At 40.3% G+C, this 576716-nt stretch overlaps 1 protein-coding gene and 3 pseudogenes across 4 annotated transcripts; 3 read left to right on the top strand and 1 right to left on the bottom strand.

Annotated features, from left to right (window-relative positions):
• Positions 1-506: 506 nt before the first annotated feature.
• On the bottom strand, positions 507-1558 carry LOC144254457 (phosphoribosyl pyrophosphate synthase-associated protein 2-like; annotated as a pseudogene).
• Positions 1559-43283: 41725 nt separating this feature from the next.
• LOC144254456 (peptide chain release factor 1-like, mitochondrial pseudogene) lies at positions 43284-44195 on the top strand (annotated as a pseudogene).
• Positions 44196-59367: 15172 nt separating this feature from the next.
• LOC144254453 (zinc finger protein 385B pseudogene) lies at positions 59368-60669 on the top strand (annotated as a pseudogene).
• Positions 60670-110666: 49997 nt separating this feature from the next.
• Positions 110667-487722, top strand: Ebf1 (EBF transcription factor 1). 4 transcript variants are annotated; one of them, XM_026388301.2, is made up of 16 exons: positions 110667-110846; positions 112974-113130; positions 113681-113744; positions 114417-114472; positions 124913-124986; positions 134525-134593; positions 347409-347490; positions 363281-363398; positions 388386-388516; positions 406876-407002; positions 453362-453450; positions 470509-470574; positions 471451-471628; positions 472228-472407; positions 476223-476417; positions 485327-487722. In XM_026388301.2, the coding sequence occupies exons 1-16, from the start codon at positions 110713-110715 to the stop codon at positions 485356-485358; spliced, it is 1752 nt and encodes a 583-aa protein (XP_026244086.1). In that variant the 5' UTR covers positions 110667-110712; the 3' UTR covers positions 485359-487722. The 4 variants fall into 4 exon arrangements, with proteins under 4 accessions (XP_026244086.1, XP_026244085.1, XP_026244084.1 ...); XM_026388300.2 differs by having other exon boundaries at positions 388383-388516; XM_026388299.2 differs by having other exon boundaries at positions 363281-363422.
• The last annotated feature ends 88994 nt before the right edge of the window (positions 487723-576716 follow it).

Raw genomic sequence — 576716 nt, 5'->3', positions numbered from 1 at the left:
TTTTTTAAAACACACACAAACACAAATTTTTATTCCTTACAACCACATATTCCATATTCTTGTCTATAAAAGCATTTCTAAAGACATCATTTACTTGAGTCAACAGTATAATCTTTTTGGCTTTTCAATTGCAGGTATCAGAGTAAATTGTTTGAACATTTTTGGACACTTGGCTCAAGCAACTTTGGAAAAAAGCTGTTTGTAGGCTTAAAAATCTTATTCCAATGTTTTTTTAATAGTTACACTAAAAACAACCACATTTTAACTTATTTAAGAGGAGATTAGTTTTTCTTTTATAAAAATTGCTCCCCAAACTCAAATACCCAACCCGACAAAAAAAGTTTTGTCTGTCTTCCCAGGAATCCATGGGGACCGGTGCGGGGAGCCGGGAGGAACAGCAGCACAGGGTTCCGTTAAGTACATCCAGCCCTAGCCAGAAGGGTCCTCACAGCATTCATGCCTGTTCTTCTAGTTTGGCCCTTGAAAGTTTTAAAAAGGACAGCCTTTTAGTCATCTAAGCCTATGTTTCTGAAAAGGTAGGACATAGACTCTCCATTGTGAATGCGACGGATGGCTTCTGAGAGTATCATGCTGATATCCACAGTTTTGATCTTGGGACACTGAAGCTTCTGAATTTCACGTGGAATTGTATTGGTAACCACCACCTCATCAATGGCAGACTCTTCAATCAGCCAGGGGCGGGGGGGCGGGGGGGGGCGTCCGAAGACAGCAAGCCATGAGTCGCCATCACGAAACGAAGATCTTATATGCACCTCTTTCCTTTAGGGTCTCTGCTGCAGCAAGAAAGCTGTCCACATCATCGATGATGTCATCCACAATGATGGCAATCCTTCCTCCAACGTCACCAACGACTGTGATGGGGGGCTTTTCTTTAGGAATCAGCATGGGGATCTCTAAGCTGGGGTGGATGGCAGCCACACTCCTGACCATGGGTGGGGAGTGCCGTCCATCAACCAAGTCTGACTCAGCATCCTGTGCATCTCCATGAATCACAGCGATTCCCAGGCACAGGCGCTCAGCAAAAGACTCTTGGCCGAGGCTGGAGACTTGGCCACGATGACTACATTCTTGTAATCTGGGATCTCTTCTTGAATATACTGTAATAGGAAGGGAGATTATCCACAGGAATATTAAAGAAACCCTGAATTTCCTTCTGGTGTAAATCCATAGTCATAAGGTGGGTTAGACCAGCTTTGCACATCATGGAGGCCAATAATTTAGAGACAATGGAGCCTCTTTTCCTCATCTTGCACTGTTTGCTGTAAGGAAAGTAGGGGATCATGCCGATGATGCTCTTGGCACAAGAGATCTTACATGCATACACCAAAATCAGGAGCTCCATGATGGTGGTGTTCACATCCTTGGAGAAGTCTGGATGATGAAAACGTCTCTCCCCCTCACAGACTCTTGAATCTGTACTCTGGTTTTCGGCAATCTTCTTTGAACGCTCCATACATGATGAATTAGAATTTGCTGAAAACAGCACCAGACCTCCTTTGGTTATGTTCATCTTGGTTTCTAATTCAGGTGGCGTCACACAAAACGTCAAAACCTTCTTGGTTTTCCGATTCTGAGCCCTCCGCAGTGGAAGGAAGAAATCACCGCTCTCCAGGCGGTGTCCCTAGGAGCAAAATGGCCCCCATGCGAAAGACGATATTTATCCTTTAATGACTGGCCTATTTCACTTAGGATAATATCCTCTAGGTTCATGCATATGCTTACAAATACAGGATTTCCTTCTTCTTTCAAACTGAACAATAGTCCTGTGTGTGTGTGTGTGTGTGTGTGTGTGTGTGTGTGCGCGCGCGCGCACCCGCGCATGCACATCTGTGTTGTAGCTGGTGTTGATATCTTTATTGCAGTTGCTGTTGATATATTGACTATGTACTGGGGATAATGTTGCACTGATGTGGGAGTTCAGATCTCTTTAAGATCCTAGTTTCAATTCCTTTTGATATAAACTCAGCAGTGAAATTACTGGATCATATGGTAGTTCTGTTTGTAATGTCTGAGGGCCTCCATACTCGTTCCCATAGCTTCTCTCCCCTTCTATATCTCATCAACAGTGTAGAAGGATTTCAGTTTCACTACAACTCCACCAACACTTATATTTATTTTTTAGTAATATCTGTCCAACTGATGTGAAGTGATACCTCATTGCAATTTTGATTTGTGTTTTCCTGATTATTGTTACTTACTTATTTTTTCATGTATAAAAAAATTAGTTGGCCATTTGCATGTCTTCTTTATAGAAATATCCTTCGCCCATTTTTATTTTATATCCTTCGTCCATTTTTTAATCAGTTCATTTTTTTTTTATTTACTACTGAGTTGTTAAGTTCCTTATGGTTTTTGAAAATTAAACCCTTATTAGAGATGTGCTTTGTAAATATTCTCTCCCATTCTCTGGGTTGCCTTTTCAATCTGTTGTTTCCTTGGTTGGGCAGACACTTTTTGGTTTGTTTTGGTCCTACTTATCTAATTTTTATTATTGTCAGTATTTGTGGTGTGGCAGCAAAGAGATCATTGCCAAGACTAGTGTTTACAGGTGGAAGCCACTGCAGAGTGAGAACCACCTTGCCCCCAGCGGTGGCGCTGCGCTGTACTTGCCAGAACCCGAGTGCACAGGCTCAGAGCACACTCCGCCAGAGGCCAGTGGAGCCTCCGAACCCAGCGAAGCTTCCAGCACCCGCTCGCAAGCCTAGTATTTGTGACGTCGTAAAGACTCGCGATTTGCTGAGCAGTGACTCCTGGAAGGACCCTGCTTCAGGCGGCTTGGCACTTTACTGGTGTTGGGCAGGACAGGGAGATTCAGGCCGGGGGCCAGATCCTCACTTGTGAAGAGAGTCCAACCAGTGGGTGAAGGATTTGAATTCCAGCCCAGCCTAGTGGATGTCCAGGACACCTGCCAGGAGTCCACCTGGGGCTTCCCTACCCGTGAGCTCTGCCAGTGTATTCTGTTCTGGGAGGACAGGAGATCCAGCTATGACCAGCTGCTGCAGGAGAAAAGCACCCCTGCCTTCTTGTAGCCTCAACCCTGTGAGGCTCCTGGGTGGGGCTGCCCCCTGCACAGCCGATTTCTGGAGCTCCATGATTTACTCCTAGATGTGCTGCTAGTGGATGTGATAATTACTCCATAAACTATACATCAGGAATAAGAAGTGTACAGAAATGCCATATCAAGAACCATTACATGTTTTCTTTAACCAAACGGAAAAGAGGAGTTATCCCTTGTTCTGCAACACTTATTCCTGTTTTGGGCCTAACTGGACCTTTGCTCCCTCAACTGCTGGACTATACAAAGGTTTGAATAAAGCAATGAACTGTATGTTAACGAGAAAAGTATCTGGAATTTCCCACTGATTTTTATAAATAAAAACTGAATGGTACAGTATATGCAGAAGAGGAGAAAATGCAATCCTTCCAATTAGAAAAGAATGAAATCGATAGTTAATTTAAAAATATTTGGAATTCCAAAAAAAGTGAGGAGAGAAAATTGGGAGAAGGAATATTCAAGTAAATATTATAAAAAAAACTACCAAAATAATTACTATCAGAGTAAGATGTAAAAAATGCAAAAGATGGTTGTGCTGACAGAATGTAATCCTGGATAGAAACATGAAGGTATATGAGTGAACAACACTGGCAAGAGGAACTCTATGTATAAGTGAAGATTAACAATGGCAGAGTAATATATGCGGTCTGAGATGCATACATAAATGAAATGAGCGAGACATTAACAAAAAAAAAAGGAAATAAAGTGGAATTTAAAAATCTAGTAATTTTGGAAAACTGGCAAAGTCAGTATGCTATTAGGAAGTAATAGAACAAGGAAATCTCTTGTAATAAACCTATAATTACCAATTTAATATAATAAAATTTCTACAATACATGAATGTACAGTGCAAAAAATATAAATTCATTAGGATTTCAATCTGATGTGCTCACAGATTGCATTATGTGGATGTGTAAATTGAAAAAAATCTCAGAAAAGGAATTCAAATATGCCCCAGTTTTCTAAGATCATCAGTAAATTTCAAGGCTTATACCCAAAATATAAAATGAATATGTTCACCATGGGACATGCAGACAAATGGGTGTAACATATCTAGCTTTATAGCCGAAAGTTGGATACAAATCAAGTAACTTAGCAACTACAAATGTAAGAGTTATGGAATATTCACAGAAGAAATGCTACATAATGATCAGAATATTTACTGAATGTATCTCACACATAGAATGATGAGAAAGAGCTGCCAGAAACAAAAGCATGCTTACTTCAGTGTATGTGAAGTTCCAATCCAGGAAAAAGAAAGCTATATGATGAACTGCAGAGTAACAGTTACCTTGGTTGAGGTTAGAGACACATATTGACTTGTTGATGTATGAAGGAAGTCTGGAGAGTTCTATATTTTGATCTGACAAGTGACTACATGTAAAGTTCGTATTTGTATAATTCATTTTTCTTCTATTTATAAGTATGCTTTAACTATTTTTTAAAGACAGAAGTTATGTCCTTACATGGTACGTGAATATCTACTAAAAATCACATATTTATTTTAAAGAAAGCATAAAATGTGCTCAGAAAAAATACAAAAAAGGTTGAAAAATGGGAGAGGAAATGGAAGGAAACAGATCATTAGAACTTTTTCCCAGAACAGTTAGATGTAGCTATGTATACATACAGAAAGACGATTAAAAAAAAACATTGGCAATGTTTTGAAATATATATTGGAGAAGATGTAACTGATGCTCTAAATAGATGAAGGCTGGAACAGAAAGCTAGGGGCCTATAAGAATAAGAATATGAATTTTAAAAAAACACATAAAAAGAGTCCAAGACTTGATGGAGTTCTGAAGATTTCCACCATCCATGAAAGTGACACCCAGAGAGGATATTGAGAATGCTGAGAAGATAACAATCAAAAGAAATGAAAAGAATTAGCAATTTCATATACTTGACTTGCAAATACTTTCTCCCATTCATTGAATTGTCTTTTTACTTGTTGATAGAGTTTTTGATAACTCTTTGATGCATAAATATTTTTTACTTTAATTTAATGCAATTTTTTCTTTTGTTGACCCTTTAGTGTGATATACAAGAAATAATTGCCAAATCCAATATCATGAAACTTTTTCCTGTGTTTTCTTTTTTAGTTTTTGCTCTAACTCTTAGGACTATGTGATTTTTATTTTTTTTAATTTTTTAATTTTTTTGCATTATTTTGAGTTTTTTATACATGGATCAAGTTAGGTTTTCAACTTCATCCATCTGCTTATGGATATCTGATTCTCCCTGCACTCTTTACTGAAAAGATTGTTCTCTCCCCTGTTGAACTGGGTCTCTTGGTGAGCACCATTTAGCCTTAAATGTGAAGTTTTCTTTGTGAAATACACCACTGGGCTGTGTGTCTGTGTTTATGCCAATACTGTGTATATTGGATGTCTTAATTTTAAAATTGCTCTGTTGATGTGTGATTTGCAAGTGTCTTCTTTGGAAAAATGCCTACTTTTTAGTTGGGTTATTGTTGTTTTCTTTTTTGTTGCCAATTTAGTTGTGTTAGTTCCTTATATATTTTGGATATTAACCCATCATTAGTTATATGGTTTACGAATATTTTCTCCCATTCTATATAATATCTTTATTCTGTTTCTCATTCCTTTTCTTTTTAGTTTGGTGCAGTCCCACTTGTTTATTTTTGCATTTGTTGCCTTAGCTTTTGATGTAACATTAAAAAAAAATAATTGCTAATTCCAACATGAAGATTTCTCCCTATGCTTTCTTCTAGGAGTTTTACATTTTCAGCTCTATTTTAGTTATTTTTTTCATACATTCTTAGGTTATTTTATACTTATTACTCATGCTTAATTCTTATTCTGCTTGCAGGTGATGAGCCACTGTTCAAATGTCTGTGTCCTTTGAAGGGGGAGGGCAGTCAGCACTCCGAAAAGCACTTAACTTTAGGTTATCCTCAGCTCCTGAACTGGAAAGACTAGAAGTGAAGTTCCCTCCCGTGAGGCTGTGCTTCCTTAAGGCAGAAAGTTGCCCTCCAGCAGTGACTGCACTGACTGTTGTAGTATTAAAAATTAAGGCACTAAATAATTCACTCATTCCTTGCATCTATCTTGTTTTGAATTTTTTTTTAACTTACTAGGGAATAAAAAGAAGGGGAAAAAATAAAACATTGGTCGATGAACAAATCAGTTTAAGTGGATTAATTTTACCTCATATTTTCTGAGTTTCTTAAATTTTCCTTATTGAAAATTCATACAAGCATTTTGTAGATTCTTGGAACTTAAATTTGAAATAAGAAGCAATTAGTATGAAAATGTTCAGGTTATTTGTTCAATATCTTATATAAAATAAGAAGAAATTAAACTGCTTTCCTTTGTCTATTTGGTATATTCACCTAAGTTCTCACACCGAAGGAAGCTTTAAGTGTAGTTTAAAAGACTGAAATCCCCAGTCCTTGAAATCTTTTTGAGTTCTCTATTCTTTATCTCTCAAAGGAAGCATGCTTGTTTGTTTTTTCTTTTTCTTTTCTTTCTTTCTTTCTTTTTTTTTTTTTTTTTACAAAGTGAAACAGATAAATTTCATGTGAAAAACACTTCTTAATCTTCCAGGCAAGCTGTGGTTTTTTGGACACCTTCTTTGTAGGACAGAGGTCCCTGTCTTCAAGAATGCAAACTGACATGGGATCTTAGAGGAGGTAGAGAACTTACAAAACACGGAATACTTGGGAAAGCTGTGCAATTATTGCTTCTCTGTGTACAGTTGGGTGGGGGTGAGCTGGGCTCAGCAGAGAGAATAACATTCACAGACAAAAAGCCTTCAAGCTTATGCTTGTTTCTCCCACTTTATCTTTACCTTATAAGGACTTTTTTTCCAGAAAGGCAAAAATAATTTAAATGTTCAGAAAATGATTCATATTATGCAGATCCAGATGATCTGGAGGATCCAGAAAAGGTTTTTGTGTTAACAAACCAATTTCTCCTAGTGTTTTGAGAGATACCTAGTCAGCATCACCTAATAAAAGTTGTGATTTACTGACAAAACAAAAAAATGTCAAAAAAGTTTTCTCCTAACGTAAATAAAAACTACACTGAGATCTCATGTCACTTCAGTCAGAATGGCAATTATCAAGAATATGAGTAACAATAAATGTTGACAAGGATGTGGGAAAAAATGTTCACCCATACATTGTTGGTGTGTCTTCAAATTGGGGCGACCACTCTAGAAAGCAGTATGGAGTTTCTTCAGAAAACTTGGAATGGAACCACCATTTGACACAGTTATCCCACTCCTCCATATATACTCAAAAGACTTAAAATCAGCATACTACATTGATGCAGTCACATCAATGTTTATAGCAGCTCAATTCACAATAGCTAAGCTATGGAACCAAGCTAGATGCCCTTCAACAGATGAATGGACAAAGAAACTGTGGTATATGTACACAATGGAATATTACTCAACCATAAAGAAGAATGAATTTATGGCATTTTCAGGTAAATGGATGGAATTGGAGACTAACATGATAATTAAAATAATCCATTCCCAGAAAACGAAAGGCAGGATGTTCTCTCTGATATGTGCATGCTAACCCACCACAAGGGAGGGTAGAGAGGGGAATAATAGTTCATTGTATTAGACAAAAGGAAATGAAGAGAAGGGATAGGGAAATGGAACAGGATTAATGGACAGTGGGATTAATTGGACATAAGTTTCCTATGTTCATATATGAATACATGACCAGTGTAACTCCACAGCATGTACAATCACAAGAATGGGAAGCTATACTCTGTGTGTGTGTATGTATGTGTGTCTGTGTGTGTGTATATATAAAATCAAAATACATGTATAACTAAAAGGAACAAATAAAAAATTTAAAAAGGAAGATTTCGTCCATTTTCTTCTAGAAATTTTACAGCTTTGAGTCTTGTGTTCAAGTCTTCCATATTTTTTTTTTTTGCTTTTGTGCATGGTGTAAGGTAGGAGACCAATTTCAGCTTTTTACATGTGAATATCTCATTTTCCTGTTGTTGAACAGATTATCCTTTGATAAACCTGTATTCTTAATACCCTTGTCAAAGACCAGTTGACTGTTATTTTTTAGTTCGTTTTTTTTGAACTTAGTCTGCTTGTATTATTTTATTAATGGATTATGTTCTCTTTCTCTAAATATAATTTGCATCATTATCTGGAAACTGTCTGGGGATACTACCAACATAGACCAATAGAAATAATTCCATCATTTGATTTTGTTTTGCATTTGTTGTTCTGTTTCGGCTTATTTGTTTTTTAAAATACATAGGAGTGAATCACAGCCCCTAACTGTGATAAGAACAAATTTGTTTTTCATGGTAGACAATTTTCCCTTTGCTGTGCTCTGCAATAACTATGTCTGAGATACACACGTATGTCCACTACTTGTAAAGCAGGTTTTTATTTCACTGAATGGAATGGCCCCTGTTAGAGAGCTGTGTTCATGATGAATTCCTTGATCTAATAAACTTCTTGGAGTATGCCCCAAAGTGTGTCTGCTCTCTCAAGGTGAAGTTTTAGTCCCATTAAATTCAAGTATTTGGTTCCCTGGAATGATGCTAGCTCTACTTATTTTCATGGAACTCATATTTTCTCAAGGTTTCTGTCCTTTATTATTTCTCTAGTTAACCCAATTCAATCAGGCATCATAAAATAATTCTTTTATGTTTTTGTTGTATTCAACATTGTAACTATTTTAATTTGCAGAATTTCTCAAAACTATATGGTGCAAATTTGTTTCATTACAGTGTCTTTACTTACGCGTCATAGAGGAAGTTGAAGAAAAAGGACTGCATTCATTGTGCGGGAATGAACAGAAGCATTCTTATTAGAAATTTTTCTCCTCTAAAACCCCTTTCCTACTCTTGCTATCTCCCTCTGTATCTATTAGCTTTATCAGCTGCTCTTCCTACATCTCTTCCACTGCCATAATTTTAAATTAAGGATAATGCAACTTATAGATTGTGTGTGGGGTTATACCAACACTGCAAGCCATAATAATGCATTTCTTCTTAGTATTGTCAGAACATATGCCATAGAATAAAAAAAAGAATAAGGTCTAAATACTGTGAAACTTATCAATTTCCCCCAAGTATGTGTGTGTGTGTGTGTGTGTGTGTGTGTGTGTCCTAAAAGAGAGGGTCTTATTATTACCTTGGCATTTGGTGAAATCAGGAAGACTTCCAAAAGCCTAACTGCAAGTACCCCTCCCCATTTTGCTCCCATAGATAAAAGCCTCTAGATAGCCCTCTGTATCAAAGGGAACAGATGCAGTATCTTTTTCTCCTGAGTTATGGAATTCAGTTTTCTGCTACCCACAAAGTTATTCAAACAAGATAATCAGGGAATGTCACTCTACTCTCTTGATACTACAAAGTCTATGTCGCACCTCTTGTGCTTATTCACTCAAATTCCAAGTAATACCCTTCTCTGTCCCTACAAGGTGTTGTACCCTCCTCTCCCAGGACAAGTATGTGTGTTAATAAAATGCTACTAAATGTTAATAAAATCCAGTGTTGGGTATTGGGAGAGTGGTCATAGGGTGGGCATCCTTCCCTTACCATGCTAGGTTGGGCATGAATAGGAAACAAAGTGCCCAAGCATTCTTTGGACACACATCCTTTATTCTCATTTTTAGATCTTCCTCTTAAAAAAAATCTCTCTCATATAGTATAGGACATGATCATTTGTCTTATAAAATTGTTTTAAAAAGTTTTGTGCCCTTAATTCCAGCCCTTTCAAAACATTGATTTGTATCATGATAGGAAGAATATGCCCTTGTATCTCCTTACTGCACTGGGCTTGTAATATCTTTTTTTTTTTTTTTTTTTATAAAGAGAGAGTGAAAGAGGAGAGAGAGAGAGAGAGAGAATTTTTTAATGTTTATTTTTTAGTTCTCGGCGGACACAACATCTTTGTTGGTATGTGGTGCTGAGGATCGAACCCGGGCCGCACGCATGCCAGGCGAGCGCGCTACCGCTTGAGCCACATCCCCAGCCCTTGTAATATCTTTGAAGTGATTTTCGGAGTCTGTTACTTCTTGGTTCTGCACAGTCCTTGATATCTAACATTGTAAGTAATTGTAGAACTTACTTGATTGGGAGGGTAATAAATGCAAATTGTCTCTTTCTTAGCCTGGTCCTCACTTTACCTTCACTTATTTTTTTATAATTTTACTTTGTGTTTATTATTTGTAAGCAACCTTACTATACAGTAGATAAATAAAAATCTTTTATTTATTTCTTCTAATTTCTTATTGGTGCATTATAGTTATATATTTTAGTGAGATTTTTGTTAGATATTCATGCATGCACACAACAGAATTTGATCAACTTTTTCCCCAGTACTTTCTGTTTCACTCCTCCCTCCCTCACCCTAGTCCCCTTCTTCCTCTTTACCAATCTCCCTTCTATTTCCAAGAGATTCTCCCTCCCCACTCTTATTCCCTTTTCCTTCCAAGCTTCCACATATGAGAGAAAATATCTGACCCTTGATTTTCTGAATTTGATCTATTTTGCTTAATATAAAGTTTTTGAGTTTCCAGCCCTTTTCTTCAAACAACATAATTTATTTTTCTTTATGGCCAAATAAAACTTAATTGTGGGGACATGCGACTAAATCGATCAGGGGCACTCCAAGTGAATTTGGGCTAACTAAATAAAAACATGAACACAGAAGCACCTTTTTCTTTGGGTTCAGTGATCGCTCCTCAGCCTTAGCTCTCACAAGGGGGCCAGGCAGGCAAGAAGGAGGAGGAGCACCCTCGAACCTGGGTTTTACTGGGGAGAAGCCATTCAAATGAGACAAGGGATAGGGTTATAACAAATAAGAGGGTGTAATCCAACCCCATCAGGTGACTCCCACTCCTGGAACCTCACCTCTCTTATCTGAGTGGAGGTAGATCCAGTTGCATTGCAATGAGTGCAATACCAGTTCAGTACCTCTTTACTCAGGACTTAAAGGTGTGTTCACATAGCTCCTGTTCAGGATGGGTCCTGACACTTAATTTTACACACACACACACACACACACACACACACACACACATACACACAACACAAACACACAAATATATATATATATATATATATATATATATAGTGTTCAATATATATATTTGTGTGTGTATAATATATATTTCTTTATCCATTCATGCACACCTAGGGCAGCTGCACAATTTGGCTATTATGAGTCGTGCTGCTATAAACATGGGTGTGCATATATTGCATACCATAGAATGATTACTTTAAATACTTTGGGCAAATACCAAAGAGTAGTGTACCTGGGTCTCACGGTTGTTCCATTTCTAGTCTTGAGAAACATGCATACTGATTTTCTTTTTTTTTTCTTTTTTCTTTTTTTTGAGAGAGAGAAAGAGAGAATTTTTTAATATTTATTTTTTAGTTTTTGACAGACACAACATCTTTGTGTGTATGTGGTGCTGAGGATTGAACACGGGTCACACACATGCCAGGTGAGCGTGCTACCGCTTGAGCCACATCCCCAGCCCCATACTGATTTTCATAGTTTGTCATATCACTAGACTAGGTAAGGTCTGAGGAGACCCTCAGAATGGGGGAACCTCCACCCACACATAGTCTATTCTTTTTTAAAAAAAAAATTGTTTTAATTAGGTATACATGACAGTAGAATACACTTATGCACTTGATATATTATACATAGATGGGGTATAATTTCTAATTTTTCTGAGTGTACATGTTGTAGAATCACATTGATCATGCTGAGATATATATATAATGTCTATTTCATTCTACTATCTTTCCTATCCCCATATCCCCACCCCTCCCCTTCTTTCACTTCCCTTTACCTAATCTAATGTAATGGTATTCTTCTCTTGTACCCCCTGCCTTATTGTGAATTATCATCAGCATATTAAAAAAAAACACTTGACCTTTGGTTTTGTGAGATTGGCTTATTTCACTTAGCATGATATTCTCCAACTCCATCCTTTTACTGGCAAATGCCATAATTTCATTCTTATTTAAAGCTGAGTAATAGCCCATTGAATATATGTACCACATTTTCTTTATCCATTCATCTATTGAAGGACACCAAGGTGGGTTTCATAGTTTAGCTATTGTGAATTGAACCACTATAAACATTGATGTGGCTGTGTCTCTGTAGTATGCTGATTTTTAAGTCCTTTGGGTATGAACCAAGGACTGGAATATCTGCATCAAATGGTGGTTCCATTCCAAGTATTCTGAGGAAACTCCAAACTGCTTTCCATGGTGATTGTACCAATTTGCAGTCCCACCAGCAATGTGTGAGTGTACATTTTTCCCCACATCCTCGCCAACATTTATTGTTGCCTTGATTCTTGATAACTACCATTCTGACAGGAGTGAGATGAAATCTAAGTGAAGTTTTTATTTGAATTTCTCCAATTGATAGAGATGTTGAACACTTTTTTATATATTTGTTGATTGGTTGTATTTCCTCTTGTGAAGTGTCTGTTCAGTTCCTTAGCCCATTTATCAATTAGGTTATTTGTTTTTTTGATGTTAAATTTTTTGAGTACTCTATACATCCTAGAGATTATCCTTTATAGGAGGTGAATGTGGTAAAGATTTTCTCCCAATCTCTAGGCTCTCTCTTCACATTATTGATTATTTCCTTTGCTGAGAAGAAGCTTTTTAATTTGAATCCATTCCATTTGTTGATTCTTGATTTTACTTCTTATTCTTTAGGAGTCTTATTAAGGAAGTCAGATTCTAGGCTGACATGGTGAATATTTGGGTCTACTTTTTCTTCTATTAGGCACAGGGTTTCTTTTCTAGTGTCTAGGTCTTTGTCCCACTTTAAATTGATATTTGTGCAGGGAGAGCAATAAGGGTTTAATTTCATTTTGCTTCATAGATTTCTAGTTTTTCCAGTACCATTTGTTGAATAGGTGCCAATGTCTTGGCTGGGCACAGAATCACTAGCCACTCACACCTTGTAGATTCAAACAGCAATTCTTTATTCCCGAACTCACACCGGCCTCTACACAAGTTCTGGGGAAATCCAAGTTCTGCCGCCACAAAATTCACGTCCCAAATACTTTCTCAATTCCACGAGAACTCAACGGGAACTCAGGCAGCAGGAATGCCCTATTCCCAGCAGCAATAACCTTAAACCTAGAACTTCCCTAAAACCAGATTGTCTTAAACCGGGAACGCCTTAAACCCAAGGAGCGGGATACTTCCCCAAATCTGCAGGATACACCTTAAACCTGGATCCACTCTCGTCCTTGAGCAGGGTCACCTTTCTCAAACACACATGCAAGGTCACAGCAAATTTCCAAGGCAAGTCCATTTAACATGGGGTACACTGGCAAGGAAATTTCGATATGTCATTCCTACTTGGCAATGGCCCTCAGCAAATAGGCTATGTTTTTGTCAGTGAATATTTTAGGCACCTTTGTCTAGAATGAGATAACTCTATGTATGTGGGTTTGTCTCTGTGTCCTCTGTTCTGTACCATTGGCCTACAAGTTTATTTTGGTGCCAAAAATGCCATTTTTATTACTATAGCTCTGTAGTATAGTTTAATTCTGGTATTGTGATGACTCCTGCTTCACTTTTCTTGCTAAGGATTGCTTTGGCTATTCTGGGTCTCTTATTTTTCCAAATAAATTTTATTATTGCTTTTTCTATTTCTATGAAGAATGTCATTGGAATGTCATTGGAATAATAGGAATTGCATTAGATCTGTAAAGCCCTTTTGGTAATATGGTCATTTTGACAATATTAATTCTGCCTATCCAGGAACATGGGAGACCTTTTTACCTTCTGAGGTTTTCTTCAATTTCTTTCTTTAGTGTTCTGTAGTGTTTTTTTTTTTTTTTTCTGGTGTTCTGTGGAATTTTTTTTTTCTGGTGGTCTTTCACCTCTTTTGTTACACTTATTTCCAGGTGTTTTTTTTTTTTTCTTTCACGCTTTTGTGAATGGTGAGGTTTTCTTAATTTCTCTTTCAGTGGATTCATCACTGATGTGTATGAATGCATTTAACTTATTTGTATTGATTTTATATCCTGCTACTTTGCTGAATCCATTTATTGATTCTAGATATTTTCTGTTGAAATTGTTTGGATCTTCTAGATATAGAATCATGTCGTCAGCAAATAGTGATAGTGTGTGTTCTTCTTTACCTATTTGTATCCCGTTAATTTCTTTCTTTTGTATAAATGCTCTGGTTGTAGTTTCAAGGATTATGTTGAATAGAAGTGGTGAAAGAGGACGTCCTTGTCTTATTCCAGTTTTTAGAGGGAATGCTTTCAATTTTTCTCCATTTATAATGATGCTGGCCTTGGGTTTAGCATATATAGCTTTTACAATGTTGAAGTAAGTTTCTACTATCCCTAGTGTTTTGGACATAAAGGTGTGGTGGATTTTGTCAAAAGCTTTTTCTGCACCTATCGAAATGATCATATGATTCTTGTTTTTAAGACTATTAATATGATGAATTATGTTCATTGATTCCCATATGTTGAAACAACCCTGCATCCCTGAGATGAACCCCATTTGATAGTGGCGCACTATCATTTTAATATTTTTTGTATGTTATTCGCCAGAATTTTATTGAGAATTTTTGCATCTATGTTCATAAGGAATATTGGTCTAAAGTTTTCTTTCCTTGATTGTCTGCCGCAGTCTGGCTGGGCACAATTCAGGAGCCACTTGTCAAAAGAAACTAACTTTATTTTTAGAACTACAAACGCCAAGCAAAACAGCTCCTCAGGAAAAAACCCTCAGAGCCCAACTGCCACCACCGGTTTCCACAAGCCTCTCACCCACACAAGCCACTCCACCTCCCACAATACTCCTGCTCTTGAGGCCGATTGGCTGGGTTTCGTGGGCAGAGCCAAAGAAGTCCCCCAATGAGCAGCTAAGTGGAGGAGCCAATCAGCTAGATGTTGCTGGGGCCGCTGTGAGCCAATCATCAGCTGGCAGTCTGAAGGGCAGGGAAACAGCCCAATGAACATCACCACAGAGGAGCCAATCAGCTAGATGTTGCTAGGGCCACTGTGAGCCAATCATCAGCTGGCAGCTGGAAGTTTGCTGGCAGCTGGAAGTTTGCTGGGGCCCCTTTGGCTGTGGCTCTCAACAATTGTCTTTGGTTTTGGTATCAGGATGATATTAGCCTCATAGAATGAGATTGGAAGAGTTGCCTCCTTTTCTATTTCTTGGAATACTTTCAGGAGTATTGGTGTTAATCCTTCTTTGAAAGTCTTGTAGAACTTGGCTGAGAATCCATCTGGTCCTGGGATTTCTTGGTTTGTAGGATTTTGATGGCATTTTCTATTTCATTATCTGAAATTTATCTGTTTAAATCATGTATAACCTCCTCATTTAGTTTGGGTAAGTCATATGTCTCTAGAAATTTGTCGACATCTTTGATATATTCTATTTTATTGGAATATAAATTTTCAAAACAGTTTCTAATTATCTTCTATATTTCAGACATGTCTGTGATATTTCCTTCTTTTTATTTTATTTTTTTTTTTAAATAATATTTTGACTTTATTCTGAATATAAAGAGATGTCAAAACAAATGGTTCAGAAAACTTTTTTTTTTTTTTATAGGATAGTTGTTTTCTTTTTTTTTTTTTTTTATTGGTCGTTCATAACATTACATAGTTCTTAATCCTTCTTTTTATTATATTTAAGTAATTTGAGTTTTCTCTCTTTGAGGATGGTCAGGGGTTTATCTATTTTATTTATTTTTTCAAAGAACCAACTTTTTGTTTTGTCAATTTTTTAATTTTTTTATTTTGATTTCAGCTCTTATTTTAATTATTTCCCATCTTCTACTGCTTTTGTTGTTGATTTGGTCTTCTTTTTTCTAGGGCTTTGAGATTTAGTTTTGGGCATTTATTTATTTGTTGACTTTTTATTCTTTTAATGAGTGCACTCAGTGCAGTAAACTTTCCTCTTAGTACTTCCTTCATAGTATCCCAGAGAGTATCAGTATTTTCATTTACTTCTAAGAAATTTTTTATTTCATCTTTAACTCATTCTACTATTAATAATACATTCAATAGTGTATTATTTAGTCTCCATTTGTTATAGGAGCTTCTATTTTTATTTTATCATTGATTTCTAATTTCATTTCATTGGGATCTGATAGAATATTATCTCTGGTTTTTTTTTATTACTAAGAGTTGCTTTGTGGCATAAGATATGATCTATTTAAGAGAAGGAGCCATGTGCTGTGGAGAAGAAAGTATATTTGCTTGTTGATGGATGAAATATTCTATGTATGTCTGTTAAGTCTAAATTATTGATTATATTATTTAGTTTTATAGTTTTTTTTTTTTTGTAAGATCTGCCCAACAGTGAGAGAGATGTGTTAAAGTCACAGAGTATTATTGTGTTGTGGTCTATTTGACTCTTGAAATTGAGAAGGGTTTGTTTGATGCACATAGATGCTCCATTGTTGGGGGAATAAATATTTGTGATTGTATGTCCTGCTTATATATACTTCCCTTAAGAAGCATAAAGTGCCCTTCTTTGTCTCTTCTTTAACTTTGAGAATGTTATAATTCTCAAAATGAGAATGGAAACCCCTACTTGTTTACACAATCCATGAGTGATAAGTTTTTCCCATCTTTTCACCTCCAGCCTGTGGATGTCTTTGCCCATGAGGTGAGTCTCTTGAATACAGCATATTGTTGAGTCATACTTTTTAATCCAATTTGCCAATCTATGTCTTTTGATTGATGAGTTTAGGTAGTTAATATTCAAGGTTATTATTGAGATAAAATTTGTATTCCCTGTCATTTTGATTTATTTCTGTTTTTTTATTTGCTTAGTTTCTCATTTGGTTGAATATTCCTTTAGTGTAGATCCTCCCTTTGTTGGTTTTTTTTTTTCACTTAATCATCATGGAATATTTTGTTGAGAATGTTCTGTAGTGTAGGTTTCCTACTTGTAAATTCTTTTAATTTTTATTTATCATGGAAAGTTTTAATTTCCTCTTCAAATCTGAAACTTAATTTTGCAGGATATAAAATTCTTGGTTGCCCTCCATTTTCTTTCAGAGCCTGAAATATATTATTCCAGGACCTCCTAGCTTTAAAGGTCTGGGTTTAGAAATCAGTTGAGATCCAAATTGGTTTCCCCCTATATGTAATTTGATTTTTTTTCTCTCATGACCTTTAACATTTTTCTTTATTCTCTGTGTTTGTCATTCTCATTATAATGTGACTTGGTGTGGATCTGCTATAATTTTGTACACTTGGGATCCTGTTAGCCTCTTGTATTTGATTTTCCATTCCATTCTTTAGGTTTGGGAAATGTTCTGCTATTATGTCATTGAAAATATTGTGCATTCCATTGGTTTCTATCTCTGCTCTTTCATCTATTCCAATAACCCTTAAAACTGGTGTTTTTATGTTATCCCATAATTCTTGGATGTTCTGTTCATGGTTTCTTACCATCTTCTCTGTATGGTCAACTCTACTTTCAAGATTATATATTTTGTCTTCATTGACTGAGGTCTGGCTTCCAAGTGGTCTAGTATGTTGATGATGTATTCTATTGAATTTATAATTTGGTTTACTCATTCCTTCATTTTGAGGATTTCTACTTGGGTTTTTTTCACAATCTCTAACTCTTTGTTGAAGTAACATTTCACTTTCTGTATTTTTTCTTTGATTTCACTCCTTATACTATCCTTTGCTTCACAGATCAATTGTACTATGTACATTCTGAACTCCTTCTTGGACATTTCTGCTACTAGAAGTGGCTTATGTCATTCAAGCATTTTGGTCTGTTTGGGGTGCTTTATTTCTTTGTGTTTTCATCTTGTTATGTGTTTTTCCATCTAGAAGTATGGATCTAAGGCAGTACAAATTCTACCCTGTAGAAATATTGTATTGTGTCCCTGAAGGTTTCTAATGGCTTGTCTTTAATGGTGAAACCAATATCAACAGCACCCAGTATAAACAATATGTAGCCTTAAACCTAATAGCTCCCACTAATCCAGCTACTCCTTTCTCATATTAAACCAAAATGACGAGTTTAACAACTATCTGTAGTATAAACTGAAAATTTGTTAAAATGGTTTACAATTCCAAATGGTGGATGAGAGAACAGAAGTAGCATAGAATGTGATGTTTGTGAGGGACGAAGAGAAAAACTAGAAGCAAAAATTCATAGAAAGAGTGGAACAACAGCCAATAGAGATTGGCTGTTTGTTGGAGAAAAATTGGGAAAAAAATATGATAAAACAAACAAGTAAGAGGAAGAACACAGAGAGAAAAAATCAAAGACATAAGAATACAACAAAAATGCAAAATACCATTTATATATCATAATTCTCCACACACTGATGCATTAAAAAAAAGCACCCTGTTCCAAATATGGTAGAGATAATAGCGAATCAAAAAATAAAATAAATCTTGATGGAAAGACAAACTGTCTCCATCAGTGTTCAAAATTTTCTCAGCCCTGTCTCTGATGTCTCTCAGGATCACCAGGCCCAGATCAGCCCTTGCAGGCCCAGTCACTGCCTTGCCAATCTGGGTTTCAGATATCTCAGGTTTGGCCACACTGCCATCCCAACATGCAAAGAGACCACCAGGGATACATGCATGCAAAAGAGCAACCCTGAGATGCAGCAGCAAGACAAGGGCCTCTAGCACCCTCAGCAGGAAGACCCCAGGCTCCTCCAAACCCACAGGCACCCCCACACTGGACCTGCAGGATTCAGCTGGAGTCCCCACACAGAGGTTCTTATGGTGGTAAACCTGCTGGTGCCCTGGCCCCAGGCCCTGGCCAGTGTCCCCAAATGAGTACAGCCACATGCAACCAAACCTGGAGTTTTCCTTGCAGCAGACCTCTAGGTGTTGGTAACATTGATAGTGATGACGTTTGATGGCAGCAGGCTGCAGGTCAGCAGCAGAGGTAATGAATCAGTGTCAGCAATGGCTGCAACTGTCCCTGTGGGGGCAGCATCACCAGGTGATCTTCAGGGGACAGCAGGAGTGTTGGCATCTGTTGCATTGGGGGCAGTGGTGTCTGTAGCTGCATGGGCAGCAACATCTAGAAAGAAGACCTTCAGGGCTGGGGATGTGGCTCAAGCGGTAGCGCGCTCGCCTGGCATGCGTGCGGCCAGGGTTCGATCCTCAGCACCACATACCAACAAAGATGTTGTGTCCGCCGAGAATTAAAAAATAAATATTAAAAATTCTCTCTGTCTCTCAAAAAAAAAAAGACCTTCAGGCGACCTCTGAACAGCAGCAGCAAAATCAGAGGGGGCAGCAGTGACCTCAGAGGTAGCATGGCAGGTAGCAGTGGCCACATGACAGTGGCAGCTGTGGCAGTGGTGTCTTCACTTTACTAATCCAGACCATCTATTTTAGAAATCTTTCATCTGGATCAAAAGGAAAAAACACTAAGTACTTCCCATCACTGCTAGAATATAAAAATATGTGAATGTATGTCATCTTGATAATGAATCAAGAGCATTGCTTTCATTATTAGAAACAATAGTTTAATATTCTATATTAATATAAGTTGCACTGTTTTCTTCTCTGTAGTTTAGATAGTCTTCTCTTGTAGGCCCCGGGTTTCATTTTTTAACTATGTTCAAACACCAAGCTGAGGTCATGACTTACAACTGTTTTCATCCTACCACTTTTTCCTGGGTGAGCAGATTATGTGTTAAGTCTCATCTTTTGTTTTATGGTGAGAACCTCACTTCTCTCCTGATCCTGCAGAGCCAGATCTGTGTTATGCATCTATTTATACTTCTAAAATTTGAAACTTATATTTCCTTTCATGGAGTTTATCTCATTTTCTGCATTTTAAAAAATAAATATTCATTCTGTAGGTATTGGCCTAAAACATTGGAATCATCTTTGATTCTTTTTCTTTAATTTTTATATAATCATGTAAGTAGATAACATTGGAAAAGCAAATACAAAGAGTTGAAAACCAGAAGTCTATAAGGAAGAGATGGTTCATTATTGGAGGCAGAAGACCTTTTTAAACACCTCCTTGCAGAGTTCTTTCACACATGGATGACTATTGTGAACAAAGAGAAAGGGGATCATTTCTTATATTACTTTAGTTTCTTTTCTCAAGTAGACTTCCTGGATTTGGTTTTACTATGAAGCAATTTTAATCAAGTATGAAAACTACTTAGTTTTCAAAACTTCCATCTCCCTTGTTGTTTTCTTTTCTTTTTTTATTAGTTGCTCAAGACAATACAATGATCTTGACATATCATACATTTGATTCAAATGGGGTAAGAGTACTCATTTTTCCATGTGTACAGATTGCAGGATCACATTGGTTATACGGCCACGTATATACATACAGCAATACTAGTGTCTGTTGTATTCTGCTGCCCTCCCTATCCCCTCTTTCCTCCCCTCCCCTCCCCTCCTATCACTCTCTCTACCCAATCTACTGTGACTCCTTTCTCTATTTTGTTTCCTTCCCCCTCACACCATCATGTAGTACTTTGTATAACAATGAGGGTCTCCTTCCATCTTCTGTGAAATTCCCCTTTTCCCTCCCATTCCCTCCCACCTCTCATCTCTGTTTAGTGGTAATCTTCTTCTCATGCTCTTTCTCCCTACTCTATTTTGAGTCACCCCCCACCCCCCTTATATCAGAGAAAACATTCAGCATTTGTTTTTTCTCAAAGAAGAGTAACAAGTACTGACTAAAAATCACATTTATTAACAAAACAGAAAAAAATAAAAAGATAATAAGCATGGATTTGTATGCTGGGCACAATTCAGGAGCCACTTATCAAGCAGGAACGAACTTTATTTTTAGAATGCACACGCTGCCATGTGAGCTCTTCAGGAATTCCCTCAGAGCCCAACTGCCACCTCCGGCCTTCAGGTGAGCACCTCAACCGCCCTTGAGGCTGATTGGCTGGGTAGTGTGGGCGGAGCCAAAAGAGTCCCCCAATGAGCAGCTTCGTGGTCTGAAAGGGCGGGGAAATAGCCCAATGAGCGTCACCACAGAGGAGCCAATCAGCTGGAAGTTTGCTGGGGCTGCTTAGGCTGTGGCTGTCAACATCTCCGGCTCTCTGTTTAATTAAACAACAAGCATGTGGCTTAGGGAACGTGCCTGTTTTAGGTTGTCCAATACTACATATGGTCCATACCCATCATTGGATGAGCTGACCTAAAGGCGTCAGCCTCCTGTCTTAGGTTGGTACCATTGCAATTTGATCATACCTGTCATTGACTACTGGTCCAGCATACAGCCACACCTGTGGATAGGCCTTTGTACCAGTGGGGGCATGAGGTTCTTTGCCTCACCTCTGTTGGCCCCCAAATTTTAGCTGAACGACCATCACAAGCAGAAGGGAGGAGGATACACCAAGCCAATTGACGGCTCCTTTTGGAAAAATTGTACCACCGATGACACAATCAGCAAAAATACCCCGGCACTATCACAACTCGATGCACCAACAGATAGTTCACAATGCATAAAAGTGATACAAAGTCGAGGCAAATTCAAGCAAATCAGTGATAGCTATTGCAGAAGCTGTAGTTTGGTTTTATCTTTGTCTTCACTGGCACTGGGATGAAGATAGGTATTCTGGAAATAATGGCTAAAGAAAAAATTATGTAACATTCCAGCAGGCACTAAAAGAAAACAATTTTCTGAACAATTTACATTATCCTGAACAGAATTATTAAATATAATGAAAAGGAAAGGTGAAAGAAAACAAACAGATATGTTAATCTCCTTTTCTGTTCACATATTAAAATAATCCTCAACACCTGTTTACCCAATTTAAATTAAACCATTTAAAACACATGAATAAGAAAAAATTATTTGGATCCATTTTTTCATGAGCGCTCTTCATATATGATATATGGACATACGCACATACAAACATACAACACAAAACACAAGTGTACACACATAATATAATACATACAAGACATAACATAATAGTAAAGCCTTGTAACTTTTTACAGGTGAAATCTCCATTGCAATTATTAAAAACTCCATAGTCAAAAAATAGAACTGATCAGCAAAACATTAACCTAGGTCTGTATGAGCTCAAAAACCAAAATAGAACTTTATGATGTGGGAAAGGGCAATAATAATGAAAAAAGCATCCTGGTTTCATTAGCTTCCAGGTGTGGAAGAACCACTGTCACAAATGTTAGGATAGCCAAACTGGAGTTCTGGATATCAGCTGTTATGGATTTGAGCCAAATCATCTTATTTTTTTTTTTTTTGGTCTGTAGAAATTGCTTTAGTTAGTCTCTCTGGAACCCAAATCGGCTGCTGTTCTCCCTGTGGAAACACACAGACCTCCACTCCAGACAATCACTGGGTCAGAACTTTCCAATTGTCCTGTTAGAATATCCTTCCAAAGTTCCTTGGGCTTATTTACATTTTTTGGACACATATGCCTTTCCACAGCACTAAGTCCTGATGAATCCAAATTTTAAAAGTTTAGAGTAAAAAGGGTCATTTTAAGTTTATCTTTGGGGGATATACACCCCTTCCCAATTCCCTCTTTTTGATTTAATAAGTACATTTTAATAGTTTGATGAGCTCTTTCAACTATGCCTTGTCCCTGTGGGTTGTATGGGATTCCTGTTATATGAGTAATGCCAAATGATGAGCAAAACTGTTTAAAAGATGTAGAAGTATAACCAGGGGCATTATCTGTTTTTAACTGTTTTGGAATGCCCACAGTGGCAAACTTTTGAAAGCAATGACCTATAATATCTTTAATTTTTCTCTGGCATGAAGGGAGCCCATCAAAAATCCAGAAGAAGTATCAACTGTAACATGCAAATATTTTAATTTTCCAAATTCTGGCAAATGTGTGACGTCCATCTGCCAAATATGGTTAGGTATCAGTCCACTAGGATTGACTCCAAGATTAACTTGTGGTAAAAAGATCACACAATTTTGACATTGTTTTATTATTTGTCTAGGTTGTTTCTTAGTTATTTTAAAATGCCTTTGTAAAGTATTAGCATTGACATGGAACTTTTTATGAAAATTTGTAGCTTCTTCTAGTGTAGAGAAAATATGTATGTCATGTGTAGTTTTATCTGCTAAATCATTGCCCAAATTAAGGGCTCCAGGCAATCCTGTATGTGCCCTGATATGTCCTATAAAGAATGGACATATCATATCAAACATATCAATTCTATCCAAATGCATATTTTCCATATATGTTTCAATGATTTTTAATGCCTTTCTTGCTTCAGGCGTTAACATGTGGGGTGAATTTGGATCTTATGGACCTTTTAGGATATCAAATAAAGGTCCCAGCTCTCCTGTTGGTATTCCTAGATAAGGTCTTATCCAATTTGTGTCTCCTAATAACTTTTGAAAGTCGTTAAGTGATTTGAGTTGATCTACTCGTATTTGAATTTTTGGTGGACGGACCATGGTTGAGGATAATAGAACTCCTAAATAATTAATTGGAAAATTTAATTGTACTTTATCTATTGCTATCTCTAGATTATAATTTTTTAGTAAGTTTGTAAGTGTGGCACAAAATTCTAGCAATGTGTTTTTATCTTTGTGTGCTAATAATACATCATCAATATAGTGAAATATTTGTAGTTCAGGATTTTGATTTCTAAGTGGCTGGATTACACTGTTAACATAAATTTGACACATAGTTGGGCTGTTAGCCATCCCTTGAGGGAGTACTTTCCATTCATATCTCTGATCAGGACCTTCATGATTCAGTGTAGGGATAGTAAATGCAAAATGTGGACTATCCTCAGGATGAATTGGAATTGAAAAAAAAATAAAACAATCTTTAATATCTATAACTAAAACATACCAGGTTTTTGGCAAAGCAGACAATTGGGGAATCCCCAATTGAGCAGGTCCCATAATAACCATCTCATTATTAATGGCTCTTAAATCTTGCAATAATCTCCACTTACCAGATTTCTTTTTGATGACAAAAATGGGAGTATAATGGGGAGGTACAGAAGGTTGTATATGTCCCTCCGCTAATTGTTGTTTGACCAGGTCATGGGCTGCTTGTATCTTTTGTTTAGTCAGGGGTAATTGAGGAACCCATACTGGTCGTTCTGATTTCCAAGTAATTTTTATTGTCTCAGTGACCCCTCCTGAAAACCCAATCCATGTCTATCTATTTCTTGATCTATTTGTATTGGTGCCACTATACTTTGTACTTTTTCTTCCAATCCTTTTCCTTTCCTAAAACCTTGTCTAGCCATAATAGTGGGCACATTTAAATTGATGTTATTTGTTAATGTTAGTCCTAATTGATCTAGGACAACTCGTCCCCATAAATTTATAGGAAGATGATCCAATACATATGGCTATATATTTCCCTTACAACCTTCAGGATCCTTCCAATCTAATATCATCACACTTCTATGGGGATTAGTCACCACTCCTAGGCCTCGAAGCATTTGAGTGGCTTGTTGTAATGGCCAATGTTTTGGCCATTCTTGATGAGAGGCGGTGCTATGGTCTGCACATGTATCCAGTAGCCCATTAAATTCATTTCCTTGAATATTTAGTTTTAGCATGGGGTGAGAATCTAAATTTAAAGAAAGCATAGCCCAACCTACACCTGTGGAGCCTAATCCCCTGGAACCTCTTTCTACTGGAAAATTTATCATGTAGGCTGGGTATTATTAGTAACTGTGCTATTCTATCTCCTGGTAAAATTACTGATATATCCTTTGGAGAACTGGCTATAATTTTTTATTTCACCTTCAAAATTAGTATCAATTACCCCAGGACTTATCATAAGTCCTTTTAGAGTAGAATAACTACGTCCCAATAATAAACCTACTGTTCCTTGGAGAAGAGGCCCTTTTATCCCTGTGGGAATGATTTGAACTCTCATCTCTGGAGTTAGTACTGCTCTGGCAGAGGTGCAGATGTTCAATCCTGTGCTTCCTCTGGTGTGTCTAGTGAGGGATCTAATGGATAATGTGTCCTGGGCACTACCCTGATGGTGTTGCTGGGTTCCTCCAGTGCCGTATATTTGTGGTCATGGGCCCATGTTTCCATGGTCTAATGGCCTCCTTGCACCATCTGTTTGCTTGTTCATAGGCTAGCTGTTTAATTAATGGCATTGCTTCTTCTGTATCTCCAAAAACTCTGGTAGCTATTTGAATAAGCCTATCTACAAATTCAGTGTAAGGTTCATTAGCTCCTTTTATTACCTTAGATAATTGACTTTGTAAATCTCTATGTCCTTGTAAAGTCTTCCATCCCCTAACCGCATCTACAGCAATTTGTGAGTATATGGCAGGATCATATGCAATTTGTTGCTGCTGATCCTCATAAGGTCCCTTTCCTAACAACATATCTAGATTTCTCTGAGGATAACCAGCTTCTTCATTTAGCCTAGCTGTCTCCATGAAAATTCCTCATTGGCAATCTTCCATAACAGGTATTGTCCTTCATTTAGCACAGCTTTACACATACTAGTCCAATCTGCTGGCGTCATGTTCAAGTTGGAATGGATTCAACCATGCTTACAATGAAGGGTGCTTGAGGACCATAGGTTGTTATAGCCTCCTTTAGCTGCTTCACTGTTTTGAAATCTAAAGCATGATGAATTCACTGCCCTCCTCCCTGCTCAAATATAGCTCATGCTAATCTTTGAGGTCATGTCTCAGGATCCCATCTATCAACTATGGGGGTTGGGGGCCTCCCAGCATATGGAGGTGGCGCTGTTGGTTGGACACTTACGTCCTCTGGTGATAGAAAGGTGTTAGTAGCAGTCTCCTGTTGTAACTTTTCCCCTGATCGCTTTTTCTGCTCTAAACTTTCTTCCCCTTTCTGACTATCTCGAGAGGCCTCCTTTTTTTACTTGATCTAAAATGTCTTCTCCTTGACTAAGTAAACAAGATTGTACCAACATCCATAACAGTAATGTGTCAACTGGCAGAGTTCTTGGGCTTTCCTTTTCTATCCTTTTTAAATCTTCAACGTATGCCCTAATTGTTCTTGATATTACTGGGGTGCCTCCTTCCTCTAACAATTTACTTAACATTTTTTTTCAGTTTGTTTTTTACTAATTTTCAATTCCATATTTCCTTGACAAAGATACCCCTCATTAAGATAATGCAAAACAAAACCAAGACAAAATGAAACAAAAATGAAACAAAAATTCATTATGACAGCCTTTCTATCCTCCTGAAATGTACATCCGTCCTTTCTCCCTATCTGTTCCTCAGACGCAAATAGGTTTTCCTCAGATGTGAGCAGTATTTTTCCATCTCACCCATCTCCAGGGACAGGCAACTTAAAACAAAAGTGAAACAAAATGAAAGAAGAATCTTAAAATGGCTACCCATCCTCTCGCCCTGCCCTCAGGGGCGAGCAGTTTACCTTATCACTTACCCTCAGTCGTTCCCCATACGGGCCGCCAAATGCCGCAGTCTGGCTGGGCACAATTCAAGAGCCACTTATCAAGCAGGAACGAACTTTATTTTTAGAATGCAAACGCAGCACCACATGAGCTCTTCAGGAATTCCCTCAGAGCCCAACTGCCACCTCTGGCCTTCCAGCAAGCACCTCAACCACCCTTGAGGCTGATTGGCTGGGTCACATGGGCGGAGCCAAAAGAGTCCACCAATGAGCAGCTTTGTGGTCTGAAAGGGCAGGGAAACAGCCCAATGAGTGTCACTGCAGAGGACCCAATCAGCTGGAAGTTTGCTGGGGACATGGTGAGCCAATCAGCTGGAAGTTTGCTGAGGCCACTTTGGCTGTAGCTCTCAACAGATAGCCAGCATATTGTTGTGGAGTGAGGGTCTTTTTCCTGCTGAGGAGGTGTAAGTCATCTGAGAAATTAAAGCCTAGAACAATGAGTGAAGAACAAAAGACAAAGAGTCAGAAAGATATTTTCAAAAGTGGAGCCCCTGATAGGTCCAGTCTATACAGGCGCTGGAGCTAGACAATAGAAAATGGCTCCAGTGATTTAAGGGGTACCTCAAAGGCAGGGATAAGGTTTCAAGGGTGGAGTCTTGCTTCCTAATGTCTTCAGTAGGTTGATTGTCATCTTGGCAGGTCACACCTATCTCAGAAGGGCTCTGTAGCTACAGCAGGTCACCCCATCTCTAGTGCTATGTGGGACCTGGGGCAGAGTTTGAATAGGGACCACAATGAGTCAGGGCAATCAGCCAGAGGAAATGTGCACTGGTCATTCTAGGCACCAGATTCTCCTATTCCATAGACTATGATGTGCAGCAGCCCACAAGCAGCCTGTGGATGGCTTGCAACAGATTTGGTTCACTTTCTTAGACTTACTTTCAAATGATTGGAAAAAATCCTCATGCAATAATTTTTGGTACCTTTTTAATCTTTTTATTGTTTTCCAGAAAATCATCAAGCAACAAGAAAGCACAGACTTGGAAAATAGACTTGGAAAATTTAAAGAAAAAGAATGTTATATTTTTGAAACTTGATTTGAAGTATAAAAGCATTTTACCAACTTATCTTCTCAGAAGCAACACAAAAGTAAAGGCCCAAATTTGCTGAGGGTATATGCTTTCTTTATTGAGACTGTGGCAACTCTTTTAAATAAACCACAGAAATATCTCAAAAGGAAGATTAATGATTTTAACATGAATTGGTTGAAATATATTTACAGAAATATTTCCATATACGAAGGGTGAATTCTGTTCTAATGTTGTAATGCTGAAAGCTCTGTGCAACATATGATTTTATAGAATTTTACTTCCTCCAAGTTTATTAACTTAAATGCAAAAAGTTAATTTATTATGTTTTAGAAGGAGATGTATAAATATGGCTATCTTCAAGTGTGAATTTTTAAGGATAGTTAATTCCTATATGTATTTAGAAATGATAATTAGAGTAAGGTATTTATTATTCAACATTAAGTTTTCTTATTATGTCTTCGTATTGTGTACCTATATAATATGTTGTTTCGAAAAACAAGAAAGAGCTATTTAAAGGAAATTTTCACAAAACATTTACAAGTATTAAGAATAATAAGATAAATACAAGAAATCTGAGTCAACAAAATAGGAATTAGATAATTTTAAAGTTTTTTCTATGAATTAACAGTCAAGTGATTTCAAGACCTCCAGGGTAGGGTAAGAAAAGTGATGATCAGAATGGATAAGTTACTGAGAAAACTGGGCATAGTTCAAGAGGCCCTTTTCATGCTTGTCGTTGGATTAGCTGACTGACAGTGAGTCTAGTCAAAACTTAGGGCTGCTCTGTCCCTCTTTACAACTGGGAAGGGGGCCAGAGACAAGAGAACTGTAAGTGCAATTCCTGCAGTGAGGGAATGCAACTATCTTCAATTAAACTCTCAATATTTCTTTTTTTAAAATAAAAATTCATTTAAATAAAAACTATTAACTTTTTCTGTGAGGGCTAATTATGAAGAATTAAATGGAAAAGAGGATGCACCATTCTTAATTTTTCATTTTATTTGCATTCATTTTTCTCTCAACATATGCTTTCATTCCTCATTGATTTTTTATTATTAGTTGTTAAAAACATTACACCGCTCTTGACATATCATATTTCATACATTTGATCAAGTGGGTTTTGAACTCCCATTTTTACCCCATATACAGTTTGCAGAATCACATCGGTTATACATCCACGTTTTTATATACTGCCATACTAGTGTTTGTTGCATTCTGCTGCCTTTCCTATCCTCTACTATCCCCCCTCCCCACACCTACCCCCATCTTCTCTCTCTACCCCATCTACTGTAATTCATTTCGCTCCCTTGTTTTTTTCCCCTTTTCCCTCATTTCCTCTTATATGTAATTTTGTATAACAATGAGGGTCTCCTTCCATTTCCATGCAATTTCCCTTCTCTCTCCATTTCCCTCCCACCTCTCATCCCTGTTCAATGTTATCTTCTTCTCATGCTCTTCCTCCCTACTCTGTTCTTAGTTGCTCTCCTTATATCAAAGAAGACATTTGGCATTTGTTTTTAGGGATTGGCTAGCTTCACTTAGCATAATCTGCTCTAGTGCAATCCATTTCCCTGCAAATGCCATGATTTTGTTATTTTTGGTAATACTCCGTTGTGTACAAATGCCACATTTTTTATCCATTCATCTATTGAAGGGCATCTAGATTGGTTCCACAGACTAGCTATTGTGAATTGTGCTGCTATAAACATCGATGTAGCAGTATCCCTATAGTATGCTCTTTTAAGGTCTTCAGGGAATAGTCCAAGAAGGGGAATAGCTGGATCAAATGGTGGTTCCATTCTCAGCTTTCCAAGGAATCTCCATACTGCTTTCCAAATTGGCCACACCAATTTGCAGTCCCACCAGCAATGTACAAGTGTACACTTTGTCCCACATCCTCGCCAGCACTTGTTGTTGTTTGACTTCATAATAGCTGCCAATCTTACTGGAGTGAGATGGTATCTTAGGGTGGTTTTGATTTGCATTTCTCTGACTGCTAGAGATGGTGAGCATTTTTTCATGTACTTGTTGTTTGTTTGTATGTCCTCCTCTGAGAAGTGTCTATTCAGGTCCTTGGCCCATTTATTGATTGAGTTATTTGTTTCTTTACTGATTAATTTTTTGAGTTCTTTGTATACTCTGGATATTAGGGCTCTATCTGAAGTGTGAGGAGTAAAAATTTGTTCCCAGGATGTAGGCTCCCTATTTACCTCTCTTATTGTTTCTCTTCCTGAGAAAAAAACTTTTAAGTTTGAGTAAGTCCCACTTGTTGATTCTTGTTTTTAACTCTTGTGCTATGGGCGTCCTATTAAGGAATTTGGAGCCCGACCCCACAGTATGTAGATTGGAGCCAACTTTTTCTTCTATCAGACACTGTTTTGATATCAAGCTCCTCGATCCATTTTGAGTTAACTTTTGTGCATGGCAAGAGAAATGAATTCAGATTCATTTTGTTGCATATGGATTTTCAGTTTTCCCAGCACCATTTGTTGAAGATGCTATCCTTCCTCCATTGCATGCTTTTAGCCCCTTTGTCAAAAATAAGATAGTTGTAATTTTGTGGATTGGTCTCTGTGTCCTCTATTCTGTACCATTGGTCCACCTGCCTGCTTTGGTACCAGTGCCATGCTGTTTTTGTTACTATTACTCTGTAGTATAGTTTGAAGTCTGGTATCGCTATACCGCCTGATTCACTCTTCCTGCTTAGAATTGCTTTGGTATTCTGGGTCTTTTATTTTTCTGTATGAATTTCATGATTGCTTTATCCATTTCTACAAGAAATGCCATTCGGATTTTGATTGGCATTGCATTAAACTCATAGAGAATTTTTGGTAATATCACCATTTTGATGATTTTAGTTCTGCCTATCCATGAACAGGATATTTTTCCATCTTCTAAGATCTTCTATTTCTCACTTTAGGGTTCTGTAGTTTTCATTGTATAAATCTTTCCCTCTTTTGTTAGGTTGAGTCCCAAGTATTTTATTTTATTTTATTTTATTTTATTTTATTTTGAGGATATTGTGAATGGGTGGTGTCCTCATTTCCATTTCAGAAGATTTGTCGCTGATATACAGGAATGCCTTTGATTTATGCATGTTGATTTTATATCCTGCCACTTTGCTGAATTCATTTATTAGCTCTAGTAGTTTCTTTGCAGACCCTTTTGGGTCTTCTAGGTATAGAATCATGTCATCTGCAAATAGTGATAATTTAAGTTCTTCTTTTCCTATTTTTATGCCTTTAATTTCTTTCATCTGTCTAATTGCCCTGGCCAGTATTTCGAGAACTAAGTTGAATAGAAGTGGTGAGAGAGGGCATCCCTGTCTTGTTCCAGATTTTAGAGGGAATGCCTTCAGTTTTTCTCCATTTAGAATGATGCTAGTCTGAGGCTTATTCAACTTTTGTGTGGAGGATCTGTCCAATGGTGAGAGTGGTGTGTTGAAGTCACCCATAATTATTGTGTTGTGGTCTATTTGACTCATGAACTTGAGGAGAGTTTGTTTCATGAACGCTGCAGCACGATTATTTGGTGCATACATATTGATAATTGTTATGTCTTGTTGGTGAATGGTTCCTTTTAACAGTATATAGTGTCCTTCTTTATCCTTTTTGATTAACTTAGGTTTGAAATTGATTTTATTCGATGAGTATGGCCACTCCTGCTTGCTTCCAAGGACCATGTGAATGATATGATTTTTTTTCCCAACTGTTCACCTTTAGCCTGTGTATGTCTTTTCCTATCATATGAGTCTCCTGAAGGCAGCATATTGTTGGATCTGTTTTTTTTTTTTTTTTAATCCAAGTTACTAGCCTATGTCACTTGTTTGGTGAGTTTAAGCCATTAACGTTTAGGGTTACTATTGATATATGGTTTGTACTTCCACTCATGTTTATTTATTTATTTATTTATTTATTTATTTATTTTGATTTGGCTTGTTTTTCCTCTTTGATTATTTTCCCCCCTTTACTGAGTTACATCCCACTGTTGGTTTTGGGTGCTGTTTTTCATTTCCTCTTCTTGTAGTGTTTTGCTCAAAATGCTTTGCAGTGCTGGTTTTCTGGCTTCGAATTCTTTTAACTTTTGTTTATCGTGATATATTTTAATTTCATCATCAAACCTGAAGCTAAATTTTGCTGGATACAATATTCTTGGTTGGAATCCATTATTTTTCAGCGTGTGAATTACATTGTTGCAGGATCTTCTCACTTTCAACGTCTGTGATGATAAATCTGCCATTAACCTAATTGGTTTACCCCTGAATGTAATGTGCTTCCTGTCTCTTGTAGCTTTTAATATTCTCTCCTTGTTCTGTATGTTGGATATCTTCATAATAATGTGTCTTGGAGTTGGTCTATTATGGTTTTGTATGTTTGGGGTCCTGTGTCCTTCCAGGATTTGGCAATCCATTCCATCTTTCATGTCTGGAAAGTTTTCTAAAATTATTTCATTCAACAGTTGTTCATTCCTTCGGTTTGGACCTCTGTACCTTCCTCTATCCCAATGACTCTTAAGTTTGGTTTTTTTATGACATCCCATATCTCTTGGATGTTTTGCTTGTGGTTTCTTACCAGCCTTTCTGCGTTGACTATACTCTTTTCGAGTTGATAAACTTTGTCTTCATTATCTGATGTTCTGGCTTCTATTTGATCTAGTCTACTTGTAATATTCTCATTTGAGTTTTTGATTTGGTTTATGTTTTCCTGCATTTCTAGGATTACTGTTTGATTTTTTTTAAATCTCTATCTCCTGGTAGAGTTGATTTTTTGCTTCTTGAATCTGCTTATGTAATTCATTTTCAAAGTATTCTTTCATTGTTTGGACTTGCTGTCTAATGACTTCTTTAAGATTCCATTCCATTTGAGTCAGGTATGCCTTGAGTTCTTTCTCTGTGCATTTTTCTAATGCCTCTAGATTCTTCTGGAAATTTAAGTTGTCATGCATTGTTTGTAGTCCTTTTTTCCCTTGTTTTTTCATGGTGTTCACATACTTTCCAACCTGTTTAACTGCTGTGTTTCTGTTTTATCCTATAAATTTGTTTTGGTTTTGTATATTTCTGTGGTCTTTCCTTTGTGGTGGGAGACTATGTCTAGAGCTGTTGGGCTTTATTGTAATTTAAAGCTGATTCATTTGTTTCATAAAAGGCTTATGGATTCTGTAGGCATATAGTGATCTGTTGTTTGGTCTTAGGACTTTATGTTTAGGTTGAGTGCTATGATGGTATGAAGGTTAATATGTCTTGGCTACTTAGACAATTGCTCTACTGAAGGGGGATATTAACAGGCAAATGGATCAGGGTATTTGGTAGTGGCTAGGTACTTAGGAGTCCTATAGACAGCCTCGGAACATTCTAAATTTTGCATTTAGAAAATTGCCCATAATGAAAGTCGTAATGCTTGGGGTGAAAGTTAGGGGGAACGGGAAGGAAGAAGTCCTTAAAGAGAAAGAGGGAGAGAAAAATAGGTAGAATAAAGGAGAATGGAAAGAACAATAAAAATTGAAAAGGGGAAAAAATGATTGAAGTCTTAGAGTTCTGTTTTCTTCTCTTCTAGTAGGTGGAGTTTTTCCCTCCGAGCGGAGCTTCTGCCCTCTATGTGCCAGCAGCAATCTCTGTAAGGCGGCTCCTCTTCCTCTACTGGGTGTCTCTCCAATCCTGTTAGTCCAGGGTGGTTTCTCTTCTCCTGCCCCTCCCCCCTTCCTTCTGCCAGCCAGCCAGGCCCTGCTCACGGGAGAGGATCTCCACAGATCTAGTTACACTTGGAACCCCCCTGGGTGCCCTATTTCCCAAAAGACTGAGCACTCTCTCTGTTTGCCATTCACCCAGACCCCAAGGTTGTAGAGCGGGTGATCTGGGAGCCATCAGCTTAATTTGCCTGGACACCTTAGGTGGCCCTGCCCCCCGGGAGCTGGCGGCTAAGGCCTTGGGTGTCGCCACTGGTGGTAGGGGGAGTTGGGGGTCGGGAGTCCCCTCTGCTTCCCTCAGCCCCTACAGTCACGCCCACGGAGCTCTGGGTTGAGATTTTTGAGGTTTCCTTGCCATATGTATCTGGTGGGGGTGGGAGTCACACACCTGCTAAAGCTGATTCCACTGGGAAGAGATCCCGTCCTCTGAACTCTGGTGACATCACCTCTCTGCTATGGAGGGCCCCAGGCTCCTTGCCAGAGTGTCCGATGGGAGGGGTGGGTCTGGGCTGTCTCTGGTCTGTCCCAGTCTCTGTTTCAGTTCTTGGTCTGCTGTTTCATGAAGGCTTGGTTAGCAACCTCTTCAAAGGGTCTCTATGCCACACACGTCTCCGGCAGTGCTGAAACGTCTCCTTCTGCGCCAGTAGCCAGACAGTGGCGATCCGCACCTCTGCCCACAGGGTGGCTGAGATTCACCTGTCCGTGGCTGTCACCTCCAATAAACCCAAACTCCCTGCCTAGGTCTCACTTCAGTGGAATTTTGCTGGGTGTTTCTCAGCAGGCAGAATCGGAACATTCTGATGTGTCTCTCTGTCTGCGTGGCTGAGGAGGTACTGAAAGCGCTGCCTCCCCACCCACCACCATGTCGAGTCCTCCCTCATTGTTTTTTTAATGGAGAATTATAAGTTTCCAAGAAAACAGAAAAGGTTAAAAATTGTGAAGTCATATTCATGTGACTCAGAGACATAATTCAGTGAGATTTAATAATTCAAAATATGATTCTTCAAAGAAAAATTATGTAATAAAATAAATGCGATTAAAATGTGACATAATTAAATCTCTTAGATTGATGATGTATAAAAACTTTAGATGATAGAAGGAATAGGTGTATAAAAACTTTAGATGATAGAAGGAATAGGCCTTTAGACATATTTGGTGAAAATGGAAATTGCTTTAAAATTATGTAGGCAACTTATTTCCAGTTTTAAAATGGGCATACTCTTTGACACACAAATTACCACATAGGAATCTATATAATGAATGTATGTGTGTGTGTGTGTGTGTGTGTGTATATATATATATATATATATATATATATATATAGACAGTAGTATATGTATAATCATGTTCAAAACGACAGAAGAACAGGAACAGAGAACACTTAAATACATATATTGGAAGGATATTTTAATCAGTTAAAATACTCTCAAAGAATAGGAAGTTATGTACAAGTTAAAAAATTAGAGATACATACATATATATGTGTGTTTGTGCGTGCATGCATGCACACACACTTGCATATATTACATAATACCTGAGATTTAATTTTTAAAAATATGAAAAGGAATTATGATACTATGTGTTTAATCACTCAGATGTACGTATTTTATGTATTTCTAAATAATTTATAGAAAGCTAAATCAAGGCAGAGTTATTTAAAGTGTACAACTAAAATAGAAAAGAGAAAGGTTGTATGAAGGAAAGGTGTATGGGGTCACCATTTTACTCTAGTCTCTTAAAATTTTACAACAGCAATGTAGTATGTATTATGTCCATAATAAAATGTTTAAAATACTCAAAATATCACAAAAGCAGTGAAAAATGAATGCAAGTCTCAGAGCTGTTTGTTTGAAGAAATCAAACAAGAACAAGAAATATATATAAATACAAACAAAATTTAAAATTATGCTATTATAACAGAAATGAATATTAAAATATGTATACAAATATCATTTTATAATAGCAAGCATACCGCACACATACTTATACATTTTTTAATATTTATTTAAAATGACCAGAGAATGCTGTTTTTAATCAAAATATTCCTAAAATGTGAAGCACAAAGCATTTTCATCATAAATGTTGAAAAATTGATGATACAAAAATTGTATCTTTTAGGAGTTGAAAGCTCAGAACTGCATAGTCAGTACCTGGTATTAGTTTTGTCTTTGAGGCAGAGTAGACTGCTATAATTTTAATTCATGAAGACTCAAATTATCTGAAAACTGGTGATATTCAAATCTTAGCAATTTCTGATTCATATATTGTTATATGTTCATATATATAAGAAAAAATGGGTCTCAAAAATATATAGAGTGTTTTTTCTACTTTTGTTCCATTTATAATGAATGTAATTGTTTGATCCATACATTTATGTCCGTTCTCATATTGTCAGGTGCTTGGCTGAGGAAGCTCATGTTCTTAAGGAGATTTTGAGTCTGGATAATATCTTTATACAACACAGATAATCAGGTCCCTGACAAATAATCTAGCTAGAACACTGAGGATAGATATATCTGGGTTCAGCTCGGCTGTTGACACAGAACTGGTAACAGGAATAAAATTTCTTAAGTTAATGGTCTGGGTCATTTTGAACAAAGTAAAAGATAGTATAAATAATTTCTAGCAGTTACATGATTTTGTTTGAATTTTTTAGGGATGATACTTTTTTAAAAATAATTCACCATAAAGCATTGCTATATTCAATTTTGAGAACAATTTTCTTTCTTTTTTTTCAGTGAGAGAAGTTCCTAGGTCAATAAATGACTTCCTTATCACTTGCCCAATTGAGAATGTTTAGGGAATCTGCTCTCTCAGTAAGCAAAGGTAGAAGAAGCCTTCTAATGAGAGGCTGAGCAGAATAACTCTAGAGCTACCCAATATTAGTGTAACTATATCTGTTCTAGATCACTCTAGACCAACAGGCTACTCACTGTACAGAACAAGTTGGCAGGGCTACTGATTCAGGGAAAAACTCCCTAATGAAGCATCTGGAGGGCATTCAAGGGCAGTCATTACAGATTTTAGCAAGTTTGACACAGGGAAATATGGAGAGATGGCCAAAATCCCATTAGGGGGTTCTTCTTCCTGCCAAGGAGGGTGTAAGCCACCTGAGAAGTTAAAGTCTAGAATAATTAGTGAAGAACAAAAGACAAAGAGTCAGAAATATATTTTCAAAGGCAAAGCTCCTGATGTTTAGTCCACACAGGAGCTGGAGCTGAACAACAAAAAATGGCTCCAGTGGTTTATTTAAGGGGGTACATCAAAGGCTGGGGTGAGGTCTTGCTTCCTGATGTCTTGCAGTCAGCAGGTTAATTGTCATCTTGGCAGTTTACACCCATCTTCGGTGCTGTGTAGGACATGGCAGAGCAAAATGTGAATTCACAATGTCTCTGGGCAGTCGTACACAGAGGAAGTGTCCACTAGAAGTTCCTAGATACCAGATGTTCCTATTCACTAGGCTGAGATGCCAACAAAGTCCACACATAGTCCATGGACAGATTGCTACAGGGAAATATAATAATTAAGAATTATTCCTACCAATTTGTCACAAAATTAATTCCTTTATACTCCAAAGACCATCAGTATTTCTGTCACCTGGGAGCCTATCAGAACTGCAAAATCTTAGTTCTAGCTCCAGACCTACTAAGTCAGAATTTGAAATATTAAAACTTGAAAAAAAAATGCAGGAGGCATAAGGAAAATTTGAAAATTATAGATGTGTTTATGGTCTTGATGGGGGTGAAGATTTCATGAGTATAACTTATTTCCAAACTCATGGAGATGTATGCATGAAGTGCATACCGCTTCTCATTTGTCAACCTGACCTCAGTAAAGTGGTTTAAAAATATAAATAAACAAATCTATCCCTCCCAGTTAATGTGTATGGACATCAAAGTTTGAGAAAAAAAATTTAAGTACCTCATACACAGTAAATATTTTCTCTATACCACCAAATATGAGTTTTTGAAGCTTTCACTGTTAATTTATTTGTTAAATCTCTAAGACCAGCAGTACAAAAACAGCTTTTGTGCCAGGTATTCCTTCTAAGGCCTGCTTTTCCAGAATTCATAAATGGGACTTTCATTTCATTTAGTATCTTTTTTCCATAGCAGTTGTTGGTGGTATTGGATTGGGTTTAGACACATATGCACTTTGACTTGTGACATTTTATTTATTTTTTTTCTTTCTGATGTGAAAAAACGACGATGTTGTAATTGTTTATTGCTTATGTGGAAAAATACTTTGCAGACAGATGTAAGTGTCCAATATTCTCATCACTACTTGAATGTGTTCCTAGTCCCTTCGTGATCGATGGCCGCTCGGCTACCTTGTCGCAGGGGGTAGAGTCGTGGAATCAACTTACAGACTCTGGGAGCTGGTGAGAGAACTGGCTGGAGACCCACCTCAGGTCATCGTCCAGTAGCTCAGTTTATTTTTGGAATGCACACAAAGGTTATAGGGTTTGAGTGGGGTGTGCCTGTCAATCATACATAAGCAAGACAATATCCATAAGCCAATTATCTTTTGCCTAACTTAACCGCACTGTGAGGAAATTCTAAATATTGCTGTCGTGGCAGAAAGCAATCTGGAAGGGTCTTTAGCCCTTACTGAGTCAGGGGTTTTATGCCCTGAAGCCCCTGACTCTCAATTTCTTGGCCAGGCATTTTGGCAATGTTAACCACAAGTGCTGAGGATGTGGTTTCTCTCCATCCTGCAGGCGCTCCTGTCAGGCCTGAAGAAAGGTGAATATTTCAGGCACTTCTGAGCTGCTAGTAGCTGCTAGCTGAGACTGAAACTTATTCCAACAACTACTGTCAAAGTGATTTTCATGAAAATTTAGTACAGTCTGATTCAGAAAGGGTCAAGAGATTTTAATATATGTTCCTTGATCAGGTCAGATTGTACAAAAGGACATTATTGTGTGGGATCCTCAGAAAAAGTGACCTTTACCTATAAGTGATAACATTAAAGGCAATGCACATGACCCTGATTATATAGTTATTTTATTATGGGTAAATAGACTTGAATGTTGTCATAAGTGTAGAGGTAAGATGAACAACTTCTGCAGTTGTCTGTAATTTTGTAAGAATAAATCCCGATGCTCATACTTTTGGGAGCAGAAATTATTTTTTAGGACATTTTAAGTTTGTGTAACAATGGCAGTTTTTTGTCCCTTTGTTCTCTCACATCTTGTTCCTCTTTTTTAAAAATTTGAGGGTGCTTATTACAGTGCAGGACTTTGTTATGTATTCATTTTTCCTTACATAATTTATTAGCTGAACCATTAGTAAGCTCCCTTTTCCTGGAAAATCATAAACTAAACATAAATTTTATGTATAATATTCATTTCAATTTACCCTGGGATGTTTACAAAATCCATTTGTAAATTTAGAAAAGGATCCAAAGGGTAGGACTTGTTGCTATTGATTGTAGCATAAATTATATCTTTTAAAAAACCTAGATTTTTAATTTGTAATGTTTGCTGACTTATGTGGTATAAATACCTCACTGCTATGATTTGGGTATGGTTTGAGCAGCCTCCAAGTTCCACTGTGATTGGAGTCTTGGTCTCCTAAGTGGTGTTATTTGGAGGTGGTATTGGCCATTAAGAGGTGGGGCCAAAAAAAGAGGTGGGGCCAAAAAGAGGAGGGGCCAAAAGAGGTGGGGCCTAATGGGAGGTCCTTTAGTAATTGGGGGAGTGGCCTCAGGAGTGGTTGTGGAATACCAGTCTCTGTCACCATCCTCTTGGTTCAAGATGAAATCACTGGGCTGGGAATGTGGCTCAGTGATAGAGCACTTGCCTAGAACATGTGAAACACTGGGTTTGATTCTTAGCACCACATTAAAAAAATAAACATATAAAATAAAGGTATTGGTATTATGTTCATCTATGACTAATTAAAAATATTAAAAATAAAATGTAATTACTTTCTTGCTAAATCAAGCACATGCTTCTGCCATTGCTATCCACTATAATGTGACTACATTCTCACCAGAAGTGAACTGATGCAGGCATCTGCCCTTTACCTCCAAAGCTGTAAGCTAAATAAAACTGTCTACTTATAAAGTTAGCTGTCTCAGGTATTGCACTGTAGTAATGAAAAACTAACCAATAAACTCACCATAGCTATTTCAAACTACTAGTGGATTAATTCTCATTTTATAAAAAATTAAGGAACTTTAAAAAATAACTTCATGACATTTGCCAATAAATGGATGGGTCTGGCACTATCAAGCTAATTGAAATAAACCAGTCCCCAAAACCCAAAGGTCAAATGTTTTCTCTGATACATGGAAGTTAATCCAATATGGGGGGTTGAGGGATTAAAAAGAAAGAATAGAAGAAAGATCAGTGAAGTAGACAAAGGGAAGGGAGGAAGGATGATGAATCTGACATAACATTCCTATGTAAATATGGGTATATACCACAGTGAATTGCAACACTGTGCATATTCATAAGAAACCATTAAATCCATAACTATGGGCAAATAGCAGAAAGATCAGTAGGGGGAAGGGAACAGGGGGAGAAGCCAGGAGAAGAGGATATACTGGAGACTAAACTAGAACAAGTTATATTCTATGCTTTTATAATTATGTCAAATGGACTGTACTGTCATTTATAAACTAAAAAGAACCAAGAAAAAATTAACCCTTGCCTCTTACAGGCGGATGGAAACCAGCTCTCACAGATCACTGATTGTAAGAACAGATTCACCCGTATCTGAGGCTAATAGAGGTATTCAAGGTGAAAGTCCAGAGAAATTTGCATATAATGTGGGACAATGAGCATTCCTTACCCTAATTTCTCAGTCCTCTTTTTATTCATTTAAAATAGAGTATGCAAGAAAAGTGAATATGAATAATCTGAAGAGTGCATTTTGGTGCTTGTCACAAAGTATCTAGTTTTAAAATGTCTTGTATCTGGTGCTTAATTGTTTAAATGTTTGGTTTTAAGAAGGATTTTGTAAATTTGCTACATATCACAAAGAGTTTTTTGGGAAAGCTATTTTTGTTTTGCCTAAGAAAATGAACTCAGTTGGAAAGGAAAGCTGAATATTTTATTTTGAGTAACTATTCTTTCCTTTATTTTTTTATTTCCTTTAATTTTACCAAATATGCTGGAATTTCATGTTCTCATAAATATACTGCAATTAATTAAAAATTAATCTTATCATTTTTGAAGCCATTGTGAATAGAATTGTTTTCCTGATTTTACGGGCGGTGGATTCATTATTAGCATTAAAAAGAAATTATTGATTTTGTATGGTGAATTTATATCCTGCTACTTTGCTGAATTCATCTATCATCTTTAGAAGTCTTCTGGTGGAACAATTAAGATCTTTTAAGTTGGATAATATCATCTAAAAATAGGTATAATTTAACTTCTTTTCTTATTTGCATCACTTTTATTTCTTTCTCTTTCTTGTGACAGTGAACATACTTTTCTTGTTTCTGATTTTAGAGGAAATACCTTCATTCTTCCCCATTCAGTATGATATTGGCTTTGGTTTTGTCACAGATAGCCTTAAATATGCTGAGAAGTTCTTTCTATCCCAAGTTTATTCAAGGTTTCTTTCTTTCTTTCTTTCTTTCTTTCTTTCTTTCTTTCTTTCTTTCTTTCTTTCTTTCTTTCTTTCAATCATGAAGGGGTGTTGAATTTAGATGAAGGCCTTTTCTGCATCTGTTTATATGATCATGTGATTTTTGTCCTTGGTTTATTTATGTGATGTGTTACATTAATTGATTTGCATGTTTTGCCACATCCTTGCATCCCTGGAATGAAACCAACTTGATCATGGTGTGTGATCTCTTCAAACATGTAGCTGAATTCTATTTCCTAATATTTTATTGAGGATATTTGCATCTATATTCATCAATGATATAGTTCTTGAGTTTTATTTCCTTGAAGTGTCCTTATCAGGTTTTGATATCAGGGAATTAGTTTAGAAGTGTTTCCTTTCTTTCAATTTCTTGGAATAATTTGAGAGGTACCATCACTAATTATTATCTAAAGTTCCGGTGAAAATCAGCTTTAAATCCATAGGTCTGGGAATTCTTTGTTGTGAGGCTTTTTATTACAGCTTCAATTTCTTTGCTTGATATCGATCTGTTTAGATTTTTAAAATCTCCTCTTGATTCAGTTTTGGTGTGTGATATGAGTCTAGAAATTTGTCCATTTTTTTCCTAGCTTTTCCAGATTATTGGAATACAAATTTTTAAAATATTTTCTAATGATCCTCTGGGTTTCAGTTGTGTCTATTTCCATTCCATTCCAAATTTTTATTAATTTGAGCCTTCTCTTTCTCTCTCTCTTTTGGTTAGGAGTTTATCAATCTTCTTTCATTCTCTTTGGCTAAGAGTTTATCAATCTTATTCATTTAAAAAATTAATTTTTGTACATCCTTTACTGTATCCCACAGATTTTGGTAGGTTGTGTTTCCATCTTCAGTTGATTCTAGGTGTTTTTTAATTTCTCCATTAATTTCTTCAATGACCCACTCATCAAAAGTGAATTTTTCAACCTCCCTTTATCTGTATAGTTTATGTCATTTTTCTTGTTGACTTTTCATTCCTTTATAATCTGAAAAAATGCAAGAGATTATTTCAATTTTTTAATATTTTCAAAAAATTTCAAAGATATTTATAATGGAAAAATCTAGAACTCTGAAGAAATAAACTGGAATAGACACTAGAAGATGGGAAAACTTCCCATTTTCATTGATAATAAGAAGTAATGTTAAAATGGTCCTATTACAAAAACAATATGTAGGTTTAATGCAACACCCATCAAAATACCAATGACATTATTCATAGAATTATATAAAAATGTCCTAAAATTCATTTGGAAGAATAAAACACCCAGAATAGCCAAAGCAATCTTTAGCATACAAAACAATGCTGGAGGCATCACAATACCTAATTTCAAATTATAGATTCATTTCAAATAGATTCACTTCTCAAGATCATTATAGGTTTGGCAACCATATGAAAATACATTTATACAAATTTAAATTTATTATTGAAATGCATTCTTCTGCTTAAGTCGATCTCCCACATGAAAGAATGAATGTTAATTTCTTTAGAGACCATCTGCCCCCACAACATGACCCACATTTAGACTCTTAAGTCTCAAATCCTAAATCCTCACCTTTCTCAACAATCTTCCTTTTGTTTATCACACTAAAAACTTACCATGTTGTCATCATTTTCTTGTAAGTTATGTCAGAGTAAAAAAATATGCATTTGCTTTGATCCCATTATTTTAGAGTACTTTAATTTCACAAATATTATAACTCCTTTTTATCAACAGCAGCAACAACAAAAAGACTCCAACAAACCCTAATAGTGTGCTATGGATTTAATATTTTGTTTTAATGCAAAACAAAATCTTAACTTGAAAGAAGAAATAGCTTTCAAATTTAAAAATTAAATGTTTTTGCTAATTAATGCAGATAAAGCCTTCCATAATCAGGAAGAAAAATATAATATTTAAATTTTCCTAACATTAAAAAGTTGTTTTAAAAAGCCCTTTTGTTCTGGTGTCTAATAAATTTTTATTTTTTTATATTTTAGATAAATTATAATACTAATTGAGAAACCAACTTGGAAGTGGCTTATCATAAAAATTTCCCTGCAATCCTATAAAAATGTTCATTTTTTATATTTACAATTTGCGGAAGATTTGGAAAAATATTATTGTAACTATGGTCAGATATTTACTGATCATTTACTAAATCACAGACACTATACTCAGTGCTATCAGATTTAAAAAAAGATCCTTATGACACTGGCTACAGAGGTCTAAGTCTTTTTTTGTGGTCTTGGGAGATGAGAGGTAACTAAAAACACAAAGTAGCTATTGATACATGGTTAATAAAAATAACAGTAACTGGTGGGGCGCTGCCCGTGTTCTGTGGGCTGGCCGAGCTGTTGGCGCAGCCCGCCGGCCCCTAAGCTGCAGTAGCCCGCCGCTGGAGGAGCTGTTCGCCCGCGGCGGGCCTTTACGGACCTTCCTCGAGCGCCAGGCAGGGTCAGAAGCCCAGTTACTAGTCAAGGGGCCAGAGTTGGTAGCGGTCACCAAACTCCTGAGCGAGAAGGAGCGGGAGCTGCGGGAGACCGAGCACTTGCTGCACGATGAAAATGAAGATTTAAGGAAACTTGCAGAGAATGAAATAATTTTGTGTCAAAAAGAAATAACTCAGTTGAAACATCAGAAGAAACTGATGAAAGTGATTTGATCCTGGAGGTAACTGCAGGAGTTGGGGGTCAGGAGGCCATGTTGTTTACTTCTGAGATGTTTGATATGTATCAGCAATACGCTGCATTTAAAAGATGGAATTTTGAAACCCTGGAATACTTTCCAAGTGAAATAGGTGGCCTTAGACATGCATCTGCCAGCATTGGCAGTTCAGAAGCCTATAAACACATGAAATTTGAAGGGGGAGTGCATAGAGTACAGCGAGTACCAAAGACAGAGAAGCAAGGACGCATCCATACTATCACCATGACAGTGGCAATATTACCCCAGCCCACTGAGGTAAGATTAATCTGGTGATTAATCCTAAAGATTTGAGAATCGATACTAAGCGAGCTAGTGGAGCTGGGGGTCAGCACGTAAATACCACGGACAGTGCTGTCAGGATTGTTCATCTTCCAACAGGTGTTGTTTCTGAATGCCAACAAGAGAGGTCTCAACTGAAAAATAGAGAGATGGCTATGAAAAAGTTGCGTGCAAAGCTGTACAATATGCATCTAGAGGAAGAAACAAGTAAAAGATACAGTGCTAGGAAGATCCAGGTTGGAACTAAAGGAAGATCAGAGAAAATAAGAACATACAATTTTCCACAGAACCAGGTCACAGATCACAGAATAAACAAATCACTGCATGGTCTTGAGACTTTTATGCAAGGAGATTATCTACTGGATGAACTTATACAGTCCCTGAAGGACTATGCTGATTATGAATATTTACTAGAAATTATTTCCAAAAAAGCTTAGGTTGGTTTGTTATTAAAGTATTTCATGCACTCAGGAGAAAAAAAAAATAACAGTAACTGACATGGGCAGAGGGATTGATTTGTAGAGGTTTTATAAAGGAAATGTGACCTGAGAATTAAAAACTAATTGCTTTAACTCCATTCATTCCTTTGTTGTAAGTGGTAATACTAATGGAAGTCAGTATCATAACCATTTTCTTCAGAATTTCTGTGCTGGATAATCTATTTGATTCTTAGTTTATTTACTATTTTATTCTCCTGAGTTCATGGCTTGTTTTGTCTGGCTGTGTCATATTCACTTCACAATAAGTCCTCTGAGGGGAAAAAAAATGATGTTTATGCAAAACGGTTGAGCACAGGTGCTCCTGAGGGCTAGCTTTTCTCCTCTTGTAATGAAAGAACCATTTTATGATTCATCATGTCCCAGGTGATCATTTTCTGCACATACCAAGAATATGGGTGAAAAGAGAAAACAGGGATTAGACATATTTCTTCTAAGTCTTTTCCAGAAATGGGGCTTATCATGTCTACTCCCATTCTACTGGCTAGAACTCAGCCACATGGCAGACTGATCCAACACCGGAGTTTCAAAGTGCCTTGCAATTATGTGTGCCCAGGCAAGAGAGAACGGATATGTGTGTGAGTTTTTAGTAAACAGTGAGAAGTTTCCTCCACAGCCACAGTCAGTATGCTAATTTTCTAAGTCTAAATCCATGAACTTATGATTCCATTCTCTCTAACACCTGCACTCTGGATACTTCTGAGACAAGCTAAATTTCAATTGACAGTTACTTAATAGTTTTTACAACCTCAGCTGAAAGAATGCTGTTTTGGGAGGATTTTGTGTAGCCTTTCCATTCGGTAGGATGCTGCTTCTCAATAAGTGGCAGTTTTGCTTTCCCACAGGGGACTTATGGCAATGAGTTCTGCATTGTCATAACTGGAAGAGTGGGGATACTGCCCTCTAGTGGGAAGAGGTCAGAGCACACAGAGAACAAATGTCAGGGCAAAATGTTATAGTGCAAAAGTTGAGAAATCCTGCTTTAATAACTCTGTAATCTTCACGCAGTGAATCTGTGACATTAGGAATGTGAATACCAGTGCATAATATTAAATGTATTATATTTTATTGCTCAACCAATGTTTTTTTTATTCTGATATGATATCTTCGAACTATCTGAATGAATACTACAGGAAACTGCAATTCATCTCTATATTTCTTATAAAATAGATGTTTTGCCTAATATTAACTCTTTGAGAAATTGTAGAAGTTTATCTTCATTTCTCTTAAAGCCAAGGCAAAGATTTCCTTTTATTTGATAAAAATCCCTATAATTAATCATACTCACCACTTGTTTATTAGCAAGTTTAGAACCAAATATGGATCAACTATTAGAGGAGAAGTTAAAGATATGTGACTATGTATGTGGATGCTCACTACCTGGATTTTATTTTCTCAGCCTTTTCTGAGAGAGAGAGAGAGAGAGAGAGAGAGAGAGAGAGAGAGAGAGAGAGAGCTCATACCTACTACGTGCCTAGATTCACATTACTTTCTAAACATTTCTGACATTTTAAATAAATTTTCTTACTCATTTAAAGTATATTTTTACCAGGATATGCTATTTATATTTACTTTCTCAAAATAATGTGGGGTTTAAAAATACTGAATCATTGTGAATAAATTAAATAGCAGTTATAAATAAGACCATTCTCATAATGTTCATATTTTTCATTAAATATCATCCAAATGTTGGCTGATTTGTCCAATGTTATGTGGTATGCAGCAGATTCTTGATCAGGAGATAGAATAATCAAAACATAACTTGATTTTGAACAAAGTCAAAATGGTAAAATAAGATATAAATGATGTTCTTCTGGTTGTTTTAAGATAGAAATATTAGTCATGTGAAATTTAATGTGTGCAAAAATGACACAACAATTTACCCAAAGAATTAAGGTCATCTAACTATAGTGATATATAACAGCACAATTCACAATAGCCAAACTATGGAATCAGCCTAAGTGTCCATTAATGGATGAATGTATTTTAAAAATTTGGTATATATATACATACATACATTCAGCCATGAAGAAAAACAAAATTATGGCCATTGCAACTATCATGTTAAGCTAAATAAGTAAAACTCAAAAGGCTAAGGGTCTGTATGTTTTCTCTCAGATGTGAAAGCTAGAGAGGAAAAGGGAAAAGTTAGAAAAGGTGGCGTGAATCTCCTAAAATTCAAAGGGAGATCAGCAAAGGAAATGGACCAAGGGGCAGGACATAGGGAGGTAGGCGGGAAGTCCTGGGTAGTAATATTGGCCACATTATAATATTATATTGTGTGTGTGCAAATATGCAAAAACAAACAACTATCATGCACCAATAAAAAAACAACAAACAACTATCATGTACCAATATTTTAAAAAGTGGGAAATAAATGACACCACAAATTATACCACCTGATCCCAAACTAGAGTTTTTCTGAGTGATACATGCATGTCTCACTCAAACCAATATTTAATTATCATCCAATATCTATGCACTAAACTAGGTTAAATGTCTTCGGTAACATAAACTTTCATGTCATCATAATTACCACAAAATTTTTCAGTACTCTCGAATACTTGATTACCAGTCTTTGTTCCAAAATTGCAGTTTTATAAAACCAAAGAATTACTGAATCTATGAATGGTTCCACAAACACAAATATTTTAAACAGTTCATGATTTTTTATATAATTTAAATCCAAGTACTATTTTCACAACATTCTGGATTTCGTTTAAAAGACACAAGCTGCCTTTTGAAGTATTTATGTACATTTTAAAATTCATAAACAGGCAAGCTATTTTCTTTGGCCAGCCTGGCATTTTAATATTTAATATACTTTTTAAATTATTTGATTTATTTTAAAAGTATGGATGTTTTTGGCAGCTACCAGAACTCTTTATTTCCTGACAACATCAATCATCCTAAAATAAAGAGAATTTCCATAATTTGCATTTAACTGAAGCAAAACTCTACCAAGTTTGCTTATTTTATTCCCTTGCTGGCCCCTGTGGGAATCTCTTCCAGGGACTCAGTTTTCAGTTCTATGATTATGAGTTTAAAAATAGCAGATACAAGACAGGAACAGTGATGCTCACCCATAATCCCAGCAACTTGGCAGGAGGCTCACAAGTTCCAGGATAGCCTCAGCAACTTAGCAAGACCCTAATAACTTAGTAAGAACTTGTCTCAAATTTTTTAAAAAATAAAATAAAAAGATCTGGGGATGTAGTTCCGTAGTAGTAAAGTTCCCCTGGGTTCCATTCCTAGTTAAAAAAATAATAATAATAAAAAAGAAAGAAAGAAAGAAAAAATGGCAGATGCATTTTGTGTATTTGATTTTTCTTCACATTTATTAATTTTGAAGATAGCATTGCCATCATAATAAAATGCACAATTGCAAAATCAAAGGTGCTTTAAACACCTGTCATGAACTCCTCAAGCTTTTGTGTGAGCACTGTTGAGCACTGGTCATCAAACCATGGAGAACTTTGCTTGTATTTCAGATTTACCTTTATCCACACTGTAGTTTTTAGCCTGACCATGGTGTGCTTAGTTTACCAAGATGTCTTAGATATATGTCTCTGATTGCAAGTGATAGACTTTTCTCCTTCCCTTGCTTTCTGTCTCAGAAGCATGTTTCAGTTTGTAGATGACTTCTGATGATGAATCTTTTCACCTTTTAGTATTAATTTCAGAAATCACCATGGAAACCTGTTAGGATACCTTGGAAAAGAATGTATAGCTATTGGAGAATATAATTTGGAAGTTTAGATTGATGAGAATCTTTGGGTTAAATAATTTTGTGGATTAAAAATAAGATCATTGAGGCACTTGACTTTATTTACAGCCTATATCCATTTTCAAGGGGAAAAAATGCAACTTTAGAAGAGTGAATAATCTCTGCAAGATAACAATAAGAATTTTTAAATTTTTTTAAATATTTAAAATTGAAACATTTAAAACATTTAAAAAGTTTAACATTTAATTTTTTAAAAATGAATGTCCCGAGTAATGCATTAAAAAATGCCGTAATGACCCATACACTTTGATGTGTCTTAAGAGTTAGGCTCACAGGTGATCAACAATGAGAGAGAGAGAGAGAGAGAGAGAGAGAGAGGGCGGGGGGGGAGGAGAGACCTATCCAGGGATATGATTCATTTTGTTTATATTTATGATATAAACAAAACAATTGCTCAAAATACTAGTATCTCTTAGTCTAAGAATGAAGAAAACTTATCCTAAAATTTTTTATGAACAAAATGTGTGGAAGTGAAAATGAGGACAGTATTCATGTAGGATAATTAAGTAATAATTTTATGGGGAAATTTTCTTCCTCTGAACTTCAGCATGGCCCAGGAGCATACCAGGATAGTGCAATTAGTTTAAATAATGTTTCAAGTGGCTGAAAAAACTTTGTGCTAATCTGAGGCCATTCCTGGAAAGTATAGAGTGCTCCTGAGTTCAATCCCCAGTAATGGGGAAAAAAACTTATTGAAATTTGTTTTTATTTTTCTTAAAGTGTTTTTTGGTTAGTCAGCTATCTCGATTCAGAGATCATAGATCTAATGATCATGAATGCTTTCCACTTCAGCCCAACAAATCTTTCTGAGTTTCTAGACAGAAGGTTCTATGATAGGCGCTGAAAAAAATGAGTATGACATTTTCTTAAATGCTTCTTCCCTCTTAGCAAACAAAATAAGTCTTCTATAATTGGTGACTCAGAGCACACCCTTAAGTCAGACTGGCTGATATCAGATCTGAACTCACTCATTTATCTGTTTAACTTTGGACAAATAAGTTTATATCTCTTTTGTATCATTATTTTCTCATTCAAAAAGTGAAGATAATAATTCTTTTCTCATAAAACTGTTATGAGGATTAAATAACTAATCCCTGCAAAGCCCTTAGTACATGTTCAACTGTTTATTATTACTGTTATTGTTATTGTTGATTTAGTGTGTGACATTCATCATAATAATTGACAATACAATTAATGGGGAATCTTGGGTCTCCTGGGGATGAAGAGCTGACTGTCTCACTAGACAGATCCTATGGAGTTGCCTTGGTATATATGCCATAATTTTAGTTCTGGCTCAAAGCACGTATATATTTGCAAACCTAGAAACAGCATTTTTTCAGAGGTCTGGTCCCATTAACTAAGTTCACTGGTGTCCTTCCACTGTCAGACGTTGAAAATTAGGAATTTTCTAGGGATCTCTGGGTATAAATGAGAGAGCAAAGAGTTTAAAGACTTGAAATCAGGATCACAGGTGAACACAATAGCAATGCGTGTCTCGGGCACTGGCACTGGGGAGGTCTCCAAACATTTCATTCTCTTTTTCCTTTATTTTTTTCACTGCTATGAAAGGCATCATAACACAGCAAATAAGAATGTGATTTCATAAACCAGATGTCTCCATAGAGACATGCTCAATATTCTGCAATAGTACTGGGTAAACAGGGGCAAATGGCAGAACTCTTCTGTGCCTTGGATTCTTCATGTATAAACAAGAATTATAGCACATCTTTTGTCATATGGTCATTGGTAAAAATAAATAATTTATTACATGCAAAAAAAATTCTTAGAAGAGTGACTGGTACATAGAACATATTAATGAAATTACCTATTAGTATTATAACAATTAGCTTACTTATGATGCTGTGGTGTCTCTTGGAATTTGTCTACATCAAGTGATACATGTCCTTTTTTGCCACCCTATTTCTCACAGCAAATAATTATTTAAAGTATTTATTCACTTTTTATCAAAACAGATTGGTTATGTAAAATCTAAGCTGTCAAACGGTAATTTAAAACTAAAGTTATTCTAATAAATAAATTCACCTGACAGAGTTGCTAATGATTTTAAATATTTCAACTACCAAATATAGGTTTAAATTTAAAAATAGCTCTTTTAATTATTTAAATAATAAAATAAATGTATAGAGGAATATGAAACAGAGTGTAGGATCCATAGGATCCACAGGATCCATACCTTGGTCTAGGTTTAGGATCTTGCCCAGGTGGTTAGTCAGGTTTTTTTTTTTCCTTTGCAAGTAAAACTATTACAAATATACAATAAATAATTTTAGCTGAAAACTCTGTTATGGTAGTTCTACATGTGGAAAAATTTGAGCAGTATCAAAATTATAGAAACCTCATTCAGTCTATCAACAGCTTTATAAAAAAATAAATTTTAATTAAGAGCCTTAAATTGAACCAAGTCTTTATATTTTGTATAATTTTTACATTTGTGTATGTTTGTATGTATTTGTGTATGTTTGTATGTGGCCAAACACACACACACACACACAAACACACACACACACACACACACAGTTTTATACATAGTCAAACACAGAAGAGATTTTCCTCCATCTAACACACAAAACTGAAAATATCAGAACTAACTATAATCATTCTGGGTTCTTCACTTAATATGAAAGTTCATAATTTTATATTTTAATATATCATCCATTAGATTGTTTTTTCACGAGCATTCTTTTATTTTTTTTTCTGAAGGCATCAGGCAAGCAACTGTGTTAGAAAATAGTGAAAATGTAGGATGCATTTATAATAATTTCAGATACTCATTTGGCTTTTTCTTATATACTGTTTTATCAGTGTTTTATTTATCTCCAAATTGAAAAAAAAAAAAAAAGCAAGCTAACTGGAAGTCCTTATTGTGTTTTACCCTTTATTTAGTTGCCGTCTATGAACAGTGTTGTTCCTGCATGCAAACTACTAGGTCATAGCCAGAACAAGATTCCCTGGTATATTTTAAACTTTGAAAATCACACAGTAATTTAAGTGATAAATCCAGTGACAAACCCCAAGCCATGTTAAAGGACTGAGAGTTTCTATTTATAACCAAACTGTATGCATTTAAGGTCTAAAGAAAGGACTGCATTCTTTGAGGTTGGAAACAGCAAAAGACACGATCGGCTAAGGGATATTAAAAAGAGCTGAGTGCCTGAAGCAAACAGTGGCAGTGTCTATTGAGTCACAATCTAGAAGGGAGGGGACTTTAGACAATGAACACTGAATATTTTGTCTCCTTGGCAAAGTGATTACTTTCTTAAATTTTTACTTCTGCAAGAGTGCATTTATATGATGTACAAAAACAGGCAATATCCAGCTATGCTCTTAGAAGTCACGATATTGATTATTCTAGGTGAGGGGAGAAAATGACTACTTTCTTTTGGGGGGAGTACCAGGGATTGAACCCAGGTGCAATTAACCACTGAGCCACATCCCCAGCCCTCTTTTATTGTTTATTTAGAGACAGTAAATTTGCTAATTTACTTAGGGCCTCACTAAGTTGCTGATGCTGGCTTTGAACTTGCAATCCTCCTGCCTCAGCCTCCTGAGCTGCTGGGATTGCAGGTGTATGCCACCATGCCCCATAAATGATTACTTTCTTCAATGAGGTACTATTTAAATTTGTAATTATAAAACTCCCACATGTAGAAATACCATTTTCACTTGGCTTGGCACCCAATTATATCTGACTTCTCATAATCTTCTCCCAGTCTGAATGACAATTACCTCTCTTATTGTAAATGCTAAAGCAGTATTTGATTTTCTTCACTATTCTTGAGAACTTAATTAATAGGACTACACCTCTAAGAAAATACTGTTCCTCAGTTTGCAAATAGATATGTGCTTTGAGCCAGAACTAAAATTATGGCATATTTACAAGGCAACACTGTAGTTATCAGTCTTGTGAGACAATCAGATCTTTATCCCCAGGAGACCCAAGATTCGCTATTAATTGTGTTGTCAATAATTTATTTTTGAAGTGATAACTGCATCACAATTATATATGATAAGTGTTATCAAAATATTATCAAATGTATACATATATGAAGTAAATGCATTATAAAAGCTATCAAACATCAGGAAAATAACCTTAGTATCAACAACAATAATAGGCAATTTTATAGTTTTTTATGAGATCCCCCCCAAAATACTGTTAATGTGGGAATATTCAGAGGTGAAATTCTTGGGAATGGTGAAGAAAATCAAATACTGCTTTACCATTTACATTAAGAGAGGTAACTGTCATTCAGACTGGGAGAAGATTATGAGAAATCAGATATAACTGAGTGCCAAGACTAGTGAAAACAGTATTTGCAAATGTGGGAGTTTCATAATTACAAATATAAACAGTACCTCATTTAAGAAAATAATCACTTACTGGGCAAAGTGACACACACCTGTAATCACAATGGTTCAGAAGGCTGAGGCAGGAGGATTGCAAGTTCAAAGTCAGCCTCAGCAACTTAGTGAGATCCTAAGCAACTTAGTGAGACCCTGTCTGTAAATAAAAATAGGGTTTTCTACATTCTTTCCAAGAGTCTTTTAATTTCTGATCCTTTGCTTCTGTACCAGCTGATGAAATCAAATGATCTTTTATGATTTTGCCTTTGTCTGACTCTACTTATTTTTTATATTTTCATCAAAAATAACCTTTATATTCTAGATTTGGAGAATAAAGCCCCCTTGTAATTGATATCCATTACAAGGTAAAATACCACTCCTTCATGGTTTTATGATATTTAACATGCCTGGACTCTGTGAACCTTATTTGACAGATCACAACACAACAAAAGACACCATTCACTTATCTTTCTATTCCTTGTATAAGGACTTTGCAGTGATTTATATCCTTTCAATAAACACAAAGGAAGAGGCATGCAAACACATACTTGACAAGATGTAAGAGTTATGTATACATAGTGCATTTAAAGGTATTGACAAGATCTAAGAGTTATATGTACACAGTGCATTTGAAGGTACAGATGAAGGAGAAGGTAAGAAAGATGCCCAGATCCTAGAAGGCTTCACAGTGAAGAAGAGATTTGGGTTACCTGACAGGATGAAAATAAGATGGTCTGACAGGCAAGATGGGATGACGTTTGCTTTCATCAATCACACCTTGGTCGGTCCCCTATATACTTCATATACTTCATGTGTGACAATGTTGAAAATAATCAAAAGGTATCAATTCCTATTGGTGTCAAACTCTTCTAACAAATTACAGAACTCAGTCCATAAACCAAGTTACCCATCAAGGCCTAGCGTCTCTCTTACGTCATCATAATGTTTGTCCTCAACTTGTGAAGCTCTGTGCCTTCTCTTTGTGGAAATATAATCTTTATGTTCATTGGAAAGTTGTTTTGAGTAAATTTGTGAGTTTTAAGAAGAAAAGTAAATTTAGGATCTTCTGCAGGGATGAAATGAAATATTTCACCACTTTCTATAATGGCTGTTTTTTTTTCTTTCAGAAAATGCATTGTTGTTGTTTTTTTAATTTTATGATTAATCTTCTTTAGAACAAGGACTGTATTATGAAATTCATGTAAAGCATTAAAGAAGTCTTACAGTGAAATTTGTTATAATTACTCTGAAGGAATCGTGAAAATATTTTAGATACTTATGGCTTTTGTTTATGTGATTTAAAAGAAGAGTGCTGCTTTTGTTGCACAATCCACTGTAGGAAGGAGTGCACAGACTCCGAATTTTGTATTACACAGTAATGGGGGCGATGGCCAGCATCTCATTGCGGGGTTCTTCTGCCTGCCCAGGAGAATTTAAGCCACCCTAATACTTAAAGTCTCAAATAATTAGTGAATAACAAAAGACCAATATTCAGAAATATATTTATAAACACAAAGCCCCTGATAGATCTAGTCCACATGGGCACTGGAACTAGACAAAGAAAAGATGCCTCCAATGGTTTATTTAAGGGTGTACATCAAAAGGGGGGCTAAGGTTTCAAGGGCAGAGTCTTGCAGTCAGCAGGTTGATTGACATCTTGGCAGGTCACACCCAACTCAGTGGCTGTGTGGAATCTGGCAGAGCTTTAGGGGGAAGTTCACCTGCATCAAGTGGCCAATTCCTGAGAGGGGTGCCACAGGAAGTTCCCAATGCCAGACTTATCCCCTCAGGAGGCTACTATGCTACTATAGTCCACATACACCCCACTGATGGCTTGTGACAACACAGTATTATTAAATTACCTCATCTGAATATGTATGTCACAGTATTATGTTTTACTCATTGACTGGTAAAAATAATGTCAAGGGTTTAACACAACATTTTATACAGTTTGAAATACATTAGAGTTTTTTTTAATTTTCCATTTTATAGTTTTTTAACAAAAATTCATTAATCATTGGGTTATGAACAATTTTATCAAATTAAATTGTCATTAACCCTCAAGCGTACCCTATGCAAAGACAACACTAAAATATAATCATACTACCTATTTTAATTAGCTCTTTCATCTCTGTAATCAAACTACCAGACAAGAACAACTTAAAGGGGTAAAAGTTTTTTGGGGAGTTTCAGAGATCTCAGTCTAAGATAATCGACTCCATAGCTCTGGGTCCAAGGTGAAGCAACACATCAAAGGGAAGATACCAACCGAGGAAGCTGCTCAGCTCCTGGTGGGTCAGGAAGCAAGAGGGAGAGAGGGAAGGGACCACAGAGAAGATGCACCCTGCCAGGTCATGCCCCCAGAGACACACCTCCTGCAGCTGTACCCCACCTGCCTATAGCTACCATCCAGTCAGTCCTCAGGAGGATGGGCTAACTGGGTTACAGTTCTCATAATCTAATCACTTCACCTCTGAACATTCCCACATTAACAGGTGATTTGTGGGACATTTCATACCAAACCATAAAACTGCTCAGCCTGATGGAGTCTCATGGATCTTTAGAGGAAATCATGCCTAAAATCCTTTGTTGGTGTTTCCGCTGGAAAATAAAAATAAAATCAGAGTTCAAAAACAGAGATGCAAAATAGGAGAAGCACAGTACAATCAAAATTCTTTCCAAAGCATCACCATAATATTAAATTTCACAGGAAAGTAGAATAAATGAGTGAGAATCTATCTTGCCTCTCTCACTAGTCTACCCATTTATTCTCTGTATCAAGTCATTTGGGGGTAAATTGCTCATTTTCCATCTATAATTATTAATTAAAATTACTTAGAATTCCCTTCTACATAAGCATGGAATTAGGTTAATCATAAAACTTGGTTCACTTTCATTGCTGATCTCAACATGGTGTGACTTCATTTTATATATATATATATATATATATATATATATATATATATAATTAAATATTTATATTTGTGTAATAGCCAGATAATAATTTAACCTTTGTCTACACATATGGTTTATCCCATTACCCTGATTTCATTTACTTCATTTTTCTAAAGCTTGTGTCAATCATTCACATGCTTTCTTCTATATATTGTGTACTTCTAAATATTTTCCAAAACATATATTTATAATTTGAGTTATTTTTTCTTTTCCTAAAAGCTTTCATGCTTCAAATAATCAAATGAGTTGAATTTTTGCAGTAAATATTATTTTTCCAAGAAGCATACACATTGCTTCATGATAGCTTATTCATTTTGATCATTTCATAACATTCTCTTGTGCTAAGATACCACAACTTTTTAAAAAATTTCTTCAACATGAATATTTGGATTGTGTTTTAGTCAGCTTTTTTGTCACTGTAACCAAAGACCTGACAAGAATATTGAGAAGGACATTTTATTGGGGAGGTCACACTTTCAGAGGGCCAGCTCCATTGCTCTGGGCCCAAGGTGTGGCAGAATATCATGGCAGAGAAATGTGTTGGAGGAAAGCCACTTAGGAAACAGCCACCAAGAAACAGAGAGAGACTTATCCTCTCTCCATAGATAAAATACCCCAATTACCCATCTTCTCGAGTGACACCCAGACTTACCTACAATTACCAGCAAGTTATGTCCTATCAGGGAATAAATGCTCTGATAAGGTTAAGAATCTCATAACACCATTATTTTACCTCTAACTTTCTTGCATTATCTCTCATGTGAGCTATTAGGGGATCCCTCATATCTACACCATAACAGATGGTGTCTGATATTTTTCTAATGTGAACAATATTCCTTGAACATTTTTGTATATGTCTTCTATTGTACATGAGCAAGAGTTTCTCCTGAATATAAATTTGAGAGTGTACTTATTTCCTTGTAAGATATGTGATGTCTGATACCAGTTGACAATGTTAAACTCATGAAAATATTTGCACTTATTTATACTCTTATGTATCATTCTAATATTTGGTATTGTCAAGCAGTTTTCGTCAATAGAATGAAGGTAAAATGGTATTTGTGTCATATTGATTTACAATTTTTGCTGATTTCTAATAATTTTATTTTTATGCTTTTTTCTCAGTATAATGCATTAGATATACTGGCCACAACTTTTCAGATGAGTCAGTCTTGCATTCTTACTGATTTGACTTTAATTTTTATGTCTTCTGATATTACTTTGTACTAGTTGGGATTCTGAATATCTTCTCCCACTTGTAATTTGTTTTTTATTCTTTTTTAAAAAAATTTCTTTTGTTGAAAAATGTTTTTAATTTTAACATGGTAAATATATTAATATTTTTGGACAATATTAATTGAATCTGGCTAAAAAATGTTGCCTACTCTTCAATAAAGCCCAAAATATATGAAACTAAATTTTCTACAGAAATTTTAAAAATTTTATTTTTGACAATAAAATTCTTAATTGATTTAAATTTAAATTGTGAATGTAGTATCTTCTTTAATGGCTTATTTGCCATATGAATTATCATTTTAAGAGCTCTGATTACTTAACAGTGCTTTATTTTCTCAATGCTTTATTCTGGTGTCATCTGTTTCGTCAATACCTGATTCTGTTTTTGTACATTTTCTTCTGCTCCATTGATGAATTTCTCTCCCCTGTGCTAATTTCAGTTCCTTCTAAAGTGAAATCATTTGTAATGAGACATCTCATCTTAATCTTTTTTTTAGTTAATTAATTAATTTATTTATTCTAATTAGGAATATATGACAGCAGAATGCATTTTGATTCATTATACACAAATGCAGCACAACTTTTCATTTATCTGGTTTTACATGATGTAGCATCGAACCATATATGCAGTCATCTTAGTCTTTCTTTTTTAAAATTATTCTCTTTAATCTTGACTCTTTAATCCTCCACTGAAGTGTTAGGAATGATAACATTCTATGTAAATCTTGAGATTGTTATTGAAATTTTGTTAAGTATGTAAATTAGTTTTGTGGTAGTTGGCATATTTGTGATATATTCTGTGAGTGTAGCATATCACTTCATGTAGGTCTTCTCCAATATGTTGTAATTAAGATTTAGAACTCTGCCTGCAGAATAGTTTATACTTTGATTCATTCCAAGATAGCTAATCTTTTTTTTTCTCTCTGATAGCATTGTAAACAGTGTTAGTTAATTAATTTGCTCTTTTCATTGTTTAGTACTTGTTATAGCTTGGAGTGAGGTGTTCCCCAAAAGCTCATGTATGAGATAGAACAAGAAGGTTCAGAGGAGAAATGATTGGGATGTAACAGTCTTAACCCAATCAGTGATGTAACCCCATGATAAGGATTAACTGTGGCAACTGAATTGATAGGGTGTGATTGAAGGAGGTGGAAATTGAGCTGTGGCTTTGGGTATATATTTGTATCTGCAAAGTAGAAACTCTCTCTGCTTCATGATCACAGTATGAACTGCTTCCCTCTGCCACACTCTCCTGCCTTAATGTTCAGCCTCACCTTGAGCCCGAGGAGTGGAGCCAGCCTTCTATGGACTAAGATCTCTAAAACTGTGAGCCCTCAAATAAACTTCTCCTCCTCTACAGTTGTGCTGGTCGGGTCATATAGTTACTGCAGCGAAAAAAACTGGCTAAAATAGTATTGTTAGGTAGGAGTTCAGGGGCACCAAGATGGCAGAGACAGGGTATAAGGAAGTAGCCAGTGGAGAACAAGACAAGAAGACCAGTCATATTCATGTTTACCATACGTCCCATTACCGTAACAACTCCTGCCACTGAGGATTTATCACCATGGTAACTCCTGTCACCCAGATTGCATTTTTTTTAAAAAGGGAGAGAGAGAGAATTTTTAATATTTATTTTTTAGTTTTTGGTGGACACAAAATCTTTTTATTTATTTATTTTATTATTTTATGTTTTTTAATTTATTTTTGGGGGGACACAACATCTTTATGTGGTGCTGAGGATTGAACCCAGGCGAGTGCACTACCGCTTGAGCCACATCCCCGGCCCAAGATTGCATATTTTTAAGTGACCAATGGGGGTAAAGTGGGAAATATTCTAATTAGGTTTTCTAAGGCAACCAATGGGAGAAAAATTGGAAAATATTCAAATCAGTAGCACAAGTTAACCAATGGAGCAAATGGGGTAAAGTCTTCAATTTGTTCTGTATACCGGAGATAATGCCTACAGCTCAGCATACAAGACCCTAATTTCTAAATGTTAGGACCTGGATCCTCTCATCCCCTCCCTTCCCCTCACCCTCTCCCCACTCTGCTCTACCTAACAGAGTTCTACCTTCACCTTGAATAAATCTGTACTTTGCCTGTTACTTCCGTGTGTCTTGCTCAATTCTTTGTTTAGGACATCAAAGACCTGGACTTCAATTGGACATCCCAATGGTAACAGTCTTGCATAAAACATACTTGATTTTTTTTTTTTAAGTTAAACTTACAACCACTCTGCTAACTTCCCTTAAAAATGAGTTTAGAGGGCCAGACGAGGGAGCCCGGCGGGCGGCTGGTGCGGGCAGGGTGCGCCCGGCGGGCTCGGGGCACACGCGGCTCACCTGGGCGAGGCCGGGCGCGCAGGCGCTCAGCGCCGGGCCGCGGCCGGGCATCTGAGCCCCACGCCCGAAAGAGTTGGACAGTTCCGGGGCCGCGCTGCGCCCAGCTGTCGCCGTCGCCACCGCCGCCGCTGTCGCGGTAGCCACCGTCCGGGGCTGCAGCAGATCGCGGGAGAGCGTCTGCGCGAAGCCTCAGTGCAGCCCTGGCGGGACCGCAGCAACCGCCAGAGCGCGAGCAACAGCTTCCGGGCTGGAGGAGACACTGCCCTACGCGCCTGCGGCCGGCGCCCCGAGATGGTCTACATTTCAAGTTCATCGAAGATTAAATTGATGTTTATGGGCTGATCTGGAAACCTAAAAGCAATTTGTTTTTCTAAATTTATAAGAAAATATGCACAATTTCCCATCAACCGACTTAAAAAAGGGGTTTTAGAACACAACCCAATGTATGAAGTACCATCTTGAAGATGGAATTATGAATATGGCAGCTTTTCTACGGGGCTTTGAAGAAAGGGGGATTAAGACCGACAGGCCTGAGGACCAGTTAAGTAAAGAGAAAAAGAAAATTCTGTTCTCCTTCTGTGAGGTGTGCAACATCCAGCTGAACTCTGCAGCCCAGGCCCAGGTCCATTACAACGGCAAATCCCATTGCAAACAGTGAAGCAGCTGAGCGATGGGCAGCCCCCGCTTCCAGCCCAGAGCTCGGGGACACTGCTGGCCAGCCCCAGCCCCAACACCAGCACAGATGGATCCTGTGCAAAAAGCAGTCATTAACCACACATTTGGAGTATCCATTCCCCCAAAGAAGAAACAAGTTATTTCTTGTAATGTCTGTCAGCTTCGCTTTAACTCAGATAGCCAGGCCGAGGCCCACTACAAAGGAAGTAAACATGCCAAGAAGGTCAAAGCACTAGAGGCAACGAAAAATAAACCCAAAATGGTTTCTTCCAAGGACAGCGCAAAGGCTAATCCCAGCTGCTCCATCACTCCAATCACAGGCAACAGCTCTGACAAATCAGAAGATAAAGGAAAGCTGAAAGCCAATAGTTCCAGTCAGCCATCATGCTCTGAAAGTGGCTCATTTCTCCTCAAATCTGGCACAACTGCCCTGCCACCTGGGACAGCCACTTCGCCCTCCAAAAGCACAAATGGAGCACCAGGGTCTGTTGCTGAATCCGAAGAAGAGAAAGCCAAAAAATTGCTTTATTGTTCACTATGCAAAGTGGCTGTGAACTCCCTGTCACAGCTGGAGGCACACAACACAGGATCTAAACACAAGACCATGGTTGAGGCTCCTAATGGAGCTGGTCCAATTAAGTCCTATCCTAGACCTGGATCAAGATTAAAGATGCAGAATGGCAATAAGGTGTCAGGACTACAGAACAAGACATTTCATTGTGAAATCTGTGATGTTCATGTTAACTCAGAAATTCAACTCAAACAGCACATTTCTAGCCGGAGGCATAAAGACCAAGTTGCAGGGAAGCCACTGAAGCCGAAATACAGCCCTTACAACAAACTCCAGCGGAGCCCAAGCATTTTAGCAGCAAAACTTGCATTCCAGAAAGATATGATGAAACCTTTGGCCCCAGCCTTCCTGTCCTCACCCCTGGCAGCAGCAGCGGCTGTGTCCTCTGCACTGTCACTGCCACCCCGGCCATCTGCCTCGCTCTTCCAGGCTCTAGCCATCCCTCCAGCTCTCCTGAGGCCAGGGCACGGGCCCATACGTGCCACTCCGGCCTCCATCCTGTTTGCCCCATACTGACATCTGCAAGCCCCAAGACCAGCCAGGCCAGTAGGAAAGTCTAGAAGCCAAGCCAAAAGGATTTCAGCAACTTGAGCATTTTTGTGTTACAGTAAGTATCCCACCTACCCACAAAATGCAGCCTACCACCTGAAACCCCAGCTCCAGTGAAAAACAAATCACTAGATTCAAGAGTGCTTTTATGGACCGATCAAATCATTTTGGAATGTGAGCAGCACAGGTTCCCTCTTCCCTCCCCAACTCGACCCCATTTAATTGGTGTATCTGAGAAATCTGGGTTCTTGAAAATATACAGTCAGAAAGTAAAGAAAAAGAAAACCAGTCTCTGTTTTCCCATGGGTATAATCTGGCTTAGAACAATATGGAATATTTTCCTGACAGACTTGAAAACTAGGATCTTCCTCAGATGTCTGTAAATAGCTCTGGAATCCAACTGGGCATATTCTAGTGTGGAAGAAAAATAGAACACAAGTGCTTACTTGTGAATACCATCTTACCAACGGATCACGTTTTCTTTTTGGTGTACTCTCGTCGAAAGGGATTGTGTACTGTTTTAGACCCAAGTACTGTTGTATCCTGTGTAGTACTAGATTGTATCTCTTGTCTGAATTCAACATCTTTAGTTGCTGTGTAAATGTTAGGAAGCAAAATAGCTTTGAATTTCTCGTTAAGAGAACAAAAGATAATGTATTTTCTTTATTTCATATTTTATTTGGAGATATTTAAACAAAATAGAAAGCCATATAACATAGCTATAATTACTACCTGTTTGCTATTTTTGTAGCTTCCTCACTGGTTTGAGTTGCTAAGCAAATATATACAAACACAAAAAGAGCTTCCTAAATTGCACATTTTGGCACCTCCTGTGCATTCTGCAAGAAGACAATGAATCCATGTATTTCTACGTAATTATCTTCATTTTTAACCTGTTTTCATTTGTAATGATGCTACATAATTTTGTGGCTCCCTAATGCAATAATGTACAGAAGATATAAAATTTATAATTGAACAATTTGTCTTTCTGTTCACTGAATATGTTGCAGGTCATGCTCCCATGCCCCCCTTTCGAAGTTGGTATCAACAAGACTAGAATATTTGTGATATCAGGGGCAAGAAGTATCATAAAACAATAAAATAGTGAACTCTTTTAGAGTATCTATATCTGCAATCTGTAAATGGTAAAATGTCTGTGTATTTTTTTAAATGTACCTTTTCAATAAAAGCATCAAAAATAAAAATCGGTTCATATTTCCAGTAAAAAAAAAAAATGAGTTTAGAGATCCTTTCAAATTCATTCCTATTCATATTGTAGATTTCATTCAGATTCCTTGAGGGAGGAGCTTTTTCTGTTTCCCAACATTGAAAAAGTGGTCTTTCCTCTGGCAAAGTGGAAAAAAGTATAAAACTCACTAGATTTGTTTTATGAGAGAACGTCTCTCCTTGAGGGTTACCATGCAGAGGTGCTGGGTTCATTGTCTCTGTTCAGCAAATAATTGAAGAACAGGACACAGAGATAGAGAGCAAGAAGTAAGTTTATTGCAAAAGCAACAGAGATAAAAAGATAAGACTTCTCCAAAGAGAAGGAGCCCCAGAGCCAGGAATCCAGTGGGGGAGTTTTGGCCTTTCTTTTTGTGGGCTCTGTAATTTCTTCCTTACTTATCTCCTCCCCTGTTCTCACACTTCTCACTATTATTGATTGGTGCCTCTTTTGTCCATGGTACTGTTTTAGTTTTTCTATTGGATCCCCTGATTAAAAGCACAAGTATGGAAGTGGAAGGGTCTGATTGGGCCTCCCACTTGTGTCCACCAGCACTTTCATGAAGCAGGAAGTTGATCTCATCAGAAGATCCTCTCCATGCTTCTTTGTTCTGGCCCTGCCCCTGACTTCCGCACTCGCCATCTTGTCCTGGCTGCCTAAGCCCTTCTGTATCTCCCTCATGAGCATGTTTGGTGATGAGAAAGCAACATTCATGCCTCTGCCGCAGTCTGGCTGGGCACAAATCATGAGCCACTCAAGCAGGAACAAACTTTATTTCCGAACTCCTCCAAATGCCACCCACGTGGCCTTCTCCAGGACACACTACACACCAACCAGAACTCCCTCCACCGGAACTTCACCAACCAACACAAAATTCCAAAGTAGCGGGCGCCCGCCCGTGGTGGACTGCAGGGGTCTATCCTAGGTAAAAGGAGAGCAGAATGTCATTCTTTCCTCCCAGCCCGCTAGCTTCAGGAGGAGAGCGAGTGGAGAAGCCACTTTTACAGTGAAGTTTGTGGTTTCACATTTTTCTACAGATTCAAATTGATATTTGGGATCAATCTGGGCAAAATAAACACTATAATCGATCATGTTAAATTTAACAATCTTGACACCAGTTATCAGTTCAGCATTCAGCCATACTTGTGGATAGGCCTTTGCACCAGTGGGGGAGTGAGGTTCTTTGCCTCACCTCTGTTGGCCCCCAAATTTGGCCTTTGCACCAGTGGGGAGGTGAGGTTCTTTGCCTCACCTCTATAGCTGAACCACCATCACAAGCAGAAGGGAGGGGGATACAGAAATGCCACGACACCAAGTCAATTGACGGCTCCTTTTAGAAAAATTGTACCATCGGTGACACCATCAGCAAAGATACCCCAACACTATCACAATTCGCTGCACCAACAAATAGTTCACAATGCATACAAGTGATACATAGTCCAGGAAAGTTCTGCAAGCAGTTCAAAGCAGAGGAATCCATTAATATGTCCATTTCCTCCCAAAGTAAATCGACTCCTTGATTGAGCATCACTTGTTGAGTTACATTATTTATTGATGCATCAGTTTATACAGTTTGTTGTGATAGCTATCGAAGAAGCTGTAGTTTGGTTTTATCTTTGTCTTTCCCGGCACTGGGATGAAGATAGGAATTCTGGCAATGATGGCTAAAAAAAAAATTATGTAACATTCCAGCAGGCACTGAAAAAAAAAAATTCTGAACAATTTACATTATCCTGAACAAAAGCATTAAATATAGTGAAAAGGAAAGGTGAAAGTAAACAAACAGATCTGTTAACCTCTCAAAATCCAGTACCCTGGAGATGAAAAGACCACACTGCATTGGTTTCTTTTGGAGTAATTATATTAAGAATTATAATAGAAAACATAAAATTATATTGTTCATCTGCAGTCTCACTATGTGTAACTTCAAGATTGACTTGAATATCAATTTGACTTTTTAATAACCCACAACAATATTGACTCAAAGCACACTTCTGATTAAAGAAGTTTAATATTTTCTCACTGTTCATGAGAAGCACAACACACATTAATCTTCAATGCATCCATTCTTTTCCCATTTCTTGAAATAATTTCTTGTTGGGGGACTAAAGAAATGTGATGTTTGACATGTTTGATTAAGAGACATATTTTCCTTCAAATAAGATGAATAGAGAAAGTAAAATTTCTTAAGAATATTCTCACTCTATTTATGGGCCCCTATCTCTTCAGTCATTCTTGAAATCCTGGAATGATCAGCAAGACATTTAACAACCTAATAATGACTATTTTATGGGCTTTGGCCAATCAGAACAGATGCCAGCTGTAAATAATTGTATTATTTGCTGGCATATGCAGCCCCAAGGGAACTGAAGAGGCATTACAAACTCTTCCTCAGGTATGGAAGCCATCTGCTTCAGTGCACCCCATCTTTTATGGGGAAAGGACCATCTACAATTTTCTCATGCTAAGATAAGTTCAAACTGACCTCATGCTAGGCATTAATTTTCATTTCTGTTCTCAACCGATATAATCTAACTTTCATCTTCTTTTCCACAAATCTTATTAATGCAGAGGCTTTTTATTACCTGTATGTCAAAAATGTTAGAAGAGAGGAAGTGTGAAGAACTCAAAGGCCTATTTTATGTGCAAAGTGTTAGCTTTAATTCCAAAGAGGCTTAAAGTAGGATAAATACCTTTTGATAATCTAGTGCTAAAATTAAGATGTAAGCTTCATTGCTAATGGGGACTTTTGAGCAGCACAACACTTTTCAAAAAACAGGAAGGGCAAATTGTTGGATTTAAGGAATTTTTTATTTAGAAACAGGCTATCTTTCCATAAAAATAACTAAGATAGTTCAGAATATCTCCACTATTGAATGAAATGTTCTAAGCCTTCCAAGTTTAGAAGACTCATTTTGTGCACTCTTCAAGATTAAACAAACTTTAAACATTGTAAACTCTGAGATTATCAGCCAACTCTTTCTGTAATACATGCATATGATGCAAGATGAAGCAGCAAGTGCCGGTATAGAAGCCACTGCAGGTTATCCAGAAGATCTAGCTGGGATTGCGAAGGAGGTAGCTTCAACAGCAGATTTTCAGTGTAGTTAAAACAGTTGCCTTATTTGGAAAAAGATGGATTTTTCAAAGCTAGACAGAGGTCAATGTCTGGCTTCAAAGCTTCAAAGGACAGGCCTGTCTTGTAGGGGCTAGTGTAGTTAGCTGATGACTGAAAGCCGAAGCCAGGGCTCATCTTCACCCTAAAAATCCTAGGGCTTTTAAGAATCATACTAAATTGACTCTGCTGTGCTCTAAAAATGGAGCAAGAAAGCCTGAGGGACAGTGTATTTTTACAGCACAGCTTTCTGAGTATTTTAAGCCTATGTTGATACCTATCACTTAGATAATATAAGGTCCCTTGCAAAATACTTAAAACATTGACAATGTGTTTGGTCACCCAAGAGCATTGATGAAGATGTATAGTGAGATTCTTTTTTTTTTTTTTTCTTTCATGCTTGCTAACATCCATTCTGCAGCCTGTGGATAAGGAGTAATTTGGACATTCAAGTATTTTTTTTTCTCTTGTGATACTTGGGATTGAGCCCAGGGCCTTGTACATGCTAGGCAAATACTCTACCACTGAGCTTTATCCCCAGCCTGTTTTTAAAATTCTGAGACAAGGTCTTGCTAAGTTTCCCAGGACGGTCTTGAACTTGTGATACACATTGTTTTTTTTAGATGTAATGCTATTGCTTGGCCTCCTAAATAGGTAGGATTTCAGAAGTACACTCAAGTCTTATTATTTAAGAATTATGTTCTGTAAGACTACAGTTGCTATAGATAATGATTCCTCTGATAGATCTGGACAAAGTAAATTTGAAATCTTCTGGAAAGAACTCATAATTCTAGATGCCATTAATAACATCTTTGATTCAAGGGAGAAGGTAAAAGTATTAATGTTAACAGGAATTTGAGAGAAGTTGATTCTAACTCTCACAGATGGTTTTGAGGTATTTAAGACTTTGCTGGAGGAAGAAACTGAAGATGTGGTGGAAATAGCAAGAAAATTAAAAGTGAAGCCTGAAAATGTGACTGAATTGCAATCTCAAGATAAAACTTTAGCAGATGAAGAGGTGCTTTTTGTAGATAAGCAAAGAAACTGGTTTCTTGAGATAGAATCTGCTTTTGGTAAAGATGCCCTCAACATAGTTGAAATGCCAATAAAAGATTGTGACTATTACATGAACTTGGTTGATAAAGCATCAGCAGAGTTTCAGAGGATTAAATTCCAGTTTTGACTCTGGGTAAAAATGCCATCAAACAGCATTTTATAAAAGAGTCAATCTACACAGCAAACTTCATTATTGTCTTATTTAGGAAGTTACCACAGCCATCTCAGCCTTCAGCAAATACCCCCCTAAGCTGTCAGCTGCCATCAACATCAAGGCAACACTCTCCAATAGCAAAAAAAGACTAACTGTTGAAGGCTCAGAATACTGTTACGATTTTTAGCAAGAAAATATTTTAAATTTAAGGCATACACATTGTTTTTTTAGATGTAATGCTATTGCACACCTAATAAGCTATAGTATAGTGTAAATATGATTTTTTATGTGCACTGGAAAATTAAAACATTCATGTGATTTGCTTTATTGTGATATTTCCTTTATTGTGGTGATCTAGACCCAAATCTGCAATGCCTTCAAGGTATGCCCATATATACTTCAGCATATATGTCATTCATATTTTTCATCAGATTTATACTCATTTATTGCATGTTTTGATGCTATTATAAATCAAATTTGAAATATCTAGTTTCTAATTATTCTCAGCTAGTATGCAGAAGTGCAAATTGGATTTTGCATATGGATCTCCTATACTGAAACTTTATAAACTGGATGTACTTTTGTATAGATTACACTGAATTTTCTACATGAATGACCATGTCATCAAATAGAGTTTTAATTTTTCCTTTCCAATATGGACACCTTTTACCTCATGTTTCTTGTCTGATTTCACTGTCTCTAATGTCTGGTGCAATCTTGAACAGAAGTGCTGAGACTGGTCATCCTCGTCTTGTTTCTGATCTTGCAGGGAAACCATTCACTCTTTCCCCATTACTGGTCAGCTTTTTGATGCTGTAATAATACCTGAGACCAGTTAACTTTATAAAGTAAAGAGGACTATTTAGCTCAAAGTTTTGGATTCTGAAAGTCCTAACCACATGGCACAGGTTCTGTTCTCCCTTTTGACCACGTAACCTTGGGATGAATGGCAAGGGCAGGAGAACATGTTGGAGGAAGGGATTATATCTTGAAACAAGATGTCAGAGAGTGATACAAGGGTAGTAATCAGGCTTTGATAACCACTTCCTCTTGTGAGAACTCACTGGAGGAAACCAGTATTCCCTTCCAAGGGCAGCACTCTCTTTGACCTAAGTATCTCCCATGAGGCCCCTCCTCTTAAAGGTCCCACAACCTCCCAATACTGCCATTCTGGGGTTCAAGTCTCCAGTACATGAACCTCCTTTTCTCTATGGAAACTGCTCATCCCCATCAGTCTAAATGAGCACTAAGTGGCTTTAAGAGATCAGAGAAAGAAAATGGAAGGAAGGAAGAGGATCCCTAGTTAGGGAAAACCACACCTTTGAGGTATTAACAGGAATGTAAGTTCTGCTGAAAGACAGAAGTGGAATGAAATATGTTTTATTTATATGTAAATAAAATAATATGTAACAAAATATATTTTCATCTCTTAACCTACTCATATGTCCCATGAGTTCATTAGCTCATGGGAAACAATTGTCACACATGTGATTGGAGGATGAATAATAAACTATAAATTTCCCTTTTTACTTTTAGAAGGTCAAAGTTGAAAGAGCCCTCAACAATCAATTAATATAACCCTTCATTTCACAGACTAAGAGAAGGGGAGGAACTTGCCCAAGGTCCCATAGGAAATCAGTGGCAGATCCAGGTGCAGCAGTGCACACCTGTAATCCCATTGGCTCAGGAGGCTGAGGCAGGAGGATCACAAGTTCAAAGCCAGCCTCAGCAATTTATTGAGGTCTTAAGCAACTTGTTGCTGTCTCAAAATTAAAGAATTAAAAAGCCTGGGGATGTGGCACAGTGGTTAAGTGCCCCTGGGTTCAATCCCCAATTTAAAAAAAAATTAAAAAGAAATAAAGAAATCAGTGAAAAAATTATGGCTAAGTTCTATTGTTATTCTGTCACTCTTTCACTTGGAATATTTAAATAGAAAATTCCCTTCTACAGATATATACTTTTAAAAATTTGATGTTTCTAGGGAAGTTTCTATGGTATAGAGAAAAAAACTCTCTTTTGCATTTAAGCTTGGTCTCTTGTTTCCAGGCTTATCAGAAGTGAATGTTATCTCTGTTTCCATCAAATGAGGTTAATAATATGAATGTCTGAATGTGATATTGGTTCTGAGGTACAAAATATTGCCAAAGAAATCCAAAATCAAAAAAGGGGTAGCCTTAGAGGTATCAATACTAACCTGTGATATCTACATTTCTCTTGGAAAGATAAAGAAGCCACTAATTAATATAGAGATGTTGGGGTTTGATGAATATATATAACATCTGCATGGAAATCAAAATGGGGGTAGGAGGAAGGGGAAGCTATTAGAATAAAAATAAAAAATGATGCATATAGACACCTGTAGAGTTGGCCATGGAATGGTTAATGGGTTGGGTCAACTCATAGAAGGCTTGGTATGTTCCAAAAATACACCCCAAAAAGCCCAGGATGCTGATCATGATGTCCTTTGCAATGGTGGCACAACTTATGTCCTCAGAGTAAAAGGTGATGATCTCCAGGAGGGGTGGGATGATGAGGGCCAGGGCACTGCTGCACACAGAGCCCACTAGGGAGATGACCAGGTCCAAGCGGGGGATGAGGATGGCTGAGACACCTGCAGCAAGAAGAAAAATTTAGAATCATTAAAGGTTCCTGCCAGAAGCTCAAAACCAAACCATTGCTTTGGAGCCCAAGAGCTTCACAGATGAATGAGAAACTGTCTGGAGAGGTGAGCAGGAGCCCACTATGGCTTACACACAGGTCAGGCACCACAACTCCTGACTGCCTCTCCTATCTTCACTGCGGACCCACATGCCCCTTTTCTATTTTATCTATTGGATTTTTCATACATAATCTTTATTGGAGATTTACTCTACCACTTAGCTATGATAACCTCCTTCATTATAGAGTTGGGGAGATCCAAAGCTCTAAAAGGAACAGGGCTTGCTTAAGATCACACAGAGCTAAGATGAGAATCCACAGGATGCCTCACCTAAACCCTTTATAGAGGGGAAAAAACTCAAATCATCAAAATCCAAGATAAAAAACAAATATCACCGTAGATACTATTGAAATCCAGAGGGTTTTCAGGGACTATTTTAAAAATTTATACTGCAACAAACTAGGAAATCTTGGATATGAACAAATTCCTAGAGATATCTGACTTACCCAAGTTGAACCAGGAAGATATAGAAAACTTAAATAGATCAACATCAAGTAATAAACTTGAAGCAGCCATCAAAAGCCTTCAAAAAAAAGAAAAGCCCAGTACTGGATGGATTCTACCAGAGTTTTACCAGAACTTTAAAAAACTAATACCAACCTTCCTCAAGTTATTTCAAGAAACAGAAAAGGAAAGAACACTGCCAAACTCATTCTATGAAGCCAGTATCACCCTGATACCAAAACAATACAAAGACACATCCAGAAATAAAACTTCAGACCAATATCCTTGATGAACATAGAAGCAAAAATTCTCCATAAAATAGTGGCAAGCTGTATACAAAAGCACATTAAAAAGTTAGTGCACCATAATCAAGTGGGTTTCATTCCAGGAATGCAAAGTTCATTCAAATATGCAAATAAATAAATGTAATTCACCACTTAAACAAAATTAAGGACAAGAATCACATGAGTATGTCAATAGATGCAGAAAAGGCATTCGACAAAATATAGCAGGCATTCACGTTTAAAAGGAACTTACCTTGACATTGTAAAGGCTATATAGGATAAACCCAAGGCCAACATTATTCTGAGTGGAGAAAAACGAAAAGAATTTCCTCTAAAATCAGTAATTGACAAGAATGCCCATTTTTACCACCCCTATCCAACGTAATCCTTGAAGCTCCAGCCAGAACAATTAGGTGAGAGGAGAAAATTAAAGGGATATGAATAGGAAAGGAAGAGCTCAAATTACCTCTGCTTGCCAGTGACATGATCCCATATTTAGAGGACCCCCAAAAAAACTCTACCCGAAGACTTAGAGAGCTAGATCATAAATGAATTCAGAAAAGTAGAAGGATACAAAATCAATACCCATATAACAATAATTTTCCTATTGTAGTGGCACCCCCTTTTTCCACAGAACAGTCCTAACTGGGCTTCTCTAGAAATCTTTACCGTGGCTAATTTTGGGACTGTCGGCAAAAGAGTCTCTGCAAAAGAGTTCAATGTAGATAATTCCCATTTTCGTGTTGCCCTGTTTTACTTGGCCATGGCCGGGAAGAAATCAGCACTCCAGGTTCTGGACACCCCGTTACTAGTTTTTCACAAATGTATCCAGTACAGTAGTTTGTAGAAATGTGCAAACAAGGCCTCCGGCCTTGAGCTGGGGCTTCACAAAGGTGTCTACATTTTTAAGGTAAGTTACCTATTGGGCTCCATGGTAACAGCTGGCAGGGGGAGGAAAGAAAGGGGAGAAGAAGGTCCCCCTTTCTCAGGTGCTGTCCTTGAAGGGTTAACTTGCCCAGAACAGTGAAAGAAAAAGCTGCTTTTATGTGAACTTCTAATCCCCTCCTTACATGCTAGGTATAATACCCTGAAACTACCTGAACTTGGGGTTCAGGGGATTGATTGATTACAGCAAAAGCTGTGCCCTCTGAACCTGGCTGCAGCCAAATGAAACTGTTTCCTGCTATCTTCAGTGCCTTTCCTCGTCTATCCCTACAACACTATAATCCAATGATGAATCTGCTGAGGAAGAAAATAGGAAAACTATCCCATTCACAATACCCTGAAACAAAACAAAACAAAAAAACAACAACCAACAACAACAACTTGGGAATCAATCTAACAAAAAAAGGACCTCCACAATGAAATGTTAGAATATTAAAGAACAAAATTGAAGAAGACCTTAGAAGCTGTAAATACCATCCATGTTCTTGGATATACAGAATTAATATTGCCAAAGTGACCATACCACCAAAAGCAAAATACAGATTAAATGCAATTCCCATCAAAATTCCAATGATATTATTTACAGAAATAGAATAAGCAGTCATGAAATTCATTTGGAAAAATAAAAGACCCAGAATAGCCAAAGCAATCCTTAGTGAGAAAAGCAAAGCCGAAAGCATTATAATACTGAACTTCAAATTATACTTCAGAGCTATAGTCCTCTTCAACAAAATGGCGCTGGGAAAACTGTAAATCCATATGTAATAAAAAGAAAATTAACCCCTATCTCTCACCCCGCACAAAACTCAACTCACAATGGACCAAAGACCTAGGAATTAGACCAGAAACCCTGTACCTGCTGGGAGAAAATGCAGGCCCAAATCCAACATGTCGGCTTAGGAACTGACTTCCTTAACAAGATTCCTAAAGGGCCAGAAACAAAATTAAAAGTCAATAAATGGGACGGTATCAAATTAGAAGCCTTCTTCACAGTGAAGGAAATAAGAATGTGAAGAGAGAGCCCACAGAATGGGAGAAAAATCTTTGCTACCTGCCCCTCAGTAGGATATTAATAATCAGGATTCACAAAGAACTCAAAAAATAATAACACCAAAAAACTCCCCAAATAATTCAGTCAATAAATGGGCAAAGGAACTAAATGAACACTAGTCAAAAGAAGACATAAGAATGGTCAATAATTAGAGAAATCTAGCAATTAGAGAAATCAAATTAAAACTATACTGAGATTTCATCTCATTCCAATCAGAATGGCACTTAACAAAAATACAAGCAACAAGTACCAGGATGCAGAACCAATAAAAAAACAACAGTCACTAATATGGCATTATGTAAAAATGTGGATGTGTAACCGATGTGATTCTGCAATCTGTATTTGGGGTAAAAATGGGAGTTCATAACCCACTTGAATCTAATGTATGAAATATGATATGTCAAGAGCTTTGTAATGTTTTGAACAACCAATAAAACAAACAAACAAACAAACAAAAAACACCATATATATATATATGATTGATATCATATATATATATATATGTGTGTGTGTGTGTGTGTGTGTGTGTGTGTGTGTGTTTTATGTGAACTCTGGTGAGAAGATGGAACAGCTAGAGTTTCTGAGTTCCAATAATAATCAAAGTGATCAATTTGAGGTTAAACTTTTGGTGAATCATATAAAAAAGGGAAAAAAGAGCAGGAAATAAATAAAAATGCAGAATAAATCAATGTACAGCCAGGCAAGACACAACCTATCAAGGTTGGAAGTTGGAAGCTGTTGGCTAAAAAATTTCTTGCCCCATTTGCTATGAAGATGCTTTCTGCATATTAGCGGAGGCACAGACCTGTGCAGACCATGAAATCACACTGTTTGCAGGGACAGAATGGGAAGCTTCTGAGACTGAGGAGGTCAGTCTTGGTTTAGAGAATTACAAAATAGATAAAATAAAACTGCTTCCTTCTCAAGGTAAGTATTAAGTCAGTCTAGAAAGCACATGTGAGGGGTAAATATAAACATAAATTTCCATTTTTTTTCTCAAATAGCTTGATCTTTTCCAAAGCTGCTGGTGTTCCCTAAATTGCCCTGAAATTCCTCCCCTCCCTCAAAAAAGGAAATGAAGGTGGGTGGATATTCTAAGGGGGGTACTTACATATACTTTTATTATTATTAACTATACTGTGCAGCACAAGCGGAATTGAACTTGCAAGACGGGGGTCTCCATCTTGGTGCTGGTGCTGCAGGGGATATCTGAAAGGCTAGAAAGTACTCGGACAAGGGAAGGAGGCTGATTGGCAGAGCTAATTTGTACCTTAACAATTAAAACTTTCAATGCATATTTTGAGTTTTCAGCCTCCCCTGTGGTATTTCTATTTATCATTTGCTTTGAGTTTAGGTTTTTATTGTTTCTTCCACATTTCAGTAAAAAAAGTAAATGATAGCTGGAAGAAATGATACCTAAGAGCCAGGTGTGGTAGCACATGCCTGTAATCCCAGTGACTTAGGAGGCTGGGGCAGGAGGATCGTAAGTTCAAAGTCAGCCTCAGCAACTTAGCAAGAAGTAGTCTCAAAATAAAACATAAAAAATTCAGGGATGTGGCTCAGTGGTTAAGTTCTCCCAGTTTCAATCCCCAGTATCAATCAATCAATAATACCTAAGAAATACATCTGCCACCAAAGCATACTTGGTGCAAAGAATAAACTGTTTTTATAATTTTCTGTTTTAAAAAAGGATGGAAAACAGTTTCAACTACTTAGAAATAAGAACTAGAATTTTTAATGTAATATGGGGCAAATATTTCCTAAATCACCAGTGCAAATAAAATGAACAATTTGCTTTGTCACGGGTATGTGCATATATAGATTCTATCTGCTTTGAAGGTTCAGGTGGATGGGATTCAATAAGCCCAAGTGCAGTGTGCTGCATTCAGCACCCAGTATGAGAGAGCAATGAGAAACACATCATTGTAGGATGATGGGCTTCATGGGTACCTACTAAGTGCCCTGCAGCTTGGGCTGAGGGGTCATTGTGTGCCTAGTTGTTCTCACCAAGTCATCTGATTCTTTTAGTATTTAAAGAGAGCAAAGTAGAGTCTCTTTCTCCCTCCATCCCCTTAGGCTTTGATCCCTGAGCTAATCTATGTTTTCCAAACATCTGACATGAACATTCCAGAAGAATCACTACACCCTTTTTTTTCTGAAATCCTCCGTGAACACAATAGCTGACACTTCTTTAATCCCTTTATGCATAATAATTCATAAACTCCTGGTAACCAGCTGTTTAGGTGGACATTGCTATCTCCATTATCCAGATGAGGAAACTGAGGCACAGAGCAGTACAGAGGCTTGTTATTTAAACCTAGGCAGTTGAGCTTCAGAGACTACTTAATCATTTATGTTATGGTGCCTTGTCTCCTGGACATGAGTTTTTCAAATTTTTTATTTTTATACTTAAAGCTGGAGGTGGTAGAGAAGGCACGGTAGGAATTATCTCTGTGCTGGGTACAGTGTGCGTTTCATTAATTCACTGACCGCCACAGGATGACCTCTATCAAACCCCACCCTGTTCTTTGCTATGGACACCTGCTTTGGTTCAAATAGTATCTCACCCCACATCCTCCTCCCCACAACAAGCTTGCCGTCCTATCTCCATGACATCTAATCCACATGAATTTGTAGGTAACTCCTAGCACCAGATGTAGGCTGTCAGTCATCCCTGCATTATAGGGCTCTCATAGTCCATTCAGGAGACTCACAGTTAAATGAGAACAAGAAAGGGTCGTGGATTCCTAAATGGGCACCAATACCTCTGCTTCCCTGTGACTGTGTGCACACTCCGCTATTCATTCATTAAGTCCTAAGTGACTAAGGAGGGATGACTAAGGAGAGATTGTCACTCAGAATCGTTTTCACCAAAAGAGGGGAAAATCTTCAAATCTTTAAAATTTACTGTTGGAAACCGTATTGTGAACGATAGGCAATATTTGAGCCATTAAGGCAGGGAAACCCCCTCTTCTGGGAACTCCTGGGTGAAATTCCCCAGATCATGCTGGCACCCTGACCTAGCTCACAGCTTCAAGTTCAAACACAGCTGCCAGAGATGGGTGTAACCTGCCAAGCACAAAAACCTGTTGATCTCCACGCTCATCCTGTTCCCCTGAAGGAGATCCCTATTGATCCCCTTTGGTCTGTACCCCTCTAAATAAAGCAAGCTCGGGGCTTTTTCTTTGTTAGTGTCAGACCCAATTTGTCTGCTCAGTCCGTCATGTCCCTGCTTTGAAAATATATCATTCTTGCCTTTCTGTCTTCATTTCTTAATGTATTATTTTCATAGCTTTTATTTAGCAGTCAGCCCATCCCTCCTACAGTTACTCACTCCCTTGCCCACACGGGATGTGGTCTTGCCCCCAAAGACAGCTTTATCAACACTGTGAAGGCAGCCTTGCAGACTCAGAGAGAGGCCCTTAGCACAGTAAGTTCTACATTTCGATGCACACTGGAATCCTCTGGGGTCCCACCCTCAGGCATTATGATTTCATCGGGCTGGAGTGAAACCTGGGCATGGAGATTTTGAAAAGTTCCTTAAATGTTTCCTGTGTGCCCCAAATTCTGGGAACCAGCATGTCCAAGAAATCAGCACTCTCTGCTGTTCTGCTCACAATGGTACCCTGCAGATAGGTCCCCTTATGATCAGTGTCCCTGGTTGTAGCACCACTTCCCCCTACAGTGGACCTTTCCATTCTCCACACCTGATCCAATTCAGCATCAGGCAAGTCAATTGACCATCATGGCACTGCCAATCTTCAGGCTCAGAATGGCCAACTGGCACCTGTGATCATAATCTGACTAGCTAACTTGTTTTGCTTAGACAGTATTTCTTAAAATAATTGAGCTAACTTTTAAAAATTGGGAAATTTCACCTAAAAATAATAAATCTGGATTCCTGACTCCTTTGGGAAAATTAGAAGGTTTTGGCCTTTTTGTAATAAATATTCAACAGGAGCTCAGGGACTCAGCCCCTTAAATAAGCATGTACTTCTATCTGATCTCTCAGCTCATCAGGTGCATCAGATCTGGAAACCTAATTATTTACATTGCCTGCGATCCACAGCAGGTCACATACTAAGGAATTATTCCACTTTTCCAGTTGCTTTTGCTTATCTATTGCTGGATATTCACAATAGATATTGGCCAATATTGCTGCCCTGCCAGTTCTTTCTCTTGCACATCAACGTTCCAGGTTTATTATCTCTGCTTTTGTTATTTTCTTTTTCAGATCATTTCCAGCTCTTTCTCTTTTTGTATCTTTCTGATGCATTAGATTTAGCGGATTTTTCAAAACTAAGCAGTCAAAAGCATGGAAGTAGACCAAGTTCTCAAATTCTTCCCACAGGGATCAGTTAAATGATGTAAAGGGGTGGAGAGACCAGCAGGCAGTACTGCTCAGAAGAACCCTCTGTGGTGATGGAGTGTTCCATAGCAGCCCTGTTCAATATGGCAGCCATCATATGGCTATTGAGAACTTAGAATGTGGCTAGTGAGACACTTTTATTGAAATTTAAGTAGCCATATGTGGTTATGGCTACCATAACTGAATGGATCTAGCTGATTACTGCTTAGCAGAAATGAGCTTAGCAGAAATGAATGAGGGTTCAGTGTGATCAGATGTCCTGATATTTTCCCCAGAGTTTTCAGGACTCCATATATTTAGGAAAATGCGTTTTCTTCATTTAAAATGTTGACTCCATTTTAAAAAGTGCTGTAAAAACCAAACAAAATACATTGATGGGAAGCATTATAACATGCGACCATCCACTGATGCTCTCCACCAAGGAGTAATGAACAGTTGAGGACAAAAAGAAAAATACTCTGCAATCTGTTGGCAGAATGCAAAGGGTACAGTTAATGTGTTATTGTCCTGAAGTATGACCTTACTTGAACCTTACTTGAAAGTTTGTCATGGTGGAACTTATATGCATCCTATCTTATCCTACTCTATTATATTCTATCCTACTTATGAAAACATATAGCATATATGAAAACAGGTAGGCTAAGATACAAAGGATGAAGAAAGGTATCTGCATGAATAGGAACAGTAAAGGGAAAGACCAGAGAGAAAAGGAAGCACACAACTGACTGGAACCTAAAAAAGTTTTGTGTGTCTGGTCATCCAATATGGTAGCCACTAGCCATATAGCTATCCAAATTTTAGTTTAAATAAAATTTCACAATTTAAAAATGCAGTTCCTTGATCACATAAGTTACATTTCAGGCACTTGATAGCCACATGTGGTTAATAATGACCATATTGGAATTTCCAGACAGAACATTCCACGGTTGCAGAAAAGTCTGCAAGATAAGACTTTGAGGGTATAGCCGGTGAGGAAAGCAGGCAGAAGAGAGCATCAGGAGACAGGAGACAGGGGATTACTCAGGAACTAGCCATGAGGTCATGAAGTGGCTGGGGAACCATGTTAGAAAGTTTGGTCTTTGGGTTGAAGATTTTTCTCTTAAGAAGCTCATGCTGTGGTTGAGTGGAAAATGCATTGGGAGGAGTAAAAGAGTGGAAGATAGAGACCACTCAAGAGGCTGAGATGAGGATGCTCCAAGGATCAGAGTTTATGCATGACCCACAGTGCTTGCTCCACAGCCTACAGTGCCATCTCCCTTACTGTGCCAGGTAGAGAACAGTCACTCAAAATAGGTCCAAGTCTGCAGGCAAGGGAACCAAATTTCACAAGGGAACCAAAGACCACACAGCCAGCAAGCTCCAGTTCCAGTTCTTAGCCATGACTATTTAATTTCAAAGCCTGAGATAGTTTTTAATTTTTATTTTTCCCTTATATAAGGCCTTGCCCCCTAGAATAGAAAGCAAGGAACATGGAAAATAGAGGACAGAGAGCTCTTGATCTCATGAAGTGGGGTGGTATTAGGCAGGGCAGCCTCCTGGAGGACAGGGAAGAGACTTGGAGTCACAGTCCTGTGGTCTGAGCAGCACTAATGTCATGTCTGGGATGGTGGCATGCTAGCCGCCCCACACCTGTTCCTGGGCTCTGGGCGGTTTCTTTTTCTTTTTAAAGGCACAGGCAGCAATGTGCCTATTGATACACTGGACTCACTGCAAGGGAGAGCAACTTCAGGGATGCCACATAAATCACCTGTCAATTAGCTTTTTACTGGTGACAATTCATTCCTTTTGCATCAGCTTCCCCTACCCCATATCCAATAAATCACTCTCCCAACTGTATCCTCACCAATACTGTATTTGCTTTTCCTTTTAAGATGGGGGGGGGATATATTTTAGAGCAACTGGGGGGAGGGATCCATAGCCAGCTTCCCTTGTCCAGCTGAACCCATCAAGTCCCCAGTTGTCAATTCTGCAAATATTTCAATGAATTGATGCAGGTCCATTAAAAATAGGCTGGAAACAATAATCTAGAGATTATATATATATTATATCAATTAATATAATTATATTATATATTTACATTTTTACAAAATCTGGGACAATAGGAAAAATGGATTTAAGGTGATGGCAGCTGGTTGGTTGGTTGCTTGGGTTCAAGGATAGGACCGAATGTGTGGAGTCTTCCATACCTGAGAATATTAACTGTGTGAGCTTTCATACAAATGTGTGTGCCTTTGAGGAATTCTACAGACATCTGGGGAATTTAAACTAATAATTTATAATAGATTCCTTTGACTAGCAAGATAATTCCCTAATGGAAAGAGCAGCACTTTATCTCAGACTTAATGCAGCAATGTAAAGAAATCAAGTTGCTAAAATTCTGAAATTCTTAAGTCTCTAGGTACAAGTGTATTTTGCTTTTGTTTGTTTCTAGCAAATAAGGCGGTTTAAAATTCCGGAAAATCTTATTTTCTAATTTTTCTTTTTATGTAATTTATGTAATTTCAAACTTACAGAAAAGCTGCTAAACCTGTATGCGCTCTTCGCCATATCCAGCCATTGTTAATGGTGTGCCATGTGTACCTTCTCTTCAGACACACACACACACACACACACACACACACATACACACACACACATACACACACACAGAGAGAGAGAGAGAGAGAGAGAGTTTTGAACCACTTAGAAATAAGCGGCAGAAAACTGGTGCAGCCAATTTGGAAAGCAGTATGGAGATTTCTTGGAAAGCTGGGAATGGAACCACCATTTGACCCAGCTATTCCCCTTCTCGGTCTATTCCCTAAAGACCTAATAAGAGCATGCTACAGGGACACTGCTACATCGATGTTCATAGCAGCTCAATTCACTATAGCAAGACTGTGGAATCAGCCTAGATGCCCTTCAATAGATGAATGGATAAAAAAAATGTTGCATTTATACACTATGGAGTATTACTCTGCATTAAAAAATGACAAAATCATAGAATTTGGAGGGAAATGGATGGCATTAGAGCAGATTATGCTAAGTGAAGCTAGTCAATCTTTAAAAAACAAATACCAAATGACTCCTTTGATATAAGGGGAGTAAACAAGGACAGGGTAGGGATGGAGAGCTTGAGAAGAAGAGTTACATTAAACAGGGATGAGAGGTGGGAGGGAAAGGGAGTGAGAAGGGGAATCGCATGGAAATGGAAGGCGATCCTCAGGGTTATACATAAGGACATATAAGAGGAAAGGAGGGGTAAGACAAGATAATACAAATGGAAGAAATGATTTACAGTAGAAGGGGTAGAGAGAGAAAAGGGGAGGGGAGGGGAGGGGAGGGGAGGGGGGATAGTAGAGAATAGGACAGACAGCAGAATACATCAGACACTAGAAAGGCAATATGTCAATCAATGGAAGGGTAACTGATGTGATACAGCAATCTGTATACGGGGTAAAAGTGGGAATTCATAACCCACTTGAATCAAACCGTGTAATATGATGTATTAAGAACTATGTAATGTTATGAACGACCAATAATAAATAAAAAAAAAAAGAAATAAGCGGCAGACATAATGTCCCTTTACCCTGAACTGGTTCAGTGTTTCCTAATTTAAAGATACTTTCTTTCCCCCACCTCTTTTTTTGTTTCTCTTTTTTTCTTTTGCAGTTCTGGGATTGAACCCAAGGCCAATTTACCACCTAGCAACATCTCCAGCTCTTTTTATTTTTTATTTTGAGACAGGGCCTAAATTGCCTAGGCTGGCCTCTAATTTTTAATCCTCCTGCTTATCCTTCCTGAGTCACTGGGATTACAGGCAAGTGCCATCACACCCAAGTAACATAAAGATACTTCCGTAGCTGTAGCAGTTTGATGCCTCACTTAAGTACAGACTCAATTTCAGAATTATGTATTATAGAGAGCTGTCCTATCTCTTTGATCTCCTTAATCTTGAACAATTCCTCAAGCTTTTTTGACTTTCATGACATATTTTTGAAGGTAAAAAAATACAATAGCAATAGATTATGCAAAGATTTATATACAGTCTTTAGTATGTACATGAATATGTAATCTGTATCTAATGCATCATTATCTATGATAAGATCCATACCTGAGTAGATGTGTGAATTTTGGATTCATAGATTATGTAAGAATCCATGAGTTGTAATTACAAACAAACACTAGGGATCCCTTCTCTTTCATTAAAATGCTAATTAATAAAAATATAGAAGAGAATACAGAATTAGAAAATTACTCTTTTGCAGCTATTATAATAATTGACTCAGGCTAGAATTATCAATGGAGACTGAAACTAGTAGATGAAAGCTTGAAAAGGGAAGAAATTATATAATCTCAAAATATTGCCCTACAAATCCTGTATCACTTAGAAAGAGAACAACAGTCCTGGTATGGTGATGCATGGCTGTAATACCAGCCACTTGGGAAGCTGAGGCAGGAGGATCTTGAGTTCAAAACCAGCCTCAGCAACTTAGCAAGATCCTATCTCTAAACAAAACATAAAAGGACTTCGGACGTTGCTCAGTGGTTAAACACCCTTGGATTCAATCCTTGATACCCCTCACTCCTACCCAAAAAAAGGGGGAGGGGACAATAGTAACAAGGAATAAACCCAGTGGGTACCCTGCTAAACAAGTAATTGAAGTTAACATCACTAATGACTTGACAAACCATCATGTTCCTCTTGATAGGAAGCATTAAGGACACCACTTCACTTACATTCTATTCCTATTAAAACTATATCTAACCACCAGGAAGTAGACAAACCCAAACTGAGGATAGTTCACAAAATAATGTCCCCATTTTCATCCCAAGCCTGATTAAATCAAGGATTGCACAAGCAGTTGCATTCTCAAACCTTACCACTAGATGTCACTGTGGTCCCGCAAGTTGCAAAGTTTTATAAATTCCTTTGTGGCCTGCTTCTCATTTTGACTGGGAGAGTGGGCACCTTGAGTCAATTCCAACAGATAAAGCTTCTGAGAAGCCTAAAACCAAATAATAGCAAAATAAATGGAGGAGAGGGCAGCAGACTTAGTCTTAACCTGTCTCTGACGTTCCAAACTGTGAAACTAGAGGATCCCTGCCCTGTCTCTGGGCTTTGTTTTCCAGTATATAAAATGTGGGGGTTTGAATTATCTGCTCCCATCTCTTCTTGTCCAGGCCATCTGTGACTTTAAGCTGATGTTTTCTTAACTTAAATTATTTCTGTGCTCCTTACAAGATTCTTGCCCAACCACATTGGACCCACTACTCTCTATCTATCTATCTTTGTTTTTAAGTTGACTCAGTTTTCAAAAATGTAAATAAAGAAAAAATGTTGTAGGCCGATCACAAATGGAAACCACTTCACTTGCCATAAATAGAAGGTAACCACAAAAATAAATACAATAAAAACAGTAGAGTGTAATTAAATTTGAACTAGATAGTAGTATCTGCCAAAGGCCTGGGCCTGTGACCTGCTCTTTTTTTCTCATGTTTTTTTTTTTTTTTTTTTTGTTTTTTGTTTTTTGTTTTTTTTAAAGGAGGCTTGGGGAGTGTTAAAAGAAAAGTTGCAGACAGGCCAGCTCTGGGACTTTCCTTTTGAAATAAGTAAAAGAATGGAGACTGAGAACTTTCAGTGAAGTTCAGTATTGTTGAATTCTGTGTCCATGAAACCAATCATGATGCTTTGTATACCAACTAAAACCAGACCCACTTTTATAAGCTATTCCAAGTTACATGATCCCCTTTCTCCCCCCTTCCTTCCTTCCTTCCTTCCTTCCTTCCTTCCTTCCTTCTTTCTCTCCTCTGATTCTGCTGTGCTTCTAATAGACCAGAAAGGGTGTGATTAGAAATCATGCATTATTAATCATATTCTCCAATCAATATTTAAGCTTATGTTTTATTTTTGTATCTATTTCAGTTTTGTGTTGGTTTAGCATTCCTTTACTGTTTATTTAAATTTACATTTATATTTAGTCTTCCTCACTTTAAAAATGCTCATTTCCCTTTTAACAGGGAAGATGATGCATAACTCCTGTGCTGTCAATGTTGAAGCAATTATGTGCCACCAAATGGCTTGTGATTTGGCATCTCTTCCTGATAAACGCTTATGATAGATAGAATGTGGCAGAGGTCAGGAATTCTACTGAATACAACCTGAGGGTATTCTTCAAATCGCTTGTGCTTTATCCAAATCCCTTAGGACACAATCAGAAAGCTGGTCCTCTTCAATTTTGTGCAACGCTTTCTTCTTCATTCTTCACAGAGATTTCAAGTGAAGATGTGCAAGTCTGAACCACCTAATTGCACTCTTTATGCCTTAACATTAGCTTAGCCCTTTTCTGCTTTGTATAATCTGTTATAATTACTAATTTTCTGGCCACAATTAGCATAGGGGATTCTATCGGAGCACAGACAATTTCTTAGCTACCCAAGGTTGCTAAATAATTTAAAAAGGGGAAGACAATGAATTTCCATCAAATATGCTTTGTTTTCTTAATGTCCGTGTTGCCATTAAGAGAAAATGATTGCAAGGTAAAGAAATCAGGAAATTCATAAAGATCAATACACCAATGCTTTCCCGTATTATAAAAGTTATTTTTCCATCATTTCCTTTTCTTGGAAAGGTGGATCTAATTTGCCATTAGAAGTACAAAATCAGAGAGGATAGTTTTACTGTTCAACAAAACAGAATGCATTTGTCTGGCAGGAAACACTGTTAGCTCTGCAAAAACTGTCTAGAGAGATTTTTTTTGTTTTTTTCAGAAGAAATTTTCCTTAAAAGTTTGATGATGAGCTCATGGGCACATTTTCTATATCAAATGCTATAGAACAATCTCAACCTGCACTTCTCCACCACCCCCCCCCCAAATTGAAAAGAGAATCCCAGTTTTAATCATAAGAACTAGGCTGAGATTCCAACCAGAGCAAGCAGGATATAAAATTTCATGAGATATACTACACACACCCGGTGAAAGTAAGATAAGAAGCATGATTATTTTCTGGTGAGAGGCTTACTTGAAATTTTTAAAAAATTTCTTCAGCTTTGGGCTGGGGATGTAGCTCAGTGGTAGAGTGCTTGTCTAGTAGATGTGAAGCCCTGGGTACTGGTACATTAAAAAAAAAAAAAAAAAGCAAACTTCAGATTTCGTTGAGCCCCATTTGCTCCTGATGCTGATCAGTGTTCAGAATTCCATCATTCTGTTCACGTTACAGACTCCTGCTCCCCAGTCATTCTACTCTATTGCTTTATTACGTGTTGACATCAGCCTTAACAGATGATGGCATCATTGGCAGAGGCCCCGTCCAAGGTCTTCTGAATATCACTAAGACTTTGAACCCATTTCTGGAACCATATCTCTGGGGTTGCACATTAGACTTCTATTTCATTGTTTCCCAGCGTCCAGAGCCAACCTGTCTGCTGAAGATATTGAGCCAAGTGTTGTCCGTCCAGCACGTGTGTATCTGTCGATTCCTTGCAAGAGACCTCATTGTATTTGTGCTGATCTTAGAACAACAGCATTGACAGAAGCTTTAAAGACCCCATCATCTCACTAGTGCCTGGTTGCCAGTAAGACTGGGCTCTGGGGTACAAGAGAAACACACCGACTCAGGGCCAGTGAAGACCCGTTGTTGGAAGAGGGATCCTGGTGGAAACCTGCAAGGACCAGGCTAGGAAGGCCAAGGAACTGTGTGGACTCAGGGGATCTCCCTGACAGGTGCCAACGGGTAATGTCACCCATGGTGACTCCAAGGGGATATTTAGGGAGCTTTCAACTCCCCCAGCCCTCTCAAATCCTTTGTATAGAGAGTTGAGATTTCTTACCCTCAGGCAAAACTCAGGTGGTTTAAAGTGGTTCCCCAAATCTGCCCTCAACCAGATTGCCACTTCCATCCCCTTCTACACAGAAATTAAAAGGGCTGACATGGACATGGCCAGTGTGGGAACAGCTTTGCATTGTGTCCCCAGGGACTCCTACTTCCTGTGTCAGTGTCCTGTGGGGGGTGGGGCGTCCTTGGCCAGTCTCGGGTCAGGATATCAGCACCTTCAGCCAGAGTCATTGTTAAATCAAGACTGTCACAGGAGGGGAGAGCAGCTATAGTTTGGGTCTGAATTGTCCCCCAGAGGCCCCAGTATCTAAGGCTTAGTCCCCAGCTTAGCACTACTGGAAGGTGATTGGATCTTGAAGAGGTAAGGCCTAGCAGGAAATCTTTCAGTCACTAGGGACATGCCTTCAAAGGGGATTTGCTGGACCTTGGTCTCTTCCTCTTTCTCTTGCTTGCTCTCCGCACCCTGCCATGACAGGTGCCTCCCCACAGCCCCAAAAGCAACGGACCCAACCAACCATGGGCTGAAATTTCCCAAACGGTGAGCCAAAATAAAACTTCTCTCCTTATATAGGTTGATTATCTCAGGTATTTGGACAGTAGAGGCAAGATGACTAACCCAACAGGTAATTTCCCACAAAGAAAATTCGGGGAATGCCCCCCAAAACTGTGTTCACCGACCTTACCAAGTGAGGAATAACCACTTCCAGAAGCAGGGCCTGTGTTGACTCCTCTGCTGTGGCCTCTAGTCAAGGGCTGGGGGCCTCACTTCCTGTCTTTCCTGGGGGGGAGGGGAAATTCAGCTCCCCTGGCTTTAGGGTCTGCTGATCCCAGCTCTACATTCTCCAGTTCATCCAAAGCAATTTCTGCAGGTGTTTGAAGTCAGCTTGCAGATCTCTGGCAAGTCATTGTGTCCTCCAGGCTTTCTCGGGCTCTGAACTTGCTATTTTCTCTCCCTGGAACACACTTACCCAAATCTATACAAGACTGACTCCTCGTGCTTCACTTCTCAGCCAGATATCCTCAGAGACATTGACTCCGACAAATCTATTCCAGCACCCTGACCCTCAATGCCATTCACTACCACCAGCCTGTTTTTCATATTCTCTATTACAATCTAAAATTACTCCCCCCCATTTTTTTGGGGAGGGGTATACTTTTATCTCTGTCTCTACCAACTAGAGTAGAGACCTTCTCTGTCTTTTCATAATTTTATGTAATCACTGTCTAGAATTGCGCCTTATATACTAGAGATGCTCAATAAATATTTATTGAAAACTAACAAATAGTGGGCTTTATAGAACTTTTATTTCAATATAGAATACGTATACAGAAACATGCATAAATCTATATGCACTGTTTAACAATGGTTCTCAAGTGAACGTTTGTTAATTCCCTCCCAAGGCATGATACAGAGCTGGAGCCCAGGAACTGCCCTTGCACTGCATGCATCCATTTCCGATCACAACCCCTTCTTCTCCGAGAGATAGCTATTATCTTCATTTATGTGATCATCATTGATTTGCTTTTCTTCACAGTATTACAATCTATACACTTATTCCCAAATCATACAGTTTGGTTTTCCCGGTACTTAGAACTAGATAAGAATGGAATTATACCTTTCTGCACCTTAATTATTTCACTCGGGATTATGATTTTAGACTTTTGACTTTAAGCATCATGGAGTAAAGACACTGATAAATTATATCCCCCCAAAGCAACTATTAAGCTCGACAGAGCTTCAAATATAACTATTTCAATGTTCTGGAAATTGATCCAAAGCATGCTACAAAGCATGCAATCTCTTAAACTCTGGGTAGAACAGCATCAATCTGTAACTTTGTTGCCTGGACTGTTTCCATTCCTCCCTGACCTCCAGTTCTGAGGAGTTCAACTACGTAGGCAAGGTCATGAAAACCAACGCTTGCTGCTGTCACCAGAATGGACTCCTTGATTTGGAACTTTGTTGCTCAAAGTGCAAATCTTGGTGACATGTGAACCAGAAGAGCCAGCAGCTCCACAAGGTGAGATTATGGTCCTGTTTGATACAAGGACTGGGCTGACTGGATGCCAGGGAAGTCCAGAGGTGAGAGCCATGGGTTTGATTACTTCCCCAATACCTTGGATTGACTGGAAGCTGTGCTCCTGTACAGCAGAGACCAGATGGATCCCAGGCCACTCACACCCGCCTACCCCATGGATCCTGCACCTGTGCACAGTAGAAACATCAGAGAGCCCAGCAGAAAATAAAATCTGGGGCCAATTTGAAAACATCTTGTACTTTGAATAGGTTCCATATCCACACATAGATTCATCAGCAAAGAGTAAAGGCTCAAGGGCTTGAGGCATTTGAAAATTATGTTTGGCCAATCTATTTGAATTCTAAGCTATGCAGACAGAGTGGGGAATCCCTAAGAAGCCAGACTTAAACATAAAAGCAATGACTGGGTGCAGTAGCACAAACCTTTAATTCCAGCTGCTCAGGAGGCTGAGGCAGGAGGATCACAAATTCCAGGCCAGCCTCAGCAACTTAGCATAACCCCATCTCAAAATAAAAACTAAAAAAGAGATGGGGATGTAGCTCAGTATTAAAGTGTCTTTGGGTTCAATCCCCAGTACCAATAACTAAATAAATAATAAACAATGAAAAAAAAAACAGAAAAAACAGCAATAGCTACAAACTGTGAGAAAAATAGATTTCATTGATTTAGTCCAGCTAAAATACTAAATAAAACAAATAAAAGACCATACCCATGGGAAAAAATCACAATCCACAGTGGCTGCCATTTTATTTAGTTTTGTGGTATTTAACACAGTTTCAAGGCTTGTAAGTAACCAAAAACATAACCATATTCAGGGGAATAAAGCAGTCAATAGACGATCCTATAGTATGCCCAGGTTAGGAGACAAAAAATTTCAAAGCAGATATTATTAAATATGTTCAAAGACTGAAAAAAAAACTTAAAATAATTAAGACAAAATATGATAACAATGACAATGTACAGAATCTCAAAAAAGAGATTATTAAAATAATTAGAAATTCTAAAGTTGAAAAGTACAATAATTGAAATGAATAGTTCACAAGAATTCAGTGGTTTTTAAATGGCAGGAAAAGAACTAGTAAACTAGAAAATAAACCAGTAAAAATTATGCAATCTGCAAATGAGAAGAAAAATATTAAATAGAAATGTACAGTCCCTAGAGACCTATGGGGTCACATCAAATGTACCAACTTTTGTGTAACATCAGCATCAGTCTCTTTAGATATAATAGAATCAACCTGTTGAAAATTAAATACAGACAGAAAAATCTTAAAGATGTCAAAAAAAAAAAACAGAGAAAAGCAGAAATACTGTTAATATCTGACTTCTCATTAGGAAGACTGAAGGCCAGATTCAAAAAGCTGAAACTTATAATTCTATATTAAACAATAATATTGTTTTTTTCTATTGTTGTTGTTGTTGTTTGGTACAGGGGGTTGAACTCAGGGGCACTCAATCACTGAGCCACATTCCCAGCCATATTCTGTATTTTATTTAGAGACAGGGTCTCACTGAGTTGCTTAGTGCCTCGCCATTGCTGAGGCTGCCTTTGAACTCGTGATCCTCCTGTCTCAGCCTCCCCAGCCGCTGGGATTACAGGTGTGTGCCACTGCACCTGGCAAGAATATTCTGTAAAAGTGAACACAAAATAAAAATGTTCCACAAATAACCAAGTTTGAAAGTATTAATTACTAGCAAACCTGCCTACAAGAACACAAAGGAAGTTGTCACGCTGAAAGAAAGTGGCTCTAGTCAGTAAATCCAATCCAAATGAATAAATGAAGTGTGCCAGAAATGATAAAGATGTGAAAAAATATAAAAATATCCTGAAGTTCATTTTCTAATTTTCCTCTTAATTTCTTTAAAAGGTATACTTTTGTATAAGCCACATGTACAGCACTATTTTTAAGAGTTTAAAATATATGTAGACATAAAATATATGATAATAAAAATACTACAGAAGCAAGATAAAGGAGATATATTCAAGCAATGTTTCCATAGTTCATTGGAATTAAGTTAGTATTACCCTTAAGTACACTGTGATAGAATGAAATACATATTGCAATTCCTAAGACAATCATTAAGAAAACACCTTATTACAAAATGTAATAAATGAGAAACAAAGAATTAAAGTGACACACTAAAAGAATTAATTTAACACAAAAGGAGGCTATAAAGGGTAACAAGAAAATATATGGGTGAATAGCAAGCACATAGCAAAGTAGCAGATGTAATTCCAACAGTATCAATTATTACATTAAACACAATTGGGCTAAACACCTGACTTGAAAAGCAGAGATTGTCAGGCTGAATGAAAAAGCAAAAGCCAATGGCATACTATCTAAGATGGGGAATCTATGTTACACTCAAAGGCACAAATAGGTTAAAATAAATGGATGGAAAAAGACACACCCTGCAAACAGTAACCATAAGAGGGTTGAAATACTCATTTAATATCAGACAAAATAATCTTTAAAATAAAAAATGTTAGCAGAAGCAAAAGGGACATGTCATAGTGATAAGGTCAACACATCATGGAAATATAACAATTTTACATCTCTATATGCATCAAATAACTCAGCCTTAAAATATATAAAGCAAATTCTGATAACATTAAAGGAAAATTAGAAAACAACAATATTTGGAGATTTCAATATTCCAAACTCAATAATTGATACAACTATACATAAAATCAAGAATATAGGAGAGCTAAACCATACTATCAATTTGATTTAAATACCATATATAGGAGCTGAAAAAAAATCAGTGAACACAGAATACAAATTTTTTTCCCACATTTTTTATTGGTGCATTACAGTTGCACATAATGGGGTACTTGTTGTTTTGTATTTGTGCATGCACACAATAAGAATATGTATTTTTTTCAAGTTCACATGGGACATTCTCCAAGAGAGGTCACATAGAGAGTGAATCAAAAAACAAATCCCAATACATTTTAAAAGACTGAAGTCAGACAAAGTTTGTTTTCTTACCACAACAAAATTAAGGATCCACAAGGAAATTTTCACAAACCTCAAATATTTGGAAATGAAACAACATACTTCTAAACAATCCATGAGTTAATTTAAAAAAAAAAAGAAATCACAAGGGGAATTAAAATATATTTGGAACTGAATGGGAATGAAAGCACAGCATATCAAAATTCACAGGTTGCATTAAATAGGCATATAGAAGTATGTATTTTTTTTGCTTTGAAAAACTATATTAGAAAAGAAAAAAGGTCTGCAATCAATAAGTTATCCTTAAGAAATTATAAACAAGCAGCTCGTGATGGCCCATGCCTGTAATCCCAGCTACTCGGGAGGCTGAGCAGGGTTGTGAGTTTGAAGTCAGCCTGAGAAATGGAGGGAGACCCTGTCTCAAACCGACAACAAAAAAAGCAATGTGCTTTCTAGAAATGTAACTCAGTGGTAGAGTGCCCCTGGACTTAATCCCTAGTCAGAGGAGAGGAGAAACTGTAATTGGAAGAAGGAGGGAAATAATCAATGTTAGAGTAGAAATCAATGGAATTGAGCTTCCTTCTCTCATAGAGAAAAATCAATGAAACCAAAAGTTGTTCTTTGAAAATATCAACAAAACTGACAGGTAAATTAGCAAATCTGACAAAATAAGAGAAGACATGAACTATCAAAAATTAGGAATGAAACAGTGGGTATCACTACCAACCAAGAAACAAAAAGGGATTCGTGAGAAGGTTATGAACAACTATACCCACCAATTAGACAACCTCAATGAAATGTGCAGATTCCTAGAAAGAGGCAAATCTCCAAAATGACTACAGAAGACACAGGCAAAGTGGATAGGTCTGTAGGAAGTAAGGAAAGTGGATACCGTTCATAGTAGCATTATTTGCAATAGCCATAGGCAGAATCCACCACTCTGAACTTATTCTGTGAAGCTGCTGTTACCCTGCTTCAAGGCCAGATAAAGACCTCCCTGGACAAGAAAGCTACAGACCAGTTCCTTCATGAACATAGATGCAAAATTCTTTTTTTTTTTAAATTTTTTTAGTTGTAGATGGACACAATACCTTTATTTTATTTATTTAGTTTTATGTGGTGCTGAGGATCGAACCCAGTGCCTCACACATGCTAGGTAAGCACTCCACCACTGAGCCTCGGCCCCAGCCCAGATATAGGAATTCTTAATGGAATATTACAAAGTTGAATTTAACAATATATTAATGGGAAATCCGATGCCTATGACCAAGTGGGATTTGTCCATGTATTGTTAGTTGATTTAGTGTGCATTTCTATAGAGTACATACCTAGGAGTGGAATTTCTGGATTAAAGGGTAAAATGTTTTGTAGATAATGTCAGAGTACTTTCCAAAGAGTTTGTACTTATTAACAGTGTAGGATGGTTCCTATTTGGATTGGCAATACTTGGTCTTACCAGGCCTTTAAACTTTTGCCTGCTGGGTGAGTAAATGTATCTTATTCTGGTCTTTTGTCTTTGCCTAAATGCTAGGGATACCGGGCACCTTCTTATGCATGTTTGGCTATTCGCAGAGATTCTATATGTGTGTATGAAAAACCTGTTAGAGTCTATAAATAGTGATAATAGATAGCATTTATTATGTGATTGTCATGTACAGGCACTGTTCCAAGTGCTTGATATATGCTCATCTTATCATCACAATAATTCTTCAAGGTAGATACCATTATTATTTACATCAGCTCCTTTTTTCCCACATGTATCATGATGATAATATAATTTTTCTCTTTCAATTTACTTTGAAATCTATTACTTTAGTAATTTACATTGCTTGATTTTCATTATGTTACCTCAACCTTCAAATCAAAGGATAATCTCAACTTGTTGATGACACATTGTCTTTTTTGTATATTGTGAATTCAATTTCTTCATATTCTGTTTAGAATTGTTAAAATCTGTGTTTGTGAGTGAGACTAACTTGTAATATTTCTTCCTTATACTGTTCTCATTAGATTTTGGTGTCAATATTATCTTTAATCTTTAACACTTATGATTATTCAATTGATTTTATTTACTTGTTTGTAAATAAAATGCTGATTTTAGTTGTTAGCTTATGTTATAAGTTGAACTGTGTCTCCCCAAAAGGTATATGAAAGTCCTAACCTGTGAATGTAACTGGATTTAGAAATAGGGTCTTGCAGATGCATTAAATCAAGGTGAGGTCATTAAGGTGGGACCCAATTCAATGTGACAGGTATTCTTATTTTTCATTCTGTTTTTTTTTAATTTTGTATTTGTTTTAATTGTTTATATGTGACCATGGAATGCATTTATGCACTTTGATATACCATACATATATGGGATATAGTTTCTCATTTTTCTGAGTATACATGTTGCAGAATCATATTGGTCATGTAGTCACATATATAATACAGTAATAATGTCTGTTTCATTCTACTATCTTTCCTATCCCCTCCCATCACTTCCCTCTACCTAATCTAAGGTAATGCTATTCTTCCCTAGTGCCCCCCACCTTATTATGAATTAGCATCCACATATTAGAGAAAACAGTTGGCCTTTGGTTATGGTATTGGCTTGTTTTGCGTAGCATCATATCCTCCAACTCAAACCATTTACTGGCAAATGACATAATTTCACCCGTCTTTAAAGCCGAGTAATATTCCATTGAGTATATATACCACATTTTCTTTATCCATTCATCTATTGAGGGACACCTAGGTTGGTTCCATAGTCTAGCTATTGTGAATTGAGCTGCTATTAACATTGATGTGGCTGCGTCACTACAGTATGCTGATTCTAAGTCATTTGGGTATAAAACAAGGAGTAGGATAGCTGGGTCAAATGGTGGTTCCATTCCCAGTTTTCTGAGGAATCTCCATACTGCTTTCCATAGTGGTTGCACAAATTTGCAGTCCCACCTACCATCTATGAGTGTACCTGTTCCACCACATCCTCACCAACATTTATTGTTGACTGTATTCTTAAATGATTGCCATTCTGACAGGACTGAGAAAATCTTAGAGTAGTTTTGATTTGCATTTCTCTAGTTGCTAGAGATGTTGAACATTTTTTCATATGTTTGTTGATCAATTGTATTTCTTCTTCTGTGAAGTGTCTGTTCAGTTTCTTAGCCCATTTATTGATTGGGTTATTTGTTTTTGGTTTTGTTTTTTGGTGTTTAGTTTTTGAGTTCATTGTATATCCTAGAGATTAATGCTTTATTGGAGGTACATGTGGTAAAGATTTTCTCCTAATCTGTAGTCTCTCTCCTCATGTTATTAATTGTTTCCTTTGCTGAGAAGAAGCTTTTCAATTTGAATCCATCCCATTTATTGATTCTTGAATTTACTTTTTGTGCTTTAAAAGTCCTGTTAAGGAAGTCAGAGTCTAGGCTGACGTGGTGCATATTTGGGTCTATTTTTTCTTCTATTAGGTGCAGGGTCTCTGTTCTAGTGCCTAAGTCTTTGATTCACTTCGAGTTGATTTTTGTGCAGGGTGAGAGATAGAGATTTAATTTCATTTTGCTACATATGGATTTCCAGTTTTCCAGCGCCATTTGTTGAATAGGCTATCTTTTCTCCAGTGAATGGTTTTGGCATCTTTGTCTAGTATGATATAACCGTATTTATGTGGGTTTGTCTCTGTGTTCTCTATTCTGTACCATTGGTCTACAAGTCTATTTTGGTGCCAATATCATGCCGTTTTTGTTACTATAGCTCTGTAGTATAGTTTAAGGTTTCGTACTGTGATGCCTCCTCCTCACATGCTTTCATTATCTGGTACTTTAATCAATCCTCTTCTTCCCCTCTAGAAATTCTCATTACCATTTTGTATATTGATGCTTATTTTATTTACCACCACTCCCCATTTCCTTCCTTCCACAAACTTCCTACATCTCAGATCTGTCTGTTACCATTGTCTTCCTGCTTGAAGCATAGCAATAGATTTCCTGCAGGGAGAATCTGCTGGTGACATATTCTCTTAGGTTTAGCTTGTCTTTCCCTGGGTGCAGGAATCTGTGGTGGCAATTATTTTCTTTTGGTACATCAAAGGTACCATTCCACCATCTTCATCTTCTATGATCCATTATCACTGTTGAGAAAACATGTAGCTGTTGGCTAGATGTCAGTCTAACTTTCATTCTTTAATGAGTATCTTGTCCCTTTTTCCCCCTTTGGCTGCTTATTTTTCTCTTTTTTTTTTTTTTTTTTTGCAATTTTAGTCTCATGCATCCACTTGCAGATTTATATTTATTTATTTGTGGTTCTGGGGATCAAACTCAGAGCCTTGTGTGTGTAAAGCAAGTGCTCTACCACTGAGCTATATACCCAAGCCTGAGGATTTTTTTTTTGTCTGTTTTCGTGATTAAGGCCCCTGGATTGCTTTGATCTGTAGATTAATGTGTCTCTACAGTTTTAAAAAATTATCAGCTATATTTTCTTCCAATGTTCCCTCTACCTCATCCCTTTTTCCCTCTCCTCCTGAGGAATCAATTAAATGTATGTGAGATTTCTCATTATAACCTTCTTATGTCTTGCTCTCCTTTTTTTCTTTCTCATGTTCATCCTGGATAACTTCTTCTAATTTACTTTTTCACTCATTAACTTTCCTGTATGTTTTTTTCTCCAATCTGATGTTGAACACATTTGCTGAGTGTTTTTAGCATTATTTTAGTCTTTATTTATAAAAGTTCTATTTGTTTCTTTTTCAAATCTGCCATAACAAATTCTATAGTTTTTCTCTTTCTTGCAGATAGTACGAAGTTTGCCATTTATTTCTTTAAATGTGGTGACTGTTGGTATTGTGGTCTGTAAGATGCTTTTGCCATCTGAGATGTTTCTGTGTTCTGCTAATTCTGCTGATTCTCATTATGTCGTGCTCCTTGTGTTGCTGCTAATCTTGGACAGCTTGCTTTCTTTGCTCTGGTAAAATGACTTATAAGGATTACTATAGTCTGGCATAGATATGCTTCTATCAGGTACCTGGGTGCACTACCAGTTGAGTACTGTCTTCAATCATTTTTGCAAGCTGAGATTCCTTGCTGACTCACTCCACAGAGCCAACCTGTGAAGGGCAAGGAGCCTCTGAAGGGGGTGTTTTAGACCTATTTTGTCCTGATGTTGAAAATGTAGATTTACGAGAAAGTATAATTTGAAATCTTAAGTTATACGAGAAAGTCTCTTAAAAATTTTTCACTTTCAACAGTTTAGAACTCTGACCTTGGCTATCTCTGGGAAGGTAACCTCAGAGCAGAAGCCCAAGTGAACTAGGAGCAAAGATGCTTTCTGACCTAAGTACTGAAGTGTCAAATATTATAGCCATGTCTCTGATTATAAGTCTTTCCCCAAAAATGGGCCTGGGAACTTCTCACTGCTGTTTTAGCTATTCAGTACTTTAAGGAGCATTGGAAATTATTTTAGCCTCTGTGTGTGTGTGTGTGTGTGTGTGTGTGTGTGTGTGTGTGTTGGGAGGCAAAGTGGGGGTTGATCTGAATGCCATAGATGCCAGGACTGGAACTTAGGAGCTCAGTGGTTGGTTTCAGTCTCCCACATCCTTGAATGCATCCAAGTTGGCATTGTGTCCCCAGAAGGCAGAGGGATTTGGATGCTTGTGAAGTACTGTGCATGTGACCATGAACTAGCACAAAGTAAAATGAAGAGAAAAATTAATTTTGCTTAAATTTCTTACCTAATTTTGGTTAAGAATATGGTCCAAATCTTTATTAAACAACAAGTGCCTACATATCTCAAAGCTGTATGACTTCTACAAATCTTTATATAGGAAGCTGAGCCTGGGATTGGGGGCACAGCTCACTGGTAGAACATATGTGTGGGAGGCCATCTTCGAACCTGATTTGAGTTACCTCCCTGGCTGGGTGAGAGGCGCTTAGGCACAGCTGTGTCAGAGCTTTCCCCACCCTTCTCCAGGTCCGAGGGCTTGTCCATGCAAACCCACTCATTGCCCCTGACCTTGGGATGCTGCCCCCCTTAATCTTCACTGGATGGGATTTTCCCCAGAATTTTTTGTTCCCCAATAAAACTCCACTCCCTGGCGTGTTCTCCCATTCTCACTAGCCTCTTCAGTAAACCTTGTTACCATAATAGGTGGCTGGAGGCTGGAGCTAGGAGGAGCCATCCTGGAGCTGGTTTAAAGGTAATTAGAGTCTTGTCTCTTTAATTCAAAACTCCCTATAGGTTTCTCACTACTGGAACCTTCTTTCATGAAGTCGGCACAGGTCTCGGGCTAAACATATGCTTAGCCATAAAGTAGCTTCTAGCACCCAGCACCAAAAAAGAAAGAAAGAAAAGAAGCTGAGTTCATGCAGTTTCTCAAATATTAACGTTTATGGAATGATAGATGAATTTAAACAAGGGATCAGTCTTGTGACTGATCTTGATTCTTCAGAAAGAAACAACAGTTGCTCAGGCTTATTAGGAATGGAGGCTAAATATATTTTTAAATTTTATTTTTTATTCAAAAATATCAGTGTTTTTCATACATGTCCTTTTGCAAAATTAATGAAGCAGAATATTTCCATGAAATTATTTATGAATAATTATGCTGTTAAAACAAAGAGTACCATGAAGATCAAAACTTTTTAAACCCAAATTACAAAATATTTCTATCTGAATATATAAGATACTCCATAATTAACCCATTATAAAGTTTAATATCAGTGTGAATGATTTGAAGTGTCAACTCCCTACTGATGTGGGCTTCACATTTCAAAATCTAGCCTTTATTTTGTATGACAGGTAATAGGTGTTTTTTGAAGGCTCCAGTACATCATATAAGAAAACATTTTTTACTACTTACATAGCCTATGTGTACATATCATTCAATTTTATCTTATTAACTCCTTATCTGTAATTTCACTTTTCATGGTGTCAGTTACCTGTGGTCAACCAATCTGAAATATTATATGAAAAATTCCAGAAATAAACAACTAACAATTATGAAGTCATATACTTCTGGGTAGCATGATGAACTATCACAAAATCCTGTCATTTCCTGCCCTGGACGTGAATAATCCCTTTGTCCAGGGTATCCATGTCATATATGTTATCCATCCATTAGTCACTCAGTAGCCACCTTGGTAATCCAATTGATGGTTGTAGTATCACAGTACCTGGGTTCAAGTAACCCTTATTTTACTTCATAGTGTCCCCAAAGTGCAAAAGTAGTGATGCTGGCAATTTCATTACTGTATAATGTTATAATTGTTCTAATTTAATATGAATTATTATTGTTTATTGTGCCAAATTAATAAATTTGATTTTAATATACATAGTAAATATGGAGTTCAGTACTATCTGTGGTTTCAGGCATTCAGGGGGCATCTTGGGACATACCTTCCACAGACAAAGGGTCCTACTCTAGAAATACTGAGTTGACTGTCCTACTCTAGAAATACTGAGTTGACTGTCCTTCGTTCTCTAGATAGCTCAAGTGAGGCAGGAACAATGGCCGTAAACTACAGATCATGAGAATGTTATCTCTTCTGCCTGTGGTTTCACAGCCATGATTAGATCGAGTGGAGTAGAATGAGTGTCATGTAGACCTTTCGAGGCCCAGGACAGTGGTGCTCAGCAGCAATAACTTCTTTCTTGAGGTTGTTTCAGAAGACAGACACACTGTCCCCGCTGCCCCTGCAGCCTTGAGATGACCCACCCGTATTTCCAGAAGCTGGAGATCCTGGGTGACCCTTCAGCAGCCGCAACTGGTCCTTTTGGATGGCTCCTACAAATGGCTTTTGGGTACATATTCAGAACTGTGTTCAAGTAACCCTTGTATCTCAAAGGGGACACCAGGTCTGTGTCCAAAGACTGCATGGTGAGTGAAATCAGAAGTGTGACCTCAGAGGCGCTCCTGGGATCGGATGCTTGACTTCACCACCTCCTGCCTGTGATCTCAGGCCAAGATCTCACCTCTGTGCCTTGCTCTCCTCATCCTTAAAGGGGAATAATGATTGCATCCTCTTCACAGACTTGCTGAGAGGAGGAAATGAAGTCATCAATGGAAAGGATTTAAAATAGTTGCTGGCGTGTGAGAAGTACTCAGCAAATATTGGGGATCATTATTCAGATTTGAGAAAATGTTTTGCACAGTCTTGGTTAACTCACCTGGGGACAGTGATATTCTTGAGAGAGAATTTAGAATGTAGTTCAGAAATAATTAAATGCCTTCCTTGATTGAAATAGAAAGGCAATTAAGACAATGAAGCATTTTTTCTCTGTGGTATCTAGGACATATTTTTCTCATTTTCACTCTGTAATGGGAAAGTGTGAAACTTACTCAGAGTGGTGGCAAGTTACTCATTCTGAGGTCAATTGTTCCCCCAACAAACACATTTCAAATACGGAAGGTGAATAAGGTCTTGGAGGCCTCAGAATCCAACGCTGGGTAGCATGATGGGAGGAATCAGGAAACCTGGATTCTAGTAGATGACTTTTGAAAACTCTTTAACTCCTTTGGGTCTCAGGCTCCTGAACTATAAATTAGGGGTGAAAATACAAACCCACAATGGTGGTGATGTCAAGCTGGTAGGAGACAGTACATGTTACCGTGGCACAGTCAGAGAAAAGACCCCAGAGCTGGCTTTACAATGGGCTCCGGGAGTCACTGTCACAGGGGGTAACCTGTCACAGCACCTCGACTAGCCAGCCAAGCTCTAGTCACCTCACTCAATAAAACAGTGTTTCAAATGTGTGTCTGGGAATGAACAGGGGCATGAAGGGAAGGGGACAGTGACGACCTAAACTGCTGTACATGTTGCAGACATTAATCCTCCCCAGGGTTATTTATCTGATGGCATTTTTATTCATTTCACCAACATGAATTAGAAAGGCTCAATAAACAAATTATTCACGATCCCTGTCTTTAAAGGTAGGGAAGAAGGGGAAAGCCTCACACTTACAGAAAGTCATATAGGTGCTTGGGTGTTATATCAGAAACACGATACGCATAGACCAAGAAACCTGGAATATTTACTATCCGGACCTTTATAAAGGACAGTGTGTAAAATTGTGCCCTGGAGCTCTGGAATCCTGTGCCAGATCCTGATTAAGTCCACAGAGTGAGAAAGAACAGATCGAAGGCCTTGTGGGAGGACTTATAGACTACATCTGGAAATGTCTTTTCATCAAGGGAAGTTGGGAAGTTAATGGGCTATGGCCAGGGAGGAAAATGCATAACAAAAATGGTCCTGTACTAGACTCTTCATTTCACTCTTTGTGCTTTAACGTAAGAATGGTATGCTTTGCAGATGAATGCTGGAGATTCAGAGAGGTTAAGCAACTCCCCTCAAAGTCACCCACAATCAAAATAATAGGGAGATCATGCTCAGGATACCTGTGCTATTCTTCCTGAAAAAAATATTTTAATTTTGATGAAATATGCAAAACATTTGTCCTTTTAACCAGTTTGCAAGCACACACTTCATGGGCATCTGAAATGCGTTTCGAGAGTGGACTGTTCCTAAGTTTGAATAAAAATTTCAAAGCTTAGGGTTTTTATTTCAATGATATACTTACAAAGCTAAGCACAGGTATCCTTAAATCTGAAAACCGACACAAAATTTCTGAGCTCAAGTTTTAGAATGTGTTTACTGGCATCAACAGTGAGAAAGGTCAGGCTGGGTAAGAAAGGAACAGAAGTAGCTTTGGTACTAAAATGATTCCTTTAAACTTTTCTTACACAATATGAATTAAGGAATGTTTTGTGGTAGTTGGAAAAAAAAAGTGAGCCATTGCTGAGGGCAGATTAAAGAAGCATGCTCTGCTCCAAAGAACCTGCTTGACACTTGGATAGCAATGTAGTTTCCACGAAGCCATGTGGATTCCAGTATATTTTGTTACTGTTTATTTATAATCCTTTGGTTATGTGGTATTTTTTCTTTTCATTTAGTTTGGAACCTGGTTTTGCAGTTGCTCAATAAGTACATGTGTGAAGAATTCGTTCCTACTTTTATGCTTGTGCATATTTAAGTAATATTGTCAAATTAATTTAAATAAAACCATGAGGGTTTAGGAGGATATTTTCTCTTTCAAAGGTATGTATCTATATGATCAGTTTAAGATCTACCCTACAGAGGTAATATTCTTTTATAAAAGAATTAAATTTGAATCAAGAAATCATACCAGTCAAGACAGGCTAATTTAAGCTTCAATAACAAGCAAGCCCAAATTCTCAGTGGTTGAGACCATTTGCTTTACATTAAATTCATTGCATCTTGGTATAGTACCAATCACCACATTGGGAAACAAACTGAGGCATTCACCTTCAGAAAAACCTCTAGTCCAAGTGGAAGGAGTGTTCAGGTGGTTCTCTCTTTCAAGTACATGCTCTGGATAGAGGAACAGAGATCAGCAGAGCAAACTTTGAGGTAGAAGTATACCATCTTCTCAGATGCTCAGGAGACACAAAACAGGTGTTTGTTTATGGCAATAATGCCTGCCATAGAAAGCATCTCACATCTTTCCATACAGGAGTGCCCATGGCATTGTTTGACACTTCTATTCCCAACCAAAATGGCAGATGGATTTCTTCATAGGCAGTCATTGTTGTGGGGTTGTAGCCAAACTGGGCTGCTTACCAGCCGTGTGATACTGGCACAGCTCAATCTCATTTCCTCTCTCGTGAAAGAGAGATGACAGTTGTATGGTTTGTTGAGAGGAGTTCAAGCAATAAGTCAGGTGAAACCCCTCTGTTAATTTTACACTATTATCCAAATTAAAGTAGTAGTAGTATTCTTGGTGACCAGTCATACCACACCAAGGATCAAAAAAAAAAAAAAAAAAAACAAGATAGCAATGATTTCACCCCATGGTGTTTGTCCCACCATCAATATTTTCTCACAAAATTTCCTGAAAATTCGTAAGAAAATTTCCTTAGGTGTGAGATAATGAAACATGAAAGAACCGTTCATCAATATAGAAGCAAATCTCTCCTCTTGGCTTGAAAATGACAAAGCATTTTATATGGCCCCAAAACTATATGGCCTAATATTCTTGCAGAGTTCCACATTTAAAAAAAAAATTGAGGTTGAAGAAAATCAAACATGAAAGAAGAGTTCATCAATAATCAAAATCACCCAATGTCTTGCCTAAGAGGCAGTTTGAGCTAGAATCAGTCTGAAAAAAAAAAAAGTAAATAAATAAAAAAGTATTTCACAAAATAGTGCTGTGGGTAGAAACACAGGAAGATCATACCAAAGCCACAACTTCTGAAACTGGTGTCATCCCAGTACCTCAGAATTCCAGCTGAGAAGAACTGGACGGTATCCCGAATTACTAACTCTAATTACTTTTATTTCCCCCAAGCGTTAGTCAGTTCAGGCTGCTCTTACAACACATCACAGACCAGGTGGCGTCAACAACAGACATTTATTTCTCACAGTTCGGAAGCTGGGAAGTCTGAGATCATGGCGCCAACATAATCAGGTTCTGGTGAGGGCCCCCTTCCTGGTTTGCAGATGGCTTTCTTCTTGCTGTGTCCTCAAGTGGCAGAGACAGAGCTTGAAAGAGGGAGAAACCTTCTAGTCCTTTCCTCTTCTTTTAAGGACACTAATCCCATCAGAGGGATCCATTCTCATGACTTAAGTCACTTAAAACCTAATTATTTCTTAATTACCTTTGGGAGATATCCTTGGGTTAGGGTTTCAACATACAAATTTGGGGAGGGGGAGGCAAGTTTGAGGAGGGGATGGCACGTTTATGCCTCCATGACACTAAATGAGGAAATAAAGCTTGTCCTAGATAATGTTTCTTAAAGACATATTGATTGCCAGGTTTCCCCCCCCCCCTTCCACCAGCTTGAAATTATAGAAATGAACATGATGGAGAGAAATCCTTCTTCATTCCCTCAATCAATTTCTAACAGAGTGTTTTCCTACAAGTCCCTGTGAAATATACTGGTGTATCTATTAGTGGGCATACAGCTCACCAAAAAGACTTGTGGAGGTCTAGCAAGAGTTTTGAGATTCGTTGTAATCATTTTTTGAAATTCAGTTCTCCTCATTTCACCTTTTTCTAAATGATGCTTTGAACCCCAGACATGTGTGGATTGACTAAGAAAATAGATTTAGATTTCTAGTTGAACAATTTCATTATCTGATTATTCTAGTTAACTAGATGCGGAGATCTACATTTCACTCCAGGGGAATTTTGTGATTGTCCACAAAAAGAAAAGTAAAGATAAGTGACCTCTCTAAATGTATTAGTCAGGAGAGGCTAGGTGATTCCTTTAAACGTCTCTAACAAACACACTAATAAAGCTTGGCTTCCTAAGCATGCTAAATGCCCACGTGGGTAGGAGAGGTCTCCACTCTAAACCATCTTTTCAAGGAGTGGCAGGTTTATGGAAACTCCATTTGGGGGTCACTAGCTCCTACAGCCTAGGAAAGGGGATTTGGTGAATTGCACATTAGCTCTTTATCACTCTATCACTTTATTAATGTAATTTCTTATTACATTAATAATTTATTAATGTAATGTAATTTCTCATTTGCCAAAGCAAATCTCAGGGTCATAGCTAAATTCGGAGAGGACAGAACACTTAAATCTTACTATGCACCTGGAAGAAGAAAACCCAGAATATTGGTGAATGGGTCTAGTGACTACTGGGGGCGGGGGGAGAAGAAAAAAAGAAAACAGAACAAGTCTTCAAATTATCAAAAAACCAGTGTCTCACATTATTGATGTGAATAAAATCCCCAATCAAGGACAATAAAATGTTGTCAGCTATATGGTAAAAGGTCTGAACTTATATTTGTTGCAGGTAGATTCCCAAAAGCATTTCATGTCCATACAGAGCACTGCCTAAAATGGGAAGCAGGGACAAATGAACAGAACTAAATTGGGGCTGGGATGAAGTTACTAGAAATGGATGATGGGCCAGCTAAATGGGGAGGCACATTTATACCTTTTGTGGGTTTTATTGGCCTCATTTCTCTGAGGAGAAATCATGTGTTTATGACATGACTATACTAGTCAATAGTCATTTTGAAAGAAGGAAAGTAGTAATTTGAAAGTAGGAAAGTTATAGCCCGATTAGGCTGAAAAGTTCATTTTCACTTAAATTGCTAACAGGAGAAATTAATGGGTCATTCTAGAAAGAGACCCTAAACTTTTAAAACTTATCCTTTTGGGGGAAATGTCTAAAGGCCTGGGATATGTTTAAACAAACCTCATTTTTTTCTTTTATTTGGGTACAATCATTTGCTTAGACACATATTTTTAAACTTTAATGTATTGGTAATAACAAAGTTTTTTGAGTGGGGAAAAACTCAAACTAGCTCAGAATCTCCCCTAACTTAAAAAAAAATGTTTTGTACTTTCCAGAATAACAATCACATTTATAGTTTTCCTTTTAATCTTTCTTGGCCAAAGTCTACAAAGCAGGAGGAAAGGGTGAGAAGCAAAATCTGCTGATTTACTGTTTAATTGTATTTTTCTCCCTGCACCTGAAATTTTTACAACAAAGCAGGGTTAACATTAACACTCCAACCACCATAGAGTGAACATATTTTATCACATAATTTCCAAGATGAAAATAAAGATATTCAAATGTACAGTGAATTCTCTGTGATGAGGATTAATTTTTTTTGTTTTAGTTTTTAAGCTATCAACAATTATATTTGGCATTATAATTATTGAGTACTGATATCAAGCACTTCAATTTTTCCCCCCTCACTTAACCTCACAGTAAACCTATTTTTTCCAGATGAAGAAATTGAGGACAAAGCCAAGTAACTAATTAAGATTGGAATATTTGGGGGAATTAAAAATTGTGGTGACATTTCAGTCAAAGTGTCTGATAATTGCAATGTTTTCCCAGCCCAACTCTAGAAGATCAAATTGAAAAAGGCAATAGTACATTTGTTCATAAACATATGAGTGAGTGACCACTCTATGCCTTGTTCTGACATAAAGTCAGTGACTAAAGAGCTGAAAAGTCTATAAGACACAGAGGTTGAGAAAAGTGGGTTCTGATATCAGGCAGCTAGGCTTAGGGTAAGTTCTGCAATGGGAACTTGGATGGGTGCTTATTTTCTCTAGCTTCAGTTTCTTCATCTGTAAAATGGGAAATAATATTGAAGTAGGGTGTTGGATGCAGTACATTGTATAAGATGCTCCATAATATGCACTAAATAAATACTAGATTTTATTGATGTTGGATAAGTCACAATAATAACTGTAGAGAAAATAATATTTTCTTTATTAAATAATATTGTCCGATGTGATATATTAGGGACTAGGGACAGACATGAGCCTTAGAAGGGTTTGAAAGATGCCCTTTGAGTTCCATCTCCCCTTTGCCAGGTGGAGAAAGGGGCATTTTGGCGGTGTTCAAAGGGGCAGCCACAAGTCGTGTTTGAAGGCTTAGTCAAAGAGAAATAGTGAAAGCGAATAGGAAATCAGCGGTAGGAAGGTCCCAACCTTCGTGGTGGTGACGCGGGGGACGCTAGGAGACGCTAGGTGGCGCTATGGCTCCATCATAAGAGAAAATTCTGGCATTCGCAGATCTCTCACGCGCTCAGAGTTGCGCACCGAGGTGGGGCAGAGACTTCTTGGTAGATTTGGCACCGTCTTCACCGCGGGCACCAAATAATAACAGTGTTAAACAGAATAAATACACAAGCGAATAATCCGAAAGCGGTTTCTTTTAGGACACACCGCATCAATAACCAGAAACTGTCCTCAAGAAATGATCAAGAGCTCGGAACTGTCCAGCAGGGACTATTGCGATCTAGGTCCTCCTAATTGCTGGCCGACAGGAGGACCGTCCTTGCCCACCAAGAGCTGAGCTGGGCGCTAACCTGCAGACTCTGAGAGCGTTCCGCGCTCCACAGGAGGTTCCCCCCGCACCTGTAAAGCCAAGGGACCAGCGTGCCCTTGGCCCCTCAGTCAGCAATCAGCCTGCTAAACTTTCTTCTGGCTGGGCTTAAGTTTTTAGGAGTTCTTTGCTAGGTTTCACAAGCACAAATATGCACACGAATCACGTACGAACTCAGGTTCTACACATGTGTATGATGCTGTTGCACAACAGACAGTACTTCTGCCCATTCACACTGCACTTACACAAGTTAGACTCACGCACACGCACACACTATCCACATGCATGTGTGCTCTTGCTTGTGTGTACCTCTGCCTCCTCCAGCACAAGCGCTCGAAAACAGCTAAGTGCACGCTGTCACTTCCCAGCACACACGCACGGACTGTACAGTTCCACAAAATATGCAGCCACCCTTCGTTGAGAACGTATTTGCACACTCGAATCATAAGGGTCTCAAAAAAAGATAGCAAAGGCGGTACAGCGCTCAGTGTTGGGAAATATCTAGGGAGTTGTGCCTCGAAGGAAATGCGAGCGCAAATTTTTTTTTTTCACCCGGTCACCTCTAGCGCTCCGGCTAAATTCGCCCCCCCCCCACCCCTTTCTCCTAAGTAATTAAACAGGTCTATTCCTCTGTTGCTCTCCAAAACTCCGCAGGCCCAAGTTTCTTTTACTAGAGTTTTGCGCTACGTAGGGGATGCTAATTTCCAAACTGCTGGAAAGCTCTCTTCTCCCACCTCCGAAGTGCCTTCTATTGAGGAAGCGGGATTTCAAGGTCCCAGACTAGGGACAAGGGCTGAAGGGTGAGTTTCGCGATGCTCTCTGATAGCTTTGGACCTATGAGATAATTTCCGGCTGTGTCCCCAACTGTATTCTCCGGACTCAAAATAACTTGAACTATTCGTATGGTCACGACAAGGGAGAATCATCTTCTACCCCAATTAAAGCACATTCGCAGGTGTCTAAATTTCCGTCCTCTGATAGACGAACCCCCCCCCCCAAAGTCCTGTGTTTAGCTCGTTTCTTTCGGGAAAGCTTGTATGAATTCTAAGACCTCAGCTAGGACTGGGACAAACGACTGACTGGAGGCCAAGTAAATGTAACAGTCAAGGGCTGGCGCTGGATGCCCCAGGTGCTCCCTGTCCCGGTAGGGCCGGGAGAGAAGCCCCAGTCGTAGCTGACCGCGTGAATGCGCATTCAGTCGGAACACTCTTTAGGACTTTTCTTGGGAACTCCCCAGCACCCTCTTTCTCTCCTCTGCTCTAAGTCCGATCCCCCACCGTGGGAGGGGACTTGTGCGCTCTCTTCCCGTGGACCTGAATACGGAACCCAGACCCTGGGGAAGGAAAGCCAAGCAATCCGTGAGCATTCTGGGGTAGGAGACTCACTTTGCCAATGGTTTGGCTCCAGGTTAAGGCGCAGGTCCTGGAGAATTGTGGTTTGGCAACTGTACTAGCTGTGTAGTATTGGACACTTTTTTTTTAACGCTTTCCTCATAGATTCTCAGTTTCCCCACCTGTAAAATGGGAGTGACCTTAATCTGTCTTCTTGATCTGTGATGGAAATTCAGTGAATTTATGCTGGTAAAGGCTTCGACAAATTATCTATTATTATCTGGGACGCCCCCCCCCCCCGCCCCGGGGAAACCCGAGAGAGATTTGTCAGAACCCCTTGCCCCAGGCTCCTGGTCCTAGCAAACTAAGCTTTCCCACGTGTCTCTACCTCCAGTCTGTGGGCACCTTTGTCCTTCTCTAGGCCTCAGTCCCCCTGCCTGTACTGCGGGGGGAGGTGCGCTCCTGGGATTGGTAGTGTCCGACTGCGTGAGCTAAGGGGCTCCGCAGATCGCGGGATCAGAGTCCGGATTTCCGGTGGAACTGTGGCCTGCAGCTCCCACGCGTTCCCCAAGAGCTGAGGGTGAGGTCACCGAGGGAAAGGGTTAGGGTTTTGCTGGCTAGTGGTCCGGGTGATGGACCGTTCTTGTCCGCGTCTGGAGTGCGGAACCCAGGCGCTCACAGAGCTGCGCAGGGGCAGGTCTGGCTTTCCCAGACGCTGGGTTGCCGCCGACTCATCCCTTTCCCTGCGGGCAGCTGATGGGCCTCGGTCCATCCCCGCCCCCGCCTCAGACTTCAGGTTTCGTGGCGACTCTTCTGGATCTTGCCGCACCTGGAGGGATTTTGCGGTTTGAGCTTTGTCACCCTGTTTTCCTCTTCCCCGCACTGCAGGAGGCGTCTGCCTTCCCACCTCACTCAGGGCAGCCTCTAGCAAGTGGCGAAGGTGAGGGGCCATTCCCCCCAACACACAGGTTCCCCTTACTAGGGGAACGAAAATTCAAGAAATTTTCTAAGTGACAAGTCCCAAGTCTGGCCTCCTGGGGGCGGACGAGCCGAGACGATTCCCTCTTTTCCAGGGAAGTTCCTGCTGGTCCTAGTTAGGTTGTATTTATTCTCTCTCTCTCTCTCTCTCTCTCTCTCTCTCTCTCTCTCTCTCTCTCTCTCGAAGATGGGGGGGTAGGTGGGATGAGGGACAGGTTTCTACCTGAGTCCTCAGAAATCTTTGCGGCGACTCAAGCTCTTCAGGAAAAGGAATCGATTCCCCTGTGCCTCAAGAAGGTTGGTACAACCAAGGAGTAGAAGTTAGGGGCGAGGGATGGGAAAGGAGGGGTTTCTCACTGGCATGAACTTCCTCAGGACGGGAGACCTTGAGAGCTGTGCAGCCCCGCCTGCGAGATGGAACATTCGGGCAAGTGTGGTTGTTGCCCCTGTGCGTTGAAGAAACTTCGAGAAGCTCAGGGAGAGACTTCATTCCCTGGAAATGCCAATCCTCTCCAATGGCTCCTTGGAGTTTATACAGATGAAACCTGGTGTGCTGTTATTTTTTTCATGCATAGGTTCGGTTCCTCTCCCTTCTTCCCTCCCTCCCTTCTTTCTCTGAGATGATATATCAGAAACCAAGAGTATCCAAATATCTTTAAATATGAATCCAGAGGCACCATCTCAGAGGCTCTGATTGATTGGTCAAATCTGAACAAGGCCTGGAAATCTGCATTTTCAAGAAGCCTCCCCACCCTCCAATCCCCTATATGACTAGGGTATTGAGTCCAGTTTATAAACTACTAAAGTCAACTCACAGGTACACCGTAGATCTTAGGCAATGCACTGCGGTCCTGCATGCATGCATATCTCCACAGGAGATGTGACTATAAAGTAAAAAGGAGGGAAGCAGTCTGGATTCACACTTCACAGTCACCCCTACACAAAGGCTTTGTCTCTAGAGGTGGTGCCAACCTCACATGAGGGGGAGATTTAGAAGTATTTAAGAAATTCCTTTTCAAAGTTTAGAATTCACTAAAGAAAGCTATTACTCTGCTGGCCTGGGTGTCATTCCCAGTTTTCTGTCACTCTCTATGTCTCTTTCCCACTTCCTCTTTTTAGCCTCCTTCCTACTTAAACATTTATTACAGTCTGGGAAAGCCAGGTTGAAAGCACAAGGACACCCAGAAGAAGAAAAGCTATGAATACTCTGCTTGATTAAAATATAGTCAGCACCCCAGGTGAGGTAACAGCCAAAGTGCATTAGTCTTATCAAAAAGATTTCTGTCCCCCCTCCCCCTGTTATTTTTCTGTCTTCTCTAGCCAGGCAGATGTGAAAAAATGCCTCCCTCTAATTTAGTTCCTGGGGATTTGGCTCTGGGGGCAGGAATAGGGCTGCTGAAGGCTCCTTTCTCTGTGCAAATTTCTCACTTGAGATAGGCAGTTTCAGACACCTCAATGAACACATCCTTTGCAGATGCTTCTAGATTCTGCTTGACTCCCCAGAAATCCCTCTGTTGTATGTGTATGTCTTGCTCATTCTGGACCTCAGAACAGCAGTGTCTCTCCTTCCCTGGCACCTTTCCCAGTGATCAGTTCCTTTACTGCGTGTTCTCTATCTCTGCACCATGTACCCCATCACACTCAACTTGGAGTCCTGCAGACTGTTTACTGGATAGTAAATTGTAGGTTCATGGAGTTAAATAGAGGGAGGCATAGGTCTTGTGCCAGAACTATCTGGGACTCACTGATAAGAGGGGTGATCTTTGCTTCCTGACCCCTCTACCTTGAAGGTCCCCTCTGAACTGGGGGAAGGGGTTGGCTCTGGGAATCTTTGGGGCCTGAGGCATCAGGTTAAGCTTGAAGCTTTGGAAAGTTTTTTTTTTTTCAAGAGAAAAACATACAAAATTTTAAATTTATTTTTAAACGCAGGCCAGTTTCAATTATACATTTAATTTCCCCTCACAAGTCTGCCACCCTTCCAGTTTCTACCATTATACCTCTCTTGAGCACCTACTGTATGCCAGGAAGTCTGGTAGATGCTATGGGGATCCCCCTGGATGAGAATAATCTCTTCAGGCAGTGTCTTGGAGGAGATGACATTAATTATGGTACCAGGAAGAAAGTCCTCAACACACAGAGGTGCAGAACAAGTGCTATGAGAGCTGGGCAGGAGATAGTGTTCGAAGGAGATAGTTGCCATGCATTTGCAGGCCTGGAACACACGCTTTCACCCAGTTTAGGGATCAAGAAGTGGTTCCACGTTCCTGTTGTGCCAAAAGCACAAAGCTTAACTCTAAACTATCTCCCTCCATTCAACATAAGCATGTGTACCTTTCCATCACTGACCCTTTCTAAATCAAAGGGCCAAAGGCGGCCAGTAGAAAGGGGACCTGGATTTCTGGCAGAGAATTTCCCCCTAAGGGGTCTTTAGCAAATTTGGCTAAATTCCTCTGAGAGCAATGAAACAGAAGTTCACCATGTGCTTATTAGAGGTTACAACCTGCTAAAAAATGATGGGGCACACTACCCACATCTAGCCATCACTTTTGCCAGCCACAAGCATATATGCTAAAGGTAGAAGACCAAGTTCTTCTCTTTTCTTCCCTCTCTTTCTTCTCCTTCTTTTATTCTTCCCCTCCCTCTCTTTTATTATCCCCCGCCCCCCCTCCCGCCATGGCTTCCCCCTCCTTCTTTCCATTCCCTCCCCCAGCTCTCCCTTTCTCTGCCCACACCGCTGGAACAGAATTTAGAGAGGTTTGTTTACTCCTCCTCCCTGCCCAGCGCACTTTTAACAGGAAGAGATTCTGCAACAACCAACAAATTAGAGATAGATGTGGTTGTCGTTTCTCCTGAAGAAGAAGGAAAAAAACTACTTTGGAGCGGGGGTGAGGAGTTGGAGACTGAATTGGAGAAAAATTTTAAAACGCACCCTGACCCAGTCGCAGTAAGACCCATTATCCCACTGTTCACCTATCTTCACAGTAACCCAAGAGAACTGAGCGTGTAAAAACAGTGCTTAACACCGCTGGCCTCGGGTTAGTGAGGAGCGAGAAGCGTTTCAGAGGCCAGGTTGGATTCAGAGTCTGGGTCCTCCACTGCCAGGGGATCCACAAAGCCTTACTTGAGCGGTCCTGAATTCACCCGCCCCTCCCAGCGTGGAGACAGTGTCTCTCCGCAAGCTCCCAGCACCGACCTCGCGACCCATATTCCATCCCACCACCCCGCCTCAAAGCGAAGAGGTGGGCACCTGGGACACGCGTCCTGCTTTTTCTGTCTGGGCTCTCCTGTCTCCTCCACTTTTGCCCCCGACGTCCCAGGACTGCGGAGCAGGACGTGGCATCAGCCCTGGGAGAACGAAGCCTGTATGCCTCGAGCGCGCCCAGGGCGCAGCAAGGATGCTAAGGGACAGCAATAGCCTGGATGCAGATCTCCAGCTCAAATCCCTGGAAAGGATACCCCCCTCTCCTTCCTTCTGTCCCCTTTTCCGCTTCAGTCGACCCGACTCCTCCCCAGCCCAGACGCCTTGCTCAGCGCTCCCTCGCTCGCCACTTTGCAAGGAACTTTGCCCGGCTTCTCCGAGCCACCAGGAGAAGGATGTTAATGAGGGAGCGTGGCCTGGCTCCGTGAGCAAGCCAGATCCACAGCGGCGATTGGCTGCGGCGAGGCGGAAGAATGACGTTATGCAAAGAAGGGGCGGGGCTTTGAGGCTTGAGCCCCGCCTCCTCCCTTTGGGGTTAGTGTGCCTGTGTTTAGCTCTGGGGAGAGTCAAACTGGATTCCATAGGGAAAGCCTGCAAATCACTTCTATTTTAGCAAGGAGAAAACAGAATCTCCATCCAGCAGGGTCCACCCCTCTCTCTTTCTCCCTGTCCTCTCTTTCTATCTCTCTCTTTCCCTCCCCCCCTTCCTCTTTCCCTTTTTCCCCCCTTCCCCCCACCCTCTCTGGTGTAGCTGTCTACGGCAACCAGCGTCCTCCTCATCTACACGCACTGAAAGGAAAGAAACATCTTTGGTTGGGAGAGAAGGAGGAAAAAAAAAAAAGAAAGGAAAAAACTTGCCTGGTTGTGGAAAATGACACTTGAAGTAGCAAAGCCGGCAGCGCGAGTTGAGTCTATTGTTTCTTAAATTGCTATCACGTTTTTTTTTTTTTCTTCCTGCTTGTTCAAGTGAAAGGTACCTCTACAAAAGGAAACTCCAGCCCCTCCTGTTCTCCACCGGCCTGTGATCACTACCAAAAAAAAAAAAAAAAAAAAAGAGAGAGAGAGAGAGAGAGAAAAAAAAAAGGCAAAAAAAAAAGCGAAAAAAAAAAAAAAAGCACCCAAACCAAAAATCAACCAACCAAACAACCCCCAACAGCCAAGCATACATCTCTAATTTTTTTATTTTGGTCTTTTCGTTGGATTTTCCCTTTCTTCTTCTTCTTTTTTATCCTCTCCTTTTTTTTTTCCGGGTTATCGCTCTGTTTTGAACGAAGGTTTACATTTTTAAAAAATTTGCTTTCCAGCCCGCCTTGATCTTCTAGCGCGAGTTCATCGACTCAAAAAAAAAAAAAAAAAAAAAGAAAGAAAAGAAAATCTCTGGTTGGCGTTTTCTTTTTTTTTTTTTTTTTTCTATTTTTTTTTTTTTCTATTTTCGAGGGGGAGGAGATTTTCCACAAGAAAAGGTTGTTTTCATGTTTGGGATTCAGGAAAGCATCCAACGGAGTGGAAGCAGCATGAAGGAAGAGCCGCTGGGTAGCGGCATGAACGCGGTGCGGACGTGGATGCAGGGCGCCGGGGTGCTGGACGCCAACACAGCGGCGCAGAGGTGGGTATCGCGCGGGGACCGCGGCCGAGGAAGCTAGCCGCTAGCGGGAGAGCTGGGAGGCGGCTGCCGCCGCGGCTGCCCCGGGGCCGGGCCGCACAGCTGCGTCCGCTGCTGCGCTCTGCTTGCAGCCTGAGCTCTGCGCTCCCCGGCTGCGCTGCAATCGTCGCCTGCGGCCGGAGAACCAGGAGCTGCCTGCGAGGAGCCCACGCTTTGCCGGCACTTTCCGCTGCCTCCTCTGTGACTGTTTTCATTTTGTTTTAACCCAGAAGAGGCGTCTCGCCAGCATGCTGTTGGATATCTGTGTTTTGTGATCATTCTTTCTTTTCTGTCAGGCTATCTCTATTTTTCTTTTTTCTCCCCTCCTCTTCTTTCTTCCTTCCCTTCCCTTTTCTTCCGTCTTTTCTTTCTTTCTTCCTTACTTTATTTTCTTTTTCCTTTCCTTCCCTCCTGCTCTTCCTTTCTTTCCCCTTCTTCCATTTCTTTCCTTTTCTCTTCATTCCTTCTCATCTCTCTTTCCCCCTTATTTTAAATTCCCTCCTTTCATTTCATTTTCCTCTTTACCTTCATCTTCCCTTCCTTCTGTCCTTACTCTTCTTTCTCTTCTCTTCCCTACTCTCCTCTCTTTCTCCTTCCCATTACCTCTCTGTCTCTTCTGTTTTTCTCTCCCCATTTCTCCCTCGAGTCTTCTCTTATTTCTCCTATCTGGTTCTCCCTCCCTCCCTCTCTCTCGCCTTCAGTTTTTCTCAGTCCATCGGTAGAATAGCAACTCCCAACTTTAATTCTGACATCTCCTAAGTCTTCCCCACCCCCTGTCACCATGGCCTCTTCCAGCCCCTCTCCCACTCAAAACTCCCCAGATGCTAGACAGTGTGGCCCGAAGGCACTGCCCTTGGAGGTTGACTTGAAGAACTTCCCTGGGCACACCCAATGCCCTTTTCCAGGGGTTCCTGATCCCAAGCGTGAAACAGTGCCCTTTTAATTCCTGGCCACCAGTTGGGCTTAGGGGAGTGGGAATCCTGGTGGCCCCAGGCCCTATCAGACTCAGAGTGCGGAAGGGAAAGAAGGAAGATGACTAATTACATCATCCCCAGCTTCCCGGGGCTGGAGACCAGAGTCCCCGGCACTGTTACCTTCCCTGCCGAGCATAAGGTTGGGGGTAGTTGGTAGTGAGAGTGAATTGGGTAACTGGGCTGGAAACGAAAGTTATGTGTGCGTGTGTGTGTGTGTGTGTGTGTGTGTGTGTGTGTACGCGCGCGCGCGCGCGCGCGTGCGCGCGCGTCCGGTGTGCCGTGTGTTTGTGCATGTATGTGCCTCTGTGCGCTTGTGTTTGGCAGGTTGGGCTGTCAGTGGCAGTCGGCACCCCTGGAGCCCCAGCCTTCAGTCTCCCAATGGGGGAGCTCAGCCAACAACCCTGGCCCTTATGATTTCTGGAATGATTGTGAGGATTTCTGCAGAGCAGAGAAACTTTCCCAGGACAGGTCTTTACAAAACATCTTAGTTCTTTCTCCCACAGAGACCACCCCGCCCCCGCCCCCGCCAACTCTGAGTCCTATCCTGGACTCTTCTGCACATGTTTTGGGGTGGAAATTTGGCTTCCCCAGGCTAGGCGTCGGTAACTGGCCAGGGCGCGGGAGGTTTCCTGGAGGGTGGCTGTTGCAGCGAGAAGCGGAGCGTGTCTTCATTCATTCCCACCTGTCCACGTACCTGAATCAAGAGATTCTAAAGAGTTAGAATCCATTCCCATGCCCCCTCCCGCTAAATTGTAAACTTTGGGTTCTTTTCTTCAAACCTCATTCGCTGCCACTTTTCTTTCCCCCCAACTCAGCGCAGTTCAAGTCGGAGAAAATGCTTATAGCGTTTGTCTCGCGCGCAAAACCCAAACAAAACTTTCACACCTCTTTGGCGAGTTTTGAGGATGCTCTCTGCCCTCCGCAGGGAGGACAAGCACAAGCAAAGACATGCCTACTGGGTTGTTGGCTACTCCTGGGGGGCCTGAGGGGTCCTGGAGGGAGTCCACTGGGGAAAGAGGAGGTGGGTGTTTGAGGGTTCTCGGGTGTGTAGTGGTAACAAGGGGGGCGCGAGTCGACGTCTTGCTTTGCCGTCTAACTCTGCGTTCTTTGGCCGCAGCGGGGTGGGTCTGGCCCGGGCTCACTTTGAGAAGCAGCCGCCTTCCAATCTGCGCAAATCCAACTTCTTCCACTTCGTCCTGGCTCTCTACGACAGACAGGGCCAGCCCGTGGAGATCGAGAGGACAGCCTTTGTGGGGTTCGTGGAGAAGGAAAAAGTAAGTGGGCGCAGCGCCTCCTCCCCTTGTTCGCGGCTCGGGGAGCAGGCCCTGGTGCCTTGGGAGGCGCGCTCCTCCATGAGTGCAAAGCATTCACAACACACTCCTGTGAGGGGTTCCCAAGCCATTTCCCGTCCCGGACGAATCTGGGCTCCCAGTTCACGGGGTCCTCCTCCATAAAAGTTCGCGTGGAGCCCCTAGAGCTGGAGAAAGGCGAGCCCGGCTTCACAATCCACTGTCATGGGTGCCGGGATGAACTCGTCCTCGACTACCAGACCACACAGCGCCTGCCTCTGATGGTCCAGGCCCGCGCCCCCAGGCCCTGGGAAGAGGATCACCCCTTCGCGCCCCACGGAATTTTCTGGAAGGGGAGAGAGAGCAGTTTGGGATGGGAACGAAGGAGGGATCACAGTTTGCAGCATTTTCTGTTGCTCCGGGGCTCACCGGCCCGGGGACCCGGCTTGGGGAAAGTTGCCTCGAAGTTGGTCCACTCGCTCACGCCGACCTCTCTCCTGCGTCTCTTGTGTCTTTGCGTCCTGCTGCAAACTAGGAAGCCAACAGCGAAAAGACCAATAACGGGATTCACTACCGGCTCCAGCTCCTCTACAGCAATGGTGAGGCTCTCATCCTGCCTGTGCCTGCACCCTGGGGTTCCATGTCTGGTCAGGGCACTCAGGGATCTCCGGGTGGAGTAAAGCCTCCCCAGGGAAGCTCAGTCCGCCATCCTGCAGGTGAACCTACCTCTCCTAAGTTTCCTCTTAGGAAGTTTCACCAGAACAGGCCTGGAGTGGCCTCAGGGCCGCTTTGTCCCTCCATTATGTACTTGAGGCCAGGTGTCATGCCCCAGTCTTCTCTGGGCCACTTGCCTTCTTTCTCCCCTTTCTGAGGCCTGTTCCTTAAGTGTGGCCCAGACCTCAGGCCGGAGGTTAGCAGTGGTGGTGGCCTTAATGGCTCTAGGCGATCGCAGAAGGGCTCTTGCCTGGGAAGGAAGAAGAGTCAAGTTGGGGGTCTTGCTCCATTCCTAGCTACAGGCTTTATGTCTAGCTTCTTAGAGCACCTGGGCTAGGCCAGCGGCAACTCTCTGGATGCTGGGGGAGGGAGGTCCAGGCTGTGCTTTTCCAGGGATGGGGGTTCCGATTCGCCTGGGATCCCTTGCCCCGTTGGTGTGGTTGAGTGTACTTTAGTTGTTCTTATGATTTGTTTTGTTATTATCGCCCCCTTCCCTCGCGACTGATCCCCTCTCATTTCTCATTTAATTCTCTTTCGTTTCCTCCTCTTTCCCCCAGGGATAAGGACAGAGCAGGATTTCTACGTGCGCCTCATTGACTCCATGACCAAACAAGTAAGTTTCTTAATTTCTCGCTGTGGGGGTGACGCTGGGGTCACAAATTTCCGGGGAATCAAGAAGCTGGTAGCTCCACAGCGGGAGGACGGGAACTCAAACCCTCCAGGCCAGTGTGGACCTGGGACCACGCTGATGGTGCGCCTTCCCAGCCCTGCGCGCACTTGCGCCTCCGCCTGGAGAGCGTAGCTCGACGTCTCCTTCCCTCCAAGGGAAGTCCAGGCCTTGGGAATTGAGCCCTCAGGGTGCTGAGTGAAGTGGATGGGGGCTGAACTTCCTCTGACTTGGCCCCAGAGCCCCAAGGGGCGCAAAGGGCTCTGGGGCGGTTTGGGCTTAACTTCTGAAACCCAAGCCAACCAGGCCTCGCAGGGGAGGCCCAGGGCTGAGGAGTTGGAGGCTAGGGGCAAAGGCGGCTTTCCGGGAGTGGCGAGAGGGCCAGGCACAGATGACCACTCCACAGATTTTTTTTTTTTTAAGGGGGGTGGTAGTGGAGGGCAGAGTTGGAACAGGGAGCGACAATTGTTAAGGATATTTTGCAAAAACCCTCCCGCTTTTGCCTCCAAGTTTGGCAGGATGCCAGGCAGCATGAGTGAGCTTGCGGTCTTAAAGGTACATAGACGGCATTTTCCTAAGCTCCCAACACGCGGTGTCAGGCAGTATACATTAAGGTTGAGTTATGGTTTAAAAGATACAATTATGAGCCGAGTCAGAAGAGAGGCCTGACATTTTAATGAGGCGCAGGAGCTCTCCCCTTCTTAATTTTAAGAAAAAGTTTAGTTTCAGAATGAAGTAGCTGGTTAGGTAGTTGCAGAACTTAGTGCAGAAATAGGAAGACAGCTTTATAGGGTGGGGGAAAAGAAATCAGAACAAAGAGAAAAGTTATTCACTGTATACTATCAGCATTTAGTAAGGGGGTTACAACTTGTTTACTTGATTGTTATTTTAAAATGTTCCCTTTAAAATAAGGGAGGTGATATTCTCTCAAAAGCTGGCTTAGAAAGCTTGAAATCAGGGTATGCATGCTTATTTAAAAACTGCTTTTAGAGATGCATGGCTTAAATATGTTGTCCAAAGTGCACATTAATTCGCTGTTGGTAATTTTAAAATACACTCAACAAGAACCAACTTAATAACAGCTAATTTCGATGACTGCTCTCATATTTCATTGTGACCTAAGTAGAAAACAAGAGGGTATGAAATGTATTTTAAAGAAGAATATATATCTATTGAAATTGACCTCATGTTATTTCCTTAAAAGATTTGCCCTTCTTGAAGATTCTGCTCATTACTTATTTGTTAGATCAGAGTAAATTCCCATTTATGCTTTCAGGCTTGGTCTTATTTTCTTTAATGGATTTGATTATTGCATAGGATAATTATCTTGCATAATTATATGTTTATGTGTTTTGGTAAGTTTTTTTTTTCTTTCCAAGCAGAAACACAAAAGCCTGACTTCAGTAACATTTTTTTTTTAACAATATCAAAACAAAAATATCTTAAGTGGAGTTTTGTTTTCAAAAATTGTCTTTGATACCCTGGATATCCTTTCCTGCCATTCTTATCAGAGGGGGAAAAGAAGGGGGAGAGTGCAAACTTAATTCATATTCCATATGTATTTATTATGATTTACTAATAAAAAGCTAATAGACATAGATAAGTATATAAGACCTGATTGTACAACATTGACCACTGAAATGTTAATTCTAGGCAGCACAGTTTTAAGGAGCACAAAATTTGAACTGATTCTATATGAGTTAAACCTCCTCAAAACTTTATTTTAGATCTGTCTAAACAAAATGTGCCAGAATTGATTTTTCCATTCTGAAATGAACTGACTTTTACACACTATGATGGGAGAATAATCTTTTGATTTTCATAAAACAATACGTCAAATACTTTACTAACAAGGTCATAGAGCTTAAGGAAACTGCAGCTAAAGTCATTCTTCGATCATTTGTATCATCATAAATTCTAGAAGAAGGGAAGGAGAGAGGGTGGGAGGGAGGAGTGAGAAGATATAGTTTTATTTTTAATGATAGCTCATCTGAGAAAGGCATTCACCCTATGTGACATCTTTCTGAAAGTTAAAATTATAGATGTATGCAATTATATATTTTGGTGAAGAGTAACCTGAAGAAAAGATTTAGTAATTGTCTAAGTTAGTGTAAAATATATGAAGGAAAAGGGATATTTCAAGACATACCTGTTTGTTTTTATAGTAATTGTTTAAATAACCACCTTCTCTGTAGCTTTTGATTTGAAAGTCAGTTCTTGCTCATTATCCATTTGCTTATTCTTTGATTACATGCTGTAACAGTTTTGAAAGTAGGTTATCTACTTGTGTATACATTTAATACAATAGTCTCCAAAAAGCAGGTAGATCAGCAGGAAGAAGTCTACCTTTCCTTAGCTGTGACATAATATTTACATGTAGCCTTAGAGAGTAAAGCAGTAAATCCTCATCCGGCTTGAGATTATTTTATAATTAAATGCCCAGTCTGATTTTAAATTTCTTTCATTTTTTTTTATTTTACTTAAACACACAGTGGTCCTTTCAATCAGAAATAAGGCTTGATATGAACTGACTAATTAAATGGTTACTTTTATTTCCCCTGGGAAATTCTTCCTGATAGACTCCAGATTTTGATTTTAGAGTGTAGAGTAAAATACTTCTGGTGATGTGAGGGGTTCTGATGACATCATAAATTGTAGAGGGAATACCTGGCCACTATTCAAGTGTCTTCTTAGTTGCTGGTTTATCAAAACATTTTTTGTTGTAGAGATATGGCTTTGTATGTATGATGTCATATCCTTAACTCCCAAGCTGGGATTAAAATTCAAAAGAAGTCTTGGGCAGGCAACATGCAAAACTATCTGTGCATTCTACATTTTCATAGATTGTTCTTGATCTTGAGTTAGCAGCATTGAGATCAAACAGAAATGTATTCAATCAACCAAGATGTATTGATATGACACAGAGTTTCACACCTTTTCAAAGTGTCTCATTAGACTATTTTGGATAATGACTCTTAATTTTGGACTCTATCAGGAAAGGAGAACCTTCAATAGAAGTGAGTGTGTAAGGCTCTGAGGCTCCTTACACCTAAGACTTCTTTGTAAAATTCATAGGACATAATATCTTAAAAATATTGTTGGCCAACTGGAAAAATAAAAGTCTTGCTTTTGGGAAGGGTTTTTCAAAACCAAGTTTAGCCGGACCAAAAATAGATTGTTTTCATGTCATTGCTGTTTTTGGTATTCTATTAGTGAGCATGCAAAAGAGCCCTGTAGGATCCAGAAGTTTATGGTTGTTGCATCCAAGTAACAGTATCTACTGCAGAAGTTCAGATGAACCCAGCAGAGGAGGTCAGAGTTTCAAAATGCCTTATTTCAGATTTTGGTCTACTACTTGTAATATGATTACATTCTGGGATTGCTTCAGTGAGGTATTTATCATTAAATAGTTAAAAACCAAAACATTATTATCTCCCCTCCTACCATCTTGCTTCAAGAGTGACATTTTTTTTCAGTGACACTCAAAGAATATCAAATTTCATAAACTTATCAAAAACAAAATGTTCCCTGCCCAAACAAAAGCTTTTTTTTTTTTTTTTGAGAAAGGAAAACAGTTATCATCTTAAACTTTTGTATGTATGGATTTAAAGGTGGGAGATGTGCTTTGGAGGGACACACAATGGGGGGTCCAAGGTGCAATAATCAAATGCTGTCAGATTCTTTCTCCCAGCCAGGCTTCTTTAAATATTGTTTTGATATTCCCAGTACTTTAAGTTATTGATGCAAGTGCATTTTTTCCCTATTGATTGTTTTATTATATCCTGCCACAGCTATGCATATTTGATTAACAACCTTCTCAGTTTAGGGCTCTTCATTGGTAGATAAACACATTTTTAATATATCAGTAAGCTCCCAAGAAATTCACTAGTCCAGCAGAGAGGTTCTTCCACAGATTTAAGGAAAGAAACAAAAAAAGATTGGACCAAGTTTGTAATCAAGGGCCACATTTCAGCAGCTTTCTGTCTCCTATGGTAACATGTCAAAAATGCAGGTGATTTAAATTTCCTTGCACATAGAGGAATGAAGAAGTTTGGAATTTTTATGCATGATCAGGACCTGTGTTTGGGAAAATGTAAACTCATCACAGTGGAAAATGTGTTGTTTGGAGTCTGGGGGTGAAAACAAAGCTGATGGTTTTGGAGAGATTGCCGGAGCCAGATGGCCTAGTACTTCCCCAGTCTGGCGGTCCAACTGCTCCCTCCTGGATAATATACAGCCATTTGTTCGGGGATATTTACGCTAGAGCTGTTTCCATGTGAATGTTTGAACAGCATTAAAAACGAACATATTAGTAGGGATGCATTTATCGAACTTGTATGACTATACAGTCTGTTATGTCTGTCTTTACTTAGATTGCTGAGAGGGATGAAGGAGTGTTTAGACATTGGTGAATTGTTGACATAGTTGTTGAGCAAGAAAGATTTGGTCTTAGCAAGTAATTAAAATATATAAGCTTTTGGAACCAGACTAATGGGAATAATGATAGTACTCACCTGGAACTTCTGCTGTGGAAATTAAATTAATTCATACATGTAAAGGGCTTAGAACAGTGACTGACACATACTAAGTGCTTAATAACTTATCTTCTCTTATTATTATTTTATTATTATTATTATTATAATTATTACCATTGCTCTATTATTATCATTGCTCATTGGTGGAAGAAGTCAATTGTATTTATTAATATGGATATAGATTCAGTTACCAAATGACCAAAATATCTTTTATTACTGTTAGGAAAAGAAATGTAATGAGGAATTGATATGATTTATTTAAAAAAAATTTTTTTCTGGGGCATTTGGATAGCATAGGAGTTTTGTTTCTTTGTGACAGGAGAAATGCATTCTAAAGCCCACTACATTGGGTACACATTGGCTTTTTATTCAGGGCTGTGTTGTAACTGTACAGCATACTGAATATGATATAATTCCTTTGCAACTTTCCAAATTCACTTCTGAAAATGGGCCTGCTTAGCTGTTGAGCTGAAATTACATCTTTGTGATTTGTTCACTAGTAGAGAAGTTGCTAATGGAAGCAAAATAATTTTATTTTATTTTATTTTTTATTTTAATTTATCCCACTATTAATGTCATATTGCTGTCTGACACAATTGTTTATGAAATGTCAGGTTTGTAGGGTTTTCTTTGGCACAGTTTAATTTTTAACTAGGGCTTCTTTACCTACTAGTAATTTCTAGGACCACATCAGCTAGTGATTTTTTTTTTTTTAATGACAAGCAGTGCAACTTGGTTGAATGTGATGATTATTATTATAGTGTATTGATATTGTAGGTGTTCATATTATTTTTTTGATTAGTTCAGTTCTCTGTAATTTGCTGCCAAAGGCGTGTTGACAATTTATATTCAGAGGATATTTCACTTCTGGGTGAAGGAGGTACTTTGTATGTCCATGAACTTAGTCTTTAAGGTGACAAATTAAATTTGGCCTTTTATTTTGTGTATGGGAAAAAGAGTAAAATTTTCAAAGTTTTGATTTGAGTGGAAAAGTAGGAGTTTTGTTAGTTTTAGATAATCTTCCTTTTTCTTATCTTCCTTTTTCTTTATCTCTTCCTTCATTTTTTTTTAAACTAAAGATGACAAGTTTTCTGTTGTTTGGTTGCAAACTAAGAGAGGCTCCTCATGGAAGCATTTTGTTTCTAAAAGCCTTTCAGATTTTGCTGTGCCAATGTCGAAAGTATTCTCCTTGCTCCTTTTTTTTGGGGGGGGGGCCTGGAACACAAAGAGTTAAAACTATTAGAAAAGTAAACAAAGAGAAGCCCTGCTCAATTCTCTGTACTTCCTTTGGCATCCTATTGAAGTGTGATCCTGGTGTATTTTCACTGAGTATTTTTCGTTTTACTGTGTGGTCTTTATCCAGAGTAAGTTTTAGTTCACTTTTAAGAGCCAGTGATACTTTAGAAAAGCAAGGGTGAACCTGGACTTCAAAGGTGCCCTCTAAAACAGTGGCAATTGAGGCACACTTAGTGTCTTGAGCAACGGGTTTCGAAAGATGTTGCAGGTTAACTTATAAATCCAGCATTTGAAATTGATGGTATTTTATCCTCTACCAGTAAAACTTGCAGCACTGTTGTTGCATAAGAATGTGAAAGTTTAACAGCTCCTGTTTTTTTTTTTTCGAATTTATTTAGTTCATTACAAAAAAAAAAAAGGAAAACCCCAAACAAAAACAAAGAAACAAACAATACCCCCCTCAATCTGAAAGAGGGAATTAAAAATAACATACAATATTTTCTATCTCATTTTCTGACTGATCATTAGAGGACACTATTTAGAAAGGGAAGGCTGGTGCATCAGAAAAATCTGCTCTACTTTGTTTATCAATGTCACCAGGATTTTCAAGTTGAGATAAACTTATTGCTATTTACAATTTTACTTTTCTTCCTGGACATGCATTCCTACTGCCTTAAGGGATTTATTTGCCATTGGCAGGATTAATGTCAACATCATTTTCACTTGATACTGTATTTTTTTATTTCTTAAGTTACAAACCTCAACTTGATTCACCGTCAATTGATTTATTTAAATAACATATTTTTGTATAATTTCTCTCCCTCTGCTGCCCATCTTTGCAGCAGGCTTCTCAGCCTCACTTCTGATAAACACATTGATTTATTTAAACCACTGTTGTCTTTGCCGCTCTCACAGCAGATACCTTCCTCCCAGGGAGCAGACGCATGATTTACTGTGGAGGATGACAATAAGCCTTCTTCTTGGTGTCCCATTGTCTGGGCCCTAAACCAGCTGTCTATTAAAATGGTTTCACTTAAAATAGTCAATGCTGTTTATATGCTCCTGGGATCTCCCAGCTGACCCAGCCTGGACCAGCTTTACTCAGACCCTGCAAAGTGCATATTTAAATTAGGAAGAATGGCAGAAACTTCCCCTAAGTTGGTGTGAGAGGATCCCCATCCTTCTGAGCTTAACCCATTAAGTTTTGCTTAGCTCTGAGCCAGTTTTGATGTGTGCGTGCTAAATATAGATGGTAGAGTTTGAAGAGGGGCTTTCAGTTGGGGGTGCAAGCTGAAGGGAGAACTTGGTGGCATTTTTAAGCCTGTCTTATTGCTGTCACTCTGTCTCAGAAATGTTAACTCAAATAAGTTTATCATATCATTATATATTGGATCTCATTGCACTGTTGACTTCTAGGCCCATAGGATCCATATGATGACTCTGTGTGTGTGTGTGTGTGTGTTTAATAAGCCTCTGCAGTAACAAAAACTGCTGGGTGGGGTTGGAGTGGCTTTGTCTTTGAATTCCACTGGAAAGCTAACCCCCCTTACAGTGAGGTTCTAGTTCACTTTAGATACAGGATTTCAGACCTAGTCCATGGTGAAGTTTTGCTTTGCTTTTATTTTAGAAGTCACAAAACAACTGTTTTCTCTCTGCCTTTAAGTGTTGAGAAGTATTCTTCTATCCATGTGCAAGAAGGAGAGCAGAAACTTCAAGCTCCACTCCTCCCCAGAGTTCCTAATTATTTCTAAGCAAATCCACACTCATGGTTTCATTTTTCTATGCTTGATTTGGAGAAAGATTCTCTGTTTTGACTCTTCAGCCAGAAGTGAAGTGGCAGTTTGGTATTTGGTATAGAGATGTGTTACAGAGACTCCAGGCCTTCAGCAAATGATGTGCAGCTACCAAAGAGAAAACATGGGACTTCTGGCGATCCATATTATTTGCTTGGGGGAATGGGCATATATTTGCAGTGCAGTGTAACTTTAATCAGATATCATGGGCCCACTGATTTAAATGGAATCATAGCTTCAATAAAATAATATTCATATCTTTTACAACTAATCAGAATAAGAAAATCTAGTTAACGGACCCCCCCCTCAAAAAAAAAACACAACAAAATAACTTTTTTTTATTTTAACAGTAAGGGAAACCTCACCAATATTTGTGAATTTATTTACCAAGTTCAAGATAAATATTAAAGTTGGAACAAAGGTTATCAAGAGTATTAAGAGAACATACAAAGAATTTAGTGATGATGGGAGTTAGCAGAAATGCGTCATTAGAATTTTTTAGCACCATGTATAAGATCTAATCAGTAATTTACTGTTTTTTAAGAATTTTTTTTCAGCTATGATTACAGGAAATAAAGCAGGCTGACTTTTTTTTTTTTTTTTGGTTTTCAGAGCATTTTTAGTTAACGTATTTTTCTTGAGTAAAACAATTTCTTGGGAATTTGAAAAGGTCTTTGAAGAATATGGAAACAAATGGGCTAGGGATATAGCTCAGTTGGTAGAGTGTTTGCCTTGCATGAATAAGGCTCTGGGTTCGATCTCCAGCACCCTCATTAAAAAAAAAAAAAAAAAAAAAAAGGAATGAATCATCTGTGTGCTATGAACAGTGGATGAAAATTTGAGGCATAAAAGTTATTAACATAATGTAGATTATGTCTGCAGAAGATAGTTATGAATTACACAGGTACAGTGATAACATTATAGTGGGGAAATCTGGCAGATGATCTCTGGTGAATGGCAGGCAACAAATGGTCAGAGATTAGGTTGCCAGTAGTGGCACTGGTAGATAGCATGACCTGATAGGGAGGGTTCCCCAGCACCCCCATAGTATTCCCACCCGGAAGTACATCACTTTAATCTGAGCCTGAGGAAACTCAGATCAACCCAAATAGAGGGATGTTTTGCAGAATGACTGGCCCGTATTCTTCGAAAATGTCAATGTCAAGAAATTCAAAGGCTCACAAGTGTTTCATATTAGAGGAGACATGACAGCTGAATGCAGTGATTAGTATTGGATTTTCTTTTGCTGTAAAGGACATTATTGGGTAATTGGTAATCTCAAGAAGGTCCAGAGATTAGATTATTGCATTGTATCAATGTTAATTTTCTGATGTAGATAATTGTACGGTGGTTATGTAAGAGAATTCCTCATATTAAGAAAATACAGGCTGAAATATTGAGGACATGTCTGCAGTTTACTGAACATTTTTTTAGGGAGGAAAGGTAAAAGAATAAAGCCAACTTAGTGAAATGCAAGCATTTGTGGACTCTGAGCAGCAAATATTCTGGACTTCTTTACATATTCTTGCCACTTTTCTGTAAGTCTACTATTATGTCAAAGTAAAAATATTTAAAAAAACCCTATATGGTTATGATAGCCTAGCTGTTAAAAAATGATTCTGATTGGGCCAATGGTAAGGAAATATTTCCTCCTCAATTTTTACTTTGTTGCAAAGTTTGTTTTTCCACCTGGTTAGATATAATAACCTGGATCTCTTCTAAGGATCTTTACACACTGGGTCTTAATCTGTACCCATCATTTGCATATTCTGAATGTTCCAGCATCAAAAACAAAGTAAATTAGAGCCAACTACCAGTTAGTCGGTGCAGCATTTTTATGTGCTACATAATAGTCTCTGGCTAATTTAAGTTTTGTCACCAAGAAATTGAGGGTTATGTGAATGTGTGAAAGTAATTTTATTAACGATTTGAAGCTGTGTGATATTAGTATTATTCAGTGATGCAGTGTTAAGTTAGCTAAAAATATCCCTGTGCAGAATCCTGTGCTGCTAATAGCCCTGTGTTTTTCTTTGGGCCAGGTATGAACATGTAGATCTGTGAGGAAGCTGAGGTCTAAGGGAACCTTTGTGGAAGCAAAATGTTTGTGCACACATTACAAAAATAGACAAAAACATCTTGGCTGGTGAGGTGGTTTGGGATTTTAAGAGTGAGAGGCAATTTGTAATGTAGGGAGATAATTCTGTGGCTTAACCACCACACCCAGCATATGCTAGCAAGTATTCCTGTTTGGGTGGGTGTGCACCCTGTGAGAGAGCCTTTTTTTTTTTTAGTCTATGGTGGGAAGAGGGATTTTCCCTGATTAATTGAATCCTTTGTAAAAGGATGCAGTCAGTGAGTGGATGCCTTAGCTTCACCCACACTTGTTTTCTCCTGCTCCCCACTAGAACCCTAAAATTTGGGGCTGGGAGTAGTAAAGCAAGAGGCAACTGTATGATTTTCTGTAATTTAAATAAATAGTATGTCAGTCTATTCAGTCTTCTGGGTTTTTATTTCTTATTGATTAGGCTTATTTTTATTCTGAATTGAAAAAAGAATTATGGTTGTCTTGACAACAGAAGTCCATCACAAACCCTGATCCAAAGATGTGCATCATAATAAGGTGGTTGATAGGACAGAGAAGGACATATCGTAATCCATTCAATTTGGGGTGATCCTGAATAGTGTATTTGGAAACCATCAGCTCAGCAAGGTTCTGGCTCCTAAGGGCTAATTGGTCCTCAGCAGTGGCGACCTTGATTGAGATAATTTTTGTTCTGCTTCTTGGTTCCATTCATAGCTAAAAATCATGCCTTTGCTTTCAGGCCATAGTGTATGAAGGCCAAGACAAGAACCCCGAAATGTGCCGAGTCTTGCTCACACATGAGATCATGTGCAGGTAAGAAAAACCTTGGTCTCTCTCTTTAATTAGCCAAGAGAAGATGAATTAGTATCTCAAATGTAAGTGAGCTCAGTTTGATTTGGGGGTATACATTTATCTTGCTTCTAGTCGACAATCTGAAAAGAATTGTTAGACGTATTTGGCAGTCCATGTGTCACGTGTAAGAGTGGTTCTCAATTATTTATTAGATTTTGCTCTGAAAGACACCCACTCCATTTTGATATCTCACTGTCCTCCCTTTCTTCCTTTCAATTGAATAAGATACAATATAACCCTTTTAATGTTAATATAGGCACTCAACTGCATTGTTAGTAAAATGAATAAGCATTCTACTGAAGCCATAGAGGCTTCTGTTTGGGTAAACTTGAAAGTTATAGTTTTTACTTTTTAATTCTCCCACTTAAAAATATGACTATCTTCGACTTGGGAGGCTGAGGCAGGAGGATTGTGAGTTCAAAGCCAGCCTTAGCAAAAGCAAGGTGCTAAGCAACTCAGTGAGACTCTGTCTCGAAATAAAATACAAAATAGGGCTGGGTTGGGGTGGCTCAGTGGTCAAGTGTATCCCCACCCCCAGAATGAACATCTGTACTTAGACATCATTTCTCCTTAAACTGAATGTGATTTTTTTTCCCCTTACATCTTATCTCTTAGCTGCTTTGTTTGTAATTGATGTTGTAGCGAATATTTCTTAGAGGTTGTGAGCTTTGAGCCTTTGGAAGGATAGCAAAGATGAACCCCGAAAAAGTCCAAAAATTTATCCTACTCATGTTTTTACTTTTGCATGCAATCGGACTAAAGCTACATTTGAAAACAGGGATGAGACCTTTGGTACCTCCACATGTGAGAGAATAGACCAGGGAATAGCCTTTTAACTCCTATTCTTATTCTTTGTAAAATAATACCAGCACTTTGCTCCCAATATATTCTGAATAATTGGATAAAGCATTTAGATGCCACTGTGCATCAGAGAGAGGCTACTAATTGCTTTATTAGCTACGCAGCCTCCTCCTGGCATAAGGCGTGCCACTACTATTACTGACCAATTGGTTTGGGACTTCAGCTGCCACCTCAGCATGGGTGGCCCTTATATGCTGCTCATGGACTTGTGGGGGAAAGCCATCTTAAGACTCTACAGGTGGAAATAAAACTCAAGGGCTTAATGTGCTTCCTGAGTGAAATCCCAAATATTAACTTCTTCCATGTCTATAAAAATTTCATTTTTTCCTTTTCAAAAAAATGCTTCTAATATATTATTTCAAAATATATAGAACTTTCACAAGTTTCCACTTCAGTGATCTGTACAACTTGTTAATTATTCCAAAAATATGTTGTTTTCTCTAAAGCAGTAGCAGAATCCAAAAATGTGGTCATGGATTTGTTTTATGATGAGGCCAAAATTAGGGTTATGCTGCATATAATGATTGTATAATAAAGCTGAGTTGCACCTCTCAGAATTAAATGAGTAAAATCCATTTTGAAAAGCATTAAAATGTGACCTCCTTTGTCTTCCTGTTTTCCCATCATCTCTCTATTATTTTAGCTTCCTACAATTAGCATGTCATTAGACTGAATTTTCCGTGTTCCTCTATGTGTGATTCTAGCAAAATAGAAAAGAGACAGGAAGATGGATCTCAACCAGTAGGCCAAATAATATCTATACATCATAGATTTGCATCTCGTATCTGCACGTTTGGTCTATGCTAGAAATAATTCTGTTTTTGAAATGCTTAAAGATATATTATTCCTTTCACACACAGGCCTACCCTCTATTAATGCAGTTTATATTTTTCTTGTTTTTAAAATTCATTGGTCCAAAGTGCTTTATTATGCTGGTTGGTGTGCTTTATTGCTGATGTTCTCTCTATTTTTCAGAAACATAAAAATAGCAAAAATAAAATTCTCAAGCCACTGACGGCAAACGATGCTGTTTGTACCAGGAGGCTAAGAGGGAAAAGCCATATTCAAAATGTCATCTTGCTAATGTTACAGATTACAGTTTTCCTGGCTGCCTATAGATGTGTAAGGGGTACTGTTTGTTTACCAGGCCGCCATGACCCCATTACACAAACCTGTCATCTATTGTGTGGCTAACAGTCTTTTAAATTGCAAATCTGATGCTCTTTAGGGGGCTTTAGGAAAAAAAAAATCTCACTTTCCACACCATCCTATTTCTCTTGATTTCTTGCCTGTTGTAAGTGGAAGTTGGGATGTGCTGAATTTGCACCAGGGGTGCAAATGCAGGCTCAATTATAAGCATAAAATTAGAGTCTGTTCACCATTAATCAGCCTGGCTAATTGCTATGCACCACCATTAGCCATATGGTGTGAAAGACAGCTTGCTCTCCCCAAGATGAAATTTCTTCATTGCAGACATGAAATAGTGAGGGCCCTGGATTTTAAAATAGCTTGTTTTAGATATTTAATTTCTAAACAACTTTCTGCAGTGCTTTCTATCAAAGCTAACTGCACAATAAAACTTTGCGTTGATGTCACAAAAGCTGTATATTTATAGTACGTTGGCTATGGTAAAGGAGACACAGAATTTAGATCGACAAGAAAGGGCTTGGTATGATTCTGTTTTGTTGCAAGCAAAGGAAAAAAAAAGAAAAGAAAAAGAAAAACAGAGTTATATCTGAGGTGTTGCAAATTTTAAAACCTATTGTGTTCTGTAGAAAAGCTGACCCCATTGCATGAGCTGGCTAAAAGAACTGCCACCATTGGATCATAATTGTTACCACTTGGAGACAAACCTTTCTTGCACGATGACATGGAGCTCTTCTGCAGCATTCTGGGAGAGTTTCTGCCTTTTTGGTGAATCGGCATCTGGCATACCAATCCCGATTACATTATACTGATACCTGGTGGTGATGTTCTGCAAATAATATGAATCCATGAATGACTTTTTAGAGTAAGATTCTAGAAGAGATTTGCTTCTAAAGGCATCCTGACATCCAGTGTTTAAATGTGATTGGAAAATAGGAGTTCTACCCAGTAGGTGAACCTAGTTCTCAGTGATCTGGGGAAGGCTAGATGAAGTAGGTTTTCTCCACTTGTAGTACACAGGACAATGGCAGTGGGTGGGTTCCCAATTTAGGAAAGCATTCTTCCAGTTTTTAGAGCTTGGTTACTTGTATGACCAAGTGTTCTCAAAGCTAGCCCTGCACCTTGATGTACTTTTTCTTGCTTCCTCTTTTACTGGCTTAGTCTGATTTCCTCCTTTAGACACTCACTAGAGCCTGGCTCTTCAGAGAAGTTGGCCTAGCCCTTGGTCTGAGCCATGGCCACTTGGGTGACATCCTGTATACACTGTGCTTCCTTTGGGGCTCTCTTTGAGGTTTTAATATTAACTTTCCCATGTGGTGGTGAAGATTAAATGCTGTAATCCTTCTAATTGCTTATCATAGTGCCTGATACAGTCCATAATGAATGTCTATTATTATTTTTAGTAATATATAGTATTAATGGAAGCAGTATCAGCAATATCTGCAGTGTTTAGCTAAATATTGACACATCATTTCTCAGGGTGAATGATGACGAGATTATTGAAAGGAAGTGAACTATGTATTGAAGCAAGAAAAGACTTTGTGCATTCCCATTTTGGTGGTTAAGGATGCCTTCATTCATTTGTTTAGCATCTTCTATGTGCAAATCTTCAAGGAATAGAGTTGGATCCTACAGTAAGAGAGCTGTAGTTCACCTGGAAGCTGAGACCTGTAAGCGGACAGCTAGATTTCACCCTAGAAAGGGTTGCATATGATAAAAGGTAGAGGTAGAGAGCTCTGCCTGTCCAGAAGAGGGACTAAATACTTGTAGGTGGTCACAGGAGCGGGGAGCTGGATGAGGGATTTTAACAGGTGCATGAAGGAATGTTGGAAGTCAGGCAGAATTTCTGTGTGGAGTGGTCTGCAGTTGGGTGTACCTGTGACCTGGACCACCAGCCCAATAAGCTGTCATATAAGACACAGCTCCTACTTGAGCCTCCTCTCTTAAAGTGTTCAGTGAACTGGCACTTTTCTGGTGCTCTTCTGAGTCTTCACACCCATGTGGATCTCTCCAGCCCATGTTATATGGACAACTTCCCTTTTTGAGATAAGTTCTTTTTATTTCTTGCCAGTTCACTGAACACTTTAAGAGAGGAGGCTCAAGTAGGAGCTGTGTCTTATATGACAGCTTATTGGGCTGGTGGTTTTGCTTTATTGAGACTGGGAAAACTTGACAATGTTTTTAAACCATTAAATAGGTTAATGAAGAATTAAATAGGGGTGGGGAGTCACAGATGCTCAACAAGAGGAATCCTTGGGGAAGTTCCAGGTGAGGCAGAGGTTGGACCTTTATACTTTAAGAGATGGGAGGGAGATAGAGGACAGAGGATAGAAGAGTCTCTTTATGTTTTGGCTTCCTTAGAAACTAGCCACCCTTACAATTTAATCAGATTATTCATCTATTTTCATTCTTTAGTTGCTGTAGTAAGTACAGAAGACATATTTTTGGGGGGGTAGGGGGATACCAGGGATTGAACTTGGGGGCACTCCACCACTGAGCCACACCCCCAGCTCTGTATTGTATTTTATTTAGAGACAGGGTCTCATTGAGTTGCTTAACACCTCACTTTTGCTGAGGCTGGCTTTGAACTTGTGATCCTCCTGCCTCAGCCTCCCAAGCCACTGGGATTATAGACTTGCACCACATGCGTGGCTAGTAGGGAAGACATCTTGTTTCTTATTGTGCAGCTGGGTTTGAAATGATGTTTTTCTCCAGTTGCAAGTGTCTCTCTTGAGAGAAAGAAGTTCCATGTCCAAGATGAGGATCCACAGGTCCCATGATTAGGGAACATTTAGGTGTCTCTTGATCTGATTTATGAAGCTGTGAGTCAGTTCCCTAGAAATTCACCGCCTGTGTCAGGCTATTAAGGCAGAGGCTTCTATGTTGGCTTTACTCTGCTTGAGCTGTTTGGGAGATGGTGGTCCTGCTGGAGAAAGGGCTGCTGCTCTAGTCCACAATGTGCATACCTTACCAGGTGCGAGGGACCCCCTGCTCTGGCTGGCCACATGGCTCTCCTCTGTTACTTGGGTTGCAGATTGGAAGGGATGTAAAGAGCAGAGCCGTGGCAACTGCCTGCTCTGGAAATCCTGCTCTGGTGACAAAGTAAATTAGGAAACTCCAAGCTCCGTGTCCCCCCCCCCCCCCAGCAAGATGCCTGCTTTAGGGAGCATATGCCATGTCCTTGCAGGCGTATATAGTAGGAGCCTAAAAGACAGGGTTGTGAATGAATGAGGGTCTCACTGGGTAATGAGGTATAATGAGCACTGTGTTTCCTTTTATTAACACAGTGACTTTTCCCTGAAAGTGCTTTACAGCGGTTTCATTTATTGGATTGTTTCAGTATGAGGCCTCTTATGCCTTAAGCATCAGTGAATTTGTTCTCCTTTCAACTACTGGTCCTCCAGGGTCAATGCCTGTCTTGTGTGCACTGGAGATGGGAGCCCATCTTTCTTCTTTTGAGTTGAGTAGGAGGAAGAACCCAATGGACAAGAGATACTGTCATGGGAATGGAGGAATCTAGGAAGCCACAGGGCTAGGCAGCAGCTTAGCATTAAGAAAGACCTTCTTTCTCCTAATGGTGGTTGATTTTTAATTTTTTATTAGGAAACTAATTTTACAACACAAAACAGAACACTAAAATATCACGAAAATAAAACTTCCTCCAGTCTTCCCCATTGCCTCTTTCACCCCCTGCCCATAGGTTAACTCTTCGAAGATCCTATTAATTGATTAGAAAATGATTCCTGAAGTCATGTGTGCTGGACTCAGTTCCAGTTTTCTGGGGATGTAGAGGGGGACCAAACAGTCTAAGATTCTGTGCTTGTGTGGCTTAAATTCAAGTGAGAGAGACAGACCACAAAAGAAGACAAATCAATATGAAATACAGCATGGTATTGCCAAGAGAGGTACGGCAGGCTGAGGCACTTGGGAGCGCGGGACGTCAGGGACAAAGGGAGATGTCTAGAATCCTGTGCCAAGTGAGGGGTCAGCCAGGCTAGTGAACAATTCCCCCTTCTTTTCCCTCCCTTTCTCTTGCACTCTTTCATTTTTCTTCCAGAAATGGGATTATATTATGCACATTATTCTGCAACTGGGTTCCCTCAATTCATAATACAATGTACACTTTCTTTCCATGATAGCACACCAGACCCCACCTTTATTTTTTTTAATGATGCATAGAATTCCATATATTCCACAAATATGGGTATGTACTTATACACACATCACACACACACACACACCCACAATATGGCTGTGTGATACATTGAAGTGATTCAAGAAACATGAAGCCTGTTGAGCTATTCTTCATACTGTTCATGAAGTTCTCTTTATGAGCATTAAGTGACCCTGGTCCCCTTCATTTGTATTCTCCTCTTCTTCATTCTGCCTCTTTCATTCCTGTTCTATCCTTCCTTCTACACTTCTGTTCTTTGCATCTGCCTGTTTGCCTTGGTCCCTCAGGGCACAGCATAGAGGCATGGTTCAATGTAACTGGTTGCTCTCAGGGGTATTTTAATTTTAAGGAGATGAGGACCATGCTGAAGTCCAGGGACACACCTCAAGCCTAGTGTGGCACTTGTTTTGGGGAATGGGTTAGCAGATGTGTGGTGTGGAGTGAACCTTCCTTCCCTTAGCAATGTCTACCTGGAGGGTCACTTGGCCCCTTTATTTGTCCTTTATTATTCCCCTGGATTGTCTGTCCCTCAGCATATCATACTCATTCATTCATTCATTCATTCCTTTGATTACCTAATACTTGAGCTTTCTTATTCAATCCCAGGATTTATGCTACTCATTAGGAAGGTAAAGTTGACATTTTCTTTCTTCACGAAGCACATGAGTTACAGGAGAAGGAGAATGAGAGAGGGAGAAAAATCTAAGGAAAGATGCAAAAATACACACCCAAAAATGTAATTTTATTGTATCCAGTGCCCTACAAGAAAAACACTCTAGAGGAGCCTACTTTAGATGAAGAGTGGATGTCAGGGCAAAACTCTCTGAGGATGGAGGAGTAGGCTGAGCTCTGAGGGTCAAGGAGAGGTTGACTGACTGGGGATGGGATGGAGATGGGATTGGCCAGCAGAGAGGCCTGCGCAGGCCTGGGCCCGAGGGCTGAAGGAACACAGCACATCAGGGAGGATTGAAATTGGCCTGTGAGGCTGGAGCTTGGCAAGCTGGAGAGAAGGGGCAGGAGGTGGGGAGGTGGTCTGGCACGGCACCCAGTCATGGATTTGTTCTAAGTGCATTGGGAAGCCTTTCCAAGGCCTGGAACAAGGAAGTGACACGTCCCATAGATGTTTTCAAAAGATCATTCTGGCTGTTGGAGGAGTCACCGTGGCAATGGTGGGACCAGGTGGGAAGCCACTGTGGGAGCTCAAGAGAGACATGAAAGTGGCTGGGCTGATGATGGTGGCAGTAGAGAGGGAAAGAATCCAAAAGGGTTGTTGGAAGAGGCCTGAGAGAGCATTTCATCCAGGTAGGAACCTTGTGAGAGTGTGACCACCAGGGACTTGCATCGTTCACAGGCGGTTTTTGAAAAAGAAAACGGAGAAGAAATAGGCCCTTCCCTCCATCCGTCCTCCCTCCCCCACCAACCAAAATAAAGGAGATTTGGGCTCTGCTGATGGCCTGGCTTTGGAGACTGGCTGCCTCTACAGAGTTCAGGGCAGAGTTGCTCAGACTTGGAGAAGATGTAGCTGAAGGAGGCTGGCACAGGGATTGGTAGTGAAGTTGCCCTTCTAGGGCTCATAGTAGGCCAGGCACAGGGCACAGGCTTTATGTCTCGATTCCATCAAATCTGTGCTTGAGCACTTAGGGGTGGGTGCCCAAATTGCCCCATTTTACCAACTAGAAAACTAAGACTGTGAGGTGAAGTCCCTTGCTCAAGGACTTGCTCTGTCTCATTCCGGAGCCAGCATTTCTAATCTCTGTTGTTTGGGAGTTTTAGCTTTTAATTAAAAAAAAATATATATATATATTTTGAACATGCAACTCTGGCTACTTGTGCTTCCTACTTTCTTTTTCCCTTATCTGTCTCTTAAATATCAGGACACTTTAGGCTTTCCATACCCAAAGCACTGGTATAGCAGAATTTAGGCCTAGAGGAAATAGTTTCCTCTGAATCAGAAAGGGAAAGGGATCAGGTGGGTGGAGTGGTTTTTAGCTGGGCTTTGACAAAGGAGATAGAATTCTTACCATTGCTTTCTGAGGACAGGAGGCACAAGCAAAATTAGCTGATTCACTTTCTCTGAGATATAGTTACAGTGGGGAAAGAGACTTCCCAATTTTGGTGAAAGATTCCCTGTATAGAATATTTGTGGCTCCTAAAATTGAAGTTCCATGTTTGATTCTCTCCAGCATCTTTCTAAATTTGGGCTGCATGTTCACTAAATGACAAGTGTGTGTTTGTGTATGTGTACACCCAAGCACGTGTAAGAGGGTGAGAGAAAAGTGCATATTTTGCTTGTGGTGGATGGTGAAGTCTAACCCTTGGATAACCTCCCCACTTTAACTGAACTAATATGTGCTTCCATAGTGTAACTCTGGGTGTAACCAGCAAGCGGACACGTTTGTTATTTGCAAAGAAGTCTCCAATGGATAGTTTTCTGCTGGCCACGGGTATTTTCAAAAACACGAATCTTTCATCCTTTACAAGCTTCTCAGTTTCAAAAAACACCAGCAGCCTTCAGGTCACAAGTGGGTAGGGTTTGGGTTATGGGTGCTTTCTTTGCCCATGGCTTTTCTCTTTTTGACCTGATCAAGAGTGGTCACCGTCAGGGCTGTGCTAACTTGGGATGCACCGTCCATACGGTTTCCAGAACACTTAAGTGGTGGCCAGTGTTGTCCCCCAAACCTAGAGGACTGTGCCTGCGAACCCCACTTTCCTTTATGTTGCCTTTCCCTTGTCTTAATCATTATGTTTTGCCTTTATCCTCATGCAGATGATTCAAAAGCAAGCAGTTAACTACTTTAGGATTTGGGGTAAGGCTGGGGTTGAAGGAGATGTCGCCCATAAAAGAGAAAGGAGAAGAAAAAGGAATCCACTTAATACAGAGTGACTGGAGGGGGAGAAATCACTCATATCTCATTATTGACGCGTTCCACACAATTAGTGTGATCTTGAGGGAAGAACGTTCCAGCCACCCACAACCTTGACTATTCTCATTGGATGGATGTAATAACAATGCACTTCACATTGAACTCTGCCAACACTGCGGGCAGTGATGGAGAGACCCCATCTTAGGGCTGTCACTCGTGGCTCGGGGAGAGCCCCTCTCCCTCCCTTCTCCTCTGTTCAGGGAGAGGTTAAGCCTGGTCATTAACCCATAGGTGACCCAAATAGAATTTTCTGTCCCAGGGATCCGTTGATTGCCAGGTATGGCTTTGTGGTAATTCTAGCATTTGCAACCCAGCAATTTGAACCTTCTGTCTGCTTAAATGATGATTTTACATTGTAATGATTGTACTAAATCCTTTCGCTTTTGCTCCACAGCCGCTGTTGTGACAAGAAAAGCTGTGGCAACCGAAATGAGACTCCCTCAGATCCAGTGATAATTGACAGGTAGGGACCACTCTTCTTTCCTGGGATTCTTATTCCTGATTATAATGAAACACCTGCCCGTGTGGCTCGTGGGCCAGGGTTAGGAATTCACGTCTCGGGAAGTTTGCCTGTTGGTCCTGACTTGAGTTGCGCCGAACGATCGTGATCCCTGGGAAAGCCATGTGGAATGTTCTTTGGAGGCCTGTTTCTTGGATTGCTTCGGTCTGGTGTCTGATTCATGCTCCTAAAGGAATATTTTTTTCATTCCTGACTTTCTGTGGCTCAGTCCTCATGCTGTGCCAGGAAGCTTCAGAAATAAAATAATAATAGTTTGTGATTTATGAAATGTGGTTGGGTGCTTATAAATATTTAACTTTTATTTGAAAAATGTTTGAATCATTATCACTTTTAGCTACAGTAGTTCTGTTGGACGTAATCCATCTACATTTTAAGGTTTTATTTATGCATAAAAGCAGTTTAAAGAGATCTGTGAACTGAGATTTTCTACCGTTATTTTCAGGGTTTGATTGCAGCTCATACTGTATTGTACGTTGATTAATTTATCCTGCTTGTCTTAATTATTGTGTTTTTAAACAGATCCATATTACTAATCTGACATGACCAAGTAAATCACTGTAGAACAATAAATCTGTTTTAGTCGTTCGGTGCAATTTTGAATCAGTGTGTGCACACATTATGCAGAGTTGCATTCCAAATATTCATTTTACATTTTAATTATTGAAATTCATTGTATGGAAACATGTATGATAAACCATTCGTTACATGGCATTACTCATTGGGAGTTAAATGGCCTGGAAGCTTTATAGATACTGTCAGTCGGCAGGCAGGAGACAGCCAGCATCCTCTGCTAGTCTGAAAAGTCTTGCTGATAAGACTGACTGATCCCCTCCTTGAGGAAATCAACAGTCACACAAAAGTCCCTTTTGGGGTTGTGGTCATATTGATTTTTGATGACAGCAGCAACTACCACCAAAGAAATAAACCACTTTTTGTCTTTCAAATTCTTCACCTCTTTTGCTCTTCCATTTATGGTTTTGCAGCTGAAAAAAAAAAACCCTCAAGGTTTTGCTGCATCGTAACAATCAAAAGATTGTTGATTTCAATCTATGTGGTTCTTTAGACTTTAACCCAATACCAATTGCCAAGTAGCTTTATCAAAATTACATTTCAATTGGGTTCTTTGATAAAATACCTCTCCCTCATAGTCATTAAAAATACAGGTGTGACTAATAATATACTTGATTGAAAGTTAAGCGATGTGAAAGTTTTAACGTACAGTGCTGTTGTGTGCCGCCTGTAGAATTAGGGACACGTTTATCTGTCAGAGCAGGTATGCCATTCAAATAATTGCTTTTGCTGCCATGGAAGATAAAAGTCTTCAAATGAATAAGGTAAAAAATAAATATAAGCTTTATGCTGTTTGTTTCCACTAGATATACCTCTTCAAAATACCACTTCTTATTTTAAGCAAGTTTTTCTTACCCTTTTATTAAAAAAGAAAGCGTTCTGATCAAAGGACTAGCCCAAATAGTCCTCCAAACTTTGAAACTCGTTCTGCCACACGGTTCCTTTTGGTTTAAATGATGACAAGGACTTCACCTTGCCACCCGCAACGAAAACACTTTTTTGCTTGTGAATGGGTTAAGCTTTCAAGTTCTTCGTTTGGTTTTAAGCTGTGACTCTGATATAGAAGGTTGATATGACTGTGGTTTGAATAACATTTGATTTGACCTGTTCCTGTGGGCTTCGATGGCTAAGAAACTTGACTCAGCAGTGCTGTAATTAGCCGGCCCGTGTTTTTGAAACAGGATTGTGTTACCTGGATTGCATTAGTGTGGCTTCTATTGCTGCCGCCTCGCATCTGTCCCAGTAGGGTACTTAAAACCTTTTCTTGGCTGGGATAGTTCAAACAATTTAGGCAAAATAAGTATGCACTTTATGCTGTTGGTGGCTTTAGAGATATTACTCATGACATTTATCCTTTTCATTTTTCCCTCCTTTTGGTTGGACAAAGTAGAAAACACTGTGTCGTTAATCTTGGTCTCTGAAGGTAGGAGAACTTTAAAAAACGGCTGGAGCACAGTGTTTGTGCACAGGTCCCACCATATGTTCCTTTGCTGCCTCTTGCCACCGTCTCATATGAACTATCTTTTCATGCGGCGATACCAGTTGATAGGCAAAACCCCATTGAGCTATTTTTATTTGCATCCGAGTTTTCAGAATTTATTTGTCCTCCAGTCTGCCAAGGGTTTTAAAAACTCTGGTCCCTTCTGGGCTGATATGTGAAACTTCCATTTTTAACAACAACAGAAAATAACAACAAGAAAATAACGTTTGTGAAGAAGGAGGTTTTTCAGTTCCATGAAATTGCTGCAAAGGAAGGAAACATGATGGCCACCGTGTTTGAATTTCATAGTTCCCAATTTCATTCTATATTACTGATTGCATAATATCTGTTACGTGCGTAGAGTCTGATTTGCTTTCAGATTTATGGATGCAAATCCTTGAATATTTTGCAAAAATAGGCTAATGGGCCTGCTTTCAGGAGCAGTAGTGACTGTTTTTACAAGATGCATACAATATGTAATTATAGAGCTGAGGGTGCAGGCAGTCATTGCCTTGGGATTTAGCATAGTTTTCACACGCAGTCACCTTTTGAGCACCAATAATTTTTAGCTTCCTTGCTTGTCCTTCGGAATTTGGAAGAACACTGCTATTTTTATCAGTCAAAAGACTTTTAGCAGTGGTTATTCAGGAAAACTATTTATAGGAGAGATAGAAGACGCTTTCTGGTCATACAGCCATGGTGCAGGGCAAGCTATTTCTGTGTTTAATTTTGGCTGCATTATTTGCTGTCAGTGATTTGGGGTCATCAGCTTGGAATATTTTATCAAAAAGTAGAGTTAACAAAATCAGCAGTTGTGTCCTGGGACTTAGAAAATGAGTTTCTAATTTCTTCCAGTGGCATGCTACAAAGTCAGAAAAATAGGACCCAAATTCTTTTTCACCGTTGTGATAAGTTATCAAGTCACTTCAAAAAAGTTCATAGAAAATTTAGGTAAAAGGCAGGAAGTGTACATCTGGAGTTGACTGCTGGGATACTTTTCTGCTAGATGCCAAATGGCTTGAGTATGAATCACAAAACCCAGCCTGTGCCCAGTGATCCAGATATTTGGGCTGTGCAGACGTGGGAAAAGTCAGATGTGTTATGTTTAATAGCCGATGACCAGAAACTAATAACAGCAAATTTCATTATCATTGAGGTAAAGGGCTATGTGTGGTAATTATTGTTAAAGTAAATAGCAAAAAATGACTTCCAGTTATTGAATTAAGGTGGAGATTGATTTAACATATTCACACACTAACTCATATTTGAATTTAAAAGGTTTGCAATAAAAATCCGTGTTTAGAAATTGAATAAATTGTAGTTTTATTACTACATTGGATATCCTTGTGTCCTAACCTTTTTCCTTGGAGTTATCTCAGTTCAATAAATAAAACCTCATTAGACTATTCCCATTTCAACGAGTTTATTAAATTTTGCAGGAGTAATTAGCATAAGCTGTGCTAATTTTTCTGGAAGACTAATGAGGGAGGTTCTTAATTAGGTTTACTTTGTAGGAATCAGAAAAGATGATAATGACAAAAGTCACATAGGGAAGTTTGAACTGGGAACCCAGTTTTTTTCTGAACCCATAAAAAACTTTCCCTTTTCTATATGGAAACTTTTTTTCTTTTAATATACCCTTGAAATGTATATATTAAAAGCAAAGACTGCTGTTCTGTTCCAGATCTAGTTAGTTAAGATTAGCTTCCTTACTTGATTCATTTCACAAAACTCTTTATTTTCCTAAATTAACTTTGAGTGACGACAAGGATGAATACAGTCAGTTTTACAAAACCATTTCTTTCTCTGAATTGTACTATAGGGTTCCTTTCACACAGAGCCCTGAAGTTCCTGGCTAGAGTGCACAGGATGGGGGAAGCTCAATATTTATTTGTTTGTTTTTTCAGTTTAGCACCAGTGTGATTGATGAAATAGTTGAATCACTAAGTAAGGACAGACAGTGGGAACCCAATTCTTGAGTTCTTTGTACTGTGGATCTTTAACTCTTAACAACGGGATTTAAAAAAAAAAATGGATAGAAATAATAATGGATGAAATTCCTTCCCAAATCATGTTCTCCTATCTCATGTGAATTGGGTTCACTTCTTTCAGGGTATAATGTGAATTGAGTAACTTGTAAGTTTTGGGTTCCTCAAAGCCAATATATTTTTTTAAAGCTATTTTTTAGTTGTCAACAGATCTTTTATTTTATTTATTTATATGCGGTGCTGAGGATTGATCCCAGGGCCTCATATATGCCAGGCAAGTGCTCTACCCTTAAGCCAGAGCTCCAGCCTCTCAAAGCTAATATTTAAAACACAGATTTTCAAAGTCTGTCAGCTAATATACCTCTCACAATTTGGGGTTTGCTTAAGATAACTTTAAGATTTGCCATGTCTTTCTTTTGTGCATATAAGAATCCCTATATCTATGTGTATATTTAGGCCATGTGATATATGACATTTAAAAAATAGACAAATTTTGTAACATGAAAACCCTCTTCTGTTTGGAATTACTTCAGGCCACACATACCTTGGGCTCCTCTTCCCAACACTCCTCACTGTCCCGCCCCACAAAAAAAAAAAAAAAAAAAAAAAAAAAAAAGAAAGAAAGAAAGAAAAGAAAAAGAACTTACATTTGTTTTTTTTCATAAGTGTCTAATATCTTCTGCATCTAGATTATTTTTAAGTAGGTAACACTAGTTGGTTTATTTTCTGACTCTTGCCTGAAATAAAATGCCCAGTAAGGAAAATATTAGTGTGTTCATTTTACCTGTTGATTTTTTTCATGATGTACATAATTTGAACACAACACCTAACCATGTTAGGATCATGCAGAGAAAAAGTTTTACTGGGAACCCACTCTTCATCCAACAGGAAACAAGTCGGAACTAAGACACTTCAGAGGAGTGTCGTCTAGTCTTACTACTAGGCTAACTTTTTTGACTAAATTGATCCTGATATATTTATATCACATGTATGTTTACCTGTAAACATTAGTAAAACTTTAGACTTAGGATGCTTATATGCATCTTTTACCTTTAGACAGGGTAGGGTAGATATTCTCCTAAGATGGTGTCAGCATTGGGGCCTCTCAACAATTAATGACTTCCTTCTGTCCTTTATCAGTTAATCCCAAAATTCATCAAAATGTTTTTTTTTTTTTGTCTTCCTTAAAAGTAAAGTCTTTAACTAACATGAACATGATGATGATACACTTTCATTAATGTTGCAAATGAGGTTTTTGGCTAGAATTTCATGACACTCCATTGTCCTTTCAACTCTTATTTTTGTCTTCATCCTGCTTTTGGAAGGACCAGTCACCAAACATAATCATTGTGCACAATACACAAACAGCTGTCTGGGTTGCAAAGAACCAGAGGTGTGAATGCATTTCTGAGAGTTCTGATGAACCTTTTCTACCATCTCATTTTCTAACCTTGACTGCTGGGTTAAAATAAAAGGAAGAGGAATTCACTCTTTAAAATTGCCCCAAGCAGAATAATTGCTGTCCTTTTGGTTGCTTTGAGAGGTTTGCAGTTTTTCAAAAGTGGAAAGCCAGCATCGACACAGAGCATGAATTTATGGTTGTTTATTAACCCTCGTGTGCGTAAGCATTTGTTTTCTCAGTGGGAATTCATATGTGATTATTAGCAATGAGACTCATGTGAACAAGTATCATTCTGAAATTTATCACATATCAGATAATACTATTCAGAATATGAGATGAGCCTTATGCATTTATGTGCAGTTTGCTACTGTGATAAGAAAATAACTAATACAATAAGCTAATAGCAGTCTATATTCCATTTGCTATCTGCTATTCTCAAATACACAACCAGGATACATTAACATGCATTTCAAATATGCTGACAATATATCATAATGCAAAGTACTTTTACATGGTATAATACTTCTGCAGACACTGGATAATGAACAACAGTGGTTTTCCTGTAAAGGAAATAATGGTAGCAACTTCCAAGAAATGTATTTAACGGAGCTGCAGAGAATCAGCAGTGTGTATGTGTAACATGGCCTGGGTGTCGGCTCATGGTGTGGGTTTTTATCCTGTCATCATAACTTTGCTTTTGTAACAGTTCTGGAAAAACACAGAAAAGCAGTACAATATCCCCTGTGTGTCACATTAGCAACTCTGCACAGTTAGTTTGTGATGATAATATATCAGTATATTAGGCACGCTTTTACTTTTCTAAAAGAATCACTTAGAATTGAAGACAAAACAAAACCTCCCCAAGTACAGCTCTCCATTGATAAAAATTCTCCTCATATTCCCCTAATACCTGCACCCTGCCAAAGTCTCTAATAAAAATTGACCAGATTTTAAAGACTCCATTTAGAGCTTCCAGCATAAATAGATGGCATTTTGGTCATTTTAGTTTGCATGAGATGTTATCTAAAAAAGACTACCAGTTCTGTTTCTTGCCCCTGTTCCCCATCCCTTTTTTTTTCTCTTTTAAAACTGGGAAATTATACACCATCCAGAACAATATAAAAGTGACTCAGTACTCCTATTGTGGTTGATGAAATATGGTGAACAGTACAGTCTTGTCTTTGGTTGCTTGTGCCTTTAAAGGTGTGGGAGATGAAGATAAATCTCCCTTGCAAACTGTTTCTCCAGTTACAGGCCTTTGTCCAGAAGCAAATGAAGGTTTTAACATTACAGTACTTATTATAATAGAATTTTAATTGCTCTAATCCTGCTAAAGTGTGAAGCTCTCTGTGTGTGTGTGTGTGTGTGCGCGCACACACAGTCACATGTGTGTGTATTCTTCATAGGAAGGAAATCAAGCCAAAATAACAGCAGCAGCAGCAGCAACAACAACAACAACAAACAAACCTGTCATATTTTTTTGGGGGGAGGAGTGTCACTTATGTTAAAGGATGCAAACTTAATGAAACTGACTCTGGGTAAGGAGACAGTGGCGTTTGGTCTTTTGTCACATGTTAACTCCACTTTCAGTGGGAACAGTGCTTGGGGAATTTTCATTTTTCAAGGTGAAGTGCTTGGTTCCAGTTCCAAACATGCCCTGGACCCTACTTGTAATGACTTAACTAGACAAGCTGGCAATTATATAGCTCGATCCCACACAATAAACCCCAAAATGGCACTCGGTAACTATACCATCCCACTAACTGTTTGAGGCACAATAGTTTTGTAATATAATATAAAGTAATAGTGTTAGCCAACACATCTTTAATAAGATATTGTTCGTGCCTTTGCCATATGCTGCAGAGCTGCCTCTCACTCGGTGGGCCTTTTGATTCCTCTCAATAAGATTATTTCAAATACTCTAATCCTGAATCATTGACATGAATACAAAAGCCTAGTGACATCTAATAGATGCCTCTTAGCTTTGCTTTTCCTCTTGTTCCTTTCCTTTTTCTTCTCTTTTTACCTGACAAAAAGCTTATGGACACTTGGGCTCTGTCTCTCAGTAGCAGCATGGGGGGCTCCTCATGAAATATAAAGGAGGAAAAAGACTGACAGAGGCCCGATAAGCTACAGAGTGAAGGGCCATAGATTAAAAGTAAATGCCAGTAAATCCTACTCTGTACACTCACTTGTTCTTTTATTGTTTTCTTTAACACTTTCAGTGCCAGGGCCAGGAGGGAAAGAGAAAGTAGTAACCCAAGTGCCCATGAGCTTTTTTTTTTCTTAATCTGGATGTGGTCACTGTACATATTTTATGGGGCTTTAGCAAGGTTCTTAAATTTTGGTTCATGTAAAGGTGGTGCTGGTGGATTTGTTTAAAAAAAAAATTCCCTTTTAATCAATATCAGGACTCCCTCAGGAACTTTTTTTTGCTCATTGGCTGCTCCGTTGACCCAGTATTGACAGTGAATGGGACTGGGTGGCTGGGTAGGTCAGTAGGAAGAGTGTCTGTCTGTGAGGGAGTGAATATTGGGGGTGCAGGACCTGATATTTTCAAGGTCGAAAGAACTTTTTCTTCTCTTTTGTAAAAAATGAATTGAAATTTACAAATGCGAAATGTTAGTGTATTTTGCATCACAATATCAGCCCCTTCCTCTTCCGATGGTATTGGTCAGTTTGCGCCCGGATTGCTCCGCCTGTGCTGAACGGTGCGCGCAGACCTAGCCTCTGATGGTTGGCCGAGGAGTTAGCACTGCAGGTAGACGCTTTTCTAATGATTGGAAGGTTGCTCTCCTCTCCATCCTTCCCAAGCAACCATGACTGGAGGTCTTTTTCATTCTATTTGCAGATCAGAATATCACACTCCTTGCAATCTATTTATATTCTTCAGTAGATAAATGATGGAGGATTTCCCCCTTTAAAATATGCTTCCCGTTCATTAGCATTCTGATCTCTTAATGTTATCTTAAAATATTATTTTTAATAGTTTTGTATTCATTATTGACTGAAGTTCCCTTACAAAATGAAGTTTAGTTTGAAGAATTCTAGACCTGCATCAGGGTTGGTTTCACATGCAATGCACATGAACGCTTGGGAGCGTGAGCACACACACATACACACTACAAAGACAAAACGGGCGACGAATAGTGAGCAGTTTTGTTTTCTAGAAAATTCTTTAGAGAACAAAGTTGGTTAAGAATTATCTTTGAAGCATCTACCAACTGTGTGGAACACTTATGCTCTTCTACAGAACCTGGATGCTTTCTTCTTTTCTTTTAATTTTTTAGTTGTAGATGAACACAACAATACCTTTATTTTATTTATTTATTTTTATGCAGTGTTGAGGATCAAACCCAGTGCCTCGCACATGCTAGGCAAGTGCTCCACCACTGAGCCACACCCCCAGCCCCACAACCTTAATGTTTTCTTAAAAACCAATTCTAATTTCAGATGGGCACCATGCATCTTAGAATATCTTCAGAAAAGCTGAATCCTCTCTCCTGTGACCATAGGACTAGGAGTGCCCTGCTTTGTTGGTCCATATAATCTGTCAAGACCGGCTTCCAAATTCTGACAGAACCTTAAAACAAAACAAACTTAGCTACTGCCAGTTTATAGTTAACTACATCTCAGTGGTACTGGAAAAGTTTTAGAGTACATTAATGGCTCATATAATTCTCTTCTCACAAATGGACTCCGTTTGTGAGATCTGTAAACTGAGGCATGCAGCCTAAGGGACTTTCCAATGTGTCAGTGATAAAGCAAGTCCTTAGAAGCCCTGTATCTACTAATCCTCAGCTTGAGTTTTTTTCCTCCTCCATTGCTTTCCATATTTTGTAATGTTTCACTTATTTTACTTGACAACCACAGTTCATTCTTTCTGTATATTTTCCTAAACTCATTCATCTGACCAGTTTTCTTAGTTGATGTCATACTTTGTTTTTTGGATTAAAAATGATAATAAGATATATCAACTGTTGTACTCATTGCCAGAGCAATGGGAATTCATGTGTCCTCAGGTAATTTGATGAGAGAATTCACTGTATTTCAATGGGAAGAAATAGGAACTGAGGCAGAGACAAATGTGTAGAAGGATGATAGCACAGTGGAAAAGGCATAGATTTTGAAGTCCATCGGCTGAGGGATCTAATCTCTTCACTGCTACTTAGTATCTGAGCCTCAGGGAGTTCAGTTTTACCATCTTTTATTTTTTAAAAAATATTTATTTATTTTAGTTGTACACAATACCTTTGTTTTTATTTATTCATTATACATGTGATGCTGAGGATCGAACCCACGGCCTCGCATGCGCTAGGCGGGCGCTCTACCGCTGAGCCACAATCCCAGCCCGAGTTTCACTGTCTTTTATTTTTTTTTTATTTTTTTTTAAAGAGAGAGTGAGAGAGGAGAGAGAGAGAGAGAGAGAGAGAGAGAGAGAGAGAGAGAGAGAGAATTTTTAATATTTATTTTTTAGTTCTCGGCGGACACAACATCTTTGTTGGTATGTGGTGCTGAGGATTGAACCTGGGCTGCACGCATGGCAGGCGAGTGCGCCACCGCTTGAGCCACGTCCCCAGCCCAAGTTTCACTGTCTTTTAAATGGGGAAAGTCATTTCTATTTTGAAAGATAGTGAGAATTAAAATACCTAGCACTGGGCTTGGCACATATCAGGTGTTTAAAATTAGATAGCTCTTATAATCCAATCATCATATTCCATATAGACTGGTGTTTTTAATTGACCATCACCATGGAACTTTTTTTTGTAACTTACTGAAGTTTATCATGGTAGCTAAGGCTTCTTGGATGAGGATTCATTCAATTTGTTCTTTCTACAAATGTTCATTGAGCTTCTGCTATAAGCTGTACACTGTTCTCAGGGCTGGCTCCATAAGGTACAGAGTGAAGGGCCATCCATTAAAAGTAAATGTTGGTAATATCCAGGCCTGGTTCCTGGCCTCATGGGGCTTCTCTGTCTCAGAGTTGACAAAAAGAAAATAAATAGATAGATAAGTTAGAATAGTAATAGCAAGTAGAAATAAAGAAATTGATTTTTTTTTTTTTTTTTTTTTTTTTTTTTTAAGTAGAGGAGCGCTGAAGCTGCCTTTTCTCCTGTAGCCTGGCCAATTCCATGGCTTTAGTTCAGGCCTCTGAGGGAGTCCACATTTTGTTTAGGGTCTCAGGCTGTGGGGTCAGATGACCCTGGTTTCAAATCCCAGCTCTGCCAGCACTGTGGGACAGTGGGCAGTGTGACTTCTCTAAGGCCCAGTTTCCTCATTTGACACATGGGGATGAGAGTGGTCGTCCCTGCTTTAGAGGACATGGGACATACATACACACATGAGGAGCTCTCTTGGCCTAATGCCTGGCACAGGATACATATTCCACATGATGTGGCTGTTGTTTTTAAAATAAAGCCTGGAATGAAGAGATCTCCAGGACCCTTTCCAGCTGTGGAATCCTAGTTTTAGTTCCTTGTGGGACTGCCAAGCACAGCGAGGCAGATGGACTCTTTAGAAGGGAGACTGCTGTGTGCCCAAGAGGAGGGTGACAGACTGGGTGGTTGCTGCCTATCCCCAGCACTCAGCACGGTTCCTGGCTGGTGTGTAATAAATAGGTGCTTGGGGTATGTTTTTGTGAAATAAAAGGAAGAATGAAAGGGGCTAGAAATGCAGTCGACGACTCTGGTAGTCTCCTCTCTCTGCCTGAAGACCAGCTTGTTATAACTACACAATAAAGTGAAGCCGTGCTGCCATTAAAGAATGATGAGAAACAGAAAATGCAAGATAAAATATTAAATTTGTTAGACTTAAAAATGTTAATCTTCGCACGATTACCATGCAAATCTCCTCGTTGCCTAACTGTTTAATTGATGGAGTAAATCACGGAGCAGACACGTAAGTGAAAACCCTCTGTTGACATTCTCACAAAGCACATTTCCAAGAATATATTCTGTTAACTAGTATGTCTATTACACACGCTAATGTGAATTTTAAAAATAACACATATCTGTTGCATCTTTAGCAAGTCAGCATCTTTCAGAGAGTTTGGGGGAAAACTTGAATTTTTTTTTTTTTTTGTAGGGGCACCTGGCCATTGTCCCATGGTTATGTCAGATGTGAAATCGGTATTGAGACAGCCCATGTTTAAGCTATGCCTTTCTTTAGCATAATGTTAGACTTAAAAATTTACCTTTTTTTTTTCTTTCAGGCAAATGTAGTATTGACAAGCTACTGTGGTGGCTGAAGGGTTAATAAATTCTCTCCACTCTCCCCACCCCATGTCCCCCTCCCCCAATCCCATCATGTGCCTGGTTGATTCTGAAAGAAGGGGCTTGAAGTTGCCCACAGGGCATCCCTTTTCCCAGCCTTCTCCAAGGCCACCTGGGCAGACGGGAGCTTGCCTTCTGTCCTTAGGACACAAAATCCAATCAGACGCCTGGTCTGCCAGTCTCTGACCTGTGAGCTGGGGAGAGGGAGGAGAAACAGCGGCGCTCATATTTGATAGGATGCATCTTTGTGGCTTTAGGGGGCTCTGTGACCACTGGAAGAAGGAGGTTCTCCCTTATTTTCAAGATGAGGTGTCATTCATGAGAGCAATGTGCTGAACTAATCAGGTTAATTGAGAGGCCCCCGAATGGTCCTCAGCGAGCCCATCTCTCCTTCCTGTTCAAGGCAGATAGCGCTGTTCAGGCAGCTTACACATATTTTTGTTCTCTCCCCAAAGCTCATGAAATCTGTAGGCGGCCAGAGAACGTAGGCTCAGCTGATTGTCACTCAGACTGTGGGTTCTTATTGTAGAACAGCCTAACATTAAAAAATAAAATACAATAAAACAAGGAGGCCTTCTGGAGATTGAGAGACCGAATGAATGCCTTGGAGTGTCTGATACTTTGTTTTTTAAAGTTAAAATAATCTCTTGTGTCTCCGATCAGCCGGGAAAGACTGTTGGTTTGCAGAATCCAGATAGATTCTTCCCTGGCTGTTTTATTTAAGAGGGAAACTTTTACAATATCTCATTGTGGTGTGTCAAGCGGTGACAAGCAGTTTCTTCAGCGGGGTTTCGATTCTGTGGCTTCCTAAGGGGACACGGGGGGCCCTGATGGCACCAATGGCATGGTGGGCCTCCCCCCCTGGAGCCAAGTGGAGGAGGGAACCAGAGGGCTCAGCTTGAATTCTGTGCAGGGCGGGGGCTCCTCCTCTGCCTTCTCCACTCAAAATGATTTGTCATAGTTTAATTTTAAACACCGTCATTGACTATTCTTTCTTTCTACCCCACCTCTTTCCCCACTTTTTTTTTTTTTTTCCTTCTTGGAAGTTCCAGGAATGACTTTAATTATCTCCACAATCAAATTCTCTCGTTGCTGCCTCTGTGAAAGTGTGTAGTCATAGATTGCAGGGATTATTTTCTTTAGCACTTGGGGATAGAGAAACCGGTTGTTTCAAAATGAGAACCAGCTGGTTCCACAGAGCCCTCATTTAATGGGGAGCCACTCTGTACACAAAGCCTCGGCGCAGGTCAGTCATTACGGTCAACCCCGAATCAGCAGTGTTTGGTCTATCACCCTTTATTAAATGTCGAGTGAGGAGTGATTGAGCCGATATGATGATAATAATTTAAAAAAAAATCAACACACTCTGCATCTTTAATTTTGTCTCAGCTAAACATTCAGGTTTGGAAGGAACATTTCTCAAACTTCTTCCTAGGGTAATTATGATCGTAGGCCTGCTGTCTCATGGATGGCTGTGACGTGTGTGGAGCTTTAACCCTCTCTACATCTAGAAAATAAAATTAAGCTCATCTTTCAACATCATCTTTTATCTGACAAGCACAGTAGATAGATAAAAGGTAGATAGCCAGGTGGTGGGTCCCATTAATAGAACCGATTGGAGGGCAGAGATAACTGCTATTATCAGACATCTTTTATACCATCCTGTGAAATAAGAATGGGAGTGATATGCCATATATATTTTGCTGTCCTTCTAGCTTGTGGAAATTGGTTTGTTGTCATATCCTGTTAATCTCTAGCAGCACCAAATTCAATATGAAATGAGGAAGGTACTTCCACTGTTTGACTGTTTGAAATACTTTGGAAGCATGCAAAGAAGGAGGGGGGGGAATATAAAAGACATAAAACCTCAGGAGATATTCACTTATGAGAATGATTTGTTTTCAGAATCCAGGTTGCATTTTTATAAGATAAACAATTTGGAGGGATGCAGCATTTATCACATCAGAAGTTGAAGGTTAAAAAAAAAAAGACCCCAACTTCACATAGTTAAAAATCTAGTTAACTGGATTTTATCTCACAAATGTGAGCAATTACTTTGCATTATTAATAAAAATATGTGCCTTGTAAAAATCGCAACATATTTTTTTTGTACTGACATCAATGCAACAAGATAATTTGAAGAAAGGGTAAAGATTAAGAAATTTATTTCCACAGGGAGTTTGATCAACAAATTGAGCACTCATCTATGCACTTTAAATTATTCTTATTTTGGGAATTTCTGTATCAAAATATGATTTGGGTAAAATCTTACCTAATAATTTTTTTTTGTTTACCAGCTACTTAATGTCTCCTTAGTTCAAACTATAATTCTATTATATATTTCCTGTATCTGTCTTTTAAAAAAATTCTGTGGGTTTTTTAATATAAAAAACAAATAACTGTTATATTTCCAGTCAGTCAAATTTGAACTGAATTTTACTTCCTGTTTCAAAGGTCAAGGCAGGCTGACCTCAACAGCAGTGTGGAGGCTGCTGAATTATTCATACCATTGACTTTGTGTCAGCTTCCACATTTGTGGAGAGGGATGTTTTATTCATTTATCTCATTTAGGGTTCTTCTCTGCACCTGTTTCTACCATTAAGTACCCTGTAATTTGCATTTGATGCTAATTTAGTTTCATATCAGCCTGGTCCCCCCTTGTTAATTTAATTTTCTAAGACCCTTTTCATTACAGTAGAACTGTTTTCCTCTTTAAAGCAAACATCTATACAAGTAATTGTATAAACTGCCTTTTAAATAATATCTTTTAGAAGATTCCATCGTTTAATTCCTTAATTCCTATAATTAGGCATGGTTTGATTAATGTTTCAAAGGGTTAAATTAAAATGCAGAATTACTCAAATACATACTTGAATAATTTCTTACGTGAGCAGTGTTAGCATCATGATGCTCTTCCTGATAGTTCTCCGAGCAGTATGTCTTAACAGCAGTCATTTTCTTTATTTAGAGTGCTGTTTAGTTTACTAATAGTTCTTTCTTTCAAATCACTGTGCTCTCAACATTACCTGTGAAACGTTCATATTTTCTTTCATCAAATTGCTGATAGGTGGTGGCTTAAAAATATTTCAGCAACATTAATAATGACATACCCAAACTAAGGAGGGCAGAATTAGGTCCAATTTTTTCATCTATCCTGGAAGTTTGTTACACTGAATTTCAGGAAACTGTGTTACATTATAGGTCTGTTTCTCTTCTTACCATTGCTTTTCTTTCTGTTTGATGCTCAGAGTTAGATTCTTGGGATTCTGTCAGTTTCCCAGAAATGGTTCCAGCTAGTTTTCTTTCATTTATATCTGTGAACCTCAGTGGGGTTGAAGTCACCACCTAGATATTGTGGAAAGTAGGAGTGTGTTGTTTGAAGAAGCCTGATTAAAATGATGGTGACCTTGGTGACAGTGGCCTTGTTCCTGGGATGTCTGTTAGGGACTTGTTATCATGGGAACTAGCAACTCATATAAACCAGGTACGTAGCCCCTCTGGTTGTTGGTCAGAGTTTCACCTCCGTCCTTTCTCTGCAGCTGCTTGGGGGGTACTTAACTCAAAGGGGTCAGTATTCTTCTAGGTTCCCTCAGTGGTGGGAATTTACCCACCCCCAGCCCCTTAGTGGTGGAAATATGAGTCACTACATCAAGTTCTAAGATATATGAAAATGATTCAGAAGGAAAGTGTAGTAATGGCTGAATCTTACCAAGAAACCAGCCAAGCTCTTGGTGAGCCCTCTTCCCACTGGGTTGGATTAGTCTGACCTGCTGCTCTTTTCTCCGGGGACACCAAATGGTGCCATTGCCTTGCATTTCCAGAAGGACCTTGCAGGTCTATTGAAAGGGGACTTCTCTCTTCTTCTCAGTTATAAATGATTCCTAGAGACCCCCCACCACCACCCCACCTTGTCATTGTGGAAATGAGAAGGGAAACCTCAGGTTCTCCTGCAGATAGCATCCTTCCTGTCCTGCCAAGGTAGAGCCGAGGGTGGCATGGAGATCTCTTTCCCAAAGGTCTCTTTCAGTTGGGAACTTCTCTGGTGTACCCCACCACAGAATTTTTGAATTTTTCAAATTTTATGGTTTATTAAGCCAGCTTTATGCTTGTGCTGATGGACCTAAAACAACACGAGAGCTTTTAGGAATGAAATATGGGATTTTTATTCATTAACAAAACATTTACTTGCTGACACTCCACCCCTTCCACAATATAGACGTTCTTTTTAGTTTTGAGCAAGTTCGTGAGCTCCACCAGAAAAGTCTCCCTGAGGTTGCTTCAACAGCAGGGTTTAAAAACAATGAGGAATTTTTGTGGAGCTCTGAAGAATGCAGGAAAGGTTTTCCCACCCAATTCTGGCTGATGCTTGGAATTCCACTGTCAGACTCTCATCCCTTTTGCTAAGAACCTTTGATCTTTACTGAGACGCACACATAAGTTAGGAAAGGCCAGCACTTTAATTCTATTACATATCTCATAGGAGGAATGAAATCAAGATCCTACGTGGGTTGGCCTCTCTTTAATCTCTTTGACCTACTACATTGTTTTAGATTTCACGACGACATTGTGAGATTGGCAGGACTTTATGGACCCATTTGGTGGATATGGAGAATGGATAGTTTTGCTTAATCAAGCAAATATATCCCTTAGCTAGGTTTCCAAGGCAGGTTTTCTGAAGAATCTAGGTTCTTGGAGGAAGAAATCAAGTTTCCATCTGAGCTGAAGGGACTCTCATAGATTAAGTCCAGTGCCTTCATTTTATAGATGAGAAAGCTGAGGCCAAGAGAAGCACAGAAACCTTGCCCAAAGCTCTAATTAGCCTCAGAGCCAGGACCATAAGCCAAGTCCCTGGCTCTGATTCCAGTGGCTTTTCTGCTGCTTCGCTGAGCCATCTGGGTCTCACTCTGCTATCCATTTCACCTTGTATGAAATCGGCCTCAGGGAAGGATTCAACTTGTATTTTCTGGGTTTGGGTCCAAAGAAACCCCTGAGCTCTGTATCTCTAACAAGGCCCAGCATTGTGCACCATGCACCAGTTAAATTGTTCCTAAGAAATTATAACAGTCATGGGGAGGAGGAAGCTGCAGAGTATCCCATTCTGAAATATGACTTTATTTTTAAAAGCTTACGTATTTCATTTATTTGCAATGTGCCCATTCATGCTGTATCATAACATTGTGCAAAAAAATTGCAGTTTTTGTTTTTATTGTCAGAGATATTTCATCAATAGTCATTTTCCAGTAGGAATTCTATAAAGGTTCTTTCTATTCCAGACGTCTCGTTGTGAACAGTTATCCCTGACTATTATCTTTCTTGGGAAGGTTCTGACACACATAAGTATTGAACTTGGCAATTTTCAAAGTAAACCCTCATTTAAAGAATTATTTTATATTTAAACTTAAACAAATTTTTTTAAAAAAATGCCCTTTCCAAAAATAATAATAAAGGAAATGAAGCATTGTTGTAGACGATAATTCTAAAAAAAAAAAAAAAATCATAGTGAAAGGGGAAAAGAGTGCACTGTATTTCCACCTACTCAAAAACCATTTTTGTGTATGATTTTGCCTAAGCCTGAGCAGGTTTGTCACACCTTTGAACAACCATGGAAGGGCAGAAGTCATGGGTAAGGTGCTGAGAAAATTATTAGCCTCTGGCATCATCTCAAGCTGAACCGCAGGAAAATGATTCCAAAAGGCAAAAGGCTATTGGCCTAGTAAGCCAGAGGGTGAGGCAGGGGGTCGCAGCTTTTGCACTTTTGCAGGTTGTAAGGAAAAAGGAGGAAGCAGCAATTATCTCAGCCTCTCTGGGCTGCCTGAAAGGATTGGCCTGACTTGGGAAAATTTTGATTTGCCATCTTGGTTCAAAGACAGGACTGAATGTGGTCAAGAGCTGAGTTCCTCTTCCCTGTGTCCCTCCCATGTCTGGTCACTTGGGTCCAATGTTCTAATTTTAAAAAGGTGGGACTTCAAATTTGTATATCCCCTTTCCTCTTCCTAAATTGTCCAGAAACATTCTACAGGCTGAATTCCCTCTTGCTCCCAAGCATTTTGATGTTTGAACTCTGGAAAAATAATTCTGCTCAACCTACATAAAATTGTTTTATGGTAGGATATGCTCTTGTCTGGGAACCACTGTTTTCAGATCACAGAGGTGATGAGGTTCAGATCACAGAGATACCTGTTGAGTTCATTAACCTCAAATAGGAGACACAAAGGAACCAGTACGATAATGCATTCAATAAATGCTCCAAAACATGTACTAACATAAAATAAATTGTAACCTTTCTCCTGGATTGGGGACTGTCTCAGAGATACCTTGTGACCCTTCCAAGGTCCTCGATTATTAAGGAGATCACATTTGGTGTAGATCCTTTTGTTGTTTACAGATCACCACCAGATCCACTAAGCCATTCATCTGCTTCCCATCATTACCTGGCCCTTCCCAGGCCACTGCCCCACCTGCAACACTAGACTCAAAGTCATTCATTCATAATTTATTATCAGATTTAGTATAGGTTGATGCCCTACTATGCTTTTTTTTTTTTTTTTCTGTGCAGGGACTGTTACCTTTGTTCTTGAACCCAAGTTCAAAAATATTCTTCTGTTATGGAGCAAACATGCTCTGGTTCTATGACAGGTCTGACAAGTTAAATTGCTCATTCTGAAGTTGGATTTTTCATTTATAATGAAAGTGAGAAGTAACCTGGTGTAGAATGCTGAACTAGGACACAGGAGACCTGGTTTTAATACTGCCTCTGCTGTTATTTAGACATGTGAGCCTCGGCAAGTCTCTTACCTTTTCTGGGTTTCAGTTTTCCCATTTATAAAATGAGAGAATTGGACACTTAGGATCTTTAAGGCTCCTTCTCTCTCAATGATTTTAATCCTCTATACTCCTATAAATCTGGCCGCCTCTTGCATCTGACATGGGACAGTAGCCTATTATTAAACATTTGATTGAGCAGCATGTACTATAAGGTAAATGGCAACTTCACTGTCTGTTCTGAACAGCAGCAGTGTTCTCAACCAGCTTTCCCTCCCCCTTCATTATCTGGCTCAAGGTAGCAGCTAGGTAATGAGGGACAAGGCAGTCGGCACAGCCATGGCTAAGATGTACCTAAGGCAAGGGGCTAGTGGGTGAGATCATTAGATGGGGTTCCTTACGAGGCTAATTGAGTTGGTGTTTTTAATTTATTGGTAGCATAACTTGGAAAAGATGGGGAAGGGATCTAGTAAAAAGAAAATTGTAGGCTTGTAAAGTGTGAGGCACGTGGACTAACACATTTATCTACCTAAGATAGTAACCCCAATAGCCGTCAGCAGAGGTGACCTATGCAAAGTTCCAGAGTTGTATGACTAGATTCCTCTGTTTTAAACTTGTCTTCCAAGTGAAGCAGCCCAAATATTGATATGTGGGAGTATGCACTGAGTTGTACATAGTACATGCTCATTAAATTGTTGTTTACTGTCAGCACATTCACTTCATACCTGGGTTGTTGGGGTGAATAGTTTCCTTTAAGTCCCAATAACTGCATATCTTTTTTTAATAATGAAGTTGGGAAAGTGTGTTCTCTGTTGGTCTCAAGTGCTTGTGTATGAAATAATACAATAGATATTACTGAAACTTAAAAAATGAGAATTTCACAAAAGTTTGAAAACCTTTTCAAACTTTTCTGCTGTACGTGCAGAGATGGGAGACTAAGAAAGAAAACTTTGTCTAGGATGGGAACGAAATTTCTTTTTTTTGAATTCTAAGTCTTCCAACCTTTGTATATAAATATTGTAATGTTTTGATAGACCCCCCAAAGAAACACCATTGTAAGACCCTTGGATAATGATTTTCTGGGAATTCCAGGTACAGAAGAGGCCCTCTTAGGATTTCCTGTTTTTCATTTGCTTTCCTTCGTTTCTTATTTTATGTCCAATAAAACTTCACTTTAAGCGGGATCAAGTGTTAAGACAAACCAACTACAGAGCTAATGTATAGAACATTAATTCTATAGAAATGCCCTATAAAAACCTAAAGAAATAAGACGAACTATTAAAAGAAATCCATATGTCTCTGGAATTTTTATTTAAGTTTATATTAGCAATAATGACCTTGTTTCCAGGGAATTCTGTAAACGATTAATGACCAGCAAGGGGTCATTGGCCCCAGGGTGCTTTGGGCCAACAAACCCTTCCAACAGGGACAAGAACTGGCCATTTATCCCAGGGAAGTGCCCCTAGGCGGGGTCCTTATCCTCTTGCCATTTGACTGTAATTTAACCTCACCTTTTAAAGGGCCTTTAGGAGCAAAGATACAACTGGTCATGCTTTGAGTATTTAGAATTTATTTTTGCCATGCAATGCATAATTAGGTATCATCTAATAGAATTGTCAAAATAATTCATGAGTATGATCCCTTTAATCTTCTTCACTTACTCTTTTTTTTGTTTGTTTGTTTGTGTATCTGCTGGTTTCTATGGTGTAGTGTAACTCTACAGAGATGATTATATTCACCTTTTTGTATCTGGGTGTGTGTGATTATGTGTGTGTGTGGGGGGGAGTTAAAAACACTCATTGTAGAATAAACTGAATGACTACAATATGGATTTTGTTTCATATTTATTTTAATTATAGGTGGACCCAGTAACCTTTATTTTATTTTTATGTGGTGCCAAGGATCGAACCCAGAACCCCATGCATGCCAGGCAAGCGCTCTGCCACTGAGCCACAACCCCAGCCCCTACAATGCAGATTTTTAAAACCTTGATCATAGTAGTTTTACTGGCAGTTTGGCAGAGATGTTGTTCTTCAATGTATAAAATAAGGGGTGAGAGGCTGAGTCAAATGAGTCTTTCTGGGTTACAGATGACTTTGTTGCATGATGGGCATTTGCATGTCCTATATGTTATTGTTGTAATTACCGTAGATGATGGCAATGACTAGTGTTTGTGAAGCATTACTATGCTAAGAATTCTCATTTAATCTTTACAACTGTGCTTGGTGAATACTCGTCTTTTCCCCATTTTATAGACAAGAAAAATAGAGGGGGGGGGGCGTCCCTGGGGGTTAAATGACTTGTCCAAGGTCAACACTGCTATTAAATGGTAGAGCTGGGATCCAGCTCTGCTGTAGCCAACTTCAAAGATCAGGGTCTTAATCATGACACTGTTCTGCCTCTCTATAAAAACCAACATTTCCATTTTCTGAGTGCAGCCTTTAATATATTCATTTAGGCAAATTTCCATCCTTTGCTGGCATAATCGCTATTCCTTTTGTTGGTCACTGATCCCTTGGGCTTCCCTCAAACATGGTCAGAGGTGCCCCGGACTTTTTAAAGATGGAAGAAAGGCCACATGGCCCTGCATAATTTGACCGAGACAGCTGTGCAGTGGGTTGTTTCATTTAAATTACAACCACAAAAAGATGTGCCAGCCTTCATTGACACAAAGCTAAGGGCAGGAACACGATACCGTTTCCTGAACCTGCCCTGGGTTGCTGCCAAAGGTAAGCAGCCCCTGCTCAGCAGGGTCTCACAGACCACTGAGGAGGAGGCAGCTCCACTGAAACAATTAACCCCCCAGCCATCCCGAGGACCTTCAGCTCCAAATTCTCAGGGCTGGCTCTTACTTCCAGCTTGGAGTAGCAGACCCAGGCAGGAACTGAAGACAGTTCATCTTGAGAGTTAGGGAGGAAAACAAAGGTGGGGATAGTGACGGCTTGGTTTTAGAGAAACCCCATTGATCACAGACCAGGCATCTGAGAAGGATTCATAAGACCTGACAAATCTATTGATGAACCCAGAGGTGTTGTACCACTGAGTTACATCCTTAGCACTATTTATTTATTTATTTAGAGACAGAGTCTCCCTAAGTTTCCATCCTCCTATCTCAGCCACCTGAGTGCTGGGATTACAGTCAAATTTCACTCTGCCTGGCTCAACATACTTTTAGTATAGAATTTTTAAGAAAGTTTCCTGTGTGTAATTTCGCCCTGGGTTTTTTTTTCCTATATCCTTTGGATTTGAATCTGATAGTCCAAAGGGTAGCTTTCATGCCCAATGTTTTTCTCTTTGCTTAGAGATATTTGGGAGCTCTTCAGGGACCGTGAGGCAATGAACATATGCCTACATGACATGATTTCTTCTCTTTGGACAGAAGTTCTTGGATTGCATATTTTTCTCGGTTAAATGATTTTTAAAATATCATTTATTTTGTTTCCTATTGCATCTTTCCAGAATTTCATTTATAGCGGCTGCTTCCTAAATCAGGTTTGGTTTTATTAAAATTATGACATATTTCTGGAGGCTGAGGCAGGAGGATCACATGTTCAGGGCCAGCCTCAGCAACTTAGTGAGTCCCTGTCTCAAAATAAAAAATACAAAAGGGTGCAGACGTGGCTTGGTGGTAGAGCACCCTTAGGTTCAACTCCTAGTACTGGGGGGAACATTATGTCTATTTCTGAAAACAAGCATACTCACTCTTCCAGAAAAGTCCACAGTAGTGACATGGTGTTTTGCATGTGCATGTATTATGAGCCCCTGTAAGTGCTATGTAGGTTTGTATGAATTTATGTAAAATGACTTTTCTATCATAACTATTAATGATGAAAGAATACATTCTAAGCTTTTTTTTTTTTTTTAAACACATTACGATAAAAGGAAGGTAGAAATGACTTTTGCCCCTTGTAGAGAAAAAAACATTGCAACAAAATTAATGAGGACAGACGGTGTGTGTTGTGCTGTGAATGTGATTGTGTGCAACTGCGGATCGGATCGGCTGGGATGGAGGCCCGCCGAGCAGGAACACCCCGTTTCTCGCCCCCCCTCTCAATGCCTCTCAGTAGTGGCATTGTGGGGACTCATGAATTACTTCTTACAGTCGGGGCTCCTTGCTATAAATCCAACCTTGGTGCCGAGCGCGCTGTGGGCAGCAGAGCACAGAGCAGGGCAGGCGGTGTTTGTGTTGTTGTTAGCGACACGTAGCGAGTTCCTCCTAAACGGAAAGGCCCCGGCTCCAGTTTGTCGCCAGTGAAAGCCGAAACACGAGTCGCACATGTGCAGAGGGAGCCGTTGGTCGGCCCCCTGGGGGATGGGGGCAGCAGGGGGGAAGGGAGCGCCGTCTGCAGGGTTGGGAGGATTTCATTGCTGGGGGACGGGGTTGGGAAGCCAAGAGGTTAGGGTGGAAACTAAGAAAATAGCCTGAGGGGCACTAGGAAAGGGGTGCCCTGACCCCTAAACGGTGTGCACCTCCACCCCCATGGCATCTCACCCCTAGTTGGAATATTCGAGAGAATAAAAAAAGTGTACCCTTTGTAGTATGGCTTCAAAACGATTTTCTTTCCCAGGATATCCTGAGTCTGACGTTGGGTGTTTTTTTTTTTTTTTTTTTGGTGGGTTCGCTGCTTAGGAGATGTCTCCTATCCCTTTAAGAGGCAAAAACACGAACAAATGTAAATGTAGCGACTTTAACACTTCCCCCTTCCTAACATTCATATAATTGCTGTTAAGCCACATTGAAAACCCTGGGGCCTGGTGTGCACCAGGGTAAAGTTACATTTCACAAGCAGAAAATTGACTCAACACTTAGGAAAATTGGCTACCAATTATGTGTCAAAGGCTCTAAAGTCAGACCTGAGGTTTTGTTTTTGCCAGAATGTGGAATTAAAAAGAGCATGAGTCCCCAGCTCTGTCCCCCGCTGCTACTCCTTCCTGGGAGCCACTTCTTGCTTGCTGTCAGTTTCCTTCCCTGGCTTCTGGGCCCTGGAGGAGAAGGTCCCTGCTCGCAGGAAGAACAGAGTCAACCAATAGTTGAAGTTAGTTCCTGCATAAGTATGTCCAAAATACACTTGTGTTGAGACTGTCACTCTTGCCCTAGTGCAGGTGACCCAGGGTCTGAGAGTTATAATGGAGGCTCACAGGGCTGAGGGGAGCTGGAGAATGAGGGGCTTGAGAAGGCCAAGCAGCAAAAACCAGGGGACACTTGCTGTTCTGGAGGCATGGTCCTTACACACACACACACCCTGTGAAGATCCTGTTCTGGAAACTTCATTGATCCCTCCTGTTGCAGGATGAGCAGCCTGGAGCAGAGGGACCAGTTCCAGGAAGCAGGATCAATGGTCCTGAGTGGGGGACGTAGTGGGGGACGTGCAGGTGAAGTCATGAGGGAGAGCAAGAGGTAGAGAGACAGAGCCACAGACATGGGCAGAGACAGAGCAAAGAAGAGAGAAAAGGGTGTGTGTTGTGGGGCCGGGGAAAGATGGAGGGGAGAGGAGAGGAGAGAGAAGGGTAACAGAGAATTTCCTTTTTTTCCCCCCTCACTGGCCCTTGTTTCTCCCGTATCCAGTTTCCTGACAGGCCTTGCTTTCTTCCAAGACCTGCTTTCTGTTCCTGTCAGAGTGGCTTCATCCTTGGTTTTATTTTTAATGCCCTGAAATTAAACCTTATTTAGTGCTTCATTTTCCGCCTCTAGAGGGAGAGAGAGAAATCCTCAGGATCCACCAAATGCAGTGAGCTTGCTGTACTGTGTGGAGGGAGTTAGTTTTTCAGGACAACCAGAATGCAAAATCACGCTGGAGATCATCCCAAGATAAGCACCCCTCCCAACAACAGGATGTGATATGTAATAATTTTAGTGAGAAAAACCATCCTTGTTTGGCCTTCTGGGAATTCTTATGCTAGCTATTTCTGTTTGAGTTGAACTTTGGACAATTTCCAGAATTCTCAAGAACCGACTACCTTAAATCCTCTGTGCTTTTGACAGAGAAGACTGTTTTGTCTGAAGGACAGCAGTGCCGGGGCCGAGTCTCCTGCTCAATATCTAATTTCAATTTAGTTCTGGCTTCTTGGATGGAACCAAGAAAAGAAAGTGTTTTAATTTGTCGAATGTATAATTCACCTAAGTCTTAACAGAGTTTAAAAAAAAAAAGTGTCTATGGGAGTTTTCCTTATTTATCAGTTCAGAATATGTGGAAGTTTATGTTTTTCTAATCACATCTCAAGCATTTTGCATCTTTTTTTCCCCCTTCATCGTTCTGCATATCTGAGAGATCTTTTCCAGTTTTAAGAATCTCACAGGCTTCCACAAGTGATGCCTAATTAGAGAGGCCTTCTATCCACTAAGTATTTTCTTAAATGTATAATTGATTGTGCAAGGAAGGAAGGCTGCAGGAGTGGAAATCATACATCATTTCATTATTAATGGCAATGTCTAAATAAAATGCAGACATTGTCATGCTAATGGATAGCTGAGTGTGTTTAATGTTAAATCAGAGGCTTTTTATTTTTTCTGTTCTGGGATCATTTTAGGAATGTAAGTAGCATTTAATATATTGATAAACACGTTCTTACATGTTGGACTAAGACTGGAAAAAAGAACCAAATCAAAGTCCTACGAGTGCGAGTGAATGATGTGACAAAATGAATAATTTGAGAAGCATACGTACATTATCTCGTTTTTCCTACCTATGAGCAAGTGGCATTTTTAACTGGATTTCATTTGGAAGATGTGTATTTAGCATTTACTATGTACTGTTTCTGCTGCAGTGTTCCACAGATGTTCTTAGAGAACAGCAAAATGGGAAAGGAGCTGAATGGCCTCACCTTGTTTGCAGTGTGGAATTCATTAGCCAGAGTGACAGAGTATCTTGTGGATACCAGAATGGCTGGTTTCCATCAGAGCTGTCTTAGTTTGATGTTCCCCAGGAAAGAGACCTTCTAAAGGGACTTGGAGGCAGGTAGTTTATGTGGGTTCAAGCCAATGGAACAGGAAGTGAGGAAGAGAGGAGAAGAGGTAAGGAAGAAAAATTAAGGTAAAGGTGGACTATTGAAGTCCCTGGGTGGAGAATAGGTTCTTGGTCCTGTTGGGATTTCCTCAGGGTAGAGTCTAATGTGCCTCTCAGAATTATGTTCCTGAAGGACAAGAGGCTGAAGAATTTGATTCTTAGCTCCTGTTCTCCATTGGCTGAGGGTTGCCCTGGGTACTTGAGAACAGACCAGATGGGATCTTTGGAGTTGGCATGACATGGAAGGAAGCCTGCTTGTGGTGGGAAGTGGTCAGGTGAGATATGTGGCTACAGTCAGCTGTGGCCCCTGGGGCTGGGAGGCAGAGGTATGGGTTTCAGAAGCTCAATATGAAGTTCCTAAGGGGAAGGAAGCTTCTGACAGCTGACAGTCCATCCTTTGTTCTTTGTGAGTCCTGCTCTGTGCTTGGGCTTAGTGGGCACTGGGGAATGCTTTGTGGAGTCCATCAATGAGCATACAAACTCAGTGGAGTAAATGCTTATGGGCACTCATTCTCATCTGGAGACCAGTCTGCCTTCTTTTCTGAGTGTGTTCCTGCTGTCAGAGCAGGTTTTGTGCTATTGCTCTGGAAAATATGGTACCCATCTCCTGATGGGAAGTGAATGAGTCAAAATGTGAGTTTCACAGCTTCAATTGCAAATGTAGATGGTTCTGGAGTGGGCTCTGTTAGCAGTGGAACATTTACCCCTCAAGAAGCAAGGATCAGAGAGCAGGTTTTGAAGGGAGATTGGGGGAAAAGAGGCAGATCAGTTCCATGAGTTTCTTAAAAGTTTTAGGAGGGGGATCTGCAGAGGGAAGGAAATAACAAGTACATGGTGTATGTCGTATCTGGTGAAAAGGCTTGGGGTCAGAGTGGAAGGGCCCTGTAGGCCATAGTAAAGGTAGTTGCTTTATGTAAAGGCAGGTGGAGAGTAAGACCCATGTTGATGAGCCCAGTGTTCAAACATGAACCCTTCATTCTGCTTCCCAGACCAGGTCGTTGTTCCCATATGAATAGCAGATTCTTCCGTTCCATCAGTTGTAGAAACCTGGGAATTATTCCTGCGGTGGCCCCGTCCCTCGTCTCCCTCAGCCCCTCTAGACACCTCTCAACTCTGACCCCTTTGCACCAGCCTCACTTCTGATTCCCACCATCACTTCAGATTGGAATCCATCATAACTCTCTGAAGCCCATTCTTTCCACATGGGAGCCAGAGAAAGCTTTTCAGAATTTATATATGATCATGCTATTCCCTAGTCTAAAACCCACCAGTGTCCTGGTCTTAGGATAAAGGCCAACACCTTTATTTTGATGCTATTCCCATTGCTTCTGTCAGGGACATGCCTTCCCTTCTTAATAAGTTCACTTCACCCATTATCAGATGGTCAGTTCCAGCAAGAGATGCTGTAAGCATCATGTGGCCAGAGACTGTGGCTGCTTGTTCACTGTTTCATTCACAGTGTCAAACACTCTGTGCTCAAAAAAAAAAAAAAAAATCTATTTGATGAGTTATTGAGTGAAGGGATTCTAGCTTACAGAGGCAGGGGTATGTGTCCTGCCCACTGGTGTACTGGACCTGGTTTACATGACTCTTCCTGGCTCCATTCAGTGATATCATGTTGGTAGCTTGAAATCATTCATGTGGGAGTATTTACACCAGGCAAATTGGCAAAGCAGCCCTTTTCCAACACTTTGCTAGAACACTACCAATTCTGTTAGTCATGATTCTTATCAAATCTTAACGTTTCTGAAGCTTTCTTTCTATTTTGATTCTTTGTCATCAACTTTCAGGAAGGCAGGGACCACATCTTATCGGATTCTGAATCAGCAACCTGTAACAGAACAAATGTTTTGATAAACACTTATTTTAAGAAGAAGCCAACTGGAAGCGCCAGTGTCTAGTCACACTGTGCCGTCTGTCCTACTTCCGGAGAGAGGATTTTGAAATGATAATTCGGGGCCACTTTGGGCCTCTCTGCATCCACCCCTCCATTTTCCTCAGGTTAGAGAAGCATGTTTTAAAAGGCAGGATCCTTGGCTGGGTGCTGTGGTACATGCCTGTAATCCCAGTGACAGGGGAGGCTGAAGCAGTAGGATTGCAAGTTCTAGGCCAGCCTTCACAATTTAGGAAGACCCTGTTTCAAGAACAAAAACAAAATGAAGAGGGCTAGGGATATAGCTCAATAGTAGAGTGTCCCTGGTAGATAGATAGTTGATTGATCGCTAGATTGCTAGATCAGTCAATCTGTAGATTAATAAATAGTAAGATTCTTGTCCTAATGGACAAGTTGGCACAATTAAATGAATAGATGAATTCCATAGTAAAGCTAGAGAGTTTAATTCAACAAGTTTATTGGTCTGGTTTGGAGTGACTCTGTTGTTTGTACACCAGTGCAACAGAGGCATTTCTTGCCCTCAAATGTGTGTACAGACAAACATGCAGAGAGCTGACCTATGAGATGTGTTAGATGGTGGAATGGAGTGTCTGGGGTAATAATATCAGGGTCTGGTTAATCATGTATGGAATCAGGGGAAGTCAGGGAGAAGTAATATTGAAGTTGGGCTTGGAGGGCTATAAGGAGGACTGTGGGGAGTGCAGCCCAGAGGCAAGGAGATCAAGGTGAGAAGTTATGTAATGGTAACGACCCAGAGATGATAATGCCTTGGTCTGAATTGGGGGCAAGGATAGAGGGGAGTGGCCGGGGAACTGAGTTGGATTGGCTGTAGAGAAGGGAGGGAGAAGAGAGTCAAGGTGAACTGCTTAGATCATTTTCTGATGCAGCCCTTTTTGTGGTGGGTAGATGGGAGCAATGAAATGATCTAAATGTGGCTTCTTAATGTTTACATTATCTTGACTAATCTTGATAAGACTTTATGACAACTTTATCTCAAGCTGCTGCTGTTTCGATAGAAATTGGATTGTAGGATGCACAATTTGATTTAGCCAAACAGCTTTGGACTTGCATCCTATTTCTTTGTCCCTGAGTTTCATTACTGTCCTTGTCTGCAACCTAATTCCATTTCTATTTGAATCACTCATTAAGTACCTTAAAATTATGCATGTAGTAAATTCACAGGATAACGTATGCAAATGAGAAGCACCCCTCACCCCAGTCCTAAATAAACACTGTGGGTTTGTTAAATAAATTTGTGACTCTCAGATCATTTCTTTTATGTAATGAAATTGTTGCCTCGTCCTACCGATACAGCTAGGATTCTTCTTTTTTCCCCCCTTCCTTTAAGTGCAAGGAGAAAAAATAGTAAAAATATTTTCATTTTGAGTCAGAAATAGTGTGTGAGCCAGAGAGATGAAGGGGAGGGAGGAACTGTATATAGCTTCTTTTTTTTTTTTTTTTTTTTTGGTTTTTGTCAAAAAAGGGTAATTCCCACCAACTCACGCTGGCTAAGAGAGACCTCCAGATAAGAATTCTTGAGATCTCTGACACTTCTTCACATAAAAATTTTTAAAAAATAATAAGAAAAAAGAAATTACAAATGATCTGTCCTCAAATGCCAAAAATCTGTCGTTTGATGTTGTTTTTTTCGGAAGCTAAATAATAAACCACAATTTTTTCCCTCCTTTTTTTTTTTTTAAAGAGGTCTTACTTTGTAAAGTCTATCTTACTTTATAATAAAAAGAAGGAAAACATAAACAAAAGACACTCAAATATTTATACAGTTATTCAAATGATTAAATGTGTTTGGTCAGGCCAGAGGTTATTGAATATTTTCCCTTTCTTCTCAGTCTTTGTTTCTAGCTCTGGTACAGTGAGGATATTTTTTTTTTCCTGTAGTTTTGTTTATATAACTAATTCCCTTATGGTCCTTAAGAAGTTACTTTATAAATAGGCAGATATTTTTAATGAATGAGAGAAAGGAGATATGGCATAGATGAAATAAAGATTTTTTTCATAATAGCTATGCTCTTTATGTTATACTTCTTAGTTAACACTGGATGTTATGAAATAAATGCTGAAGATTGTGAGTTAAAGGATTCTACTTCTGGGATTCATAGATAAAAGTCTCAGGGAACTATACTCTGGAAGAACATAATTTTACTTAAAATTTTTGTATTATATGAATACATGTTCACTTGTGTATTTTCCATGTGACTTAAACTGGGGAAGGAGAGGAACAATAGTTTACATGTTAAAAAATGCAGGGAACTTTTATTGGTCACAAGTCTGGGAGACTGTGTTAACATCCTTCCCCTGACACACCAGCTTGTTTTCTCTTGTGAAATGGACCAAATTTTTCTTTTTAGTTGTGGTTTCTTTAATTATATCAAAATTTAATAGAAGTTTCTGGCAGATGAAAACCACCACAACAATAACAATAACCAACACATCACCTCTATGAATACAGGACTCCTTGGGAGTTCCTAATACTGTCATTTCCTGAAATTGTTCCCCATATTGTAATTTCTTTGTTGATTAGTAAATAGAGGCTGGGGCCCGACCATCTGCAGTAAGATTGTCATCAATTCTGGCTTAAGGTGAATTAAACATTTTTTTATCAAACGTTGATGGGTATTCTATGAAGTTAGACTTTTGGGTTGATTGATCTTTTTTTTTTTTCACATGGCACACACACAACATCATTTTCAGACCCAATAGCATAGTTATGATCAATATAGTTTTATTCAACAATTATGTGTTGTCTAAAGGCCCTGGGGAATTGTGCAAAGTGGTCTCTTCTCTCAGAGAACTTCTCACCTAATGTCATTTTCCTGTGATTCAGAGGATACCTTGGTGACTTGCTGTGAATTAGGGTCATAATTATGATGATCATTTGTCATTGTACTGTGACTGCACAAGTGCTGGTTAATAGAAGATTCAGAATGATAGAATGCAGGATAAATCATGTCACCTCTTCCTGGAGTAGTGTCTTGGTGAGCCAAAGCAGGAGCAGAGAATGGATGCTGATATCATTTCCATCTGCAAGCCCGCATGACGCGGAAGGTGCGGTGAGACATTTATGGTTTTGTTGCTACTATCAAGGACCTTTGGCAGAGTCCTAAACTTATTTTGGTCTCTTTCTCTCTCACTTTTTTGTTAGCTATTTCCAGCTGTTTATTTTTATCTTGCTTCACGATGTTTAAATGAAAGACATAATTTGAATCTGAATTGTGCTTGTTATCAGATCTGGCTGGAACAATAAGACATTGATAGCTAGTTGAGATCTCCTGGCTGTATATTTTTTGCTGAGTTACAGTGAGGGTTAGTGTGAAGCAGTGATTTATTCATACATTCAGTGAGCACCTACTGTGTGCAGAGCAAAGACTGTTACATAGACAGTTTAGTTGGTGAGGCTGTCTTGCAAAGAATATCATGAAGGTGGTAGGTGCTATGAAATCAAGTTCAGGAGGATGGTTTACTGAGAACTAGGGGAACTAGTCCATGAAGAAGATACCAAACTGAGAGCAGATCTTCCATGCCTGCATTCTCCACTTAGAACCCAGTAATGGCTGAGTAGAATTATCATGGATACTGGACTCAGAAGAACAAGGGCTCCAGACCTCCAGGGCTCCTATCCAGCCCTGTGATGGTGGACAACCAACTTCATCTTTTGAAACTTAAGGTTTTAATCTGCAAACTAGAGAGAGCAACATCCAACCTGCTGGATTGTTTCATGTTGTACAAACATGATATTCTTCAAATGCCTTATGGCAATAAGATAGTAGCTGCTTAATAAATACCAGCTACTATTATTACTCCACTTGTGATAACATATAAGTTCTATAAACCAGGACTTATTATCCTTTCCAGAAAGATTTTTTTTAAAGAGGCCTTTACGAACTGCATAGTAGCTACCTAGTACCTCCATATCACAACATCCCTTTAATTTTCTATTTTTTTTTTACTGTAAAAATGTGATAAATGGGAACTAATCTGTGTAATACTTATACCAAGAAGTCATAAAAACTTTTCAGTCCTATACTGAATTTAAGAACTTAAGCTTTTAAGATTTTAGTAAATATGAAATATCTGGTACAATTCTGTTTAAAAGATGGATTCTTTGAAAAGTAAGCCAGAAAGATGGCAATTATTTTAAATTTTAATATGGGTTTTATTGCTGGGGGACTGAAAACACACACACACACACACACACACACACACACACATATATACACAGGGAGAAAGTAAATTTTTTCCTTTGGGAATATGGTAATATTTCTAACCTTATTTGGAGGAAGTTGCTTGTTTCCCAACAAGAATGATATTTGGGATAGTATTTGAACTGATTGATGGTGGTTTTAGGTAAATAAATGCTCACCTAGGGTCAGCTTTAAGATATCCAGTGGCTTTGGGTTGGGATGCAGGTGGTAGGCTTCTGTTCTGGCTTTGCCTTAGATGGACTGTGGACCTGGGGCAGATTTATTTTTCTTTTCTGAGCTTCAGTTTCCTTCCCTCTAAATTGAGAGGAGGAAATGACCTCAGAGGTTTAACAGCCCCTCAGCCTGGTCCTCTGTGATCTGTGGTCTTCTCAGACCTAGGTCCCTGTGTGACTAGGGAGTATAGGTAAGAGCCAGCCTCCCGGGGAGGGAGAGAAGCCATTCGAAGGTGTGCATCCCTTCATGCAGTGCCCTGTCTCTGATGGGTTGGCACTGACAGCAAGTGTCTTTGCATGGGAAAAAGTTCCCTTCCAATTACACAGCAGTTTTGTGGTAGCTGAGGGCTATAATGGGAATGGTTTGCAGCCAAAGCACTCTCATTCATAAATTCCACTGTGCCACTCTCTAATTTTTTTTCTCTTTTGGAGAGATCAGTATTCTGTGGTTCCTCCACCACAACCATGCAAGCAAAAGTGAGTAGTTAAACATTGTCGTGGCCTTTAAGTGTCTGCAATACTCAGACACAGTAGTCAATCATCAGCAATATTTGGTGCAGTAAACTGATGCTTCCAGTATCTTCTTGGGAGTTGTCTTTTGAAGTGTAGGAAGAGGCTAAAGATGGGAACTGGTTTGTTTCAAGTTTATAGATTGTTCTGGAAATAGGTATTTTTTCTGGTTAAAAAGCTCCATATCATCACACATAACTAGATGCATATGCTGGAGACCAGCATCTTCCTGCATGTCTGAATGTCTATTATAAATTGTGGAAATATAGATTGCTTTTAAAAAATGCTTCAATGTCTGTTTTTGTAACTTGCATTCTTCCTGGGAGCCCTTTTTGGAAGTGACTGAAATGTAAGAAAAGAATCAAAGTAAATATTATAAGAAATGAAATCCATAAAATAACCAAATATTTATAATATACAATAATACATCAATAATATATCTTATTTATAAAATAATAGAATCTGTAGGCAGACACAGATTATTTTAGTATATATTTTTTAAACATGATAAGGACGGTTCCTTAAAGCCAGTGTATCAGTCTTTTTAGCAGTGATCTAAAAGATTTATGCTTTATGAAAAACCTATTCTTCTGTGAATCTATAACCCGTATTTGTGTCAGTGTGTACACGGCACAGAGCATTAAAAAGTTAGCATGAGAGATATTGCAATTAGGTTCCGCATAACTGTAATTTCAGAAGTACTATTAGCTTATGAAGGTATTGGGGATTGATTAAGCTCAGGCCAAATGACCATAAATATGCCCAAGGATTGGTAGCACCTTGTGGTGTACGGAATTGTGGATTACGACTCTGCCGAGGGTTTGCCTCTGTATTTTCTTTTAAAAAAGATGACTGTTCCTCTGCAGATATGTAGCCCAGAATCTGTTTCTAAGCAGCTACAATAAAATCTGTTTATTGGCATCTCTTGTCTACATACAGCCACCTGTCTACAAGCATAAATTCACACGTATAGAGTGGTCTCTTCTCCCCTGCATAAGTGTATGTCACCCTATCAGCCTCAATGAAAGCTGTGTGCTCACCAGCAGGAGAATAGATTCATATGCTGTGAAAAGGTATGGGATTCTGATTTACAGTCTGTGTTGCTTTTAATGGATATACCTGCAACAGCCACAGAGGTAAAAACTGTAAGGTGTTAAAATAAAACATTTTACAGTACAATATATTGCCTGCTTGTTAGTTAAAAGCACTACCAGGGAGCACGTTTTAGTTAAATTTGGCTGTTTGAAAAATACATGTGGAATGTCTTTGCTTCCTTTCCTTCATTCTTCTCTCTGTGTTTCTCGAGATTATTTTCCCTCCCTGTTTTCAGGGACCCGCTGCCTGCCTGGTGACCCCTAGGGCTCTGAGGGTGGACATTCCGAGTGGCTTGAAGTGAAACTAAAACGAAAGATGAAAGCAATTCTGAAAGATCTTGAGATAGGACCCTGCCAACTCAGCTTCAGAAGAAGAAAAAAAGGAAAGAAAACCAGTTTCTTGAGTCGCTTGTAATCTGGATCACAGCCGTTTGGGTGGCAGCCTTGGTGGATGGGGAGTGGATTGTACTTGCAAACCCCTCGTCGCAGGGCTCAAACGTCTCTGCAGAATCATGTATTAAATATTTAAGTGTTTCCTCTTTTGGCTTCTCACTAAGCCACAGAGAGACCTGGAGAGCAGTGTTTTCCAAACCTGGTGGGTCCCAGTGTGCGGCTGCCTGGTGGCTGAGGTTTACAGGCCAGGGCCAGCTTTGTGGAGCTGATTAGCCTGTGGCAAGTGCCCCTTGTCCAGAGCTGAGGGCCCCAGTGGTTAAAAACACAAATGTTCACCAAAGTACCTGGATCCATGTCCTCTGGTGGGGTCCTTAATTGAGGTGGCATTTTAAAAAGAAATCACAGCACTTTAGAGATGATGGTTAATACTACATTGGAACAGAAAACTATTTTTCTGCAGAAATTTAGTATTTTTCTCCAGGAATGCTTTTGTCCCATCTTGTTCTCTTTCAAAAATATTCCAGTAAATATTTAAACCCAACCATACACATGAAGAGTCCATGGGCCTCTTTATTAGAAATGCTGGGTTGTATTCATTCCACATTTTATGCTTTACATGTTTTTACTTTCTGCCCAATTCTTCTTTTAGGTGAGCATGAATCAAATCCAAAGGGACGTTTTTTGCTATTCCCAGGCTCTTGAGATGGAATAATAGTATGAGTTGGTTTTAAGTTTCATGGTAAAACCACTTTTAATATTTAAATAATTTTTCTTCTGAAAGGAGGGAGCTCCAAATAAGAAAGTTATTTAATAGCTAAGTTACTTCAGTAACTGGATCTCCAGTATCTTGCTTAAAATCTTGAATGGTGCTAAAATAAAGTATATTGTAATATTTAAAATAAATACATTGAGGACCTGTGAAAGTCTTACTTCACAGCCTTTGTAGGAAAATTTAATGCATGCAAAAGTATACAGTAGTTTATATAGTAGTTTTATTTTAACTAGTACAATATAACAACCTGACATGCTGTGAAAAATAAATAACTTTTTGGAAATGCATTTTCCAAGTATGAAAGTAATATTGAAAAACGACTGAGGTAATCACTTTTGTATAGATTCTGAAAGTGGAAGAAAGGGGAAGAATAATTTATGGTTTAATGCATAGAGTTATACAAAGGTGTGAAAGATTTCCTTTTCTGTGGGACCAGGTAGAATATGTTGTGCCATTTTGCAGAAAGACTCAGGGAACAAGGCTGGGCTTGGGAGGGAGTGTTCGCTGCAGTCTTGGCCAACTCACTTATGCCAGGGACTCTTTTTTTGTTTTGGTTCTTGGGTTAGCAGATTGAGCAAATGGATTTCATTTTTATTTCTTCAGAGGAAAAAGGACCCTTTGGGCTGTTAAATTCCAATTTTCTGAAGGAAGTAAACATTCCATCTTGGGGCTTCTCACACATTCAGATAAACATACCATTTTGAATCATATAATGTTTATTCTGGAAGGAAGCAGTATCTCCGTTTTATAGATGAGGGCCTACAGAAGAGGCCACCTGACCAAGGTCCTGTGGCTAGTGGCCACCTGATCTTAGTATCTTCCTGGTGAACGCCCGGTTGGAGTCACTTTCACAGTGAGGTTAGGAGCCAAAACTCAAAACTCAAGATCAAGGGAAACCTTGAAAGCCATGGTTGATAGTCTTTCCAATAAATCAGGTAGCCCAAAGTGAACCAAATATCTCCAGGTCATTGCCATTATCAATGAATGAATTAGAAGCAAGGTCTTACCCTCCCCTCGAAAGTCTCTACCAGACACCGCCCACCCCCCCCCCTCTCAAATAAACATGCAATCTAAGCAAACAATGTGTATGCTTGCTGAGGGGCAGCAGATAGCTTCTGGCCAATTTTCCAGCCCCCCTCACTGTCACTCTTCAACCACGCCTTAAACTCCTCTACTATGGAAATGCTAGGGCCACTGTGTGTTAAGATTTTTTCTAAATTGTTTTGACTTGAGTGTTGAAGTCTCTTTGGTACCAGTTGTTAGACCCACTTTGATTGGAGATTATGTACATAAAAAATTATTTTCATTGGCTCTGAAAGTGTGAAAACCTGAGCTGTTACCTAAGTGCTAAGTAGAGGAGATGTGGGAGGGTGGGTTTCCCTCATGGTTTCCCAGGCTTTTTGATGTTCTGCCATGAAGTTCGTAGGTCAAAGGAAGAGGAAGATGAGTTTACCTTGCTGTCTACCTTGGTGGCAGACGGTGGGTTAGGGGGAGGAAGGACTACTGAGGTAAGAACTGCAAGGATCCTGAGTTCCTGGAACAGCAAAAACTGTGAAGGATGAGGGTTGAAATGAAGGCATTCTTTTTTAAAACATCCCAGGAACTGTGGTGAGTCCTTTCAAAGTAGCCTTGGTAGCCAGCCTCTCCTGTCAACTTGGCACTGCCCATGAGCCAAGGTGAGGGCATTTGTGCAGAGTCCTTGCTGATGGGCTTGGACCCAGTCCTGTTTTCCTAGAAGATATGTAGGTGGCTCATTGGCAGATGGGAGGAAACATTCACAGATGAGCTTTCTGATCTTCCTATCAGAAGCAGAGTGTCTAGAAGTGCCAACCATCCCTGATGAGAGGATTGAGACTTTGATATGCAGCTCTAGGCTCCTTTTCTTCAGATCTTTTACTTTATTTTCTTCAGATCTTTTACTTTTCTTCCTCTCACTTCCTATCCTGCATCAAAAATTCCATCTGTTGTCACTCTGCCATCATGAGGACAGTACTCTCCAAGACCCAAGTCTTTGCTGAGCAGAGCAAGGTGATAGGAATGGGATGCAATGGTTTATGACTTCCATCACTTGGACTGAGGGAAGTCCATTTTGGGTCTTTGCAAAGACTGAAAAATGGTAAAGTACAAGGTCTGCTAAACCCAGGAAAGAGGCTTGGGGAATGGGCGGTTGTCATGACACTCTTGTGTTTATGGGAGACTTGTGGGGGCAAGACTGTGGAAGGTGAATGCTGTTTCTCCACATTCTTTTATCTCTCCATTCATACAATGAGGCTGTAAAATGACTTCTTTACTACTCATGCAAAATATTTGGGGACCTGATTTAGTAATAATGGCAGCCAACACCACTCATTGCCTGCAAGGCCGCTGTTGTGGTCATTATGTGTAGATAAGGAAAGCTGTTGCTTAGCTGTAGTGACTTGTACAACAACTGCTGTTCTTTGGGTAGAAAATCTGGGATTTCGATCCAGGTGGTTTAATTTCAGCATCTAGGTGCTAAACCTATCTGATGTGCCGCCTCCTCTAAATATGGTCCAAAATCTTCAGTTCTGTAATTTTTAATGTAAAATTTCTGCCAATAACTCATACCTCTGGTATTGTTTAATTTCCAGAGCTGCTAACTGGATTTTCTGAAATTTTTGCTCTGCAAAAATTTTCATTTATTTTGGAGAGTTTTACTGATGCCCCACTGAGGGGATTTTGGTGATTTAGGTTTTTTCCTTTGCCCACAAGCTTCCAGTTGTTGATGGTTGATGAGCCTATTCATTTGCTGCTCCTGAGTAAAGAACCATCTAGACTCAGCTGATTTGCTTCTTTCAGTCTCTGCCTCTGATGGCCTCAAAGAGCCCATAATCTAATTAGGCCATAAAAATAGAGAGTACCTATGACTTCTGGTTCAATTTTGATTTTCCAATAGGAAATATTCCCAATGCTTGATGTTCTCTTGCGTGCACGTCCCAAAGAGCTCCATGGTGAGCCAGCTGTTACTGAGTGGTCTTTGTTTTTTATGAGGGGGGAAAAATGGGGACAGGACACTATCCTGAATGGACCAGGTAGGCCAGAACCAGAGGGCGGAAGGATTGTGAGCTTTGCTCTTGGTTTTTATTACCTGGAGCTCCATCTTGAGTCTCAGAGTGGACTGAAATCCTATATTGAGGCCAAAAGTGAAAGAAAAACCGGGACAAAGAAATCTTCAGGGCAGGGGGCGGGGCTTGCTTAGCAAGAGCTATGGAACACAACAGCCAAGCACCTTGTAGCTTGCCGCCTGATATGTGTAACGCGTTGGTACAGGCAAGATGGAGTTAATTCAATAAAATAAATATAAAATACTCTCTCCTCTGTCAGGCCCGCTGGAAGCGGGTCAGGGGTCACTGAGCCGCTTCACTGGAGCACTAATCGATTTGCTGTCAAGGTGGCCTGCTGGGGTTTCAAGCGGGAGAGGAATTGAGAGGCGCTCTGGCCCAATTTCCATAATTGCTCACTGCCTTTAGTGTACAACCTTTTATGAAACACAAAAAATATATCATGGAATTGTATTGATTAGCCATTGGGCTGAATAATTCACTTAGTATTTATTACCTGACCCCAAGAGGTTAAATAAATCCACTATCTAACTTGGGTTTGTGAGAAATATGACTTATTCATTGAAATGTGGGCTGATTATTGCACAATAGGCCTGTATCTTTGTTTCTTGATTTTATAATCAAGATTAATTCTTCTTGCATTTGGGGGTCAACACATGGGGGGGGGCGGGGAAAGAAAGAAAAAAGGAAAGGAAAAGAAAGCAAGGTTTGAGTGTTCCCCAAAAGAAAACGACTACTGGACATCATTTCAAAGCAGTTTTTTTTTTTGGTGCTGAATTTTAGTCATTTGAGTCAAATTTCAAAATGGCTCCCCTAACATGGATTACCAGTGATTAACAGACAGAAGCCTGGTTTTCACAGTAAACACTACATTTTATAATAATAGTCATATTAATGGTGATGACATCTAAATCCATTTTTATTACACAATTTTTGGAAACCTTTTCCTCTTACACTAAATACTCATAAATTAACTGTCCCAAGAAACAAAGGGGCATTGGAGGTTGGATGGGTAGGAGAAAGACGAGCAGACCTAAAGATAAAAGGCTCATGGATAGATGACTGATACTTACTCCCAAAAAGGTAATTTCAAGTAACTTGAAGATCTGTTATGTGTTTTAAGCACTTGTAAACTTTGGGGGTGATCATTAATTATTTATCAGCCAGTGGCATTTACACATTTCTGCTACTCTGACTGAACGGCAAATCTGTTTTGATGTGCTATACATCCTAGTCACAACTACATGACATTCAAATCTAATTATGTTCTCAGTTGCCACGAGCTCTCACTGTCAAGGTACAGTTCTTCTTTATCCTTAGTCCCCCCCCTCCTCCAAAAAATGCATTTTTAACTTGTGTAAAGTCTTCAGTTTCCTGTCTGCAAGCTCCAACATCTCAAAGCATTGTTTTTGAAGTTTAATGGAATTTGTTGTAGGTCAAGAAAAGGAAGCCATGTGAAGCTCTTTTTTTTTTTTTTTTTCCTCTCTCCCTTCAATAAGGGAAAGGGGAAAAAGAATTCATTTGGGCTTAGTGCTAACGCTGTGTTTGTTGATCATTTAGCATTTCTGTATCCAGGATCTCATCTTATGGCTGAGAGTAGGAAAAGCCCGTGCTCTGGTGTTGTGCTCAGAGTCAGCCTTTCCTGTTCTGCAGAGTGGAAGGAAGAGAGGCTATAAAGCCGGGTATGCAGCACTTCCCAGGCACGGTCAGGTGTACCCCACTTCCCGCTTTCCACGGGGCATTCCACATGGGCATTCCGGTTAATTTTTGCATTCCATGTGACAGTAATTTGTTGATTACCACTTTGGAAATTTTCAAGTTTGGGTTTTGATGTTTGGTCTCTATATTTAGTTTGGGGGTGGGGCGGATGTGGGAGGGTGGAGAGGTAGGGGAGGGAAAGAGAATAGACTATTTGAATTGTGTGTGTGTGTGTGTGTGTGTGTGTGGTGTTTGAAGTCTTGTTTTCCTTCCCTTTTCTTCTGTGTGTGTGTGTGTGTGTGTGTGTGTGTGTGTGTGTGTGTGGCTTGGTTCAATGGAGAACATAGTTAACAAATGACTCGAGAGCTCTTGATAGCCTCTTGAGATAATTTGGTGGTAAGCACTGAACGTTTTCTGGATCTCCTCATTTCCAGTGCTAATCACGAATGTTCAATTTTTGAGGAAGCCAATGTCATAATGCTATTTGTGGCAATTCCAAAATAAATAGTAGTGAGATGCTTTAAAGGAGAGGGTGGCTTAAGAGAGAGAGAGAGAAACAGATTCTGGTTTTGGCTCCCACAGAATTCTTCTGTAATTTAACCTGAGCTCTGCCATGAGGCACAGGATTCCCTGCGCTTAAGAGTAGTCATCTATAGAAAAGAGGCTGAAAACACCACTGTTTTATCCAGCTTTATGTAAGTCCATGGAAACTAAGCGCTGACCCAGGCACCAGTGGTTGGTCTTGATTTCTAAATATAACTGTTCTAAGCAAATGAGAGGAATTCCTTCCTGTGGAATGAATATAGTGGAAAGAGGCTAGACTTTGGAATCAGATGGGCCTGGGTTTGAATCCTGGCCGCCACTTGTGCCTGGAAAATTAACTTATTCTACTTTGTTCCTTAAGTTTTTACAGTGGGGAGAAGAACACCTACCCTACTGGGATGGTGGATGGAGGCTTGAGGATTTCTGAAGATGGATCTGGCCCATAATTAATGTACCAGTCAGTGGTACTTTATACTATTACTTTTCTTCAGGAAATTACAGAAGTTTGTCAAATCTGTTGGTATTGACTGGTCACTTTGTCACTTCTTTTGGTGAAGATACTCAACAGAACACATTCTAAACACACCAGCGAATCCTGCAGTGTATTTGCCAGGTAGCCTAAAAGTTCAATGTTTGAGAACGACTTTTTTTTTTTTTTTCCCCTTTACCATTAAAATTCCTTCAAAGAGGGGAGGAGTATGGCAGATTTTCAGCTGCACCCACAGAAGATGATGGCTTTGTTTTTATTTTAACTAAAAGTGGCCAAGATTTCCCAACCGTTCTATTTTTACAAATTTTAAGAGTTTCATCGCTGGGTCAGATTTAGGGCCTGTGTGGGAAACAGCGATCTCTGCCAGCAGCCCAGCGAGGTCCCTGCTGTGTTGTGGTTTCCATGTATTTCTGCATTCCATACATTGCTGAGCTGTGTATGGGAGGGAGCCCTAAATCACCGGTGCTTTATGTGAGTTTGCGACCTCTGGATCCGGGCTTCAGGGTGAACACATTGTTTTAAAACTGGAGACATGAAGCTACGGACTAGGCCACCGATTTTCCTCCTCCCTTTCTCTGGGTCCCACCCTCCACTTCCCCAATTGAAGTCAAAGGTGAACTTTATGTAGCACAGGAAACATTAGGGGCTGCAAATAAACAAAGGTTAGAAATGATGAGGCTTTCATGGTTAGGGCGTGCATAGGTGTTTTAGGGCATTGAGGAAAGCCTGGTGGAGATGGGAGGTGAGGGAGGGGCTTCTGCTTCCTCCAGTGTCCAGATTCACTGAGGAGAGATGTGTGTCTTCGTGGATTCTGGGCTTGCTGCTGGGGAATTCTGCTGACACACAGTCCCTTTGCAGCTGCTGGTCCTCTTTTACCTCTCCCATAGCTCCAGGCTTCGCGCAGTCCCCAATCTTGTCATCACGTCCTAGCTGGTGTCCTGAGCCTTTTGCTTTCAACAGAAGACAGCCCCATGTTCAGTCCCAGTCAAATCCTGTTCTCTACATGTCACGCTGTCACTCGCAAACCCTCACTGGAACCCTCCTCCTTCTGAGGAACTTTTAAATTATTTGTCGTGTGGCTCGAAGCCCCCCCCCTCTGCCCCCCCTCCAGCCTCCCAGTCCTCTTCCTGTCCTCAGGTGCTTGGTGCCTCTGCAGTCACAGTCATCACTCTCCACCCGCAGTTGTCTTTCCCCTGTGCCTTTTGCCCGGCTGCCTCTCCCACTTGCCTTCTGCTCAGGTGGGATCCTGTTGGCCCTCTGAGGGACCCACAAGCACCCGCTTCTGCAGGATGCTTCCTGGGCCCATAGAGAAGGGATCTCTCCTGCCTGTCTCTGGCTTCTTGTGCACGATCAGATTTTAATTAATATACGAATCTGTTTATTCAAGAAATATTTGGGGAGCCTCTCTTCAATGCCAGCTCCTTAGCTTGATGTTGGGATACAGAAGTGAATGATAACCCATGATTCCTTGGCCACCGAGGGTTCTTTTCAAACCTTAAAAGAAAAAAAAAAGTTACAAAGTAATTTAATCATGTTACAGAAAAATTGAAATAGAAACCAAAAAGGAAAGAAAAACACTCCACAATCCAACTAAACTCCCTATATTGCATTTTTAATTTATATGCATTTTTACATTTTTAAGATGTCATACTAAAACTACAATTTTGTGGTCTTTGTTTTAATTTTACTTCCATGTATTTTTTTGTGTCTACATAGCCCATATATTTGTATAATAAATCATTTTTGTTGAAATGGAGGTTTTTTTTCATTTTTCATTATGTAGAGAATATGTTATTTATAAATAATGAAGTATAAGGCATTCATGTTGTAATTATTTTTATAATTTGGATCATTTATTTAAGAGATTTTTAAAAAATCAGCTGGTAGAATTCCTCTTTTCAAACTGAAAGCCTAATATGTAAAACAGAACTGTGTGAGTTGTCATGGGGCAGGACACCTAGAGCCCTGTCCATTCTTCTCTTTAGGTAATTATTCCCCAGCTAATGTTGTCCAGAGACCTTGAAGCACCTCTGCAGAATCCTAGGACTTTGCAGAAAACTTGACTTTAAGAATCTTATGGTGGGTCTCAGAGGAGGAGTTACTTCTTCAGCTACTATGAACATTTGCATGGCTCTCAATGCATAATGTCAAGTTGCTTTCTAACAGCGAGTATTCTCAGTGCACAGCTGTATGACTATGGGGGAGAGCACCAGGTACTCTGTACTTTGCCAGTGCTCTGTAGCTATCATTAGTGGACTTTTACTGATGGTAGTTGAGAATGGGACTTACTCCTCTTTTATGGTGTGCTTGGGTATTTTTCCTTATGTGCATTTATTATTCGCACGTCTTTCTGGGTGATGTCTCTGTTTCTCTCCTGTTGACTACTTCTTTATGGGGATGCCAGTATTTTTCTGGTCAGTTTGTTTAGATATTCATATAATAAAGATAATCATTGTCAAAAGGAACATGTCATAAATATTTTAGGGTTATGATTTTTCTACTTTGTTGCTAAGCAAACGCTAAGGTTTCATTCCTATAAAACTCCAGATAAGTTTCTCTGGGTAAAGGAGCCTTTGGTTTCTTCATAGCATAGCACTTAAGTCCTTTATGCATCAGAGATTCTGAAAGCATTAGTTGGAGGGATAAAGTGATTATTGTACCTTCTTACTATTTTTTCATGCTAAGTCTCAATATGTCCCTATGTTCCAATCTCCAACTTCGTCTCTGTCCCTATTGCCCAGCACCCCCCTCTCCCCCACCCCAGCCTCACTGACCATCTTCTTACATGCCATCCCTGTTCAAACCTCAGGGACTTCTGTTTCTTCTTTCTGGAATGTTCCCAGAGAACATTCATGACTGGCTTTTTCTTATCTTTTAGCATGAGTGTCACCTTCTTGGCAAAGCCTTTCTCATTTATTTTCTCTCCTTCTTCTCCTTATGCCTATTGCCCATCATTACATCCCAGTCCTACATATGCTAAATAAATATTTGCTGAATGAATAAATATTTCAGCCTCCCCCATCTTCTTTCCCTAGTATAGTATCATTTTTAATGGTTGGGAATATTGATGGTATCTTTTTAGAAGAGTAGATTCTCTTAGCCTAACATTCTCTGTTAATTCATTTTATTCTATCTTGTCACCAAATTCCTGGACAGAATGAAATTAAGGCTTATCCCCTCTCTCCCCCACTGCCCCTTCAAGTCCTCCTGTTCCCATTGTGCCACCCACTAGATTTGACCCAGAGGATATATACTTCCTTTAGAGCTGAGCCCAGCTCCCATTAGTGTTAACAAGGATGATACTCTCTCATCTAGAGCTTGCTGGGATTTTCAAGCTAGCTCCACACTTAAAATAGAGACTCTGCAGAAAGTCGGGAACAGTTGCACAAAGCCCCAACTTCAACCTGCTTTTAATGATAGAAATTCTTATTTGCCAAGTCCATGCCATTTTTTTTCCCTTGGAAACTTTATTTGGCAATGGGCTCAGGTTCATTCTTCCAAAAGACAGTAAATGAAAGATACAAATGAGTTGGGGGAATCCTGGGCCTGACAAACTTGAATGTACTCCCACAAGTCAGGAGCTGCAAAGACTTACGGGAGATTCAGTTGGCTCCACCTTGCTGCACAACTGTTGTGTGAGAGCTGGAAACTCAGGACTAGAGAGGCAGGAAGCAGAATCAGCAATTGCTTTAATCCATGAGGAGTTTATCAAATGCCAGCCACATGTTAGGTACAGTGGTGAATAGTGGGGAAGTGACTGTGATCAAGAGCTGGCATTGGGCGACAGTGGGATCTGAGCATCCCCTGTGTACGGAACCCTGATCTAATGAAGATTTGCAGGCCTCTGCAATAATCAATTGCTAGGGACAGATGACTGAGAGTTTGCATTTTCAATAAGCTCCCTTTGGATTCTTTTGCATTCTAACTAAGGTCTTGAAAAACACAGGTATGGTAGCATGGGAGAGAGTGACAAACAATAATGGTTGAGTGTCACCTTGCAGCGAGGTGCTGGGAGGTTATGTCAGGGCAGCCAACCCTGGTCTAGGAGCAAGCAGTGGTCTGGGAGTGAACAGTGATTTGAGAGGGTCCTTGGAGAAGTGATAATTCAGCGGTGACTTGGAGGAGTGGGCATTAGCTAGGAGGGGATGGAGTCTGGCACAATCCAGACCTTACCAAAAGAAGGAATTTAGTACTTCTCTGAAAGCATTCAAGTCCTCAGTATTAATCAGCACAATGGCTGGGTGTCTATTCACAATGGGGGTCTGGGGTAGCATGCAAGTAGGGGTTTCTTACTGATGAAAAATATCAGGCTATACTGCCCTGATGAAATGCTGGACCTACCCTCTTCCTGTTTCCCAACCAGGGACAAATGGATGGGAGGCAGCCATGAGGACATGCAGTAATGGGTGTCTGAGGCCACAAAGACCAACTGGTGGTGCTGATGGAAATTAGGCAAGGCCCAAACTATACGAAATAGATCCTGTTCCTTCTTCCTCTTCACTTTTGGGTTTGTGGATACCTCCAGGGGGAATTTCTGTGCTGCAGGTGTGTGTCTATTTTCTTCTCTTAGCTTAGGGACACAGGGAATGTAGGATGGGGGACAAAGAAGGGAAGATTTGATGGTTAGAAGATGAAGTGGTGCCGCCCCTGTCTTTGTCTGTAGAGGTTCCAAAAACTCGCTGCTACTGTGGTGTGGATTCCAGTATGCAGGGTTGCAGTTAGCATAGAGAAAGAAAAGTTGCATTTAGGAGCATGAATGATTTCCAAGCTTTTGGTTCTGGCTTGTACAGTATGGAAGAGAACTGCAAGTCCAGCTTTAGGGTCACTTCCGTGCTGTTGACCAAAGGCCCGTGACATTTTGGGGATGGGAAGAGCACTGGTGGTCATCCCAGGGCTCTGTTGATCCTTGGTTCAGGGTTTCCCATCATTGCTGTGGGCAAATGTTATTTTTGCCCCCACAGTTGTTAAGTCTTTTGTTTGCTTGGTTTCTTGGCACTGGCTGGCTTCCCTCTATGGCCTCTTCCTTCTCTTGTGGTCTCAAATGTTTCCACTCTGACCCGGCTGTTTGAAAGCATGAATTTCCTGATTTGGGGATATTTGTGTTCAACCTAGAATTTTTCTTCCCCAAGTCTTAATTTCTAAGAAAACCAGTCTTCATTAACACAGGAGCCTGCTCACCCAAATACTTACTGAATCTGGCTGTAGAATTTGACTTTATGACCTTTTAGGGTAGTGAATGTCAAAGATTGAGCCCAGGGCAGTGTGAAATAATAAACAACTGGGCCGTAAGATCCAGCTTGACGGGCATCATCTGCAATCACCTCCCTAAATTTATTAGAGTTAATCAATCCAGGCTGGAAAACGGGGCTAGGAAATGTGTCCCACCATGCTCTATTTCATTCACACTTCCATCAGGCAATAGAAGTTTGGGAGTTTGTTGAGCTCTTGCATTTTGTTGAGACAATCAAAGGTGTCCCTCATAGACACTCCTTGGATATAGCTTGAAAGGCGATAAAACACCCAAGAAGAAAATCACCAAGTGGCTTCACTTAAATAGCTCAGGGCTTTTTTTTTTTTTTTTTTCCCCAAAGGCAAAACTCATTTCTTCTACTCCAAGGTGTATGTTGGCAGTGACCAAAGTGAACAGGAATCACATCTCATTTCAAATATCCAGACAGACCTGTAGAGGTACATTAAGGAGATGACCCAGTGAAAGAGAACTACTGCAGAAAAATCCTACAGGGCTCAGGCTAGGCCAGCTGCATGTGACCTCAAAGATTGGAAATAAAAAGGCTGCTATTAGTTCCATGTCGGTTCTTGAGTGAATGTTGCAGTGATAGAGGGTGTTAAGCTGTCAAACACCAGCAAGGGTTAATAAGGTTAAGGAAGAAATAAAAGCTGGTCAACAATAAAGCAGTGTGGATAAATCAGTTCCAATAAATAAAGCATGTCACCTCGTGTATACACTGTGAGGAAAAAACAAAAATCATAACTCACGCTCTTAGGCAGGAGTTGTGGAATTATTTGGTGGGACATCCTCAGATTATTTCCTTGGGCATCTTCTGTGTGCACTTGGACACTTCATCAGCCCGTTTTCCTCTCTGGAAGTCATTTAATTATCTTTTTTTTGTGGCAGAATTCACTAACATTAATCAGCGGGTATAACATATAAGAAGAGCCAAGCCAGCACCTGATGTCAAATGCAGCTGTTATAAACCACCCCGCCATGGAGGTGATCCGTTTTTGGTCCCCTTTGACCTGTGTCCTAGAAAGAGAGGTCAGAGAGATGCTTTCTGTGTGGGCTGAGTTTGCCCAACTGACCAGGGAAATGCAGGACTTTGTGGCCAAACGATGTTGCAGCTTGTTCTGTACGTTCATACACGTCTGTAACTCATGCAGGGTCTTGGTGACCCTGTGGCTGAAATGCCTCCATCATAAGGAAGTCTTTAGAGTGGAAATCTCATGGCAAACTATGTGAGAGTATAAGAGCCAGGTTCCAGCTAAGTTTTAAGGGGTTGATAGCTGAGCATTCCCACTAATCAGTGAGATTCATTTTTGTTGTTTCAGGTCTTCCAAACCCAGGGGCTATGGAGAAAGTGTCCGACTAGTGAGCACATTCTCTTAAGGGTGATTCTATAAAGCTTGAGCACAGAGTCATGTGACGTATATATTTTTTAAAGAAGCCCACCCCTACTCACACATTCCACTCTCTGTTACCCTTTTTAGAAGATCTGGGCTCCTGTCATTGCTTTCAACCGATTTTCCCTTTAGTCGGTGGCATGTTACCTCGAGTATCTTTGGCTGATAGAAGTCTCCATCTTTGGGGACTGTGTTTGGAGACAGTCAAAACATTAGGAGTCAAGTGGAGGGTCCAGTGAGATGACTTTTCTTTGTGATATGGGATTATAAAGTATGAATAAGATTACAAAGTATGAATGATGACCTTTTTGTTTGGTTTTGTGTTCAGTAGGGCTTTCCAAAAGAGGGATTCCAGAAATAGACCAAGCTAGCAAGGGCCATAAAATTTAAAAAAAAAATTGCATAGGTTCTCTGGAGTTCTAGTTCTGGTAGCCATGTTGGTTGAGCATTAGGTTTTTAGATTCATAGTTTTAACTTATTAACTGTGGAACAGGTAATAAGTTTATGAAGGTGAGGTTTCTATCTCAGAATGCCCCCCAGCAGGCAACCAGAAGTCTCTGAACTTGACTTTGGGTGCTTTCTTTGCTTGGACCCGTGGAACACTTGGAACTCCCAAAAGGGTTTGTGGAGCATAGAAAGGTTCTCTGGTCTCAGCATCAGGGTGGCTCCCCAAGGCATGGAAGATTTCTTTGAGTACTTTGACTTTTCCTTTCTTGGGAAATAAGGTTCTGGTCTTCGATCACTATTTTCACCAACAATTTGTCTTTCCTTGCTTGTGCAATCCCAGTAGCAACCTCAAGAAAGACTTTAATTCCAAAAAGACAAACTTGTAAAGCCGTGGCCTGTTCAGAGAACATGTGTGTTTCTCACATGGCCCCTCTGCCCATATCCTTCCCTTTCCTCCATCTCCCTATTGAGCATGGGATGGCTTTATCTAGACAGCAAGGCCTGATGGTTTTTATGTGGATTGATTCCTTGAGCAGGCTTTCTCCGCGGTACTTCATGCTATTTTACGGTAAACAATACCTTTGTGACTGTTTTTTTTAGGATGTGTCTGACTTTCCTTATGCATTTGTACAGAGTGGGTGGTATGGACACTAGCTGCCAAAATTTTGTTTTTGTGAGTATAAAAGCCAAGTAATGTAAACTTTAAATAAATATCTTTCTTTCCTATCATTGTCTGCATGTTACAAACCATATACGTTTGTGACTTGGCAAATGTAATATGGTGGAGGAAGGCTCATTTCCAAAGGTTTACCTCCTTGGGAATATATTTTCCAGACACAGAACACAGAAGGCTTGGAGCATTGAGGTACAAGGACAGAGAGAAGGCTAATGGAAGGAGCAAGGTACAAGCGTTTCACAGATCTGGGTTAGAATGTCAGCAGTTTGCTCACCAGTGGAACAGCCTTGCTTTGCTTAGCCTGAACTTTATTTCCTTATCTGTACAATGGGTATAATTCCTATTTCATCAGTTTGTTACTACTGTATCTCTCATGTGACTGTCATGGTAAAATGAGAGTAACTCAAAAATCTCTTGATTCTCGTTTTGTTCAAAGTCACTTACATAAATGAATTGTACAAACTTAGCATTTTCTTAAGGGGGGAAATTCTGGCACCTGATATAGAAAGTAAATTAATCATACTTGCTTAACAGTTCTCTTTTCTACAAGTGAGGCACATATGTTAGTATTGTAAAGGCCCCCCCGCCCCTTCCACAATCCCCAAAGCAGAGAAAGAAGCTCATAGGCTTTACTGTGTTGAAGGGAGAACTGGGAAGGCAAGGTTCAAATTCAGGGTCATTTGGAAACATAATTGTTAAACTTCATCACTCCTCTCTGCGTTTTATTTGATGACTAAAAATATTTTAAAAAATATTTTCTTAAAGTCACATGCTAAAAAAAAAAAAAGAAACTTGACTATAAACATTCTTGCATTTTCTCTTCTCTTTTCTATCTTCAAATACCATTGAGGTGAGGAGCCCTTTTGAGAAACACGTGACCAGCGTTGAGTTGCCTAAGCAGTCTGTACCCTTATTCCAATGGCTTGTCTTCAGAAAACCAATAGAAGACCCTCTCTTTCTTTGTTATATACAAAGCACAAGGCCGCAAGCCCTTTTGCCTGTCCTCTAATTCCTCAGCCCATCCTTAATTAGTGTTTTTACAGTTAATCCCTACCATATATCTTTAAGAGTCAGCTCCCTATAAGTTTTATTGCACTCAAAATAGAGTCAGGCTGGCAGTGGGTGAGGGTGGGAATGCACACAGTCACCAAGCCGGGCCTGGCTGTTACTTGTAATTGATTGCTCACTGAAGCCTGCCCGCGCACTTTACCCCGAGGCCTGACTTTCTTCCATATGCCTAGTGTCAGAACTTGGGAGCCAGCTGGTCAGTCAGCACACATCCTGTGGGAAGCGGCAGACACAGGCGGCCGGGTAGCCATCAGCCTCCCTGAGCACATTTCCTCTGTGTTTTGATAATAGTTCTGTAAGCTTTAATTATGCTGTGTGACAACACATTCACGAACTATCAAAATAAATCCTTTGAGGAGATGGCTGCTAACAAGTTTTGAAGCAACAGTGCTTGTTGCAAAGAAATACGAAGCGAGGCAATCAGATTTTGCAGGATCCCCCTCAATGTTGAAACCAGATGAAACATTCTCTTGCCTTTTTTTTTTTATCCCTCTGACAAATGTTCCTTTTAAAGCTGTGCCCTTAAGAAGTTAACTGAAGACACTTATTGCAACACTCGAGTGTATCCAACACAAGTGCTTTACAATTAGCAGCGGTAATGTGAGCATAAAAGCTGGGCCCCGATATCAGTATATAATCTGAAGGAACACCGCAGGGTCCATTAGGGCCATTTACAGTTGCGACTGAGACTAATGGTATTAAATTATTACAGCTATTGCTACGGGGGCATTATAAGTGAATCCCTTCCAGCTGGGGTGCTTGTGTATGCTCCTTGTCAACAGCATAGTCCTTTAAGGACAGACTTATTGTTCACGACTGTTTGGATGTGGATGCCATGTGCTTTATTGAAGGTATAAATAACACCCCACAGAAAGACAGGGAATTAGCGTTTGATTAAACTGGGCTTAGGGCAAAGTGGACTTGGTTAGTTCTTGGGCAATGCCTACTTGTCTTTATGCACATATACGCCTATGGGCTTACTCGGGATTGTGTAAGCGACCACACACATCTGCCTGGCTACAGATGCACAGATGGACCCATACATTCGTTAGAGGTACTTGGATTGTTCTGTGTTGTTGTTCTGTTTAGAATTGGGCAGAATTTCAGGAATTAGTGTTAGACTGTCAAGAGTCCTGTTTAGAATCCAACTTTTTAAGAAAGAAGAACAATTTATAAATCCTTGGCACACATTAGTCTCTGTCATTTGTTTCCTATGGGTATGGTCAGAGATTATCAGAATCTCTTCCGAGGTTGGTAGCAATGTTACATGTTAAGAGGTTTTAGTTCCGCCGATACCCAATCAAAGACCAGGAGACTATTGCTGAGCAAAATTTAGCATCTGGGCTGTTGGTTTATGGAAGTAAAGTAGTTGCCAAGGGAGATTTGGGAATAAATTCAAAGTTGCTCTTGAGCTTGAGTAAGGAACATGGTGTGAATTAATGACACCAGAATTGTCAGAGTTTTTAATGGAGCAAGACAAAGCATACATAGGAGCCTGATTTCTCAGGAGGAGGTCGATGGTCAGAACAGGTTCATGGTAAATCAGATCAAGTAAGTTGCCCTATTAAGTATATTCATAAATATTATACATCATAATTACACTACATGTATGTCTCCTCCCCAGTGTATGAATTAAGCCTTTATAGATAATTCAGTAATTATTATGAATCACTCCTACAGTTTGCCTGAGTCAGATGTATTTATTGAGCATCTACTTATTTTGTGATTTCCACTCTATTGGGTGCTTTGGAAGGGACAAGTCATATTAGATGTGGCTCTTGTCTCTGGGAGCTGTGAAGGATAGACCAACAGAAAAGATAAACTTGTTCAGAGATGGATTCTACGACACTGATTATGAATATGATAAATTTCAAGATGGGATAAGATTTGTGGTGGAGTGTGGAGGAAATGGGCCTGTGAAGGCCTGAAGGGATGAGGTAGGACAAGAGGGGACTCACTCCCTCAGATGCAGGTGAGGCCTGGAAGGGTTGTGGCAGGGTTGGTGTTGGGTCACTGGAGAGGCCTGTTGCACTAAGGCAGAACTCGGTTCCTGCCAGGGACTATATGCTGTAGGCTCTGAGGACAGACACACATAGATAGGGTGTTGTCCTGCTCTCCTGGAACTGAGACCTGGTGCCGCCATATTCAACCTGTATACTTTCCAATGAAATCAACCTTTGTGCACATGAGATTCAAAGGACTCATGGTTCTTCTAAGTCGTCAGTTGATTCCTAGACTTGAAATTAAAACTGATGCCTCATGGGAGCTGGCTGGTGTGCCGGGAGGTGAGGTGGGGAGATTTCCCTCCTGGAAAAGGAGTTTAACCAACATGGAAAACAACAAGATGTTTTGGGAAAGCCTATAGTGAGACTTAGAGGCAGGTCATTGTCCATCCATCTCATTTTCAAATGGGGAAACTGAGAACCAGGTACCGAGCTCCTCGCCAACCCCTGCTTCAGGTGTTTGCAGGGGCTCTTTAGGACCCTAAGCTGAGGGGAGATTTCCCTTTTGGATCAGACTTTCTCAGGAATTACCAGGGTGGCCGCAGAGGGAGCAAGATCAAAAACTAAACTTAAGTTAACATCTCTTTAGCAGAGATGCACTGAGAATAATCGGGGGCAGTAAGAGAAAAGGAAAATTTAAGAGGAAGCTAAGAACAAAGGAGGCCGCTACTGGCATGAAAGAAACTCCACCAAATATAGTTTTAATGCATGTCGCTGCTGGCACAGGAGATGGTTCTTAGTGAGAAACCTCGTCTTGAACTTTGCAATAAAGCAGAGAATCTCTGCAATCTTTGAAACCTTTCACTTTGGAAATATCCACAAAACAAATGGGAAAAAAACAAACATTAATGAGGCAGATATAAAACACTTTGGAGAAAAAATAATTTAGCATTTTTATAGTTGCTATAGAAACACCTCAGCCCTCACTCTTGCTAATTAGTTGGATTTTACACATTTTATATTTGGAAATGCAAATCAGTTTTCATAAATTATTACTTATTTTTTTCCCATTTATATTTACAGTACTGTTATGCAGATACACACAGGAAGTCTAGGATATTATTTAGTTATATAACGTGACATACTTAGTTATGTGAGCTTGACATTTATATCTATAAGACATTTCTTAGTTTAAATATTCTCCTGTTAAATGTTGTGGGAAATTATACAGAGATTTATAATTTTTTACAGAAGAAAATGAGAAAATGTAAATTATGTGGTGGCTCACTGAAGTGCTTTCTCATGGAGACTTGAGAGGGAAGTGGGGAGCTTTACCCCCAGTCGACTCTAAATAATAAACATTTTAAGACTTTTGTGTAGTCGTGGGAATTATGGCTGGCTTGGGTGTCTTCTGAACTTTTGGTACTAAATGCTGACCATCTGTAAACACTTACTGGACTCTTGCTGATTGGAGAAGACAGAGAAATGTTTAGAGGGAACATAGGCTAGGGTGGCCCTAAGATCCGGGGTGGCTCAGAGTCTTGTGGAGAGGAGGTAGATGGAAATTGTAGGAATATTTTCAGTTCACAGGCAGAAGACAGGGGGAGAGAAGCTGGAGGGTTTGGTTTTGTCGTTGAAAATAGGGGATTTTCAACACATTGGTTCAACTCTTGGCCCTGCTACTTATTAGCTACGTGATTAGGGGCAAATTATTTGGCCACTTGAAACCCATTCCTATGAATTGGGAACAAAAAGAATGACTCCTACATCATGGGGTTTTTGTGAAGATTAAATCATAGAATATTTATAAAGTTTTTGGTGCAGGACTTAGCACATTCTAAATGCTTAGCCAGTGATATCTATTATGGAATTACGATATTTAGTCGATTCTTATTGGGTATTCATTTGTCCTCCTGATTCCAACTACTTGTACTTGAACAAAAAAGAAAAAAATAACTGTAAGAGAAAAAGATCAGTTTAAATAATATTCTCCATTCCACTCCCAATGTATCTGCACCTTAGTTGAGCCTAAGATGCAAACCTGCTGATAATCAGAACTTTGGATATAGATATTAATGGATAAGATTGTAAATGCATGCACACCATAGTCTGTGTGTTGTTTAAGGGATTTTCAAGGATTAGTTTGGTTTTGGGTAATTTTTATCTTGTAAACTGACTTCAGATGCTAACTCACAGTCAGTGTGATGCTGTTGTGTTGCTAATGTTATTATTGGCCCGATGTGAAGGAACCGATAGGGTAGCTGATGGAATGATTTAAAGCTTCACTTGGGGCCTTGGACTAGATCTAGATGTCTTTGGGTGATTTTGATAAGGAGAGAAAACAGCAGAGAAAAGGAATGGGAGATCCTTATGTGTCCAATGTGAGGGAGAGAGGGAAGATGGGGTGGGAGAGGCCATGCCCCTCACCAGGGGACCTTGATGGGGTGGTGGAAAGAGGAAATGGGCCCTGGAGATACAGAGCCACAGAGAGAAGTCTGATTGGGTGCTTAGACCCGTGTGGGAAATAAGCAACACAGAGAGATGTGCGTGTCTTCAGTAGCCATCCTTTCCGTGGGGCCTCAGAAGGACTAGGAGTTCGAATGCTCTTTGGCCCTCTCAGTATTACGTCTTCAGTTGTTTGAAAAACAGAGTAAACAGGATCACTTCCTTCCCTAGGCTGATTTCCATCTTTTCCTGAATCAATAAGCAAGGATTTGTTTCTTCTTTGTGTATGTGACCCCATTTAAATTCAGAGTTCATGGTAACATAAATGGTAAGTGGTAGGAAAACAAACAAAGCACAAATGCATAAATACATTTCTTTTTTCAAAGTTTGCCACATTAAATAAGCCAGTGGTTTTGATGTTATTTAGCTCTATAAGGTTGTGACTTAGCTATTTATTGTGCTCACAGGGATATGGCAAGTCAGGAAATGGGAGGCATGGAGGGACCATGAGTGGCCAACGGAATGTGAACTTCCTACTAGAGGGGGCAGGGCTCAGCTTATTCTCTGCTCCGTGGCTTGTTGCCTTTGGGAATTCGAACCCAGAATTACCAGATGTGGCTTTTCAATAGAAGCCAGAGGTTGGTATTTTATGGTGAAGTATGATTTTATTTGATGGCAGCTGATTTTTTTTAAAAAATTGAATCACTGTAAAAGTCAAAACAAAATTAGTGTGTGGGTTGCAGTTTGATCAGTTTTCTCACAGTTGTGCTATCCTATCTGGATACCATGGGCTAGGTGTGGCTGCTGGGTACTAGAGAGTGGCTAGTTCAAATTAAGATGTACAGAAAGTATAAAATACGTCGTGAGTTTTGAAGACTATACAATACGTCAATAACTTTGAACATCGATGACATGTTAAAATGATCATATTTTGGATATGGTGGGTACAATAAAACATACTGTTAAAATTAATTTTGCTGGGTTATTTTTACTTTCAAAGCATGATTACCAAGAACATTTAAAACTATGCATGTGACTTGTATTTGTGGCTTATATTTTATTTCTAGTGATACATTGCTCTAGAGAGTTTGAGCTGGTTTTTCCTCTAAGGCCACCTCTGTGTATGATTTTTTGATCCACAAACTTATCCACTTGTCCTTCTTAGACCAACCTAAAGGTCAAGAAGGGTTTACTTTTTGGTGGGTCCTCCAGCCAGGTTAGTTTTGATCCAAGGATAGGGCTATAAATGGATCTCACGCCTTGAGCTTGGGTTTTGGTTGGCTGGTGGATCGGCACCCAGCTGTCCTCGCCTGGGTCCCAATAGTAATGACCCTGATTTCTGGCATCCCAGTTATGGGCACAGAGCCCTTGGACACAGGGTTCTGCAGAAGACATGGTGAATTCCTGGGAACCACATTTCTTTTGCTTAAAAGCTTATTTATACTGAGAAAAGGAGCAAACACTTTAAATTTGCCCTGGTGTAGATAAGCACATAGTCAACACGAATGTTTTAACCACATTTTTTTAGTTAAATCGAGGCTCATGTTTTAATTGGTGTCAATGATTTAGTCCCTAACCAATTCTCTCAATCCCCAACCCAAGAAGTTAATCCACAAGAAAGGGATTCCCCACGGTGGGAGGTGGGAGTCCAGCAGGGGGCCACAGCTGGAAACTCCATTTTGGAAAGATGGGAAGCTGCTGGCCAACTTCTCTGCAATTTTTCAAAGAATAATGTGTGGATTTGATCAAGCAAGCTCTAGATTCAAATTCCGGAAATGTTACTGGCTTCCTAGGTGCTGGGTTCTGTGTGGAAGTTTCTTGTAGATATGATTTCATTTAATTCTCACCTCATGAAACACATCTAGTAACCTGTATTGAGATTTTATGAGCTTAATTTCAAGAGAGGCAAGGAAGAATACTTGAGACTCCACCTAGTCCCAGAAGTGCTAGGGAATTACATTCCTTAATGGCAGGGCAGATTGCATGCCCAGATATGAGCAGATGGATTTTTTTGTTGTTGTTCTTTTCTTTAGTCTTGCTCAGTGGTTCTCAGATTTTGGTGGGTTGTAAACACAGATCTACATATATGGTATTTTATGGGTGAAGTAAGTGATTTTCAAGGGTAATTTTGACTAAATGTGATTTTTTTTTTTTGTTTTTCCTGCCATGCCCAACTCTGGGACCCAGCTTTGTGGCTAAGATGTAACTCTTTTATATGTATAAAAGTTTTCAGTGCATGATTCCAGGAGGTTGTGTACAAGTATGGAGCCAAAATGTACAGCCACTGTCCCCAGTGTTAACAGAGCAATGTGGGTTCTTAATATGGGCCTTGGATAGTGTTCCTGAAGTTAGGGAGCAGAAATCTGTCAAATCTAGGGAATATATTATTGGGAAGCAGAGAGGTGATCTGAAAGGGGAAACAGCCTTTCCAGAGGCTGCCTAGGTTCAGGACCTCAGAGTCCTTTGGCTCCTCTAAGCCATGCTCATGTTATCTCTACAAGGAGGTTCAAGATGAACCCTTGCAGCTCCTAAGAGCATCAGTTATGTGGCCCTCAACTTTAAGTATGGCCTGGGTGTGGCGCTCTGTGGTGGTTGTGAAGAATCAGCTGTCCACTCTGGCAGTTTGCTGTGAGTTCTGTTGTGCAAGGGATGTAGAGGTAGAAGGCTGACAGTTTGTTGAAGGCTTATCACATGCTGCCTTCTGCAGTGACATCATATTGCACTTAATTCACACAGCACTCTGAAGTAAGCTTGCTCATCCTCTTTTGCAGACTGGAGAATTGAGAGAGGTTAAGTGATTTGTTCTAGGCGACTGCATCAGCTATGGTTAGATGGGGATGCGAGTGAGGGAACCCCTGGCCCCATTCAAAAGAAACCAACAGAACTGTGCGCTATAGAAGACAGAAATTCATTATTCTCACATACATGAAGCTCAGAAATAAGCAGCCCATAGCTGTGGTGGGAGATCTGCTCTACCAAGCCCTCTGGCCAGGCTCCCTCTTGCATTCTTTTGCTATCACAGGAGGGTGGTCTCATTCCTGCCACCCAGGATGGAGCTGTAGCCATCATGGCAGCCTTCCTAGTAGCATAATAGCATAGTGCAGCAGGGAAGGGGCAGGGCACCTCTTACTCTTCCTGTTTTTGGATATTACAGATAGCACTCTGCTTTCATTTCATTGGCCAGAACTTGGTCACATGGCTACCTAATTATAAGGGAGTCTGGGAAGCACCAATTTTATTCTGATAGCCATGTGTTCAGATAAATGTTGGGGAAGTTATTGCTTCAGATAAGTGAGGAAAGAAAAGGTATTTGGGGTCACTTGTAGACTTTGTCATTACAGTGACTTTGAGCTTGATTTCTTCATTATAAAATGGAAATTATGAGCTAGTAGATCCTAACAATGTTGCAAGGAATAGTGAGGCTGTCTAGAAAGCACTTAGCACAGCATACGTAGCTGGAATCATTCAAAACATTATGGCTATTATTTAATTATAATATGACTAACCCTTCCTTCACTGTTAACTTTGTATACAAAGTAACATGGTCATTAGAGAAAGAGGCTTGTTTTCTAGTTTCCTCCTTCATGTACTATCTTTTCTAATATTGAATACGTTTGTATCCCTTGGCTACCATGTAAATATAGTTTAATATCTATTTTCTTGTTAGCTTGATATGTAAGATGCATTGATCATGAGTCCTAAAAAATTTGGAGAAGAAATTATAAAAGTTAATATAGAATTTCTTTTTCTATTGATACTCTCATAGATGAGCTTTCTTCTTATAGAACTCAATTTTACATGGTGGGTTTAAGAAGCTGAATGTTGATAAATTCACAACTTATAATTTTGGAACTTATTCTTTAAAGGAGAGGGTTAACTGAAAATTTACATCTGGGTTTACAGGCTTATCTATCCAAGTTATCACTGCATTTGATTGGCTTAAGAGAGAGGCATATCTTTTAAGCCAAGGCATATCTTTGGAACATTGAAGACTCATTAGAATTCAACACATTGGGTGGGAAGTGACTGAGCTGGCGGGAGGTGGACAGGACAGAGAGTGTTACTGCCTTTAGCGCACACTGGGTCTTGAGAAGTTACTGCAGGAGATAGGGATGGGATGGCTGTTCCGCTGAAATTCTTCATTGGTTTCCCCTGAATGAACCAACTGGATTCAGTCCCTGTGCACAGCAAAGGGTGTGACCTCCTCCCACTTGACTGATTTTGGTCTGAACCTCAGGCCCAACATTCTTGGGCGTTCTTCATGATCACTGTTACCCTGGGCTCTTTTGCACTGGATCCCTTTATCTGGAGTGCTTTCCTTCCCTATTGAACCTTCAGATCCCATCTTCAGAAAAGCCCCACTGAACCCCTAAGTTGGCCACGTTTGTGGTTTTCACTCTCATGACCCTGGGCTTCTCTCCTCAGGGTGCTCATCTTGAGCTCTGATGGTGTGCTTCTTAGGTGACTGACCTATGCCTGCCTCCTTCTTCAGCCTGTGAGCTCAGTGATGGCAAGGGACCATGTCTCCTTTTTCTCTCTACCAGGCCACCTCTGCTTGGCCTGGTGTTTAACAAGTATTTACAGAATAAATAATTTTGAAGATCTATTTATTATTAAGTGGGTCCTCCTCTGGCAACTTAGAGATCCTGTTTAAGAATGACTTTTTTAATAAAAGCAGTGTCATCAGTTGCATGGTGAGTATACTAACTTGCTAGGGCTGCCATTATAGAGTACCACAGACTGAGTGGCGTGAACAACAAAAATTATTTTCTTTGAGTTCTAGAGGCTGGAAGTTCAAGATCCAGGTGTTGGCAGGGTTGGTTCCTTCTAAGGGTCCCTGTTTTTGGCTTTATGATAGCCAAGGTCTCTCTACTGGGCATGTCTGTGTCCTAATGTGTGCTTCTGAAGACACCAGCCATATTGGATTTGGGCCCATTCCAGTGGTCTTGCTTAATTTTAATTTTAATAACCTCTTGGTGGGGAGAAACCCTATCTCCAAGTATAGTCACCCTCTGTGTACTAGGGAGAGGACTTTCATGTGTGGATTTAAGTAGCAAAGGGATATAGTTCAGCCCACGACAGAGGACATCATGGACTTTAATATGGAAGTTGAATGTTCTTCAACTTGCGTGCTCAGACTGTGCTAAGCGAGGACTAGAGTCACTGTGGCCCAGCCTTGCCCGTTAGAGTGATGGAAAGCGGGTGGCTTCTGAATGACACAGCAAGAGAGGCAAGCCTGCTCTCTCTTAAGACTAAGTGATCCACATTAAAGAGCAAGATTTATTTTCATTACATTTTTTTCTTAGCTGAGGGCATCTTATCTGGTTAGCCAGGCTTCTTTAGAACCAAATTTTGTTCTTTGTGACATTTGGAGTTAATCTGAGGAAATACTCTTTGTATTGCCTCGCACTGAAAATGTCAGTAAACAATCGCAGCAAAGAAGGGGGTTTGGTAACAAAAGACATTGTTTCTGGGTGCAGGAGGTAACAAGAGTGTGCAGAACAAAGGTTTGCTCAAAATAGGCTTTTTAGCCATGTTGGAGCCTTGCTCCTGTCTCCCTACCCTCCCTACCATTCTGCTGAAGTGGCGATGCTGATGATAATTCTTATTATTTTAACCAGCCCCCCAAACTTACCAACACAAACACACTCTTAATTTCAGGGCTGACAGCAGGGTTGGGAAGGTCCTTATAGGATGGCAAAACAACTTGGGCAGTTGAGGGCTTCCGGCAGCCCGCTAACAAAAATATACTCTCAGAGGATGCAGCTCGGGAGGCGTGGGACCCGCACAGCAGTGAGCCTGAAAGCCGGCCTTTCCGTTTTTATAGAGCTTCACCCCTCACATCTGGCGGACCTGTGACAATCAGTGTTGGACCATTTTAGAAATCAGATACCCTGGGTACCAGGAAGTTGATTTGCCTTCTACTTCCTTAAGAAAACACACATTAATATTTAAGCTGGGTTTTCATAAAAGAAGCGTTGTGTTTGAGACATGAAATAAAGTCAGGAGGCTGGAAAAATTCCCTCAGATACAGTGACCCCGATGCAATTCAAATCATCCTTCAGATTTGGAAAGGAGAAGTAGCAGGGGCTCCCCATCCCCCCAGGTCCTTGTAGCATTTCGTATGTGCTATTTTATGGCGTATGCCCAGCGTGTGCAAAGGACTGAACTTTAAGCTATAACTTCCTACTCTGTAGACGGAAGTTGGAGATTCACAAAGGTGACTTCTTAAGTGATCCTCCAAAAACAGTGCTTGTGATTTCCCTCAAAGTATTGTTTTGTTGCAGCTTTTTTCAATTAAAGCTGTTTGGTGTCCATCATCCCACCCCTGGGCTCCTGGGGGCTCTTGCCTGCAAGGTCCAGCCTTCTGCAATTCCATGCCCTCCTTTGGATTCTGTCCCCATGGAGCTGACACAAGATTGTGTCAGATAAACCAGGCTCCACAATCCTGATAGTGCCATCCTGGATGTCCAGTGTGATTTTGCTGTGATTTTGGTCTTCTAAAAAGAACTATGGAGACAAATACGATTCTGAAAGGGTAAATGGGCTTTTTCAAAGATCAGTGTAAATGGTTTACTTTAAAAATAAACATTTTAAATCACTTTGATCTTAGCTGTCCAAAAGATGCAAACTAGTCAGGCTTCTGGGGGAGTATTTTCCGGGATTTTAAACCTAGCATAGACCATTTCCTCTTTGCATGCAAGAGGATAAATAATTTGTGGAACAATAGAATGCACCAAGAAGCACGTGTGTAAGTAAAGGGCAGGTAGAATACTGAAGATGTGGTCAGAGCAGAAGTTGGTTTTGCATCTGCAGATGGAGATTTGGTAACCTCTTCGGGTCAGGTTATTTATGCAGATTTGAATCCTGCAAACTGCATTCCTCTGTCCCTATCTTACCACCCACTCAGACCTCTCCATCTCATCTGCAAGAATATCATTAACTTTTTTGGGTCAGATGCCTTGTTGAAAATATGCCCATGCTATGCCATGGCATAGCTTTAGTCTTTTGTTTCAATAATTAGACTTTACTTTTTTCGAACTGTCTACTTGTATACTCACAAGGCATTTAAATATGATTCCAGAATTAACTGAGTACCTGAGTGTCAAGTCCTATATTTAAACTCTTGGCACAACAGTTAATATTTTGAGGGATGCCTGAATTTTTAGATTAATGTAATTTCAATGGAAGTAAATTCTGATGTCCTTTTAAAAATCTACCAGAAATTACTCAGAATAACATAAAATGATTTTGAGACTTTCCATATGTGTGTTTTTTTAAGGAAAAGCAAGTGTCAACTATACTAATATCATATACTATTTAATCCTTAAATTCTCTTCTTTATTTGATGGTTTTTATGTGATGTTTGAAGTAGTTATTTAATGGATGGCAGGAAGTTGTCTTTAGGAGATCAGCCATCTTTTTCATAGTGGTGTTATGAATTTTCTCTGAAGATAAATACGAGTGATCATTTTCAAAGATGTTTTAAGACCAAATCTGGCATAGTGAAGGGAGTCTCATATTTCATTTTCAACTGACTTCCGGTCCATTTCTTAAACAGGGCTTCCTTGTCGAGTCCACAGCTGGGTGGGGAAGGATTTGGAGGAGGTACTTTGCAAGACAGTTAGGCAGTTCCATTGCCAGTACTAAGCAGTTGACTGAGGATATACAGTCTTGTTGGACAGACAGGACCACATAGTGGACAGAGGGTAATCTGAATGCTGACATTGGGGTTCTAATCTGAGATCTTCCACTAGCAATTTGTGTGAATTGAAGCAAGACTGTTCACATTTCTGGGAGGTTTGCTCATTTATAAATTGGGAAAGTTTTGATTTTACAGCAAATTAAAAATATATAGAAAAAAAATAGCAGAAAAGTCACTGTGATTGACGAAGGCACCAGGATGGGGTAGTGTTCTCCTGGCTGGGCTCCCCCTTTAGTCATGGAATGCCCCAGACCCTGGAAAAATCCAGAGTCTAGGGCGAAAGTCATCATCCACTGCTAGCATCTTACGTGCCTTAAGTCTAAAAGAGATAATGTTAATTAGAATTTAAACTGATGAAAGTTAAAGCCCTTTGACTTTTTTTCCCCAAGTGCCCTTTTGCTGATATTGCATGTTGTAGTAATCTTGAAAAATATGGGAAAATTTAAAAAGGGCACCAGAATAATTGTTCAGTGCCAATGCCCATAGATATGCATTTGGAATATATTTTCTTTCTTTAAAGAAAATTTATTTCTTATATGTTTTAGTGCCCCTGTTCCTTAACTAGAGCAAATATATTGTGTATTATATGCATATATTACATGAATATTATATGCATGTATTATATATTACACATTTGCAGATCATAGTGATTGTTATGTGCTGCAAAAGGAATTTAAATACAAATAAATGCAACCTGATTGTCCACACATTCTACTTTGAATACTTCTAACTAGTACACTGTTATGAGATAGTTTGCTAATGACTAATGAGATGTCTCATATCATCAAGGCATTTATGGAAAATATTTTAACAGTGACTTACTATGCCATTTAACCATTCCATCATTATTGGATATGTAGGTTATTTCCAGTTTTTTGTCCTCATAAGTATCACTATGATGAACGTCTTTGGCTACACATCTTCAACTGCTATGCTGATGACAATCTTAGGATAAATTCCTTAGACGTAGAGTTCCTGGGTCAAAAGTTTGACTTCTTAAACTTTTAGTGATATCATTTTACTTTTGCTTGGTACCACTTGTTTTAGTAGAAATAATGTCTTATATATGAAAATGTGATGGGTTGTTGAGACCTTTAAGTGAAATGGCATACTGTAAAGTAGTGAATGTGAAGCAGCAGCTCCTGCAGGTTAGAGGATAAACTCTATCTCCCGTGTCATTATTAAATGGATTATTGTCTTCATTGTACGATAGGCAGAAAGTTGTTTTCCAATTTGAAGAAAGTGACTTGTAAAATCAATGCTAACATTTATTGTATAACTGGGGTCTACCTGATGGTTTTTCTTTCGTTCACAACTCATGATACTTACCATTGATTTAAACAAACGAGGCTTATGTGTTTCCAATTCCTCTCATTTCTGAACTCCCATTTTTGAAAAAAAAAATTGGAACTGTGCGTTTTGGGGGAGCATAAACACATATTTAAGGTATGAATGCTTCTTTCAGGAATCGATCTGCATCTTGGCTGGCAAATCTCTCAGGTGTGCAAAGGGGCCCTGGCCACTCTTGGTCATTCCTGGAGGAATATGTTCTGAAAGTGCTTCCTTGACCTTCTTCTAACTTAGAGGCAAGCACATTCCTCACTTTTCCCCAACCAAAGCGAACCAAATTTTCATGTGCAGAGAGTGTGTTTTCAGTGGATTAGACCCAAAGCTATGTTGTTGCAGAAGTCTTAGAACTGCTTATGTAGTGCACAATAAGCTTTGTGGCACAATTTAAATGTTGATTTTAACGTATAAACAGTCATCCAAAAGCATTTCAGAAAATCTGTTTTTAGGAGTTGGCTTAAAAGTGTATTGGATAATGATTTCTGAAGCATTTTTTTCCTGTTGTCTTTATCTAGGCATATAAAGTTTTTTTTTTCCCCACAAAGAAGTTCTGTGTCCCCCCTTTTCTTTCTTTCTGCTGTCCTTTTCCTCCTTTTCCAGCTGTTTCTTTTATTCGTCTGAGACGTTAGATGACATTCGCTATTTTGCTGACATTGACTTATTTATATCTAATTGCCTGGGTTCTGGGATTGTTAGGAAACTGTATTGACAATGAAAATTTTCAGTTGTCTCACAATGAGGGCACATGAATTAACACAGATCCCAATCAAAACATGGCAAGTGAGAAACAAAGCCCCCACCAACAGCACATTTCTGACATTGCCTTTGTTAAGTGTTGCATTAATAGGAAGGTGACATCCTTTTGAGAAGTAAAGCATATGTAAATAGGAAGAGTTTTTAAAAATAGAATTCTGCAAGTCAGACTAATTTCTACAGCTTCATAAGGCAGAGAACAAGTTAGACAGAAACCTTCTGTTAATAGAGGAGAGAAATCGGGGTTGTTTTCCTGCTCATTTAGCAACTCAACTTTCCTATGCATTGGGTAGCACTGGGTATAGTTTAGTATAATTGCGTAGAGTCTGACAAATTGATTCTGTGCTTGAATGTTATCATCGGCCACAACCCAAGACATTCACATACCTCTTTTTGGCATGACTGTGATTGGCTATAGGAATTTGTGAGTTATAAACCTAATTTTTGGGTAACATCAAAGGCAAATTACCTGAAAAAGATTTGTGGGTTGTTTTGTGATTTGGAGATCATGGTTCTTGAGTTCTTCCCCTAAGAGGGGAATAAAAGTGCTGTACTCACTAATGACTGAATTGGTTGGTTCCACTTATATGCCCCATCCAGCCTCTTTACCATCCGGCCTTTTCAAAGTTAATCTATTGTAAAATTAGATTGTAAAAATGGACAGAGTTGCCACCACCTTGGGACAATGGTGAAGGACTCATGGTGTCAGCCCCACTAAATTCCCCAGTGGAAATCATCACAGTTATTTGTGCTTTCATTCATCCCTCTGGGCTTCTTCCTTTGCAGTCCCAGTTGTCTCGTGGATGTAGGACCCTCCCTTTCAGCTCAACTGCCCTGAGAACACACTGCTTTTCCCTGATGGAGAAGCTCCCCCCGTGGTCTGAGTGTTAAGTGGCAGAGATACAAAAGCAGTTCCTAATCCAATTCTCCTCTATAGTATCCTGCAGAAACAGAGCCATGAGTCCAGTGAAGAGAGGAAGAGGAGATAGGGAAATTTGGGTTGGATTGAAATAGCTCTGCCCTTGCACTACTAGACCACCAACACCATGTGATGATGACCAGGACACCAAGTCAGTTAGAGGAACTGGTGTTTCATGGTGTCAAGGATACTTTAATTCAGGATTACTAACCTATAAGCGTCTCAAGACTAGATTTCAAGGGGTGGGGCAGCAAAACTTTTGAAATGGATGCAATATTTTTTTCCTTAAGTAATAGACATTTTCCTAGGGAGAGGCTTTTATTAAACTCTCAATAGGACCCATGCCCATAAAAGGGTAAGGAACCACACCATTCCATCTTCATAACTTTTTATTTTATTTTGAAAGTTGATGTTCTGTTTCTATGTATGCAAAAGAGACAAAAGCATGTGCAACTCTATTCCTTGATCTTTCATTTTTTTTCCCTCCCTCCTGGACATTCTATAATAAATGTACAGGAAAGAAATATAAAACGCTATCCAAACTCAGTTAATAGCTCCGAGAAATGCACATTCAGAGTGCTTTAAAATCAGGTTACAAATATAATTTTCAATTTGCTGGGGAGAAAATAGGAAGGAAGAGTCCTTTAGAATACAGAATAAATTCATTGCATGTACATTATCAGTGTTGGTTCATTATAATCTTTGTTGGCCCACAACTCAACACATCTTTAAGAAGAAGAAAGTGCACACACACACTCCCTCTTGATGATATTTAGGGGAAGACATACACACTGGGAACTTGTAGTTGAACTTGGGGAAGTAGAATTTCATCCCCTGGGTCCATAAAATATTTCCTCCTTTTGAGATATTTTGTATCAATGTCAAGACCTGGCCCTGACAGTTTTCAGAAAATATGTCCACCTTAATTTGCAGCAAGGCTATGGGAACCCTCATATCCCAGTCTTTGGACCACTGTGGTGTGTAAAGTCTAGAGTTTATAGGAGGCTACTTCTCTGCCTTTAAAATTCTGCATTTCCCACAACTGATTTTTATTATTTTGTGACATGCTGAAAGTGTTGTCGTGCCTGTTTTAGAAGTACCTGTGGACATGTTGCTGCTTGGCTACCTACTTGAAGAGTTTTACCCTTGTGGAGACTGGCCATTGATTTCTAGCAGTGTTGCCATGTCCATCTCACGCTTATCAGGATGCTTAGACTTCCCTCATCTCGCAAAATCCAGGGTCTCATCAACTGAAGCCATGGAGATAATATGACATCCAGTGGGTCTGGAGAATTTCAAAACAGAATTCCTTACTCGGTAGCCAGGAGGCAAACATGGAATTTATGATATGATAAGCTAAGCAGATGGAAAATGAAATATGGCAACAACAAACACTTTCCCACTCTGACTTTGATTATTCATCTTTTTGCTGTGCTACTTCAGAGCCAAATGATAGTGCACTGGAAAGACCCAAATTCTGGTCCCCAGCTCTTTGTCCATAGCTCGAGAGCCTGCCTCTGTGGACTCTCTTACACTCATCTGTAGAAAGAATATGTTGTTACCTGCTCTGCTGACTGAATGTAGCCAGGGTGCAGAGGAAATGCAACATCAAATGTGACATCACTTTGAGAAACTTTTTACAGTCAAGTGGGATTGCATCTTTCCTTGATAGAAACTCTCCCTCCATTTCCTACTTCCTCTGAAGCCACAGTGGCTCACAGTTTTGGCTTTGGAGTCAGACAGGGCCAGGTGAGAATCCTGATTCACATATGCATAACTTTGAAGAAGGCACTGCGTAAGCTGAGCCCCTTCATCCTCCTCTTTAAAATGGGAATAATGGTAGTTTGCACCTAACAGAGTTGGAGCATGGATTGAAGGAGATGATGCACATGATGTCTGAGCATCATGCCTGCTGGCTTGTGCTCTGTGCTTGACAAATGTAAACTATTGTTAGGCTTCGAGTCCCTTTACCTACATTGTTAAGAATTAGAACATCCTGAGAGCAGACCCAGAAAGCATGCTACACCGGCAAGCTGTCATTTTAAGAGGAAATGGTCCAAGGTTTTCTGGCTAGTTCTGGATAATCACCTTCTATTATAATCAGATTGGATCTTCAAGTGGTGGCCGAATGCCAGTTTTTCCAACAGTTCTCAGTTTCCTGTGCCTTCCAGTGGGATTCAAAATATTTCACAATTCAACTCAAGAAATTTAGCACATCTTCAGAATAAATTATTATTGTCGTTAGCACCTTGCCACCCAGGAAAGTCTGTAGAGGAACAGAATACCCAGAGTGAAAGGCTACGTGTTGACCAGCTTGTGAGCACCAGGATGTGCACAAGGCTGTGCTTTTGTCTTAGATGTTCCTTTTTGCACACCAGAGCTAGAAGTGAGACCCACCTGATGGTGTTCGTTGAACTTGCAAGGAATGGAGTTAGTGAAAATCCCATTAAACAGTTCAGATAGAAAGGCAGGGATGCCAGAATAGAGAAAAGTCGCAGAGGTGACACTGTTCGATAAATGGGCAAATGTAGCCAAGACGTACCGTTCCTGGCTTCCTTATAAAATGTGGCTGGCAATGAAAACACTCCTAACTTTGCATCATAAAGAAAGATAAGTTAAAAGGGAAATTTATTGTGCTTATATCACAAAACTTCCTTTGGATGTAGTGATTTTGATCAACTTTCCTACCCAGCTGTAAATTAGGCCTCTGATTCTCCATCCACTCTATCACGTTTTTTCCTTGTGATTCTTGTTATGTGTGGTTTGGCACGCAGCAGATCCTTTCTACTTTACAGGTTTCCAAAGGTGATAATTTCTTGCATTTTACATGACTACATATACTAAAGATGAAGTATTGCTTTAAAGTACAGTTTTAGGTACATAGATTTCTTCATCCTTTTGAATAGCATTTTGGGCTCCTTTTCTATATATGTATGTATAAAATATTTTATCTTTGAACCCAAACTAAAATTTCTTCCATGAAAGGGTCTTTTCATTATTTACTTTGAGACGAATGTCTTATGGATCCTTAAGGCTAAGCCTGGAAAATAGGAAATAATTCACTCTGGCTTGAAAAGGGTGGGGATTTCTTTGTTTCTTTTTATATTTATTCAGGAAAAGCTGACAATCGTCCCACATTAATGAACTACACCATCAATCACCGTGTTGACAATGAGCGGAAAAGCGAGGTATATGTCAGACTGACGGCATATTGCCTTTTTCAGTGAGGGCATGGCTGTTTATAGCACTTTCGTGGGCAAAATTCTTTCTGCACTGGAACAAGAATAGAAAGAAGCAATAGAAAGGCAGCCAGTGGAAAGAGCTTTATGTTTCCAGATTATGGAAAAAGTCATGGGGAAAAATTGAGAAATGTTTTTATAGTTTGTATATCTCCCTCTAGGACTTTGAGAGAAAACAAAAATCAAAACAGAGATTATTATTATTAGTAGTAATTATTATTATTATTAATTTATCACTTTATTTCACGGGGTTGTTTGCCCTTTCTCTAAGATCATAGCAAAAATATTTCAAAGATTGTGTACGTCAACTGCATTGGACCCCTGAGACTGGTGTAGAAGTCGACGGGGAATGACTGGTGTTCAGCTACTCTGAGCAGCCACCATGGGGTCAGCACACATGCATGTTCTCATGGGCACACACAAATGGAATGGCAATGGAAATGACTTTTGGGCTTTAGAAAGCCATAGGATTTTCTTCCATCTTTGTTCCCACTGTCCCTTTGCACTAGTTGGTAAGAAGAGGACTAAACTTTGTGGGAATTGTTGTGTGCAGCTGAAGTGTGGCAAGCTGTCACCCTATACAGTCATGTGGCCATAGAACCCATGAAGAGAGGCCACCCTCACCCTTCTTCCTTTTTTTTTTTTTTTCTTCCCAAATCTGAACAATTCTATGGCCAATGCAATGATTTGGCCAAAAAGAACAAGATGAAGGTAATATCAGCAGCTAGTAATTGGTAAGAATTTATTCTGTGTTCAGGATAGTGTAGCCATATTCCTTGTAAGGTGGGGATTCTCTTACTTTCACAGGTAGGAAACGTGGGGCTCCGAAGAATGCAGTGATTTGAACAGTCGTGTAGTTAACATGTGGCCAAGTCACACTTAGTGGGTCTCTCTTAACTGCACAGCCCAGTCTCTTCAATGCTATATCTCTGCTTTTAAAATCTTTCAGTCTCGGGGCTGGGGTTGTAGCTCCGTGGTAGAGCACCTGCCTAGCATGTGTGAGGCACTGGGTTCGATTCTCAGCACCACATATAAATAAATAAAATAAAGGTCCATAAAAAAAAGAAGATAGTTTAAAAAAAATCTTTCAGTCTCAGGATCCTTTGGGCTCTTAAAAATTATTGAGGATCCAGAGAGATTTTATTTATGAGACTTATCTCTATTGTTATTTGCCACTTTATGAATTAAGATTTAAATTTTTTTTAATATTTCCTAGTCATTGAAAAACAACAGTAGCTAACCCATCACATATTGATATAAATATATTTTTAAATGATTGATTAAACTCTATTCTCCAAAGCAAAACATTTAGTAAAAAGAGTGGCGCCATTTTACATTTTTACAAATCCCTTTAATGTCCAACAGGATTATCATATTTGCTTCTACTTTCTGCTGCTGTATATCTTCTGGGTAGAGTATATGAAGAAAATCCAGCTTATTAAATATATGTAGTTGGAAAGAGGAGTGTTTAATAGTTCTTTCTCCAATAATGGTGGATTTTTTTTTAATACTACACCAAAACTTTTTGAAAATGGTAACTTCTTAAAAGTTAATTGTGGCATAGAAGTTGAAACCATATTAATGAAGTATTTTTTTTTTTGTCCTTTACATTTAATTTCATTGATGTATCTTTTATGTTCGGGCATCAGCCTCATTTTGAACTTCATGGTCATTTGGGAAATCTTGGCTTGTTGGGTTCTTGTTCATTGAATTGTGTGACATGCTTCATTATACAGTAGCAAAAATTCATATTTATCCATGTCAGTATTGATCTCACCAGAAGTTATTCAGAAGCTGTCAAGCTCATAGTGGTAGATACGAATTTTCCAAAATCCCAGTTTTCATTCGAAAGTTTGAAATTTCGTCATTAGCTACTCATACTGTCAATTGTTCTCTCTCAAGTGACAGTCTGTCTTTGTTCATTTTTGAGAAAATGTTTGCCAAACACTCAAGTGTGAATGATGATCGTTTGATAGTGGTAGTCTCAAGTAAAAACACTCTTTTGGAAACCTGTTCACACAGACGCACACACAAATGCAAAAACCCAACTAGTTTCAATTCAAATGGTGGTCCAGGGTTGGAATGACTGTACTCCTTTGACATGCAGCAGAAAGCTTTGTCTGTATTCTATACTTTGCTTCACGGATTAAGATGTAATAATCAAGATTTAATGAACTTAATATTTTAAAAAGTTTAATAAAATACATAGTTTTACCACCTCATCAAGTGTGTTCTTAAGAGATTGGCTTTTAGTTCTGGGTGTGTTTGTGTGTGAGCATCTGCTGCAAGAGAGTGACAGAACGGATACAATCCTAAGTGTGGTCTGATACCCCTGCCTTCATTCGTGCAAGGCACTGCCTGCTTTCCCCATTTTTGCTTTTTTGCAGCAACAGTACAAATATTAGTCCAGAAGTATTATTGGGAAAAGAGTTGTGACCTCATCTCCCTGAAGGACTCAGAGACCTTCGGCTACTGCTGATCTGCATAACTCTCTCTCAGAAATGCAAGTGATGGATGTATGCATAACTTTCTTTAGCAAAACAGCAAGAAAAGCAAACAGTAGGAAAATAATTGGATATTTGTATTCTTACAGTAAGGTTTAGTTCATATTTTCATATATATATGTGTTTGCAAAGACAGTTGCTTTGTTAAAATGTTGGTAGTTTTTGTATCTTATTGAATCTTGGTGCTTCCTTTTAAATACAGAAGGGAAAAACCCACTCTGGATCTGTGGCTAGCAGACTTTTGAAGCCACTGGCGACTGCTGACCTTAGTTTTCACTTTTACCATGTCAACATTAGAACATACTAATTCTCTGTTTATAATCCTGAAAAATAGCTACTTGGAATAGATTTAAAATATTTGTGTCTAGTTACAGCTTTTTAAGAGGCAAAAAACCACCAATTTCTCACAAATGCTTGGAAGCATTGCTTTTTTGTAACTGAAAACATCTCATGTTCCCTTTTAGCCAAGGGAGAGAAGGGCCTTAGAGACAGATGCTGTAACTACTTTTAAGGAGTTTTTTTGAAAAACCAAACTAATTTTGAAAGTGGTATCTCTTAAAGAACAGTCATGTCCTGACTGAAGTGAAGAAGCCTTGAGAGTTTTATAGAAAGTCGTCATAAGGACTAATATTTTTGAAGTTATGTCTCTATTGTGCAGAATGACTATTGGTCATATTTCCTATTCTTGGGGTATTACACACACTTGGGCATTGTCGATGTCTCAGGCGGCAACATGGATGAACCTGAGTTGAGTTTCTGGATAAGAGCCATCAATATGGGTCTTTCATTCTGTTTCTTTTTCTGTGAGATTTTTTTTTCCCCTTTCAAAGAGAAAATGAAACACAAAAACTCTTGTGTGTGCTTGAGGTTCATTCACTGCAATCTGAGAAGTGTGGTATTTGGGCTAAGCCTTTGAAGCTTCCATGACAGAGAAATGCTTAGGGTGTAGGCACTAAATTTTTCAGGTTGTGGATATTTTTCAGTAGTAGGTGAAAAGCATGCATAATATACTCTGAGATCTGGCCCAGTTGGGGAATTGAAGTTCTGTTTGATCAAATCAATAATATTTCCCAAAGTGTGGTGGGTTACCAGGGAAAGCACTGGTGTTGGCCAGGAAGATGATTTTAGAAGACACACAGTTTGATTTTAATTATTACATGCATACTTTTATGACTGCCTTCAGTTTACTGATTTCCTTTTAAAATAATTTTACTTAAGTGAAGTAGAGTCTGTTTAAAGAAGTGTTATGAAGTGAATGACAAGGTGGTAGGTGGATTGACAAAGTGATTTATGAATAATTGAAGTTTAAGGAAGTTGAAATCATTGCACATGATGAGTGCATTCATTTGCATATGGAACATTACCTATTAAGATTCACCAGTCAGTATTCAAAACAAAGTCCCTACTCTGTGGTGCTCACTTCTGGGTAGAGTCAATATATAGTATAATGTCAAGTATTTAAGTGTTAGAAAAACAAAACAAGGTTAGGGGCTAGAACTTGAGGGAGGTGCTGTTCTAGAAAGAGGCTAAGGAAAGCCTTGACAAAGAATTTGGGCATAAACCATCACGGATTGAGTTTATTTCACGTTGCAGTCATGTATTGGGTGTTTGGCTCTGAAATACAGATAAGACTGGTCAGAGGAAGCTCTGAATTTGGGAATGGAAGTCTTAATTAAAATTTAATAAATGAAGCATAATGATAAGACATAGAAGGATACTTTGGAGTGAGGAGAAGGGAACGGGTGAACTAAGTGATAGGAAATGAGTTCATGGAGATTTCCTAGGGGAGGTGATTGTCCTGAAGTGAGGCTTTCAGGGTGAGGAGGTAGCAGGGGATGGAGATGTTGGAAGGGCAGGGCCACAGGCAGCAGAGGAAATAGCATGTGCATGGGCATAAGAGTTCTTGTGGGTAGCCCTGGGGAGGCATTTAGCATCATTCACTGAATGAAAGGGGACGTGAGGAGAGCTTTGATGTGCAGACGCACCAGGGTCAAGGCCAGGTGTGGAAGGCCAGTGTGCTGCAGTTGGGCAGGGCCTGTGAGGGACCCTGAGGGAGGCTTGGACGTCTTCCTCTGGGCTGTGGAGTTGCACTGGAGGGTTGTATGAGGGAGGTGATGTGTACTTCATTCCTAAACCACTCTTATGTCAGTTTTGGGGATAAATTTGAGCAGGATGAAGAGTGGCACTACAGAAACCTTTCTGGGGCAGTTGGAGAGAAGTTTGAGAAGATTCAGGAAGAAGTAATGCACTACAGAGGGTCAACTGGATTTGGCAGGATGAGCATCATTGGTGAATTTGAATCAGCTTAGTCTGTGCAGTGAGAGTGGAATCTGGATTTGGGGGCACTGAGGTGCAGATGGAGGTTGAGTATCTCTAGGCCTGTGTATTAGCAATTTTTAGAGAATCAGAAACCATAAAACATTTAGCAGTGAATTATGGAGAATGCCAAGAGTGTATTCATAATGGGGCTGAATGTTCGGCACTGCTCATAGACCCAGCTAAGACGTCCCTCTGCTTGAACTTGGGCTCTTCAAGAGTCCTCGTTTGGCTCTTTCCCAGGCATCCCCCCCCTTATGGGGCAAAAGGTCCACAGAGTCACCCAGAACCTGCCCATTCCTCTAGATCACACTCAATTCTTTGGACCTAGGAATTTGCAGTTCCAAAGGTCCTGAGCCCTCTTTTAGAGGCCTGGTTTTGCCTTCTGCAGGGGAATGGCTAATATGTACATCCAGTCTTGAGGAGTGGACAAAGGGCTGTTCATGGGAAATGGGATGAGGAGAGGTATTGCCATGTGGGCATGGGTGTGATCAGACGTGAGATGGAGGCCCCTTGGAATTCGGAATGGAGCTGGGGATGGAGGGAGATGGGTGGGGCATGGCTGGGGCTGGTGTCCCTGCGCCATCCAATGCTGAATTGAACTTAAAGACACCAAGATTTTAAAAATCAAACTTGACTTTTTGGGTTGCTGTGAAGGAATATTAAGATGAGAGAGATAACATATTTTATGTAAAGTGAGTTAGTTTTAAATATTTGGAAAACTAATATGTGAGCTTCTTTTTATCAGGCGCAGCCCTGAGTATCGTAATTCTTTGCATTTGTTGCTTATAAACTAGAAATATAGTAATAGTTGGTAGAAGTGTCCAGTTCCTATGAGATGGCTTCAGCCAGCTTTTACTAAATAGGAAGTATAATCAAGATATCAGTTAACATCTGTTTCACTTTCTACCTGTATTCCTTGACTTCAGTGTCCCAACAACCCCATAAATGCACATCCAGAGGGTAATTAAATCCATAATACACCCACACTGAAGGCACTGTTAGAAACCAGATTTGAAGAAAGCAGAAGTACCTTATCCTCTTCCCTTTTCGGGGTCAAGGGCAGGAATCACAACTTTCCAAATTCTAACTCTAGACAGTAACCTTTGTGGTTAACCTACAAAATGAGTATTAATGAAAATGTTTCAGAAAAATGAGGAAAAATTAAAACACAACTATCACCAATTTACCAAGGAAGTGTATTAAGAAATTATATGCTTATAAGTTATTTATAAAATCTTGGACATAGTTCTTGATCTGATTAAAACAATACTAAGTACTTCCAGAAAAATTCCTTTCTAGATAAAAAGATCCAAGAAATCAGCATGATCATCAGATTTATCCAATAAAAGAAAGGGCGTAGGAAAGAGTGAATTCCAGATAAGTCCTGTGTAATACTCCTGAAAGCCATGAGGTCACCAGTAAATTAAAGTTGGATATGGGGCCCAGAATCTGTTACGGCCATTTATATTCTCCAAGGCTGGAGGCCAGACTGCCAGAAGCAGGGCTGAGAGCCCCAGTGGGCCTGAACTGAACTTTTTCTTGCAGTTCTTTGACCTATCATCACAGCCCTGGAATCCAGGAGGCTTGACTAACACGTTTTGGGGGGCTCTGTGCATCATGCCATAAAATTGCATTGCTTGTCTGTGACCAAAGATGAGATCATTTTTCTTAGCTCATGGTTTCAGGCAAAGGCTGCCCTACCCATAGGTGGAGTAGTACAGAAAGACTGATGTGAAGCAGGAGAGAACTAAGATTTTATCATTCGGCTCTCCTGTGCCAGGCGGGGCACTGGGTTCTTCCTTTAACTGTTCATTAATGCTCACAAGAACCCTTCAAGAAGGCCGGAGAGGTTAAGGAACACCCCCGAGATCACAGAGCATAATGAAGGGCAGATGCTGAAGCCATGCAGCTGAAGCCCTGGAAAATGGTTCAGTCGTCTAGACTCAGGGCTCAGAGGGGCTTGGAGATGTGTAGTCACAGGGTCCTTGTGATGTGCGAATGTCCCTACTGCTTGTACAGCTGTCCTAAGCCAAACATATGCAGAGTCCCCCTAGCCTGGATCTGCCACACTGCTTTAAATTTTGCTCTTTTCTGACTATTGCACATTGAACCATTGTCTCTTGCTACATAAAACATCACTCCAGGAAGATATTGCTATTCACATTATTTGGCGGCATTAGTAAGAATCTAATCACTATGCAACATTGGGGGAGAGGAGAAAAAGGGGAGATCCAGTTCCTGGGAAGGTCTTGGCCTACCCTTTCTCCAATCTCATACCACCTTCTCCTGTTTCCCAAATCTTTCCATTGGGGAGAAGATGATGTGTGAGACTGAAGCTATGTTTTCCTGAAGGCTTGGTCAGGTTATAAGAGGACACCTTTTTGGACAAAATAAAAGAATAGCCAGCTAGCTTCTGTCAATTGGGGTCACCAATCAAGGCTCTGTACTCCTGGGGACTGAAGTGCACCTCTCAGGTCGTTGACTCACTCTGAGATTGTTCACCCTGAATGAAACTTTCAAGAGTAGAAATGAGCTAGAAGAACGTGATTTCTAGTTAGGAATTTTTTCTTTTTTTTTTTTCACGATGGGAAAAATCAACCCTGAATTTTCTGCATTATTAGTTTGAATTTTCAAAAATCAAAATAAACTAGGGGAATCATTATTTAGCACTGTCTAGAGTGGAGAATTGTTAATGAAAAAAATCACCTATGAATTTTCTACCTTATTAAGTTGAGCAAAACTTTTTTTTTAAAAAAAATGTTCATCCACTGGGTCCATTAATGTGATGGTATATTTGGGATTTTAAGGTAGAAATGAATTTCTGATAAAAAAATAACCATTCAAATGGTGAAATGTAAAACAGTGATGCAAGATCAGTCACTCCTGTTATGAGGTATCAAGCTAATATGATCATAAATGTTAAAGTCAGACCAGAGTTCCAAGAAGTATTGTCCTTTACTCAAAAGGAATGCAGGCAGCATAGCAGATTGTCACTAGACTCTGATGACAGGTGATACTTCCCAGGTTGTGCCAATCTTGCCTATGGTTGTGTTCCCAGGGCCCCTTATAACAAGCTATGTTCAGACTTTTTTTTTCAATGGTAGATTTTGCGAGTGGAAACCTCCTTTGACTCCAATACCAAGAATTTAAAGATGCCAATGCTGGCTTGCTGAGTTTGGGCAAAGCCACTTAGCTCAATAACCAAATAATATCTCAAACCACCTTGGTCATTTTGCTTTTAGAAAATTGGATTGCTTTGTAGTCTATCTGTGCTAGTTGGAGTTTCCCATTTGTCTTTCCTTGTTAGCAAAATTAAAGAGGCATCTCACAGTCATTTAATTTAGTAGAGATGGTAGAGATGTAGCTGGGTTGTCCCTGCTCTGAGACATGCCCACCTGCAGGAAGTGAGACAATGACCCCACCCATCCAGGGCTATGTGGCCTTCCTAGTGCCATTTCTCCTGCCTCTTCCTATGGGACAGAAGGTTCTGCTGCAGTGTGGGAACCAGCATGAGAATGAGAATGTTTCCCCAGGACAGGCTCACTCTTTGACTCATCTCTTCCTCCCTAGTTGCAGTAGAATTTGAGTTTCTCAGTCCCATTTGTTTAATCCCTTAACCTCTTGGTTCTGATCCTGATCTAATTAAGACTGAGCTTGCTCTCAGGCTTGACTTCTGCTCATGGGGTGATTGTGGTTCTCAACTTAGGCTTCAAAACTGGATACAGTCAGAGACAGTGGTAGTGGTAGTTGCTTTACACCTTGCAAGGAGCTTTCTCCTCATTGCATATTTATCTACTTACTTATTTATTTTATGTTTTGGCACTGGGGATTGAACCCAGAAGCACTTTACCACTGAGCTAGTCCTTTTTAATTATTATTATTTTAAAATTTTGAGACAGGGTCTTGTTAAGTTGCCCAGACTGGCCTTGAACTTGTGTTCCTCCTGCCTCAGTGTCTTGAATCACTGAGATGACAGACATGCACCATCATCCCGGATTTTTTAATGCATTTTAAATTCAGTGTAGTCCTTTCAGTTCCTAAGATGAGTTCTATTCATCTCATACTACAGACGAGAAAGGAAGGCTCAGAGCAGTTTGAAGGCTTGCTGTTTAGCTAGTTGGGGTCTAGCTCTAAATATTTATTCCATCATTTTCTTTGCTAACCGTGGTGTTGCCCATCACCACTGCTATGTCTGTGAGTAGAATTTTTATCTTTATTTTCAGCTGGAAAACCCTGAGACTTTAAGAAACTTCTTCCCCTCGGTAATCCATCGATTTAGTGGCTGAGCCAGATACCAAGCAGAGACCTCCTTGTAGGTCACACTCAATCCCTAACAAGTCTAAAGGAAACAGTGGGGCCCTTAATATACCCCTTAGTGGAGATAAATCCTACAAAATTACATTTCAGCAGCAAAATAGACAACACAGTAATTTTGGTGTGAAATGTGCAAAGTCTTATTTACAGAACATCTCATGATGCTGCTCCCAGATGTCTTTTTAAAGAAATTTTTAGTTACATGCAAAGGAACAGAAAAACCAGGAATATAATTGGTAAGAAACATAAATCTGTCCAAAAGAAAAAAAAAATAACAATTACAACAACTTGATGAGATATATATTTTCTCAGCATCAGCATAAAAGAAAGAACATTCTGATCCAGAAATGGTATGTAAGTAAATAAACTTTAATTGGTTTGACAATGCCCCTTTTCCTGGCAGTGCCAAGAATCCTAGCATTATAATTACATAGTTCTGGGCAGACATGTGGTTTCCATTAAGAAAGACTTGTGATTGACTGAGTTTCATGAGGCATGTCAGAAAAAACACATCGATGTCTTTATAAGAGGGAAAGAGAAATGGATCTCAATGTATTTATAACTTCACAAGATATACATTCATAAATAGTTTTGAAAGGGCCTACATTTCTTTAATTCTGGTGAAAAAAAATCATTAGGGAAAGCCACTGGGAGCATTTTGGCCTCCATTTCTGCATGAACACATCACGGTGACTGGCATTGAGGTAAATAGGATACCTTTCCTGGCCTTACAAGGATTTATTTAAGGGATATGGTAAGGAAAGTCTTAGTCGAATAAGCTGTTGCTTCATGGGTTTAAACATCCTCCTTTTTACCCTTTAACCGGTTTTGCCGTTAACAAAAAGATTTTTCAGAGTCATTCTCTTTTAGCAGGGTGTGGTGGGCTGAGCCAAGCAGGGCTTATGTTATATTCCTCCTCCCCCTCCCCCACCCGAACTTTTTAAAAGAAAAGGAAACAGAGACTTGGGGAAGTTAGCAAGCTGCTGAGGGTCTTAGAGCTAGCTAAATTGGATGCTTTTAACTTTTAAAAAGTGTTGCAAAAGTGTTAGAGAAGGTTAGACCAAGCAGGCAGGGAGGGACATTTGAACCCTTGTCTTCTGCATATGCTAAGCTGTGCAGGTAATGCAGATAAAACTTATGGAATGGTTGGAATTTGATGTGTAGAAAGATGAAACTAGGTGGGTTGGAGAAGAACAAATCTCCAATGAGAACATTTAAACCCAAATCTAAAGACTTGCCTTAATCACCTAAAGTGACTACAATATTGAATAGTTTATTTTCTGCTTTTGCATAAATACTTTTGAGATGACAAACATTTTTAGGTCTGCCAAATACTGTCATCTTTTGGCAATATTAGCATCTCAGGCTTGATATATTTTCTTGACACCAGAACAATTGTGTGTGTGTGCATGCTTTTTCTTTTCTTGAAAAACATTTTGTCAAGAAGTAGTGGCAAAACATGTGGTAGTGTTTTTAAAAAGACTATCTCTACAAAGGCATCTCTTGCATAAAATATGAGGTGCTTTTTTTTTAATTTTGAAAATGAACTAGTGACTGCTTCTTCAATGGAATGTCTAAAGTCGTTTTCTTAAATGATTCAGATATTTTTAAGTAACCATCTGGTATGCTGGAGTGGATTTGCAAAAATATTGTCAACTGAAATTAATGAAATAATGGCCTATGATGTCATCAATAATAAAAATAACAGTGACTAATAGCCACAGTTTATCAACGACTTACTACATGCCAGGCACTGTCCTCTGTGGAGCATATTTACTTAAAATTCTCAGTGGTGCTAGGAGGTCGGGATTATTTAATCCTATTTTACAGATGGAAAAATTAAGATTCAATAGTACATTGTCCCAGATCACCAAGGTAGTAAATGGCAGAGCTGTGATTTACGACCTCTTCCTCTCCCCGTGACGTCTGTTATTCTTTCTGCAGACTGAATGTTAAGACACCTAGCAGATCCTATGACTGAGGCTGTGTTGGGATTCATTTGTGGAGTTCTCACACACCTCACTGACTCTTGAGATCAATTGGCTTATCAGTGTGGAGGAAATGGAAAGTGATGGATTTCATTGAGATGAGCCCACATCTGGAGTTAGATTTTTTTTCTGACATAGAAACCAGGAAAATAAAGGGCTTTGAAGGACCACATGTTAGCAAGCATCATAATTCTATCAGTCTATGCTTTTATAGTTCTGATACAGATGTGAAGAGACATTCTTGTCTGTCCATTCTTCCTGGGATTCCCATTCACAGACAGAACAAGGTGTGGGGAGGTTAGGGACTTGATTGAAGTCACCCAACCAGGTTTTGTTTAAGGTAAGAAGTGAAACTCTCTGATTGGGATCCCAGTTCCATGAAGAGCCACACTTGCTTCCCAGAGCCAAGCCTGGCTATTTCCCACTACTGTACTAGTGTACACATGGCCATGCCTTGGTGTCACCACCTTATTTCAGACCTGTCTTTCATAGTCTCCTTCCAAACTAGCTTCCTGCCTACAACAGTTCTTCTTCTAATCAATTCCTGCACACTGCAGCCAGGGAAGCCTTCTTTTAAGTGCCTCTTTGGTTATGCCTCCCTCCAACAGAGGAACATTCACAAGCTTCACACCACCAGGATTGCTGAATGTCGTCCCCAACCCTTCCTGCTCTGCACGCAGAGCTTGGAGTACCTGGGATGACCAGTGTGCTCCCTGTCCAGCAGAACAGTGCTCTCCCGGTGTCATGGTAGTGTATTTCCGGTTGTCCCATGTGCACTTTGCAGCCCCCAGCTCCCCAGCTCCCCACCCCGTGTTGAGAATCCCTCCCATCCTGAAGGAGGAGGTCTGTGCTTTGCTTCCTCTTTGAAGCTTCCTGATCCATGTCTTCATTGTCCCTTTCAGTGGTTCCTATGAAATCCTATTTCTTGTCTGGCTCTCTAAGATCACTCATCATTTTCACCTTGGACTCTAGATGTTTTTCCATGTTTGATTCCCCGTGCTGACATGGTTAGCTCCGGAAGCACCACAACATTTAGAACTTTGCATAGGAATAATGTGCCCTTGGCGCTTAGCCGAGCAAGTCAACAGATAGTGTTTAGAATGGAGAAAGAAGTGATTGTGGCATGTCTTGGATGCTGTTATAATAAATTAATACTTCTTGAATGAACGAGCATGTGAATGAATGGCTGTGATCAGCACTTGACCTCTTACAGACCCTTCCATCATCTTAAGAAGGGGAGTAAGAAGTGGAAGTTTCTAAGCAGTGGCTCCTCATCTTTTGTTCTTGGTGCTCACAGCCACTCAGCTGTCATGATCATGAACTGGGTTTGGAGCTGCACACAGAGGGAGGAGGACTCCACTAAGAAAAGCCACAGCCCCTGTTCCAGATTTCTGTGTGCTGCCATCACAGGTCTGTCTGTGCTTGGTTTTAATTGGTAGTGGATTACAGTGATCAAAGTCACTATGCACTTGGCTGAGGTTTTCAAGAGCCTCACAGCCATTCGTATCCATCATTTGACATGAAGAGGTTTGTGTCTACTTTGCAGTCTGACAAGAAGTTGCCTATCACTTGCCACAGGAGCAACCATCTCCAGAAGTCTGTATTTGGGCCCCATCATGCATTTCATTAAAACCTAGAGGCCCAGCCCTCTGACCTGCGGATGGAGGAGGAGTTGGCAGAAAGCCCTCCTTTTCTCATTTATTCCTAAGCAAGATTCAGACCACAGAGTTCCAGCTGCTGTGATATTGAGGCTTGTGGCTCAGTTAAGTGTGGGAGCTGGGCAGGGGGTTTTACTGGGTACTAGAGAACCAGGAGTCCACGCATATATCATGTGGTATGCTTCAGAGCCTCAGATGCTCACTGGGTATTTCAACCTGAAGTTCCTCTGAGGTAAAGAAGAGGGTCTTAGCCTATAGTAGGCAGGACCAGTGGCAGCCAGAAGAAACACAAAAATGGAGGGTTTTCTGTTAAAAGAGTGCAGGAGCTAGTTCCATCAGAGATGCCAGCTGCTGAATGAGGCAGAGGGAGGGGCTCCCTTAGGGTCCTTTTGAGAATTGAAAATTAGATTTTTTTTCCCCTTCTCTTTGTATTATCCCGTTGGTTATATGTTGCCCAAGTCCAAGCCAGAAGGAGAGAAATGGAACAAAATGGTTAAAGTCGGCCTATGTCCTTTGAATCAGTGAGGGGCCACCCCAACAGCCCATGAGCTCCTTAGTATTTATTTTATTATTGATATGTTCTGTAAGGCACACTCAGGACAATGGGGCCTATTTAAAGCCTCTTGGAATTGTAGCAGTTGATACAAGAGCAACCCTATCCACTCAGCTCTTCCCTTCAAAGACAGGGTGGTGAGTGTTATCAGGCAGGGCCCTGTGCTTACAAGCAATAGAAGCTGACTCTTGACAACTTAAGAGAAAGGGATTTATTGGAGACATAATGGGCAGGTTTAAAAGTCAGAAGGAGAGTTGAGTAATTAGGTGTTGGAGATGAGGATGTAAGGCAGCCCTGGGGACCTGGGTCATAGGAAGTAACTATCTCTTAAAATGCTACCAGCTGAAGGCCAGGGCTCCTACGATTTCCTCCCCTTGTGTCCCACTGTTTTCAAAATTTAGTGTCTAGGGAGAGAGAGTTGGATTGACCCGACTTGGTTATCAGTTCCCCTGAGACTGTGGAGAATGGGCCATGGGAAGTTCTTGAAAGGAAAAGTTATAGTTATCAAGAGCAGATGGGGGGGATTGAACAGGAAAAATAACAGACATCTACCAGAATGGGTCAGACCCACGCAGATGGGCTACAGCTTTTTCTGTCTTTGTGAGCGTATGTATTCATTCACTCATTTATTTATTCTGCCTACTTTGAGCATCTATCATGGGCTAGATAAAGTGCTTGATGCTGGAAATACAGAATTTAATAATTCAGTTGTCCATGCTGTAAAGTGTATTCCAGAGTCAGAGGAGTTGAGAAGGCCTCCTCCAGAAGCCCTTGAAACACCATTCCCAGCTCTAGTGAGTCTAGGACATGACAGAAGGGCCCTTAAACCCCGGACCGTCCTCCAGGAAGTTCACGTTTCACCATCCCAGCTTCTAGCTTCTAGTCATGCAGTAATTGCTTCTAGTAATTTTTTCTCTCTAAGTATTTATCCATGCAATTTGCAATTTATTAATTCCATCTCATTTATGTTTCTTCAGATGTGTTCTTACATCTTTTTTTTTCTGGGCAGTTAGTTGTGTTATGATCCCTATTAAATTTTTAGATGCTCCTGGACACATATAATGTTTCTCCATTTAGTGGTCTTCCCTACCCACATCCTCCTTGGACATTCCAGGAGAAAGCACAGGCTCTCATCTGTCATATGAAGTAATTCCTGCACTGCCTACCGCATCAGGTTGTTGGGAGGATCAAATGAAATCCTGGGATGTTAAAAGTCTTTGAAAAATTAAAAGTGTTCTTAAAGCACATAGAGTATTATGAGTTCATGACTTTAGGGTAACGGGATGAACATGAGGTGTGATGACTTCAAATAGAGGTAATAAAATGATGCCCATAGTAATCCATAGTTCAGTGTTTATTATACTGCAGGGGTGGTGCTAGGCTTTCCCAAGGATTATCTCACATCATATCCTCCCACTGGTGGAGTGGGAGACACTAATGCTGCTCCATCATGCAGGCAAAGAAACTGAGGCTTGGAAGAGCAAAGTAGCTTGACAAAGGGCACATGATTGATGCCAGAAAAGGCTGGATTTTCATGAAAATCTGTCTGTGTTATCTTCCCAACTAATTTAATTAAACATGCCTCTTAGTTCTAGGGTGGCAAGTTCACGGCACATAGTTTAATGTAGCAGCACTGTAATCCCAGCTACTCTGGAAGCTGAGGCAGGAGAATTGCAAATTTGAGAATGGCCCAGGAAACTTAGCAAGATTCTGTCTTAAAAAAAAAAAAATGCAAGGGTTGAGGCTAAGGATGTAGCTCAGTGGTTAGAGCACTTGCCTAGCATGTAAGAGGCAGTATTGCAGTGGGGGGAAGGGGGAAAATGGATGCTAGAATCAGTCTTAACTTCCCAGATTGTCCTAACTGTGTGATATTATAAGTCAAGTTACTGAGTCTCTCTAACCCTCAGATTCCTTATTGTAAAATGAGGGCAATGATAGTGCCTTATACACAGAGGTGTTTATCATGGAAATATACAAGAAAAATTATAGAAATAGTAATAAAATAATCATTGATAAATGGATGGTGAAAAAATTGAATTGCTAGGTTACAGAATCAGGCAAGGATTATATAAACCAGGCAAACTCGATGAAATTCTAAGGAATTTCCTCCCTGCCTCCCCCAACCTCCCAACTTAGAGAAATCCCCCAAGTGATTAGCTCTCTGACTCAAGTTTGGTCCCCAGATGCATTTGGTTTGATCTACTAAATATTCTTTAAACATTTGAATTAGATGTCAGCATCATAAAGTCAGCTTGCACATTCAAATCTATGTATCTGATTTTTCTTATAAAACTGGAGAAAGTATAATAATCACAGGCTCACAGCCCTGCCTGCCAGCCTCCAGCTGTTGCTGATTGCACCTGCTCTCTGGATGTGAAAATGCTACCCTTCTGAGCATTCTTGTGGACTCTGGAGTTTGAGAGCCACTGGTCAGCCCAGGAGAGCTGGGGTATGAGATAGAAGTGTGTCTTTTTAATTAAAAGCCTCTAATCCTGAATTGTACCTGGGCTTGTTCAGGGCTTGTCATCCGTGTTGACTTGCATCTGCCACACCTTGAGGTAGATAGCAGCCCTTGTTGCAAACCGAGGAAGGAGGAGATGAAAAGGAAAAGCAGAGGGAAAGGGACGGGAAACATGTTGTTTCTTAATTAATCTAGGGAAGGAGACAGGGGCTGGGAGAGACGGGCTGGCTTGCAGCTGGGCATTTATCACGTACGATGTTGCCCCCTGACCTGAGGGCCCCTGCTGGACGGAAGAGCCAGGCTGCTGGGAATGGCTTTGCTGATGTGCTATTCCTGGGGTAAGTGGTTATTGATGAAGGGGCTTAAGTGGTATGTGGAGAACACAGCCCTGCAGCTAATGCTCTGGCCTCTGCTGGGCACTCCATCTCCGAAGCTCTGAGCCATAGTCCTCTCCACTCTTGGATTCAGGGACTGAACTTCATGAGACCCAGTGGTATCCGAGTTAAGGAATCATCCCTTCCTCTGCCTTCTCTTTCCCAGATGCAGGACTAAGATTTAGAAGCTGGGCTGTTTCTCTAGGACTCCTGACATTAGACTCGGATGCTTCTGTTTTAGTGGCTTTATTACTGATCCGAGGAGTAGAAAAACAGCACGTTAATGGCTTTTGTGGAGAGTGGTGATTTGGGAGCTGTTATATCAGCAAAATTCAGAAAGAACACACAGACCCAGAACTTTGAAAGAGAAGGAGAGAAGGTTAATAATAAATTTTTAAAAAAGTAAAAGCAGGAAGTAAACAGACTTTTACATTTCTTATGTGTATTTTTTAGAGAAGTGTCAAAATTCAGAAGATTTTAGGGATCATTTCTCCCAGTGCTTCTTAATCATGGCCTTAGATTAGAATTTCCTGGGAATCTTGAAAACAAATATTGATGTCTAGTTCCTGCCACTGGAGAATCTGAAATAATTGGTCTGAGGTAGAGCCCAGGCATTTTTTACAAGGTCCCAAGGTGATTATAGTGTGTAGTCAGGTTGAGAGCATCCATCTAACTCTCTCACTTAATGATCAAGAGAAGTGATGTCCAGTTACTTCCACACAATCACAGCGCTGGTCATAGGTAAACCCAAACCTGCCTTGTCTGTTTTCTAGCATAGAGTTCTTTCTTGGATACAGTGTCCTGGCCAGCTCCATTCTTGTACCACCCCCCTGATTTTTGTCATATTCTTGTTATCATCTGAACTATTTTCAAAAATAAATGTGCTTACATTGACTCACTCTTTAAACTTGAATCTATGTGAAAAGGAAACTTGGCAATGCTGAAGAAAGTGGAAGTTCAGCTTCACCAAATCGGTTCAGGTAATCACCAAATACATGTGGTGAAAAGAAAGCAGTGTTGTCCTGTTGTAGCTGGACACTGTAGCCTGTGGTGATTCTGCTAAACATGGAGGCTGTCAAGTGCGAGGTGTTCCAGAAGTGCAAGCACCAAACTGAGACTCCTGCACTGACTTAATCAGAACAATTAAGAGGAAATTGAAAAGGAAACCACTTTCTCACTCTGTGTTTTGATGTTACTTAATGTTCCCATTGTATCACTAAAATTGCCCCTCAAGGCACTGTTGGTACTTTTTCTTGCCTTTAAGGAGTGATGGCAGTAGTTATATAATAACAAAAAATGTTTGAAAGATGATCAGATATCCACAAAATAGAAAAATGAAGCAAGCATCAACTCTGGTCATCAGACTTAGGAAACTTAGAGAATAAAATCTAGAAACCTGAAGTAATCATGAATACTATCGTAGAAACCAGTTTTCAAAGCAGGTGAGAATATTAGCAATTATAGTTTGGGCTCCCAATTGGCATGTTATGGTTAGTTGACTTTGTAGACAGTGGTCCCAACTAAAGAAGAGAGCTGAATTTAGGAGGTGATAACTTTATCCCATCTTTTGGGGGTTCCAGGTATGACTTGGAGGCTTTATGAGATTCATGGGAAGTAAGTAAGCTCTTAATTAAAGAACTCAAGTATTATCATAGTAACCAGCATTTTAATCTTATTTATTATTATTGAATTTCCATTCAAAGAGATGTAGTTCTGTTTTCTCTATTTGGTCATGCACGCACGTATGTGCATGTCGAGAGCTCTGAGCCATAGCCCTCTCCACTCTTGGATTCAGGGACTGAACTTCAGGAGACCCAGTGGTATCTGAGTTAAGGAATCATCCCTTCCTCTGCCTTCTCTCCAGATGCAGGACTAAGATTTAGAAGCTGGGCTATTCAGATTAAGTGCTGGAATACTTTAAGATATTCATTTTAAAAGTGCCTATCCCAGACCTAGAACCTGTTCATGTAAGTTTTGCTTGAGCACACTCTCAGGCCTGGTCACCTTCTCCTTCCCTCCATACCCCACTTCTACCCATGCGTCCACATTCACTTTCCACATTATTCCCTTTGAGTTTCCAAAGGCATTTAGAGCTGATGGGGAGTCTTAGTCCTCCGGTCAATACTCTTTGATACATTTACCTAAATGGCATGTTCTTCTTCATGCCACTGCATCCACACAGTAATTAAATGCACCTTCAAACAGTATTGAAGGTAGGTGGTCTTTGAGCTTATTGCTTAATTAGTTCAGGTTTGTCCTATAGTTTCCCATCACCATGGAATCAATACTACTCTAAAGAAACTCCTACCAGTATTGGAAAAAGATGCCTCTTGCCCTCCATGCATGGATGCAGTGGAATTCAGACTGTGCTGTAAATTAGACATATTGGAAATATCAAGTCAGTCATACTTTCAGAGAGCTTGATAGCCATCGTGTCTCTTCAAAACACACTTCTGTACACACAGAACCCCCTCATGCTTCCTTGGGGGCTGTTGTTTCTTCGTTCTTTCATGTCCTCCCTACTGCCTAAGACATGTCGTCGTCTTTCATGGTTAGTAAGAATTTCAACCCATGGAAAGATAGGGCTTTTTCCAGGCTTGCTGCCAAAGGGAACCCTTGTGCTATTTTACCACTTTCTGGGCTGTCACAATAATTCAATTGAAATGAAAAGCTGGTATTTTTTCTGACAAATCTCTGCCACATTGCCGAGAGAGAGGATGGGCTGAGGAGGGACACCCTGAGATGGATATCCAGGGCCTCTTAGATGAAGGGTGACATGTGGAATCAGGTGTCATGGTGAGGATCCTATCTTAGTTTTGCTCCATAAGGTGACAGAGCATTCACCTTATGGTTCCTGTCTCAGTTTTACCCCAGAAGGTGACATCTTCCCTAAGCAAGAGACCCCACCAGGAGGACTTTGTAGCTCCTACCCACTTGGTAGGTTGGATTTCCTTCCAGGGTCATTCTGGTTAAAGCACAGGATGCTGGATGGAAGGTGCCTCTTATTAGGCCTCAATATGTATGTTTTCCCTTAAATACCTATGGGGTTGTATTCTCTGATTTAGGAGATCGTGGATATTATTAAGTTACATTTAACTAGGGATGTGCTTTCAAAAAGAGCAAGCTGGATCTGTGATTGAAAAATCCAAATGTAGCAAAAAATAATAATAATAATGACCTTCAAGTGAGTGCCTTGTCAATAGGAATTTTTGCTTTGATATTAATTCATTTAATTAACAAATATTTATCACATATCTTCAATGCAGCAGGGAATATGCTAGGATCTGCAGACACTGCAGTAACTAAGACAGTATTAGTGCTCTCAGGTAGTGCAGCCTAATCTTGCTAACCTTTCACCCCCACTGCCCAACAGGATCCTGACATACAACAGCCCTTCAACACTTGATAGTTGTTAATTTGAATGGAAAGTATGCTCAAGTGCCTCCTTTCCTTCTCTGTTTTTAAACTTTGGTCAGTCTGCATAATCTGCACCTTTGATTGAGCTTTACTGTGCAAATAATACTATTAGTAACAACTGTAGCAGCTAATATTTATTTAATAAATGTCAAACAATTTACATTCATTAGCTCATTGTCTCAGGGCACTTCTCTGTTTGACCTAGAATTTGTAAAAGTATTTCTAGGCATGATCTAAAACCTATCTATCTTTGTTACAGAGTTTAAATTAGTTTGTGGTTTGGTTTGGGCTGTTGTAATTTACTTTGACTCCTCTTTCCCAAGCCATACATTAACAATTGAATCCCACATCTGTACCTCATTTTAGGTGTACATAGTAGGTCCTCAAATAGGCTCTGGTTGAGTGAACTACATGAAATTTTCAAATGGTGGAATCAGAAGCCTTATCCAGCTAGATCTTGAATCAGGTATCTCAGATCTTTAGAACAATGATTTAAAGTCATTGTTCGACCCTGTTTTCCTATGTGTGTCTACTGGACCTTTGATTGTTTTTTTTTTTTTTTCTCTGTAAGATTCTTGCGGCAGTGTTTTGATGAAATATTTAAAACAAAACAATAGCAATTGTTCCAATTCTGTCCTTGCAGTTCTGCAAAGAAACTTGTGCTGTTTTGCTGGGAGTTTGTGGATTACATCATTATACAACAGCAAAATAAAACCTTTGAAAATACAGAACTCAGAGCACTAGAACATTTATAAAGTATTTAAAAATTAATTTTTTAATGAGTCTTAATATTTTAATATTGTGCTGGATCTTAAGTAAGAAAGTTGTTCTTGTTTTAGGCAGTGGTGTACAATATTACTTCATGGGATAACATTTAATTAAAATGCACTAATTTATGTATTTGTTTATTAGCTTTATCCCTAAAGCAGGGACCTCTGCAATATTTTATGAAAAATGTAGATGAGGGTTTTGGTACCACTAATAAAGTGAAATTAAAATAGGTAAAAATGTATGCTTTTACTTTCATAACTTTACAAGACCGAACTTTCAAATGTTGACTTGACATATAACAAAAATCACTTTTCAGTGAAAAGATTAAACTCCCATGAAAACAATCTTCTGTTTTTCTAATTTCCTTTGGCTTTATTAGGTTTTACATGATTTGTTCTTGTCTCAAAACATTTTCCCTCATTTCTGTAATTGCTGGAGTCATTTTGATGCAAGGATTTGCAGTGAAAAAAAAATCCAACTCTTTTTTTCAACATTTGGAAATAGTTACCCTCATTCAGTATAGCCACTTTGAGTACTGATGTAACAAATGAGAAACACCTTATTGCATAAAACATATTCTTTGCTGATTTTGCTTGCTCTTAACTTAGATTTTACGCTCCTCAAGAATGGAGCCTGTTTTTCTGAACTTTGGTTGAAATTTTAAACAGCCTTCATATTTTAGAAATTGTCAATAATATTATCACCTTAACCTTATGATTATGAAACTTTTTAGCTTCGTTTTCTTTTCTAAAACACTACTTAAATCTCTTGATGTAGCCATGGAGAAGAAAATGGGAAGAAATATTATACTCTGGTTTTTCAGAGTTTTATTCAAATGTTTTAGATAGCTGGAAGTAAATACCTAATGTTTTCAACTCTTCTGTGTGCCATGGGTAGACCTTCAATAACATCATTCTTCCATGTTTCTGACAGAAAAAGAAAACAGATTCAGAATGCATTGAAAGGGGAAACTGCCCTGAGATATTTTCTCTCCATTCTCCTTTTGCTAGTTATTTATATTCACACTTCCTCACTTCACTACATTTCCTTAGTAAACAGCTTGCAGGGGGGTTGATGTTTGTTAATGAACTGTCAATAAACACATGTTCTCCCTGACTTCTTAAAGAAGACTGTTTTGGGGGCGAGTATGCTGGTTTCCAATTCCTGTTCTCGCAGTGGAGACAGAGAGAGGCATCTTGGCTGGGACCAGCTTTGGAGCTGGGCAAGCAAGGCTCGCAGTCACATGGGGGAGGCACTGTCCTGGTGTGGGGAGGAAAGTGGCAGATTTTGATAGAGAGCGTGCCAGCAGCTATTAGGAGGAAGTCGGGAAGTGTTTGGAAACAGGGCTGCTAGCATTCCCAACAAAGCTGGAGAAGTCTCTCAAAGAACAAAAGAACACACACCCAGGGCAAGGACTTTCTTGTCTATTGACATGACAGATATAAAGTGAGTGAGAGGCTGGCCCAGGTTTGGAGAGGGGACAAATAATAACATCTTTGTTGAAAGAAAAGGGGTCCAGGTTTTTGTTTTTTTCTTTTCTTTCTACTGTTCTTATTCTGTCCTTGACTCCTTTTTTTCCCTCTGTAGCTAAATACCTCCACTGAAGTATCTAATGAAGTCCTTCTGACTAGAAAATACCAACAGGGAGGAACCTCTGTCATTTGAAAACAACACTTCTTTGCCCACATGAGCCACGCACGTCAGCTTGTGTGGGCAGAGGGGCGTCAGGTGGGCACAGGGTGACGGTATCAGAAGCTTGCCCTTTTGTTGTTGGACCTAAACTGCACAGGAGTAAGAGAAGCTTAGAACAGCTTTTAACCAAAACCATTTATACTTTAATTGGTATTATTACTACTTTCTATTCATTTGAAGCAAATTGTCCCAGGACAATAATTCTGGAAATTTTTTCTTTGGTTAAAAAAAAAAAAAGTTGAATTTCCCAGTATCCTTATCTGTTTTTTTTTTTTTTCCTTAAAAATTTCATGCATTGTTAGGGAAGAAAAGTCTAGTCTAAGTCACAAATGCATCCTTATTCTCATGTATATTTGATACTGGCCCCAGTCTAATCTGATAAAGTGCACTTTGCCTGTGGTGTCTTACAATAAGCTGGCTGCATTAGTGCCGGGAAAAATCAATACCGATTTATAATTTACCATCGCAAAAACCTATCACTTTTTATGACCCTCCATCCTGGCTCATTAATATTACATTAAAACACACACACCCACTGCAACAGGGGGAAATTGTAGCTTGTCAGGTTTACAGCCATAAAGAAACCTTTAATTGGGCTTAGTTTGGGAATTCAGGCACAGATTTTGTTTATTTGTTTTATTTTTAATGTACCATGTTTACCTTGTTGGATTTTAAGAGGATGTATAATATACCTTTCTATTTCTCTGAAAAGATAGAGAAGGCACATTACAGAAATTCCAAAATATACTTTCACATAGCTCTCAAAATAATAGACATTTTAATAGTCCCTGATAAAATTCTCTGGTCTCCTATGGTCTCTTTCTCACTTTTTTCTTTTTTCTTTTCTGTTCGTGTGAATGTGGGATATTTTTTTTTTTTGCATTCAGATATTGCAGCTGATGGTATTTCTCTTATCTTTTTGGTTTGTCATAGTTGATATTTATCCCACCCCCCAGCAGATCACGAAGAAGCTAAAGGCCATCTTTTGCATTGTGTGTCTCCCAAAGAAAGAAAGAATGCATATTTGATTTTTCTTCCACACTGAAGGGAGACTATCACACTGACTCTGCCTAAAACTGAACCACTCTCCTAGTGCTTGGTATTCCGCAGCAGAGAACCATAGAACTGTAGACAGTGTGTGAGTGTGTGTGTGTGTGTGTGTGTGTATGCTTGGGTGTGCATGCACGTGTACATGCGTGTGTGTGCTTGTGTTCAGTTCTTTTGCCTTAAAGAAGCCCCCAAAGGAAAATTAAACAGTCTTTGCTTCATCAAGTCTATTAAGCGGCTTTGCCCTCATGTGTTTTTCGACTTAAAAGTCTTATATCTAAATTCTTTCCAGATAATGTAAAAAAAGAAAAAAAAATGATGTCACTGTTTATGTTGGCAGCAGCCAGGTGCTCTATTTATTTCGTACTATTCAAATAGTTTCCAGGGAATTTTTCCTGTTAAAATCACGAAGACCCGACCTTACCAGTTGGCTTTGCCCCCTCTCCCTGGCTGCCTTGGAGATGAAGGCTTTCTGCCCTTCTCAGAGCGAGGCAAAATGAAGTGCAAAGCAGACCCAAATAAATAAATAAATAAGGAAGGGGGAATTCGGTGTGTTCTCAAGTGTGCAGTAGATCCACACCATGCAGCAAATCCATGTCGTGATTGGGTTTTTAAAAGACGTCCGCCTCGCCCCTGACTGACAGGGCCTATTGATTTTTTAGGTTTCTGCCGTCATCGGTTTCCAGCCTCACAGCGGCCGCATGTCGGGGGTCAGGGCGCACCGGGGCGCAGTGAGCCAGCCCTCGCCACTTCCCCAAGTGAAGGGTTGCTGAAAGAAAATCAATCATGTCATAAGTGAGAAGCATCAAAAATTTTCCCCCTGTATGGCCAAGGCCCATCAGCCTGTCTCCACTCAGTAGCTAAGGTTAGGCATCTGTCAAGTCAGACTAGGTGAAAAGTATTAGAGATGCCAGTTAACCCATGGGTAGGCTGCAGAGGCGTGAGGCTGCCTCTCCCCTTTGTCTGGCCATCCGGATGACAAGGTTGGCGTTTTCCGCTTAATTTTTGAGCTGGAATCACCCACTTTTCTCTCCATTTAGCCTCTGTATCTTTGTCTCTCCTCCCCCAGGCAGAATGGACTGGGGCCTGAGACCCTGTGTATTTATAACTACTGGACTCAAAATGGATGCTTTCCCTGTGCAGCCCACTGGGAGGTCTGCGCCTTGTGTTTCCACCAAGTTGCAGAATGCATTCCCCTAAACAGCAGACTGTTTGCCACTCCTTTCCTATCTCGATTTGGAAACACACATGACACCAATAAGTTTAGTTGTGAAATTAATGGTGCATGTCACATGGTAGAAATTTTATTTGGCTGCTGTTCTGATGTGTCTGGACTGGTAGGTCGCTCAATTTTCTTCCTGTTCAACTAATTGGAAGAGCATACCTTTTCATTTCTCAGAGAAATGATCAGGAATGTGCTGTTCACTTCAAAACTCTTTCTTGGATTTTTTTTAGAGTCCAAACTTACATAATGAGATTGTAGGGTCTGGCAAAAAAGAATCCTTACTAAATGTCTTGCTTGAAGAACCCGTTGACAGATACCTTCTAGTTCTCAGTTTGGTCATTTGCTAGAGTACAATGATAGGTACCTTTCAAAATATAGATCATTGATTAGGTTTTCTTTGGGAAAATAAGAGAATTTAATTCATATATTTTAGATGAGATTTTTTTTAAATCAATAAGGCTCACATTGATAGTTTTGTTTGCATGTTTGGTTTGGACAGGAAGGGTGGGAGGAACTGGGAGTCTGGCTGCTCTCACTGTGTGGTCACCTCTGTACAGGAACTTTCAGGCATGTCTCTGTTGGTTGATGCTGGTTCTATGACAGTCACTGTCATTTTAAGACCAGTTTGGAAACTGCTGAAAGGGCTTCTCTCTAGGAAATCTGCAGGAGGAGTTCACTTGGGTGTAGGGGCAGATTTTAAGGTCTCTCTATTGGCTTGGGAAGACCGCATTAGGAACATTAGAAGAACCTGAACATGAATTGAACTGAGAGCTTTGTTGTAACTTTCCACACCTAAATTGACATTCACCACCTGAACCAAGATGTATACTCACTAATAAATATTTTAGCTCTCTATGCCTCAGTGATTACGCTGGCCATTCCATACAGATAAAAAGACAAAATGTTTCTTTAATCAGTACTGTGATGTGAGACCGTTAAGGTAATAGTGCTTGAAACTATTAGAATCTCAAAGAAATTGACTGGCTTGCTTTTGGCATGGCAATTATAATTACATTTTTAGGTTACATTTTATGGGTTTATACTAGTTATTCTAACATAAAAGAAATTGCTGTCCAGAATTTTAACAGAGGGGGGAATGATTGAGGTTGAAATCCTCAGCAGCGCAGGCATCGGGGGCTGCTAATATACGATCTAATTGTGATCAATACTTTCTTCTCTAGTTTCTGTAATGACAAGGCCTTTGCAATAAAAACACTACCATCTTTTTGAAATCCACAGAATGATAAATGACCCAGGCCAACTTGGGGGGGGGGGGGAAGTGTAGTGTATTTTACATTCCCAGTGATTTATTGTGGGTTTGTACACATAGCTGGTATGAAATCAAGCTCAGGAAAAGGAGGAAAAGTACCCAACAAAGAAATCCATTCTGCCTGAAATGCCTAGGTTTAAGTCCCATTACCATTGACGTGAGCTAAGTACTCTCATCAAGAGCTTAGGAGCCCTCGAGTATTTAGATTCTCTTTGTATCGTTACAGGAAAGGGGGGAAAGCTAACACAATGAACCACTACTTTGCAATGTATGAATGGCTAGGTCAGCCAAACTCATGTGGAACATAAAAAGGACCAATTTGATTCTGTCTTGACAATAAATGAAAGCTTGGCTTTGAAGGTACTCTTAGCTGGGTCTATTTGCTTTCTGAGACAGTCTATTGGGCAGGCGCTGGGAGGCAGGTTATTTGAGGTGTAAGAAAAGAAATCTGCTCGTTTCATTAACTATTAGGGACTTAACTTCCTTTTCTGTGAAGCTGAGTCCAATCATCTCAGACCTCCTTTCACCCATACGGGTATACATTGCTGTCCTAATCAAACCCAGCTGGTCTTTCAGACCAGACAGGTAAAGTTTGTGAGGAAGCCCAGTAGAGATTTGCAAATTCTGTATTGTAAAAAATGTGAAAAATGTGTCCACCGGAGCCCCCTTTCAGTTCCCACCCCAGTTGTTTATGTCCAACAGTGTTTCTCACGTGGTTGTGTTTAAGTTTCTTCATCTTTCCATTTTTGACTTCCGTTTGTAAGTTGCCTGTGACATTTTGCTTCAGGCCAGAGCCTAGCATATAATATCCCAGATGCCTGATATCTTCCTATCTTTCTTTCCTACTTTACCTTCTACCTTTCTTCCTTTCTTTCTCTTTTTCTCACTCCTTTTTTCTTTCATTCCATTTCCCATTGTTTTCTTATAAAATCCAAACCTCTCTTGTTTACAAAGAGTTGGGGGGAAAAAAAATACAAAGCCATTGTGTAGCATTTACAACATTAGGTTCTAATCTAATCTATTTGTCTGCCATTCACCAGATCTGGAATTTTTCTCCTATTAATCAGAAAATATCCCATTTTCTTGCCTTAGCAAACCCAGCATACAGCAACTCCTGAGTATATTCAATTGTGTATTTTTTTGTTTGTATGTCTGTTTGTTTTGGTCAGGACGGAGGATGGACACAGAAGGTGCAGGACACTAGGTTTTTAGGTGAGATCATTAATCATTTCTTTCCTTGGGACAGAAGGGATAAAGAATATTTTCCCCTCAAATATCCAATTCATCCTATCAGATTTCCCAGTGACTTTTCCTACCCAGGTCTTAATGCACTACTCTTAGAATGTCTCATCAGTGACCAGAGCTGATGGGGTCTTTGAACATTAGACAGTACCCATTAGTCAAGGTCCCTGGGCTAGCATCTCTGGATGGCATTTTCTTCTAAGTGTGCCATTAGTTAGTATAATGGACTGGTGTCTGTCAGCCTTTGGGGCAGGACAGAGAGGCACATCCAAGACTCTTTGTTAGAAGATGGGCTGTCTTTTTTTCTCCAACCTGGAAACATGTTCCCAGCAACATTTTTGAGCCCTTGAGAGACAATAAATGTTAATGGTTTCAGTGAAGTCTTTATGATCTCCCAGGTCAGGAATCTTTTTTTTTCCCCCCTTAAAGTCTCAAATATGGATTTACAAAATACTCTTCAGAACCATTATAGTCTTTTGGGTAAATAGTTTTCATTTTAAAACATTTTTATAATACACAGATTTTAAAGTGTTCTAAATATGTATTTTTACGATTGATCATGACAGCTCCTTAAAGAGCCATTATAGCCTATCAGGGAGATAATGTGTGTGTGTATTCATGAAATTGTCTACAAAGAAAACCATCTCAAGGCTGTGTATATTTCCAAAGAGGATTTTTTTTTCCTCACCAATAAACTTGGAAAAATTATGCAAAACGATTGAAATTTAGGCACATCATCAAAGTGAGACAGTTCAGAGTTGAGGATTTTTGCAGTGCCTCTCAAGTGGCAATTGAGAGATTCCAGGATATGAAAGATCAGAAGTGCTGGCTAAGCTGACTTGAGCAATGAACGTAGATTACCAAAGGTTTGGGTGACTTGCCAGACTTTCTGCCTCAAGCCTGCATTCCTTAAAAGACAAAGCTGTGATTTTATTGGGCTCTCTGAACCACAGGCTGCCATCCAATCACACAGAACTGGAAATCAGTCAGAACGGGGTAACTGCTTGTTGGTTTATTCAGACTTATTGAATGCATCACTGTACTTGGGATTAGAGATAGAGAATCAGCTGCATTTATGCACTTGGGGAGCATGCAGACCTGCAAATAAACTCAGATTCTACAATTGGTAGTGGCAGATTCTACAACAGAGAGCAAAGGAAAGGGAACCTCAGCAAAATGCTTAAGGAATAAGAATGGGGTTTCTGTTTGCAAGATCTGGGTGTCTGTAGATTGCCTGGGGTGCAAGGTGGGTAGCATAAAAATGAAGGGTGTTGGTCCAGGCAGGGGGAATCTAAAGATGACAACCATGACAGTGACCAATGACTACTACCACAACAATTACTAGGAATTATTAAGGCTTTCATGAGACACTTAAGAATAACATGTGAATTAACTTTTACTTCCTAAGATAAATATTTACCTTAATCTGCCAACAAATGTTAATTGCATACCTTCTCTGTGTTAGTAACTCAGGATGTCATAATAGGGTCCTGTTCTCTTGGAACTTTTTAGAGTTAGTGGGGCTAACTAACTGTAGCCCCTGGAGCTCAGGCATTAAATTTGAAATCACACACATAAAGGTGGAATCTACAATGTGGTAATTTCATAAATGCAGGTGCAGGGGAACACCATACATTTGTCTGGCTTGCTGGATCTCCCTAATGGAGGTAGGAGATGTATGTGTGTGGTGGCTTGACCTTGTGCAGGAGGTCAAGGAAATCTCTGAGAAAGTGGTAAAGAAAGAATTGAGGTTAAACAGGTGAAAGGGGGTGGCATTGGGGTGATAGGGTATAAAAGAAAGTTCTAGAGAGAGAAATAGGTTATGACGAAGAAAAGAAAAGCACAGAAGGGAGGCATCAAGGGGCCACGTTTTGGACCCTGTGGGCCACATGAAGGTCTTGGGCTTTTACCCAGAGTGAGATGGGGTGCCACTCAATTTGGATGACAGTGCATCCTGTTCTTTTAAGACTCATTTAATGACTTGGTGAACATCTTCCTCACTGCCTGAAAATTTTCTTACTCATCTTCTTCCTTTAATTGGGTATCCCAGGTCTCCTGGCATTTGTTGCAACTTGATTTTTTTTTTTTTTTTTTTTTTTTTTTTTTTTTTTTTAGAATGGCTTATGTGTCAGGTCCGCTAGCAGGAAGGAGTTTTAAGCTGACCTTGATTCATAAAGATGTGGTTTGGGAACAGAGCCATTAAAGATCTGCTTTGATAACTCCATTGCTAAAATTCTATTACCCCTTAACTATTTGTCTAGTTATGTGCGGATTGTGTACCCAAAATATGCAAGGCAGTGCTGTGCACTCTGTGGTGGGGTGGAAGAAAGGAAATCAGCAGTGGCTTGAGTGACGAGATATCCAGCTGGGAAGGAGAAAGACAGGGAGGGAGGAGAGCAGCTGTGAATGCAGATTGAGGTGGCCAGGCAAGACAATGGCCTGTCATGATAAGCACCTTTCCACAAAGGTCAGCAGCCCATCATGGAGACTGGGCGCCCACACCTTGGCTTTTGTGTAAGCTGGAGTTTCATTCACTAAGAAGCCAGTGTGCTCTGTGAGGGGGAGGTGACAGATCATGGTGGCAATTAGCAGGATGATCAAGAAAGAAATACTAGGTTATCCGCATCCAAATTCTTTGTCACCCATGCATTAGCATCCGTATTCTGTTTCCCTTTCCAGCATTAGGGTGGTATTCTTTGATATTAATCTTTCATATGAGTCTCTCGACAGTAGGAAGCAATTTCAAAGTGGACTTTAGATTCTCTGGTGAGAGAGCATCCCGAGTCTTAGCTCTTGAAGGTGAATACTGAGTGGGCGTTGGTTTGCTGGGCTTTTTAGAGGACACAACAAAAATCCTCTGATATTTATACCTCCTCAGGCTTTGGGATCACTTGTAGTGTCTTTGCTTGTGATCCTTTGGCCACTTTCTTCTTGACAGCTTTTATAGCATTTGTTCCAGAAAACAAAAAGATCCTCCGGAGGCTGGGGACAAGCCCTCCTTGATTTCTTGTGAAAAAATGATTTCATAGGAGGCCTCAGGTCTTATCCTGAGATGGGATGTGTCTAGCAAGAACACCCCACGGAGGGAACCCTTGAGAGCTCATACTGATGGGTCGTGGGGCTTAATGTGGCAAAATGATTTCATTCATTTTTGCCTCATATTAAGACCACGTTTTTGTTTCTTAGGCATCTGGCTCCCAAATCTATTTGGCTCTTTACAGTCCCTCATTCCACTGTCCACAAAGAGCCATAATTCACAGGCCTCCTGAGGATGGTGGGGGAAAAGAGTATCATCACTCACTTGATAACTTTCCTCATCAAAATTCTGGGTAAATATGAACTCAGTCTTGCAAGAATCAGGCTAAGCATTGTAAACTCCACTTGCCCAGATTTTGTTATTCCCCAAATAGATTTTTTGAGTCCATAACAAACGTACTTAGCATTATAGTGAATTGAAGGTGAGGAGAGGTGATAGGATACCCAGTGTCACCATCCACCCCCCACCTCAGGAACAGAACAGGAAGCTCCTATAATCTACTCTCTGGTTCTGTGACCAGACATCCTGGGGAACTTCCCAACAAGGTAACTTTAAGAATCCCTTCTGAAAGCTACTTTTGTAGTCAAAGTGCTGTGAGCCCTCACGCACCTCCAGCTTAAAGACTCTTGGAAATGACACAAATATGGTTGGAAATCTTTTTTTGTTTTTCTTTTTTCTTTTTAGGAGAATTGCAAACTCCAAGGGTCACATGTCTGTCTTTTCCTCGTATAGTAGATTCTTGTATGGCTTGCTAGATTTACTAACAGACATACAGGATTTTGAGTTACAGTTGGGACATGAGCTCATGAAATTAGTCTTTAACTGCTTTAACCCGTAGGTGCTCGTGTTTATGGTATAAGCAAGTCATAACCGCTGACCACAGCCATTAAAATCTGATGTGAGTCAACTTCACGTACAAAGACTTTCTCTAAGCCAGCCCTCTTGAAGCAGAAATGATCACAATTTAATATAATGAGAATAATTAATAAGGAGTGTGCCAGTGACCTTGGATATTAATATTGTTTCCTTTTCCTGTAAACAAACCAGGCTATTTTATTATTATTTTAGTGTGTAACTTGGCATAAACACTCCTGTTCACATAATTTCCCCAGGTGATTTTTGTCTCCTTGGCAATTTCCGGCTTTAATAAAGAAAACCTAATTAAGAAGGAGCTGTTGATTGGTTTGCTAGTGTAATTAACACAGGTGATGCTAATGAGTTCCTATGAAACCAGTGGTTTATGGGAAAAATAAACAGACCGTTGTTACATATGGCCCAACTGATATCTGCACCCTGGAAGAGATGATGATTTCCAAGCCTCCTGTGAGTGGTTTGTGGGCATGGAATAGGCAGATAAAATATTTTATAAGATTCATTAGTGGAACTAGACCAAATTGGGAGCAAAAGTCTCCATGTTAGGCAATATTAAAAAATGTGATCTCTGACTGAAGTGCTTGTTAGGTCTGTTTTTTTTTTTTTTCTTTCTTTCTTTTTTTTCATGTGCCTAAAAAAGGGCAGAATTCTTTTGTTTGGGGGTATGTTTCTGATTTTCATTATAGGCATTTTAAGTTTGCAAAACCCCCAGCAGACTTTGTAGCAACATTTTAATTTTCCTTCTCTTCTCCCTGCCTTTGCCCATTAACCCTTGAGAAGGCTCTGTCCAGGGAAGCACAAGGAAATGCTGTGGGCAGGACGGCAGACTTTCCTTTCCTGGCCTTCACCTGCTTCCTGAGAAACTCTGGATATTTGTATTTGGGGTGGTATCCATGCTCACCCGGTACCTCCAGAATGGCTTCGAAGAAGCACACTTCCTTTCTTTTTTCTTTCTTTGTTGGCCTGGGAGGCGAGGTGGGGACAGGGCTCTGGCTGTCATTCAGAAACAACTTTATGCTGGGAACAAGATCATTCCCGTGGCATGGACGCCTGTTTCTCCTTGTCGCTTTTCCTTGGAATACCTGGATACTAGTCTTGATCATTTAGAAATGCCTGGCTCAATTTCAAAATAAAATCCTGGTATATAACAAGACCTTTGATGTTTACAGAACTTGTCGGAGGCCTCTTTCTCACAGGTGTGTTTGTGAAATCAGTATTTTTTTTTTTATAAAATACATCTTTTCTCTTCATTTTCATCATTTTTTCTTCATCAGCTAGTTAATTCTCTCTCTCTCTCTCCTCTTTCTCCTGCCTCCCAAAATGCCAGTTCTACTTTGTCTCTCGTCTGTTGCTCTGTGACAGGAAAAACCAGAGACATTCTGTGTCAGCAGTGCACCTCCAGGGACATCTTCTGAACTCTCATAATTTGTATTTATTGCCACCCACTTTGTAAGTTCACAGTTTAATTTGCCAGCGGTGGCAGTGTTAGGCCGACACAGTAAAACAAGATAACGTTAAAATGTCAGAATGAGAGGAGGCTTGAGTGATCCATTGCCCCTACTAGGACTTGCTCTTGTCATTCCTCTCCACCAAAGTGATGCTAACTACCTTTTGAGAGCTTGATCTGACTGGTATTACTCAGAAATAGGATCATTAGTTCACTGTTCTGATTAGGAGACTGCTATGCTTGATTGACTCTTCTTGGACTGGGATCTCTGTGGAAGTATTAAATGAATGGCTCTGACTTGGGCATCTAGAATTAATTTATATATATATATATATATATATATATATATATATATATATATATATATATATATATATTTTGGCAATCATGTGTAGTTGTCGATATGTGTTTTTCCATGATGTGGTACCTAAGGGGAATGAGTTCAACTTAGTGGAGAAAAGAGCCTGAACGAGTTGCATGTTGAAACCAAATTTCAATGAAGTTCTTCTAAATTAAAAAAAAAAAAAATTCCCCCATAGGCAGATACTAAGCCTTCATTCTTAATAGTATCTATCTACAATTCCTTCACAAACCTCTTGAAATTCTTTGGAAATGGACCCTTTTTGTAGTTTTTGCTGAATCATTGCCCTGGGAGAAAACTGGATGAATTCGGGTTTATTCACAGTGGTGACTTCATATGCAGGAAGCAGGGCTAACGTGTCCTGAAGAAGCTTCCAAAGTGATAAATCTAGAATATTGGGATAGAACCCCCGCCCCACTTCCCCATTCCTCCAAACCACCTCATAGTACTCTTTTCTTCTCATCTAAAATTTTCTTCTCAATCTTGCTAGTATCTGAAATCCTAGCAGATTGATTCTCTGGAGTCTGACCAAGTACATCACTCCATGTCCCCTTCCAAACATACATCCGATACTTACTCATTAGAGCAGATGGAGATTTAGATTCTTTTAAGAGCAGATTTTGATAGGAAAAATATTGAAAGCTAGGAGGTGGATATGGGAGTGGCACCGAAGAGGAAATTTGTCCTGTAACAAGGATCTTGATGATACAGGAGACTTAATTTGTGCTCCATAAAAAGGGTTCCATTTCACAGTAAGGATACATATTAATTCTGATTCATAAGTAAGAAACTTCCATCTTAGTTCAGCCTTTCCAGAATAAGAACATTTTTCATTCTTTTGAATTTAGACAGAAATGCAGTGATAGGGAGCAATCTGAAAGCAGTGTGTGCATTTCCTGCCCCCCTGTGTGTGCAGTACTTAGTTCTTCTGGGTGCTCATGTGCATTTGTTAAAATTGAACAGATGAAGTTATCACTAAGGAACAGTCTTCGCCACCCCCCACTTAAGTACTTCCCCCCGAAGTCTTATTTCCTGAAAGAGCTTTTTATCTGCACAGATCCAGAAACTTGGGTTGTTATTACAGATGCCTCCGATGAACCCAGGGTTACCCTGAGCATATTAACAGCACCATGCCATTTTGTTCCTTTATCAAATACTTAACATCTGCCCTAAGTTACTATCCTTCACTATTTGCTTGTGTCAGCCTGTTTTCTCTTTGGAGATTTCTTGGTAGCTAACCCTTGGCTTTAGATATACAGATGAATTGGCCTTGAGCTATTTGTTTTAAAATATATAAGCATGACTCACTTATCTAAGAAGGTGATTTGGACCTCACTTCTAAGACCAACCCAGGTGCTTGTGTTTGGAGGGACAAGTTGAACTGGGATAGGGCATGCTGCATGTCAGTGTGAGACGCTGAAGGGGGGACTTGGTTTCAGGATCATTAATGTTGGAAGCCGAACAGGTACAAGACAGAGTAGGTGTTTGGTTTGAGTTTGTTGGGTCTGTTAATTGCCATCTAAGAGTATATACTTTTTGTATAAGGGGGAATCATTTATAGAATCAATAAATTCTGGGTTATTGATATTTCTCTCTGTGAGCCTGTTTCTCAGTGGTATTGCCCTCTATTGCCCAGAGGACTGATATTCTCCAAGATTTGGCTGTAATGCTGCTTCTGTTGATAGGGGAAATGAAGACCTGGAAAACCCAAGAGTTCACTCTAATCCTCTGTGAAAAGACAGTTATCACATTAGAAAGATTTTTTTATTATTATTATTTGTATGGGAAAACCTATTGATCACCACGGGCAGGCCTATCTCAAATTAACTTTATTTTAATGCTGCTGTCATTTGGTAGATCCTTTCCTGTGTCTTTTTTTTTTGGGGGGGGGGCAGGGAAAGCTGGTGTGGAATTTTAAAAGGAAAGCAGTTCAACCAAGAAAATTTGAGAAATCTTCCCCACCTCCAAGTCACACATACCAGCCAGGGCTGTAGGGAGCCCGCAGATGTGACTTCTCCCGGAAGGAATCGCTGCACCTGAATTACGATTACCTTCCCCACACTGTCCCTCTGCACGCTCAAGGTTTTCTGTGTCCTGCTTTGTCCCAGATAGAGAACAAAATGGAACTCTCACCACTTTTGTCTACCTTTTTTGCTCTAAGCCAAGGCTTTGCAGCACCATTAGGACGTAGATTATCATATTTAAAACCTGTGATGACACCGTTGTACCCATCCGAATGATTAATCTGCTCATTAAAAGAGTGCCGATGGGCTAGTCTAATTGGAACATGGATCTTCTTAAAGGACGTTACAGGGTCGGGAATAGGAAATATTACTCATAACATAAAGTAGGGATTAATTATGCTACTAAATACTACTGTGTGAAATTTACATATGGGTCTGGTTAGAGACAAGGATTAGCAAAAGTGTAGCATCCCATTTTATAACATTTATGTCAACTTTAAGACAGGTGGTGTGTTCCTACTTTAATCCCAAATTTTAAATCAACATTTACAAAAGCTGTTATAAACTCAAATGCCACAGTAGGCTTAGAGGTTAGGATAAACACGGAATTTGCATCAGTGAGTCACTGTGATTTAACTGTATGGGTTTTTAAAAACAATTGCAAAGATCCAAAGCTGCTCGAGCAATTTCGACTCCCTGTTAAACCTTAAACTTCTGGATGATATTAATCTTCCTAGAAGAGGAAAGTACAATTGGGATCTTTAAGAAAATAGCCAAATCCACTGAGTGTGAGTTCACAAGTTTTTTTTTTTTTTATAACCTTTCTTGAAACAAACAATATGTATGAAAGATGTAAGAGGATTGTTGCAGAAGGCATGGGAGATTTGAAATTCTACTTTAGAGCTTTTCTGTGGCAGGGATTTTGAGGCCACACAATTAGAAAAACATCATATTATGTGAAGATGGAGGTGGACCTTAGAAACTTCAGGTTTAAAAGAATCTTGAAGATATTTTGTTCTGTCACCCTCGTGTGAAGGAGATGGAGCACAAAGCTTGCACAACTAGTTAGTGACAAGCCAGAGTTAAACACCCAAGTTTCTGAGTCACAGTCCAGTGCTATTTTCAACACCTCTAGTCTGGTTAACAGATACTTGGACACATTGGATTATTTATTTGATGCAACATGTCTTAAGATATCTCTGTTGACTGAAGTCAGAGCTGTTTGACAAATGAGAAATAGCTCCTTATGCATCTTTAGGATTTGTTGTATTCCTAATACTTGAAAACTCCTTTTCTTTTTTACTTGTAAGCAGATGACACATTATATGTACAGTGAGAAACGGAAAATTGTAACTCCACAATAAGCATTCTGCCATGTTGACTGGTCTAGAAAAACAAAACAAAACAAAACAAAACTAGGGCACTTGGTTTTTAGTGCCCCCTACCCCGTTTGAGGACCTTAGAGGATCATTTACCAGTTTTTTGGGTGCTGCCAAGTTTTGAGCATTTCCTTGGGCTTTGGCCACCCTGCGATGTTTCTGGGCTTGGGGAAGTGTTAGGGAGAGGTGGTGAGTTCACAGACACCAATTATAAATTCTAGTTTCCACATACCTCTGGACTCTCTTAACCACTTCTCTGGTTTGTTCCCATTCTCTCCATTCCATTCCACTAGACAAATGGCTGAACTGAATTCACCCTCATGTCTCACCCACGTTACTAGAGTAGCTTTCTGCCTCTCTCTTGGCCTTCAGTCTTGACCCTACTCAATCCATTGTCTGTATAGCAGCTAGAATGATCTTTCGGACCTTACTCTCCTGCTTAAAATTGGCAGTCAGTTGGACAGCGTGGCTCCTCATTGTCTTAGAGCTAGAAGTGCCAGCTCTTTATCATTGCATATGGTGTCCCTCCCGGGCCTCCCTTCTTGCCGCTCTCCTCTGCTAGTGTGCCTCACACTGACACAAGCTTACCATGCGTTCTGAGCTTGTGTTTGCCTCTGCACCTGTTTTCTTCTAGAACTTGGATGTCCTTCTCAGCTTTCCTCTGGCCTCAGCTTTCATCTGGCTGTCTCTGGCTTGTCTTCAAGATTAATTTCAGCCCTATCCTCTTCTTAGACCCATCACCTTAGTCCACAGGGAGCACCCCACCTTTTATTAGAGCGCTGTTCACATGACATGCTGACAACTCATCCTATGGCATTTTCCTACCAGTGAACCCCTGGAGGGCAGGGAACACAGTATTGTTTTTCAATTCCTGTTTGCAAATTCAAAGGAGGAAATTCACAAACTTTGAAGAAGGGAAAGAAAGAAACCCTAAGAAGAAATTGCACTATTAAGTTGTACAGAGGAAAGTGTCCTAACCTCCTTTGGTTAGATCTTCCATCGTATGCAATTTTTCATTAATTGCTGGATAGGTGCTTTTTCAGGTTGAGGTTTAATGTCTTGGTTCTGTATCTTTTTTTTTTTTTATCTATTCCTTCAAGTTAAAATCGGGGCCACTGACCACTGCCAGTGCCTTTGGAAATCCTGGTGCCCAATGTTGTTCCAGTGATTTCATTTTGCTTCAGCACATGTTTCGGAGGTAGGCTTCAGCCTACAATTGATAGAAGAGGTAGGAATGCTGTTTTTCGGTTGGAAAGAAAAGGTTGCTTGTGCCTTTTGGAGTATCCTCCAAGCTCAGGCTGTGGCCTTCCTGAGAGGTCAGTTCCAAAGTGGTTCTTACTCTAATCTGATGTTGGAGATGAAACTTTCAAAGCAGGCTGTATTGTCATTCCGTGAAAGTTAACAGCAAAGTCTCACTTCAGAGCTGTTGGAAAACCCAAGACCTAAGAGTGGTGTGCAGAGAAGCTTCCTTTGGAAATTGAGATCTGTGGGTCCTATGGTGGGACAGACACTTGAGCAGAGTATTCTTCCCCAAGTATCACCTGTTAACGGATCTCCACTGTCTCCATGTAAAAATACTGTGTAATAACTTCACCAGGAAGTTGAGGAGACACCTTACTGCAGCCACACCTTGACTGGCCAGAAGGCCTGGGAAGTGGGGTAGTCTGTGAATTTCCCCTCCTTGCTAGTACAGAAGTTCATTGTCCTCTTTGGTAAGTCACCCTGTGGCCATGAGGCTGGTGGTGGAAGGCCTAGGAGGTTAAGTTAGATGTGAACTGACTAGTCTGTTCCTCAGTTGTTTCTTTCAATCACGGAATTGTGGGCCTTTGGAGTAAGAATGAAACTTACCTTGATCTGGTCCAACTTGTCCTTAAAGAAGAGGTAATGGAGGCCAATTGGCCTGAAGGCCTGTAGCTACTTGGTCTTCCAGATGGGATTTATACCTGGCCCTGAGACTTTTGATTCAGTGTTCTTCACCCTACTCCATAAGTCCCACGCAGGTTTCATGGACTTTAAAAATTCTTTCTTTTCTGTTTTTAAATCATAAGCTCAATACAGAAAATGAATTGTTTATGGAGGAAAGTGAACAGGATATAATAAGTTGGACTCTGATAAAACATAGCTTTATTGTTGTCACTCTGGTTATAGCACTGAGGATCTTCCTGAGTCTAAGAACTCTTCCTAGGGAGTCACAGGTTGCCCCCGGCACCCAGGATCGTATTTGGCTCCGGGGAAGCACTTTGTTTGGTCATGGGGCATCAGAGCCTTCTGAATCGGAAACTCTGAGTTTCAAGTGATGTTATATTTTGTTTGCGGCTTACTGGAAGGCAAGCCAGAGATGCCCGTTTGATTTTCAAAACATCGGAGATGGGGTCTGCATTGACATGACGGGCTGGTTGTTGACAATGTTGTTTACACATTTACAATCACACCGCCCCTCAAGCTGCCACCGGCTTTATCAGATCACTTAAATGAAGTTGTGTGCTACCATCAACATTAGTCCAAATCTGTCACAACTGGCAACCTTCAGCATTGATAGGAAAAGATGGTTAATTGGTCTGTGCATGGCACAGATGCAAGTCGAAGGCAAATAAGATTATTGTATTTGTGCCACTAACCACCAAGTTCATGGAAGAGATGTCAAATCTTCCCTGTTTTATCTAGAAAAAGAATTTCCAGGATTTAGGATTTTCACTTTTTACTCTTCTTGAGAAAGTCCTTCCCTTTTCTCAGAAATTCAGACAAAGAAATAATTTTTTTTTCTTTTTTAAATACAAATGACTTCCACAGATGGGAATTTAACTAGGTGGCAAGTGGTAAGCATGTCATTTATCTCTGGTTCCTAAAATGATTTTTTAAAAAATAATTTAAAGGAACACTTCATGTTCTTTGAAGAAAATTTAAAAGACTATAGACAGGAAAACAAAAATTTATTTTTATCTAACATTTGGTAAAAATCTTTTAACATTTTTTCTGTATTTGTTTTAGAATGTTTTCTCTGTATAGATCAGAATTGTATATTTACAAAATTGAATTATACTGTAGCTTGCTTTTTTCATTTAATACATTATGAATACTTTAATGCATCTCATAATTTTAAAAATAATTGCACAGTATTATGTCCTATGCGTGTAAACTTATTTAACCATCCTTTGGTGTGAAATATCTAGCAGTTTTCACTTACTCTTTTCTCAGTTGTTAAAATGCAACAATGAACCACCTGTGTATAGATTTTTGGGTTGCAAGCTCATCTTTTTTTTCCTCCAGTCAGACTCCTTTAAGTGTGATATTTGTTTTAAGGGAGATGAATGTTTTAAGCCTCTTGCTACCTGTGGCTTCGTTGCCCTCCAGGATGCTACACCTGTTTACATGTTGAAGGAATGCAGTTTACTGGTGTTCTCAACAGACTTCACTTTTTAAAGACTTTTGCCTAAACTGGAATATTGTCTTCCTATTTTGACTTGCATTTTGAGATCATTGCTGAGGTTGGATATTTTTCTTTGTGTTTTTGGGTCATATATATGTGAGGCCAGGAGATCTGTTTCCAGGAGGGCTCCATCACAGGCTGTTGGCCGAGTCTGCTCCTCCATCCTTGGGCCTTTCCAAGGCTGCTTGAGCATCCTCATGACCTAGCAGCCTGCCCTCCTCACTCCCATATTGTGTTGACTGAAAACTGTGGGCCTTTCCAGCCTGGTCTGGAAAGTCATGCTTTGCATTTCTGTCATATTCAGTTTATTAGGAGCAACTTGCTAGGTCCAGCCCACCACCGGGGAGAGGAATTCAGTTCCATCTATTGAGAGAAATTCAGTTCCACCTACTGAGATTCCTTCATTTTTAATTTTTTTCACATTCAGATACTTAAATATTTAACATACTTAATTCTACTAATTATTTCCTTTAAATGTGTCTATTTTTTTAGGTTTAGCTTTATGTTTTCTCTAGGGTCAGATAAATATTCTGGCTTCATTTTCTTTTAGTTCTTTGTCAACTTCACTTTTTAAAAGTAGTCTCTTTAATATTTCTTGAATTATTTTCAGTGTTGCATTAGAAAACAGCAATCGATTATTTTATCCCTAAAAAATTCACATTTTAGTGGTATTGAAAAAATCAACTCACCTTCTCCTAATGATTTACAGTGCCTCCTCTGTTATTAATAAGTATGGGATGGATCACTAGGTGGCACTTTCAAAAGCTTCATCCCTTGTGAAAATCTTAAAATGCCTCCATGCTGGTGGCTAAATAGTTGCTGCCATGAGCTCTCCAGTCATACTTTCCCCTTAGCTCAGATTTTTCTTTAGCAATAAAAAGAATCTTCTCTGCTACATGCAAAGGGGTGTGTGTGTGGCATTGTCTCCAGGACTAGAACTCCAGGCAGATGTCACTGCTGCTTCTTTAAATGTTGACCCCCAAAATATGTAGGCACAAGGCTTCACATTCTGTTGTTCTGATCAGTTGGTATGTTCCGATTTCTTTACTGTACAATTTCAATTGCTATGGTTGTATAGTATATTTTAATTGTACAACCTCTTCCATTTTTGTAACTATTGCTTATTTATTCTTGTATATGAGCCTTGAAATCATTTTTTAGGTTAGGATAATTCTTTTAGAATATTGAGTGAAATTGTATTAAAGACTGGGAAGTTGTCATTTACAATATATTAGGTTTCTTGCCTTAAAAAAAAAAAATATATATATATATATATATATATATTTACACACACATACACACAAACACACACACATATCCATTTAAATCTTTCTCTTTAAGTAGAGTTTTCCTATTTTGATTGAGTTTATTCTTGTTTATTCACTTATTTATTTTACTGTCAGATATTGGCAAAATAGTTATTACTATTTATTATTTACATATGTTAATGATTCAAGGGCTCTTTGAATTTCAGGAGAAGGAAATTTTACTAGAGTTCCTCCTCCCAGTGTCCATAACCTCTCTTCCCTCTAGCATTTTGAATTACCTTGATATGATGCACAAAAATTCTGCTCACTTAACACTGTATCAATAATCAGTTCAAAATGATTTGGGGCACCCCGAGTGATAGCGAAGCTCGTGGACTATCACGTGTTGGTACTCCAGATACCAGCCTCAAAATTTCCTCTTTTTTTTTTTTTTTTCTGAATGCTGCTGGTTGAAATTACTGGAGGTTTAAAATGCGAGTGGCAGATGGCATTGAACCTGGGGAGTGTTGTTAAGTTTTGAATAGGATAGTTTGAAAACAGTGTTTCTGGTTTTATAAGATTCTCTCATCTGGATCTGAAGGCTGTTCCAGGGAATGCCAGGCCTTTACCCCCTGTGTTATAAAAATGATTGGGTGACTGTTAGCGAAGCAATAATACCAGTGGGATATGTATATTAACCTGTCTGTGGGGGGAAAATGCTGAGAGCAACAGGCCTATAATTTAGGTAATAGCGTTAGTCTATGAAAAACATGCTGCTTTTGCCTTGATGGTAATCAGGAAACCATCAGACAGTCTTCCCTGACTGAGCAAGGGCAGGGCGGGAAGGAAGTCAGCTGTCATCATGTTTTTGAAGAAGAAAAAAATGAGAGGTGAACTGCACTCTGTGATAGGAACCTCACTGGAAGGCCGCTTCCTGAATTTAAAGGTGTGGTACTCCAATCAGCCCCACACATCCCGGGCATCTGATTTGCATGGATTAACAGGAGCGGGTCACAACCTCCTGACAGGTCAATGGCACCACTGGGGATTTGAAGAAAACTTTGATTCTTCCTCTTTTCCCCTCTACCATGCAGCAGTCATGCTGTTCTATTGTAAAAGAGGATCCCTGACTTATAAAGCCAAGCTTGTCATTTAAATTCACCCAAGTTAGGACACCACGGAGCTCTGTCAGATGTCAGTCTCAATACAGCAGGACAATGTTTTTCAACAGCTTTCTAACCCCTTTGCTGGGAAACACAGAGGCCTGGATCAAGGGGGAGGGGCAGCTCACTGGGCTTGGAGGATTTTTACAAAGGCAAGATTGGAATTTTTCATTTCAGGCAGGTTTTCTTTTTCTTTACGTTTTCTTCTCATTTTTTTTCCCTTTTCCCCTTTAAGTCGTGTGTAAAGGCTATTTCCACAAAAGAGAAGCGAGAAAAATCAGATTGGTTGTAAGGACTACTTCATTTGAGGGTCTCCTTGAAGGCATTTAAGCTGGGAGTGATGTTGGTATTTTTCTACACCAGAGGTAATGGCTGTTTGCCAGTCGCTTCCCTTGAAAAATACGGTTGGACTTTAAGGTAACTATGAAACATTTGGCAGAGGAACCAGCCGTGGCAGAATATGGACAAAGAGAAATGGAGACTTTTTTTTTTTCTGATTCAGCCTCTGGTGTCCATACCCAATGAAAATCAGAAGCACATGCCATTGAGGGCTTCATTGAGCTCCTGCCTCAGTGGGTCAGGGAGCTTTAACTTGGTACTTTCAGGGTCAGGGTCATTTTTTCTGAAACCTTGATTAACCAAGTACTTGGGAGATAATATGTCATGAGAGTTCTAATACACTCACCTGGAACTCACTCTTTTCTACACATTTATCACCAACTTGTTTATTCAGCATGATCCTATAGGCTAGATATGGTGAGAAGGCCCCTGGAGACCCAACTTACAACAAAATAGACTTGGTCCCTACCCTTTTGGGGTTTCCTGAGGTGTGTGTGAGGTGGTTTGATCTTTGCCATTCAAATCCCATTACTTTTTTTTTTTTCTTTTTTTTGCATGTACCACAGTGCTCAGCATTGCAGCATTTGCAGAAAGATTTGGCCAACACTTTCCTTATCATTTGATGGGCTATTCGGAATGTGTAAATTTGCAAAGCCTCAGTTTTCTCTTCCGCAAAAATGGGGATAATAAAATCGACTTCACACTTTTACAGAATTCTTGTGAAGAGTGAATGGTATCATGTAGGCAAACTCTCAGCAGAGACCTTGGGTACAGGGCACTCTCACAGCATTTTGGAGCTGCTAACATTTTTTTTTATTAGTAGAAGCAGAAGTGTTGGAGGCATTAGAGGTAATGGTGGTGGTGTGTGCATAACACCTAGAACCTTCTGATTCATTCCATTGGCATTGTTCTATGATAGTAGACTTAAGATGTGAAACACTTCCTCAAGGGATATTTGTGCCAGGAATATCTAAAAGGGAGCGTGTGTGTGTGTGCGCGCGTGCACGTGCTTTAATGTTAAGCTTCCAGTTAAAATTCCAGTTTTGAGAAGCTTTTTGAACTTCTTTGGAATTCTCTTTTAGAACACAGATGCCCTTCCCAAGGTAGGATCTTGTGTTCTCCTCTTGGTAAAAAACACACAGTGTGTCTACACACACACACACGCAGCGCACACTGATATTATTAACTTGATGCCTTGTCTGGCACATTCAAGCAGGAGTTTACAACAAACAAGTTACACAGGTAACAAATAAATAGTTGTTGCGTGAACAAGTGAATGACCACTCTCACTACTGTTACTCTTTTTTCAATAGTGCCCTGGCTCTTCATTCCTCTTGCTGTCTAACCTGCAGCCCCTTCTGGCCTTTCCACAATGGTAGCACACTTTCATTCTCTGAGGGTTGATCCGAGTTTTGGGAACAGCCAAGCCTGGTGGAAAAAGATCAGTTCATGAAATGCCATTTTTGATCAGAAATGCTGTGTACCTGTGAGGGAACTATGTGGAGTGGAACTCATAGTATTCTGCCTGGATTTAAAAGAAGAACTGCGCATGATCTATAGTAGAGTCTCCCAGTGTGACAGATTGAAGTGCACTGGATTCATTGTGATGTGCAGTTCTAGTTGGTTTATAAATCTGTCCCACTCAGGTCTGTCTCTGGCCACTGCGCTCTGGACATGAACATGTCTCTTGGTGATACCAAACACAGAGGATTAAGGTCCCAGGCCAGTCCTGAGTTTGTGTCCTGCTTCTGCCAATCTCTGGGCTCTAAGGCCTAAGACTTGCTGCCCAGTTCTACTCTGCAGTTATTTCCCTGTAATCCACCCTACCCCAGAGGACTGCAGGATTAAAAATACTCTTGGCACACACAACATGTGAAGTTTCAGGGTTAGTTTTCCCTTTTACATTGTTTTTGTTTTCTTTTCACGTGTACGCAATTGGCAACATTGCTCGGCTCCTGAAGTCCTAGGGAAAAAAAAAATCTGAGAAGTGAATTCACAAGAGGCATTGGTGCCTCAGTCTGACTGGTTTTACCCTTCCCAAGTATCTGTAGTTAGGGAGCCCAGAGGTACTGCCTGAGCCATGGGAATATGCTTCTAAGTTTTTAAGGATCTCAGGTATAGTGAGTCTGCCTTTGAGGTCAGGGAGGACACAAGACCACACCACCTGCCACACTGCTAGCTGACTCCTCTAGGTTGACAGGTTGAGGTTCCTGGAATCAGCTCCCCACTTTTTCTCCTCCTCCCCATTTGGTTAGTAGCCAACACCAATATGAGCGATCAATACCAAATATGACCCCGTTGCTTACAGAGACATTACTAAGTAGAGGCCCCCCTAAGAATAATTTTTGCAACTGGATGGGGTTCTTTTTCTCATGGCAAAACTTTCAAAAGCAAATTAATTATAAACTGGCTGTAGTTTAATTCAGCTTGTCTAGATTATGCATTTGCAAGGGCTGTCACCACTGCTGGCACATTTGGATCTCAGTGTCTCTGATAAGCCATTTTCTTTGGCCTGAGCAAATGTTCTACCGCCATCCTGTCATTTAACTGGATTATGCCAGAGTGACTGTTGGTGTGGGTCTTTAGCTGGCAACCTGCATCACTCCCCACCCCAAACCTCTCAGCCGCACATGGGACTCAACGTTTACCCAGGAGCTGGAAACTGAAAGCTCTGTACAGATACCCTGAGAAAATGATGGTTAATCGAGTAGAAAAGTTTAACTATTTGCATCAGCACAATAATACACTGGCACATACGACTTTCAGTTCCCCAAACCCAAGAAGTGGTTTAACAACATGGTGTGAGGTTTGACATCCTGCTATACATTTAAATGTAAAATAAGATTGGGAAAAATACAGTAAAATCCCCCATTTCTGCAGACAACTGTGCATATTCTTTTCCCTCATTATGGAAGGTAGCTTTTTTCTTTTTTCTTTTTCTTTTTTGTGAGCCTATGGCTTTTAATTCACCGATGAAACTCATTATGGAGCCATGGATTAAAAATCCCATAAGGTTCCAGGTTCCCCTCTTCTCTGACTTTGGGGCTCCTGAATAACCCTTTGCCACTGGCTCATCCACTCTTCAATGCCTGGGAAAATCCCACCCATTATAAAACCCGTAAGCTGAGTGTATCTCTAGTATGTAGAAGGCTAGCAAGTTAATTAAGGGGGAAAAAAAGGATACCCATGGGTGGCATCTTTATCTTTCTAAACAGTGGTTTGACCTTCACCCCAAAACTTCCCTCCTTTCTGCACTGCTCCTTTCCTCTGAAGGGAAATGTATGATTGTCACTTTTCTGAGTTTGGAACAGTGGAGAATTCAACTGGACACACAGAGCTTTGAACTTGTGACTCAAGACATGAACTTTTGGGAAAGAGGCCTGTCTCTTCAGGCCAGACAGGTTAAAGCTCTCCGTTTCCAAACTTCTGCTGTGTCCTCCTGGGCAGAATGATGATCTCAAGCATTTATTTATCTATGAGGCTTGCAAAATCATGGCCTGTCATAATGGTAAACAAAATGTGTTGGAGTTAATATGAAGAAGAAAGGAGCAATTACAACTGCTTAAAACAGTCTTAAAATATACTTAAGCAGAGGTTTGCCACGTAAACACACAATTAAAGCAGGAATTTGTGATGTATGCAAGGGTTTGACGGTCCCAGGCATAGTTTACTGGTATAGTTAGCAGATGGATAAGTCAACTGATCCCAGATGTGCAGCTTATAAATATAAACTCATGTCTTACTAGTGATGTATGTCTGCAAGTAGCAACAAATTGCTCTCTATTTAACTCTTACCTATTTGCTGGTGGTGGTTGGGGGGCTTTGTAGTCCTCACTTGCTTAAAAAAAAAAAAAAGGATTTTTAACCGGTTTCCTCTTTCAAAAGTGGTAACCAAATATCTAGAAAAGGTACTTTTGTGTAGGAGTCGTTTAAAAGGACAGGTTTAAATAGGTTTACTTTTTTCTTTTAAGTCCAGATATCTAAGCCTTATATCCCTAGCCACAGTTTTCAGATATTTGCAGCTAATTAATTCTTAGGAAATCTAATCTGAATTGAATTAATTTTCCCTTTTAGGGCACATGAAGGAACTTTTAGGTAAGAAAAAAAATGAAAACAGCTTTTGTTGCACATAATTCTTGCAACTAATGAAAAGTAATACTGCTGCTTCTTTCAAATAATGCAATAACAAAACACCGAATGAGAACATTGCATTGTATTCTTATATTTGCTGTTTAAATAATTTAGCTGCAAGAATCTGAAGGCTGCTTTAGCTGTAATTAATTATTCATTAATGACATGCTAATTGCACAATACCTTTGAATATTTAACAAAATGCAAAAGCCAGGCTCTGAAGTTATGTTTTTAGTGCAAGGAGGGGGGAGTGGAATCCTTTAGTCCATCACTCCATCAGGAGGACAAAAAAGTCTTTTTTTCAGATGCGAGGTAAAGTAGTAGTAGTGGCCTACTTTCCATTCACCATCTCCGTCCCCCTTTGTGCAGTGGAATATAATGTCCTTATCTAGACTTAACAATTGACAGGGTGGTAAATCCCTTGACTTTTGTCCAAATGATTTCTCTACAAAAATGGGTTAATTATCGCCTTTCCCTAGCTTTTTGACTAACAAAAGGCCCTGGATCTCTTTTTTCCTTTCTTTCCTATTTACTGTAAGGAACCCTTTGAAATGTGATAGTTTAATCGGCAACACCTTCTGCAGGGGGATACTGAGAAGGCCGCCTGGCCCTGCCTGGAGCTCAGGTTCCTGTGTGAACATTACCATGGTTAGGAGATATGACCTTTATTCTGCCAAAGCCATCCTGGACTTTCAGGTTGAAAAACTCCTAAGTGCTCCGTAGTTGACTTCGTTTGTTTCTGCTAATAAAAGCCAGCGGGGTTTTAACAGTGTCTTTTAGCGGGCAGGATGACGGAAGGGCAGCCGCGTTGAACTGGCTTAGTTGTGTTTCATTAATTCCCCCCCAAGACCTGGCGTTTGCCTCTTTCTGCGCCCTGTCTCTGGTTCCAAGCTTCAAAGCTCCTCATTGTCTCTGAAAGTCAGGGCTAGTCGTCCTGGTGGAGAAGCAGAAAACAGGGACTGGCTTTTTTCCCTTTATTTGTCATTCTCGCCATCTTGGTCCAAATCAGAGAATCACCAGCCCCTAATTTAGTACAAGGCAGTGAGCTGTGTGGCAGCTTGTCCTTGTGGTTGAGAATATATTTCATGCACTAGAGCCTCCTTACTGAGTCATATTCTGCATTTGACTCCCATTACTATTAATGGCATTTATGAACGCACATTGGCGGGAAGAAGGCCACGTTGAATCTGTGCATTATCAGAGAGAAGGGGGATTAGCATACTTCATATCTGGTCCATGATGGATTTTACTGTGCTGTGGAAATACTTAGCAATTAAATGAGGAATCGCCATTATGAACGTGTACCTGCCAGGAAAAAATGGGAATGGAGTAGAGAAGGAGGAGAATCCTCGCACATTGGCACCAAATTCCCTCTTTTGCCTTTGCCTTCTGTCATTTGGGAAATGTTACATCTGCTTGTGGCCATTGTTCCACATGGTAACAGAGCGGACAATCCCTATTTGATCAATGCATGGCATGGTAGGGCACACACAGCCAAAAGCGTGTCAGGGTCAGCAGTGTTTATAGTCAATTTGGGAAGTCACAGCTTGGTAAGTGAGAGGTGAAATTGTGCAAAAGTAGTGCATGAGTCCAGGAATTGGGAGTTACAGCAGGGCAAACCATACGTTGGTTCAGATTACAATCAGATGCATTTTGCTTTTTCCTATCTACATGTGAACTGATATTTAGAAATTGGGAGATTTATATTGAAATCGATCTATTGAAAATCAGAAGGCCTAGCCATGTGGGCTGCCGCTGCCACATGCAGCAACTGGCTGGTGCATCCTGGGCTTGTGCTCTTCAGCTGGACACAGTGGCTGCCTGGTGCTTGTTGACCTGGGGATATGGAGATTTGAGATTCAAGTGACTGTGGGTGAGGGTGGTCAGAGAAGGTTGACTTTTGGACAAGTTCCACCAAATAAGCTCTACCTACTTGCATAGCATTCGGCCAAGATGAGATTTTTAGATAGCTCCCGTCACTTGTTTATAGCTGTTTCTTTTCTCGTTACATTGAAAGACATTACCCACGGAGGTTGTCTCTCAGGACATTAGGAAATAACTTGTCTTCTCCATGGTCCTCAGGTCAGTACAAATTTCATCAGTAAGACTTTTTGTGTTTTTTTTTTTTTTTTTAGATCTCTAAATAACTTTTATTAAGCTTCTTCATTGTGCAAGACAATGGGCTGGGTACTGAATCAACTCCTCCTCAGTCCTGTGAAGGCTGGACTCGGCGGCAGTCAGTGGCAAGTGTTGAGTTGGGATAGTGGAACCTTTGCCTGACTGAAGTTTTGCCACAGCAGCATGAGGACAGGGTACCATTCTCCACTGACTTCTGGCTCTTGGGGCCTTCAGCCCACCTGGGTACCTTTTCTTGAGTGTGTCCACTAAAGATTAATGCACGTTGCTCTTACACAACACCTTTCTTCTTCCCAGGTCTCAAAGCAAAGAACATCTAAGGGCAGTGGGGAAGAGTGCCAAGAGCAGCCAGTTTTGTGAGTGTTAATTAGAGACCTCTGAGCCAGGAAATAGAAAAGCATTAGTAATCCATTTCTCCTTTGCTCACCGATTCTGTGGAAGCCAGCCTGAGACTTTTCATTTTACTTGGCAGCATTAGGGAAACATCTGTGAACAGGTACCACCATGTACCACTGGGAATTGCTTAAAGTGATACAACATGAATCTTTCAAATGAAAATGACTGCTGTGGGGAGCATGGCTTATGAACTGAGTGAACACACGAGCCCTTCTTCCTCAAGGTTTGGATTGAGCCAGGGAACAGTGGCTACCAGGAGAGGACTAGTAAGAATTGGGGAGGAGTGCTGATCATGTGACAGCTAGAGCATGGAATTCTTGGTTAAAGGTGGGTAGGTACGTGTGACTTAGACTACACTTGAAGTTAATGGTTGGGAAGACTCATTTAGTGGATATATAGACAATGAGGGAGTCCCATTTTATTGAGAGGACATAGACAGACCCGGTTTGGCCAGTCATGTCTAGGCTGGATATGTCACTTTTTGTCCTCTAGGAAGTTGCTTGTTATGGAGTGGAGGGCCTCTTTTGGAAAAAAGAGTTTAGTTTTTGGGATCTGTCCTTGTCCCTGATTAAAATGTTGTAAAAGAACAGGAAGAATGATGAATGAAATCTGCCTGAGATACTTTTGTGGATGGATAAAAGTCAAATGATTATGGATTAGGACATTAATATTCATCAATATAAAGAGTAAGTTGGGGAGTTGTGTGGGATTGCAAGGGGAGTGGGAAAAGGTCACGAGAGAAGGGGTATAAGTTAGTATTCTCTGTCCACATGGACAGACATCACAAATGTCTGATATAAGAAAGGAGTCACCTTGAAGTCCATTGGCATTTCCAGAAAATCCTCTACAACCGACTCCTGTTGCAAATGTGCCTTTTACGGTTGCGGGGTGATAAAATGCCACGATCCAACTCCAGAGCACAATTAGGGGCTTGTGTGATACAGCAGGCAGCCATTCCACACTCGAGAGTTTTCATTGTGTAATTAAAATAAACCAAGGGGCAGGCAGGAGGCAGGGAGGGAAGCGGGGGAAGAAGGACCGGCTGAAGCGTTTTCAGACATGACATTTTCTTATGTCGATAACCATCGAGAGCTTGGCTTCTCTGTCCTCAAAGACAAGAATGTCACATGTCAGTCAAAGGCAGAGCTGCCGAGCCGGGATGGAGCGTGAAGGAAGCCGTGGAGGGCCCATTTGGTGCACGCCGTGCTCCTCTCAGGCCTTAATTGTGGTTTCTGGACATCAATGGCCGCCATGTCTAGATTTCTGATGAGCACCGATGAAGAGGGAGAAGTAGCTGGTGGTTGAAATGGGCTCTTCCTTTCCAAGCTGGGATTCTAGGCCATGCGTAATCCCAGTGGAACTGATAAAAATAACACACCCAAGAAGCAATCTCAGAGAGACTTATGCTTCTGAGAGCCATTTTAGGCAGTTTGGGCCCCCACAGCGTGTGATGCAGGCTGCCATGGTTGTGTTGCTGCTTTTAGCATCTCAGGGTACAAGGCTCTAGGAAGGGCTCTGCTTCTATTTATATCTCCGGTGGACCTGCCTCCTGTCCTTTGGCTAAGCAGAAGCTGCCACTAGTATGCCCTTAGGCCTCCCCGCACATCACTCAGGGCAGGCGGTTGTGTATGGACCAACCCAGCGAAGAAGGAAATGCAGACCTGGCCTGGAGTGTTCTGACCCCATGGGCAACAGCTCCCTGTCCCTGGGCTGACTGGAGTATCTGTGTTCCCCGGACAGTGTGGCTTTGAATTCCTGCACAGTTCCTGGGAAGCACATTCACCCTCCCGGAATGGAGGAGTTATCTCCAAAAAAGATAGTTAGAAGTTCTTGAGAATATTTGAACATTTTTATTGCAGTTCTAGAGAAAGGATACGGAGAGAACTTGTGCTTTATAGGCAAAAGCCGGGTCTTGGTGGAGTCAGGATGCTTTAGTTATTTAGAGAGACCTTTTCAAATAGACAGCTCCACGCATGGGCTGTTTACCCTCCACTTCTACCTATGAGGGAAATGATTTTTTTTTTTATCCCAAGTCTTTGCTTTCACATTTAGCTTTGCTCTGATGTGATTACTTCTCCTTTACAATTTCTGTTGGCTGCCATCCCTCTGTGTACCTCCCCAAACTCTAGAATTATAGATTGTCACGGTGCACATTAGGAAGCTTCTTAATAACTGATGAATTTCAAATAAGTCCTGTCTCTCCTGCTTATACAAATCACTGGCTTGTGGCTGCCCATGGTGCTTCATGGGGAAGTCCAGGAAGGCAGAACCTGGGTTCAGAGGAAACCAGTGTGATGATAAAGCCAGCAACATCTTTCCCTGAATAAGAGAGAAGTGGGGCCGAGGGTCCAGAAGTTTCCACCGCTCATTTTTCACATTGTCATTTTCTACAGGTCATGAGACTGGTGACGATACCTGACTTGAATGACCATAACTTGCAGCAGTTGTGCTCTGTGGAATATTCCTGGGTCTTCTTTACCATTCTAGAATCCCTTCGGTTCTCCCATTCTGTTTCCAGTTTCAGCTAGGATTTCAGGGGTGGTTCTAGCTCCCCCAGGAACACAGGCTTCTCCTCAGAAGGGTGTGCCTGTACCCTTAGGTGAAGTGTGCCCAGCTTGCCTTTCTCTTTCTGGGACCCCCCCCCCCTGTTGCTTCTGGAAGGTTTGTAGGAGGCTTCATATGTGGGTGCCACGAGAGAGCTATGCTGGCTGCTTAAAAGCCTTTCCAGAGGGATTGGGAACTGACCAGGGTGCCCCTTATAGCATATCACAACTGGGATCACTTATTTCTCTAATTAATTATTTTATGGCTATCGACGCTGTTACATTGTAGGCTCCTAGAGAGCCGTGTCTTGTGTCTCCTTGCTGTGTGTCCTCAGAGCCTAGGACAGTGCCTTGGACGGACATGGTGGGTCCCAGGAAACACTTGCCAAATGAAGCAATCAAATGAGCACCAGGACTTTTAGACTCTGAGTCAGCCCTGAAGGTTCCCTGAAGACTGTCTAGTTAGAAGGATGACTAGTCTGTGTGTCATTCTGGCTACCTTTTGCATGAATGTGACCCCTTGATGGACAGGATTTTCTATTTGTCAGATGACTGCCCTGGGTTCACTTTTGACTCACAGTTAGTCTTTCTGGGTCAGTCATCTGGAATAGTTTTTTTTTTTTCCTTTCTTTTCTTTTTTTCCTTCCTCCCTCCCTCTCCCTTTTCCTCTCTCTCCCTCCCTCCAGGTCTCCTTTGCCCTTACCCACCCTTCCTTCCTCTTTCTTTCCCTCCCTCCCTCCCTCCCCCTCTATTCTTTCTTTCTTTTTTCTCTTTCTTTCTCTCTCATGCTTCCTCTCCCTCTCTCCCTCCTTCCTGTCCTCTCTTTCCTCCCCCTTTCCTCTTCCCTCTCCTCCTTCCTCCTCTTCTTCCTCCTCCTTTTTAAGAACACTCTTGTCAAGACACCTTCCTTGCTTTTGCCATTTACTCTTCTCATCTGGAGAAGGAGGGGTCAGTCCTGGATGGTGGGGAGATGGTCTAGATGGCTGCTGTGCTCAGCATTTCTCCCTCATGGTGTATTAAACCCCACTGGCAGGAGCCGCCTTAAAGCCTCTATCACGTCACTCCTCCTTCAGAAACCTTCACTGGATCCCTGTTTCCCTGCATTTGAAATGGGAACCTCTGTTTGGAATTCTTGATAACTAGGATTCTAGCTCCACTTAGCTACTCTTAATGTTTAGTGAAGCTCAGCAACATGCAGTGTGAATATCAGCTCACATTTATTGAGGGCTTACCATGTGTCTAACTCCATGCTAAGTGCTTTTTTCCTTGTGGGGCTCTAACTCTTGCTGTTATCCCCAAATTTATCAATAAAGTCACTGAGACCCAAGGTTGTCCAACCAGTCAGTGGTAGAACTTGGAAATGAAAACAGTGATCGGAATCCAGAGCAACAACCCTGACAACTAGTTCATGATTTTATGGTTGATGTACCTAGTATTTTACCAGAGGGTGGGTATATGCATACAGTGACAGTACTCAACTGCTTCCTAATGGGAAGTAAGGATTTTTTATTATTATTATTTTATAGAACACAGTTTCTCAGAGCAACCTCCTAAATAATTTGTGTGTTAATATCTGAATTTTTACCTCCTCCTTCCTCTCTTATTTTAAGCATTTCCAGTGGAAAAATTGCTTATTTATGAAATGCATCTTTTCTCTAGTAGTCACATGCTTTGTTTCCTCAAAAAGTACTAGAGAAATATCAGCCGGAAACTATTTGCAGCTAAACTAAGACTCTGAGACTCTTAAGATCTGGGATCAAGGATCTCTGATCCCACAATCCTCTAAGTTTGGATAATTCAGTGGAAACTGTGATGGTATGTGCGTGCATGCATATGTGCATGAGGGTGGCTTTGTGTCCATCTTGTGTGTGCGTGTGCGTGTGTGAGTGTGTGGAGGAGTGGAAGAGGAGGAGGAGGAGGAGGAGGAGGAGGAGGAGGAGGAGGAGGAGGGGAACAGAAGACAGGGCGAGTGTGTGGCTCCTTAGAGACTTAGGATCTTAGGTTTTGGCGGTAGCTGGTTCTGTTTTATTGGTTGCTTTGCTTTAGCAGAGTGGAATTCTTGCCACAAGAAATCATGCTTGGGAGGAAGTTTGCTGTCTTTGCACAAGGTCCCAACTGGACCTGTTCAGTTCTCATTGTTTGGGCCCAACTTCTTGCATTATCATTCTTCCCAAAATGCATCAGAAATGAGCGTTTCTTTGACTCACAGTGAGTCTGAAGAATTGTGCTTGAGTGGCCTACAAAAAGCCTAAGTACAGAATGTTTATCCTTCTTATTTTCTGTCCACCCCAATACAACCACTTGTCAGCAATGGATGCTTGTTTTCAGTTCTGGCTTTCCTTGAGGCTAAGAGCTTCACCCTAATGGTCTTCAAGGTGGTTGACATTTTCAATTAACTTCTGTTCAGTCAGACAGGCATAACTTTTCACAGAAAGCTGTCAAGAGCTGTCTCCTACCATACGTGGATAATGATTATAATAATAATTGGTTTCAATCCATACATAGCCATCCTTTCGTTTGCAATGGGTTTATTCCAGGGATGGTCCACTGGGAAGTATCCTCCCCTGGGAATTCACTTGTGGTTGGAGTCCATCCCCCATTTGACCAGCAGGGGGCAGAAGACTAGCTGTGTGGAAAGAGCCTGTTTCATCTCCTATCCTAAGAAAAGGCTAGAGTGAGGGTATCCTGTTTAAACTTCCTGTCTTCTTTGTCTCCCCAAGAATGTTCCAGGAATACAGCAACCAAATAGTATAGCAACATGGTTGAGATCCTGAGCTTTGGAGTCAGACAAGCAAACGTTTAAATCCCAGCCTCACCACTTGCCAGCTGTCTTGCCTCGGGGAAGTTATTTTACCTCGCTAAGCTTTTGTTTCCTGATCCTTCCCATTGGGTCAACTTCAGAGCATTAGAGAAAACTGTATTCAAATGGCACAATCATGTTGCTCTGCAAAAGACAGTAGATGTTTATTGCAGTTGTTATGAGCCTCAGACTCATTGCCATCCTGAGGTAGGATTTTTCCGTTCCATCACAAATCCCACACTTTGGTTTCAGCAGGTGTGTGGCCTGAGGAACTGCCTTGGGTGTGATCTCTGGGTCCTTTGCTTCTCTTCCAGTGAAGCAATTTGCAGGTGTCATCAGTACCCTCCTGTTTGGGTAGTGGCTGCGTGGTTCTCTTACCAGCAAAGGCTGCAGTCGGCAATTCTGCTAAGTAGAGGTGGGAGTAGGGGATGTCCTCCCAGGGTGCACCAGGGCAAGGTCAGGTGTTCTAGTTACCTTCTAGGTAAATGCAACACCTGCACTCCCAAAGGCAGTGCAGTTGCAAGGGGACCAGGAAGCACCTGGGCAAAGCCTTGAATGAGGAGGATGATAAGAGGTGTGTATTCCTCGAGACCAAAGCAGAATTCTGAATTAGAATATTCAGACTCCCCATAATGCAGGGCTTTTATTAGTTTGGTAATGATTCCTATAGGGAATCCTGGTTAAAGGGCAGATATCCATCTTGGCAGTTTGGTGGGTGATTTCTGAGGTAAGGAGCTACTTCATAGCCTATGCCCTCAGGCAAGCAGACATGGATGACTGCCCCCCCCCCATGATTACTGACCATTCACCAATGGGTTGTTAAAAAAGTGGAAGAGTAGGGTTCCCTCACCCCTTCCCCCAAACTGTAACATAGCTATTCACTTTCTACCGGATCATACTGTGGAGCAAAGTCTGATTATGTCACTTCCTTATGTACATAATAAAGTCCAGACTTTACCTTCAAGTTATTTTGTGGTCCTGTAGCTTCCCTGTAATTAAATTTGAATTTAATTCCATTATTGAGCCTGGGTGCCCTTGCTTATTCTGGTTTCTCCATCTGGTACGCCCAATCTCTGGTCATTCTACCAGCCTTTTCCAGGAAGACATCCCAGCTCTTGTCCTTAGTCTAGCTGGAAATGTCTATCTACCTCTGAATTTCCAGAGCATGTGTCCATGTCTCCTGGAACTTTGAGATGCTTATTGTCTCATCATCTCTTCCTGTCTAGTCCATAAATTCTTGCAGATTTAGTTTCTAGTTCACCTTCGTATTTTCAGAAGGCACAACCTTTGTCCTGCCCAGTATAAGCCCTCAGGTATGTGTGAGGCCTAGACGCAGCAGCACAAGGGCCCATAGACCCATCTAGTGTGTTTTTTAGATGTGTGAAAGAACTTTGTGTGCCAGGCCTCAGAGTTACAGCAGGGGATAAGGTGGACACAGCTCCTGTCCTCCCAGAGACTGGGGAGAATGTTGGACCAGCAAACATGCTGTATAAAGCCATCCCATACTATGTCCAGTGTGCTGGGGATACTTATGAGAAGGACCACAACCCTGTCTTTAGCAGGTCATGAAAGACTTCCTGAAACTAACATTGAAGGCTAGGTCCAAAGAAAGCAGAGGTTGGAATGTTATTGACCAAATTCATAAGTTTATGGTCTCACCTGCAATGTGATTGTATCAGGAGGTGATTTCTTTGGGGTTCAGTAGGTTTAGACAAGGGCATGAGGGTGAAGCCTCCATCATGGAATTAGCATCTTTTTGAAGAGAAGAGAGACCAGAGCTTGCTCTCTTGCCTTGTGAGGACGCAGGAAGAAGGCAGCCATCTGTAGGCCAGCGAGAGAGCCCTCACCAGAGCCTCATTCTGCTCGCACCCTGATCTTAGGTGTCCAGCTTCCAGAACGGTGAGAAATAGGTTTCTGTTGCTTATAAACCACCTGGTCTATGGTGTTCTGTTACGACAGCCTGAGCAGGCCAAGTGATAAAGATGGGGAGAGCAGGAGTGTGTTTGGGACAGAAGGAAAGCAAAGAGGAGTCCTGGAGGAGGAAGAAGCACAGCCTGTTTGTGAAACCCTGAAGAGTTTCTAATGCCTGAGCCCCCAGGGGAGGGGAGCAGGAGGGTAAGGTGACACACACAGGTGGCCACAGGTGAGGGCCTGAAGGGCACTAGGTCTAAGAAATGTTGGACTTGTTCCCCGGAGACCCAAAGGGATCCATTTGGTTCATTCAGAGGACATATTAAAACCCCACCATTTTATATTGGTGTTCAAGATCCTGCAGTCAGGATACCGAGTTTCTTTTGAATTGAAAAGGGTCTTGAAAAAACAAAAAACAAAAACAAAATACACCAAAAACATCTGGACTCTAGGAGCAAAGAATAAGATAAGGAGCCAGAGTTAAAATTCCTCCTTCAAAGCCACATTTTGCCTTCAAGTGTGAACCCACGGGGTCCTCTGTGAGGAATCCTTCTCAGGGCTCTTGCTGGCAGTAAGGAGCCATGGAGGGTCTCTTGAAGCCAAGGGGGATGTTTCTTGAGTGGTGCATGAGGAGGCACAATAGCCTGGGGGGCGTGTGTGTGGGGGGGGGACACTGCTTTAGGCTTTCACCAGTGGGCGCCTGATGAAATGCATCTTGACGTGTCATTGAAGTGTGGAGCCGGGCGGCCCTGTGAGGTCACCTGTCCCACCCCCTGCCCAGGCAGATTATTCCTCACACTCTTTCTCAGCTCTTTGTCCAGTGGCTTTATGCACCTCGAGCCATGGGGCTTCCACGCCTCCCTTGGGAAGCCCTGGCGCACTCCAATAGAGCCCGCTCCAGAGGAGGCTGCCCCCATATTCAGCCTGGGTTTGCCTTTCTCTAATTACATCCCATTCCTCTCTGCTCTACCCCTTTGCGTGACCCCGAGCAATTCTTCCCCTTCATCGGTGTGCCTGCACCCTTGCTCAGGGACAGTATTTGATCCTCCGGTTCTTTTTGTCATCCCTGAGCTTTGCTTCTTCCGGCGGCTGCTGCTGCGGGATCCCTTCTAAGTAGCTCCTGCTTCTGTTCTCTTTAATCCTCGTGGCTTCCCTGCTTTGATTTCTGTCCAATTTGCCTATTTCTTTCAGGGGGACTGAAGGGCCCAGAATGAATCCTGGGCTTCCTCACTATATTATTTATTAATCTTTTATAGGGAGGACCTTCTCAAGGATGCTAAACCAGGTTGGGCAGAAAATAAAAATCTCTTTGAAAGACAGAGCTGATGTGAACTCCCTATGATAGGACTCCGGGCACTTCAGAGAAAAATGAGTTTGACTGTAGGGAGAAAGTACCGCCCCCTGGTCGCCTGATATTCAGGCACCTGTACTTCATTGTACGCTGAGGGCAGAGGAAGCACACATTTAGGCCACTGAGTCCCTCCCCAGTCAGTCTTGCTGAACCCAGTCTACTCCCCAAGGCCAAGCTTGTGGTCTCTCTCCTCCAGGACCCTTCCTTTGATCTCCCCCACTCCTCTAGGTTCTGATGAAAATATTCTCTTCTTCCTCTGAATTACTGGAGTGTTTTTGCAGGGACTGCGTTCATGACGCTTCTTGTTCTCTGTTTTATTCATTTACTCCTGCAGCAAATCTTTCTCCAGCACCTCCTATGTTTGTGGTATTGTAATACACGGTGGGGGAAATGGAAGGCCCCAGGGTTAAAACCACCAGACCAGGTGTTGACCTCGTGAAGTTTCCAGTCCCAAGGAGGAAACCCAGGCACAGCTGGAGATAGCTCCTGGAGCCACGTGTGCTTGGATGACTGTGGCACTGGCACATGCCCTCCATGTACCAGGGACCTGGCTGATGCTGTATGAAACCCATGAGCTCAGCACTTCATGTGTGTAACCCTTTAAGTCTTTACCACAACTTCAGGCATGATTATCACCTCCATTTACCAGGAAGGAAACCATGCCTTCAGGACATGAAGCAACTGACCTGAAGTGACACAGTGGTCCTGGGTGGAATGGAGTCTTTTTACCTCTAGGGTCCGTTCTCCTGCGCGTGGTGTTAAATGCACAGCTCATCCGTTCATGACTAGCTGAGGGGAAACTGGGAAGGCAAATCAAAGATCGTTCTCATAGTCTATCCCATGTCATCTTCATGGTGTGGGCACTGTCCAAAAATAAGAATGGGATTAGCAATGCATTTTGTACTGTTATGTACCCGGGGTCACACAGGTAGTTTTTTATGAGATTGAGGGCATGAGGAAGAGGATGGAAAACCAGGCTTCTCCTTTAAAAATCCAGTAGCATCGCTTAATTTGACCAGTGCATCTACTTGGATTGTTTGGGGGCAAAGGGTCTGCTGTAGTTCAGAAAATAGCTGTCCAGGGCAAAGGTGGCTGAATAAAAGTGAAACATGAATCATCTGCATATTTGGAAACCTCTGGGTGTTTGGCAGACTTTTCGTAGCATAATGATGTTATCTTGTTCTGGTCATATCCCCAGCCCTTAGAAGGTGTGCACTGTGTTTGCTTAAGTGAATACATGGCCACCACTTGTGACACTGTTTCACTGCTATGGGGGTGAGAGTTATTCTGTTGTATAAACGTGCTTCAACTAAGAAATGACTAGTTTTAGTGATGGGATGATTGTTTTTAGTAGAGTCAGTAATGGGAAGAAGATAATAATGTTAGTTTGCCTTTTGGTATATGCTACCCATTTATGAATGTCTTTTAGTGAGGTAGGTCTAGTGCTTCACCTGCTTACCCTTCTCATGTAACTACAGCATCTTGAGTGAGTGTGCATGCACACATGTGCACGGGGAGTGTTTGACCAGCTGGCCTGCCCTGGTTCACTTTTGCCAATCCATGAGTGCGACAGCAGCACTTCTGCCCCAGGCTCCCAGGAGGTTCTTGGGCAAATGGACGGTTCCCGCTGTAGCAAGCATATTTGTGTCTCTGGAATGTGTCCTCAGCTCCTTGGTGCCCATGGGCTGTGTTCTTGGAGCTCATCTTCATTGTGCCCTTGAAGCTCAGCCTCTGACTAGCAGCTGCCTGCAAGCACCCTTAGCAAAGTCTTCAACCTCATCTTCTCTTGGGCAGGGAAGTATGGTGAGAGTCAGGGAGCTGGATAAAGGGTGCATTTCTGCCAAGGGACCTGCAATGAAACTAGACTGAAATGGGGCCCACCCTTTTACAAAGGTAAACACTAATATCACTTCTTTCTTTCTAATAGTTTAAATACATGTAGTGTAGCCATTATCATCTTAGGTTGATAATGGGGCAGCCTCCCTGCCTGCATGGTGGCTTGAATACTTTCTTATTGAATCTCAGTCAAATTTGGGTCAAGGAGTTTTGTTTCTTTTCTATAAAATGGGGATAATCCTAGTATAGCTCTTATAGACTTGTTATGAGTGCACTCACATATACAAAGCATTTAGCACAGGGTCATGCTATGATTTCTCTTATTGCTTCTTTTAGCAACAGGATTTAGTAAACATTAGGTGCCAAGCACTAAGCTGAACACTTTCCATGAACCACTTCATTTGATCTTCACAAAAACCTACAAAAGCACACTGAGGTTCTTTGACTAAATAACTTTATGGGAATTCTAATTCAGGTTTAATGCCACTGTCTGCATGCTTTCCAAGTATTCATAACTGGCCAGTGCAAGCCCTCTCTGAGAGTTGGAATTTGAATGACTTATTTGAACTGTGGAAAAACCCTTGAACTTGAGAGTTGGGGAAAGAGGAAGAAAAGGGATGGTCTCAGGATCTCTTACAGAGGAAGCTCTCTTTCCCTTTGACTTCCAAATGATCTCCCCTTTTATTTCTTCAGGGTGGTTAATCCTCTAGGTAACTTAAGGAGATGATGGATCTGGTGTTGGTGGGTTTGATCTTAAGTGTGCATGTGTGTGTGTGTGTGAATGCGAGGTGCACGCTACTTCACTAGTATTTCAGAGGTTAAATGAATGAATGAATACATGAACAACTAGTTTGCTCACAAGGGCACATGGCTCTAAAGTGAGAATTAGCCTCTATCACCATTCAGGAGAGTCTGTGTCATCCTCAGACTTATCCCGAGTACCTGGCAATCATACCACGTACACTTTCATACACCTGATGCCATATGATAGGTAACGAGTATGTTACATAATGATAGTATGATAGGTAAAAATGAGAGTGAACTGTAGTTTTGTACAATTTAAACCAAGAGCAAAACACAAAAGAGAGTCACTAAAACTTTGTGATGTCAATACAGACTGACCTTCCATATAGGTTTTTTTTTTTTTTTTTTAAAGAGAGAGTGAGAGAGGAGAGAGAGAGAGAGAGAGAGAGAGAGAGAGAGAGAGAGAGAGAGAGAATTTTTAATATTTATTTATAAGTTCTCGGCGGACACAACATCTTTGTTGGTATGTGGTGCTGAGGATCGAACCCGGGCCGCACGCATGCCAGGCGAGCGCGCTACCGCTTGAGCCACATCCCCAGCCCCCATATAGGTTTAAAGTGAAGAAGAAGAAGAAGAAGAAGAAGAAGAAGAAGAAGAAGAAGGAGGAGGAGGAGGAGGAGGAGGAGGAGGAGGAGGAGGAGGAGGAAGAAGAAGAAGGAGAAGAAGGGGAAGAAGGGGAAGAAGGGGAAGAAGGGGAAGAAGAAGAAGAAGAAGGGGAAGAAGAAGAAGAAGCAGCTGTGTTTCTTAAAAGGTATATGGTTTGAGCCAGGCATGGTGGCACATGCCTGTAATCCCAGTGACTCAGAAGGCAGAGGCAGGAGGATTGCAAGTTCAAAGTCAGCCTCAGCAACAGCGATGAGGCACTAAGCAACTCAGTGAGACCCTGACTCTAAATAAAATACAAAACAGAGCTGGGGATGTGGCTTAGTGGTCAAGTGCCCCTGAGTTCAATCTCAGGTACTACCCTCCCGCCCAAAAAAAGGTGTATGGTTTGAAAGTCGGTTTCCTTTTGACATATGAATAGATCCAATTTGTTTCTTTTTAGGTGTTTACTTTATAATAAAAAGCCAATATTAAACATCTACTATTTCTCTAGTTTTGTGTTAGGATACCTAGCCTTTCCATACCTTGATAAATAAGATAAGGGACCATCAGCTTGGAGAGGCTAAGTCACTTGCTTGATCTGACAGAAGCCATTAGCAAAAGGACAGAGATGCAAACCCAGGTGTCTGTTCTCAGCTCTCTTTCCTCCTCATGACTTTCAAAAGATTAAAACAAAAACAAACAAATAAACAACCCACAAATCCTTTGATGAAGAATTTATTTAATTTACTCTCCAGTAGGGAAAAAGTCTTTATGATTTTTCTGAGCATCCCCAAAGCCCACGTAAACCTGCTTGTATTAAGAATGTGATTGGGAAATGTTAGGCAAACAGTTTATTGATCCTCTCCTTTCCAGCTGACAAGGTAGCTTGCATTGTGCATCTCTGTCCATGTCTGCGTTTTAGTTGTAGTCATGTTCTTTGGGTGGGTGGTGGTTGTCTAGTGTGGCAATTCCACCTGCAGGTGGAGTATCCCCTCTTCCTGGAGTAGAAAGCATTTTCCCTTATAAAAATAACCTCAGTAAAAAAGCCTTAATGACACATCACAATGTTTTTAAAATTTAAATAATACCCAGCTTATATCTACTGATAGTTTCTCACTGATTAGGAAAAAAGCAAACGCCACCAAAAAAAAAAAAAAAAAAAAAAAAAGATAAGCTTTGGCTACTTGGTTCTGAGCTCAATGCAAACTTGTTAATCTGAGTGAGAAGCAAAAATGGCTGCCAGAGTTCTGCAGCCTCAGAGACCAAAGTGTCTGCTAATCTCTAAAATAAATCAGTGAAACTTAAGGAAAATATCCACCCATGTGGATCCCGGACAGTGGTGTGAAGTGATCTGGGACTTCAAATGCTGCACTTTTGCCTTGTATGAACCCATAGGACACTTTATACAAACTGAGGTTACTACTTTGGTTATGAAGTCTGGAGAGTATCTTTTTAAACATTTTTTTGCAGCGCCAGGGATTGAACCCAGGGCATTGTGCATGTTAGGTCAACGCTCCACCACTGAGCTGCTCCCTCAGCCTCAAGAATATCTTTCAAAGGAGTGTTCTGGGAGTGCTGGCCTGTGAGCCTTGTGAGCACACCTCCCAGCATTTCGGTATCCTCTGAGCTTCATATGGCTGAATAGATTCGAAACTAATGAAGGAAAAAAAAAAAGCTCGGGCTGATTGCGTTATAAATTATATGATGGTATAATTATAAACTAAACCATAAAAGACAATTCCTAGTAATATCTGGGAGCATCCTAAAAGAGATGTATTGTAGAATTCTTTTATCATTTTAATATTTAAAAATGAATAATTTTACAATGTGTAAGTATTGAAATTACCTGTCACTCCACCTTTTGAGATAACCCCTGTTTGAGCTTTGATATTTGTTTTCTGCTGTTGTTAAATGCTTACATAAATAGATACATTGAAACAGGTGCACTTGAAGACCTGCCATATCTCTATATCTCTATCTGTGTAGCCCCATGTTGTGTCTCAGCCCTCTCCTTTGTTGATACTTTCATTAGTATGTAGTCCTTGAGTACATGTTTTTAAACGACTGTATAATATTATAGCATGTGGATGTATCCTCATTTATTTAACCAATCTGCCATGTTAGACATTTAGTTTTTAATTTTTCATTATTATAAATAATGCCTTGATGAGCATCTCTGATTTGCTTATGATGGATTCTTTGAAGTGCAATTACAGGATCACAGGATGCGAATGTTTTTAAAGTCCTGATGCCACACCACGGTGCTTTCCAGAGGGGCCATGTCAGTTTGTGCTTCCTCCCTAGCCATCTCTCACTCATCTCACTGCCTCCTCTCTGGCACCAAATGCTCTCAGCTATGGGCACCTTTGCCATTTTATTAAGAAGCATCTGAGTGGTTGCTACAATTAAAAAAAAAAAGCATGTGAAAAACAGCAGAATTTTAAATTCAGCCAACAACCAAAATTGGCAAAGGCATCTGTTTCTTCCAGAAATATCCTCTACTTAGTTTGTAGATGGGGCTCTCCTGCTTCTAGGAGGCGAAGTCAAGACTTCACACTTCCCACAGCATCTGCTGCCCTTGGGCTTCCCGTTGCAGGTGCTACTGTTGTGTTCATGCACCTCAGAGAGGAATAGAGTCTGGCCATCACATAAGACCTTCCCCTGCCTCTCCTATGCCCAAGCCCCCAGGAAAGAGCACATGACCTCATGAACTCCTATCTACTATCAGAGCATTTTGGGCTTCCCCATCAGCTAAGTGGCTGAAAATTGACAAGATGAGTTCAAGTTTGACTTACTCCATAGCACTGATGTTTAAATTTTTTGAGATGTTTAGAGAATTGACAGATAATTTTGATGGAGAGAATCTTTGAGAGTAGCTTCAAAAACTCCTTGAGGTCATCTAATCCAACCCCTTGTACCAGAATCAAACCAATTCCACCCAGGGTTGTAGAGAGGTAGGAAAATAATTTTTATTTTTCAGTCATAGTAATTAAGACAATTATCTTGAAAAAGTCCTCCAAACACTTTTTTTTTTCCTGATCCATGCCTGGGTACTCAGCAAAGGAGTGAATGTTTATGGTTCTATGAGTTAATAGTGTGTCATTGCAAATACTGTGACCGCTTTATGTTTTGAAGCATGACAAGTCACATCAGGTTTCCTTGGGTGTTAGAAACCATCTCTAGAAGTGGGCAGCTTTGTGGAAGATCATTACATTGGGTAAATCCAGGTAAGGTGAGAGAATAGTCCTTCTGGATGGAGGGTTTGCAGGGCACAGCATAGCCACTGATGGCATCCCCATTCAGACAGAAACAGGCTGTCATAGAAACATCATATGCCTTTTTAATTTCTGCAAGATATGAGAATGGGCTATTAAATGAGTAACTTAAGAAAATCAAGCAATGCTACTTTGAATCACCGTTCAGTTTGATCCAGGGACATGAAGAGGAATGATGATGTTATCTGTGCTCTGTGGACCTGGACACAGTCACTTTGCTCACTTGGCCCTGTCTGTACCATGGAGACACCTTGCCCCTTTAGACCTTTTAGAAATGTGAAACAGACTTTTTAATTCTTAGGAAGAAGGTAGTGTGGATATTCACAATGTGATAATTAATTTCATAAAGTGGGTCATACAGTCATAATGATGTTTGGGAGCCCGGAACCATTTTAAAGCAAAACATACCCAACACGTCCCTTTCTAGTTCAAGTCAAACGCTGCACTAGTGCTGGGTGTCTGCTGTCTGTCCTGGGGCCACCTAGGTGTGTAGTGGCGAGGTGGGCAGCTCCCTGTGTTCTGGCGGAGCAGCAGAACCTGCCACACAATGGCTAGGCTCCGAGGAACATCTTTTCACCTCCATCCCATTGATTTCAGCTTTCCTTGATTAGTCATTTGCATGCTCATTTTGTTCTGTTCCTCGCTGGCAGGGTCTGTTAATTACTAAGCATGGGAGACTTAAAAAAAAAAAAGCAAACCACACTGAGCCTTGTTTGCTAAAGTTTTGTTTTAGGTCCAGTAATTTGAATTGGCAGCCAAAGGAGGAAAAATGCAACAGATACACCTGACTACCTTGCATTTCGGATTTCTAACACTCAAAAGTACAATGCTTATGGTAATGAATTTTATCTATTACGAGGGAAAACAATCACCTTTGATGACATTATAGAATAAACACATTTAACAGCATGCTGAATTGCTGAAGTATCATTTTCAACGACCTCATTAGTGTCACTTAATTAAAACTTCCTGCTCTTGACTTTGATGCTGGTACAGGCAAAAACACAGAGGGAATTGAACAAACAACAAAAAACGGGGTGGGGGGTGCATTTTCTAGTGATAAATCGCAAAGGCTGCTAATGAAACCAAATTATGTACCTTTTTCCTGCAACTCCGATAAAATAATATGAAACGCGCAGCAACTTTGCATCAAACAAATTAATCAGCTGTCAGCAGATTTGCCTTATAATAATCTTTTGCACTTATTGATCATTTAAAAGGGGGGGCACTTTTTTTTCTCCGTACACAAGCATTAGGTTGGTGATAATTAAAGCCTCAGCTTCAGAAATGCCATAATAACCGTTAATTAGCAGGATGCTATTTTCAACATAATTTGCTAATTAGGCAGTGAGCTGGTATAGTGTATATACCTAATTATGAAGGGTCTTGTGCTGTAGACAGACACATGTGACTGGAGTGTAAATGACACCATTATAGGGGTCCTAGCAGATTTTTAAAAAATATAGTTTGTTCAGAAGTGCTTAGTTCTTTAGGGACTTCTTGGTATAAGGAATATTACTCTTAGCTGTTTTGTGTGAGGCTTAGAAGGGGAGACATTATGTAGAAATATATCATTTCTTTTATCTGGACGGGGGACAGACAGGGTCACTAATTCTAATGGGGCTTTTGTCACCCGGTGCCTGATACAAGAGCTGATAATTTGGCACTGAAGTTATGCATACTCCACTAGTAGAGAATTATTCTCCATTTGCCTGCCACACACGATTCATCTGGGAACCAGGATGCTGTAAATCTTTTCATACTAGATGTCTACCTACCTTGATTTTTCTGCCACACACGGATACCCTGCAACATGTATCTCCCTGTCTCTCCGTCACGTCTTCCTGCCTTTCCCTCCATGTCATAGAGAAATTCTAGACTTTTTAAAAATGAAGGTTTATTTCTGCCTGTTTTCTTTCTTCCAACAACTCCCATGGTTTAAAAAAAAAAATTAAAAAAAAACATTTAAAAGACAAGAATGGCAAAGTATAAAAAGGAAGGGTGAGCTCTCATGCAAAAGTCTCAAATTATATGCATATTGGTAATATTTATGAATTTAAATTTTGGCTTTTCAGTGGAGCATAAGCAGAGTGAGATCATTTGCAGATATATAAACTGGCTTCCTGGATCATAATAGCCGATTTCCTTTAAATGTTTTACCTTGTTTCAAATAAAACTATATTTCTTTATTCCTTTTAAACGAAATGAAAACTTAATTCAATAATAAATGAGCTTCAGAGCAGCACAAGAGTCACTTAACTTAAATCTTTTTGTAGAGGTTCCCACTTAAGCAGCTTGAAAGACAGTAAATCACGCTGGAGAACGGACATCCCAATTTCATTGCTACACTGTAGAGAGCTGAATTAATGGCCTTCTCTTTAGAATGTATGGATGCGCCTTCCAGCTGCTGAGCCTGACAGTGTTATAGCTCAATTAATGTGATTTTGATGTAATTGCAGATAGGGAACATCATGCCGAAAAATTATTTTTTCAACATAAGAATTATATTTATCATCCAGGTGTGAGAAGAGGGGTGCTTTTCGAGGCTGGATATGATTCATAATAGGGACCTCTGTTTTTATTTTTCAATAATGTTTCTCTAAAGGAAGGTGACAATAATGAATCAACATAATTATTTATTGAGCACTAACTATGTGCCGCACACTGTGCTGAGTATGTTACGCCCAACGTGTCATTTAATATTGACCCAACTCTGAAGCACACCCTATCGTCATCTCCATTGTACAGATGAGAAAAATGACACCAGGAAAAATCAAGGCAGTAAAGGGCAGACCTGGGATTTGAAGCCCGTGTGTCTGTCACCCTGAGAGCTTGGCTGTCAAATGAGCTGCCTCTGCAAACTTCTCAGAGGCCTCTGGCAGGAGATGTAGGATCCATGAAGTTGAGATGTTTAGACTCTCAGTTTCATAGAGCTTGATGGCATAGTGCTGTCAAAAATAGGTTTAGCCAGGATGCCTGGGTCTGCACATTTCTAGTTGTGTTTGACTTAAAGCAAGTTGTTTGAACCCTCTGAGCCTGAACCTGCTCAAATGTAAAGGGGAATAATAATGGCAGCTCCCTCATAGAATTTTTACTCAAGTTAAAAGAAAAAATCTGGGTGAGGAATTCAGAACTATGCCTGGAACATAGTAAGTGATCAGTAAGTGGCAGTGAGATGGCTGTGAGCTAAGCCCAAACCAGCAGGTCATCCGTCTTGTGCAGCACAATTTTCTTTCCCTCATCTGTTGGGTACAGGCCGTCTCTCGGAACTTGGCTGCCAACATTTTCTGGGAAGGACCCAGAGTGGCATTTAGCATAATATGGGCTGCACCTACTGGCACTGAGATAAGAAGACATTTTTTGGGGGGAGCCATTTTAATTCCTGTATTATTAGAATGAATAACAATGTTAACTCAGAAAATGATAAACCATGAACTTGGTGATTCACCAAGCTCAGCTGCTATGCACAAGGAAAGTCCTGAATTATTTAAAGTACCATTTGGGGCTCCAGAAAAAAAACCAAGTGATGGTTTAGGAACTGAAACAAAATACAGACAATGTCTCAAGTCCACTATGGAAAATCCAGTTCAGAATGACAATATCGATGACAGTGACGGTGGAAACTGGCACTTAGTGAGTGCTTTATTAGTTTGCCAGACACACGACAAAATTGTCCCATGCAATGACCACAGTATCTCTGAGAAGAATGAATATTCCTTCATTTATGGTGGATGGAAATGGAGATCAAAGAAGTTAAGTAATTGGTCCCAAGTAGTAGGGCTGTCAACCTTTCTCTGCAGCTGCTCAGCTGCACAGATCGGGTGGAGCTACCTCCAATTAGCCCAAGGTGGGGTGGACAGAGGCAGGATGGCTTTCACTTCCTGGCATTGCTTCTATCACATTACGGGTAAATAATCATGTCCTCTAGTTGTGGTTGTATTGATTGAGTTGCAATTAATAAATTACTAAAATCTCAATGGACAATTTATTAAGCAGTCTATTATGCACAAATAACATACAATAAATCCCATGCATTTTCATTGCTGTGGGTCAATAATTTCATTTAAATATGAGTGTTATTTCTAATAATACATTGGGTGGGGACATTTTAATATATGATAATGATCCTAATTTGTGTGATGATGTCATTACTCCTTGTTGGCTTCCAAATCAATGCATAAAAATTAATATTAAATTTCAACACTGTGTGGGATGCATTTATTTCTCAAAAGAGCCTCATCATCTGCTAATAGGTAAATCTGAATCAAAAAAGAACTAGGTGCTTGGTATGATTGTTGAAATACAGACAGATGTGCATAGGTAGCTTCGTTATTTTTGTGGAAAAATAATTATGGAGAAGATTTTTTTTAGGGTTAGAAATGTAATCCATATATTAAAGGCACATTTGAATAGTGGAAGCATAAATAAATCAAATGCAACAGACGGGTCCTATTTGCTTTTGTGATTTGGCTTTCTAGAAAGGCCTAAAGTTGGAAGCTTTCCTTGAATGAGATTCCGCCTGATCCATTTGCAACCTTTTTCTTATTTTCCCCACCTCTATTCCATCAAACTTCGCTCTTGGACGCTGGATGGTGTCTGTTCATTTAGGTGAGCACATTGCTTCTCTCCCAAGAGAATGACCTTCTACTACTTTGCACAAAGTGGGAATGTTAATTAGGATTGGGTTGGGTTGCAAGTGATTTCCTCTCATTTCCACTCACTATAGCCTGGCTAAAAAACAGAAACACAAACAAGACAGAAGGTGACTTTTTTCTTCTTGTTTAGGAGTCTGCAGGGAGTCTAGGGTGAGGTGGGGGCTCTGTGGTGATGGGTCTGTGACTTTATTCTGTCCTTCTGCTGAGCATGGTCACCTCACCATCCAAGATGGCTTCGAGAGCTCCAGCTTTACCTCCACATCCCAGAGAGTGGGAGGCAGAAGTCCCTTTTCTTTAAAGATGTTTGAGAAAGATATACTTAATGCTTCTCTGCATATCTGTTCGTCAGAGTTAGTCCCAAGGCCAAAGAGGAGGCCAGAAAATGTAGGTAGCTCTGCAATTGGGTAAAAATGAGGGCATCTATTACTAATGGACTGTGCTCCAATCTGTCTTATCTTTTAGAAATCATAGACCCTCTGAGAGTCTGAGGAAAGCTGTGGAATCTCTTACCTGAAAAATACACATGGGGAAATTTTCCATGTGACTTTAGGGGGTTCAAGGACTCCTTGAAGCCCAGATATCCAAGAACTCCAAACCTCCTATTTAAAAACAATATTTTTTCTTCCATTTATTTATCCAATTATGAGCATTAACTCATTTGGCAAATATTTATTGTTTACCTGCTTTATTCCTGGCAACAGAGGGATGACAAAGCAGTCAAGGTCTCTGTTCTGAGGCTCCTGCATCCCAGGGGGAGCTCAACAGTGCACATGATGGAAGTGGTAAATGTTAGGAGGAAAATAAAACAGACTGATAAAACAAGGAGTGGACTCATAGTCAAGTTGGGAGTTACTTCAGATTGGGCAATCAGAGACACCCTTCCAGGGAGAAGACTTTTAGGACAAAACCTGACTGTGAAAGCAGTGAGCTGGGGCTTAGGTGGGAATATTTCAGGGAGTGGGAGGAGCAGGTGCAAAGGCCCTGAGGTGAAACCAAGTTGGGTATATTTCAGGAATGGAAAGAAAGCAGACAAGAATGGAGTGAGATGGCTTTAGAGAATTAGGCAGGAGCTAGGCCATGGTCAAAGCTTGGATTTACTTCTAGCAACAGTAGAAACCACTAGAGGGAAGTTAAACTGTGAGGAGGAAGGACGGGTGTGTGGTTCAGTTTATCATCTTGAAAAGATCATTCTGGATGCTGCAAGGAGAAAGGCAAATGAAACAGACCAGTGACATTGGTTCATTCTCTATCGATGGTGCAGGGAGAGGGATCTGTCCTCTGTGTCTCATGTCCATCAGACAGACAGTGGAGACTACCTGCCCAGTGTCATCCAGAGATTTGTGCCCTACCCAGGGCATTGCGATGTGTCTGTAGAAACACTGAGAGGCTTGTGTGCGGTAGGGACCTGAGTGAAACCACGGTCCAGACCCTCTTCCCTCTGCATGCAGAAGGCTGTGAGCATTGATTATGAGGAGGTAGGAAGCTACAGGTAAAATGTGAGGCCAGCCTGCCCAGCGATCTGCCTTCTCTGCAGTCTGCTCCTTCACCTGTCACGGGGCAGTGCTGATGTGGACAGGTTACCTGCACCCCAGGGTGACCCAGCAGGGAAAAGTTAGGGGATAAACACTTAGATCACCCAGGACACATGATTTTGTCTCGTAATTCTCCAAAGGGACAGCGTTTTGTAAATGACACATCTGGGCCTTGGGGAAGGTCTCAGGGGCTTAAAATAGCAAGTGATTACAGCAGCCTAACTCTGTAGGAGCCAGTTTCAGGGCTGATCATTAAAGTGATCCTGCAGCCAAAGGGCCAAGAGAAAGAGGAGTTGCTGATAAACAGCAACCAGGTTTTGTTTTGGAGCTCAGAGGCTTTTGAATCTTCCTTTTTTTTTAAAAAAAATATTTTTTAGTTGTAGTTGAATGCAATATCTTTATTTATTTATTTAATGTAGTGCTGAGGATTGAACCCAGGGCCTCGAACATGCTATGCAAGCGCTCTGCCGCTGAGCCACAACCCCAGCCCTGAATCTTCCTTTTTTGACTCGTTCTTGTCTAGTTCACGAGATGTGAGTGTTTTCAATTCAGAATCATTGAGATTTGGACTTTCAAATGAATAAGGTCAGCTCCTGGTTTGATGCAAGTAGAAAATTCAAGGCCCAGAAAAGGTGTGACGAGTCCGTTATTTCTTGAATTCAGGCTCTTTCCTCCAGACTGACTTACAGAAGCTAATAGTATATCCTTTTGGTATAGTGTGCCTATTTTCAAATTCCACCCCAGCCCCAAACACTTGCATTTTTTGCCCAATATTACGAAAAACTCAGCAGAGTTATGGCGCTTCATCCAAACTAAATTTTGTGCTTTGAAATCAAATTGTGTGATCTGAAATCCACGCTCTAGAGAGAAGGAGATTTCCTTAAAATATTTGGAAAGCTGCAGGATTTTCCTCTCAGAAATAACTGAAGGATAGATTCATCTGTAGCATTAAGTTTGGTGTGAGAGTGCCACAGGAGTTTTAATTGGTATTTCATAAGAAGGGGAGGGAGGAGAGAAGATTTATGAATAAGGTAAGGGAGGATGGTTGGCTTTGTTTTGAACGTGAAGATTTGCAGGCACCTGTTACAATCTTAAATTTTTTTCACCCCATTGGAGGGTGGCACAATATTTATTACCTGAACCTGGAGAATTTTAGAATGATAGGAATAAAGTGGCAATAAAGAATCCTCTGGCCTGGAAAGAGTCCCGGCTCTTCTGGGGCTCCCAGAGGCTGTTGGAAGGGCCTCGCCTGCCCGGGGAGGAGTTTCTACACTCACATTGCCCCTCCCGGAATAGACAACCTAATTGACTAATTGTAGGCCCAGCCTTTCACTTGGGCTGCAATTAGCCACTTACTTCTTAGCAGATACAAGTGGCCACTTAAATCCTCAAAAAGTCCATTGTGAATTCAGTTATTTGTGTGTCCAATTTCACCTGGACAGAGAGGACTTAGAAAAAAAATAAAATAGAATAAATTATAGCCCTTGAAATAAAATCCCTCTGAAATCTGGCTCAAGCATTCTTACTTCTGAAGTGACAATAATGGGAATGCATTGTTCTCTCTTCTCTCTTTCATTTTTTTTTAAAGTATATTAAACATAACAGACGCACAAATATCCCATTAACTGGAGACTTTATTTTTCTCCAAGTGTCCTTAATGTTGAGCAGGCTGTACCCACCTGCTGGTTTTCAGCTTCATAACTTTCTGTAAATCTACTTTTCTAAACCTCTAGATGGGTCTTGTGTGATTTAATTGGCTACTGTACCTTTCGGTGGAAAATGAATGTGCTAATTTCTAGAGTGATGCATTAATTCTCTTTGTTATCCACAAAGTTCTGGAGAACTCGAAGATTCGTTTTCAGCATCTGCCCTTCACTGACTCTATCTTTGAGCAAAAGTGCAAGGGCCATTGTTTTTATAGTTCCTTTTGATGTGGTCTCTTATTGTTCTCTTGGGTCAAAGGGACTTACCTGGGAGATGACAGATGCAGGCACTCTGCCACTGGGTTTCCTTGGAAGTGTACAATAGTAGCCAAAGAAAATCACTGGGAAGATCCTGGGGAGGATGTTGCTTTTGGGGGGAATTCCAGGGAAGAGAAGATTATGACCTCTCTTGCTGCACAGTGTCAAGGACAGATGGGAAGAAGGTATGAATCAATATATGTCAACTGCACAGATGGTATAGCCACACAGTGTCCACATCCTGATTTTCTATCCCCTGAAACTGAAATTAATAATGCCTTCATTATAAGCGGTAGCTGCCAAGCAGCTGAGGGGACCCTGTACAACTTACAGCACAGCTCTGGCGCCGGAGTGGGAGGCAGGACTTTCTTTCTGTCTCTTTCAGAAGGTTAGGAAGGCTATGGCCATAGGGGAAAAGGAATCATCTTTTGATCTGAGTTTTACAGATTAAACAAACCAAGGACAACAAGACTGGGGTCCCTTCCTGCTTTGCAATATTTTCATGCCAGGGGATCTTTTCCCCGTTTCTCTCCGTGTTCTAGTTGCAGGGTTAACTCCACTATGCCAATTATTGGGCCCTGGGCATTGAAGATCTCAGATCAGGGTTGGAAGTAGAGTGGAAAATAAAAATAAGCTACCACAAACCACCAAAACAAGTATTGGCACATCGCTACAAGCTCCGGCTAGTAATGATGAATTCAGTATTCATCACATGGACTAATTAATGCACGCTAACACACCCCAGTGCAATTTGCAAGTCACAGATTGCATTAGGTGATACAAATGACTCATTTGTGAACCTGAAGGATGACCTTTGGCAGGACTATCTGCTGACCTCAAAAATATTAAAGAAAGGTTATTTCACCTTGCCATTGTCTCCAAATGCCAAAATAGCCCAATTAAAAACCTTGACTTGGAACCATAGGAGCAGATGCGAGTCCTAAAGGGCATTAATTATTTTCAGTGTCAGCTGGTTGTGTAACTGAGGCCAAATGAGAGTTTGGAAAGCTATTAAGGCACTGTATTACATGCACTGGGTCTAAGATTTGAATTCAGAATAAGGCATAGATTTCACTTACTTAGGCAAGCTGTATAGAAATTGTGCTGGCGGTCCTAAGAAGAATCCAGGGCTAACACAGGTGAAATGAAGTTCATCACCAGGGCTGGGGTTCTGCCTTCTGCAATCATCCATCTATTTTCCCAAGACTGTTTCCAGAATCAACATTAATTACCATGTTGTGAGCTCAAAAACCTATACGTGTTTGGTGTGAGTTTGCTTCTAGGTGGATTTTTTTCATCCTCTCAAGTCTAAGCACTACAATGATTTTATTGTGTTTGACCCTCACATGTGATGACCGTTGAAGATATGTACCCAAGTTAGGCTCCCATATGGCTATTTTCTCCATTTGTTTTTAACAACATGCATATTTTTAGGCAAATTCACACACAGGGACCTTGGTATTGATGGCATCCTCTCCAGTTCTGTCCTTGTTTCCTCCAGGTAGGTTTTGGCACACGGGGGCCAGGGTGTGTGATAGCAGGAACTGACCCTCGGAAGTCCCTCTGGCTTTGGGAAAGGGTTGGTTTGCTGCTCATGGCTTTCACATCACCAACTCAAAGTGCACACTGATGGGTGACGGCCACCACGTGTCCAGGAGGTACACCCTGGAGATGTTAGAGTTGGGGAGTGTTGTACTCTTAATTTCTTCATCAATTAAGTTTAAGATTATGGTTTACCTTTACCTCCAGTTGAAAGGAAAGGAAAAAAGCAGATTCTATGCATGGAACAGCGTGGCAGAAAGCCCCAGGGGCGGAGGAGCCAGCTTAGTTATAGAGAGGTATAAAATCAACATGTAAAATGAACTCTTCTCAGCCTCATTGTGCTTACCTGCAACTTAGGAATAGGAATAATCCTTGGCAAGACTGATAAGAAGATCAAGTGAAATTATAAATATCCACATAATTATATATGTCTATATAAATATCCACATATTTACCATATATATAGTGATTTCCCTAAGTTATATATATATATATATATATATATATATATATATATAAATGTGTGTGTGTATATATATATATACACACACACACACACATGAGGTGAGGTGCTATTGCAGCTATTGTTATTTTCATTGCAGGGAATTTAGAGAACACTTTCAAGAACTCGACTTTTTTCCTCTAGATTTTTCTTTCTTTTTATTTTTTATTTTATTTTTTTTTGTTTCTGTGCAAAATGATGACAGAAAAACACAACTTAGAAACCAGAGTCCTGTCCTCTGATCTTTCTTTAGTTGGGAAGTTGTTTACTCATGATAGACTTCAAATTTCTATCTGTAAATATAGATAATAATACCTACTACCATGTGCTTTTGCAATGCTTAAATGAGATAATGGATGTACCTTGTGCTTAGCATTCTGTAGGTGTTTGAAGAACGAATGAAGTCCTTCTGTCCTTGTTCCCAGAATATTCCTGTCCTTCTTCCCCATGAATGCTGCTGATGAGCTTTTGGTAGAGAGAAGATGTGTTTCCGTTTTAAAGCTTCCTAGGCCAGTTTATTGGTGTTTTATTCTGAGAAAAAAAAATGAGCACCCTCATTGGAAAACATTTTCTCTAAACATTGATGACTTCAAGGTTGAAGGAAGATCTGCTTCTCAAGAGTCTTTATGTTTATTATTTTCTAGTGCATTATTTGGTAATTTCCCAAGTTACAGATCAAAGATGGCAGGCCCGAGATTCCTCTCCCTGGCTTCCCAGCTATGGTCAATCTTATCTTTGAGATAACCCACTCCATGGTTTCCCCCTGGCTGCTTGGAGCACATGGTACCCAAGTCGCTTGAGTACTGCTTCCCCCCTACAAGGTTGCTATTATTCTAAAATGCCTTTTAAATTTTTTCTAATTTCATTATAAGATCCTCATAAATGCCAGCAGCTAATGAAAACGGGTTTATTTCTTGCTCTTTGGGAGGTGACCACCCTGTCAGCATTGGAGGTGTCTGCACATCCTTGCAGGCCCAACAAGTGGTGAACAGATGGAGTCTGAATCCAGAGCTGAATTACCAAGAAAAAAAAAATTCTGTTTTTTCACCAAATGAGAGTTTTAATAGCCATTTGCAAAGAACTCTCGGCCTGGTATATTGGGAGTGTTGGCTGCATGGGTAACAAAGGCTTTAAGGCCATACAAAGTCTTCCAGCAGCTCATTTTTATATATATACCCAGCCTTGATTTAAATTTCAAGAAAACAAACATGCACCATGGCCAAAGAATCTGGATTTTTAGCATAAGTCCCCCTCCATCCCCAGACCCCAGGGGATTCCAACTTAAATGGTCCTAGAGTCCTGTTCTGGGAGACACTGGACCAGGCTAAGGGTGCTGGACTTGCTTCACCATGAACAAGGTTGAATGGCACTAGAAGACAGAAATAAAGAGTTTCTGGTAGTTTGAAGACCTTTTATTGTTGTGAGTTATCAGTAGACTCTTTTTAAAAATCCTATGTAAAACTCTTCAAGTGAAATCAAATGCAGAATCCCCAGGTGAAATCTAACCTGAGTGGAGCTGCGTGGCTAAAGAAGAGGGAGCTTGGGAGCACGGCCACAGGGTGCCTTCCCCATCTTCAATGGCCCCAGTGTTCTATGCAGGGATCTCCGAGTTCCTTTTTTTTTTTTTTTTTTTTTTTTTGCCACAGCTATCTTTTATTTATTTATTTATTTATTTATTTATTTATTTATTTTTTTATTGGTCGTTCATAACATTACATAGTTCTTAATACATCATATTACACGGTTTGATTCAAGTGGATTATGAACTCCCGCTTTTACCCCGTATACAAATTGCTGTATCACATCAGTTACCCTTCCATTGATTGACATATTGCCTTTCTAGTGTCTGATGTATTCTGCTGTCTGTCCTATTGTCTACTATCCCCCCTCCCCTCCCCTCCCCTCCCCTCCCCTTAAAGTGGCCCATGCTACAGGTCTGGGGCCCTGTGAAGAGGAAAGAGTCCCTAACTAGAAGGTCCAGCCTTGTCCCTACCTTGCAACATGGCCTTAGGGAACTTAAAACCTCCCTGAGCTTTTGTTTATCCCTTGAAGAAAAAATGAGGGTTTGGATGGATCAGTTTTTCTGCAAGTTCCACTATTCCGAGATGATACTTGTGACTTCCTAGATGAGTACTATCCAGAACATTATTTATTTTCTATTTGTCTTTATATTAGAATAAATCAATTCACTATTTTTAACCAAACTATTCACCTAGTAATGCTATGGAATCAAAAGTTTGATGTACTGCTTACTTTTTTTTTTTAAAAAAAATTAATACACACAAAATAAAGGTATAACCACTAAAAGAAAGTGTGGTACCTAAAATTGGAAGTGTGCACACCACTCCTGGTCTCTGAAAAACCTCCTTGCTCCTGTATTCAGTGAAGTTTGTATCCAGGTAGGTGTTACTTGTTATCACCTTGCAGATGGGGATAGGTTATAGGGAAAAACAAAGAAATCCTCTGGGTGTTATAGGCATATGAAGGTAGTAGGGAAGAAAAATAATTGCTTTTATTGCTGGGAAGAGTGAGGGAGCTCGAGGCTTGCAGTATATGCACAAAGGATCCAAATGGCTCAAAGAGAGTTTTTAATATTAATTTTGTGGAGACATAGGGCCACCAGCTGCTTAATTTTATTTAGGTCTAATAGGGAGCTTAATAACCAAGAACATCATTGGTTTCTTGTTTGTTTCTTTTATTGAGTGTCAAAATGCTAACAGCTTTTATTACAGATCTCCCAGGGCTGAGGTTGGCTAGTTAGGACAGTGGCAGAATGGGATGCTGGGGCAGAGTCCATGGAAAGAGACTTACTCTGTGCTTGTCATGTTTGGAAAACAACTCCAAAGAGATGGATTTCAAGGGACGCATTGTGGGAGGTAAAGGATGCTAAAGGATTGCTTGCGGCACACATTGCAGAATGAAAGACAATGTTTATGACTTGCTTATTCCATAGGAGGGGGAGACAATGACTCCAAATGTATATCTGCTGAGCTGGCTTGGAAAATGCACGTGGACAACTTAGCAGTCATGGTGGTCCAGAGCCAGAAAATAAAAATGTAATTGAAAAGTGAGGGAAACTATAGCGTAATTAAACATGACCAGCTCTAAGCACAGAAGTATAAAATGGAAATCAGCCCAGCGTACATGTACATATTAGGTTCACATCTTAGGATCCAGAGACAAACCAACCGTGTTTGAGATCCCAACACTGTCACTCGCTGGTTGTGGTTCCTTGGATACAGTACCTAATATACCTGAGCGTTGGTTTATTCACCTGTTAAATGAGTAATCTGTATTTCCAAGGTCCTCTTAAGTATTTAATGACTTAAGTAACTGCATAATGTCTGCCACATAGGATCAATCATTTTTTACTAAATTGTAGGTGCTGCATTTTATCATCATCATTATTATTAGGTGATGGGTTTATTTTATTTAATTCTAACAAATCCAATGAGCTAAGTAGCATTGGTGGCTTGCAGTGATGGAATTGAGATAGAAACTGGTATTTTCCAAGAAGTGCCTGTTAGGTTTGTCTATAAGGATACGACCTATTACTAGTCTTTTTCTTGAGGACCTTGAGATAACCATGACAGGGTCACTTTTTTTTTTAATATTTTTTTTTAGTTGTCAATGGACCTTTTTATTGTATTTATTTATATGCAGTGCTGAGAATCAAACTTAATGCCTCACACATGCTACAGAAGCGCTCTGCCACTGAGGCACAACCTCAGGCTGGGTCACTTGACCCATGAATTCTAAGTAAGGCTCAGGGACAAGCAGACTTTGGGTGGATCATTTTCATTCCTGGCATTCAGGCCCTTTTCAGTGAGTACAGAAGGAGGACGTAAAGGACTGTAAGTGGCCTGTATTCTACTCTGATAGATTCCAAGCCCCTTTGCCCACAGGTGGTGCCCACACTTATCAGGAATTGCAGGTGTTGATGGCATGAAAAGTCAAGGTCTGCCAGGTCATTGTGAATGGGGACAACCAGACCACCCCTCACAGAGGCTCCAAGAAGAAGTTTCTTAATAAACTTTGTCCCCTGCTGGAGTTGAGCACCCTGACGTGGAGACCACACCTGGCACAGTTGCGTTGAGTTTTACAATCCATTTCTAGAAAAGATAAAACAAGTTTGGTTTGTAACTTCTCTTCTTGGTCTTACTTAGCCTGTCTTCATCTTAATTAGCAACAGCACAAAAGAATACCAGGATTCTCTCGGAAGTATTCACCTTTTCTGGACTTTCTCGCCTTCTTCAGTGGGAGAGCCTAGAGTATCTCTGTCTTTAAGGGCCATGCCACCTCTGTATTGCTTGTGCCATAATGAAGAGCTGCTCGAGTGTCTCCAAGGAGTCCCCCTTCTCACGGCTTTATGTGCATGCCAGTTTAGAAGTTCTTGTTCCTGGTTTAGCTGAAGGAAGAAACAAAGAGGAGACTCGGAGCCGGCCCCGCTACCGCAGCCAATGTCCCACTTCTGTGAGGCATTACCAGAAACTTCGTTCCACATGTTTTTGCATTGTCTCCTCTTACATTTATCCTCTGACTATTGTTTCCTTTTGTTCCAGCAACAGCTGGAAACGGTAAATTTGTGTTCTGAGCCAATGTTTTCCTTTGCCCTGGCATTTCTAGACATTTATTTTTCTATGGGCCAAAAATACCAGCCATAGAGGCTTTCTGAGCGCTCATCATCCCGAGGCTGCCCACCGCCCTCCGAGGCTGTCCCTTTAAATGAGGCCCCTGGAGTTCACTTTCTGAAGTTCATTAGCTTGTGTTATCAATAATTTAGGATAATACCCCGGTGGAGGCTGAGTGCCTGGCCCGCCCCGTTTTCACTGTCAGTTTTCTCATAGCCTAGCAGTCCAGTGAACTTGATAAGTGTCCCATCATCCTGTTAATCAAATTACTTATGAACTAAAATTGACAGTTTTCATTAATTATAAAGGATTATTCTAATTGCAATTCAAATTTATTCATTTAGAACAGACGGCATTCAGTAATATTTCAGGAAATTTGCATATTAAATGGAGAGGGTCGTCCATTAAGTATGGTAATGTATGCATATTTCCTTATTTTTAACTTCTAGGCCATATGCACTGCTGCTACTTCAGCAGGTGAAAAACCAGAACGTGCTTAATTTGTTCAACAAACACAGGGGCCAGAGCACATCTTTTGGCACTGGGTACTGGCACCCTTCTCTCTTTCTTCCCTTTGCTCGCCTTTCCCACCCCCTACCGCCCTGCACACAGCCAACACCACGGTTGATCTTTCGAAGAAACTTTTTTTGATAAACCTGGGCATCCTCCCCCCACCCTCCTTTTCTTTTTCTTAAATGTAGGCACAGCTGGTAAGGGTTGATTGAAATGTTTTGCCATAGAAGCTGTGTTCATTAATTTCTTCAAGATGCTGAAGTAGGCATTAAGGTTGCCGGCTGGAGTCCTTCCCTGTGACATGTGGAACAGCAAGGGGCCTAATAGTCAGCCTTGTAACATCAACTGGTTACCCCCCTCGTGCGGCATGAACCTTTCCCCTCCAGTGAAAAATGAACCTGTCTGAGACAAAAGCACAAACCACGCATGCAATGAGACAGTGCCATTATTCACACCCATATAGGCTGTTTTCAAAGATCATTAAAAATCATATCTCCATGATATTAATAAGCACCTTCCCTGATCCAGGTCCTGGGTAACAGGAAGGTGTATTTAGAGCCGCCCCCACCACCTACCTAATCTGAGATCATGAATCTGGGAGGAAAAAAAAAAAACCCACAAAACCTTGTGTTAAGATGAAGGCTAACAAGCTGGTGTGGTGGGAGCTGGGGGGTCCCGCCTTCCCTGCATCAGCCTGCTGGGGACGGCCAGGGTGAGGGCCCCAGCCACATCAAGTTGTTTCTGGTGAGTTTTGCCTCCAATGCTCAGAAATTATTGATATCTGGTCTTAATGATCTGAATAAAGCATCTGCCAGCTCATTCATCTCCAAAAAACTCACATTGAATAACTGGTTGCTCATTTAGCCTGGTTTCAAGTAGACTTGTTTTTCATTTTCTGCAGTTAAACTAAAAGCTTTGTTGTTTTACATACAGATATTTTATTTGCCGAGCATATTTATTTCAGTCTGTTTGTATAACACTAGCGCTCTCGTGGCCATATGTTATTGATTGAAAAGCCTCCACGACCTCGGATTCTGAATAGGCGCTGTGTCCTTGGTAGGTGTCCGAGAGGCAGAGACTGTGGGCCCCGCTGGCTGCCTTGCCAAGCCTGGACTGAGGGCCCTTTCCACTATGGTCCCTCCTACCAGGCAATACGTAAATCAGACTGCTGTAGAGCCTGGTTCATGCTTCAGTTGCTTTACACAACCTCTCCTCAAATCTCCATCGGAGCACACAGTGCCCAGCTTCCTCCTTATTGGGGTACAGCCGGTCCTGCTAGAATTATTAGGCACGATGCCGAGAGAACAGACCACCAAAGGCTATTCTAGAAAACACTGATGGAAAATTCTCAGAAATCTTTCAAGCCCACTGGTGTGCGTTAAGTCAAGGGAAATTCCCCCCTGAGTAACATCTTTTCCTCCACTTAGTTCAGCCTTAGACCCATGAAAGCCCCGCTCTTAATCTGATTTCTGATGAGAGTTAATTTTCAATGCAAGTTTGAAAAAATTTAATTGTCACTGATTACTCTGACATGCAATAGTAAAATAATATAAAAGAATGCCACAAATGATTAAAGTAAAACTTAACAACGTATGCATTTAAAAAATCCCATAATTCTACTTTTGTTATGGGAAATATTAAGTTGCATAATGTGACCCAGTGGTACGGGATAATTGCTTAAGAAGCTGTATTGTACAGATATTTTGTATATTATATCCTCATGTGCCGTAGTTCTGGTGATGAATTCCTCAGCACGGGGAGGCCTTCTTGAATGGATGTTGATTATATCAGAATATGGACCTCAAGTGATGCTAGGGATAAAAAGTGGGCACGGTATGCCAGGTGTCCTCTGGAACTACTGAGGAAAATGTCTCAGGAATTGCTCTTGCAGTCAGCATCCTTATAATCTGCAAGAAAAACTGCTAGATCCCCTTCCACATACTACATATATATATATATATATATATATATATATATATTTTTTTTTTTTTTTTTTTTGCTAGGGGCTGATAGACAGGTGGAAGGACAGGAAAACAGTGAGATATAAACATGGTCTAGACTTCATGAAGCAGGATGAAGCACAGTGCAGGGAACCAATCTCTCTGAGACCCATCTTTTATATCTGCAAAATAAAGCAAGCATTTCCCTGGCTTCTTCATGGGACTATTGTAAAGATCCCCCAAGACCCATCTGTTTTCCAAAATTCTCCAGTTTGTCAGAATCACCCGAGAGTAGTTAAAAATACACATTTCCAGGTCTTTCTACCAAAAGATTCCAATTCAGTAGGACTGGGCTGGGAACTTGAGAATCTACATTTAAATATTCTCAGGTGATTTATATAAGCCAGCAGATTTGGAAGACATTGGTATGCTGTATGGGAAGTACTGGGAAATACAGTGGTCTCTTAGGGAGATAAGACAGTAGTGTGAGCATGCACCTATACTGATCACTTTTAAAATTGGATAAAACCCTAGATTATAAGAATTCTAAGCATTAACTAGTTACATTCTGGAATTCTAACTCTGGCCAGGTAAATCAGTAGGAAATATTGATGTAAAAAAATGGTTTGAAATTTGCAGTGCTTGTGCAGAAACAGAATCTCTGTGTGTCTGCAGAGGCATAGAATGATCCATGAGGAAGTGGACTTACTTCCCCACGGAGACACATACAGCTCAGACTAGTTAGAGGAGCCCCAAGCAGCAGCCAGTGCTTTTCAACCAGATATCTAGGTCATTCTGCAAGTATTCTGTGCACTCACATAGACTCTGAAGGTGAAACTATCATTACTCACCTACTAAAGAAATGAACTTGGAGAAACGAGAGAGAGATACCAGTTTCTTTTTTGTGGGAGCATATGTTTATTCACCATTATTGACACAGAGCCACTTTATACCATGCAGGATAGGATAAATTGGATAACAATGGGATGACAACATCATCTAATCTAATATCAGTGTTGCTTAATAGTTAGATTTTAGCTGCCAAGTAGGATACGTGGTATGGCTGCTGAGTCCAGAGAGTTCCAGCCAAGGGTGGACACAGGAGCCGCAGGTGTGCCACCCCAGTCCTGGAGAGGTGGGAAGGCGCAGGTGAGGCTTTTAAGGGGCTGTGAATATTTTATTGTGATTTGCTTATACTGCATGCTGTCATAGCTGAAAATACCTGTTTTTCTTTTCCTTTTCTTTTTTTTTGGGGGGATGGGGGTACTGGGGATTGAACTCAGGCACACTTGACCACCACTGAACCACATCCCCAGCCCTATTTTGTATATTATTTAGAGACAGGGTCTCCCTGAGTTGCTTAGCGCCTTGCTTTTGCTGAGGGTGACTTTGAACTTGCGATCCTCCTGCCTTATCCTCCGGAGCTACTGGGATTACAGGTGTGCGTCACTGTGACTGGTGCCCTTTTTCCTTAGGTCATGCTGACTATAGACTGTAGGTTAGTTTGAGGTGAGATGGAAGAAATAAAATAAAAAAAGGCAAATATATTTTTTTAAACCTGTCTGCCCTGATGATTACAGGCAATTAAAAAAAAATCAAAACACCTCCGTTGCTATCAAACACTTTTTCGTTAATCATCACTTTGTAACTAGTGGAGTGCCAAGCTGGTTAGAGACAAATTAAATGGTAATGTATCCGACCTCTGGGAACTGACAGCTTTTGTTGATAATACCGAGTTGGGCGTAAAACACACAAAGATAAATGAGCAAGCATTGAACTTTAAAAGAGTAAATTACAGAAGGCCTGAACCTTTTGCACAAAATGTGCGTTGGTTTTAGCATTCAGAACTTTCTTGAAAAGAAGGAGCTCTGTGTGGGTTCCCTGTTCGGCTGGGTGACTTGTTGGGGACTTTTCTGGGAGATGCTGCAATATTAGGATGTTTTCTATGACTGATGATGCACAAGAGCATAGGAGAAAGGAATGCTCTTTTCTGGGCTATAAGTACCCCCCCTCCAGACACACACCAAAAGAGATACAATTTTATTGGCTTTGAAACTCTGGACTTGCAAGTGCTAATTGGAGTTTTGTGGACTACTGGGGACAGTGATGTTCCTTTTTGTGGTCACAACTTGGAATTTACATTTTCCTATTGAACAACTGCAAAAGGCTTTGGTCCCCATTGTTTTGAGGCCATTCTCGAACTTTTCAAGATTCTACCCCAGTTACTTTGGTGTGCATCTGTAGAAGAAGGAACTCACCATCTCCAGGTCTTTCCATAAACCTTAAAAGCCATTTATGCTGAGATTACTGAAAGAGTAGGAAAAGAATTGCTGGGTATTCTGAACTTTGTGTGAGGACAGACAACAATTGACTTTTCATGGTGTAATGGAAGTAACATCTAAATAAAATATGATTTTTTTTTAAAAAAATCGTCTGGGCTATAGAGATGAAGCATAGTGTTTCTTTAGTATAGGATCTAATTTCTCCAGGGTAATGGAAGCTCCCATTCTGAAACATTTTCAAAGCAAAAGGAGTGTTAGGACTTAATGATGTCCCACTGCCATATCCTCATGCTGGCTTATTCCCACAGCTTTTTAAGCACTAGGAAGGAAAAATGAATGTCCCTTTCTCTAAGAGAAATATTAGCTGAAAGATGTTTTTGTGAAAAGGAGATCATCATGGGAAGGGCTTTGAACACCTTCTTTGGAAGGTTACCTGTTCCCATAGGAACGGTGAGAATTTTTGTCCATTTCACAGATGCCGACACTGAGAACCAATGGAGGACAAATACGTTGGTGACAAAATGTCAGGCTTATTTCTTGGCTCAATGAGGATGGCAGTGCCTCTTCATTTCAAATGTTCACAACTGGGGAATCAGGAAATATACATCCAATTTTATTAGAAGCTCTAAAATGTGCTTTTCTACTTCTGGCTCTGGTCTTATCCTTGGTTTCTTCCCTGATCTGTAACTGTGGCCACATTGTGGCCACTGCCATTTGTCCTGAAGATCACCATGTCAGAAGAAGGGTGATTTCCTCCTGACCCAACCAGTGATCAGAGTGTGCCCTGAAGCATGAGTTTTGATTACCCTTAATTTGGTATGCATAACTTCAAATAGTCCTAATGGCCATACAATTATCTGATCTGATTTAATATGCAACCAGGGTTCTTGGGGGGTTAGTTAACGTGGGGTATTTTTTTTTTTTTTGTCACTGAAGCTCTTGTTGTTTGGCATTTATTTGTATGTTTTCTAAACCAAATCAAAACAAGCAAATGCGAAACTCACTAAAATTAGAAAAGCACACACACACCCTGCCACCACCCTAACCTGAGCGTGTTGCAGGGTTCCTGCAGAGGGTAAATTCACACACGCCATGCCATTCATAACACCTCTGTACACTTCACAGCTCACATTTCTGTTCTTCTTTTTGGTTGCTGCCTATGAGTTTCATTTTCTCATGAGCCATAATATTAATGTTTTTCCCTGCTGGCTTCCCAGCCCGGGGGGTCACAGATCATGTTTCACCACACGAGACACCCAACCATAAATCTCCTTTAAATAATACAGACGGCAGGAGGGGCACTGTCGAGAGAGAGCCAGTCAGTCTGAACAAAGTGGCATTGATGCATGGCAAGCAGAACAGCTTGACCATGGCCCTGCTGGACAGGTAGAGCTTGGAACAGCCTTTATTTAAGGGGAGGAAGGCATGCACTCCGCACGGTTCCAGAGAGCCAACCAGTTCTGGTTCTCAGTATGAACTGGCTTCCAATCACCAAGGTTTCCAGAAAATAATCGCACCACCTTTTCTCACTCTGAATGCCACACAAGATTAACATAATTTGTGTTTGAAGGTGCAGATGCATCTCCTCCTGGTTATAAATCTGCATTTCTTGAGACCTCTTAGCCATATTTAAAATGAAGTTGGGGACTGCCAGGAAGGAAGTAACAACACACCTGATCAGAAGGTACCAGGCATTTTGGGCAGAAGTTGTGTCTTTTCCTGTTCCAGCACCCAGAGTAGTTAATATAAGGGGATCAGGAAAAGACTCAGAGAAACATAAACCATTTGGTGGTGTTAGTGAGAGCCACATTTACAGAGAAGCACAATAAGATAGGGAAAGAAGAGATAAAGGTTTTGTGGATGAAAATTATACCAACTTATTGACGCCTGTGGACCAAGGTGTCATGTTAGGATAGTATCTCTGGGACTGTGCCTTTTGTGAGCAAAGATAACGTATGTACATGGTATATAGACATACATAGAGATAACATGGACCAAGTGAGCAAAAGTATTTAGTTTACCCACAAAGATAGTATGTGAGCATTCAGTGTGTGCATCTGCGTGTGTGTGCGTGTGCGTGTATGTACATCCTTCTCAATAGTTTGGGAAATAACTGCCAAGTACAGTGGGTGATAAGTAAAGATGAGAGTAGTGAAAGAAGACTCAGAGTTTCCTGAGAGTGGCCTTTGGTTTTTTGGGATTGGCTAACTTCACTTAGTATTATATTCTCTAACTCCATCCATTTACCTGCAAATGCCATGATTTTATTCTCTTTGAATGCGGAGTAATATTCCATTGGGTATATATACTAAAATTTCCTTATCCATTCGTCTACTGAAGGGCATCTTGGTTGGTTCTACAATTTAGCTATTGTGAATTGTGTTGCTATAAACATTGATGTGGCTGTGTCCCTGTAGGATGCTGTTTTTAAGTCCTTTGAGTATAAATGGCGGAGTTGGTCAAATGGTGGTTCCATTCCAAGTTTTTCTATATTGTTGACATTAATTGCTACTGTAATGTAATTATTGCTCAAAAGATACATTTTTGGACAGTAGTGGAGGTGGAGGATTCATTCTGTTCTTATTCACTTAAACTAACAAATGACATTGATTATGCAAGAATTCATTTAATGAAACCAAGATACCCATGAAAAGAAAGATTTTTGTAACATTGCAGCATCTAAAACTCTTGCTTATGTTCTGAAAATTTTGCTTTTTCCACTTACATAATCTTGCACAGGGCATCCCTGTGATATTTTTTTGTGTTACAAAATTATTCTGAATTTTAATAGTCTTAAGTAATAGTCTAAAATTCATAACATTTTCTTATATTTATAAATGATATAGGTGATTTTGGTCTTATATGTATACAAATATTTTTTTAAAAACCTCATTAATAAATACACGATTTTCAATTCTTTGAAAAAGGTGAGTTTTTAAATTAAATTATTTACTTATTCTAATTTGTTATACATGATGGCAGAATGCAATTCATTTCATATTACACATATAGAGCACAATTTTTCAAGTCACTGTACACCATTCGTGACTTCATACATGTACTTAGGGTAATGATGTCTAACTCATTCCACCATCATTCTTATGCCCTTGCCCACTCCTGTCCCTTCTCTCCCCTTTGTCTTATCTAAAGTTCCTCCCTTCCTCCCATGCTCCACCTCCCATCACCGTTATGAGTCAGCATCCTCATGTGAAAGAAAACATTCAGCCTTTGGTTTTTGGGATTGGCTTGCTTCACTTGGCATTATATTCTCCAGCTCCATCCGTTTACCTGCAAATGCCATGGTTGTAAATGCTGAGTAATGATCCATTGTGTATATAGAAAAAGGTGATGTTTTGGTTCTGGTTTTACCTTGGTGCCTTTGTAGGTAAAAAAGAAGCATATGACACAATCCTGCAAGTCTGCTCTTCCTGTATTTCCCATTTCCCTTCTTTGTCACCTTAAGCCCACTCTGTCTGGGTCCCCACCACACTGATTGCTTGCTGAGGGCAGAGATGATGTCTGCCTCATATCCCCTGCTGTCTAGCCACAGCTACTATTAGGGTGACCAAGGTCCCCAGATTGTTCAGGACTTTCCCAGTTTTAGAATTGAGAGTTCCAACCTTGGGAAGGCAACATCAGCATCTAGGTGCTCATTAGTATTTTCTGAAGAAATGAATCTCTTTCCTAAAGAGGTTGTGGAGTTATGTGAGTGAAGAGTAGGCTCAGCTTCTATTTACAACTAGCCCTTGTTGGATGTCTATACCTCATCTCTCTGGTCCAAGGCAGAGGATGTGCAGGCAGGTCTGCATCTCTTCTGCTTCTTTGTGTTTTTTCACAGTGCCCTAGAAAACCTTTCAAGACAAAATTCAATCAAGTGCTAAACAGATTATAGCTAAATAGCAAGTTGTTCTGTGGCAGAAACTCAGATGCTCCTCTTTCCTGGCTCAGTGAGGATGCCCAGTTTCTTTGCTCTTTCTGTCATCTGTCTCCACTGTCCTCATCTGCAAAGTGGGCATGATAACAACACCTGCCCCATGTGGTTGGAGCTGGGATTCAGCAAGACAGACACTCGATGTCTGCTTCCTGGTCAGTTCTAGGTGTGTGTCAATGGTTCTTCGTCCCTGGCTCCTGCCTCTTCCTTCTCCAACACATGATAAATGCTGAGCATATACAGGTAGGTGGCAGCATCTTTTTGGTGGCTCATCTTGTTAAATTGCTCTTTGAGTTGTTTTTGTGTAGACTAGTTTGCCTGGGAAGAGGATACACTCTTTTTGTGTGTATGATTGGTTTTACCCAGTATACCTGTTTTACCCGACACCTCTTTCTGTGTTGCTGAGATAGGAAAGACAGGTGGCCTGCTTCTAAGCAAGTGATCTGTTGCAGGTGGGACCGAGAAACTGCCACAGGTCAAAGAAGGAAGCATATGGTACATTGATGCTACCATTAGTTCTCTCTCCCATTGCTTCGCTTCCCCTGCGGTGGCGAACCTGCATCTCAGGTACTTCAGTGGCTAAGTTGCTACTCTGCTAACCTCAAGACTGCAAATAGTCTTGAGTGAAATGAAAAATAAACCAGGAGCTATTTATAAATAGCTCCTGTTGCTCCTGTTAATGAAAGCTTGTGCTTCATGGAAATAATCTCATAAAAAGGATTGCTTTATTTTGTTTCTTTCTCTGTACTCCACATGCTTCCTCCTACCTGCTAAATGGTACTTTCCTTTGACAGATCTCTTGTGTCCTTCGTTTTCCTTGTGGCAAGCAGCAGAATACAGCAGTGTTACCGGACCGCCTTTAGAACTGAAATCATTAAATCCCCTTTGCCCCAGCCCCAGTGATGCATATTTCAATAATGAGCAAGAAAAATTGTTTTATGGTAGTTTAATAAAAGCAGAAGACAAATGTTACCCCTGCGAAAAGGAGCTGAATTACACACTTCATGAACCAAATTAGTACCACAACATTTGGCTTTGTTCAAAAGGTGATACACATTTATGGGCCCATTTTTCAGCAAGATAAATAGGACACACGCCAAGATTTCCCTGAAGTAAATACTGTAAATAATAAAAGCTTCTGCCAAAGAAAGCTGAGAAATGACATAATCCTCACCCAGTTATATCACAATGCCAGCATGCCACTGTCAGAGCTCTCAAACAAACTGCCCCTTTAATAAACTCATCTCATGATGAAGAGAGTGCAAGGCCCCTTAATTTCCCAATAATAGTCAATATTCCTCAAATCTGGCTTTTAAAAAAATATTCACATAGGAACTAGGGCATTTTATGGCATAAGCAAATTTGATTACCGAGTCATGAAATATATTTTGAGGGCAGTTGGGAGTCACACGGCGGCAATGTTTATGTGAATAGGTGCAAATGGAGAGATTTTTCCAGAAAGTAAGAGCCATGGCTCTAAGCCTGAGCAACAAAATCCTCATTTTTGTCTCAGGCTATTCCACTTTGATTTCAGTTAAAGTTTTCTGTTTGCAAAATGGGTGGAATGTATTTCTTCCCTTGATGCAGATGGGCTTGTGAAAGCTAGCGTGTTAAACAGAAAGCACTGAAGAAACATTATTGTTATTAGGAGCATTCATAGTGCCAGCAAGCACCTTCTATAAATGTCATCCAACTAAGTCCAGAAGATAGTATAGCAGTCCCTATAGCAGGGTGCACTGCTGTCTTCATACTGGGAAAAGGCACATTTAAATGCTATCTAGTCCAAGTAGGAACATAGATGCATTGAGAAGGTGAGGTTTGAGATGCATTAGGGAGTGGTGGGGACTGGGGTAAACGGCATTCTGTGGCCTGTGTAAGGGCAAGGGTCTTAGAGTCCCAGCGAATGTTGCCACACAGGAATGTAGAACTGGTATGGCTGGACATTTCATTTCCAAAAAAATTTGGGAAACCTTGATTTTTCTGTGAAAGCTTCCAATTTTTTAAAAATGCTAGCAATAAAAACAAAACAAAGAAAAATAATAAACCAGTTCCATATTCCAAATAAAAGAAAGGCTACAGGCACAGAGGTCGTGACTTGTGTTTTGAAGTCTCAGGATTGAAGCAGGAGAAAATGAACATAGTATGATGTGCGCCATGTTGTCCGACAGCTGAGGTGAGTGTCATAGCTCAGGAGAAGGGCTTCCCTGTGGCGGGCTCTGTCCCAGTCTGTCCCAGTCTCAAGCAGGCATTATGACAGGATAGTACTATTACTTCTCCATTTTACCGATGTGTAAACTAAGGTCCCAAAAGGCGGAGGTGAGATTGGTACTCAGATCTGGTGCATGAGCTCCTAAGCACACGATGGTTGATCTGATGGTGTGACAAAGGGAAATGAAATCAGAGACAGGGACTTTGGCTTTGGTTTTGTAACTGCCATCCATCCAGTGCATCTGGGTCCTTCATCTTCCTCCAGAGACTGCCTCCCATGTTGAGTGGGCAGACCACTACCTACCCGATGGAGCTCGCAGGGTAGGGCGTGGGCAACGAGAACTGCAGGGGAGTGCGCAGAGAGGATCATGGAAAATTCTGAAGTGCTCTGTCAACACCGGGAAAGAATATTAGTCATAATTAATCAGAGGATGTGGAGAGGTGAGACGGGGAAGCCACTGATTGTCTTTGGATCAAACACAATTAAATAACAATCCCTTCTTGACTCTTCAACTCAATCAAGTGTCTATTTGTAGAAGTGGCTTAAAACTGAACTCACTTTGAAAATTAATCACCACTGCTAATGGCTGAAGAGTGAGCAGACTGCATTTATTTTAAATGAAAAAGAGTGCGTGAGAGAAAGAGATCCATCTCCCAAACAGAAGGGAACAAGTCAAGCCCTGCCCACTGTCTGCCAAGGTTGTGAGGGAGGGGAGGGCCGACCTGAGGGCACCCTGCTGCTGGTGCCTTCCACACCCCTAATCAAGGGACCCCCCTTGAGAAGCCAGAGAGAAAAGCCAGCGCTGGCCTGGTTTGGAACTGTTAATTGAAGGCACTGGAAAGAAAAATGCTTTCTGACCCAGACACGGTGAGCACTTGAAGAGGAACAGAGAAAAAAGATGCATAAAGGTTGAGGGATGATGCAGAAAGCTGTCTATGCGTGTAGGCAGTGAGTAATCTTCTTATTTATAAATGAATGAGCTGACCTGGGGAAGGGGAGCTTTGTGGATTATAATCACAATCCAGTGTGACAGACTCCCCGACTCAAGAGTGCCCCCCTCCCCCAATTGCTGGCCAAAGTCTTGCAGATTTTTTTTTTTCTTCTTGACACTGGAGTCTCAAACTAATGGTGGTGCATGTTTGTCTTCCTTGCTTTGACGAACTCAAGGTCCCAGCTATTTTAATTTCTAAGCTCTATTTTGCTTCAGGAAAGCCTCGTCTGTGCATTCTAGATGTCCTTAGCTGTCTAAGTCTCCCTTCTCCTCTTTCCTTCGTGCTATCCCTTGTTCCAATAAGCAGAATCCACACAGTTCCCATAGAACTCTCTCCGCCCTTTGGATCAGGTGTCCCATTTGGAACCCGTGCCTCCTCTTCTCTGTGCACCGTGGGCATCCTTGGTGGGGACTATGCTAAAATCTGCTCTCTCCACAAGGAGCCTATTGGTCTTACCCTACGGTGATAGCTCCATTATTCAAGTCAGCTTAGGAATCGCACATAGACATCCATCCACACTCTCGCTCTGTGATCAATACCTAATTATTTTAGAGGTGGAGTTTCTATTGCATTGTGTGGTCATCTCTCTAATTTGTCGGAAGCCTTCTTGTTAGCTCCTAGGAATTTCTTCTCCGACAGAAATAAGAAATGACATAGACAGGAGGCAGAAGACACACAGCTATCCACCTGTGAATTGTTGTCTACCCACCAAGTAGCAGCTGCAGATAGACTTAAGAACAACACAACTGATATTCCTGCCCTCATGGGCTTCAATCCCAGCAGAGGCAGGCAGATAATAAGCAAGTTAAATAAATAATGAAGGCAGCTTTTTTTTTTTTTTCAGGGAGTGTTAATTTTTAGTGGTGCTTGCTGACTATGAGGACTATTGCAGAGAATGAATGGTTTTGCCCTTACTGTCCACCCAGTGGAGACCAAATGTCCACTAAGATGCATGAGAAAGACTTGTTACTCCAAAGATCCAGAACTGGATCCACACTGTGAGAGAAATCAGGAGAGCTGAATTCAGCTCTGTTTAATTCAGACACTTCTGTCTCAGAAGTCTAGAAGCAGCCCCAGCTGCCTCCAGAACGCTGAGTTTATCATCAGAAGTGAGAGCAGGTAGACATTCTAGCACAATCCCTGAGGCTGCTTTGGGTCATCTCACAGGTTGTTTCCAGTGGAAAGATGCTAGGACTCTATCACACAATGGACAGTTGAAGATGTCTCTTAGGTTTTGGTATCAAGCGATTGACATGGCAGGTATGCTCATTACTATTCCTGAGACCTGTTTCAGCTTTACTTTCTCTTGTGTGGAATGGATGTACCCATTTGGAATGGGGCAAGAGTTAAACTAAGGCTGGCAAGATACCTACTGTCGTACCTGGTGTGCATTGAATAACTGCTGTTGCAGTTCATGCTTTCATGGCTATTATTATCATCAGAACTTGGGGGCAGCCACTTGGGTTTTCTGCTTCAGGGGTTCCTGTCTGCCGAGGCAGTGACCAGGAAGTCAGTCAGTGGGGAGCAGGTGGTAACTGCCTTGATGAAAAATTGGAGGAGCCTATAAATCCTGTCAATTCCCAGGTCCCCTACCCATGTCGTCAGCAGATCAGGGCTAGGCAGCAAACCCTCCTCCATCCCAGATGACAGTTCTCTTCTCATTTTTCCTCCTTATGAGATACCTTTTGTGTTAACCAGTTTGATTTCACTTGGAAACTCTGGAGGGGTAAGGACACAGGGAGATTTGTTCTGCACTCTGATCCCCCAGCCACCACCCTCAGTCTCCAGGGAGATGGCCTTGATCATACATGCAGATACACCTTTTGGTTCCAGGCATCTCTGGGTAAAATATAGCCCCAGAGGGAAAGACATAGATCCTCTTCTTAGATAAGGACCTGCAGATTCTTCTGGTCCAAAACATCTTTGCAGAGGTAGGAGGAAGCTCACAAACAGAAGTATGAGAAACATCTGGAGGGAGCCCAAGCTGGGAACCGGAGGGCCTGACCATCTGCCAGAGGGCCAGATGCTGCTGTTGGAAGCCTCTTGCCTCCCAGCTTGTCATCTGGGTCCGATGATGCCATGCAAAAGAAGGACCACAGAGAGGGAGGGCAATGAGCAATCCATCTCCTCCCACCCACGGCTTTTAATTGTGTGACATAGGGGGGCAGAAGAGGGAAACGAGTTACAGAGTTTGCCCACAAAACCGCACCTTCTTCATGGAGAAGCCTATCCGAAAACATATGGCTCTGACCACCCAGAGCCTACAGAGGGTTATTCCACTCAATCTCCTTTGCTTTTCCTTTGGTCTAAATAGAATGTCCAAAGAGGTTCAGCGCTGTCAGTGAGAACTGCTATCTTCTGTCATCCTGGGAGTGTGCTCAGAGTTTCTAACCAACCACGTCTGTCGTTACATTATAGGGTTTCCTGTATTGCAAGTGTTCTTCCTATTAACAGCTTTGGTGTCTGATTTTGGCCAAAACAGATCATTGGGATTCAGAGGGACAGCCTCTTCTTTTTCCATTGCAGAAGCAATCAGATGTCTGTGCATACTGCACTCATAAAAGGAAAACGATCAAAACCACACACACAAAAGGGACTATTAAATTGCAGATGAGATTACAGCTTCATGTGATTCCCACCATTCAGGAATGTCTCCCTGCCTCCTAATTGCTCACTGACAGATAGACCTACACAAGCAACATGGCAAACACAGTGGCTATCATATGTTTTATGCTAAATCCTTAGGCATCTAAGATAGTTTGAGCCATGACCTGTGTTCAGTGTGAGTCGGGTGTAATGTGTTTTCATTCTGGTGCATGTGCTTTCACTTGTAATTGCAGCATTTTCTGAGTGCATGCAAGGCAGTTACTGTTTTATTTTAAAGCAGCACCTGTTGGAATAGTTTAACAAGTAATTTTCAATCTCACATAGTTATTTAGATACTCACGTTCTGGGAGGTTATCTGTATTCAACAGTATTGGGAACATTATATCATATAAGTCTAAAATCTTGGGCTACTATTAATTCTACACTTATTAGGACATGACTGGGGACAGCTTGTGTTGAACCTTGTTATTAGTGCTCATTGTAACCAGGTTGTGGTCTCCCTTTGGGGAGGGGGATTGTTTTAAGTTTTTTTCTCTGGGATTCTTCAATGTTTCTAGCATCACTACCTCGGACAGTCTCCTGCTGCCCTGTTACATGGGTCCTTGCTAAAGCTTCGTGATTAGATTGTGTTGCAACTTCTGCCTGTTATAAATGCATCTGCAATAGAGAAATTAGGTGTCTGAGAAACCAAAAAGATAACCCCCTACTTAATGTGGGGGTGACAGCCACACCGAATGCAGCCTGACCAGTGGAAAGTCTGAGGTTTTGAAAATAGCAGAAGTAGGGGAAATGAAAATCAAATGTCAATTTATGCTTAAAATTGTTTTCTGTCCTATAAAGGCTACCAAGTGGACCAGTTAGAGACATTGCTGATGTTGGGTATTTGGGAAAGAAAAAGAAAAAGAAATATCCTAATCTAAGTTAGGGAAAAGTGCTTCGAGCCTCTCTGATTCTGGTTGGTGGCATATCATGTATGCTTCGGGGACTTGGGCACGTTTGATGGCGTTGAGTAATTTCTGAGAAAGTTCTGTGATGGGGAAGAACTCTGTTGTCATCATCAGAGATGCTTAAGCTTCCTGTCAAATGTTTAGTAAAGATGTGGACCAGTTGCCAATGCAAATATCGGTCAAAGGACAGCATGTAGAGATATCAGAAAGAAACAGAGGCTGTTCGAACCCAAGATGAATGTCTCCACTGCTCAGTTGCTAGCAATCTATGCTCTGTAACAACAGTATCACTTTGCATGTTTGAAAAAAAATGTTTCAAAGACCAAGGGTAAGCTGAAAAGTCATGATCCTTAAATAGCAAGAGATTAGAATGTTCTGGGGAACCAGACTCTGGCAAAATATTCTATCTTACACAGTTTCGGAATCAGCAGTGACCTTTCAATGACAAAAAGTAATTGTCAAGCACTTGGGACACCACGCCGGTCACCTTTTGTGTGTGCCCTCATCTCCTCCTTGTCCGGCCAGGTGGAGGTACTATATTAATATCTCCATTTTCCACTGTGGAAGCTCATGCACCCTTAAGTGTTGGAGACGAGACATTATTCTCCTTTCCGAAGCTTATCATCTTGTAAGAGGAAGGCAAAGGTGCCTCGGTCAAAACAAGGAGAGGGAGGGTGGCATAACTTGAACTTGAAGCCAAGTCTCTTGCCTTTCAGGCAAGGGCTCTTTCCATGATTGGTTGGTGGCTTCTCTGTAATTCTATTGCACTCGATTAGCTTTGTCAACTTGAGTAGTACATGTCTTAATTTCCTATGTGTATTAGCTCTTCTCTTCAAATCAGGGAAAGCAAGAAGTACTTTAGTTGTCCTGTAGTAGTGCTGAGTGTTGAATGGATCCTTAATAACTGTGAACTGGCTGCTCAAAAGGCCTCTTGATTAAATGTGTCTTGAGTGAAGACTAGGGACCCAAACTCTAACCTCATTCCTGCCCAGCTGTGTGATATCTGCACATCTGTGCAACTCTGAGCCACCTGGGTAGGATGAGTAGAGGGGCAGGACACCCAGGTTTCTCCTGAGCTCCCAAATGAAATATCAAAACTGGAAATTCTTTTATTCTATATATTTTTTTACAGTAAGTTTTAAATAGCTATTAGATTCCTTAGGCTACACAGGAAATTTTGATGGAATAATGAAAGAAGGTGGCAGGCTCATAGAAAACCAACCAACCACCCATGAGAATTTGCTCCCTGTATAGAAATAGGCATGAAACATATGTACAACATCAGAGAGACCAGAACTTTGAAATCACACAATTTGTAACACAGCCTCTGCCACTTAGCTGTGTGGTCTTGAGCAAGTTACTTAGCTCTATAAGCTTTGATTTATTCACCAGGAAATTGTGAGCAAGACCACTCCCCTAAAACAAGGTTAAATGAGAGAATTGTGAAGAAAAACTGGCACATGGCAAATTGTGAGTACATGAGCCAAACTGGTAACTCTTATTACTAATACTGTATGAACTATCTATAAAGTGTTTATTCTTTCAGAAAAGTGTATAAGGGGAGAGAAGAAAGAATGACATAGAACCTCAGATCACTGGAGATTATTTTGTAATCTATAACAGTTGAAGGAAAACTCCCCAATCTTCCATCAATAGAGTAAATAAATTAAAAAAAAAAACAACAACCCTTTGACCCAGTCCCCACATGGATTGACCAAGGGTCTGGAAAGCTCTTTATCCTTATGTAATTAGAGAATATTTTGTTTTGATTGAAATGAATTTAGGAGAAGAAATGCTAGTATGTGTTGATACTTCCAGAAGTTAATTGGGCTGATCTTGGAATCTTTATTTTTAGCATTTGGAAGTTGCATTTCAGCAGCTGGTTGGGGACTTGGACTTTGGATATGTTTATGGTTGGAAGCAGCTTCCACCTCATCTCAAGGGAGCATAGGTGTAGGCCAGTAGACTCCAAGCTCTCCATGAACTAGATCACTCCCCCCATGTGAATTGCTTACCATTCTCCTCAGGAGGAAGCTTGTTTATTGATGGTCCCCCAAAAGGATGATGGCATTGTCTCCAGTCACTGACCTTGGCAGGTGACTTTTCCTCTTTAATCCCCAGTCTCACCATCCAGAGATCATGCAAGACGCTTGAGTATTAAATGAAGATAATGTATGTACAATGCTTAGGGCACGTAGTACCTCTCAGAAAGTGGCTTAAAATACATTTTATGTAAAGCTGCCCAACAACCCAATGACCTCAGAAAACATGAACTGATACTGTTATTAATTTTATTATTGCTGGCATTATTATTGTTATTATAAAACACTAAAATATCATTTTTATTGCATTTGTATTAAATCAAAGTTCTACAAAAAGTACTCTGCTGATAGTGAAAGTTCAATGAATAATGGTGTGACCAACATTTCCTGTCTGGAATCTCACTCATTATTGACATTTATAGTCCTGTAAGGGAAAAATGATAATTCATTCTTCTCAACTGGTAAATGAAGGAGTTTGGACAAAATTCTCATTGACTGAAATAGATTTTGGCATTCATTGTAATCTCTATCCCATTTAATATTTAGCCTCATATATTTCACTGATGAGGTGTTACATGATATGTAGGATGTGTAATTTATGTACCATGTTGCCTTTCTAAAATCTAAAGAATTTTGAATTCTGAAACCCAGCTGGCTCCTCAAAGATGTCTGGATCAGGGACTGTGCACTTGGAAGGGTGGAGGCCTTTGGTTTGGAAGGCTTGCAGCTACACTGGATCATGGGATTGTTGCACAAGTCCCTTGAAGTTGGGAGGCCAGGTGTGAGCTGAAATAGAAACTCAGGGAGGTTCAGTGACCTGCCCACTGGACACAGTGAGTGGCTGAGTGCCCATGTTCCTTCTCTCCTGCTCTGCTCAGTGATGTTTAAGAAACAACTCATCCTTTCTGTAAGACCAAGGAGGAGGTGACATTGGAGCTGACTTTAAAGGATGGGTCAGTCTCTGGATGCCACAAATAACTCCATAAAGGGAGCAGCAGTGTGTCTTGCCTGGGGAATCTTCTTGGTGTCACGGAGACTAATCTGCCTCTTGACATAACTTAACCCAGGGCCATTTCAAGACTAGGAGTGGAGGAAAAAGGGAGGAATAAGTAAACCTAAACAGGATAAAGGTGTGTTTAGGAGAATCTTTCTTTTTATTTCTCTGCCCTGGTGAATCATGTTTCATTTATCATTTTTGTGAATCAGAAAATGTGGGTGGGGATTGAAATGCCCTTTTCCCTAATTCATCATCGAAAAAAAAATTAAAAAGAAACCTAAATCAGCTTTGAACCCTATTATACAATATTCTCCTGGTGTTATATTTTTGCATAGGGAGTTTAAAAATTTTTTTTACCACTCTTGCCCAGGACTTGGGAAGGGCATTTAGATAGCAGGTTAACTATGTATTCTAATCACTTTGTTCCTTCAGTCATTTTGAGGACCTAGAGTGTTATTTTGGCCAAAGTGGCTTAAAATACATTTTACGTAAAGCTGCCCAACAACCTCTCCCCTCCCCTTTTCAAAATGACACGAGCTTCAATCATTTTAAAGGTTTTAACAGAGCTCTTTGAAGAGCAACAAATCTCTGTACCATTTCTCAGATAATATTGTCCCACACCTGGAACACAAGACCCATTTTGAAACGGTAATTTGGTCCCCAAAGGGCCCTTCAGCCTCTGCCCTGCCTGCTCACCCTGGTGAACTGTCTAGGAATAAAGCCCAAGATAAATGGGGCTGGATTTATGCATCGTCATTTGAAGCCCCGCGGAGTCTTGTCTTTCTGGTGGACAAGGTACTTGGAAATGCGTTTTAAGTTTGAGGCATCCCTGGAACACCTGATTTGGTGATTTTTGTTTCCTTCCTGCCCCTTTGTGGATCCTTTATTAGAAGGCTGATGAACCTTGGCCTCAGCCAAGGATTAAGTGAGCAGGTTCCTCACGTAATAAATCTAAAGACATATTAAAAGCAAGGAAAAGGGATTTCCCATGTGTTTTGGGGGGATTTATAAGTGCCAAAGGCTAAACAACTTACAAGAGAAGTGAGATTGCTCGTTTTTCCAACCTGGACATGTTCTAATACTGTGATACGGCATGGAATTAAGCTGGCTTACTAAGTAGAAACATGGGCCGTAATTGAAAATGCACAATACGGAGAGGAATTCTCAGTACGGCAATGTCCTGTTGTGAAGATTACACTGATTTATAAGGAATGCCTTAACTCCTAATCCCAGCCATGCAAGACCGCAGAGTCGAGGGGAGTCTTTTATAACCAGGGAAAGAGAAGAAAGGCTTAATAATATATATTCCCAGAATTGAATATAAAATTTGGAATTGGTGGTTGAGCAAGCCATTTATTTCTCTTAAACAATGTAACAATGAAAACGTTTTTATTACATTTTGACATGTGGATTCTCAAAGAAGTTCAGGCATTCTCTATTTGAGAAGTGATGTGTAGAGCCCAATCACGGGGGAGTAATGAGAATGAATGGTTTACCGGGAGAAGGATAAATATTGTGGGTTCTAAACTGTTTAGAAAATATCAGGAAGAAAAGTGTCAGTCTGATGGAGACAAAACCAAAGGAATAACCTTATGTATAAAGTGAAGATGAGAAAACGAGGTACAAGGGGACCTTGGAAGAAGTGCTGAGGAAGTCGAATCATTATGGCTTAAATCAAAGGAAAATAAAGACTAAGAATAGAAACCAAGTGTGCCCTTTCTCCCTTCCTCCCCTTCTCCCTTCCTTCCTTCCTTTCTTCCTTCCTTTTAAGCATCTTATCAAAAAGTCACATCATAAAGTCTGATGCAGATGGGGAATTTTGAGAGCTTGTTTATACACCAAAAAAACAGAATTCAACCCTGACCGTGTTCGAGTGGTCTGTGGATCCCTCAACCCCCAACTTTTCCTTTCTTACCTATGAAATGGGAAAATAATATTTATCATTCATGCCAAACTCAGTCATCCATAGGTCGAAGAATGGAACACTGTAGGACAGATTTCAGACTTACTGGGAAGGACTGTGTACATGGGTATGCATGCACATGCATAGGTATGTATACATAGACAAAACGGGGGAAAGATCTTGGAAGATCATATTCCTTGGAATGTTGCACAAGCTCAGTAATTAGGTATGAGACAATGAATGCACAGACAAGGGAAGCTACAAGTAGTAACCAGTTGTCAAAAGCAAACAAATTAAAGTAAGGAAAAAATAAAACCTTATATTTTGATAATTCAGCTTCGAGTGTTACTTTATTTGTTTTATAGTGCAATCAGAAGAGTGAGACCAAAATCCCCTAAAAGATTTCTAGTCCATAGGAATTGGAAAGCTGTATCGTGAGAGAGAGTTGAATATTCAGACATTGCCAAGGAGAATTTACTGCACCAGGAGACGGCTGATTCCTACGTGTGTGTACAGTGTTCACGTACATACACATACTACCCATGTGTACATAAATATGTGCACACACATGAACACATACCCATACACTATTTTGCTGGCTCTAAGAAGGAAAAGTATCAGAGAAATAAAGATTAGCTTCCAGCTGAGGCCTGGGGCAGGGGTGGCTCTGGAAATGGCTTTAGCACTGGGTCTACTTCGATTCCAAAGGAAATAACAGGGGAGAGCTCTAGGGAGATTTATTTTTTGCTTGCAGGGAAGTGAGCATTAGGGGAAAATACGGACACACCATATCAATAAAAAGGGAAGAGATTTTGCTTCCACTGGAGAGGGACAGGCTCCTCCCCAGAGTTGCAGGCGCTTGTTCTTGTTGGAAACAATTTTCATGCTCAAAAGCCACTGCACTTCAGTTTTCAACTTCAGAAGTAGGCAAAATACAGAATTGGTATCTAAAAGCCAACATACAGAGCAAGAGGGAGATCTGGAGACATGGGGCTTAAAACATGCCACTGCAATCCCCAGAAACAGAAACTGTGATTGGGCTCAACCAAAAACAAAACAAACACCCTCAAAACCAAGTGTGTGGAATAGGAACTTGTGTGTTTTGGTCTGTGCATTGGCTTCCTGGGTGGACAGAAAGTTCATCTTGTGCTTCAGAGGTGTTTTATTGGGCTGTATGTTCCAGGCAGGGGTAAGAAAACTCAGAATGGCACCTTGGATGCTCGTAAGATAGACACTAGCTGGGGATGCAGGGCCAGAACACTGATACCAGCTGTCAGTAAATCATGTCATGAAGACTTGGCTAAAAGGAAGGTAGAACGAAGGCCATCAAAGCTCATTAAGTTATAATTTTAAATGTTAAATAGAAAACCCACATCTTCAAGAGTGATCCATCTCCAGCTAAAGGGAACATGGCATAATCTCAGCTGCAGTATACAAAACTCTTGTGTATTTGATACCAAGCTTAGCAGCAGGGTGGCAGCAGGAGGAGGTGGGACTGAAAACAAAGGTAGCAGACAAAATGAAAAGTAATAATAGTAGTATTGCATATACAGAAACCCGGAGGAAATGGCCATAATGCTGCTTTCAGTTCTCGTCTCCATTTGTAACAATGAAAGAGAAATGACCAAGGTACGTAAGATAATGCTATAGAGTCCCCTGGTTGAGACAGGAAAGGGGTCTCTGTCTTTAGAAAAGAAAACATAAAACTAATAGAAGCCTGGTGAGAAGTTTGCAGGGCTCTGAGATGCAGGGAGAAGTGGTTGACAGCTATCTGTTAAGTGGTATTAAAATTGAGGATAAGGACTTTTATTATTATTATTATTTTTAAAGAGAGAGAGAGAGAATTTTTTAAATATTTATTTATTTTTTAGTTTTTCAGTGGACACAACATCTTTGTTTGTATGTGGTGCTACTGCTTGAGCCACATCCCCAGCCCAAGACCCACATTTTCAATTCTGCAAATATTTCAATGAAATTCACACACAGGTGCATTAAAATAGGTTGGAAATCCTACTCTAGAAATTATAGATTCTGTACTATCAATAAGAATGAAAATTGTCCTGTAGATAGGACACTGGAATAATTAGTGCCTTTGACATATATAAGCTGCCCATCAACAGGACATTGGGAGAATATAATATCTGAAATGCTGGGATAAAATGAGATAATTGCCCTGAGTCTTACTACAAAATGGGAGCTTCTGGCCAAATAATTGATCCAGGAATGCAAGGCATCTTTGGTTGCCCAGTTCACCAATCAGAGATAGCAAAGTCTAAAACTGTAATCTTTTGGTTCAGCATCATAATTCCGTTAGATGTATTTATTTTCAAGCTTTCTACCCATCTTTGCCATCCTTTGAGTTTTAAAATTTCTCTGTATACAACATTACACAGTACAGAACTTGGTAGAACTTGTAAAGATTCATCTAAAAAATTTTGACCTCAAAAAAAATCTAAGTGAAATGACATTGTGAATTCTCCCAGCTGTCCCTTCTAAAAGTCTTGGTTAAATACCATCCTTAACAGAATTTTCTAGAATTCTTCCTTTCTAGCCCGAATTTCATTTTCAAATACTTCTCTCTTTCCATCTGCTAATGCAGATAATAGTGGCTCATTGAGGAAGTTGTTGCAGAGTGCTGATCCTGGATTAGGCATAGGCTGTGAAGTGATGGGATTAGCACTACAAAGTACCACCATTTTCTCAAGATGGTATTTGAGGTCATGGGAAGTCAGGGGGTAGTGGTGTGAGCAGGTCTTTTTCAATGGATATACACACTCTAGGAGAGTCAGTGGGAACTTGACCACTAAGGACATGGGTGAGTTGAGGGAAAAGAAGAGAATGATTCAATGTATTAGTGGAGAAAAGGGCAAAGAAAGTTCTACTGGGTGTCAGTTGGGGAGGCAGCGAGAGGGCAATCTGGTGGAAAGGTGGAGAGGAAGATGGAGCTGACGGTGAATATTCCTGGGGTGGGAGAGGCCTGGGAAGAATTTTATTATGAGGGGATAAGAGAGGATTAGCAAGAATATGCAGAAGGAAATGCATATAAAAACACAAATCAACCCCTTTCAGTTACTCTTTTTTTTTCCAACTATAAACTTTTCTCCTCTATTCAAAATATATCAGTACAAGTTCTATGGTCTTTAATATAATTTGTGAATTTTTATGGAGATCTGGTGGAGGTATACAGTTTACCTCAAAAAGATAGAGTCATAGAAAATGTTTTCTTGCCAACCCACTGAACAAATTTAGCACATTAGGTGTGAAAGCTCTCTGTAAGCTATGTAGATTTATTACCTATATGACTGACTCTACACCCGGTTCACATTCTTGCCTCTTAGGAGTGTATGTGACTTTCCCTGAGAACAATCTGGCCCAGTTACATTTTATTAGTCATATTATACGCTAGGAATAGTCAGGACTCTGATATTTTTACTTTAACCCAGACATTGATTCCATACTCTACACACACGACAAGCACATACAAACACAAGAAGAAGAAAAAATAAGGAATGAATTTTAAGAGTCTCTTTTATTTCTTCACCAACAGGGAAAAATGGAAAAAGAACTCTATAGTGGTAACTGTCAATATATGTTGCCTTTTGTGGCTCTCTTTCCCGATCAAATAAATAATTTGTAAGGTTTTGATGACAAAGGATGTGACTTCTGCTGAGCCCTCACCTGCCAGCACTACTCCATGCGGTCTGATTTAGAGGTTTAAGCAAAGAAAGCATCCTTTCTCCCGTTTCCCCTGGAAACAGAGAGTCTGGCAGTAAGGTTAATCATTTAAATTTTGCAATTCATATGGAGGCAAAACAGAAATCATTCTTCACCTTGGGCCTGGAAATTTGTTGGCAAACTTTTAGAGCTCGAGGTTAGACTTTCCCCTGTTTGAATCATATATATGAAATGCTTTAAATATATTGTTTCATAACTTGGTCTCCTACTGCAGTGAATCCTATGAGGTGATAGAAAATGGAGTGGAAATCACTTCTAGAATACTGGGGTAGAGTAAAATTAAAGAGAGGAGGAGAAAAGGAGCTTTCAACCACAGAGAAGTTCATTGGGGATGAAGTTCGAATCTGCCTGTGAAGGTAATCATTCAAAATAACTAGGGGACTATGAGCTTTTCTTAAAAATTATCCAGAAAAATTGATGAGGAAAATGATCTAAGGTAATAAATGTGAAAATCAGGTTAAAACCACTTCTGATAAACAGGACATTCCAGAGATGAGCTGTAGCAGAAAGCTCTCTGATTTAGAGCCAGGAGCTGTCAGCAGTGTTGAAGGTACACTTCACCAGGTTCAGTGGCTTCTTCTGAAGAAACCATATGTACACTGGAGTCCATCATAAAAATCTAGGCTAATTAAACTCTGGTAAACTTTGTGCCTCATTTTTAGGGCCAGACAATTGTGTAAGTTGTTGATGAGGATATCTCTGTACTAGTTAAGACGTGCTTAAGAGTATTTCTCAAATCAAAAATGGGGTCATGTGGTTGTAGAAGTCTAAAAAAAAAACGTTAAAAGGACAACAGAACAGAAGCCATTCATTTGTGCAGTCATCAGAAGAAAAGTTTGTTAAGGATCAAATTGTTTTTGTCAGAGTGCCAGAAAGATGATGAGTATTTGAAATTGAGATTGTTGAAAAACCCAGGTTTCTATCTACACATGCCCTTTTCTGTAACTTTGAGTATCCTCTTGTAAGTAGTATTAACATCTGATGTTTTGTAAGTAAAACAAATATTTATTTTCCGAAAGTGTCTATACCTGTTCTTAGATGTTAATCTCCTAGTAGTTAAGCAGCACTTCCTTATGTAGATAGATGATGGGCCAGGATTAGATTTTTTTTTTTTCTAATTTTGAAAGGGAAACAGAACATCACTTATTTTAAGTTGGTTTAAGATAGACATAAAGCTCTGGGATTGGAATTCCCCAGAGTGAAAATGCTATTCTATCCCCAAATCTGTACAGAAATGCTTTAATCTAAAGAATGTATTTGTGAATTTTTTTTTTTTTTTTTTTTTGGATTTGAACACACCAATGCAAAGCAAATGCCCATCCATTTATCTTGGAAAGCCGTACTTCAGAAGTAGTGTGGAGTTTGTCAGTTATTGATGAGTATTGCTGGAAGACACTGAGCATCTGGCTTCAGACCAGCACTTGATTTGCAAATGCAGGGAATATCCACCAGGTTTCTGAAACTCGCGGTTTAGCTGCTGGTCCACACCACTACTCCAGTGTGATATGCCAATGACAGGAACACCTCAAGTTATGACTTTTGCCTTAGCGGGCTGCATAGCTAACAGCTGTATCCTTGCAGATCATCTGGAAGGCAGGCAGTACTGTGTCCCTTTTAAGGATAAGGACAGCAGAATTGGGCACAGGCAACAGCAACCTTCATATTCATACCAAGTGTTGCCAGCGAGGCCAGACTCCATTCTTCCTCCTACTGTAGAACAGCCTCCTTCCACCTGTGCTTGGAGCAGGGTCAGGGAGTCCTGGGGAGGGCACAGGTGGAGAAGCAATTTCAGTAGGTTCTTTGCATAGAGACCCACTACATTCAATGACATGTTTTCTGACAGGTTACTATACATAGAAGAGAAAAATAGAAATGATATAGAACACTGTGGTTGAGAATAAGAGTTAAGAACATGAACTTTGAGGACAGCAGACCTAGTTTTGAGTCCTAGTCCTGCCACTTGATAGTGGGGGTTTTTAAGGGACTTGCTCAGACATGGTGAATCTTGTTTCTGCGTCTCTAAAGGAGCCAGAATCATTCCCACAGAGTAGTTATGAGGATTCGATGAACAGGTGGGCAAAGTGCAAGCCGAGTGCCTGTCTGCAGCAGGTGTTCGGCAGACCTCAGGCAATATAATGAGAACTGTACGCGTCAGCCCTGCTCCTCCTAAACACCTGGAGCATGTGCCTCATTGAGCTGATCTACTCGAGATCACTGATGCGGTAGTACTAACCCAGCCAGCTTGATCAGCCCAGACTTGGGTGTCATATTCATTTCCTCTGTCATCTCTTGTCTATGTCACTGACTCCACATTCCTTGTCTTGGGCCACTTCTCTTTCTCTTAGGTCCTTCTCTTTCATCCTGCTAACCATGGCTGTCTTCCGACTAGTCTCCCCTTTTTATGCAGCTATTTTAGTTTATCTTCACAGGACAGCCAGAAGGCTAGTTTTAAACCACCACCCTCTGGCTTAAACCAGAGGGTATCATCTGGAAGTTCATTGCCTTCCAGATAAACTCCAGTGCATCAACAGGCAGTGGCTGTCTTCAGTGAGCAGCCCGGGCTCACATCTCCTTCCTCTGTATCCCCAACACCTGACAGACCTGGCCTCCAGCAACCCTGAGCCGCCTGTTGTTTTAGGAGCAGATATTTGACCTCAGACTGATACATCTTTATACATGCAACACCTGCTTGCTGGAATGCCCTTTCCCATTTTATGAGACAAACAGCATAGATGTTAAGAGGCTAGACTTGGGGCTAAGGGCTAAGCAACCGGTGTCTTAATCCTGCCTCTCCCGTCAATAGCTGGGTGACTTTGGGTAAATTACTTAATTTCTCTGTGCCTCAGTTTCTCCTACTTACAGATAATCATACTAGCAGCTACTTTTCCTGTCAATAGGCAAGAATGAATGAATGACTGTAAATTATTTAAAGTGTTTCCTATCAGATAGTAAGCAATTAATATTAGTAATATAATAATAATTGCTAGTGTAGTTCCTGCTAATGTTTCAGGCTTTGCTCAGGATTGAACTCTCTGGTTAGGATTCCTCTGGCTGGTCTCCCTCTAAGGCAGAGCTGCCCTGGCCCCTTGCAGTCTGCTTCTCTGCCTGGAGAACTGTTCTGGGTGGAGATTTCTCCCTCAGATTGGAGCTGTCAGTCTGTCTTTCCCTTATCCAGAAGGCCATGCTTGCTTCCTTTTTAATTTTTTTTTAAATTTTAATATCTCCAGCAACAAGCATAATGTTTGGCAAGTAATTAGTGCTAAGTAGATGCTCATAGAGTGCATTATCCTTGTTTTGCAGATAAGAAAAGTGAGAGTAAAATAATTTGAGAGGTTTATGAAAGTGTTTCAAGAACTCACTAGGCTCATATTTCTCATTTGCCAAAAAAAAAAAAGGCATAATTGGATACCTGGTAGAATCAGGAATAAACTGAGATCTTTCTGACTTCCAATTCCTGATTTATTCCATGATCATATACTTAGCATATTTTACTAATGAAACTCTTAGTGAATGGAAATAGATGACACCTGATTTCACATCAATATAGTTGTTCCATCGCTTGAACCAAAATAAGTCTTGAAAAATACAACAGCAGTGACTCAAGCTTTCAGGGAAGAAAATGTGAACTAAGAGCAGACGCAGACTTTACTGTGTGGGGGCTGTTTGTGTACCTGCGGTAACAGGTGCGTACGCAAGAAGAGAGGGAAAGTTTGTGTGCTTTAGAGCATGGCTCCCATAGAGATGTCCCTGTCCCCAAGTCAGCCTAGGTTCAGCCCGTGCTCCCTGACATTTTACTCTACTGGGATGATGTTTGTTGATTTCTGCATTTTTAGTCTTGTCTGGCTCTTCTTCCAGACTCTGAGCTCCTCCAGGGCAGAGGCTGCTGCTTCGTTGTCATACAATGTCTGGTTTCTGTGCCAGAGTGAGGAGATTATGAGCAGTAGAGGGGACACACACAGGCTTTGGAGTCAGACGGCTCCCGGGGCTCACAGCTCATCAGCTGTGTGGCTTGAGTTCGCTGTGTAATCTGCTGAAGCCTCAGCTTTCCCATTTGTAAAATGAGGCTAAATGCTTTTGTAGGATTCTCAAAGGCGTTTGAATCAGTTGTGCTTGTGAAGCACTTGGCCTGGTTCTGGGTACCAATTCAAGGCCACTGTTTATGGAGTACTTATCACTGCAGTGGGCACAGTGTCTTTTCAATAGGGAGTCCTCAGTGGGGCTTGCAGCGTGTTCTATTAATATCCACATCACCTGGATATGCATTTATTTATACTGATATGCATGTATGCATATGTACATACCAATAAAAGTGAAGGGAGGTTTTTTGTAAGAGAAAAGGACATTCATTTTTGAAATGTACACAGGGGCACTTGTTTTTATACATATTTTATATATACACACATGCTATATATGCTCAGGACTTACATATATATGCACTTATGTATACACACATTATTTACATACATTTTGAAAAAGAGTTACCTCATTTCCATGTCCTCCTTTTCCTGTTTTCCAGCATTACCTAGAAGGGTGGCATCTACAGTTTGGGTGCAAACCTTTGATGGGCTGGGGGATTGCCTTCTCTTCCAGAAAGAAATAGTAAAACAAAGGAATGAGGGAGAAAACAAATAGAGGTTGACCTAGGCAAGGAGTGATTGGGCCCCCTTCTTTTTTTCTTAAAGACCTATGGCTTTACCCACAAATAAATATATTTCTAACAACGTCATGCAGATTCATACATGAGCAGCGGGGCTCTGTGACATCTCAGAGTGTGCACGCGGTGCTAGGTGCTTGATGGCGTGTAACACAGCAACGTGTATTGCTCCATGAATATCCCCGTGCTGCTGAAACCTCCTATTGGAGAAGATATGTCAAAAAGACTACTATCTTTGTAGTCCAAAATCAATTGTATCCCTATGAATTATTGAGTTGTTTGCCATTACTTCCCTGTCCCTTTTTATTATAAGGGCTTATTGTTGCAATAAGTTTGGCTAAGATTTTTTTTTTTTTTTTGCTTGAAGAAACTTTGTACATTTTTATCCTGTGTTATCACAAAGCAATTAAGAAAGTCCACTTTCCTCCACATATCTTTCTAACTTAGATGTTCAACTGTCACAGGGCTGGGGTGAGCCCTTTGTGGGTTGAGTCCTGAGCTCCAAGCACATTGCAGCCTACAATATGTGGCAGGCTCTGGGGATTCCAACTCATTTTAAGGAGAAAACACTCATTTTTCCTGTGACAATGAGCATGACATCCACATGCTTGCATCCAAAACTGTCTTGCAGCTTTTATACCAAATAGAGAGACGTTACCAAATGAACATTTCTTGCTCTTGTGTAAATAGATAGATTAATGGTGCTAAGTGAGAGCCAAGCCTGCCTGAAATGTTAACTTCCTTATGGGGTTTTGAGTTTCTCTTATTTTTGATAAATGGACCAATCTGGCAATAAAATCCTTGCACAGTAGGTTAATAATGTCATAGCTGAACTGTGAAATAGTAATGTGTGTACCATCTCTCAGCAAACAATAATCCTTGAAGCCTGATAAATCTATTTCCAGCCCAGTTGCATGTTCATTGTTACCCACGACTCCCTCTCTGCAGATACAAAGCAGTTTTGTCACATGCATTTTTAAGCAGAAGCAACTGGGGAAGTCAAAGGCACAGGAGGCCTGTGAAGCAGAGGGGGACAGATTCATCTCCAGCTCTCCTGAGCCCCTGCTGCCCTCAGTGTCTAAAGACTGTCCTCAGAATCCCCGCGTTGCTGGAACAGGGTGCCGTGTCACCTTCCAGTCCTTTCTGAGCCCAGATCACTGAAGTGCTGCTGGAGGCGGTGAAGGATTGGGACCAAGGAAGCAAAAATGCCCCCAGGCCCTTGGGTTTTCATTGATCTCTTGGTAGCAGGCAAGGTTTGGTGCTATTTATCCCAAATCCCTAATGACAGGAGAGGCATTGGGGAGACTTCTCTCCACTGCCTTCCTGCAGAGCTGGGAATACAGAATCTGGGAAATGTCTGCGGGCTTCAGACAGCCGCAGCACAGAAGGACTCCTGCAGGAACACTTGGGCACCACGGAGGGTAAACAAAAGACAGCCCACGGTCCTGCTTGTATTAAGGGACGAGGGCTCTCTCTTCCCCATCTGGGGCCAGTCTCAGCAACTCCAGGGTCAGATTTACACTGCGTTGGTAAAAAAAGAGAACTGTATCCAAAAATCACGGGTGATTTGGAGGGGCTTATTTAAAGCGTCAGATTCTAAGTAGCTTGGGGCAGTGCACATAAACTTGACAAACAGGCTACTTTAGTCCTGTCTGACTGTATCAGCATAATCGGGCAATGAAGCTTTTATTCATTCAAAGAAAGGTTGAGTTTGATTGGCAGGGGAGCCTGCCTGAACGCAGTGGCTCTTCTCCCCCCACTCCCCTGCTATCAATTACCGTTTTTGAATACGAAGTGTTTCTAATGTAAAATAATGCCAACCTCTGCCTCTGTCCTCAGCCCAGAAAGCTTCTTTGTGTTATTTATTCCTGGTTTGTGACTGTTCTGAACCTTCTTCTCTCTGCTGTTTTTTTTCCTTTTTGGTATCTAAATGATGTAACATTGCCAATACATAAGGTTCACACAGAAAACATTCCTGCTCTTTATTTTAATCAATAGTCTCCTAAGTGAATGACATTTCCACCTTAGTGATTTAAAATCAGAAGACTTGGGGATGTCCGTGCTTGTGAATCACCCTGGCTTCCAAGAACAAAGAAGGCATTTGCGTGTGTGTGTGTGTGTGTGTGTGTGTGTGTGTGTAATTTCCCTTTCGTACTACAAACAACTGGGCTCTGAAGTTGACTTCATTTAGCAGTCAACTTCTGTCTAGAAAAATGTGCACAACGGAACTGAACACCGTTCTTATTTAAATCGGCAAGTGATTTGCTTGAGCTGCCATCTGTTGGCCGGTGAGCTATTTTAATTTGATGCTGGGGACATTACCTGACTTTGTATATTGCATTTTGATCTGCATCATGTTTGAGAAATATTTGAAAATCACTCTAAGGGAGAGGACTTTGAAGGATTCTGCTGAACAAATATGTACATATGTTAATGCCACGCTGGGCATGAGTGTGGGAACAGACGAGTGTGGATGTGTGCTGTGTGTGTCTTACCTAATAATCTTTATGGGCAGATTGATAGTACACCCTTCAAAATTTTCTTTCTTCCCCAATGCCAACAGATCCTCCTCATCTAAGTATCGTTAATGTTGAGCTCTCCTGCATCATCATCCAGTTTTCTGAAGTGCTGTTCCTAGTTGCTCGTATTTATAAGCCTTGTGAGCAAGTCTTGGATGGTGGGGCCAGTGTGGTAGAATCTCTGTGGGTGCCCAGTGAGTGTGAATGACTCAGACCCCCTCTTCTTCTCTGTCTCAGAGTACCCTGAGCTGGCAACAGGTTGTGGGTGCTGATCAAGAGGCTCCTGAGAGGCAGTAGGTGTGTTTCAGAATGATTTGACTTTTCTCCACATTTCCACCCTCTGTGTTGTTCTTTTCTATAAAACTTCTTCCTGTGAGTCCCTGTGGTATTTGCTTTGTGCCAGGCTATCCTCACATTCATTAGCATTCAGGTAGAAGGACACAAACAGTATTTCCACTTGAGCATTTCCTTTTCCTGGGACAGCCTCTTTGCCAAGCTCACCTGATCTGGACTCTCCCCCTTGGGCAGGCGTGCTTACAATTGGGACACACAAGTGAAGCAGATTTTGCCATATCAGAGGCACAGAGGCACCTCCAGTTTATATACCCATCACTGTGATCTTTGATAGCATCAAAGTGCCAGTTATTGACTACAGAACCAGTGGTCCTGCTTTACATGTTTAGGTACAAAACATTCAGACAACAGATGAGACAGACCTGGTACTAATGAGGCAGAGTGGATATGCTACATGACATTATTTTTTAGGTAGGGATCAGGGAAGAGTGAATAAAGGGATGTGGATGACACAGAAGAAAACTGGGAGTTATAGTTTCAAATTTGTAATGAGGGCAAGCTTTGTTCTCCTCTTGTTTGTTGCACTTTAGGAATATGTGAAAAATTTAGGCTGGGTTACAGTAGGCATGGGTGATGTTGGGCACAAAACTCTTCTGAGGTTCAGTGTACTCCCTGAAAACTGCAGATAGCAGTGGACACACGGTGCCTACATCCTACAGTTGTTGGCCAATGAAACGAGATAATGAGATTAAGTGAGATAAAGCATTTAGCAGGGCACCTGGCCCACAGTAAGGATTCAATAAGGAGTTCCTATTTTTGTCATTGCCACGTGGATATCATAACATCAGAAATTGGTGTCTCAGTTGGAAATATTCTCTACGAGGAATGGCACAACTTTGGGATCTGTCCTCATCTCAAAGCAGATTAATATACTCAACTGCTGTTAGTTGAAAAATTGTAGGTGATTTATTACTAGCAAAAATACTCTTTGGATTATGCATTCATGTACTCAATTTGTTAGTATTTTCTGGGTTTCCTTTTGCTTGCAAATTGGTTTAAACTACTCCCACTAGCCGTGGCAAGCTTCTCCTGGACTGGAGAGCCTGACAGAGCTGCATTTGGTTTGGGTTCCATATAGCAGCCACGTGGGGTTATGTTCTTTTCCACTGTGGCTCGGGAGTTTGCATTAGCATTCTATTTCTTTGCTGGTTTTACAGTCACCGGAAGCCATTCTTTCCATAGTAAGACAAGGCAGACAGAAATGACTTCTTCCCTAATTATTCTAACGAGGCTTCCTCAGTATTATTGGAAAGTGTGCATGGTCACAAAACTTAGTTCTGCCAGCATAGTGTTGGGTCTAGAAACATTTTCAAACTATAATACCATTTGGAAAGAAGGGGGTATGTGCGTGTTTGTAGTATTTGGTTCTAAACTCTTGTCATAACTCAGGGTCACCAAAATGTGTCTTTAAAGGCACACAGTCTAACAGGAACGAAATGATTTAGGTTCTATTTTTATGAAGCAATATTTTTGAACAGTCAGCTGAATGCCTCCTAAGTTGCCTGGGTGCCTAAAGGGCTTAGAAAGTTCTTCCATGGAGATAAATAAGCTGTCAATTCATGATGAAGAAAATCAAACTCACGGTGTTGATCTTGGCTGGGACGCCGGTACAAGTATGAGAGAAATTTTTGCCGAGATGTAGCACAGCCCATGTGTTAGCAGTTAGCACTCCGGTGCCACACTGAGCCTCTGCTAGCCTTTGCAAAAGATAAACATGGTTGTCAAAATAAGGAAAAGAAAAGATTAACCCGTTCAGGTGCGTGTAAATAATAAATGACACTCCAGCTCCCTAGAGCCTACATGAAGAAAAGAGGCCAGGGTCCAGAGAGTGGATTTTATTCTTTTACCTGAGTTTCATTTTCTCTCTGGGAACCACAGGATGAAGGCTCTGAAGGGAGCCTGGGTGCTGTGGGGAAAGGCTGGGAGGGAGGTATAAGCTTAAGGGAGATACATGCCAAAGGCCAGTGAGTTTGATTAGTTCCTTACACTTTTGTAATCTAACGGGTGGTCCCTCTGACCCTCTAGTCTAAGGCCATGCATATTTTGGAGGAAGTACCCAAAAGAGAAGAGCAAACAGAATAATTCTGTTTATACCAGGCTGGTGCACTAGTATAAAAAGACCTACACAGGTTACCCTGCTGTTTTGAAAATTCAGAGCTGGATATGAGCAGAGAGAGAGAAAGGAAGGTGTTTTTATTTCCTTCGTATTAATAAAATCAAAAGGGCACTATCAAAACACACCAGCCTGCCCTTCAGCTGCCGTGGTGGGCATCATGGCCCTTGGTTGCCTTGGGATTTACAGATTCTCAAGGTGTTTTCATGCCTCCAGAGCCATCACGAGGGCCATGCTGGTTGAGCAAGGACTCAAAACTTCTGAAATGGAAGGATAAGGCAATGCCAAGCACTTTATATAGACAGGCATTATATTTCCTGAAGTTCTTGTGGTGCAGGTTGTAGGAGCTTTCTTTTTTCTTTGCCCTCAGAGGTCCCACAAAGCAGCAGGCACAGTCAGACAAAAAACATGAGTGTGTCTCACATCTAGGAAGTCTCCAGGAAAAAAAAAAAAAAATCAATGGTTCCATGTCATCAAAGTGTCTCATAGCCAAGACTTAAGGAAGGAATTCTGATGTGGCTTCCTCAAGAGAACAGTGGGAGGGGAGGGTCATGGGATTGAGGGTAGGAGTAGGCTAACCTCTCCAAGCCTCAGTTCCTCATTTTTAAACGGGACAAGAGACAATCACAGTGCCTACCTGTTAGAGGGATTGAGAGGTTAAGAAGGGGACAGTGCCTGTCTGACTGCAATAGCACTTTAAATATTTGGAGTTGTTATCGATTTTTATATTTGCTAATATTATTGTTTTGTATTTTATGTTATTCCTGGCCCAGTGTTTCAAATAGCTAACTGATTTTGAATATGCTATACGACATTATTTTTTAGATTCAAAACTTTTCTTGTCTGTATAATGAAGTAGTTGGGCCAGATGATCCTTAAGATTTCTTCCTGTACTGAGATTCTAGTGTTCTTAAGTCCCATCCTTTTTGGTGTGATCCTCTGTGGAAAAAAAAAAAGTACGTATTCCTACCAAAAGGACCACTGATTTACTTTGCTGTGTGAAGGAAGTCTTTAAAGTTTGGGGGTGTAATTAAGAGAGTGAATTATGCTAAAATCAATTCTAAAGCAGTGGTGTTTTCTGTAACCACATGGATATCATCTGGGTATGTATAAATAGAGACAGGTGAAAAAGATGAGTACTAATCTCTGTAAAATTCAAATAAATATTGACTCTTATTCAAATAGTACAAATGCATTGCACAGAGAAATCAAGACATGAATTCATATGATTTCATCTTGTTTCAGCTGGGCACATCCTTTGGTTACAGAAGGAGCTCAGGACTTTACGGCATTGCTCATTTCTGAGCAGAATATGACATCTGGGCTACTCCTTTAAATATAGTAGCTTGTTTGCTCAGGCTTATAGCTCAGTAATATTTGTTTTGTCTTATAAATGTCTTGAAAGCTGGGATTACAGGTATTCCTTAAGGAGTAATTACAAATAAAAGCTTATTTATACCAAGGAAGTTTTCAAGTAGGATGTGTTCTTGCTTAAGTCGTAAAGCGACGCGGGTTTCAGTTTCAATTTTGGTGCATTGGAACGCTCTACTTTTTGGAGAGTCTATCTGGAGAGATTTTAAAAAGAACACTCAGAATCTCTGCAAAAGTTTGGGTTAAAAATGGCTTGTCCTTCTTCCGAGCTCTTCTACCCTATTGGCAAATTCCCTCCTTCATTCCTCTGTGTTTGAATTTTGAGAACTAAATTCAAGAGAGGAAAAATATATAACTATCAGCACTGTGTCTATAAAATAAAGGTGTTTGAGGGATCAAAGAGAAACCCTGTCTTGGAATACAATTTAGCCCAAACTGCCTGGCGTGTGTGCGTGTGAGTGTGTGTGTGTGTGTGTGTGTGTGTGTGTGTTCATCTCTCCATGATTCATTCTGAGGGCTGTTTTAGCCTTCATAAAATATTCATGCTAGTTGTGCATGGTTCTATAATTGCCATCTCAGGCCTTGAATTATTTATAGGTTGTACTGTTCACATAGTCTCATTTACTGATAGAGAAGATAACACCATACAAGACGATCCCAAACACTCTGAGGCCTGCTACTTTGCATTAAGTAGTGGAATTATATTACTGTAGGTGTAAAACGCTGGCCTTTTTTCCTCCTCTCCCTTTAATATATCATTTTTGTATTTATAATATGCTAATTGTCAGAAGGCTGTTAAGCCTCATAATTCCTACGGAGTTTTTACAGAAATCAAGATGCGGCTGAGATGATTTAGTTTTTGATCTCAGAATGATTGTTCTAAAAAGAAAAAAAAAAAAGGAAGGAAGAAACCCCTGTCTTTACGCCCAGCATAATTTATTGAAATGATGTATGGCTTTACATGCATACCTGAGCCCTTTTGTTTTGTTCTATTGATCAGTTTGTGTGTCTTTGTGTTAACCAACATGTGGTTGGTTTCTGTAGACATCTACCAAGGATCCTTGCAGGCTTGCTGTCCCTAATTAGACACTGAATCTCCACTCTGGTGTGACAGTTTCTCTACACCTCTTCATTTTGACTTCCCAATCCTCCTGTCCCTTCTCTGCCAACTGTATCTCCGTCCCCATTCATCCTCCTACTTTGAGTTTTACCAGAGTGTGGGAAAGTTGTACTTGTCCCTCCTGCATCTTTTCTCATGTTACCCAGTTTCTAAAATCCATGTTAATGCTAGTGAATACCAAAATCCAATTTCACGACAGCATGGACTTTTCTGGTATTTCATAATCATTTTCCATGTTTAAAGAGGAAAATTCATGGCAGCTTCCAAGCTTCATAACCTATTGCTGATATATTTAGTTCTCTCCTCTACCACTGGGAAATCACAAATTTTCTGCTGGTCTTGGAGCTTCCAACTTCTTACAAATTATTTAACAAACTCCCCTCCATCTCCCCTCCTAGGATGGATCAATATTTTCCCTCCAGTCTTCTCTCTGTCACACAGGTTGTCCTCTGTGTGTGATGCGTACCTTTCCACAACCTCCCTCAGCCAATCCCTGTTCTTCACCTACACCTGCAGGCTGCTGGTGCATGGGGTGATGTTAAGTTGGTTGATGGATGATTTGAAGTTGTATCCACAGGCAACTTTAGCAAGCATTAAGTCGGGAGATGAGGAAATAATTCTCTTTAAATGTTTTTAGTTTTTCTGATAAGGCCAAGGTCCCATTCTGGTGCTAATGTGTCTTTAATACCCCTCTCCCATTGACTTCACACCCTTCTCAATACCCTGTGGCAGGCATCAGTATCTGGCTAAAATTTAGCACATTTAAAATTTTTGTTTTCATTGACTTTTTTTTTTGATGGTGACATTGGAGATTGAACCTTGGGGTGCTCTCCTACTGAGCTATACCCCTAGTCCTTTTCATTTTTTTTTTTTTGAAACAAAGTTTTGCTAAGTTTCTGAGGCTGCCTGTGAACTTATAAACCTCCTGCCTCAGCCTCCTGAGTTGCAGGGATTATAGGTGTGCACCACCACACCTGGTACCTCATTAATTTTCATTGTATTTCTTCTCTGTGTCTCAGGCAAGTGCTATGGGTTCCATAATAGTGATGGAAAGTGTCATTCAAAGATAATTTTTTTGGGGGGGGGTCAAAATAAGTGAGTCAATATACAAAATCTCTAGCAAATAATATAGATAAAAATAGCAGAAAAAAATGTGAAGGTGGCTTTATGAATGTCTGACGTCCAGAGAGCACTGTGATAACACCAGAACAGTCAGGAGTCATTCTAGACAGTAGGACCTCCCTAGAGCCAAGGGGAATGGTAGGACTGAGAGATGGGAAAAAGAGGATGGAGACTCCAAGACAAGGTGGGCTTGCAGCATGCACTTTGGGGCAATTCGGTTATCTCTAGACAGTAAACTCTCCACTCACTCAATGGGATTCTGTTCAATTTGTTTTTCTAACTGAAGAGTCACTTGAAGATTTTTTTTTCTTTTTCTAAAAACATCCACCTTTCAAACCTTAGTACAGGAAGTGAATTGAGTATCCTCCTGAGCCAGGGTTTTCAGAGCTCCAGGAGGTCATTTCAAGCCACTGTAGATCTTCTAGAATAAGGTTGATCAGACTATAAGAAGTTAGTGGTAGTTCTGAGCAGAAGAGCCCTTACGGAAATCTGCTTTTTTTTTTTTTGATAAAGCCCAAATATGAGCATGGTTTATAATCTGAGGGTGAGGTGCTTTAGGTCTGTGACCTGCTTTGGGAGCTCAGCACATACCCATTGTATTGAATTGAATTAATGCTAGCTAGGCAGCAGGGCTGATTAGCCAAGATGTCCTCAAAAATATACACGCAGTAAAGTCAAGTATGATTGAGGATGAAATGAGATCATTGTTTCATCTGCTCTGTGTGTCCTCGCAGAGTAAATGCCCATGTCTGTACAATGGTGGGGAGGGTGGCCCAGGAATAAACGACATAGTTCTTAGGGGCTTGTGACAGTTCATTTGACAGGAGTAAATTGTGTGCTAAACAGGTTTTCAAATTAAAATTCACACGTGAGTGTCTTGTGTTTCTATTTCCTTCTATCTTATCACCCAAATCAGGAAAGATCAAAACCCTTATTTTAGAGTGGATGGAGAGACCCTGTCTAAAGTCAGAGGGGAACTTGAGGCCACCTTGGGGTTGGGTGGGTGGCATCCCTCCTGGCTTCTTGTTAGTGTCTGTCTGGGAAACAGAATTGGGTTTTGAAGCTGCTTACAAACTTCTCTCTATCAGCATTCTGCATTTTGGAAAGGCAGTGGCTGCAGTCCCCCCGCCCCATCCCCGACACCTGTCTGCTTTCCTTGAGGCTCCCAGCCTGCTGGTGCTGAATGATGTGAACTGGTGCCAATGCTTCTTGAAGTTCACTTTGAGAAGAGTGAATTTGGTTCATTGTTGTGTGGGAAGAAGTCCTAGGCCATAAGAATGGATCTGGGGAAGGCCATGGCCCCAACTCTGCCACTGATGAACTGTGTGTCACTGGAGTGAATCCATCAAGCCATCTGAACCTGTCTCCCCATCTATGAAAAGATATGAGTGAATTAGAGGTTCTCTGTTCTAGCATTTTACGGTTCCATTTTTCCTTGTTTGTACCTGTAGTGATGGGCTTTTTTTTTCCTTGGCTGGGGGCCTGATAAGGTCAGAACATCATCTGTCATAACTCAAATAGGACTGCTTGTTAAGTGCGTTTTATTTCTGCCTCCCCAGATTTGTGAGTATCTGCATGGATGACTCATTGGCTGTTTCCTCCCTGTTTTGATTGTTCCACATATTATTGTTATTATATCACCATTCCTACCAAAAACAGTTGTGTTAATGCAATTATATGGCGTTTTTCCAAGGGAGTCAAAGGGTTTAATAACCAAAGTTGGGGGATGGTCATGAAGAACTGTTATAAGGCAGAATTTTGCTTTTAATCTCAGTACTTGACATTTGGTTTTGATATCTTCATTTGTTTTCTGCAGCAACATTCAGGTGGGGAGTTGAGCCCCTCTAAGCTTTGACTAGTTTTAGGCTCCTGAGACTTTAAGGGAAATTTGGGGCCAGCTGAGCACCTTACTTCTCTGGTATTTCTGCTAAAGGGGGCCTGGTGTTTTCTTGAACATATGTTGTGATAGTGAGCTCATCATCTCATAAGGAAGCCCATCTCTCATGGTTACAGTGTTTATTTCCTTCTGTTCAGCAGAAATCAGCTTGATGAAATTTCCACCCATTGATCTTATAGACTTAAGAGCAGGTCTGTGGCTTCATCCAAACAGCAAATAGTTCAAATATTTGGAAACAGCAATTTTGTATTATTAAGTCTTCTCTTCTTCAGACTAAATATCCCTCAAATTATCTCCCTCTGACCTGGCATTGAGTACACTGGCCCTTTGGCCCCTCTATGTTAAATACACCCAAGTGCAAAGCACAGAGCATTTGGGGCAAGCAGATGTCAGATCAGACTACAGATATGCTGCTGATTTTGCTGTGTGGCTGTAGACTACAGGGTGAGCCTCAGATTTTTCATTTTTAAAATACTGATAGTATTTGAAAATATCTAACAGCATTCAGGAGCTACAGTAGATGCCAAGTGTTATTTTATTGCTTCCCAGTCCTAATTTTTTTGGTGTGCTTCTCCTAAATTATGATGTCTAGAAATGGTGGGGCTCCAGAAATGCTCAGTCCACTGGGGAGTGAAGCAGAATCTTCACATCACCTCAATCCTGAACACTGTATTTCTAGTAATATGGCCAAATGTCACTTTGCCTTTGGTTGGAGTGGAGGCATATGGATATCTGTTTCAGGTTCTCTAAATCAAGCCCCTGCCAATGTGTTTTGGCAAAAATAAACCCCTTTGTATTGGCACCAGGTAGACTGCTTGTTGATAAACAGTAGCAGCTCTGGAGCAGGAGTCTTGCTCTTTGTGAGTGTCTGGCACATTGTGGAATGAGAGTTTTGCCTTCTCTGGGTTTTCTTGGCTTTTTTCAACAGCCTCCCTATTCGGTCCCCAAAAACTAAACAGCAGGAATAAATACCATCCACAGACCTGTCTCTTTCTACTTTGAAAGAAAGGCAAACAAAACAGAGACTAGACTCTCCAGTCAGCTTCAAGGAAGCATAAAGAGCATCTTTCCAGTGTTTGCAAGATCAAGAAGTGAAGGTGTCCTGCCTAATGCCAAGGCACCGGCTGGAGGAAAGGCAGGGAGTGAGGGGAAAGGCAAACGTGGAAACTGGAGCAGGAAAGGTCCCCAAAGATTCCAACAAAACAAAACAAACAACAGAACTTTGTGGAGTGTGTGTGTGCATGTGTGGGTGCGTGCACACATACACATGGGTGTGCACTTGCGTGTTAGGCCCTGTGCCAGAATTAGAAGGGGGAAAAAGATTAGTGCCAATGTGGTGAAACAAAACGCTTTGGAGAAGAGAAATTACAAGTGCCTCATGAATTTTGAGTGGCACAGTCATGCTGAAATGGGGGGATCCTTTCTCCTGCCCACAGGAACTGAAGGACCACGCCTTTCTCTCCAAGGGCTGGGCTGAATGCCTGGTGTTCTCTCCAAGGGTTTCCAGCTCCTTTGGGTCCTCCTGGATGAGCAACAGCACATTGTCATGCAAATTGTTCCTATTCCCAGCAGGATTTCTCTGCGCCTGCTGAAGCCCTCTCTGCTGGGAAAAGCGCTTTTCAGCTGTCTCCTCCGGGGTTGATGTCTTCATAGAGCGACCAGAGCAGACAGCGTTCTGCATTTTGTTCCGCACGGTGCCCCAAGTTCTAGTGTTTTCCATTTCTTGCCTCCCTTTTGCAAGATCCAAACGCACTCACAGCCCAAACCGAATGCCTTTCCCCTCTGAAGACACCACCCAGCAAGGAGAAAAAGCTGAATGCCACACTTCATGCTTCCGAAGGAAAAGTCTGTGTCACCCTTCTTTCTTTCCTGGTCCCTTTTTGTCAAAGGAACAAGGAGCCTCCTTCCGTTGTGTGTTGCTCCTTGGTTTTGTGAAGTCATTCTGAACCTTTTGGTGAGTAGTTTACAAGGGAATGCCTTCCACATCGACCGTGTTGAAATCATTTGGAGGTTTGCTCCTTGCCATTCCCAACCCTCTGCCCCCATCGCGGTGGCGCCACAGCTCTTGACCACACTGAGCAGCGTTTTCAGTGTCTTCGCTGCCTGGAAGTTGTGTGAACACCCGGAGTCAGGGGGCACCAAGTCGTCTCTCAACTCACTGGACCACCGTCCCTTCTGGTTGCGCCACGCATGTGGCTGAGGGCCGTGCGAGGTCACGAGTCACTTTGACACCAGTTTCTTGAGCATCGGACATTGCTCAATTTTCAAATAACACAAAGAGCAACACACTTGCATCACTGTGTGCTTTTCTCTCTGATCTGGGAGCGGGTGTGAAGGGTGCCTACTTGAACGAGACATTCCCCAACCCCAGAAAAACACATTGGGCAAGAAGTTCCCTGCAAGACCAGATGCAATGCAAACAGTTTTCTCATAAACATGGAATAGAAACATGTCTGTAGCCCTCGTTATCTTAGTTTCCTTTAAGATTTTACAAATCAATGTCTAGACCATTAAATCTCAAGGCTATCATTGAGTAATCTCAATTTAATGGTAGAATGGGGTTATAGCCAAAGTTTATAGGAGCCATTTCGTCCTCGTTCTTGGGCAACTCTATAGTTTGAATCCTGGCCACTGTACTTGAGTTAAATCCTTGTGGAAAAATTACATAAAGAACTTTCAGGTACAGACATACCATCTGTAGACGGGGAGGATTTCTGTTGTTTACATGAGGGTTTGTATAGTCAGGTGGTGGTGTAATCTTATACATTTTGCAGATTAACAGAAGAAGTAAGTGAAACTAGGGTCTGAGATCCTACAGGTGGAAAGCCAGGCAAAGGGGAAAGGCATAACAGGAACCCTGTGGGATCTGCTCTCAACTTCCAACCCTGTGGGATCTGCTCTCAACTTCCAACCCTGTGGGATCTGCTCTCAACTTCCCAACAAGAGTTCTTCAAATTTGGTTCATGTTTATGTCTATTATAATATTAGTTCTGGTGTTAAAGAGGGAGAGAAGAAATAATAATAATAAAATAAGCATCCATATGGATGTCTCAGTGTACTCCCCCAAATGGAGAGCTATGGTTTTTCCAAACCCTAAGCAGGTGGAGACAGTTGTTGTTTGTGCCAAGAATTCAGCCCCCAAAGCTGTTGTCTTGCCTGTGGACTTATCCCTGAGGAAATCCCTGCTGGTCTTTGTCCCTGGAACTCTGTCACTATGTGTGGTGTCCAACCTAGGTGTACCAGGATCCAGACCCTTGTCAGCCTCCGAGTTGCCTCTGACATCAGCAAAGAAACCAAAAGAGGGGACACCAATTTACCAAATGTCGCAGCTCTTCTTGAACATCAAGTTAGATGAAAATATGGAGGTCAGGTTACACTAATGATTTTGTGAACAATGATGTCATGGCTTAGAAGGAGATATAAATTATTCAAGTCTATTTAGAAGCAACTAAATACACTCTTCCACCCCAACTCCCTGTGACCATCAATTTTGCCATATCAATTTTGCCGGCCTGAATTGCTGGTGTTTTGGACAGTCACGTGGGTCCTCCCATTTTCCTTGATACCACTGGGCCTTCATTATTGGTTGGGATGTCAGGCTGCCTTGAACCCTGGCCAGGAGCATTAGACTAGAATGAGCAACAAATTTGAAATTGACATTGGCCACATTTATGGGACTGTCATGGTTCCCAGTGCTATGTGTTTATAATCTTGTGGAGAAGAAAGTACAGGGGCATTACACAGCTCTTTGACACAAATTACATATCGTATTGATTTCACATTAGTGCCTGTGCATGTGTTGGCATGTTGGTTGGTTTGTGTATGTCTCTGTGTGTTCAGATGTATGTAATATGTGGCTATATATCCACGTATTGCTGGAGTCCCCAGTGTACAGTTTATAGTTTGGAAAGAAATCATCTTCTATCATTCGTCACTGCCTTAGCTGTTGTAGACTGGGCCAGAACATCATTTGTTAACAGCGACAAAGCCGCACTCATAAACGCCGACATGTTACATTAATTTATAGGCACTGAGTGACTTATTAAAAGTGACGTGTGAAATATAACAGGGCCCGGTATGGATGATTAGGTTTCGGGCTTTGAATTGTTGACAAGGCAGGGGTAATGAATTGCGGGACACCAGCTCCTGCGTTTCCCCCTCATTAGTCAGTATTAGCTGCATTAATAGTAATAATTGGATATATTCATCATTTAAAATGTTTTAATAAATGTTTGGACAGTACCCGATCGGAGCTGTCAAATATTAGGCTAGAAGGGTTGTGACAAGAGAAAAATGATGATATGCCTTAGGTGAGAGATTTATGCAGCTTTGGAGAAGCCAGCCTTGACTTTCGACTCCCTCAGGAGCTCCGAGTTCAGATAAGGGAGGGATACAAACTATGGAAATGGGACCCTTGACTCTCTCCTGCCTTCTAGGAGGTATCTACCAAAAGGCTTCCAAGGAGAGCAGGAGGTCCTGGCCAGTGGGACTCAGAGCTGAGACCAGTTCACTCAGGATGTTTTCCTGGAGAGAAATTAAGAGACCCAGCTTTGATCCAAGTTAGCCCTGTGACCTTGAGGAAGACCCCTTACCTTTCGGAGCCTCAGCTTCTATGCCCAGGATACGTTTCATCTGGATGATTTGGAGGTCTGATATCACGTGAGGCTGATCATCAAATATGACGACATGATCATCCTAGGAAGACCTCTAACCAACCTGTCTTCCTTCACTCTTACCCATGCTTGTGGAGGACTGATGCATTCACTACTGGAGAGCTGAAGAAATTGACACAACCCTTCTCTTTTCCCCAGGAGTGTGATCACCACATTGCTTTCTTTGTGGAGTATTGTCTTGAGTGATAGGGCCATGTGTGTGCTTCCTATGTAACTGGAGCCCAGATGTAGCCCAGTTTCATGGTTTAAGTCTTTATTGATCTTTCTCTATCACTGTGATCAGTTTAGGGCTACTATAGGATATGCAAAGGACCTAAGCGGTAAGAGGTCCAATGTAAATTTACATGGCTGTTGACCCCTAACCCATTCCCCCGGCCTCACTATAAACACAACACAAATTTATCTTTAACTTCTATATGAATAGATATAGCTTATGACATCCATGACTCTTTGGACTTTACACATATTCTCTTACTTAATACTCACGATAATCTTCCCAGGTAGGTATGATGATTGCCTTTTCCCAGATGAGGAAGTGGAGGCTGAGAATGGCTGAGTGACTTGCTGGACATCACACAGCTGATGAGTGACAGAGCTGGGATTGGAACCAGGTTTCATCAACTTCCTATCTGAACCAACCTGCTTTACTGCCTCTGCCATGTTGAGGGCCTGCTTGTTGTCTGATTAGAGAGCCTGTGGAAAGGGTGACCAGGATGGTGAAGGGTCTGGGCATCTTGTTCCCAAGGTGGTAGAAGAGTAAAGAATGCTGAAAAGAGCAGAGGAAGAGAATCTGGCCACAGTAGAGATGGATTATCTTGCGGAAGAAGTGAATATGTTGCTTTCTGGGCCCAGGCACAAAACCTGGATTTCTGAAGTAGAATGACAGGGGGGCAGGATTCAGTTCTCAAGAAGAGGGAGCTTCCTAGCAGAACTTCCCCAGCAAGGACAGAAAGGATGCACCCCCCGCCCCCGGTGTAGGGTGGGGAGGGCTGTTTCTGTGCAGTCAGAATGACCTGGCCTCCCTGGGGACTCACTTCACATCATACTGTGCCCTAAACACACCGGCCTTTGCACTAGCTGGAAAGCCCTTCTGGATTTTGGCATGGACGACGCCTTCTTGCCCTTGGGTCTTAGCCCAGAAGTTATTTTCAAGATCAAGATTTGCAGGACCTTTTCTGATCACTCTTGTTAAAGTTCTCCCTTTTCAAGCAGCCATGACTTTCCACCTGCCATCTTTTCTCTTTTAATACCTTTATTCTGTACTTAACATTATCTTGTTACTTGTGAATACTTTTTTTTTTTCTAACTTGTGTTTTGTTTTTCTTCTGCACTAGAATGGCAGGTGCACAGAGGAAGAGAGATTTCTTATTTTCTGTATTCCAAGCTCGCAGGACAGGCTTAGAGGTGCCAGAGTGACCAATTGCCACTGGGGAAGGGATCCCTTCTGTGGGTGGAAGGCTACATGAAATAGCTCCTGTATTTCTCACTCATTCTTTCAGCCTGTGAGCAGCTCATTGTTAAAGCAGTTCCTCTTGCACCTAAGAGAGTGTTTGAGATTTTAAAAGACCTCATGGGCAGCCCAGTACTCTTTCTATCTGAGGTAGCCCTGAGTTAGTAGGTTTGATCTGCTTCATCAGTAACTCTGTGGGAGTTTGCTACACCTGCTGTCATTCAACTCTGGGTTCATGGGTATTCCCATGAGACTTTGGTATCACTTATGTTAAGTGTTTACCATGCAGGAAAGAAAAAGTTGCAATTATACTTATGGGACTTCACACAGCTTTTATTTATTGCTGAAGATGATATACCTCATTTTACCAAAAAAAAAAAAATCAAGAAGATGGCACATAGTATAAATCTATGGATGTTTTTCATTTATACCACTTGGTTTTGCATACAGCTCAGCCTGTGATTCCTTCTAGTAAGCCAGGATGTCTGCTCATAGCTGAGAGCCAGTGTCTGGGGACTCCCAGGACTCTCGGTGACCTAGCAAGGGCTACTTTCTAAAGTTTTCTCAACCTAGTTTGGCTGAATCTCAAATTCCCTTGACCTTTACCAACATTTTCAGAGGACACAAATTTATACTCGCTCCTCAACATAATGTTACTTTGACCCAGTTCTCCTTGTAGGTGACTATTTGTAATCAACAATAGTAAATTGGTTGATTATCTACTCTATATGGGGGAATGTTATGGAATAAAAAAATCACGTTTTAAAGATTACTTGATAACATTAAAAAGATGTAGAATCTGCATATGGTTATAAAATTGCATATAGGTAAAGAGACAGACTGGGAAGAAATGGGACACAGGTATTTTCTTATTTATCTATTATTTTGAATTTTTAGATTTTAAAACAGTAAATCAACCTGTATAATCAGGAAAAAAGTCTAGACACTATTCTAATTCCACTCGGAATTTTATAGCAGTGTCTCTCTAGTTAAGATGCTCTATAATCAAAGAGAAGATGTGAGATGTGATAGCAAAATAAAATAAAATAAAATAAAAAATAAATTGAACAACCAACAATAAAAATTAAAGAAAAAATAAATAAATTGGGACTCACTAAAGCCAAACGAAAGGGCTTTGGCTGTAGGAGCTCATTTAGCACCAGAGGGGCATTTATTTAAGGCAGCATTTGACTAAGCTAATTCCGGACATTTCTCTCAACTCCTGTCCTGTTGGTTTTAAGTTGCAGGGAAGATTTCTGGCTCAGGCTGGTGGAGGGAGTGTACATAAACATGGGGTTTTATTTTGTCAGGGATGTTCTTCAGAGACTCAATTCTTCACTGGTCTTTTTTTTTTTTTTTTTTTTGTTCTTTGTGGCCATTTATTTACTTTTGAAAATCCCCCTGCAGATCCTCACTGGAGTGAGGAGCAGCTGTGTTCTCATGGCAGGCAGGGCTCAGTCGCCCATCAACAAGGCCGTATGAATTGAGTATAAGTTTGGTGGCTGTTGTTTTAAACATTCCAGTCAGAAGGTTGGCTTCATTTCTATAAAGGAATGATTTCGCTTCAAATAGCTTTAAATTCCCATCCTTGTGTTTTATATTCTGTGCTTCTTGTGTGATTGAAGACATTAATAATGTTTCTCTCCACTTTCTACTTTTGCTCTCTCTCTCTCTTTTTTTCTAAGCCTGTCTTTGAGCGAGGCTTCAGATGACAAAAGTTCTTACCCATCACCTTGAAACCTCCAGGGGATATGGGGCACAAGTGGCGAGAAAAGGTCTGAATTGATTCTCCTCATCCCTTTAGTGAGTGCCTGAGAAGAGAGGAGATTTACAGTTAAGGTCCTAAATCAGATCTGGCTGTAAAAGTTTTTGTTGAGGATTTAGGGAGGCTAAAGCTAAAACTGAGTGTCATCTTGGAGGTTAATCCACCCAGCTCTGGAATGTGTGTCTTGCTCGCCCAGAGACACTGACATGGTGGAACAGCTGGAGGTGAGAGGCCCCGCGCTGACCTCTGCAGGGCATTGGAGATTTAGGTAATGATGATGATGATGATGCCAGGGTCCTGCGGTGTGTGTGCCCTGAGACACATGTACCATGGAAATGCAGAAAGCACGGGAACTGAAGGAAAGACAAGGCAGTCAAAAATGGCACCTGTTACTGTGCAGAGCCTTAAGTAATACCTCTTTAAAGTTCAAGCTGATCACACGGGCTGGGAAGATCCAGGCAGTGGGGGAGACAAGAGGCTTAGAGAGTTTTCTTGTCCCTTTAAGTTGAAAAAGCTCAGTTCCATTGAACAGAACTATGCCCAGGTGACAGTCAAGTTCATTGCCAATGAAAACCAAGAGAGTGGCTCCTTTCCACACCATGGTGATGGACTGGGGGCGGGGGGGGGGCTTTCATACTCCAGATCTTCAATCGTGTGTTTGAGAGTCAGGTGGAGTAGGAGGGCAGGGGAAAAGCCATCCTTCACAAACATCCTGAATACCTTCTGGGTCATGGTAAGCTGGATTTAAACAGGGTCATGAACAAGCCCTTGGATTTTGGCCTTGGACCTGGACTTGAATGCAGAGTTTCTCATGTACTAGATTTATGACTTTTGTTAAATGGACTATGAATAGTGCTTATCTTGGTAGGTGCCACCTTAGGGTTTGCTGTGAGGATCCAAAGAGATGTTAGTAAAGTGCTTAGCAAATTACTTTGTTCATAGTGAGCACTCAAAAATGGTACCTTTAATAAAAAGAACAACAGCCATGTAATTTATGTTGGTTTCAGCATTAGTAGTGGCCACAGATGAAGTTTATGGGCCATCCCATAGAAGTTTGCCCATTAACATTTGTCTTATTTCTCCGGAAATTTCAAAGTGTCCAGTCAATGTCCATTCATTCACCATACGTGAAGAACAAACAAGACTCTCCACCAAGCTCTGAGCAGGAAACAGAATTATATAAACTAGGCTCCCTCCTCTTAGACGCCTGGAGTGTAAATAGCCAGATAAGAAACGTAAATGCCAGTAAGCTGTAATAAGGTTGGAAAAGATGATCGAGGTAGAATCAAAGCTGCGGGAGTCTAGTGCTGTTTTGGCCAATGCCATCAAGGTGGCTTTGGATTTGGTCTTGAAGAACAGACTTGACCTCCTTCTAGTAGATAGATGATATTCTGAGCAGAAGACACAGTATATGGAGAGACCTGGGAGTGGGAAATGTCAAACGTTCAGGGAACAAGGAGGTGTTTGATTGAAGGTTAAGTGAAATGATGCTTTAGATGAAAAAGGGAATTAGTCATTCATTTTTAGCCAGGAGTGACCCCAAGTGCGGTTGCTGCAGTCAGGCAGAGCCTCAACCCCTGTAATCCCTCTAGGTGTTCACAGCCAAGTGAAGCAATCGGATTCATGCACAGACACCCTAAATATAAAATGACCTTGGTAAATACCGTAAGAAGACACTCACAGACCTTCAGCACCTTAGGAAAATCTTGGCAGTCTAAAAGAACCTTGACTAGAAGATAGAGGGAAGATAGAGGGATTTTGAGAGGCAGAGGAAGGCACTGTAGAAAAGAACAATTAGGCTAAATTTGGAAGTCAGAGAAGGCACTTATTTTCCACTTACATTTCCAGGTAATATACACAGGCCCACGGGTGTACCAACTGGGGACACGTTTGCTGTAGGTCCCTTGGATGACACAGACATCTGCTATTTTTTTCACATCCCAATTGAGATGCAGCTCTTGTAGCAAAAACAGAGTGGAGCTAATTCTCCCATTGATTAAAAAAAAAAAAAAAGAAAGAAAGAAAAGAAAAGCAAGAGAAATTGCAAGTGTGAAACATCTCTGAGACCATCCCTGTGTCCCCAAAGACCTCCCGTGCCCTCTGCTGAAGGTCAGGGACTAAGGAACCTGGACAGCTGCCCATTTTACCCACGGTCGCTTTGCCACCAACCCATCCCCAGCCCTGGCCTCACCAGGAGGAATTTGCCTTCCTTTAGAAGGGAACCAGGTACCTCAAGACCCACAGGTGTGTTCCAGCCAAAGGCACTTCCTTTCTTCTCAGCCCCTCTTCCTGGTCTTGCTGTGGGTTCTCTCAACATGAAACATAGAAGCGTACTTAAAACAAAGCTGCATTTCAGAAAAAGGAGAGCACAGATTTATCCTCTGCTAAATGTTTGTCAGTTAAGCCTTAGTGTTTTGACCTTTGGACTTTACTACCTAAAATAAAAAAACAAAACAAAACAACAACAACAAAAACCACAATGCAGCCTAAAAGAGTGAGCAAACCTGGCACTTTCAAGACCTGTCACCTAATGATGACATTGCTATCTTACAGTGTCTTTATTTTGATGTGGTGTGTGTGTGTGTGTGTATCTTGTCCTGCCACCGTCTTGGGCATGCATGTGTGCAGAAGCAGCACCTGAGGAGGTAGTTTGTGACAATGGGACTGCTGCTATTTTTGAAGTGCCCCGGTGTTTCGCTTTCTGAATTTCTCCTGTACCTGAACTAATGCTAGTTTACCACTAGATGCAGCCGGTGAAGTGCCAGTGTCACATTACAATTAACAGTAATTCTGGTGGCTGTCATCACTTACGAGGAACAGAGGATCTCCAGCTAAGGCACGACACTGTCACGGCTGCTAATTCAAAGGCATTGTGTGAACTATGACAGACCCTCGTGCACCTCGTATGCTTATTCAAATGAACACAGTCTAACAACTTAAATGGAGTGGAAGGGGAAAAGAAGTTTTAACACATTTCCGTAGATGAGCCTGTGAAGGGTCAGCTTGGGGAAAAAGAAAAAAAAAAGTTGTGTTCAGGCAAGTAATTAAACAGAGGCAGAGAGATGGAATATTAGTGCCTTTACAGAGTAAATGAGGATAAATTCTGTTAATTATGTGACTTTTCCCCATACTAATGTGATAATAAAGTACTCTAATTCTGGAGAGGCTTGTCACAATCCCAGCTAAAGTAGTGACCCTTCCACTAGGTGAGACCAAGAAGCAACTTATAAAGCTTTCTAGCAAAAAGGAAGAGATCAGTGTTAAGTGGATTTCCCCCCCTCTTCATGTTTGGTAGAGAGAACTGCTGCCTGACATCGTCATAAAATGGTTGGTGAATGGATCATCTTATCTGAGGCTCCAAAGCACTTAAGCTTGTTCCTGGGTTTATTTTGTGAGAGAAGAAATGTGAGCAATTCAAAGAGTATAAATAGCCTGGTGCAGGATTCTAGTCCAGAACTTAATAGCACTAAAAAGAGTATCCTTGGAATGTTGGTGAAACGTTGGTGTTTGGGACTTTGACAAAAACCTATGAGAGTGTATGAGCAAGAACTTGTTTTTAGGGGCAACGGAGATATCAGCCTTGAGTTTTTTTGCAGCATATTCATTGTGGTGGATGCACAGAGGAGGGAGTTTGGGGATATTTGTTTGGGAGCGTCAGGGATGTGCCCTGGGGTATGTAATATTTATTGACAAGTCCTTTTTCAGATGAGAAGAGAAGGGAGAGGCAAAGAGAAAATGTGCTAGGAGAGAGAGCCTCAGACTGCACAAAGTTGTAGAATTGGTACAGCAGAGAAGATGTACAGGGTGAGAAGGAGAAGCCCGGTATGGCTGCCACAGAGCTCCCAGGCACAGTGGGACAGTGAAGGTGGTGGGTTTGGTCCAGATCACAAAGAAAAGGGGTGATTGCTTCTGGGACAGAAGGAAGTTTGCGTTTTAATTTTTGAAATGCACAGGGCTATGTGCAGATTTTACCACACAGTGACTAAAGACAGAGAAGTAAGCTATCTGTTAAGTGTGTGTTGATGGCTGTACCTTCCAGTGGTAAAGAGAACCCATGTTCTCAGAGAATCCAGTTCTCTAGTCCTTTGGATCGCAGGCTATCTAGCGATACTCTGCATTCAAAGTTTGCTTATCCCTGCCCTAAGCTCTTTGTGGGTAGGGGAATTTCTTAGACTATGATTCAGCTGTTCTTTAACCTGGAGAACCTGTGCAGAAGTGGAGGGTGGGTGAGTGGATGGGGGAACGTAGGGCTGCCATGAGAATTAAAATAGAGTAAGCATTAAGCCTAGCACTTGGCACACAGTAACCACTCAATAAGCATTAGCTATGCTTTTTCTCATTGTTATTTTTCTAAAGCCTAGCACTTTGGCAAAGAATTCTGCAAGGCTACTTTAGAGCAATCCTTCAAAAAAAAAAAAAAGAAAATTCCAATATCATCAGGAGGAAGTTGGTACACCAAGTGCTCTTGGCTAGGATCATCATTACTTCAGACAAACTTAATCTCATAGTTCAAGGGAAAACTGGTGAAATCCCATATTTTCCCAGACTGCTCACTTTGGGAGCACTTTGTCAACATTATTATCTTTACAAGGGAAGAGTCTTCTTTATTAAAAATAGCATTCAAGGTCCTCCAAGGGTTCATGGAAATGGGTTCCGAAAGTAGATTGCTTGGTTTGCTTGGTTCAGAGGTATGCACTGTCTGGTTCAAGGAGATGCAGTGCTTTCCCACCATGTCTGGTGGCTTAGATTGGGAAGGGAGGCTCCCAGAATCAGTCATAAGACTCTCCCTTACACAAGGTGGCCATCAGCCGGAGGTCCCCAGAGGGAGAGGAGAGAACTCAGGAAGAAGAATTAGGAAATCCATTTAGCTTTTCACATCCATCTGTTGCTCCTTTCCTGCTTAACTTTGAAGACTCTAATTTGTTCTAAGAAGAAAAACTATTTATTGATACACATTTTATTGCATATGGTACTAGGGATTGAACCCAAGAGAGGCAGGTACTCTGTCAATGAGCTACATCCTTTGTTTGTTTGTTTATGTATGTATGTATGTATGTATGTATGTGTGTGTGTGTGTGTGTGTGTGTGTGTTTTGCTAAGTTGCTAAAATTGGGCTCAAACTTGCAATCCTCCTGTCTTAGCTCCTGAGTCACTGAGATTATATAGGTGTGTGCCACCACACCCGGTTGTAAGCATTTTATTTATTGCTGCTATGTTTTATGGGTCTGCCTGAAAAGAATCCAGCCTTGAGTCTATAAGAAAGACATTAAAGAACAAGTGTGTGTGTTTGGGGCAGGGTAGGGGAATGTACCACCATGGTCTCATTTCAGTGGGTGCCTTCTTATGTGATGCTGGGATAGGGTTTATTTTTATGAGTTACTCTATGAAGAAGTTGACCAGAAGTGCTAGGGGAGAGAGCCCTGTTGTCACCATTCAAAGTCAGAAAATTCAGAAAATCTTGAACCATCAAGCTTTCATTCAGTTATTCACTTGTTCAGTAAATATTTGACTGGCAAATGCCAAGCACTGTACTAGAGATGGGTGAGAATGGCAGTGATGGAGACCAAGGGGGAGAATGTGGATGTGGGAGACAGGAGGGCATCCCTGGGGAGATACCAGCTAAGGGAGATGTGAAGGATGGGAAAGAACTAGAACCAGAGCCCTCCAGAGCCCAGAGGTGGGGAAGACGTTGACATGTTCATAGAGATAAAGAGTAGCCACCAATGGATGGCAGATGTGCTCAGGAATCAGGAGCAGAGTTGCCACTAATCAGCTAGGTAGCTGTGACCTTGTCACCTGACCTTTCAGAGCTTCACTGGACTCATCCATCAAATGGGACTGACTTCATTCAGCCCGTGCACTTTCTTCAATGAGTTTTGTGAAGATCAAACAAATAAAATAATTTAAGTGAAGCATAATTAAAAAAAATTATAGCCTTCAAAAATTATTAGTGACTTAGTGATGAATTATGGACAATAGCTTAGCTAAAGTACAAATACCTGTTTTCTGTACAAGGAGGTTTATCCCTGCATATATCAGAAGTCCCTTCTTATCAAGTGCTAGAAGTCTCTTCTTATCACACGGTTTTACTTTGAGCTCAATCCAAGTGTCAGGAGTGAGCTCTAGATTGAGATTTTGATTTCTATGATGAGCTGTGACCTGGGCTTGATACTGATTCTTCCACTTCTAGTGCATGTGACCTTGGGCTCTTTTGTGAGTTTCTCTCATCTCACTATATTCATCTATGAAATGGAGATATTAATATATCCTAACTATGGGGCAGTGATAAGGGCTTATTCGAGTGATTCCTATAAGGGTCCAGTGCCTGGCACACGCTCAGTGAATTGGGGGTTCTGTATGGAAATGGGAGTCATTTTCATGCCAATGGAAAAAGGATAAAACTTGCTTGTGCTAGGGCTGGGTATCTTCTTGCACTTGGGGTTCCAAATGGCTGGCTTTTGAGGCCACAGTCTGCTTAGTAGCAGGGAGAAAGGCATTGAGTCAGATGTTTTGTTTCCTACATGGCTAATTGGTTGTAAAATGCTCCTAAAACTTACAGCTTCTGATTGAATTAAGTGCCCTGGGAAATCCAGCTGTGAACAGGTGGGTATTGGAGGTTCTCCCTGAGTCTCTATTTGCTGTCTGTGGACGGCTTCATGCTGGTAAATGTGCACTGTCACTTTTGCCTCTGGGACCAGATGCTTTGCCCAACTTTTCCCTTCACCCAACACATCAGCTGCTACAGGTCTGGGAGCAATGCAAGGTTGACACCTGGGGTTCAAGTGACGGGATGCTTAAAAATAACAAAATAAACCCAAAAGACATTTTATTATTTCAGGAGCAAGAACTAATGTTTTTTTTTTTTTTTTCTTTTTTTAAATTAGAGGATCCTATTTAGTGGAGCCATAGGGGTCCTTCTTTTGTTACTTTTTAATTTAAAAGTGGTGCAGAGAGGCCCTGTCCTAGCCCTGCAGATCAGCGGTTTGCTGCCACTCTGAGCACCATATTTAGAACAGGAGATGCAAACTCGGATCCCTCTCCCAGATTTATTTTGTCTGGCCCTTATGTTGTTTGGGAAACCAGCAAACTTCACGCTTTGCAATATGTATTCATTCCTAGCTTCTCTTCTGATGGGAAGGTCTGGCAGCTCGGACCATGTTGCCCCAGGGAGTCAGCTGGCTGGAGTGGAGCTGAGTTGTTCTTGTCCATGAAAAGTAACTCTTCAGTTCCTAAGTTCTCAGTAATGCCTGTGGTTCTATGAGCAGCCTAACTCAATCATTGGTGTTATCTTCCTGGGCTCAGAAGGAACCGAGTTTAAGACACCTACATTAAAAAATTCTACCATATTGAAAGTATAGAGTAAATTTTCTATGAAAAAATATATTCAAGAATGTGTATGCGAGTGAATGTGTACAGGTTGAGCATCCCTAGTCTGAAAATCCCTGAAATGCTTCAGCACCTGAAACTTTTTGAGCACCAACATGATGCCAGAAGTTCAGGATTTCATATATGACCTCAGGTTATGGGTTGCACTCAACACACAGATGCACTAAAAATATTGTCTCAAATTACCTCTGCCAGGCATGGTGGCGTTCGTTCACCTGTGATCCCAGCAACTTAAGAAACTGAGGCAGGAGTAATGAAGGTTCGAGAACAACCTCAGCAATTTAGCAAGATGCTAAGCACCTTATTAAGAATTTGCCTCAAAGTTAAAAAAAAAAAAAGACTGGGATGTAGCTCAATGGTAAAGCTATTGAACTAAAAGCAAAAAACCAAAAACAGCAACTATGAAAAAAGCCATTTCTTTTAGGCTGATAAGTTGTTTATGAAATGTAAATAGTTTTTTGTTTAGATTTAGGTCTTATTTTTGAAACACTTCATTATGTATATATGTATACATATGTATATGTATACATGTATATATTATAATATATTGAATTTCCCAGCAATTCAGCCTCTCTTCTTTCCAGTTCAACTCCAATAGAAGGAAACTCATCTCTTTTTAAGCTACTCAAACAGAGGTCCTGTGACTAGCTCAGACTGGGCCTGGTTGACTGTATTTGGGACACGTGCCCATCTCTAAAGCAATCATTTCACTGGGGCATGTGATACCCTGACCCAGTGTACCTCTCTGGTCCAAGTGTGGCATAAGTTCATGCCACTGAAATGCAAGGATTTTTGAGTGAGAGAAAAGTTCCAAAAAGAGAATGGAGAACTGTTACCAAAGTAGGAGATCAAAGATTCTGGGCAGTCAATTCATGAATTCTTTCCACAGACTTGTGAAACCCTTGAAGACATCCCACAGAAAAACATGTACGCACAAATTTGCATGCAGTGTTGGAGGGTTCAAGGACACCATGTTGACCATCCATGGACTCTAGGCTAAGAATATGTGGACTAGATATTTCTAAGTCTTCCTGATATTCTAGCATTCTTTATTTTATTAAATGATGGACCATTTTTTTTGCAATAAAGTAGAATCTTTTTGGAGCTTTGTTTCCCATGTTTCTGGTTCAAACTGAGGCTGTTCAAGAGTGACATGTTGTGGGGAGGGCAAGGGAGTGACCTGTGAGCTACAAAGTACCCTCTGAAGACTAAATGGTGTCATTGTTCGTCTATTATATCGCTTGGGTTTCATTTTCCATCAGCATCCTTATGATATCATGAGAAATAGTGGCTAATAAAGTGTCAGGCTCTATTTTGCATTCTGATTTCGAATGATAAATTTCTTCTTATATTTTTATGGAGTAGAACATACAGACTTATTGGATCGTCCATAATATGAACTGGAATAATTGGGAGCTCATGAGATTATTGCCAGTGCTCTGTGGGCACAATGTTCGCTGGTTATTTTTATTTGAAGTCAGGTCCTGAGCTTTAAATCCAAATTAAGGAGTCACTTGTTTTTATCTGAACTCAGCTTGTGTGATGTGTTGGGGTACAGTGATATTTTTCGATGGAAGCCATTGCTTAAATTAAATTCATCATTCCCATATTGTGTGAGCCCGTGTGATACAGGCAGCACATGAAGAGAGAGGCTGAGGCTGGGACCAGAGAATGTGTGTCAGGAAAAGTGAATAGACACATAGGGTGGGATTTTTTAGAGGGTGATAATGATTTAAAATAATTTTCATCCTTCGATTCTGTACCTTTTTCCTAAGGAAAAGCTTTCTCACCTAGTTCCTCTTATTTTCCCCTTTCTTCCTTCCCTCCATCTCTCCCTCCCCCCCCTTTGTCTTTGTAGAAAAGTGAGTTTTCTTTCTTTCCCCCTTGAAGCAAAAATTGGTGAAATATCAGCCTTCACAGGCAAGCTTGGATCCCCTTTTCTTTCTTAGTGATGTGAAGGGATGGGTAAGGGAAATTCATTTTATCTTTTTATTCAGGAGTGATTTGATGTAAGTTTTTGTGCTAAATTTCAGTGATCCGTGATGAGAGGTGCACCCCTTTTCTATAGTTTACTCTTGCTTTTATAAAACTCCATCATTTCACTTATCACATGGGACTGACATTATTGTTGATTTATTTGAAGTCAATTAACTATTAGTTCTCAAGCTTGAACATGCACCAGAATTGCTTGAAAGCCTTGTCTCCTATTCTGTCTCTGTCAGAGCAAATTTCCCAGGAAATTTTGATGAAAATGATCTGAGGACACCGTACATTAGTGAGCTTGTACAGAGCAGGCACCGGCTGTCCTCTTCATGCACTTGTTTAGATATAGTCAGTGCTTAGTAAATATTTATTGAAAGAAGGTCTGACTGAATGAATAAATGAATGACCTAAGGAAGGAGGATGAATGATGAAATAGCAAACCATTAAGAGTTTTAGCTAGTGGATTTGAAATAAGTCAACAAAATGGCCAGTAAAATTTTGCAGAGGCATATTCATTCCTATTAGATAGTTGGCCTTTTGTCTCTTTGGGTTATATGCAAGTGCTTTAAGAACAATAATAGGTTTAAGTTGGAGAAAATATGTTAAACTTTGATGTTGAAAAAGTTTGAAGTAGGACATTAAGGACATCAGTGGTGTGAAGTCTGCTCTTTTATGAATTATGCATGGATGAAACTAATAAGTGATCTATCATTTACAGAGTGTGAGATGGATAGCTCTTAACTTACCTTGTTTGAATTAAATAGAAAATCTTAGAGCACAGAGACTTTGTTTTTTAGCTTATCCATTGCAAAATGGGAGCAACATTTCCTAGGTTCTGTGCTGAAAGATGACCAAGTTTTACAACAAAGTTGTGGTTTTTTTTTTTGTCATTATAGCAATGCCTATTATAGCAATGCAGAAAATATAGAAGAAAATGAGAAGAAAAGAAAATCTTTATGCTATAATTCAAAGTTAACTGCCATTAATATTTATAGTTGATTTAAGTCAGCTTTTTCTTCAGTGCTTTCTGTACACAAATGTACTAGGTGCCGTGGGAACTAAGAGACTCTCACGTGGGCTGTAGTGTCATAGACGAACAGGTGATTACACAAGTAACCTGGAGTGAGGAACAAGTGGGACAAGTGCTGTCACAGCAAAGGTGGAAGTGATTAATTCTAGCTGGGACATTTGGGAAGGGCCCATGGAACAGTACATTTTTGCCACACCTGGATGGGTGGAGGGTGCTTGGAGGTGACAAGTATAAGGCAAAGTGCCTGGGGTATATTATTGACCCCAGGACCCCATGTCAACCATCAAGGTTAAGAATACCTGACTGGATCATCCTAAGTCCTCCTCCTGTTCTAGCATTCTTTATTTTAGCAAATGATATGAATTCACTGACCTTGCCCTTGCTAGAACACCCACAACAGATTAATATTTTAAATATTAATTAGTATTAATATTGGCAGTTATTCAAATACTCTATCATTCTAAGAGTCAAATGTTGCCTTGGAAATTTGAATTTAAGTACCTTCCTTCCCTTTTATTTTTCTTTTGGAGAAAAACTTGGACTAAAGTCATTGCGATCTTAATACAATTGGTATTAAGGGAGTCTCGGAGCATGTTGGGCTCTTTGGGAAGATTTGCTGGTTGAGTCAGTGGATAAATAAATGACAATGAACTTTATTTTTTATGAAGACTTGGAAAGAATAGTAAATTGAGAGTCTGGGGAAAGCCCCGTGCCTCATTTACTGTGCACTTGAACTTCTTGATCTTTCTATGGCATCCGTCACCTCCACAGGGGAAATTAATATTGAAACCTTTGTGTCTTTAGAAGGGAACAGTGAAATTTGAACATCAGATTTCTAAATGAATCTGTTTCAAAATTGTCAACACGTGTATATTGAAAAGGATAACAAAAGTGTTTTATTTTCAACCTGTGGCTTTCTGTCTGCATAAGACATTCAAAGGTAGTGACTGTGGGACTCAGCACTAAATATAGTTTAACTAAATCCTTGAGATGATGTTCACTGACTCCTCCCAAGAGACCTAGGTCACCTGGTTTTGCTTTGGCCATCATTCTCCATATTTGGTTTGGCTGTGGTTTCAGACCCATCTGCTGGTCCTTCATTACAGCTAAAATGCATTTGAGGGTCACAAATAGAGTGAGAGTGGTCTAGCAGGATGGAAACATATTAAAGTGTATAATTGGGATTATCCCAGTGAAAGTGCCAGAAATTTTAATGTTGGCTTCAGCTCTAAATTTTAACGAATCTGGTGATGATTACTATAGCCAAATTTCGGTCACTGTTCTGTATCCCCATCATGATACATATATGCAATCAACTAAGAAATGTATTTAATGGATGTATCCTTTGGAGTCAAACTGTCTACATTCAAACCCTGGCTCTAACCAGTTTCTAGATGAGAAACCTTGGGCAAATCACACGACCTTTCAGTAGCATTATGTGTAAAATCCTAGTAGAAATAGAATCTCATAGAGATTTAGAGGAGTAAATGAATTAACATGTGTAAAGCACTCAGAACAGGGCTTTTACGTGGTCTAGTTCACGTTTGCTGTAATAACCACAGAGTGAAGGCATAGAGGTCTTTCCTGCCTTACTATTTCTGCTTGGCTTTTTCGAGTGGGACATTGTCACGGAGGCAAAGTTGTCACCTGCACTTGTATCTTTTCCAGTCAGGGAAAGAATTTGTACCAGTAACTCAGATAGATGTGCTCAGAACCTGTCCCTGGCCTGCAGGAGCTCATTGCTCTGTGTTGCCTTGTGGATTGTCTTCCTGGTGATGGAATTAGTTTAAGAAAAATGTGTCTGTGGTCTGTCCCAAGCCATAAGAAGGACAGACAAATGCTTGATTTTGTGATCTGCCTCATTTCTGTGCATATAAAACCATCAGGTCGAGTTCAAATGTCTGCCCAGCTCCAGTGTGGACTTTAATGCATTCTGGCAAGAGACCCTTGGCATTGGGGAGTATTTGTTAGCGATTCTCCCTGAAGATCAATGCCTCCTCTGCCACAGAGATGCTCAGGATGCGTGAGAGGTCTCATCCCTTCTCACTTACTTACTGGCCAATCTGACATTGCCAGGGAAATCAGGTGGGCCAGGTAAGCAGTGGTCAGTGTTAAAAATCTTCCCCCTTTGAGTTCCCTTCTTTGTGTCATTTCTTAGGAGTTGCGATGTCTTCACTTCCCTCTGTCTGCAGGTTACCTGTTCCCTCCTGTTTTCTCTCACTACCCTGACCCTTTTCTCTACCTTCAGATTTGACTTCTAGCATAAGGAGAACTATTTGCATTGGGTCCTTTTCCTTAAAACTATTTTTAAATTCTTTAGTCAACTTCTCTGCTATTCCAACACCTTTTTTTTCCCCCTCTTCTAAACCCTTGCCACTAACTATGTCCCCTCAACAGGGCCAAACTCTGAGCTCTGAGGTAATGAATCCTTTTCAAGCTGATCGTGTTCATCCCTCCAGGCTGAGAACACTTTCCAGAAATGCCCAAGATCTGAGAGACCTTGGCCAAGGGAAAAGGTAGACTTCTTGAAGTCAGTGGCCAAGAATAAGGGCAACCACATGCTCTTCCCCTGGGATCCCCAAGATAGAGCCACAGCCTGCCATCATCGCACCTTCCTCTGCGGGCAGATTTTGCTTCATTTGAGTAGAAGGTCCCCAAGACCTGCCCTTCCCCACCTTGTAAGCAGAACTGTGGGGCCAGGTCCCTGTCAGAAGTGTACTTCAGTGTAGAAAAGGAGACGGGGGTCAGTCCTTACACAGGTCCCGCTCCTCAGCCTGCCCTGGTGGCATCCCTGGGATTTTGGCAGACTCCCGGGGATCATTTTCACATGGATGAACTGTACTCTCCGACTCCTTCTGTGTCCTAGGAGCCAAAAAGTTTTCTTTGACATTGAAAATAGTGTTTTCTCTCTCTAGCTGTTTGGCCTTTCTAACTATTTTTTCTTGGTAGTGGCAAAGGACTCCTGCCTGCCTCTTCATGGAGCTCTGCCTCTTTGAGGGCCGCCATGACGAAGCGGTGGCATTTCTGACACCGTCCCCGGCAGCTGTGGTGGACTGGGTAGGAGAGGCGATAGGTGCATTCTGGTTAAATACGTTCAATTGGGAAGATTCCTTATACTCATGGAAAGACCTCTTGGTTGCTGTGGCCTGTAGGCTTGACCAGGGAATGACGCTGTGCTGTGCTTTGTCACGGCCAAGGCGGTGGCGCAGCCTACAGAAAGGCTCCTGCAGAGGTCCCCTTAGTCCTGAGACGTTTTCCTCTCGCCTGCGAGTGTGTGTGTATGTGTGTGAACAGCTTGAACTTCACCCAGAAGGGACCCACAGTTGTTGCCACACAGCTGTTTCCTGCATCGGGCCAGAGTGTGTCTCCGTGTCCTGAATATCTTTGAGAAGGATCATCTGCCACATAACCATCTGCAGGCATAAGTCAGGGAACTTTCGGGGAGTCTTAAGATTACAAATGGGGGTTTTATATCTTGGTGGGGGTGCCCCGATGCTTTTTCTTTCCCGCCTGGCCATTACGAGGGCTGCTGCAAACAACCAAACGTGATATTTTAGAACGTGGGTTGGGGGAGGTAAAATCTCAACCTGCTCAGCCTGGTTCCATTGCAGGGCTTTGCATAATAATTAACGACATACAAGCTGGAGCCTAATGGACAGTTTTACTGTGTGTGCCCTTCAGTTCTGACTAGCTGGAGTCCTCCATGATTTAAGCCCCTACTTCTTTCCTTTATGTGTAAAGCTGCTGTAGTTGTTATTTCGATTCTTTCTCTTTGTAGGTCGTTCGGCAAAACCTGTAGTTCTCACTAGGTATATGAGGCCTGGCTTCTTTTCTTAAACCTTAACATTTACAAAGAGAATCATACTTCTCATCTCTGAAATCTCAGCCTCTCTGACTGCTCAGCAGTGTGCAGTTTCCAGGGATAAATGGTGATAAGAATTGTTGCTTCCTCTGTACCAGGAACAATTATCATCCTCAACTTATGCATCTCCTTTAAATTCTCACTAACTTCTCAAAAGTCAGTTCTGTTCTTTTCCCCATTTTACAGATGAGAAAAGTGAGGCACAGAGAGATTAAATAATTTGTCTCAAGTCACACGATTTGTTATGCAGTCAAGCTGAGATCATAATGAGAGCTGCCCAGTGGCCCCAGGGGAGAGCTACTGTTATTGCCACATTTTATTGAGGCCACTGAGGTTCAAGGAATTGATGAAATATATCCATTTGTCTTATTGTAGCACACTCCATGGTTGTCCTTATTATAGAATGCTCCTATTTCTATCTTTTTGGAGGTTCTAGATTCTGTCTGGGTCCCAAACCAAACACTGTGTACAGAGGCGGGTTTTTGTTGTTGTTGTTATTTTATATATCATAATGAGTCTGATCCTGCTGGTGAATTTGATCAATTCTCCTTTTGAAGGAGTCCAAAGTTACCTTTTGCTCTCCAGTACCTTACTAGTTGCATGGAAGCTAGCAAGCATACAGTGCTCAAGCTAAATACTGACCAGCTGTTGACTGGTAAAATGTGATACCGATATATCATTGAATAGGAAATTTTGTTCTGCAATCTGTGTGTCTGGATCACTTAGTTCAGTGATGGACTAATGTCCTATGTCTGATTGATGAACCTAAACACAGCTTTTAATACGATGTCACTTTTGGTTTTATGATTGTCACTCTCCTTAATTGAAGTGAACTGAAAAGTTCAAGAGCTCAAGTGTTGAGCTTGTGTTGGATGGGCTTTTGAAAAGGTCTCATCACTCTGAAAAAGATCATAAACTAGAGGTCAGGATGGGGGAGTACTGTTCTCCTTTTTGTAACCACTATGAACTAGTGAACACTGTCCCATCCCCTGGTCACTATGTTCCTCATGCAAAATGAGATTAGGCTAAGTGTTGGTTAAGGTCACTTAGAAAGTCCTATGATTCACAGAAAACTTACACCATGACTAGTCCTGTTCGTAATCTAGGAGATTAGTTTTTTGACCGTGTCTCAGTTTTGTTGAGTCTTTGTTGTCTTGCCTTTCAGATGGGTTTGCTAATTCCCAGCATGCCTAATTGATAGGACTTCTGTGAGGATTCAGTGAGATGCTGGGGATTTAGATTCTTTGAATAATAACACACTGCACAGAGGATGATGTTACATGTATCAAAAGTTAACAAAAAGTATTGGTTTTCTTGCAAACTACCCCTGGAGTCCCTCAAAAAGAACACCTGAATTTAAAAGTAGTTTGATCCCAGTGGGGCTGTGTGTCCTGGAGTTTCTGAAACTCCTTGGAACTCTACAGGGTCAGTAAGGTCTTCATCCCACTGTGGGTCAGTTTTCCACCATAGGGGTGAAGAGGTCACACTCTTTCTCCTGACAACACTTTATCAAACACACCGACAACACAAAATGCAGCAATTCCTTAGACAAAAGTGAGGTTTTGAGTTACAGTCACCTCCACCTTGTTAAGAGCCCCTTCAGAATCGGAGATCCTCTCTGAAGGCCAGCAGACATGCACGTGCCCCTGGGTCTTAAACGCCTGATACATTTAGCCCAATAAATCATCCCTCAAATTTGTGTGCCCTGTCTAACTCTGTCTCTCGGTGAGGATATTTTTAACTCCTCCTGACTCTTCTCAGTTCCTTTAAGGAAGTGTGATCCGAAAGGGTTAGACACTTGGCTTCTACTTAGGGGAAAACTTTGAGAGAATTACTGAGGCTCTCCCTGGGGGAGGACTGGCTTTCCCCAAAAGAATCGGCCCTTCGGTGTGTCTTTGCCACATAAGGGCTTGTGTGAGGCCCCAGGCACCAGTTGACGGCTGTGTCTTCCCCACGACAGATGGTCAAGACTTCAATTTCAGCAAGTGATCCGCTTCGGAGGGGGTGGGCAGGGGATTCTGCCAGCAGGCCAAGTGGCGGGGCAGCCTCGGGTAATGGGGATCTGGTGTGTGCCCGGCATAGCTTTTGTGCTAACGATGGGCTGCTGACAGGCGCCTTGCCCTGCTCATCTTTGAGGCAGAAGATCCCCTGCTCCCTTGATTCTGTTTCTCTCTGGCAGAGCTAGTGTCCTGTTTGCCTGTCTTTCAAAATCCATTTTGGCACCAGATGGGCCCCCTCTTGGTGGCTAGCAGTTGTCTGACTCTAAGATGCTAGAGGGTGTGCTGACAGCTCCTTCTAACACAACTTGAAGCTGGCTGTCGGGTCTGGGCTCAAATGGCTTAAACACACACAGGCAGCAAATATTACCAACCTCAGGGAAGCAGGCAGGGGGCCCCGTGGAGGGAGAATGGCACTGATGTCTCCCTACATCATGTCCACTCTGCCAGTATGCAAATAATCCTACTGATCATCTCTTAGTGATACCCTTATTTACTCTTCATAGTACTGTTGCTATTATCATACATTTGCTATCAGTGGTACAATTGCTACTAACATCATTACTGCACCACCTCTATTAAGACTAAAACTCCAGTAGCATGATGGTTAAGAGCTATGATAGTTTTAGTAATACTAGAACTTTTAGCAGCTCTGGAGCCGCCCTGTGTAAATCGCCCTGTGTAAATTTGAACTCTAAATTCACATTGATTCACCTTTGAGCCAGTTATTTAACTTTCCTGGTTATCTTCTCATTTCTCTATGTTAAAATAGCAGAGGTTTTGTTTAGGAGGATTAAGTGGGAAGCGTGTTTGAAGCTCTTAGCAGTGTACTGAGCTCCTGGGAAGCAGCACTACTTGGAAGTCATTGTTATCATTATTGCCACCATCCCCATGCTTCCCATGTGTTAGAGGTTATCATTATCTAGGGATAAAAACCCTATTATGCCAGTTTTATAGATAAGAAAAGTTGAAGTTGAGCTTGGAAGCACCTGGCAGAGTCAGGGTGTGAATTTCATTCAGGGCATTTTTAAAGTTCATGGCTTTTCCATCACCCCACTCCAACTGTCATGTCAATATAATGGTCATCTGTCTTTTCTAAGGCCTGGGGTGGCTTTCATATCTACCTTTCTACCTAGCCATACTTGAAGGAAGCCACTAGTTTTTGCATCTCAGGTGTCCCTGGGCATAGAATGGAGCACCAGTAATATGGGGGTCTCTCTACCACCAGGTCACCATATTAAATGATTTATGAAAATCACGTGAGCTCTGTAGGATCAACTTTGGAGAGCTCAGAGGAATGGGACAGTGCAAAAGATGGCCTCAGGTCCTCTTTCAACAGAAGAGACTTTCCCAAGTCTTGAAAGAGTACCCAAGGTAGTGGCAGTGTCACCCTTCACTGAGAAGGGGGTCCAGAGTTGGATTTCTTTGCACATAGCTGTCCTTCAGCTGTGTTTTCGGAGTCATTCATCTTGGATAAAAAGTGGATAGGTTTGGACCTCTGTGGAGAGAGCCTGGAAGGAGAGATGCTGTCACTGATGGACTGTCAAAGTTTTCATAATGTTGAAAGAGCCGTTTCAAGGATGAAGTTGGCATTTTAAAATTTTATTCTTTTGGTTGAAAAAGTCATTGTTTCTCTTTGAAGAGTTATTCCCACACCATACTTCCATCTTGGCAGATGCTAAAAGACCAGGGAGTGGGAAGGAAGGAGGAAAGGGAAAAGGGGGATGATATTGGCCCAATTATATTATTGTACTGATTGCATGGACAATTGTGTAACAACAAATTCCAATATTATGTACAACTAGAATGCACCAATAAAAAAAATGGAAAAACAAATGAAGGACCAGGGAAGAGGGAGGTTCCTCTGGGACTTTTCTTGGATTAGTATTCAGAAATTGGTTGAACTCAGTGACTCTTTGTGCAGTACACTTATGATGGAAACCTCAGGGGTGGGGGTTGGGGTTGATAGACATTGTGCTCTGAGCTAATCAAATGGGGACATCATGAAGTGATAGTTCTTCACAAGTTGCTTGTATCAAGGTGGGGATTTTAATCCAGTGTAATAATGGGAAAAATGTAAAGAAAAGAGAATTCCTCAAAAATGTAATTGACCAGTATTTTAATGCATTCTGACATTTTTTGAAAATCTTTGGTCCTGAAATTCATAGGTATATCTAGGTCTAAAAGTAAAATGGATTGCAGAACTTAGATGACTATAAAAATCCTTCTCCACCTGAAACAGAGAGTGGGGTTTGCCTGTAGGTTGCCAACATGAATGTGCATTCTTTAATACTTGCTGCCTTCATGGAATTTAACAACTATGATGGTTATATAAGAAATAACTCAGAAAATTACTGGGTGACCATGTAATGTATCACTCATAACAGGAAGTTTCTGAGCATTAAAATAGGTGCTATTAATACTCATGCCAGTAGAGCTGGGATTTTTCTTGCCAAATTAGACCCTTTGGTCATTTTACCAAGTAAAATCCAGGGATTTCCCTATAGAACCAATTCAGAAACCGAGGTAGCAGGGAGTCAGGAAGCTCCTTAGTCCATCACAAATAGCTTTTGTCTGCAGCTGGCAGTATAAGAAAAACATTCAGGAGATACTTGAGAAGTTAAAGGAGCTCAGTCAGTATGTGAGTTTTATCCACCTCGGGATACAACTAATTAGGACGTTTTAATTGGAGATGCTGGGATGAAGTGTTCACCATATCCTTGCATTCATCCTGCACGTACTTTGCTGTTCCTCATCTGTGAATTTAAAAGGTTTAAATTACATGTTGTGTTAGGGGACCATGAGAATTCTCCACCAATTAGATCCTCTTGGAACCTCCCTTAAATTATGGTGGAGAACTTCTCCCCTATGAGTGAAACTACTTCCTTGGGGACTCACTTTTTTTGAGAGATCTGCTGGCAGTATCCAGGGTGTTCCCCTCATCAAGAAGGTCCAGCCGGGATCCATAACAAAAGATGAGTGCTCAAGTAAAGTCCTGGTTGTGACATCATTCTGAATATTTCAGAAAATGAGTAAAATCAATAAAAAAACACGACCCAGAAGCGACCCCCTTACTTTTTTGCCCCCCGTATCAGAACTGAAATTCTAATCATGATGATTTGTTTCTTCACAGGTTCTTCTTGAAATTTTTTCTCAAATGCAACCAGAATTGCCTAAAGAATGCGGGAAACCCACGTGACATGCGGAGATTCCAGGTGCGTTGACCTTATCTGTCTTAAATCTTATGAATGACATGAATATTGGGAGAGGGTGAGAGCCCAAGATTCAGAGTCTAGCTGTCTCCCAAGAGGAGAGGTGAAGAGCAGGTGGGGCCCTTGGTCCCCAGGTGTCTGTAGTCTAGAGTTTTTTTTCATCTGCCAAGAATTGGGGCTGTTCCACCTGCGTTCTCTGGTGCAGATGGTGGTACCCTCAGAGCTGGGTTTAGGACTCCATGCAAAACACACACGGATTCAGGAAAGTATATAGATATGATACATTCTTCCCCTAAATCTTATAAGTAGAAAACCAGTAAATAAGAATAAAGAATAAAACTGGTAAAGTGTTCTTTGTTACAGTTACGGTCCCCTTTTCCTTCTTTTTCTATCTTCCAAACTTGGAAAGTTAGCAGGAGTTGCCTATTATAAATGGACCCCCTAAGAAACTAGGTGTCTAGAGCAGAAAGGGTGATAACTCAGTTCTATTTCAAAAATGTCTTTGCCCAGCAGATATAAATCTTCTCAAGCCTCAGTCAGATCTGCTACCACCTCACAGAATTTGCATTTATGAAAGGGCAAAGAAGCCAAAATAAATGAGTTAACTACGAAGAAACAACATGGTACATGGGTTTTCGGAAAGGTCGCTGAATTCTAGACGCCGTGCTTCTCTGGCTTGAAATTGCTGAGCACCCTCTGGGGATCTTGTTAAAATGTTGATTGAGGTCTAGGGTGGGGTTGGAAGTCTATGTTTCTAACAGGCTCCCAGGTGATGCCAGAACCATGGACCTCAGTTCCAGTAGCTAAGTTACAGACCCTTGTGTTGCTCTCCATCTAATTTTATGGGTAACTTGTTTCCATGTTCAATGTTAGTTTCCTCATCAGAGTAATGACCCATATATCGTGTGTGCTTATTCAGTCCATCGGAGAAATAATACGATGTCTGAAGTGTGCCCTTATGTCCATTTAGTCAGCTTTAAATGTAGATGGCAAGGTACTCTCTCTCTCTCTGAGAGACTCTTGGAAAAATTTAGCTACACATTCTCTAATGGGAGAAAGGGAGGGTTTTGAACATTGACTGCATCTGTCAATATCTCTTAGTCTACATGATGATGTTTTTAGGAGGTGAGACTTACTAGTCTCATTTAAGAATATATACAATAAAAGGCATTCTTCCCTGAAATTCTGAAGGATTTCTGTAAAGTCATTTTGGCCTCACCACCTTTTGTTTTGTCAGATAAATGGAGAGAATCGAAAGATTCCTGGTTTCTCAGAAAAATGTTTCCCTAACCCTAACCCTAACCCTGACCCTGTTAGTAAACTGAGGTGCCTCTGGTTCACACAGAGGACATTTTGTGCTGTGCTGGAATTAGCTTTGTGATTAAGCTAGTGAAACCATACATGTGTTGCTACGTCTTGCTACTTGAGGTTGAGTTTTAGGGTATGCTGTTTTATTTTGTGCTTTGGTCTTGAGTGAGCCATGTAAGTCATTTTTTTTAATTTAAAAAAAATTGTTTTTGTAGTTGAAGATGGAAAGCATGCCTTTATTTTATTTATTTTTGTACGCCATGCTAAGGATAAAACCTAGTGGCTCACGCATGCTAGGCAAGTGCTCTGCCACTGAGCCCCAGCCCAAGCCCCATATAGCTCTTTTGATGGAGCTAGAGTTAGGAACATATCATCATAGTTACATATCATCTAGTTTCAAAATAATGTATTCTAATAAACATGTATAATGCTCATGAATCCAAGGATCAACTTTCCTGTACTTCTCAGGGCAGCAGAATTGGATGGCCTTTGGTAACATTGAAGACCCAAAAGAGCATTTGCAAAGAACTTTGTAGGACCTGCTAAGAAGATGGTCTACAAGCCTTGAGTTATAAGAATATATCTTTCTCACAGGATGCAAAGCCAATTCAGTCTACTCTTTTTGAGTGATTAGAAAGTTTTATTTTTGCACATTAAATAGTTATTTTTTGCTTAGTAGAGGGCTATTGAAATGAGGAGGCACAAGTTATATTTCTGGAAATTTCTTGTAATCTTTCAGGGGCTCAGAATTCTGTTTTAATATGAAGTTGGAAGGATGATTCTGCTTATTTCACTACATCTAAAAGAAAGAAAACATTTTGCATACATAAGTAATTTGTAAGTGATAAAATATAAATGTAAGCCTTTGGAGAAAAATCTTTGTAATAAACCAATGACACGTTATTATTAGTGCAGTCCAGAGTTTCTCAACCTGGACACAGTAACATTTCAGACTGGACAGTTCTCTGCAGCGAGTGGGTTGTCTTGTGCGATGAGGGATGTTTAGCAGTGTAACTGGCTTTCACTTATTAGACGGCAGTAGAGAATAGCCCCCTTCCCCAAGTATGAACACCAAAATGTCTTCTTATGTTACTGAATATACCCTGGTGGGAGACAGAGAGGCAAAATGTCCTATACCTGATGACTTCTGACCAGCTTCTTTCTGGAGACCCTGCTAGAGTCTCAGAGAATGCATCCTTTGATTAGCTCCGAGATCTGCCTGATACAAGGTCCACACTGACCTTCAGATAAATCTGATTTATTTGAAACTTGCAAAGCTCTTGCCTCTGATTCCTAAACAACCCCTAGACAGACCCTTCTTCCTAGGAACAGCTACCTTGGAGTCATCTCTTGAGCTGAAGACCAGCTGAGCCTCTCCTTATCGGTCTTGATGAACTCCTTTTATTGGATCTCAGGTTCAACTTGCTCTCTTTACCTCCCCCTCCTTTACCTCACGGGAGGGGACAGAGAAACCTGATGAATATCAACTCATTTTATATTGTATCTCTTTACATTGACACATTTCTTCACTTATTATTTTTACTCAAGTAGCACTTGGTCTTTTACATGTGGACATGTGATATTTCTACTATCAGAGAATGGTCGAATTGCCTCAAGACAGGCAAAACTTTAAAATCTCTCATCCAGGCAACATTTTCCTCCAATCCCTTTTTCTTCCTTGACTCTTTCCTCCTACCTTCTTCTCATCATTTCACGTGGTGGCCACTCACTCCATCCTTCTGGAATCTCTTTTCCCTTGCATTCTAGGACATCATTCACCATTCTCAACCCCCTCCGAGGGATGCTCTTTGCCTTCCTGTGAGTACTGGCGATCTCCAGGTTTTCTTTGGGGGTCCAGTCCTCTCCTCGTGTTACAGGCTCTCCTAAGCATCTTTTCCACTCCTGGCCTCCTAACTGCTATTTGTGCAGTGAGGACTCCGGAGTGAGGGGCTCTGAGACCTGGCACCCAGGTTCAGGTCTAGCTATCCAGATGTGTGTTGGAGTTCAGTTCGTAAGCCCCAAACTGAATTCAGAGTCATCGTCATTTTTTTTCTTTTTTCTTTTTCTGAATCCATATAAAGCCGGCTTCTCTTCCCCACGTCACTGCATTAGGTCCAATCCTGACTGCACGATGCATGGGGCGTATGACTGCTGATGTAAGTGCCTACGTTCAGTGTGCTCCATATACTTGTGTCCGTGTGTCCGCCTCAATGTACATTCACGGACATCAGTGGTGATGATGAAGATAACATTTCTTAAGGACTTATTTTGTGAGAGATGCTATGTGAAGCATTTTATGTGAGTTCTGATTATCTTCATAGTATCCCTGTTAAGAACATGCAAATATGAATTACTCCCATTTAATAAATGAGGAAGCTGGCTTAGAGCAGTTAAGCAGTTTGCCCAAAGCTATGAACCTACTCAATGGTGAGGTAGTGGTGCAGCCCAGGCCAGCTGACCCAGTCAGATATTACCTGGTGCTTAGGAACAATAAAGAAATTTTCCAGAGTTGTAGGAGGATCCCTGTGGGCAATATGGGCCTCACCCAGGAGCCATGGGAATACCTACAATTCACTGCCAGGATCCCAGGAAACCTAGAGAGGGGCTTTCAAAGGGCATTTGCCCTAATGGAGCCTCAAGACACCATCTGTATGAGGGACATTGAAATAGCCCCAGCAGAGGTGGGGTGGGGTTGCCCAGAAGGGGAAGGGCCTGCACATTGTTCCAGAAGGGAGCTGCAGCATGGGTCACTTTATATCTGAAGGAACTTTAGAGACAGGAGTCCGTCCGAGGTCAGCAGCAGCCAGCTTCACCTCACTGGGGAGGTTTGGGCCAGTTCTCCATGAGGCCTGAGCAAAGCAGCCTCAGACACTGCAGAGTGCTCTGCTGTCCCAAGTCTCAGAGGTAGCCTTCTCTGCAGCCGTCGCAGCTGACAGCTGACAGATGTGTCATGATGACACTGGAGGAAGGCTTCTTAGGAACAGGGCAAATCATTTCTGTCACTTTCCTCACAGCCCGTGAATTGGGAAACTGATTCCAAATATTTTTGTTGCCTTTGAGGGAGAGTGAGAGACTGTCTTTTTGTCATGAAACAAACAAACAAAAAAACAAAAAAACAAAAACCCTCTGGATTACTCTGTACATCTCAATGTGGCTTTTACCAGTGATACTAAAAACCCGAGTCCTGCAGACATCAGATGGAAAACACCCTCCGTCGCCTATTAAGTGGCTGTCTTCTCTCCACGCATTCTGTATGCGTCCCAGGCCAGCCTGATCTTCACACGGCGATGCCAGAGCATGTCTCCTCTGAGCAGCAATCAGGGGCCTGTGTAGGTGACTGAGGAGGACAGAAGAAAGGTTGTTGATCCCCTGACATGTAAAGACATTCTGTCAAGCAAACTCAGCCTCACAGCGCCTGGGCTTCTGGTGTGTAAACAGAGACTGCTTAATTACACAGGTCATGTCAATTACTGTGACCTGAGTGTTTTCAAGAAATTAATCACTTTCCACAGAGCCCAGTGGTGTTCATACTTTAAGGCATTATGGCATAAACCTTGTAGAAAATCTGGCATGATCTTGTTTTTTTAAAATTTCTAATGGATGTTTTCTTTTGAAATCCCTAGACTGTGATTAGTCGACAAACTGGATTAAATACAACAGTTGGATACAGGCTTCCTTCAGTTCTGGTTGGTGTGGGGAAGGGTAGAGGCAGGAGAGCGGGTGAAGTTGGGGATGGAAACAGCCATGACACAGGAAGAAATTCGGTGCGACTCAAGGATCCTGTTTCTTTATCTTGACACTAAAAAGATGCTAATGTCAGTGGACTGTGTAAAAATCACAGGTCTGGGTTTTAACTGACATGAGCCAGACAATTCAAGGTGAAGATTTAAATTCTTATCTATAGCCTTCCTTGTTTGGACTGGCAGAATGAGGATAGTGAGTGGAGGGACAAGAATTGGGTTCTGTTTGTCATCATGGTGTAGATACCAGGATACCTGGAGACTATGAAGTAAAGCATAGATTTCCAAATTTATCATCTTTGTTCTACAAAGTTTTTCCATTACTTGTAAATCTGTGTTCATATATAAATGCTTCATCTATGACAACAGTATATATGAATATAGATGTAATATGTACTTATGCATGCATGAATGCATGCACTTTATAGTATTAAAATACTATAAAGCCTATTGTCACGAACAAGAAAAAGTCTTTGCCATAATGAAACCTCTGTTTCAGTTGGGGTCCATTTTTAAGGATAATACCAGCTGCTATAATAAGTAGACCAAAGAATATATTAATGGCTCACATAGAAGGTTATTTCTTGCTTACATAATGGTAAGTGGCAGTTAATCCTGCCTCAATAAGTAGATCTGGCCTTCAAGTGATCTGGGGACCTGGGATCTTGTATGTCTCCCTCCCCTGAAGCCTTCCTGTCTTCACTGAGCGAGCTGAAGGGTGAAGGGTCCATAAAGGGGGAACATGAACATCTTAAAAATCTTGGCTTAGAATTGGTCCTTGTCAAACCTGCTCACCTTCCATTGGCTGGAAGTCAGTCACAAGGCCACCTACATCCCCAGAGAGGCCTGTTGACATCTCGTTGAGTGGCACAAGAAGACAAAAGGAATGTGTTAGGAATAATTTCCATCAGGGGCCACAGTGAAGATATGTAAAAACGAATAATTACAAATAACCAGAAATTGTAATTATTGCTATGAAGAAAATTAAGCAAGATATCAGGAAAGAGAAAAAAAATTGTGGGAAGGGAGAGAAGCTACTGTCTAAGCTCAGTGATATCAGCTTAGGAGTACAGTTGATCCTTCATATCCAGATGTTCTGCACCTGCTGATTCAACCAATCAGAGGTGGAAAATTTTTGGAAAAAATATGCATCTGTATTGAACATGTGTAGTTTTTTTTGTCATTGTTATCTAAATACTGGTGTACAACAACTATTTATGTAGCATTCACACTGTACTACGTGTTGTAATCTAGAGATTACTTAAAGTATATGGGAGAATATGTGTAGTTTAGATGCAAATACCTCTTTCTACATAGGGACTTGAACATCCATGGGAGAGATTTTTGGAACCAATTCCCCACAGATACCAAGGGACAACTATAAATCATGCTGACAAGAGTCAGAAAGGGTTTTGAGCAGAGGGAACAGCCTACTCAAACTCATGTTTATCCGAGGTGACAAGCAATCTTCTTTCACTTAGTCTTGGACAGGAGATAGAAGAATCCATCAGGTTATTCATCCCAAGTTTCCACTTAAAATGTGTTTTTCTTTTAAAAATGACAACATGGATAATGACCTCATGATTATTTTTTTCTTCTTCTTAATTAGTTGTAGAAACTTTGGAGAATTTTTTGGGGTGTGTGTGTGAAGAGACATGATATCCCTAAATAAACATGTTGTAGAGTATGATTAGAAAATTCTTAAAACACATGGCCAGCCTCTACCATTTCAGTCTGCTGTTTAAAGGCAATTACATAAGGAGGGAATCCAGTCTCCTCTTCCCTCTTCTCCCCCACAGTCCCCCACCCTCTGTCTTGGATGTACTTATATTGTTTTGACAAGCAGCACATCTTGCAATTAAATTCTTTACCAACAGAATGCTAGGGGCCTGAGCGGCTTTCACTCTCTTCATACAGAATAATTTCAAGATGTGCCATGCTGATTAATTATACTGAAAGCAGCCCTAATGATAGTTTCAGAATACAGGATTAATTCGCATAACGTAGTAAATACAAATGGTGAATTTTCAACTCGATATATTAAACCATTACAGCTTATTGGGCAAATATATATCTTGGCACGAGCCTTATGCTGAGTCTTGGCAGAAGGTCTCCATCACTGAGAAGGGATCCTCATGAATGGCATTGAGGAGGGGCAGCCCTGCACTTTGTGGAAGCGTATTCTCACGTAAAGTACGGCTGCCTTTGAAGAAATGTACAATACATTAACTAATAGATGCAAAGTGTTTGGTGGGATTGGTGATTTGGTTCTGTGGATGCTTTTAGTTACTGGGACTTTCCAGTAAGAGGTATTCTTGTATATTTTTTAATTTTTTTGAGTTATCATTTATGAAGCTCTTGATCTATGTCAGACACCATACATTATGGCACATATATAATTGTCCTTGTTTTCCTGCCACTTTTTCTCTTATTCACTTTGCTCAGTCAAGCCCATTGGGCTTCCATCTTTTCCTTCATTTGTTTTTCCTTAAATACACCAAACTCGTTCCCCCCTCAGGATATTATTTTTTTAAATTTGTTCTAATTAGTTATATATGACAGTAGAACGCACTTTGATGTGCCATACATAAATGCAGTATGATTTCTCATTTTTTCTGGCTGTATACAATGCAGATTCCCACTGTTCATGTAGTCATATGTGTACATAGGGTAAAAATGTTGGATTCATTCTACTATCCTTGCTGCCCCCATACCCCACCCCCACCTTTCAACTCACTATTATTCTCCCTGGGAAACTTCCACCACACGTTGAATGATTAGATATTTACCATTCAGCTCTTAGACAAAGTGTTACTTCCTAGGAGAGACCTTCCTTAATCACCCAATCAAAAATAGTTTCTTTCTAGGAACAGCCTGATCTTTACTTTTTTTATTTCTTAGAACCTATGGCAGTCCCAATTTTGCTCTTATTGCTTACTTGTTGATTATTTAACCCCTACTCCTGTGTCCCCAGTGATCACTAAAATCCTGGTCATCCACTTGCTCTTTGCTGCTTCTCTAGTAGGCAGATAGTGCCTGGCACACAGTTGACACATAGTTCATTCCTGTGATTAGTGACTTAATCACTGAGCCACATCCCCAGCCCTCTGTGATATTTTATTTAGAGACAGGGTCTTGCTGATTTGCTTAGGACCTTGCTAAGTTGCTGAGGCTGGCTTTGGACTTGTGATCCTCCTGCCTCAGCCTCCTAAGCTGCTGGGATGACAGGTGTGTGACACTGTGCATGGAAACATGTGGCGATTCTGTTTAGCTCACTTCTACTTGAAATGACCAACAAGGACACACAAACAGAGGACATCAGTCAAACACACCAATGACACCATCAAAAGTCATCAAATGATCCCGGTCTACTGTGGGAGGAGTGAGGTTTACATAATGGATGGGATTTTCATATTTAGCTTGTGTCACATTCTGGAGACAGAAGTGACGTCTAGCTTCCAATTGACTAAATATTTTAACACAAGAACCTCTTGTCTTCCTTCTAAGAAAAGAGAGGGTTCCTCCTTGAGTCTTAAATGCGGATTTCATTCAGTTCGCCACTGCCTACTCTGACAGTTCCACTCTGCTACATCCTGTAGGTTCACGCGTCCTCCATAATTTTTAACGAGTTATTTGGGGTCTTTCAACCAGACAGAAGCTAGCAATCAGGCACGTTTCAGAGACTATCTCATTCCACATCATTCAAGGATATTTTAAAGGACAAAGTTAATGAAGACCTAACTGCTGCAGACCATTTTTATGTAAATAATACTTAAACTGTAGTCAGCCGCTTGGACACCGTAGGTTTGTACTGAGAGATACCGGGAGGATCCAGATGGCAGCCTCTCTTAAGCCAGGCCTGTGCGCGGAGAGGCCTGGGGCTGGTGTGGGTGAGAACTGGACCAGGAATTGGAGCTTTCCCTGCTGGCACTGTCTCTGCTCCTAATTTGTCCTATGGGGTTGAGGATGTTTTAAAACCTCTCAGGCCTTCGTTTTCCATGCTGTAAAAGGAGGTGTTGCACAAATTCATAATGTTAGAACTACTGAGGACTCCTTTTATCATTTTTTTTCCCTAGGAACCTCATGTGATGACATATTTTTTCAATCTAATTGCCTTTATGGAGTAAGAATCACGCTCTCTACTTTAAAATCATTCAAAGCCCTGTACAGCTGCCAGGGCAGAGCTTCTCATATGGATGCTATAGCCTGAGTTCCCATATGGAGTTGATAGGGCCTCCGCAAAGCAAAGTTACTGGATGCTTTAGTGCGCAACCTTATTTTGGATGCGTTTGGGATTCCCCTGCCTGCCACGTTGTCCCCCTCTGTACGTTCGAGAACTCTTATTTGGAAGCCACTAGATTAGTTGGATTCTTGAGTCTCTTGTGTCTCTGCCATTTGATGGTCCATAAGAAAGTGGTTCAGTAGACAAGCAGGGTAGAAGATGAGTCTTTTCTTTTTTTCTTTTGAGATGGGTCTTGTTTAGTAGCTAAATCTGGCCTCTAACTTATGATAATCCTGCCTCAGCCTTCCAAGAAACTTGGATTATAGGTACATGTCACCATACTCAGTTTAATAAGTGTTTTTGGGATATATATATATATATATATATATATATATATATATATATTAAGTTTACATAAAAATAAGTGGGAAGTATATGAGAGTTCTCATGTGGATCCATAAAGCCTCCTCCTCAACTTCCCCTATAATTAATACCTTGCCTTGGTATGAAACATTGGTCACCACTAATATGCCAATATGGACACATGTCTGTTAACCAACTCTGTAGTTTGTATTAGACTTTACTCTGTTGTGGGGTCCGCAGGTTTGGACAGTTATGTTATACAATCATCATTACCCTCTTATACAAAATAGTTTCACTGCCCTCAAAATCTTGTGTTCTCCAACTGTTCATACGGGCAACCACGGGTCTCTTTTCTGCCTCCACAGTTCTGCTTTATGCAGAATGTCATTCAGTCAGAATCACACAGTATACAGTCCCTTCAGATTGACTTTCTATTTTTTTCCAGTTAATAATATGCATTTAAGATTCCTCTATGCCTTTTTGTGGCTTGACAGCTCATTTCTTTTTATCACTAAATGATATTCCATTGTGTGGATTGCCAGTTTGTTTATCCATTCACCCTTTGAAGGACATCTGGGTTGCTGATGCCTTATATTTAGTTGAATTTTTTATTGATGTAATTGTAGATTCGCATGCAATCATAAGAAGTAATGGAGAGATCCCATGTATATCTTAACCAGTCTCCTTCAATAGTAATCTAATTTTTGCAAAATCATGGTACACTACTACAACCAGGATATGAACCCTGATAAAATCCACCCATTTTATTCAAATTTCCCTTACCCTTGAGTTGTACTCATTTGTGTGGGTGTATATATATATATATATATATATATATATATATATATATAATTTAGTTATGTAAAATTGTATAAGTTTTTAAATTCACCACTAGAATCAATATATTGAGTATTTCTAACACCACAATGTTCCCTCCTCTTTTCCTTGTAGCCTACCCACACTCACCTTCTCTCTGTGTCCAAATTTCCTCTTCTGAGACACCGGGGATTACAGATTCAACATATGAACAGGGGTTAGGAGGGACAGTTTAGCCCGTAGCATGCAGTAGGGAACCTCTTGGAATTGTTCTTTTTCACTTTGCATAATTCTCTGGAGAATAAAACAGGTGGACCAATAGTGTGTTCCTTTTCATGGCTGAGTACTATTCTATGGGATGGTCCTTAAAGCCTTTTTCCCTCATGTACTTTAAGTTACTATTTTCAAAACTTTATTATCAGAGTCCCTGGATTAATGCAGAAATAAAGCAAGCTGAAATTAGAGGTAAGAAAGGAAACAGAACTGCATATTGGCACAGTTACACGGGAAAATCATTTGGCCTTGTCTAGTAAATTTAATTTGTGCTTATCAGTAAAAGAAGGGAACACCACCAGCTTTACCACTGATTGCCTTTTACTGAGTTACCGTGTGTAGCATTGCAGACCGAGATTTGTGATTTTCTTTTTATAGTTATTCAAAACTTGTTGGAGTTGTTAGTTTTCCGAGGGAGACACTTACTGCCAAAATATTCTAAACTTTAACAATGAAACATATTTTTACGGTGTAATCTTTCCTATGATTCCATATTTGTTAGAGAAATACTCAAAGATACAGATTTCAAGTCTTCTGGATCCTTTTTGGATAACCCCTTCTCCCACATGCCTGCTGCTTTTGTTACTGAGTTACTCTGTGTTCCTTTTCATGGTCGAATTTAGCTGCTTTGTCCTTCTGAAAATCTGTTCATGCGACAGAGGTTATGCTTCATGAATCTTAGACCATTAGTTTGAATTCGCAAGTTCCCCTGCCTCACTGAAGGGAAAGAACCAACCAGCAACAGGGCTCCCCAGAACCCCACGCTGATGTGAGGGACTGGGAAAGCTAGACCCAAATGGTAGGCTGTCTCGGGTACAGACTGTTTCTGTTGCAGTCAGTTTTCATTTCGTTTCAAGCCTGGAATGTAACAGACTAAGGCGCAGACAGATTCTAGAAAGCAAAAGTACATAAACCGGTGAGATCTGCAACCCACCAAAGGCCTGACTTGTGGGATACTTTATTGTGAGGACAAAGGTCTTTAACATTGGGGCCACTCCATTGAGCAGTGGACATAGGAGAGGCACTCAGTACCCTTTTATTTAAAATAACAGTTCACACAGGGTTCTCTTCACGGAAATCAAGAGGCACTGCTTCAGGTTTCTCAGCCCAACACGTCCTTTTGAACATTTTGTTTGCTGTCACCCACAAAGTGACAACGATTCCCGGACCACTCTGTAGGAACCAGAAACCCCGCTAGCCACTTTGATGAACCTAGCCTCCGGGCGACCTTACGAGTTAGGGACCATTATTCTCCCCACTTGAGAGTCAGGGACACAGGGACTTAGAAAGGTGAAGTTAAACTGGCCAAAGTTATCCACTAAGAGCACTAGAGAGCTGAGAATCATGACTTTTTTGTTTGTTTGTTTAATTCTTTCATATTCTAAATAGATAGGGTAGATAATAAGAAGAATAATCTTTAGGCAGATCTAGGAAAGAAGGTAACAGCAGGTTTTGAAGCACTGGTGTGAGCCAGGAAAGGGACCAACACATTGAGGTCTCGATAGTCCTCAGGTCACTGCAGGCTTGTCCTTCTCCTCTCTGTACACCAAATGCCCTCACCTGGAGGATGGGACTCAGATCAGAGTACCTGTGGCACATGCTAGTAATGATCAGCACATTTGGGTGACTACATTTAAAGCAAAGGCTCCGGTAAAAACACAATCCTTAGGGCTGGGGATGTGGCTCAAGCGGTAGCGCGCTCGCCTGGCATGTGTGCGGTCCGGGTTCGATCCTCAGCACCACATACATATAAAGATGTTGTGCCCGCTGAGAACTAAAAAAAAATAAATATTAAAAATTATCTCTCTCTCTCCCCTCTCTCACTCTCTCTTAAAAAAAAAAAAAAAACGCAATCCTTAAAAAAAAAATACAACTCTCCACCTGTGTACCTGCCTAGTATTTTTCAGGAGATGTAACTCCAGGCATAATTTATTCCCACCCATAAGTTGGCACAAACGACTTCTGAACCATTCTACAGTGTGCTAGGCGGCAGCGACTTCTGCGGTGATGGACGTGTTCCAAGTTTGCCCCGTCCAGTTCCAGTCGCCAGCCGCCACCTGTGGCTGTGACCAGAGCATTTGGAATGTGGCTGTTGAGACTTGAGAATGGAGTTTTAAATTCTACTTAGTTTGAACAGGTGCACGATTGGGTACCGCATTGGACAGGGTGGTTCTAGAAAGTGAAGGTCCACCTATAACAGGTGTTGAAATAGTGAACATACCTGTTCACTCCTGTTCCTTCTCTGGATAGAGGAATAAAAGAGAGGATAAAGAGGGATAGGCTGGCTGAATTCAGAGGTAAAATCGTTTTCTGTGTTTATCTGTCCCAAATTCAAACTGTGCTTTGGTGACAAAATTTGGGGAGGTTGGAGCCTTGGCAGGCCTGCCTGTCCCCCCACCTGCTGAATGTGTCAGCACATCATTAATCATGTGTGGAACTGTAAAGATCCTTTTCTCTCCTAACATGGGCCTATTTTAAGAAACCCTTTTGCATCTCACAGATTGTTTTATTAACTTACAAATTGCTCTGTGATCCGCTTTCAGCGTATGTTTCATTTAAATCTATCGTTTCCAAATTGGAATGGGAGAAAGTATTTTGGGGTTGGAAAGTTGTGCTACAAGCTTTTGAGGGACATATTAGTCATTTATCTTAAGAAATGAATGGCATGGCTGGCCTTGCAATGAAATGATTCTGTCACTCACGTGGCTCTAGTGGTCCTTCTCTTGCCAAGGAGAGTCCCCGCCCCCCTTAACCATTTTTGACATTTTTATTCAGTGTTAGGAATTAGATGACAGTGCCTTTAAAAGACACTGCATATTTTAAGGTTATGTTTGTGGCACTGTGCCTTACAGGTGCACGGTGAATTGTCATTGCTTTCTTTTTTTCTGAAGACAGACATCTAGAATAACCACTTTCTATTTCCTGACTCTGGAAACAGACACCATTTGGGATTCTTTTTATAGTGTCTTTAGCTAACGACTCCAGTGACCACTCAATTGTGGTCTTGTAGTAAATCAAAATTTCTTTGAAAGACCCAGCTCTGTTATATAATTGCCATTGTCCTATGAAGTCTCCTCTTGAGCTAAAAAGTGTTTCCTTTACCCTAAATAATATTCCCTCTGCCACCGCACATAATAGTTTCTGAAAGTGAAAGAACAGGTGGTTTTCTTCTCTTCTTCCCCTCCTATTTTCAAGTTATTCTATAATTGGCGAGGGGTGCACAACAACTTCGGGACCAACTGACCCGACTGGCCAACCATGAGAAGAAAACCACTTTGCTAACTGTAGCAACCCCTTCCCATCCTTTCCCAGGGATGACCTGTTCCAGATGGAATTTGGGGTTTCACAATGTGTAAGGAGAATGCCCCGTTCCCAGATGGATTCTCAATTGCTCACTGTGCATTTTAATAAAACAGATTTGGAAAATACAACCAACTTCCTGGTGCTGTCTCCAGTTATGCATTATCCAGTTTTGCAGTTGGTTGCCATCTTGAAGGCCTAGGGAAGGGAAAACCTTCTTTTGCCAGGATGCATCTAGATGAAAGAGAGGGACAGTAGAATTTTTAAGTATGGCAAAGTTGCAGGGCATGCCAATCCAAGCAGGGCCAACAACTCAAAGACCCTGCGCCTCGGCCACACGTGCTTCCTGGGCTCATCCCGTGATGTGAACCACTGTTTCATGGGACTCTAGAAGTCAGTGTTCCCTTTGGCCAACTGGGAGAACCGAGGCCTCAGTATGTGCCAACTCTTGTAAAGCGGTTCAGCGGTTCACCTCTTCAGAGGCTAATGCCTCTCAAAACCAAGAACAATTAAAGCAAGAGTCTTTCCAAGCAACTGGGGAATTGAGCAAAATAAATCAGAAATCCTCAGCCTCCGCTGCTGCTGCGGAGGCTCGCCTCATTATGAGAGCAGATCTATTAGCCCTCTTGCCTTTGTCTTTCATTTCTCAAGTGAGGTGATTCTAATTAAATTAATCTGCATGTCAATCTATCGGTGATCAATCAAAGGGCCTGAGGTCTCCCCTATGCTGCAGGGTGCTTGTGGCTGACAGGGGCTGATAATGGAGGAAGAAATAAACTGTCGGGCAAAGTTAATTAGTCAACATAATAGGTGGATTAAACGGGAGCTGGCTGATTGCTGTTTCTCGTGTCAAAGCATGAGGTGGGAACCGAATCTGCAATTACAGACAATTATTATATTTGGTTGTAAGAGGTCGCATGAATAAACATATCTCTGTGGGTTTCAGTTTTAATCCTCTTCCCCATTTAATATAAGGAGAAGTGTAGGTCATTTCTTCTCATTGTTTTACTCAAAGTTCTCGGAGGCACACCTTTGCCTGGGTTCCTTTTGGCAAACGGGGCTCAGAGTCAGGTCATAAGATGGCCTGGGTGACTCAATTGTGTCTTGGGCCAGTCCCACAATTTTTTTTTAAATAGATTTAAGACTCTTAATTAGCAGGGATTTTTTTTTTTTTTTTTTTTTTTGAGAGGGGCATGATGGTAATAGTGGGGAGGAGGATTCTGGTTTGATTCACCAAGCGAACACAAAAAGGAAAAAGTACAAGAAACCAGAAAAAGACGCCCCAGAGAGAGAGACACATCCCAGCCCTCGCTGAAACCTCTCCTTTTTATTCCTCTATCCTCTTAACCCTGACACAGTGGGGAGGAGATATTTTAAAGATTCAAAAGACTTTTATTTGCATGATCAACTGTGATATCTGCTTCAGTGTCTAAACTGAAGGGTAATTTAGGTGAAACACAACCACCCTTGTGTAAAAAAAAAAATATGCTAATAAAGATCCTCTTGTTAAAATTATGGTTAACAGTGCACCTTCTGCCGTGGAACTATAAACTGTGCAATTTTACTTAAAACTGCATCAAAAGCGTTCCATGCCAAAGACCCACTCATCAATAGCTCCTCTTGTTAGACTTGTACAGCATAAGCACCAGTTATTATGTGAAATAGCTATGCAATTTTCTTCAGCTCCCAGCTGTTATTTATTTAACTTGAGTTTATTACCCACCATGCTTTTATATTAAAATGTTCATTCATTCTTCTCTCCTGTCTCCAGGTTGTGGTGTCTACAACCGTCAACGTGGATGGCCATGTCCTGGCAGTCTCTGATAACATGTTTGTCCATAACAACTCCAAGCATGGGCGGAGGGCTCGGAGGCTTGACCCCTCGGAAGGTACGCCCTCTTATCTGGAACATGGTAGGCGAATCATTTTCATTGCTTGGCATTGCTACTTGTAACTGTGAATTTATTTGGTTTCTTTCTTCCACTCCACCACATTTTTGTTTCAAATTTCAAAAGTCCTTTGGACAATATTAATCCTCTGGGGTTTTTGCTCTTCAAAGTATGGTTGCTGAGTATTTAAAGAGAGGAAAGCACCTTGAGGCCCATTCTGTTTGGGTTGCATAACTCTCTGTCTTGGATTGAGAGGAGAGAGAGCTGGGATACTGCTTTATTTTGAATTCCCGCTTGACGATAAAATAAGGACAGGCCAATCTACAAAGAAAACACCAGCAAAGGCCTTACAGACCTGCCAGTATCTCTCTGTGACCACCTGATGAATTTCATTGGGAGATCAGATCCAAAGGCTGGAGGTGCACTCTGTGTGTGATACTCAGACCAAATGCCTCTCCTCTGCCCTGTGTGGAACTCTCCCAACACCTTTTGATAGGGCCTGCTTCCTGAAGGTTGACCTTGGTGGGGAGAGATCACTCTTGTCTTGAGAATTGCAACAAATCAATGGTGCCTATGAGAGGACAGGAGGAAACCAGATAAAAATTTATTTCAGGGAAAGTAAATGCACTAAAAGAAATGTGGGTTGGATTGGATGCTCATGTCTAAGTATTTCCGGGTTGCATGTGTATGTAATGTATCCTTCCATCCATCCATCCATCCATCCATCCAAAAATCAGCAACTGAGACTCCTGGATACCAAGCACTATCCTACACTTTATTTAATCTCCTCAAATTAAACTCTTAACCCATTTCCTTCACTTCGTTTTCCAGTTTGCTAGGTCAGCAGGAGAACATACCACACAAATTATCACCTGATTGCCTGATTTTTCCCTGGGCCACGAATCTGTCCATGATATAATTCATAAGGTAGAGAGAACTCCCTTCCCTGCCAGCATCCCAATTTAATAAACACATGACTGTCATCATTTTTGCCTGTTTTTCCCCCTGTGCTTGAGGAATGCAAAACAGTACATTTTATTAATTAGCCAGATGTAACACTCTTAGAAGGGATTCTTCACCACATCCAGTTTTACAGTCTTTTAAAAGTAAACCATCATCTTTCAAAAGCTGCTTCTTTATGGTTTCATTAGTGCTGAGATGGATGGATATTACTTTTTGCAGGAGGCCATTTGAAACACCTGCTCATGATTACATTCCTAGTTCCATTTCTGTACTTAAAATTATTCTGATCCTCACTTTACAGTAATGTTGCCTTTTTAATACCTTTGGAGTCACTTAAGGCATTGTATTGCTAAAGGTGTTTAGGTGAGAGGAAGAAGAAAAAGAAGCAGACAAATGCTCAGTGGACATACTTTAGAAAGCCTTGATTACGAAGGAACTGAAGTCATCTTTGTGGCTAGTGAGTTGCAATGCCTGGGGGTAGACTTGGAGTCTGCTAGTCACCAATGCAGAATTTCAAACGGTGGTCCAAGTGCAGGCCACACTTAGCTCCCATTTCTGCTTTTGGGAAGCCAGTGAGAGAGCTCATGATACTGTGCTGACTATCCCTCCAATAGCAACAACAACAACAACAGCGAAATCCAATGCAAGCAAACAATAAGGATCTTCTAGAAAGGATGCCTCTAGTGGGTGGTGGTCAGTAACATTATTTTGCAGTGTGATGTATAGGACAAAGTTTCAGAATAAGTACCAGGGACCTCAAATTCAATTCAGTTCTCAGTTTCATTCTGTGTGACCTTGTACAAATCACTTTTGGGGATCTTTGGTTTCCTTCCTGGTAAAATGAAGTTGATCATCTGGCGCAAGGGACAGTAATTAAAAAAAAAAAAACCTAAATCTGTGCCCTGGGTGGGGCCAGGTAATGTTAATAAGGGAAGTGAACTGGGTGGAGACCTTGAAGATGAACAAGTGCATGCTCGGCTGCCCCCAGTCCCAGGCAGCGTTGCTAAGGGGAATGAGAGCCCATTTAGGCCAGATGTTCCAGTTTGGCAAAAATTAAAACCCTCCTGATTTTAATTGTTGATTCTTGATTATGAAAATAAATAAATAAATAAACAAACAAACCCTGAAGGGAAGAAGGGGGAGGGGAAGGTACCTAGGAAGAATGAAGTCACAGGCTAACAGGCGACCCTGAGTCAAAACATCTCCAAGTTTCCTCCCAGCTCAAGAATTCTCTCTGCTAGACTACATATTAATATTTCAGTTGGAATATCATATTATTCCACAATTTAAAGACAATATTCTATTCCTGTGCTCCAGTTCACCAGTCTGCAAATGCCCATGTTATTATTATTCAAGAAATTGGTGACATTTCACTACAAATCAGTGGTTAGCCATTGTTGGGGACATAGATTTGTCCTGTGTCCTTTTGTGGGGTTTCTACCGTCATCAAAGCCTTACTTCTCTCCAGTGGAATGAAAGCATAGACATGTTCAGATCCTTAGTAACAACAACACAGTAGCATAGACATCTGCTACTTTGCAGAATGAATCAACCAACCACACACAACCGCCCACTCATTCAGACACTTCAGGCTGACACATAAATATGTACCCAGCAAAGGGTGAGTCTGGAACTCTTTCATCACTAATGTGTGGGAGTAGACCCAGATGCTAATTCATGTTGGTTTGGGGGAAATACTTAATCCTGCCATTGAAAAAAAATCTATTTTAAAATGCCCTGTTGAAGAATCACACTGCCATCGGAATCTCTCTTTACCCCCACCTTGCATAGCTTCTGCATAGAATGTGCGGAGTCTGCACAGCAGCTTCACCTCTGGAGACCTGTAGGCATCTTCATTTCCCCCTCATTCTGGTCTTTTTACCACCTCGTTTACAGGTAGCCTGAATTATTTTGAGCAACTCTGCACATCTCTATTTATATCCTGCTTGTCAGACAGTTGGAGGAAAGTTCCTTTCGTGGCCTGTCTCTCTGCATATAGGTAGAAATAGGGATCATGGTTTACATTCATGCACACTCTTCCCCATACAACCCACGGACTCACAGCCCCAGTGCTCAGATTAATGTCCCCATATTTCAAATATGAGGGTTAACAAAGGCAAATTTATGTCACAGAATCTTACATGGTCCAAAGAGGGTGAATCTTGGCACACACGGTAATTGCTTCTCGCCCCCATTTTTTTCTTCATTCATAAATACTGAGATTTTCTTTGGCTGGTTATTTATGGGGCATTTAGTGAGGTTCCTTTAAGCAACAGCTTTATGGAAGATGCACAGCTGTGCAGAGAGGCAGCCTCCAAATGTAACTGCTCTCATGGTTCCAATTTTTTGAAAAAGCATGGGCTTGGGATCAAAGGACTGAACTGTGGCCACCTAATGTGTGGTTACTGGTGTGTGCCTCCTCTTCCAGTCATTGGGCAGATTCATAGAGACTGTGCCGGGGACCTCTAAAAGGCTTAAGAAGTGTTGTTATTGTCATTGTTGTGCATCTCGGGTCTCAGGTTCTGTTTACTTGAATTTTAGACCAATTGTGGCATCATTTCTCTATTTCTTCCCCTTGTGGCAAAATGCAGTGCCCCCGTGATGCCAGAGTGCAGAGACCCTGTCAGCCTACATGCGCTAACACTTTATTATCTAATGATCTAATACGCAACAAGGCAAAGTGCCGGCGCTCATCATTCTGACACAGAATGCTGGGAGAAGTGACTAAATTACTTTATGTACCATTAGCGCCAACAGCTATGGGGAACTCACCGGCAGCATTTATGCAAATGTCTATGAATACACTCTAGTGGCTTTGTCAGGAAACCGTCTGACAAGCGGTTTAAATGCTCATTTTTTTTTTTTTAGGGAATATATATATATATTTTTTTATGTTAGCACGTGAGTGTTTTTTTCTTCTTTTTCTCCCCCTTTTTGACTGTTGTAGGACTTTCCTCTCTGTGATGACTAAAGAGAGTTGAGAAATTTACCTATCAGTAGGCCCCTTTCTATAAGTGGGGTGAAGGCCCTGATTTGCTGTTCTCCAGATCTAGGGTTTAAAAAAAATTCTTATGAATTTGTACCACCTTCATATGTATTTTGGGGAAAAATGCACAAAACTATCAATTGAGGGCTTTTAGAATGAGAATATCTTAGTGTTAGTGAGTTCTGACCTGAGGTCCTACTTAGTTTTTTTGGCTCAAATATAAATGTTTTAAAACACACCCACCTCCTAAAAATGGAAAAATGACTGAAATTTCACTTTTGTGGGCATCAGATGTGCATGAATTAAGTTTCCCTTCAAAGTAATTACAAAGACTGTGACATGAAATATCAATGTGCCGGGATCCCAGAATAAAACAAATCAAACCCAAAGTGGGCTTTGGTTAAACTAAAATATTTTGGAAATGAAGAGGGGGAGGTAGAGACGTTGAGCATGTCCCCTGGCTGTAATTACAACCTTGGAGACAGAGGACCAGGTTTTCACCACTGCCACTTAGTTCTGACCTTTGGGTTCCAGCTGTCCCTGACAAGATGGTGTTATACTTGATCTTTAGCATATGACCTTCTTTAATCTTTTTGATCCAGACAGGAGCAGTTTTTGCTTCTGTTGGTTGCCCCTGGGTGTCCAGCCCCATTGAATCCTCTCTGCCCACCTGCATTTAAATTTGTTGTTTTATGGAGAAAGAAGGTTGAAGCTCAGGAGGTTACTCCAAAGTGGCACAGAGGTTCTAATTGACAGGAGAGGACCCCCACTTCCCTGCCTCTGTGTAATAAGGCCCTGAGGCTCACCTAGAAGTAGGATCAGGCTGTCTGGCTGGAGAACTGGATTCAAGTCCTGATTCTGCTGTTAACTAGCTATGTGACCCTAGATGGGTCATTTTGCTGCTGTGGGCCCCAGCTATGTATGTACCCAGTGACAGCAGGGTTCGGTCATGTGTCAGCTTTCATTCAGCATGCACAATTCTGTGGTCTCTGAACTGAAGTCAGGGACTCATGCCATTTTGCAGCAGGGGCCTTTGAAGAAACAGGGATTGGGGGAGCAGAGAAACCCACTAGCTATTTCTAGTGGAACCCCTTCTTTGGATCTCTGGCTAACGAATGTAGAATGTAGGGGGCTTCAAATTGTTAACCTGGTTCCACTAACAGAAGGCAGACACAGTCCCTGTCTTCATAGAACTTATGATATAAATAGAGATGAAAGATAGGAAACAAAACTTTGCAACTAATTAGTGCAGAAAGGAAGACCATAACAGGGAAGAGGAAGCGTGGGGGTGTCAGGGAAGCCTTCTCCGTGGAAATCTCATGTAGACCAAGACTTCAAAGATGAACAGATGTTCCCCAAAGGGGACAACATTCCAGACAGAGGAACGGTGTGCTGCAGAGCTGCTTTGCTCAGGTGAATTCAAGACTGAAGGGGACCGACATGGCTTATGTTGCTCTGGAGTAGTGGCAGGAGATGAGGCTGGGCAAGGGCCAGGGCCACATCACCCAAGACCACATGGTCTGGTCAGGTAGTGGAATGGTGAGGGAGACTGACAGGGCTTTGGTGAACTCAGTTTCGACCATAGGTTCTTCTAGAGTCTCAGGAAAGCCCAGGGAACCATTGCTCTGAGCCCTTCCCTGCTGGACTTTGGAAGCTTCCTGGGACTTGGATGTGCCCAGAGTGCCCCACCCCCACCCCATCACTCCTCCATTTATCAATCGTGCCTATTCACCATAGGAACCTAGTCCAGCACTTTGAGAGCTCTTTTTCCAGATGGTTTTATTTTATTGATTATGTTTTTCATAAATAACATAGAAAGAATTTGCCCATTGACTCAGTGAACATATGGAGACCTCTGTCTTTTTAAGGACCGTAGAACGAAGGGCTGCTGTGTTATTTGATCTATGAAATGTGTATTACTCCCAGCAAAATGGAATCATTGAATGAATGAAAATAAACTAAACATTCCCTCCTAAGCTTCTCTCTCTCCCACTATAGGCAACCCCTGGGTCATGGCTCATGCTGGGCGGAGAGTCATTGGAGTCTGCAAGGTCACCTCCTTCACTCCCCTCATTGACAGAAAACCTGGAGAGGGCATGTGACCCATTCACACTAAAACCTAGAGATAGTGTCTGTCAAAATGCATTTAGTGCTCTTTGCACTTACCCCTAGGATGCTGGCCAGCTTTGTGGTCCTGGGCAATACAACGTGTTGCAGGAGGACTTGGGTCCAGTCCGGGTGCCTTCATAATTCAGGTTGGCCTAGTCTGCTTCCAGACCCTCTGGGACCTGGAGGATCATGAGAAGAATATTTGTGCAATTGTCCACCCCCTTGAAAGATTGCACTTTCAGAATATAGTGGCAGAGGATGGATGACACAGTGAGTGGCTCTCACTGTGATGTAGGATTTTGGTGCACTGCTCCAGCCAGACCCACTTAGGCAAGAGCATCTTGGCAAAGAGTCCAAGTTAACTAGAGAAATATTAGTGCCATCTTTGTGTACTGAGGGTTGCACACTAATCAGGTGATTTTGCCCAGATGAAAAATAAAGGCAGATGCAAGAACAGAAACTTAGCGTTAAAAATACCCACAAGTGTCATAGAATAGAGCATCAAGACCCCACGTTTCCAAGTATCAGATTGTACCATTCCTTAGAGAAGTTGGGAAGTTGCCTTTTGTCTTCCCTTAAAATAGAAAGGACAAGGTATATGGTCAAGATAAGAATAAGGTTCTAGAGTATTTCCTGAGTAAGTCATAAATCAGATTACACCACAATCCCAATACTGGGGACTTGGGAGCTATCAAGACCTCAGCTTCAGGCGGATTAAAGAGTTAATGAGCTACCTGTAATCACCATGCAGATGATCTACATTCTCTTTATTTGAATATGACACCACCAGCAGCATTGGTGATAGAGGGGAACTCGTGCTCAGACTTAATTGTCATCCCTGATGGTGACTGAGCCAGGTAGTTTAATTCTACTGTTTTTATTTTGGACCATTATTAGCTAACACTTATGGATCCTTTCCTAAATGCCAGCACTGTGGTCATCATTTTATTTATATTATCTCATCAAATCCTGCAGCACATTTGTTAAGAGGTAACAATTAGTATTCCCACTTCACAGAGGAGAACACTAAAGTTTAGAGAGGATCAATAACTTACCCAAAGCCACAAAACTAATTAGAATTGGGCTTGGTATTTGACCCTTGGCCTACATAATCACATAGCTCTATATAATAGTATTACTAAGAATTAGCAGCCATAACCCTGAGGCCTTCCAGGGCACATAGAATTGCTATTTGAAGAAACTGAGGCTAAGAAGGAGATATGTAACTTACCCAGAGTCACACAGCAATTAAGTAGATTTTCGGGTTTAAATCCCCAAAACCTAATTCTGGCATCTACTTTCAACTACTGCTCTTGGACATGATGCTAAATTATTGTTATCTCCTATCCAATTGTCCTTATTTTTCTCAATTCAAGAAAGGCAATTGTGCTGGCATTCTAAAAAGATCTTTTGAAACTTAGCCCAGAGCACCTCTTTTTAAAAAATTGGGGCACATGATGTACGTTTGCCTTATAGTTCATTCTCTTCAGTAACCTCTTTTCCTCTGGCTGGAACTCGTGCTAGTCAAATTTTTTAAATGCTGATTTTTATTTAACCACTGGGATATTTTCTGTGGGGCTGGCAATGACAAGGAGCCTGGTAATATCTTATTTATTTGCAAGGATGCTCTAACTCATCTCCCTAGAACCCACTTGTTAATCATCTGGACTTTCTGGCATATATACACAGTGGAGAAAAAGGTGATCTTGAGAAAAACTGTGAGAATGGTGGCTTAAGTATTGTTTGAGATCCTTCAGGGTCACTGGACCTCATGCTAGAAATTATATGTGGCTGTAGTCTTGTAGGAATTTCTTGACATACCTATAAACTGGGAAAATTCTAATATTTAGTATTTTCTTTGATCTAATAAATGAGGGAACCACACTTGTAATCAGCACGGGATGGTGTTTTGTGGGTAGTGGTATTTTCTGCTTACATTTTGATCAGAAATGATGGAACGTTTTTGAAACCTATTTTTTTTTTGTCTTATATTGGGTTACACATGCATCATAATTCCAGTTGTGTTTATTTGTGTAATTGGTGGTTACAGCTGAGGCCTTTGTCCTTATTTGTCAGAAATACTCAAGTGAGAATTTCAAATGATTCCAGTTGGTGTTAATACCCAGATAAAAACTTTGATGCACCATTCATTCCTAAACCATTCTTATGATGTGATATTTAGGAATAGTGACAAGGAGTTGGGTTTGAAGTAAATTTTCTTGTTTGGCTATTTTCATTTATACATGAGGAAGTAAATATAAACCAAGTTCCACCCTTGCTGTGTGCTCAGGTCTTTCTGGGCCTCAGTTTCCTTATCCTTTAAGGAGAGGTTCTGTCTGGCTCTTCAGCCTTTGATAATTCATTGTTTGAATGCAGCTGATTCTGAGATAAGTTCTGTTTCCTGAGATGCCACACACACACAGCCTCGGAGAGCTGCTACCAAAATACCAATGTGAGGGTCACTCTGCAGAGACCTGAGTCCATTTCCTACCACCTTGGGCAGCCTGCAGGAGGTGAACACTTGGTTCCAGAAAGTCTGGAGAAGCCACAAGGTGTAGCACACAGAACCGTTTGTGTCTCAGGCAGTTCTTATACCACAGATGTTCTTTTCCCTGAATTCCTTCAGCTGAGAGTGTATAGTGTGCAATCCACTCCACAGTTAGCTGTGAGCTTTTCAGTGTTTCCCATACAGTGTGTGAGATGATTTTAGTAGATGGAGAAAAATGTTAAAACATTTCTAAATAATTCTATGTCTATCTCAACACACAAACAACAATGAAAACAAAACAAAATAAACAAACCAACAAAACCCCTACAACTCCAAAATCAGGATCTCACTGTTATTACTACTTAGGACAAGATTAAATTTAAGGGAAAAATTAGTTGATATAAATAAAAATCACAACTAAATAAAATGAAGTAAATATAGCATAAGGGGTACTGGGATGAGGCAAATCCTGACCAAAGTTTGGAAAATGCTTTTAAGAGAGGACTTTAAGAGTTGGGGGAAGTAATAATTCTTCCAAGTCACCAGGAAACAGTGAAGGACCCTGGCAAATAGTCTTTCTTTTTATATGAAGTCAAATATTGCTTTTTTAAAAAGAAAACCATTTAGGTTCGGTTTACCCTTAGAAAAGACTTAATATCCTCATAGGATTTAAAACATCAAAACCTCTCCCAAGTCTTTAATTCTGTTTTTATTTTTTAACCAAAGTAGAGTCTGCATGTCAGAGAGCAGCAGTTGGTTTGGAAAGGGGACTCCAGCCCAGGGAGAGCACCAGCCAGGGTCCACCCAGGCAGTGCATTATGATAATGTATACGGAACCAGCTGGACACTGAGCAAAGCTGACATTGTGTTGTCAAGGGCAGGATCGCCCATCAATTTCCAAGATAGGATTTGAGTTCAAATGACAGAAAAAGCAGCAACTGTGTTGAAGCTGCCACGTGGGGGAGGGGCGGGGAGGGCAGGAACCAGCAGGGCCTAAAGACAGGAAGTCCTGGTACCTCCGGAAGCCAGCGGCTCTGTTTTCTCATCTGGCTGTTACCCTTCCTTCTAACCTTAACATCTGTCAGCAAGATCCACCTGGGTCCTTGCATGAAGAGAGCCCACCTCAGGGGGAGCTCACTGGTGCTAATTTTAACCCCCAGGAGAATGGAGTGCCTTCTGCCGGAATGGGGCCAGATCAGCCCAGGAAATGGGGCTCCAGGTTGCTGTTGCTGATCCGTGGAGGAAGCCGGGTGTGGGTGGGTGTAGAGGCAATTGTTCCTACGTGCTGGAGGAGTGCTCAGATTTCCAGCTGCTCATTTTAGTCCCTTAACTTTTTAACACCGCTGATGATTCTTTTTCTGTTTGCTTTTTTATTCTCCTTCGTCTATTCAACACACACCGGATGACCGCCTACTGTAATGCACAACAGGAGTACCCAGCTGGTCAGAATAGGGACAGTTAATGACACTATGAGGTATACAACCCTAAGCACATGCATATTTATATGTTCATATTAAGGAAGTAATGGTACATAGGATGATTGAAATTGAAAGGCTGGTAAGTGCTAGAAAGGAGAAATAACAGACCCCTAAGAGAGCTCCAGGCAAGGGGACTCAGCCAAGTCTGAAGAGTCAGGGAAACTTAGAAGTTTTAGATAAGCATCAATTGGGTTGGGGTTTTAGCTCAGTGGTAAGGCACTTGCCTAGCACATCTGAGGCACTGGGTTCAATACTCAGCACCACATACAAATAAACAAATAAATGAATAAAATAACAGTATTGGGTCCATCTACAACTAAAAAAAAAAAAAAAAAAACAAGAATGAGCAGTATTTGGTCAAACAAAGAAGAAAGAGAATTTTAAGCAGAGAGGAAAGCATGTTCAAATACCATAGGAGGATCAAACAGAAGGTTGAGGGAGGGCTGATGGGGTTAGGGCTAAGGTCCATTTTTCAGAGATAAACTTGAAAATTCCCCACAGGTTGGTTTCTCTTTGACTTGGACATAGGGGGTCCATCATCACAGGCTGATGCAACTTATAGTTCACTAAAATGCTAAATTTGCCATCCATGTTTCAGGGAATGGTGTTGCTGCTGGAATCTGTGGCTTTAAGCACTTACTGTATCAAATTCAATACTACACAATTGGCACTATCTCCTTTAATTCTCTTAGCAGCCATGGGAGGGCACTGCTGTTATTATATCCAATTAATAAAAAGGGAAACTGAGGCCATCCTTTAAGGATTTAGTTGTGGCAAAACAGAAAAAGAATTAGGTTTTGGGTTTCTGAGCGGCTGACACATGGGATCGTGGCTGCTGTTCTTTCCCATTGTTTAGTCAATGCATCTGGGTCCCCGTACCCTAGACTTCAGAGGCAGAGTGAAATTCTGCCATTTGAGCAGGTAATATAAAACCTGCTTCAATTGAAGCAAATTGACGACATTACTCAAAGGCAAACCAAAAAGCCTGATCTATGCTCACTCCCAAGGGTGAGTTAGTTGGCATGTGCAGTGATATACGGGAAGGTACTTTTCTGGGTTAAGATAAAAACTCCTGGTATCACGTCACACTATCGGGCATCCCATCTCAGACTCCCTGTGCCAGCCCTGCAACCTGAAATACTCAGTGGACAGAAATGAAACTTTATAGAAATTCGGTGATCATCATTCTTATCAGATGAACATAATGCCATCGGCATGATTTTAGCGTCCCTGGGAAAAAGAGATTTACTCAGAGAGGCACAAGAGAAAAGGCTGAGAATTGCAGGGTCCTGGCTTTGCTGCCAGTCTGCATGGGCAAGTCTGCTGGAAGATGACCCAGTAATTAAGGTCCTGCTTGAACGCATGCTGGTCAGTCCTAACAGAAGCACCGACATGGGAAACCAGATGGGATCCAGAGAAGGAAGGGAAAAGTGAAACACAAAAGTCGCACTCTCTAGCCCACAGGGCACAGAAATAGATCTGCATCCACCCAACGCAGATCTGACCAGTAAACATGAAAGCAGAACCCAGGTATTAATAGATTTTTATCCCAATCTGTGCAATTAATCAATATTTCATATGTGAACATATGCTCCTGGGTTGCTGGCTTATTTAATTGACAGTTGTAATCAGCGGGACACCAGTTGTTCAAACCCACATTCTTCATCCCCAGATCTGGAAAGAAATGTGGCAGGGGGACACAGGGAACAGAGACATGGACAGTGTCAGGTCTGAGACCTCAACATGTCAGTTTCTTCCATCAAACTTGGGCAAAGCAATAAAAATGTCAAGACACGTGCATGTGTCCAATATGAACAGGGAGCAATGTACTTTTGTCATTATTTAGAATGTTTAAAATTCGTGAGGTTGAGGGCAGGGGGTAGAGATCAATTACAGAGTGCTCGCCTACCACACACAGGGCTCTGGGTTCAAGTCTCAGCACCACTAATACATACATAAATACCATGATTGTTACAATGTGAGACCTTTCTTTAATTCTTTGTTATTTCTACTTGTACTGGGTGAGCAGGACCAGCCCTTAGATATGTTATCCACGGAGTGGTGCCCCAGTCAGTGCTAATGTGCTTTATTATTTCTTGATGGAAAAGGAAAGTGTACCTTTGATCTTTATTTCCTAAAATCGTCTGCCTGAGTCATTGAACCAATTGTGTTCTTCCAGTAACTCTGTGTGCAGCAAATCTCATGCTCCTCTGCCTTTCAACCTTGGCAGAATTCTAGAAACTCTTCATGATTTGGTTAGCTAAAGTCCTCTGGAATCTGATCCTTGTTGCTCAGATGAAAAAAAGAAAATTGGGGACAATATCACTGTCCACCATTGACATGGACAATGTCCAGATGGAAAACAAAAGTGAGCGGAAACTGCCCCCCACTTAAAGTATGTAAGTTCTGGTCCTGTTGCTATCCCTTGTATTGGATGTTCACATTTTGAGCATGTGTTTAGCAGCCCAACTTGTAACAAAAGAAACATTTCTCAGCCTGGATGTTTGGCAGTATTTTCTATGTTTCTGTGTTTAAATTGGCACTAGTGGTTTTACATTAGGATGCATTTTCTGAACTTGGAAATAGAAGAAGGTAGAGAGAGATTTAACTATAATTCATTCGTGAATCTGAGTCTTAGGGGGGAAATAACCTTACTTGGAAATAGAGTAGTAATATTCTGTAAAGTTAATGAATATCCACCCTCTATCTTGGGGATAAGAAATTGCAAAACTAAGATTTTATGAGACTTTGGCTGTATTTATACGATTAAAGTGAACATTTTAGCCAAACTGAGCAGAAATTTCAGATAAACACCAAAATTGAAAGGAAATTTGGGTGTTTTAAATATTTGACTGTATCAGTCAAAGTAGCCTCTCCAAGTCTCAAGTATAAATGAGTCTTTGAGACCAACGTATCTCATTTGTGAAGTGGATTGAAGAATAACATCTGCTTGTCTGCTACTTAAGGTTGATATTAAGAATAGTGGAGAGAGAGTATATGGAAAAGCCCCTTTGAAAACTGAGTAAAACTAGTTGATAGTCAGGCATTGGTAAAGTGCAGAGCAGTCTCTCCAGTCTGTGGGTGAATGAAGTTCCTTTCTGTGACAGATGTGGTGACTGATTGGGTTGATTTGCACAGTTAGCTACCTGCCTAGCTGTACAGATGCAAGATACTCTTCTTCCTCCTTCTCTTGCAATAAATCTTTCTTCTCCTTACCATCATCTCACATTTATCCCTTATTTTCTCTGTGTTAAGGTCTTTACATAGATTAAACCTCACAGCAACCTGTCAAGGTGGACTCTTTTAGAATTATTACTCCAGGTAAAGTGGTAGAAGCTTATGAAAAGTAAAGTAACTTGCCCAGGTAGGAACTGGCAAGCCTGGCATGTGAGCTGAGCCATGGTCTTAATTCCTGCAGAATCTCATCTCCAGCTTGCAAGGGATGGGGGCTAAGCTTAGAAAGGGAAAGTCAGCCAGACTCAGCAAGGTGGACTTGACCCTGTAAGCCCAATTTTGAAAGCTGTTGTCTTAGGAAGATTAATCTAGGTCTGGGCATGTAGAGTAGCCTCTGTTCATCATTGGTAATCAGAGAGCAGAAATGAATCAGAAACAGGCCAGTCTGAGTGTTTGCTTTTCATAGTCCACATAGGACAGCTGAGACTCTGAAGAGTAAAATTTGAGGAAGTCCAGGCAGTACATCATGAAGTTTAGGAAGCAGGTTGGCCAGTCCTTTCTGCTCATCTTGTGGGGTCCATTTGACAACACACACGCCTGTGCCTGTGACATCGCAGATATCACCATGGAAACATCTGTGCTGTAACTGACGTGAAATTGCAGCTTCCCTGAACATGGCAGGGAGGAGAGGAAACTGGCTCAAAATGGTAAGACTCCATAATGAAAGTTCATTCAAACACATTAACAGTAGCATCCTTGCTTGTGGAGAGAAGTATAACCAGAACTATTCAGAAAGGTACAAAACACCTCATGGCCATTATTAAAGGTGGGGCAGGGTTGATTTTAAAATGCCGCTCACATTCAAAACACAGTTTCTTTTTTAAAAAAAATCGCTATCTATGCTGTCTTACATGATCACAATAGAAATCATTCAGGAGCAGGAAGCTCTTATCCCAAACCGCTTATAGAGTAACTTATGCATAGCTGAAGAAGGCCAGGTGGGGGCTTCCATATCATATATAGAGAGGGCTTTAGCAGTCAAAAGAAGAATTGATCCTGGTTGTGTTTTATGTTCATCATTTGAGGAGTCAGTGGCACTTTAGTTGTGTGATGACAGAACTTATTAACTGGAAGATGATTCTTGACTTTCCAAAGATGTATGTAAGTTGCACACTGGAAGATAATGGATGGAATCCAGCTTTTGGCATAGGTAAATTTAATTTACATGGTATTTTAATAAATTACGTATTTGTTGCTGATCTTAAAAACAGAGATTTTTACATGGAAAGCATAACTGAGGACTTGGGTCTCTTTTGGATAGGGCACACACTATGTGTTTAACACAATTCCTGCTACTCCTGTTGCATTGCATCCAGCCCAGTTTATTAACTTTACTTCCTACCTGACCCTGAGAGCATTTGCTTTTGTGGTCCTTGTTGGACGGATTAGGGATTCATCATTCCTTGCACAGTTCTTGACTTATGAAGGGCACCCTGAAAATTGTAGCTCGGATTATTCTTTATCAGATACCTGTTCCAAATTTGGTCCTAATAACAACACTGTCCACTAGAAATTGCTGGAATAATGGAAGAAATCTATCAATGTGCTCTCTAAGATGATAGTCACTGGCCACCATAGAAAGTGACCCCTTAAAATGTGGCATGTGTGAGAAAAGACTTTCAATATAATATTAATTAATTTAAAACTGAATTTAAACAGTTGCACGTGCTGCTGGTGGCTCCTACACTGGGCAAAGCAGATTAAGCAATGGGATTTCTAAATAGATGTGTTTGTTTAGGATAAGATGTGGAGCATAGCTGGCAGGGCTGTGTGTGTGAGCATGTCTGTATTCCAGAAGGTGATTCGCAGTGGGTGCCGTCCCTTAGGGTCATCTACTTCAGGAGGGGATCCCTTCTTATTAACTGACTGAAAGTTTTGCTAATCAAATGAATCAAAGACATGTGTTTACAAAAACGTTTATATGCACATTCCTATCAATAATTGGAGTTAGTCATCTAAGCTTGAATGGGAAGTTTCTCGGTTCTCTGTCCTCTGGTATTCAGTTAAGGGGTAGTGCTTAAAACTATAATTGTATGTGAAAATATCTAAATCATTGGCAAGTTGCTTGGCTGCACCATTCATGGCAGTGTGGAGCTAAGAGTCAGTGTGACCACAGGTACTATGGGGAGCCCATGAATCCTGCTGAGGTGCCAGAGGGACCCTTCGTTCTCAGGGCTGAGGCCACACAGGCTGCCATCTTGTGGTTTCCATCACAAACACACTGAGCACACATGACCAATCATGTTGCTCTGAACCAGCCTCCACTTAGGACTGGAAAAGATCCTTTTCACAGGCAACGTGTTCACTTATTTGCATGAGATTTGCTTGGGCAGCTTATCTTGGTTCTTCTCCACCAAGCCCAGCACTCTGAGACTCCCTTTTGTCTTTGTTATGGACTTGGGAACCCCACAACCATTGACCAGGCTCTGGCCTCTTGACAACTCAACAGATTTCTGTCCTGATACTTGCCCTAAACCAACTCTTCCAACTGTGAAGTTAACCCCACTGCTCCTAGGGACATATGCACAGGAGGGCAAAACAGAGATCAGCTTCATTCAGGAAGAAGCTGGGAATCACAGCCTCCCCATTTCTCACCCCCAGCAAAAAAAAAGAGCTTCCTTAAAAACAGAAAACCTGATAAGAATGATAGAAACAGTTGTTGTAGATAATTTATCAAATGATGACTAATACCAATCTTCTTGTAATGGAAAGAGCAAAACATGCATGAATATCGTCTGCTCGGATTAGTCATCCCATGGAAATGATATACCATCTATTCTCAGAGAAAATTGTGCTGAGGGGATGCCAGGTCGTCCTGTTTTATCTTTGTGGGTAAATGTCAATGTGCACCCCTATTATGATAGTAAGCTGAATGAGTCCTAGAGTTCCATGGGAAGAGGAAGACAAAACCCTCTGGCAAGAAAAGTGGATTTTGCATACTTTAGAATTTCTTCTTAGCAAAATTCTTGGCAAAAATGTTTTCAAGAAAAAAGACTAAGTAAGGTCATATCAACTGAGACTAACTTGTAAAATGTTAAATTATCTGCATGCATCTATATTTTTAATGCTGCATTGAGTCCTGTTCCCAGATATAAGGAGGCTAAAATTCATATTCAGATAAAGAAAGGCAAACCTTGGTGACAGATGGAATGGAGTTTAGCATAAAGGTTTAATCCTATCAGGCCGATTCCTGTATGGCCATCTGGATGAACCGGCACACACATTCAAGGCCTGTTAAAAATACGACTCAAGCCAAGATTAACGTCACAGATTTTCCACTAGACTTGCTCATATTTGACTTTATGATTTCCCAGGCCCAGGAAGATTGCTTGGGAATAAAGACTTGAGCATTCTTTGAAAAAGCAGTTCATGGATTTTGTTTTATAAACTGAAGATTATTTCCCCCTTTTCACAATATTGGGTGTCCATTTTTGGAAGGATATTTGTTTCTTTTTTTTCCCCCTGGCTTTTATGTCTTAAACTTTTCTTACAGTAGGAAAATTAGGCTAAAAATAATTTAGTGCATGAAAGTTCCCCTTGTTGGGAAGAAAAGAATTATTTACTTATTGTATAATCAGAGGCAAGTGAATTTACTATTGTTGCAATAAATATCACAATTGAATCCATGAATAATTCATTCTGAGGGTTCTCCTACCCTCCATGACAATTTTCCCATTTGCTTTGCGATGGAGTGGCTGACAGTCATAGAACAAGGGGGAAAAAAAAAGAAAAAAAAAGAACGAATGAACAAACAAACTGATGGCAGTATGTGCTTTTAGCTATTTTAAAATTAATATTTTGTACACTTTAATTTTATATTTGGCAGATCAAACATTAGGTGGAAAACAGTGCATTTGCCCCTCCTTGAGTCATAAAATTCTGAGCTTCTGCGGTATATTTAACAAACAATTTTTTGCATATTACGCAACAATGCTATGTTGCATGTCACTAAATCAAAAAGCCTTCAACAAATCTTTCAAGTGCAATTTAGAAGTTACAGGTACATCAAAATGTCAAGATTTTTCACTGCTAAATTGTTAAATAACCCGGAATAGTGAACCTGAATAGAGTTCTGGATCTGACAAATTCAAAAATCCAAAAGCACTTGCCCTGGAACATTCCAAATTATAATTTTTTGTACCTGCATTTCCATTTATCCCTTGCTCAGGTGCTGTGTCTACAGATTGCTGAGGTCTTTTTCAACTTTAGAATAAGAAATCTGCAAAATGAACAGGAAGTACATAGAATTTGGGCTTGGTCTTTAATTAGCAAGCAACTTAGTTTGGAACTCTCTAAGTGTGGGTTCTCTATACGAACACCATTAGGTTAGCTGTACCTGATGTAGATGGACGTTGGAGCAATATTTCTATCTGGTGACTATGAAAGTTTTTCCTTTTCGCCTTTTCTGAGGGAGCCATTAATGCTGTCAAAGCAAAGGGCTTTCTTGCCAAATGAAGTCACTTTGGAATAAAGGATGAAAAACACTTGAAATTCTCAATCTCCTCATTTAATATTTAATAGGTTTAATTGCATGTGGTATTGAAAAATCTCTGTATCGTGGGTTACATTTCTCTTTAAAGTGACAAACACCATATACACATACACCAGGCCAGGGTGCGGGGAGAGAGAGAGACTGACTCTTGCATATATAATAAACGATTCTTTGCAAAATGTAATATCTAGATATTGTAGAGGACAGAGCAATAAATGCAGACCAATAACAAAACAAAATAAAAACTCTAATAAACAATAAAATGCTTAACTGCATAATGCAATTACTGAAGACAATAAAAAAAGATAGAAACAAATCTATAATAACTCAAGTCAAGGCAACAGCATGTGTTACAAAGACTGCCACACCTTGAGTGAGGAGGCTGTCAAAATTGTTTGCTTACCAGCTGAGTTTATATTTGTTTGTGAATCGGCTGGAGCCTGTGGTCATATTAGCTTTCTGAAAGTGAAGTTGGCACCCACGAGTGCTAGAGTTCAGGTCAGGCTTCATAACTGCTACTCATTTTTAAGGAATCCAGCTGGAGGAACGTTGATCCAAGAACAAATCTGCCTCCTGTACATGGTGAAAATGCAGAGGGCCAGTCTTCCAGCTGGTGACAACTCCCTCTGTTCATCTTGCTTCCTGTCCACTAGCTGTTACTTTCAGGATCAAAAGAGGAGAGTTTTGGTGCTATGGGACTATGTGCAGTTGGAAAAAGTCATCATTTCACTCAAAAGACCAGCAAATCCAGTTGTTCAGATTGAGTGGGAAAGCTGACTCTGGACATTGAGTTTATAGGAGTCACTTTGTGTTCCCATAAGCGTCTAGGACAGGGTTGCTCCCATCACCTTGAGTTTATCTCTAAAACCAAGGAGATAAAAGGGAGCAAGGTTTTTGAGGTCATAAATATGAGAAATGAGCTGAGGTCAGGGGTTCCACATTTTCTGATAAACCTCCAAAGTTGGGATAATAATGATAAAGTCAATTCCTTTGGCTGAAAATTTTCTAAAAATTTCTCCATTAATATTCATCCTGAAAAAATGAAGTCAGAGAGAGAGAGAGAGAGAGAGAGAGAGAGAGAGAGAGAGAGAGAGAGAAAGGGAGGGAGGAAGGAAGGAAGGAAAGGAAGTGGAAGAGAGAAATTCTGCTTTGGAAGGATTGATGCCAAATCCACCTACTCAGTGCATTCAGCTGGATATGTTGGCAAGTAGCATAACTGGAAATTCTGAGGAAAGTTCTACAACAAAGGATATAATTTAGAGTGATCAGAGTATGAGGAGCCAATGGCAGCAATGAGCTTGCCATGTACCTGGCACATAGTAGAACAAAACACGAATGGGCATTTCTTGGGCATTTGCTGGAAGTCCATGAGGCATCATCTGTGTGAAAAGCACAGCTTAGAATGGGCCAGTTTATAGGTTGTGCTAAAGGGTAGATGTGGAATTTGAACAGCTAGAGCCCTTGACCATTTTCAAATACTATAATTCTCCCAATGTTAAAATCATTGTAAGATAATTTCATCTTTCTAGCTTTACTCAGATGCTAATAAGGGCTGGCGGCAGTATCCCTGCCTCTCCTGAAAGATTCAGCTACCTGCTTTGTAGAAATGCTCATTAATCCAGAGTACTAGGTCACAAGATGCTAGACAAGGAGTTGACATCTTCTTATATGCTGCACAAAATAGAAATGGAAAATGACCCTATGTCCACTTCAAAGTGGAATTTCTTCTTAAGATTTAGAACAGGATTAGAAATTTCCTAAATTTGCACATTTTGCCAGTTCAGTGTTGTTTTCCCAGTGTATTTAAAAAAACAAAAACAAAAAACAAGCAGAGCATCTCTAATTAAGTCTTTCATAACCAGACAGGTGTCCACTGTCACAAAAGCCTCATTTTGGGGATGAGATATGATAAATGCTGAACCCAGGTCATCTGTATGGCTACCCCAAACAAGTGAGGTATTGATCACAGCACAAAGAGATTTCAGAGGCAAAAGCAAGAGCAGCCCCAGGATCCGGCTGATGGCCACACACACCACTAATTCACCTCAATAGGCAGGCACCTCTGAGCTCAATTAACCCTTATTCCCAAGGCCACCCATAAACCCCGAGGTAAACATGGCTCTCCTGGCCCTTGCTTTCTATCAATGAAATAGATCATTTCTATTGGAGGCCCAGCTTATAAATTCCCCTTGCTAATAAAGAGTCCAGTGCTTCTGGGGCAAGCAGGCGAGCACTCGAATCTTGTAACATTGATTCTGTAAACCAGAAAATTTTTAACTTCTGAGGGCGTCCATGATTCCTTCTGCCTTCTGAGGCTATTGGAAGGAATCAGAAATGCTCTGGAGGTATAGCAGGTGATAGCAAATGTCCCCGGGTACAGCTGTCTGCACACAGAGCATTGGTTGTTAAATATGCACTGGAGGCTGAAAGATTCTTTTTTTTTTTTTTTAAATATTTTTCCCCTCTCTTTTCCTTCTTACCATGACCATTGTTCAGAAGCAAATTGGAAATCTGGTAATTAGGCCCTGACTCACGGTGTAGTATTAAAGTCCTGAGCCAAAGTTCAACACCCTGAAATGAAATTTAAACCAATTAATCTGTTAGATTTTTATCGCTTGTCCGTGTTTTCTCAGCAATTCCCCCAGCACGTGGCCTTTGATCAACTCTCATACAAACGCTAAAATGTGTGCCTGCTGCTAGCAAGATGGGGTGACATTAACATGGTACTCATAAAACAATCAGAGCAGTGGAGCCCTCAAACAGGCAGGGCATAGTAATATTTAATAAAAGCGCACACATAATCTTCAGAATTAGCATTTTGTGCCTTGCAGTACCTTGGGGAGAAGAGCTTTTATTTGTGGAGTGATCATTATTATAACAAAGAAGAGCTACCTAATAATTTCCACTTTAACTCTGCAATGTGCCATGAGCATTTCAGAGCCATTATGCTAAACTGGTGGGGTAATCATGTTATTGTCATAGTTTGAAGGAAGGAAAATCTCCTCTACTTTGGTGGCTGGTGAGGGGTGGGGGAGGATTAATGAAAAGAAGCAAGGAAAAGAAAAAAAAACAAACTTTTATTTTTAATGAAATTTAAAATCAGAAATTGGCTTCTTGTTCTGTGGCTATAGTATGGAAATGTATTGGAGAGGAAGAACAATCTTTTATTAATTAAATTAAGAGTTTACTGGTAAAGGTAGTTTGTATTCAAACATACCTCCCTCATTTACTGTTCCCTAATATTTTCTTGGAGATGGAATTGTACTGATTATTGTGTCTCTGGGTGGAATTGAACTCTTTTGTAAATCTTTTCACTCTCAAATTCTGCTGAATCTATCCACTTGTGATTATTAGAACATGGGCTTTCATCGGATGTACTTCTGCTTTCCTCTGGGTATCTTGAATGAAAGAAAAACAGGTCCCTGGCTATTTCCAGTGTTCTCTGGGCATCCTCAGACAAAACTTACCCCAAAAGAGGAGGGATGGAGAGGCCCAGGGTCTGTCAGTTGGCACAGCTGATTGCAGGTGATTGTTTTGTTTTTTAGTGTCAGTTTGCTCTGAAGAGAAAAACTGTTGTTGAGTGTTCTGCTGTCATTTAATTTTTAAAAATTATTATGATATATTACCTTAATATATGCTCATTGAAAAAATTCAAACTACATAAATGTCGATAGAGTCAAACTTACTCGTCTCCTTTTTCTGTCAAACCCACTCTAGTTACAGTTCTTTTTTATGAAGACATACTGGGAACAGTTGATGTCCATTCTTCCTTCCACATCTTCGTCTAGCATACCTATTTACATGAGGTTGCACATACACATGTGTGTGTACACACACACACACACACACACACATATACACTCTTGCATACACAGGCTCATACATATCATTTTAAAAATAAGCAGGCTCACACTATTCATTAGTTCACAAATTGCCTTTTTCACTTAATTTTATGTTGACATCTTCCCATGTCAGTTTATAGAATTTTTCATTTGCTCTAATAAAATTCTTTCTGTGATACATATAATTGTCCTATAGTTTATTTAACCACTCCCCCATGGATGGCACCTATCTTCTTGAATTCTTTGCTGTCGATACTGCAGGGAACTTTTGGATACATCTACTTTGGGCCATAATTGCAAGTATCTCCTGGTTAGTTTTAGTTTGGCAGGTTTATTTGTGGCTAAGGTATAGGTGCTAAATGACAGCCTGTCAGTTAAAGCCGGTCCAGAAATGTGTTCAGCCTATAGATTAAATATATATAATGAGTCTAACATTTGAAGACTGAGAAATTTCAAACAACAGTCTAGATTCTTGGCTTTTTTGAAAAGATGGGAAGCCTGACCTACCTTGAGCCTACATCTGGTGGGTCCCAAAGGCTGGAGCTGAGCACCATTGTCACCTTTAGATGGGCATGTGCAGTGCGCAGTATCCTCCCACTGCTTCCCCAGTGCTGAGTGACAGGCCCATCCTCTTTTGCTAGTTCTGATGCCCAGAGCAGCTTGCTGTCTTTTTGTTTCTGGCCTTAACCTACATGGATCTGTGAACTCTTAACAAGGGTTCCTAGGCCGGATTCCCATTAGCTAGTTGCAGTATTCTCTACTTGTGTTATGGGCATTTGGGGATTCTTCATTTTCAGGGACTATCCCATGCATGGTTTGAACTTGGCATCCGTGACCTCCAGTTACTAAATGCTGATGGCCTCCCTTCTGCACCCTCTCTCCCAGTGGGAATGAGCCATAGAGTTTCCTCTCAAGACTAGTATGACCTGAAAGATGTACAGGAGCAACCTGAGAACCCTCTGAGATCCTAACTTAGAAGTACTGCCTGACTTACCTGTTCTATGAATGATTTGTAATCCCAGTAGAGGAGAGAAGCAGGATGGATGGAGTGTGTCACTCGGCCTGAGTGCTTCTCTCGAGGTCCTTTTCTCCAAACATCTAAGAAGATGGTGTCACATAGTGTTTCCCCATTAGGTTCTGACTTGGTGTTCTTTCTTTCCTCTGACTCATTGACATTCAGCCTGGCTTCTGAACAGGTGCTCATGGTATCTGAAAACATGACCACTTTCCTTAGGAAGAGATTAAAAGCATGCACATACATGTATTCTTACATGCCTTCTCTATCTTAAAAATAACAAGGGGAGAAAAAGAGGGATGGAGTCCAGTGTAAACCAGCAGGTCTTGGCCATTGCTATTGTAAGGACTTCCTCTAAGATCCATGAACACACCCCTTCCCCCTCTTTGTGTACAATGGTGAGAAACCTGTAGGAGACCCTACTCATCTAAACAGATATATCTGCAAGATTAAAAAATGAACATTAACAGAAATCCCAAAGATAAAACAGATAATTAGCATGAAGGCCATTTTGTGGTGTGCCAGGGTAACCACAGGGTCAGTGCTTAATGACACCACTGGATGCCACACTTTGCCATTAACCAATATACAGTATTTCTCAGAAGTATCCAGAGAGATAGCAACACCTTTTCTATTCTACTCTGGCAACTAAGTATATTGAGTTATAAATGAAAAAAAAAAGTTAAAGATTTTGGGAAATTAACAAACTATTTCTAAACTGTTTATATTTTAAGAACTTTGCATAGTTGTTAAGTGTTGTTTATCTTATGAGTTGCTTGAAATCATATACTCTATTTTACCATTGGTTCAGGAGCACTTAATCATGCATTTAAGTCTTTTTAAAAGAAAGCTTTTGTTTAAGACAAAGTCCCATGTCTGTGGAACATTGATCACAGCCCCCATGTGTGTTAAAAAAAAAAAAAAAAAAAAAACGGGCAAGAATTCTGAAGTCAAGTCATGAATCATTTCCATTTTCTTGATTAGTTATTTTGTTTGGGGGATGAAGTGGAGGAGCATAAAGTCAACCGAGCAGCCTTGTCTTAGCTGCAGATGCGTTGCCATAAGCTCGGCCAACATGCGATGTTTACTTTGGATATTTCCAAATTTCTCTGTGCAATTTTTAAAGATGAATTTGAATCAGAACCAAACCCATGCTCCTTGTTTGTGTGGTGGCACGTGAGCAATGGTCCCACCGGGATGGACTTAATGTTTTCTTTCCTTCTTGCAAAAGTTAAAGCATGACATTTTGCCAAATTTGACAAAGTCCAATAATTTTTTTTTGCCAGTTCTTTTCCCCCCATTAAAATTAACTGGAGCTCTTATTGGCTTTAATGCTTGGACAGTCAGTCTTGAATACTTAATAAACTTTTTTATTAAAGAGGAGTGTCTCATTCTCTCTTCTTGCACAATATCTTCCTTGCTTTAGAATTTTGCTTTGTTGCTGTTCATGAAAGTAATCAGGAGAAGAGTAGCATGGCATCGTGGAGTTAAAAACTCTCAGTGGCCCCAAGGTGCCCTCAGAGAGATTTCAAAACATGATCCAACAATTACATTGATGCCTAGCAATTCTGTTGAAAGGATGCCATGCTCATTAGGCAAACCACCTCCAGTCTGTTTGGAATCACAGTATTTTCAAACTATTTCCTATCTCCAAGGGCCGTTTACAATGGAAAAGAGAAGAGATATGAAATTTTGAAAAAGTTGGTTGTAGGTTTTTAAGCCTGGGAAACACAACAAAGCAAAGGTCATAGAGTATCTGTGGCTCAGCCTGGCCTCTGCTATTTGGTTGCATAATTCACCCTGAGTGACCTGTTTTGCATCTATAAAATGAGATCCATGACATTTATTTGAAAAAATTCTAATGATTTTTAATGAGGAATGTTGCTATGTTAGTATTATAGATAGAAGGCTCAGAGTAAGAATCACCCCTGCTATGTCCTCCTCTTTCTTAACTTCCCATTGGACAGAAATGTTTCTCTAAAAATGTATAAGTTTTCTTTTCAGGAGACAGATTTAATTATCAAGCAATTCTGTAAGATTTCCAGTGCATTCCAATAAGTCACCCATTTTTAAAAAATTTCTACTAGTATTTTGTAAATTCAGTTTCACTCCTGTGTTATATTTTATAAGGTTTCCAGCTTGATCAAGATTTGGGTAAAATATATATATATATCTTAAGAGAGACAATGAAAGGAATGCTGAGAACTGAGGCTGCACCCTTGGTTTTAGGTCCCAATGTGGCTGAGAAATGCTGAGATCTTGAGGGACTTTCTGTTAGTGAAAAGATAAAAGATTTTTTTTCTTTTTCTCAAGTCTCCCATCATTAAAGTTTGGTTCTAACAGCAGTCTCCTTCTCTTTTTCATGTGTGTTGAAAAGCAGCTACTCCCTGTATCAAAGCCATCAGCCCCAGTGAAGGATGGACCACGGGAGGCGCGACTGTGATCATCATAGGGGACAATTTCTTTGATGGGTTACAGGTCATATTCGGTACCATGCTGGTCTGGAGTGAGGTAGGTGTTGTCTGAACATTAATATCTAATGGCTTGTTCTAGTTAAAGATACTGTCTATACTTGAATTTCTAATAGAACGTGTGGCATTTTGTGGGGCTGCTCTAGGTGGGCCGGCTCCTGTCTAGGAGAACTTCGGGAAACTAGGAAAGATGGGTTGAGTTCACCAGGAGGTCCAGCTTTCCACTGGGTGATTTCTGTTCTCTGGCCCGTAAGCACTGGGAAATCTCTGTTTTGTAAATTGTCCTCTTGGGCTTACATGGAGTGGAGGTCCTCTTGTATATTGGGAACCAAAAGAAGGTGCAAAGTAACAATATATATTGGAAGAGCTACTTTAACAAGGTAGTCTGAGGAATTCTATACACAGAGTCTAGCCTAGCCTGATCTTCAAAGACCACCATTTAAATGACACTACTAACCCAGGTGCAGATGATTTTTGATTTACTAATGACTCAGAATGAGTGATTCTCTGGGGAACCTGGAAGAACCCAGGGCTTTTTCCACCATAGGGATTTATAGCTCTGGAGCACCTTGGGATATGACTTCAACCCTAAGAAAATGACTTCGTCCTATCAGTGCAGTGCTTTCTAAGCTGCCAGTTGACTTGTCTGGCAATAACCAGCATGAGCTTAAGATCACAAAACATGAACATCATCACCTTTGCATAGACGTCACAGTGACTTGCCTTTGTTTTCTGAATTCTGAGCATCAGCTTCTCTGCCAGAATCACTGTGTAGCATAAAACCAGTGTTTGTGCTGCAGGAGACCAGAGTTCATCCAGCTGGTTTCAGAAATAGTTATATTAACTGCTAAACTTGATTGTGATCTGGGCTCTTTATGTAGATCATTTCAGTCTTTCCTCTATACCACCAAGTAAATACCCTCAGATGTACCTTTTCTGGATAAGCTTACTAGGACTTGGAGACAAATAATTCAATAACCAGACAGCAGCTGCTTACAGTCCATGGACCAAGTGATGTATGTGTTCATTGCCATGCAAAGAGGTCAGAAGCAGACCTGAGCTAGAACCCACGGTCTCTGCTTCTGCCTATGATTGTCTGCCCTTGGAAAAGCAGTTTAGATAGCAATGTGCTTTTTGTTTAGAGAGACAATAGGGATGAGTGGAGAGTGAAGACTGTGATAGTTGGGTATGCTGACCCAACTGAACCTTCCAGGGAGTCTGTTCTTTCTAAGGCTGCCCCATGTGCTTCTCACTGGCAGCTGCTCACTGGGTCGAGCCCCCTGCCAGCTCCTGCAGCCCCTGCCTTTGCATTTCCCGCTCAGCCAACAAGAGATATGCACTTGGCCAGGGAATCAAAGTTCTCATAAAGCTGCATCAGAAATGAGCTTTTTAATGCATCCAACCATTATCCAAGTTGGATCACTCCAGGAGTGAAAGGTGGACTCCGCTCCCACTGCTCTCTGCGCTGTGTTCTCCGGTAGCAGCGCTGGGTGTCAGAGAGAAGCCACACAGATGTGGGCTATCGTGCTGCCAGCCGTGTGTCTTTATTCTGTTGTGAGCAGTGGCCCTCACAAGGGCATTCTCTCCCAGATCTCCTGAGCTGAGCTCCTCTTCCCTTCCTGACCTTCTTTCTGTTGCTTATCATGGAAAATGGGAGAGAAGGAAAATGAGGCTCTGGTCCAACTCCCTCCGATGCCTCTATTGTCACAGCCTGTGTGGGCGCGCCGGGCAGAGCCTGCACCACTGCTTTCCTCATTCCTACCTCTGGACTGCCGGCAGCTGTGGCTGTGTCATGAACCCACCATGTCACACCATATCACAGAGAAGCAAATTCTCACCATTCATGACACATAGACTCATGACACATATCCACCAATAAGAGAATTTGCTTCTCTGTGATATTAAAGAGGGAATGGCTAAAACACATACGTGTCATGAATCCACAGGGCTCCAAAACTATTTGAACAGACATTCCTTGAAATGACTAAGTGCCCCGCAGCATTTGCTAGGTGTCTACATGGAGGACTTTCAGTTGGGCTATGACCACATGATTGTCCTGAGGCTCAGGGTAATAGATCTTGCAGAAGTGAACTCTTTTGTTCAATTTTGTAAACTATTTCTATATTTCAGTTTTCATATAGGTGACTTAGCAGATATAATTTTCCCTGCTTCTTTGTGTGCAGAGAGAATTTGGCACTACCTCAAAAACAAACAAACAAACAAAAATTGTTTGGGAATAAGAAATAGAGAAATAGCTCACACTACCAAGGGCAATCACGCAGGCTCTTAATAGGTATCACTTTATTTAATCCTCCTGTTAGATACTCTTGTTATTCTGATTTTATGTATGAGTAGTTTGAGTGTCTAGAGATTAAAAAAGATAATTCAGCAAATATAGTCTTAAGAGAGAGATGGACACCTATCTGTCTAGAGTCTTTGCCCTTGACCGCATGACCTTGAGGTTCATGCCATCTCTAAAATGCAGTACATCTGATTTTAAGTAGATTTTAATAGATTTTAATCATGTCTTCCTTTCTTCGTTCTCTAGCCCAAAGCACCCGGAAAACAGGCTGGTGGGTCAGGACAAGAGCATAACAATTTTAGATTAGCAGTTGATGCTATTATTTGGAGTCTTTTTTTAGCTGAAGAATTTTAAAAAGATTCAAAGAAAATAGGGTGGCTTAATTTACCCTTATCTATGTTCTTCTCCTACCTACCCAATCTTTTGCAAATGAGTAGTTCAGTTTAGTTCACCGATTGCTCCCTGAGGGTTGGGAACAAGAAAGGTGGCACTCCAGTGCTCCTACTTGAGGACCCTCTGTGAATCCCCACTCCACCCCCCACATCTACATGGCTTTCTTGTGATTCTCATTTGCTCTTCCTTTCTTTTGAGAAAGTAAATTATTTTACTGATGTTATTGGGCTCCTTACCCTGACATATTTCCAAATACTTAAAGAGAAAATTCTCTGTAGTGTTTTAAATATAAATCTAGGAAAACCAATGAGATTGATGTGTACTAAGTTTTAATGTGGGTTGAGTTTTTTCCTTGACCAGAGAAGCTCTTGGTTGCCTGACTTTCCGACCCACATGTGATTTGGAGCAGTGAGGGGCTCCTGCTACTGTTGCGTAGCGTTCCTTGTTGTTTTAATATCTCCTTCAGAATTCCTCTAATTTCTAAACAAAGAGTGTTAGCTGCCTTGCTTATGGTTGTCTAACGCTGGGATAGGTACCATGGGTAATTAAAGTTGGGTTTTGTGGGATCTGGTGTTTTATTTGGAAAGACAACTTGCTCCCATGAAACAAATTAGAGAGTTGCATAATATGTTTATGTAATCTAGTATTGAATTTGTGGTTTAAAATACAAGGCAAGGTTCTAGAAGGCAGAGAGAATGTAGTGAGTCAGATGTAGACTGTTCAAAAAACGAATCAAGTTCCAATTATGTGTGGATGACTCTCTGAGGGAGGTAGTTTCAGATCTCACAGTTTTTCTATTAAATAGTTTTTCTATTTAAACACAAAAATACCTGAGAGAGTGCATGCTGCTTCAGGTATTTTATCTGCATGTCTAAGAAGTACCACAGTGGGATTATCAGGGAGCAGAAGGTAGTATGTCAGGGAAGGATTGAGATTGCCTACAGGAGCAGTGGGCAGAGAGAGTTGAGGTACCTGGATGATTATTGCAGTCCTGTTGCCCAGAGGGTCCAGATCTAGTCAGTGTTGGTCACTGGACCTCACTTTCCCCATCTGAAAATGACGACTTGAGGCCAATCCTCTTTGACATCAAAGCTGCCCTTCTTTTTTATCTAGAAGGGGCCAGTGACTGTGGATGGGAAACAGCTTCTTTTCATCCACGATTGCTCTTTTCTTTCAGAAGACACTTGCAATGCACACATAGATTTATCTGCAAAGGGTTCCTGAATTTCTTTAAAACAATTCAGCCAATAGAATCTTCCTTTTTATGTCTGCAGTCAACATTTCTACCCCTTATGCCTCAGATTCTAGTATCTGATGTAAACCCGAGACTTACATATAATATTGCTCTGATTCATTTTCCATATAGTTCTGTTGAATGCTAGTTCTTACGAATATTAATAGATGCCTCGTGGGAGATGAAGGAAATTTTTTTCCCAGTAAGTTTGGGAAATGTTGAATCAAAAAAATTGAACTCGTCCTTGTCATAGAACTTTGCAGAATTTTTGAGGTACCCAATGCACAGTGGATACCTAAGATGCAGTATTTGGCATGTCCCAAACTTTTAGAACCATAGAACCCTTGTTTTCAAGGATCACCTCACAAGAAGATGGATGGGTGATGGCTGGAGTGCATTTTGATTTTATGTTAATGAAGTCAAGTCATGAAATTCAATCGTGGAGTGGTTGGGCTGGGATAGATGTGAGAAAAATAGTCTGAAATATTTGCAGAGCATTATTTAGATTAGACCAGGAATGTTTGGAGCCATTATTCTTTAAAGCTGCAAGGCTTTGAACAAAATTTCTGTCATATTTTGCATCTGGTTTTAGTCAGTACACACTTAGCATTAGATGCCATATGATTTCGTAGGACAGCTATATTTAAAGATTGGCAGTACCACTTAGCTCAGATGGGAGAAGCCAAAGTTTCATCACTGTTCAAACCAATTAGCTTCACATAGGGGCGACATATTGTCTTCTTCATCCAGATGAATGTTTTGTTCAACTGTATTCCCAGAGACAGGGAATGAAGACAAAAGAAACTATCTGTGGGTGAATGTAGTTGGGTACATGGCAGTTTGGGGGTGGGGGACTGGAAAGCAATTTTACCATTTGAATCCCCAAACTAGAAAACCTAGGGTGAAAGCAGTTCTTGATTCTTTTTTCCTCTCTACTTTCTCGTTCTCATTTGTACACCTGATTCAGGGAAATGAGTATTAATAAAAAAGAGAATTTGCTTTTCTGTGATATTAAAGAGGGAATGGCGAAAACACATAAGTGCATCCTACCGGATGATTCCCAGGCCTCTTTGCCCAGCCTTGATTTTTACTGAACCACAAGTCATTTGGTGTGTCCAGGAATGCTTCTGGGTCACCAAGTACAGTGTTTTTATTTTGTGAGGAAGAAGAGGCTCTGGAGAGGTACTGTGACTATTCTAGGAGCACATTGGCCGCCTATTGCTAGGGTGAGAGCCTGGTTCTCCTGACACCCAGCTTCACCCACGTTGAGTTTGGGGTCATACCAGGTTTTCTCATGAAATTTCCATAGGCTTTTAAAGTACTTCATAAATTTACCAAACCTTTCCAAATTTTACACAAAATGACTCATTCATACTATATTATAAATGAGATAACAAATACCACTGAAATCTCACACACACATAAGGAAAGTTGGGGGATGCTATTATGTCCAATACTACTTCTTTCAAATTTTCATAATAAAAGTAAAACATAAATAGCCGTGTTCATTTATTTTTCACATATTGAGGCTTACAACTTGAATCCAAAGTTAATTACATGCATAGATTTAAAATAACTGATAGCTGCCTTGTTTTCCTTAAACATGTGTTTCAAAGTCTGTTTTTATTTAACATGTACTTATTGACCACCTAATATATGGAAGATGCTTGATACAAAATTAAGAAGTTTATTTCTTTCAAATAAGTTACATTAAACTTTGAGTGTGTCTTTGAAGAACAACTTTCAAGCCCAAGTAATTTTATGAGGAATCATTTCTAAATGAGCTAGCATATTAAAGAAACTCAGATTAAAATGGCCTAGTGGCTGTTTTAGTAGAGCTAAACCATTACAGCTTTTCTCCCTTTATTCCTCAAAATGCTTCAGTCTATGTTTTCATTTTTAATGATGAAGGCACTTGAAATTTGTCCTGTCTGTGGATAATTAGGGGATAGTGAAAAAAGGCTTTCAGATGACATTTTCATCTCCATGTTTCCATGTGCTCAGGAGGTACTCGTATGTGCCTAGAACTTGAAAATAGAAGCCACAGAAGTGTGATGCATTTCTAATTTTAATTTGAATCAAAGACAGAACTCACACATGGCTGCAGCCACCTGACTCTAGGAAGAACATGGATGTCTATGTCCTTTGCTCCTTCCTGGTGTGCTCTGTGCTGATTGCTGGAGGGGCTCCCTGGTGCTCTGAACTGAAGACCCCCTGCTCCTGCCCTAACCTTTCCTGGTTTCTTGTCTCCCAAAGCTTTCTTTTGGCACTCAGGCTCTTTTCAACCTTCTCCTGCAGGGTGCGCCTGGATTTATTCCGGGTGCATTGAATTGGTGGCCGCTCCTTGCACCTGAAGGGATTCTTTGTCCTGTGCTCTGTCTTGTTCTTCTCTCTGAGTGCTTTCCCTTTCTTCCTGTGCCTGTGTTCTTTGCTCCCAGGATCCTGTAAAAGACCACCTTTTCCTGTGAGCTCTTCCCTCTCTGCCCCAGGTGTAGATATTCTCTCTCGTGTCCAAATTCCTACATTGCCTTCTCTCTACCATATTATGTTTCTATTCTTTTCTTTTATTATTGTGATTCAAGGAAGTGCCTTCTCTCTTGAAGGCAGGATCCATGCTATGTTCAGCTCAATCACTCACAGGGCCCCAGCACCAACTTAGAGGTCAGATGCTTTATGTTTGCTGAATGACGCTTCCTCCCTCTCTCCCTCTCTCTCCTCCCTCCCCACTTTCTTCCCTTCTTCCTTCCTTCCTTCCTTCCTTCCTTCCTTCCTTCCTTCCATTTAAGCAAATGTTCCTTGTTAACGACTATTATATTTGATGATGCTTCAGAGTAGCACTGTTCATGCCTGTAATCTCAGCTGTTTGGAAAGTTGAGGCAGGAAGAACTCAAGGTCAGCCTCTGCAATTTAGAAAGACAATGTCTCAAAACAAAACAAACAATGAAAGAAACAAAAAAGAGCAGGGGTAAAGAATAGAGCTGAGAATGGGGATATATCTCAATGGGGGTGGGGGGAGAGTAGACATAGCATCTTGGTTTTTGTTAATGCATGTGTGGGTAGGTAGTTCATACTTAGAAATATTAGTTGCACATTAAATGTGTACCTAAATACTTTAGGAAAAACCTATAGAAATGATGACAATAAAGGAGTAATAAAACCCGCACTTTTTGAGTGGTCTGTTTAGGGGATGCCTTTCCCTAAGTTCATTATAGGTATTATGTCAATTTATCCTTTTAATAGTACTATTAAATGTCTAGTTCTTCCCACATCCCCTATCCCATTCTCTCATAATGGAACTGAAGGTCAGAGAGATAGAATGACTTTCCAAAGGTCCCACAGCTGTTTCTTTGCAAAGCTTGAATTTGAACCAAAATCTACCTGACTTAAGAGCCTTCTCCTAGCCATTTAATATGAATGAAGTCAAACCCATTTATTCAGAGAGTGTTATAATGACTTCAACTCTCCAAAATTCAAGATCAAACAAAAGATAAAAAAGAAAAAAAGAAAGAGAAGAAAGTAAAAAGAATAAAAGACTTTCTTTAGTGTAAGCAGAACAATAATTTTTAACAAATGATGTTCTCTGTTTTTCCCAGTTACAGCATATGAGAAGGAGCCAACTAGAGACAGGTCATATGTGGAAGCAGGTTGTTAGAAACAGGCTCAGTGACAGTAGAAGTGACAGCTGACAGTCTAATGTCTAGGGCAGAAATGGAAAACCTAAAAAGCAGACACAGAAGTATATTATTGTGTGGCACCTTAATGACTATTCATAATGGTGGTGGCTCTGAGTCAGGAAGAAAGAGCTGGCAATTATTTCTAATAAATTCTGATTAAAACAGCAAGAACTGTGTAATGCATCCTCGAAAGACTTCCAGCCAAAGCAGTCTTAGGGCCACTGTATTAAAAGAGATTTGACTTCAATTTTCTGTAGAGCTTTCTTAGGGAGCATCTCTCAGTACTTGGAGGGACATGTTAATTAAGGACTTACTGAATAAATGTGCAAGTATCAATGTATACAGTATGCAAATATGGGCTACACCACAAAAATATTAGAATGAGTCTTTGTCTTACTGCTTTGATATCTTTTTGTTTTCAGGCCCTTGAAGGACACTAAAATTTTTCATTGAAAGGCAAATTCATTCCCTCCTTCCCCATCTATCAGTCTTTTGGCCCTCCTATTTTTCTTTCCTAATTCCACAGGCAAGGGTTTCCTTTAAACTTCCAACTTTGATAATAAGCATTTGGTCCCTTCCATAAATGCATCTGGCTCTGTTTTTTCTTTTATATTTTAATTTCCAAACAAACAGGCAGACACACAGGTCCCGGAGCCAGGCTGAAGCAGGGAATGACATTCCTTCTTGCCTGAATGTGGAAAGAGCAGCCTTGAGAAAGAGCTCATTGTGTAGTTTTAGACCACAGGGGCTGGCGTTGCCGGTGTCTGATTCTCTCCTTGTGGACCTTAGGAACTCACCAGTGCTCCTCCAGCCCACAGATGGCCAGAATGGGATCCAGTCTTTAATGGGGCCCAATTGGCATACTATCTACATCCTGGGAAGAAAGCTAGAGAAAGTTTATTTAAAAAACAAATTACAAAATAAATAAATAAATAAACCCACAAAACCCAAAGGTAGTCGAAGCAGAATATATTTATTTTAGTCTTTTTCTCCCAGATCTGTTATTTTGAAAAATGATCTTGTGACTGTTTTGTTTTATACAATTAACTGCATTGATTGAAGGGTCGCGGTGAGCTTCCTGGTCAGCACTGGGCAGCATATTTTTGTCAATGTCTAAGGAGGATACCAGGAAGTTTGTGGTGGCCAGTTAAAAGTTTTTTGTTTTTATTATTTTAGTAAAAAAGAATTCCGAATGGAATGGTGTTGATTCTTTCTCTTCTTCTTTCTTTCTTTCTTTCCTTTTATTTTTTGTTTTTTGTTTTTGTTTGAGTGTTGGCAATCAAACCCAGGTCCTTTAACTCACATACTAGGCAAGCTCTCTGCCACTGAGCAACATTCCCAGCCCCCTTTTTTTTTCATTTTTATAGATTCATAAGGAAGTTTATTGAATCTTCACCTTAAGTATCAGTGGTGGTTAATGGCATCACAATATTTATTCATTCAGTTCAATGATTATTTATTGAGGACCTACTAGTTCCAAGGCCCCATGAAATACTGGGAACCCAGTGAAAAAGAAGAACAAGTATCTGTCCTCACGGGGCATGCATTCTACTTCTGGGACACAGACCCACATAGCAAAATCTTGCCTCCATGTCTCTACTCTCTCTGTATCTTTATTGAGATGAATTTCAGACAGTGTTAAGAAACACTGCTGACTATTCAAAAGCCAGAATTCAAATCCCCTATTTAAACTCCATTCCTGAGACTTGAGTTTCAGAAGTCTCCTCTGACACTCCAGAGTTTATCTTTGGGGATTCATGTGACCCATCATATTCTGCTAAACATGGGTTTAAAGCTATTTTCTTGAAAGGACAAAAGAAAACCAGAATGTTTATGAAACAGTAAATGCCTTCACTGGCTTTCTCTCACGTTCCCTGAGAAATCATATACTGCCTTGGAGACTGGCAATTCTTGGGAATGAAAAAAATCTGCGTTATGAAACCCAGAGAACTGTGATTAGGGAACAAACCAAAATACACTGAGGCATTCAGGGAGCATCTCCTGATTTATGTGGTGTCCACTTCGGGGGAATGGAGATACAACACGGAGGTCCAGCCGGTGCATTTTCCAGGAACATACACTTCCCTGCTTCATCATGCTGTAGGAGCTCCTGGAAATAATATTTCTTAAATGCCATGTTTAACTCCCAAAAGATGAATGTGCCTGAGTCGAGGAGAAATGAGTTTGCTTGTTTGGTCACTAACACTGTGGTTTCTCTTTAAAAATCCTTAGATCGATTTGGTTTCAAAGCTTTAATTATGCTTTTATGTTACAGTTTCCTTATTTAAGTGTCGGCTTCATGTCCATCACTCAGTACCCCCTGCCTATCTCAAAAGAGATGGATATTATTATCCTAATTGAGCAGGAGAATGCTGTGAGAATTATTAATACATAAATTAAAAAAATTAATCTGGAAAGCACTTTAGGGTCCCTGGAGAAGCACTACCCAAACACAAAGCGTATTTAATGTTATTTTCAGTTCCCCCCACGGAGAAGATTAGAACTGGAGCAGTAGATGATTTAGTGGGTAAACTGAGGAATAGAGAATGGGCGTGGCCAAATGGGCTACAACCCAGACCCTCTAGGGCACTGTGCTAGGGTCCACTTTAGGCTTTTTCTAGTTACACATATTAATGATGTTTCTGAAGAACTAACTTTTCTTTCCTTTGATGTCTTCTTAAGTCATTGCTTGTTTCACACTTTTTTTTTTAAGCTTCTCATTGGTGAAGATGATTAAGATATTAAATCCTAGGACTAATAATGAAAAATCACTAGTGTGTTTTCTAGTAACCCCAGTTATGTTTTGGTTTTGTGGTTTGGCATGCCAACTGCATTTTTTTTTTCTTATAGTTCCACAGGTTGGAATGTGTGCATAAAAGCTTCTGTTGGAATTTCATTTTCGTTTTTCAGGGGAACCCATTCCACCTAACCTTTACCAATGAGAAAAGTGCTTTGCATGCTTCTGTGTTACCAGGACTTTTAGGGTGTAGGCAATGCCAAGGATTCATGCTGTAGGAGGTGGCAGGAGGGTGTAAAGCCCATGTGCCAAGAATCATGGACAAACTGTTTACCAACAATGCAGGGAGACATGGCTGAGGTTGTACAATTGTGGCCATTGGCCAGGGAAACTTGCCACTACAGATGAGTTCCTTGGTTGTGTTTCTTAACTTTCCAGAAATTAATTTTCTTCATCTGAGAACCAGGTAATAACCATACCTGCCCCCTAATGCCACAGAACATATGTGAAGTTTAACTTCAAGGTTAGCATATGGCACGATGGTGACAAAAGACCATTATTGCTGAGGTCATCGTTGAGGTCATCACCATCAGCAGAGTGACAGATAATAAGTGCTTCTCAGAGAGGAAAGAATCCCCCAAACTCCCTCTTACTCCCCAAAGCTCTAGCATGCTGCACTCATGTTTTCAAACACTAGGACCTATCACTCATACACACAGAACCTTGACTACTAGGAGAGTCTTTATGAAGCCATTTGGGCAGCTGTGCTCCCTGCGCCCCTCTTCTGGGCTTGCAGACTCTGGAGGTGGCCTCTTTGGAGATCTGCTTCCCGGAGTAGTGGCACCATCTGCCAGGCATCCCCACTCCTGAAGTGGCCCCGTTCCGCAGGGTCTGTGTGTGGGCTCCCCTTTCACAGCAGCATGGCTTTTCACCCAGAGGGAGCAGAACCCTTGCTGCTGGTATGTCCTTGTCAGGCTGGAAGCCTCTCCTGAGGCTCCGCAGAGATCACATGTGCTTCATCTTGATGCCACACTTAAAAATTCCTTCTTCTTATCGTAATATAAACAGTTTTTCATTGCTGAAGAGTTAGAGAATTCAGGGCCACGTGATGAAAGTAAAGTCACCCTTAACTTTACCTTTTAGTCTTTCTTCCATGCAGTTATAGATCTAATTCTTATAATCACATGAAATACTGATTGCTCCAAACTGCTATTATTCTCCTTTTAACTTTCAATAAGTATTTTTTCTCACAAAGTAATTCATACAGATGCAAATATTATTCTGTAATTATTTACATGATTATTATTCCTTGTGCAAGTAGATGAATTTACCATGCATGTGGGTGCTACATATGCATGTGTGTGTGTGTGCACATGTGCACACACACACACACACACACACACACACACTCATATAAGGGAGATAGAAGAAAACTCACATCTGAGGTTGTCAGTCTAGGAATAAACACTCACCATTTAGATTTTTTTTTGCAGGTTGCTTTTCCAGTGTTGCCATCTTAACTTTTTGCAATGTATCACTTCTAACTGGATTCACAGACCTTTGGCTATGCTCCTCTTTTTTAATCACTTAGATGAAATGTAAGCTTGGTCCCACGTTATGATAGGACATGAGTGCTGAGCCAATCAGATAATCAATTCAGGAGCAATGTAGTTAAGGAATCAGAGTTAAACATGATCATGTTAAGAAGAATGGGTTTGGGCTGCGGCTGTAGCTCAGTGGTAGAGTCCTTGCCTTGCATATATGAGGCACTGGGTTTAATCCTCAGCACCACATAAAAATAAATAGATAATGTGTTCATCTACAACCAACCAACCAATTAAATAAATAAATAAAAACAAAGAAGACTGGGCTATTATGGAAAAGGTTTACTACACTTAGTGGATTTAGACATCTAGTAGAGCTGTGATGTAATTTGCAGGTATATTTATTCCAGAAACATTTTAAATTATCATGTGTATAAAGCATTAATTTAACAACTTCGGGGAATGCAGTTGTGAATTAGGCTGTGTCTCTGATCTCAAGGACTATTGGGATAAAAATGTAAAAAGCTCTTTATGGCACAAAGCAAAATAGAAAGAGTTAAAGTATAAATGATAGAATAGCATAAGTTCCTACAAAATGCAGGCGACTCTGACTCGTAGGACCAAGTAAAACTGGAATAGAGAATAAGCGCTCAAGGCTTCAGAGACCAAGTTGAGTGTTGGTAGGGCAACGTGAAGGCAGGAAATGGTGTGAAGGAAGCTAAGCTGCTGGGCAAGGCTGCGTGAGTTCTCATGTCCGAAGCCCTGCATTCCAGAAAGTGGAGAAGCATGGGAATTGGACCAGAGAGGGGGATTGGCTGCAGGCTGCACCCTGAGCATTATGCTAAGGAGTTAGGTCTGTATATTATAGTAGGCACGGGGGGGGGGGGGGGGGGGGCAGCAGGGGGCCTGCGTCAGGGCGTGCCATGATGAGATTACATTTGATAGTGTTCCACAGAGGAAGTAGAAGTAGAGAAAACCCGTTTAGAAGACCATCCTAGTATTGTCATCATCTGAGTACCAACAGGGTACAGCCTACATGGGAGAAGGAGGGGAGGCAGAGAAGAGCCAGGGGAGTCTAGTGGAGATATAATCAACTTGATTTAAAGATTGCAGCCTGAGAAAAACAAAACTAAACCAAGTGTGCTGTTTCAAGTGGAGGACCGCATTGCCACCACTGAGAGTTGACTAAGAGAACACAGGAGCGAGGAACACATTTAGAGATAGTAAGATGGTAAATGGGGCCTGGGCCAGGTGAGATTGAAAGAGCAGGAAGACATATTTGGGAAGATTCTGTGGCTCTGTTGTTAATAAGATTTGATGTTTGACTAGAGGGGTCAAGTGCACAGGTGTAGATAAATTTGGCAGTTAGTTCTGCTGAAGCAACTAAGCCGATGTGTGAACTCAAGAAACATTATATAGGTAAAAAAGAAGGAAAAAATGGGACAAAACTTCTAAAATTTCTATATTGCAAACTGACAGAAAATGAGGGATGTCAAAATAATAAGAAACCAATGAAAAGAGAAGAGCTCTGGGAGAGACATATTTCAACAAAAGAGATTGGTTTTCTTCCTATCCTTTCAAATAACATTAGTTAACACGCCTGCCCTCGGCTTTTCTCATCTGACAATGGTTTTAAAAGACAATGCATGTTAAGGTGCCGTGTAAATGATCCCACTTCGTGAGTGTTAGGTCTCATGACATCACAAGGATAAAGAGAGTGAAGGCGTCCACAATGGACCACAGCAGCGTCCGATGCTACACAGTTTGTCAATATTTATTTCCAGCTCAGTTTGTTTGGTTATTTGTAATTTAAGAAAGTGAAGTCAAAAGAGCCCATCTGCCTTCTAATTGCCCAGGAGACTACTTTCCAAGGTGCAGAGCATGTGCCCTTTGTAATACAGAAGACAGTTTTGAATTTGACAAGGACAGGAAGTAGAACCCAATCACATGGTGAGAAAGTTATCTGCCTTTGGTTTCTCTTTTAATCCTTCTGACTCATATTTAAGGAGAAAGTCTCAGTTGGGGCAAAACAAGTCTTTAACATCTAATACTAGCAAATCTCCTTTCTCAATATAATTATGCATTGACAGTTTCCAGCTAGAATTGAGCATCATATTAACATTAAAATTACTGTGTATAATAGCTCCTTATTTGAGCAGGGGACATCAGTTTTTCAGTTATGCTAGAAATTTGAAGTTTCCTTATAAAATAATTTTTTAAACAAAAAGATACTTGATTAAAAAAAACTAACACACAATTATACAGGTGGTTGATAGATATGACAAACTGAGAAACTGGTATGTGGAAGTTGAGAAAAGTTAAACTTTATGGAGCCTGTCTCATCTTGGCTCTGATGCATAGAGTAGCTGCCCTCGGTTCACGCAGGATTCGTTTTAAATGCTCGCTAATATAATTCTGTGATTCTCTGAGTGATTTGTAAATAAGCTTACAAGTTCAAATTGATCAAAGTTAGCGGAAATGCTTTTCCTTTATAAGCTGTGGATATCATGTGTCAGTAGTAGGGGCCATTCCCAGAATGACATCTACATTGGGGAAAATATTAACTAGTTCATTTTCTAGTGAGGACTAGCATTCTGACCTCCTCTGTGAAAGGGAGTTGTTTCAAAAAGGCATCTCTGTTCTTGACAGGGTGATTGATTAAAATTGAAAATGAAATTGTAGATGGAAATTTGCTTGAATTTCCTGAGCTGAAAGCTTTATGCTAAAATCTCACCCTCGGTAGTTTCACTGTCGTAACACCTAATCAATGTATAAAGTCCATAAATTTTGTTCCTTGGTGTAAGCTCATAGTTACTAACTCCTTATCCTCAAAAAGAAATCTTCATCCATCTATTTACTAATATCTGTCCATCTCTTAAAAACTTGTTCCCTCAAGAAAAGGAAGAGTAGGTGAAATATTTTCTAACTGGTTGAAAGTTCTTCTAAGTATTATTGTGAATAAAAGTTAATCTGAATCCTCAGTAACTCTTGAACAGAGAAACGTACCACCTGTTGGAATATAGGAACATGGTGATCTTCACCCTCAAAATATAGCAAAGGATCAGGCAAAAAAAAAAAAAAAAAAAAGTAGAGATGCCTAGGGGTAGAAAAAATCCACACAGCCTCCAGGTCTGAAAATCTTGTTTGGTACTACATTTAAAAACTTTCCATATGAGCAATTCTTCTTGGTGAATGAATGAAAGGAAGCTTTGGCCTCATTAAACACACTGTACCACTAAGTGACACTGTGAGTCCTCCCTGTTATTTTAGAGGAACATTTTATAGATGACCAGGATAACCTTGTGTAAACAATTTAACCTTTTGAAAATTCTGTTTTCACATCTGAAAAAAAAGGCATTAAAATACACCATTATCCTGATGAAATTAACAGTTGTAGGTAAAGTCCCTAGGATTGGGACTGAGTAAGTGTTAGTTCCCAAACTTGATCTGACACCTTCTTCAGAGTTGAGATTAGCATATACTTGATTTTGAAAGATCATCTTTTACTATCCTTCAAAACCTCTTTCCTCTGCTATTCTATATGCATGATTAAATTTGATTTCTTAGTTTCTATACTTATGGATTACAAGAGCAGATTAAAAGTTTTAAAGAATACCAGGAGGAAAAAGATAAAGGAATGGAATAAAAATTGAAATAATTTCACAGTCATATCTATTGGGAAGCACCTAGGGTACAAATGCAGCCCTTCATACTTCAGTCGGCACTTAGAGCTTTTCTGTATTACCGCAAGATATAATACTGGGTATTCCAAATGATGATCTTGGTTTATCAAGGTTAAGTTGAATTACATGTACTTTGCATGTTTCAGAGAGTGTAAATGCATTTTGGAGGAATTTCAATGAGAAAAGAACAAAGTTCTAAGACAGCATTTCTTGTGCTTTCATGGGTAAATCCTTAGCTGTCTGAAACACTGTGCTGTGGGAATGGATTCAGTCTCCAAGAGTCCCTCATGCCATGGCCTCCTGGAAGTATCTTTTGTGTATCTTCTGCAAATAAGTTCTGACTCCAAATGCTCTATGGAAGAGGATAAGGCATTTCTCCCCCACCCCTACAACAGCTTTATTGAGGTAGAACTGAAGTACAATAAAATGCACATATTTGAACATACAATCTTATCAGTTTTGACATGTATGTAACCAATACAATCAACATAAAAAGCATTTTCATCACTTCTTAAAAATTTGAAATCTTGCAGATTGTGCTTCCTGCATGATTTATTACATTAGAAATCAATCACATTAAAATATGGAGAATCCCACCTCTACATGTTGACTATTTCAAAATTAAATAGCACATTTATAAATATCTCAGAGGTCAAGGAAGAAAGCACAAAGAAAATAAATATAAAGTGCTTTGAACTAAGTGATGATAAAAGCTTAAGATATCAGGATCTCTGGAATGAAACAGTACTCAGATGAACATTTTTTTTAATATACCTAATTTTCAATTCTCCGGTATTTTTAACTATTCTAATGCTCTGAAGACACATTAACCATTAAAAATATATTAAAACATTCATATAGGGGCACACTTCTTTTGTCCCTAGATCCAACTTGGCTTAATATTGTTACATCCTATCTTTATTTTTTATATTTTGCACTTAGTGAATTTTTCAGATGAACATTTATAACTCCAAGTACTTGTATCAGAAAGAGGATGGAACTATCAAATTATTTTCAAATTATGTAGTAGGAAGGAAAAAATAAGAGTAGGAGCAGAAATATATGAAATAGAGAAGAAATAATACAGCTAGAATTTGATAAAAAATAAACAATTCTAATCAAGAACATAAAAATTAGTATCAATGGAAAGGAAGTTATTGAAATAATCCTACAGATGCTAAAAACATATTAAGGTAATATGACAATTGTATGCCAACATATGTGACAGCTTATATAACATGGTCTATATTAGAGAAGGATCCATGTGCTGCAGAGAAGAAAATGTATTCATTTATTGATAGATGAAATACACTATATGTCTGTTAAGTCTAAACTATCAGTTGCATTTTTTATTTCTATAGCTTCTTTATTTAGTTTTTGTTTGGAGGAGGATAAGTTATTTCTAATTCCTAGGTTAAAGTGATTTCTATCCTGATGCCCTTTCTTTGCATTTCAAGGAGTATTTGATAGAAATGACTTGTGAACTTTAAGAAAAGCAACTTTCTCCCATTCTTTCACCAGGACCTGGCATTAGGGCAGCTTACCGAGGGGAGGGGGGTACCCAGGAGTTGCTGGTAGTTCAACCACACTGGAAAAATGTGTGAAATTGATCCTAGAAACCTGGGGGTCATGGGTTCCAGATCACCAGATGTAAATCTCATCCTTCTAAATTGTTAGGTCACTTTGTGAAGCCATTAGAATATTCTGGGCTTTCCTATTTGGCTATTCTTGTTGTCACATGTGATTCTTTGGCCAAACACTTGAACTGAGCCTGTTTTGCCCCTTTAAAGTGTCCCTATGAGAACAGCACAAAAAACAAGTTAATATGGACACATTGTAGATGTTGTACAAGATCCACTATATACAGACTTAGAACCACAAATATTGAGCTAAGTGCATCTGAAAGGAGTCAAGGAGTGGGCAATTGCTGACGAGAGAGAGAGAGAGAGAGAGAGAGAGAGAGAGAGAGAGAGAGAGAGAGAGCGCAAGTAAAATCTAGCACCATCAAATTCAACCAAATACCAGGGCTGGATTTTTCAAAGAACCAGATAATGCCTGTTTTATGGCCATTAATAACATTTTAGTTATATAAACAGAGATAAGAGTAATAAAAAATAAATTCAGCTTTATAGGCTAATCTGATTGCCAACAGAGTTCAGAAATGAACTTTCTCGTTGTGGACATGGCGTTGCATAATGGACCAGTGACCACTCTGCAGCCCTCTCCCCAAACTTCCATTTCCCTTTTATGGAGAGTCCTTAGTTCTGCCAGATCCGCAAGCTATTCCAGGGAGGCAGATTCTTTGGTTTCCCCTTTAAAGCTCTTTGATTGTGCCTCTGGTAGTTAATGCACCAAATGGTCTTCAGGGGCATTTCCTATGTGTGCTCTGCAGCTAATCAGGGTGCCTGGGCCTACTGTTTTCCTACCTCGGTGTTTTCCACATGTTTAAGGGCTCAGTTCAAACACCAGTCTCATCAATTTTGGAGAGGCATGGCAGAGCTCTGATTTGAGTGTCTGTTTCGAACAGAGATTTTCCAAAGGATATCCTGAAGTAGATAAATCATTTCATTAGGCCAGGTTCCCTTTTCAAACCAGGAAGCACAGTGCCTGCCATGTAGGAAAACCCAGATAATGTTGTTATGGCTGTGCTCAGAGCACTTGTAAATATTGTTGTCAGTGTCTTTTATACAAGTTCCATCAAGATTGTGTTTAAACATTGACAGGTTAATTATGTGTTTTAAAGCTTTGTTTATGGACAGCTGATAGGGAAGCCGTGACATGAGTCCTTTGCATGTGGCAATGACCATCTTCTTCCCACAATGTCTCCTCTAGTTGATCACTCCTCATGCCATCCGTGTGCAGACACCTCCGAGGCACATCCCTGGAGTTGTGGAAGTCACATTGTCCTATAAATCCAAGCAGTTCTGCAAAGGGACACCGGGCAGATTCATTTACACAGGTAAGAACTGCTGTGCATGGGGACTTCAGGGCTGTCTTGGCCTGTACGGTCTTTCACTTTCTCTCATAAGCACAAGTGTGTGTGTGTGTGTATATGTGTGTGTGTGTCTGTTTAAATCTAGTTTCCGTTAAGACCTACTTTCTTTTCCCATTTCACTAGATGTATGACCAGATGAGATACTTTGATTATTATTAAAGAATTCATCTGGGTGTCCATGTTGAAATAACTGGTTGGATATCTAAAGCACAGCATGAGGAATAAAAGGAAGAGTAGTTGCTAGACAATGCTGAGGTCTCTCTGGAGGTTAAGCCAACTACTAGGGTTTGCTTGCTTATGGAGTAGGGGGTGTGCTTTTTAACTCTCTTCTAGCTTGCTTGTAGTATTTGTATTAAATACAGTTAGGAGTTTTCTTGTTTAATTCTGGGCTGGTGCCTTTTCCCCCAGTCAACTGCATTTTGTACTCCCAAAGCAGCCTTGGCACAAGGACCCGCCTTGTGGTAAGAAGCTAGGGTTACAGGGTGAATATGAATTTCCTCCCATCACATGCAGGGAACCAGGCAGGATCTGGAAAGGCAGGAAGTGGAAATGCACCCAGTGCATAGTCTGAGTGCTCCCCCCGCCCTCCCCCCCGCTCCCTGCCATATTGTAGTGTACAAACCATACACCCAGGGATCTTTTTTAACAGTTGGGATTCTGCTGGAGTAGGTCTGGGCAGAACCTGAGACTCCTCATTGCTTACAGCTTGAAAACAAGAGCACACTGCAGGTCAAAGGATCCCATGTGGAGTAACGAAGTTTGGGGGCCCTCTGCTCAGTATCAGTCATCTCTAGCTAGCTTTCTTCACAGGCTGGTTTCAGGTCTTGTCTACTTTGCGAAGGACCTCAAGGCCAGAGTACGTACAGAGGGGAGGCTTTCACACAAAGAGATTCCAGAGAAGTAAAGGAATAACTCTGTTAACACATCCTAATTATAACCATACAATTAAATGGACAGATTTTATTTTGCCCTGACATTTGCCTTAAAGCATCTTTCCCACGTATTTTAATACTAGAAGCAAAACCAAACGTGTATCTTAGTCAGTCTCTTTCTCTCAAAATTATAAAAACAATTAATGCATCCTGACCCTTGGAAATGCCTCCCAGCCCTTTAAACAAAATGCAGGTTTGGTGCCTGCCTGACGATTAGTTTTAGTTAATTGAAAATTATAGGATTGACCCAAGAGGAAAATTTTGTTTGCACTCCAATCACTTTTACAAATTAAGGAAAATTACCACAATTTTGTTTAGCTAAGGTTTCACACTGAGTTCAAGAAATTAGCTCAGCTATCCCAACAAAGTCAGCACTTTGTTAGTGAGCACTTGAAAAAATAATAGTCTATCTGGAGTTTTGTGGTGTATACAAACGAAGCATAGAGAAAGCTATGATGCTTTATAGAAGTAGGCCAAGTGTTTTTAATTAGGCTCATTGGTTCAGCGTAAGTTTTGAAGAACAATCAAACTAGCAGATTAGCTGTTTCTTTTAAAGCTAGGATTTCTTGCCATTCATTTTTCCCATGAGAACTTCCACATAGCACTATTTTTTTTTTTTTTACAAGCCTCATTATGGGTCTGCAGGAAAAGGACCAATTGAAATTTCTGATACTGTAACATTCCCCACCATCATTCCAATGGATGGGAGTTTTTCACAATGTTCCTCACTGAACTCGGTGTTCTGGAACATATTACAAAACCACAGAGGCCAATATTTTCTCTGAGGAGTTTGGACTCTGTTTTTGGCCGAAAACATTTTAGGCCTTGCTGGCTGCTTATTTACTCTGCTATTAAGAACAAGAAAAGGAGAAGAAAAAGAAGAAAATGCTTGTGTAGTGGGAGGTACAGGAGGCAATCAGCCATGGTTTCCGCTTTGGTGACAATGTCCCTGCCCATTAATGGTTCCATTTTGTGGTCAGGTCTCATTTAGAAGAAATTATTTTTAATCAGTGTTCAACAAAATATCCCCTAGAGCCACCTGGCCGTAAAAGTTAAAAAAAAAAAAAAGTCATCCCCATTAAATTACTTAAGTTCTCAAAAGAAAATAGCTAGGGACCCATCATTATTTGGAATTTTTTTTTTAACCATTAAAAAAAATTGCCGACAATTTAAAGAAATCACATCTGGGAAAACCTGTATCAGACTGGAATTAAGATCAAAGATAAAAGCAGTAGATTTGCAAATCTAAGAAAGGAGTGAAGAGAAAGAATGATAATTTGGTGTGTGTAAATGTGAGTCCATGGGTGGGAAACTTAAAATGGGAAAAGAGGTCCTAGCGGTCCTGCTTGAAATGGTGGGCAAAGCACAAGAAGACTTAGTTTTCTAAGTATTCTAGGAAGAGCCTCATGTTACCCTGTGTTGGAAAATAAAGATTTGAAGAAACTGGCACAAACACTTCCTCACCACAATAGTTGGCTGTTAACGGTTTCTGTGACATATCCTCGTTTCTAACAAAAGCAATCTCTGTTAATTGGTGAAGCGGCACATGGGCCTCATAATCATTAGCATTAAAGGCTTTTGCTGAGGGACCCTTGTTCAGGGCTGGGGCTACTGTCCCCTGTGATTTACTCAGTTTACCTCTCTGCCTGTCACCACTTACTAGTGAAGGCATGGAGAGGGGCTCGTAAAACCTTTCTGTTCTTTGTATCCAAACAAGCGCTCAGGTCCTTGTAAATGTACAGCACCCCTCCTCTGTCCACCCACAGAAGTTCACACTTCATTTTCTTTAATATCCATAGTATTTCAAGATGTGAGCCTTGATTTTCTGAATTGGGTGAGCTAACCCTCTTGTTTCTTAGCAGAATGTCGCTTGGAATTTTTCCCTTTAAAAAAAAAATAGCACCCCCAATTAAGGGAGTCTTGCAGCTTTCAAAGTGTTTAAGAGAGAGCTTGAGTTTATATAGATATAGAAGGTTCTAAAAGTCTATACTTACAAAAAAAAAAAAAAAGCAAATCACCCAGACAGCATCCTGATCTACTCTATGCAAATAAAGGTAGACTTTTGGGGAGGGTGGAGAGAATTTGACTATAGGCTGTCCCCCCCTGTAAGGATGGGGAGAACAGCCTCTATCACTGGCCCTTCAGACCAGAGTCACACAAGGAAGTCTTGTCTTCCAGATGTCCCATGCTCTGATGCTCTTATGTTTGGAGTGTTGATGGAACAAAAGCTGAATAGCACATTCCAGAATCGACTTTATTGTGTTGTTACTCTTAGACAAGGACATAAAAGCCCTTTCTAATCACAGGATTGTTTTTCAAGTTCTAGGATCATGTGTCTGACCCATCTAGCCCCAGATCCACCATCCCTCCACTGCCACGTGTGGGTCTCCCTAACACCTTCAATGTTCTCACAGCTGATTTTCTTGCACTTGTTAAATCCTTAAGAAACTTGCATCTCTTACAATCATGATCTCTTCCACTAAGCCCTGAGTGTCCTTGAATGCTGATACAAGATACTTAGAAGCTTTTAAGTACTCCTTCAAGGTTCTTAGAATTGGTTTTCCTGTTAAGAAGTGGCCAAATCTAATTGCAGGTTTTGCCTTCATTCTAGTTACTTCCCCATGGAAGAGACCTCTATGGGGAAAAGGTGAGTGGAAGAGTGGGCCACAGGATGGTGCTGGAGGAGCTTAAGTATGCTCTGTGAGCTCCGCATTACCTGCTGTCCTCAAACTTGGAGTAGTCTCCATTAATGATCATCTGACGGCCCAGATGTTTAGTTAGGACACCGCTCAGATCCTTTCTACCACCCAGTGTCCCATTTCAAACATTTTCCACCCAACTTCCAACTAATCCAAGCCTTTGCATAACAGTCTCAGAATTTACCTTGAAATAAAAATTCTTCCTGGGAATACCTTCTGGTTGTTCCCTGTGCCCAGAATAACCCCACATATCTCACCCGCACACAATACACTGCTGTGTGTGAGGAGGGGATCATTTTGGCCCCAAATGCTCTATGGTCCTTGCTGACTTTTATAACTTTCAAGTTTTCCTTTCCTTCTTCTTCTTCTTCTTGCTACTTCCTTTATATTTTGATCTGTGTATATGTGCTTTGTTTTATCCTTCATCCCCTCCTCCATTTGTCCCTCTCCTTCTATCCTCTCTTTTTTCCCCTCTTCCCATCATTTCCTTTCTCACTTCCAAGAAGACAGAACAGCATAGTGATGGATGTTTGGGTTCAAGATGGTGGATATAGGTTGAAGTCTTGTCTTTATCAGTTACTGGAGAGGTATTCTTGAGACACTGTATGATGGTTCTGAACCATAGTCACCTCATCTTTATTAGATGATAAAAATAACTTGCTGAGGTTGTTTTTAGGATCAGGAAATTTTATGTATGGCACATAGAAGGAGTCCAGATACTGGTAGTTTCTACTAACAAATAAATGGTGGTTACTCTTTTTACTTATTCATTCCTTTGCTTCTGACTCTCTACCTAAGTTGTTTATTATCACCATCTTCCTAGAGGTCTAAGAAATGTCCTTTACAATTTATAATAATAGAATTATAGACATCAGCAAATTCAAGAAACAAATAACACTAATCAACCTCAAATTTACAAGGCAAAGTGTGAAATATCACACTTTGTATATCAAGAAAAAAGGTTTATAAATGTAAATATAACCGTTTGGTTATATATTACTGTATTTTCTGTTGCAATAACAAAACACCTGAAATTTCATACTTACTTATAGAGAAAAGAGGTTTATTCAGCTCACAGTTTTGGAGATTGAAAGTGCAAAATCAAATGATCCCATTTGTTTAGCTTCTGGTAAGGCCTGTTGGCAGCATCACAACATGGCGGAGAGCATAATAGCGGGAGCATATGTAAGAGCATTACGTGACAAGACAAGAAGCCAGAAGGATTCAGGGGTTAGGCTCACTCTTTTTGTAATGGCTCACTCTTATCATGATCCCATAAGAATTACATTAATCCCATGTAAGTGTTGTGCCCCTAATGACCTAATTACCTTCCACTAAGTGCCACTTCTTTGTAGAGTCACATTGGGTGCCAAGCTTTCAGTACATGAATCCTTTGGAGGACCAACCATGTCCAAACCATATATCATAACAAATATTTGCTTGGGAATGGCCTCCAACAATAAATATTTTTTGATAAGTCAGCCATGATTTGATTTGAAAACTTCTCTGGTGTATAGATTTTTTTTTCAGTAACAAAACATGCCTGTTTTTCTGTTTTCATCTCAAATGTGGACCTGTCCTCTAGAGGCAACAGTACTTCAGGTGCAGCCATCCCCAGCCCACTTCAGGTGTTCAGGTTACAGTCAGCTTCAGCTCTCAGTTCAAGAGGTTGCAGGCCAGAAAGCTCTCTGCTTATTTCTTGGGAACCTCCTCCACATAATGGAAGCTGCCACTTGGGAATGAACAAAGTGATCAGTGTTAAGGGAGAAGTGGAGAGTTAGAGCCTAATGAATCTCCTGCTTTTTAGCTTTTTCTTACACTGATTCATTGCCAAATTAAGCTTCTGAAAAGCCACTTTCTTATCATTGCCCTGCAGAGAAACCTTCCTTGTTTGCTCACTGTGTGTCAGATATAGTCCAAAGCTCTGCACTTGGCATTCACAGTGCACTCCACTCTGGGAGCTGTATTTTCTCAGCTCCATTCAAGCCTGTCTCCTTACTGTGCCTCAAGCTCACTCCATAGTCAGCTACTTTGAACATATTAATTCCTCTTTGCACAAGTGCAGTTCAAACTCTTTCCTCTGAGCATTCCCTGGCCACTGTGGTGCAGTGGAGAACATTTGGCCAAGAGCAGAGGCCTGAGTTCTAGCCCCAGATTTTCTCTTGACTGGCTACAAGACTTACAACAAGTTGCATATGTACTCAGGACTCCAGTTTCTACATTGTAAAATGAGCCAATTGGACTAAGTGACTTCGATATTCCTGTGGTTTGTCTTGATTGACAGGAAGAGTAACTGTCGTTGGATCTCTTTTGTTCCATGTTCATCACCACTTCCTTATGCCCATAGCTCCCTTGTTCTGTTCTTAGGTAGAAAAATCAGAAAAAGTGATGCACTAACTTCATGAAGAAAGAAATACCCCTCCCCAATATTACACCCCTTTTACATTATGTTGAAGCAAGTTGACTCAGTATCTTACTCACAATAGATGTTTTCTAATAATTGATTGACATATTGCCCAGGATCAATGGGTCCTCATTGATTTTTGTGCTCTGGATGACACAGGATGTAAATAAGAGCTGTTAATTAAGAATCTATCCCTTTTCACTTGACATTTTCATGCACAGAACCTAGTAGTTGGGATTTCTGTTAATGAACAAATGGGATTAGATTTATACTATAAATATTCTTCATTTTCTCATCTGTAGACATATTTTAATAGTACTTTTATTTAAGGAGCAAATAGTCAATATAAGTAATGCAATCCTGACAGTTCCTGATGCAGTATGAATGTTCCCCCCAAATAAACCTATATATGAAAAACTGAGTGTTATTTCCATTGAAAATTCAAATAAATGATCAATGGAGCACACTCAGATATTATATCAGCTTTCATGATTAAAACATTATTTCTTTTTTGGTAATAGTGTAGGAAGCAGAGTCCTGGGTTTTAGTTCTGATCTTACCACTGCCTTTATTCATTTACCTCAGGAATGTCTGCAGATTGCTCGTTCTCTTCTAGGCAATGTTCCAAACCAGTTCTTATCAACATCCTCAAATGGCATTCAGTAAACTGGACACAGTTCTGTTTTCATTGATCTTATAGTCTAAGAGTAAATGTGGATCTTTTAAAAAATTAATTAAAATTAATTAATTAATTTGTTCTGATTTGTTATATATGACAGCAGAACGCGTTTTAATTCATTATACACAAATGGAGTTCAATTTTTTCATTTTCTGGTTGTACACAAAGTAGAGCACACCATTTGTGTCTTCATACATGTACTTAGGGTAATGATGTCCATCTCAATGTAGCATCTTTTCTACCCTAAATCACCCTCCCTTTTCCTCCCTCCCTTCTCTCTTTTGTCCTATCCAAAGTTCCTCCATTCCTACCGGGAACATGGATCTTAGTAAGTTTACTATTTTTGACCTGAAAAGGGTCCAGAGACACAAGAACATAGTTTCAGATAAGCTCATGATAAAGAAACTGTAAAGGGCCAATTAGAGAGATCTCTCCCTCAGGAAAACTTGTGTATACTGAAGTTTGAAGGATGATGAACAGTTAGCAAGGGTTGAAGTAGGATGGGGTCCAGGGAAACTGAGTGTTCCAGAAGGTGGAACCTGCAAGGAGGCACTGAGTGGGAGCAATGTGGCATCTTGAAGGATTATGAGAAATCTAGCTAGGCTGAAGCATCAAAGGGAGGAGGAGAATCTTGAGGGAGATGGTTGAAGAAATGGGCAGGGAGAAGTACCTGGAGAAGAGTGTGGTGGTTATCTTTAGAGTAATGGACAGTTCTTTCATTGTTTGCAATGATCCTGCAAGACACCTGGACATGACCATATCTACATTTCAGAAGTAAAACAACTCTGGCCAGCTGGAACAGTGGAGATGAGTGGATGTTGGAAGACCTCTTAGGAGGTCATCATAGTTAGTCCAAAAAAGAGTTTCAGCAGCTTCAATTAAGGTGGTAATGGATGGAGATGGAAGTTAAGAGAATTCCAGAGGAAGAAATGACATTGAGATGCATTCGATGTAGGAGGGAGATGAGGGAGACAAAGAGTTTAAGGCCACCAGATTTTTGTCTTCCTCAGCTTGACATGGTGGGGCCATCTCTCTTGAGCTTCCCAAGGGCCTTGTGATTATCCATGAGAGAATGGGCATAAAAATGTTTTGCAGAGGGTGACATTCTACACATATGTTAATTGCTAGAAAGAAAGGCCTAAGCAAGCTCAGGAAGAGTGGGGGGAGAGGAAGGCAAGAATGTGTTTTCTTTTTTTATCAGATTGTTTTCACTTAGGATTCTGCTGAAAGAGGGCTGCGTAATGAACACTTGACTAGTAGTACTGCCTTCACAGTGTCCTAATTGGAAAAGACCCAGTAAGAAAGAAAATGTTACAGGCTGTTCCTCTCCCGTATGTCTTTAACATGACTCCAAATGAGCCATTTACACACAAAGGAAAGAATTCAAGGCAGAGGGAATGTTTATTCTTTCTGCTTTTGTGATACAAAGAATGGGTACCAGTCTTCCTCTCCACTGAAAGGAGTTTTGTTTTGTTTTTAACAAAATGTGATCTTTAATTTTCAGATCTGAGGTACATTTTGATGTTCTCAGTGATTCTGAGTCTGCTGGCACTTACACGGTTAAACACTTGGTACCATAGTGGGCACACTGACTGCAACCAAAATCACTAAAAGTAACCATTGCACTTCAGTAACATCTATAAAATGCAAGCCATTTCTGCAAAGAATAAAGCCTGTCTGAAGGAAGCATGTTATTTTGCATATTTTATGTATACACTTTCCAAGAATTACGACCTTTCTTTCCTATTTGGAGTGGAGTATAATCAGGGCTTGAGTAGCTAGTGTAACAGGATCATTAAAAGGGATATTTTCACTGACATTAGAGGTCTAAATGGCCACGAGGCCCTATATACAACCTTGGCTTTCTCCTGTCTACCCAGAGTTAATAAGTGATAAGGCCCGGAGAGAGATAAATCACAGAAATCCCTGTCCAAAGAAAACATATTGACTACAGCCAAGCAAATAACAGACCATAAGGAACAATCCCATTTATCATTCATGTAATAGGGACATAAAGTATTTCCTACCCATGAAACCGTATAGGAGTAAAAGGCAGATAAGCTGCCCAATCTAAGGCATGTGATTTGGTTATTAAGGGACATGAACTATTTGTCACATGGCTTTAATCTTTAAGATGTGTTGCCATTTCTAAACTATAAATTTCTGGTAAAGGATTAGAAAGCTATTAACAATAAAGGTAGGAACCGAGCTTTATGTGTATTCTTGCCAGTGTCATGCAATACAATAAAGTCTTGAACCTCTAATCTTTTTAGTATGATATAACATGATTTGGTTTTCAAAGCCAATAAACTATTGGAAGTTTTTAAGGATAATTTTTTTTTGTTATGGTTGTTTTTTTGTCCAGCAGCCTTGTGATAAATTAACCCTTCAACTTTTAAACTCTATATCTTGAATTTTCTCTAACATCTTGGAGTAGGAAGAGGAAGGGAAAGGAAACATCTTTTTCTGAGAGTTATTCCCTATATTTGTAGAGGGTTCTTTTCCGTTTCATTTGTTTGCAGTGGTGTGGAATGATGGTCCTTCTGTTCATTGTTAAAGCTCAGAGATAATGGTGCCCACTATAGCATTAAAACTGTTTTTTTTTTCTTTATTGCAAAATATTACCTACGGATTTCAGATAATTAAAAATAATTAAAATGAGATTAGCATGCCCCCATTATTTCTTGTTTTAAAAATATAAGCAATAAATGTGAGGTGTTAATATTATTTCTTAAAAATATATATTTTAGTTGTAGATGGACACAAGGCCTTCATTTTATTTCTTTATTTTTATGTGGTGCTGAGGATCAAACCCAGTGCCTCACACGTGCTAAGCAAGTGCTCTACCACTGAGCTACAACTCCAGCCCACAATTTTTAATGATAGGTATCTCACAGACCTTTTTCCTATGCATAGATCTACTTCATCACCAAATTAGAGGGATACTTTACATAATATTATGTAATCTGATTCTTCATTAAGCAATATCATAAATATCAGGGTATTATGAATTTAAAACAATTTCTGTCTTTGATAATCATTGCATGCCTCATGGGACCTTATGATGGGGTATGTTCTTACCTCCATGTTGAAGCACAGGCACGTTGAGTTGGGCTCTCATCTCTTTTTGTTTTTTGCTTTGGACAATCTGCAGCAGAGGGTCAGTAGTCATATACCTGGACAATGTGAGGTCAGAAGGCTGAGACTGACACCTCAGATGGAATTCATGAACTATTCTCAAATGAGTGAGAGTGTGTTGCTCCAGGACCCTATGTCCTTAGAGGCTGGGGCCAGCTCCCAAAAGAACATTCTGCAAAAACAGCATGGAGCTGTTTCCACCCTCAACCTCCACAGTAAGGAGTTCCATTTGCTTATTCTCCTGTCCACAAAGCACACCATTCTTTCCATAAGTAATGCTGGAACACATCTAAAATCTTTACCACACCTGTGAGTTCATAAAATCCAACATTACAATGATAAGTAGGGGATTTAGTTCCCTGCCTGGACTCTTCCTGGAATAGAACAATCCAACTTCCCTTCTCTCTCCTCACTCCAGGGACATGCTTTCTTAACCTTTATCCTGCTGCTCCCTCCTACTCCACATTTTCCCCATACTCCTCCTTACCTTGTCTTTCAATTTTCTTCCTCTCTATGATAGTGAACTGCAAAGCATCCTCTACCACGCCACCCTTCCAAGAAACTGTGTTAAGGTGGTGGCCTCTATTATTAGCCCATTTATATGACTAGAAAACTTGCAAAGCTGAAGTGACCTTCCAGGGTTTGCAGTTAGTAGAAGAGGAGCTGGAATTGGGACCCTGACTGAGGAACTCTGCACTGGGTAAACCTCCCAGCTGCTACTTTTTAAAACTTATTTTTATATTTTTTAGGAGTAGATGGATAAACACAATGCCTTTTATTTTTTATGTGGTGGTGAGGATCAACCCGGGTCCCGCCCATGCTAGGTGAGCACTCTACTGCTGAGCCATAATCCCAGCCCCTCCCAGCTGCTACTTTACCTTGTTAATTTGCAGAATTTTCTAACGCCCTGAAATCATGTTAAATGTAGGAGAATGTAGGTATCTCTAGGATCCTAAAACTAGAGACTTCTATATGTCACAATCTATTATTACAAACATAATGCATGCTAATATAGAAGATTTTTTAAATGCAGAAAAGCAGGAACAAATTATTCATTACCCCACCCCTCAGAGATAATCAGTTATTTGTTTTGGTCTAATCATAATTTTCTTTGCTTAATTTCAAGTGTTTTTCTCAGAGTAAATAACAATATGTTTATATATTCTTGCATCTGGTTTTATAATTTGAATTATAAGATAAACATTTCCTATATTGGTTCAAATTCTTCCTGGACATACTTTAGTGGAAAAATAATCATCCATTTAATGGCTGCACCATAATTTGCTTACTCATTACGTTATCATTGGACAGCACATCTTTTCTTTTACAGAACATATGTCAGAAGATAGCATGATATTGAATATAAGGGGTGCCCTGTTAATGAAATATTAAGGTTTCAGGGTCAAGTTAACCATATTCATATTTGTAACTACTATCAAATTCATAGTAATTTTGTTTTGCATACATGTTTAAAATCACATATATAATTCATAATATTTACATATATAACTTTTCTGCTTTGGGGGTTTTCAACTTTTTTTTCATACTATTTATAGCCATCTTTGTCAGCAGTATTTTTTTTTCCAAATCCAAGCCAGAGTCATTTTATCCCATTATATTTTCTTCTATGAAGTTGTTAGAGGTAGAGTTCTCTCTGAATCTGTGCATGGCACTTTCACTAGAAGTTTTATCCTACACCAGACCTAATTATTTGATGTATTTAAATTTCCGATCATAATCACTCTCAACAATGCTTTAAGAACTGACCTTTAAAAGGCTTGCTTTGAGGAATATTTGTAATGCTGAGAGGCCAACTTCCTAAGAAAACTTACCAAATCTAGGTTAATTTTGTGTTGCTCCTTTTTGCTTTGACCGACTTCATCTCCTCTGTGACCTTCTTTAACCTGCCATTGACCATGGTTCTTTCAGGCCTCTCTCTACTTAGCTTAAAGTAATTATGATTGAGAAAGTACTTTGTCTTAGGAGAGTCTTTAAAATGTTCCAATCATATAATGAGGGAATTTTTTTTTTTTTTTGGAGGAGGGAACATCTCTCTATACTTCAGCACAGTGATCTTTCCTTTCCTGTTATTCACTTGCTGTATGTAATCCTCTGTCCAGATTGAATCATCTGTACATGTAGTGTTTTCGATTTGTATAAGGTCGGCTCGCCCTTTTCAGTGGGCTTCAGACTGTGCAAGGTACTGAAAGTACCAGTGGTTACCACCCCATGAATATGAGGCTTGCAATTTTCCATCATCTTTCTCCGTGGTGAGAGGCTGACAGAAGCTGGACACCCTCAATCATGGGCAGAAACAAAAACAGAAGAGCAAACTTCCCCTCGTACCGACTGCACCCCGACCTCACACATGTAATTGTTCATCTTTTTCCTGTTAACAGCAACTGTGGTTAGCTTCTTTACCACACAGGTGGAAGGCCGGACCTGCTGGACAGAGCCACCTGGGATTAGCATCAGTGGTTAACATCAGGAAGCACCAACTCCCAGTCAGTATGGAGTTAATTTAGAACTTTGTTTAATACCCAAAATACATTTCCATTTAAATATCTGTACAGAGGATGATCTCTCCAGTCATTAGACACATATGCATAATTTCCTTTAGTTTTAACTGACTTTCAAAATAGCTTCAAAGGCAGGCGACTTGTTGAGTTGTTGGCAGATTTGGGTGCAGGATGGTCTCTGAAGGATGTTTTGAACAAGCTTTTTGGTTTTGCATTTCTCCAATTTCTTCAAGATGAGAAAAATGAAATATTTGCTCTGGGTCGTTCAGAAGACACAGGAAGACCTTCTAAAGACTTAGAAAGATGAGTTAATAGAATTAGCAGAATCAAAGAAAAAAAAAAATAACTGTGATGTTGGAAGCCTGGCCATTGAGCCCATGTGTCTCATCTTTATCTTATATCTGTGTGAATATGTAAATGTGCTTAAATGCAGCTTTACAATCAGACCAGGACTTTCCTGCTCAGGAACTCTTGTCTTTTTCCTTGTAGGGTAGGAAGGTAAGATATTTTTAACCCCGCTTTCAGGTGTGAAAAATGAGGCTTAGAAAGAAGTGAAGTGGTTCATTCATGGTCATTTGAGTCACCTAGTGATGGCTCTGATATCAGATCTGTAGTTTTCCAAGCAATTGATTATATGTCTCAGAGTTTTACATCTACAAAATGGACTTATACTACTTCTTCTCCATATTTCTAGTTTCTTTTTTTAATTTATTTTTTAATTAGAGGGCAGCTGCAGGCAAGAGGTGCTCAGCTCTTCCCATGTCCTGATGCTGAAAGCGTGTTCTGCAGCTCTGGCTGGTCCAAGGGACCAGAGCCAACATGTCCAGCAGCTTTTCCAGGCAGGGCACAGTGCTTGGGTTTAAGCAGATGCTGATTATGTCAACATTCTTTTTTTTTTAATTTCTTTTTTTAAAAAAATTGGTTGCTCAAAACATCACAATGATCTTGACATACCATATATCATACATTTGATTCAAATGGGGTATGAATTCTTATTTTTACCACGTGTACAGATTGTAGGATCACATTGGTTATACAGCCATGTTTATACATAGGGCCATACTAGTGTCTGTTGTATTCTACTGCCTTTCCTATCCCCTTCCTATTCTATGGACATAGTTCATTACCTATATGGGGAGCTTCTAAAGTCTTAGGTTGCATCCCCATCAATGACTTTTTAATTGTATGTGAGCTTTTATTGTATTTGCAGCACTTCTCACCAGCTGAGATGATCTGCACAGTTTCTTCGTTTATGTGCATATAACCCTGTGTCTCTCACTTGAATATAAAGCCCATGAAGGCAGGGCCTTGTCTGTCTGTTTTTTTTCTTAATGCATCTGTTTTTGTTTTGCTGTTTTTTTTTCAGTGCCTAGCAGAGAGAGGCAAAACAAATATTAGTCAAATCAATGAATGGAAGAATGTATGTGTGGTTCAGTAGTTAAACACCTCTGGGTTCAATCCTGCAAAAAAAAAAAAAGAGAAAAAAAAAAAGAATGTTTGAAGGAATGTGAACCTTAAAGATAAACTAGTGTGTTGACTTCTTTACAGATGATGAGAACTAGGCTTAGGGAGTTTTAGAGACTTAGCTAAAGTCACTAATCTAGCAATAATATTTATAACAGATTCCTCTTTTTTTAACCTGTCAGTCAAGAGCATGTCTCCACAACCATGTATATTTCCCTTACTCTCAAACTAGTTATGAAGAAACAGCATGGCTATGGATCTATCAATATCAAATATATCTATAAACATCTATAGATATATGATGGCTGTAGATGTATCTAGGATCTAGAAAGGTCCTAATTGATATAATCCTAAACCAATTAATTCCTTGCTAGTTTTTGAACCAATCTGAGACTTCATTTTCTTATCTATGAAATGGGGATGTTACTATATCATAGGATTTAGGATTTCTATGAAGATGCAATAAGATAATGTGTGTGAAAATATCAGCATTGTGCATAGCATATCACAAGTGCTTAATTAATGGTGGAACTTGTGAAAAATAAGTTCATGAGAACCATGTTATGTAAATTTGAGTTATGGAGATGGAAATGTCCTCAGAGATAGTCTGAACCAATCCTCATATTTTGCAAAGGAAAAACTGAGGCTCCAATAAGGGAAGAACCTTTCCCAAACCATCTCAAATAGAACCAGAACAACTAGTATACAAATGGATTTACTAATTATTTTATGGATGGATTCCCAAATGCCCAAATATGTAAAGACATCAAAGTTTTAAATGGGTATGAAAAATCATTCAACCCACATCATGATGGTGGTTGGATAGCTCTTTAATTTTTTAAGCTCACCAATCTTTGAGTAAACACACAGGAAAGGTTGAGGTAGTGTGGGCACTCCATTCTTGGGGCCTTTTAATATGCAGCCTGTTTATCTTTTGTTGTGCACACCATTGTTCTGGTCTGTTTACATCCTTGTCTTTCAGTTAACAAAAGAAAAAGGAGCTTTCCTTCACCTCTGAGTAAATCAAAGTCCCACAGAAAAGCCAAGTGCCATTTTCACCTCAGTGAAGTGCAGTCACACAGTTCAGTGCCATTTCCTTCATCCTGACTCACTGTGGACACCCAGCACTAAAGCAGCTTGTCTGCCAGATACCAGCACCGCTGTAGGGAGCCTTCCCTAGGACTGGAGGGACATTTTCCCAAAGCCCAGTCAGGGAGGGTCTTGGTGGGGCCCACTGGAATGGACCATGCCCTGCTGTGCTCTGCTCTCCCTGTGCCCCACAGGGCATCTGTACACCCTGAATTCTGCCTTTAAACCCCAGACCCCTAGAGGAGATAGGAAGCAATCACTTTGCTGGGTTTTGTAATCTTAGTGAATTTGGAGACAGAATCATCAGGGGCAATATGTGTGAAATATTTGCAAGATGATGGTAATCAGGCCCTAGATTCAAACCTACCTGGGAAGAGATCTGTGCTGTGTGCCCAGCTCAGCAAGCTGTTTCAGCTGCTGTGTAAAGCCCAACAGTCAGTCTGACCAGCTGACAATGAATGAGTGTTGCCAGGTTGGCATAGTACTTAGAGGTGAGGAAGGTGTCACTGTATCAGTGGCATTTCAAATGAATAAAAGAAAAATAAAACAGATTTTTTTATGAGGGAGTTCTGCTGTAACTTTATTTGGGGCTTACATTAGAATTCGCATAAAATAGATTTTTTTTTTCAGGCCTTCCTAAAAAGGCACTCAATTTTTGGTGAAAAGCCAAAAGGGGCCAGTTGTCCATTGATGCTAAATGTAATGAGTAAAAGGTAAAGTATATTCATTCCACTTTCCCAACAGCAGCTAATTAAGGGTAGCTCATTTAAAAACAGACCTAATTTAATTTGCTAATATAAGTATTCAATTAAAGTTGTTCCCACTGCCTTTTTCTCCTTAGAATACTTCTTTGAATACTTCTATATGATGCATTCATGGTGTGAATCCTTCTAAGGGTTCAGGTGGTAATGGAAAAGTGGTTTCAGGACTTCATAATTGCCCAAATTAAATAATACATATGCAAATGGAATTTGAGTGTAAATCGTGCACTACAATGCCATCGAAATTGAGTCCCTACAGCCCCATATCTTTCAGCCAATCAGAATAAAGTACTTTCCATTTTATTCTATACTACTTAGAATAGTTTATTGCATTATTAAGTACATGTTACAAGAAGCACATTGTTGTTTAAGACTCATTGATTTAAGCAGAACTATTCTTATAAAGTTCCATAGGCTTTTACATAAAAAGAGAAGAGCCCATATAAAATTATAAAACCTTAATGTAATATAACAGCCTATAATATAATATTCTTGCATTTTCTAAAGAAACCACCAAAAAGTGTTTAATGAGTTTATTAGAACTACTGTTTATATGAATTCCAGGATGTCATGTCTAATTAGACTTAATGGATTTAAGTATTTCTTTAATGAAATCTGTAGCTTCACTCACCAGGATCACATTCCTTGTCCTTCTGCCCTTAAAATGATTTTACTTTATTTTTATTTTGGGTGGCATTAAAAAGAAATGAAAGACTATGATTCTGCCTCATTCTCAGATGAATATAGTGAAAAATACAGTGCTTATTATGAACTTAATGTGAATTACCATGTAATTACCACTGGCTGTACTATAATGATTATTTAGTTAGCACTGAGCATTCTCTGCCAAATAACACACGTTATTTCATAGGAAGCATAGAATTAACTCAAGTCATCCCGGAGCTGGTGGAGGGCTAAGTGTAGGCGCTGCTAATGTTAACATCTAAATAATCAAGCTTGGAGCAAACCGACAGCAGAATAGGATATGAGTTTACATGATTTGATTTGCTGATGTTTTAAACACTTAGCAGGAGACAGCTATAGAAGCCAATTAAATCTCTCCAAGGTGCACAGACTTATCTCCTTTGTGAGACACAATTTAAGGGGATTGCATCGGCCCTTTAACTGGAGGGGAGAAAAGGCATTAGGAATGAAATTTCAGATGCAAAGTGCTGATCAATCGTGCCTCCTTTTGTGTTTTCCAGCTTTGTGCTGTTTGGTGCGGTGATATTTTAAAGGCTTTTGCACTTCTATTTTGCAAGCCCAGGGATATGTTAAACTTTTCCTCGTGCAGATTTTTCTTTGGCTATTGATTATGATGTGCCTTTACACCAGGCATTGTATCTAAAAGAGTAAAACAAAAACAAAAACAAAAACCATGTCAGAACATTCTGCCCCTTTCAGGTACTGCATCTTATTTAGTGTACCGGAATTCCCAATTTAAAGTAATCACAAAATTTATGGAGAAACGGATAAAAAAGGTTGTAAAATATCGATTTGGGGAAAATAATAACACAACTCATCTATAATAAGAAGAAAAATGAAGCAATAATTCAGGGGGTATCGAGCGGCTTGCTGCTGGGCGTATTGATCCAGTCCTTTACAGTATAAGATCGCACCTGAGATTGCTCTGAAAGAAAGAACAGCATTCCTCTGCTCATTATTTCTCAGATACCATCGTCTTGTTACATGGGTCCTGCAGAGTTGGAATTGTTGCGGCTGGGAGAGTGGGACCCTCAGTAATAATAATAAATAAATAAATAGCTCAGAAATCTATATTGCCTTAAAGCCACTGTGCCTGGTCTTAATAACTCATTGGCTCTGGTTTTATAAGTTCTTCATTGCCTTATGGTAGCTAATGACAGTTCCTATGCTGTGCGGTTCATTTAGGGCCCACACAGATCTTCATCTTACATAATGGGTTCTCGTGTTTGGAAGCGATTCTTGTCTTGGCTGAAGGAGCTTGTATCTGTTGTGTTTCTTGTTAAGTTGCTAAATTGAAAACAATACATTTATGCTACTTTGGACCATGGAAAATGTTGGCTTTTGCTTCTACAGGGTATTGTTTTGTACTTTAAGATGATTTTTTTTTTTTGAATGAGGCAGGGATGTTTATTGTCCCTGAGCAAAAACTTTAAATAAACATGGCCTGAAACTTTGAAATTTAGGTTTGCAAGACATGAATTTTGGATTTGTGCTGACTCCGAACTTACAAAGTCATCTGTAATTTCTGAGGTCTTAAATGACAAATCAACGTGACAATGTGATGTCATCACGGTAGTGCCTTAAAATGGCACACTGTGTTTCATGGCTGTGGAATTCTAGGTTCTTTGCAGACATTAAGATGATCCTATAAGCAGTGTTGAGGGAATATGAATGAACATTTTGATCTCATATTCATTCTTTCTTTTCTTTTTGGAGGGCAGTTTGCAATAATATTCAAATTTCATTTTAATAAAAATTTTATGTACTGTTATGTTTCAGATATCTTAGAGGTTCTGTGAAAGTTAAGTTCTTGCCCTCAAGGTACCTCTATTCTAGGAAGGGAAGGTGGTATCACACAGGTCATAAGGCAGTGGTAACTGTCAGATTGGTACAAGTATTAAAAAAGAAACAAGAGAGGGGTCTGCAGTGTGATGGGGAGGAGGGCTTCTTTAAACAGCAAGATGCATTAGGAGTGCAATATGCAAACAATGAGGCTTCCAGCTCATGTAGCCTCCACCAGTGAATGGTTTTGTTTCCAAGCATCTGCAGACTCTCCCCAGTGCTAAAGCCATGCTGTCACTTACCCAAGAGCTTCACTCTCCCTGTCCCATCCCCCAGCTACTCTGTGATCATTATCTAGAAATATGAGCCATACCAGCTGACTGTGTTCTCAGCAGATCAAGCTTCCTGAAATTTCAATAAGCATTGATCCATGTCATTGCACCAGATCCTCAAAATTGTTTCTTACATTATTTGTCTTTCCATTTCTGACTCTAAAAGGAACAACAACAAAAAAGTAAGTTCTCTGGGACAGAGAGGCTGCTGCCTGGTGTCAGTGAGGGTGAATGGAGGGGGAAGGATGAAGAAGCAGAAAGAATAAGACATCTAACCATCAAGACTAACTTCCCAAATAGCTTTCAATAAACTGCAAAGCATAGCTCCCCTTCTTCATCCACACAGTAAGATTGAAAGTCATCACGTAGTCCTTAAACTGTGAATATTGAAATTGTGAGATGTATGGTACATTTAGTGGAGACAGTTGGTGAAGTGCAGAAGTCATTTTAACTTTGTCTTTTAATTTTAAAGATTTATTGGCTACAAGCGAAGAGAATATTTATAAGCGTTCTTAGGTATTCACAAAACATGGAGTTGCCAAACAGTGCAAAGAATGGAAAGAAATCATCATTACGAAGCTGGATGATTCAGGAAATGTGGTGATAAATATGGGAGTGACAACATATTATCTCAGCCTCTTCTAGCTGCACATTTTTGAGACATGATTATCAAGTGCAACACTGCAGGGAGTATGCTAAGTCATTGTGGAGCTAGAGGAGTTTTAGATTTAAAAGAATAACCAAGCAATGTTTGGGAAATACAATCGGTGATGTCAAGTCATCTCAGCTTGAATAAATATATATTGTATAATTTGTTTCTATCCTTTAATTTCTCTTAATGGAAGGAAAGTGGCAAGCAACACAAAAGCAATTAATTGCAACAATGATTACTTAGCTTCTGTAGTTCCTGAATTAAAAAGAACATTAAGATTAGTTTTGTAATAGCTCATTTTAAAAAATCATTAATGCTTTGTAAATGACACATGCATTTGAATTGTTTTAAAATAATGTTTTTTCCCTTATTGGCAAACACATTCTTGAAATGAACCCTGGGCCATTCTGTTGGTTGTTTCATCTTGTCTCAAATTCATGAAGATGAATGTCATATCATAGTTAGTCTATTATAAGCTTTCTCCATTGTGTGATTATTTTAATTGGAGACAAATTCATTATTGAAAACCAAACCTGTGGCTGTCTAGTGTGCACTGGTTCTCTCTGATCAGCCCAGAGCATGGTGCTTGGTCAGAAGTTCCCAGTAGATGCTGAAGGAGTAATGGGTAGAGTCAAGACCTCGCTCTCTGGCCTTGGGCAGGTGACTTGACCTCTCAAACCTCTAATCTTTCCTATCTGAATAGTGGAGGATAAGAAGATAGGCTTATTCTTATCTAAATAAGCCTATCTTCTTCAGTAGTTTGTCCTGGTGTTTGAAGTGTATAAAATAGTAAAACACTCAGTACATTATAAGCAGCGCATGTTTTAAGGACTCAAGAAAGGGCAATCCTGATTATTAAGGAACTTAAATTGTTCTTAAGTGATTACCTGAGAGTCTTATTTCTATTCAGTTCATCAGTGTACTACTATACCTGACCTAGAGTAAATACTCAAAAAATATGGAGTGAACAACCTCCTGATTTTCATTTATGAACAATTATTGCTGCTAGCACAAGCTATTTGCTGTATGCCACATCTGGTTATAAGCATTTAACCTATTTTCAAGCATGCAGTCTTTTAAAAAAAAAAACAAACAAACAAACAGTAAGACAAGTATGATAATCTCCACTTTACAAATGAAGAAACTGAGCAGGGGTGGGGGTGGGAGATGGGAGGGGCTCCATACTTGTTCAAGGTCATGCAAATAGGATGCAGCAGAGCCAGGATCTGAACACAGGTAGACTGGCTTCAGAGTTCAGGCTCTGGAGCATGTAGAGCAGTCTTTAGTATTTAGGCCTATGTGTGCACACACAAAACAGAAATGTTTCACGTGTCCTCCTCATATATTCATTCATTCGTTCATTCATTCAATATTTATTATCCATTTTCTGTAGATTAGCTAACTGGAGATACCATTGTACAAGATAGGCACTGTCCCTGTCCTAGTGGGCAGTTCTTCATATACTTACTTCTTCAGGTACTTTCCTCAGTGCCTACTGCAGTGAGAGACACTTAAAAATCTGAGCTAAAGGGGCAAAAGCAGGGCCATATGCCCTTGCAGAAAGCAGAGGGCAGGGGAAAGCAAGGGACAAGGTGACATCCTGTTGATTGTTAGGGTTACCCAGTGTGCATTCCATCTTCCCTGGAGAATACAGGTGTGTGTGTATACCACATGCTTTCTGTGGCCCCGGAAGCTGCTCTGGGCACAGCCCGTGAAGGGCGGTGGTATATCTGGAAAGAGCCTACTTTATCTTCTTTTTGAGCTTCTGGGTGAGAAGTCATGTGTTTGGCAGGAAAGTCCCACAAATTTTTTCTTTTATGTCTGATACCTCAATCTCAAGTCCCTGGGAATTAGTGCCAGTAAGTGCCCACATTTTGAATCTGTGACAGAATCCCTAAATTGGTATGTTCCTACTAACCACAGTGCATACATGAATTTCCTACTACTCTGCTTGTTTCTCCTCTACAGATTTTCTGCCTTCATTACTTAATCAATTCATTGTTCATTCATTCATCTATTTCTTTCGTTATCAAATATTTATTTCAGAGCAAATAGACAGTAGGAAGCATAGAGTTTACATGTTGGATGCATATCTGGCAAAAAGAGTAAAAAGTCCAGTAACGGTTGTTGAATGGGTAGATTGATATATGGATGAATAAAAAAAGAATTCTAAAAACATTATGTTTATACTTCAAGATGTTATTTTTAATTAGGAATGAATTCAGGTAAAATATTCTAAGTAATTGGTGAAGAATGAGTAAGTCATTCAATAAAAAAGGGTAAGAAAAAAATTAAAAGGAAAGCCAAATCAAATTTGTCCCAACAGGGTTCAGTGATTTTACAAAACAAATCCATTGATCTAGAATCTCCCAGTTTCGTCTGCTTCTGCCTGGGGTCACCAGTCAAGATGACTGATTATCCTGGGAAAGGCTCTGTAGCCTATCTCATAAACAGAAAAAAAAAAAAAAAAATGTCTCGCACTTGGTCAGAAGGCAGCCCAAACACTCTGTCTCCAGAGGCTGGGAAAGTTGAGCTGTGGTTGAGGTCTGGCTGGGGGGCAAGAGGCTGCCAAAATAGGACCTGGGCCGCTCAAGCGTGACCAGGGTGTGAATCCACCCGGAGGACCCTGCACACGCAGGAAATCCGGACTTCAGACCAGCTCCAAAATGCCCGGTTTTTACTGCTGAGGTCTGTAAAATGTGAAAATGCCACCAACATTTAACAAGGCTAAAAAAAAGATTTGTGAAATATCTATTATATTTGGCTTTTCCATTAGGGAAACTACTAGAAATCTTGATCTACGCTCTTTCATCTAGAATCTTAGGTGATGATTGCATGATCATTAGCCTACTGTGGTTTAAATATTTGCGTACTAGTGTTCACTTCTACTGACAGACCCTGTCCCAAGCTCCCTCACTAGTCTTCACAGAGGTTCTCCCAACTTCTCCAATCACAGGATCCCTGTTCTTCCTTTTGCTTTCAGGTCTAGAGCTAACTAATCTCAACAAAAGTTTAGAGGCTTGGAAATAAAATGAACTTCCCAAAGTAGAAGCAAGGCATTGTTTACATTTCATATTCTGTCTTTTATCAAAATGCCAACTATGTGAAAAGTTGGTTCGAAGCATTGGGAATACAAATGTGAATCAGGTACATAGCAAATATAGAGCCCAGTCAGGCTGTGTTGGCATATGATGCAAATCAGAGCAATAACATATTTTAGTGAAAATCTGTGTAAGTGGCTGCGAGTAGGACAGCCCAGCCTGGGAATCAGAAAATTAGAGAAGTGGGTAGTGCATTTGCCTAGAGCATGAAGTGGATTACTTTGAATTTCATTTTTCTGTTTTCTCCCTGATCATTGAGCTCCATACTTTTAAAAGTGGGCAATAACATCCTTTATATCTAAAGAAAACAATAAAACAAATTTATAAGAAAATTGTATATTATAAGAAATTATAAGAAAAAGTTCTATCCTGCCCATAGATTTCCTATTATTATTAATAATATTATTAGGAGGCATTGGGGATTGAACTCAGGGACACTTGACCACTGAGCCCCATCACCAGCCCTATTTTGAATATTATTTAGAGACAGGGTCTCACTGAGTTGCTTAGCACCTTGCTTTTGCTGAGGTTGGCTTTGGACTCACAATCGTCCTGCCTCAGCCTCCTGAGCCACTGGGATTACAGATGTGTGCCGCTGCCACACGGCTTCCCTTCATTTTTACTTCTCAGTCAGGATATGTTCTGGAATATTCCGGGGATCCATGCACAAGGGATTTTCCAAGCTCATCATTCTCATTGTTTTTTCTGCCCTCTCTTCTTCTCCCTTCTCCCAACCCTCATGAGAGACTGGAGGGCACTTAAGTTATTTTTATTTAATTCATCTTACTATATAAACTCCTGAACATTGGCTTAAATTCAATTTCAAGTACAAAAAAACAAAAAAAAGCTTGCAACTGTAATTAATTATATGCATCAAACTGAGTAGAGTTTCCTGTATTTACCTGGTGTCATCCAGTGTTTTCCTAGAGAGAAGTAAGGTGCTTATCAAAGCAGGTGGAATATTTGGGGATCCTTGTCAAGTATGGTAGTGTTTTAGATCTGATATCATAGATTTGCAAACAAGTGACTGACGTGGATAGAGAGGACTCTGGTCTAGTGGTTGAAAGAATGAGTGGGTGAAGAAGCCTGGATCTCTGAGGAAGCCTTCTCATCTGCTTCCATCTGAAGATGCCTAGTGTTAATTCTTAGATTAATGAAGTTTTTGAGTGGGCTACCAGACTGTATCACTCATTGAGACTTTGTAACAGATCCCTGTGAATACAATGGTCAGCAAGGTCTGAGCCAAATGGAAAGTTCTTGCCTAAAGGTTGCATAACTTGATTGCTACAGGTAGGAATGGCCGTTCAGCAATGACAAAGATTTATTAACTTTTGGGTAGGAAAAATCAGCTTTTATGTTTCAAGAGAGTAAATCACCTTCTGTTAGTAGTGATGCCTTCAAAGGACATTTGGGATGGGGAACTTCTGCTAGAGTTTCATGTAGTAATATGTAAAATATGCAGTTGACCAGAAGTTTGCAGTTTTGACTAATGGGATTATTAGTCAATGAGTAATACTTGAAGTTTGCCAAGTCCCAGTTTATAGCTGGACCTTCATAAGCCAGAACTTTGTGTTCTAATGGTCAGAGGCACTCTATACTTGCAACTTTAACCCCAGTTAGGAAAAAAAAAATATTAGCAAACACTATATTTTGACCAGAAAGAAACCTTTGGGCTATGACATTTTTACCAAGTACTCATGTTAACATTTGGCCTGCAACAGCTTTGTTTGTAGGATTCTTAGCGCAGGTGATCTCTGTAGGTGTCACAGTACATCCCCAAGTAAACATTTCTGGAAGTAGAAATTTGACAAAGCTCTCATGGTGCTATTATGGGACACAGAGAATTCGAGCAAAAGAAAGAGACAATTTTGGTGAAACAGTTTATTGCCCACATCCTTTATTTTGCCCAACACATAGATGCAGTCGACACTGCTCATAAACTGGAAGCAGAGGTCTGCATTCACCTCTGAGCTTGGCACAGCTGAGAAGAACAGCTGGGTTGATTGATTTCATCATTTTCCAGCTGGTGTGTTTGGTGTGGTAGAGACGCTTCATGGGTTTTCTGTCTTTGAGATGCTTGTTGTTGTAGATCATTACCTCGAATAGAGAAAGCTAAGATCATGGCCAGAACCCAGCAGAAATCTGTACTTTCTTCCCGCTAACAAGCTCTTTAACAATTCTTGCCTTTTGTTCTGTTTCTAGGTGTATGTTTAAATGATTCCAACATTAATTGTTTTTAATAGTTCCTTTGTTGTCAGTGGCAAGTTGGGAAAGAGGAAGATGGGGATGTGCACAGCCTTTTCTTATTAAGAGATTTCCTGTTATACAGGCATTAACTTTGTAGGCTTCTACTCCTGTTTCCTTTCATTCTCTCTTTCCTTTTTAGTGTTTGCTTGCTTCACCAGGGGGAGAAAGAGGAGCTCAGTTGTATTATCCTGTTAGATTGCTTAAATGGTGTTTAGATTAAAAAAAAATACTCTATGCTTTTCTGACTATGGTGTATGATTTCCATTTTGTAAGGCATCTTTTCTAAATTTTGTGCTTTATTATTCTTGCGGTGTTGAGCGAGCAAAAACAAACTCTAGTTCATAATTCACTTTAAAGAACATACCCTTTCTTTCTATTTTCTTGTTAAAACCAAATTGTGTGCAATTTGTAGGAAATTGAAACCACATTTTTCACTTAACTTTCCAAAATTAAAATTTATGGGGAAAAAGAGGCAATAAAACAGTTACAATCTGGTCATCTATAATTATCTGTGTGGTTTGAGCAGTTCCACATTTGAAGAAAGTGACACGGAGAACTTATCAAGATTTTACAACCGTGGGACATTTCACTTTTTTTTTTCTTTTTTTGCTGCTTTGGAGCCAAGAGCTCCACAAAATGCTAAAAGTGACACTATAAATTTAAAAAATTAAATGTGTGAAGAGGAACTATGAATGCATACAAGCAATGGGCAAGATCTCAAAAGTTGTTTTCCTCCCTCCTTCCAGAAGGAAACTCACTACAGTAAAATTTCCCATTTTAGACTGTTCCCATTCCAAGTATTGTGCTTGATTTTGGTTGTTTTAACATGCTCTTGTCACACTTGGGAGAGAACCACAGAGCCAATGAGTGGACAGCCATTCCTATCCACCCTGCTGCCATTGATGTTTGAGATCTCCACAATGGTCTCTGCATCCTTATGGATTCCCTGGGAAAAGAATCCTTGGAGACACCCACGTGTTGAGCTGTGATTTTTTTTTTTTGGAGTGAATAATATTTTCATATGCCTAACCTTTTGATATTTCCCTGTCATTGTTTCCATGGTCTAATAGTAAAAAGTTTTAGATTCTAAGAAATTTGATACTTTAATCTTAGTTTTTAGTAAGAGGGGAAATTTCATTTAATCATGGTCCTTTTGTGAAAATGTACCCATAATTGGACAACCTAATGCAGCTGTGTGAAGTCATTTACTCATTTTTTTTTCATTGAATAAGCACTCATGGTACTTATTTGGTTTCACATCTTATGTCAGATAGAGTCTTAATGTAGAGTAGTGAACACAACATTATAGATCATACTAGTGCATAGTAACTATTCTGTTGAACTTTGGAACATCATTCTAGATAGAAATATATGGGTGGACAGAGATTTAGCAAGTAAAGAAATACCATCTAAAATCAATTCAATCCCAACTACCCCCTTAAGTTCAACAGAAGATGCTACCCCTGCTCTAAATGAGCTTATCAAAGAACTTACAAAGGCTCTAATGTTTTACAGATATTTTGACCATGTCCATTCCTTCATTCGTAACTTTCTCCTGACCAACATGCCAGGATTTTAATTTACTCATTTCACAAATATTTTAAGTATTTACTGTTATTTGCACTAAACATTTTTTTTACAAATAATAACACAATAAACTTCTAATATTTCTATGAAGTAGATACTCTAATGTCCTGATTGAGGGAAAGAATAAGTCATCTGTCAGAGTTACTCAAATAGTAAACAGAGGAGCCACAGCTGGTCTGACTCCAGAATTCACCTTCCTGCTTTACTATGTTTCTGAAATACTTTAATATTTATATATACCTTCTTAAAGAGTGTGATGATCCCTGAGTTTTTGAAACTTGGACACATCTGGTAGAACTCTACAAAAAAACTCAACCTACTTGTGTGGGGGAAGGTTTCCAGAAAGGAGCCAGTATGGGCCTTGGCTTGTGAATGCCCTCAGGAACCTGTAAGCCAGGGGCAAACAAACACAGGCCAAGCCTCCCGTCCACTCCAGGGATTCATTCATCCATCTTTCTATGACTTGTCTAGAAAAATACTATAAATGTATTTATATTTTAAAGTAATTATTCATAAAATTAAGGTGTGCTAATTATACAAAATTTAGAGAATAACAGGATAGAATTTAAAAAGCTCAAGTCATTTAGTACTTCTCACCCAGAAATAGCCACTGAGAACATCTTCATATATTCATTCATATTTTTTATGTATAAGAAATAAATAAACATTTTTCATATCTGTGATGGTGCTGTGTGTTTATATACACACAGTTTTACATCCTTCTTTTTTGCATAGCCGAATAAGCATTTTCCCACACATTAAAACTCCTCTCTAAACATAATGTTAAAAGGCTGAATAATCTCCCACAGGGTGGATTTACATTTACTTACATATCTGTTATTTCTGGCTATAAGGGGTTTCATATATATTTTTACAATGCTTTGCTCTTTTCTAACTCTGATGCTTTACAAACCATTGTAATTTCTGGCAGTTAAATGTTCTAAAACTTTTGAAGATTTAAAAAAAAAATTGTCTTAAATGGTTCCTTTTTGTAGGAGGTAAGCTTTTAAAAAACATATTTGAAATGATTTTGTTTTTATTATCTTAGTATTTACAATATAAATAATGCAATAAAATATAGAATAGTGGAAATAAAAATATGCCCAAGTGTATTCATGATCTCATGATTAGCCTAGGAAAATATATCTAGCCATAAAGTGAGCATATTAAGGCTCTTGTACACATATTAATACAATCTGCCATACTTTTTAATGTATAAGTGTTTAATCTATCAGTGTCCTTTCTCTTTTTTATCACCCAGTTGCAAACTGGATTCATTTTGGATAATTACTTTTGGTACTAAATGTATATTATCTGCCCAGTTAGGGACTAGATTGGAGGGAATTCAGAAATCAATAGTAATAAAGTAAACAGAGAGAATGGAATCTATTTCCTCTCTTACCATTTATTTGAACCCACTCTGCTAAAGACAGGGACCCTGTTTAATGGATGTTGGACAGAGGACCACAAATAAACCCCACTGGGAACAGCTCTCCTTTAAGAATTGATCTGATATTTCAGTAAATATCCTATTGTTTGAATGCTAAATGACTTCAAGAATGCTTTGGCTCCTGCTGTTTGCAGAATTGATTTTACTTTCTCTTTCAGTGTTTATATATTTACAACTGGGTGTGCCTTCTTTCTGCCCAGCCTGTCTCTGCCTTCATAAAACATTTTTTTTTTGACAGAGGTTTGATACTAAATTCACTGGTACTATACTAAACACTGTCTCATTGTCGAAAGGGAAATGAAGCTCAGTGTCCCAGATTGCGGACTTTAAAAAAAAGTGCTCTATAAAGTTTCAATGTTGGTGTCATCTTGAGGAAAGATCATTTGATACTGAAATTGGAACATGTCTGTGGCGACTCTCCTTCAGCACAAATGCAGGAGAGTTTACCTTTCCCAAACCTCTAAATACTCTGGCAGACTAATGAAACTCAGGAAATCGGCACTCCCAGACTTCCCTGTCGATACCCTTAATCCCACAGCCAAGAAAATATTCCTGCATGGAAAGGAAACTCCTAACTTCTGGGATTCGGTGTATGGTTATCTGCTTCGTGTAATGTTTTGTTTTTCCCAGATCCTAAACTGTATGAGAGCTTCCTGGTCTGTGTCATAATTAATGGTATTGCCTGCAGGTATTCTAGAGTGTCACTTTTACACCGTTGGCTACCAAGTGGATTTCACTAGAGAGTGGTTTGTCTGGGATTCAAAGGACCTGGTTTTGGTGCCTTAGACACTAACATTCCAAAGTCAGGACCATAGTGCGTGCGTCAGGCTCTCTTGCTGTGTTTATGAAATTATAGTCATTGCTGGTCTTAGAACCTGGGCCGGGGGGAACACTGTCAGATTTGGAGTTTATTTCCAAAGCAGAAGCAGGATGTCTTAAGAGATAGCATTGCATATTTGGTGTGTGTGTGGGGGGGAGGTGTGGGTCTTCCTGATGTTTTCCAATATTTTTGTGACAATCTTCTTTAAAAATTTTTTTTTTAGTTGTAGATGGATACATTACTTTTTATTTAATTTGTTTTTACGTGATGCTAAGGATCGAATCCAGTGCCTCACACGTGCTAGGCAAGCACTCTACCACTGAGCTACAATCTCCCATCCCATACGACAATTTTCTTTAAAGTTTTGAGAGGACCCAAGTAGTTCCACATGTCATAAGAACTCAAACATAAGTATATATCTTTTATAAAAAGTCTAATTATACATGTTGTCTTCATTATGAGAGACAGCTAGTCTCACACCCTTCTGACTTTAAGAGCCTACCCATGCAGTAAGAGGAAGCACTGGCATAATTCTGCTTCAGAAGCTGGCTGCCACTGGCATAGAAAGACACCGAATCTAGGCCCTCTTCCATGGCTACTTCCCACGCTAGGGGCAGCAACTTGACAAGATTCCTTTGGGCACAGGCCCTTGCTTAGGTCTCTCTGTTCTGGAGAAAGAAAGAAAAGTGCACCTTCAGAAGAGGCCAAGTGTTTCAGGAGAGAAATCTGCAATTAGTTTCTTCCTGCCTCCTTTTATCTTCCTACCATCCTTTTCCATCCACAAGGCTCTATTTGCAAGCCTGGTCTTTCCTCAGTAGGCACATTTGAAGCTTGCTTAACTAGTATTCAGAGGGCAGAATGGCATTATTTGTGATTCCCTTGCAGTTGACTTGCAGCAGCGATGGGAGGATGTCAGTTTTGCAAGGGCAGCGTTATTTGCTGTGCGGGTTGCTGCTCAGCCCCAGAAGGCTCGTTTGGTTCTGAGGACGAGTGCTTAATATGCTCACTTCTTCTCTCTCCTGTCCCTGCCACGTTCTTGCTGAATTTCACATCCTTCTAAGCACAGCCCTGAGAGGGCATCCCTTCCACAGGCTCCAGAGAAGGGCAGGCACTCCACAAATGGGGCATTAATGGTTGGTAAATCCTAAGATAGCTAACTGATGTGTGTGTTCAATTAAGACGAGTTTTTCACTTAAAAGACTCCCCAGGAAGAGCAGCTTTATTCTCATTTCTGGGCCACGAGCAGTTAATGAAGAAAGCATATCAGAATTCCACCCATGTTCCCCAGAGCTGCCTCAAGATCCCACACAATTTTCAAGTTACTTGATGAAGGAAAACTTGCCAGGTGAGATTAAATAAGCTGGAAGGTGATAACAGAGAAGTGTGTGTGTCATGTCTCATCTTTTTTTGTGGGTATATCACCACCACACACCTCTCAGGAAACACTTTTGTGCTTAAGTGTGATCCATTCTGGAAAGTTTCCCTTTTCAGACCGAGGTCTGACTTGAGTCTAGCAGAAGGGTGAATGCATTTATATTTTTTTGCACTGAAGCTAGATATTTTTGTTCAAGGCATCTTTTATGATTTGTTTTCTTCTGTGTTCTCCTAAAGGGAAAGATAACATCATCCCTTCCAAAGTTATAGCTAAGTGCTTCTACTGGGGCAACCCAGCATGAGGGTATGTAGGCAGGTGGGTAGTTGAGACAGGCTGCCTACATTTGAATCCTGGCTCAGCTCTTACTGCTACAAAGCTTGGGCAAGATCTGTCAGCTGTCTGTCATCCTTCAGTTATTCACATACGTGTAAAAATGGCAATGATAACAATAGAGATTTTCAGAGATGAGGATGAATGGTTTATGCTATAGTGCCTGGCATAATCTCTGGCACATAATAATTGTGTGTCAGTTACTGTGAGCTACTATTCTTATCTCATTTCCACTACAAGAATTTAGGTAAAGTCACAATGTGTTCCTAATTTCAGGAGTTTGGGCAAAACAGACCTCTAGGAACATCTTTGCAATGGTTAAAAACAATGCAGATATTTCATACGCTTACTCAATGGTACTGTCAGAGTCCTGGGAGACACTGTTGGTCTTCCTTGCAGTTAGCATTTGGTTTTCAACATTGCAGGCCCACTTGGTTTTGAAATGGCCAGCAGTTAGTTATAGGAGATGGGTCTTGTATATGAAGACAAATATCTGAAGGGCAGGTATGATATTGACATTTTCCATAGTTGCAAGTCAATCATACTTCTGTTCATTGCTGACCAATCCTTCACCCCCAGACTAGCAGCCTCTGTTTTTTCCATCTATGAAACAGGAATACATACAGGTTAGAGTGTTGAAGAAAAAACAAGTTAACAAAAGTAAATGCTCAACCTCTTCTCTTTTCCATTTTAAATCTGGCCATTATGGAGAGATGCTGGGAGAGACCTGGGGTGGACTGAGTTCCAACGTTTGAATTTAGCCGTGATTAAACTTCTCCCTAGCTATTGGATCTTACACTAGTTGCTTAGGCTCTCCAAGATTGGATCAGTTGTGTTTGCTGTGAAAGGAAGGCTTTTTTTTTTTTTTAAGCAATAAAGTCCTGAAGTTGATTGAACAGATGTATTTTTGCCCCTCTATATGACTGCATCAAGACCCTAACTAATTCCAGAGTTAGGAGGGGAACTTAGAAGAATGTATTTGTATCTAAAAGTTGTTATGATAGCTTTTGAAAAATGCAATCCAGGGTGTTTGATTTTGTCCTTACAGGGTCACAGTACCTATTGTTCCAATATAATCATAAAATTTTTCCATTTGGCAATAGGTCAGCAGTTTATCAAGCTGATCTCTGTCGCTGCAGATATGTCCCAGCCCTCTGAAAAAGCCAGAAACAGTATCTGACACAGTGGCCTCAGGCAAAGGGAATTCCACAGATGGAACTAAATACATATTTTCATTTCCTCTACATTCACCAGCCTTCAATAAAGGCAGGCAGATTGTAGAGAGAAAGTACAGAACGAAGGTCACTTCTCTTTTCTTGTTCCCATCATTCAGTTTAAGCAGGTCCATTGCACCCATCAGTAAAGAGAGAAATGGAAGATTTGGTTTAGAACATGTCCGTCTCCGAGGCCAGTGAGACAGAAGAGGAGGTTCTGAGGAGCCCTTAGGAGGAAAAAAATATATCTTCTTGTGACACTAAGTGGCATTTCTTTTTATTCTTCTTATTATTTATTTATTCTAATTTGTTATACATGATGGCAGAATGCAATTCATTTCATATTACACATGTAGAGCACAAGTCACTGATTATACACAAAGTATTTTCATACCATTCATGTCTTCATACATGTATTTAGGGTAATGATGTCTAACTCATTCTACCATGATTCCTACCCCGTTGCCCCCTCCCTCCCCCCTCCCCTTTGCCCTACCTAAAGTTCCTCCTCCCTTGCTCACCCACCATGGCCATTATAAATCAGCATCCTCATATCAAAGAAAACATTTGACCTTTGGTTTTTGGGATTGGCTTGCTTCGCCTAGCATGATATTCTCCAACTCCATCCATTTAACTAGGTGGCATTTCTGAAGGCTGAAAATACAGGTGTGATGGGCATGGACCTTTGCCCACCTGGGAGAACAAAGGCATTAGAAATGGATTGTGTGGCCACTGGGCCTCCTTCTGGGGACACCTCTGTTCTTAATACAGATCTGAACTTTAAGCTTATTTTTTTTCTTTTCCCCCATAGTAGTTTGGCCTCCAGAAAGCTTATACCATTGCTAACCAACCACCAGAGTAGAAGAGCTCTTATATCCCCATTCAAGTTTCTGTCATTGAGAATTTCATCTATCTAAATCACTTCTCTTGGTAACTTAGACAACTGTGACTCTATCATGGGCTGTAATCAATGCTCTTCTCCAACAGCATCCTGCCATAACATCTGTTCGTGAGACCTGTATTTTAGGAGAGCCATTTGCAACTCTTTTTGGGCTAAATAAATATTAGTACAAGTCTTCCAAAGAGCTGGGAATTACCCAAAGCAGCACTAATGAACCTTATTCAGAATATCCCTGCACACAGAGACTGACATGCCATCCCTCAAAGCTCTTGGTGTAACTGTGGCTAAGCCTGTCTCCCATTTTCCACACTCACCATCCACCCAGAATGTTCTCTGTGGACCAAGGAAGCGTCATTAGCACTTGGACAAGGGAAAGACTCTCAGCATGAAAGTGGGGGACGATTTGATTCTCCTGTTTCTGTTAGTAAATTGCCAGGGTGTTTGCTTACATATCAACAGCAATCGCCCACATTTCTCCCACCACCTTCTGGGCAGCAAAGTTTGTGTTACAGTTAGATCCCCTCGCCCTCCCCCAACTCCTTTCCCCTCTTATATTTAGAGAGCAAATTCTGTCATCTTCATAATTTCCCTCTGATGCAGTTTCTAGATTCCCTTTCTTCAGAGCCTAAATACAAATGAGAATCTGAAAGTCTTCAAGTCAGTAATTTAGTGACTGATCTAGTTTCTCTAGCTCTTGAGAGTTGGCATAGGCATTAATAGAATAAATTCATCAAAGGGCTTTAAACAGAGACATGGTAAAGATCCATGACATGTACCTGGCTCAGGTGAGTGGGTTCAAAACATTTTGTTGCTGAAGATCAGAATCAGTGTCAAGTTTATAGCAAATCCACTTAGGATGCTTGGTGTTCACGTTGGTTTTTATTGTCACAGTAGGTTTAACCTGACCAAGGAGTAATTACACCATTATTTTTTATGTGGTGCTTTATTACTTGCTTTTCAAAATTGGTTTCCAGCATCTTGTGAGCTAATGGCAACAAATGTGTGATTGTAGGCTGTGTCAGGAGACATGGGGTTATTGCGGAAGTGGCCACATACCCATTGCCCACACGATGACTGTTACTCCAAAACAAGTGAATTGCTTAACTAAACATCTATTGATTATACGACACCAGGGACCAATATTAAGACCACCAAGATCCAAAGGGGAAGATTAAGTTCTGGTTGCATGTACACTGTAATTTTGTCAATATTCTGTGGCAAGAAGACCTATACCTCCATGGGGCGCAGGCCCACTTGGAGAAGTAAAAACCTTATTGGGGTGTGTCAAGTGGTCAGATTGGCTCCATCTACTTCTTAAAAGACACACATCAAGAATGGAAACCGAATAAATTCAAAAGCTATTGGAATCCCCTCGTCTTTACCCTTCTAACTACTCTAATGGAAATTATCAACTCTAAAGGTGAACTTTGGACTCATCAGCAGAGCTGTTCAAGGTGAGCATCCTAAGCTTCTGTCTGGGGGACCCCAGGAGTTTCTTTAGGACTGAGATGGCCCTCACCCAGAACTGAGCTTCCTCTCCTGAATCTTGGGTCTCTTGTGATAAGCTAAACTATATCTGAGCAAATACATTGATCAACCCCAGTTACTTGTGATCAGATTTTTGTATTGAGAATTACTGAGATGAAATAAAACCTGAGCCTTAGGATTGAAATACTCATGAATTTTCTAAAACCGTGCTTGCCATGCATGCTCATGCCTTTGGAATGGTCTGCTGTGTGGCTTCTCCTCAGGCCCCTCCTGATTGGCTACAGTTACACTAGATGTTGCTGTTGTCTCCTCCCCTTTTAAGCTCCTCATCTGATCTCAGGGGCATTGTTTTCTTCTGGTGTTTTTTTCTACCTTTTTGGCCTGCCTTCGCCCCTTTCTCTCTCTGTAGGTTTCTCTAAGCATTCTTTGCCTATTGATGTTCCCCAAAGGGCTGCCTGCCCTCCATGCTCTTCTCATATGAGTGGTTTCCCTATTATCCATATCTCAGCATCCTTGACTTTTTCCTGAGCTTCTGTCTGCTAAATATTTTTACCTGGATATCCTGCTGGCATCTAAGGTGCATCGTGTCTGAAATTGAACTCATGGTCTCTTTCCTTCTCTCTCTAGTTTTCTTCCTGCGCTTTTTATCTTGCTAAATGGCCACTCTCTCTACCCACTCAGATGAACTGGAAAGATCAGCGTCATCCCCATTCTAACCTCTAACCTCTCCTGTATTACTAAAGTCATGGAAATTCTATTCTAAAATGTGAAATCATTCTACTTTTTCCTCTGTGACCACTCCAGCATCAGCTCGTCTTGCATCTGCTGTTTGGACTATTGCATAATGTTGACTTAAAAATCCACCCCTCATTAGACTCTCATGGTTAGCTCTTTGAAATATTGTTCATACAGTACCACTCCTACACATGGAGAATTTATATAGCTACCAAAAAGTTCTCTGCAAAACACTCAAGGCCAACAGCGTTACTCAGGGTTAATCTTCAACATCCTCTATGCGACACAAACTCTCCCCAAACTGCAATATCTAGCCTATTTAAATAGACCCTTTTATATCTTTCTGCCTGGGTTCTTGCTATTTCTTTTGCCTGGTATGTTTTTCTTACCCTTTTCAGTAGAAAACTCCTATTTATCTTTACACATCTTGCTCTAAGGTGACCTCTTTGCTAAATATTTCCCTTGCAGAGAATGATTTTTTGTCTTTCTGTGCACTGAACTATGAATGCAATGGTGCCACTATGGTTTTGCATCTTTTGAGTGACCAAGTGTAGACCTGCCTCCCTCCTGGATCATGCATTCTTCAATAGTGTCTAGAAGAGATTTTTCAAGTTGAATCATCTGCACCAGGGAGTCATGGGACACAGGACCTGAGTTTTACTTTTCTTTCTCTTCATCTTCTTAAGCACAGGTTCTTGTATACAGCAAGCATCCAGTTTTGTCTAACCAATTACACAATGTATAACATCCCAGGATATACATTATCTCATCTAAATTAGGTATCTCCTACTCTCCTACTTATCTTTGTTCCCATTTATTCATAGAATTGACATTGTTTTAAAAGAGTTGTGTCCTTGTGCAATGGAGCTGTATTACAGGGTAATATTTGAGAATCGGAGGTGGTAGAATTCTTTGAACTATATTTTCAAGTTAGTGTAAAGGAAGGAGGAAAGGCTGAGCCCCGGGACAAGTGATCCACACCCAGTGTTCTGGAATGCTGCATCCTTATGTCACAGTTTTCCATTGTTTTAGGTTCTGTTTGTTTTCTTCCCCTCTAGACTCTGGGTACCTTGAGAGTGAGGAATATGTAAATATACTTAATTAATCTTGTGTTCCCCACTCCTTTTCCTATATCTAGCCCATGGCAAGTATTCTATTTATAGTAATAAGAACTTCCCAATTGAGTATTTATTATGTGCTAAACGCTGTACAAATGGCACCACATTAAATCTTCTCACTGCAGATAAGGAAGACTCAAAGAATGTGAGTGCCTTTCCCAGAAGGCACATAGCTAGTCAGTGATGTAGCCTGGATGCAAATGTAGTTGTGTCTTGCTCCAAAAGGATCTGGATAGAGGAAAGGAGACTGTGGTTTTGAAAACTGGAAGTCAAATGAGGTCTGGGAGTAGGTGGCATGAGTTTCTATGGGACAAAAATTGAGACAAAAGAACTAAAACAGATTGTGGGTAGAGGGGTATAAGGAGCAAGAAGGGTATTAGAAAGGTCCAGAAGGCCAAAATTAGAGACTGGTTCTGGAGGCCTTTGGTTGACCTTATGTTGCTATTCTACCAAAAAGATTAAGAGCAGGGCTCTCGAGGTCAACTGCCCAGGTTTGAATCCTTGAGCTTTCATTCATTAGTTCTATGATTTAGGCAGGATGCTTAACTCCTCCTCCAGGCCTCAGTTTCCTTCTCTGTATAGTGAGAATAATAATGGTGCCTCCTTAAAGGATTGTTTTGAAGGTTAGACAGGCTAATCCATGTAAGGTGCCTGGTAAGCCCTTAGGAAGCATGAGCTGCTCCTGCCATAATCACTATTATTAGAAGACAAGTCACACCTGGACAAATGCAGCAAATCCTAAGAGCACCTTAGCATTCAATTAATTGTGTGCTTCTGAGCAGATCCATGTTTCCTAAACGTCAGCACCCTGGCACCCTTGCAGGCTCAAGGGATGTGGGGGATATTAAAATTCAAAGGAAAGAGTAATACTTTAAGTCTCTCAGCTACAGCACAGACTGCTAGTTCCAGGCAGTTCAGAGGTCAACACTGCATTGCCCTGTGACCCTTTGGATGGCATTGTACCTTGGCAAAGCTGCGTTTTCAGACATTTCTTCGGTCAAACAAGTGCCATGTGCAAATTAAGATGGAGTAGAAAATGATGGTGGCCGTGTTCAGTCGATTCTGAAGTTAGCAAAGTTGTGTGGTGCTGAGAAGGGACACTCATGCCATCATTAAATGATTATGATTATTTTCAAATGAATTATAAATATTATTATATTATTTTTCTTTTAACATCTTTTTTAATGGCTACCACGTTGTGTAGGTCATAAATTATGAAGCTATATAGACCTAATAGTTAGTGGAACTGCTGGCATTTCATATAGCTTAGGGATGCATTGAAAGGATTGCTGAGAACAGACATAAGCAGAGAAACTCTGGGGAGTGCAACAGGAGCACAGCTCTAATCATGTTAAGGGCCCCAAATCCCAGCAACTCAGGAGACTGAGGCAGGACGATGGTGAATTCAAAACCAGCCTCAGCAAAAGTGAGGCACTAAGCAACTCAGTGAGAGCCTGTCTCTAAATAAAATACAAAATAGGGCTGGGGATGTGGTTGAGTGCCCCTGAGTTCAATCCCTGGTACCAAAAAGAAAAAAAGAAAAGAAAAGAAAAAGTGCAAAGACTCTTACTATTCAGGTAGAGGAGTCTTTCTGGCTAAATATTAGGATAATGATGCCCAGCAGTAGTGCGCTGGAGACAGAAGAAGCCCGACTCCATGTATTTCCCATCAAAATGCTATTTAATTTGGTGTGTAGGCTGACAGAAACTTCTAGGCTTATCTGCAAGTGGGTATGCCCTCTCCATGGCTCCTGACTTTCTTAAAACATCACCTGATAATCATGTAATCCTCTAACATTGCCCAGTTACAAGCCCTTTTCTGTCTTCTTAGTGGGATTAGTGGGTTATTTGGAGTCACCTTTATTCCACTTTTCTTGGGATTTTTGTCTTCCCTGATCCAACGGTCTGCAGAGCTCTGCCATAACTTCATTATCCAACTCTTCTGAAATCTGTCCACCGGTTTAGAGGAAACCATTCTGCGAACAGTGGGAGTAGTTTTTCGAGTTGTCTCATAAAACCGTGATATTAGCAATCACCAGTAAGACCTCAGCCGGGAACCCTGAGCTTGCTCCACGCAAGGCCTGGGGACGCGTTATTCGGGTTTGGCGCCTGACTTGGTGCCATCCCCCGCTGAGAGCCTGAGCTGCTGCTAGGCTTGCTCTAGGAGAGTAATAAGTATTGTTGTTTAGCAATTGTGTTGTTGAAATTCTGCTCCACTGTGTCTGACAGTATTTATCTAAAATACTTTCCCTGGTGCGTGTTCAAGTTCCAGTAAACCGTGTCTTATTGTGCGACCTTTTCATTTTCCAGTGAAAAGGGATCAGCTCGTCAGATAAAAGCTACAAGCCAGAGTACAGGAAAAATGCGTGCTCAGAAAATCCAAGCATGATTGAAAACAAGATGTGTTAAATCAATGCGGTTTATCGCCTGCCTATTCCCGGCAATTGCTGTTCTAAGCTCATTCTGAACACACGCCGGATGATAAAAGTACCGTGTCTCTGCCCTTGCTGGGGTGGGACCGTAAGAAAACATGTTTATCAGACAGGTTGGGTGATTCTACCCCCTTGGTAACACTTATTGTCAAAGATCTTTGGGAAGAAATCTGCAGAACAATTATAGAAGTAATATTGCTCTTGTTGTATCTGAAGATCTGTCAGTAGGGAAGAAAATTATGGATTTATCCTTAAATGTTAAGAGAGACAATATGTTGCCTTCAATGCTTAAACATCATCATCTATTACATGGTGAAAAGCATCCTTCTTTTTTCCCGTAAAAGAGTGAATCTAGCTTTGAAACCTAATCATAAAACGATCCAAATATGTTTTTTAAAATTTTAAATGAAAAAGATTGAAAGGCCAAAAACTTTGATCAATAACAGGAGCAACTTTTCTCTTCAACTTGATTGCAATTAGGGAGCAGTGCAGTTTCTCCTTATTCTTGACAGCTCACCTACTTCCTGTTTTAGACAGTGTGACCCTCCGGGGTAAGAATGGGGTCTGTTGATGAGGGGATGCTCCACTTTTGCTGAGAACTTCTCAACAAGACCCTTCTAGAAAATACCAAGTGTTTGTGGTATGAAATAACTTGATTTAACATATCTTAATGTCATTATGTGTCTCTTCTTCCCAAAACACAAATCAGCCTTTGAGAACTCCTTATAAGATATAAGGAGGGCTTGATTAGACAGAAACCAAAGTTTTTTGATGCTTTATGGGGCAAGTTTAAAATTTCAGGGTGGCTTCCCTGAAACATTTGTGTTTGCTGATGTGGTGAGTTTTAAGTAAAGAAATCAAGACCACAATCAACTTATCCATCAGTATGGAGTCAGGATTCTGGGCGTAAAGATTCCTGTGAGTGCTAGAATTTTGTTTCACAGATATTTAGTGAAAAAGGAGCAGTTTAACTGTTTTGACAGGAGGACTTGTCCATACTCTGTAAATTGAGGTTCATCAATATTCAAAAGAGTCAAGTTTGGAATAGTAAGAAAAGTCCTGTAAAGAAGAAAAAGAAAAAAGAAAAAAGAAAACTGTGCAACATCCTGTGTCGAAGTTTCGCACCTTTGAATTAGAAGTAGTGATTTTTAACATTTATGTCAAGGGCATACTGTAGGAATCCATGAGATGATGTCTAAAAAACACTTTGATATTACTAGGGAAAGAGTCATATATAACCTCAGGATATATTCGAAATGACACCTCTACAAGGAATCATTGTGATCATTAAGATTCACTAAAAGTCTTCAGAGGTCCTTATAAGTTAGAGAAGAATTGAGTTCAAGATGCAGAATCTTAAAAAAAAAGTCTTCTTTTGCAGATAACTTTAAAAGTCACCCACTGAAGTATAAACTGGAATAAATTTTATGGAAGATAGTTCAGAAATCTATGTGTAAAAAGTGTTGAAATGAGCATATCGTTTTACTCAGGAATTTATTCTGAATGTTAATTATTATATTTTAGCACTTTTGAAGTTCATGAAAACTTGGGCAAAAAAACATTATAAGTTCCCATTAATAGGGAATTTGCTATGTAACTGGCCATTCATATAATAGAGTGTACTAAAACCAATAAAAAATGAGGTGGGCAAAAACATGCATGTAATCTATATCTATCCAAAACAGTATTGAGAAAATATATGAGAGCTCACAGAACTTACTAAAATATAAATAGTGCTTATACACAAGTAGGGATATTTTGAAACTTCCCTCCCCTTTTTTGGTTTTTGAATTTTTTTATACAGTAAGAATGTATTGCTTATAGATTCAGGAAAACAATGAACATTTCCATTTTTCAAAACAAAAGCAAGTTACTCCTCATTCTTTCTTTTTTCTTGTGATTGCTTTTGCTTCTTGAAGGGTTATTTATTTCCTAACACACACAAGTCCTTCCATTCCGATACAGTCCTCAGGGTCCTTCTTCTGTCTCTGAGAGCCCTGGCATGTGGTTGTCCCAGGCTAGTGGCTTGGCTTTGCTCTTGTCCCAGCTTCTCTCCTCCTAAGGAGGACTTAGCCACACCCACAACTAATAATTTCTGATTCTGCATATAGAGGGAGGTTTTTACTCCTTTGCTTGATTTTTGAATCTCAAAGTTGTTGCCACGTATCAAGAGGTCTGAGAACTATAAGTGAGAAGTCAGGGCTCGTTCAAAGGCAGCTTGGAAATTTCCTTTGGCTCCCATATTGGTTAATTCTGTTCATATTAATGTCCTCTGGACACCCTTTTCCGCTAAGTCACAGCTTTCTGAAATTCAATCAACCTGCTCCTAAAGCTCTGCTGAGTCTGGGGGCTCCTGAGGGGGGGGGCCCTGGCTCTAACAGCATTTCATGCTGAAAGCAGGGGCTCCACTTGCAAGAGATGTGGGTGTAGGCTTCTTAGGGAGGGTACCCCTTCCACAGAAGGGGCGACCTGGTGTGTTGCACATGCACAAAACATCTAGATGAGTAATGAGATACCCAAATGGCTGGAAGTGCAACAGATTTCTTCGTTAACCATATTTCTGGCTCTTGTTTATGTTTCTGGTTTGATTTTTCCGTTTATATATTTTAAAGTCAAGTCTTAAAGATAGGTTCGTGAAGATAACTTGCTGTTTTATTGTTTACCTCTGGTTGTTAATTTAGTGACTGAGGGAAAAATGGGGCCATTATGGAGCCCAAAGCCTCTGCCTAACACATATGTAATAACTCTCATGCCCAGAATGGATCTGCTTTGCAGGGGAATGCTCGGCTGTTACTCCTTTAGTTCAAATATAGAGTAGTCACCAGGGAAGCTTGGAGACCCAGGTGCTAGTTTTATCATTGCCGCTGCTATGAGGTTTTATTTATTACTTGGCATGGAGTCTGCATATTTGTTTGGACATTAAATGGCAATAGAATATAAATATTACCTACCTAATATCTGCATTTCTTTTTATTCCCAGTCAGAATGACATCATGTCACACAACCATTAAAAAAAGGAAATTAAAACCCCAGAAATATGTTAAAGCACCACAGTGAGTCGCTAAGCTATAAAAATGGGAACTCTGCAAGTTCCAGTTGGAAGGGGACCCGGGGCACTTTTTCCTGGTGTTTGGGAACTTAGCTCTCCAGCTTCTTATTTCCATTGTTTCCAAGAATAAGTATTCAAGAAGTTGAGGAGGACAGGAGGGAGGAGTGATTTCTTTACAAGGAAGCTCTGAACAGACAAAATCAATTTTCATAACTGAGTGTATCTGTGTTGACTATAGGATTTTAATTTGCAAATAAATCCCCCCCTGAAAGAGTTTTCTTTACTTGATGTGTTTGTGAAGTGAATTTTCTTTAAAAACCAAAAAGGACTCATGAAAATTGGGTCATAATTTACTCATTACTAGATGTTTTAAATTGAATTTGGTAATCTCATGATTGGCATTAGGCATTAAATCTAGTTGTATTATCTAAATTTTCTTTTCGTATAACATTTCATGCTGCATGAACATTTGGACATTGTAGGAATAGTTTTGTATAACCAGAGCTTTTCTGTTCTGGCCAGCACCTGGGTTAAAGCCTATGAGAAAGGCATAACAGAGATTGGTTCGGAGTGGAAAGTTACTGGGTTCCTTTAGGGAATTCTGAGATGAGGAGCTTTGGAAGGCACCTAAAGTCAGTTATAAGCAGTCCCAATGCAGTCAGATGAAATGGTTTGATTTTGTTTTTTAACCAGTTAATTAACTTTTTTCTTTTTCCCAAAAGAAATAGCTTTGATGCAGTTGGATGCCAACCCTGGGAGTGTAGCACATACATCCTAGCACTGTCCCTATCCAGAATAGCATGGAGCTGTCTGCCAGCGAACCCTCCTCAATCTTGTCTGAAGCATCTGTCCCTGCAAGCTTGCCCTCCTGTTGAGGAGCATCTGATCTTGCTTATAATGTGTTTGCAGAGAAGTGTCAGGCTTGCACACATGTGTTGAGAACAGCTCTCTCAGACCCTACCAAGCTAACTCAGTAAATATGTACCAGTGAATATGTTTGAAGGGGTCAGTGGAATACATTTTGAATTCAATTGTCTGTGGTTCCCAGACAGCTTGATCGTTGTTTAAATTCACGTTCCCTTAAAATCTCATGTAAGCCTAGTGAAGCTTTGTTAGAAGAACAAGAGGAGATTATAGCTGAGGAAGACAAGATGGTGGACTCTTGGGTGGACTTTCCAGCAGGACAGGAAGCCTGGCTGGGCATCTTCTCTGGGCTCCAACTCTGCAGTGGAAGTATTTCAGCCATCCTTTGGGGTTGAATTAGGCCACTTTTAAGGGCTTTTTATACTGGGTTTGAACCTAGGGTTGCTTTACCGCTGAATTAAAGGCTTATGATGTTGGGATACATAACAGCTAGTTCCCACAAATGCACAGTAGTAGGTACTACAGGTGATTATTGAATAAATGGATAATCCAGTGTTTTGGGAGTTTTAAATGCATGCCTTGGTGCCATTGTATTCTGAGGATTTAAATATCAAGTCTTTTCTATTTGGTATAAAAGATTGTTGAGAACCTCTGAGCCTGCCTTCTTCTGTTCATCTCAAACTGCTTCAGGACGATACCATCTCCAGAGCTGGTGGACGAGGTGTTTGGAAGTACCAGCCTCACAAGCTGTTTTGATCATTCTACTGCTTTTGAAGTTTACAATTTCATCTGTTTTGTTTTGTTTTTTTAACCTAAGATGTTCATGCTTCTTTATTTGTGGTTAATTACACTCAATTAGGTTCTTTCTTTCTCTACCAGATTCTTGGAATTGTCCAAAGTTTGAAGGGAAAAAAATTGATTAATCCCCTTTCTACAGGGTCCCCGGAGCCCTGTGCTTGAGTACAATGAGGTCACTTTGTTGAAGAATTAACTTTATATTACATTCTTGCAGAGTAGATGTATGTCCCTAAGGTATGACTAGCCCACTGATGAAATAAATATACCATTCTTTATGATTCCTCCCCATTACCCTCTGCTGAGTTTCAGAGAGTTTATGAATAGTCACATATTTATACAACTGGCCAAGAGTATACTACTTATTTTTCTTATGGTCTGTAATAACCTATGCAAGGTTATTAAAGGGTATACAGACCCCTTTTAAGACACAGTTTCTTATGTCATTACTTTATACAAGCAGGTCAAATTCCATCTCAACAACAATCTCTTGCTTTTAACCTTTTTTTTCTGATTATAAAACTAATATATGTTCATTGTGCAAAACAGAAAATGCACAGCACAGAGAGGAGGAGGGAAAGCACTTTGAGACCCGGGAATTAGAAACTACTTAAAAACAACTAATGTTCAGCAGTTTCCACACTGGCACTGTGGAATGTTCATTAACAAAGTAACCGTAATGTACATATGTCCCTGAAATTTACTTTTTAACCTAGCAATACTTATATGGCAGTAAATAATATTTTCTCCCATGATGCTGAGTACTGTATATAATATTCCATTCCATTCTGTTGCATTATATTCTATTACATCATATTCTACTCCATCATGTTCTGTTCTGCCTCATATTCTATTCCATCCCCCTTCCAAGATATTTAATCATTTTCAGGGGGAGAGTAGTGTGTGTGTGTGTGTGTGTGTGTGTGTGTGTGTGTGTTCTTAATGAGTGACAACCTTTATTAGCTGGCCCCTCCCACTCAGCAATTGGTTTAATTATTTTCTCTAGTCAATGCAATCACAGAAATCTTCAGGTTCCTTTGAATTGAGAACACTGTGCTTTGTCTCGCATATCTTTAGTGTTAGTGTTGTCTGCAGCATGGGACAATCCCATTGTCATATTCAATATCGGAATTGAATGCAGTTCTTCAACATACTTAAAAATATGAGCAGAAAGCAAATCATAAAGGCATGAGAAATAAATTAGAAGCCTTTGTCTCGCTATTTAAAATATCTTCTCTTTTCTAGCATGCTTCCATAAAGTAGATGCTTATTTTTCTTTGAATAATGAGTTTAATATGTCTAATTCAATTACTCTTTGTGCCAGCAGAATGGCCTCTCCTCAACTATTCAGCTATTAGTTCCATATGATATCTGAATTGATTCCTTTAATTGCTGATACTAAGTGCCAATCATTCTGCTGTGAGGTGGACTTATAGGCAGAAAATCCCATCCTTCCCCCAACAGATCAGCCTTTCAATTAACAGTCAGGAGCTTCTAGACACAATTGAAATTCATTTTGAAAACGATAGAAGGAGTGGGTCAGCTATTCAAATTTTATTGGTGGCTTAAGGTGAAAAAATAAATCCAAGATTGGAATTCTTAAGATGCTAAATTATGTTTTTCTAGATACTAAAATTATACATTTCGTTGTCTAAAGCTGTTATTTATGATAAAACATTTGGGTTGGCAATTAGCATTATGGGTGGAGGATGGATATGATAAATAACTTAAACCTTGATGCTCATTCCTGTCTCTTGTGTATTTCTTGATTAAATACTACAGATTTTTACGAGTAACAGCTTCCCCGCATAACAAGTTCTGTGGCTTTTTCTCCACAAGTCTAATTTGAAAAAAAGGATTCTTCTCAAGGGTTTAGAAAGTAATTCATAAAATAGGAGGAATAATAAATATTGTGCCTTAATCCTATACTAGTAGAGAGAGGTTTGCTACACCTGGGTGTAATTTTAGTTAATTTCCACAAGAGACAGGTTGAAAGTTTACTGTTTGGAGAGGGAGGAAGGTTGGCTGAATCTCATACTTGCAAAAATGATTACATTATCCTAAATGAAAATGCAACTCTATTAACTACTTCAATAAGCATTGCATCTGGGAAAAAATCTTTTTAATAAAAAGTTATTTGAAGTTCACTCCAACTTAAAATATACAAGTGAGGAAAAAGTACTTACTCTGATTTATGTGTCTTTTGGAGGTGTAATTATTGGCTTTTTACTCACCTATGTAAAACAATGTACTTTTGTAAATGGATTTCTGGCCACTTTATGCAGCCTTTTTTTTTTCTTCTTTTTTTTTTTTCTTACATAAAAAGTAAGCACTGTCAATCAAGGAATTTTAAGGTTTATTTCCTCTTTAGAAATGATTGATAGCCTTTTAGATTTACAAGTTGACAAGTTAAAGGGTTCTATTGGTATAATTATGTACTAAATTCACAGTCTTTCAATTTAAATGTCCTTTTAAAACCACAAGATTATCATACCTGTATTTTGAAAAGTGGGCCAGTCAGTTTGGGTTGGTATACAAATTGCTTCCATTAGCCTTGGGACCTATTTGAATTTAATACAGTTTTTTTTTCTTTTTTTAAGTTGTAGTAGTAGGAATCTTACTCTTAAAATTTAGGTTAATGGAAATGCATTTTAAGCATATGGTAACTTGTTTTTTAATGTATAGCTAAATGTCAGAACTATAAAGACAGTCCTTTTATTCAGTAAGGAAGAAAATATACAGTTAAATACTTTGGTTCACTGAAAAAAAAAAAGAAATTTTTAAAAACCTACCCACCCATTACTTAGAGGGTACTAGGAGTAGAAATAAGAGACAGAACTACCATCTTTTTATCTTTTTTATTTTCTCAGATGAGATAGGTCAAATGTAGTCCCCAATGCAGTGAGGAATTTGGAAGACAATAGGCCAGATTCACTTTGTATTGTGTTTAATTCAGGAGACTGTAGTCAATAGGGGCACAAAGGGACCTGTTGTCTACAAATCTTATTACAGTTTGCTCTTCTTTTAATCTAAGAATTGTTCTTGGAATCTCAGCTACTCTTAAGTTAATTCCAATACTGGCAAATGGCCTGTCATTTTGGTTGTGAAGGTTTGGAAGCAAGAGCATGTTCCTTCCATACCTCTCCCTTCGCAGACCCTATCAAGGGTCTTAAAAGACCCACTACTCTCCTACACCCTTGTGTCCCCACCCACCCCCTAGTGCACAGAAGGGGCTGAGATACTGTACCAACTGAGGTCTCTAAGAGATTGTGCAGCCAGGCTAATGCTATTCATTCTGCTGTTTACAATGTGTAGTAACCCCAGACAGGTCATTGACCTGAGCTTCTGAACTGAACCAATCCTAAAACCTCGCCTCAAATACCACCTACTTTCTCTTTATGATAATGGAAGGAATATAGAATTGGCCAGATCAGGGTTCAAGACCTGCAGAAGTGTTCTTTTGGGAAAGACACTCCACAGAGGTAGATGGTGGAAATTGCTCCACAAAGATCATCCATCTGATTGTTATATGATTTAATTCAAGAGTATCAATTAAATTTTTTACTTTCCTGTTATTTCCACACCCCACACCGTCTGTGTTGCAAATCATGTTCTGTTTTATTTCCTGAAAATGTTCTAATGGTGTGACTTTTTATCTGCAGCACTCAATGAACCCACCATTGATTACGGCTTCCAGAGGTTACAGAAGGTCATTCCTCGGCACCCTGGTGACCCTGAGCGCTTGCCAAAGGTCAGGAAACCTCCTCTTTGGGTTATGGGTTCTGAAAAGTTGGATTCCAGTGAGTGGCATAAACAAACAAACAAACAAACAAAAACTCTCCCAAGGATTAAAATTAGTTCATAGATTATTTGCTCATATTTTTGTGCTTTGTGGGTTTGGTGCTAACAGGAAAATAATGATAAATGTAGCACTATGTGCCCATGCAATGATATGCTTATTTTAATATATATTATGTCCTTTCATCCTCTCAAGAACCCTCTGATGTTGGTACTATTACCTCTCACTTCTATTTTAAGGAAGAAAGTTTACCCAAGATCCTGCAGCATTTAAATTGCTAAACTATGATTCACACCCACAAGCCTGGTTCCAGACTTTGGGCTGAAGAAATGCTCTATCACCTTATTTCTCAAAAGAAACCAACACCAAATTTTTACCATGAGGATCTGTGTTCTTCCTAGTGAGGGTAAAAGAGCTCCAAAGAAAAAATGTTGGGAGATCTTAAAGCTGGACAAAAAAAAAAAAAAAAAAACAAAAACCTGCCCCCTGTGGCATTTTGCCTACTTGGAAAATAAAGCACAAAGATGTGAGAAATTCAGCAAAAGTTCAAGACAGAGTAGAAGATGTCATACCATGATACGCTGCTATTGTCAATGCAGAAAAAATGAATTGGCCTCTATTGACAATTGTGTCCCTGTTGCAAAAGTTGGGGGTATTTCTGTTTCTGTACCTGAGAAGTTGGGCCTTGTGTGGGAGGGATTTACAAATACAACTGCTCAGAACTGAAAAGAATGGGTACATTTCATGAAAATGGAAAGTTCTGCAAGGACTCAGAGGAGACAACAGTTAAGTGCTAAAGAAATGGAAAATTAGTGGGGCTGCCCCTCACTGTGTACTGATGGCACAGGGAAGTCCCATTTGTGACACAGGTGAAAAAGATCAAACTGGATGGAGGAGTGGAGAAGCCCTTTGCTTGCCACCATCACCCTAGAAATGTGGCACTTCTTGGTCAATGTATCCTCATTAAACTCTTGGAACAAGGATGCTGGCTCTTTAGTTCAGTAAAGCTCCTAAATCCTCATCGCCTATCCTACCCGTAGGCTGGCTGCACTTGGAGGCAAAGCCACCTGTCAGAACAGATCCTGACCAGCATTCACCTGCCCCTTAGAACTAGGTGCAGACATGGTAGGGCAGGGTGAGCAGAGGTGTACCTGGCCAAAGTTGGAAGGATGGAGACTGGCAGAGTGTCTTGTCTTCGACCTCCACCTCATGGGGAGAAGGACTCAGCTTTTGGGCTCAGCCTTCAGGTTTCTGGCAAAGTTTACCAAGGTGAACTTTACCAAAGTGCTATTCACTTGGGTAAAAACTTTTTGAAAGGGCTTCTCCCAGGGAAGAAATCATATGATGTGTCCACATGTTCACATCTTTGTCTATGAAAGTGGCCCTCCCCTCCCTCTCCACCTGAATTAACTAGTCTGCTCGTAATAGCGAATGGCAGCCTCCTACCACAGCATAGATGTTCCATGGAGCGGTTTATCTTCAGGTGCCTGTGTCTGGCAAGAACATGGCTCCCAGGCATTTCCTGAGGTGGTAATGTAGGACAATAACATACATGATCTGTCTACCCAATGGTCAGTGCCTTGGCTGTCGTAGTGGCTGAACAGGGACATAGGCACAATGTCAGTTTCTTTCCATTGTTTTTATTTGGGAAACACCCTCACTCCATGGTTAGCATTTGACCTGGGTCCTCTGGAAGAGCTGAGGGCATAAACATCAGGGTCATGTTGGACAAGGTGGAACTCAGAGCTTGGCCACTTGCTTTCTAGGCACCCAGGGTTAAATTTTTTTACCTTTCTTTGCCTTCATTTCCTCACCTGTCAAATGGGGATGGTGCTATCTCCTGCCTTGTCAGATTATTTTAAGCACTTACTTAGCACTCAACAGAAAATAGCTAGGATTATTTGCCAGTCAAGTAGAACTCTTGCTTCTGAGAGCTCTTCTACCCAATCTCTGCAGAGCAGGAGCTTAAATTCTTTGAGCAGTTGATTATTTTGTGATTTATCTTCTGTGCCTCAGTTTCTTCCTCTAAACATGGTAATTATAATCATGCGAACTTCATAGGATCTCATAAGGATAAAAAGAGGCAATCCCACACATGCTATCAATTAGAGTATTGGCCCTATAGTTGCCACTCTAAAAATATGTATTGAAAAAAAAATATGTATTGAAAGGAGACAAATCTGGTTTAATGGTTGAGTTCTAAAGAAGTCAGAAAGAATTTTTTTTTAAATAGTTTGGTAAGGAAAGAGGAGATACAGGAATATGGGGTTGAGTTTTTTGTTCTTACTTTTGAAAACATTTTTATAGTTGCACATCATGTTCAGAAATGTTGGACAAATAGCATAGGCACATGACACTTCGTCCCTGGTGGCCTGATGGTGAAGTGCTCAGCCCTTTTTTCCTGGGTTTGGGAAGAGTAATCAAGGACACAATGGATTTGTGTATTAAGGAAACACTCCGCAGCTTGCATCTAGCCGCTTGACCATGCAAGGACTGTGGCCAGAGCCTACCCCAGGAAGCTCTCAGTGTGACTCAGAGCAGAGAAGCTGTCTTCTTGGCTCCAAATGTAAAGGTGGAGCAAGAGTTCAAGGGCAGGGTCAGGAAGTGGCGGATGGAGCCAGCACAAGGTATTCCTGTGGACTTGGGAGATTTATACTCCCACTGTCCATTGTTAGGGGGACAAAAATGGGCCCCGCCTTTCTCAGAATCCTGGTCAGTGTTTGTCAAACAGGAGTGTTTCAGTGAGCCATGGACCACACACCTTAAAAAACAAACTCCGCTTTATTAAACCCATGTGTTTGTGAATAGACAAAGCTAGATTCATACAACCACCCACATATTCTGTCAAATGAAACTTCGCCAAAGACCAAGCAGACAGCTCTCTATAATAATATGCCTTTGTATACAGGCTTGTGCTTTTTCAAAGAACTCGGGCATGCTTTGTTTTATTGGAGCCCCTCTTTTGAGAAAAAAATAGAAGAGCAGACATCATCCCCATTTACCAAATGAGGAAACAGGAGCATGCGGAGACCTTTTCTGTAAATTATTTTGTCTTCAAAAGTCACCATCAGCGATAGTTGCTGTACACACATATTTAAAATACTATAATTATGCTTACCCTAGATGGTTTTTTTAGGGTTTCCTTTTTCATGTGCACATGGAGAAGGGTGGGTTAAGGTTTTCAAATCATGGCATTATGTTTTGTTTCACCCAGACTTGCCTTCTTCTCTGGTTCCTGGCATGTGACTTTGGGGTCATGTTTGACTTTTCTTACAATGTAGAGGTGAGGGGGATGGGGCTATTGGTCCATCCGAAACTGTGAGATGCTGACGGCTGCGGTGATGCAATTCAGAAATGTTGAGCAAGGAGCTCTGAGTTTTGAAGGCCAGAGGTATCTCCGTTCAGTTGATCTGCCGTCCTCATAAGTGGTCTCTGAGCCTGAGCTCTCAGGCAATGACAGTGGACCTTGAGATTACCCAGCATTCCGTGGGTTAGCTGGGAATCCTGGGTTTGTTTACTTCATGCTTATTTTGAGTCTAGCATTGCTTTATCAAGGCTTTTGCTGAGCATAGAGGCCAAGAGAGTGGGCTCTTGAGCCAGAGAGCTGCAGATTTTGGAAAGCAAATGCGTGCAACTCCCAAACCTCAGTTTCTCCTCTGTAAAGCTGCCCCATAGCATTGTTTTTAGGAGCCAATGAGAAAATATATGCAAAGAGCCCAAGGACCCGGTCTGACTCTTAGCTTGTCCTCTCTCTGGCTTTGACAATGTAATAGCAAGTCTCCAGACCTCTTGGCTGCTCTGATCTCCTCTGTGGAATTGCCCACCACACTGAATTCCCATTTTTGCTTCAGATTCCATAATCTAAATAATTACGCCTGGAGGTGATTAGCTTCCCTCACCTCTTCCTCCCAGCCCTACCTCCCATTCTATTTAGAGTCTCAGTAGTTTCTGTCATCCCTCCATGGAGAGGGACTGGCATGGGAACCTACCCAGGTCAAAGATATTTTTCTCCAAGAACTGGTTCCTCTTTTAGAGAAAATAAAGCAGTTTGAACAAAGTAACAAAGGCTGTATTTGTGTATTTTGCTTTATGGAGCTGAAAATATCTGGTAAATTGATCCAGTGGGAGTAATAAATACACATTACTTTATCTTGTTCTTCATGTCCTATACCCCTGAGCCTTGATAGAACAACACCACTTAATAGACTTAAAAAAGAGTAATTATACTCATTGGTTGTGTGATTTTTCAGCCCTTCCAGCCCTGCCTGACCTTCTAATTTAGCTCACCGTGTCTAACTAATGCATTTATATTCATCTTTTATGAAGCATATATGGTACAGAATTGATTGGAGAGTCTTTCTCAAGCTGTCCTCCCAGGTCCCCAATCTGGTTAGTAGTAAGGAGACTGGGAGCTATCCATCTCTATACGTCCCCATGCAGAGATAACACGGATATGGGACTCGAAGCATTTTTTATCCTTTATGAAACATAATAAAAAGTATTTATTACAGTTTTACTTTAAAGCTTTTATACATTCTAGCATTATTTACAGCTAAATATGCAGGCAAAAGATGCGAGTGTTTTAAAAATGATTACTGTTAATGTTTCTGCTTGTCAGAAGTGCTTAAATTTTCCTGCACTTTGTCTAAAAACTTGGTACTGTTGCCTTTTAAGAACAACACATTTAAAAGATCTTGCAAGTCAGATTTGCAAACACTGCTGACAGTTTGTGATGAATGATATTGCAAAATTTGCAAGATGTTTGTCATTTCGCACAGCCGACATATTAAGGAACAGGATTAAGAAACTCGAAACCCCTACGGAAAACAACCATCCCAAACAAACCCCAGCCAAACCTTGAACCCAGAGAGCACACCAGAATCTCTCACCCGGGTTTTCTCTCCCAACTTCCCTCTCAGCTAGTGGAACCCAATTGTTCTCAGTGCATTTTCTCTCACCATATGGTCTCCTCATTACCATACACTAAGAGTCCATATGGGAAACTTGTGAAATGAACTGTATTCATTTTAACTGCCAGATGAGCAGCCTTTTGCTTTGCAAGCCTTGCTTAAGTCATCTGCTGTCTTCATGTTGTTATGGCAACACGGCACCAATAAAAAATTCTAATCTACTGTAAGTGATCACAGTATTTTAAGTGCTTGCCTGTAACTGCCCTCAAAGGGGCAGAGGCAGGAGGGCTTCTATTTATCCAAGGAGCTAAGGGTTGTTGCTCATTCCAGCAGGTGTCAGAGAAGAAGCTGGTAAGATGGGGTGGCCGGGGATTGGATGTGGATTGTCAGGGAAGAAGATTGCAGAGGGACAGATTGCAGGAAGGATGGATTGTAGGCCCGTTGGGTGGGTCAGAAAGCACACTGAATGTCAAACACCTTAGTCACTCTGGCAGACCCGCCACTCTGCAGGTGACAGGGAGCCCGCCATGAATAAAACTCAAGGTTGGGGACCCCTGGGGCAGCGAGTGCTCATAGTAGCCTCTCCTTCACTGACATTCGCAAACCTCAGTCGCCATGAAGCTGCTGTACATGGGAATTAGTCATTTCAAACACCAGGCTAATTAAGAGTCCCTTAAAGTAATGGAAGAAGGCAGCAACATCCTTAACTATAAATCATTTTCACCTCCGCGGGCCACATGATATGTTGCCTCTCTGTCGCTCTGTCTGTATTGAAAGTGAATGTTTATAGTCTCAGTTCATCAGTTCACATTAGCCTCATGCTGAATATTTAAACACAGAACAATTTGAACACACCATGAAGGAAGACAGTGACTGCACTTTCATTTGGAACAGCAAGGGCTCATCTAATAATAATTTAGTAAATCAGCCATTTAGTGGCTCAGTTGTGCGCTGCATCGTGCCAAATATTATTCAGTTCAACTGTACACTTGCAAAATTGAAATTCAGACTCCACTCACAGGTTCTGTTTTTGCTCTGAGGAGAGACGGGACCCAAAATCACCTTCCCTAAAGAGCGTTCGTGTTTAGCGATTTATCATAAATACAGAGCTGGGGCAAAATAAAACCAGAGTCGGCTGTATACAATGTATTCTAATTATGCTTTTATTGTTTTAGTCTTTATGCAAAGACGATCAGTAATTCAAAATCTGCAGTTGCATAAGTGAAAATACAAATAAGAAATCTCTGCCTAACCACATTGCCCCCTAGCAGAAAAAGGGGGTGACTAAGGGTTTCAAGAAGGGATAAAGAAAAACCCTGCGTCCTCGTTTTCCACACGGTGACATGTCTTCTCTTTCTCTCTCTCTCTCTCTCTCTCTCTCTCTCTCTCTCTCTCTCTCTCTCTCTCTCTCTCCCTCTCTCTCTCTTTCATCATCTGTATTTATTTATTTACCTTTTAAATTTAAGGAACCACTATCAATAATACATCCAGAAATGAGAGTGACCCTGTTCAAAAACACAGAAACAAATGCAAATGTTATGGTATATTCAGCTCTTGGAAAATATGTGCTCGAGTTTGATTCCAGGAAACATTCTGTGTTTTTGTCAAAAACACAAAGTATGGAATGCGGTCCATTTCCCCCTCCTTCTTCTGCATCTGCCAGAAAACTTACAGGCAAATTCCATCTCCTTATTTTGATAATGTGCTCAGTTTAGGAGCTTGGTAGCCACTCACACTTATATCACTTTTATCAGGGGAGGTAAACCCAGAACTGTGCACCTCTGGAATTATATATGCAGTCCTGTGTGTGTGTGTGTGTGTGTAATGCACATGCTTGTACATATTTTTTTCCCTGGGAAAAGAATCACTAAAAGGCCCCCTGGTCCCTGCAAAATAATGATAATTCTTACTTCCTTAGATTATTTAATGTTTAACTGTTTTTTTTTTGTAGTAAATTATTCTTCCTGTTATTACTGTATCATGCCCATTTTAGAGATGAGGAAACAGGTTCAGAAAAGTTCAGAGCTGTTTATGCAGCTAGAAAATAGAAAATACAGAGGGGGGCAATGGTGCATGTCTATAATCCTAGAGGCTCAGGAGGCTGAAGCAGGAGGATTACAAGTTCAAAGCCAGCCTCAACAACTCAGAAGCCCTCAGCAACTTAGCAAGACCCTGTCTCAATATAAAAAAAAAAGGGGGGTAGGGATGTTGCTCAGTGGTTAAGCACCCCTGGGTTCAATTCCCCAGGACACCCCTCCCCCCACAAAAAAAGAAAGAAAGGAAAAAAGAAATTACTGCCTTATTATACTTCCTCACCATTTGTCCATGCAGAATCATCTACAGTGTTCTGCAAATGGAATTACAGCTCAAACATAACACTCAAGACACGCTATCCACATCGACTTCAAGAATGTACATATTTGCCAAATTTCTTTGAAATATAACCGGGGCTTATCAAAATGCGGCTGGCTGTTGCTTGCTGAGCACTAACTGTAGGTAATCTCCTGCACAGGGTCCTGGGGTGCCAGATTAATCCTGTTTTACCTATGAGGAAATGGAGGCGTGTGTTTGCACTTTGTAGAAGTGGCAGAGCAAGGACTGCAGCCAAGTCCATGGGGCTCTGGAGCCAGTGGCAGTATCCAAGCACAGCCTCCTAAGATGAAGCAAAAAGAATTTTAAGGAGAGACAGTTTTGCAAACTAATCTCAAAATCCCTCAAGCTTGGTTGGGAGGAGGAGGAAGTGGTAGCATTGACTGAGGTTAGCTCACAAATGGCTGAGCTAGGCGAAAGTAGCAGCAAGAATTAAAAACACACACACAGACAAACCTTGGAGATCGCTCTTTTTCTCTTTAGCTGCAGAGTCATTGTGGTGGGAAATTCTAAGAACACTTCTCCAACAGCTGAGCTCTGGAACTCTTTCAAGTTCTTTTTTAGCACTGAGCTCTTGATGAGGAGGATTCAATGTAACCTACTTCATGTCACACTGGGTGTACAGAGGCATTGAATGTAATTACTCGTGAGTTTAAGAAGAAGTAACAGGAAGAACCGGGGCAAACTCATTTCCACTTCCCAGCCATCCAACATCCGCCTCTTAAAGATGAAAACCCTTAGGAGTAGAGATGCTGCAATGGCTGAAGCTTTGCTCATAGTATCTGCCCTGAGTAACACTTCAATTAAGCATTTAAATAGTAAGTACCGAACCCCAGCAGTCTTGAGCCAGTGAATTTTAATTGCAGCTGCACTCAAGACCATCTGTAAAGCCCTGGGAGTCATGCTTTACAGATATCATTCACCTGGAGGTACGTGTAATAACCAATGATGTGCAACAATTTAAGAAACAAAAGCAAACTCTTATTTATTTATTTATTTATTTATTTATTTTGTTCTCTGAATGTGCTACAAGTGTAGTGTAATTCTAGCAGGACTCATAGCGCTTATTCAAAACTGTAGTAGGTGTCCACAAACAGAAATGGACACATATGTTTTTCTAACACACGCCAGTCACATGCATCTACACGCACATATGTACACCTGGCTAATTCACCTCTGTGTGTACTCGGAGATCCTACTTTCTGCCGTGCCCCAGGGAAAGGGAAGCCTTGGCCAAAAAACAAAGAGAAACAGAAGTAGTTAATTTGGGGCTTTTTTTTTTTCTCCCCCTTTTCTTTTCTGAACATCCAGGCTTTGGTGACTTAAAGGTGACTTAAAAGATTTTCAAGGGTAATTTTGACTCGAGGCAGTTTTTGTTTCATGTGCTGACTTTACAACCTACCCCTGAAAAAGGCGCCTCTGTCCAGAGCTTTCTCTTTCAGCAGTCTTTTATCCTGATCAGAAAGTCGATTTCCAAGGCCACTCTGCAGGACCCAACCCAGAGCGTTGGTCTTAAACCAGGACAATGAATTGGAATAAGAAGAGCCGACCAAAGGTGACTGGGTTCAGCTCTGTACCACACGGCAGGTCGTGCCTACGACGGGGCAGACACCATTTTTCACTGAATTTGTGGCAGGAAGCACCCCAGGTTCCCATTCACCAATTACCATGCCACCATTTAGAGGAGAAGTCCAGGAGACCAAAAAGAGGAGGAGGAACGTGGTCCTAAGTCTTCTCAGGAAGAAGACCTGGTTGTGCAATTTATACTTAACTGCTGACACCTGAAAGCCGAACATTTTGGTAAAATGAATCAAGTTGTAATGTTTCTTTTATGAGATCCCCTGGCAGGAGAGGGAGGCTTGGCCCCTCATGGCGCCCAAGCTCCGTTATCCATCATAGCAAAGCCAGCTGTCCTAGCCAGCTTTTCAGAGGTCACCCAATCGAACCGGCAGCTCTTACAACTATATTATTGCTTACGGAACAGTAATTGAGGCACCAGATAAAAATTACCTGGTCTAATAGGCAGCGAACAATTTTCACTCAATAAAATTATAAGCCAAATCATTCATTTCATAACACTCTGGCTAATTTATTTGTTGACCTTTTAATATCCATAGCTCTTCAGTGGTATTAACTGCAACTCAGACAAAATCTCTTGTTCATTTCACTTTCATTGATTTTTTTTTTCCATTGAGGCAATAACAGCTGCTTGAAAACAGCCTTTTTCTTTCCACTGTAAAAGTCAATCATGTAAGTTGGTATGTCTTACGTTGATATGGCTGCGTTAGCTTACAACCTACTTTAATTTCACATGACCCTACACCACATTTTTAACAAAGGCAGAGCTCTCTGGTGGACCTCCAGCCACACTGGGTGATGACACATAATCATATGTTTGAGAAATACGAGGGCTGTCATCTCATCTGAACATAAAATCAACTTTAAAATTAGAAGAGGACCAGAAGGCCCTCCTGCATTTTCTCTAGAATGCTTTTGAAGCCTTGGCCTCTGGTAATAACCACAGTAGACTTTCAAAATATTGAATCTCTCCGTTCTAGAAATTGCTACAGATTTTGATTGCGGTTTGAATCTTGCTTTTCTCTACAGACTGTAGACAAGTAGGCACTCGAGGATTCTGTAGGGCACCCCCAGGTTCAGCTGACGCAAAAATACTATGAAGTCTTTAGAATGCACAGTTGTAAAATATAATTGTTACACATTTGGCATTTTATGCCTCCCTAGAAGTAACCACTTGCTACCTACACCTCCTCTGTGCTCCTTTCCATTTCAATTTACTCTAAAGTGGTCCTTAGCCATAATGAGAATGCCCCTTTCAACAGAAACATGTTTAATTATATCCATGCTAAATGTAAGTGACTCTTCTCAGTCACAGGGCTTCTGAGTAAAGATTGTTTAAAGTGTCACACTCCAGGCTTCTAATGATGTGCACTAAGCTCTATTTCAAGAAGTTCATATTACAAGAAGAATAAAAAATTTGGGGAATGTCTCAGAGGATCGGAAACTGAACAGTGCCCAAGTGTTATTTTGGTTTGTTTCCCCTCTATCCCTCGCTGCCCTCATTATACTGATTTTTTAGAATGCAGAGTCCTAAGAGTGTGGAATTTTCCATTTGGCTGAATAAACACAAAGGAAGTTAGGATATAAAACCACGCTCAGAAATACATCTTGGTACAACTGGCATTTATCACATTGTACATCCAGCTCCGTGGGAAGTGGGCTACAAGAAACATCCAATCAGGTTTTCAGCGTTTGGACTTTCCGGTCAGTAGTGCCACCCAAAGTTTCCAAAGCAAATGGGGGAAGAGGCAGGACTGAAATTCCGGTGAGCTGGGTGGGCACAGTGTAGGCCCCGCTGTAAACTCTGGGTGAAGAGGCCAGCGAAATCAATGCTGACTCCATTGATAGATGCTTATCCTTTCTAAATCAGGAGTGATTTTGCCACTCCACCGTATTTTACGTTGCTGATATGTGGACTGCTGCATTTCCAGCCCCTGATAAGGCAAAGCAGATTGCTGATAAATAAGTGTCAGGGAAATTTGCAGTAACAATCAAGTATTGCATTTCTTTCTCAGGAATCACCCAACTCAACTTGACTTTGATAATTAATGCTTGTAGTTTTATCTTCTGTATTATTCTACATCCCTCAGAACATTATTTTCCAGTTAGGTGAGCACAGGCCAAGCATGGATTGTCCTCTCAAATTATGGATCCAAACCTGAATTTAATTTTATGAGTTCCCAGAGTTTCAAAATCTGATTCTGATACTTGAGAATTAATGTCATGTTGGTAAATGGCATACACTGTCTTCGTGGGGTAACCAGTACATGCTGTGTGCAAAATAAAGTTCAGACCATCTCCCCTGTTCCTTTGGGTCAAGTTACTCAAAATATGAATTGGATTTATGAATGGATCCAATAGTGGCCAATTAGACAACCTTCTCCTCCATCCTGGAGAGTTAGAAGGAGCCAGTGACTATGAGCTTATTGGCTGTATATTTGTGGTCAAAAGCTAAAAAGACTCCCGAGGATGGTGAATAGTCTTCAGAGATTTTATTATCATGAAATAGGAAGAGAGATGAGTTAGCTATGTCTGCATATTTGACACCATATGCTTAGTTCTCAAGGTGGCTTTCTGAGAATGTGTAAATACCTAAGTATTTTTAAGGTCCTGAAGGTACAATTAATAAAAGGTTATTGTATATCAAGAACAAGCTCTTGTTGTTAGCAGCCTATAACTTGAGATAATGTACTAGATATGATTCATTATATTCATCACAAAATTAAAATGTAAGCATGGATTTGTGGCTCAGTGGTGGAGCTCTTGCCTGGCACGAGCGAGGCCCTAGGTTCAATCCTTAGCACCAAATAAAAATAAATAAAATAAAGGTGTTGTGTCCAACTAGAAATAAAAAATATTTTTTTTTTACAAAAAAGCAGGAGTAAAATAGATTTATAAAAAAAGACATTAAAAAAACTCAACAGTGATCACAACTTGACCTTTGGGAATTTATATATTGATTAAAGAGTCTGGAGCCAAATGGAACACCAAATTTAAGTCTTCTGCTTTTATTACTTGTACCAACTATCTGACAGTCATTTCAACATATGAATTAGCCATATACTTTTGAAAGTCAGCACTGGTATCTTAGAATAAACTTCAGCAAGAATGTCTCAAGGCCCAAGTTTTACCTAGCATTGTTCTTGGAGCTTAGAGAAGGAGATTGAGACATGTACTTGCCCTCAACAAGAGTCTCCAGTGTATCTGTAGAGGGCGGTGAAGGGTGGTTACACTCAAACTGTTTCTTACAGCCCAGTGTCTCCTTGAGTCTCTCCAATATTTCTGTAGATCTAAATAGAATTTATATGTCATATCCACATTTTTCCTCTATAGTCCCCCACTCACATCAGAGTGGGGCAGAAGGACCCAGAGCATGGACCAGGTGTCATGCTGGGTGATGTAGAAGGTCAACACTCTTTTTCAGAGGAATGAAATACATGAGGAGATGGGGTATCACTAAAAGTAGAATTATTTCTGATAGAATAGAAGTTCTGTTTCTTAGAGTTCATGCTTTTATACCCGACAGACCTGGGGTGGAATCCCTGCTCGGCCACTCATCAGAAAGAACATTAGCTGATCTTTCTGAGTCTCAGTTTCCTCATTTGCAGAATGGTAATATGAACAGCACGTTCAGAGGCTCTGTGAAGATGGAGGGAGGTCACGTTCCACTTTGAATAAATGATAGCTCTCCCTTTCATTCCTCTACCACTGCTGCTACCTTCTGGAAAGGGCTTGGGAGGAATGGAAGGCACTGTGGCTGGGCACTGCAAAGAAAGGAGGGAAAAAAATGAAAGAAGGAATGGCCAAAGGAGGAGGGTATGGAGAAAGGAAGGGGCCCAGTGCTTTGCTTCTAGGCTGGGGAGGAGGGACTGGACCAGAATAGAGAGCAGTTCTTCAGAGGCACAGGGAGAGGAGACCAGGTGAAGAGGGCAGAACCAGAGGACCAAGGTGACCTTGGATAACCCTAGAACCCGCAGCTCAGTGCTGGGAAACACCCTACCTTGAAAGTTGCTGGAGAATAATATTCAAAAGTATGGCTGGGGCAATTAAAAGCTCAAAAATTATTTGCCAACTGATAGGGCTGCAGCTTCTCTTTGTGTGTGTAGCCCATTCAGATTCTTTCTTTCTTTCTTTCTTTCTTTCTTTCTTTCTTTCTTTCTTTCTTTCTTTCTTTCTTTCTTTCTTTCCAGGGGACTGAACTAAGAGGCACTCGACCACTGAGCCACATTCCCAGCCCTATTTTGTATTTTATTTAGAGACAGGGTCTCACTGAGTTGCTTTAGTGCCTCGCCATTGCTAAGGCTGGCTTTGAATTTGCAATCCTCCTACCTCAGCCTCCCGAGCCACTGAGATTACAGACATGTGCCACCACCCTGGGCCCTGAGCAGCATTTTTTATTAAAAATTTTCAAAGTCATTAGTACTAAGCGTGGTTATACTCAAACTGTTTCTTACAACCCAGTTTCTTCTTGAGTCTCTCCAATATTTCTGTAGATCTAAATAGAATTTATATGTCATATCCACATTTTTCCTCTAAAGTCCCCCACTCACATAATCACTGCAAGAGAGGTGAAGCCAAATTTTGATGGTGAGAGGAAATAGATTAGTACAAAATTGTTGCTTTTAAGGAATAGCCATTTTCTGTTTCTTTAAGAGAGAAGATCTGAGGCCATGAAAAGAAAAAAATAGTTTAACTCAGGATGTAGATTGGAGAACAAGCTTTCTGTCTTTAAGGAGGCTCTAGGGCTTTTCAATATTTAGAATACAAGCATTTGTCTTTTTAATTCCCAAATGGGATTTTTTTTCCAAGTCCGAGGATAGGATTAATTATCTTGGTAGAGTCTAATCTCTACTCTCATGTTTGAAACTGCAAGCAGGGAGACGTTTTAAACATTATGAAAAGAAGAGAAAATCTCTCCTGACAAATAAATGCCTTGAAAAATTAGATATTAGTACTTTCCAAGTGCTTTTTCTTTTTAGAAATACTAAAATTGAATATTAGAATTGAAGGATCCTTATACTACACTCCTTCTTAATGCCACAAAAATAGGACTTTAGGAATAATTTCAGAGACAAAAGATTATATGAAATACCCAGTTCTTCTCCTTATGGGAAGCTTCTTTCTTTTTTTTTTTTAACATCCTAGGCTCAATCATTTCCTAATGTGAAATTACAGAATTTTCAAATTACCATATAAAACTGCAAAAAAATTACACTTGTGACCACAGAAGAGATAGCATATACTATCAATTTGATTTTTAAAGACATACATCTTTTATACTACCTGTCATTTTTATAATGCCTTTTACAAATTTAATCAATACATTTTAACATTCTATATACTTTAAGTGCAATATACAATAAATATTCAAGTTTCATCTTAAACATGCTTTAGCCTTTAAATTGTTAAAACTGCAGTGCCCTTTCAATCTACTTACATAATGTCATAAAATATACATTTCAAGGTAAATGAAGTCAGCTACTTCAATTTAGTCCCTCAAACTGGTAGTAAATGAGAGGTTAACACCATGGTGCCAAACCCATTATTGAGTAAATTTAGCACCTTGGACAGCTCTGTAAAATCTTTATTGCTTTCCTGACCTGCTCGTCATGTTCTGTCTGTGTGTTCAGTGGCTCTCAGCTCTGATTGAAAGGCAATATATTAGATCCCCAACACAAACACGCTTGGGGGCTAGTTCACTGGGAACGTAATGACATCGAGGTGAGAGCAATTTTCTGGTCACCGAAATCCAAGCACCTTGCAGGTCTGTCGCACTAACTCATGGAGGACCCAGAAATGTCCTTTCTCCTTCCCATTTGCAGAAATAACAAATATCAGTATTGGCAGTACTGAACCAAATGGGGGTCTCCCTTGAACCCTAAGTTGATACCACAGTGCAGGGCATTTTCAAATGGGTGGGATATCATGGAAGGACACAGCTTCCAGAACTAGAAAGCCAGGCTCACTCTCCTCGCATTCAAGACTGCTGGCCTGAAGCAGTATCGTGCTGAACACACACTTGTGGCAATGTGAAGAATGGAAGAACAGGTCCTGCCATCATGGATAAGAGCAGAAATGCAACTTTAGGAAACAAGATTCACGTGCTTTGCTTTCAGAGGATCAAATACCCAGTGAATTCTGTTGCTGAAAAACGTGGTCACCGAAAATATATAAGATGAAGATACATAATATGCTTCAAAAGATGGTATTTTTTTTTAGGTCTACAAAAATCTTCAAAATTGTGGAGTAATTTTTTAACTTCCCTCTTCCCTCATTCTTTGAAATCAATTAAAATAGTTAAAATATAACTTAGTCCTCAATTATAGTGTTGCAAAAGCAAAGTTCCCAAGCGCACTGCCTTAGCATCCCTCTCATGCTTTTGACAAACTTGTATTTTTCCCCCTAAAATGGAAAGAAAGAAAAATACCTTCTCTGCCAAGCCCAAACATTGGCATAAATATTTATTTGAAGAAATAAATGAACATAAACCCAGAGAAGTCAAATCTTAGTAAATAAACTAACTTGATCCTGTTTTTGTTTTAATCTTTCCTAAGAGCCAGATAAAGCCGTGAGGTTTTAGCAAAAGCATCACAAGCTGAATTTGATCTGAGGATAGGGTTTAGTGTGCCCACACCGTAGTGAATTATTAACTGCTGTGGTCAGACAATACTGCAAACAAAAAGTGGTAAATTATCTTGTAGCTTGCATTAAAAAGTAAAGAAATGATTTCAGATATATTGGTTCAAACTCCATTGATTATATAATGCTTTTCACTCCCTATGTGGAAAATAACTGAATTGTTTTATACAGGGGGTCTAACCGCTTAAGGCAAGCATAAATGTTTATTGAGAACTGAAAACCCCTCTATCTCATTTTTGAATTTAGGACATTATATATGTCATAAGTAGTTACGGCAGTATGACAACTGTTTTATCTTATATTATAGAGAATTTAAAATTGAAAAATGCTAATATGTATCTAAAAGCTTGTCATTTCAAGAGTTGTTCAAGGATTTTTGAAGAGGCTCTGGTGACAGCAAAATGAACGCAATTATTTCCCTATTTTCTGATCAGTGTCTGCAGTCTGTGAAAATTGAACGACTCTGCTTCTCTTATGCTGAACTCCATTGTGTGAAACGTTTAAAGTTAAACTTCTGTCTGAAACTTTACCAACAGCAGGAAATAGTAAACAGAGCTTCCTGAGCATCACCTCGGGTAATCACACCCAGCTCTTTGGTTTGGTTCTCTGCTAAGCCTGCATTTTTACTTGCATCAAACTTTGCTTTCCTTTTCAGATTCTAGTATAAATGAATCTGTAGGTAATTAGGACATAAAGAAGAAGGAATCGTTTCTTTTTATCAGAAGAAAAAAAAAACTACCACTGGGTGCACTTTGATGGAACACCCCACATTATTAGAACTATGGAAGCTAAATGTAGAAGCCCCCTTCATGAAAAGAGGGAGGTATTGTATTTTTTTTTTTGTCAGCCAGAATGAGCAGCAAAGCATACATCGAGGATGAGAATGAATGAGCAAAAGAGGAAAATGACAGAAAAGAATACTGAAATAGCAAAGAATTGTGGTAAGAGACACAGATGCTGCTAGTCATGAGAATTTCTTTTTAGAGAGGGGTTTCTGGCATACTCCCTTACACCACAGCTTGGCCATACAGGAGAGATAAACAAAAGAAGTTCAATGCTACATGCTTCTAGTAGCTGAAGATTGATTGGAAATCCCTTGAAAATGACCTGTCTGATAAGGTCATGGTTCCTGGAATAAGCAATTAAGTGCAAAATAAACACATCTTAGGGATTCATAACATGCACTGAATGACATCGATTGTAGTAATCTAGTAAATGACCTAGGAATTGTATTCAGCAATAAACATATGAGTGCTTTATCGTGCCCATGGCAGACTATCGAGTGATCTATTTTATCTTGCAGTACCAATGATGCTCACCTTTTGACTCGATTAAGTGTGTATGTGAACAAGGATAAATTGGTGATTTAACACCAGTCTGGGGATCCCTGAGCTACTGCTTTTATAACCATGCCTTGGCAAAGTAGAGCCAAGAGGACCGGAACATGATCATGTGAAAAGATAAGGACAACCTGCCTCCGTTCAGAGCACTGTATCTCCTTTTCTTTTGACAGGAGGTGATACTCAAAAGGGCTGCGGATCTGGTGGAAGCACTGTACGGCATGCCGCACAACAACCAGGTGAGTCTGGGTGTCTACCCTTGTGGATGTCCTCGTTTAGTTGAGGATCTCGGATTCTTTATAGTAGGAGAAAGCACAAAAGATATAAAAGGCATGTGCATGAGTTAGGAGGATAAGTAATTCAGACAGGACATGGTGTAGGGCTCTTCAATTCTTTCCTTTTATTTGCAAATCTTTTATTGCCTTCTCTATGGAGTCATATTCCTTTACCAGGAAAGAAATATTTCGTGTAAAACTAATCTCTACTGGGAAGGTACTTCGTAATTGAAGAAGAGAGTTGCTGGTGCTTCATTTTTACTTCTCTCAGGTTTTCAAGCAAATTTCGGAGGAGAAGGGAGTTTAATTTCTCCTCCTAAAAAGTACAGTGAGGTCTGAATAGAACCGTCCATTTCTGTTTCAAGAGCAGCTCTGCATATGGAATTCAGTTTGCTTTGGAACCTGAATCTGACAAATCCTTCATCTGTTTTCCTGAGTCAGTGTTCGGGCACACACCAAACTAACACTTGGGCTCCCAGCCCTGTCCTTTACAGCAGTAGGGGACATGAATTGCAGCTCCCCATCATGCAGTGACCTCAAAGCTCCTGGGTGTTACTAGTGGAGAGGTGAAATCCCAATGGACTTCAAGAGTTCATAAATGGCACCTCAACTCTGCCCTTAAGTGAGGCCTTTGCTTTTCTGGGCCTCAGTTTCCCCATTTGTGATCTGGGTGTGGTAATGAGGATACTGGGGTTTCTCAGCAGGGATGCAGAAATTAATATGGTGAGCCGTTGTGGAAAGCCCTGAGCACGGTGCCTGGAAGAGAGTAAGCACTGAGAAAGGGTCTTATTGGGACTGTGACTGGGGCTAACTAAAGGGGATGTTCCTTTGACTTTTCAGGAAATTATTCTGAAGAGAGCAGCTGACATTGCAGAGGCCCTGTACAGTGTTCCTCGCAACCACAACCAGCTCCCGGCCCTTGCTAACACCTCGGTCCATACAGGGATGATGGGCGTGAATTCCTTCAGTGGACAACTGGCCGTGAATGTCTCCGAGGCATCACAAGCCACCAGTCAGGGTCAGAGCTGACTCCCTTCCTCCCTCCCACTTCCCTGCCCTTCCAACCTCAGGCTCTCCACAACGTTTGTTTGACATCAGTTTTTAATTTTAAAAAGTTGTTTTCTTCCCAAAGGGGAGATTCCTAGTTCACGTGCATTGACATTATTGTAGAATTTTCCTTCTACTCTCGCATCTGGAAATGGGGCAAGGGACTCGAAAAGCCTCATGCATGTAGCCACCTCTGCATTTGACTGTTCACCATAAACCATGAATGACAGATCACAAAGAGGGCTGGAATTAAAGTTCCGAGGGGCCAAAACACATCATTCTTACCCAGGGAAGAGGAACCTGTTAACTCCAGGGTGCATCTCTTAGATTGGTATTTATTTCTGCTCCAAAATGATAATTTATAGGCCCTGCATTGCCACTTCTCACAGCCCTGCTAAGTATTTATGATCTCCTAAGAAATGTGTCTTTTGCTCGCTTCCCATTTTAATCACAGAGCTAGCACCACCAACCCACGCACATGAATCACCCAATCCCTTCCCTCTGGGTGGTGGCTAGGACTGCCACCACCTGAACACCACCCTCACCCCTGGTTTTGTCTCTACCCCTCAGGTTTCACCCGCAACTCAAGCAGCGTGTCACCACATGGGTATGTGCCGAGCACCACCCCCCAGCAGACCAACTATAACTCTGTCACCACGAGCATGAACGGCTACGGCTCTGCCGCCATGTCCAATTTGGGCGGCTCCCCAACCTTCCTCAACGGCTCCGCTGCCAACTCGCCCTATGCCAGTAAGTAGACATGTGTCCTGCACCTTCTCCCTACAAGAGCCCACTGGGTAGGGCTGCTCAGTCTGAGGGTCCTCTGCTGCAAGGCATGCCCTCCCATGATGCTGTTAAAGCACCATCATCTCCAGCAGAAATCTCTCACTGCCCTGCTCACCTTCTACCCCAAAGTGTCCTTCCAAGAGTCATAATTTTGCTGCAACAGATCATGTCATCCCAAGAACCCACACTTGGAGTCAGAGGGCAGTAGTCAGTTGGCACTGCTTCTACCAGTTACTAGCTAGAGACCCTGAGCAAGTTCGTTTCCTTCCCAGCCCTCAGTTTTCTCATCTATAAAATAGGGAAGGAGCTAGTGTCCACCCCATCCAGTGCTACAAGGCATGGAAAAGATAATGCTCACAATGAGTTTGCCCCAAGTCCTGGCCCATGAGAGGCACGTTCAAAAATCCAAGTCATAATCACAATTATGGAAAGATAATAAGGGACGGTGATTCTGTAGTAACAACAACCCAAAGCTTAACATCTCCTCTTAAGGAATACCACTTATTTATTTATTAATGCTTGGATTTTTCCCATTTGTATTTAGTGTGTTCTTAAAATATGTATATACATGTGTGTGCATGCATATATATTTCCATTCATTTTTTAGTACCTTGTCCCTGTCTTAAGGAAGTTTAGCTTAAAGGATTTGTTTGGGTACAGTATTCAAATTGTATCTAAAGAACCTCAAAAATTGGCGCCTTTATGTATAACATACATCTAAAGAGCCACAACACATTACCATCTCTCTCTATAAAATGTTATGGGTCATAACAACCTTTTGATCTCCCTCTATGCATCTTTACATAGATAACCAAGTTCATCTTGGACGTGTCTTCTGATGTATAAATGGGGTCAAACTTGTAAACATCTATAGGAGGACAGATGTGTGCTGTTAAATGAAAGAATATTCATGATTTTTAAAGGAAAACCTTTAGCTAAAAATGCTAAAAACTGCTGTCCTCTGTTGTAGTGGAAATGTGAAGTATGAAAATCCTTTGAAAGAGAAAAGTTCATTGTTGACCTCTAAGAGAGTTATTTCTAAAGGCTTACTTAGGTCTTTCACTTTCTGGCTGTGTGGAATTCTATAATTCTATTTTATTTTCTTGGAATTAGCAGTTTGTTGAACATTTAAAAAATCTCCAAATAATCTGCATGTAGTGTTTATCTGCTCAGGAGTCAACACTTGGGGTCAGTTTCACATCAGATTTTGATGTATTGAAAGACACTTTCCCACAGATCTATCACTTCTGTGTTCTCTCATCTATTCAATCAGAAAATGTTTCAATCATGACCTGAAAATTAAAAGGTGGCATTCTTAATTAAATCAATAAACTAATTGCTCTATGGTAGCAATTCAATTTAGGGGCTTGGGTTGTTCCCCTCAAGCCTGTGCACACCCAGCGAATCCAGTCTGAGATTGCATCTGTCAGACTGTGAAACTTCGAACATTTAATTTCCATTAATTGATTTCTTCAGTGCTCACAAATATAGTATTAAATTCTCAAACAGGCTCTCAGATGGGACGGTTTTATCTGCATAAATGCAAATAAAACAATAAACACAAAGCCCAGCTGATTTGAATTTTTGCCTCTATGATATTTAATTATTCATAAACCACTCATGTTGAAAAATTCCAACAGAATAAAAAAATAAAATAAGACATTCTACTGGTGAGCACACTTTTGGTGTGGTGGCTGATAACTAATAATGTTATAACAAATGGAGCTGCGTGACTATTTTTTACCCCTTCCTCTGTTAACCTCCCCCCAAATTCCCCACCTCTAAATACACATAATGATCGCATTTGCCAACGAGATTAATTGCCTTCCTCAGTGAACCAGCAGGATTTCAAGTCTACGAATATTTAAAAATCAACTCCAGTGCAGGAGTTTTGCAATTTAAATGGGTGTTATTATTGAACGTATTTTCACATTTACAAATCCTAAGAGATGTATAAAAATGCTGGCCTCATTAAAAGAAAAAGTACAGTTTAGAAAATGTTCGTAAAAACTCTTGAGCATCTTGGGGGTGTCCGCTCTGTGTTCTGCCCAGAAAACATCCAGCCTTTGGGCTGGGAAGTGCCTTGAGTAGAATACAGGGGTCCTTTTCCCTGAATCTAATGGGTAACCTGCAACCCATTGGATTCCCACATCCCTAACTTCCCAAAGCCAGAAGGCCAGGGATTAGGCCACCCACACAGCTCTTTGGACCCTGATGGGCTCACAGGAAGGGGGCATTTTCCTCTGGAGATCTGTTTCCTTCTCAGGGTAGCAGAGTGAAAAGAACACTAAATTTGAATTTGATCCTTCCCTTCATAATAGTCATAGTGATGGCTATGAGCAATTTGTTGAACTGCTTCTGAGTTGCAATTGCTCTGGTGCAAAAAACACGACATAGACTCTGACTTAAGGTTGCTTTACCAGTGACAAGAGGAAAAAGATGTGAAGATTCTTGTGCATGACAAAGCAATATGTGATGTTTATTAAATAATATGAAACATAATAAGGTAGGTGGAAGTGCCTAGAATTTAAATTAAATGCCTGGAAATCACTGGACAAGATTCATAATTTTCTGCAGGAAATGGAGGAAATAGAAAGTGAGGGTATGAGGACATTAGCCTTGGCATAATGTTCAAAATCTCTTGACTCCTGAAGTAACTAAGAAATAAATTAACCATGCACAAGAGAGGAAAGGCCATACAGATCATAGGACCATGAGAATGTCCCTGTGCCAAGCTCTTTCATATCCCCAAGCAGCTCGGTTTTCTCTTTCTGAATTGCCAAAGTTCTCCCACCATTGATTATCTGCACCCCACTACTCCCAGACTGTGAGTATTTACATAAGACTTCTAGCCTAGTGCTAGAATTCACAAACATTTATGTTCAGCTTCACAGGAGAATGGCTTATAGCTCTGCGTTTTCCACAAGTGTTGCATACAGTAGTCTTGTTTATCAACCTGGCTTCCAAGCTATGGAACTTGGGCTTATAGCTCTGCGTTTTCCACAACTGTTGCATACAGTAGTCTTGTTTATCAACCTGGCTTCCAAGCTATGGAGATCTATGCAGTGGAACTTGAGGGAGCGTAACGTCTTCAAAGAACTCAGCCCCTTGGAGAGAAATGGGATACTCCCACCACTATCTGCCAGTGCCTTAAGTTGGAATCTTGGTCTTGCCTTCAGCTCACCCTCTTACATCCCATTCCATCATAATGACTACTCCCTTTGGAGCTGGCCTCTCCCAATCCCTTCTATCCCCAGTCCCTTTAAATAAGGTGTTAAACTAATAACACCTTAGTTTAGGCCCCACCTAGAATCCTTCCCTGGGCATCTTTTTTGGGGGAGCTCTCTCTGATTTCCCTTCCTGACTTCAGAGTTGGCCAGGCTCCTGTCTGTCACTGTTTTATGCTGTTCCATCTCAGATGAAAAGGAATTTCACTCTCATGGCCTGGCCTAGAAGACTCTGAGGGTAGTGGCTCTGTTTTGCTCTATAACACACTCAGCATGTACTGCCTTGGGCTGATCAGAAAGGACCATTCCCCCTGCAGGAAACTGTTAACTATGACTCCAGTGCCTCACACACTACAGGACACACCGTAGGCCCACAATAAACACACAGAAGATCAGCAACAGTGAAAGGTATCCAAGTACCAAATGATGGAAAGGTACAGCGTCCTGAGAACTCGGGGAGGGTTCATGCCTGAGTTTGGCCTGGTCAAGGCTCCAAGCTTATCTCAGGGTGCCACGAGAGGCACTGACATTTCTTTCCCATTGCCCCCTCAGTCGTGCCATCCAGCCCCACCATGGCCTCCTCCACAAGCCTCCCCTCCAACTGCAGCAGCTCCTCGGGCATCTTTTCCTTCTCACCAGCCAACATGGTCTCAGCCGTGAAACAGAAGAGTGCTTTCGCCCCGGTCGTCAGACCCCAGACCTCCCCGCCTCCCACCTGCACCAGCACCAATGGGAACAGCCTGCAAGGTAAGTCCCAGGCCCCGGTGGTCCATCCAGAGTGGATGCACCTTCACCCCTCAGCCAGGGCCTGAAGCGGGTGCATCACGGCTGCTGACATGAGTAGCCGTGCGCCTCCTGATTCTCCCTGACCTCATCGCTTATTCCTTTGGGTTCATTCTCCTGGGTCCTGGCTTGACTGAAATAGCCCCAGAAATCCTCTGGCCAACTCCAGCAATTCTGCTCAGGCTCAGAATTTGCTTGGGAATACTGTCTCCACTCACTAACGAAAAGTGATGACTCACTTCTCCCTTCTTCTTCCCCATTTCCCGTTGTCACTATTATTAGGCTAGTCTTCCGTGGATGCTAACGAGTTCTCTGCTGCAGGGTGTCTCTGGGGACTGGCCTTCTCCTGCAGTAGGTCACTCAGTGTTTCCTTCCTGTTGCCTGAATCAGAGTGAGCATGAGTTGGGCTGATAATAGGGATGGATGAGCCACAGCCTGATCAGAGCCCCCAAGTGAATGATCACACACCAAAGCCCAGCAGCACCTTCCTGCCTAGCACCAGAAACCCTAGGGTATTCTGCTTCATACTAAAATGGTTGAATCTCTTTCCCACCACAGAATGTGGAAAATAACAGTCATCATCCTTGAGATGAGCTTTCATTCATTATGGGGGGGAAAAAAAACCTTTAAAAATGGGTCCACTATTTCTCACCTTTTCTTATGTGCCCTACCCTGAGTATGGTTTTGGCCAGTAGGACCTGATCTGTTCTTCTGCAGCAGGAGTTGTGGTAGGTTCTCATGATCACGACCTTACAGATGAGAAAACTAAAGTTTGCATAGGCTGTGAATTGCTTGACACCCAACAGCTGGTGGGAGGTCAATGCTGGCTTCAAAATCGAGCTCAAAAATTCACCTCCTCTTTCCATCTCCCAAGAGCTTTATTATTCATAGGGGGTAAGGAGGACATATCCCAGATTGCTAAGGCAGCTGGCAGGGAAATAAAATCAATAAAATAATCAGCCACCATTTACTGAGCACAGAACAGTATATTGAGGCAGTGTTAAGCAGGGAGCTGGCTGTGATGAGCATGAAGGGTATTAGGATCACTATGGTGCACGTGATGAAGGAGGGGTAAATATCTGCCCACAGAGCCAGCAAATGATGGGAATGAATGTAAACCCCGGTGGGACCTGTGTCATTAGTCTCTGCCCTGCATGGCTCCCCACAGTGTCTCATGTTGGTGTCTGGCTTGTCACTCATGGAGATCAATCATGGAGGCCAGGAAGGGGTCAAGAGAGTAGTCACACATTTGGCATTTCCCAGGCCTATTTGTTCTGTATGCTGCATGCATACTCATACACCCACACCGTGAACTGGGTACTCTTGTTGTGGCAGGTATCCATTCTCCCAAAGACCCTGTCAGGCCAATCTTGTACTTGTTCTATAGAAGGGAAGATTGAGGCACAGTTTGCTCAAGGTCACATAGTAAAACATAGAGCCAAAATTGAGCCTAAAGCCTGTGACTCTAGGGCCTGAGAACCTAATCACTCTGCTTCCCTGCCTCTAGCCGGGCTTTTCAAAACATTCCCCAGAACCTGCTGTCCAATCTGCTCAGCAAAGTCAAAGACAGTGCTCAGCATAGCACACAAATGCCACTCACTCCTCCACACGTTGGCCAATCCATCTTCTTAGAGAAAGAGGAAAAGAAGTTTCCCCAGGGAATTGCATCTCAGTCAGTGTTATTCATGATAGGAGGTACCTACCTCCACAGAGGAGAGCCACCCCTTCCTGCCAGTGTGACACTTTTTCAGTTAAAAATAACACTTTATTACCCTCACTGTGTCTCCAGCTGGCACACTAGGGTCAGGATGCTGAAGCGACGGTAACTTATAATAGGCTTAAAGAATGATGATATACCTAAGGAGACAGGAATTGACCATTCCTGAGTGACTGGTTTTCAACCCTGGTGGAACATAGATTTGACACGAGGAGTAGTACAGAATGGGGTTTGCCATAAACAGTGGACAAAAAAACCAGAAGAAAAGACCCCTGCTGCGTCACATCTGCTGCTGTATCAGCAGCCCACAGTGGCTTCAGGGAAACCTTTCAGCAAGGCCCAATGTCTTCATGTTAATGGCTGAATCTCTGCCCCTGTGTCACCATGTCTGACACATGGGCGTGGGGCTTGGAGGACCCAGGGTCTGGCTCAAGACACATGGTGCTCTCATGATGAAACCCCTTCCATTCCAACTAGACATGTGTGATTCTTTACAGACTCTTCTCTACCCCATGCTCTGACTAATTGAGCATGATCAAAAGAAAACAAAATGCTTTTTTATTCCCCCCAATGCTATCATGTACCAAACATCCCAAGTCTTGAGGGACGACAGTAGTGGAAGCAGGGGTGTAGAAATTCAAGTGAAATTAACCAAGACCTCATTACTTGAGACTGTTCTTCCTGTCTGTTTCCCCCAACCCTGCACTCACTAGGTAGAGCCCACTCTGCAAATCACACATTCACCCTCCACATGCAATCTCCAATAGGACAAGGAGAACCCAGCCTTGGGGGGCTCTTGTTTGGGCCTTGGAGTCTCCCTGGGAAAAGCAATATTCTAATAGTGGGCTTCTAGAATTACATCATCTTTAACCTTCTGAACTTCACTTTGACCTTTAGAAAGGGCTTATGTGGGTTGAAGCACTGCCTCACGGGAGGGTCTTACAGGGTCTTACTTGTCCTTTGTTGTATCCCAGTAGCACCTACTTTATTTGGACTCAACCAGTTCAGAACTGTGATCATTAAGACAGGCCAAGTGATGAAGGAAGAGTTGGTTAAGCAAATTGACCATGTAAACAAGATTAGAGGTGACACATTTAGACTGTTTAAGTATTTTAAAGGCCTATTTACCTCCAACTACCACTCTGTTAATTGTATATCATTCAAGATTTTTTTTTTGTTTGTTTAAGCCTACTCCTTAAAGCTCTCTTTGCTAGCAATCCTGACTAAGCCTCCTTCGGTGACTGCAGCATTTCCATCCCTGACAGACAGGCACTGGTGGTGATGAGGTTCCTCACACCTCTCACATAGAGGGCTTGCTCCCAGCCTGGCTTCTGTGGTCTTCCCAAGTGTGCTTTGATGTTTATTGTCCCCACTTTCCGACATGGAAATCAAGACTTGGTGATAAGATGGCTTGTGTAGAGGTATTCAACCAGACATATTCAACCAATCTTCCCTTCAGTAGATAGGGAACACAGGGTTCAAACTTCCATGCCCCTATTTCCAACCTCTGCTGCTTTGCCAAACTACGTTCAAGCCAAACTGTTAGCCCCATATGGATTACACAATCCCAACATTGCAAACTCTCTCTGTATTAGAGGAGACATGACACCAAAAGAAGTACAGAGGGAAGGATTAGAGAGAATCGGAAGAGCTTCATGGCTACAGCTGTCCTTCAACTGTATCTCAGATGAAGGGCAAGTAGGATTCCAGTACATGGAGCTGGCAGAGAAGGTCAGTTTAAGCAAAAGGGCAAGGACAACTATAGCCAGGGAACAGAGGCAGACAAGTGCTGGTTAATGTGCAGGAACTGGTGAGTAGCTCAGCAACCTGGAGCACAGGAGACATGAAGCAGGAGAGGCAGAAGGAGGTCTGTTCCAAGGACAGACCTTCCAAGTCCTACTCCTTCCATGAGTCCTACTCCTCTTTATATCTGCTGTTATTCACAGGTTCCACTGGGATCCAAACAGCCTTTGTCTCCCAGGCACATAAAACCTTTGAAAATTGATCATATTTAGGAGAAAGTTTTTTTAGGACAAAGTGACTCTTTTGTCTCAGCACTCCTGGAGCCTTGCAAAATGTTGTGTTAAAAAAGTAAAATTGTTGATGTCAAATAAGCAGCAAATGATGCTTACTGAGTCACACTGTCTTGGTGAGCCACATGGTACTATGAGTTTACTAAAAGTGCTGAGATATCTTGCAGCTGGACAAAAAATAACTACAGTCATTCCTCGGTATCCACTGGGAATTAATCCCAGGACCCCTCTGGATACCAAAATCCATAGATGCTCATATCCCTTATATAAAAAGTCATGCAATTTACATACAACCTTGGCACATCCTCCACGATTCTTTTAAGTCATCTCTAGGTTACTCATGACAAATGCAATGTAAATGATGTGTAAATACTTGTTATATCATATTGTTTCAAGAATAGCAAGAACAAAGTCTTCACATGTTTAGTACAGATATGATTTTTTAATTTCAAAATTTAAAATTTAAATTTAAAAAATTTATTTTTAATTGACACAGTAATCTGACATGTTTATAAGGTACAATGTGACATTGGAACGTATATGTAAAGGTCAGTTCAGGGTAACTGGCATAGCTGTCATCTCAGATATTTATCATTTCTTTGTTAGGAACATTCAAAACCCTTTCTGCTAACTAGTGGAAATGTTCTATTAATTGTCATCAGCTAGTTACCTGGCTGTGCTATGGAACATGAGAAGCCATTCCTTTAATCCACCTGCTCCAGTACCTGTTAACCCTCCTTTCCCCATCCCGTCATCCCAGGGTCTGGTAACTACAACTCTGTTCTCTATGTCTCTGAAATCAACTTTTTAGTTTCCACTTATTAGTGAGAACATGCTGTATGTGTCTTTCTGTGCCTGGCTTGTTTCACTTAACATAATGTCCTCCAGATTTTTTGACCCATATTTGGTTGACTCTGCAGATGCGGAACCCGTGAATATGGAGGGCCAATGATATTCCATTTTGTTTGCTAACCTTATTTGCCCACAGAATACTCCTCCACATGTTAAGACCAATTAATATCATATGAAAATCTTTGAAAACTACAGCTCTATTTTGAATTGATAGAAAAACGCAGAGAAGCCTCCTTCCATTCTTATCAGGATGAAGTCACAGGCAAATCCTGACCCCAGACCTCCCCAGTGTGTCTGTTTTCACAGGCCAATGACTTGAGTCACCAGCTATGCTCTGTCTCCATCCATGGAAATGTCCTCTCCCTTCTCCTAGAGCTTATGCCCCTGAGAGGATAGGTCCTATACGAGTCGGGATTAGAGGAATTCGTTAATCAAAAGAGAGGCAGCCCTAAGAAAGCTGTCACATGCCATTGGAATCCCCATGAATGTTGAGTTTCTGATCTTAACCATGCCCTGAACAGTATGCAGTGAAAAAATTAAGAACATAAAGGCCAGGAGGATCTCACAGAAATGGTCCCCAATCATATACTTTTTTTTTTCTTTCCCAGTTTGTTGAAGCTCAGCCTGGCTGCCTCCTCTAGACCCTGACCCTGTCTGCTACCACATCCTATAGAATTCTTTTCATGCACATATGCAGTTTGTTCAAGATCTACACTCCCCCACCCCCATGCTTGTTAAGCTCATAATTCTTACACATACGGTGTGTTAGGGGGGTACTCTTCTACCCTCTCACCCCCATCTCTCTCAGCTCTGCAAAACTGTTCATTTTTGTCTATGCTCTTATCAAAATGTATAGACCATAATGAAAACTGAATTGCTTTTCAAACCAATAGTTTTTTTTTTCTTTTTTGGTGGTGGTGGTGGTGGGAGAGTTCTGTCAGAGAATGTGATCACCCAGCTGCTGGGAGAAATGTCAGCACCCCCATGGTCTTGTGATGTTTGGGCACATGGTACTGAGTGTGGCGTCCTCATGGGAATCTTCTTGGGCCTCACTTGGGCAAGTCTGCATACCAGTGGCATTTCTGGAACATTCCAAGTCTCAGACACCCATCCCTCTCATCCACATAATTAATTTTCAGATTGCAGCGCAGATATAAGGAGAACAGTTTTTAAACCCAAGGATTTCACACAATCATGCAGTCAGTTTTCTTAATGAAAAGATCTCTTTTGAGGTACCTCACTTCAGAAACTCAAACAGTGATCTGTTCCTGGAATTTACTTAGCAATAAAGTTTCTGTCTTTGGAGTTTAGGAAATCCATGCATGAGATTTAGGATGCTGTAGTCCCCGGATAGTATACAAAAATTCTCGGTGTAGGTCCATGCCTGCCTCTGAGACTCTGAGACCAGAACATGAGCCAAGCAAGAAAAGGTGAGGCAATGGGGCAGGCCAAATCTACCACCTAGAGGCCCTCAGATCTGTGTGTTTGTTTTTAATGTGTTATTTGCTAACATCTGTAAGCTGGGCTACTGGGCTATTGAATCTTTTTATTTATTTTTTTTTTAATTCACATCTTTAGCTTCTCTTAAAATCAGAGAAGCAGGGCCTAGCTTTGTTCCTACAGAGCAGCATTTTGGGGGAACCAAGTTGTTACTCACTCTGCAGAAAGCAAGGTCTTGGTACTGTCCCCTCCATCCCTACTCAGGGAACATTGCTTGCTCATTTGCCCAGGTCATGAGGTACTGAAGTGTGCAACTCCTGTAGTCCAGATTAAAAGTGCTGTCAGCTACAGATTAGTACCTTAGTTACCTGTGCTTTACCTCCTGATACACGTTAGCCAGGTCCAAGGACCACAGCTGCAGGAAGGTTGTTAACTTTCTAACTTTGCTTGGAATTAAGTTGACACTGCTTGAGTCATTCAGCCATGCAGTAGGCAATGGTCCTTTAATGTGGGGAACACAGAGGACATGTCAGGAGAAGGCAAAGGAGACTCGCTTCTTGGGTTATACTACTGTCCTGAGGCAGGGTGCTGGGACCCACTGGGATCCCAAATGAAAGCATCCTCAGGGAAGCAGAGCCACAGCAAGTTGTCACACTACAGGGACCCTCACCCCTCCTCTTTGCAGCTAACAGCATTTTGAATTCTCAAGTTCAGGCTTGGCTTGAAATACTGAGCTCCCCGTTTCAGTGAAATCTAGGGCTCACTTGACTCTTAGGGCAACAGCATTTTGGACTGATCCAAAATCTTTGGGGGTTTAAGTTGGTCTGCCTTTGGCAAAAGACAACTTCCTGTTTCTAAGAAAAAAAGGCTTATGAGGGCTTAGGAAAAGGACTCCAGGAGCTTTTGGACTGCAAAAGGGCTCTTGCAAAACAACATTTGGATGATTTACGTGTAAATGAATCAGAAACATGTGGATTGAATTTCCTTGTGAATACAGATGGGTTTAAAAATTAACGGAAAAAGTGTTTGGCAAAATACATTTTGGTTTTTCTTTTAATTGAATCTAAAATGTCAGGGGGTGGGGGAGGGGAAGCCAGAGAGATGGGGGGGGGGCCTCAGGGCTCAGAGTCCTGCCTGGCCTCCCAGAATTCACTGCAGGATTTGTGGTAGTGGGGGTTCACTAAAAAAATAAATAAAAATAAAAAAGACACTTTCTTCCAGACTTGGTGCTTGATCATGAAGAGGGGGATACTTCCGAGTCATAGTCTGTACTGACAAGAACAGTCATTTAAATGACTTGCCAATTAAAAAAAAAGAAAGAAAGAAAGAAAGAAAAGAAAAAAACAGTGACTTTCTTCCTGTCAGGGCCTAACAGGGACACTAAGCATTTCTGGGAGCTGAAGAGGACTGCCTCATGCTTCTAATATAGGCCTCCCTCAGTCTTTCACAATTGCCACACTCTTCATTTTCTTACAACTACCCTCTTAATTCCTCAGACTGATTAGGGGAAGTGTGCCTTATACGATGGTGATGTTAAGAGGAAAAATAGCCCGGAGAATTTAAACGGTACACACAAGGTCACCCAGCATCATAAGTGGTAGGTTAAAAATGATGGGTTCTTCCGAGGAGCGGGACCCAGGCTAAGCTTTCTACATATGTTATTTTATAAAGCCTCTCATAACCCTGAGTGCCATGATTAATTGCATGTCCCAAGGAAGGAGGCTGAGGTTCAAGCAGATGAATAACTACCTCAGGGAAACTTGCAGAGGCAGAAAAGCCTGAGTTGGAGCCCTGGCCTCTCCCATTCCATGCTCCCTAAATACTACCACTTATGTGTGGCCTCCTAACTCCAAATCCTTGAAGAGAATTTTGGTTCCCTCAAACAGCTTTCCCTCTTCTGAAGATCTCACCCCAGCTTTCCTAGGCTACATTTTTTTAAAAATATTTATTTATTTATTTATTTTAGTTGCAGTCGGACACAATACCTTTATTTTATTTATTTTTATGTGGTACTGAGGATCCAACCCAGGGCCTTGCACATGCTAGGCGGGCGCTCTATAGCTAAGCCACAACTTCAGTCCCCTAGGCTACAATTTTGAAAGGAGCCTGGTCAGATCATTCTAGGAAATTTGAGCAAAACAGTGATAGAGAAGACATCCTTCAGTTCCCTGCAAACTTGTCTTAACTCCCTCCATGCTTTCTCTCAACTGGATATTCCCGGAGAACAATGCCTGCTGTAGTTGGCATTTCCTTCTTCCCCAGCCCAGGACTCCAGGGACTGCAGTCAGATGGCCTCTAGGTTGCTCAGTTTTTTGTGCTCATAGAGAGCCCAGGAAGAGCCCAGAGTTTTCTGCAGAAATCACTGGTCCTTGCCATGGGCCAGTTCTTTATAGTTTGGACGTGAAGGGGAGGGAAAGAAGAGTGACAAATTGAAAATTTGCACTATTTTGCAAAGCTTGAGGCTGCAAGCCTCCCTGCGGTATTCAAACTATGCAACTCTCCATTTATGTCTGAAAATTGAAATCAGATTTGGAAAAATGTTGAGGATATTCTGTTCTGTTAAGGACACATATACACGCTGATATAATTCTTAATAAGGTACATGTAGATTTTATAAAAAATTCATTCCTGAGCCGAGGAGAACACATCTGTGGTTAATATTCAATCAACCTAGTCATGAGTGGGTGTCTGTTTTCTTTTCTTTCTTTTTTCATATATATATATATATATATATATATATATATATATATATATATATATATATTTTTTTTTTTCTTCTTAGCGAGATGCTTGGAATGAAAACCATTGACTTCTGTCTTCTCTTTCCGTAGCGATATCTGGCATGATTGTTCCTCCCATGTGAAAGAATTGCCTTGAAGAATTTTATTAATGAAGAGGTTGGATTCTGCTACGAGAGTAATCTGATACAAGTCCCATAGTGGAACTTTTAACTCAGGCCTTTTTAAGAGGAATCACAATAACTGCAGATTTTTAAACAAACAAAAATCACCGACCTTGCAAGTACTGAAATTGGAAGGGTCTGCAAGCGCAGGGTGTTGGTTACAGTTTGTACCTCCCAAGTATTTGGGGGATATATTTATTCTGTATCGATAAAAGCAAATCCACTTTTCTTTCTCTCTCTCATTTTTTTTAAAGCTTAACTCCGCTATCATTTGTCTTTTATAAACCATAAAGCTGTACACGAGGGACACTATAAATAAGACTCCATGTTTTAATTTATGATGTTTTTAAAGCTGTGTAAAGGGAGAATGAAGTGGTGATATTTACAAAAAAGTTGAAAAAAAGAAAAAAGAAAAAAAAAAGCTTGTATGGGACAGAAATAGGAATGCCAGTTAGATTTTTTAGAAAACTAAGGGTCGGCTTTTGCGCCTTAAAGCATATCAAATGGTAGTTAGCTCAGACAGTGCATTTTCAATATCTAACCTAACATGCCACCCCTTAGCAGTGCAAGCTTATTTATCTCTTTTGTATTGTTGTCTTAAGTAACTGTAAATAAACACAGCCTGGAAAGTTAAAACGTGATGAAAGTGATCACATGTTCCCCTTTTAACTAAAAAACTCCAGTGCCTCTAGACAGATTGTTAAAACTGCATATTTAAACCTGATATCCATCTCTCTTTTACTTATATCAACTTCTTCTGAAGCCAATGGCCTCGAGAGAGCTTGGTGGCACACATGCTGTGTGAGAATCTCCTTTGATACTTCATGGAACAGGGTCCAGGCACAGAATTCCATTTATACCCTCCAGTTAGCAAGCCAAAATCTCACACCCCACCATGCACAAGCTTAAAGTTTTTACTCATCCTAAAATCCTAAATGCCTATTTTATATTAAAACTCCAAACAACCAACAAAAGCAACCAACCTGGCAGGTGTTTCCATGTTCCCATTTGGGACAGGCCTCTCTCAGTTGACCCTGAACATTTGTAACATAGTAGGTTAAAATAACAGGTTACATGCTTTGGAATTAAGAGTGAAAGGAAACTGGGGAAAAGGAAAAGAAGGTTGAAACCTCCAAAACATTATTTTCTGTTCTATGGGAATTTTTGCTCTCATTATCTGGAAAGTGTTCTTAAAAGTAAGATTGAATAGCAAAGATGCAGCAACGTTCTGAGGATGCATTTGCCTGGTATTTCTTTCTTTGCTGTTGTGTTTTTGTATGTAGTTATAAATACTGTAGATTTTTTTGTGATTTTTTTTTTGCCAAAGTTGTTGTTCTATTTATACATTTTAATGTCTTAAGATGGTTTTCTTCAATCTCACAAAAAGATTTTACTGCATAATCTTGCAAAGAAAAAAAAAGCTCACTACCTTTAGCTTGCACATACTTACAAAGTTAATTAAAAGGCTTTTTGTTTTAATGGGGATTTTGTAAAATATCCATATAAATAATGTATTTATCTTTGGGATTTGTACATTGCTTTGCCCTTCTTCCTCTTCCTCCCACTCCCAGTTTATTTTATTGTGTATGTTTGCTATGTGAAAAGTGCGTACTCGTTTGGTCACCTACAATTGTATTAGCCATTTCAATGTGATTTTTAAACATTTCATTTATAGTTATTTTTAGTATTGTTTTAAACCATGCTTCAATTTTTTTTATTTCCACCCCAAAGCCATCGTCTATTTTTGTATTATTTGTAAGTTAAGAAGTTTTTTCCAATATATGGCAAAAAAATAGTAGCATATTATTCTTGTAGTATTTAGTTCTGTAGATTTAAAAACAAATGTATCCTTTGCTTTGGAAGCTTACAAAAAAAACTAATGCTGTTTTACTCTATTAATATGCATGGAATCTCTCCCTATGGAGTGACGCATTTTGTGCATTAAATTTGGGGGAGAAACTTCATAGAAATCAGTGAACATACTTTCTTTCTTAAGTCGGCTTGTATATTTCCTCTGTCTTTCACGTAAATATAAACCAGCAGATTGGATGCCTTAACAATGCAAATCATATTCATTTCACTTGTACATTGTAACTGTGCACCAGAACTGTCAGTCATCACTAACATTCTAAGAAAAAAGAAAAAGAAAAAAGAAAAAAAAAACAAAGAAATTGAAAAGCACAAAAGAACTGTTTTGTTACCTTAAGACAATGTAACTTTTTCTAGTAGAGCAAGAAATCATTTACAACAATGCTGCAACTGTGCATGCCCCCATATGGATTTTGCAATGGTTTTCACTAGACTGTCAGAGTGCGATTTTTATGGGTTGGGGCGGGTGGGGGAGGGGAGTTGTGGGAGGGGAGGGAGGGAGGAAAGCTGATTTTTCATGGTGAGAAATAATAATAATGATGACTAATAATAATAAAGAAAAAAACTGGAAAATGTAAGCAAGGTTTAGCATTGCTTCTCGGTACTCAGAAAGGTTGTCTGAATTCGTGTGGTAAGCGCTGGCCTGAAGATGTATACAGTTTAAAGCCATATTTTGTCTGGTGAGTCCCTTAATTGCAAAGGAACAAATGGTCAGCCGGTGAGATGTCCGGCTCAGACCCTGACAAAAGATGCCACCAATCTGTTAGCCATGTGTTGTGGTTAGAACTTCTCTTGAAACTCCAAAGAGCCTTTAAAATGTGTATAATTTGTGTTTTGTTGCTCCTATTTATATTGATTAGATGAAAAGACATTCTGGCCTTCTGACCCTCTTTCTTCTACACAAAAGTTTTATGAGTTCCTTTAAGATATGTCCCCCTTAAATACAGAATATGGCTTTAAGAAGAAGATGAAATAGAGAATTAAATTGAGATTTCAGTGTTGGGGGAAGAATGGAGCTTCTGGATGACTGGATTGCGTAACAAGCCCTGGCCTGACATTGTCCTAGGATGCAGCTTAGTGAAGTCATCTCTAAATCTACTAACCTTTCACCTTCTTATCAAAACTTTTTGAATAGACACACACTGTACAGTTCAATTGTTAGAGAACCTAACTACTGTAGAGATTGTTATAATTTTTTTTTTTTTGCAAAAATTCAAGCTGTAAAAACTTTTCAACTTTCACAATATTTAATTAAAGTTACTTCCTGTCTGTGATGGCAGCTCCTAGTTGTGTATTCATTTCTCTATTTCGGATGAGCCAAAGGCCACTGGAATGTAAAAGATGTGTGTTTGCCATTACTCAGACCAGGGTGGACACCCAGAGTAAAGGAATTAGGAGAGTCTTGGGATGCCCACTTTCTTTCTAGGTCCTTGGGGGTTTGCTAATCTGGGATGCAAATGGAACACGCACAGCATATTGCTGCCCTCTGCCGGTAACAGCCAGATGTGCACGAGCCCTCTGTGGCCAGCAGAAGATCCCTGAGCCCCCACAATTTCATTAGACAGTGTGATGATCTTCCTGCACTGACCAAATTGTGAATCCAGGAACTGGTCATTCTAGAATTCTACCCTCTGTGCTGCATGTCTGAACCCTACCTTTTCACATACGACTGCTAATTAATCCCAGGGAGCCTTCTGGTCAATTAATTATGTGCCCTTGCTCACTGATGAGGCGTGTGTGAACTCTGGACCTTTATGATTTTTAAACCTCACGTGAATTAAGATGCTTTTCCTCTAGGATAAAAATATTTATCTGGAGCCAAATATTCCACAAATACTTGATAGGTATAAACTCGTCTAAAATTGTTTCACTTTAAGTCCTATCATAATTGTCTTTCCAATTGCACATTATATGCTTTTCCTACTTTTGCAATTATTGGACATGATAAGGTTAATGATGCTTGTACAATGCTTTGAAAATTCAGCAAATAGGCCATAGACCAACAGAAACTTGATGGCCAGAGCTAATAGGATGTCTCACACTCACCAACACAGTCATCTGCAATGGGCATTGCGGATACTCATCTTACTCCGGAAGGCTGCATAATTTGAGGGAATGAAAGAGTGTGATGTGTACGCTAATAAGCAAAGAAGCTGATATTTTTTCTTAAAAAGCAAACTCATGCTGATCAGTTTAGCCAGTCAATACCCATTTTTGGAATTCTGTGCTAGATGCAGAAGATAAAAATTTAATAAAAGAAATCTGTCCTCGAGATGCTCAGTCTTTGAGAATACTACATTCAAATCAAACTAGTGCAGAATGATTAGATGGGGAGAGGCAGGTGGGCTACGATGCTCCTCAGAATAAAACAGGAGCCCTCACTTCTGACACATTAGGCTCTGCATTCCTTAAGACCTACCTCTTGACAGTGTCCATTCATTCCTTTGCCCATTCATTCGCATGAGCCTCTGGCACCAGGCAGGGCATGGTGGATCCACTAGTAAAGACAGTGGTATTATTCCCACTCTCTTGGAACTTAGGGAAAACAGATACTAAGCAACCACACGTGCATGTATAACCAATGAATAAAGGTAATGAAGAAAAAGTCTAGAATGCTCCGAAAGAATATCAGTGGGATCTAATTTAATCTGAAGGGCTGGGAAACTCTTCCAAAGGAAGTGGCAATGGAGGAGTAATGTGAAGGATGTACAGGACACTTTAGTCAATGGGAACAAGGGCAGGCCCAAGGAGTCTTCAGGGAGTTTGGGTGTGGGCAAGGTGCATTAAGGAAAAACAGTCTGTGTGACTGCAGCATGCAGGCACACATGATGAGACTTTAAAATGGTGGCACTAATTTCCAAGTAGTGCTTTAAAAACACTCCCCTGGAGTGTCAGTTTGGGACTTCTGGCCAAAAGAAAAATTACTGAAAGCGATGTTCATACAGTATAGTCTGTCCCCAGAGATCAGCATTCAGGGGAAACTCCGGTGCTCTGCAGGATGAATAGGAGTTTCCCAAACACATAAGGGACAGTAGGTAATAGGAGGTCATGGTCAATATCCTGGGTGCCAGCTCCATAGAAAATATTATAGGAATTATAATATGAATAGGAATAAGAATAAGGGAATGTGGAATCAAGTACTTTTGAAAAAGTCCCCTATCTAGTTACCACATTCAATATACAATGTATAGGTCAGCTAAAGAAAAATCTCCTTTTGCCTTGCAGAAAGTCCTTTAAGAAAGAATTCATTTTCAAGTAGAAATTTCAGAGAAGGGAAATTTTCCCCACACATGGTGCTCCAAATCATTCACATTCACATTCCCGAGAATTTTGGTGGTGAAATTACAATCTCCCCTTTTTTCATCTAAACATTATCAAATTCTCATTTCTCAATATTATATCCTGGTCAGCCTACAAGTATGATCCCATTGACCACCTGGGTTTCAGTCTGCCCACAATCCTTTTGCTCCCTCCATAGTGAGTCTCGAGAGAGCTGATTCTTCTTCATTCACATTTTCTCACTCTCCATAGCAAGCAGATGTTGTTTTTTTTTTTTTTTATCCTGAGGAATAGTGGGAAGTGTTGCATGTAATAAACAAGGCATCTAAATTTGTATTTTAGAGGTGTCACTTTAGTAGCTACATGAATGAATTGGAAGGGCATAGTGGATGGGAATTGGTTCCACAATTTAGCCATCAGGAGACTACTGCAATGATCTAGGAGCAAAATGGGTAACCTGGATCAACAGAATGGAAAAGAGGAAAACAGAGGACTAAGCTTATGGAGGGAATAGAAACATCAGGATTTGGTGACTGATGGGATGTAGGGAGAACAAAGTCAGTATAATGTTTTGCTTTTTTGGGGGGATGAGACCAAGGACCTCACACTAGCTAGGCAAGGTTCTACTGGTACACACCAGCCCTATGCCCAGATTTTAAAAAAAAAATTGTTCTAGTTTGTTATAAATGACAGCAGAATGAATTTCAGTTCAGAGTACACAAATGAAGCACAATTTTTCATTTCTCTGGTTGTATACTAAGTACAGTCACACCACTCGTGTCTTTATACATGTACCTAGGGTAATGATGTCCATCTCATTCCACCATCTTTCCTATCCCCATGCCCTCTTCCTTCGCTTCCCTCCCCGCACTTGCCCTATCCAAAGTTTCTCCATTCCTCCCATACCCCTCCACCCCCATTATGGATCAGCATCCACTTATCAGAGAAAACATTTGGTCTTTGGTTTTCGGGGATTGGTTTACTTCACTTGGCATGATATTCTCCAATTCCATCCATTTACCTGCAAATGCCATGATTTTATTCTCTTTTAATACTGAGTAATATTCCCTTGTGTATATATATAACAGTTTCTTTATCCATTCATCCACTGAAGGACATCTAGTTTGGTTCCACAATTTAGCTATTGTGAATTGAGCTGCTATAAACATTGATGTGGCTGTGTCCCTGTAGTATACTGTTTTTAAGACCTTTGGGTATAAACCGAGGTGTGGGATAGCTGGGTCAAATGGTGGTTCCAACCAAGTTTTCTAAGGAATCTCCATACTGCTTCCCAGATTGGTTGCACCAATTTGCAGTCCCACCAGCAATGTAAGAGTGTGCTTTTTTTTTTTTTCTGCTGTTTAAGCAAGTGTTGATTTTCCGGGCTGTGTCCCTGCTGGGGAGCCAAGATGAAATCCCTCCCTGCACTTCCCTTTGCTTTCCTTCTCTCTCCCAAGTACAATCCTCTTCTCCAGAGGTTTCTATATTTACATTAGGAATGAAATTTAGTTTCCAGAACTGGAAATATTTTGTTACTTTTTTTTTTTTTTTTAGCTGAAGCATCAAGCAGTTTTATCACTTCTCTCTGGAGAGTTATGCTACGGTGGGACTGATTTTTATCTACTTGGCATACATTTTTTCCCACTGATTGTAGAATTTTCACATTCTATATTAAGAAGGAAAGTTCTGGGCCCTTGAATTAACCAAAGACTTGATTACTGGCCTTCTGCAGGAAATATCTTGTATCAGGAACTATTCCATAAAGAGAATACAGTATATACAAAGATGTTGATGAAATGTCAATAAAAAGGGAGGAGACTTACTGGAGGAGATTTATCCAGGGACACAGCTTTGACTGAATTGCTCCAGGAAAGCAAGGAGAAAGAGAACCAGGCAACTGCCATGACCTTCTCTAACGTTATGTGTACTGGACATATTCTCACTGGGGATCACTTTGTGTCAGGCACTTCACTATGGGCTATGGGATATGAGTGTGTCTCAAATGGGCCTGCTTCCTTCTTTAATGACTGCCTAAGGAGGAGAGAGACATGAATTAAAGGCTCATGCCAAAAGGACTACACGCGCTGACAGATCTACTGTAACCCTAATATAGGTGAGCGAGCGTGTGGCTCTAGATCTGCACACAGTCAACCCTGCTCAATAGACAAAACCAATTAAAGAGCAATCAGATTCTATCTTTGTATCCTCCAAGGACCCTCAAAAGAATCTAAAGTGCACAGCAACACCTGTTAAAATTATCTTTATTATTTTTTCCCTCATGCCTTGCCTTCTTTAGACATTAATTTTTTTTTTCAATTCATTTCACAAAAAAGCCCCTCCTCTGTTCTGAGTTTTCATGATTATTTTTCCTTTCTACCTTCTTTGATCTCTCTCATTGCTTTATTTTCTACTAAGTCTCTGCCAAGAAGAACATGTTGCCTCTTTAGCAGAACAGGGACAATGGGAGATACCATGCAGATCAGTTGTGATTCCCTTTGGCAGAATGTGGGAGAAGAGAACTGACAAATAGTCTGTTTTTAACAATGTTTGGCCTGTTATAGTTTTGAAGGACAAGATTGAGGAGCCATGAGCATGCACACTAAGATGAAGTGATCAGGTAGGTCACATTTCAGAGAAAACCTAAAGGTGGGGTGCCAGGTTAGAAAGGAGTACCTGGGAAACAAAGGCCCTAGGAACTACTGCAGCCACTTAGGCAACTGCACCCAATATGGGGGACACTATCTGGGCTGAAAACAAATTGCTCATCAACCTTTACAGTGGGTCCCTGTTGGAACTGGAAGCGTATTTACTTAATACACACGGACGTAGTAGTTGGTATATCTATAAGATGCACTAAGCCAATAATCAGCATATACTTAAAGTGGCTTCAAAAGAAAATCACTGAAATTCTGTAAAACTCCATTTCTTGTCTATGTTTTAAAACTTAAAACATATTTATGCTAAGTGAAAAAGTAACAATGAGAAAATTTTTCTGAAAAAGTATTTACAATGATCTAAATGGGCCACAAAGTAATTTATTTAAATTAACCCAACACATATTAGGCATTTTGACAATATCAGAAATCGTTATTCCATTTTGGGTATGCATACATCCTAACATAGTTAAGTGCTTGCAAACTGGTGGGCATTAGGCTGTCTCTTGGTTTTTTGACATAATATTCATCATTATTTTATATAATTAACAAATTTATGGACAACAATGACCCATTATTAGCAGTTAGGATGAAACATTTCTTAAAATAAGTTATCATTTATTCACTCATTCAGATATTTAAGGGCTGGTATGTGCCAGCCACTATCCTAGGAGTTGAACATAAGAGGCGCTGGATGTGGACAATAATCCAATAAAAAAATAAAAGCCAATTAGAAAGCATACATGTGATTACATGCTGGGAAGAGCCCTGTGAGGGAAACTCGGGACATTGTATATCACCTCATCTTATTAAGGTCGGCCTTGGCCATGTGATCTGCAATTGCCCATGGAATATTCATTGATAAGACACAGTTAGAGGTCTTAGATGTGACTGTGCAGTGGGTCTTGGTTTTTATACTCTAGGGATCTTCCATGTGAAGAGTATGACCCAGAAAGCTGCATGTAGATTCTGAAATGTACACACATGGAGCAGGCCCACTCCTGGAGATATCTTGGAACTGACTTCTGTTGACCCTCATCTTGAGCAGTCACCCCTGTCAATCTCAGTTATTCTTCAAATCTAGCATCCTACAAATCTGAGCATGACAATTATTGTTACTGTAAGCCACAGTGCTGTGGAGTGGTGTCTTACAAACAATAGCTACAGAGACCAAAGAGAATCCTAGGCATGATTGTAGGTTCAACCTGAAAAAAGACTGTTTTAAAACTCAGGGTGAGTGATGAGGGAACAACCACAGGAGGTAAGGAAAACTGTGATCTTTGTCTTGCAGCGGGGAAATATCTAGCAGAAGTAGCACCCGTGTCATTGCTAAGTGCAGATATGTGCCATTGAACTTGGGGGGGGGGGGGAGTATAGCATTAGAATATTTGGAAATGGAATGTGCCCAAATGAAGAACTAGAAATCAAAACTACACTGAGATTCCATGTTACTCCAGTCAGAATGGTGATCATCAAGAACACAAGCAACAATAAATGTTAGCAAGAATGTGCGGAAAAGATACAATCATAAATTGCTAGTGGAACTGCAAATTGGTGCAACCACTATGGAAAGCAGCATGTGGATTCCACCATTTGACCCAGTCATCCTATTCCTAGGTTTATACCCAAAGGATACTGCCACATCAATAGCAGCTCAATTCACAATAGCTAAACTATGGAACCAACCTAGGTGCCCTTCAACAAATGAATGGATAAAGAAACTGTGGTATATATACACAATGGAATATTACTCAGCCTTAAATAAGAATGAAACTATGGAATTTGCTGGTAAATGGATGGTGCTGGAGAATATTTATGCTAAGTGAAATAAGCCAATCCCAAAGAACAAAAGGCAGAATGTTTTCTCTGATATGAAGATGCTAATTCACAATGAGGGGTTGGGCAAAGATCAGAGGTATTTTGGACTAGACAGAGGGAAGTGAAGGGAGGGGAGGAGGCATAGGAATAATAGTAGAATGAATCAAACATTATTACCCTATGTGCATATATGGTTACATGACCTGTATAACTCTACATCATGTACAACCAGACAAATGAGAAATTGTGCTATATTTATGTATGATATGTAAAAATGCATTCTACTGTTATGTATAATTATTTAGAACAAATAAAAATACTAAAATAAAAAAGAATTGGGTGTGGTTTTGGGATATAGAATGTACTGGAATTAAATACATAAAAAGCCCACAGAGTTTTTGAGAGAGTTATATAGGCAGGTATGTGGCCATCCTGACCTAGAAGAGATTGTGGGTGTTGGAGATGTAAAAATGATGTCTGAGTCCTTCAAATTTCTACAGGTAGGAAGCAGAATGAGAAAGTTTCTCAGCTGCCAAATAGCCAAAAACTGTCCTTTTGGAAGTGTTGAAAGAGAAAAAGAAAAAAGAAAAAGATGCCCAGAGGGAAGAGTCGGGAATCATGGAAAACAATTGTCCAAGGATTCATTTTAAGCAGAATTCAGGTGGAATATAGTTCCTCATATATAGCCAATTTCAATATACCCATCATCAACATTTCAGTGCAAATAAAGCTGTTTATGTAGTAAAAAAATGATAATTATTGGTGATAATCATGGAAACTGATGGGATCAAAAGCAGGTGCTGCCTAATAAACCTTAACTATAAGGAATAAGAAACCAAGAAATGCCAGATTTATTTCTCTTAAAGCCCTTCATGCTTTTCTACATTTTTTTTTTGTCCATACACCTCTCTCAAGACACGACGGTGGGTGCTGGGGCAACCATGGTGAGCACAGCCAGAAGTGGTCTTTGCCTTGGGGTAGGATTAAATGCTGTAGGAGAGGCAGACATGAATCAGATGTTTCCATGACACAACACACTTTCTGGAACCATTCTGAAGGTTATGTAGGAGGACGGGAAACCAAGCAAGCATTCAGTTAGATCCCTGACCTGGTTTGAGTGATCGAAGGTAGCCTCCCTTGAGAAAATGGAATTCGAGGCAAGCTTCAAAGAGAGAATACGTTCCTTTCTGTGCAGAGGAACAGAAAAAGATCGCAGGTGCTATAGCAAAGGAGAGAGAGGTAAAAGGTGAAGCTAAAAAGATGGCAAGACTCAGACCCTGTGGAGCTGCATGCAGTCAAGGAAGGAGTTTGATTTTTTTTAAAATTTTCTTAAACCCCAAATGTATGTAGTTTTTTTTTTTTTATTATTGGTTGCTCAAGACAATACAATGATCTTGACATATCATACATTTGATTCAAATGGGGTATGATTTTTAATCTAAAGAGTAAGAAGAAGCCATTGAAAGGTGGAGTACCAATGTACTGACCAGCTTCCAGTAGACCCAGCGGGCACTGTTGACAGGTGTGGGAGCCCTTGGAAGAGATTCTCGAGCAACTCTGCTCAACTGGCCAACGCCTCTGTCCTGGAGCACCACGGAGTTCTATTTGTCTCTTCCTGCCCAGGATGCCTTGTGTCAATTTGTAACAGTTGGTTCAACTTCACCTTTCCAGGAAACCCCGCTATGTTTTAAGCAATACCCATCAGATTTCGTAAGGCTTGATATTTATTTTATCGCAACTATCACTCTTTTTTGTCAAGTGTAGTCTCAGGCTCAGCAGGTGAGCCTTAATGGTTTAAGGAATAAATAGAAAACTGACGTGCTCACGCTAATGGATTACTAAGCAAAGGGGACTACATTCCACCTCAGTGCACTCAGCCCAGAGTTGCTAGGAATTTTAAAGACGACAAGTTAACGCTCCATCTTCACTTCATGGGCCCAGGGGAAGGGAGTTCAAACTCAAATGTGGCTCCTTTGATAGACAGGTGAATGAATGTGGCTATCATTATGTAATCACACATCTTAGGATTTACTTATTATTGACTGCACAACACATCCTAGAAATATAGGGGAGGCATTTGACCTGCCAGGTTGGAACATTTGTTGGCTATAACCTGGCAGGCAGAAAGACTCTGATGGGAGGATTGCTCAACCATCTTACTTTTTCTCAGCCCATCCATGTCCCAATAATCCCTGGGAAAATACGTAAGGAAAAGCAGGGTATTTTAAACACATCTCCTTGAAGTAAATGTGCCTGATGTTCTGTTATCTGGAATGCTCCACACCTTTGTAAATTAGCCACCCACATGCTGTGTCGAGACCTCCTTTCTCCAGTCTTTAATCAGTTGTTTCAGATATATGTGTCCATTAGCATCTGAGCAATGCAATCACTTTTTTTTTTATCCTGAATCTCATGCTTTTATTGGGCTATTAAGAACTTGATTTGTGGGCAGCAGGAACAGTAAAAGAACTCATGCCATTGATCACGCTATCCAGAAGGTGTCTAGCAGAATGAGGAAACCAGCAAGTGGAGCCTAGAAACACATAGAGGTGGTGCTTCTGAGGCCCAGCCAATGACAAGCCAGCTCTCACATATGCTGTGCCCCGGAACTCCAGCCCACCTAACAGCCCCAGCAAGCCACCCCTAACACCTTAACTTGGTCAATGGGAGTTGGGGAGAAAGAATTGAAAACCACCTGCTTCCAAAGGTCTTGCTAACATGTTAAAATAGGGTTCATGAAGGAACAGTAATATAACCATGAAACTAATTTCTTATCACACTTACAATTAGAAAAACTATTGGCTAATGATTGACGACTTCTTCTTCCTCTTCCTCCTCTTCTTCTTCTTCTTCTTCTTCTTCTTCTTCTTCTTCTTCTTCTTCTTCTTCTTCTTCTTCTTCTTTTTGGTACTAGGGATTGAACTCAGGGACACTCAACCACTGGGCCACATCCCCAGTCCTATTTGTATTTTATTTAGAGAGAGGGTCTCACTGAGTTACTTTAGTGCCTCACTTTTGTTGAGGCTGGCTTTAAACTCTCCATCCTCCTGCCTCAGCCTCCCAAGCTGCTGGGATTACGAGCATGGATCACCATGCCTGGCATGATCAACTTCTTGATCTTTGATCTGACCCAAGAAAAAAGAATCATAGACCCTTATGAGCTGAAGGCATAATCTTAGAGATGTTTTTCTAATGCCCTCTCTTACCAAGTGAGAAGACAGACTTGGGGAGGGCCAGTGCCTTGCCTACCATCCCACAGCACAGCTCATGCAGAATCCGTCTCCATCCCCAGTGCAAGAGCTGGTTGTTTTCATCTCCCTCTCTATGTTTCCCTAGTTTCTGGGTCAGTGAGAATAATGATTTGCAAAGGGGATCTCTAAATTAGAATAAAAAGGCAAATGTCTTCGTGTTGAGTGGCTCTTATCCAAAAATATAAAGGAAATAGTAAAATATTTCATTATTAGAAAGCCCATGTCATTTCTCAGTTTTGAAGCCAATTTAATCATATGCCCAGCAATGCATGTATAAATTTCCTTAGAAGGATCAGAAGATGTTATCAGTGCATAGTCAAATAATTGAGGATCTTTCCTAGCCCCTGCCCATATATATATAATATACTATTCTGTGAACAATCTTAAACTTTAAAAGTACAAAGAATGTAAAGTATAGAAAAAAAATAACCACAAAAATTTTATTTACTTTCCCTTCTCTTAATTACTGTGCTCATCCAGTACTCCTCTCTCTGCCATCCTTTCATTTTGGCGATAAACTACCACCTCGGTCCATTTCACTTCATTTTCTAAGCAGCTATTCTACTATTCTCTTCTTATAAGAGGAAATGTGTTCTAGTGGCAATGCATGGAAATATAATATGAATAATAAAACAAGTAAAGGAAACATTAATATTTACTATGTGTGAGGTGTTTTTGCACCCATTAGTTCATCTACAACCTTCTAACAACACTCAAACAGTTCACACATGAGGACAGGAGGCTTAGAGGAGTTCGGTAATTTGCATAAGGCCACTGAGCTGTTAGGTAAGTGAAGAATTGGGTCCTATTCCAAAGCTCATGTTTTTAATCACAGCTCCAATTCACAGACCATAACTGGCCATGCAAGTGATCTCAGCCGGTCACAGAGAACTGCTTAGTAAGAACATGCTAATCGCTGCATTAGTGTGTACACTGTTCTCATTGGCTTCTGATAGAAAAGTTATTTAAACAGTCTCTAAGCAACAGAGAGGTTAAGTAAGTTGGGGTATTTCAACTAATAACCAAAAGGTGGATAATGGTCTCATAATAGCTTTGCAGTCTTCTTAATTCTTCCAGATTTCCTTTTGTGCCGAACATTTTCTACAGTGGACCAAGTTACAAGTTTTTAAAATGGCTATAAGATGATACAAAGCTAAGAAAGAGGGTGTTTTGTTGTTGTTTGTTTGTTTTTTGTTTTCAGATTTTTTTGTGTGTGCAGAAAAGCACCCAGGCAAACAAAGATTCTAGGCATTAACCAAATGTTGGGGTGAGGAGCTATGAGTGGGCAAGGAGGCTTCCAAAGAATGAGGCTCCCCTCAAAAGTACAAAGATCCTCTAGACTCAGAAGGGAGAGGTGTAGAGGAGGAGGGAGGCAGAAACCACCTCCCAAACCTGGTTCTGCTCCAGAGAAGGGCTTTGTTGTCTCCTCCTAGGGCAGAGCCTGGGGTGCTTTGAGACCCCAGGTGGAGAATGGCCAAGTGGAGAGTGAGGGAATTCATTTAGACAGCTTCCCTGGGATTTCTAAACCCCAGTGAGGGGTCTGTGTAGTACAGCACTCCTGCCCTCAGATGGTTCAAAGCAGACACCCAAACTGCCCTGGTTGAAGGGACAAGATGGGAAGAAGGAAGACTGAGCAGTAACCTGTGAGAACTGCCACCCAGGACCACACAGGTCACATCGGGCTCAAGAAAAGATGCCTGTGAGATCCAGGAACCCAGAGCTAAAACTCACCCTTGGGGAGAAGGGAATCGGGAAAAGTCCAAACTGACAGAGATGGGTTTTCTCTGCCTCACCCTTGGAACCAAACTACGCCTTGAGGAGAATGCTGTGTTCATTATAATTTTCCAGATTATTCCATAGCATAATTATAAAGATTCCAGAGAGTGGGCCCTAAAGGCCGGCTCTACCATGTCCATTGCCACACGGCCTCTGCTCATTTCCACAGGCAGCTCCATTGCTAAATAGACTCTGAGCTCTAGGAGTCACTGGGTGGGAAATGAAAAAAAAAAGAGCCTCATCTCACATCCTCAGAGTTTTGCAGAGCAACAGTCTTCTACAGATTTTCACAAGAAACTTCCATCTTTAGATATCTGAGCCACCCAGCTCCCACCATCCCACTGCAGCCTGGTGGGTCCCACGGCTCTAACCCTGTGTGGGCACACAGCCGCGGCTTCTATAAGCAAATCCTCTCCATCCAATTTAAACTGAGTTTCAAGTTGATTTTGGAGGAAATTTATACAGTTTACAGGTTTAAAGCCTTTCCTTCATCCCCAGAGGACAAGCAGGGGAAAGGAAGAGAGTGGGGGAAACTGCTAACATTACAGAGAGGAAAGAAAAGTGAGGCATCCCCAGAGACAGGAAAGAATGAGATCGCAGATGCAAGGAGGGCAGATGACAATTGTCAGATGAGTTTCATCACTCGGCTCTGCTTCTGCCGGCTCCCAACTTCTCTGAGACATCCTCCTTTGGGGTTCAAACTTTCCCTGTTTACTCTCAGCCCAAAGGTGAGTTGATGGAAAGTTGGAGTGGAATTGTTTCAGGCGTCTTGGAGTCATACATGCAACTGAGGAAATATCATTGTTTCCTCTTGCAAAAGAAAAAGAAGACTTTTTGGTCATGGAATGAGAACTCAGCAATGAGAACTGAGAAATAACTGAACTTTCAAACTCCAGGAGTCCTACTTCCTTGGTAAGCAAAGAACTCTTGCCAACATGGAAGAAAGTAGCCTGACTAGCAAGGACTCAGGAGTTTGTGGGAGAAGGAGGAAAAATCAGAGTTTGTCCCCAAGGTGAACCCTTTTTAGTTTAACTATATAATGACCAAGGGATAAAAACTATAGGATCTACCCCTTAGACTTTTACTCACCATTCAACTCCTGATGGAAGCACAATTCCCTTTACCAGGCAATGGGTTCATTATAGTTTTCCAGATTATTCCATAACATAATTATAAGATTCCAGAGGGACCAAGCTTTGTGTTTGTCCTTTTCCTTCAACTTCCTGTGGGTATTTGAAATACGGCACCTTTAAATGGAAACTAATAATCATCATGGGTTCCAGACGAAGAGCAATTGCAAGAAGAAAATGCACAAAACCATTTATATATACTGTGTACAGCTTAAGCAGTTAGGCCCAAGGCACATTTCCTAGGAGAAATTCTATCACTGGTGCTTTTTAAGGAGTAAGTACATCACAGATCCACAGTGGCAACAGAGCTGTAGAGAGAGGTATTTTATGGTCTCAGTCTCTGCCTTATAAATTTTGCCAGTGTGCCATCTGGAAAATGGGCTTATGCCTATTTCTCACTCCATGCCCATGTGGCATTGCCACTGACTTTCACAACATGGCTCATCCTTGTGTGTGCTGCCCTGCAGATGAGTTGTAAAATGACAGAGAGGCAGGCACGTGTGCATACATGAGAACTGTGCTTTCTACATCTCAATATATTACCCGCCTGTATACTGAGGTTCCCTGCCTTCTGCCCGCCCTCCTGCCTTTTGATATGCAAGGAGCTGGGGCCAAATCAGCCCCTCTGTATTTCCACTGTGGAAGTCATTGGGGATTAGTGCTTTGGCAGAAAGGTGCTGGGGGTCCCAAATTGGACTCCCTCACCAAGCACTCAAAGCTGAGCAATTTTGCAGAATTTAATGGGCTTTGGGGGACAATTTTACAGACTGATTTCCAGGAGCACAAATATTCAAATTGCTCAGGCCCTATTTGAAGACACATCTGAAGGTGCACCTTACAACCTGTCTGTAGCAGGCTCTTTTGAATCTTGTCCTTGAAACAAAAAAAAAAAAAAAAAAAAAGGAAAAAACAGAGAGAAAGAAATGCAGTGCCCCCTGGGACTTTCCCAGCAGAGACTCTAAGTGCAGAGTGACTGCAAAGCCCTGCCAGGAGTCCTCAGGGCTGGAGGGAGGAAGTGGATAAGAGAGACCGGAGATGAGAAGGGCCTTCAGCAGCCATTGGGGAGGCAGTGGTGGGGGAGAAAAAAGGGAGACACGCACTAAAAACAACAGAAACACAGGTGGAAACGGCCTTGTGGGAAATCAGGCTGTCAACAAACAGAGCTGGAGGTTGGAAACCACTATTCCACCAGCCCGGCTCCTGGGCAAGGAGATTGTTCTGTAAATAAATTAGCGGTGGCTTTGACTGCTTGGAAATTAATACTGACACCATGAAAGCAGCAAATGACTCCCTTTTATCAGGCGCAGAAGCACCGGGCTTCACAAAGGGATCCTTTTGCCATTCCTTGTTTTTATTTTGCTTTGTTTTCTCGGGGAAAGTAAATTAGAGCCACTTACATCAGCAGCTCAGGTTAAGGCAAGGGGAAGAAGAAAGAGAGAGAGAAAAATAGTTTCATTTCATGTACCAGTGGTTTAGAACTTCATTTAGAGCTAATCACACCCCTATCTTCCTCCGAGCCATTTCTGACAGCCACACAGCCTAGATTGCCAATCGGAAGACACAGGCGCCGGGTTTTGCTGGAAACACTCCCAAAGGCTGGGAAGAGGGTCTTGGGGTTTCTGTCAATGGTTGAGGAAGTGCAGTTACTAGAAAGGGCGATTAACTCCCAGCCAAATCAGCCAATAGCTAATTTTTCAGACACGTGCAGCGTGGGCTTCTTCCAGGGGACTTGAGACATTTCTTTCAATGTGGGCACCTCTTTGGAGGGATGGCTGTCCCTTTTCCTTTTAGAAGACAGGAAGTGGCTTCAAAATTTTTAGATGCAATAAAGCATCCTCATGGATGTGAGCCTCCCCCCCTCCCCAAAGCAAACATCCTGGAACTGTAATCATATTTATATTTTAGTGAGAAATCAGAAAAATCTTCCTTTCTACCCCAATCCTGCCCTACTAACCTTCCTGCCACCCAAACAAAATAGACTAGCAATTTTAAAAAATCAGATACTGTTAGAAAAATTAGTACCTTGCAAATCTCTATCACCGGATATCCTATTAGTTAAAACTCTGCCTTAACAATTTCTATACATCTACGGTAAGCTCAAAATTGATGAACATGAAATAGACTTTGAAGCTTCATAAATTCTTAAATCAAATTCTGGATGATCAAAGGTGCAATTATTTGATCTAATTTTACAGGAAATTATATGTTATCCCTTTATGCCTTGGAAAAGCAATAATCCATATGTAATAGTTATGGCGACTCTATAATGGCCAGAATTCTAGATTAGTGAGCATGACTCCAATAGCACCAGGCATCAGGGGCTTTATTGCATATTAATTCTTTAGCTGCTGCAGAGACACGCTTTCTCACTAGCTTGCTTACTAGGACTCCCTTGCTCCTTTGTTAAAGCTGCAAACACCCATGTCAACAACAAGAACCAAATAAAAGTCAAAAGAAAACTCAGCCCTTGGACACCCAGCAATCAGAGATTGTAATGGACACAGCAGGGATCATCCCCAAAGCACCATTACCAGTTGGTAAAAATAAAGCAGCTCCATCTAGCTGCAGACGTCTCTCAAACTTTAAGAACTATGAAGTGCTGGAGCCTTAGATGCTGGAACGAACCAAAGGACAGTGGGACTGTTTCAGGATGATGGAAACTTTAGGGAAGAGCCACAGCAATGACACAGGGTGACTCATGTTGTGTCTGTCCTCTAATCCCATGCTGCAGTTCTGTTACCAGGAAGGGACTTGTGTGCAGCTGAGGGCTCTAGGATGTGTGTGCTGGGCTTCAGGGCATGGAGGATTCTCTGGGCAATGACTTCATGGGAAAGTGATCAATGGGCCCAATGAACAAGTCTGAATAACCAATCAGTCCAATTACCAAGTTCATAGAATTCATATTGCATGAAAAAATTTCCACAGACTTTGAGGATTTGCTTTGTTCAAGTGAGTTTCAGCAATTAGGGAAGTTGTCAGAGATGTTTGAAAATTAACATGCATATTAAATTCACAACTTGGAAAACAAATCAAGCCCATAAAAATAAAAAAGGATGCAAATTAGCATAGAACTGCATTTATATATATATATATATATATATATATACATACATACATATACATCTATATCTTTTCATATGCAGAAAGTTGAGACTTCTCAAATTTGAATATCAGACAAATCAAGCTAGTTTAACAAATCGTCAAACTAAGTGGCAATAGGAACACTGTAGAGTGAATTTGAAAGAGGCTTTGGAAGGGAGTCCCACACTATTATTCAAGAAAACCTAGACTCATTATTATACACACATTTTAAAATAAAATTCAAAATATGAAAGGGGTTTTGGTTGTAAAAATTCAGGGGTCAACAGAGCACCTTGACTTTGGCTGGTTTGTGCTGACTACCTGTGGCAAAAGGCCTGACTGACTGACTCTTCTAGAGCTGCTTTAAGGTATTTTTCTGGAAGTTTTTGATGATCTGACAGCTTATCAGATCAGTCACTCAGTAAATCGTCTCTTGGAAAATCTAGAATTTGTTCAGTGGATATGAAATGCATGGTACACAGAACCAACTTGGACATGGTGGCTGCATCCAACAATCTCTCATTGAAAAGTTGGACAAGCCACAAAATACTACTGAAATTTTGAAACTATTCTCACTATGAGCTTTTGAATCAGGTACACAAAGAGTAGAATGATTCCAAAGTTGTACAACATTTACGACAAGAAGAAATGCATATTTGGATGTAAGTGGTAAAGCACAATAGCATTCGTGGATTGGTTCATGCATATTTGTTCATTTATGATATAAAAACACCAATTAAGCATAGGCTGCTTGATCTTCCAAGGTATTTTGGGTGTGACACAAAAATCAGGAAATAGTAGAAACCTATCCATAAAAGGAAAGGGTCATTCTTTAGTTACTTCATGTTTGACAAGCTTGGAGAGGCCAGGGTACAAATCCTTCCCTAGTAAGTCCATGATCCTGTACACTGAAGAAAATAATGAAGACTCCCAATCACCTTTATGGGAACTTTGTGCAAATCAGAAAACAAGACCTCTTTCTTCAAAGTACTTTATTTCCACAGGTCAGAAAATGACAATATATACACTAATTTTGCTTCGAGTAAATAGTATAGTGCCATTGTGCATGAAATTGTCAGAATAATTTTATTAGTCTTTGATGTCTATTATGCAAATAATCGTGTTGCCTTCTATGTGACATCCTTGTGCATTATGCAATCTACACATCATATGTGGTGGCTCTGGACCCAGGGGAGAATAGGACACACTAACACTGGGAGATTCTCTGTCATAGAGGAAAAGATTACCTTCAATCTGCCTGAGGTCAGGGGAGGGCTCTTGGGAGGGCATGGGTTGACTGTAATATTATTTCCAAGGACAGGTTCTAGCCTAAGATAAAGCTCGGACATGCCTAATTTCCTTTCACTTTTGCAGACTATTCTTTGGATTTTCTAATTCTATGAATAGTTCAGTGTCCATTTTGACTTCTATTTTTCATGATTTAATCCAGTCACTTCTACCTTAAAATGACCAGCTATACATAATATTTATTATGCATACAGCATACACTGACAAGATCACAACAGACTGCTAATATTCACATATTTCACATTCTGTTTTGACCATTTGCTAGTTTTCTAAAAAGATCAATTCAGGATTATTGTTCATTTGGTGAGGCAGAGAGTCTGAGCTGGAGCAAGAGCCCGTGTTCTATGAAGGAGCCACAGTCTCACCTGGTGAGTGAGCTCCACCTTTATTAGGCATTCACATCTCAATCAGTGTTGTTCTCATTCCTGCATTTTATGATAAAATTGTACATACTGGGACATTCAAAATGTCTCTGTCTTTATCCCACTGTCAGGAGCTCCTTCTTTATTCAGTCTGGTCTTTAACAATGCACTATCATGCTGGGCCTGGTGGCACACAACTGTAATCCCAGTGGCTTCCGGGGCTGAGGCAGGTGGATAGTGAGTTCAAAGTCAGCTTCTGCAATAGTGAGGCACTAAAGCAACTCAGTGAGACCCTGCTCTAAATAAAATACAAAATAGGGATGGGGATGTGACTCAGTGGTTGAGTGCTCCTGAGTTCAATCCCTAGTATCTAAAAAAATAAAAGAAAAAAAAAGAAAGAAAAAAATGTATTATCTTACATATCAAATATTCATTTGTGTTATTTTTTCCTTTCTTTTCTCTTTCTTTTTTTGGTACTGGGGATTGAACCCAGGAGTGCTTAACTACTGAGCCACAACCCCAAAGCTTTTTTATATTTTATTTAGAGACAGTGTCTCACTGAATTGCTTAAGACCTCACCTAAGTTGCTAAGGCTGGCTTTGAACTTGTGATTCTCCTGCCTCAGCATTCTGAGCTACTGGGATTGCAGGTGTGCACCACCTCACCTGACCCTTGTGTTGTTCTTACATTCTCCTCAAGGGCCCGAAATAAGTTCTCCCTCCTTCCTTCCTTCCTTCCTTCCTTCCTTCCTTCCTTCCTTCCTTCCTTCCTCCCTCCCTCCCTTTCTCTCTTTCCTTCTTTCCTCAACACCTATCTCAACTCAGAGCATATGAGAACTTATTCTCAGTAATAACTTGCTGAGTTAAGAATTCACTCTATGACAATATTCTAAGCACCACCTAACATAATATGAAAACTCAGCCCTTATCACCCAGCAGTATAGGTGAAAGACTAATTACAAAATATTTGTGACAGACATTATAACTAACTTTATTGCTGCAGTTGGCCTTGACTGTTAGGTGAGATGAAGAACTGGGTTTCACTAAAGTGCTCCTATATACTACTAATCTAAGTCAAAATGAATAGGAAGTGAGATTTAAAGATTCCATAAATTCCTATCCACCAGAGTCGGCCTTCATCATTTTGATCTTTCACATGAGCTCCAGGATCGTTTAGTGGAATCCAAGTAGAGGCAAATTCCTGGTGGCAAGTTATACAGTTCTGAATGAGAGGATTAGGATTTTGATCCATTCATGCCTCAAAGATAGCTAGCAAAGAATGTAATGCTTTTAATTATTAATGATGAAATAAACGTGTGCTAAGTAATATATACCTATATGACATATATATTTGGCTGAAAATAATTTGCAATATATAGGATACAACCTGCTTAAAAATAAGAATAACTTACAGAAGCCTATTGGGGAGCTCTAAACTTTTCTAAACTTTTGGTGCTAGGAAGCCAACGACTTTGTTAAAGACACACCAGTGAAAGGATCAGCAGGTCCTTTGCTTTCCTCTTCGGCAGTATAAGCAAGATATTCCAATCCATCCCTATTATTAACTAGACGACAAACATGGTAGAACTTTGCCTCAAACCTCAACCTGAGATAGACACCGTACAATGTAAACATGTACAGTGTAATTTATAAGACTCAGGATATTTGATACATGGAAGAATCAAGAAAAGGATCTGCAGATAGAGGGTGATTAGAAAGATGGAAAATCAAAAGTGTAAGGTCATAGCTCCTTTCAAGGATTTGAGTAACTGTATCATCGAACAATTTCCAAAAAAAATCTTGGAGCACAAAATAAAGTTTCCAGGGCAATGTCCTACAACCCAGAGTCCTCAGTGTGAAATAATTCAGCATCTGTATTTTGTAGCCCTCCATATGATTTGCTTAGAAATCTGTCTTTTCTGGAATCTAGAATAAATTCACCTGTTCACCAAGTGAGGAAAGTTAAAACCTTTGACTGTGAAAGACAAGGAGTTAGATAAGTCTAGAAATAAGACAAATAGATTAAATCTATTCTACTGAAACAGAGATATATAATTTCTCTCTGGAGAATACCAAAGATTGACAAAATAAACAAAGAAATAACATGTTTCTTAACTTGTGAAATGTGACAGTCAATGGCATATGGCAAAACAAGATGCAAGAAAATAACATTACAAGTTTTCCAATGTTAGTAGCTGAGGAGGAAGGGGAGGGCGTGTCTCTCCTCTTTCAAAGAAAGTACTTAAAGAGAAGTCACTTTCTAGAGTACTTTCATGGGACTGCTCCTATTTTACCCACAGGCACTGCCATGTGGTTTGGGGACAGGGAAGCAAGGTGCCCAGCCGTTGTTCAATTCTCTAGAGTACCTATATTCCTGCACACACACTCTGCCTTCCCACTCTTAGCCTGTGACCAGGGCACCTGACACAGACCTGCCCACTGGGAACACTGAGTCACACTGATTGGTTTAGGAATGTGGACTGGGGTCGGGGGCACTGACAGAGCAATGAGAATCATGCTTGAGGCACTTGCCAGAGTCAATAGGAGAGAGGCACTTTCATCTCCTGAGGAGACGGCTAAACCAGAAAGGTAAACCCCAGGAGCAGGTGCTACCAACTAGTAAGGTCTTGCTGAAAGCAAGGTTAAGGGCAAATGAAAAGAGGTGGCCCAGAGTTCCTGGAAGATCTCCACCTATTCCAAAGTAGATGTGGACATTCCTCAGCTTTATTAGCTTCCCCTTCTTCATTATTTTTCCCATCTTAAGCCCACAACCCATGATTGGCAATCCATGATGGGCTCCAAATTCTCCATTCTCTGGCCATTGAAAAACAGCTTTTCTTTCTTTCCAACACGCATCTCTCAGACATTGGTTTTTTGGTGGGAGAGCTTTGGAACCTGAGTTCGGTGACAGACCTAAGGTGCCAGCCAGGCTATTCCCCGGGGTTAGAATCTACAAAGAGAAGGATCCCTGGTGTTATTTGAGCGCCTGGGTCTCAAAGAACTTTTCATCTGCATGAGTTAACTAACCCCTGAAAGCCTGTACAGAATGCTGTTTCCTTTCCTCTTCCTCCTCCTTCCTTCTCCTCTTCATCGTGTTTTCTTCTTCTCCATTACCAACATCATCATCAAGAACCCTAGCTTACATCAGTGGTTACATTAATTCATAGAGACAAGTAGCTGGTGACCTAGCTCATGAGCAAGAAATAATAATAATAAAAAGCTGTGTATATAATAACCACAATAAGGGTTCAAACAAACATACTCCTAAGTCTGATAAAGTCTTCATGTGAGTTTATTCATTATTCGATATGGCAATTAGTTAAGAATTCTAAGCTGTTTGCAAACTTTGTTCTAAGTACTTCATTTTTACACATACACACATACACACACACACACACACACACACACACCATACACCTGATCTCACATAACAAAAATAGCTAAAAATACAAAGCCCTCAATCACTCTGGTAGTTTACATCTAAGTGCAATCTTGGGGAGAGCAAGATGAAATTTGTTCTCCTTACCCTTGGATCCCCAGCATCTAACTCAGTACCCGGTAGGGGATTAGCAAAGTGTGAAGGAAATAGACAATAGGTCTTATGTTGGCTTTGGAGTATTTTGTGCATTTCTGGGTTCAAGGAATGTTGCCAACAGTGTTCTCAAGCAGGAAGACAGAGATCAGTGGACAAGTAGTTCAGCATGTATTTTGGAAGACAAAGAGTTAATATCCCAAGCAGATAAAGACTAAAGAGATTAAGGAGTTTGTAAGCAACTTGGAGTGCTGATAAGCAAAATTTTGTTTTTAGCATGTTGAATAAAATATTAAATCTTCAGAGAGACCTAGTTCTTTGAATTTTACGGTTTGCTAAGATCTTTTCTTAAAACTTCTCTCCTCAGTACTTAAAAAAAAAAAAGAGCAAATGGTTTTTACAGTATACCAGTCCTAGATAGGATTATTCAATAAATGAAGAGAATGATTATTTATTAAAAAATGAAAAGCTAGATTCTTATCCCATATACCAAGGTAAATTATAGATCAAATAATAATCTAAATAAAAAGTAATCAAGAAAATAGAGCTAAGTAAATAAATTATAGGAAAATTATGAGATCTTTGGCTTATACTCCCCAATTGTATACAGAAATCAATAAACAAACAATAAACTGGGGGATAATATTTGAAACATAAAAGGAGTAAAGGGGTGATACTCAAAACATGTAGGAAACATACAAATTGTGATCACAAAATAAGAAATATAAATGGCCAACACACTATGAAAATAACATAGTAATAAAAACACAAGCTAAATTAAAATATGATTTATTTGGCTCAGTCAAATGGAAAATATGAATAGGAATCCTAATCCCCAATGTTGGCAATGGAAATGGGTCCTTCCATAAAATTGGATGGGAATAGAGTTTTGGTTAAAAAAAAATACTTCTTTGGAGGATGAAATTAAAACATTGACCAAGGGTTTTTAGAAAGCTTACAATTGCATTCCTCTTGACCAATTTTTATACTCTTAGAAAAAAGAGACCAACAAGTCTACTCCTACAGAAAGATAGCTGTGTACAATGATCCAGACCATCACAATTCCTGGGAAAGAATGAACTAGAACCAAACTTTATGCCCAATAAAGGCATAAAAGGGGCTGGCTAATTGATACAGTAAAAATCTTGTACTCACAAGAATCAATATGTTCCCAAACTAAGTAAAAGAACATACTGAATTGACACAGAAAGATAGCTCTAGCATATTGCTAAAGCAAAACATCATTAAACAGAGAACACAGTGTAATACAAGTTTTATAGGAAAAACAATACAGGTATTCTTTGTATGTATAAACTCCAAAAGACATAATCTAAAAATATTAAGCATACTTGTTTTTGGTCAATGGGTTAGTGTGCCTAGTCTGTACTTTGCTTTACTATTTGCATTCAAGGATTTTTTAAAATATCATTTTAGTTGTTGACAGACCTTTATTTTATTTATTTATATGCAGTGCTGAGAATTGAACCCAGGGCTTCACACATGCGGCAAGCGCTCTACCACTGAGCCACAACCCCAGCCTGCATTCAAGGATTTTTTTAGTGGATCTTCTATGCATCATCTATATACAGAGAAGTGTATACATTTTATACACGCATTTTTAGAAAATAAACAAATCTATGTAAGCAGGTCAAGAAACAATATTGTCAGAATTCCTCTTTTTCCACTTTTAGTCAATAATAATTCTTCCAAGAGCCATCACTACTGTGACTTCTATAAGCATAAAATGGTTTTGTTTTGAATATTACATAAACTAAGTCTTGTGATATTTCCTCTTCTGAGCCCAGCTTCTTTTATGTAACATTGTGTTTGTAGGATACATCTGCTTATTATGTCAAGTTCTAACTTGCTCTTTCTCATTGCCCCACCATGTGAACATAATGAAGTTGACTCATTTCACCATTGAAGAACAGTTGTGTGATTCTCGGTTTGGGGCCACAATAACCAGTGCTTCTATGAATAGTAAGGAACATGTCTTTGTGAATCTATGTTTTCATATTTATTGGCTATCTACCTAGGAATGGGAATTGAGATGCCTTAAAGTATGTCCTTCAGTTTAATGTTTTTTTTAAGTGGTTATACTTACTTATTCTTGCAGTTGTTCTATGTCTCTACCAACACTTGATATTTTCTACTGTTTTAATTTTAGCCAGTCTAGTTAGTGAGCAGGGGTATGACAATGTGACTGTAATTTCCATCTCCCTGTTGACTGATAGGCATTAACTTATAATTAAAATGATACTACCTTTTCCTTTTATAAACCCATGCATGTATCGCCTTCACCAGACACAGTGAACTCAATCAACTGACAATAGAACATTTTAAAACATAATTCAGAAAGACATAGGATTGGTTTTTTTTTTAAAAAAAAAAAAAAAGAAGAAGAAGAAAAATAGATTAGCTTGAGTTGGATAGGCTTTGGTCTATGTCTGAAACTTAGCAGAGATAGGACCCTAAACAAATTGTTTAATTTGTTTAAGTCTCTGTTACTCATTCTCAAACTACTTCCTATGGAGTGATTATGAGACAGCACATAGTAGGTGCTCAATGTAGATCTGGTTGTTCTCTCCTTACCACTTAGTAAACCAGTGGACTCTTGTGGAGCTCCTGGGTTATGGAGAGGGAGTCCTCCTGAAAGCATTTACTTCAGTTGACTAGGCTTGTTTTCAATTACTAGTCCTTCTACTTCTGCTTTTTAAATATTTTTCCTAATTTTTTTTCAACTTTACTGGCTTTTTGACTTCCCTTACTTGATACTCTAAATGTTGGCCTCCCTTGGTGCAGGGTCTTCTTTTGCGCTAGTATCAATCCTATCTATATCATCCACTCTACGTGCCTTAAATTCCATATAAGTTACGGTAGCTACAAAATTCCTCTCTCTGATCTTAGACATTTATACAAGCTACCTGATGAATATGTCCACCTGGATACCTCATAGACCTTTAATGAGGGACATCTTAAAAAATAAAAACGAGGGGTCTCCTTTCCCTGCCAAATTGGTTCCTTCAGTCATCCCCATCACAGCAAATGGTAGGTACTATGGGTCTCTCAAATGATGAGGATGAACAATGATCATTCCGTACTTCTCCATTCACCTCCCAGTCTACTCCAATTCATCAGCGGTATCTCCTGTTTTCACTTAGAAACTTATGTCTGCAGTGTGTCCACTCTTTGTCTCCACTAGTGCAGCCCTATTTGAAATCAACATCCTCTCTTACTTGGAGACCATGAAAGCATCCTTGGTCTTTCTTCACTGCTTTGTGCCTCCTGCTTCAATTGTCTCTGTCCCGGTGGCCACGAAGCATTGCAAATCACAAGTCAGATAGCATCACTACGCCAGATGAAGTCGCGGATGGATTCCCACTGCTCTCAGAATAGCTACCTTCAGTTACCAACCCCTGTCCTCACCCTGTTTTCCTTATAGGATTTACCACTGCTGTATTTGTTGAGGGGGTGGAGCCCAGAAATCTAAAGTACTGAAGTTACTTGGAAGAAGTGGCTCCGCAGTGGTGTAGGACGTGTGCCTGGCTGTGTGAGTGTCTGTAAACCATGACAAAACCCTTTGTTCTGGATACCTGAAAGAGAAGAGAGACAGACTGAAGACTCTCTCCAAGAGCACTATCTTAGGAAGAGTCCTTGACAAAATTACAAAATATGAATTATTAAGTAGGTAATTCAAAATTACAGAATTCAAGTAAAATGCCTTTTCTGTTTTTCTTTTCTTTTCTTTCTTTTTTTTTTTGCATTTATTGAGAGGTTATGTCTTCTCCCTTATTCCTTTTAATTGTGGTTAATCACACAGGTTGATTTTCAATTGTTAAATCACCTCCATCCCTATGACTAAACCCTACTTCATCATGATCCTTTGTCCATTTTTATATACTTCTGGGTTCTACTTGCTAATATGAGCAAATTATTTTTATGTCTACCTTTATAAGGTACAGGAAGCTTTTAATTTCCTTTCTATACTCTTGTAAGGATTTGGTATCAGGCTTCCGCTGCTCTCACTACCAATATCAGAAAGATTCAGTTTCTCCCTATCTTCAATAACTCGTTTTATTTTCTGTCTTTATTATTGTCGTCATCTGAGTGGTAGTTTTCTTTTACATTCCCAGTAGTTAATTATGGTGAGCATCTTTTTAATGTGCTGATCAGCAATTTTCATCTATCCTGTAGAAAAATGTCTTGATCCAATTTTGAGTTGCCTTTATTGTTGAGTTATAAAAGTTTCAAAACAGGGTGAGAAGTACTCTTTTTTTTTTAACCTCTCTTTTCTCCAAAATTTTGTGTAAGTTTGATATTATTTTTTTAATGCTTGCTAAAATAATCAGTCAAACCCTCTTGGTCAAAAGGTGATTTTTGTTTGCTTTTGATTGGGAGGTTAAATATGAAATGCCAGGTCTTTTAAAGACACAGGGCTATTTCAACTGTCTGTTTCTTTCAGTGTCATTTTTTATTACCTGTGTCTTTCTAAGAATTTATTGATTTGATCCAAACCATAGAATTTATTGGCATACAATTGTTTATAATTTTTAGAATTATTCTCTACTACCCGTAGAATCTATAAGGTGTCCCTATTTTATTTCTGGAATGGTTACTTACGTTTTGTCCTATTTCATGATCAATCTTTCTAACATTTTATCAATTTAATAATCTTTTCATGCAAACAAACAAATTTTAGATTCATTTTCTATAGTTTTTGTTTACTATTTCTTTGATTTCTGGTCTTGTCTTCAAAATATGTACTTCCTTCTATATACATTGGATTTAACTCGCTCTTCTCTAGCTTATAATGGTAAGAGTTTACAATACAGTTCCAAATCTGTTTTTCTTTTGTAAATATAAATGTTAACCTATAAAATTCTCTATAAAATATTACTATGTTTATGTGCATATATTATGCTTCACATAATAATAAGTAATAGTATGTAATATGTGTAGAATTTTATATATTACTATACACACATATCATTAGCAGTCACATTCTTGTCTCTCTCCACTCCTGACTTTATGAATTTGTCTGTTCTTACCATTCCAAATGAACTGAATGATGTGACAGGTGGCTTTTTAATGCCTGACTTATTTTGGTTAGCATAATATTTTCAAGCTTCATCTGTATTTTAAGTATATCATTTCATCATGTGAATACACCAATTTTTTTTTAAATCCATTCATCTGTCAATGGATATTTGGGTTGTTTCTACTTGGTAACCGTGAGTAATGCTGCTATAAACCTTACAAGTTTTTGAGGTTTTGTGTGAACATATGCTTTCAATCCTCTTGGGCATAAACCTAGAGGTGGGGCTGCTGTGTCATATGGTGATTCTTTGTTTGACTTTTGTATTGTGCAATTGCTTCCCAGCCCTGCACCATTTAACATTCCCACCATCAATCTGTGAGAGTTTCAATTTTTCCATATCTTCAATAACCTGGAGTATTGTCTGTCTTTTTGGTCAGAGTCATCCTAATAGTGGTGGTTTGGTTTGTATTCCCCCACTTGCTAATCATGTTGAGCATCTATTTATGTGTTTATTGGTGACTTGCATATATTCTATAAAGAAATTTCTTTACATATTCTCTGTCCAATTTTAATTGTCTTTTTGTAATTAAATTGTAAAAGTTCTTTAGATATTCTGAATAGTAGTTCCCAGATGTCATTTGTAAATATTTTTTCCTGTCCTGTGAGTTGTCTTTTGAGTTTTGTAATAGTTCCCTTTGAAAAACAACAGTTTTGAATTTTGATGAAGTTCAATTCTTCTGTTGTTTTTTCCCTTTCAATGCTTGTATTCTAGGTATCCTATTTTAGGAGCCATTGGCTAATCTAAGGTCCAGAAGATTTATTTCTATATTTTTTCCTAGGAATTTTGTAGTTTTAGCTCTTTAATTTAGCCCTGGGTTAATTTTTGAATGTGGTGCAAGGTAGGGATACACAGACTTTTTTTAAAATTTATTTTTTACTAGGGATTGAACCCAGGAACCCTTTACATACTGAACTATATACCTAGTTCTTTTAATTTATTTTTATTTTATGGGGACAGATTCTTCCTAAGTTGCTTAAGCTCTCACTAAGTTGCTAAGGCTGGCTTGAACTTGAGATCCTCCTGTCTCAGCCACCTAAGTTGCTGGGGTTACAGGCATGTACCACTGGGCCAGTCATATACTGTTTTTTTTTTTTTTGTGAATGAATATATATCAGGACCATTTGTGGAAAAGACTACTCACATTTAATTTTCTTAGCAACCATATAAAAATCAATTGATCATTAATGTGAGGGTTTGTTTTTATATTAAAAATCCTATTGTATTGTTCCACATGGCTATCCTTAAATCATCACCACCTGGTCTCAATTACTGTTGATTTGTAGTACATTTGGAAATAGAGGCATTTGATTAACACCATGACTGGGAAATGAGAGTTATCCAGTTTAGTCCTTTTATTTGTAAGACCATTTGACTATTCTGTATTCTGGATCCCTTGTATTTCCGCATAAATTTTAGGGTCAGCTTGTCAATTTTTGCAAAATAACTGAAATTTTGATAGACATTGTGTTGTACTTCTAGATTAAGTTATGGACTAATGCCATCTTAAAAATATCAACTTTTTCCAGATGCTGTGGCACTTGCCTGTAACCCCAGTGCCTCAGGAGGCTGATGCAAGAGGAATAAAAGTTTGAGGCCAACCTCAGCAACTTTGTGAGACCCTGTCTCAAAAAAATAAAATAAAATAAAAATAAAAAGGGTTAGGCTGTGGCTCAGTGGTAAAGTGCCCTTGGGTTCAGTCCTCACTACCAAAAACAAAATTTATTTTTCCACAACATGAATATATCTTTCAAATTACTTATGATATTTTGTTTCTTTCAATAACACTTTGCAGTTTTCAATGTGCAAGGCTTGTGCCTCTTATGTTAAATGTTGGCCTAAGTATTTAACATATTTTTGATGGTGTTGTAAATGAAACTGTGTTCTTAATTTCATTTTCAGAATGTTTACTGTTTGTGCCCCAAAATACAGTTGGGCTTTTTGTATTAATCTTGTATTGTTGCAACCTTCTTTAGCTTATTTAATAGTTTTCCTTATTTACTCCAAATAATGTTCCATTTACATTTTGGCTAGGAACTCCTTTATATTCAGTGCATCTACAGATAAGATTAGTGTCTGCTACTTTTCTATTTTCGTGTGTGTGTGTGTGTGTGTGTGTGTGTGTGTGTGTGTATTTGGGGGGTTACTATATTCCTTAATTATTAGTTATTGAGAAATATTTCTCCTACCTAGGTATTACAATTACTAGCAATTTATAACAATTTAATTTGGATTAATGGCAACTTAATTTAGGTAGTTTTTAAAAAACTTTGCTTGTGTAGCTCTTTTGCTCCTTTCCTTTGCTGCTGTTCTATACATTCCTGTTTACATGTTGTGTGCCTCAAAATATACATTTATACTTATGGCTATGAAGTTTCCTTTTAGATTTTGGAGAAGAAAAAAGAGTTATAAACAAAATGAATTTATATTTTCTCTATGTTTACCTTTCCCTGTATATAGTTATTACTACCAGTGAGAACGGTAAAGGTTATTTCTTCACGCAGGTAGAAGTTAATCTCTAGTGGTTTTTCTTTACAGTTCTTTCTTTACAGTCTTTGCTTTACAAGGACTGCCCTTGTAAAGCAAGCCTGCTAGTGATGAATTCTCCCCAATTTTATTCATCTTGGGCTGTCATTTTTCCTCCAATGACTCTGAAGCATATTTTTCTAGGCATATAATCTTATTTGAAGTTCTTTTCTTTCAGCATCCTTCAGTATACACCACTGTTTTCTGGCCTCCAAAGTTTCTAACAAGAAATCTGCTGTTAATCTTAGGATTCTTTGTGCAGAATCAGTTGCTTCCCTCTTGCCGTTTTTCAGCTTCTACAGTTATCCTGGTCTTTCTACAGTTTCTTTTTACAGTTTATGATGCAACTTGGGTCTTGATGTGGATCTCTTTGAGCTTATCCTGTTGAACTCTGTTGAGCTTCTTGGATATATTGATTAAATTTTTTTCCATTCAATTTGGTAAGATTCTGGACATTATTTACTCAAATATTTCTTCTGCCCCTTTATTAGTCAATTTTTATTGCTAATAATATAGTACACAGTGGGTAATTGTTTTAAAAAGATTTATTTTGTCTTACAGTGTGTTTGAAAGTCAAAGTGCTGCATCTGGATTATATATATGTTTACACACATATATATACATACTATATTACATACATATGTTAGATTGGATCGTAGATAGATAAATAAATAGATATCACAAATATTCAATCATAGGGGCTGTACCCTTATCACTTTATTGAATCCTAATCATTTCTTTCTAAAACCCCCATTTTTTCAAATTTTATTTTTTTTATTGGTTGTTCACAACATTACAAAGCTCTTGACATATCATATTTCATACATTAGATTAGTGGGTTATGAACTCCCAATTTTACCCCAAATGCAGATTGCAGAATCACGTCGGTTACACATCCACAATTTTACATAATGCCCAATTAGTAAGTGTTGTATTCTGTTACCTTTCCTAACCAACAGTCAGATTAAGCTTCTATTCACTTATAACTCACAATGGGGATTAAACGCCAACATGAATTTTGGAGGGGAGAAACCATATTAAAAACATATCAGCTTTCTCTCTTTTTCTCTATTCTAATACTACCTTTATGTTTCTTTTGTCATATTTGATAGTATTCCACAATCTTCTGACACTTTATTTCTCCTCATTATTTTTGCTTTCTGTCATTCAGACAGGACAGTGTTAATTGGCTTATGTTCAAATGCACTACTTCTTTTATCTGCTCTCAGCATTGAGAACTCTAGTGAACTGTTCATTTCAGTTATTATAATTCCCAACCCTAGAATTTATACAACAATTTTAAATTACAAATTCTATTTCTATATTGATGATCTCAATTTGGTGAGGAATTATTCTCATACCTCCCTTTAGTTATTTAGATGCAGTTTCTTTTCTTCTTTGGAACATGTTAAATGTAGCTAAGTTAAAGTCTTTTCTAGTAAATTCAGCATCTGAACTTTTTCAAAGAGAATCTCTATTGATTCCCTTTTATCCATGAATGGATCAAACTTTCTTGCTCTCTTGAATGTCTCGTAATTTTTGGTTGAAATCTGGACATTTAATTCTTTCGTGTTTCATAGGGTTTTATTTTTTTTCCATTTAAAAATATTTAATTGTTCTTTTAGTTTTACATGACAGTAGAATGTATTTTGACATATCATACATACATGGAAAGTAACTTCCCATTTTTGTGGTTGTACATGATATGGAGTTGCATTGGTCATATATTCATAATGAAAATAGGAAAGTTATGTTCAACTCATTCTACTGTCTTTCCTATTCTCAGTCTGTCCGCCCTTTCCTTCATTCCCCTTTGTGTAATCCAATGAACTTCTACTCCCTGCCCCACATATATGTTAGCATCTGCATGTCAGAGAGAACATTTGGCCTTTGGTTTTAGGGGATTGGCTTATTTCACTTAGCATGATAGTCTCTAGTTCCATCCATTTACCAGAAAATTCCATGATTTCATTCTTCTTTATGCTGAGTAATATTCCATTGTGAATATGTACCACATTTTCTTTATCCATTCATTTGTTGAAGGGCATCTAGGTTGGTTCCACAACTTAGCTATTGTGAATTGAGCTGATGTTAACATTGATGTGGCTGTGTCATTATAGTATGTTGAATTTAAGTCCTTTGGATATATGCCAAGGAGTGAGATAACTGGGTCAAATGGTGGTTCCATTCCAAGTTTTCTGAGGAAACATCATACGCTTTTGCACCAATTTGCAGTATCACCAGCAATATGTGAGTGTACCTTTTCCCCCACATCCTTGTCAGCATTTATTGTTACTTATATTCTTGATAATTGCCATTCTGACTCAGGTGAGATGGAATCTCAGTGTAGTTTTAATTCACATTTCTTTAATTATTAGAGCTGTTGAACATTGTTTCATATATTTGTTGATCTATCATATTTCTTGTTCTTTGAAGTGTCTATTCAGTTAGTCCCTTTGCCCATTTATTGATTGGGTTATTTTGGTTTTGTGGTGTTAAGTTCTTTGACTTCTTCATATATCCTGGAGATAAATGCTGTGTCTGAGGTGCAGGTGGCAAAGATTTTTTCCCATTCTTTAGATGCGCTCTTCACATTCTTGATTGTTTGCTTTGCCGTGAAGAAGCTTTTTAGTTTGATACCATCCCATTTCTTGATTCTTGATTTTATTTCTTGCATTTTAGAAGTCTTGTTGAGAAATTCAGTTCCTAAGCCAACATGATGGAGAGTTGGGTCTACTTTTTCTTCTGGTAGGCACAGGGTCTCTGGTCTAATGTCTATGTCCTCATTCACTTTGAGTTAAGTTTTGTGCAGGATGAGAGATAGGAGTTTAATTACATTTTGCTACATATGAATTTCCAGTTATCTCAGCAAGATTTGTTGAAGAGGCTACCTTTTCTCCATTGTGTATTTATGGCACCTTTGTCTAGTATGAGATAACTGTATTTATGTGGATTTATCTCTGTGTTTTCTATTAAAAAAAACAGACACTTAATTTTATTTGAGATGCTTGACATTTAACCCTCCCCCTCCCCCCCCCTTCCCTTGTTAGGCAAGTGCTCTGCCTCTGAGCTACACCTCTACTTTCCCAAACAGGATGTTTAAAATAATGCAGTGTGCTAACTCTGGAAATTTGATTTTTTATTGTTGTTGTTTGCTTCATGACTCTTATGAACTAATTCTGAAAAATCAATATGCTTCATTGAGTGTGACCACTGAAGTCACTGCTCAGGTAGTCTAGTAGTCAGCTGACAATTAGATAGATATTTTCTTAAACAGAGCAAAGGCAATTCTGTGTTTCATGTTCATGCCTTTAACTATCAGTCAGCACTGGAAAAATCTGCCTTAGTTCTAACATGCAGCTTGGGTAGAACCTCAAGTTCAGCCTAACATTAGACTATAGATAAACAAAAAAAATTAGTAAAGATATCTCATGTTCATGGTTTGGAAGACTTTATATTATTAAAATAACTATACTACTCAAAACAACTCATAGATACAATGTAATTACCATCAGAATATGAAGGACATTTTTGGACAGAAATAGGCAAAGCAATCCTAAAATTGATGTGGAACTACAAAAGGAATTCACAAAATGGAACATCAAAACTACAGTCAGTCTAATTTAAAAATGGGCTAATGAATTAAAAAGATACTTCTCAAAGGATGACTTACAAGTGGCCAAAAAGTGCATGAAAAAATGCTCAATTTCACTAATCATCAGATAAATGAAAATCAAAATCACAATGAGATATCCTTTTACCCCATCTAGAATTGCCATCAGAAAGACAAAACATAACATAATGCAGGTGTGGATGTGGAGAAAAGTAAATTCTTATGTGTTATCGGTGGGAATGTAATTTAGAATAACCATTATGGGAAAAAGTGTGGAGATTCCTCAAAGCACGAAAAAAGAGAATTATCATATGATCCAGCAACTCTGTCACTGAGAATATATGTCCAAAGAAGTTGAAATGTTCATGCTAAAAATATAATACTCACCCTCTCATGTTCATTTCAGTGCTATTCATAATAGTCAAAATATTGAATCAATCAAACATATTTCTGTGGATGAATAAATGAAGAAAGTGTGGCATATTTACCCAATAGAATACTATTCAGCCATAAAAAAGAATCAAATTGTGTCTTTGCAACAGCATTGATGAACTGGAGGTCATTACATGAAAAGAAATAACCCAGACACAGAAAGACAAATGTCATATGTTCTAATTCACTTGTGGAAAATTATAAGTCAATCTTGTAGAACACAATGTAATAGTGGCCACTAAAGACTGGGAAGGGGAGTGACAGCAGAAAGAAAGAGGTTCAGTGAGGAACATCAATACCCATTTTGAGTAGAGGAATTACTTCTGGTTCTTCTTGAGTGAAGTAGGTAACTATTGGTTAAGACAAACTGGGTAGTATTTCAGAATGACTAGAAAAATGGGGTGTAAAATTCCCAACACACACAAAAAATTATACTAATGGCTAATGAAATGAAAATGCTTATTGTATCGATTTGATTATCACACATTGTATACCTGTATTGAATTACCACCATGTACCCCATAAAGATGCAAAAATATTACCTCTCCATTTTAAAAAAGTACAAACACACACACACACACACACACACACACACACACACACACCACACAGGAATTTAAGTGTTTCTCTACCTTCCTGAACACATACAAAAGCATATTGACACGTGTGATCTCTAGATTACCAGAAACGTGAAAGAAGTTTCCAGAGCACTTATGGACATCTCATTCTCCAGATTTTCCTTTTAAGCTTGTGGTTAGCTTATTGTTGATTCCAACTGTTCTCCACATCTTCAGGCAGTCAGGGTGTTAATCAATCTATTTCTTTTCAACAAATGTCAACTAATGCTTCCCAGGGCAAGCACTAAGGTTAAACAAAGACAGCTTTCTAAATGGGGTCTTCCAGGGAGCCACAAGCCAGGTCCAATAAGGATAATTCAAAAGGAATGAGGCTTTAAAGGGGCTCCAACTTCATTCTCTCTCCTTCAGTGGCTGCCAAGCTATTGGCTTGACTGTTATTGTGGGGTGTTGGTTTTCAACACTCCCACAGAACTGGGTAGATCAATCAGGTCTGGAAATAGGGCAACCTAACGTGCCACGGAACTCACTGTTCCAGCTGAGAAGCAATCATATTTTTGTTAAAATGCTCTCTGGATTGGTTTTAGTTCATTTCTCTGCTTCTAAAAGTTGATTGACAAATTTTGCCAATTTTCCTATTGCTTTTGTGCAGGAGGTAATTTTTTGGGAAATCTTCTGAATATCTCTTCCCATCATAACTTGGTTTTATTTATTTATTTTGAGACAGAGTCTCACTGTGTTACCCTGGCTGGTCTTGAATTTCTGGGCTCAAGGGATCCTCTTGCCTCTGTCTCTTGGATGCTGGAACTCTTGGATGCTGCCTTGTGACCGGCTAATTTTTGGAAGTCTTAAAGCCACCATCTTGTTTGGAGCCACTCAATATGCCTTTTTCTTTCTTTCTTTCTTTCTTTCTTTCTTTCTTTCTTTCTTTCTTTCTTTCTTCCTTCCTTCCTTCCTTCCTTCCTTCCTTCCTTCCTTCCTTCCTTTCTTTCTTTCTTTCTTTCTTTCTTTCTTTCTTTCTTTCTTTCATGGGTTTTTTTAAAAAAATAAATGACAGTGGAAAACATTACAATTCTTATTACACGTATACAGCACATTTTTTTTCATATCTCTGGTTGTATATGAAATATGTTGATACCAATTCGTGTCTTCATACTTTGGATAATGTTGTCCATCATATTCCACCATCCTTGCTAATCCCCTGCCCCCTCTCTTTCCCTCCCACCCCTTGGCCCTATCTAGAATTCATCTATTCCTCCCATGCTCCCCCTTCCTACCCCACTATGAGTCAGCCTCCTTATATCAGAGAAAACATTCGGCATTTGTTTTTATTGGGATTGGCTAACTTCACTTAGCATTATCTTCTCCAACACCATCCATTTACCTGCAAATGACATGATTTTATTTCTCTTTTTCAATGTGTCTTTTTAAATTTAATCCTTTCCACAATCCTGTGAAGCAGAGATAATGTTGGGACCAGTTCACAAATTATGAAGCTGAGGATGAAGGAGATCCAGCTACTTGCTCTGAGGTGCAATTAGTATGTGGAAGTGATGGGGTTCAAACTGGTTTATGGAACTTCCCAGCTTGAACTCCACACGATGCTCACCAGTGACGGAAAGTGACAGCAGACCAATGTCTAGAGCCTCGGCCCTCTTTTCTTGGGATCCACCACTTCAGACCAGGTAGGAGATTAGGATACGGCTGCCCTTCCTAACGCTCAGGAATCTGAAAATTCTGCATCAGAAATAAGGTGAACTGAGATCCTGTAAAATTGGTGTTATTTAAGAGGCAGGATACTAAAAATAATATCTGATGGCACTCAGAGAAAATTGCTCCAAAGGCCTATCAAACCATGTCCTTCCTGGGGGTGCTTCCTTCCCAGGCAGGAAGGGCCCCCCACTGGATGGCTGAGTTCCACCAGTCAACCAACCTCTTCAGCTGAAGTGAGTGCCAAATCAGTCACATGGACTGTCTGTGTGCCATGTGTGCCCTTCCAACTCCATGATTCCACGAAAACAGCAACCAGGACGACGCCAATTTGAGGAATCATGCTCAACCCCCAGAAGGATTGTTTTGTTACTTCTGTCACCAGAATCTATAGAAATATGGGGCTCCATCTTGCAAGTGAGCAATGGAAATAGAACTAACAAGCAGTCCCAGATCCACTCATCTGAAGACAATAACACATTCTGTAACTTGGAGGTCTGGAGGTTTATGTTGGCACCAATTGGAATGCTAATGTGCAAAGAATCTGGTCTCCCCTCTCAAACACTAACAAACACCAGCCATTTCCTACTGATTGGTTTTAACCTAACAAGCATTTTGCTGAGCCCAAAAGAATATTTCATTTTACAGTATTTAGATTATGTTGATTACTCACTCATGAGCCATAAGTTGGTCAATGAAGAACAGATTGCTTCAACTTGTTATGTGAGAAAATTCCCCCACCCACTCGCTGCCACCACCACCACCACCACCCAGGATTAATAGTCATAAACATAGCAGGATATCATGTGGAAAGAGATCCAGAGTTTTCTCAAATACTTCATGAACTTTGAGCCTCAGAGATCCCTTTGAGCATATGATTAAAGACTATGGACACCCTCTCCTATGTAATTGCCTTGGTGGGGGAATTACATTTTTATCCTGAGGCTCATGAGCTCTCCAGAGGCTTAACTTCAGTAAGAATCCTCTCTCTCTGGTGGATATTTGTTCTAATACCACTAATGTCCTGGCCACGTGCATTTCAAAGTACATGTCACAGAGTATTTGCACTTTTTACCTATTCGTTTAAAATTCTGCTTTGTACAATTTAACCCAAATCATCATTTATGGGAGGATGTTATTAGTCATGTGAGCAGATTCCTACACGGGATATTCAGTGTTATTTTAAGAGGCAGTGTACTAACGTAGACCAAGCTCTGGCACCAAAGTGTCATGGACAGTCACTGATTCTCAGGCATGTGGATGATTGCTATTTTACAAAGCATTTAAAAATAAATGTCCCTTCATGTCACATTAGCACATACATAATATTAACATAGGCAGTAAGAAAAAAAGGAAGCAGAAAACAAGCAACTTGCAGGTCATGTTGAATATCTTTGAGTAAGCACACCAGACCCTGTGTGGACCAGTCATTCCGATAACCTCTACAAGACCATTCTCCTCTCTCTCTCTGATTGCATTTCCCAGTACAGCCGGCAGTGAAGCTTATACACTCTGTGGAGCCATGCCTTTGAGAATCTTGTCCCTTTTCCTGGGAATGCTTGACCCTCTGTTTTGCCCTCAAAAGTCTAATCCTTCATCTCCTTCGGGAAGTTTCTCCTGACTCCTCCCTGTCTGCTTATATGAGCAGGCCTCTTGGTCTGGGCTGACAGAGCCCTTGTGTGCACTACTGTTACCAAGACCAATCCTAGTATAGGAAGTTTTCAGGGGCACATTTTGCTCCCCATGCTCTTAAAGGATCTCACCTATCTTGTAACATAGTATCCATTCCATACTCTGCTCCTTAACTGGTACTCCACAGTGCATATTTTGCTGAAGACAGTTCAATGCAGAGAAGGTGGCTATATTTGTAAGCAACCATAGTTCCCTATAACTAGATTTTCCCTATCCTGCACTGCCAAACACAGGCCTTTCCAGGAAGGAGACCTTTGCCAAGAACCGATGGGCAGTAATGAGGCCAGGGTAGTGATGTGGTCAGGGCAGAGATGTGGTCAGGCTGTGCCTTCCGTGGTAGACTCTGGTTGCAGCAAGGGGGAAAAATTTATGGCAGAATGAGAAAGAGGAAGAGAAGCTGTTGTACTGGTTGGGGTGGGATGTTGTGTATTCCTGAGCTGGGGAAGTGGTGTTTTGAGAAGAGGAGAAGGGACTGGATAAAGGGAAATTTCTAAGAACGAATTGCTAGGACTTCACAGTTGAGCAGATGATGTATTGAGGAAGTGGGCAAATGTGGAGCCATGAACTAAGAGAGAATATATGGTGGAAGGAACATTGTGCAACATGGAGAAGGGGTTGTTTTGAATTTCAGCTGCCTAGGGAAGCACCCTGGAAGGATCTGAGCATGCAGCTAAGGATGATGGCTGAAACCATGTAAGAGATCTCCTAGGAGAAGTAGACAATTAGAATACCTGATATGCTAGAATCATAAACTTCTAGAGGAGAATGCATTGAAAATTTGACTTGCTTTTTAAGAAAGTGTCCATGAGTTCACACACGAACATAAATTTGTGTATCACTTAAAGGTCAAAGAACTTGTCTCCAATCTTCCACAAAGAGGAAGAGCAGCACCCTATGGCAGGAGGTGTGTGTGTGTGTGTGTGTGTGTGTGTGTGTGTGTGTGTAAGTGTGTGTTGGGGAGGTGGATTCAAGTTTCTACCTTAGATATCAAGCAAGCATCATCTCCCCTGAATGACCCTGGAAAGTTCTCCTGATATATAAATAGGAGAAAGAAATAGAAAGGATTAGTGATCTCTAGTGTTCCCTCAGATAGGGGGCAGAAAGGGGCTCTAGAGAATTGAGACCCACCGACCTGGAGAAACTACCTGGCCCTCCTAGCCTCCATCAGTCTAATTCCCCTGCCCCCTACCTAACTTTGCTGCCCCTTCCATCCCAGTGTTCATAGATGTACAATCACAAACTCTTTCTCCAATACCAGGAATGGTCAGGTCAGGTGTTTTCCAAGCCTTGTCCAACATAGGGCTGCATTGAATAACTTTTCCAATTGTTGGGCATTTTCATACCCAACAATTCTACCACTTGTAGCACATGACCATCCATTTAAACTCTACCTCCTTATGGAGGGGTATGCTGATTCAAAAAAGAAGTGATGGATACACTTAAAATTATATAGTAATTCAAGGATTTAGCTCTGATCACTGGCTGGTCCATTTTTTTTTTTTTTTTTTGCCTTAACACCATCTTACTGTAATCCAAAGATCCATTGGAAACATGTCAAAAAGAACTAAAAGTGAAGGAAAATATTCTATTATTCTTATTGAAAGTTTGTTTGAATAACAAATAGCATCATCATTCATATAACACCATCTGTTTTCAATATGAAAAAAGAGGACAGAGATCAAGAAATTAGGGTTTCTTGGAGTTCATTGTTAATAAACTTGACCTTTATTTATTTTGTTATTTTTGATGAATTCTCTGGCTTTTGTTTTAAGAAGGCCTTTTAAATGTATATTAATGTCCCTAAAGATCTAAATGGGTAAGGAAAACCTAAATTTATTGGACACCTACTATAAACCAAGGGTATGATACAAATATATATGTATGCATTCTTTAATATTCACAGGAAAAGTTTAAGTATCATCATCTACATTTGGGGTTTATGAGAAAAATTGAGAGCAAAATATATAAATGCCAATATCATCAAATCAGCCACAATAAGAATTGCTGCTCATTATTTATCGAGCACTTACCTTACACAGGCTCTGCATTAAGTTCTCTATACTGTTGGGACATTGAATGCTCATGACCTCACCCTATGATGCATATTTTTACCACTGGCCACGGATATGAGGAAAACAATTCCCAGAGGACTTCTCCGTGCTCCCATGGCTTTCTGATTTTAGGCTTGGGGTCCAACAGAGAGAATAAACAACACTGGTGTGGATTGTACACACGTGTGAGGTGGCCGTGGTTCTCATGTGTTCGCAGACCCACCTCTGAATTCAAAGGTGAAGAACGTATAAATCATAGAAACCACCCACTATGTCTCTTCTTCAGTCTACTTCCCTTTGACATCAGTACACATTTTTATGCTATTGACCTGTCATAGACTTGAAAGTCTCCTGATCTGGATGCCATTCTTATCTAACAGCAGCTGTAATTTGGAAGAAGCCAGCAACCCTCTCTCATACCAGAGGTTCCCAGACTAACCTGAGGGAGATAAAGGAGCAGAAATGGGTGGTATGTGAGAAGTGGGAGAAGAGAACCTATGCTCTCAGAGTCAGAAGCACTGGTGTCTTAACAAGATGAGCCAGGCCAACTGTGTTCCTTTCCTACTCTCAAACTTTCAATGACTCCACGTGCCCAAGAAAACAAAGTCTAGGATCCTCAGCAAACCTTATCATATAGGTATCTGGCCCACTATCCTTTTTGAACCTTACCACTTTAACTTCCTCATCTCCCTTTCCTATGCCTGGTCACTTTGTTTACACCATGCACTGGGCAGCCTCTGAACATGGACATAAAGTGGACATGTTCTTGGAAGGCCTTTGCACATGCTCATAACCCTACCTGAAATGAAGACCTGTGTAGCTCACCTTGAGAGAGCTGATTGCTTTTCTTTTGTGTTACAAGAGCATTCTGACATGCTCCTTTAGAGCAAATTCCCTTCTGTCAACTAGTTCTTTGTCTGTCTGTCTTTCTTTTATTCTTATCTGAATGTGTTAGTCGGATGCATTACCTGGCATGCAGTAGCTGCTTCATAGATGTTGAGCAATGAGATGCATAAATAAACAAAATCAAGTTAACCCAGCTCTTGTGATTGTTGTATACAGAACAGAGTCTTAACTAGAGCAATTCTTACATTAGCTTCTATAATCTTCAATTTAGTTACACAAGAGAGGCTGAAAATAACTGGCATTCATGTATTCATCCTTCACATATTTACAAAGTGCCTTCTCTTTGGTAGGTTTTGTTCAGGGAGTCTCACAGCAGTGAAGAAGGTAGATTTAGCTCTAGTTCTAAAGTAGCTTATATTCCATTTGGAGAAAATACCAGACAAATCAACAAAACAATACACTCTTAGATTAGGATAAATCCAATGAAGAAACTGAAACAAGGTAGAATGACATACTATGAAGCTATGAACTGAATTGTCTCCCCAGAAAACTTACACATTGAAGCCCTAATGTCCAATGTCATGGTATTTGGAGATGGGGTCTACGTGAGGGAATTAGATTGGATGAGGTCATTAGGATGGGCCCCTTATGTGCCCTTAAAAGAACAGAAACAGAATATTTTCTCTCTCTCCATCCCCTTCTCTGTCTCTGTCCTTATAAGGACACAGCAGTTGACATCAAGAATGGAAGATGGCTCTCATCAGAACATGTCCATGCCGGACCCCACATTTCAGATCTCCAGCTTTCAAGTTGGTGAGAAAAGGAACTTTTAATTGCTCGAGCCACCTTGTCTGTGGTATTGTTTTATGGCAACCCATGTCCAAAACAGATAATTTGAGGGCTCTTATTTCAGACAAGGGGGTCTAGAAGGGTGTTATGAACAACTTATCCTTGAGAGTAAATCTGCAGAGAAAAAAGATAATCAAGTAAAAAGCAGGGATAAAGGAGAAAATTTTGAGTGAGAAGGTGTGTAAAGAAGGCTCGTCCTCTATAAAATTATGGCACCATGAAAACTAGCCATCAGATCCTATCCCACTAGGGTCTACCAGTAGAGTTGAGCCAGGAGCCCAGCATTCTTAACCATCACTTTCATTTCTTTGGGAACCATTCACATGGTTTCACTCTTCTCTGAAAGCCACCTGGGCTTTAACTTGTCCTGGTTTCCTTTCTCTACCACAATATACCTTTCGTGTGCCCCATTTCTTCCATAACTGATAACTACTAACATTTCCAAAGGACAGACATCATTCTTCCAAGCTAATGTCCACACTTCACAGGGACCTACTAAGAGCCTCTTGATTCCAGATGACCAGTAGGGCTGATGGGAATTCAGGCACTGTCAGGGGTGATGAGGAGATATTTTAGGTACTTTGGGGTCATGGACTCCAAACTTCCTAGCACAGGTAGTTACAGATCCCTTTCAGAACTGGCTTTTCCTGGGTACAGAAACTACCGATTGCCTGGGATATTCTCCAAATTGACTCACTTAAGAAGAACAAAGATGTCTATTTGAAACACAACTGAAAAGGGAGCTAAGTTGTGACTTAGGGTGAATATTGATAGTATCTCCGGTAGATTGTATCCCAGTGCATTTATTTAAGCTCTAGGTTGAATAATTCCTTGTTAAAGGATTTTAGATGAGTATCTGAGTTTTAAATGTTGAACCACACAAAAGAATTGTTGAAACCTCCCTAAGCAGCTAGTTTCCAATTCACAAGAAATTTGGCCAAGGAACATATTAAATAGAGTGGTGTCACTAGTCAGAGTTGATGAAATGCAAGCACAGAGATGGTACCTATCAAAAGGAAAATTAGAATAAATGAATATTAAAATATTTAAATCTATAATAGTGTGTTCAAAACACAGTTGTGAAGAACATTATCCTTGGAAGTGAGAAAGCAGTGCTAAGTCACTTACAGTCTTTTCTAAGCAAACTTCTTCCCTCCATTTCAACTCATTAGGATAATATTAGCTTCAAGTGTAGCAGTGTAATTTTAACTGAACTGTACACAAATTACTCTGGTTCTTTCTCTGACAAGATTTAGCAGTAATCCCTCTTGGCAGACCTTCAGCAATTGCTACAATGCTGGAAAAACAAGAAAAAAAATGAAGCATTTAAAAAAAGATAGAAATACTCAGGAAACCCAGTAGATTATATTTACCCACAGGACAGACAAGAACACTCACAGCCTAAATCTTCTGGGTTAATTGATTACCATCTGAAGGGTTTTATAAAACAAGAGAGATTTTGCCATTCCTGACATGCTGTAGGTATTCCAGACCTTGTAGGGTACAATGTCATGAGATATAAATCCTGTATATCTTTGATTTTTATTAAGTTAGTTGTCCAAAGGAAAGAAGTCTAATATTAACCAAAATTTACACACCCACATGTACCTCCAAACTTATGATTCAAGTGCTAAAGGTCAAATTAGTTTCTGCCACATAAGATAAAGCACAGACATATTTTTTAATGACTAAACAGTAACCACTTTCCCAATTTTCTGGGATAGATAAATGGAGAAGTAGTAGCGATCATCTGGAAGGTTCTGTGAAGATTCAATGAGAGGGTAAATATAAAGACAACACATGCTTGGCCTACAGTAGGAACTTAGGCCAGAGCAGTTAACAATATTATTGTCACTGCTAACCACAAGATAAATACAATGGTGTTAATTTAAATGAGAATCTGGGATTCCCAAAACCTTCACCTACATTATTAAATTTGAGCCTTAAAGCTATTTAGTGAGACAGGGAGATCAGAACCCTAAGTCTTGCAGATGGGGAAAGTAAGACTCAGCAAGAATAAGCCACTTAGTTAAGCTCACATAGCTAGAAACACAGCTTAGACCCCCTCAATTATAGGCTCATTCAACCCCTCTTTATTCTTAATTCTTGAAAACCCAAACTTCATCTATCCTATTATTCACTGAATAAATATTCATTAAGACCCCAACTGGTATCAGGTACTGCTCCTTATGCAGAGACCCCAGCAAAGACAGACAAAGTCCTTGTGGTCATAAGCTAACTTTTCCATGGGAGTATGAGACTAGAGAGGTATTAATGATCAATTAAATAATATTTCTAAGTTAATAATCAGTAGAATAATTATTAATTGAATGATTAATAATAATTATAGTTAAATGATATTAAATAATACTCCATAATCTAGTGTGATGGACTTAATTGTGTCCTCCCTAAAATTTGTATGTTGAAGCCCTAACCCCCAGAATAAGGTTGTACTTGGAGAATGGGCCCTTAAAAAGGTGACTAAGTTAAATGGGGTCATTAGGGTCAACTTTAAAACAGTCTGACTAATATCCTTATAATAAGAGGAAATCTGGAGACAGGAAAAACAGCAGGTTTTCCAGTACAGAAAAAAGACCATATGAGGACACAGCAAGAAGGTGGCCACCTGCAAACTAAGGAGAAGCCTCGGAAGAATCCAGGCCAACCTTGAACTTGTTTTCTAGCCTCCGGAACTGTGACATAATAAATTTTTGTTGTCTAAGTCATCCAGTCTAGCATTTTGTTATGGCTCCTATAAAAAGAATATATATAAGTAAAAGAAGTTGACAAATACTGTGCAATAAGAAAAGAAAAAAGAAAAAGAAAATAACACCAAGGGTGATCAGAAGCATTGGAAGTGCATTGAAGTATTCTGGAGGAGGGTGGTGCTATGGTTTGAATATGAGATGACTCCCAAAGGCTCCTATTAATGCAGGAATATTCAGAGGTGAACTTATTAAGGTCTCAGAGCCACGACCTAACCAGCCCCCACTAGGTTGAATAATTAACTGGGTGATAATGTAGATAGGGAGGACTTGGCTGGAGGAGTTGGGTCCCTGAGGGGCAAACCTGGAAGGGTTCGACTTCCCTTTGGCCTCTTTTCTTGTCTTTTTGCTTTCCAGTGAGCAGTTTTCCTCCCCCTCCCCCTCTGGCCACCATGTTCTGCTGACTCATCTTGGACTCAGAGCAATGCAGTCTGCCAATCATGGTCTGAATCCCCTAAAACCATGATACCCAAATCAACTTCTCCTGCTTTAAGTTGGTCTTATGGGGCCTTTTGATCATAGCAACGGGAGCCTGACCAACACAGATGGCTGGTGTAAGTCTTAATTGGGAAGAGAGAATTTTAGCCAAGACTTAAAGTAAGAGAATTAGTGCTGAAGACATTTGGGAAAGGGTCTTTCAGCAGAAGGGACACTCCCTAAAGTGGGCGTGTACCAGGCACAAGGAACAATGTTAAGGGGAACAACTACTGAGAAGAGTGTATCATTAGAGGTAAGATGAAAACAAAGACTTGGTCCTAGGGGACCCCAGCATTAAGAAATCAGGGTGCAGAGCAAGAGCCCGCAAAGGAGACTGGGGAGGAACAGTGGCATCTAGCGTTGCCCCAGGAAGAGACTGTCCCTGGGAGGAAAGTGTGGTCAGAGGGTCAGAGGCTGCTACCGAGGCAGTGAGATGAGCCCTGAGTCCAGACCTCTGGATTCAGCATGGAAGCATTGGTGACCTGATGACAGAGGTGTCTGTAGGCTGGTAGGGGACAGACAGCCTGATAGGAGTGGGCTTAGGGAGTGAGAGGGAGGGACTTAAGGACAATGAATAGAAGGAACTTCTCCAAGGAGTTGTGCTGCAAAGTAGGGCCACAGAAGAAAGTGGGGGGAAAAGGAGAGTCAAGAGAAGACTCCACATTTTCTGGAGGAGTTTATTTTGTTGAGAGAAACCAGGAGCAATAGCAGAATGTATTCCCACCAGGATGCTCCAGTAGAGAGAGGGAAAATGGAATTTTTTTTTTTAAAGGAAATTGCCAGTAAAACATCCTTGAGGAGCAGAGTGGGGAGGGCGTCACAGGCTCTGGACTGGCTGTGGGCAGAAGGAAGCTGAGTTCCTTCAGGCTCCTGGGGAGAGCCAATGAGATGGGGCTGGGGGTTTCTGGTGGTTTTCATTTTTCTCAGTGAAGGGTGAATCAGGGTCAGCTGTTGAGAGGAGGATGAGGAAGAGATGTTGAGGGTTTGGAGTGAGGAGGTAGGACATCATAATGTATTTGCAGGGCAGAAGAACACCAGCTGGGCAAGCCACCGTTTACCCTCTCCCAGTTCTGGAATCTAGAAGTCTGAGCTCAAGGTGTTGGCAGAGTTGGTTCCTTCTGAGGAATGTGAGGAGGAATCTATTCCAGGCCTCTCTTCTGGCTTCTGCTGGTTGGTGGTGGACTGTGACATTCCCTGGCTTCTAGAAGCACTCACCAATCTGTCTCCATCTTCCTGGGATGTTCTCCCTGTGTGTGTGTGTGTGTGTGTGTGTGTGTGTGTGTGTGTGTGTGTGTGTGTCTATGCCCAGGTTTCCTCTTTTTATAAGGATACCAGTCTTCCTGAATTAAGACTCACTCTAGAGATCTTACTTTAATTGATTACCTACCCCAAATGACCCTATTCCCAAGTAAGGTCATATTCAGAGGTACTGGGAGTTAGAACTTCAACATATAATTTTGTTCAGTAAACGTTTTGACCCATAACAAGTGATTAAAAAGAGAAGAATATGCTAGAACAATACAATTTACCTGGTAGCCAGCAAAACAGCTACTTGATACTTGTCATAATTCCTGACATAATTTAGCCTGGGAAAACATTTCTCCACAGAGATTCAGTTGAATTGCATGAGTATAGAGTAAAGGAATTTAATCAAGGTTGTAGTTTAACCAAAGCAAAGGACTCACAGATGCATGTCATTTGATGATTTACCATACAGGTGAAACTGGATAGGAAAGGAAGAGAGAATGTGAATTTGATAAGGGATAGAGAAGGTTTTAGGACTGATGAACGAGTCTTGGTCTGGTGAAGAGATGATGGGAGGTGGTAGAAAATCAGATAGTGGAGGAATGGAATAGAATGAAATTGAAATAAGATGGCATTTGGTTATTGCCAATGAAGATGTCTCAGGTATGATAAGGGGGGTGAGTGGCTGAGCTGGGGTGGTGGATGCTGGGGAGCAAAGCCCGCAGTACTGAACAGACATGGACTTGGAAAGACCATCTATATGCATGCAAAAATTATAAAGTTTTCATTCATTCATTCATTCATTCATTCATTCATTCAAGTATTAATGTGCTTTCCATAAGGAAGAACAGAACTCTGTTGAAAGGTTCATTAAACCCAGCAAACGAGCCACTGCTAAGCCCACTGTCACTGCCCGAGCTTAGAAGATGGGTTCAGACTGGCCTATGTCTAGTAATTATGGAAACACAAAAAAGGAAAAGAAAAAAAAAAAGCTTACATAAAGTTATCTTTGAAACTCTTGATACCCAAATAAACCATTAACCCAAAGCAAAATAAAAACCTCGTATCCCTAAACATCTTTCACTGCTTGTTTAAAAAATTATTATTGTTATTTGGCCTCCTCAGTAGCTTACATTCATTGTGTTGATATGTGTGTTTCCTGGGGATTCTACACACTCCAAAATCTGAAGAGTAAGCAAAAATAGTGCTTCTGCCTAAACCCTTCACAGTTTATAGCCACATTTACATAACATTAAATAAGTCAACAAAGGCATCATTAGCTCCCATTAAAATATGAGCAAAGAAATTTAAACGAACAAGACAGGCTAATTGGTAAGTAATGTTGTGTATCAAAAATTATGACTGTAAGATACCCCAGTTAATGAGAAGCCCTACTATCGTGTTTACTACATATTTAAAAATTAAATGAAGGTGAATAAAAGTTAACAGAAAAGAAGATTTTCCCCTTCAAGAATGCTATTATGTCTGTTTTTCAAAAATTAAAAATACTAAAGGTTATTTTAGCCATCCACCTTTACCAAAGATCTCCCTCTAATTCATATGATTTTTATCATTTTTGTTCTCATTGGGTCATAAACAAGAAAGCCACAGCCAAGGTTGAGGACAAGGGCAGAGCTCTTGAATTACGGTGGTGGGTGGGCCCTACTTGACTCCAGGCTTGGTGGTGAGAGGACTGCTCTTCATTCCTTTCTCTATGATGGCTCAGGCCAACCTCTACACCCTTCCCATCAGCAATGTGGTCACCCACTGCAGGTCAGAGTGACAGTGGTTCTTGATACCTTCTGCCTAGCAAGGTCACCTGGGGTGAAACTAAGACATGCAGATGTCCAGGGTCCCCTCTAGATCAACTACATTTGCATCTTGGGGAGAGAACCCAGGCAACAACATTTTAGAAAGGATCCCTCAACAGTCAAAGTTGTGACCCTGGTCCTAGCCCTCCCATCATAACAGCTACCATCCACCAGGTGACCACTGTGTCCTGAGCTCTGAAATAGGAAACTGGGCAGCTATTTTATACTTTAAATGAAGGTAACTGCACACATTTGCTATTTACAGAGCCCACATAGAAAGGGTCACACTTTATCCCAGAGAAAGAAAGTACTTAATGGTAGGATTCCAGACACTGAGACATCAAGTAGAAAATACGCAGGAGGAGAGAAGACTGATGAGGTTTCCCTGGCAGCCTTCAGGTGATTTAGACAGGATCAATGTGCACATGTTGAACCTGCTCCAAACCATGCCTGACAGAACCTTGTAAATAAGTGGCATATCTAATATAGAAGCTGTCTTGGCTTTGCTGGACAGCACAGGTCCTAAGGACTTTTTTTTTTGTGTGTGTGTGTGTGTGTGTGTGTGTGTGTGTGTGTGTGTGTTATGTGTGGCTCTATCACTTTGTTCAGCTGAAGCCACTAATAATTCTTTGAAAGCAGGTGACTTTATGTATTTCTCCTCCTTGCCAGCACATGTCTGCAATCATGGATATGACAGCCGGAGCTTCCAGAAACAACACTGAGAAAGGCCCAAGAAAAGACACATCACGACTTTATCAACGGTCATTTTCCATCACCCTAAATCCAGAGCCTCCCAGGTCCTCAGAGTCTTCAGAGTTGGGTTTGTCAATGGGGAGAAGACTTTAGAAAGCACATTATTGTGAGAATCAGGCCTTAAGATGCTAATGGTAAGAGGAAATGTTCTTGCTCCCAGTGCTAAGAAAACAAGAATTGATTTAGTAAGCTTTAAAGAGTTTTCAACAGCATGTCCAACTTTTAAAATAAAGCACACTGCTTTGCAGTGCTGGGTCTCTCTTCTCTTTCCACTTGGAAAAGCTGTGTTCATGGCTACAGCACCACGGAACCTTATGTGTGCATATGACTTCCGGTGGTCACCCAGTTACAAGTCCTCTGCCTAAAAACGTGTCTGAATTGAATCTTTTCAGAGTGGTTTCCGATGCTTAGGATGGTCTTTGTTCCAGCTCTAACACACCTTTCTCCCCTTATTTAAACTGCTCCAGAAATTCTAGAGCCTTATAAAGACTTGCTTTTTTTATTGGGTCTTTCCATGAATATCTACTGAAACATCCTCTAAGCTACACACTGGGTCAGGGACTGAGAATGGGGTTGCGAACTGAACAGTCATTGTCCCTGCTCTAGTGAAGCTTGTGTCCCACCAGGAAAGAGAATATTATATACTTGAGTGAGCAGTTACTTTCAATGTTGATAATGGTTATAGGCAAGTCCTTCAGGGAATGTTGCGAGTGTATAACAAAAGGGTCTGACCCAGTTCAGGAGGTCTGGTGGGGTTTGCAAAAAGGGCTCCCTGTGTAAGAATTGGACATAGCTGGGTGAGGAGAAGTGAGAGGGATTTTCAGCAGTGCAAAGGCCCCCAGGAAGAGAAGAACAAAGTAATTGCCACAAAATGAAAACAAGGAGGGAGGGTATTATGAATGGATAACAGTGAGACAGAGAGGAGAGCTCAAAGGGCCATGTGCAAGGAGTATGTTTTATTTTATTTACATTGAGAATTTTTTGATGATATTCTTATAAGAAAGCAGTTGACATAGTCAAATGCACATTTTTAAAAATATTCACTCTGGCTGGGTCTACAGGTAAGAATGGGGGAAAAATGCTAATGGCCAAATTTTAGAGGACCACTTTGGAGACTACTGCAGTTATTCAATAGTGCAGATGGTGACCTGGGCTAAGCTGGGGGCAGTGGAGGTCAAGGGAAGTGTCTGAGATGAACAGCAGCTGCTCAGTCCTGCAGATTCTTGTTTACAGTGTTCACTTGACAGTGGTATTCCCAGTACACGGATTCACAAGGCAGAGAGAAGTCTTGCCAATCAACAAATACGAATTAGCATACTTGGGGATTGTATATGGCCTGAAAGACCAAGAGAAAAGATTCTTTTACATTAGCCAGCTGTACTTTGGAATAATATGCAGACCTCTGTGAATAATTTCATGGTTTATTAAACAAAATTCTGTTTGCAATTGGCAAGTTAGGAAAATAAATGTCCATGTTTGTTTTCACTTTCTATTTCCTTGGTTTGTCCAGAGACTCACAGTCCAAATCTTAGGACTGTCCTTGGAGACCCATTAAGGAGACATGAATTCCTACTTTTGAATGTCTCAGGTGGCAGCAGGAGAGAGGGAGGCTCTTGAAGCTCTTTCCATCATCAGAGAGGGTATTTAAGGAAGTCAACAGCCTCTTGACATGTATACTGTTCTAGATGCCAAACCCTTGGGCCATCCACCCTTCCCAAACTGGAAGAATAGCATGAATGAGCTATGGGCAGGAGAGTTTTGCTTTTTATGAGAAATGATACTCCATCACTGTTAACCTCACAATCTCAGTGTGAGTGTGTGTGTGTGTGTGTGTGTGTGTGTGTGTGTGTGTGTTTTGGAGGAAGGAATTATTTGGCTTAATTCTACTTGAGTACCTGATTTTAAAAAGGCAAAAAAGCTTGAATGTGCCTCAGAATCACATAGAATTCTTGCTAGAGCACTGGGCTCCACCTCTAGAGTCTCTGAGTAAGGTCTAGGTTTGGGCCTGAGAAGTGTGTATTTCTAACCAGTTCCCAGAAGTTTCTGAAACTGCTGTTCTGAGGACCACACTTGGAGAACCACTAGTTTCAGTGATGTAGCACACAGATAAGTTGTATTTTGTGATCAAATGATTCACAAAAGCCAAATATATAATTACTATATGAGGATAAACTTTATAGTTGACTGACATGTCTAAATCATTCAGCTGAGTGTAGGTACACAGGCCTGTAATCCCTACTACTGAGGCAGGAGGATCACAAGTTCAAGGTCAGCCTGGGCAACTTAACAAGACCCTGACTCTAAATGAAATTTTGAAAAGGGTTGGGAGGTAGAATGGTGCTGACCCTGGGTTCAATTCTTAGTACTACAGAAAAGAGAGAGGGAAGAGTTGGGAGGGAGGAGAGGAAGAAGGAAGGGAGTGGGATGGGGAGAGAAAGGAAGGAAGGAAGGAAGGATGGAAGGAAGTGAGGAAAGAAAGGAAAGGAGTAGTTAAGCATTGTAGCTTTCTGGAGGAAAAGGTCATTGCTCCCATGCTCAAAGTAGCTGAGTATTTCATCTGTGTGATCATGGAATCATGGAATTCATTTAGTCATTTATTCACTCAAATTTTTGTTCAACAATTACAATGTGTTAGTCTAAGCACAGGAGAATCTTGAGGTTGTGAGGTTACTTGGAATTTTCCTGACACTAGAATCCCCTCAAAACTTCCTATCCCAAATGGTTCTCCAACAAATACTTGGACACTTATAGAAATAGAAGACTCACATGGTGGCCGTCTGAATCACTGCTGACTTTTAGCCTTTCTTATATTGAAATAAAATATCTCTCCTAAAGTTTCTACTATAGACTCTAGTTTCACCTCCTTCAGTATAGAGTATGGTGAATTTCTCCTCCCCATGACAGCCTGATTGGATAATGGCAGTGAGGTGACACCGTTGGGCAGAGAATGGACATAGGTGCAGGATGGCCCAGGTTTGCATCCTAGTTCCTGAATGTGTGACTTTGGGAAAATTATTTTAACCTTCCTGTGACCCAGTGTCCTTATCTATAAAGTGGGGATAATATTCCTTGAATCATTGTTGTGAGTTATCAAATTTGCTATATGCAAGAAACTTAGAACAGAGGATGACCTATAATTAATGACCATCATGTCATTTGCTGACGTTAGTCTTATGATTTTTCTTTGTAAAGAAGTATCCTTTCCTCGTAAAGTCTGAGGAAAGGATACTTCTTTACAAAGAAAAGCATCCTTACGTTAAACAACCATGTTACCCAGGGTGATTGCTCTCCTATCCTTGGTATTTTCTGGTATATTACTTCCCCCCTATCAGGTTCTCAGAACATAGCCTAAAGCCAGGGCTATTTGTTTAGCACACTAAGAAGAAAGAATATCATCTTTCATGTTCTGAAGGGCAGTAATGACCTCCTTCCAGTTTGATGATAGAAGTAGCATTACTACTACTACTACTACTACTACTACTACTAATAATAATAATAATAATAAATGTCTATACACACATATATTAAATTCCTACTACATATAGGGATTACATAATCTTTAAATACATAATTTCTCACTTGATGGCAGTTGAGTAAAACAGGTACATAGGAATTACATAGGGGTAGAGAAGCCAAGATCCCAGCAGATCTGCAGGCTTCTGTCCTGCTACCCTTCAAGCTGCCTCATAATACCCAGTAAATTTCCAGGGAGAGAGAGCCCCTGACTTTAGCAGTCAAAGTGAAAGTCTGAAAATGAGTTTCAAGACCCATGGGAAGAGAGTTGAGACTATGGTTTTGTTTATTTATTGTTGCAAGAGCCATTCTCTATATGATTTTTCTCCTCATCTCTTGGGTTAGGTAAAGGTAATACCATGGGGTAGAGTATAATAAAGTCCAGAAACCACTTGGAGGATCACACTGCTGCATTTCAAACACCAAGAAGATAAGAAACCATTGAAGGAGTGCAGCAGATTGGGGTTACTAATGGACCCACATTATAACTAACCCCACTATTACTGAAGAGTTCATAATAATGATTGTCCCCATGAGTTGGAACTGAGTGTCATTACCAGGGATAGTCACTGGATGAGCAGCAGAAGCTGGCATGCATTGAGCACTCTTTATGCCACCCTTCTGCTTGGTGCTGCAATTCTCTCACATGCCCTGGGATAACCCTGTGAGCCAGCCCCTGGGACTCTTCCCCTTTCTAGGGTGAAGAATCTGAGATTCAGGCTGGTTACAGGATTTGTCTCCTAGGTAGTGCAGGTTGCTGTTCTCCCTGTATAGTTACAACTCTATCTTGAAGTCATTTCTACATCTTTCTTGTTTTCCCTCACTGTATGTACAGAGGGATGCCCTTCCATGTACATCATGCCACCACTAGGATGAGGAAAGTGCCACACGGAAGCCAGGGGGCTCTGGCAGGGCTGTGGAGGATGGTCGCATTTCTTAGGGGTCATGGGGGGAATCACTTCCTACCAGCCACAGGAAGTTCTGAAGGCTGACTCGGCTCTCCCAGAAGAAGTGGAGGCCAAGTGCCAGTAAACACAAGTCCATATCCACAGAAGGCATACACTTTTACAAAGCAGCACCATGCATCTTAGATGATAAAACACTTCCCAGGACCCTGAAAGGTGGGTGCTATTGTCACCCCTATTTTATATTTGGGAACCTGAGGAGAAGAGTGGTGAGCAGTTTGTCTTGGATTCCTCAGCCACACCAAAGCATGGGCAGAGACCAGCTGGATCTTTCTGACTGTGAAAACTTTATTCCTTCACCTCCCAAACCTTTTGGTATCTTGTCTTAATGTTCTAGAAAGGAGGGACAAATACAGATAATCAAAGAGAAAAATAATTTAAAACCACTCAAATTCCCCTCCAAAACAACCCCTATTTAACATTTTTGAATAATTCCCTGCATATGTTTTCTATTTCAAAACATACATGCATACCTGAATACACACTTATTTAAAACGAAAGATATCATTTATAATAATGCGTGACCTGTTTCAATTTTCTTCACAATATATTATGCATGTGTTTCCGAGTTAGCTTTTGTGAGGCTTTCCAAATAATCATTCATAATAGCCCAGTTTATCCTCAATTCCAATCTCTTAAACAAGTGGACCCAATTTTTTTTTTAACTTTGTAATCTATCTCCAAGTTCATTCAAGGAGTCATGGGCCAAATAAAATAAAAACAAAACAAAAAGTGGATTTTTTTTTCCTTCCTTGCAGTTGGAGTAAGGCAAGTAGCAATAAATCTCTCTCCATTTCTCTGTTCCCCATGGCCCCAAATTCCACTTGAGAAGCAGGGAAATCCAAGCTAGAAAGGACAAGGCATTCAGTGAAGCATCTTAAACTCAATTCATGTCAGGAAATCAAAAAGAGTTTCCTATTGCCATCATTGGAACAGGGCTTTGTATTTGGTAAGACAAAGAAGGGGCTAATGTTACCTGTATTCTGACCACCCTGATAAGGGTGAGGTCTGAGATCTTAACTAACCCCCTCCCCAAGCCTTTGTAGTGGGCAGGAGGATCCCTCTTGCTGACTCAGACTCTATCCAGAGGAGAAAGTGCACCCAACCATTGATGGAAGACCTTTCCCAAGCTCTCCCCTTACTGAGCATTATCACAGTTACAACTAGATAACTCTCTCTCTCTCTCTGTGTGTACATCCAGGGCCCCTCGCTGATCCAGGACAGCATTTATCATTAGAATACAAAATGCCTACTTTGGAGGTTTGGCACTCTCTGCCAGATCAGATGAAATTTTCTCTGTAAAAAAGAAAGAACATAAGAAACTGAAGAGGGGAAAAAAAAGAGGCAGGGAAAGATCAATGGGGTTAAGTGTATATGGGCAGCGAGCTAATGAATTAGCCGTGAGCACTTGCTTCATGGTGGGTGTGGCATCCGATTCACAAATCCCTATTCTTCTCCACGTGAGTGAGAAAGAATTTCCAAGAAAAGAACCTTCTACACTTTGAACCCATGCCAGCCATCCAAGGTATACCACAGGATTGCTGCGAGGACGAGGAGGCTGCTGGAATCTTAATAGCTCTAAGAACTCTCTCACTCTCTCCTCTCCTTGGAGTCCCATTAATAGTGCAGCCAGGAACATCAAATGATTTTGATTCCCTTTTCTAAAAATGCTATTTTGGCTCCGTTGCCATCTTCAAACTCTATTTCCCGTGGTAATTATTACACTTCCTTTATTTCCAAAGTCAGCTTATTTTCAAAGGGGGAAAAAAAAAGTCAGATAACACCACTAAAGGAGCCCAAATAGAACAATTTGTTATATTAAGCAAATACTTATTTGCATAATTGTGACTTGAATTTCTATATTAGCACAGCAGCAAAACCAACAGTGTTTAATCCAGAAAGGCAGGATGTGGCATGCAAGGCCTTCCATCTCACTAGGAACAGTGGCGGGGGCTGGGGGTGGCAAATAGGACCTTTGACTGCAAGACCAATGTTCAATTGTAAGTTAGGATTTCCCCTACTATATGGTGGTGTAGTGCCCCTGACCTTAATACTTTAGGATAGTTTTTTTTTTTTTTTTTCAGTACCAGGGAAGTATTTTTAAGTTGTCCAGGCTGACCTTGAACTTGCCATCCTTCAGCCTCAGTCTCTTGAATAGCTGGGATTATAGACATGTATCACTGCATCTAGTTTAAGGGAGATTTTAAACAGGTTTCACAGATTAAATTTTATTCTGATATTATAATTAAAATTAAAAAAAATTGGGCCTAGCAGTATATAGTTCGCTCAGTGATCAAGTAACTTCTTAACATACACAAGGCCCTGAGTTCAATCCCTGGCAACCCCTAAAAAAGTATTTTATAATTTAAAAATAATGAACTACAAACCAAAATATAAGACCTTTTTGTTTTCCTTAAAAATGGATCTCAAAAGTAACCTGAATTAATTCTAAAAGAAATCAAGTCTTTCTCCTAATAATTCTTAAAAGAAAGCAAGCATATTCAAAGATTCTGCATTTGTTAAGGGGAACTCATGTTATCTGTGAGCAGTATTGCCACACAGAATTATGCAGAAGGTAGGTCTGTCCTACATTCCTTGAAATGGGAATTGCCATAAGAGTCTCAAAACATGTGATCTTGGGGTATGTTTATTAATTAATATAAAATTGAATACATTTTGGAGTTAAATTATACAAAAAAATTATTGTATGTCAACTGAGTGTGCTGCCACAGATAACACTAGAAAGGGTGACTTTTTTAATAGGTAGAAAAAAATGCCCAATGGTCATATGAAATGTCATACTCCCTAAGTTGAGACCAATGTTTTCTTAATGAGGGAACCTACAACTTTCTGATCTAGATTTCTGGTCATTTGAGAGAAAATATCTAATATCCAAAGTGACTCTGGAATTGCATCTCTTTAAGATCCAAGCACACAATGAGTAATTTGAAGAGCTTGGTTGTTCACAACATGAGTGGTACAGTTTGCGTCTGGGAGAAAAACCCCAGCTCTGTCACTGAGATGTGTGTGACTTCAGGCAAGTAACCTGACCTCAGTGGAGCATCACTTCTCTTACCTGTGAGATCAGGAAAACGTCCACCACTGGGAATTGCTGTGACTCTTAAAGAAAGAATGTGAAATGCTTACCAAGTTTTCCAGAACATAGTAAGTGGCAAGCATCAGTATTCATTGTTAATGTGTGTGCTGTTTTGCAAAAAAGATTCACTTCTTACTTTAGCGTTTGGGAAGGTCATATCAGAAATGAGAAATCCAGAGGCTAAGCTGGGTAAGGGGTTGATGGGGTTGGCGATGGATGCAGAAATCCATTTCAATTGCAATTGGAAACTAGAATCTTGACCTTCCAACGTGTCACTATGATCTTTTGTCACCAGAGCCTCCATTAGTCAAAAGTGGGACTTGAAAAAGGTAGTTTCTTTCAAAATTATACACTAGCACACCAGGGGGATCTTTTTTTCCTCCTCTGGAATCTTCTGCTAAGGTTACAGAGTTTATGGTTCCCATAATGCACATGTACAGTATCTATTTCATTTAATTTGCTATTAACACTTCCAGTTTCACTTACTGCAACACAGCTGGATAAAAAGAATTGAAATCAACCATCTATGGTAGAATTGGAATGTAGCTATTAGCAGTTTTATTTGCAAACCCACTCTCCTCTCACCTATCTTGTGTCATGCCATAAATTCCATTCAATACACAATTATTAAACACAGCTTTTTGCCAAGCACAGTCACTAGACTTTTCCCAGAAAGCCCGTGTTTTACACCGATTTTGCTGTATCCCAATTGTTACCCAAGGGCATAAAAGACTTTGGATAAAAACTAACCAAGAAAACAGTTTTGAATATCCCCATTTCTTTAAGTCAAAACTTAAATGTTAAATATTTTTAAATTGAATAGGTGAAATAGTACTGGAGCTTTCTATTGCCATTAAAGTGGTTTTGGAAATATAGAAGCAGGAGAGCTCCAACAAAAGGGAGTGACTTACTATGTGGCCTTCTGAGGAAGGACATGGAAGACCATGAATCTGTAAGTGTCTGTGCCTACCATGCCACTGGTCAAAGTTCCCAGTTCTCCAGGCTGACAGGTTTTCTCTGCTAATCCCTCATCTTGCAACTGCTTAAAAAAATGGTACTCCATTTCTCCCTCAATGTGGCCTTTCAGTTCAGGAACTTGACATTATCTGATCCCAGGTGTTGAATCTATTAGTTCAGAAAGAGAGAATTGGATTATTCATCACCTAATCTTTCAGCTGGCTCCCCTGGTTTACTCTTCTAACCAGCTGTCATGGGGAAGGGGTGATATGGTATAAAATCAGGGACCAAAACCCACCTCTGACAAATATCCATTGTAATGAGGTCACTGAATCAAATTCCTTACTTCCTCTCTCAACAGAAAATGTACCCCAAAAAGGAAGGGAACGTCCTACCTTTCCAAAAGCAAAGCTAAAATTATCTGCTGTTTCTTGAGAATATTTGTTGAAAATGAGTTTTCCATGCTCTCTCTCTCTCTTTTTTTTTCCCATTGATTCAGCCTAAAGTTCTTTTAACAGGTATGCCCTGTTGATTCCCACAGTCTGTTAATTTATGTCAGCATATACACATAGTGAAATCATAGCAGTATTCATACAGAGAGAAATATTTCCTTTCATGAGACTGAAGATTCTTCTTTGAATTGGCAGGCTAAATTTTTGATCAAGCTAATGAATGAAGAGCTTCTATAACTGTTTATTCACTCATGCACAATAAGAATTGCCAAATACACACAATAAACCATTGTTTGGCTCTAATTCTAAATATGGTTCCAGAAATAATATTTTCAGGACTCTCCCTCGGAGATGGGGCCAAACATGTCTTGTAGACCTTTCAATGTATAGCTGACTGCCTAGAGCTACCTCGAGCTCATTGTTTAACGGACAAAGCCTTTCACTTCCATAACTTTCTCCCTCCCTGGCAGGAGGGGAAAAGTGAGAGTGCGGGATAGTGGGTAGGATGGGGTGAGACACAAGACTCATTTTGAAATGTAGGAGAGTTGGACACTCCCAAAATTCCAACAAGATTACACACACAAAGAAATCTCATCTGGTAAATATTACATTCTGTTTTTGTCTTTGCTTTAGTTTTTACACAACTTGACAGTTTGTGGTATTGTGCCACATTTCAGAGTGAAGGTTTACAAACATCTGGCTCATGGGCAGCATTCCATTCCCCTCAGCCCCCAGTTTCTCTGGGATAAAATGTTTGCAACATACCAACCGAGGTGGAAAACAAGAGTTTTCCTAGAGACAATGGGGGTAAGCCATGCACTAGGCTCCACAGATTCCTCTGAAGGAGTCAGGGTCTTGCCCAGTTAATTCACTTGCTGTAGCCAGAAGAGCTTTGGAGAGTGGCAAATCCTTGGACCCTCTGGGTGAGTGCCCAAGTTGGTTGGATCCCTTAAAGTCCCATCGTTTTCCACTATACCAGGGACTTAAAAGGATCCAACCAACTGGACCCTCAATCAATAAAGCATCATAAGAAGCAATTTAAATCATTCAGTTATTTCAATGGGATAGTTTAAATCCCCTTCCCACTGCAGATTCTGTCCATCTAAGAACAAGACTTTTTTTTTTTTTCATATTTTCATGGAGGAATGGGTAACAAGACCATTCATGTTAGTTCAATTATATGTAATAATGCCTGAAACTTAGTAAGAGCAACTTACATTTTTTTCTTTCATAATTCTTATTACCTCCACATTGCTCACCAGCCTACTGTATACAGGAGGAGGTTACTTTTAAATAGTCAGATTTTGATGTTCTTTATAATAATTGATATGCCACATCTCCATATTTCTTTCAGTTACCTTTTCTTTCTTTCGTGTTTAAATGTTGTGATAGAATATTAATTTATTGTTCAAGGCAAGAATACCAGTAGTATTTTTTTTTCTTTCCTTTTTTGGGTACTTTTCTTTCCTTTTTTTTTTTTTTTTTTTTTGAGAATTGAACTGAGGGGCACTCAATCTCTGAGTCCCATGCCCAGCCCTATATTTTGTATTTTATTACATACAGGGTCTCACTGAGTTGCTTAGCACCTTGCCTTTGCTGAGGCTGGCTTTGAACTCATGATCCTCCTGCCCCAGCCTCCAGAGCTGCTAGGATTACAGGTGTGTGCCACCGTACTACAAAATTAGTAGTATTTTTTAATTTTTTTTTTATGAAAGTGTCCATAGTGATTTAGATTGTTTTGCAACATCTCTAGCTCCTAGGCAACAAATACTTGTTTTCTATGTCACATGAGACATCCCAAAGGGTTGCCATCTTTTCCCAGGGGAGGTAGCCTCATTGAGGTTCCAGAAAGTTTGACGTTGTGAATCTGGAGCAGGGAATGGGGAGAGACTAGTAGTTTTTTAGGAGGGTCTATTGAGTCCCTGAAACTGTGTACAAACTCTTGCGTGTAGTTTCAATGAGATCTTCAAAGCTAATTATAAAACATAAAAAGTTAGTACCTACTTATGTCAAAGAGAGTAAAGAGAGGCAGAACAGGGAAGAACTCTGACATGTAAAGTAAAATCAAGGTCTGTTTCTGGTACCCAGGAGGAACTGAATATACCTTAGCTAGAACTGATTCACTGAATCCTCCTAACAACTCCCTAGGGTAGGTAGTAGCTTTCCCATTCTGAAGATGGAGAGATTGACATTAAAAGAGGGAAAGAACATAGTGGCAGCCACTCAGCCTACAAATGACAAATCTGGTCCCTTTTGTTAGAAAGGAAGAGTCTCCAACGTGGTCTGCATACCTAAGGGGAGGCTCATTTGAGGGGCACTTTGTAATAATCATTAGGTATTGATGGTAATACATGTAGAAAAACAGTTACTATTAATTCCATTATTCTTATATTTAGGGTGAAGCTAAATATAAAAAAAAAATTAAGTTGATTGAAAAATATCAAATCAATACTAATACCGATGAGCCCGTGAAGTTGCTGAATCATTGATGTGATTGACAGAAGGAAAACATCAAAGGAAAAAGGAATGAGGTTGAGGTTCAGGCATACCGTGGGGAAATTATATGTTTATGTATATGTTTAAAATTCATCCTTGAATTTTAATATGACCTTGCCCATATATCCTTGCCACAGCTATTAGACATTTGATTATGGAATTTCCTATAACTCAAGCCATTAGTTCCCTCCAGAGAATGTTGGTTTTCTACATATCTCAACTAATAGATATCCCCAGGGAGGGATTTGTGAATGATGCTGATGACCAGGAGGTTATCAAAGGAGGCCCAGCCCTGGTGGGCACATTGGAGACAGAAGGTAGAGACCATATGGGAAGAAAAGGAATGGTATACCCCATTTTAATCACAGTGTTTCCCTTAATAAATCCTTCAGAGTTCCATAAAGTAGCACCTGGAGCTAGTTTCAATGCTATGAAATACTACCTAGGGGTGATGAGGTATCCAACTCATCTTGCTGCTGCCTTCTTATAAAACATTTCTCCTCACCTTCTTCCAGTATTTTAACTTTCATTCTTGAGCTCTGGTGTTGAAAAGAAACAAAAAAGTAGTTCAGCTATTGAGTTCCCACAACACCTACTCTCTTCCTCGTTACTCCCAAAGGGAGGGAGCTGTTTGTACTTTCCAGAGAAGAATGGAGGGGGGGCGGGAAGGTCCATCTAGGAAGCCCAGTACAGCCAATGAGAAGACCAGGGGAAGTGATGCCCAAATACAGAGGTCTTACATAACAGAGAGCAAGCTTCAGGGCCAGATTGTAATAGATTCAAATCTTATTTCTGTATTTTCAGACTATATCCTCTTGAATAGGCTGGTGAAGTTCCCTGAGCTTAAATTTCTTTATTTAAAAAGTAAGGATATCACCAAATACCCGCATGTTGACATGAAGACTAAATAGACACTAGGTAGGTAAAGAACCTGGAGGGCAATAGACTTAAACTCTTTACCCTTCCTTCTGTTGTTATCTCAGGGTCTTATACTGTAAGAGCTGAGATCCTATCTTCATTTCTTGGTAACAAAGAGGAAGATTTAAGTCGAATTCCAAATGTTTTCTTTCCATATCAGGTGCTCTGAGAGCCATTTACCAAACCCTGGAAAGTTTTTTTTAAAAAGTTTTCTATCTGAAAACTGTCAAAGCAGGTCTGTGCCATGTTAGCCAAAGTTTGCCTTCATGCAGGAGACACAACCTCTTTGTCCCATGAAGAGAGATGAACTTTTCCACTGAAGGAGCCAAAGGACCCCATATCTTCCATAAAACTTATCCATCCTTAGAAAAGTCATGGCCAACACCCTTAGTTGGAGCACTTTTATTTTCACTTTGTGAGAATGGAATTTATCATTTCTATCAACAACCCCCTTCCTTCTTTTCCCCCTGAACCTGAATCTGTTTTTCGGGGTTTCTGTATCACCAGATCCTATTACCTCTCAAATAATTTCTGAAATTTTAATATCAACTGGTGATCTGTCACTCACATTAGGAGATGTGGTAATAATCAGAATCTAATACAGGTTTATAGAAATAAATCACTCCTTCGCCTGGAGCTGCTCTGCAAAGGTAGAGATACCAGGGAAGAGGAGAAGGGTCCAGACTACTTGCCTCCATCTGTACCAACACCATTGTAAGGTAAGCTATCTTTTGTTCTGATTGTTAAAATGGTCACTTAACCACTGCTGTCTTCTCTCGTTTTCTAGAACCTCTTCTAATCCATTTTTAAGGTGCAGTTCAAATACTTATTTCAAGCACAAATCAAACACCAGGCTCCCATCTGTTCAAAACCCTTTAGTAAATTTCCATTACCCATGTATAAAGACTAAAATTTTTAGCATGGTTCGAAAGACCACTGTGGCTCTTCTTCCCTAGTCTACCACCCCTTGCTTTCACCTGTTTGGTCACCGTATATGTTTTTCTCTTTGTCTTGCCTGTCCCTCTCTCTTATTAAGGTAATGCTTGTACAGGTCAGAGAACACAATCTGGTGCTCCAGGTCAGATCACACATGTCTCCTGTAGTCATTTTCTGTGTGGTATATAGTGTTTCTTTTAGCTAGTAATTGCTGCATGCAATCATTACTATAGTTATTTTATGAATCTCTCTTATTAAAGTAAAGCAAGTGCCTTAACAATTCTACTTATCACGAAATCTCCAGGACCAGTTCAAGACCAGAGACACTGGGGTAATACTAACAATGGCCATTATTAACCAGTTCTAGGCTAACTTTACCCTTCAGATACTAACTCTTAATTTCTACAACAACCCATAAAGAAGGTAATATAGTCTTCTTTCTACTAATGGAGAAACGGAGACATAGAGAGGTGAGAATCTGCAGCAAAACTCCGTAACTTGTAAGTGGAACTCTCAGGTTTTGAACTTGGTTCATTTGGTTTCAGAGTCTGAAATCTTAGCCATCACACCAATCCACTTCTAGGGTAGCAACAGGTGCTCAAGTCACAATAAGTATCCATTAAGTATTTGTTAATTCAATAATGAAAAATGGATAGGCTCATGTTAAAGTCACTCACTGGGAGACTGAGGACCCCAAGATTTGTGCAGGATTGGAAAGTCACTGATATGGAAACTCCAGTGGTGCATAAGGTCAGGGTCGCCTGGCAAACCTGTATGGTAGTGAATAAAAAGAAGCAGCCCCCGTGAGCTATGCTTGTTATACTGAAAGGTGCCCTGCCTTGCTGTTTGGCAATGCTAGCTGGAAACATCACTGTTCCTGACTAAGCAAGAGCAAGTTTAAATATAGATGAGGGCTCTAAAAATGCTGCAGTTGAGGCTGTAACAGGTGACAGAATCCTTTTTTTTTTTTTTTGTAGGTAAGCACATTACAAAGCCTTTGAAACTTGAGCCTGAGCCATGCCTACCCTTGAGCATTTATCCCCAAGAGCTTTTAATGTGATGCTGGGGACCATTGTCATTTATTGAAGGATTTGTCTATTTGCTATGAATGTCAAGAGACTGAGAACTTGTCTATTTACCATGAATGTCAGGAGACTGACATTCATAAAGATGAACAAATACCTTTTACCTACAGAGGCTGTGTCTTCAAGGAGGTCATTTGGGGCTGATGGCAAGAGAACGGCATAGAAGAAATTCTAGGGGGATTCTTTTGTCCCCAGAGAACAAGGAAAATGGCAAGATAGGGATTTCACTGACCTCCTTAAAGGATTTAACATTTGGAGAGTTACTTGCTCAACACTTAGTCAACAATATGGACAGGGAACATTTACACAGACCAGAGCAGAGCACAGGTCATCAGGAGGGATAAACAAGGAGAAGCCAGGAGCCCTGTCCTTGGGGAGCTGATACTTTAGTTTGGAAGGTCAGACACTCACTCTCTGAGCAGTGCTTCTGAGCATGCAGACTGAATAGGACAGTTCAAAAGGACAATGGCCAGATTTTTCCACGGCCAATTTGGACATTCATTGTTCACTGTGTGCGCCATGTCAGAGATTGGAGATAGAAACACTAACATCATTCTTCTTTTCCTCAGAGAGTTTTAAAAAAAGGGTATGGAAATGAACATGTAATCCCAGATGTGAGAAATGCTATAACAGAGGTAACTCAGGTGCTAGAAATTCGGAAAAGGTGGACTAACTGGTATGGATGTGTCAGGGAAACCTTTTCAGAGCTGGGTCATGGAGCAGGAGAGAGGTATTGGTGGGGGGAGAGGAGCTGGGGGCCAAGCAGAGGTGTGTTTCAGGTCACAAAGGTAGTCAGGAGCAGTGCTATGATTTGAACTCCAATTTGTCTGACACCAAATATCCCTTAACTTTCCACTATGCCAGACAGCCTTCCAATTTATGAAATATATATTTAGTATCTGCTATGTGTCTATCCTATGGCTTGACTTCTGTGCTTTCAATGGACATTGTTTAGATAAGAACATTAATAATTGACCCAACAGGAAAAGTGTACATTTTTTGTTGTTTGTCACTGAAACCCAAAATGTGTCCTAAACATTCAATAAATACTTGACAAGCAAACTAAACACATGAACCAATTGTATACCTCTGTGAACAGATGTTGAGAAGGTAGAGATAGATCAGAGTAGAATGATGAAGGACTGGAGGAGATTTTCTGGGATACAGTTTTGAAGGCAAGGAGGATCATGAAATAGCAAATAAAAATTCAGATTCAAGAGCAGAAGGAAGAAAAGATTCTGTTAGGCCTGATTTTCTCACAGCTTCAGTCAATGTTAGCCACGTCAATTCCACTGTTATACCTAATATGGTTTATTAAATATCTACTATGTGCCATGACTCTATCATGCCATTTTGTACTGCAGATTGGTTGGTATTTTTCCATTGATAAATGTTGATGAAACAGCCCAAGAAATGTTGGAAACTGGGCATAACAAAAATTAGAAAGCAGATTAAAATCCAGGCCCTGAGAACTAAAAAGTCTTATTCTTTTCATTGTACTTCTTTCCAGTGAGGTACTAGTGTTAAGCATCAGCCATCTTCAGTACTCTCAATCCCTTTTACAATTTAGACAGTATAGGTATGATCCTGTGCATAGAAACTGTGTCCCCTTCCTGTGATTACAATCTAGATTTGGTATAAAAATTCATCTCTCCATTATTCTGGAAAATGAACATACTGGGTCTTGATTATATCATTCCAAGTAGTAAAAAATGCCATCAGTCCTTCACTCCTGATTATTTTTCATGTGATAGGTCATTCTTTAAGTGCAAGAGTTGCTAGAGAGATCGATCTCTACCTTCAGTGATATTATATTACTCTTATATTCTAAAGAAAGATGAGAAGAAAAACAGATAAACAAGCAATATAAACAAGAATTTAAGATCACGATAAGCCTGTGCAGAGGAGAACAATTGGTGGGCTAGCCCTTGAGTGTGAGGAACGTGGGGCTGTTAAAGATGGTCATGGAAGACCTTCTTCCCCAGACCTGAGTGGTGAGATTAGCAGGGCTGAGTATGCACCCCTGGGCAACTGTGTTTTGCAAGAGGAGAGCAGGTGCACAAGCCCCAAGTGGGGGCTAAATGTGATGAGTTTAATAAATAGAAACCCACAAAATTAACTTGATTCCCATGGTGGGTCGAGGGGGACCAGGTGAGAGCTATGGAGAGATAGTGAGAGGATAAACTCAATACAATTGTGTAGACCATGGTAAGAATTGCATTTTGGCTGCAGAAAAAATCCATTAAAGAATCTTTCAACTTCTTCAGGGAAAAACTATAGAGGATATCATAGAAGTAAGGAGACCAGGGCAGTGGCTCCCTCCAGGTGCAAGATGATGGTGGCATTGACTAAAATGGGAGATGTGGAGAGAGTGAAAAATGGTAAAATCTTGGAATATGTAGAGTTTATGAGACTTGCTGATGGAGTGGCTGTGTTGTCAGAAAAAGAAAAATCAAAAGTAACTCAGGTTTTTAACCTGGGAAACTGCATGAGTCAAGTACATGTCCAAAGATGGGGAAGACAGAAGAGGTACAGGTTGGATATGGGGGGGGATTTATTTTTGTTTAATTGATAATATTTATGAAGTGATGCTTACTACTTCCCAAAGTAGAGATATATATAACAGTAGGTTCAAGAATGCAGGGAACCATCTTGAAATTTACAGCCTTGGGTTCACCGAAGATCACCAAGGGAATGTATGGATAGAAGAGAGAACTGGATACCAAGTCTTGGGCTGTAAAGTCATATGGAAACCCAGCTGAGAAGCCAGGTCTAGTGTAATTGTCAAAGGGGGTCTTAGTGGGTAGGGTATGGGGGCCTGGTAAAGAAAGTATTGCAAAAAAAAGTGGTAGTAGTCAGTGGATATGAAATAGAATGGAGAGTCCAAAGACAACAAGGTCATTTGCCATCACATGCAGCCTCCAGGGTAGGCAGAGTGTGACCTGAATAAGGATCCCTGACTGAATTTCATCCCATGCATCCAACCACAGCAGATGGAACCCACACACTGTTCCTTTCCAATCCAGGTGCTTCATACCCTGTTTTCCTCTACCTGGAGCACTCTTCGCATCTTTAGCCTCTCTTGAGACCTAATACATTTATTTTCATTGTTTTAAGCCTCAGCTTAAATAGCTTTGCTTCCACCTGAAAATCCTTCCTGACAATCCAAATTTCTCTAGCAGAAATGGAATGAAAGCTTATGCTGGATGATTCATCCTTCCTGACCTTTCTCCCTACTCCCATGTAAGTCCTTCATAGGTAGAAACATGTCTGGCTTACATATGTTGATCCTCAAGTGACTAATACCTAAGAGACCCAATCTCTCTTTGTTGAATGGTTGAATGAATGAATGAATGAGGCCTTGTGGAACCTTTTCTTGCTCCCTTGGGAACTGGACTGTGAACCCAGAATCAACTCATATATTTCTCCAGCATCAGTCAGACTGTGTGGGTCATGCCAACCTCCTACTCACAGTCCTGACCCTTCAGCTCCCTAGCCTGATCCTTTGTCTCCCATGCCTATGTCTGTGAACTCAATGGATCTAGACTACAGCAGCTACTCCTGTGTTCTTGTTTTGGTTTTCTTGTTAGTAATAATGTTAAGACTTTTCCTTTGTAATTTCATGGTGTCCAGCAACCTTGCCATGTCCCTGATGGGATGTGCTAATCACCCAGAGCCAAGTTATGATTTCCTAGTAACAGTTCATGAAATCCCAGAGGAAAGAGGTGGCAGCTGGTCTTATGAAGCAGTGGATCTTAGCTTTTTTCCCTGCCTTTATACTCATGATATTCACACTTATAACATATTCCCAAAGTTTACCTGTATATTAACCCCACCCCAAACCTCCCATTTCCCCAAATAAAAGAGTACTAGGAAATATAAACATTTAAATAGGTGCAATTCAACAATGGATCAGTAAAGGTCAAAAATGTCGTAGACTGAAATTCCTATAATCTAGAATAAGCTCAAGCTTTTTGCACCTATTCAAGAAAATATTGGATTTTGCATGAAGAAAGTTGCTAGAAATGTTACAGTAGCCTTGAATTGACTGTAATAAAGGTAAGAAATATCTACACCAAGTACAAGAAATCTTGGAATATCAATAATCAAAGCAAATAAGTCCTTAAACTTCACCAAAATAAGTTCCTTATTTTGAAAATTATCTTATTCTATTTTTGTGTGTGTGAGTTTTGATTTTTTTGGTTTATTTTATTTATTTATTTATTTATTTATTTATTCTAATTTGTTATATACACGACAGCAGAATAAATTTACAACTCATAATACCCATATAGAGCACTATTTTTCATTTCTCTGGTTGTACACAGAGTAGAGTCACACCATTCATGTTTTCATACATGTACTTAGGGTAATGAAGTCCATCTCATTCCACCATTTTTCCTATCCTCCTGCCCCCTCCCTTTCCCTCCTTCCCCTTTGCCTTATCCAAACTTCCTCCATTTCTCCTGTACTCTCTGTCATCCCCATTATGGATCAGTAACCACTTATCAGATAAAATATTTTGCCTCTGGTTGTTTGAAATTGGCTTACTTGACTTAAATATAATCAAATGCTACAGTAGGAAGTATTATTGAGAGTGTATGTTGTTGTTCTGGTTTTAACAACAACAATAAAAAATGAAAACAGGGCTGGGGATGTGGCTCAAGTGGTATCGAGCTCACCTGGCATGCGTGCGGCCCGGGTTCGATCCTCAGCACCGCATACCAACAAAGATGTTGTGTCCGCCGAGAACTAAAAAAAAAATAGATATTAAAAATTCTCTCTCTCTCTCTCTCTCTCTCTCTCTCTCTCTCTCTCTCTCTCTCTCTCTCTCCTCTCTCACTCTCTCTTAAAAAAAAAAAAATGAAAACAATGACTGTTTATGTCCTTGAGTGGCATATGGTACTTTCCAAGGATTCTCAATAAGTTTTCACCAGGTTGAGTTTTATGTGGTCATACTAATTTAGTGGTTGAAGGAGATCAGAAGTTGGCAATTTGAGGAATGCCTGGGGATGCTCAAGAGCCACTTCACCTTGGATGCCCTAAAAAGTGATTCTTAAAGTATAACCCCCGGGCCAGCACCAATAGTATCACACTGAAACACACCAGAGACAGATGATCAGGCCCCTTTCTAGCAACACTGAATCAGCAACTTGACTTACGTTTTAATAAGTCCTCTAGATAATTCCGAGGTACTCTGCATTTTGAGAGCCACTAATCGAGAATATCAACATGTTTGCTCACTAAGAATGATTATAGAACTTTAAAACAAATTAATAAAATGCTGGACCCATATTTTCCAAACCACCAAGATGCTGAAGAAAATGAAACTATCACAGTGAAAATAGCAGTCCAAGGTCAGAGTGCATGAGTGGGTTGTAAGACTCTCCTTTTAAAGCCACGGGTACAATGTCTCCCAATGCCAGATTGAAGAAAATCAAAAGTCAAAGTCTAAAATATGAAATATAATCAAGTTGGCTTCTACAAATAGTGTAACTAAATCTATTCAAAACAAAGCTCTGGTAATTGGCAGCTGGCACTGAAGTCATCAGAAGATGCCTGCCGAAAGATTCCCACCAACCAAGGTCCTAGTTAAGATTTATATATAATATGCTCATATATAAATTTGTTATGGAGAAGCGTGAGAACCTCAAGTAGGGCATTGTTTTTGGATCCTCCCCCAAGAAAGTTGGGCAGCTCTGAAGATCTGAGAAAGTTTCCCAAGAGATTAGAATATAGGGAGAAATCCCTTAGTCTTAACCCCTATGTCATCTCTCTCACAGGACAGCTGGCTACAGGAGCTGGAGACCAATCTCAGAAATGGCTATGGGAAAATCCCAAAGGAACCAGAAGCTTGATACCTATCTCCTGCTCCCTGGTCCTAAAAGAGCTTGGCTCAAATGGGGAGGATCAGGTCAATGTTTTCCAGCCTCTCGAGGGAATTCATTAGAGCATCATGGTGGCAACTAACAGAAATTTCATTCCTGGATAACAAAAGGGAGAAATAAAGAAAATGTAAAAAGGGAATCGATTGTGAGACAATAGAGGTGTCTTAAATAAGGTAAAAATTAATAGGTTCCCAAGGAGCAGTTAGAATGAAGAAATTGAGGGAACCCTCTATTTTCCTCTTTCTCTCACTCTTTGTCCTGATTCTTCAGGACAAAGGCCACCATTTTGGTAACCCTAATTTAGGTCTACATGTCGATGTCCAACATGTCAAGTAGCCTGGCTCTATTATCTCTTGGTCCTTCTTACAGAGTTCTTGGAAGGAATATCTGCTTGATTCTGTGTCATGTCCAGTACAATTTGCTGTGACTAGTGAGGGAAGAGTCACCAGTTTCATAAATGGCTGCTGGACTCATGTGTATGGAAGGGGAAGACAGTAGGTAGTTCACAGAGTACGATGAGTGCAATGTCTCTGTGGTGGGAAAGAAAATGACTACTACCCTATCAGAAAAACATATCACCAAAGACACACTAGCTGTCTGTCTCTATCCAAGGAATTCTCAGGGAAGGGCTGGTGAATGGCACTGGTCTCAGAAGTCTGCATGAAAGAGTTTGCTGCTGTAACCAAAAAATCCTACCAGAGCAATTGTAGAGGAGGAAAAGTTTATTTGGGGGCTCAGGATTTCAGAGGTCTCAATCCATAGAAGGCTGGTTCCAAACCCTAGGGTTTGAGGTGAGGCAGAACATTATAGCAGAAGGGTGTGGCAGAGGAAAGCAGCTCACATGATGATCAGAAAGCAGCAAACTCCACTCACCAGATACAAAATATATACCCCAAAGTCATGCTCCCATAATGCGCACCTCCTCCAGCCATGCCCTACCTGCCTTTAGTCACTACTCAGTTAATCCATCAGGGATTAAGTCACTGTTTGGGTTAAGATTTTCAAAACCCAGTCATTTCTACTCTCAACCTTCTTGCATTTTTTCACAAGTGAGCTTTTAGGAAACACATCAAATCCACATGGTAACAGTGGTGTTAGCAACATCTTATAGCAATGGTTCTTAATCTAATGGTGTATTGAGAGGTGTGAGAACCAAAAAAGTGTCCACCCACGAAATCCTGAAATCTTTGATCTACCTCATCTATTATACCAATAGGATCATACAAAAATCTACATGATAAGAGAAAAAAATCTTTGGAAAGTACCCTGATGCAATTCAATAATACACAAAACCTTTCTTTTCATTTGTTTGATTATCAAAACCCAAACCATACAATTCATTACCAGCAGCATTTTTTACTGCAGCACTTGATATCCTTAAAAGTTCAAGTTCTTGACAGATACAACAGGGCAACTGTTAAAAGAAAGAACTTTTTCTTACTGAGGAAAAAATGGATGCTTTTTTCCTATTATGATGAAACCAAGATTTCTGATAGATCGGTGGAATTCTGTGTAAACACAATAAAAGACACTATAATATGGACTATCTCAGATGAATAACTAAGTTGGCTTGAAGTTTTCCACTATTGTCAGAAAGAGGAAAACTTGTGATTGTAATTTTCTTGGGGCAAAATTATAAATTTTAAGAAACATCCATATCTCATTAAATAATGAACATGTCTATTATTGACCTGTTGTTGAAAAAATATTTTAATTCATGTATGCTGAATTCATGTTCTTTAAAATCTTATAAAGATCTTCTGGATAAGTAAGTACTTTTCAAAATATATTTTCCTAATGATTTATATGACTGCCAATTCTAACTTCTCCCCCTTTGGTGACCTTTTAATTTTGTTTTATGATTTTGTGAATATGAATACTAAGACTATCTTAAATCATTTAAATGTCTCACTATGTAGTATACCCAATCACTCCTACAATCTTACAAAACAGGACCTTCACATCAAACTGGGCACTAATCCCCCCTTTCAAGTTTAAGCTCAAATAAAAAGCAAACATTGGCCTATAGACACAAAGAAATGCTTCCTTTTCTTTGACTCTGTAGCTCCCCTTGACTCTATGATTGGCCCAAAGATTTCTAACTATCAGTCAACTGTGTTAAGGTTCATAAAGGGAAAGTGTCTGCACTGGATGGCAAATTGAGCAATTGTAGGTCAATGTCATATCAGCACCAGCAGCTTTGTTAAATTTAATACTGCACAAACCTGAGGTGTAAGGAACTATGGTACAACTCTAGTAAATTTTGATGAAAAGAAACCAAAAGGAAAACGTTCAGGTCAAGGTGGAGACTATTCTACTGGAGAGGCAGCCCAAGAGATGAAATCTACAAAGAATCCAGAAAGCTAGAATTTGGAGACTTCCTAAATTTGAAACAAACACAGAGTAGATAATCAAGGAGTTGTTCTATTCAGCTACTTTATAAAAATTTTGAGGGCTCATTCTACTGTGTATTTGCTCATCCAACAAATTTCTTTTTTTAAACAATTACTAATTGAACATGACTGTATATGCAACACTGTTCCAAGCAGAGGAATAAGAGAAGCAAACTCAGCCTGGTGGCTGAGAGTAATACATATTTCCCAACTTACAATGACACCAACGAGGTTAAGAGGCTAAGATGACTCTTGTTCTAGGGAAGCTTATTCTGCCCATCAAACAAAGGGCACATTATTAGGGGAATTTCATTGCTATCAGGGATGCTCTGAACTTGCAGTATCCCATAAATTACACATTTAACACCCAGATTCTGCTTTATTTGGACCTGAGTCTTGACATCATGGTTTTTGTTGAGAAAACTAATCTAGGATCCCAGCTGTTGGGCTCAAATCCATAGGGATAAGGGAAGCCAATTTCCTTCTTCCTCTATTTCTGATTGAAGGGAGTTTGTGAACACAGTGGTGGGGTGTGGGGGACGCTGATCATGGAGGCTCAACAAACTTAGCAGCAGCCTCCAATTCTCTTTTCTTGTTTGTTGGTCAAAAAAACCTGTGACTCAGATTACCAGTGTTTGTGAATTGAAATCCTGACATGAACAATTAAATTCGGTATTTATATTCCTAGCAATTTCATCTTGTCATTTGTGGTTTTCTTCAAATTACAAAACAATTAAATGAAGAATTTGGCAAAGAAATCAAACCAGATGCAAGTTTCTAGTTCCCCCTCCCCCCCATTCCCTTTTAATGGCAGGAAAAAGAATGTAATTTAAGTCTTCCCAGCTCTTCAGCTGTAGAACAGCTGAACAGGCATCTTGAAGGAGAAAGTGTCTCTTTCACTAAAGAGTGTGATGTAGTGTTTTATCTGCAATGTTGAAGAGGAAAGCCCTTGAAGTACAGAATTCCCTAAGAGAAATGAAACACACACATACTCCAGCCACAGCATTTATTATCCTGACACTGCAATTCAGTAAACAAGAGATACAAAAAGTGTCATTCTGGTCTACCTTTTGATAGACACACATATGAGGGATTCTTTGAAAATGTAATGAGGCTGAAAGCTAATTCTTAAACACAAATTAATCTCTAATATCTGAACTGGTCTAATATATGCCAAATGATATTATCTCATCCATTTAGATGAAGGCTCAGAATTTTAATGTACTTCTACAGTTGAGTAATGCATAAAATCGAATGCATTTTATATACCTCTCACACTTTCTTTATCTATTTCAGCAGTGAGGTAGAGAACTTAGTTCTGATGGATTTAGATTTACCACCTGCAAAAACACATTATACCTCTTAAAAATGCTTCAGTTTGTAGCACCAGCAAAGTATCTGATAAACAGGTCTGGAACACTGTTATGGAACTTTGGAACATGAACTTTGTGCCATTTGGGAGCAGAACATTTCTAATCAGGTATTCAAGTGCAGACAATTAACACACACACATTCACATTTATTTATATATCCCCCAAAGAAATGTTGCAAAAAGTGTGCACTTCTAAAAGTTAAACCCCAAATGTCACATTACATTTTATTCTGAAAGAGGCCACAGAGCCTCTGCATAATTATACAGAAAAAGAACTTTTCCATTGTTCCTGTAACTTAATATCAGGCACAAAGGCTATTAGGTAGGTGGAGGAAACGCTATTTGCTTTAGTTGTTCCTTTTTTTTAACAATTCCTTCCTCCTCCCTGGCCACCATTTTATCCCACATTCATGGAGAATCAAGAAAAGTAACCTCTCCGAATCCTGCCCCTCTTATGATTCTCCTTCTAAAGAATAAGGTAAGTGAGGTAGCAATGTTTAGTATATCAGTAGTAAATACTAGCTGTGAAACTTACCTGCCAAGGGATCTAGGGTAAATTTTCCCTATGTACCCCAAAGCTCTCATCTTTAAAAAAGTAGAGGAACCCATTACTACTGTTATGGGGTATTTTAAGGTTATGTATGAAAATGTCTAAGGGAGTAACTCTCAGCAGAGGGTAAGCATTGCCTGAGTGCTGCCTACCATTGTGGATTTGTAGGAGTCCATGCTGGTTCAAGTCCCACCAACACTGCTTATTGGTACTTGCTCTCTTCTCTTCTGTGCCCCCCAGTGTTGTGTTGAACACTTACATATTCCCTGGAATTGGAATTATATTTTTATATATAAATATATTTTGAATTATATTGAATTTTACATTGGATTATATTTTTTTTATTTTGCTTTCCTTTCCTAGACCCAATGATGCTTATCTAAAATATGTTTTTTTCCCTACAAAACTAATACATTCCCCAAATTAAAAATTTAGCAAATTCGAATAATTGCATGAACATTACCCATAGCCTCATACCTAGATAGTTGCATTTTGGTATGCATGTTTCCCAGTTCGTGTGTGTTATATAGGATGGTTTTACCTTAGTAGCCACCATGTTATGGCCAAAACACATCTAGGTCTGGGACTGGAAAAATTTCAAGGTGCAGCATTTATGGAGTGGAGGCATCAGCCAAGGTGTCACCACCATTATGGTGGTGATTCTGAGTATCTATGGACCAACACAGGTGTCTCCCAAAAAGGGTATAATGGCATGTAAAGAAAACAGTCACAGTTCCACCTGGTATCTGCCATTACTGGAGCTGCAGAAACAGATGTGCCCTTGTAGAAGAAGAGCTCTTTTCCTGGCATGTGAGGAAAACAACCCAAGTACAGGGACTGTCATCCCTTATAACCAAGTCAGCATTTGTGATGGTCAAACTGGACATGTTTTTCTTGGCATGGCCAAGCTAAACTGTAGTCATTCACTGAGCAGACGTCCACCAAATTAGAAACACTGGGACAGGCAATCTCTCTGATGTTTTGGTTTCAACAGTACTGATCTGTAATTATTTCTCCAAACAAAAAGAAAGTGTTTTTTTTTTTTTTTTTTTTTTTTTTTTTTTTTTTATTGGTCGTTCATAACATTACATAGTTCTTAATACATCATATTACACGATTTGATTCAAGTGGATTATGAACTCCCGCTTTTACCCCGTATACAAATTGCTGTATCACATCAGTTACCCTTCCATTGATTGACATATTGCCTTTTTAGTGTCTGATGTATTCTGCTGTCTGTCCTATTGTCTACTATCCCCCCTCCCCTCCCCTCCCCTCCCCTCCCCTTTTCTCTCTCTACCCCTTCTACTGTAAATCATGTCTTCCATTTGTATTCTCTTGACTTACCCCTCCTTACCTCTTATATGACATTTTGTATAACCCTGAGGATCGCCTTCCATTTCCATGCAATTTCCCTTCTCACTCCCTTTCCCTCCCACCTCTCATCCCTGTTTACTGTAAATATTCTTCTCAAGCTCTTCGTCCCTACCCTGTCCTTGTTTACACCACTTATATCAAAGGAGTCATTTGGTATTTGTTTTTTAAAGATTGACTAGCTTCACTTAGCATAATCTGCTCTAATGCCATCCATTTCCCTCCAAATTCTATAATTTTGTCATTTTTTAATGCAGAGTAATACTCCATAGTGTATAAATGCCACATTTTTTTTATCCATTCATCTATTGAAGGGCATCTAGGCTGGTTCCACAGTCTTGCTATCGTGAATTGAGCTGCTATGAACATCGATGTAGCAGTGTCCCTGTAGCATGCTCTTGTTAGGGCTTTAGGGAATAGACCGAGAAGGGGAATAGCTGGGTCAAATGGTGGTTCCATTCCCAGCTTTCCGAGAAATCTCCATACTGCTTTCCAAATTGGCTGCACCAATTTGCAGTCCCACCAGCAATGAACAAGAGTGCCCTTTTCCCCGCATCCTCTCCAGCACTTATTGTTGTTTGACTTCCTAAAGGCTGCCAGTCTTACTGGAGTGAGATGGTATCTTAGGGTAGTTTTGATTTGCATTTCTCTGACTGCTAGCGATGGTGAGCATTTTTTCATGTACTTGTTGATTGATTGTATGTCCTCCTCTGAGAAGTGTCTGTTCAGGTCCTTGGCCCATTTATTGATTGGGTTATTTGTTATCTTATTGTCTAATTTTTTGAGTTCTTTGTATATTCTGGTTATTAGGGCTCTATCTGAAGTGTGTGGAGTAAAGATTTGTTCCCAGGATGTAGGCTCCCTATTTATCTCTCTTATTGTTTCTTTTGCTGAGAAAAAACTTTTTAGTTTGAGTAAGTCCCATTTGTTGATTCTATTTGTTAACTCTAGCGCTATGGGTGTCCTATTGAGGAATTTGGAGCCCGATCCCACAGCGTGTAGATCATAACCAACTTTTTCTTCTATCAGATGCCGTGTCTCAGATTTAATATCAAGCTCCTTGATCCATTTTGAGTTAACTTTTGTGCAAGGCGAGAGATAGGGATTCAGATTCATTTTGGTGCAAATGGATTTCCAATTTTCCCAGCACCATTTGTTGAAGATGCTATCCTTCCTCCATTGCATGCTTTTAGCCCCTTTATCAAAAATAAGATAGTTGTAGTTTTGTGGATTGGTTGCTGTGTCCTCTATTCTGTACCATTGGTCCACCAGCCTGTTTTGGTACCAGTACCATGCTGTTTTTGTTACTATTGCTCTGTAGTATAGTTTGAAGTCTGGTATAGCTATACCGCCTGATTCACACTTCCTGCTTAGTATTGTTTTTGCTATTCTGGGTCTTTTATTATTCCATATGAATTTCATGATTCTTTTATCTATTTCTACAAGATATGCTGTTGGGATTTTGATTGGCATTGCATTGAACTTATAGAGAACTTTTGGTAATATCGCCATTTTGATGATGTTAGTTCTGCCTATCCATGAGCAGGGTATGTTTTTCCATCTTCTAAGGTCTTCTTCTATGTCTTTCTTTAGGGTTCTGTAATTTTCATTGTATAAATCTTTCACCTCTTTTGTTAGGTTGATTCCCAAGTATTTTATTTTTTGGGGGGATATTGTGAATGGAGTAGTTGTCCTCATTTCCGTTTCAGAGGATTTGTCGCTCATATACAGGAACGCCTTTGATTTATGCGTGTTGATCTTATATCCTGCCACTTTGCTGAATTCATTTATTAGCTCTAATAGCTTCTTTGTAGACCCTTTTGGGTCTGCTAGGTATAGAATCATATCATCTGCAAATAGTGATAATTTAAGTTCTTCTTTTCCTATTTTTATGCCTTTAATTTCTTTTGACTGTCTAATTGCTCTGGCCAGTGTTTCGAGGACTATGTTGAACAGAAGTGGTGAGAGAGGGCATCCCTGTCTTGTACCAGATCTTAGAGGGAATGCCTTCAATTTTTCTCCATTCAGAATGATGCTGGCCTGTGGCTTATCATATATTGCTTTTACAATGTTGAGGTATGATCCTGTTATCCCTAATTTTTCTAGCGTTTTGAACATAAAGGGATGCTGAACTTTGTCAAATGCTTTTTCTGCATCTATTGAGATGATCATATGGTTCTTATTTTTAAGTCTATTGATGTGGTGAATAACATTTATTGATTTCCGTATATTAAACCAGCCTTGCATCCCAGGGATGAATCCTACTTGATCATGATGTATAATTTTTTTGATATGTATTTGAATCCGATTCGCCAGAATCTTATTGAGGATTTTTGCGTCAAGGTTCATTAGAGATATTGGTCTGTAGTTTTCCTTCTTTGATGTGTCTTTGTCTGGTTTCGGAATCAGGGTGATGTTGGCCTCGTAGAATGAATTTGGAAGTTCTCCCTCTTTTTCTATTTCCTGAAATAGCTTGAAAAGTATTGGTGTTAGTTCCTCTTTAAAGGTTTTGTAAAACTCTGCTGTATACCCATCCGGTCCTGGGCTTTTCTTAGTTGGTAGTCTTTTGATGGTTTCTTCTATTTCCTCTATTGTTATTGGTCTGTTTAGGTTGTCTATATCCTCCTGGCTCAATCTGGGCAGATCATAGGACTCAAGGAATTTATCTATGCCTTCACTATCTTCTATTTTATTGGAGTATAAGGATTCAAAGTAATTTCTGATTATCTTCTGTATTTCTGAAGTGTCTGTTGTGATATTGTCTTTTTCATCCCGTATGCTAGTAATTTGGGTTCTCTCTCTTCTTCTCTTCGTTAGCATGGCTAAGGGTCTGTCAATTTTATTTATTTTTTCAAAGAACCAGCTTTTAGTTTTGTCAATTTTTTCAATTGTTTCTTTTGTTTCAATTTCATTAATTTCAGCTCTGATTTTAATTATTTCTTGCCTTCTACTTCTTTTGCTGTTGTTTTGCTCTTCTTTTTCTAGGATTTTGAGATGAAGTATGAGATCATTTATTTGTTGGTTTTTTCTTTTTTTGAGGAATGAACTCCAAGCAATGAATTTTCCTCTTAGAACTGCTTTCAATGTGTCCCATAGATTCCGATATGTTGTGTCTGTGTTTTCATTTAACTCTAGGAATTTTTTAATTTCCTCCTTGATGTCTTCTAAAACCCATTGATCACTCAGCAACCTATTGTTCATTCTCCAGGTGATGCTTGCTTTTTCCTTTCTTCTTTTATCATTGATTTTCAGTTTCATTCCATTATGATCAGATAAGATGCATGGTATTATCTCTACCCCTTTGTATTGTCTAAGAGTTGCCCTGTGACATAGTATATGGTCTATTTTTGAGAAGGTTCCATGTGCTGCTGAGAAAAAAGTATAGCTACTTGATGTTGGGTGGTATAGTCTGTATATGTCAATTAAGTCTAGGTTGTTAATTGTGTTATTGAGTTCTATAGTTTCCTTATTTAACTTTTGTTTGGAAGATCTGTCCAGTGGTGAGAGAGGTGTGTTGAAGTCTCCCATGATTATTGTATGTTGGTCTATTAGACTCTTGAACTTGAGAAGAGTTTGCTTGATGAATACAGCTGCACCATTATTTGGGGCATATATATTTATGATTGTTATGTCTTGTTGGTGTATGGTTCCCTTGAGCAGTATGAAGTGTCCTTCTATATCCCTTTTGATTAGCTTTGGCTTGAAATCTATTTTATTAGATATGAGTATGGACACTCCTGCTTGTTTCCGCGGTCCATATGAGTGATATGATTTTTCCCAACCTTTCACCTTCAGTCTATGTATATCTTTTCCTATCAAATGCGTCTCCTGTAGACAGCATATTGTTGGGTCTTGTTTTTTGATCCATTCTACTAGCCTATGTCTCTTAATTGGTGAGTTTAAGCCATTAACATTTAGGGTTATTATTGAGATATGGTTTGTTCTTCTATCCATATTTGTTTATTGATGTTACTAAACCTGATTTGTTATCCTCTTTGACTACTTTCCCCCCTTTACTGTCCTACCTCCCATTGTTGGTTTTCAATGTTGTTTTCCATTTCCTCTTCCTGTAATGTTTTGCCAAGGATTTTTTGAAGAGATGGTTTTCTAGCTGCGAATTCTTTTAACTTTTGTTTATTGTGGAAGGTTTTAATTTCATCTTCTAACCTGAAGCTTAATTTCGCTGGATACACGATTCTTGGTTGGAGCCCATTGTCTTTCAGTGTTTGAAATATGTTATTCCAGGATCTTCTAGCTTTCAGAGTCTGTGTTGAGAGATCAGCTGTTATCCTGATTGGTTTACCCCTAAATGTAATCTGCTTTCTTTCTCTTGCAGCTTTTAAAATTCTCTCCTTATTCTGTATGTTGGACATCTTCATTATAATGTGTCTAGGTGTGGATCTCTTATGATTTTGCACATTCGGCGTCCTGTAGGCTTCTAGGATTTGGGATTCTGTCTCAATCTTCAATTCTGGGAAGTTTTCTCGTATTATTTCACTGAATAGACTGTTTATTCCTTTGGAATGGAGCTCTGTGCCTTCCTGTATCCCAATGACTCTTAAATTTGGTCTTTTGATATTGTCCCATAATTCTTGGATGTTCTGCTCATGGTTTCTTAGCAGACTTGCTGAGCTGTCTATGTTCTTTTCCAGTTGAAATACTTTGTCTTCATTGTCTGATGTTCTCTCTTCTAAGTGATCTACTCTGCTGGTAGTATTCTCAATTGAGTTTTTAAGTTGGTTTATTGTTTCCTGCATTTCTAGAATTTCAATTTGTTTGTTTTTTATTACCTCTATCTCCCTGTGAAATTGATCTTTTACTTCCTGGATTTGTTTGTCAATGTGATCTTTCATTGTCTGATTTTGCTGTCTCATGTCTTCCTTGAGACTCCAGATCATCTGAAGCATATATATCCTGAACTCTTTATCTGATATTCCATCTGTTGCAGCTATTACCTCTTCTAAAGTTGAGTTGACCTGCATTGCTTGTGGACCTTTCTTTCCTTGTCTTTTCATACTGCTCGCGTTTCTTTCTGCTTGGTGCAACTGTTGTGTTTTGAAATTTACCCCCTATTTATTTATGTTGCTCTTGTATACTTGAAAAGTCTCCCTTGCAGGTGCGGGCAGCGGCTGTGCCCCTACTCCAATTGGGGTGACGTGTCTACCACGCTGGCGGCTCTCTGGGCCTGTTCCGGGAGTGGAAGGCGGCTCTGCTCTGTCCCTATTCCAATTGGGGTATCGTGACTACAATGCTGGCAGATCGCTGGGCCTGTTCCGGGCGTGGGCGGTGGGCTTGGCTGGCGGGATTCCACCTAATGGCAGTCCCTAACCTCCCTGCTTGCTAATTAATGGCTTCTCTGAGGCGCCACGCCTTCTGTAGCTGCAGGGCAGGCCGCGCGAATCAGTTGGCCTGGATCTCCGGGGTCCTGCTGCTGGCTGTTTTGATGTTGCAAGCTGTTGGAGAGTGGTGGTGTATTCTTCAGCTTTCCCGGATGGTGTCCACTGACTGCCTGGATGGAGTGTCCGCTGTTTTGATGTTGCACTCTGAAGGAGAGTGGCGGTGTATCCTTCAGCTTTCCCGGATGCTGGCCGCTGACTGCCTCGGTGGAGTGTCCGCTGTGGGGGATGGGACTGTACCGCTTCCTTCCCCTTCTGAGAACCCGTGCTCGGCCCAAGGGTCCGTGTGGGCTTGGCTGGTGGGATTCCACCTAATGGCCTTCCCTACCCTCCCTGCTTGCCAATTAATGGCTTCACTGAGGCGCCACGCCTTCTGTAGCCGCAGGGCAGGCCACGCGAATCAGTTGGCCTGGCTCTCCGGGCCCTGCTGCAGGCTGCTGGGATCCCTGGCACTCTATCACTTTGATTTTTTCTGCTTGCCCCTCCCCCAGCGCTGGCTAGCCAGGTTTCCTTTTGGCTGCTACTGGGAGGAGGGGTTGGAGGTCAGGTGTCTCTGGATTCCCCCTGGCCTGTATGGAGGCTCAGCTTGATACTCCCTCTCCCGGAAAGCCTAGGAGAGATTTTATGCGAATTCCCGCTGTCTGTGGGGTGAGCTGAATGACACCGACCTGTTTTGATGTCGCACTCTGAAGGAGAGTGGCGGTGTATCCTTCAGCTTTCCCGGATGCTGGCCGCTGACTGCCTCGGCGGGGTGTCCGCTGTGGGGGATGGGACTGTACCGCTTCCTTCCCCTTCTGAGAACCTGTGCTCGGCCCAAGGGTCCGTGTGGGCTTGGCTGGTGGGATTCCACCTAATGGCCTTCCCTAACCTCCCTGCTTGCCAATTAATGGCTTCACTGAGGCGCCACGCCTTCTGTAGCCACAGGGCAGGCCACGCGAATCAGTTGGCCTGGCTCTCCGGGCCCTGCTGCAGGCTGCTGGGATCCCTGGCACTCTATCACTTTGATTTTTTCTGCTTGCCCCTCCCCCAGCGCTGGCTAGCCAGGTTTCCTTTTGGCTGCTACTGGGAGGAGGGGTTGGAGGTCAGGTGTCTCTGGATTCCCCCTAGACTGTATGGAGGTTCAGCTTGATACTCCCTCTCCCGGCAAGCCTAGGAGAGATTTTATGCGAATTCCCGCTGTCTGTGGGGTGAGCTGAATGACACCGACCTGTTTTGATGTCGCACTCTGAAGGAGAGTGGCGGTGTATCCTTCAGCTTTCCCGGATGCTGGCCGCTGACTGCCTCGGCGGGGTGTCCGCTGTGGGGGATGGGACTGTACCGCTTCCTTCCCCTTCTGAGAACCCGAGCTCGGCCCAAGGGTCCGTGTGGGCTTGGCTGGTGAGATTCCACCTAATGGCCTTCCCTAACCTCCCTGCTTGCCAATTAATGGCTTCACTGAGGCGCCACGCCTTCTGTAGCCGCAGGGCAGGCCACGCGAATCAGTTGGCCTGGCTCTCCGGGCCCTGCTGCAGGCTGCTGGGATCCCTGGCACTCTATCACTTTGATTTTTTTCTGCTTGCCCCTCCCCCAGCGCTGGCTAGCCAGGTTTCCTTTTGGCTGCTACTGGGAGGAGGGGTTGGAGGTCAGGTGTCTCTGGATTCCCCCTAGACTGTATGGAGGTTCAGCTTGATACTCCCTCTCCCGGCAAGCCTAGGAGAGATTTTATGCGAATTCCCGCTGTCTGTGGGGTGAGCTGAATGACACCGACCTGTTTTGATGTCGCACTCTGAAGGAGAGTGGCGGTGTATCCTTCAGCTTTCCCGGATGCTGGCCGCTGACTGCCTCGGCGGGGTGTCCGCTGTGGGGGATGGGACTGTACCGCTTCCTTCCCCTTCTGAGAACCCGAGCTCGGCCCAAGGGTCCGTGTGGGCTTGGCTGGTGGGATTCCACCTAATGGCCTTCCCTAACCTCCCTGCTTGCCAATTAATGGCTTCACTGAGGCGCCACGCCTTCTGTAGCCGCAGGGCAGGCCACGCGAATCAGTTGGCCTGGCTCTCCGGGCCCTGCTGCAGGCTGCTGGGATCCCTGGCACTCTATCACTTTGATTTTTTCTGCTTGCCCCTCCCCCAGCGCTGGCTAGCCAGGTTTCCTTTTGGCTGCTACTGGGAGGAGGGGTTGGAGGTCAGGTGTCTCTGGTTTCCCCCTGGCCTGTATGGAGGCTCAGCTTGATACTCCCTCTCCCGGCAAGCCTAGGAGAGATTTTATGCGAATTCCCGCTGTCTGTGGGGTGAGCTGAATGACACCGACCTGTTTTGATGTCGCACTCTGAAGGAGAGTGGCGGTGTATCCTTCAGCTTTCCCGGATGCTGGCCGCTGACTGCCTCGGCGGGGTGTCCGCTGTGGGGGATGGGACTGTACCGCTTCCTTCCCCTTCTGAGAACCTGTGCTCGGCCCAAGGGTCCGTGTGGGCTTGGCTGGTGGGATTCCACCTAATGGCCTTCCCTAACCTCCCTGCTTGCCAATTAATGGCTTCACTGAGGCGCCACGCCTTCTGTAGCCACAGGGCAGGCCACGCGAATCAGTTGGCCTGGCTCTCCGGGCCCTGCTGCAGGCTGCTGGGATCCCTGGCACTCTATCACTTTGATTTTTTCTGCTTGCCCCTCCCCCAGCGCTGGCTAGCCAGGTTTCCTTTTGGCTGCTACTGGGAGGAGGGGTTGGAGGTCAGGTGTCTCTGGATTCCCCCTGGCCTGTATGGAGGCTCAGCTTGATACTCCCTCTCCCGGAAAGCCTAGGAGAGATTTTTTGCGAATTCCCGCTGTCTGTGGGGTGAGCTGAATGACACCGACCTGTTTTGATGTCGCACTCTGAAGGAGAGTGGCGGTGTATCCTTCAGCTTTACCGGATGCTGGCCGCTGACTGCCTCGGCGGGGTGTCCGCTGTGGGGGATGGGACTGTACCGCTTCCTTCCCCTTCTGAGAACCTGTGCTCGGCCCAAGGGTCCGTGTGGGCTTGGCTGGTGGGATTCCACCTAATGGCCTTCCCTAACCTCCCTGCTTGCCAATTAATGGCTTCACTGAGGCGCCACGCCTTCTGTAGCCACAGGGCAGGCCACGCGAATCAGTTGGCCTGGCTCTCCGGGCCCTGCTGCAGGCTGCTGGGATCCCTGGCACTCTATCACTTTGATTTTTTCTGCTTGCCCCTCCCCCAGCGCTGGCTAGCCAGGTTTCCTTTTGGCTGCTACTGGGAGGAGGGGTTGGAGGTCAGGTGTCTCTGGATTCCCCCTAGACTGTATGGAGGTTCAGCTTGATACTCCCTCTCCCGGAAAGCCTAGGAGAGATTTTTTGCGAATTCCCGCTGTCTGTGGGGTGAGCTGAATGACACCGACCTGTTTTGATGTCGCACTCTGAAGGAGAGTGGCGGTGTATCCTTCAGCTTTCCCGGATGCTGGCCGCTGACTGCCTCGGCGGGGTGTCCGCTGTGGGGGATGGGACTGTACCGCTTCCTTCCCCTTCTGAGAACCTGTGCTCGGCCCAAGGGTCCGTGTGGGCTTGGCTGGTGGGATTCCACCTAATGGCCTTCCCTAACCTCCCTGCTTGCCAATTAATGGCTTCACTGAGGCGCCACGCCTTCTGTAGCCACAGGGCAGGCCACGCGAATCAGTTGGCCTGGCTCTCCGGGCCCTGCTGCAGGCTGCTGGGATCCCTGGCACTCTATCACTTTGATTTTTTCTGCTTGCCCCTCCCCCAGCGCTGGCTAGCCAGGTTTCCTTTTGGCTGCTACTGGGAGGAGGGGTTGGAGGTCAGGTGTCTCTGGATTCCCCCTGGCCTGTATGGAGTCTCAGCTTGATACTCCCTCTCCCGGCAAGCCTAGGAGAGATTTTATGCGAATTCCCGCTGTCTGTGGGGTGAGCTGAATGACACCGACCTGTTTTGATGTCGCACTCTGAAGGAGAGTGGCGGTGTATCCTTCAGCTTTCCCGGATGCTGGCCGCTGACTGTCTCGGCGGGGTGTCCGCTGTGGGGGATGGGACTGTACCGCTTCCTTCCCCTTCTGAGAACCCGAGCTCGGCCCAAGGGTCCGTGTGGGCTTGGCTGGTGGGATTCCACCTAATGGCCTTCCCTAACCTCCCTGCTTGCCAATTAATGGCTTCACTGAGGCGCCACGCCTTCTGTAGCCACAGGGCAGGCCACGCGAATCAGTTGGCCTGGCTCTCCGGGCCCTGCTGCAGGCTGCTGGGATCCCTGGCACTCTATCACTTTGATTTTTTCTGCTTGCCCCTCCCCCCAAAAGAAAGTGTTTGACAGAGACATTTAAAGACCTAAAACAACTTTCTTATAGGAAACACATGCTTTTTCTCTAAATTAAAATACACCATTATGCTAATGGAGGACACTCAGCAAGTGGAATTTGCTAGTGATTTGTTGGGGGTGGGGTGGTGATCAGAAGGTAAGAAGACAACTGACTTTTGTTAGCTGTCCTGAACAGATGCCAAGAGAGCCAAGTCCAACAAACGTGTCCTTAAAATGACCCTATTATACCCACAGGGGAAGTAGCCTTGTGCTTTTTGTGGAACTGTACAAAGTTGAGCTTTAGAAAACACAACGAAAATGGATTTCTGGTTTGTGTTAGTGTCTTCTCACCTAGTGCCTGAATTGGATTATACAGCTCCAAATAGACTCGAAGGCAAATAGATATAGAGGGTCTTCTGTAACTTCAGGATATCTCCTGATGTAAGAATCTCAATGCCAACCCTTCCTCAAAGAGCTGTTTGTCTTCCCTCTCATTTTCTTTTCCATCTTCAAAATTCACCACAATCTCGAGATTAAAACACATTACACATTCACACTAGTGGGCATTATACCCGGAGATACTTGTATTGGAAAATGGACAATTTGTAAAGTGCAGTAGATATCAGAAGGAAATTTTATCATGAGGCATCCTTGGTGATTAGCAGCACCGAGTTTTATAAAAGCAATGGATTTGCCAGCATTTCTAAATACCTAGAGATGACCGTTCACTTAAGAGTGATCTTGTTTGTGGAAGGGTGAGGAGCCAGCTATATAAGGAGAAAAACAGAGGAAGGAAAGTTTTGCCAAAGTCACACTTCCTTGATTTTTTTTTAATAAAAATTAAGAGGACTACTGCCAAGACTTTTTCCATTTATCATTGACTTATATTGTTTCCTATCGTCATCACCAGGGTTAAGAATCTACCTCTAAATCTTATTTGGCTCTATTCCAAGCTCCTTGTGGTTGAGGGGTTGCTGTCTGGCCATAGCCAACATCCCCAAACTAGGGACCCAGATCTAGGTTGTTTGCTAAATATGTGTTTGGTTTTCTTTTTTGTTTATTATAGGGAACATTCCCAGCTATGTGCCCCCATAGCTTTTCCTTTTAGTTTACAGTAAATGTTCAGGTTTCTTTTCTGTAAGCATCATCCCCATTAAAAATCACACTTACTTAGCAGATTATAGCCCTACATTAATATGTAAATGGAATTAGGTAAGGACCTCACTTTAACCTCTTATCAATTATCACTGCCTCAGTATGAATCAGATTATCTGTCTATAACTAGAAAAATTAATCACTCCTTCCTCTGATGGTCCTTCTAAGCACTTTCTAATTTCATATAATTTTATCCTTCTCACAAGGATAATTCAGTGAACCTTTACCAACTTATAATTTTATTTGTGTTTATAATATTTCACATGAACTATTGACCAACAAAAAAAATCTCCTGTCAAAGCATGTGTCCTGTGTTTTCATTCTGAACATAGAGGACAGAAATGTTTTATATCACCCACTGTGAGCAGTCCCTGGACCCCGCCATGGTGGTCTGCACACGCGGACAAACTCCCTTCCGGGATGGGTCTCTTCAGGGCAAATGTTGGTGCCCAGTAAATGTTTGATGCATAATTAGCGATGGACAGAAGTCTAAGTAGGTCACTAAGTTTGCATTTAAGAAAATGAATGAATCCAACAACACAGAAACTGATCTGGAAAAGTATAATCTGAAAGAGAATTAAGGGAGAAAGCATGGTCCGTATCAAAAGTAGATATCAGGACACATCTAGAGCAGTGGTTCTCAACCACAAATGATGTTTCTCTTGGTAATTTTGGTAATGTCTGGTATTTTGGTTTTCACAATACTGAGGAATCAGTACTAGCACCTTATAGATTGAAATCAGAGATGCTGCAACATAACCCACACTGCACAGGGTATGCCATACAACAAAGAAGTATCTGACCCAAAATGTCAATAATGTCAAGTTTGAGAAACTGGAGCATTGATTAATGGATTAGGTGGAGGCATAAGATGTAGAGCTAAAACAAGAAAATAATAAAATAATGCACCCTGTGTGTCCTGGGTTCTGGGCTACATGTTTTATATTAATTCTCTCCTTTAATCCTGGTAACAAGTCACTATGTAAGTATTGTCATTACCCTATTGCATGGATAAAGAAACTGAGGTTAAGTCCCAAACTTAAGGTCACATAGAGTAAAGAAGCTGGCATTTGAACCCAGGTTCAGTTAAACTCCTAACCATCACTACAAACATTGCTTGTACTGGAGATTTTATTGGGTTCTTATTTCTAATAATACAATTGAGGGAGCAGGCAAAAAGACAATAAAAGTAAAACATGTAGAAAATCAATATGAGAGAAAGAGAAATAGAATTATAAAATGAGGCTTGAAATAAAAAGCAAACATATGGAAACAATGACTGAAGTTGGCCTTCAAAGTCACCTTTGACTGCACAAGTATATGAAGAAAAAAAAATTGCAATATGTTACACATTGCACATTTTTGTAAGATGAAAGGCTCAGTGGTGTTCAGGAGCTATCCATGTTTCTATTTCAGAGGATTGAGAAAATGTTTTCTGAGAGTCTTCATAAATAGGCCATCACCTGTTATCCTCAAGAATGTCTCTACAATAAATAAAATAGTGAGTTTGGTCTGTTCTCAACATTTCTCAGTGCAAGAATCCATTCATATCTTTACAATGAAAACTATAAAAAATTGATTAAAAATATTGGAGAACACACACACAAATAAGAAGTAAAGGTGACCCATGTTCATGAACATCCATTGCATAGAAACATATCCATAAACCAATGGAACAGAATAAAGAATCCAGAATAAGTCAACATATTTATGGCAAACTAATTTTTTTTTGCAAAGGCACCAAGAGCATATATTAGAGAAAGGACAGTATTTTCAATAAATGTTAACATAAATGAATGTCCATATTAGAAGAATGAAATTCTATCCCTACCTCTTACCATATACAAAATAAACTAAAAGTGGATCAAAAACTTAAATGTAAGACATTGGTATTAACAAAGTTTGTTTTTGGATGAGACCTCAAAAGCACATGGAAAAAAGTAAAAATAAACAAATGGATCATGTCAATATAAAAACCTTCTGAATACTATTATCTGACAAAAGAGGTCACTATCCAGAGTATACAAGGAAAGCAAACAACAGCAAAAACAAAACAACTCACAAATAATATGATTTTTAAATTGACAAATTATCTAAATAGATATTTCTCAAAAGAACACATACAAATGACAATAAAAAAGAAGGAAAATGTGGTCATCATTTACCTGGCCAACAAGTAAGTATAAATTAAGACCACAATGAGATATCTATCATCTCACTCTAGATACCAGGACACATTCTAACTCTAGTTAGCATGATAGTTTTAAAAAAGACAAAAAAATTAACAAATGCTGGAGAGATTTTGGAGAAAGAAAATGTATACACTGTTAGTGAGAGTGTAAATTAGGGCAGCCATTATGGAAAATAGTATGAAGTTCCTTCAACAAACCAAAAATAAAAACTATGTCATGATTCAGCAAGTCTACCACTGAGTATATATCTAAATGAAACAGAAATTAGTATGTTCAAGAGACATTTGCATTATCATGTTTACTGTCACACTGTTAATAGCCAAGATGTGCAAATAATCTAGTTGCCCATCAACAGATGAATGGATGAATATAATATAATATGCACACATAGTAGGATATTGTTCAGCCTTAAAAAAGCTTAAAATCTAGTCATTTGTGTCAACATGAATGAGCAATGTTGATTTAACATTCTATTCACTTAACATTATACTAAGTGGAGTATAGTGGTTACCAGAGGCTGGAAAGGATAGGAGGGTAGTGAGAGGCTGGTTATCAGGTTGAAAATAAGTAGGAGGAATAAGTTCTAAGATTCTGCAGTGCTATATGGTGATTCTAGTTGACAATAACTTACTGTATATTTCAAAATAGCTAAAATTATTGCTATTGAATGTTCCTAACATGAAGAAATAATAATCATTAGAGGTGATGTATATGCTCATTACCTTTATTTGATCATTGTATGTCATACTCTCAGATAGAAACATCACACTGTACCTCATAAGCATACATAATTATAATTTGCCCACTAAGAATAAAAATTAAATTTAAAATGATGAATTATACATGGACCAAAATAAAGCAGTCTGAAGGTACAGACATTTCATGGTCTGACTTTAAGTACCCAATGGTAGTTGGGATCCTACACCAGGTGTCAGTCCTCTTGGGTTATGGCTCCTCAGTTTTCTCTTTAGAACATAGTTTTCACATATACAAGGAGGGAAGGGGTTATGGTTTGGATATGAGGTGTTCCCCCAAAGCTCTCATTAGTGCAGAAATATTCAGAGGTGAAATGATTAGATTGTGAGTGTTGTAACCTAATCACTTCATCCAAGTTTGAATGGACTGAGTGGTAACTATAGGCAGGTGGGGCATGGCTAGAGGAGGTGGTCACTCAGGGTGTGCCTTGGAAAGGTGCATCTTTCCTGCTGCCTCACCTCACCCCCTCTCTGCTTCTCTGCTGCCATGAGCAGAGCATCTTGCCTGCACTAGGCCCTTCCTCCATAATGTTCTGCCTCACCTTGGGCCCAGAGCAATGGAGTCAGCCATCCATGGACGGGTACCTATGGGACCGTGAATCCCAATAAACTTTTCCATCTCTGAGTTATTCTTGTCAGTTTTTTTTTATTACAGTGATGCAAACGCTAATCACAGAACAATGGTTTTTAATTTTCTCATTTATTAAATAAGTATTAATTGGATGCTTTCTCAATGTTCATCTCTGGGCTGTGGCCTGCACCAAGTTCACAAAGATAAACATAACTAATGGGGTCTCTGTTTCCACAATAAAAACTTAGTGGAAGAGAAAGAGATTTACCTATATAAACGACACATAATCTCACATTCTGAAAATACTTACCAGTTAAGTGTGATGGGTTAGGCACTATTATGCTATGGATATACCAATCGTTTGGCTGTTAAAATTGATGACTTTAAACAATTCTCATCTTCATTTGGATCCTTGAACTGTGGGAACCTGAGTAAAATGTCCAAGTGACTAAGTAGATCTGATCCAAATGAAGAGACCCCCCAGGG

Source organism: Urocitellus parryii, chromosome 1 (genome assembly GCF_045843805.1).
Source record: "Urocitellus parryii isolate mUroPar1 chromosome 1, mUroPar1.hap1, whole genome shotgun sequence".
In the NCBI taxonomy this organism is placed as follows: Eukaryota; Metazoa; Chordata; class Mammalia; order Rodentia; family Sciuridae; genus Urocitellus; species Urocitellus parryii.
Note: the sequence above shows the minus strand (reverse complement) of the source record. Positions and strands in the feature narration are given on the sequence as shown.

What these genes read in the sequence shown, in the direction of transcription:
- Ebf1 (XM_026388298.2), top strand. Translation starts at nt 110,713, where the DNA reads ATGTTTGGGATTCAGGAAAGCATCCAACGGAGTGGAAGCAGCATGAAG. An exon ending in GGGCAGATTCATTTACACAG is followed by an intron (nt 407,003 to 453,361) that starts GTAAGAACTGCT and finishes TTTTATCTGCAG; the next exon opens with CACTCAATGAACCCACCATT. An exon ending in TGCCAACTCGCCCTATGCCA is followed by an intron (nt 472,408 to 476,222) that starts GTAAGTAGACAT and finishes TTGCCCCCTCAG; the next exon opens with TCGTGCCATCCAGCCCCACC.